Genomic DNA, 576,716 nt, shown 5'->3' on the forward strand with positions numbered 1-576,716 from the left:
AAAGGCCTGCCATCCCCAGGAAACGCCTCAGCTGTCCTCTAAGGGCTGAAGCTGAAAATAGCTTCCTTCCTCTCCTGGGGAGGGCTTCTTGGACCTTCCCGAAGGATGAAGCCTAGGTGGGGTGGCCCTAGTCCGTAGCTCATTGGCAGCCCCCCTTTCCCCATCTCCCAGCCAGTCCGGGGCCAGGCTGTACCGCACAGGAAGGTGAGATGCCCTGCGGGATGCCCTCTAAGGGCCACGCTTCGTTCCTTACCCCTTAGATGTTCTGTTTTGGATTTGTTTCCAACCACTGGGAGCGGGTGCAGTGATGTGTTAGCGTGCAAATCCCACAAGACTTGACCCAAATAAGATTTCAGATTTGGGAAATTTGGAACCAGACCAAACAGACTCCTCAAAGACCCCAACAGAAGGCATCCACATGACATGGCTCTGATAAAACTGGGCTCTCCCTTGACCCATGACCACCAGTAACAGGTCCACGCTTGAGAGAGTCTGCTCCTCAGTCAGAAAGTCCCACAGAGGGTAAGACGGGGCCACCCCGGGACCAGAGCAGCTTGGCCACGTTGGTTTCTGATCAACTGACCCCTTGGGGATTGAGGGTAGTGTGGCACAGCTGTCTAGGGGAGGGGGGGGTCTTCTTTTTTCTCCTTTAGGTCAAAAGGAGGCATTTACAGACCTCCCGTTGGGTGCGAGTCAAACGGGTTCCCTCTGGGTCTGTGAGGTACTCACCTGGTCACAGGGTAGCCGAGATGCTGTGCTGATCCTGGGAACCTCGGGTGGCTGTTTCCTGTTCTCCCCAGCAACTCCTAGGGCTTCCCTCCCCACAGACAGACGGTGGGTTCCTGATGTTGCCAGCAGCTCCCAGGGTGTCTCAGCTCACTTCGGAGGAACCAGAACTGCCCAGAAGAGGCCACATCAGGGGTCCTGCGAGGACCAGCCTTGGGACCCATGGCACTAGGACATTCCCGGTGTCCTTTCCTGAACTGGGATCAAGCGTCCTCGTTCCGGGGTATCCTTTTCATTTTCTTGCCTCTTGGCTCACGGGTTGCCCATTGTCCTTTGCCAAACTGGAAGTGAACGCAGGGGATGCTACTGCTGACCCTTGGAGTGAGCGAGGAGGGCAAAACATCCTGGTGCGGCCGCTACTGCCTGGCGCCTGGGTCAGGAGGACCACACTACTGCTGAGACAGCGGCAAGGCTGTGTACCCCCAGCCGCAGGTCTCTGGCGTCCCCCACACCGTGGGAAGACCCGTCAGAGGCAGTGGCAGACACGTGTGATTTTCATTCACTCTCCAACCGCCAACGATGCCCCAGGTCGTCCCCTAGAGGGGGCATGGTCAAGATGACTCTGGGGCTATGCTGGGTGTGCACCACACCTGGGTATTGGGTTACTGGGCAGTGCTGCTCCGAATTTTGTGCACCGTTCCCGTGTTCTACCCCTTTAGAGGATCCTCAGAGATCAGAGTCAGTCATCCTCCTGCAAACTTGCTGAAGCCTCTGAAGTCCCCCCGCTGGAGCTAGAGAACAGGTGCAGGAGAGAAAGGCCACAGTCTGTCCCATGTAAGGGGGTCAGAATTTTGTTACCAACCCTCTCGAGCTGGTCCCCAACAAGCGTCCTTCTGCCAGATGCTCTCAGAGCCGACAGAACGAGACCAGGTTTGGCTCAGGAGCAGAAGAAAACTTCTCTCTTTCTCGAATTGTCCCCCGCCCTGGAGGACCCCCTTTCCCGGCATGCTGTAGGCGAGGCTGCTTTATAGGGTCTCGTGGAAAGGGGCGGGGTTTTCTCGTGGAGGGGGCGGGGGAGTTTTCTCGTGGAGAGGGGCGGGGTTTTCTCGTGGAGAGGGGCGGGGTTTTCTCGTGGCAAGCGCGAGATCACAGTGCCCCGCGCAGCCGATTGGATGGAGTGTTGTGGGCGGGGCTTCTGCACACCTGGAGCTGAGCTGCTGGTGGCGTGGCCTTTCTGCACCAGGATCCTGGGACCGACGGGCCTGGTCCGGATGCGGGGACTCAGCTTGCAGTCTCCAGGGAGCAAGTGAGACCACCCTAAGCGCGGAAGGAAAAAAAAGGTTAGACTTTATTTTATTACCAAGATTCTGCCTTTGTTTCCCTGGAGTTGTTCACGGGCTTTGCCCATGACAAGGTCAGAGGAGGAGCGCCCCTGTGGGATCCCAGAAGCCCCAGAGATGGGATGTTTTCCAGGAGAAGGGGAGGAGGCTACTGCCAAGAGGTCAGAAATGAGGAGGCAGGAGAGGGTTCTGGCTTTTACAGCAGGGAGGTTTTTAGAGCAGGAATCCTTTTGAAAGGCTGTCATGAGAGAAGCTCCCTTTTTTTTTTTTTCTCTTAATGTGCCCCCCCCGCCCCCAATTCTTGGAGTGGCTCAGTGGTTAACGAATCTGCCTAGCATCCATGAGGATGCAGGTTCAATCCCTGGCCTGGCTCAGTGGGTTAAGGATCAGGCGTTGCCATGAGCTGTGGTATAGGTCACAGACGCGACTCAGATCCTGCGTTGCTGTGGTTTAGGTTGGCAGCTACAGCTCCGATTTGACCCCCTAGCCTGGGAACTTCCATATGCTGCAGGTGCAGCCCTAAAAAGCAAAAACAAACAAACAAACCAAAAAAAAAAAACGAAAAAAAAGCTGTTTTTTTTTTTTTTGTTTGTTTGTTACATTGAAGTCTAGTTGATCTATAAGGTTTGTTAGTTTCTGGTGTACAGCAAAGTGATTCGGTTGAGAAAAATCTCCTTATTCGGTTGAGAAAAATCTCCTTATAAGTAGGTTAAATAGCGAATGGGAGGCGAGTGTAGTTAGTATTTGCAGACAGCTCTTCCAAAGGTTTTCCTGTGCAGAGAAAGAGATACAGGAGGACGTGGGGTTTGGGAGAATTCCCCCCCCCCCCAAGGAAGATAGGAAGTAGATCATGTCCGTTTGCTGATTAAAACAATCCTGGAAGGAGGCAGTTACTGTGCTGGGGAGGGGACCAGGGCTGGGGGAAAATACTTGAGGATGGAGAAGTGAAGAGAACCTTCATAAATGGTTAGAAAATTTATTCTAAGGTAACAAGCTGTATCAGTATACCTTGTCATCTCCAAATGAACTTCGGCAATTAAAAAGTGGTATCAATTGACCTCTTAGAATTTAAAATATTTAACTTGACCAAATGAAATGCCTGAGAACTGGGATGGTTTTGACAAGAAGCTGTCTTGGGGAGGGAGTTGCTCAATTATATAAAGTTTCATTAATTTTTTGAGATGAGGAATATAAACAAACTGACCAGTGGAATAGAATAGGGTACCTAAGAGTAAGCCTAAAAAAATAAATGTGAAGTTAGGATGTGTCAAACCAGCGGAGAAAACATTCTTCATTAAAAAGTCATTGCAGGAGTTCCCATCGTGGCTCAGTGGCTAACGAATCCGACTAGGAACCATGAGGTTGCAGGTTCGATCCCTGGCCTTGCTCAGTGGGTTAAGGATCCGGTGTTGCTGCGAGCTGGGGTGTAGGTCGCAGGCACGGCTCAGATCCCGCGTTGCTGTGGCTGTGGCGTAGGCGGGTGGCTATGGCTCCGATTACACCCCTAGCCTGGGAACCTCCAAATGCCACCGGGGCGGACCTAGAAAAGGCAAAAAGACCAAAAAAAAAAAAAAAAAAAAAGTCGTTGCGCAACTCGTTGACTTGGAACTACTGAGCCATTTGAAAAAACATCGGGATGAGATCATGCTGCCAAATCACATATTAAAAGAAATTCCAGGTGGATTAATGCTTTACAGATACCATAAGATACTGAAAGGAAACATAATGGACACCTAAGCATACTTTCACAGCAAATAGATGGGCAAATGGACTGAGAGATGGATTATATAAAAATTAAAATCCTCATTGTAAGGTCCAAAGATGCAAAACTCTAAGTGGCTATGAAAACATGTTTTAGATGAGTATTCAATGAGAAGGAAAAATAATCACCAAAATGTCACATTATTCAGCCCCAAACTAACAGATTATGAAAGATCTTGTATCTTGCAATCCCTACTTTGCAATAAAAATATTTACATAAGCACAGAGCAAAGAATGGAAGAGAAAAATGAATTAACTATGCTTATTTCATGGCAAAGAAATTACCTGTCCTCTCAGTTGTTTTGGAGGAGATTTTCTGTAGTTTCCCAATCCATGTGTCGTAACAGAAAAAAATTTTTTTTTTTTCAAAATGTTTGAGCCAGTGGTGCCTATTTTAGATAATTTATATGAAGGTCAAAAATCAAAATATATTTAGGTCAGAAATACCAAACAGCCTTATATAATTGTATTTGTTTTCTATTTGCAAAAAATTGGGGGGAAAGCCATAATACTGTAAATTAAGTATTGGGTATTTGTGCATATATTTTCTTTCATGGCTGGAATACTCTGGGACCACATACAAGTATTAGATAATTTTATACTTGCTCTGCAGGATGCACCTGTTGGTGGGGTTTCTCTTGAAAGAGTCCATGTTACTTCTGTGTCAGTTTCCTGTGGCTACTGTAACAACTCACCACCAACTTAGTGTCATGAAACAACAGAAATGTATCTTCTCACTGTCTCCGCCAGAAGTCTGAAGTCAGTATCAGGGGGCTGAAATTAAAGTGTCAGAGGGCCACTCTGAGGCTCTAAGGAAGAATCCATGCCTTGCCTCTTCCAGCTTCTTTCAGACGGTGGTTGGCGCTCCTTGGCTTGTGGGAGCTTGACTTCTCTCTCTGCCTCCTCCGTGGTCACCCGGGGCCTCGCCCCTCCTGTGGGGTGGTCCCTTTCTGCCCTCCTTTTGTAAGGGTGCGTGTATGGCATGCCAGGCCCACGCTGTAATCCAGGTTAATCTCATCCTCACAAAATCTCTCCTCACATTTGCAAAGCCCTTTTTTGCCTGTGAGGTCATATTCACAGGTCCCAGGGCTTAGGATGTGGGTATCTTTGGGGGCACAAGGGACAGAGGGACTCCCAGCCACTCTGAAATGTGCTCAGTCCTGGGACAAGACCTTTGGTCTTGGGCAAGGAGTGGTTTCTTTTTATTTTCTTTCTTTTTTTTAGAATTACTTTTTATGATTATTAGGTCTCAAAGTTGGTACATTCCCCAATTAGTTTTTTTTCCCAGCTTCCTCACATTTGACGTTGGAGTAAAATCCACAAGCATAAAATTCACCATTTAACCATTTCAGTGTACGAGTCAGTGGGTTGTAGTATGTGCGCAAGGTTGTGCAACCATCCCCACGCGCTGGTTCCAGAACATTTTCCTTGTGCCCTAAAAAGGAAACCCCGTATCCATGACGCAGTCACTCTCTACTTCCCTCCCCATACCGCCACCACCCCCCAGGCAGCCGCCAACCTGTACATTTCATATGCATAGCCTCATACAGTATGTGACCTCCGTGTCCTGTTAAGGAGTGGTTTCACGTGCTGGGCACGAGGATGGCGACTCAGAGGGACTCCTGCCTTTCACTCCGCCAGAAGCCCAGGGAGGTTTGTGTGTCAGTCAACAATATCTGCTCCCTGGGCATCTGTCTCTAGCATCCTGAACTCCGAGTTCTGGCTCCACTGGGGGTGGCCCTAGGCAATCAGAACTCACCTTTGGCCTTCGAGTGCAGAGGACAGAGTGGGACAGGGTGGGACGTCCTAGATGGTCTCTGACAGAGGGCGAGTCACCCTCCGGGGAAGGCTGTCAGCTTCCGGGAAGCAGGGACGTTAGCAAAAGAAAAGCCAAAAGCTTTGTTTTGAAATCCCTGATGGCAAAAAGCTCAGAAGTAGCTAGGGTTCCATTTGAATGGGGTTGATTTTACTTAAATGTCTGCCAGGAGCCCAGGCCTTCGGACGTAATCCCATTTTTTTTAGCTCAGGAAAGCTGAGGGTGTAGATTTATTGTGAATCTCTTTTTATGATGGCTTTATGTTTTATTACTTTTCATGTAAAAATGTTTTACTACTTTTCATATAAACTTAGTGTCTTAGGCTTAGATGATCCTAGAAGACCATGCAGGATTTGCGTATCTTGGAAAGGATAGTCTGAACACTTTCTGTGTCTACTCATTAGCTTCACTAAGAATCAAAAGGGATGGGAAACCAGCCTAGAGGAAGGATGTGTCTCAGTGAGCGGGCGGCCTCAGCGGCCTCCTTCTGTGGTTCCTGAGAACCTGTGAGCCCAGGGGAGAGGTGACAACTGGCTGACCACTCGGAGCCAGCGGATCTGGAGAGAGCTGAACAAAGTGCCTACCAGATTTTTATTGTCTGCCCCGTTGGAATAGCCACACCAGGACCCCCAAAGAGCTTGTTGCCATGGTGATCTTGCTGCTCATAACGTGATGTCACCCACGCCTCATGTCTGGGTTCTGAGTCATTAAATATCTGATGATTCATGTTTATGGAACTATAATTTTCTGTGCCAATTCCTCAAGTTATCATATCTTCCTTGGTCTGTGCCTCTTTCAGGACCCAGGAATTTTTCATTTCTGTCACTTAGCCATGGGTTATCAGAGTTTGATCTCTAGTCTCAAATGACCACCTCACTCCATCTCCAGTTTCCTAACTGTCTATTTGGCATTGATGGAGAGCTGTTATCCCGACCCGTGCCACGCTCGACACCACCTTCCCCAACAAGACCACTCACACGCCTCTGTATCTCCCTCTTCATCCAAGCTTCCTTGTGCTCATTTTGCGTCAGGTCTCAGTGGCTTGGCGTCACCTTTGATTCTTTGTGCTATTTGTTGTCTCCTGTGTTCAAGCAGTTGCCATTTGCTGTTGTTTATTTGTTTAAAATATCTCCTCCCTTGGGCTCGCACTGCTTCCTACAGCTGAGTCTAGCATCTCACTAAGTTCCCGTCGATAACATGAAAATACTTTGTATGTCTGTTTCCTTTACTCACCTAAGGAGGGCTGCATGTACATAGGTGGACACATTCTGAGGAAGACTTCAGACTCTGCAGCTCAACTGGCCGGAAGGGTGATCACTGACGGTCCCATTCCATTGTCCCTTGTCTGGAAAATCACTTGTGTGATCACTGTTAACTAAAAAAGACGTAAGGTGACTGTATACTCTGGAGAACTCAGCATGAAAAAAATACTCAAATAGAGAAATTAGGTCAGAGTTCCTGTTGTGGCTCAGCAGGTTAAGGACCCACTATAGCGTCTGTGAGGATGCGGGTTCGATCCCTGGCCTCGCCTAGTGGGTTAAGGATCTGGCATTGCCATAAGCTGTGACGCAGGCCACAGATGTGGCTCAAATCTGGTGTTACTGTGCCTGTGGTGTAGGCCAGCAGTTGCAGCTCCAATTCAGCCTCTAGCCCGGGAACTTCTGTGTACCACAAGTATGAACATAAACAGAAAAACTGGATGAACTGAAGAAGCAAGAACGTCACTGCTGAGACCAGCTCAGCAGCTGAGGGCTGAAGAACGGGTGCTGTGAAACTTAAGAAAAAGTTAACATAAAACAAGACACAGAGACGTTTATCTTAATTAAAAGCGGGAAGTGGGGGCTCAAGCTCTTAGGGAAGAGCGCCCACCTCAAGAAACCACTTTTATTGCTTTTATTGTGCTCTTTTGGATGACATCAACTGAGGAGGGGGCTATAGGTGCAGGATATAGGGTTTTTTTTATATTATTATTTTAAAAGTTCTTTTATTATTTTAAAAGTCACATAGCTGGTATATGGTTAAGCTTTTATTCTGACCTTTAGGCATTTAACAGTCACTAGCATCCAGGAAGCTTAGCGTCAGCTGTCTACGAAAAGCATCTAGAGAATCATCGTTGTGCTTCTGCAAACAGCATGCCTATCTGCAGCAACCCAGGGCGCCTAGGTTTGCATCTCGTTCTCCTTGCTGATGCGTTTTCTGCTAATGACCCCTCATAAACCCCTTGGGGCCATGAGGTTCCTCTTTGTCTTATTTTAACAGGACATATCATGCTGTGCAAACAGTGTGCCAATGTGCACAGGTCCGGCGTGCCTAGACCAATGCATTCTGTCCTCCTTCAGCTGACCGCATGAGTAACTTAGGCCTTTTGGTCTTTGCTCTTAAGCTTAAGTCGTTTGCCAGCACTGCGACTGTTTTTCAATCAGGAATATGGGGTAAAGTAAAGCAGGACAAGATGGCGTTTTCAGCATAGAAAATAGAAGCAAAGAGGCTAGGAAAAGATGGTAGAGACGTGTCCCCCAACCTTTCACCTTGCAGGATTTGGGAATGCCATGGTCTGCAAAGCATCGCTCATGTCATGCGTGGCTCCACCGTCAGACGCCTGAACACATTTATGAGTCATTTCCATTTAGAGCAAATGGGTGCCTCAGAATCTCAGAGGGAGCCGGTCGTGTAAGGTTGAGGATAAAGGTAATTATAATCTACTGTCTCACACACACACACACACACACACACACACACACACACACACATGAGTTTGAAGAAAGAGGAAGCATGAAGAAACAGACTTTGCCTTCTTGACAATTTTGAAAGCCTGGAATAAATCCTGAATGCCGTTACTGTTCATTCAGCAAGTATCTGACGAGGCGCCCATGACGTGTCCAGCTCTGTGTAGAAGGAACTGGACACAGCAAAGTGAGCCAAATGGACAGCGTTTCACTTGCTTGAAACTTAAATTCTAGAAAGAGGGCAAGACAAAAGACAAATAAAAAATAAATACACTAGGTTAAGAGAGTGATGTTTGATAGGAAGGAAATAAAACAGGATGCTCCAGAGGTCATATGATGCTCCAGATGCTCTGGAGGTCATGGCTCTAGAGTTGCAGGTAGAGTTCAGCCCTAACCCTGACCCTGACCCATTGACGGTGGCTGCCACTCAGATTGGATGGTCAAGGAAGACCTCTCGGTGGCACTTATGTCTGACCGGGGACCCAGATGATAGGAAGACACCTGCCCGCGGGAGATCTGAGAGAAGAGCATTCGAAAGAGAGAGGGAATTAGCTTGCAGAGATACAGCTGTGAGAAGGAACCCATTGTGTTCAGGGAACAGTCGGTGTGGCTGGAGAAGAGAGGACCCTAGGGGGTGAAATCTGAGCCGGTGAAGCCTGCAGGGTTTTGAGGGTGGTGGTCACAGAGTCGGGAGCTCCGCTGTAGGGCTCTAAGTTAAGGTGTAACGCAATGTGATTCGTACTCTTTGGAGCCCCCTCAGGCTGCTTGCTGTGCGGAGAATGGGTTGTGGAGGGAAAGAAGACACTTCCTGAGCAGCCCGTTGGGGAATCTAAATGAGAGATGATGATGGCGTGAGCTAGGACTGGGGCAGTGGGGTTGGATGGATGTGGTTGAGTTCAGATGAAATTTGGCCTTGGGGTCTTTTTGCTGCTGGATCAAACAGATGTTGGCAGAGAGAGGAAGAGGAGCTTAGGAGGTCCTGAGCTCTTTGCGTGAGCATGGGGGTCACTCATGGTGCCATATTGAGATGAGAGATGGGCAGGACCAGTTCTCATTGGGCATCTTGAGATGCCCATTTGGCATCTCAGTGGGAGTTTCAGATCAGCTGGAAGTCATTTGAGTCTGGGCTTCCAGGTAGAGTTCAAGTCTAGAGACTTAAATGAGACCACGGCTGACTTATTTAAAAGCAGGACGGAGAGACTGGGTATGACTTCCTAGGAGGAGAACGGGGAGAGAGAGAGGGAAAAGCAGAGTTCCTAATCGCTCCTTCTAAAAATACTCTTAAAGGGGGTTCTCCTGCTTTCTTGCTCAGTGATTCGAAAGCATTTCCATTTTTCATTGGAATGTAATTCACTTTAATATTTGCTACATTAAAAATCCCACATCCTTTCTAGCTACTTCAGTCCTCCCTGATCTGCTCATGTTCTGACAGTTTGTGTCCTTCTGGCTAATTAGCCATATCTGAAAGGTGTCTGGCTTTGGTCCTTAGCTGTTGGAAGGTGATCTCTGGGCATCTGGAACATCCTGCCCCCCAGAAGTGTCTTTGTGTGCCTGGGGGCTTTGGCCATTGGACAGTCTAACAGTGTGATTCATGCTGGGGTCACTGGGCCGCATGGCGTCAGTTCTGACCTCGGGAGGGATCAGACACCAAAGGAAGTCACCCCACCTCAGGGAGAAGCTGGACCATAAAGGCCAGTCCTGCAGGCGGCATGGGATTGAGTCCCCGTACAAACTCTGGACGCCAAAGGCCGAGGGGAGTTTCCCTGGCAGGTAATACTGCATAGTGTCCATGTAGCGACGAGCAGGAGTTAATTTTGTTCGTGAGTCCACAGGGAAAGGATAACGGAAGGCTTTGCGTTTGCAAATTTCCTGGACTCTGCCCTCTGCGTCCCTTCTCTTGGCTGATTTTAATGTGTGCTCTTTCCGTGTAACGAGCCACAACTGTGGGGAGAACAGCTTTCAGTGAGTTCGGAAGTCCTTTCAGGGAATCATCAGACCTAAGAGTGGCTTTTGGAAACCCCTGTTGTGGACTGAATGTTGGTGTCCCCAGATTCATAGGAGGAGACCCCCGTCCCCAGCGTGGTGGCCTTTGGAGGCGGGGCCTTTGGCAATTAAGTCACGGGGTGGGTGGAGTGAGTGCCCTTAGAAGAGAGACCCCAGCAACATGCCCCGTCCCTCCTGCCACTGGGGGCCACTGGGAGAAGACAGCGGGCTGCGAGCCAGGAGGTGGGCCCGCATTAGACACCGAGTCCGCTCGTGCCTCGATCCTGGCCCGCTCAGCCTCCAGAACCGGGAGGAATACTTGGTTGTGGTTAAGTCAGCCCACCCAGCGGGGGCGTTTTTCTTCCAGCGGCCTGAACGAAGACAACCCCTGAATTTGCAGTTGGTGTCCTGCATGGGCAGTTCTAACTCGTACTTGGCCCTCCACATCCCATTTTCATTTTGGTGGTTAATCACATTCTATTTCCTGGTTTTTAAGCAATTTCATGTGTTTCTATGTCTTCTCCCCCGAGACTGGATCTCCGAGAGAGCTTCCATTTCTTTTGTATGCTCCTCAGCGCTCGGCACACGTCTGGGGGCTCTTCATAAGTTCTCAGAACACGCGTTAAATGCCACCACCAGGTTAAGTCATTATCTTTCCTTTCCTTTTCTAGTGGTTATTGCACTGCTTAAAAATCCGTGTGGGGGAATTTGGACTTGGTGTAATTTTTCTTCTCTGTGTGCGTTAAGATGAGGAGGGGCTGTATATATGTGTTTAAGGGGGTGTCCAGAAAGAAGATGGAAGAGGAAGCTGTTTTTCTGAATGAGATTTTCTCCAGAGTTTGACTTGCGGTCAGTAAATGCTGTAGCTCTGTCTTCCTGGTGTATAGGGCATAGATTTTGGGCAGGGGTGTGTGGGGGCTTTCTTCGGTAGTGGGAAGCATCCCAGCAGTTCAGAGACATGCATGAGGGAATTGGGGGGTCTGTTTCAAGGAGAAACCTTGCATCCTTAGTTCTCTGTTTACTGTCCTGGCACTTGCCCTATAGCTACACTTCCCATCGTGTAGGCTTCCCACTTCCCGTGTGGCTACTGAACCCTGGAAATGGGGCCAGTCCAAGCTGAGATGCACTCTAAGTATAAAATACACCCTAGATTGAAAACACTCATACAAATACTGGGTTTTGAAGTTGTTGTACAGAAAAAGGTAAACTATTTCTTTCATGATTTTTACACACTGATTCCATATTGCCATGACAGTCCTTTAAATATACGGGTTAAATAAAAAAAATTAATAAAATGAATTTTACCAAGTTCAAAATATGGATGTTAGAAATGCTAAAAAAAAAAAAAAAAAAGTAGATATGTGGCTCACATTTGTGTATGGTGCCATGCTTCTGCCGGGCAGTGCCGCTCTGCAACCCCGCCCGCCCTGCCCCCCATCCATCTCCATCACTGCTGTTTTCATCCTGACTTGTGGGTTGCAAAGTCCGAAGGAAGCAGGAGGTTTCCTCTCTCCTTCTTTCAGTGCTGGAGAAGAACAGCTGGTTTTCCTCCCTCCTTTTTATTTCTGATAATCAATTTCTGTAATTTTTAAGAGGTGGGGAGGATGAAGAGAAAGAACGAGATGCTTACTTTCAGCTGTCGTCCGTCCAGATGTTCTTGCAAAAGCTTCCTTAGAAGCAAAAGTTTGGGCAGCTCAGCAATAGCCAGGCAAGAACTCCTCTTCAACACAGCTCCTCCGATGCTTATTCAAGACGGAAACTCCAAAAGTGTTGAATTATTTCCTTTTAAAATTTTTCTAAAAAGGTTTGAGATCGAAGCAGAGGTTGCGTGTGCCAAGATTTGGTGAAAAGGGCTTTTTATGGCCGAGTTACCAGCTCTGAGAATTTGGTCGCCATAAAGAGTCTCCATAACCTTGCATGAAACATCGGGAATGTGCCTGTTGAGTAATGAGCTACCTGTGTTCTAGGGCACGACTAGTGAGAATCTGTGCAATGGGGGAAAGAGAACAATTGAGAACGGACAGCTACATCTCCTGGTATCAGTGCATGGATTGTATTAATGACTTCTTCAAAGCAGAATCTGGCTCCTGCTGTTACCAGAAACACTTTGAATGCATGTCAGTTTTATAAAGGGCAGGAGCTCTTTTGTTTCTCTGAAAGCATTCAGTCTGTAGAGATGGTGTCAGCTTGTTTCATAACTGCAATGACAGTCTTTGGGCAATAAGTCTAAAATCCATTCCCAGATAACCAGAAGATGGTATGCTAGACGTGGCGAGGCTCAAGTGCTCTGTGCTGACCGATCAATCTCTCTTGGGGCCCAAATTGTTACTTATTTCTGGGTGTTTATCAAGGGTGAGCCGTCCTGACCCTGTCAAGCACAGCTAGCTTAATCATATCCCCTTTTAAGGGCAGTTTAGTCCTTCAAAATACATTTTTAAGGCCTTCCAATGAAAGGCATTAAAAAGGAAAAAAAATCTTTTAACCGTAATTTAGCAATGCTCCAACCTTGATTTTTGGCTTTCCTTGCTGCCCAAGTGGTCTTATATTTTATAAGCCTCGCTAATTTGCTGTTAAATTTGCTATTTATATGATCCTAGATGATTTGTTGGGCTTCGCTGAACAGAAAAGATTTTTATTAGCAGCCAGTGCTTTAAAAGAGGTGGTTTTTTTCACACCATCAAGGCTACTTTCTCAGCTTATTGACAGCTTTATGAGTGTAGCTGGATAAAGAACAGTTTCCTGTATCCAAAGCCGTTTTGCATTCCATGGGGCCAAAGCTCGGACTTTTAATTAGGATATAAGCGCCTTCCTTTCTCTCCCAGCGTTCCCTGGGGGGCACCGAGCAGTTACCCTTGCATTTAGATTGTTAATCACTTTTCCAGACTTCAGCCCACGAAAATTAGGGAGGTCTTCAGGGCCCATGTTTACCTGGATCGGGGCCAGCCCAAGATGGCATTTATTTCTGCACATCTGCATTTTGTATATGTACACACATGGTTTTGCCTTTCTAATTAATTGAAGGTATTTTGCCTACTGCAAAAGCTTTCACAGGAATTCTGTTTAGAATCTTCTTGGAGCCTCTATTGGATATTTTTCACAAGTGAATGAAATATGCCCTCGACTTCCCCCAGGTGCGTTTGCTTTCTGCATCAAGTACCAGGGAAATTCTCATCATTCCTTTCTCTCTTGTTCTGACCCCACGATCCAGCCCATTTATAGGAGTTTTAAGGTTTGCTGTTTCCATTAAAATTTGCCTTATTGTTATAATCCTACCCAGAAAATTCTTTCTCTTTTCAACAGGGTGTTCAGGCTTTGATTGTGAAAATGAGATGCCAAAGAGTAAATGAATATTTGAGGGCTCCAAGGGGGTGGCCTGGTTGATAGTAGTTTGCTAGCATTTAGCCTTTGGACCCTTTGGGGGAAGCATGTGCTTTCAGAATATTCCAGTGGGCTGGCTCTGGTCCCTTGTTCAATCTTCGCAGACGCACGTTGTCAGCAGTCAGACGCCATGGTCTTCTGCCAAGGGCTTGGAGAAGGGTGGCCTCGGAGGGTCTGGCTTGGTGGTGCGGTGTCAGTAGTTGGGATATTCAGACCCCCTGAAACCTATTTGCTTATTGAAGTAACCGGGAGGCTTTGATAGGAAGACGCTCTGCAGGACCTTTTTCAGAATTGCCCCCTTTGGGGCTTGACTTTGTAACCGTGTCAAGGAGACCTATGTCTTGACTCAAAAATGAACCTGAGACAAGCCAAAAAGAACCATGGATGTTTATCCACGGCTCAGAAATGTGGCGGCTGGGTGATGCTGCTGGTGCCCTTCCTTGTTTGGGGCTGCAACACAGAGGCTGTCATGTTGACCTGAAGCCCGAGACCTGCCCTCATCCAAACACCTGCAAGCGTCCCCATTTGAAAGCAGATCTGCACTCTGTCCTTAAGGAACCACACACACACAAAGAGGCATTGGAAACATCCACACACTCGACACACAGCGACCTAGCCCAGACTGGCTCTGAACGCGCTGCTCTCCGAGCCGCCTTAGGCTGTGCTGACCCCTTCCTTGAGGTAACAAGCAGAGTCGTGGAATATCTCAGTCTTTGGCATGCAGTTTCCAGAATATCAGCATTTGTAGCTAATGGCAACTAGTGCTGAGTTTTAATCTGTTTCTTTCTTTTTCTTTCTTCTTTTTTGCTTTTTTAGGGCCGCACTTGTGGCATATGCAGGTTCCCAAGCTAGGGGTCCAGTCAGAGCTACAGCTGCCGGGCCTACATCACAGCCACAGCCACACCGGATCTGAGCCCCCTCTGCACCCTCACCACAGCCCACGGCAACGCCGGATCCTGAGTGAGGCCGGGGATCAAACCCATAACCTCATGGCTCCTAGTCGGATTCCTTTCCACTGCACCACGATGGGAACTCCAGTCCGTTTGTTTCCTGAGCAAATTGCAGTGAACATCGGTTCTCTTCTAACTTGTGCAGCTTGAATGTTTACTTTTGGGGCAACTCTTTACTCGTAACTGCATCTCTGGAGAAACCGGCCCTGCTTCCACATGCTTACTTGAAATCAACAGGATAGTAAAATTGATTTTCACATCTTCAGGGTGCACTCTCCACCTCTATCCACTCCAGGTGTATTTATGGAGCACCTACCGTATGCTCAGTACGAACGCTAAGAGGGTTCTGAGTGCTGCTCTCAGGGAGTTTGGAGTCTGCTGCGGAAAAGGTGAAACATGAAAAGAAATGTGAAAACAAATAAACATGACATGGACGAACGTGGTGAACGTTTGATACGAGGAAAAGTTGTTTAGGAAAGGGCGGGGGGGGGGTGTGCTGCTTGTGGACTGGGTGACGGGGGCAGTGCAGTGAGGACACGAGGGTGAGGAAGGACGCCGAGCCCAGTGTGTCCCACACACAACCAGGCGCCTGTGTTGGGAGATTATTGCGCTTTGCTCACTCGAAGCAGGTTAGTGTCTGGCACATGGGAGCAAACTGGGGGAGCGGTGAGAGCTGCAGGTGGGGTAGATGACAGAGCATGATCAGGAGCACGTGCGCCGTGATGCTGGGTTTTATCCCGGAGAGAAGAGGGTGACTTAACCAAACCTGTATCTGGAAACGAGCACTCTGATAACGGCAGTGGGGTATCCGGGTTCTTGGGGGCCTGATGCATATACAACTGGGGAGGAGGGCCTCTCTTTAAAGAAAAAAAAAACAGCCTGAATTTAAAAACACAAAAGTAGGTACAAAAGTATTTGTTTAGAATGAGGAAGGAAATTACACAGCAAATTACAAACTTAAAAATGCCAAGAAGAGTTCCCGTTGTGGCTCAGCAAGTAAAGAACCCCACATAGTGGCTGTGAGGATGCAGTTTCAATCTCTCGCTCTGTAGGTTAAGGATCCGGTGTTGCCGTGAGCTGCAGTGTAGGTCAAAGATGCGGCTTGGATCCCGCGTTGCTGTGGCTGTGGTGTAGGCAGGCAGCTGCAGCTCCGATTCGACCCCGAGCCTGGGAACCTCCATATGCCGCAGGTGCAGCCGTAAAAAGAAAAAAAAATTCTGAGGAAAATGATGAACTCTGGAAGAGTGATGCATTTTAGTAATTTGCTGCCAACACACTTCTGTAAACAATTCCCCTCCTGTTTGTAGAACTCAACCCTTTGTTCACCTCTTCATGTGACAGTAGTTTTGTTCTGTCACTTCCTGTGGACAGAGTAGAAAGATGATTTAGTTTACCCTCCAGCATGGTTAATGGAACTTTATTTATTATTAAGAGTTTAAAAGTTTCTTTCATCTTTACAAGTTATTGGTGGTCTTATGTAAATTTTTAGGTTTGTTTATCAAATTTGAGAAAACCTCTTAAGGTTATTTCATGTATTATGAGCCCTAAGCTTTCTGACCCAGCATATCACATTTTCTTGTGCTGTTACTAATATAATTACCCTTTGAATGGATGATGTGACTTCTTTAGATTTTCTTTGATGGCTTTTTTACCGTGATGGTAGGAGAGTGGGTGCAGAGATAAGTAGCAGTATTTCTAGAAGTCCTTCTTCTTCTTCTTCTTCTTTTTTTCTCTTTTTATGGCTGTGCCTGCAGCAGATGGAAGTTCTGAGGTTAGGGGTCAAATTGGAGCTGCAGCTGCTGACCTATGCCACAGTTAATGCAGAAGCACTAGATCCGAGCTGCATCTATGACCTACACCCACCGCAGCTTGTGGCAATGCCGGATCCTTAACCCGCTGAGCAGGGCCAGGGATCAAACCTGCGTCCTCATGGATACTAGTCAGGTTCTTAACCTGCTGAGCCATAACGGGAACTCCTGGAAGTCAGTCTTATATGGGAACGATAGAGGAAAGTTACCTCTGTGGGAAAGTGCTCCATGCTGTGAGCGTGCATCCTATTAAACTCCAGCCAAGTGTAATCCCAGGCCGACTTTTCCTTAGCTCAGTCCCCAGTACTGCCTGATGCAGGAGGACGTGTGATGGGGTGGAAGTGGAGGGGAGTGACGGCAGTCTTAACTGATTTCGGATAAGGCTTCTATCTTACGTTTGAAAATGTTGCAAAATGCACAGCCGTAGGGACATACTTCCCGGACTCTTGCCAAGCCTTGGCAGGGCGATGCGAGTGAGGGACCACGAGACAAATCTTATCCGCCTCAGAGAGTGTCTGCTGTCGAGTAGCCAAGGTGAAGATGGGCCAGAGGGCTCCTGCCTGGAGAGGCGGAAACCTCCGTGGGACTCTGACCTCAGGCGGGTCAGTGAGCCTGGAGAGAAAAAGAAAAGCATGTTTGATGTGTCTCTTCTTTCAAGGGGATTATAATTGGTAGTGTGTGGGTGATTTGTTTTCCTGGGGAAGGGAGAAAGGGAGTTAAGGAGGATTCGACTTTCTGGCTGGAAGAAGTGGAGGCGGTTGTGTCACAGACAGGAAACACGATTAGGAGCTAAGACCCGAGAAGGTGATGGAGCCGGAGGTGCCCGGTGATACTGAGTTGGCGACGCTGGTCTCATGGCCGTCTGGGAGGTGACGGTGGGGGTGGCGGGACTGGGACGTGGGTGGTGCTGTCCGTCAGTGCAGTGTTGGCGCTGGAGCCAGAGAGCGGCCCCTGCCGCAGCCGGAGGAGCCCTAGCATTGGATGGTAAACCAGGTGGACGGCCCTGGCTGCTCCCCAGAGGCTCGGCTTCAACCTAGCCCTTCTCCTCTGCATGCACTGGCTAAGGGCCCTCACCTAGTTTCCACCAAGCCTCCCACTGGACTTAATTTGGCATATTTCTGGCCAAAATTCCTGGGCCCACATTGTATAGGTCTTTAGTAGAATAGCTCTCTCAGTTCTCAACCAAGTAACAAATCAGGGCTTTTTAAAAAAATTCACTTATGTAAGTTCTAGCTGATTTTTTTTTTTGGCCACACCCATGGCATGCAGATGGGATTGAACACATCCCACAGTATTGACAATGCCAGGTGCTTAACCCACTGTGCCACCAGGGAGCTCCAAGCCGATTCCTTTTATTATCCTTCTTCTGGTCACTGTTATTTGTCTTTTGTTCCTTCCTCCTACTTCTTTTTTTAGTCCATTTTATTTCTCCAATCATTTAAAATATGCTTATTCATATCTTAGAAAAAATAGTAGAGTTTTATTTTTTTGCATTTAAATAAAATTTATTTTAACCAAGCCTTGAATTTGAAAATATATTTTAATGCAACCATAGTGTTCATCTTTTCCTTCCAGTTGTATTGAGGTATCACTGACATGCAACCCTGTCCAAGCTGAAGGTGTGCAGCATAAGGACTCGACAGACACACTCACTGCAGAACGGTCACCACAGTACACTTAGATAACACCCATCATCTCATATGGTTCCCATTTTTTTCTTCTTGTGATGAGACCTTGTACGATTTACTCTGCTTACAATTTCAAACAGACCTTGCCGCATCCTTAACCGCAGTCACTGTTGTCCACTGCGTCCCCAGTAGCTTTTTATCTTGTAGCTGGAAGTGTGTACTTTGTGGCCACCTTCATGCAGTTCCCCCATCTGAAGTCTTTTCAGACCTCAGTTCTCTTCTTTGCTACATTGGCTCATTCTCGCTTGCCCACAGATGTCTGTTTCCTCGTATGCTTTGTCTTTGTGTTTCAGTTTGTTTCGTTTTTATGGTGCGCTTGTATTCCCTGAACATGTATCAGTAGGACAGTAGGCATTCTTTGAGGTCTGCACTAAGGGCAGTTTCTTGGAAAAAGACTGCGTGTGATCCTGCCTGGAGGCCTATTATCAATTCCTGGGATCACATTTCGGTTTCTCTATCATTCCCCGCTTGTTGTTAGACTGTTTCTACCGCATGAACTCAGACCCCCAATCCATGTAAAAGCCGAGTCAGAGTTGCAAATTATGAAGGAAGAGTTTTGCTTTCTCTTCCCCTAGAGACAGGTGATGATGGGAAGTTTTCTTTGGTGTCTCCTTTTCTGGGGTGTATTTCAGTCCCCCCCCTCCATGATTCTCTCTTTCACTGAAGATGTCCTGTATTCACAGGATTTTTGTAGCCAGTTCTTTCCTCTGTCGGGGAAGGGACGTGTAATGGGCAGGAGACAGATTTCTAGACTTTGGCTCCTTTCCATGGGCCATTGTTAAAAGCGAATATTTTGGTAACAGAGTAGCACGGATGCCCTTTGGGCAGTCAGCAGCTTCAAAGCTCACTTGGTTGGATTCATGCCTTTGCTCTCTAATTGGCCTCTAAGGATTTTCCTTATTTTCTTGCCAGCTCAGGCACACATATTAAATGATCATTTTTAGGTATTTTGTTGCTGGACGCTTATCCGGGTTATTACTGGAGCTGGAAGTCAACCATGACTTTCTTGTATCATTGCAGCCCTGCACTAGTTTCTAATTGCCTTTCTTTTCCCTTGCTGACAAGAGAATGGTGTGTCCTTACCATATTTTCAAATTATATCTACCTGGAATCTACTTCCTTCACAGCAATTTCCTAGAGATTCCTTGAACCTTCTGCTCCACTGTGGACCATGACCTCAGCTCGCATCCTGAGATCTCCCACCTCGGCTCGCTAGGGTAAACCTACTCTTTCCTAGGTCCAAGGGCTTTGAATATTTTCTTTATTTCTGTGCTTTATCATTTCATTAAAGAACGTCTAACTTATGGACATTTCTGAGTTCACTGACATCGAAAAACGTCTTTATTTTGCTCTCAGGTTTGAATGATGGTTTGCTTAGGTATCGACTGTAAGTTCAGTACACCTTACCTGGACTTCTGGTTTCAGTTCCAAAATGGGACGAGCTAGTGGAAGTCATCAGTCTTGTCCTTACAAGAGGCAAAGAGGTGAACACACTGAACACCATGACTTTTTGGGGCCCTTTAGAGACTTGAGGTCTCAGGGCAAGTTGCTGCTTTCAGATCTGCAGGGGATGGTGACTCCGGAGCTAAAGTCTGTTAAGCGGAAGCCCCTCGAGCCTTAAACTGGGAGGAACAATTACCATGGTGATTTTGAGGTGATCGGAGACTGAGTGTGGAGTGCAGGTCCCCTAACGGCTGCAGTCTTAGCATGTCCCCTCCACGACCGTGGATTTACTGCCAGGAACCCCACCAGGTGCTCATCCTGAAGAGCTGAGAAGGATCCTTTGGTGACTCTGGCAGGGAGGCGGAGAAGAAATCTTCTCAAAAAGCCCAAAGCCATTTCTTTTTTTCATGACAGCACCTGCAGCATATGGAGGTTCCCAGGCTAGGGGTCCAATCGGAGCTGCAGCTGTCAGCCTATGTCACAGGCACAGCAACGTGGGATCCAAGCTGCGTCTGCCACCTATGCCACACCTCATGGCAACGCCGGATCCTTAACCCACTGGGCGAGGCCAGGGATCAAACTTGCATCCTCATGGATCCTAGTCTAGTTCATTACTGCTCAGCCACAAGGGGAAACTCCCAGAAATATTCCTATTTTTTAAATAAAAGATTTAAATTTTAATGTAGCTGACATGTCAGCATTTACTTTAGGAAGTGTACTGGAAACATCCCTCCATATCTCAAGGTTAAGAAAATATTTTCCCGTGTTTTTATCTAAATGTTTTGAAGTTTTTAAAATTTTTTCAATTTTTTTATTGAATTCAATTGTTATTTCCCCAATACAGTTTTTTTTTCTACTGTACAGCATGGTGACCCAGTTACACACACATGTACACATTCTATTTTCTCACATTATCAGGCTCCATCATAAGTGACTAGACATAGTTCCCAGCGCTACACAGCAGGATCTCATTGCGTATCCATTCCAAAGGCAAGAGTCTGCATCTATGAACCCCAAGCTCCCCAACCAGCCCACTCCCTCCCCCTGCCCCTTGGCAACCACACGTCCATTCTGCAAGTCCATGATTTTCTTTTCTGTGGAAAGGTTCATTTAGATTCCAGAGAGAAGTGATACCATAATGGTATTTGTCTTTCTCTTTCTGACTTACTTCACTCAGGATGAGAGTCTCTAGTTCCATCCATGTTGCTGCAGATGGCGTGATTTTGTTCTTTTTTACGGCTGAGTAGTATTCCATTGTGTATATATATACATCACAGCTTCCTAATCCCACCATCTATCAGTGGACATCTGGGTTGTTTCCATGTCTTGGCTCTTGTGAATTGTGCTGCAGTGAACATGCGGGTGCATGTGTGTTTTTCAAGGAAAGTTTTGTCTGGATATATGCCCAAGAGTGGGGTTGCTGGGTCATATGGTAGTTTTGTGTATAGTTTTCTAAGGTACCTCCACACTGTTCTCCAAAGTGGTTGTACCAGAAATATTCTTCAAGGATATTCCATTTTCATAGAGGTGAATCATGAGTCTTCACTCCTCAAGTGTGGGCCACGCCTAGGACCGAGTGGGTGGGGCGGGGGAAGAGTAGCCTTACAGCAGAAAAATACGGCAAGCATCATCTTGGCCGTATGAACGAGGTCAACACGAGTGGTGATTGGTCACGTTGATAGTGTTTGATCCGATGTGGTGAGAATAGCAACTTCCTCCTGTGCTCTTCCTTCCCGCAAACCCACAGCTCCAGCCTAACAGAACAATGGCGAGTTCCACAGAGAGACCTTTCCTAAAATAGCCGCCGGTACTCCTCCAAACTCTTCCCCTCATTGAAAACCGAGGGAAGTCTGAGAAACTGTCACAGTCAGAAGCAGCCTACACGGAGTTCCCGTGGTGGCTCAGCAGTAATGAACCCGACTAGCATTTGCGAGGATGCAGGTTTGACCCCTGGCCTCGCTCAGTGGGTTAAGGATCCGGTGTTGCCATGAGCTGTGCTGTAGGTCACAGACGTGGCTTGGATCCCGTGTTGCTGTGGCTGTGGTATAGGCTGGCAACTGTAGCTCTGATTTGACCCTTAGCCTGGGAACTTCCATATGCCGCAGGAGCGGCCCAAAAAAGAAGGGAAAAAAAAGAAGCCTGCAAGACATAGGACAGCTACCTGTAATGTCATACCCCGGGTGGCATCCTGGAACAGAGAAAGGACATCAGGGCGAAACCAAGCAAATCTGAATAATGATTTAGTATCAGTACTGGTTCATTAACGCTAACAAATGTACCCCACTAATGTAAGGTTATTTATGGAAACTGCCTATGCTGCTCTCTCAATTCTATAAATTGACATGAGTTCTACAATATAAAGCATATTTAAAAAAAAATTGCCCTCAGAAGCTGGAAGGCAGTATCTCAGAGTCAGTGGTCTTCATGAGACGTCAGACGGTTGTTTTTTTTTGTGGGAGATGAGATCCTCTCCGCCCCCCTGCCTTCTGGAAGCCTTCAGACTTTATTTATTTTGCTAAATCCACGCTGTTCTTAAGTTTCATGAGCATCTTTTAGATGTGGGGCTTCTGCCATTTGTCTTGATCATCGCACTCTAGCCTCTGTACTCTGAAAACCGTTGTGTTTTTTCATCACTGAGTTTCTCTCATTCTCTTTGTTAGTTTTCTCTCCATTGTCTGTCTCGTCTCTTTAGTGACTTGCATCAGTAAGATGCCGCACTGTTTGGAGCCCGCTTACGTCTGTCTTCTTCACTGTTATTCTGACTGATGTTTAGCAGCAGAATCCTGCCCTACCTTCTAGTCCTTCCATTGGTTTTTTTTGTTTGTTTGTTTGTTTTTTTTCAATTTTGGCAATCTTCTTTTTAATTTTCTGGTTATTTTACTTTGAAACATCCTCTTTCGTTCTTTTTTGACCATGCCCAAAGCATGTGGAAGCTTCCTGGCCTGGGGCTGAACCCGAGCTACAGCCGTGACCCAAGTGATAGCAGTGGCAACCTGCAGATCCTTAACCAGCAGAGCCCCCAGGGAACTCCAAAAACATCCTATTTCTTTTCTTTTTTTGTTACTCAATGAATTTATTACATTTATAGTTGTACAATGATCATCACAATCCAATTTTATAGGATTTCCAACCCACAACCCCGAAACTGTCTCCTCCAGAGACCATAAGTTTTTCAAAGACTCTGAGTCCATATCTGTTCTGCAAAGAAGTTCAGTCTGTCCTTTTTTTCAGATTCCACATGTCAGTGAAAGCATTTGATGTTGGTGTCTCATTATATGGCTGACCTCAGCGTGATAATTTCAAGGTCTAAAAATGCTCATATTTCGTTCCTTGTAATGGCTGAGTAATATTCCATTGTGTATATGTACCACATCTTCTGGATCCACTCCTCTGTTGATGGACATTTAGGTTGTTTCCGTGTCTTGGCTTCTGCAAATAGTGCTGCAATAAACATTGGACTGCATGTGTCTTTTCGAGTCATGGTTTTCTCTGGATAGGTGCCCAGGAGTGGGATTGCTGGGTCAAATGGTAGTTCTATGTTTAGTTTTCTGAGGAATCTCCATACTGCTTTCCACAGTGGTTGCACCAATTTACAATCCCACCAACAGTGTACGAGGGTTCCTTTTTCTCCACACCCTCTCCAGCACTGATGGTTTGTAGACTTCAGGATGATGGCCGTTCTGGCTGGTGTAAGGTGGTACCTCATAGTGGTTTTGATTGGCATTTCTCCAATGAGTGAGGTTGAACATCTTTTCATGTGTTTCTCTGCCATCTGTATGTCTTTTTTGGAGAACTGTCTGTTTAGATCTTCTACCCATTTTTGGATGGGGTTGTTTGTTTTTTTGGTATGGAGCTGCAGAAGGTGTTTATAAATTTTGGAGATTAATCCCTTGTCAGTCGATTCATTTGCAAAGATTTTCTCCCATTCTGTGGGTTGCCTTTTCGTTTTGTTTATGGTTTCCTTTACTGTGCAGAAACTTTGAAGTTTAATTAGGTCCCATTTGTTTATTTTTGTTTTTGTTGTCAATGCTCTGAGAGGTGGATCTGAGATGTTGCTGTCGTTTATGTGAGAGAGTGTTTGGCCTATGTTTTCCTCTAAGAGTTTTATAGTGTCTGGTCTTATATCTAGGTCTTTAATCCATTTGGAGTTGATTTTTGTGTATGGTATTAGGGAGTGTTCTAATTTCATTCTTTTCCATGTGGCTGTCCCGTTTTCCCAGCACCACGTATTGAACAGGCTGTCTTTTCTCCATTGTATATTCCTGCCTCCTTTGTCATAGATGAGTTGGCTGTAGGTGCATGGGTTGAATTCTGGGCTTTCTACCCTGTTCCACTGATCTATAGTTCTGTCTTTGGGCCAGTACCATGCGGTTTTGATGATGGTTGCTTTGTAGTATCGTCTGAAGTCCGGAAGCCTGATTCCTCCAGCTCCGTTTGTCTTTTTCAGGATGTCTTTGGCTATTCTGGGTCTTGTGTGCTTCCAAACAAATTTTAAAATATTTTGTTCCAGTTCTGTGAAAAATGTCCTTGGTCATTTGATAGGGATTGCATTGAATCTGTAGATTGCCTTAGGTACTATAATCATTGTGATCATATTGACTCTTCCAATCCACGAGCATGGGATGTCTTTCCACCTATTTGTGTCATCTTTGATTTCTTTCATCAGTGGCTTGTAGTTTCCAGAGTACAGGTCTTTTGTCTCTTTAGGTAGGTTTACTCCTAGGGATTTTATTCTTTTGGATGTGATGGCAAACGGGATTGCTTCCCTAATTTTTCTTTCTGATCTTTCATTGTTTGTGTATAGAAATGCCATCAATTTCTGTGTATTAGTTTTGTATCCTGCGACTTTGCCAAATTCACGGATGAGCTCTAACAGTTTTCTGGTAGAGTCTTTAGGATTCTCTAGGTATAGTATCATGTCATCTGCAAATAGTGATAGTTTTACTTCTTCCTTTCCAACTTGGATTCCTTTTATCTCTTTTACTTCTTTGATTGCTGCGGCTAGGACGTCCAAAACTATGTTGAAGAGTAGTGGCAAGAGTGGACATCCTCATCCTGTTCCTGATCTCAGGGGGAATTCTTTCAGCTTTTCACCGTTGAGAATGATGTTCGCTGTGGGTTTGTCATATGTGGCCTTTATTATCATGAGGTAGGTTCCCTCTATGCCCACTTTCTGAAGGGTTTTTATCAGAAATGGGTGTTAGATTTTGTCAAAGGCTTTTTCTGCATCTATTGAGAGGATCATATGGTTTTGATTCTTCAGTTTGTTCATGTGGTGTATCACACTGATGGATTTGCGGATATTGAAGAACCCTTGCATCCCTGGGATAAATCCCACTTGATCATGATGTACAATCCTTTTAATGTATCGTTGGATGCGGTTTGCTAGTATTTTGTTGAGGTTTTTTGTATCTATGTTCATCAGTGAAATTGGCTGGTAGTTTTCTTTTTTTGTTGTATCTTTGTCTGGTTTTGGTATCAGGGTGATGGTGGCCACATACAATGCATTTGGGAGTATCCCTTCCTCTGCAATTTTTTGGAATAGTTTCAGAAGGAGAGGTGTCAGCTCTTCTCTAAACGTTTGATAGAATTCGCCTGTGAAGCCATCTGGTCCTGGACTTTTGTTTGTTGGAAGCTTTTTGTCTTTTTTTTTTTTTTTTTTTTTTTTTTTTTGTCATTTCTAGGGCTGCTCCCACGGCATATGGAGGTTCCCAGGCTAGGGGTCTAATCAGAGCTGTAGTCACCGGCCTTTGCCAGAGCCAAAGCAACATGGGATCCGAGCTGCATCTGCAGCCTACACCACAGCTCATGGCAACGCCAGATCCTTAACCCACTGAGCAAGGCCAGGGATTGAACCTGCAACTTCATGTTTCCTAGTTGGATTCGTTAATCACTGAGCCATGACGGGAACTCCCCATGTTTGTTGAAAGTTTTTCATCACAGTTTCAATTTCAGTTCTTGTGATTGGTCTGTTCATCTTGGTTTAGTCTTGGAAGATTGTACTTTTCTAAGAATTTGTCCATTTCTTCTAGGTTTTCCGTTTTATTGGCATATAGTTGCATATGGTAGTCTCTTATGATCCTTTGCATTTCTGTGATGTCCGTTGTTACTTCTCCTTTTTCATTTCTAATTTTATTGATTTGAGTCCTCTCTCTTTTTTTCTTGAGAAGTCTGGCTACGGGTTTATCAGTGTTGTTGATGTTTTCAAAGAACCAGCTTTTCGTTTCGTTGATCTTTTCTATGGTTTTCTTTGTTTCTAGTTCACTGATTTCTGCTCTGATCTTTATGATTTCTTTCCTTCTACTAACTTTAGGTCTTGTCTGCTCTTCTCTCTCGAGCTGCTTTAGATGTAAAGTTAGCTTGTTTATTTGAGCTTTTCCTTGTTTCCTGAGGGGCTTGTAGTGCTATAAACTTTCATCTTAGAACAGCTTTTGCTGCATCCCATAGGTTTTTAAGTGTTGTATCTTTGTTGTCATTTGTTTCTAGGTATTTTTAAATTTCCTCTTTGATTTCTTCAGTGATCCATTGGTTGTTTAGTAGCATGTTGTTGAGTCTCCAAGTGTTTGTGTTTTTTGCAGTTTTTCCTATTTCTTTATAGATAAATTTCCTCTCAAATTTTAGTGAGGTTAAGAAAATATGCCTACCTTATTTGTTATCATTTTACTCCCCTGACTTTTTGGTTGCTATTTATTTTTTCTGGCTGCTCCCACAGCATGTGGAAGTTTCCGAGCCAGAGATCGGACCTGAGCCACAGCAGCCACAGCCACAGCAGTGACAGTGCTGGACGCTTAACCCACTGTGCCACAAGGGAGCTCCTATTGGTCGCTGTTTCTTTTTTCCCTGACGCTGGTTTTTACCACGTCTTGTAATTCTCAGTCGCCTCTTTGTAGTCAAGAATGAAGATCATGTTGATGATTTTGTGGCGCGGACATGAGCTCCCTGTGCGCCTTGACAGGCTCTGGGCTGGAGCAGGCTGGCCTCCCTTCAAGGTGGCTTAGAAGGGAACTGATTACCTGTGAGACTGAGGTCATGCAAATGCAAAATCAGAAGGGCCTCATTCTGTACCAAGAGCCCCCAGGAATGCAGACCCTTCCTAGGTGACTGGCTTTGTTTATTTGGGAGAGAGACTTCTCTGCTTTTTCCTTTGGGAGGAAACGAGGCTTCCTGGGCTCAGGGTGAGGGAGGGCGAAGGACATGGCAGTCTTGCTTAACCCTCCCAGCGGTCCCCATCTTTCCTTCCAGGCTTCTCTCCAGCATTCTGTACGCGCCCTCTCCGTCTTGGGAGCCTGTCGTGCATCTGTCTTGGTCCCTTCTGTTTCCCTTCCGCTCTGTGGTCATGAGTTTATTTCCTTGTGGTACAATGCTGCTGTGGTTTCCCGAGCTCTGAGGGGGATGCGGGGAAAAGGCACGTGGCAGGTCTGGCTGGCTTGAAATGGAAGCCTCTGATTTGTCACTAAGAAAGACTTTCTAGGTTACAAAATATAACACCCACTTATTTACTTCTTATTTTAAAATTTTTATTTGGCCACACACACAACAGGTGGGAGTTTCCGGGTCAGGGATCGAACCTGAGTCCCTGCAGTGACACCCCCATCCAATCCTTAACCCACTGCGCCACAAGGGAACTCCACACCCAGTTATTTAGGTTGTCTTTGTTTTCCGATTCGTAAATAAAGGGGAAATCACTTGAGGGTTGTATGTCATAGTTCTGCGTCTCTTCATATTTTATGGAAATCCTTTCATCTAATTGGTCTTCCTTACACACAAGGAGGTCAGGGCTCTGAGCTGAGAGCCCGTAACTGACTCACGGAGAAGCCTTTGGGTTTTGGAGGGAGAGCCAGGTTCCAGCTTTCCCACTGGTTGGGAGAGTCTGACTAAAGGACAACTGTTCCCTCAGCCCCAGTTCTCTCATCTGTAAAAGGAGAGTGATGGGATATGCCTCGTGGACTCGTGAGGCCGGAACGCAGTTAGCTGTGACAGGTGCGTGGCACCGCGCTGCAGATGGTCTAACCTAATTAGTATTGCTGTCCTCCGTCATTATCACTATTGTTCGCGTGGACATTGGTTGCGCACCCAATAAACGTTTGTTTTTGTGGTTTAAAACGATCATCTACTTTGACATCGCTTTGCTTCGTGACATTAAAAGTGATGTGTGTTGTAAAAGGGGAGAGAAAGGAGTTTTATTAAGAAGAAAAATCAAGAGGGAAAAGGACTGACACAGTGAGACAAATATAAAAACGAAAATGTGACAGGTGGAGGCCTTGGGAGCAGCTCTCGCGGTCCACGTGGGTTTTGTTCGTCCGGCCTCAGAGGGTGGTCTGTACATGACCTTTGCCAAGGCCGTCTGTGAAGCACAGCTTCAGAGGTTTGATGAGAGCAGAATCTGGAGCTGGACTGAGGACCGACTCGACCGAAGCAGGTCACAGGTTTGTGGCTCAGTTGGATGGAAGAGCGCTGACAGGAGGCCTTTTATTTTTCATCCTGGGTTGCGATCCGTCGAGGGTAATTCCACAGACGGCCTGCTGAGCACAGAAAACAAAGCACAGGAAACTTCTGTGGGGAAACACTAGCAGCTTTAGGGCAAAAGTAAATGAAATAACCCAATGGAATGGGAGCAGGAGCCCTCGGAGCCAGAGTGGAGAGCGGGCTCGAGGAAGGACCCATTTAACCCCCGAAGCCAAACCTCGGGATTCCCCCTGTGGTCGTGATTCCGGGGTTGCGGGAGAGGGTGGGCAAGAGACATGGGCTTCCCTCTTCTCCGGTCCCATGACTCTGACCGGCCCTCTGCAGAGGGCGTGCTTCTCTCATCTCTTTGACCAACGCAGGCCGAGCGTGAGGAGGCCCTTCCTGGCATATATTTGCCCACTTACCCGGGTCCGTGTCTGCATTAATCACGCCCCATCCGACGCGAGCTGCTCTCTCTGTGAACCCCACGCAGCTGCTAATTAGCAGGTCACTTGCAGGTTAGAGGTGTGCTTGCGAAGTGCTCCTTGGCTGACTGTGGTGTTATTATCCCGACTGCAAATGCCATATGCAGCGGCCACTCGGGTTGTGCTCTGAAGGCTGTTTGTCTCATTACAGAGATGGAGCCTGCCAGCTGACATTCAAGAGGCAATAAGAAGCTAATTTCCCTCCCAACAAATTGGCTCTCTGATAGGGAATTTAATTCTACTCGGAACTCGGGGATGGCTCGAGAATCCAGCAGGCACATTTCCATCTCGTTATTATCAGTGGGTGTGGGGTAAACACACCTGTCGGTGGCCTAAGGATAAACCAAAGGTGCTCTTACTCCTTCCTTTTTTTTCCAAAGGAAAGCTGTGGCATCCGAGGAGCCCACCGGCCTCAGCGAGGGACTTATCACCATAAGTTCGGTCTTAAATGCCTGGGGAAAGGGTTTTTGCCCACCTGGTGTCTCTTACTGAGCGCAGTTCAGGAATCTCTTTGCTTGGTCATAATGTTTGGAATTAAATCATCTAAAGATTTCATCTGGGAACCAGCTCTCCAGGGCTCACTGTGTCTTTGTGCATGTTTTTTTTTTCAACCCCAGTATTTTTTCTCTCATTCTCCACCCATCGAGCGTTTGTGTAAAACCATTTTCTCTATGATAACTTTCTTTTTTTTTTTTTTTTTTTTTTTTTTGTCTTTTTGCCATTTCTAGGGCCACTCCGGTGGCATATGGAGTTTCCCAGGCTAGGGGTCGAACTGGAGCTGCAGCCGCCGGCCTACGCCAGAGCCACAGCAACACAGGATCTGAGCCGCATCTGCGACCTACACCACAGCTCGTGGCAACGCTGAATCCTTAACCCACTGAGCAAGGCCAGGGATCGAACCTGAAACCTCATGGTTCCTAGTCAGATTCGTTAACCACTGCGCCACGTCGGGAACTCCTATGATAACTTTCTTGATCCTTCTCGCTCACTTCCAGAGGATACGATTTGGTTTCTTCTTGTTGCTTCTCTAGCATTTCGTATAATAATTATAACATTTTATCTTTTATAAGTACTTATGCCCACACCTGCCCTCACAGCATCTGTTTCTTATCCATCTTGGTAACACGTACAATGCCTTTTTCCCAGCAAGTGCCCAGAGCCGTTGCTAAATGGATTTAAAATATACTTTAAGAGCTCTGATCATTCGGTATTTTAAAATGTGCCTAGGAGTTCCCATCGTGGCGCAGTGGGTAACGAATCCGACTAGGAACCATGAGGTTGCGGGTTCGGTCCCTGCCCTTGCTCAGTGGGTTAACGATCCAGCGTGGCCGTGAGCTGTGGTGTAGGTTGCAGACGCGGCTCGGATCCCGCGTTGCTGTGGCTCTGGCGTAGGCCGGTGGCTACAGCTCCGATTGGACCCCTAGCCTGGGAACCTCCATATGCCGCGGGAGTGGCCCTAGAAAAGGCCAAAAGACAAAATAAATAAATAAATAAAATAAAATAAAATAAAATATGCCTAGAACTTTAAGCACAATGGCAAACACAGACACCATAAAAGATGAATGGTTTGATTATTTTAAAATAAAGCCTGTTTTACCCAGTATGTATAAACAGATGTGTCTCCATATGCATATGTCAGATATTATTTATATTTTGTATATCTTTCATTCCTATATGTTAATACGTATATGTCTTCGAATACACATCTATAATGCTCTCCGTACCCATGTCACTTCTGTTATTTTGGTATTCTGTGCCATTTGAATGAGATTGCAAACTTTTAATGACCTGGAAAGACTCGATATCCTCTGAAATGGTAAAAAGAAAGTTACAGGATATCAAATACATTAGGGTTATAGATTTGTATAAGACAATCTAATGATAAATATTTATGTACTGAAGGTCCAGAAAGATACGTGTGCACAAGAATATTTAGTGTTTGGATTTGGGATTTGGATTACTTTTGATTTATTTTGCTAATATGTATTTCCTCAGATGTTTACAATGTATAGATAAAGCTTTTGTATTCAGGGGGAAACGGTTCTTAATATATAATTTTATGAAAGTATTTTCAAAGTGTTATAAGAGGAAGGATTTTAGCATCTCCAGATTCGCTTTAAAACAGTGTGCAGGGAGATCCTACTCTGGGAAAGATCCTGCTGTTCTTACTTGCTGCAAGTAGTAAATCTTTCCTTCTCCTGAAAAAATAAAATAAGATAAAATGAAAAAGTAAAAATAATGTCTAAGACGTAAGTGATGTCTGGACATCATTTTTTTATGCTTAATGAGTCGGCATAATTTATTTTGCATGACTTGAATGTTTCAGGGTTAGGGTAGATAATATGTTTCTGGGTTCACAGGTGCACCAGAGGTGAGACAGGAAATTAAGACATTTTGAAGTGGGAAACCCTAGCGCCGGCACTGAAACAACTTAAACTCGGCATGCACTCTATTTATTTATTTGTTTTTATTCTGTAAGAAGTTCACACTTAGTTGGATTAGGCAGTAGCAAAGGAACAATTGCTAAAGCCTGCCTTGCCGAGCCTGTACCAAATTTAGGCAATGTGCTGTTTATACTGATACACAGTCTCTCTCTCTCTTTTTTTTTTTTTTTTTTTTGTCTTTTGTCTTTTGTTGTTGTTGTTGGTATTTCTTGGGCCGCTCCCGCGGCATATGGAGGTTCCCAGGCTAGGGGTCCAATCGGAGCTGTAGCCACCAGCCTACGCCAGAGCCACAGCAACGCGGGATCCGAGCTGCGTCTGCAACCTACACCACAGCTCACGGCAACGCCGGATCGTTAACCCACTGAGCAAGGGCAGGGACCGAACCTGCAACCTCATGGTTCCTAGTCGGATTCGTTAACCACTGCGCCACGACGGGAACTCCCACAGTCTCTTTTAATCCTTTCCGCTATCCTTTAAGCTAAGATTTAAAGGAAATAATTATATCCATTTTGCAGAAGAGAAAATTGAGGCTTGGGTTAGATCATTTTCCCATGTCACCATGGCTGAGCTGGAACTCAAAACCAGTCTATTTGACTCGATAGCCCAGACTCCACCTGCTTTCCAAATAGCAAACATTTGTGAATAAAGTGCCTAAGAATGTTTTGGATTTATAGTTCGTGAGCATTTGCCCTAAGGCTACATTCCATATATGATGTGGTGAGCGAAGGCGGTCCCCTACTGAGTGTAGTGGACACACTTGGTGCCCCATTCAGGTCCCCCTCTCCAGGCCAGTGACTTCGTCCCCTGTGGGTGGAGAGTCACATCAGCCCCTTCTCCAGGGACATCTCAGCGAAGGCGAGATCAAGAGTTTGCATCCCTCGTCCTCGCCTGGGAGGCAGAGAGGAGAGGCAGCCGGAAGGAAAAGGCTGAGTGACTCGGGGACACGAAGGGGCGGGGGTGCTGCTTCTCATGCGGAAGTGGGATCAATCCGAGCTGTGTGCTCAGGGTTCTAGGACCAGGCAGAAGCCAGTCTAGGGCTGAGACCACATGCTTGCTCAGCTCGCTCCCTCTGGGGGAGCATCCTTGTCCTTCTCCCTCCTCCTGAGGGCGCTTCCTCCCTCAGTCCCCGTCGTCGGGGGAGACTCGCCCCACCTCCGGCTCTGATTCTAGATGCCTATGTGCAGCATTTAGACACGGGAAGGGTCGAGTGGGGCTACTTTATGATGTTTAGGGTGGCTCAGCAGTCATGGTGTTGGGTCTTCCCGGCTAAAACATGGAACGGCTTCCTTTGTTCAGGACTTCCTTTGCATTCCTGGGCATTGTATTAAGGCTTTTTTTCTTGGAGACCTTGCATTTTCTTAAGTTTATTCCTGTGTATTGTATTTGTTTATTTCGTTTTTGTAAAAGAGTATTTTATTCCGTTACATATTCTAAGCAGTTGTGTTTTCCTATGCATATACTCCTGATTTCTGCCTATTAATTTTTACTCTGTATATTTACTCTATTGCCAGACTGGGTGTTTTGGGTTGATTCTCTAGTATGCTTCAGGAATACAATCATATCACCTACAAGGGACAATTTATCTCCTCTCCCCTGTTTTATACCTTTAATTTCTTGTTCTTGCTTGATTATATTGGCCAGAACTTCCAGAATTAGGATAATTAAATGGCCATTGTCACCATTAGTATGCTTTCATTTATTGTCCCTGATTTAGGTAGGAATTCTTCTAGTATTTTTTCATTAAACAAGATGCTGGCTTTTGGCTTGAGATAGATATATGTCAGCATTTATGTGTCTCTATTGTACTAATTTGTTAGTAAGACACTTGGATTTTCTGTTCAATTTAAAAGGGGGTAGAAAATCAGCTCATCTCTAAAACTGGCAAAGAAGGGAAATAATTAACCATTGATTCTCCCTTTCCTATTTGATCTGTACCACTAGGTCAGTGTGGGAGGGAACTAACCTCTTTTTATGGTAATTCCAGTTGGTGGGCAGCAAAAGGGATTAGAGAATTCGACTATCCCCTTTGCCCCGACTCCAGTGACGGGCGGACCTAGGCACTGGGAGTCAGGGAAGGGAAAACATCCTTGAAAACATTGCGGTTACTTTGCATCTTCTGACCAAAGATCACAGTGGCTCCTGTATCTTGCAAAAGTATCAAATCTAAGTCTGATCTAGTCTCTCCATCCAGCTACTCGTGTGCGAGGAAAGCAGAAGACGGAGAGACAGGTCCAGCTGTACCATGAGATGCATCCTGTAATATCTGACCAAAGGCTCAGATTCCTCAATTGGAAAATTGTAAGAAAAATAAAGCAATGCAAGGAGGGGCTCCTCAGGCACATCACATCTTTGAAAAAATGGACAAGTATAGTATAATGTAGGGATAAACACTTGGGAGCTAAAACCGTAAAGAAGGGCAAAGAGGAATTGCTCTCAAATCAAGGCGACCTTTACCTTTGTGGGGAGGGATAGGCTTATAATTTGGAAGAACTTCTGGGGTAACTGGCCAAGTGTTCATTCTTGATCCAACTGCTTAGTTACCAAGGTATGCTTCCTGTTTTAGATTTTTGTATCATTTTCTGTGTTTGCACGTTTACAGTAAAATGGGGGACAGGTGGGTGACTTTGGAATAGTTGTGGAAGAGAAGACCCGGTCAGAATTAAGGTATTCATTATTATTAATTACAGTTATTAATTATGAATTAATTAAATATTGAGTAACAGCTTTACAAAGCTGAAGGTTATCAGGAAGGTAGTAGGACTCAGGATGCCAAGCAGAGGGCTATTCCCGCCATAGCGTTTTTCAAGCTCCAAGGCGATGTTCTGGACGGTGGAGATGAGAGATGCGCAGCGAGCTCTCGGCAGCCAGCGAGAGCCAGTCTTCAAGCGCCCTGCCCTCTCCGTAGACCTCTGCTGTGTGGAGACTTGGAGAAAGACAGAGAGATCCTTACGAGCTTATTTTGAGCTCCAGACAGTTGGAGGCTGTTAACCAAAGCCCGATGTTTTTCTTCTTTATCTGCACTATTATACGATTTGTTTAAAAAAAAAATGTTCTTATGTTATCTAGGAATTTAATTGACTATTGTATGCATGTAAGTGCGTGCGTGTGTGTGTGTGTGTGTGTGTGTGTGTGTGTGTGCGCATTTCCCATGTCCCTTATCCATAAAGGCAAGCATCGCTGAGCAACTGCAATTTTAGCAGCGGCCTCCTTGGAGATATTCTACAGGATGTTTCAAAATCATCGTGAACCTGATTCCTCTGTGGATTCGTTTGACAACTATTTATTGGGTGCCAGCGGGGTCCCCAAAGTCAAAAGGGTTCAATATTACAGAGAGGGTCCGGGTTCATGGGGACTGTTCTCTGACCCTCATGCATCTTGAGTTTATTGCTCCAGCGCTCAATCCTGGGTCCACAGCCGCGTTCTTGGCGGTGGGCGCGTCTGCTGGGAACAATGACCATTTCAGTGTGGAGAGACAGTGAGGTGGGCTGGGCTGGACCTTAGGGGAGGAACAGACTCTTGAGAAAGGCGCCTGGAGAAGTTGGGTAGGGGGCAGGCTGTAAATAACGGTCCGATTTAGACAGTGCCCACCGTGTGTCTGGCACTTTTGCTTTACAAATGTTATTTTATTTAATCAGCATAACAGATAGGTATTATTCTAACCTGACATTAGCACATCAAGCGTCTACATTTAATTCCAGCTGGGGCAAAGAACCTTGGAAAACAGAGGCGTTCTCAGCAGGCAGCCACGCTGGGCAGCAGAAAACTGTGCAAAGCAAAATGCAGATCCCAAGTCTGAAGTGTCAATTATATTTCTAACAATTGCATATGGACTTCATTAGCCAGCTAAATGGTACCTCTTTTAGCATCCCGCCAGCTGGAGGGGTTTCCAGTAGGAAATGTGAGAAGGGGAAAAGTCTAGGAATCTCAGGTTCCCCTGGGCCTTCTGGAATTCGTACAGATTGAGCAAGATAAGGTCAGCGCTGAACTCCCTTCTCTTCTTCCTGCACCCCTCTGCGCAGCCACCTCACCAATGAATGAGACCAGAGCGCCCGCGTCTGTCCAGCGGGGCTGGGGCTCTTTCATCCGCAGCCCCTTGGGCCTCGGAGGCCGCGTCCCCCTCGGGGATGATGGGCAGAAGCAGAAGGAATTCGTTGGGCACCCGCTCGCGGTGGGAAATCTGTATCTCTTTGACACGAGGGCTCTTTATTGTATGCTTTCTATTACATCTTTAGCACAGCTTTGTGCTGGCTTTTCCCATAGGTTGCACAGAATGACGGGTAACCCAATCCTGAAGGTAACAGAATAATCTTAGAAGACACAAGGCTCTATTTAATTCTTGCCAAACGGCAGAATATACCCGGACTTGGAACAGACCTCTGCAGAGCTCCAGTGAGTTTTGTGTCTTGCCGAGCTCGGAGCCAGAGCTTCCCTTTCTGTTCTTGTCCCCGCTCCCAGGCAGGGTCTCATTTCACACCAATCGATCCGAGAGAGGATAATGGTATCACAGTTCGAGACCGGCAACCATGGAGAATTGTTTTATATGCTTCTGATGCTCAAGACGTTGCCGTGGCCTGGGCGACGTTTCAGTTTTCAAGAAGAGTCAATTCCAGGGCAGAAGACAGTGTGGCAAAGGAAAAAAACAAAAAACACAGCACGGGCTTTGGAATCAGGTTGACACGGGCGGGAAGGCCCTCTCTGCCTTCTATTAGTGACGATTGTAGTCAATGCCTGGGCCTCAGTTTCCTACTTGTTAAAATGATGATGAATGCATATGCCCCCCTTGTAGAAATGCTGCAGGAACAGAAGTAAGGAAATACGTGGAATGGCATGCCGAGTGGTGTGTGTGTGTGGCTGGGGAGTCTTTTCTCATTTGGCCCCATTTGGAAAGGTCATTTGAAAATACCGTTGAGGGCCGTCCACTTAATTCTGCCCCTCCCTGGGAGTGTGTGCTCTGCTGTCCTCTGCGCAGCCCACAGTCACGGTGACTTGGGGACAGGAGCTGACGTTGCTGTAGGTGGACATCTAGATGCCCTACCTGGATTCTGTTTTGATTTGCAAAAAGCACTACTAAGGGCCTTTGCTGTCATGAAACGGGCAGTGTGTTGGATGCTGAGGATTATGTCGAGAAACACGTGCTCCCTGCCTCCGGGGGATTCTTAGGCTGGTAGGAAAGCCAGGAACTACTGCAGGACCTGATGGATGGTTGAGTTGCAGGCAGTTCACAGAGGAAATTGAAGTCAGGTCTTTTTATTTATTTATTTATTTATTTTTGCTTTTTAACGCCACACCCAGGGCATATGGCGGTTCCCAGGCTAGAGGTCGAATCGGAGCGATAGCTGCCAGCCTAGACCACGTCCATAGCAATGCCAAATCCAAGCCTTGTGTGTGACCTGCACCACAGCTCACCGCAACGCTGGATCCTTAACCCACCGAGTGAGGCCAGGGATTGAACCTGCATCGTCATGGACACTAGTCAGATTCGTTTCTGCTGAGCCACATCGGGGAACTCCCTTGAAGTTAGTTCTTTCCGGGGTGGGGGCGTCAGGAGAGGCACCGAAGAGGAAGTGACCTTGGAGCTGAGACTCGAACCTGAGTAGGCGCTTCCTCAAGGAAGAAGGGACTTGGAGAGCGTTACGCCAAGTGAAAGAAGTCAGACAGAGAAAGACAAATACTGGGTGAGATCACTTACGTGTGGGATCTAAAAAGTACTGCAAGCTAGTGAATACAACAAAAAGAAGCAGACTCACACAAAGAAGGAAATCGTGCCATTGGCAGCAACGCGAGGGACCAGGAGATGGTCGTACCACGCGGAGTTCCGTCAGGAAAGACAGGCACCACGTGAGATCACTTACACGTGGAGTCCGATGTTAAAGAAATGGGACAAAGGAACTTCTTTACACAACAGACGTAGACTCGCAGATTTGGAAATCAGACTTAGGTTACCAGAGGGGAAATGTGGGGGAGAGGGATGAATACATGACGCCGACAATTAACAGGAACCTACTGTACAGCTGGGGAGATATTCTGTAATAGCTTATATGGGAAGAGAATGTAAGAAAGAACGAATATATGCATATGTATGACTGATTCACTCTGCTGTGCACCTGCAGCGAACACAGCAGTCTGAGTCAATTATATTCCTATAAAGTTAAGGAAAAAATAAAAAGAACCAGGCTCAGATATAGAAAACAAACTAGTGGTTATCAGTGGGGAAAGGAAGGGGGCGAGGGGTGATATGGGGCAGGGCAGAGGGAGGTACACACTGTTGGGTATATGGGGCAGAGGGAGGTGCACGCTGTTGGGTATACAGGGTAGTGGGAGGTGCACACTGTTGAGTATACGGGGTAGTGGGAGGTGTACGCTGTTGGGTATACGGGGCAGAGGAAGGTGCACGCTCTTGGGTATACAGGGTAGAGGGAGGTGCATGCTGTTGGGTGGGTATACGGGGCAGAGGGAGGTGCACGCTGTTGGGTGGGTATACGGGGCAGAGGGAGGTGCACGCTGTTGGGTGGGTATACGGGGCAGTGGGAGGTGTACACTGTTGGGTATACGGGGCAGAGGGAGGTGCACGCTGTTGGGTGGGTATATGGGGCAGAGGGAGGTGCACACTCTTGGGTGGGTATACGGGGCAGAGGGAGGTGCACGCTGTTGGGTGGGTATACGGGGCAGAGGGAGGTGCACGCTGTTGGGTGGGTATACGGGGCAGAGGGAGGTGCACACTGTTGGGTATGAGTTACAAGGATATGTCGTACAACGTGGGGATTACAGTTAATCGATTCTGATCACTGTGAATGGAGCACAACCTTTAAACATCATAAACCTCCCTGTTGGACACCTGTCACTTAGATTGTCCAGCAAAAAAGAAAAATCAGGAGTTCCCGCTGTGGCACAGTGGAAAGAAATCTGACTGGTATCCATGAGGACGCAGGTTCAATCCCTGGCCTCGCTCAGGGGGTTAAAGGCTCTGGCGTTGCCATGAGCTGTGGAGTCGGTCACAGACACAGCTCAGATCCCATATGGCTGTGGCTGTGGCGTAGGCTGGCAGCTGTTGCTCCGATTGGACCCCTAGCCTGGGAACTTCCATATGCCTGTGGGTGTGGCCTTAAAAGAGCAAAAAAAAAAAAAAAAATCAATGCTGGGAAATTCCAGACAAAGGGAGCTGGTTGGGTAAAGCGATGAAACTACCAAGGGCAGATTAAGAAATGGTTGACAGTGGCTGGAGGGCAGAGCTGGGAAGCGTGGAGAGAGGGGGATGGAGAGATGGCTGGGCCAGGTTCTACGGGGTGACACAAAGGCATGTGAAGGAGTTTGGCCAAGACGCTGATACTGTGATGGACCCAGTGAAGCTTTTTCTCCATAAGGAGGTGCCATGATTAGATTTGCACTTTAGAAAACTACTCTGCTGTAGAGAGGAGCATGTCTTAAAGGGGGGTTGTCCTATTTGTATCTCCTGCTTGGGGTCTGTAGTATTTCTCAAGCCTTTGGCTTGATGGTTTCCATCTCTTTTGGAAAATTCTTAGCCATCATCTCTTCAAATATTGCTTCTGCCTCATTCTTCCTCCGTTCTTTTTCTGTGACTTTTATGGCAGGCTGTAGAACCCTTTCTAAAGGATCCATCCTTGTTTCATTCTGTGATTGTGTAATCTGCTTTATAAATAAAGCTTTATTGAAGCATGGCTACACCACTCATGGGTGTATTGCCTATGGTAGCATTTGTACTCTAATGGCCAAGCAGTCTGTTGCCCTGCAAAACCTAAAATATTTGTTATCTGGTCCTTTACAGAGAAAGATCCTGGGCCAATTTATTTTTAAACACATCTATTGAATGCTTTATCACTTTTTTAGTTACACAGTTCCCAATTGATTCTTCTTCATAGTTTTCAGTTCTCTGCTTACATTCTCCATAAATGGATTTTTAAACATACCAATCACAGTGATTTAAACTCCATGTCAGAGTAACAGCAATATCTGGATCTCTTGGTTTTTACTTCTCCCCCCAACCCCCTTGGTCTTTGGCTTCTGGTACAATACTGTTTACTGAGTGGAGGCTGGTTTCCGATAGGCTGTGGAGGAATTTCGCCGCTTCTGTCTGGGTGGGGTGTCTTTCCTCCACCCCAGCCTTTCTCCCTTCCTCCCTCCTCCCACCCCTCCTTGCGTTTTCTTTTGTCCTTCCTGTCTCTAACTAGGCTGAAGTTAACAGCTTACATGTTGTATCTGTCAGGATTCAATGAGAAAAACAAAACCAATGAGGGATCTGTTGTGAAAAAGTGGCTCGCACGATCGCACGATCGTGTGGCTGGCTAAGGCAGGTCACAGGGAGGGCAGACCAGCACTCAGCTACCGGGGGATGCGGTGGTTCACAGCCAGGTTTTCTTCCTGGGGGGGCCTCAGATCCCCAACTGATGGAATCAGGCCCACCCACCTAACCCGGATAATCTCTCCCTTCCTTGAAATGAACTGATTATGGGCTTTAATCACATCTCTGAAATAGGTTCCTAGCAACACGAGATGGTTCTCAGGAGCCTTCATGGTGTCTCAAGGTATTTAGAGCCGCCTCCTCTAGTTATGCAGGGGTCAAGGAATCCAGTACAGCTTGCACACACATTTTGTGCATGGCATTTCCAGTATCCACTACAAGACACACTCCTGCGGTAGGAGGGGTGCTCGTGAGTGTGTCATGAATAAAGGTCATCACCAGATAAGGTAGGCGGAGGGGACAGATCAACCCCAATAATTCTCCATTGGTTCTTAGCCACTTGTTGAACTAGTTCCCAGGCCAGGGACTGCAACTGCACCACAGCAGTGACCTGAGCCATAGTAGTGACAGTGCTGGATCCTTAACTAGCCATTAGGCTACCAGGGAACTCCTTGAACTTCTAAAGACGATGAAAAGAAGGCATCCTGGAGCACGGCAGGAAACAGCAGACAGGGGTCCCCCCCTCCCAAACTCACTGCCTTTGGCCCCATCACATTAGTGTCTAGGCTTCTCCCAAATTGGGGTGGAGGTCTCCATAGCCAGGTCCCATTTGCTGATAAGGGACCCAGAAGGACTGCATCTGTTAGGAGCAACTTCAGATCCAGCCTGATTAAAAAACAGTGGTCCCCATGTGGTAGAGAGGTGAATATGGTTCCTAAAGTCGTCAGGGAACTGACCCAAGGTTGTCATGGAAACAGCAGAGGGTGATAAGCAGCTGGAGAGGACCCGTGCCCTGTCTGAGCCCAAGGAGAGAGACATCTTAAAGCCTATTACATGGGAGCCAGGGCAGGGAGTTGCAGTGGGGATCGGAGCTCAGGGAACTATCCGATGAGAGTTACCTTGACTAATGCAGTATAAGGAAGACCTTAGAATCTCAGAATGAAATGCTGTCTTCTTGAATTTCCATGTCACAGGACCTAGCGGTCATCTCATTGGGTGTTCTGTGGCGTCCACTATGCTGGAGCCCCAGACTCAGTCAGGCAGAGCCCTTTCTCGACCAGGGTCAGAACCAGCGCCCCTTCCTGCCCTAACGCCTTGTGACTCTGGCTGAAAGACGGAGATGGCCGCCTCGGTTTCTGTTGGAAAGCACCCACACCGCCGTCTTCCTCTCTTTCCCTCGAGATCCCTGAGGAGAGTCAGCAGACATTCAGTCTGGTCCCCTGGGAAGGCAAGGACCGCGCTTGTATCCCATGAGGATGTTCAGGGGACAGAGAGGAGGTGCAGCTGCTTTCGCGTTGGAATAGGAACGTCTGTATGTCTTTATCATCAAGGTTATCTTCTCCCACATATTTGGATTTTGGATTCTCCTACTTAAGAACTCTTAGCTGCATTGTGTGTGTGTATGTGTGTGTGTGTGTGTGTTGTGTACAGGGGAGGTTGGGTGTGGGGCATTGGGAGGAAGAGACAGTGATTTCATCACCACTCAGTGAGCCAGACTGGGCTGTAGTTGTCACGTTCTTTCTAACCAACACATATGGCCAGAGAGCCATCACTTACTACTGTCAAGGGCTACTGGAACATCCAGCTTGAGCACGATAAAATTTCCCAGATGATGATTTAAGAAAATAATTGTGCACTTGGCAACTATAAAATAACATCAAGTTTTCCTGTGTTCAGGAAAAAGATATAGTTCTCAAGAAACACAAAACTCGGAAGCCAAATAAAGCTATAACTGGAGGTCCAGAGCTGATTTCCATGGGGGATGATTAAAATGCAAAATATCATGAGTACTTTACACACACACACACACACACACACACACACACACAGGAAATGTATAACCAAAAGTATGTGCTTGTGTATGTGTGTGTGTATGTAGGTATGTGTATATACACACAGACACATACACACATACATATATAAAGAAATAACAATTTGATTTTTTTTTCTTAAGAAAATGAATCTATAAACTGTGTTGGTTCCAGCAATGCTAGTGAAGAGGTAATGGATGCCTGGTAGCCTTTTGCCAGCTCCCTAATAACTATCAACTCTTAGACTTTAAATTCAACAAATATTACTGCCCATATTTTCTCAGGCATGGGGCACAAAATCTTATTTAAACCTTACCATATTCCATGGGAATAAATATTCTTACCAGTTCTGGATGCTGAGTGCTGGTGGGTTTAAGTAATATACTAAAGATCATACAGCTCCTAAGTCATTGAGTAAGAGCTCAAGCTAGGTATGGTCCCAAGTAAATTAATACATCCTTTGATAAGGAAAAGAAAAATAATGAATACTTTCTGGAGGTTGTTCTAAGGCAATTGACCCAATAGCCCATATGACTCAGGGTGATGTGTTCAGAGAAACAGAAAAATCACTCTGAGCAAAACATGGGCTGGCCATTTCTTTCTGAAGTCCATCTGTTCTGCTATGAGAATAGCGTCGGTGGGGTCCCTCGGTCCCTGTGTAGCCTTAAGTGTATCTTTTATCTTCTGATCCTTAACACTTAAAAAGCTAAGGAGGCCCTCAATGTCTGTGCTTGAGCAAAAACATAGATAAGAGATAAAGAAGGATAAGTGCTTTGATCAATTGTAACATCATGGGAAATACCCGTATTTCTGCCTATGAAACAGGTCCCGTATTTCTGCCTATGAAACAGGACTTGGGATGACGGCAGCAGTGCGATGGGTGGCACACTAAAGATTGGAGGGTGACAGTCCAAAGGACGCAGAGCTGTCCCATCATAACTCCCTCATGGGAACCCTTAAAATGTCAGTCTCCCCCACCGACCACAACCAGTGGCAAAAGTGAATTTACTGTTGACATTCTCTCTTTCTTTTTAGGTGTTCACATGTGTGAAAATCAGGTTTATGGAGGTATGGGGGACATACAATAAATTGCACAGTATTAAAATTTGATAAATTTTGGCACATATGTATATAAATATACTCATGGGTCCATTGCTATCAAGGTAATGAGCATGTCCATCCCCCCAAAGTGTCCTCATGCCCCTTTATTCTTTTCCCTCACACCTCTGCCCATCCACACTATTGCCGGGCAAACACTGGTCTGCTTTCCATCACTGTAGATTAGTTGCATCTCCTAGAATTTCTTATCAAATTGAATGACCCTGTCTGTTTCCTCTGTCTGTCTGTCTCTCTGTCCCTCTGGTTTGGGGCTTATTTCATTCAGCAGAAAATATTTTGAGATTCATCCATGTCGTTTTTGGTGTCAGTAGTTCATTCATCTTTATCGCTTAGTAGTATTCCACTGTATGCCACGATTAACTGATCCTTACACCTCTTGATGGATGCTCGGGCTGTTTCTAGTTTTTACGAGCATGAATAATGCTGCTGTGGACATTAATGTGCAAGTCTTTGTATGATCAAAAGCTTTTCATTCGTCTTAATAATTAACTAGGGTGGAATGGTAAGTCTGTGTTTAACTTTTAAAAAACTGTCAACTGGCTATTCAAATTGACTAGCGTGTCACAACCCCTGAAGTGTAGGAGAGTTCCAGTAATTTTCCCATCCTTCCTAACATTTGACCTGGTCTGCTTAATTTTAGTAATTCTGATAGGTTTGTAGTGGGTTTTCATTGTGTCTTTATATTTCTTTAATTGTTGTTCAGCATTATTTCAGTTGCTTATTTTCTGTGTTTCTTCTTTGGTGGTGAAATCTCTTTTTACATCTTTGGTCCATCTTTACTGGGAAGTGGTTTATTATTATTATTATTATTACTGAGACTCGAAAGGTTGTTATATAAACCAGATACAAATCTTTTACCAGATACGTGATTTTAAAAATGATTTCCTCAGTCATTGTTTTATAGGACCTTTCAAGGAGCAGAAGTTTTCAATTTTGATGAAGTCTGATTTATCAGTTTGTTCTATTATGGATTATACTTTTGATGTCTTATCTAAGAAATCTTTGCCTAACCCCGAATCTCAAATATTTTCTTCTAGAAGTCTTGTAGTCTTAGCTCTATGATCTATTTGGAGTTAATTCTTGATTAGGGTGTGACACATTTTCATGAAGTATATATATATTACATATTTGTGTATAAACAATTTACATTATACGCATTATCAATTTCTGATTGTTAAAAAAAATTTTTTTTTGGTAGCTCGCATTGATTAATCTCAGTTTTAAAGCTAAATATTTTATTAGCATTACTAGGGTGACACCTGGTTTGTTGACCTCAGCCCTACCCAAAAAAGAATTACCCGGTTCCCTCAGAGATCTTATAAAACTGTGTGCTTTCTTCTTCTGCAGCAGAAATTATTTGCTTTGTCTACATGGCTCCTGAAGGCAACTGTGAATTATTTTTTAAGCTGGAAAGCAAGCTAGTGTATATTACAACACAATGTTCTTTCGATTTTGTCTAAGTTTTTTGTTTTTTTTTTTAAATGTTATCTCCAACTTTTGGTCAGAATCAAGTTCTATAACCCTGACATGGCCCTCATAGGTAGTTGTACAAACTCCATTTTCATGACAACAATATCCAAATGCATAATTTAAGGTATTTGGTAGCAGCGCCAAATTCTTGATATATCTTTTATTTTCACAAAGGTTCATTTGCAAATGGCATTTCAGCGATTGCCATAGGGAACCACTCACTGGTCTCCAATGTGAATGTAAAAACCTAGCTCTCCAAACAAAGATTTGCGACATGTGTTTGGAAAATGCAGCATTTAGGCGCTTGCCCAAATGTTAAGTGGAAGTGAGGGCTGCAAGGCACATGTTCACGATCCCCAAACAAATGGACCACAGGGCTCCATAGGTCTCCCAGCTGTTGATTTGCTCTCGTTTCAGCAAGAGGAGAGTCATTTAAAATGAAATCCCTTTGCCTTTGTAAAAACACAGTTGTGGGTGCAAATGATATTTTGTTTCAGAAACATAATCTGCTGATGACTTGTTTTGGGAAACATGGGGTCCATACAGGATGCAGGCAGGCAGTGGGACAGGATAAACGTGGAGACCGGTAGTGCAAAAGTCTCCAAAAGTAAAACCCACTTGATGGAGGGGTGGCCACATGTTCTCCTGGTTGGTATGGCCCTGGATTTCCAGTCTCTTTGCAGGAGGTCTGTGCTTCATGTGGCAACACCAGGATTTGTCTTTCTCGACCCAGCTCTTCAAAGGGAGTCGTGCTTCAAGTGTCAGGCGTCCTGTTGTCTTTCGTTTTTAGTATGGTTGCAGATTTTTCCTTTTTTATTTCTGAACTTTGTTATTTTGGTGGGCTACCTTAAGGATATTATTTCACATTGGAAATCTCAAGAAAGGTTTATTGGGTACTGATTCCAAAAGTGGCGCATTACTAACTTCTTTTATCCAAAATGTAAATCTGGAAAGAGGGGGAGGTAAAGAGAGGTCCCAAGCTGTTTTTTTTATTAGAATATTATTTTGAATAATATGGTAACTTTCCCCCCTTGTCTTGAAGTTGTTACCAAAGGGGAGGGGGAATTAATTTCCTCTAAAGTATCTCTTGCTTTGATTTTTTAAGTACCAGTGAACCGGCCTACAAATTCATTCCTCCAGCATCCAGAGCTTTCTGCTCTCACAACTGTCCTGCTGGAATCAATAAGCTGTTGATTAAAAACCTTGTTACTTAATACATTTAGTAAGCTTAATCTGTTTTTTAGAAACCTAATCACTTTCATGTCACTAGCTGCAGGGATAGAGACAAAAGCTGTGGCTAATTATTAACAACTTTACAAAGCTGATATTGAATTTCTAATGTATCCCAAATGCCCCTTTTCTCTGATTAGTTCCTGTGCCCCACTAGCTAGCACGTTGTTAACTTGGAGAACGGCTTTCAGTTTAAGATCCTAAGGTTTCAGAAAAACTTGAAACAGTAACAGATTCTCCGGTCATTTTGAAACAGTCCTGTACTGCTGCAACATCTGGATCCAAGGGGGAATAAGTGCTGGCTGGGAGAGGACCAATAGCATCCTTCCGTTCCACCTGCTTCAGGATCGCTGACTCCCAGCTGTGGAATAAAGAGGAGGAATGAGGTCAGAATGGCCTTGTAAAACAGGCCGACCTGGTTGAGAGGTGTTTAAATTCTCAGATCTCTCTCTGTCCCTTTCCCTCCAGTCTCTCCTGAGCTTCAGAACGATATTTCCAAGTGCCAAATACGCAAATGTTTCCTAAGTTGCAGAAGACAATAGCTGTCTGTTTGAAAGATGGTACTGAAAGTTGGAGACCAGAGAGAGACTGAGATTTTGAACTGGAACACTAGTCCTCATTCTGTCCCTGCGGGTAAGTCCTGGGAGTGAAGGCGACATAATTAAGGCATCCCATTGAGCTGGCATTTACTGGTGAAAGTAGCTCGTCCCACATACCATATAACATTATACTCCGAAAGAACATGCTGGAATCATTAGGCTTCATACACGAGTCACACTGATAGAATAAGGTCTGAGGCCAGGACAAAAAGATCATTTTCCCCTGAAATCTGCCTGTCTCATTAGCCTTTTCGTGGGTGATATAACTTCTTCCCTCCAAACATGCAGAGGTCCCCTGGCTATCACTGCTAAGCATGCCATTTCCATTATTGTTATAAATTATGTGCCAGGCCCCCAGAGGCTCTTGTCCCAAATTATAGATACTTATTGAAGATGAACTATTATATGGCAGTGCATGAAAAAATGAACTTTAGGAAGTCAAACTAACAGATTTTTTTTTTTTTGTATAAACCATTAATCCTTCCAGCATGTGTGATATGGGGAATTCTCATAAAGTGGAGTACATAGTTCATATTTATTCCTGAACTTTTACACACACACACACACACACACACACACAGTCTTTTCAAATAAACAGGATCATCCATGTAATAGTCTAATTTTTAAATGATTTTAGTTTGATTTTTCTTAACTTTTCTAATTTTTCCAGTTGAATTTCTGAGTTAGATTTACTTTTATTATTATTAGGTTTTGGTTTTCCCTTTTAGGATCTGAAATGCATACAGAGCTAAGAGCTGACCTTGTCGGCTATACAACAAAGATATTATGAAATTCTCCTATTATCCGTAGGTCTCTCTAACTGTAGACTGTCTCTAAGGTACCTGGTTGAAATTCAACTAAGTTGCCACCAGATGAGATGGGTGCCTGAAAGTTTCTGAAAATCACTTGTTTTGGTCAAATAACTAAATCAGCTTTGCAACTTTACACAGACTATCCATTTCAAAATACTTATTTAAATAGCTAATCTCATGTCTTGATTCTCTATCACAGTTTACTCTACTGAAAGTGTTTTGTATAAATATCAGAATAAATTAAACCGATACATAGGTAAAGTTAATTTATTTCCTAATTAAGAATTAGCCATTACAGAGATTAGTTTTTTTTCCTCCTATGCAGTTTTAATAAGACAAGCAATATTCCTTTGCAAACAGTGAATGAAAGAATTTGTTGCTGGAAGACTTCCCTTAGAAGAAATACTAAAGGAAGTCTTTCCAGCTGAAAGAAAACATTAACAGATGGTAATTGAAATGTGTGTGAAGAAAGGAATGAGACTAAAGGAGTAAGTTAACATAGACTCTGTATAAATATACATTTCACTCTTTATTTCTCCTCTTTAAAAATTTTCTTAACTTGTACAAAACAGCAGTTATGACCTTGTATCTTTGAGTTTATAACAAATATAGATGTAATGCATATGATAGCAATAACACACAAGAGGGGGCAAAAGTGAAGCTATGTTGTGGCAAAATTTCTGTGTTTTAACCTGAATGATGATGTATTATGAAATAGATTCTAATTATACATGCAAACTAAGTTGCATGTATAATTTCTAAAGAAATAACAAAAACTGTATGTGGTGAAACAAAGACAAAAGGGGGAGTTCCCGTCGTGGCGCAGTGGTTAACAAATCCGACTAGGAACCATGAGGTTGTGGGTTTGATCCCTGCCCTTGCTCAGTGGGTTAAGGATCCGGCGTTGCTGTGAGCTGTGGTGTAGGTTGCAGACGCAGCTCAGATCCCGCGTTGCTGTGGCTCTGGTGTAGGCCAGTGGCTACAGCTCCGATTGGACCCCTAGCCTGGGAACCTCCATCTGCCGCTGGAGCGGCCCAAGCAATAGCAAAAAAAAAGACAAAAAAACAAAAACAAAAACAAAAACAAAAAAAAACCAAGGCAAAAGGATAAAATGATACACCAAAGTATAGCCACTTAACAAAAAAAGGAAATAAAAAGGAAGAACATTTTATTAAAATGTAAATTAAATAAACAATCCAATAAAAAGGCAGGGATTGTTGCACCTGAATGGGAAGAAACCCAAGATCCAAATACACGCTTTCTATAAGAGACACATTTTAGATTTAAATAAGGTGAAAGGAAAATGATGGGGAAAAGATAGGCCATGCAAATGCTATAACAATAAGGGATCTGAGATGGCTTTGTTAATAGCATATAGAATCAACTTAAAGATTAAAAATGTGAGTAGGCAATCAGGGTCGTGTCAAATGAAGAAAAGGGTCAGTTCATCAGAAAGATGTAACGATTTCGGGTCCACGCACACCTGAAACAGAGCCTCCAAATGCTTTCAGCAAAAGTTAACAGAGCTGAAGGGAATAATAGACAAGTCACTAAAAACAGACCTTAATACCCCACTCTCAATAGGTAGTAAAACTGGTAAACAGAAAATCAACAAGGTACAGGAGATGCGAAGAAGGCCACCAGTTACCTTGACCTAGCAGACGTCCGTAGAAAACTCCACCCAATGCCAGAAGAATACACATTCTTCTCAAGTGCAAAGGGAACATTCTCTAGGATAGATTCATATGCTGGGTCATAAAATTACTAATAAATTTAAAAGAATTTAAATAATGAAAATGTGTTCCCTGAGCACGATGCATTAAATAGCAAAGGAAAACGATAATGAAAAGAAAACTGGGAAATTCTCAAATACTTTAAAATAACCTATGCGGAAAGAAGAAATTACAATGAAAATTGGAAAATATTTTGAGCTGAATGAAAATGGAAGCACATTATTTCAAAACTCACAGTGTTTATGTGCATTTTCCTGATGAGCAATGATGCTAAGCATTTTTTATGTTGTACCTGTTGGCCATCTGTAGGTCCTCTTTGGAAAAATGTCTATTCAGATCTTCTGCCCATTTTCTAATTAGATTGTTTTTGGTTGTCTGTTTTCTGTTAATGTCTTTTTTTTCTTTCTGAGTAGTATGAGTTCTTTACATATTTTGGATATTAGCCCCTTATCAGGTATACAGTTTGCAGATATTTTCTCCCATCCAGAAGGTTGCCTTTTTATTTTGTTGATGGCTTACTTTGCTTTGCTTTTTAATTGGATGTAGTCTCACTTATTTGTTTCTGTTGCTTTTACTTTTGGTGTCAGGTTCAAAAAATAATCACCAAGATCTATGTCAAGGAGTTTACTGCCTATTTTTCTTCTAGGGAGTTTTGTAGTTTTAGGTTATATTCAAGTCTTTAATCTGTTTTGAGTTATTTTTTGTCTATGGAGTAAGAGAGTGGTCCGGTTTCTTTATTTTGCATGTGGCTGTCCAGTTTTCCCAGCACCGTTTACTGAAGAGACAGTTCTTTCCCGATTCTATAGTCTTGACCCCTTTGTTGTAAATCAAAGGACCATTTATGTGTTGGTTTATTTCTGGGGTCTTAATTTTATTCCATTGACCTATCTATGTGTCTGTTTCTATGCCAGTACCATCGTGTTTTAATTCCTATAGTTTTGTAATAATGTTTGAAATCAGGAAGCATGATGCTTCTAGTTTTGTTTTTCTTTCTCAAGATTGCTTTGGCCATTCAGGGTCTTCTGTGGTTCCACACAAATCGTAGGGTTGTTTTATTTCTGTGAAAAATGTTGTTGGAATTTTGATAGCGATTCCATGGAATGTGTACATTGCTTTGGGTAGTATGGACATTTTAACAATATTAATTCTGCCAGTCCAGAAGCATGGAATATCTTTCCTTTTATTTGTATCTTCAGCAGTGTCTTTCCTTAATGTCTGGGAGTTTTCAGTATGCAGGTTTTTCACTTCTTTGGTTACATTTTTTTTTCTAGGTATTTTATTTTATTTTATTTTATTTTATTTTATTTTATTTTATTTTATTTTATTTTATTTTATTTTTGATGCAATTGTTGATGGGTTTGATTTCTTAATTTCTCTTTCTGAGTTGCTGGTGGCAGCCACCTTTTCTCAACTGGAAAACTGAAACCAGTTTGTCTGAGAGCAGAACTGATATATAGAAAGACATGCAGAGAAACAGTACCAGGGGTCCTGATCAACCCATACCTGAAGCCAAAACTACCTTTGCACATTACCTTTCCATGAGTAAACATTTACCCTTTGTCGCAAGCATTTTCCATTACTTGCATTCATAAGTATTCTGCACAGTAAAATGGCTATGCTTTAAAATTTAAGCTCTGGGTCATTAGAATCTTAGATCAGACAGACTGAGGAGGGAAGCTTGTTTTTCCCAGTGGCGTTGCTGGGTTTGGCTCTTTTAAGTGTGAATGCAAAATGTTGGGCTGGGTGAATTTACTCAAAGCTAAAACCAAATATTTTTGGACCTATTTTTAGATGACAGACTCTGGGAGATGGTAGGGATTTTACACATATTTATTACCTTAGAGATGATGAATAGTTTTTAGACCCTGTCTATTTGGCACCTGGCTGACTACCATCTGGTTCACCAGAATGTTAACAAATATTTGTTGAATCAGTGAAGAGATGGCTGAAAGGAGATGGTGCAAGAGAATGTGGGAGCAGAGGAGAGAGTCTTTTGGCATCGTAGCTGTATTAATGTGGCGATTCTGTGATGTAAGAGAGAGCCAGGCTCACCTGGACATCCTCCAGAAATCCATTTCTGCAGCCGGTGTTTGCAAATCCGAGACTTCCAGCGCCCCAAACAAGCTATAAACGTGATGAAGAAGTGCTAGCTCTTGGAACAAGCTGATGACAAAAATTATGAGAGGAGACATTTGGACCAGTTAGTCTTTCATGATGTATAATTCAGGTCGTTCAGTGGTGAGCCCTCCACCCTGGCCCATGTTGCCTGGTGGCATAATCCTTTCGTATGACAGCACCTTAATCCAGTCACCCACCTCCTTTCTACTGCAACCCTGAGCATGATTCATTCAAGAGCTGGAGATCTGTTTATTGACTCTGATCCTCTCCTCTTATAAACAAAAGGCCCATTTGCTTCAGAAATGTCCCATTTGGTTCTTTAGCAATATGCATGCGTGAGCTCACAAACTCTTGAGACAAAGGGACTTTTGAAACATACATTTAAAAGAAGACCACACAGGTGCCATTGGATGTGAAGATAAAATTACAACGTGAAAGGACTCGACAGCACTTCGCCAAAACTGCAGGGACGTGAACGAATTACACGTTCTCAGTGAAGCTTTTGTGTTGAGAGAGTAAAGCTGAAGAACACTCTAGAGCATTTGATCCTACTTCTTTCTTCACAGAAGCTGTGTCCTGAGGTATCTGGAGCCTAATTTTCACTTTGTCATTCAGAACGAGAGCGTAATGTCCCTGTAGCCGTTCTTGTCAAGTGTTCAAATGAAGTGTTTCCTAAAATGTTAAAAAAAAAAATGAGTCTAATCTAAACTTGGTATTAATACAAATAATTTCTTTCCTTAGAATGACCCTTTAACCTCAGCGAGCTCATCTAACTTGACAGCATCGTATGGGATGGCATATCATATAATGGGGCCATAAAGCTCAGAAGAATCGCATTTCAGCTAAAAATGGAAGCTGATAATAAACAAAGCTGGCTCATTTCATGGGAATGGAGCAATATACTAAAATGTAAACACTCTGTAAACTGAGCCTGAGTAGAAGGGTTGGAGATTTTCTAAACACAAAGACAGTGCTTCTCCTGCTCTTCCACTGGAAAGCGAGTGAAGCCCCCAGTTTGCTGATGATACCTAATATCCCCTGAATTAGTACTGCTACCTCCCTGATTTGCCGCTCACCTTGGAATGACAAGACTTGGCCAACTGGCTCCTAGAGAATGAGCCAAACACCATTTTGGAGTTTCATTTTGCAGCTGCTATAAACCCAGGGGAAGATGCCAATCCCAACTAAAATCCACGAAGAAGGAAGAGAAGAAATGAGATCTCGGCTATAAACGATTCATCATCCATTCCGGAGGGGAGGCGCAGGCGGGGCCGCTGGGGTCAGCAGAGCGCGAATCCCTCCTCTCTTCGGAGAGGTCTGCGCGCTGGCGTTGCGTGGGCTCACGGCAGATGCAAAGCCTCAAGCCTCCGTCAGTAGCACCTGGTCTGCTCCTGACGGACGAGCAGAAATAATTAAAGGTGTCAGGAGTTTCTGGAAGAATTCCAGGTGGCAGAATTCTCCGGGGTGAAAACCAAGTGAGCAGAGTGTAGGAACTTGCTTTCACTTGATGTCTCTCCCCGCATCGCCCCAGGAACATGCGGTCCTCCGAAAATCACTCATCACGGCAGGAATGGGATTGGACCAAAAGCCTAGGGAACGGGACTGTGTGGCTGTGGCCTCCTCCTCACAGCCCACACTCTTTCTCCATCTCAGCGACAGGCACCCCCTACAGAAGACACAGTATCTAACGTTACTGTATAAAACAGATGGGAGTTCCCATTGTGGCGCAGTGGACATGAATCTGACTAGTATCCACGAGGACAGGTTCGATCCCTGGCCTCACTCAGTGGGTTAAGGATCTGGCATTGCTGTGAGCTGTGGTGCAGGTCACAGACGTGGCTCGGATCTGCAGCTGCAGCTCCAATTTAAGCCCTAGCCTGGGAACTTCCATATGTCACAGGTGCATTCCTATTTAAAAAAAAAAAAAAGGAATATAAAAAATAGATATTAACAAGAATCTACTGTAAAGCACAGGAAAATCTACTCCATAGTTTGTAATAATCTACATGGGAAAAAGAATGGATGTATTTATATGGGTGAACGATTCACTTTGCTGTGTACCTGAAACTAATATGACATTATAAGTCAACCACACCCCAATAAAATTAAAAAAATAATCCCAATACAAGTCTTTGGAGAAATAGTGTCATATGTTGATTTAAGAAGAAGAAAAAAAAAAGGTGGTATCTACAAGCTGAGAGAGAAGACGGGAGAGGCTGTGTGTGTCATCTTTAAACCAAACCTACTTTGTGCCTGAGATTGAAAGGAACAGGAATTTCCAGGCACAGCTCCGCTTACGGCTGGTCCTTAACCTCTCCAACGATCAGGAGGCGCCGGGAAATTGTACTCTTCTGACACTTTAAGGAGACCCCCCTCTGTGGACAGAGGGAAGGCTTGATAAGCGGGAGGGTTGAAAGGCCCAAGGGCGTCCTCAAACGGCCTCTTAAGAGGGCAGATGGTCCAGGAGCTGCAGGCTTGCGTCTAGATGGAGCCTACGAAGCAACAGGAGGACATGTTTCTGAGCAAGCAGATCCCCCAGCCCTGCTTCCGTGCAGGGCTCGGCTTCTTCTCTAAAGCAAGGTTGAGCGGGTGTTTCCGTGACCTTGTCTTGAGGTGATGCCCTGTTGGTGGTCCTGAGCACCCACTTCTCCCTCCTTCAACCCGGAAGGCAGGGCGTGTGCCTCCGGGCACAGAAAGATGCAGCCTGAAAACCAACCAGCAAGACGGACGTATTTAACAAGCGAAAACTGTGCGGGGCTTTCAGTGAGGAGGACTTGAGAGCACCTTGACCCTGGAGACTCCTCACGTGAAGGAACTAGACCTACTTCTGGAACCCTTGAAATCTAGACTCATCCAACGGTAGAGCAGGAAGAGATCAGAAAGTCTTTCATCTGGAGTTTTGGAAATATTTTCTTAACAGAGCCTCCCCTTTTGTTTTTCAAGCAAAATATTATAGGAAGACTCGTTGTGGAGCAGAAGACAGTGGAGTCCCCCTTGTGGGACTCAGGGAGGAGGCTGGGGTCTTGCCAGCCGAGCCCTCCTGGGCAACCCTCGATTTCTTGTGTAACACATTATTAGCAACTTTACACTGTAAATTATTTTCAGGGATGACTCTTAGATTCCTAAAAGGTACCTAGAAAGTCTTTTTTTTTTTTTTTTTAACAAGAAACTAGATTTAGTAAAATAGTCAAAAGAAAGAAGTGGGATTTCCCTTGTGGGGCAGCAGGTTAAGCATCTGACGTCACTGCAGAGCTTGGGTTGCTGCTGTGGCGCCAGTGGTTTATTCCCTGACCCAGGAACTTTTACGGGCCATGGGTGAACCCCCCCCAAGAAATGAGTTCAAATTTTATGAAAATGTTTTGTATATGGCAGATATCAAAATAGAAAAATGTAATAAAAGAGCAAAAAGTAAAAAAGTGGAATTCCACAAGACTGGGTCTTTGGAGGAGTGCAATTGGAGCCTATTTTTAGATGAGGAAAAGGCCTCTTACAGCCCTTGTTCATAATAAGTTGTTGATGTATTCGATAAAAGTAAACAAGAAGCAAAACCAAGTCCAGTTGAATGTGCTGGGATTTTTCAAGCGCTATCATGGATCCTGGCCTCAAGAAGCTTTCCTGAGCGGGAAGGACGCGTGTGGAAACACAGGAAATACGAGGTATACCACGATTCCCGCCGCAAGAGAAGCTGATAAAATGTTCTGGGGGATTTTATCCTGGAGAGGGTCTTCATCCGCCTTGCACATCCTCAGCATAACCTCGAAACGAGGTCTGATGTCTTGGGACGGGGGCGGGAAGTTTGGGAAGACCCTTGGATCGAGCAGAGGAATCAAGCACCAACAGCTCAAGGTGGGCACAGCCTCCAAGAGGCAGCTGGGACTTGGGTTTTGCAGAATGGAGTTCTCAGAATGTGAGAACCGTGGCTCCAGGGCAGAGTCAATCCTAAGAGTCAGTTCAAAGGTTTTCGGCGTTTATTCTGTAGGTGAATTCATGCTTTGAGATGGGCAGCAACAGAAATCAGACGGTAGATGTTTTCAGAGCCGCCGAAAGGGTCAAGCGTGACAGGTCAGAGGAGGGGGCCCCCGAGATCTGGGACCCCGGTGTACAGTCACAGAGTGTGACCAGGACCCAGTCAGGGGCCACGTGGGCCAGACGCCATCAGCGCTTCTGCCGATCCGAGTGCAGGTTGTCATGAAAGGGAAGCACATGCTGGGCCAGCAGCTGGGAGTTCTGGTTTCAAGTCTGAGGCCCGAAGTGAATTTGAGCAGCACCTCCCTCCTGCGGTTAAGAGGTGAGACAGTATCTGTCCCTCGGGATGCGGGGGAAGAATTCAGATAACGACGCCGTATGGAACTGAGTTTCCCAGAAATTCAGACGGGGCACAGGTGAGGTCTGAGGTGTGTTAATTCCCCAAACCCCTTCAGAGCCTCAAGGCTGAGTTCCCGGGCGCCAGACCGCAGAGCCTACGCCTTCCAAAGGCTCTCCCGGTTACCTCTGGAACTCTCCAGGGAGGATTGCCAGATTTAGGGAAAAAAAAAAAATTTTACCAGCTGCCCAGGTCAGTTTGAATTTTGGAGAGACAATGCATAATCTTCTTAGAATGGGTATATTCCTGGAGTTCCCCTTGTGGCTCAGGGGATTAAGAGACTTGTTGTTTCTGTCAGGATGCGAGTTCGATCCCTGGCCTTGCTCAGGTGGGTTAAGGATCTGGTGTTGCCGTGAGCTGTGGTGGAGATCACAGATGCTGCTTGGATCTGGGGTTGTCACAGCTGTGGTGTAGCTGCAGCTCCGCTGTGACCCCTAGCCCAGGAATTCCCATATGCCACAGGCGAAGCCCTAAAAAAAAATGAGAGAGAGAGAGAAAAGAAAGAACAAGCGTATTCCCAGTGGAAGATGTGTTTGGATTGCTTCCTCTCCATCTTCTTGGGAAGGAGTGATTCCCACTGTGGGGGTATGAGCTTGGCCGGATACTTGGCACCTGACACTCGGCAGCTGAGACTGGCAGTGGTTTATTAGTCACATACCCTCACAGCCCGGGGCAGGAGGACATCACACACCAGGCAGGGTCACGGGGTGGTGGCGGGGGGTGAACTCAGGAACAGAGTGAACAGAACAGGCTTGTGGGCGGCAGGCTTTGCACTACTAGGGGATGCGGTGGCCCCTGGTCCCCAGGTGAGGATGGACTGGTTTGTTTGAATAATTCCGTGTGCGGTCCGGGAGCTGAAGCCCATTGCTGGTGCCCATGATAAGGAGTCTTGTTTGACTGGAGCCTGTTACCTGCAGGAGCCGAAGGGGGTGGGGGATCTGCAGGTGGAGACCATTTGAGACCCTCTCAGTTTTAAATGTCCAGGTGGCTCATGATACTGATTTGGAACCTTCGCACCACCGTGGCGCTGACTGTTTATCTGGAGTTGAAGTTGAAGGGGGTGCCCTGTATTTTATCTGGCAACCTTATCGCTTCACGTGAATATTCATCAGTGTCCGTCGCCTTGGGGACCGTTGGCCACGTGCACGTCTCTGCTCCTTATGCCGGCCACGCACCTCTGCCCCAGCCCTGCCCTCGCCCACCATCAGCCGCAGGCTCTCTGCAAGTGCGAGTTGGCAAGTACTGGCCGTTGTTGTGTCGAAGAGGCGCACGCAGACTTTTGTGCTCTTCCAGGTGGAAGAAGTAGGACCTCGCTCCGTTTTCACTTAATGTAAAGAACTTTTCCAAGGAAATTCCCCAGAATGCCAAGGTGTCACATCACCCAGTCATTCGTTCCTTAATGTAAAGAACTTTTCAAAGGAAATTCCCCAGAATGCCCGTGTCACATCACCCAGTCATTCGTTCCTTAAAATAAAGAACTTTTCAAAGGAAATTCCCCAGAATGCCAACGTGTCACATCACCCAGTCATTCGTTCCTTAATATTCATAGCTCTGCGCAGAGCTGGTCGTCCTGGGGGAAGGGTTTCCTCGGATCCAGTGAAAGCACCTCTTGGGGCCCAGTGCAAAGAGAAAATGTGGGGGCCCTGCTGGGGGCAGGAAAAGGCACCCACTACAGCCCCACCCACTGCATTCAGTGACTCCCAGGGGATTCCAGACAGCGCCACACCTGCTCTGGGGGTGAATGAGAGGCTCCCAGGAGTCACCTCCCCCTTCCCCGGGAACAGCAGGGCATGACTGTGGTTCCAGACCTTTCCTGGGGGCAGAGGGTGATGGCAGATGGTGGGCCTCCCCCTGCTGACATGGGTGGAGGGCAGGCGAGGAGACAGGGCAGGAAGCCATCCTGGGGAGGCTGGGAGGCATGGGGAAGTGAGACCAGGTAGGAATCGAAGCTCCAGTCCCTGGAGCATGTTCCCAGGTCCCCTCAGATGTCACTTACAAAATACCAACTCTGTAAAGACTTATCAAGAACGGCTATACCGCCAGCACAGAGATTTAAACCTCACGCCAGTCTGTCGAAGCACGAGAGGCTGAGACTTTCCAAGGAGCCCAGTGGCTTTAGGCATGAAGTCCTTTCACGTAACGCAAAGCGGATGGCTTCTTCTTGGGTCATTGGCCTGTCTGGTTTGGAACCGAACACCGAGGGGAGAGGATGCAGATGACAAGGAGAGGACATAGGTGACCAGACACGCCAGGAAAAGGGACGGAGGCCCAGCTGTGTGAATGATGACAGCAGCGCAGCCCAGACAGGTGAGCTGAGGCCGCATAACATGAGTGGACCGTCCACCACTGAGTTGCGAACGTGCCGACGAGGTGTCACCTGATCCCGGACCTCCACGTCACCTCCAGTTTCGGTGGCATGGACCCCTGCTCAGATTCGTGAGGTCTGCTTCAGCCCTGACAGCACCTGAGCACACAAACACACGCTCCCTGGCGCCCACATCACGTCCCCTGGGCTCCTGCCCTTTCTCTCCCTCTCCCTTCTCCGAGGTCTCTCAGATATCCGCCCTGCGATTGTTGAATTACTTTATGTTCCTTCTCCTGGCCACACGAAAAACAAAACAGCAAAAAACCCGCGCTTGCGATTCTCTTGTCTGATCCGAAGTGACATTAGTTGCAAAGGAAGATGTCTTAGAAGGCGACCCCACCCCCGTGTGGTCACTGGAATCCAGGGCAGAGAGCTCTCTGCACACCGCCGACCTGGCATCCTTACACACCGTTATTTGTTTCTGTCTGTTAGAGAAGAATTTCCCTGCTCGGTCATATGGAACAGCTTTTGAAGATTTCTCGGAGCCGCAGCTGGGAAGGTCCTTCTTTGAAGTGCCCCACTCATCCATCTGTTGTCAGTGGCAGGCTCTGGAGGCTCCGGCACCTTCTACGTTTCGCAGTCATTTCAAAATCTATTTCTTTGGACAGGCCCTCCATTTATCATCCCGCACACACTCCCATCCCTCGTTTCCCTTCTTTCTCTCCCTTCGGCGTGCTGTTCAGGTCATCAGAGTACCTTCCCCCCGCTTCTTCTTTTCCCTCCAGGCTGTGTTGTGGAGCCCAGAAGGACACGGAGAGCCTCCTGCCTTGGAATGTTCCTACCTTCAGGTTGTCCTGGGAACCCCAGCTCGGCCCAGAGCTGACCAAAGCTGGAGCCTGACACCTAGGAAGGTGCCTACTACCAAGACCGAAAACTGCTCTCAGACATACATCTGAAAGTGGGAGGCTCGCTGGAGAATATCAGCTTGACTCGGCTTAGAATCAAACAGAGCTTCTGCGCTGGGTCCATCTGGTTGCTAAATACTGCTCCCCCAAGGTTTTCTCTGCAGACCTGTTCTGCACATGCGTGAGGTTTGTGTGACGTGGTCTAGGTGGGGAAAGAAGCAAGGCGAGGATCCCAGGGCTCTGAGAGAGTTCCAGGTGCAGCAGAGAGTAGCTACACAAAAGGTCTTCTCCCCCCCCCCCCCGCCTTTTAGTTGAGTGTCACTACTCTCTCTGACCTAATAAGGGGACACAAGGCAATGTGGCATGATGGAAATCCAGATATTGGTATCTTGGGATCCTTCTCCTCCTTGATCTGGCAGCACATCCTGTAACTCTGCAGACGTTACGGGCTCACCTGCTCACTCACGTGTGGCTCCTCGCAACGCAGACGACCCCAGCGGGGCGTGGATCACGGGAGGTAATCTCTTCCTCGTGACTGGCGCCCATCAGCACACCTCTGGGCTGCTGCTTTTCATTCTGGAAATCTTCTCGTAAGAGTCTCATTGGCAAGAAGGGGAGGGAGGGAGGGAGGAGAGAGGGAAGGAGGAGACTCTGAAAATTGACTGGTTTCTGTGGATTGCTGCCTTCACGTATTTGTGGGTGTCTTTTTCTTTTTTCCTTTTTTTGGCTACACCCATGGCATCTGGAAGTCCCGGGCCAGGGTTCAAATCCGAGCTGCAGCTGCAGCCTACCCCACAGTTGTGTCAACACTGGATACTTAAGCCACTCTGCCGGGCCAGGGATCACCCCTGTGCCTCTGCACTGCAGGTGGATCCTTAACTCACTGCCCCACAGTGGGAACTCTTGTGGGTATCTTTTCAAAATAAAAATTTATGCTCCTGGAGTTCCTATCATGGCTCAATGGTTAATGAACCAAACTAGTATCCATGAGGATATGGGTTCGACCCCTGGCCTCACTCAGTGGGTTAAGGATCTGGTATTGCCGTGAACTGTGGTGTAGGTTGCAGATGCAGCTCCAAACCCAGGTTGCTGTGGCTGTGGTGTAGGCAGCTACAGCTCTGATTCGGCCCCTAGCCTGGGAACCTCCATATGCCATGGGTGAGGCCCTAAAAAAACAAAAGACAAAAAAAAAAAACATGCTCCAAAGTATTTTTTCTTTTTTTTTTTTTTTTCTTTTTAGGGCTGCAGGTGCAGCATTTGAAGTTCCCAGGCTAGAGGTCAAATCAGAGCTACAGCTGCTGGCCTGTGCCACAGCCACAGCAATGTGGGATCTGAGCTGCATTTGTGACCCACTCCACAGCTCAGAGGATCCTTAACCCACTGAGCGGGGCTAGGGATCGAACCTGCATCTTCATGGATACTACTGAGTCACAACAGGAACTCCTATTCTTTTCTGATTGTTAAGTATAATCCTATTTATAAGTTAATTCAGAAAAGCATATAAAGGAAAGATTACAGTCAATCTTAATCCCTTTACGGTATTTTTAACAGAAGTGGAATAATATTGGGTGTCCAGGTCTTTGGACTAATACTGACTCTTTTTACCTTGTACAAATCAAATACATGCTTACTCTGCAATGTAAATATTACCGTCAGATATAATGCAGGAAGTGAAACCGCCCCATATTCTGGCGCCGCCAAACTTAATTTGCTGCCTAAACACTCATACCTCGCATCTTCCTTACAGGTTACATTTTGATTGTTTCTGTAAAATCACCCTCTTCCTTCCGTTGATTATTAGCGTTTTCTACGTTGTTGGGCCACCCTGAAGTGTAGCTCCTACTCTTGAGGTAGGAGAGTCGTTACACTGGTTCCTGGTTGCTGTTGACCTTGGGATAAATGAGAGTGGAAGGTGTCACCATGAGCCACTCCCTTTCACGTCTCTTCTGATTGATTAGAGAGACACTTGGTGGCCCCTGAAATGAATCTCAGAATCTTTAGCTCAATCCAGTTCCATCGTTTTTTTTTTTTTTTTTTTTTTGACTTTGACTTTTTCAAAAAATCAATTGAGGTTTAGTTGATTCACAGTGTTGTGATAGTTCCAGGTGAATGGGAAAGTGATTCAGTTACACACACACGCACGCACGCACGTACGTATATACCCTGGAGAGGGATTGGGGGTAACTCGAGTTTTAGTTTTTAAAGGAACTTACATACTGTTCTGCATAGCGGCTGCCCCAATTTACTTTCTTACCAGCAGTGTCGGAGGAGTTCCTTTTTCCTGCAGCCTCTCCGGCGTTTTGATGATAGCCGTTCTAACCAGAGTGAGGTGGAACCTCATTGTAGTTGTGATTTGCATCGCTCCATTGACACTGAATTTAGTAGAAGCTTCTCTAGAAATGCTTTTCAGACACAGTTTCTCTTGGTTTGTTATGAAAGAAAAAAATATGTATGTTTGAATAGCATAAAGTATGCCTGTGGGATCTGGAAATGAGAACAGTTATATCAGGTGGCGGGATGTTATGGAAGCAGCAACAAGACCCAAATGCAGGGATTAAAAGCCTCTCAGAACTCAGTGGGTGGAAAATTACCTTTTTATCTTAAGAATGGGGAAAGTAATCCATTTAGTCTGTACTTGGAGTTGGAATTTCTTTTTTTCTTTTTTTCTTCAAGTGTAGTTTATTTACAATGCTGTGCCAATTTCTGCTGTATAGAAAAGTGACTCCGTCATACATACATATTATCTCCCATCCTGGTCTATCCCGAGAGACTGGACATAGGTCCCTGTGCTGTACAGCAGGACCTCATTGCCTCTCCACGCCACATGTAATAGTGTGCATCTATTATCCCCAAACTCCTGTCCATGCCACTGCTCCCCCTACCCCACCCTCGTGGCAACCGCAAGCCTGTTCTCTGTGTCTGTACAGGTTGGAATTTAAGAGCTGGGTGTGCAGCCTAAGCTTTTCCCGAGCAGTACTCTGTAATTATGAAATTCCGTATTTCTAATTGGTAGGAAGGTGAAACCCTGATTCCCCACCATAGCTGAAAAGAGATTTGCGCCTGAGATGTGGGAAGAGGGTCACGAGAGCAGGCTCTGTCCCCGAGCGTGAGCCTCAGAGTCACCGGTGGCACGCGAGCGAGTGGTGTGAGTGGCAGCATCACCTACAGCCAGCAGCACACACATAATCCTGCCTTCCATCAATTGCTCTTCCCGAGAGAGAAACACCTTAACCATTCCCTTACTCCCACCAGTACATAAGCCTATTGCCATTACTCTCTAGAAACACTCTCACTTCTTTTGTCTAGCCCAGAACTTTCCCCAAGTGGGGCAGATCTATCAGAAGAACATCTAAGAGGAGAAAGCCAATCCTCTATCAAAGGCGCATCAGCTAAAACGGAGAGGAAAGGAAGCGTGAGTCAGTCTCCTTTCAGATGTCTTCAAGTTGGGGCTGGAGCGATCTGGGCAGTTCCCCATCCTCAGCTCCATCCTTTGCGCGGTCAGGTTGCAGGGCTGCTGGAGGCATGCGGCACCTCCCATCCACACCAGAGGAAACCCCAGTTTTCTGCGGTACTTTGAGAAGAAAGCTATCGTCTTGACACATTATTTGTTACCGTGAAAAGCCTTTGTGCAGCCATCTGTTTCTTATAAATGTGTTTATTTGCTCACCCCGGAGGAGCAGGGTCTTGGCTCGACCCCCCCCCCCATCACTTAGGGGACGTCGTGATTTCCATCAGAATCCTCAAGGGCTCATAACCAAAGTTATGCTGTTTAGTTTCTTCACGGTGTAAATCAGGACACGTACTGCTCACTAAATGTCTGCGCAGTGACTCACGTCCGTGGATTCAGTGTCTTCGCTGTAGTTGGTTTTATTTTTTTTCAGTTTCCTAAAGGTCCAAAGATGAAAACATGAATATTTTTTTGCATCGTGTGTACCTGTGCATCACCAAAATAACTGACTTAAAAGTGAAAATGATAAGCATCTATGAAAGGCCGGGACACGAGAAGCGTATTCTCAAACGTTGTCTGGGGGACAGTGAGTTGGTTTGGCCTTTTCAGAAGGTAATCTTTTGTGATACAATCGCAATAAAAGGAACACACCCTTGGACACAGCCATCTGCCTGTACGCATTTAGTCCACAGAAGTAAGAGACTTGGGGGGGAAATATTTAGCTGGGTGGTATGAGGGACTGAGTAATTTTTTCCAAAAATTAAAACCGAGTCTCTATAAAAAGGGCTAAGTACATCCGCTTTCTTAGTTCAATGTGGGCATTTGACTAGAGGCAGAAATACTGCCCCTCTTGGGGCCCGAGGCAGCAGGATAGGGGGAGAAATAGAGCTTTGACTCAAACGTGAAGTTTCAAGTTTTGAAACAAATGAGATTGAATCTTCAGAACTCAAATGAGGCTTTATCAAACAAAAGCTACCAACCTGTGATGGGGTTTGATGGAAGCAGGGTATTTGACAGAGCAGAGTTGGGATCCATTATTGGAAAAATGAAATTATTTTATTTTTAAATCTCAACAAGGTGATCTACGGCATTTACAATTATTACACTGAAATGTGCATATGCGTAAGTTGTGAAAGAATATATTTTTTCTTTATATAGTTTAATCACTTCCGTGGTTTCAGTACATTGGTTTTTTGTTTTTTGTTTTTGTTTTTTTTTACATTTGGAATGAAAATTTGGCAAAAAAAAAAGGTATTCAAAATTTGGCCAAAAAAAGATATACAAAATTAATCAAAAATAGAGAATGTAAATATAAAAATCAAAACGAGAGCTGGAAAGAGGCACAAAGTCCTGTTTCAGTAATGTGCGGTATATATTTGTAAATGGTTTAAGTAAATGTTTATGGAGCATCTGCTGTGAGCCACAAGCAGGAGTTGGAGGCTTTCACATTTATCTCATTTAATACATCTGGTGCAGTCAGAGTTGTGTACTTGATTTCATGGCTCTGTAGACAAAATTTGCAGTGATTGCAAAGAAGAAAATTTGTAACATGTGATATCCTAAAATTTTAGCATTGGTTTGTGTGAATTTCGCAGAACAGAGCTCAACAACAACAACAAAAAAATATGGGCAGGAAGGAGGAAAAAATAAGTCAAAGAAAATCTCGAGCTGAGAAGCCAGAATCGGTTCTAATGACTCATTTAAAAAAAATTAACGTTGTCAAAATAAAGTCTGAACAGGGCTGTTGGTGACATACTGCCAATAATCCGTTATATCACTTGAAGATTATCCAAATTCCTGACTTTCCTTTCTTGTCCCCAGCTCTGCATGTTAACCTCACAGTGAGAGTCCTTCACTTAAAGAAACAAACAAAAACATGGCTAAACGGTTATGTTCCTACAATTTGAATTCACATTAATAAATTGCCTACTTTAGAACATAAGCGGCCTTGCTTGTCCCCCCCATGGAGTCCCCATAAGGCCACGTCCGATGGTGTCCTTGGCTAGCTGTGTTTATCCCAAGAGTCCAGTTTTGACATCCCCGCAAGGGGGGGACATGATTCCAGGACATGGAGTTCCAGAATCTAGTGAGAAGGACCCAGACGTGAGGCTGAGAATGCCGGACTCTCACCTTAGCGTGGCCAGGGACTCCCTGCCAGCGGAATCCTTTTCGTGCGTTTTTGCTCCACGTGACAATCAGGTCCACCCTGCCCTGCAGCCTGGGTGACCCACATATGTGTCGCCTGGATGTCCTCAAGCTTCAGCTCTCCCTTGCCATCCTTCACAGCCTTGCGCCCAGCTCTCTGGAGTGAGGCAGATGGGGCAGAGGGTGTCGTGTTGTCAGATGCACCTCCTGAGTCCGTGTCCCCCCTAAATTCCCAGTTGCCCTGCCTCAGTCACAGGTCCGACATCTGAGGTCCCGCTGTGGCACGGCTCTACCCACCCCCACCCCCCCGCATCCTGCAGAGCCTCAAGCTCCTGGGGCTACTCTGCCAGTGAACGTGGCAGTTTTAAAATGACGTCTGGGGGCGGGGTGTCAACTTTGATTATATTACAGAGAAGAGAACAATTTCCAGCTTAATGCCAGACGTGATGGTTCCATAAAGGTATTGGCTACTTCCTAAAATGAGGGCACTCCCACTGGCAGGTCCCTCTGGAGAGCCTTCTGCTGTGGTCTCTCTTCCAGTGGCTCTGACCTGGACTTGTAGTTAGAATCACCTAAAGATGGTTCAGGCATCCCAGTGCCCAGGCTTCACCCCAGAGCAAGTTAAATGAGAATCTCTTAGGGTAAAATCATTGTATGGAAGCCTCCCCAGTGGAGTCCAGCTCTCAGCAAAGTTTGAGAACCACTGTTCTAGCTAGTAGTTCCCCTCTTACTTTTTCTCAGGGTTCCCAAGGAAACCAGAAACGTCTCTCATTTCATACGAAGCAGTTAAGATATTTTATGTGTGTATGAATCTGTGCATGTATGTATGTGGACCTAAGCATGAACATATGAGGGTATGAACCTATTTGTGCATGTGTGTGTGTGTGGATGTACATATGTGAGTATGTATGTATCTACATAAGTATGTATGTGTATGTATGTAAGGAGGCAGGTGTGTATGAGTACGTGTGTGTATGTGTGTGTGCACATGTGTGTGAATATAAACACATGCCTGTGTACATGTGTCTATATGCATGTGCGAATGTACGTGTATATATGTACATGCTTATGTATGTGTGTAAGGATGCACGGAAACATGCATGTATGTGTGAATATGTGTGACAATGAATGTATGTAGGTGTGTTAGGTACAGCTGTATGTGTGTAAGTATGTGCGTGCATAAAGTGCGTGTGCTTGTGTATGTATGCGTATATGTACGTGTGTGTGTGTGCATGTGGACACCCATACTTTGGGTCTCATACTGACTCATCCATGCTATGCCCGTGAGTCTTCATTTTTTTCTCCATAAGGTCCACCCAAAATAAGTGGCAACAAAAGATGCATTTTTTCCCCAAAGGCAAATTATGTCACTGGCTGAAAAAGTAGACACATCTGCAGTCAGATTTTGTTTAAATGACATTTTTTTTTTCTTAACAGTACACTTGGAAACATTTCTTTGAGCCCCTTGGAAACAGAGGGCTTTGCGCATCTAAAAGCTCTTCCCGTTTGTACAGCACCCACCTCTCCCTCCTCCGGAGATCAGGACTTCTTTCTGCCCGAGCAGTGCAATCTCGGAGAAAGCTATTCTCACCCCAAACTCACAAAACCAGACCCTGGGAAGTGAGACCCGGGGCACCCTGCATGGGTGTCTGGGGCTGGAGCCAATGAGCTGTTAGGTCTGTTTGATCTTTAACTCCTGAGAGTCTGCTTTCCCTGCACGTGGGAGGAGAACCAGAGCGAGCTGACCCTCAGGTGTGAGCTCGAGTGACCTCTGCTCTCCACATCTGTTCTCCTCGCTCTGGTGTCATCTGGCGTTTTAATGGACACTTTTATTAAGAACTGGACAAGAGCAGATGCCAATGAGAAATATGCTTTTCTACAGCTTCATCTATCCAAGTCTGTTCCATCACCCAAGAGTTGGCCTTTCCAGAACAAACAATATCCTCAGCCTCTGTATCCAGGTGCTTCGGAGGGCTCAGAAAGATGCCGGAGAGTGGCTGTGGTTGCGGTTCGGGCAGCCTAATTATTACAGCAGCACGAGCTATCCAGGACACAGCCGTCCTGCAGTCACTAGGATGCCTGTGCCTACCAACTTGGCAATACAGGTGGTCTCGTAAACTCTTAGAAGGAAAGGGTAGTTTTCTTTTTTATAAACCACCAGTTCTCAGCTCTGGAGTTGCAAAATATTGTTGTCTTCATCAGTTGTGAGAAGTGTCACTAGTAATAGTGTTTGTTTGTGTGTTTGTTTTGGCCATGCCTGTGGCACGTGGAAGTTCCAGGCTAGGGTTCGAACCTGCACCTCCTCAGTGACCTGAGCCACTGCAGAGACATTGCCAGATCCTCAACCTGCTGCGCCACCGCAGGAAATTTTCAAAGATGGCTGAGTAGATTCGAAGTTATTGCTATATTTAAAAAATCTGTTTCTTGGCGTTTCCTTGGTGGCACAGAGGGTTGAGGACCTTGCGTTATTCCTGCTGTGGCTTGGGTTGCAGCTGTGGTGCAGGTTTGATCCCTGGTCCCCTGAACTTCCACATGCCCTGGGGTGGCCAAAATAAAGAAAGAAAAACATAAAATTAAAAAATCTGTCTCTCACTTGGGTTTCAGTATGCTTCCCTGAGCCCGACAGAGAGGCATGGAATTAGAGTGAGGTCTCTAGAAACCTGCATGACTCGGAGCGTGCCCACAGTCATGGGCCACACGTGACATCCATCGTGTGTGTGTGTGTGTGTGTGTGTGTGTGTGTGTGTGTGTGTGTGTGTGTGTCGGGGGAAGGTTGGGAGCTGTTGGGATAATTAATGGGTAATAGGCTGTGAAGTTCAAGACAACTTCAATGAAAATTACTTGAGCGATCACCTTCTTACTACCTCAAGCTGTTTCCTTGCTCTGGTTAGAATTTCTCTGCTTAGGAAATTATATGCTTTGTCGTCTCCATGTAATAGTAGTCTGTCCACTGGCCTCTCAGCCGTGTATTTACTGTGGGGCTTGGCGTGGCTCGCCGACAAAATCACTGATAGGTTTTCACGGGGTTTAATCGATGGCCAGGTAAATCTTTTCTGCTGAGAAGCGTAGAGCTGAGAGGAAAGGGTTTTGCACAATGTGGACTTCAGACTTTGTTGGCAGAATAACTAAATGAAATAGCCCATGGCACAGATCGTGCAGAATGGAGCCTGAGAAGGTCACCATTCTCTGGGGTCCAGGGTCGTCTTGTTCCCTTTCCATCCCCTTCCCAACACGCGCATGTCCCTCAGGTCGGTTTTCTCATGTTTCTCCTACGCTCCGAGAAGAATGAGAGGTGCTTTGATAAACCACTAGGCTACCTGGCAAGGGTGGGTCTGGCACTCCGTGTGCAAGGAGCCGCCTTGTCACTGCAGGTGTGGGGGGACCCCAGCCCAGCCCCGAGTGGGGGCATGCGGGTCAGTCAGGCCACCTGTGGGTGCCCGTTCCCGCCTGCACGGGGGCTGCTCTTGCAAAGTCAAGTGCACCTGACCCACTCAGCCTTTCCTGCTTCACCTCACTCCCCCCGATGGGCAGCCCGTCTCTGGCTTGTCCGTGTCCCATCCTGAATTCTCGCTCCTTGGGACTGTGTCCTCAGCTTTCTGCTGTTGCTCTGCCTTTTTTTTTATCCTTGGAAAATCCAGAGTTTCCCCCTCATCCCTACTCCTAACCTTGGTGCTTAAGGCACCTAAGCAAGTATCAAGCGTTCTTACGTCTTGGTGTCTCAGCCTGCTGTGTCCGAACGGACACTCCTCTTGGAAGATCTACTGTGATTTTACTTTTTTTTCTTTTCTTTTGTTTTACAGCGGCATATGGAAATTCCCAGGTTAGGGGTCGAATCAGAGCTGCAGCTGCAAGCCTACACCACCGCCATAGCAACCCTGGATCGGAGCCACATCTGTCATCTATGCTGCAATTTTCTGTGACGCTGGATCCCTAACCCACTGAGTGAGGCCAGGGATGGAACCACAACGTCTTGGATACTAGTCAGGTTCTTAACCTACTGAACCACAGCAGGAACTCCAGACCTATTGTTACTTTATTTTTTTGTTATTTTTGTCTTTTTAGGGTCACACTAGGGGCGTATGGAGGTTCAAGGCTAGGGGTCTAATCGGACCTACAGCTGCTGGCCTATGCCACAGCCACAGCCACACAGGATCCAAGCTGCATCTGTGACCTACACCACAGCTCACGGCAATACCAGATCCTTAACCCACTGATCGAGGCCAGGGATTGAACCCACAACCTCACGGTTCCTAGTTGGGTTCGTTTCCACTGCGCCACGAAGGGAACTCTCTATTGTTGCTTTAAAGTCGAGGTACTGCAGACAGAGGTCTGGTGGCTGCTGCCGCAGCCAGGCCGGGTCAGGCTCAGGAACACTTGGCGGGGCTGCAGAGGCTCACGAGGGGATGCGCGGTGCGGGTGCGGTGAAAGCTGGGAGAGCAGCTTGCGGCTGCGTGTTGCTTCTGTCTCTGGCGGTGGAGCTGGAACCCTGCCCAGCGGGCAGTGGGAAGGAACGATTGAGGTGAAGCCCGAGAGAGCGGGGACAGCGACGGGGGCGACGCGCCTGACCCGGTGCCAGGAGGGAGACGCGCCGCTGGCCCCGCGGTTGGGGACGCGCGGCGCAGCGGTGACAAGGCGCACGCCGCCGACACGCCCCTGAAGCAGCGGCGTCACTGCCCCACCAGATCCCACCCAAGACTCTCTCGTGGCGTCACGCGGGGAAGAGAACCCCGAGAAAGCTGGTTCCGGCTCTTTCGTGTTGACACAGGCAAAGCCGCCCCACCACGTGCCTTTCATGTCCCCTGCACGTCATTCGTCACCTTGCTGCCAGGTTCATCTTTGGACTCTTAGCATTGTGTTTAGCCATCATGCTGTTTAAGGACATCCGATGTCTTGGCACTGCCCAGAGCAGGGTTTTTCCCCCTTTTGAGGGATTTTAGGTGTTCAGGGGTCAAGACACCAGGCGTCTCAAAAAAGTAAGCCCTGGGCCATCGGCCCAGCTTCAACCAGAACAGTTTTGCCTTTGTCTGCTCCGAGCAGTGGGCTTCCCAGTGAGATGGCATCTGTAGAAAACCTACCTATTGGTGTTAAAGAGAAAGCAAAAGACAGAGAGAGACAGAAGGAAGGGAAGAAGGAAGAAAGAAACCGCCAGCCCAGAGGACAAAGTCTTAGGCCTCCAGCTGTAATTCTCTTACCCGGCTTTACCTCCTGTTACCAACCCCACCGGGAACCATCTTCTTTAGGCTCTCAAAAGACTGTTCATTACCAATTTTATAATTTCATGCCTTGACGCATAAGCTTTTTTTTTTTCTTTTTTTGGCTCGATTGATCCTAATCCCGTGTTTTTTTTTCCTCAAGTGACTGTAGACCAATGTTGCTTCTGGGTCAAGATAGAGAAATGCAGGAATTCCCATTGTGGAAATGAATCTGACCAGGAACCATGAGTATGCGGGTTTGATCCCTGGCCTCGCTCAGTGGGTTAAGGATCCGGCGTTGCTGTGAGCTGTGGTGTAGGCCAGCAGCTGCAGCTCTGATTCGACCCCTAGCCTGGGAACCTCCATATGCCTCAGGCGTGGCCCTAAAAAGTGAAAAAAAAAAAAAAATAGAGAAATGCAGACTTTTCTCCTAGCAAAAAATGGGGAGGATGCCCGTGGTGTGCCGTTTTACTTAACCCCCCTCACGCACTATACATCAGTGTATAGTTTTATATTTAAAATTTTATGTAAATGACTAGATCTATAAATTTACATGTACACGACTCGTTGTCAAAGTAGATAAAGATGAAAATATATCAAAAAGCATTTCGGAGCAAAGAGGAATGCTAGTAACATGTATTAATTGCCTCCTACGTATTAGGTCTCTGAATTTTGCCCTCATTTAATAAGGAAGGCGACCATAAGATGGTGAGTCATGAGCCTCCTATAACCAGTTTACGAGCTAACTAGCGGAATCTGAACTCTTGGTGGGAGCAGCGTTGAAGCAGCTTTCTTTTTTCTAATAAGCTCCCCAACCGCATTCTCTATTCTGGGCAGTGGGGATGTTTAATGCCATCTCAGCGAGATTCGCTGCCTTTTCCGTCTCTTCTGGTTTTTTGAAGTGTCTCATTTGAGTTCTGAAGAATCAGTCCTGTTTATTTAAAGCCTTCCGTCTAATGCCTAATAACCTGTCTCTTGCCTCCTGCCTGGGTGGGCGAAACCTGTGGCTGCCGTGGCTTAGGCAGGAGGAGGGATGGGCTGGGTGGTCTGCCCTCATCCCCCCCCCCTTTCCTGGCCCCCGATCCCTCCTCTCCAGTTGTGGTTGGAAGGAAAGGGAGAGAAAAGACAGACGTCTTTTTTACCGAGCGCTCTTAATGAGGTCACCGTCCCTGTCTGGGAGAATTATATTCGCTGTTTCAACTCATTTCTCTGGACGCTGCATTTAGGAGTGATGGCTTCAACATGCCTGTTGGACAAGGAACTCGTCCCAAGCGGCTCTCCTATGTAGTTGTGGTGCCTTCGAGGCCTTTGCTTCTAGTGAGACAGCGGGCAGGGGCGTGAGCGATGGGCGTTGACTGCCCCTCTGTGACAGGGGGCCACCGCTGTCCCTTAACACCTGTTTATTCAACATGTATGTACGATGCATCGACCTGCTATCAGGTGTGAATAATCTTACGCGAATGTAGAGAGGTTGAAAAATTTTAAACGCTACCACTCAGACGTACAAAAAAGGGTAGCTTTTTTTTTTTTCAATTAGCTGATAGGATTTTCTTTGTTGTTGTTGTTTTTTGTTTTTTGACCTTTTAGGGCCACACCCGCGGCATATAGAGGTTCCCAGGCTAGGGGTCTAATCGGAGCTGTGGCTGCAACCTACACCACCGCCCACGGCAACGCCAGATCCTTTAGTCCATGGAACGAGGCCAGGGATCGAATCCTCATGGTTCCTAGTCAGCTTCATTTCCACTGAGCCACGATGGGAACTCCTGACAGAATTTGCTAATAAGCCCCCCTCTCCTGCTGTTTGTTGGCTGGAGGCAGAGAGTGGTGTCTAAACTTACCAATTAATGCTTCCATATTTGGGGACCTAAAGTCTGTGATGCTTATTACATCTTTGGGGGCTAAATGCTCAATCTTTCAGTTGTGAATCCCCCTCCCCCACTTCTGTCCATACTCTGGGGGCACTTACATGGCCTCCTGGAGATCCCTGGAGGAGCCTCAGAGCCGCGTGCTGATGTCACAGCAGGCCAGTGACCATCTGTGGTACCTCATGGGCACCCTACACGCAGCCCATGATCTGGGTTCTTAACCTCTGGTGACTAATCACCAATATTCTCTGTCTCCATCTCGTATCCCATGGATGTCCGTCCCCTGAGGCTTTTAGCATGTTGTCATCATCATCAGTGGGGACGCAGAGACGTTTGGCTTCCCTCCCATCCCATGTAGAACTTGGGCCACTTTCGGTAGCAGTAGCTCAAGTTCATTTTTCTGTTCGTCTTCATCCATCAAGGCTCTACCGTGGACGATGGCGCACGTGGAAGCTTGGGGTCTTCTGCAGGGCACTGCGGGGAAAGGGGGGCGCTAATCGTGACCTTCTAGGGTTCCGCACACTTCTAAGGCCACGTCTACAGCCTGCCTCCTTGGGAATCAGCCCCAAGGGCATGGAGGACAGGCTCCCTCCCCTTCATTGTTCTGTTCCTCCTCATCCTCAAGACTGTGAAGTCGCAGGGTCCTGCTTTCTGTCAAGTGAGACTTCCTCTACCCCACACCCTCCTCCCTCCTGGGGACAGCGGGCTCGAGGCTCCACAGGGTGGGCGGGAGGAGCACCCGGCTTCCTGATGAAGGGGGACAGATCAGCGGGGACTTTTCAAATTGTTGCTCTTCTTTCTCATTGTAAAGAACTTTTCCTGTATTTGAGCTCACTGAATGTCTTTAAGACTTAAAAAAATCGATGCATTTAATAAAAGGAATTCTGGAAAGGAAGACAGCTTTAAGCCTCTGTAATTTCTGTTGTTTTAACACTTCAGCCAAGTCTAAAGGAGACTTAATATCTCAGACTGGTCAAACGTTCAGTCGGGTGTGTTGCTTCTTCCTGTGACCCCAAACACAGATGCTTATACACTCTAGGAGCAGAAGGCTGTCCTGAGATGCGTTTGAAGCTGTCTTTTCAAAATTAAGATTGACAGGTGCTACAATTAGAATTCTGGTGAAGGTGGACCGGGGGTTTGGGATGAAAATGTTCTAAAATTAGGTTGTAATGATGGTTGTACAACTATAAATATAATACAATTCATTGAATTATTAAAAAAAGAATTCCAATGAGGAACAAATTCCTGAGGTTGTATAAGCAGGAATATGCAAAAACTATCCTCAGGTAGTAGGTGGTTCAATAAAGGCAGCATTTTCTTCCTGTGTGTGAGATAGAAACCCATCATTAGTTGTGTGTGCTATTCCTATTCTGTGGCAGCCAAGATTATGGATTAAAACCGAAGGACAGAAGATTCATGGTTAAAGGTTGACACTCTTTGCAGGACTAGGATTGAAAGATAGAGAATGAGCCATTTTTAACAAGCTCTAGAAAGTCGGTGTCTCAGTGCATTTTCATGCTCAGAAGAATAAGGAAGAGTTACTCCTTGTAAGCAACTGTTACTTAACAAAGACGTGGTTTGCTTAAGGCTGGTAAGAATTTAGTTAAATCCTGAGAGTAGCTTCCTTACCACCGCTGGAGTAAATTCTTAGAACTGTAAATGCTGCTGTGTGGCTTTATCATATGTACTGGTATTTGTTCTGTGTTGCCATGGCCCCCGTCCTCCAAGAACTTCCGAACTTAAGGCAGAAGCAAGTCATTCAACCGAGAAATTGTTCCATCACACGCTTCGCTATTACAGGTCTAATGCTGGTCCTGTGGGGCTGAAGTCACCCAGGGCTTCCAAGCAGGTGGCATCTTAGAGCAAGGCTTGTTTCGGAGAACTTATTCCAGATGGCTCTTTTGGTGATGGAGGTAAAACTACCTGATAAAAAGGGAGGGAGGTGGGAGTTTGTGTCCGTGAAAGAGAGGAGACGACCTGAAGACCCTCCCCGTGAGAAGCACACTGCACAGGAACGGGGAGAAGCTTCCACACTTCCACGGACAGTGGTCATGGGCCAGCAGAGAGAGGCTTTGAAGCTGAGGACAGTATCTCTGGCTCTGTCTGCCTGACATATCACGGGCATGTTGCCTTTTTTTTTTTTTTTTTTTTCTTTTTTTGAGGGCCACTCCCGTGTTGCATGGAGGGTCCCAGGCTAGGGGTCGAATCGGACCTGTAGCCACCGGCCTACGCCAGAGCTATAGCACTGCGGGATCTGAGCCACGTCTGCGACCCACACCACAGCTCACGGTAACGCTGGATCCCTAACCCAGTGATCGAGGCCAGGGATTGAACCCAAAACCTCATGGTTCCTAGTCGGATTCTTTGACCACTGCACCATGATGGGAACTCCTATCACAGGCATTTTAGAGGAAGAAAGGTGTTTTCTGGTGGCCTGCAGGTTAAGCATCTGGTGGTGTGACTGCTGGGGGCTCAGGTCACTTTCCTAGAACGTCTGCCTGCCATGGGCGTGGCCAAAAATAAATCAATAAGTGATGACTTTTTAAAAGAAAAGAAAAAGAAAACTGTGGAGTTTGTGATTAAACGGTTGGAAAGATGCCACCATTTTTCGTCTAGGGCTTGTCACAGATACGGCCAATTTTCATGCAGAAATTTTTTTGACAGAAATCTTAATCTCTTCTGGGGACAAACCACTTCAGTGGAAGGCACGCCAGTTGAAAGGTGTGACAATGGGAGTTCGTGCCGTGGCGCAGCGGAAACAAATCCGACCGGGAACCATGAGGTGGCCAGTTCGATCCCTGGCCTTGCTCAGCGGGTTAAGGATCTGGTGTTGCTGTGGCTGTGGTGTAGGTTGGCAGCTGTAGCTCTGATTCGACCCCTAGCCTGGGAATCTGTGTATGCCGCACGTGCAGCCCTAAAAAGCAAAAAAAAAAAAAAAACAAAAAAAAACCAAAACAAAACAACTATAGCATAAACTAGAACTGTCATGCAGCTCTTACTAGGACACTGGAACTGGCGTGGGGAGAGTTTGGTGGCAGCTGAGGGGAGCGAAGGGATGAGGTGGAAAGCATTTGAAAGGCAAAGTGTTGGGTCTTGGAGGGCAGAGAACTTACAGGGAGGGGTAAAGAAAGCTTAATGAGTTTTTTACTAGCACCACCACCCCCCCCACTTGTGTGAAAGGTGGAAGACAAAGAAAATTGGGGGGCTCTGGAACAGATTTTAGGGGGAAGGGAAGATGAGCTGCCGTGGTGTTTCGTAGGTGACATCAAAGTGGAGTTGAGCTGTGGCGTTGATGACATGAAGGCAGAAGTGAGGGGTCAGGACTAACGGAGGAGACTTGGGTCCTCAAGCCCCGTGGCGGCGGAACCGCGGCGCCCAAGATGCTGACCCCCCTGGAAGCTGTGAACGTGACCTTCTGCGGCAAAAGGGATTTCGAAAGTCGGCATTGACTTAAGGGTCTTGGGTGTTTTATTCTTGTGAGCCCAATGGAATCGGGGGGTCCTTTCAAGGCAGAAAAAGGCGATCAGAAGGGAAGCAGGGAGTTCCCGTCGTGGCGCAGTGGTTAACGAATCCGACTAGGAACCATGAGCTTGCGGCTTCCATCCCTGGCCTCACTCAGTGGGTTTAGGATCCGGTGTTGCTGTGACGGTAGGTTGCAGATGCAGCTCGAATCCTGTGTTGCTGTGGCTCTGGCGTAGGCCGGTGGCTACAGCTCTGATTAGACTCTCAGCCTGGGAACCTCCATATGCCCTGGGTGCGGCCCTGGAAAAAGACAAAAAAAAAAAAAAAAAAAAAAAAAAAAGAAGGGAAGCAGGAGATAAGTGATGGAAGCAGAAGATTGAGCCGGGTGGAGAAGGGATGTGGGCAGCTTCCAGAAGCTGAAAAAGCCAAGGGAACAGAGCCCCCCTCAAAGCCTCCAGGAGGGGAAGCTCCCATCGTGGCTCAGCGGCAACGAATCCAACTAGGATCCATGAGGACGCGGTTCCATCCCTGACCTTGCTCAGTGCGTTAAGGATCCGGCTGTTGCTTGAGCTGTGGTGTAGGTCGCAGAAGCCGTTCGCATCCCGAGTTGTCGGGGCTGTGGTGTAGGCCGGCAGCTCCAGCTCCGATTGGACTCTTAGCCTGGGAACCTCGATAGGCCTCATGTGCAGCCCTAAAAAAGAAAAAAGCCTCCAGGAGGAAGCAGTCTTGTTCGCATCTTGACTTGAATTCAGTCAGGGAAACTGATTTCAGCCTTGGGACCTGCAGAACGGTACAATCGTCTGTTTCTGTGGTTTTAAGCCACCCAGTTGGTGGTTACTGGTTATAGCAGCCACAGGAAATTCATATAAGGTCCTCCTTAGCGCTGGAGGGAGAAGACCCTATCACTGAAAACGGTCCTTCCTGAGGCTCAGAGAACCGTGTGGTTCTGTTTCAACCTCCCACAGCAGAGGGCGCCCCTGGGCAATCCCACTCACGAGAGCCAGACGCAGAACCAGACACAGACTTGGTCAGGACACAGAAGGTCTGCTCTCGTCCCTCTTCCTTTTCCTGGAGGCCAGGGACGTCCCTAAAGAGCCTTAGAGGCCCAGGGCCTGTTCTGCTATGTGCTGCCCAGTGAGCGTTTAATACAAGGGCAGTTCTCAGACTACAGAGACTTTTAACACTGTGTGCTGTCGGCGTCACAGAAATATGAGAAAAATTGGTACCCGTTTTGACAGTGAAAGTTACTTCTCTTCTGCACTGGTTACTCTGCATGGTAAGATACTTTTGCAGAGTAAGATTTTATGGGAGTTTCCGTCGTGGCTCAGTGGTTAGCGAATCCGACGAGGAACCATGAGGTTGTGGGTTTGAGCCACAGTGGATTAAGGATCCGGTGTTGCTGTGAGCTGTGGTGTAGGTCGCAAATGCAACTTGGATCTGGTGTGGCTGTGGCTGTGGTGTAGGCTGGCGGCTACAGCTCTGATTGGACCCCCAGCCTGGAAACCTCTGTATGCTGCAGGAGCAGCCCTAGAAAAGGAAAAAAGACCAAAAAAAAAAAAAAAAAAGAATAAGATTTTATGTCCTTAGGCCAGAATTTCCCAAGATTGCCCACGTGTCTCTGGATGTGACTATGGACACATCCTGGGCAGTTTTGAAGAGTCTAGATGCTACGCGGGTTCAAAGGACATTGAAATACATGCACACTGAGTGAGCAAAGAGACAAGGGATGTATGTTTCCGAAGTGATCCCTCAGGCCGTGTATTGGGCAGGAGAACATGGAAAGCAGGTGGTCGGTGCTGTGAAAATCAAAGACCTAACGGGCATATTTGATTTTTCCCATTTCAAACTGTGGCAATTATGTGGCCATGGCCTCGTTGCCCTTGTTTTCCCCTCGTTACAGTCTCTGACTCCACAAGGTGCAGGGCGGCAGCGAGGGCCAACCTCCCAACAGCAGGTGACATCTTGCACCCATTATCCGAGCTGGCTGATGGCACATCACCGCCCGAGCACACCTGAAAGAGCCCGGGCGCCTCTCCCAGCACCTGACAAGGCAGGGGTGGGGGCCGAGGATAATTGCCGTGTCACTCGCATGTGATTTATTGCAATGCTTAATTATGTCTACAGGGCACCATCTGGAGACCCCATTGGGGCTCTTTACGAACAAAAATTAAAGTCAAAATGGACCTTCTTCTGAAGTCAACGGAGTCCCACTTTGGACTTCTCACACCTGGAGAGTATTACCCGATGCTCAGTCCCCAAACCACATCCTGAGTCTTTCGGTCCAGAGGGTCCCGGCCGCACAGAGCAGCTCTCACCGTGGAGACTGTGGGTTTCCCTTTCTTAGCCCTTGTATGCAAGGGAAGAAACACGTGGAACATTCTGTATTATTCCAGAGACTCAGCAGGAGGGCGAACTCACCTTGAGCATGGTTCTGAATTCTTACTGGCCATCAGCCAAAAGCAGTATTGCATTTATTGGCATTGGATTGTGTTTGTCTCATTATCAGCGGGATGGTCACTGTCCCCAAAATGCTTGTTTCAAGAGGACGGTGGCAAATCATTACGAAATGATGAAGATTTCTTTGTGATATTACTCAGTTTTCAAATGAATGTTGAATCTACTCTAGGAATCTTTAAAAAAAAAATCCCCATGAAGAGTTGATTTAAGAAATGCTTATTCCTTTCAATTAAAACCCAGAGCATTAATCAAATGTTTGACACTATAAATGTTTCCAATTAACATCTAGCTTAAAACCACATGTGTTCCAAGGGAAATTCAAAAGATCTATCTGTACAGGTGACCTCAGAGAAACCATTAACACATGGCTGGAGACAGCCAGAAACACTTGCCATTTGTGAGACTGAGATAAAGAATCCGTTTATGACGGATTATTGCTTCAAACATCCCTTTCAGATGTGGGCTTCCTAAACCAGAAGTTGGATGTTTCTCACGGCGTCAAAAAGAAGAAAGAAGTTAAAAAAATGTATATATACACACACACACGCACATAAATGTATAATGTGTATATATGACATGTGTGTTTTATATACATAGAGAGAGAGAGAGAGAGAGAGAGGGAGACAGAGAGAGAAATGAAACTAGAAACAATCCCACATCTGGATTAACAGCGGGTCGTCCCAACCGTGTCAGAGACAGTGGTTGGTCACAGGATGGACCTCGTGGGTAATCTTAGGGACGAGAGAAATCCCCCAAGCCGCTCTTCACTTTCTCCCGTACCTCGGGGCCCAAGCAGACAGTGTACGTGAACGAAACGGAAGGGCGGGCTGTGGTGGCGACCACAGCAAGCTGCAGGGCGTGCCTCCATCTAAATGTGAGCGCTGCCACCCAACTGCAGCCAAGTACTGTCCCATGAGAAAGGAAGCCCGGCTGGACCAAGCACACCAGTCCTTCCAGAGAAGCCAGTGGCGGAGCTTTTGCCTGTGAACTCATGCATTTTACATGATAGCAATTAACACAATTGCAAACAATGACACAGACCTCTTTGCAGCCAAAGTGTGACCTTCGTGTCTGCCGCAAGAAGAATCAGGAGGTGGGCTCCCGTGGTCAGCGACCAGTTACGGGCATGGTTTGGATGAAGGTGAATCCCGTTCAGACATATGTCAGCCCATCACCAGCCTTGAAGGGCTGGCTCTGGCTCTCTCCCTGCTGAGTCCACCAGCTCCTGGCAGAAAAAGACAGAGTGCATACTTTCCAGATAATTTCTCAACTGATGGGTCAAACTTAGTTAAGTTATTCCAGGTGTGCTATGCAGGGGGTTATTATGGCCATAAGGAAAATGGTAACATTAAGACATGCCCATTTGCCCAGGGTCCTGATGAATTGCATTCTCTCTGTCCCGTCTCCCTGCAGCCTCTCAACAGCTGGGGTTGTCAATCCCACCATAAGGGCTGCCGGCGAGCACCTAGGGCTAGTCTGCAGTGCAGGGAAGGGCACATACTTCTCTCTCTTTTGGGTTCTTCAAATATTTTTCCAAAAGAAAAAAAAAAAAAAGAAAAGCAGAAAGCAGAAGGTGGCTATAATAAGATAAATGCCTGGCAGGTTACACAGAGTAAAATTTTTGACATTCAGAAACAATTTCGAGACTCAAAGAGCTGTTAACATTTACATTTGTGCAATTTGTTTTCCCCTATAAAATGCAAAACCAGGGTTTGTATGTCTTTGGGGGAAATTGTTAAATGGCTTTAAAAAATAAGAAAAGGTGACCATTTTAGCTTATCGGGCAGACAATTCAGTTTGTGACTACAGCCAGAAGGCGTGGATTCCAGCTCTTTGTTTGCTTGCTGACTAGCTGTGTGACTCTTGAGTCATTTGCATTGAAGGGATCCAGAATAAGCCACCGTGGCATAAAAATTATTTCGAACTAAAGGCGTTTGAGTTTTGAAATTCCTTATCGGCCTAAAAGCAGAGAGACTCCCCCTCCCCCTGCAAAGAACTCAATTGTCGTAAATCCCCTTTTTTGGGAGCAAGTGTAATTTTCTCTTCTCTGAGAAAAGAATCAGTATCACACCCAAGCAGACATTGTCACAAAACGAACATATTTCCCACCTATTCTCCTAAGGGCTCGTTTATTTTTCCAAAAAGTCACTTCTTTCCTCCCCAAAGGCCCTTCTCACCCTCTTCCTCACATGTTGGGACAGTGCACAGGCCCCCAGTTCTGACTGCCCCTTTGAGTCCCATTTTTCTGGGAACTCCTGCATTTATACCTATGTGAATCAAAATGTCCTTTCTCTTGCTAACCTATCTTTTGTCAGTTTAATTTGCAGGACCCCAAGGACCAGCCCGAAAAGGTAGAGGAAATAAGTTTCCTCCCCAGCAGCACTGTTTGCCTCATTGTAGCTTTGATCTGCGTTTTCCTAGTGACAGTGCACGTTAAGTGTCTTTTTCCGTGGCTTGCTGAACATTTGCTTCTCTTCTTTGGAGAAATATCGATTCAAATACTTTAATTCAAGCTCTTCGTATTTTTATTCGATACATGATTGGAAGATATTTTGTCCTGTTAGTTGGGTCGTCTTTTCACTTTCTTGATAGTGTCTTTTGAAGCATGAACATTTTATTTATTTAAAAAATTTTAAATTATAGTTGATTTACAGTGTTCTGTCAGTTTCTGCTGTACAGCATAGTGACCCAGTTATATCTATCTATCTATCTATCTATCTATCTATCTATCTATCTATACACATTCCTTTTCTCTTCTTATCTTCCATCATGTTCTGTCACAAGCGATTGGATAGAGTTCCCTGTGCTGTACAGCAGGACCTCCTTGCTTATCCATTCTAAATGCAATAGTTTGCATCCACCAACCCCAGACTCCCCGTCCATCCCACTCCCTCCCTTGGCAACTACAAATCTGTTCTCTATGTCTGTGAGCCTCTTCTGTTTCGCAGATAGAAACTATTGTGCCATTTGTGCTATTTTTTTTTAGATTTCACATATAGGTGATAGCATATGTTATTTATTGTCTTTCTAACTTTATTCAGTATGAGAATCTCTAGTTCCATCCATGCTGCTGTGAATGGTATTATTTTGTTCTTTTTTATGGCTGAGTAGTGTTCCATTGTGTATATGTACCACATCTTCTTCATCCATTCATCTGTTGATGGACACTTAGGTTGTCTCCATGTCTTGGCTACTGTGAATAGTGCTGCAGTGAACATAGGAGCACATGTATTTTTTTGAATGAAAGTTTTGTCCAGATATATGCCCAGGAGTAAGATGGTTGGATGAACGCTTTTATTTTGGATGAGGTTGTTGGGAGGAAAACTTGGGCCCTGTCCTGGGGGTATGCAAATTAACTAACAATAGGCAGATTAGCAGGAGAAAAATCAGGGTTTATTTATGCCCACAATGGAAAGTAACTCCCTGACTAGCCAGAAATAAAAGTGTTATAGGCAAAACTTAACAAAAGTTTTTTTGTTTTTCTTTGTGCTTTTAGGACTTTACTGGGAAGGTTTGAAGAGTCTCTTTGGGCTTTTTGATGCTAACGGAATGGAGTAGCCTGTCTCCGTCTCAGCTGGATTCATGGGAAATGCCTTGAGAGTGCGGTGAGTGGCAGCTGCATTTTCTGGAGGTTCCGCCGTCGTCAGGTAAGGGAAGTTCAGATACAATTTCTTTCTTCGTCTTCCTTAGCTCAAATGTTTCCACTTAAAAATAATTGGTATATGACAATCGGGTCTTCATGAGGTTCACGTTGTCTTTTTTCAAATGTTGTTCTTCGGTTGCTTGTGCTTTCGATGCGACGTTTTCGATGTCATGTTGTTTCTGAGTCAAACTTGGGTGTGCTCACCACTGTCACGCAGGGAAGCCAGTCTGCTGACGCTGGGTCATGGGGAAGGGAAGTGTGTTGTTTGCTGTAGGCGCTAAGGAAGGGGCACAGGCCTCTCACGCTCCAAAGACCTGGTGTTGGCCCACGGCCCTGTGGATGTTTGTGGTTAAGGAAACAGGGCACCCACACTGGCTGGCTGAGCCGTCTTTGGCCAGTAACAAAGGTGTCCTTCCCAGGTGCACTGGCTCTGCCCATGGCAGAGACTTGGCTGCGGTTTTCCCCTTTTGGACTCAAGCTTGATCCTTTGGCCTCGTCTCTGATGGAACACTGGTTGGAAATTTTCTTGGCGGGCGCTAGGGGACTGTGACCTTGAGAACTGGTCTTGCATTGCATTGGTTTGTTCGTTTGACGTTTGACAGCGTGAGCCATGGATGATGTGAAAAAAATGCACAATGTGAGAGTCTCTGTGAGTTAAGTTTTACTGGGGGCAGAATAAGGACCATAGCCTGGGAGGGGGCATTTCGGAGAGCTCGGAGAAACCGCTCCAGAGAGAGAGGGGGGATTGTCAGTACACACGTGATGTGGGTGAAGGGAGACATCCATGCAATCAAACACACATTCTGCAGAAGGTCGCTGCTTGTCACGAGAAGCAGATGTCACGGTGAAGGATTTTAGTGTTTTTCTAGGTATGATGAGATGCAAGAATTGGGCTCATGAAATCTTCTCCCGGAAACATCTCACTACCTGAGGACCTGTTCTGCCAGTTTTCTCAGAGCACAGAGGGGGCCTCACTCCTGACCTCCACTCTGAGATCCTTTCAGGGGTCTTGAGGGTCAGCAGCTGCCACAGCTCATGATTCAGTCCTTGTAGAGGCAGATGGCGAGTGCCAGCCTCCGGGTGGCAATAACTGAGTGTGGGTGATTAGAGCTCTGTTCCATCTTGTACGCCCCAGGGCATATTTTACAAAATTGGTAAAATTTTCACCTGTGCTCCTATAAAAAGAAAGGAAGATGGGTTTGAGATGAGTCAAGGTCTCCCACCTTCCGGATTGGCCCTTCCTTGACTAGTAAACCTTTCTCTGCTCCGAGCTCTGAGGTTTTGGTTTGCTTGGCCTCGCCATGTCCTGGACACAGGAAGGTGGGTTTGACAACAACACCTACGAAAATGATGCTTAATCCAAGATTTTCATCTATGTTTTCTTATAAGGGTGTTACAGTTGTCGATCTTTGCTCTCTTTTCAGTTAATCTTTGCATATGGCATGAAGTAGGGGTCCGGCTTCTTACTTTCGCATGTGGCTAAACCAGTACCACTTGTTGTAAAGAATATTCTTTCCTCATTGAATTAGCTTAAGGCCATTGTTAAAACCGGTTGACCATAATGCATGAGTTTCTCTCTGGACGCTCAATTCTACTCCACTGATCTCTGTCTAGGTCACACATTAATGCCAGTACCACACAGTATTGATTACGATAGCTGTGCAGTGAGCTTTGAAGCCTATTTTAATGTTTTTGAGAGAAGTTATTATTATCAAGGTAAATTTAAAAAATATGTTTACTTTCTGTTTTTGATAGATAGTTTGCAGGTGATGGACCCCGATCGGCACCTCCGATTTCTCTTCCATATTTTTGTACCAATTCTACATCCATAGCTCTTAGGAATCTTTCACTAAGAACTCTGAAGATAGAATTCTACCATATCAGAACTTGGCTTCACCAAACTTTAAACTTAGGTTCATAGGTTTCGCTGCATATAACGATTTTACACGCAGCGATCTCCTCCCCTTTTGTTTCAGTGTGTCACTTTTCAAAACGTTAATCTGTTCCTTGCCAAAACGGCGTGGCTAACGCCTATAGGAAGACTCACGTGCAGTCATTCTAAGTCATGGTAAAAATTTTAAGAGGTACTCTAGATAATTAATTGAATGGTCATTCGGGAGTGACTCCACATGAGTTATAATGTACGTGTTATGAGATCCACCCGTTTCAGACAGTCCGGTGGCTTTTGGTGTCTGGCGTAGTTTAGGGGGTTACGCGATTCTCGCCATAACCCAACTTTGGAACATTAGAGCATTTCCATCGCCTCCGTGAAGAAAGCTACGCCTCCTCCATCACTCCTCATTCCTTCCACCATCCCAGCTCAGGAAGCCACTGCAAGCCAGGCAGAGCCCTCGCCAGCGTCGCACTGTGCTGGTACCCAGCTCTTGGCATCCCAGTTCCCAGAACGGGGGAGAAGAGAGATTTCTGTGGTTTGATCCACCCAGTGGGTCTGTTTTATTACAGCAGCCCCCGCTGACTAATCCACTCCCTGCACAAGGAGGGTGTTGGTCTCTTCCTGTCGCATTGGCGTGTGGCTTGGAGACGGCTTCCCCGGGAGCTTATGACCCGACCCGTGGAGCCACAGACGCGTAGCCGAGGAGTCCCCTCTCCTGTTCCTGAGAAGGCCTTGCCTTGGACATGCCTATCACCTTCGCAGGCTGCCAGGAAGGATGATGAATTTACCGGGGAAATCGGACTGTCTCTTTCCCTGGTGGCCTCCATAAACGTCTGGCTCTTTGGTCTCTATTGGAATTACCTTGAGCTGGGAGACGCCGCTGAGAGCAGATGTCTCCACTGTATGTAACGACATCCTGGGCCTTACGTTGCTCTGTGGTCTTCGTACAAATAGAGTCCGCGTTCCTATGTTGCTCTGATCCTGCCTCCCACACCCCTAGAAGAGGGCTTGGGAGTGGGAATAGCTGCTTGTCTGTCACTGGCTGTCCCCTACAGAGACCATATGCTGTTAGTTTCAGGGGTACCTCATAATTATTTAGGGTTTTTAAAAAATGCATTCTTTTATAGATTATTGTAAGATATTAGGTCTAATTCTTTGTGCTGTACAGTAACTCCTTGTTGCTTATCTATTTTATGTATAGTAGTTTGAATCTATTAACCCCGTATTTCTACCTTGTTTCCCCCCCCCCTCCGCTTTTGGTAACCACAAGCTTATTTTCTATATCTGTGAATCCGAGAAAAGATTTTCATAGCAATACTCCTTGCTAACTGAGCAGTCTCATCTCATACAGTGGGGCTAGAAATATAAATTGGTATAAGCGTTTTGGAGAATAATTTGGTTGTGTTATAGGTTCTAAAAGTCTTTAAAAGGTATATACACAGCCTTAGACATTTATTCGGTAATGTTACTGATAGGAACCTATCCCAAGGAAACATATACAGATTTCTGTTATGATATTACAATAAGAAAATGCATCAGAGCAATATTCACACCAGTAAAAAGACTGAGAGTTGTTCCCGTGCTCAATGTTAAGGTATTCCGAAATAAAATGATGATATGCCAGGACCCTTGATCATTAGGTAAGACTGTTTTAGAACACCGCTGCATATCATGGGAAGTAGCCGCAGATGATAGGAGGAAAAAGATAGTATGGAATTACGGTGCAAAGCCTGAGCTGTGGAGTGGCAAATACACTACCTTTTTGGAATTTTACAGCTTTTAAGGTAGACAGCTCTACATCAAAGAGCGGTCCCCCTGGGCAGCAGATACCCGAGTTTATTTGAATCTTCTTTTCTTTTTCTGTGTTACCCGTTCACATCCTGCTACAACGAGCGCGTGCGATTCAAACCCTAAACGTGGTTATGACAACACGGCGAGTCCCTCGAGACCGTCGTCCCCTGGAAGAGTCGAGAGGAAGGGCGTGACCGGGCCTTCCTTTCCAGAAGGCCGCTGGCTGGCGTGGGCGCCGTTTCACACCGCGTGCTTCCGCCGAGAAGGAAGCGGGGCTGGAGCAGGCCCCGGGCCGCGGGCCGCCGCCCGCCGCCCGCCGCCCGCCGCCCGCCCGACGGCACCGCGAATGAGACCCGGACGGGCCTGCCGAGGCCGGGTCCTCACTGCTCTACAGCCGGGGCAGTGAACGGGGGGAGAGCTCAGGAGGGGCCAGAGGCTCCTCACCCCCCAAGATGTGCTGCACCCGCGCCGGGAACTCCGAGGAGGACGCAGCGAGAAGGGGGTCGGAGACGCCCGGGGCCCTGGTCCCCGGCTCGCGTTGTCCGGTGCGCGAGGACAGGCGGCCGGATCTGCCTCGCCCATCACGCCGTTTCTGTGACTGGCAGGGACCCGGGCCGAGAGTTAGGGCGGACCCCTGGTTGTTGAGAAAACGAACCTGGACGGTAATAGTTTCTATAGACCGAAGCAAGTGGAAAGAAATGAGTATAAAAACAGAAGCGAAAGGGGAAGCATTCAGTCATGGGGAGAAAGTGACCCAGAAGAAGATACTGGAAAAGAGTGAATGAAAATTGAATACATATATGTCCGAAGCAGAAGGCTGTCACCAAAGAAGGGGTCCCACCCACTCGTGGAGGTGGCTGGCGTGGGATCCGCCCAGGACACGATTCGTAGCGTCTTTCTCTCGGTCTTCCTCCCCTCCCCTCCCCTCCCCTCCCCTCCTCCCTCCTTTTCATCCTTCATTCCTTCCTCCCCCACCCCCACCAACTAGTTTTTTCTTTCTTTCATTCCTTTTCTTTAAAAAAAAAAAAAAAAAGGCATTTGAGGCCCGTTTCACATCAGACACAAGTTAAAGCACTGTAATTTCTCTGACGCTATCATTTTTACTCAGAGGTTTTTGGGGAAATGGTGCCACGATAGGCATTGGTATACTTTCGATTAAATAAAAAAAGATCACATGAAGTACAAAATATACAGACAGAAAGATGTCACGTTTGGTTCCAGTGCATCTAGCTTCCTGCTCGACCCCTGGGAGGTTTTTTTGGCTCCTCGTGATGAGGGATTCTTTGGTAGATACTGCGGAGAAGCACTGCTTTACACAAAGACCCAGAAAGCATATTTGTCCAATATGTGGAAAACACAAACCTTACGACGGGTGGTTTTATGTTGGATGAAAGAATCAAGATTTTAAAAGAGCATGATCTTATAGGAACAAAGTAAAAAGGTAAAAATTGTTCATTTATAATAAATAATCCACATAAGGAAAGCATTCAGAGAAATTCATAAGACAAGGGTTTTGAATAGCGTGTATTTAATATGATCCAACAACTGGATGCAGGGAGTAAAGGAAGGTTTGTGTATCTTAGGATGAATTAATGTGGACGGAGGGAAACATCATTTTATTCCAGTCACATCTGGTGGATGGTATTTATCTCCAAATAAAATACTTTAAGAAAGCCATGGACAAATTAGCATATGTCAGAGAAGAGTTGACGGTGACAAAGACGTGACACCGTGTCATAGAGGGGCCAGTATAATCCAGTGTCACTGTTGTGATTGCCTTTGTGGTATCTCACATACCACCACGCTGAGTCACTAACAATCCTCCAAACTTAGTTTAAAACAAAACAAGACAAAAGACGAGTGGGTTTTTTTTTTTTGTTTTTTGTTTTTTTTTTGAGAAAAACAAAAGTTTTCACATGCTCGTCCTACACGTTGGTCATGCGTCCATAGGTGTTTTGCTCCACACAGTCACTCAGAGACCCAGGCTGATGGCAGCTCAGCAAATTACACCTGCTTCTGCTGGACCACATAGCCTTGTCAGTCACTGTGGCTGTCAGACAACTGGAGAGGTGCATGCAGGCTCCTCACGGCTTCTGCTCAGCGGGAACACAAGATCCCACTGAACTGCAAGGACTGGGAACTAGAGCAAGCACCCACAGCCTCATCAGTGTTTTAGAGAATCTTTTATAAATTGTCCACTTTAAAACTTTACATGGCTTTACCTTCAACTTAAAGGATAATATCTAGGGAATGATGGGTTTGGTTTGCTACTGTATTTTCTCTTCATACATATTAAATCGAATGACTTTTAGAGATATGGAAGTTCATTCACCTAAAATCACTTCACATGTAGCAAAATGTGTCACTTAGAGACAGACGAGCTTGTTGGATGCAGTCCACTGCAGGAAAGGGAAGAAGGGCCACAGCCTGTGTGGGAGGGATGGTGCACAGAGGCTGTGAAATGCTGTAGGATTCCTGAGTGGGTCAAATTGCGAAGACAAATAACCGCAGTGTCCCCAGACTTAGGAGGAGGATTCTGTCTTGGAAATATGGAGCACGATGGAAATGCCTAAGGCTTAAGCCGTGGAAGGTGAATGATAATAGTCATGAAGAAATGCAGCATTAAAATGAGTTATAAAAACCGAGGTTTGGCTTTCCATGCTTGCTTTTTTCTTTTTGGAGACTTGTGCTAGTCATTTAAGGAGGCTGAGCAGTTGGAGGAGAGGAAAGCCCGTCCACTTAAACATCCCTTTCCTTTGACAGTGACAGTCACTGGCATGGTTACCACCTGCTGTACCAAATCCTTTCCTCACCTTATCTCGCTTAATCTTGTCAACAACTACAGAAATCGTGTTCTGTTACTACACCGTCTTATAGGTGAGACACCCGAGGCTAATTTACATTAAGAAACCCGCCCAAGATCCCAGAGCTGAAACTGGTCTTCGTCTAAAGTCCAGCGCTTCAAAGGGAATGCTTCATTCCCCAGCCTGTTTTTGAGTCTCTCGTTTTCATTTTCATCAGTTCTTTGTCTCTTACGGCTCTTTGTAGAGGTAGGCAAGGTGTAAAAACAATAGTTCCACGTGGACTGTTAGATCCATTTTCTGAGGACTTATTCTGTCTTGTTTCATTTCCTTACTTGCACATTTCTTTTTTCACTCCTTCTTCTTTTTTTTAAACATCTTTCCCAGTCCAAAGGCCAGAATCAACAGGATCAAAAATCAAACAAAACTCTTGAGCTTCCCTGAGGACACGCATGGGGGATCTGGGCATCTCAGCTGTACAAATATGACGCCATCTCTAGACAAACGGTCTGGGAGGATGGGGGGGGGGGACCGGCCCCTGGGTGTTGCCTGCAGATGTCATGTGGCCCTGCCTCTTGCCAGCTTTATTATCTGACAGATACAGAGCACAAATATTGACTTTTGCTATTTTTACTGTATCTGCGGCCATAAACGTTGATGACTGCAGGAGAGAGCAGACTGGGAAGAAAGCGGCAGTGTCTTCACAGCCCAAGAGAGCTTTTGTCTTTGACCTGGGACAGAAAAAAAAAAAAAAAAAAGGTAGGATGTGAATAAGGTGCTCGTGGAACGATTCGATGCAGGAATAATAAATGGTGATGATGTGAAAGATCCCGCAGCTTTGACAGACTTGGGGGAAAAAAATCCCCATTGATCCCGCGTTGTCATCTGTGTTCATTTAGCCCGAGCCGATTCCGAGTGTAGGAAGAACAGAACCTTCTGAGCACACAGCCTCCCTCCCATGCTGCCCACTCCCGTCGAAAGCCAGGGGTCCTGTGTGTCCTGACTTCTTCTCACCCCATCCCAACGGGGCATGGCCGAGGAAGTGATCCATCAACACATAGCACGTGTTCTTGGTCTTTTGTGAAAAATAAAGGGATTCCTCCTTCGATGGCAGTTGGTTCACTTGGCAAAGGTGAACAAAGCAAGGAGAGTTTCCATGTGAGGGCTTGTTGCTGCTGGTGTTCAGATCCCTGTTTGCAGTTTGAGTCGCTGGCACGGAGTAACTCAGGTTTCCTGTTTGGTTAGATGCTGGTGTCCTGCACGCGCTTCACGCGAGACCGTGGTGCTCGTTGATCGTGTGATGGGAGAACAGGCTGCTCTACACCTGGGAGGGGTCTGTAGAACCACCGTCTTCCATGTGCAGGAAAATGGGACGTTGCAGCTCAGCTAGGCACCCAAAGCCTTGGCGTCGTTCACGGCTGCTGAAGCTCCCTCAAGGTACATCTATCTTGGAGTTCCCTGGCGGCTCAGGGGGTTAAGGATCCAGCATTATCACTGCTGGGGTGTGGGTTTGATCCCTGGCCCGGGCACACGTCTGCATGGCGTGGGTATGACGGAAACAAAGGTCCATCTATCTCAAGCCAGCATCTCACTGGGCACAGATCAGCCCGGATCTGTGCCTTCTTGAGAGGTTCAGGGAGGAGGAATAACACCCACCGAGTCGCTGTCAGGGGTCGAAAATCATTCAGACAGATGCAGGGGAACAAAGCGGTGACCGTGCTCTGAAGGTGTTGAAGCCGGGCGTCTGCGTTTGGGAAGCCGAGGACGGATGCGCTCCTGTTTCTCTTTAGGGTCCCTATCAGGAGATGGAGCGCGTTCGTCCGTGGTGGCCGTGCCTTCCAAGGCCAAAGGCTGCTGCTCTCTCCCTAGAAAAGAGTCCATCCTTCCTCGGTTTAATGAGCTCGGTTGAGGGGTTTCTACCCGTGAGAGGTGAGGTGGGATGAATGAATGAACGAGCCACATAAAGAAAAGACCTTGGTTTTCTAGTCAAGCAGAGTCGGGTGCAATCCTGCGTGTCCGGACACGTACACGTTGTGTGATTGTGTAAAAGTTTCTTGGGTTTTTCCGAGTCTAGTTTTCATTTTTCTATGAAAGAGAAAAATGTCATGGTCATTACCAGGCTGAAAAGCAATGCTGTGTGTACCGTGTTAAGCACACACGCTTCTTTCTCTTCATCACCATCCCGAATCCCCCTGGTCTCTGTCAAGCAGTTTATAGCGCAGTGGGAGCCTGAGCGTCAATTCAAAGGAATTCGGGGGGTCCGATCTCTTAGAAAACTGGCTGCTGTGTCCTGTCTGGAGAGAAGGCTGCAGAAGTACATTTGTCTGAAATTCACGTAAAATATTAATCTCCTGTCTACCTTTGTATGTACCTTATAGAAACCTCTTCTTTCAAACTTGTGTAAAGAATGAGAGGTGCCCCTGATTTAGAGTCTCTCCACCCACCTGTTGTTTAATCCATCATAGTGGGGAGATCTTTGCAAATTCCCAGCCTTTAGAGGTTGTCTCTAATTTCACCCTTGGTGACATGAGCTTGCTCTCTGAATCATCGGTTAGGTTGAATTGCAACGCCAGGGTTTTCAGGTGAGTTTGCCAACTCCTGTTCATCATCCTAGATTTACACTTTAGGGCCCCGCTTAGCATCATGCAGTTCTTGACAAGCAAACCACGCAGATCCTCTCATCATCATACACACAAAGCAAGCCGCTCGTTTTTCTTTACCGACATCCCTTGAGCTCTCTCACTTTGAATCATGATTACTAGATGACCCTGAAACAATTTTTGTGTTCACAGTGTATTTTATTTTATATAAATAAAAATGATGGCTGAGTTTAGTGAGGCTCTGGAGGGATGGTGACATCAATCGTTAGGTCAGTTGGTTGTAGTTAAATTTCTTTTCCCCAATATCTAGTCCTGCTCTTGCCAACATCAAAGTAACATAACATGGTATCATTTAATAAGATGGGCAGATAGGAGTTCCCGTTGTGGCACAGTGGTTAACGAATCCGACTAGGAACCATGAGGTTGTGGGTACGGTCCCTGCGCTTGCTCAGTGGGTTAACGATCCAGCGTTGCTGTGAGCTGTGGTGTAGGTTGCAGACACAGCTCGGATCCCGCGTTGCTGTGGCTCTGGCGTAGGCCGGTGGCTACAGCTCCAATTGGACCCCTAGCCTGGGAACCTCCATATGCCGCGGGAGCAGCCCAAGAAATGGCAAAAAGACAAAAAAAAAAAAAAAAGGGCAGATAGAGGGGGCCATGCCAGTGCCAGGATATATAGTAACTTTACATAAGCTCAACCAGTTAGGACCAGGGCCAGGCACGGGGTAATGTAGGATGCTTGTACATGCAGCTCATGGGATTCCTCGGCCTAAGTTTGTGCTCAGTTTTATAGAATAGGAAGCTGTTTATCAACCCACTTCCACGCAGTGGGGAAAGAACAGTTGTCGGTATTATCTCAGGGTCTAGGTGGGCGTGTGTGGCAGGGCTGGGCTGGCTGGCCTAGGAGAGTTGGTCTTAACACTAACACGAGATCATTGAAATAATCTGGGAATAGGAATTCCCGTTGTGGCTCAGCAGAGACGAACCTGACTAGTATCCATGAGGTTGCAGGTTCAATCCCTCACCCCTCTCAGTGCGTTAAGGAGCCCACGTTGCCACGCGCTGTGGTGTGGGTCACAGAGGAGACTCCGATCCTGTGTTGCTGTGGCTGTGGTGCAGCTCTGAGTCACCCCGTAGCCTGGGAAGTTCCATAAGCCACAGGTCCAGCCCTAAGAAGAAAAGAAACATCTGGAAATAAACACTGCATTTGAAATCACAATATCTGCCTTTATTTCACGTTTGACTAGTTGAGTGACCTTGGCCAAGTCATCGCCTTGTCAGCTTTGGTTCCCTCCCACCCGTAAAGTGGGCGAGGGCATGTCTTTCTTCACAGTGGGGATGGGATTGGGCAAGATTAAATACGAGAATAGGCTTCTAGGTAAGCGGTACAACACACACATAAGGTCCATCTCTCCGTTCTCGCCCTTCTCACCTCACCCATCTTTCCGAGCATCCACAGGCCTTTGTGACTTCTGTTAAAGCCAGAGACCTCAGCCTGCCGCTCAGCGTCCCCGCATAGCCCCTCTTCCTCCTCGTTAGCGCCTCATGCGGCTGTTCCTCCAGCGGCAGAGCCGTCCCTCCCTGAGTCACTGTAGGCGCGAAGTTGCGCAGCGACTTCAAGTCGTCCAGTGAAGCAGAATATTGTCGCCTGGAGAACAAGGCACACCATGAGAGCTGAGAAGTTATTTGGGGCACAAGGAAGCCGACAGCCAGGAGGAAGCATTTCCGATAGCTCCGAGAGACCACTCCAAAGAGCGGGGGGAAGGCCGTGTACACGTGATGCGAGTGAAAGGGGAGGGCCGTGCAACGAGGGGCTCATTTTGCAGAAGGTCGCTGCTCGTTTTGTGAGGGTTGGTGCTGCTCACGAGCAGCAGCCTTCGCCGGGAGGGCTTGGAGCCCTTTTCTAGGTAAGATTTTCATGCTCCTCTGGAAGATGCAAGAATTGGGCCCATAAAATCTTCTTCTGAAAATATCCAGCTATCTGAAGACCTGTTCTGCCACTTTGCTCTGAGCACAGAGGCCTCTCTCCTCAGCTCCACCTTAAACCCTTTCGGGGGGTGTCGAGGACCAGCAGCTGCCGTGGCTCATGATTCGGTCCCCGCCGAGGCAGGTGGCAAGTCCAGTCTCCAGTTCACAGTGTCCTATGTCGTCGCATTACTGCAGGTAAAGGGAGGAGTTTTGGTTTTTAGGCTTGGAAACTTCATGATCAGAAATCTGGTCCAGTCCCAAGACTTGGGGTCATATTCAAAAGTTCACCAAACGTTAATTACCCGCCATTTATGTTATGCTCATCTTATGCAGCATCTTTGTAGCAATTTGCATTATAATCATAGATTTTCTGGAGGACTATCAATCAGAGCAGGAGGAGCTCATTTGATGAAATTAATGAGTGTGTCGTTAATGCAGAGACGTCCAGGTCCCAGCAGAGAGGAGGGCCCTGGGTGCCCTGGGGAGGCTTGGGCTCCCTTGGCAGAGCTCACGGGGGGCGTGGGGGCACTGTCATAGGCACTGGGTGTTGGGGTGTGAATTCGTGGGCAGGGTCTGGTGGACCAAGGGAAGCACCTGGAATTTAGTGTGTGTGTTTGCAGAGGCTGTGACTAACCCCTCCCCCGGGCGACCTGCCTTAGAGAGAACGGCGTTCTGTTTAGTTGGTAATTATAGAGACGGAGCCTGGGGAAAACCATGCCCGCCTTTCCTCAGTTAGTTTATGAGTCATTTTCCCCCAGTAAACAAGGACTCCACCTAAAACACATTAGATCACGTTGCTTTTCTTAGTAGCATGTTGTATATTTTCTTCCCCTCTTGCCCATGTTCTGTCAACGATGAGAAATGAACTCACTGCGTTCCTGACAGAGCCAAGCTCACAGAGAGCCGGCCTGACCCAATAAGCTGACCTGGAAACCTCCTGGGAGATTCTTCTGGAAACATCCCAGCCTCATTTCAGGGCCCCTGTGGGTAATCTTCAGATATCAGTCTCAGCCTCTTTCAGCCTGTCCATCACCTCATCTGTAGTATCTGCCATTCTTAGTTTGTGCCAAACTCTAAAGAGTTGGAGGAGGGAAAGGATGCAATTTTTTTGGGCAAGCAATTCAAGAAAAGTTGGAGTGGCTGGTGACTTCAACTCTTTCCCACACGACACACTGGAGAACTTGATTCAGACGAGTCACAGGCACACAAAGAAAATCTCCCCATCCCAGCGCCCTGACCACGTGGTCCATGTGATCATGAGGAAATTTGTAAGATTTTCCGGCTAAAATCTCAAGAACTGCCCACGCTGGCCTTCTGGATGCGTGTCTCAGTGTGCATTTTATTAGCAGGTCTGTTATGTATTCGCTCGCATCCTAAAAAAATGCAGCCGCGTGATTATCACTGTGTGCGGAATATAGATGTCTAGTCACCTCCGAGCTATCGACTAGAATATTCCCCAGGGACATCTCGCCGCTGGGTGAAGAGTGTCACTACCCGGCGGGGCAGCCATCTGGTAAACCACAGGGGCCGGGGAAAAGCCGGGTCTGAACGGTGTATTTCACGCTGTAATTGCTTATGTGTTTTCATGGGTAGCAATTATTTTGAAATCTTAAGTAACAATAAAAAAAAAAAAGAAAGAAAGAAAGAAAGAACTCAATGTCTTATATCTCTGAAGGAAGGCAGAGATGGAAACGGCTGGGAAATACCAGCCTAAACTAGTCTCAGAACAAATACGGAGATAATTCTTAAAGAGGTGCTTTACCAATAAATCGCCCTGAATGCAGACGGTGTAATGAAAGAAGAGTCAGAACGTGGAGTTTTAAACAGGAAAAGCAGACTGATAGGTTTGAAGTTCTTTTTACTTTTTAGCTTTATTGAGGAATAATTGATAGATATAATCGGATATATTTAAAGTGTGCAGTGCGAGTGATAAATTGATATACATTGGGAATGGTTACCAAGATCAGATTAATAAACGCATTCAGGCTCCTTTTTCCTTTAATTATTTTTGTATTTAATGCCTCTCAAAGTAATACTCTAGATTTATTTTTCTTTCTTTCTTTCTCTCTTTTCTTTTTTCTTTTCTTTTCTTTTCTTTTCTTTCTTTCTTTCTTTCTTTCTTTCTTTCTCTCTCTCTCTCTCTCTCTCTCTCTCTCTCTCTCTCTCTCTCTCTCTCTTTTCTTTTCTTTTCTTTTCTTTTCTCTTTTTGCTTTTTTAGGGCCATGCAAACAGCATATGGACGTTCCCAGGCTAGGGGTTGAATCGGAGCTGTAGCCACTGACCTACACCAGAGCTCACGGCAACGCCGGATCCTTAACCCACTGAGTGAGACCAGGGATCGAACCCACATCCTCATGGATACTAGTCAGGTTTGTTAGTGCCGAGCCACAATAGGAGCTCCTTAATACTCTACTAGATTTCTAAATACGCATGTGAAAGAGCCTGACTATGGACCTTCCAGTGTTTTAACAGTAGTTATTCTGTGGAGGCAGAAGACTTGAGGAGGTTTATTTTTAGACTCCTGGACTAGCTGTTATGCACGTGTAACTTGTGGAAATGGAGTATTAATACAATTTTTAAAAAATTATGCAATAATATGAATCAGAGGACCTCTCTGCAGTGCTAATCCTGCTGAGTCGAGCAAGTGAGGGCATTTCCTCAAGGTTTCTGGACCCGGGTTCTCATCAGCAGGAGATGAGATGGTGCTTGGTCAAGATGAAGGAATTCCTCTTCGCGTCTGCGGTTCCTGCTGGCTGTCAGCCGGGACTCCGTGTCTGCGAGTGGAGGGGCAAGAGGGGCCAGGAGGCCTGGAGAGAAAACTCTGTGTGTGTCTGTGTTCCAAGACCTCAGCCCCCTTCGCATCTTCCCAAGGGGAATTCTTGGACGTCCTTCTCCCTTCTGCCGACCTTGCAAGATGCAGGGCGAAATGATTCTCTACGGGTCCTTCTAGTTCTGCAAAAAGTCCAAACCAGTGTGAGGCGCTTCTAGACCCACAGAGCAGGTGCTCTGAGCTGGAAGGTACCGTTTACGCAGGTGCCACGTGGAAGCGCTCAGGCCCATCTCCGCCCACGTGTTCGGTCCCCCTTTTGAGGGAGGCGGGAAAGAAGGAGGAGGGAGGCCCCTGGGTTCACACCCTGGAGCTGGGGCTGCCGGTGTGAGTCTCATCTTGATGTGTTGTGATTCTTTAGTTTTAAAATTCCCCCAAAGCCGTCTTTTTCATCAATTGGAACTCTTTCCATGGCAAATGATAGAAAACCCAGTAAAAAACTTACAACACATGAAAAAGATGGTCTTTTCTCTGCAACCGAGAAGCGGAAAGCTTTCCGCAGAGATGGCGCCAGTGCCTCCTGCTCTTGGCTCTGCTCTCCCCGTTGGCCTCTTCTCAGGCTCCAGGGGGTGACAAGGTGGCTGCCCCCCAGATCCAAGCCTCAGAGCGGACATCCTTTCAGTTCTTTCTCCGTCACTGCCGTGGAGTCCAGCACTGGGCCAACTTTTAATCACTGGCCCTCTGGATCCCAGGACAAGGGAGGGGAGATCCGGGGCTGCGTTTGGGGCCCTGTTTCCTGAAGTGCAGAAAAAATAGTAGGCTCGCTGGTAACATCCCTATTGGCTTCTCCGACTCCTTTTACCCAAAGTTCCGAAAACCGTCGGAAATGCGGTGCCTTGGTGAGCAGTCCCGCAGCCTCCTCTGTCCTCTGCGACTCTGAGGAGAGAACCAGGGACGGATGTCACTTCTCTGCCGTGCAAGGTTTCTACCATAACCTACTGATAACAACGTGTGCTTTTCAAAGCAATACACCCTTTTCTCTCGATGTCACATGTTTTCAAATCCTGCAGAAATGTATCAACACGCTCTTAAGCAGACCCACATAAGCCAGCCCTGAAGAGGACAGAGGCTGCAGAATGAGTCTCACGTACCCTGAGAATCAGAGAACGAGGGAGCTGTTGCTTGAAAAAGAGCACCTGCGTCAGTTTACACAATGGACACCACTCAGCACGTCATTCTCACAAAGCGATTTTACGGAGCCGAGTCCATCTCGGTTTAGCACAAGCAAGGCATCATTTTAGTGCATGGATCATTCCCAAAGCGTCTTCTTTCATATTTCGACAGTCATTTGAAATGGAAACACTTTCACACGCATACGTAGACATGATTGTTTTAAAAGATACGGAAATGTATGGATTCACACACACATGCACTCACACACACCTAATTGTCACGACTGCTTGAATCACGGTCAGAGGTCACGAGGAAAGAAAAGGTCAAACTTCCAAACGCAAAGCACCTGCCTGTGGAGAGCGCCCCCAGCTGGAAGGAAAAAAAGCAAATTTATTCCCATAGTTTTCATCGAGCGTTGCAGAGTCATGCATAGCAGAGACCCTTCTGATGGATTCAAGGTTCCTAGTGCCACATGTGATCAAATCATGAAACACCAATCAGACCGTAGTTTTTAAACCATTATAGATAACGAGGGAAAGATGGAATTAGTAAGAATTCACCGAGTATTAAATTGTCCCATCTTTATCTTGTTAAAACTAGAAATTGTGCACACATGTGTGTGTTTTCAATCCCAAAGAAGTGTTTCCTCTTCTAAACTCACAGAAGCCTGGTTTCCCAGCTCTCTGAGGCAGCAGATACTCTTTTTTCTGCGTGTTATGGACATGTGCCTTCCCCGCCTCAGGGCTCTGTTTCCCGTGGACTCTTGGAAGTTGACTAGGGCTCAGCCCGGAAGAGTTTCCCCGGAGAGCAGATGTTGTACTCGAAGTCCTGCTGGCAGTCTCTCAGAGATGCTAAAGCTTTGTAGGAATGAAAATGAACCTGCTAATAGAGAGGCGTCTAGCTCCAGCTGAGAACTTCTCAGCGTTCCTCCAGCCCCATCAGTTACCCCGGGGCCGGGGCCGAGAGTCTTCTGGTCCAGAGGGGCTTCAGTGTTCTGGGCAGAGCCAGCAGGGGGAGCCCTTGTGTAAAGGTATCTGCTACCATTCCCTCTGCTTCTTGTTTCTTGGGATGGAAGATACAGCGGTAGGTTCTGTGACCTGTAACACACAGCACAGGTGATGACAGTGATGCAAACACCAGATTCCACGAGGAACGTCTGTGTAACAGTGGCCCGTCTCTCCCTTCCCCTGTGTGTGACCAAGAAGGAATAGAGAAAATCATGACCCGTCTTAAAAATTTCTGGTGGTTGCCATCAATACGTCAGAAATCCTAAGGCGTCTTGACAGCATGGGTTGGAGAGGAGACTTGATTGGCCCGTGGGCTTCCGTGCTTGCAGCCTGGCTGAAGTTTATGTTGAAGGATCTCCTGAAGGGAAGCTGTGCATCCGGGAGTTCTGTGTGCTCATGAACTTGGCAGGTCAGCACTGGGCAAAGACGAGCTTTGTTGCTGCCTCCGATGAGAGCTCACAACACCTGAAACCACACAGACTTTGGCAATTGTTCTTGACCTATGGTAGCAGGGGTGGCACCACTCCTGAAGGCAGGTGCCCAGCTGGCCGACTTGTGGCTCTACAACAAACCCAGAAAGGAGGACAGCCTGAGGCCCAAAGGCCATGGTCCCACTTGCTGTTTCCTATCCTTCCAGAAAAGCAGGCCTCAATTTCAGCAAAGCAAAACTAGACTTGGGTATTCTTCCTTTTCAAAGTCTGAAAGATGTAAAGTATTATAAAGTGGTTTACATTAAACATCTTTCAGGTCCACTCACCTCTCTGAAGGGTGAGCAAACAGAGGAAACACACAGACACACACACACACACACAGAGACACACACACACACACAGAGGATTCTGCCGGAGAAGAGAAACCATCTTAGAACTCTAGCCCGGGAGATGCAGTTCCGACATGAGGTAGAGTTGGAGGGTTAGAGAATCTCTAACCGGTCTTCTGACCACGGCTGAGAGGCCGTGGTATCTGTGGAGCTGGAGCGGGCAGTCGTGAAAAGGTACAGATCTGAAGCCAGGCTGATTGTTTACAGACAGAAAGCCAGCTGGTTAAAATTCAAAATCTCATGAAAGAAGCGGACTGAAGATGGGCTGACACAGAGCACTCAGTGCTCCAGTCAAAGGAGGTTCAAGAAAGTCTCTCAGAACTCAGAGGAAAAGCATACTGAGAGGAAGAAAAAAAAAGTAAAGAGACGTGTGTTGTGCATTAAACATCCCCCCAGTAGAAAAGAGAGCAGATGAGGGAGAAGAAATCACCAGGACAGGGATGGAAGGGACAGTTGCTAAAATGAGTGAGGGTTACGGTCTTATGTCAAGAGTTTAGCAAATCCCAGGAAAGATTTATTCATTGAAGCCACTCATGGGCTGGAACGAGGGAGCACCTTCCTATCTTACCTCTGAGCAAGGATAAAAGAAATTACACAGGATGGGCACAGTCCCTGTTCCAAGAGAGCTGCCTCCACTTCGGCAAATCATTATCAGTGGCGTAAAGCATGGGAAGTGCTGAGAACTGACACTTACAAGAGGTGAACTTGCACTGGCCTAAGGGGATCAGGAGTGGCTTTCCAGGAGAAGGGATATTTTAGCAGCCCTGAGGAATGGGTAGGCATCAACTAGCTGAGTTTAAAAAAAGTCTTCATAGGTGGGAAGGGCTGTAATCAAGCAGCAGTGACAGCCTGCGTAAAGTCCCAAAACGGAGAGAGTGGCGTATGCAGATAACTAAAAAAATTCCTGTAAGGCTGGAAAAATCAAGGAGAAGATGAATTAATGAGGCTGAGGGAAAAACAGCAGCCAGAGTACAAATGATCTTGTCATTTGTATGACTCATGTTAAGTTTTACACTAGGACCGAGGGTGGAGCAAAAAGATAAGGACTTTCAGTAATGATCCCATGTGCGCTTTCCAAAGGGTTCTCTAGGGGTCCGAAGAACAGGCAGCAGAATAGTGCGAGACCAATTAGGAGCCTGTCCTGGGAACTCAGGGAAAGAAAGGGAATCTAAACCAGGGGAGTGGCCACGGGAATGGAGAGAAGTGCGTAGAGGTGAGAAAATTTTAAGAGGCGAGTCAACTTTGAGTTAATTGCAGGTGGGTATCAGGAAGGAGGGATGGAGGACCAGGACGATAGCCATGTGTCCTGCGATGGGAACCTTAGGAGAAAGATTGTTTTGTTTGTTCCCCTTTGAACGTGCTGAATTGATCTGTCAGTGAGGTGTCACTGGATCCAGAAATGGAGAGAGGGATCTAGGCTGCAGGTGGGGCCTTGTGAGGGCTCGGTGAGTAAATGGTAAGTGACGCCATGGGAGAGGATGGCATTGCCTAGGACCGTGGAGCAGAAAAAAGGCTGATGTTCAGAAGAGAAGTTCACTCTGTCCTTCTCTCCTTGTCCCTCTCTCTCTCTTAAACCACATCATCTCCCATCACATCGTTTATACACCCAGCCTTCCCACCACCCTCCACTAAAAGGGGGCAGGTGACTCCTGCAACAGGAGTCTTAGGGGAGGCTCTGCACCTGTTTTTCAACAATGAAGGGTCATAACCACGAGGTTAGGCAGAGGGTGGCTGCCAGGATGTGGCTGAAACACTGAGGCTTTACATGGTGTGTAGAAAATCTCGCCTCCCCCTCCTGTCCCAGGTACTTGGAAGAGCAGCAGGGAAGGGCATTCTAAGGGGAAAGCTAGATTTCAAACATGGCACGAAGGTGAGGTGACAGAGGATTGAGAAGAGTCCATGTGTCATTGAAGAGGCAGATTTCTACCACGGGCAGAAGAGAAATTCTTGGAAGAAAGGGGAGAGGTTTAAGATAAAGTAAAAGGAATTATGTGGGAAAGAGGAGGTTCATAAATGGACAAGGGTGGCATTTTATGCACTGAAGAGGGATGGGAGATACCGGACGGGATGGAGTAAAATGAGAACCGCATTGAGATACATTCCGAGATATTTTTTAAAACGTCCCATTTAGCAGAAAAAAAAAACACAATAAGCACCTAAACAGAAGATGAACAACCTAAATGGTATCTAAAAGCAGTTTGTCACCAGATGGTGACTCCAAGTATCACACAACGGTGAGGTAACGTGGTTAGATTTTGAGGTGGAAAGGTTGTGGGACCAGAATTTTATACCCAGCTGTTGTTTATGTGAGAGGTGCTAAAACTCAGAAATGCGAGGCTGCAGAAAATGCTGCAACCAACACACACCTCTTTTAACCAGTCCTCAGAGAATTCTAGTAGAGAAATATGTCAAAGTTAGGACCATGAATTCTCTACCACGATGGGAGACTAAGCATTTTCTCCATGTTCTCGTCGAACCCCAGGAAAAAGACTAAAGGTGGATAAGAGGGAGATTAAATCCTTTGCAGTCCTGGAAAACAGAGAAGGTTTTATCTGCAGAAATTTAAAGGCATTTTGGAAAATTATAAAGTAGGCTGGTTTGACAGGGAAAGTAGAGCCAAGAAAATCATAAACAAACAGACATCTGGAATGGGTCACTGAAGAAGCGAGTACCAGTCTTCCCCACAGAGCCCTGGAAAAACTCCAAGATCATCATCAACAAGGGCTGGAAATATTTGTTGAGTGATGTTGAATGAATGGACAGCCTGTGTGGCAATTAGCAGCATAATTAATTGAAGGGTTGCCAGCCCAGCTGGACTGGTCCCCAGCTCTGGTACACAGCGGGCTGGCGGTGGCCTTTTCTCCTAGGGCACAGCGGCTGAGATGCATTCTGTTTACTGTTTATTTATAAAGGGAAGGCTCTGTCTCCCAGAAAGGGAAAAAAATAATAGGAAAGCTGTTCTGTTGATGCGTGAAATACACTAAAACTCCCCACTCCCAAAGATGGGCTGCTTGGCTTGCCCTGATTTATTGAGCTGAATCCTTAACCTTCACATGTGTTCTCAGCTTGCCCAACTGGAAAAGAAGTCTGTCTGTGGGAACATCCCCAGCCATCCACCCAGAGAGGGCAGAAGCATCCTCCCATTCAGAGCAGATGCCTGGGGTAGAAATGGAACCGTTGACATGGCTGGGGAGAGCCAGTGCAGTGACCACTAGTGACCGCTGTGCTCTTCCATTGTAATTATAGACGGACAAGCAGATACTGAGGAAAATCAAAGCATTGAAGAGAAGCATCTGTAGGAACAGTGGAACAGGTGGTCTCAGAGATTACCCAAGGCACCAGAGGACAACGTGACAGCTCTACTCCCATCATCGAAAGGGTGTGGTAGAGTATTGAGTAGATAGATAGATGAATAGATAGGTAACAGATAGGTAATAGATAGGTAAGAGAGAGGATTCTTTTGAAAATGAATCAAATGAAGACTAAGAAAGAATTGGAGAAATATAAAAAAATAAAAGCTAGAGAACTTTTCTTGAAGGAAAAACTGGCAAGTGCTGAATACTAGAGCAGACGAGGCTGGAAATGAATAATGGAGGGCTCTTCTCGCATGTAATAATGGCAAAGATATGAAAAATATGACTATTACTGTGTAATTATCCTCTTCCCACCTCTAGAAATACATGAGATATTCTGGTTTTGGAATTCAGCAATTTCACTCTTGGCATCAAGTATTACGGTGTGGTGGCATGGTCTATCTTTTTTTTTTTTTAATTTTCTTTCATAGTGTTGTGACTTTTGTCTTCTTCCATCAACTCCCCTTTCTCTGGGGAACTTCTGCTCGATGCTTTCTGATTTCCTCTGTACATCTGCCATATCGCTGGACTTTTTCCAGGAAAACCGCACCATTTCATTCTATTTTAAAATATTAAGCATGTTCCTGTGCTGCGTAGAAAGAGTTAAAGATTTTTATACATTTTATTTTCTTCTTTTTTTTAATCTGAATTTTGGAAAATATAATAATAAAAAGAAAATTTTAAACAGAAAAGAACATGTTACTTATAAAAATAACTGTTTGGGAGTTCCCATCGTGGCGCAGCAGAAATGAATCCGACTAGGGACCACGAGGTTTCGAGTTTGATCCCTGGCCTTGCTCAGTGGGTTAAGGATCCAGCGTTGCCATGAGCTGTGGTGTAGGTTGCAGATGTGGCTCGGATCTGGCGTGGCTGTGGCTGTGGTGTAGGCTGGCACCTACAGCTCCGATGAGACCCCTAGCCTGGGAACCTCCATATCCCCTCAAAGGGCCCTAAAAGGAACAAACAAACAAACATAAAAACCTGTGTAGTTCAGCTTAATTCCTTGCTAGTTTTGTTATTATTCTCTGCTCTTTTCCTCTGCTTAAGGAGTTTTGGCCATTTTATCACACTAGATACACAGGCACAATATTTGAAGAGCCAAATAGATGTGCAAGAGTTGTTAGGCGTAGTATCAGTCCCCTTCTAGTCTCTTCTCTGCCCCCGCCCCGCAATGCTCCCCTCTGTGGTGAGCCTCAGAGACGAGCTGCTCCCTGGGGGGTTTCCTCGCGTATCTCGGAAGAAGGTGTGAGTCTTGCTCCTTCTCGATTTTTCAGCTTTATGTATCATCTGCTGATTGCACGCTCAGCGAGACGAGGATTTAGCTCTGTTCTTTCACCCCTTAGCTGCCTCCGTGGAAACAAAGCCTTCTCTCCTCTTCGGTCTGTCAGCATAATTTTACTGCAGTTGGGGCCTCAGCGACTCTTCGTTACTGAAATCGTTGTAACCCCGTGAGTGTTCCCGAGGGCTCCTTTCCCGCCCAGCCTTTGCCACTGCCGGGAACAAGTCCTCATCCTTTTCTTCGTTTGTCTGCTCCGCCTTCCATGTATTTATCACCAGTTAATCTGCGTCCTCCAGCCACGATCTGAATCGCTTCTTGATGCCGTCGGTTCACACGAGACAATCTAAGGCTTTCATCTTTTTGGAGCAACTTCTCCGGGACTTTCCGCAGTGTGGAGAGGTTATTCCTCTGGAAGGGTTATCCTAGCTTCTCTGATCTGCACCTGCCTAGGGATGTCTCTTCGCTTTTCTCCTGAGCTGGATACCCGGTTTTTCCATCTTTTGTCTTCTCTCTGAGTTTGCTGCATGTCCTCCGGTGACTTTCCTTGGAAGGCTGTATCAGCTAAATTTTTGGAGACTTTCAGTTTCCGAGGCTGTTTGTACTTTTGCCTGACACTCGACTGACAGCTGAGCTAGGTGCATGGTTTTCATACAAAAAGGAGTGGGAAAATATTGTTTATTTTTCTTCTAGTTTTCAATATTTACTATTAAGAAATCTGAAGCCACTGGCATTCCTGATCTTTTGTATAAAACTTGCTTTTCATGTACTTTCCCCTCTCTGGAAGCCTGTACGATTTCTTCTTTGTTCCCCGTCTTTTGAAACAGCACAGCACAAAGACATGACGTGGGTCTCTTTTCCCTCTCTTTCCTGGGCAATCAGGTGATAGAGCTTTTGGATCTGGAAACTCAGCTCTGCCAAATGTTCCTGAATTATTTCGTTGATAATTTCCTCCCTTCTATTTTTTCTTCCTTTGTTGTGTGCTCATTATATGATTACTGGACCTCTAGGGCTGTTTTCTCAATTTCTTATTTTTCAATTCCTGTCACTCTTTTTCACCTGTTTTCTGGGAGACTCTCTCAGCTTTATCTTCCTATTTTTCTACTGATTTTTACAATTTTATTTTTAAAGACCCAGAATTTGTTTTTTTTCCTGAATATTTGTTTTTATAGCATTTTAAAATGATTGCAATGCATTCCTTTCTCTATCTGAGGATGTTATGATAATTTTTAAAGATTTATTTATTTTTTCTGCATGGTCTCTATTCTTCCAGGTTACTTTTGTTCACCTGTCATTTGTCTGGTCTTTAACTTGCATCCCAGGCTTTCTTTATGTCTGCTCATCCTTTGGTCTCTGCTCACATTTGAGTGGGAAACTTACATGTTGATTGGAAGCTCTGAGCTAGATGCCCTGGTGTCGAAAATCTCCCACATCTGTCCTCTTGAACTGGCCAAGCCCTTTAGCAAAGGCCCTTCCAAATTTCAAGCTCCAGGAAGATGAATAAGAAAGAGGTTGGGTATCTCGGAATTTTCTGTGTAGCTGCTCACTTCCTGTCTTTCTGTCGTCCAAAGGTTTTCTTGATATTCCATCGCCCCCAGACTCTCTGGTTTCCTTCCACCAGAGGAGAGAAGGGCCTTGTCCCGGACAATGAACAGAAACCGATTTCTAAAAGGCTTCCAACTAAGCCTTTTGATTTTACCTCCACTTCTGGAGTAGCTGCTACACACACTCAGGCTTTTGGAGATGCTGTGATAGAATCCATCGCAGTTTTCTCTACCACTGGCTTAGATTCAGGTTTCTTTCTTCCTTTTTCTTTTCTTTTTTTTGTTTGGCCGGGCCCACAGCACACGGAAGTTACTGGGCCAGGGCTTGCACTGGCGCCACCGTTGCCATCTGCATCACAGCCGTGGCAATGCCAAATCAACCCACAGCGTCGCAAGGGTTGATCCCCAGGCTTCTTAAATAATACGTTCCTTAATACTTACCCATTTGCTTTGCAGATTCACAAATTCTGCTGCTGTTACTCCCTCTGCTATATCCTTGTGGGCACATGTCATAAAATCACCCTTTATTTGCCTCTTAATGAGGTTTCGGGAGGGAGCAGAAATGCATACATGCGTTTCATATGCCATCTTTATCTGAAAGTTGACTTTTTAGTGCATTTGCTGATAGAAATGATTATGCAGTATGGTCCCTGATATTTCTAACTTTAAATAGTTGAAGTCTTGAGCATTCGGATTAATCGATACAGGTCAATGATGTGCTACCACAACAGCAACCCCGAAACTTGAGTGGCTTGCAGAACAGAAGGTTAATTCTTACTGTGTTGCGTATCTGTCCTGAGTCGGGGTGGTGCTGCCCCGTGGTCCCTGGGGTTGACAAAGGCTCAGCCATCCTGACGCTGAATGCTCTGAATCACACAGCGTCTTCGTTCCCCGAGGAAGGATGGAGGGAGACGGAAGCTCCCACATTGGCAGAGGGATATTTCAGCTTAAAAGCAATAGGCTCACGTTTGGTTGGCCAGAAAGTTTCATGATCTGACTTACTGGAAGAATTATAACCCCCGCAGGTGTTTGAAAGGAAGCTATATTAAGGAAGCACTAGAAATCTCCAGCCGGGCACCCACCACCCACTGTAGACAAAGGTTGACCTAAGAGGGTGTCTCTGTTAGGAAAAACCAGACTTCTAAAAAACTAGAGCCAACCCAATGCAGTGGCTTTATTTTTTGTTGTTGTTTTAATTAAAAAATGTTGTATTATAGTTGATTTACAATGTTCCATGGCTTTAAAGAAAACGTAGCTTATTTCTATCTCCTGGAACCCATCAAGGTGAGCCCCCAATGTGGGTAGGTGGCTGTGCTCCACGCCAGGCACCTTCCTGTGTTCGTGCATTTCACAGCTCTGTTTCCTAGGACCCAGAGAAGTCTCTTAACATGCCCAGAGCCGAGCCCCTTCCATGATGGGGAGGAGGCATCGAGGCAGAATTCTTACACCAAAGCCTCTGTGTGGAAGATCCTAACACCACATCTCAGATCTTTCCTCTGACACTTTCCCACCCTTCTTCCATGGGAGACCTGGAGTTATATTTGAAAATACCAGGGAGTTCCCGTCGTGGCGCAGTGGTTAACGAACCCGACTAGGAACCATGAGGTTGCGGGTTTGGTCCCTGCCCTTGCTCAGTGGGTTAAGGATCCGGCGTTGCCGTGAGCTGTGGTGTAGGTTGCAGACGCGGCTCGGATCCCGCGTTGCTGTGGCTCTGGCGTAGGCCGGTGGCTACAGCTCCGATTCAACCCCTAGCCTGGGAACCTCCATATGCTGCGAGAGCAGCCCAAGAAAATGGCAAAAAGACAAAAAAAAAAAAAAGAAAAAAGAAAATACCAGGAGTTCCTACAGCCGTAGCTCTGATTTGACGCCTAGTCTGGGAACTTCCATATGCCATAGATGCAGTCCTAAAAAGGCCAAGAAAAAAGAAAGAAAGAAAGAAAGAAAAAGAAAATACCGGAAAGGGTATTTATGGGGAAAAAAAAGAAAAAAGAAAGCTGCTAGAACATTGTGGAAACTAGTCATGGGGAAAATAAAGATCTCAAGCAGGGATTTCATCATGAACTGTGAGCTTCCGTGATTACACTGGCGGGAACTTTGACTCATTGTAGTGAAGGCTTGAGGGCGTTGTGCTCCATGCGTGCTGCTTCCAAAGAATATGATCCATGGGTCCATTTTTGCAAGCAGAAATTGCTAAACCATGAAACAAACATTGCATGATTTTGTGTAATGGATACTAAATGGGAATTTTTCTTCTGATGTTCCTAAATTCACTTTCTTTCAACAAGCACCACCTTTGATGGATAAAGATTCTACATGTATAGAGCTAAAAGGTGGAATCGTAGAATCCTGGAAGATGGAAATGTTGGGGTAAGAGCAAGAGGCAGGGTGTCCCACACAGTCCACCACTTTCCCAGCTCCCACAGGGCTCCGTAGTACATCCAGATGATCTTTAATATTCACTCAATTCGAATATGCCCCTCAATTGTAAGAGGAACGAACCATAGGGTGGGGAAACAAACCCCATTAAATATAATCTCACGTTACAAGATGCTTTAAGTTCAAGTTCAGAAATCTTGTAAGGAAATGTGAACTTGAGAAAGGAGCATGTTAAATGGATGATCATGATCAATATTGGGAGGTAATTATCAGCTGATGAGTGGTGGGCCAGCTGGGGATATTGTGGCGCAGTGTGGGATGGGAAAACGCCTCTGGGGCAGCAGGAGCCATAGATCAAAAAGGGATTTATTTCCCTGGGAAGGCGGAGGAAAGAAGAACCATTGTAGGAGTGAAAAGAAGAACCATTTCTGCAGAAGCTGATAGTGACTTTGGAGATGCAAGGGAATAGGTTCTTGCTTCTCCAGGAGACCTGGGGTTAGAACCCCTGGAGGAGGCCAGCCCCAGGCACCTTGTGGCATGCAGTGCCCCCCGGTGTTCAGGGGTGGGCCGGGCTGGTCCTCATTAGACTGAGGTATTCAGTGGGCTTCTGGATCGTCAAGTTCCAGCTGGAACCCAAGAGCAACTAGTACTTTCTACTGCTTAAACCTATTTTTCAAACTCTGGTTGATATTTTTTTTCCTATGGATTACTTTGAACATTTTTTCATCTCTAAATTTTTTATTTTTAGTTTTTTCTTTCATTTTTGGCCTCCCCGCAGCACATGGAGTTCCTGGGCCAGAGACCAGATGCAAGCCACCGTTGTGACCTCTGCCACAGCTGAGGCAATGCCGGATTCTTCACCCACTGTGCCAGGCCAGGGATGGAACCTGTGTCCTGGTGCATCAGAGACACCACCCATCCCATCGTGCCACAGCGGAATCTCCTTATTTTTATTTTTTGGTTTCTTTTTTATTAAGGCATAGTTGATGCATAATGCTGCACTAATTTCTGCTGTACAGCAAGTGGACCTGGTGTATTCCTTTTGCACTTCTCTGTACATACCTTTTCTCATATTATCACCCATCACGGTCTGTCCCAAGAGACTGGACCTGGTTCCCTGTGCTGTACAGCAGGACCTCGTTGCTTATCCATTCTACATGGAATAGTTTGCATCTTCTAGCGGCTATTTTGTAGGCAGGAGGTCGGCCTCATACTACAGCTCCTCCCCACCCATTTCCTGGCCCCACCAGGGACTGCCGTGGACACGGCCAGTCGTGGGCAGAGGCCCTGGAGCTGAGGACGGACTGTGGAAGCTGGCCAAGGAGGCCAGCCTCTGCAGCTCGTCTGAGTTTGTGTTTGTCTGTGGATGGAAGCGCCCCTCACCCCACCCCCACGCCCGCCCCAGCGTCCCCTCTCGTCTGTCTGGGAAATGGTTTCTTTCTGAGCGTAACACTGACTCTGGAGCGGGTTGCCAGTCACGTGTCGAGAAAAGAGGAGGAGACCGAAGGCAAAGGCCGTGCTTCTTGACGATGTCATGCCGTGGAGTGTGCAAGGCTTTTTTTTGGGGGGGGGAGGTCCAGCAATCCTAGGAGACCCCCTTGTCCTGCCCACTCGCTTCCTCCACTAAAATCAGCGTCGGGTCAGGGAGGTCAGCTCTGGCCCCTCTCACCTGTCACCGAGTGCTGTGGGAGAGACGGCCAAGGGCCGGCTGATAGAAATGCGTGCGCAAATATTTTTTGTTTTACCATGAAGCCAATTAACATCCGTGATAGCATTTTGGAAACTTTAAAGTATTGCTTGGGGGTGAGGTGGGAGCTCCCGTCGTGGCTCAGTGGTAATGAACCCCACTGGTATCCAAGAGGATGTGGGTTGAATCCCTGGCCTTCCTCAGTGGGGTAAGGATCCGGCATTGCCTGTGAGCTGTGGTGTAGGTCGCAGACCCGGCTCGGATCCTGCGTTTCTGTGACCGTGGCGCAGCTCCAGTTTGACCCCTAGCCTGGGAACCTCCGTGTGCCACACACATGTGGCCCTGAAGACAAAACAAAACAACAACAACAAGAGTGAGGTGGAAATGCGTTTTTTTTTTTGTTTTCCTTTATCTCTCTTTCAAAGGCCTGCATCCGCATCCACGGCTCACCTCAGTCTTCTGTCCATCCTAAATAAACGTGTCTTTCTTATTCCAGTTGGGTAAGGTATGGACCAAGCCAGCCCTGTGATTTCAGCAAGCCGGGTGATTACATAAGGACCCGCGCTTCGCAAGAGCCTGGCTTTGCTCCCCGACGGGTGATGTCTCCGAGAAGCGCCTCTGCAGTAAGGCTGCACGGGCTTTGGGGGTCACGCCACCTGGGGCGTGGGCTGACATCCGCCACTACCCTAACATTCACGGCTCGACCCAGTGTCATCACGAGCTGGTGTGCCGCTCCCAGCCCAGCCGGGCCGGTTCGCCTTCCGGGAGCACAGCGTTTCCTGGAACACCAGCCTCCGGCAAGATTCCTTTAGACCAGGGTCACAAGAAACAAAATGAAGCCACTTTGTAATTTCGAGCACAGATAAAAACAAGGTCCCTTCCGTCATAGAACTGCCCCATTCTCTGGGGACAGCCAAGCTAGAGGAAACCCCGATTCTTCAGACTCCTCCCCGAATCACGCAGCCCAGGCTCAGTTCCTGTAGCGGGTCCTTCCTAACACCCTTCACAGAGATACCTCCGGTTTTCTGCGGGGCGTGCTCTCCCCCGGGTAATGAGACGTAAACCCAGTTCTTGGAACCCCAGGTGTTTTCTTGTTGCATGAGGCTTAGGGCACCGGCGACCCTATAGTGACCCCCCCCCCCATTGCAAAACCAGAATATTAGCCGCCTTCACCGCCGCGGTGGGCGATGTTCGCAGGTGTAAAGGTTGAGCGGTGGGATGGACGGTCCCCTCGCTCCTGACAACAGCGCTGTGCTGCGCATCCCGCGAGTCAGTGGAAAGCTCTTCCACCAGGCGGAGGGCCAGGTGCGCTGTGCCCCGATGCGGGGCGCCGGCTCTCCCCCATTCCCGCCGGGCGGCGGCGGCTCTCTGGGTACGGCCTTGAGATCATCCGCATTCCATCCGGCATGCGTAGCCCCCTGTAGACGCACAAGGAAGGTGTGCACAGAGCTGGCTAGCGGGACAGTGGGAAGCACGGGCAATCTAGACGCTTCCCACGCCTGAACGTAGCTGGGCTCAGGGTCAGAGATTCAGGGACTGCAGGGGCAGAGCTGCGCAGGCGTGCATGCGGGAGACAGGCCAGGCCTAACGCGGTACAAGGTCAGGGAGTGTTTGGCAGCCTGGCGAGGGGACAGTTCACAGGCTGCCCATTGTTGCCCTAAGGCAAGAGGGTCCCAGGGGGGCTGGACCTTTTGATTTTTCAAGTGAAGTGAAAATGCAGATTTAAAAATGTGACCTCTCCTGATTTTCTGATGCCGGCATTAAATTCAAAGGTTTAAAAGTATTGGGAGTATTTTTAAAACTGTATAACAAAGCAAATTCAGCTTATTTGTTCTGAATTATGACTCTGCGGTATCACTTTCTCCTCTTTTACAGAGTGAGAGTAAAGCATCATGAGAACTCTTGAATGGTTGTTCTTCCCAAGTCTGCTTTTTTTTTTTTTTTCTTGCTACAGAAGTAAGTTATTCTTTGTGGGTTTTCCTAGGAAAATAAAATTTTCAATATTTGGCTTTCCTTATAAATATATATGATTTTAATGATAATCGTTTGCATCAGGCTAATCTCCATAAGCAATTCTGTGATAACAAACCCGGAGCTCAGGGAACCAGCAAAGTCATTACTGCTTAGACTGGAGGTTGCAATTTGAACTTACGGTGAATCGCTGTAACCAAAGGGATATACTTTGTTATAAAAATATTGGAAATATCAAAATCATATACTTTATTTGGTCAGGCCCTTTAATAAGGTTATTTGTTTCATAAGCATAAATCCTGTGACTTTGTTTATAAAATTAAATTATGAATTCAATAAAAGGAAACTGTAAAACTCTAAGACAGTGACTTATGAGCACCTCGTACATAATAAAATACAACAAAGGCGGTTTTTTCTTTTCCGTCGGGATGTTTATCTTTTAAGGTTATAATGTTGCCATCTGATGAGCTGAGATTTCGCTGACTTGATTGACAGACGTATAATCTTCCTCTCATATTTCTTTTAGGAGTTTCCCTTTTTTTTTTTTTCCTTTGAAAATAATTGTTTAGAACTTGGCAAAACTTAAATGCCCCAAAGAATTCAAGGAGAAACAATCTAGCCGTAAATGTCAACGCGCTTCACTATTTGCTTAAACGGGGGAAGGCTGTCAGAAGATACAGATACACAGCACTTGCCCTAAAAGGCTTATAATCAAGACTCGGACAATCATAGAACAGCTCTCATGGCCGTGCAGTCAACTCCAGGGTGTCCAAAGTCAGCATCTTAGGTCTAGCCCTGGTGAGTTCCATCGTATGAGTCTCGAAATAGCCAGAAGTCTTGCTTGGAGGTGGCTTCTTAGGGCTTTGTCCTCAGAAGGAATGTGATGTCGTGCTAGCATTTAATTCCTTGATGAAACCCCTCTTTTGAACCACTTAAAATTTTCATACTCTTGGTATTTTTCTCTTTCCACGCACCTTACAAGTGGGCGGTTTTTGTCTTGCATGCAGAGCTAAGAGAGTCATTTACGAGCTTGCATGAGTTTCTCTTCAAATATCGAAGGTCCAGATAAAGACAGCAAGGAAGTATATGTTTCTGCTTGCTTCACTTTGCCAGATTCAAGTATCATCTGTGCATGGGCGTCAAGATGGGGCTCCAGCTGAAACCGGCTGTGGGTCATCACCCCAGTGACAGATGGTTTATTGCTTTTGTTTGTTGTGGCAACATGACGTGAACTGGGACGGTGCCCGTGGTTGCTAAGTGGCAGGACTTGCAGGCATTCTCAAACACCTCATGGCCTGCGAGAGAGTGTTCGGGACCCACGGTGCTGGGGAAGGGCTCTCTGCCTTCACAGACACCTTCTCTTATGTCGAGAGTACCTCTGGTGACAGCCCTTAGTCCCAGTCTGCGTCTCTCATCTCCGCTTTGGTCTGGGAGAAGTTTTGCTTGAGCCTCTGAAGCCTTTGGATTCCTTGCGTTCTAAAAATTGGTCCCATGGGTATATGAAACTCTCCTTACAAAGCTTTGTTTATGACAGGGCACCAACCATGCTATTTTGAAAAAAGCAGATGTCACTCATACCTGGTATCTAATATACAGCACAAACGAACCTTTCCACGGAAAAGAAAATCATGGACTTGGAGAATAGGCTTGTGGTTGCTTGGGGGGGGGAGGGAGTGGGAGGAATTGGGGTTGACGGATGCAAACGATTGCTCTTGGAATGGACTGATGATGAGATCCTGCTGGGTAGCCCTGAGAACTGTGTCTGGATACTTACTGTGCAGCACGACAATGGGAGAAAAAATTATGTATACATGTATGTGTAACCGGGTCCCCATGCTGTACAGTGAGGGGAAAAAAATAACAATAATAAATTAAAAAAAAGAAAAAAGCAGACTAGGAGGAAATAAGAACAGTCTCCCGTGCTGAGGTAAGGAGAAGTAATCTAACAACGTAGAACCTCTCATTCCTAAAGGGGTGTCGCTGAGACAGAGCTGCAACCTAATCCGTGGGAAAGGAACATTTCTGCTCTCGCCGCACAGGAGCACAGTTTGGTCAGGGGCCAGGACTGTCACAGAAAAACATCCTGCCACTGGGAACTCACCTGAGCTCTGATTCCACTCCTGGTTCCCTGGGGAGGACAATCCACCTGGCGCCCGGGCTCCGCAAGCCGTGGTCCCTGGACGGCCTCACCCCGTCCTGTGCCCCAGGCACGCGGAAGCCGTTGGGAAGTCCCTTCTCCGAGACCCGAAGCGGTTCGACACACCGATCCCTTGGGCTGATGGACAACTGGGCTTCTCTTCAAAGTGCCGTAAAACTTTCAATCTGTGTGTTGGAGATTTTAAGATACACGCTCTTCTGGGAGTTCCCTTCGTGGCACAGTGGTTAACGAATCCGACTAGGAACCTGAGGTTGTGGGTTCGATCCCTGCCCTTGCTCAGTGGGTTAAGGATCCGGCGTTGCCGTGACCTGTGGTGTAGGTCGCAGATGTGGCTTCGGATCCCGCGTTGCTGTGGTTCTGGTGTAGGCTGGCAGCTATAGCTCTGATTCGACCCCTAGCCTGGGAACCTCCATGTGCCATAGGAGCGGCTCTAGAAATGGCAAAAAGACAAAAGATGAATAAATAAAAGTCACAAGCTCTTTTTTGGGGGGAGAGGGGCAGAGTTAGGCCGGCTCTGACCTTCGTATCAGAAGGGAGACATAATCCACGGTAAAGGTTCTCACACCCCACCCCTTACCCTCCCACCTCAGGGACCAAGGGGTGTGACTTTGAATCAAACCAGATGCCCTGGAGCCCAGAGAAGAGCTCTTATCCCAGAGGTCAGGTCAGAAGCCGAAAGAGTATCCTGTAAATGAGAAGAAGAATTTTTTCTGGTCAAACATTACTAGTTTAACTGTAGGCAAAGTCCGATATTTAGTATTAATACGCTAGAGCCATGGCAAACGCATGGTCAATAGCGAAATACAGAAAGCTAGGAGCTCCCGGCATGGCTCAGTGGTTAATGAACCTGACTAGGATCCCTGGGGACTCGGGTTCGATCCCTGGCCTTGTTCAGTGGGTTAAGGATCCAGTGTTGCCGTGAGCTGGGCTGTAGGTCACAGACTTGGCTTGGATCCCGTGTTGCTGTGGCTGTGGTATAGGTTGGCAGCTACAGCTCTGATTCGACCCCTAGCCTGGGAACCTCCACCTGCAGTGGGTGGGGCCCTAAAAAGACAAAATAACAAAACAAAACAAAAACCCAAAAACCAACATTAAAAAAATGGAACGGTGAAATTAGACAGTAAAGGGAGAAAAGGAAAAACAAAATCTTATGAGAAGCAATAAACGTAATGAAATAAACTCTTATGATTGAAAATAGAAGTAGAAAAACAAAAACAATTTGGAAAGAGAAAGGAGCTAAAATCACAAATGATGATGGTAAAAACTATAAACATTGAAGTGGCATTTTTTATGTCCCAGGCTCTGTCTTGGTGTTTTGAATATATGCATTCTTTTCAGTCCTCAAAACAATTGTATGATGTAGGTATTATTCTTATTTTATATGTGAACCAAGTTGCCAAGAGGTTACATTAGTGTCTTGTGGTTTTAATACCAATACATTTCTAGTCTTACCTACAAGTGCTTATTTCGGGACCTATCACTGTACTGTTGCTTTGATTTGTATCTTTCCCCCAACAACCATATCCAAGAGCTCAATGAGTCCTGCGAGTTCTCCCTCCAAAACACATGCGAAGCCCGTCCCTTCTTTCCATCTCTCTTGCTGCTAACCTAGTCTAAGGCACCCTTATTTCACCTGGATGATGAATGGTCTTCCTCTTTCCGTTCAGACCCTCACGATTCATTCAGCAGTTCAAATAAGCTTGTGAAATAAATCGGACCCTGTTTTCCTTCCTGCTTCAAACTTTCCAGCGGTTGCCTGTTGTACGTGGAGTACATTTTAAACTCTTCAGCGTGGTTTATCATTCTTCACATGATTCAGCCTCAACCTACTTCTCCAACTTCATTTCATTCCATTCACTCGCCTAGTGGTACAGGGTTCAAGTTCCACTAATTTGCCCTTGACCTTTGAAGAAGTAGATCCATGTGCCCACAGCACTGGGTCTCTGCAAGGGTCCTGGGTACTGGCTACTTCCTGTTCACTGTATCTGATTAGCAGGATGTCAATATGGTGCCTCAACTCGCTGTTCTGCAGAGTGTCAGGTCACTCAGGGTCCCTGAGATTATATCACAGCAGAGAGCAAGAGAATAAACATAGCCCTGGGCAAGAGAGCAAATAAAAGCAAACGGCTTTTTATTCTTCTTTACTGATGGGTATTGAAAAGCCCAGGTTCACCAGGTGGATAACCCACCTACCCAATGCCAGGAGCCGTGTTGCTCTGTTGCCATAAAGACCTCTCATCTGACGTGGCAGCTGGAACTGGGGCTGATTTTAGGTTTACGGCAGGCAGTCCACTTCCATCCACCAGCTTTCATTTGCTGTTTGCGGGGACCAGACAGTTTAATTAAAAGGGAAGGGGGTGATACTGCCGGTCCTGCCTCTTTCAGTGTCTTTGAAGTTGGTAATAAGTGCTTCAGTTTTTCCTCGACTGCAGTATTCCTCTAATTTACAGTCTTTGCTGGGGTACTGGGAAATGAATAATTTCTGGGTCTTTTACTAGTTCTCTTTTCATGATGACTGTCATTGCATAACTCAGAGAGCCAATGTGAGAGTTTTGCTGGTTGCTAAATATATTTATCCCAGCTAAGCATCCGGGATTAGAAAATGACCGATTGCAGGATTCCGTTTCTACCAGACTTTCACATGTGCTCTTGGAAAATACTTTAACCGGAGGCCCGTGTTGGTACCGGAGGTTCCCTGATGCCAGCGTCAGTTGAGACCCCTCATTCAACTGCTCTTTTAAAATCTGGGCGCTCGCCTTTCCCTCAGCCTGCAGTTACTCTGTTGAGAGGCCACGGTTATACGGGAAGTATTGGGCAGTGTTTCCCGAACATGCTTTGGGCGATGGTGTAAGAGTCTCCCTCAAGGCTGGTATCCACTTTAGGGAGTGATTCTAGGTTTGCGATCTTCGTCTGGAAACCAGGTGAGGGACGGCGATTTTCCGTGGCAGCTCCGTGTCCTTCTTTCCCACACTTCTTAGTGATTTTCCTTTTCCTCTTCCATTTTAAGTGACACCCTGGCTGCCGTCTGTGTACATTGCCCCTCGGGACATCGTGGCCCCCTGGCAGTTGGCAGGGATGGGCACCCTTATCGCCACCCTTCCCTTGCTGCCCACCGCAGGAATGACATTCACCTTGTCTCTGACGGCCAAGTGCCATTACCTGGTGCTGCCATTCCAGAAGCCTATCGTCCCCCCTGACGCACCAGGGCCAAACCTGTGGTCAGCTCTCACCTCTGGAGGACAGACTCCCCTGCCATGGCCTGGAGGTGGACGTGCCCTCTGTGCCCCGTGGAGTTTATCGGCAGCTGGTGGATTTCCTGGCCTCATGAGGTGAACTTGTTCTGAGATGCCCACTTCCCTGGTCCTTCTCATACCTTCCTTGATACCATGTTAAGGCAGTTCAAGGATCTGTGCTTTGTGTGTTGTCAGTAATTTTTGGGACCAAGTTTCAAAGAGTCTTCCCAGGGGTGTTGAAGAATCATTCCCACTTGGCTTTCCTTCCTCCCTTCCTTCCTCCCTCGCTCTTTCTTTTCTTTTTCCTTCCTTCCTTCCTTCCTTCCTTCCTTTTTTTCTTTCTTTTCTTTCTCTTTCTCTTTCTTTCTTTCTCTCTCTCCCCCTCTTTCTGTCATTCCTTCCTTCTTTCTGTTTTTCTGTTTGCCGACAAAGCAAAGCCTTTACTGGGAAGGGGTGCTGGGCAGAGCACAGCAGAAGGAGGGAACCCAGGAGAACTGCTCTGCCATGTGGCTCGCAGTCTCAGGTTTTATGGGACTGAGGTTACTTTCCGGGTTGTCTCTGGCCAGTTGCCTTGCTTGGCCTGTACTTGGTCTGGCTCAGGGTCCTTCTTGGTGGCGCACGCACCTCTCCCGGGTGGCTTTGCTAGGATGCTAAAACTGAAGCACAGCAGAGTGCAGCTGTGTCAATACATTCCCGCTGCCTGGTCTTGGATTCTTCGCCCTGCTGCCCCAGGCCAAGGCTTGGAGGATTTGCAATCACAAATCCCACCCCGTCCTGCATTCTTGCTGGTGGGTATTAACCAGGTGCTCTAATTGCTTTAGTTCCTTCCCGATGGAAGCAGGAACTACAGTATTCTTGAGTCCTGACGCTTGTTTAGCATAAGCCTAGAGGCGGGAAGAGACGTTAAGTGCCGGTCTTGAGCTAGACTAGTATCGTCTTGCAAGGAACCTGCTTCAGGTGACATCTTTGCAGAGTTGCTGTTGGTGGAGTTTATTCTCTAGGAAGGGAGACTGGGCTCTGCTTCCGTCAGCCTGTAGAAGTTAGATCAGCTCTGGCTCAAGTGCCCAGTGTTTCAGGGCCCCCTTCTTGTCTTACCAGGGGACCGTTTCAGAGAGAATTCAGCTTTCAACAAATGGAATAATAGACACCCAGATTCCCCTTTTAGCCTGAAAGAAGGGACGGAATATATGAAACAGTGATATTCAAGGCACTGAGAATCAGGCAATAAAGGAGAATGATTACTGAGAAAAGGGAACAGGATGTAAGCCCTATAATTGCCCAGCTGCTGCTTTGAGTTTTCAAGCTACAGGGAGTAGGAACTAAGAAGTAGCCTGGTAGATTTGTGAGTTGAGACAATGAAAATAATTCATGAAAACCAAGGTGGCTGGAGTTTGCTGCACAAAATACAAGGGCAAGGAATAAGGGGATTTTGCATTTTAAAATTATCATTTTGAATAGCATGAAAAATATAAAATGCTCGGGATAAGTCTGAAAAAAGACGTGAAAGACGTCTGCGTGGAAAACTGAAAAATACTGTTGAATGAAACTAAAGAAGATAGAAATAAATGAGTAGATACGTCATGTTTATTGGCCAGAAAATTCAGTATTGTTGTGATGTCAGTTCTTTTAAAATTAATCATAGATTCAGTGCAATCGCAAACAACATCCCAGCAAGCTTTCTTGTAGAAATTGATCAGCATGCTGGAAGAGGCAAATCAATGTTTAAAAAGAGCAAATGTGAAGGATTTTTAGACTCCTTATAAAGCTACCTTAATTGATACACGCAGTATCGGAGACAAAATGAACAAATAGATCAGCAGAACCAAAACAGAACGTTGAGGATTAAACCCATATAAACAGGGACAGCTTGTTTTTGCCCGAGTCAATTCAGTGAGGAAAGGATCAGCTTTTCAACAAACTGCGCTGGAAAACTGAATATCCATATGCAAAAATTAAACTGAGATCTTAACCTCATACCGTATAAAAATTAATTCAAAATGGATCATAGATTTAAATGTAAAACTTAAAACTGTAATCCTTCCAGAAGAACAGAGAAGCAAAATCTTGGAAACCCTGGTATAGGGTGAGATTACTTAAATACACCAAACACACTGTTCATAAAAAAACCCCATATATGTATATATGTAAAATAAACTTCATCAAAATTAAGACCTTCTGCTCATCCAAAGGCAATGTTAAAAGAATGAAAAGGCAATCTGTAGATCAGAAGAAAATATTTGCATGTCATATATCTAGAAGAGAGTTTTTCCCAAATATATTCAAAACTCTCAAAAACCCAATTATGAGAAAACAAACAATCCTATTAATAAGTGAACAAAAGATTTGCATAGACACATCACCACAGAAAGTGCAAGAGGGCAATTAGGCACATAAACATAGTCAACATAATTCAACATTAGGAAAATGCAAAGTAAAGGCACGTTGGGATATCCTTACACGCTGTTACAATCGTTAAAACTTTAAAAAGATTTCTCATACCAAGTGTTGATGAAGGTGTGGGGTAACTGGAACTCTTACCCTGTACCGGTGGGCATGGAAAATCATATACTCACTGGGGAAACTGGTCTGCCAGCCTCTTAAAATGGTAAAGCTTATATCTCCCAGAAGATGCAGACTTTCTACCTGTACGTGTTAGCCCAAGACAGATTATGGCATATATCCATACAAAAACTTCGAAAAGCTGGTATGCTTTTGCCTTTCACACAGAAGTGTCTAATCAATGTGATTTAATTTTTGTGAATTATGGGTCAAATCTGTTTTTCAGTAGTGATACCCGATTGTCCCAGCACAATTGATTGAAAAGACTGTTATTTTCCCATTATTCTGATGCCATCTGTGCCATTAATCAAGAGTTTAGACACCCATGGGTTTCTTTCTAGGCTCTTTGTTATAATTTTGGTTGGCCACACCCGGGGTATGTGGAAGTTCCTGGACCAGGGATTGAACCCACGCCACAGCAGCAACCCCAGCCATTGCCGTGATGGTGGTGGATCCTTAATCTGCGGCACCACAAGGGAATCCACTGTTGTGATACTTTTGGGTCTATTGTTTCCATCTTTGCACTAATCCCACACCACATACATGGCATTTCCATGGACGTTTTAGAATCATCCCATCAAATTTCACAACACGGAGCTGTAATTTTCATTGGATTGCCCTGAAGCTAAAAATCAATTCAAAAAGATGTACTTTTTTTGGTGATGTTGGATTTTCCAGTTAACAATCCTGAAGTATCTTTCATATATTTAGGTGCCATTTCTTTTTTCTTAAGAGCACTTTGTGATTTTCTGCATTGAAGTCTGGCATACCTTTTGTTAGATTTATTCCCAGGCATTTGATTACCTCTGATGATAAGGTATTTTTTTTTAAAAAAGATTCTGTTTCCAGCAACTTGTTATTTGTGTATAGAAATTCAGTCAGGAGTTCCTGTCGTGGCGCAGTGGTTAACGAATCCGACTAGGAACCATGAGGTTGCGGGTTCGGTCCCTGCCCTTGCTCAGTGGGTTAAGGATCCGGCGTTGCCGTGAGCTGTGGTGTAGGTTGCAGACGCGGCTCGGATCCTGCGTTGCTGTGGCTCTGGCGTAGGCCGGTGGCTACAGCTCCGATTCGACCCCTAGCCTGGGAACCTCCATGTGCCGGGGAGCGGCCCAAAGAAATAGCAAAAAAAAAAAAAAAAAAAAAGAAATTCAGTCAATCTTTTACTATTGACTTTGTATCTAGCAACCTTGCTGATAAATTGTGTCATTAAGTTTAATGGCTTTTTGTAGCTTTTTTTTTTTTTTAATATAATTAACATTGTCTTGAAAGGTAGACTCAACTAGATGTACACACTTGAACCTAATTTCAAGGTGTTTTTATCCAACGGAAAGAACGCCCAGAACAGAAGCATGTCTTTGATACCTCAGTGACGCCTATGCTGTTTAGATGTAGTTTCTAAACTGTGGCCCTCGTGGAGTTCCCCACTCACAAACAAAATGAGACAGAATAACAATAACGAAAAAGTAGGCATTCTTAGAGCAGAGGTAATTTTCATCTTTTGGGTAGCGTGATGCTGTGGCAACGATTATGTCTTAAGTTCAGAGATGATGTTAACAAGGCACAAGACGCGAGATTAAAAGGTGTTTCCCGGAGTTCCCGTCGTGGCGCAGTGGTTAACGAATCCGACTAGGAACCATGAGGTTGCGGGTTCGGTCCCTGCCCTTGCTCAGTGGATTAAGGATCCGGCGTTGCCGTGAGCTGTGGTGTAGGTTGCAGACGCGGCTCGGATCCCGCGTTGCTGTGGCTCTGGCGTAGGCCGGTGGCTACAGCTCCGATTCAGCCCCTAGCCTGGGAACCTCCATGTGCCACGGGAGCAGCCCTGGAAAAAAAAAAAGGCAAAAAGACAAAAAACAAACAAACAAACAAACAAAAAAACCTCAACAAAAAAAAAGGTGTTTCCCCTCATTAGTCTGTGACCGTTTGAGCGTCAGTAGAAAATTAGCGCAAATGTTTCAGTTGATGATCAAGGTGATTTTGTCAAACTCATGAAGGCATCAAGGTTCTCAAAAGAAAATTTAATATATTTTTTTCAATTAGCTAGCGCCATATTCGAGTTAGTTTATTCAGGAAAGCATGTCTATGTACGAAGCTGACTAGCAGAGGAATTCTTCTCCGGGAGGTGATCCTCAAATGTAGAACGACCTCAATCCATGAATCTCGACAGGCCACATCCTTTTATAGGACGAATTGCGATAAAAGTGTATGAAGCTTTACAGAAACAACAATGCTGCACCTGCGCCTGTCACCCAGCATTAGATGAGTCAGTAAAAGCTGCAAGGGGGACTCTTTTCATTTTTTATTTGTTTAATGAGCATTTCTGAGGCCTTGAGACCTTTTGTTAAAACCAGCCGTCTTCTTAACAAGGACACTCAGCTCTTAACCTTTCAGGAACTCCTGATGAATCCATAGTGAGCTATGCTAAGACCATCCACTAAAAAAACACATGGGCGCTTTCTCCCCACTTCATCGAGGGGAGTCGAAATCCGCTGTGTGCTGGGGAGTAACTGCGTCTCCGATTTCAGCCCTGCCCGAGGGACCTGCTCTCAGCCCCCAACCTGGCCGCTTTGGGGACCGCTCGGGTCCGCACCAGCCTCTTCCCTGGACCGTCTCGCCAGGCCCTTCCCAGCCCGGCGCCCACAGGTCCCTTTCTGACTGGCCAGGCTCTTGCCTCCGAGAAGGGACGGACGGGGCTGCTCCTCCGCTTCCTGCCCGGGGATGGGATGCTTTTTCCCACTGGAGGGAGGGGATCTTCCAACAGCCTCCCCAGGGGTCCTGCGACCGGACGAAGAACGTTTCCTTTGCCTTGTGCATGCAGCAACTTTGTGGCCGCCACACGGATAGTCTCTCGAGACTGTAGTCGCTGTCCCAGGTGGAGGTGAAAGTGGATCTGAATTCTAATGGGGTCAGTGTAGGACACACACACACACACAGACACGCACACACGCACACGCCAGTGGCTCCACATGCCAACATGTAGAAGTCGTCATAACGTGAGTAAAAATAGAATTGGAAATAAATTGAGAAGAAAATGATAAAACCTGTACGGACTCAGGTTTTTGAGGAGACGGCCCACATGGGGGAACACCAAAAGCGGCAGGTGAGAGGTCAAAATATATTCTCCTTCTTTTAGAAAGAAAACCACATCAGAAACATAGATTTCGACTTGAAGATTCGCCGGAGCTTTGCTGATAAGGAACAATATTCACGACATGATTTTAAGCAGAAAAGGGTGAATAATTGGACATAGATATGTTTTGACGCTAATTATGTTTGAAAGCCAATAAGATAAAACACTCTTCCTATATATACGTACGTGTTTGTAATCACCTATAAATCATCTGGAAACACACCTATGAAGTAAGCATCCTTAGTTGTCTGCAGTGGGTTGGGGTGGGGGAGAGGGGGTGCCGGGAAGGGAAGGCTAGTACAACGATATGCACGTCGATATTTGAAAATCTGTCATGGGGTCATATGTTCACATACATTAAATCCGATACAGGGACGACCACAATAAAATTTCATGCTGAACATGTATCAGACGGCAGAGCCGAAGTTACTGGTAACTACGTTTTTGGTCTTGGGCGATTAAGTGTAGATTTAAGTTTATGTGAACTTTTCTATCTTTTCCATGTCTTTTCTTGGAATAAGGAAAAAATTTAAGTTGATGAAGGTAAATATAGATGGTCAAGAGTAAATAAGGCATCTCTGATGATTATTTTAAGACTTTAATAACATTAGTAGTTGGACAAAGTGTATACGTTTGATTTAGAATTGAACGGTAGTGCCTGTTAACGGGCTTGCACCAAATGTGTAACACTTAGAGACACCCATTTGTGTGGCTCTAGGCACGAAAACTTATTATCACTAAGTCGTCGTAGACTGCAAGTTTTCCTTCTTCTTTGGTCTTTGAATGGGACGGCTAATGATTGTCATAGAATTTCTTAGAAATTTCCAGAAGGTTCTCCTTGAAAATTATACCTCCAAATAACCTTAGCACATATTAAAAGCCAACCATGGGCCTGGAAAATAATATATACTTTAATTGGATATATGCGGTTAAATCTCATAAGATGAACAGAAGTTTATTCAACTTTCCATCCTAAGTCCCTAAGCCCTTTGAAGTTATAGATGGAAATGCATTTTATATCCACGTGACAGATGTGACCGGAGACATGCCACTGGATTTTTATAAATGCCCAAATTTGTTCCTCTGCTTCCCCTAAGCAATCGCCTAGACGTTGGTATTTTGTTCTTTCTTTCTAAATGCTGATATTCTGCATACAAAAATCTCCATAGTAACAAAACTGGCATCAAAGAGTCTCTAAAGATGTCTTGAAATGAAGCAAACTAATTACAGGGTCTGTTTGCTAATTCTTCCTGATGTGTCCTGGTCATTGCACTCACCACAGCCCTGATGAAAAAAGACAACAGCACCACCTCTCCTTGCCCCAGAAGAGCCCTACATTGACTTAAATGTTTGGGTGTCCCAGCTTTATCTGCCCCGCCCACGCCCCCAACAGACTAGTGCGAATTAATGTCAACTCCCTTCCTGGGCTGTAGAAAAGAAAATGTGACCCAAATGAATAATGTATCGCAAATGTCAAAATACATTTCAGCTCAAACTGATATTTTTCAAGGAGATCTAATGAGAAAACTGTTCAAAAGACAGAGTTAGAGTTTCCTGGTTCCACATTTAATTAACTCAATCTGACTTTTATTATGCTTTGTATTATGTGTTTCCCTGTTCGGTAAACAAACAGCAGAAAATTAAACTAGGGCAACTGCCAGCGCGCAGTAAATTTAATTGAAAAATAATGAATTGCCATAGGGTACCATTGAGTGTTGCGAAGATAAACTTATTTTTCCTGGAAAGTTTCCACTTGCCTTTGTCACAACTCGATACATAAAAGGAACAAAAGAAGTGAAATACGGTACCTAACGGAAGATCTCTAGGGGTGGAACGGCCTTGGAGAATGATCCCAAGGCCGGTTTCTGGGCTTTTCATCCAGTGAGCCGGTGTTTCCTCCGGAACGGGGTGGGTTTCCGGGGAAGCTCTGCCTCTGCCCTCCGGGTCTGCAGACCCCGCCGAAACTCTGCCCTGTCAACTTCCAGGCCGAGGAAGCTGGTCACAGAAGAAGCAGAGTGACCCTGAAACTGAGGCACCTGTGTGATTTAGGGCCAAGGGAGCCTTCCGATGCAAGAGGATACTCCCCGATAATTCTAGGCCCCGTGCCCAACAACTGCTTCAGTCATTCAAGCTCGATATGAATCAAAGGTCTTTCTAGACATGTGGCTATTTAGTATCTCTCCTCGATAGCCTTTCCTGCTGTAAAGCGATTCTGCTGATGCGTCTCTGAGTTGATGTCCAGGCAGGAGAAAGGTGGAGTCAGGTCAGGAGGACAGAAGGTGTCTCTGAGGGATACAAGGCGACCGCCCGTCGCGGCTTCTCCGTCTCACAGTGGGACGGGCAGGTGTCTGTTTCTGTGCTTGTAGATTCTCTCTTCCCGGTTCAAGTGCTGAGGGTGGAACAAAACTCCCCATCATCCTCCAAACCCCCGAGCAGGAGTGGAACCATGGGGGTCCCCGCACGTGGAATCTTTCCCTCGTTCTGCTGAAGAAGACATTACTCTTATCCTCCCAGATTTGCCCCAAGAGCTCCCACAATGATTGTTTGGGGCTTCTCTCAGAGGCTCCTTGGCACAGAAGAATCCACTGTTTGGGGTTAGATATTAGATATACAGATATTTGTTGGAACTCCATACCTACTTCTTACTGGTTAGATAGACTTTCAAGAGTCATTCATTCGTTCCATCAATATTTTCTGAGCACCAACTCTGTGACTGGCACTGTTCTAGTTACCAGGGCTTTTTCTTTTTTCTTTATTTATGGCCACGCCTGTGGCATATGGAAGTTCCCAGAGCTGCAGCTGCCACCCACGCCACAGCCACAGCAATATGGGATCCAAGCCACATCTGTGGCCTGTCCTGCAACTTGCAGCAACACCGGATCCTTAACCCACTGAGCAAGGTCAGGGATCATACCCGCATCCTTATGGACCCAATGTCAGGTTCTTAACCCAATGAGCCACAATGGAAACTCCTTATCACCAAGGCTTTAAAAACAATAAAAAACAGAACAGAAACAAACCAATTTCTGACTTCATGCAATGGACATCTTTCTGGAAGAAAGGCAAATTCAGTGAATGGGTCCTAAAGTGATGCTTCCTGATGACAGAGGCATGGAGTTCCAGAAGTCAGCAGCTGGCTCTGGGGAACCTTTCTGTGAAGATGCCATTTGAGAAAAGACCTGAAGGAAAGGGGAATATGACTTGAGCCCCTCTGAGGGCAGAAAGCTCAGACAGAAGAAGCACCTGGTTACACCAGGTCTGCACAGGAATGTGCCCGGGTGTCCTGGAAAAGCACAGAGGTCAGCGCGGCAGAAATGAAGTGAAGGTGACCGGAGGCAGGTCAGGGAGGTAACAGGGGCCAACTGGTGCAGGGACTTTGCAGCCACTGTAAGGACTCTTAGCTCTGAGCGAGGTAATAAGCTAACAGAAGACCTTGGGGAGACGTGACAAGACCTGCAGGTCAGTGTCTATTGCCGTATAATAGGGGATCCGTAAATGTTTATTCTTCTTCTGCTTTGCATCTTGTCACCTAAAAAGTGGCAAGTGAAATCATGAGACCCACAGGTTTTGCAGACTTTGTACTTGTACATTCAACCTGAAAAGGAGTTGGAGGCAGTAATTTAGAATTCATACACAGTTTTTTAAAAACACCTACAAGGAAGGATACTGACAGCCCTAGCGTGTTCATGGATGTATTTCTGTACATGAAGTTAAGTTTTTTAAATGATGCTGGAGTTTATAAACCAGACTTATGATAGTTGTTGCACGGGGCAAGTAGAGAAAGGAACTAGACTAGAGATAGTGGTTAAGAGGAATTGTAGCTGCTTTTTTTTTTGAAAGCGACAAAGAGGAAAATATCAACAGTTGTTACGTCTGGATGATATCAGCAAAGATGTTTTTATTAGTTTTTGCTTCATTCATAATAGTTAAAACATTGAAAATTTTAATCATAATTTAAAAATTAAAGACAAAAATAGAAAAAGATCAGGAGAAAAGACAAGAGAAGGAAAAGAGGAGAGGAGAGAGAGGGACTGTGGGAAGGGAGCATCGGTCAGATGTGCCATCCTCTATTTCGGGCAGGTTTTATTTCCGTTTGAAATGCGGCCTTTTAAACACTTATCGACAGCTGGATGGTCACTGAAAATTCTCCGCATAGCTAGTAACGGGTCTAACTGACATTGGAACAGCACTTTATAGGTTGTAAAACATTTTCATATAATGTAACTCCTTTCGTTCTCACAAAAGCGGTCAACGACCGTGTGGCAGTTACGGAGTTTCCGTCTTTCCAGGTGAAGAAATGAACCTCCAGAGTCACTGAATGCTTTTCCCGAGGTCTCGGGAACAGACACTGCAGGTCCAGGCTCAGGACCCCAGGTTTGGGGTCAGAGGATTCAAAAACCTCCTCTCTCCTTAAGCCTCCAAAGACATGGCGTTGTGAATTTTTCAATTTAAGAGCAATTTTGTTCTTTTTTATTTCACGAGAACCATATGGATTCTATTTTCACTCTAAAAATCCGAACACTGCGGAAAAGCGAAGCAGCCCCTTGATTTTCTGGCACCTCTTCCCAAGCCCTGTGACCTAGCTCAACCGCTGACCTCGGAGGCAACCGCTTTTGCTAGTTTGGGGGGTGATCCTTGTGAACCCCTTCTTGTACAGGTTCATACATAGGTTTGTACCTCTAGAGAGAGAATTTTACTTTGGTTTTGACCTAAGAAGGCTAAAATGATGCCTTCTGCTGTAATAAATAGTTCTTTTTCATTTTTTTATTTTTAAAAATGATTTTTATTTTTTCCGGTATAGCTGCTTTACAGTGTTCTGTCAATTTTCTACTATACAGCAAAGGGACCCAGTGACACACACACATATGCATTCTTTTTCTCACACTATCCTCCATCCAGCTCCATCGCAAGTGGCTAGGTATGGTCCCCAGTGCTGTACAGCGGGCTCTCCTTGCTTACTCATTCGTCTCGTTGCTTGTCCATTCCAGTAGTTCCGCATTGGCTTCCAAAATGATGAAACCAGTGGCAACTCTACCTATGAACTGATGGCTTCATCTCCACCTATACTGCTTATTTAATGAGCCCTTCTGTTTTACCAATAAAGAGGGAAACCGTCCGTGCTATCTTAAGTTGTATTCCCTGAATTACAAGAGAAATTGAGCCTCTTTAAATGTGTTCATTGGTTGTTTGTATTTCCCCTCCTTTTTTCTTCATTAATTTGTCCTTTGGCTGGTTTATCTTCTTCTGATGGAAGATTGCCCGTCTCTCTTGAGTTATTAATTCTTTGTGTTTAAATGTGCTTCGAGTATTTTTTCCTTGGCCATTTAACGTTCTCTGCGATACCTTTTCTCGTATAAATAAATTTTACATGTTGAGTCAGACTTTCCATGTGTGCATTCTCTTTGGCTCATGTTTTAGGAGACCACCCCCGTCTGGAAATCAATAAGCACTTTTATATTTATATATGACTTTGCTTTACATTTAGGTCCTTAATTGCACTTGGGTTTTATTTCTGTGAGAACTCAAAGATCTATTTTCTAAATAAACACAATAATTTTAGAGCCACTTAATCAAAAGTCTGTACTTCCTTGGTGATCTAAGCTGCCACCTAGATTATTCTATACAAAATCCTTATATAAACTGTATCTACTCTGCGCTCTATCCATTTAGAATTGATACACTGTGGAGACATCTTTTCTAGAAAGTTCTTCCTTTCTTAGTTTGCAGCACCCTCCCTGCTCTTTTTTAGGTTCTCTTCCCCTGCCTCTTTCACTGCTAGTATATCTCCTAGCCTGTGTGCGTGTGTGCGTGTGTGCGCGTGTGTCCGTGTGTGTGTGTGTGTGTGTGTGTGTGTGTGTGTGTGGCTGCATGTACAGGATCAGTGTTGTGCAAATTTTGTTCTCTCTCCCTCTCTTCTGAATCTGTTGATTGTCTTTGATAACCTCACCCACACCTACAGCTCTGCTGCTCTCTGCTTATGACTCTCAGATGCTTGTCTGCAGTTCACTTAGGAAGATAATCGTACTGTTTTGATCTTCCCACTCCTGTCTGATTTATGATTCTCTGACTTGCGCACAATCAAATAGTACTTGCAGTTGGCTCACTGCTGTCAGAAGTCCCCATTCTATCTAAGAAGGTGAGCCGGATTCCCCTCCAGGCTGCTTCCTCAGGTCTCATAGTCTGCTCAGACCTAGAGGAAGGAGAGGCCCTGAATCTCGCAGCTTCCCAGCCTGTCACAGACATGACACCAGCAGTGTGTTCATGTCGGTGCTGCAGTGAGATTGCAAGTAAGAACAGAGTCGGGAGAGCTAATTTCCCAACAGAGGTATGGGAAGGGGGGAAGCCCATCACCACACCGCCACCATCTTCTTCTTCACTGCAGCAGGAAATCCTACTGAAAAGGTGTCATGTTCTTTTGCTACATGGGTAGAGCTGGGTAGAGCGCTTGAGAAAGAGTGGATCTATTTGAGAAAGCAAGGAAACCCCCTTTTCTTTGCCCATTTGAACTGTAGCTTGAGTCATTCTGTGATCCTACTACCTGAAGGGCCTGCCTGAGAGAGAACAGAATCCGAGTATAACCTGTAATTGGCATCACACACTGATTACAAATGGAAAGACTAAAATTAAAGAGATAAGTCTTACTGAGACTGAGGCAGGACCCAGAGAGAGAGTGAGAGAGAAATGCTTTATAGAGGTAAATATAGAAAAGGCATCAAATGAAAGGGCTGGAGGAGACAGGCAGGGTATCATTTAGCCCCCATGGGCTCCGCACTTCTGGAAGGACTGAGAGCAACGAGCCTGATTCTAACGTCAGCGGCTCCGGGCTGTCGCGGCCTTGGCTGGGCTGTAACTGGGGAAACTGTACTTCTGGGCTTTAGAGAGAAAGTTTGGGTTCCCTAACTAGCCCAGAAAGAGAACACTCAACCAGTACGTCCAGGTCAAAGGCCGTCCTGAATGATCCTGGTAAGAGCGAGAGGAGGTCCTTGGTGACCTCCCAAGTAGCTTAGAAGCTCCTGCTTCCCCGACAGGTTACACAGTTGAAGCTACAGTGTAGACAGGGGCAGCGGGGGACATGGGGCTGGCGCACGCCCCTATCTGCTGTAGGGTTTTGACAGAGAGCTGCTCGTTTCTGGTTCATCCCAGTGCAAGGGAACTGTTGCTGCACACATGGCTCAGCTTCCTGTGTGGGTTCAAGGGGTTGGTTCTGAGAAGGAGCCATGTCTCAGAGGAACGAGAAACAACCCTTTTTCTAGGAGCTGTCTGAGACTCCCCAGGAGTACCCCCTTAACCCAGACATGTGGAGAGCCTGGGGGTTAGACCAGCCTCAGATCCCAGTCTGGGACACGAATTCTTCCGTCGTGCAGTGGCGTGCGCTCTTAGTCAGGAGTATATGCCTCTGAGGGGTCGTGAAGCCTCAGCGGGAGGAGAGGGGGGCGAGTAATAGACAGAATTGTTCTGAAAAATCATAATAAATCTCTTTGCACTTCTGGGCACAGATCCCTCTCCTTTAAAAAATTTTATTGGCGTATAGTGTTTTCAAATATCAATTATTTATTTTTAATTAGAAAAATCTTGATGGTGGATACGATTTTTTTTTCATTTTTTAACGTTTTAGTGAAGGATAGTTGATCTGCAATGTGATCATATCGGAGTATAGTTGATTCACAATACTGTGTGGGTTTCAGGTGTACATCGACGTGCATCAGTTTTTTACATGTACACTCTTTTTAGATTCTTTCCCCACGCGTGTTGTGATGGAGTGTGGAGTAGCGCCCCCTGTGCTATGCAGTATGGTTCTTGTTGCCGCCCATACAGTAGTGTCTATGTGTTAATCCCAAACTCTTCATGTATCCCCCCCCCAAAAAAAAAAAACCATTTCCCCTTTGGAAACTGTAAGTTTGGGCAAACCCTTCTCCTTCACCAATTCAAAAAAAATAACCCCCTACCTTGCAGTTAGGCGTGGGGTGGAGGTGATTATTTCTGTACAGACATAAAGAGAATGAAAGAATTCTGGTTGGGTATCCAAACTAGGATTTTTGGAATAAAATAAGGAGCTGGATTTTGGAATGAAATAAGGATCAAGCCCACCCAGGTCCCTTTCCCTAAAGGCAGAGATTGTTCCTCTTCTGCTGGGATGATGGGCTGCAGCTCCTCCTCCTTTGGTAAAACCTCTTCTCATCGGGGGACAACCAGTGAACCCCGCACCCTCCTCTTTGGCTGTCATTCTGCTGCTGCCGCTCGGCGCTGAGGCTGGACACTGTGGCTGAATTGCCCAGCCTCTCTCCCTTGTCCTGGGAGTCGCCACCCTTCTCTCTCGTGGTGTTGACACCCCAGCCCGCTCACCCTGCTGTCACTTAGGGTCAGGATGGGGACCGTGAACTTCCACGTGGGTCTCGCTCTGCAGCCACGGCGACCGGAGGCAGGAGCAGACAGCTCAGCTAAGCCAGTCGCAGCCCTTCCTTGAGATCCTTTGAACAGCACGAAGCCACCTCTTCTCAAGGGGCAGCCAGTCTGGGTAGCCTCCCCCTCTCCCCACCCCGGGCTCTGCTCCCGACCGCCGCTCGGCCATCCCCGAGGACACCAGGCTTGTATCCTCTCTGCGGCTGAGCAAGCTGAGGCCTGAGCCAGTGCACCTTCCGCTTCCTCCGAAGCTTGTTTAACTTTGGTCCCATTTGCTTGCAATTACGGGTTCTGACCGTCTGACAAGGATCGCATGAAAGCGCTCCTCTTCCCTCAACCTCCACAACCAGAGAAAAGTATCCCGGATGCGTTCAGAGACTTCCTAGAAAAGATTTCGCCAATGTTTGTCCATGTGTTAAACATTTTAAGTAGCCTTTGCTTTCACATCCCTTCGCAAACAGTATGAACTCCCTTTAGAGTGAACAGACCAAAGGAAGTACAGTTCTTCCGAGACGTGAGATGCTATGATGTGATTCGTCTGGCTTTTATGTTGGGAGTGATTTTGCTGCCTTTCTATTTATTTTTCTGTGGTCAAATAAGAAAAAAAAAAAAAGCAAAACCCCACACATTATTTTCCTTCTTTGGTGATATAAATGCATATAGTTGCCAAAAATTCAACAAAGACTTCTGATATAAACCTGTATTCGTTTCAGCTAAGCCCCTTCAAACGCCATCACATGCCTAAGGACCAGGGTATCGGGATCTGTTTTCACAGTTCTCTCCAATTCTAATGAGCTTTGAAGAAGTTTATTTCAAAATAATCCTTCTGTATTAAGCTCTGGCTTATTGACAGGTCCCCTTTTATCATAATTGTATGAAGTTTATTTTCTAAATGAAGGTTTATTTTTGCATGGAATTCTGAGGTTTTGCATTGTGTATATGAGGCAATTAGTTTGGGATTTTTGGAATTTATTTTAGACCAGACAGATGTCTTCAATTTACACACTCTAGGAGGTGACAGACCCTATTAACATTCAAAAGCTATCAATTTGCTTTATCTTTGTTCTTCAGCATTCTCAGCTATAATCCAAACTAACTCTCTTTTTGTTTGCTTGTGTGTGTGTGTGTGTGTGTGTGTGTGTGTGATGTGTTTTTTATGCAGAGAGAAGCAGATATTTAAGGAAAAAATGGGAGACAGCTCTAGTTATTTTATCATTGTGAAAATCTGGTGGGTTACTTTAAGAACCATGAATTTTGCCTTTATTAGGAATGTACTTTTGCTGACTAAAATTCTTTCCCCTTAGCCATCATGGTTTATGCATATAGACACACATGCTAGCTGCTTATCTTTACTCGTGTTACTCTTTTTTCTTTCTTTTTTTTTTTGTCTCTTTTTTTAGGGCCTCACTTTCAGCTTATGGAGGTTCCCAGGCTAGGGGTCGAATCAGAGCTATAGCTGTCGACCTACACCACAGCCACAGCAACGCCAGATCCTTAACCCACTGAGCGAGGCCAAGGATCAAACCTGTGCTCATGTTAACGCTTTACAATTTTGGTGGCCTCTGAGTGAAATCTGGTACTGCTTTTGGCTGCGTTTTCTTTTTTTGGTTATTGATTGTTTTACAGAGGTAATGGAAACATATCTCTAAACTGTATATGCTTAAGCATGAATCCAGTTATGCTCTTATTCATTGATCAAATCCCTTGTAGATCAGAAGTAATGGTCCTTCTATTGCATGCAAAATACGTCCTGGACTGTTGCTTTGGGAGGGTCTGAGACAGGGAGGGGGTTGGTCGATGCTGTTGTCCTCTTCAGCTTTATTCTGAAATGGAAGGCGGCTCCAGTGCCACATCCTTTTTCGGGTGTACTCTGCAGCCACTAGATGGCTCAGTGGATACGTTCTGGTTTTTTTCCAGAGTCATCATTTCAAAACGTAGCAACCTAAATTGCTGCTCATTTCTCACACTGAGGTCCAAAAGTGCACCCGGATTGTGACGATTATAGGATTAAAAGAAAACGAGGGCACAGCAGCCTCAGGACTCGATCTGCACAACCCAGCCCACTGGGGGACAGCCTTGTTTACGTGTTGGCCTTTCATTACGGCCGCCGTGTTTTCTTTTAGGTGAATGTGGGGTGTATTTTTACTGGCAGGAAGACTGTGGACTAACAGATGTCATTGGTAGTGTCAGATCTAGATCAAATGTAGAATGATCACACATCCCGACGCAGTCGTGTTCAAATCAAGGATAATCCCCTATGTACAGGATGTCCGACTCGTTTTGGTGACATTGTACTCGACTTTGAACTCGTTCTGTTTCCTTTATCTGGGATTAAGTTATTTACCTATGAGCCCAAAAGAACTAAAACCACTTAGAACAAAGATTAGAAGAATACTTCCTTAATATAACGACTTCCAACCACTTCAAATGTATATATTGAAATCTATTTACTGGTGAAATATTATAGGCATTCCTCTTAAAATGAGAGACAATATTAGCATGCTTGCCATTCTAATTTAAAAGTTCTCTTCCTAGGCATAGATAATGCAGCAAGTCAAGAAAAATAGAAAAGATATTACTATTGGAAAAGGAGAGACCAAATCATCATTCTGTGTAAATCGTATTTCTCACCTAGAAACAGGTGGTTTTGATAAGGAAGTACTAGCGTGGGTCAGTTACAAAAATTTATATAAAAATCATTAAATTAACAAACTGTACAAAAAATGTACTTCCCCATAGGCAGCAGTTGTCAATTAAAATAAAACAGAATATATTCCATTTACAGCAATATGCAAGAATGCTTAGAAGAAATTCATATGACCGTGTGGTAAATACTACAAAACTCTCTTGAATGGCATAAACATACCATTAAAAAAAGAAAAGATTATTCTCTTACTGGGAGGGACAAAATTTTGTACATGTATTCATTCTTTCCCTAATTAATTTAAAAACTTTAATGATATTAAATGTCACTCCAGGGTTACTTTCTTCTCAAATTCGTTGTGAAGCCTCAATGGTAGAAAAGAGCCAAGAAAATAAGAATGAGAGGCTTTTTTCATTGTTAATACTTTGTTTATAATTGATCACGAACCTACAGTAATCACAAAAATATAGTGCTGGTTACCCAAGAACAATGATAAGGATTTATATATATATAATATCATTAACTAAATACTAATGCGTATAGTATCAACTAATGCAAAAAGTATCAACTTGAACGTTTACGTAATAGGCAAATCAAGTTTTTAAGTGATTTAAGGGGAAACTATTCATAGAGATGATTACTTAAATGTCTTTCCCCCCAAAATATAGAAATGTTATCCACAAGGAAAGTTTTTTTGGTAGCGTTAAAGAGAAAATGCTATTATTCTCAATATATTGAGCTCTTACAAATCAATAAGAAGAAAAATCACTACAGTAAAAATTAAGGACAAAGGTATGAACTGGCAACTCCCTGATAATGAAATATAAATGACAAATGCACGCACACGTTGAAAATGCTTCCCGCTACACCAGTAGCCAAAGAAATGAAAATGACAACAACGATGAAATGCTGGTTTGGGTCTCAAATTGGTTAAAAGGAATGGCTTTTGAGTGCTGGGCTGCATACAGAGAAATGGACACTCTCGGGCCCACGGTGGGTGTGTAAATTGAAACGACATTTCTGGAGGGCAATTTGGCAGCGCATTTCAGACACATTAAAATGTGCATATCTTTTCACCAAGGAACGCCACATTTCAGAACTGATTAGATGCACATACAAATATCTGCGCACGGACGATCGCTATTCTGTGTCTCATTACCTGGAAGATTCGAGCCAGGTTTAAATGTTTGGAAATATCAGAGAAATTAAGTAAACTATAGCACGGACATAGAGTCCGTTCATCTAGTCATTCAGCAAACATTCATTTGTAGTAAGAGCACACATGCTCATTGGCGATCTGACCGACGAAGGCCTAGGCAATATGCACAGGTGCTGCTGGCTGATGCAGCGAGCTGCGAAGCAGTGCACACGGGAGAGCTCTTGTCTGTGCAGCCTGGATGCCCACCCCAGGAGAGGAGGAACACCGAGGAGCACAGAGAGTACCGACACCGCGCTCCGCCACCTGCGAACGTGACTGTGGGACTTTCGATCCCTCCTTCAGATTTCCCTCCGTGGCTATTCTTCCACTCGCATAAAACTGACCCCAGCCGACTATGTCGCAGAGGGCGTGTGATAGTGTTCTCCGGAGAAAGAGACAACTGGGAGATAAACACATCTATATATAATATATGTGTATATATAGAAAGATTTATTATAAGGCATTGGCTCATGCAGTATGCAGGCCGAGAAGTCCCAAGATCTGCCCCCTGACGCTCCTGAAGCTGGAGGTGCAGGAAAGCCATTGGTATAAACCCATCTGAGCCCGAAGGCCTGAAAAGCCCCGAACTGATGGCATGAGTCCCACCGCAGGCTGATGGCAGAAGACCGATTTCCACGTCCGTCGCGCACTCAGACGGAGGACGCCAGTTCCTTCCTCTCCGCCTTTGGGTTCTGTTCGGGCACTCGACAGATTGCATGACCCCCACGCCTGCTTCCCCGAATCCACTGATTCAGATGCTGACCTCTTCCAGAAACACCCTCACAGACACCCTCGCAGAAATAACGTCTAGCCGGATATCTGGGCATCCCACGGGCAGGGCAAATAGACCCTAAAACGAACCATCCCAGAGTAAGAGGTTGAGAACCTCCCCCCGTTCCTGAGAGTTTTAGAGATTTAACTTGCGTGCTGTCCTCTCTGCCCATGCCAACATCTTAGAACTGATGAGGGAAATAAGGAAGGAAATAGGTCGCTGCCTTTTACTGGCAAACTTGGATTCAGAACCCTAGCCGTTGGCTGAGCCGACTCTTCAGTGCCGCCCTCTGACTGGGGACTGTGAAATGCCAAGCTCAGTAATGAAACACCTGCTGTTCCCCCCTTGGGGAGAATGTTTAGCACCGTTCCACGGAGGCCAGTGGGCAGAGTTTTCAGAGTGGCTGAGAAAAGGGCACTGGCGAGAAACTGCTGATTCTATCCCACCAGCCCATACTTTTCCCCTGTCCTTCTAGGTTCTTGGCTGAGATCCCGTCTGTTAAAAAACAGAAATTAACAGGAACAAAGCAAATAGAAGATTAAAACATGTATAGCTCCTCGTTGCTGCTGCCTCCAAGCTCCCCAAACCTTTGCAACTTCCTGATTCCTAGGAGCCGCGGGAACATCTTTGGTTATCATACCTGGTCTTTGGTCCTCAGTTCCTGACATGGCATCGGAGCCATAAAGGAGAAACCTATTTTGTCATAAGCTCCTTTCAGCCACACTGAGTTTATATTAAAGAGACAACTTTTGAAAATCCCTTCAAGATGGCAAGGAGGACCTGGCCGCCAGAGGAACCAACCGTGCGATTAGAGGTTTGGAAATCTCAGTCCCACCCCCTGACCTCTGGGGGGTGGGGGAGAGTCTGCAGATGGAGTTCAGTCTCCAGATTTAATCAGTCAGGCCTATGTAATGTAACCCTTAAAGGACAGAGATCAGGGAGCTTCCGGACTGGTGCTTCGGGGAACGTGCTGCCCTCAGGCCAGGGAAGGTCCAGTTTCCCTTCCACAGACCTCACCCTATGTGTCTCTTCTACCTGGTTATTTCTGAATTATATCCTTTTCTAATAAACTGGGAATCTGGTGAGTAAAAAGTTCCTCCGAGTTCTATGAGCTTTGCTAAGTAAATTAATCAAAACTAAGGAGGGCATCATTAGAACTTTGGATTGATGGCCAGTCAGTCAGAGTCACAGGTGACAACCCGGACTTGTGATTGGCACGTGTGTGTTTGTGTGTGTGTTGGGGGAGGGGAGCACATTTATTCTAAAATGTAGGTTTTCTTGTTATTGTTTACATAGGGAGGCCAGTAGATGAGGCAATAACTGTTATGGGAAAGACAGTTCTGGGGCCACCCTTCAAAGGGCAAAACGTGGGTGGTGGCCCAGTTCCGGGAAAGCCCTGCCCCTTCCCCAGAAGAGCTGGAATAATCCTCCCACTGCTTAGCCTAGGAAATGGCCCAGCCCATGAAGACTCACTGGCCCTGTTTTGGGGCGGCCCTCTCACCTTTGGAGACGAACCGCGCTCTGTCTGTGGAAGGCGCGTCTCCCAGGAGACTCTCACGGGCAGAGAGGGCCCGCACTCCGTCTAGCTCGCTCTCCGTAAATCTGCCTCTTAGCCGTCACCTGGCCTTTGGCCGCATCCCTTCTGCGCTGAGACATAAAGAATCTGAACCTCAGGGACGTCCTGAGATGGGGTGTGTGCTTCTACTCCAGAGGCGGTGGCCTCCGGCCCCAGTCTGGGTTGAGTGGTTCCAGAACCCGGGGACACCTCCATCACCCACAGGCATCCTTTGGCATGGATGGAAGATGCTCTTTTTTTAAATCAGGCGTCGCCGTATCCTTGCTCTAACTGATCTGTGTTTCCAGCTGTTCGCTTCTTTTCTTTGGTTCTGCGTTCCCCAAGGCCCCCTTCGAGCTGGGCCGTGTGAGGACTCGGGCTGGCCTGCTTCGGGGCTCTCCTTCACATGACCGCCGTGTCACGCGGAATGACTTCTCGGTGTCACGTGGGGACTTCAGTGAGCGTCCTTTAAACAACGGGAGAAAGACCTCCTTACTGGACATCCTGCCGCAAGCCAGGATCCGGATCTGGGGAGAAAGAATGTGACTCTGGGCTGCCTTCAGTCTCTGCACCCCAGCACCGAGGGGTCCCCAGCATGTTCCAGGGGTGAGTCTCGGCCTCACCATGAGCTGCATCTGTCATCTTTCTCACTTAGCGGCCCCTCCTTCAGGGCCGTCGTTGGTTCAGATTCAGCCACTGCCCAGCACTGTGCCTGGCACGTGATGCTTGTTCAGCCGTTATTTATCACATTGAATTGGGTCGAAGGTTAGGTAGACGTTTCTCTCAAGCACGCAGATTACCCAGTGCGTTTTTAAGAGTTCTCTTCTGCTTTCTGGATATGGTTGATTTTCAGATAATTCAAGGGCCCGGTATCTCCTCTGACCAAAATAGCCTCTGTCATGACCAGCCTCCTGACAGAGAGCCTCTTGATTCACTTTAAAAAAAATTCCAAATGAAATTAAGATAAAATTCATCAACCATAAATCCCCTTGTGATGCAGTCAATGCTCGGTACTCTCTTAGGTCCAAGGCACTTCCATCTCCTCACAAAGAAACCTGTGCCTTTAGCGGTCACTCCCGTGCCCCTTCCTCAGCCTCTCAGAAGCAACACTACACTGTCTATGCCTATGGCATTGCTGTCTTGTGGCCCTTTATCCTCAACTTCTAATTTCAATTCAGTAGTTTCACCATCGATCGAATTAATTCACTGATCCAGCTGATAATCATCTGCAAGGGAAAAATCCCGCAAACTGGTTTATTTCACAAAGGCTCAAGCCAGGTAAACAAGAATGCCTGCCCCCGTTTAAACAGGAAATACAGTTACAGCAGTCATTTGGTCGAACCCTTCCTATACCGCATTGCCAATTATTTTGATTTATTGTTACCAAGAAATCCAAATTGGTAGTCCTGATGCAGATACCGCCCCAAAGGGAGGTTTCACTCTGCAAAGAAAAAGCTTGGGTTCGGGAGTCATAATGCTTTGGCTCAAATCTTGCCAAACCTCCCCCACTTCCTAGCTGTTCGATTTGGAGCCAATGAACTCACCTCTGTTCCTCCATCCACAAAAGGAAAGCTCCAGCTCCGTCTAACTGCGGTGAACATTAAATGAGTTAAGTGAGTTAATGCACATCAAGAACACAGGAGAGGGCTTAGCTCACGGCAAGCACTCAGTTATTATCATTGGAAGAATAGATTGCTGTGGGAATGTCACATTTAGTGTTTGTGTCCATTCTATTAACGATGTTTATGTAACTTAATTTATACCAGAGACCATCTCTCACAATACTTAGGACTCTAGTCTTTAGCAAAGTCTGTTGTCACCATCAAAATACGTCGTGACAGGTAAGGCGCAGGCACTGATCGGTCGGAACGGTCAGGGTCTGCTCTGAAGGAGCCTCTCGGGTTCCCTTTCTCGATGCCAGAGTGTGGGAAGGTGTGGAAAGGACCACCTGGCTGCGGGGGGTGGTGACAGGGCCCTCAGGCACTCTGGGACGCATCTGTTTACCAGCCTGTAAAAAAGGAATCTCAGTATTTGCCCCACTGGCAAACGGGATGTTAGCCTGGCTTCACACCTGCCAGGTGAATTATGTTCTTTCTCGCTGTCCTGAACCATAACGAAGTATAATTGTAAAATAGCGAATATTTTTTACACTCCACCCAGTTCCAGAGGAATTAAAACCTTTTTCCTTCAGTGAAAAGAAATGTAATGCAGACCTGTGTTTAGATTTTGTGTATCGATTACACCCTCCCCAAAGGGTAAATGGGCCAGAACCTGGGTAAATGGCCCTGAACTAAGCAGGCCCCTCGCTTGCTCAGCTGTGTAGCCTGAGCGTGTTAGGCGAGCTGATGCTTTCGTCTCCTGAAACGCTGTTCCTTTTTCTCCTTCAATTATCCGACTGCGGCCTGAGCTTTAGCCCCCACAGGTAGGCGTGCCAGGATAAAGCCAACCTACCGAGTGATTCATGGGCCCCTGAAAAGGATTTCGCTGCTACAAATTTTTATCCAGAGCGTTTGAGCCAGCAGTAGTTCAGTCTAGACACAAAGTGGCCAACATGCTTTGAGCAAATCTGCTTTTAATGTGTGGAGTACTCTTGTTTCCAGTTATTATTCTGAGTGATTAAACAAACTGCCAAACTTTTCCTGCTGCAGTCACCATTTATTACTGAGATACTTATTGGGGATTTAATAGCACTCCATTTGAGACAATATCTTGAGCCTGACGGATTCCGAAGGAGAGAGATGTGTTTTTGGCGCAAATCGATAGGGATTCAAGATTTCTGTAATAGATACACACACAATCATATTGTTGAGTCAAAAGAAATGTGTTTCCAATAAGCCGTATTTACTGGAGTTTCACAACGATCTAATAGGTACCTGTCTATTACGTGGTAGTCAGGCTGACGAAATGTGTTTCTAATAATCAATTGGCATTTCAAATAATGGAAGATAACTGCCATATGATATCCAAACCTGGGTATGACCTGACATTTAGGCCCATTCTTGGGGGTCTCATTCATGAAATCAAGGTACCAGTTATTGGCTGTTCTAAAAGAGCATGTTTTCATCAAAGGGCTAGAATCTTTGTTCTTTTCTCTTGCACGTTCTCAGCGTTTCTTTTCTTCATTCTTCCTTTTCCCTCTCCTTAGCATGTATTTCCTTACACTGCCTTACTATAACAAGTTGAGATCAAATTCTGTCTACATAAAGGAAAGGGATCTTTCCTTCCACCTGGGTGGGGGGGAATGTAACTGAAAAAGTGCCTTTGGCTCATTTAATCCCTGCCTGGAGAAACAGTGGGACACATCGAGGGCTGTGGGGTTGTCCCTGGGGTGACGGAGTCCCTTCGGGGTAACTGCCTGCGACTTTGCAGTAATAATTTCATGACTCATTGTGCTACACGCCGAAACGCACCCAGTGTGGCACATCCGTTACATCTCAATAAAACTGGACAGGGGCGGGGGGGCAGAGGAAGAGCAGCCGCTCTCCCTCCCTGGGCCACCTGGAAAGCTGCCCATCGTCCCACACATAGGCAGACTTTGCCTCTTTCATGCACACCTTGGCAGATATCCATAAGGCCCCTGGCTTATGCTAAATGGCTCTACCAGGGGCTAGTGTGAGCCAAAGGCACCACCCAGAAGAGCAAGGGCACATTTGCAGGGGGCTGGGGGCTGATGAGCCATCATAGACCCAGCCCGCTTTGTCCTGTTGTCAGAAGGGTGCAGGAGAGGGACCATTCGACGCCGATGGGGCTGCTAAGACCTGCCGCTCTGGTGCCTTAGGGCTTATAAAACACTGCCCCGTACAGTCCTTCCCCTACGGAAGCTCCTCCCTTGCTCTGTGCTCCCATCACCTCGCCTGGAATGCTCCTTTTTTAGTTCTCTCCAGGGCTGCACCCCACTCCCCCAGCCCAGAGGGTGTTCTGACCCCCTTCTGGGAAGTGCTGTTCCTAACGCCCCAGCCCCTGCTTTCCCCAAACGTGAGCGCGCTCTGTAAAGACGGCGGGCTCTCTGTGTCCTCCTGGCTGACCGCTGCCCCTGCAAGGCGCTCCCCCCAGCCCTGATGACCTCTGCAGCCCCCACGGGGGCACAGAAGGGCCTCTGACAGTAGTGGGCGCCTCATGCTCCAGACCGGAATGAATGGGCTCACACCCCGCATCATGCCGTGTGAACTGCACCAGCGCCCCAGGCAGCCATTGGCGGTGACCAGGGGGAGGAAGGAGGGCCCTCTTCTCAGGGGTAACAAGAGGCTCAGGGTGGGGCACTGAAGGCCAGCTCCCACGTGTGACATGGTGCCCACCCAGCCCCAGCCCTGCAGGAGGCCAGAGAGCGTGCCATCAGGGGCAGACCCTTGGACTTTGTGCCCACCGTGACCTGCTCTCCCCTCCGCCTGAACCCGGGCAGGGCGTGCCCACCCCCAGGGTCTCCAGCCAGAGGTAGCACCTCTGGCCTCAGTGCCCCCTGAGCTGGGCGGATGACCAGAGAAGCACGTGCCAGGACGCGTGCTGCTGCGATGCCCAAGCCTCCTAGCATGGGGAGCTCATGCAGAGTGTGTACCCCTGCCCCCGCCTCTGCCAAGCCGCCGCCTCCGCTAAAGGGCTCGCCGAAGACCCCTTAGCAAAACAGGGCGAGTCTGCGCCAAGGCGGGAGCTCCCTCGGAAGCCCCGGGGCGCTGGCTGAGCAGCTCGCGGAGACTGGCAGCCGTCTGCGGACTGGGCAGCCCCGGGGCCTTGGTGCAAGGTTGATCCTCCCCAGCACGCGCACGCTTTGAAAGGCAGGGACCTGTCGCGAGTAGATCCCTTCCTCCGTGGGGTCTTCTAACCCCACCTCCCGCCACTCCTAGCCTGCCCTGCCCTCCCCCCACCCCCCCAGGTTAGGAAATGTTCTTTTCTGTGTAAAGATAGTAGTTTGGGAAGAAATTTATTCCAATAAGTAAAAATAACAATAGTAAAATGTACTGAATTTGTACCATCCTTTGACAAGGGAAAACTACTATTTCCAAAGGCACTTTGGGGAGTTGGCATAATGGCTCAATAGTAACCAACCCGACGCGTATCCTTGAGGATGTGGGTTCGATCCCTGGCCTGGCATAGTGGGTTAAGGATCTGGCCGTTGCTCTGATCTTTGGTGTGGGTCCCTGACATGGCTCGGATCCCATGTGGCTGTGGTATAGGCCTGAGGCTAAGGCTCCGATTTGACCCCTAGCCTGGGAATTTCCATATGCCATGGGTGTGGCCCTAAAAAGCAAAATCAATCAACCAATCAATCAATGCACTTTGGAAAATGTTGCTATACAAATACTACCTCCCTTTGAGTTTTCAGCCTAGTCAAAAATTGTGGGAGTAGCATTTCAATTTTACATGAAAGGAAGTTGAGGCTCAGAGAGGTTAAATAGTTTACCCAAGGTCGCCCAGCTGAGGATGGATAGAAGGGGAAGCAAAACTTCTGTTTTCTCTGCGGTTCCATCTCAGTGCCAAGTCCTCGGTCATTTCCCTCCGAGGCACGGCCTAGAGAGACAGACATGGAAAAATTGCTTTCTAGTTTTGGAGATGTTCTTTTTTATTTATTTTATTTATTTTTTTGGTGAGGCCAGGGATCGAACCTGCATCCTCTTGGTTACTAGTCAGGTTCATTGTCACTGAGCCACAGCAGGAACTTGGAGAGATTCTTTTTTAACCCCAAAGAAAATAATAGTGTATTTACAGATAGACTGTGAGATTAAAAAACTGCAGCAAACATCCCTATGTAAGCGTGTGTAATGCAGCTTATGCGATGAATTGTATGTCGTTTTCAGAGACATTTTTGATGCTTCAAAATATGTCCCTAAGGATGAATTCTTTGCACATACACACTCGTTTCTCTTTAAAAAGGGCCACAGTTTTGTCGTTTGAGATGTGAAGGGGAGTGATCTGTAATTTTTACATGGTTTATGCTGTTTTACTTGGCATTAAAATTTTTGCTTGGTATTTTATGAATCGTGGTCCCATTTCATTCGTTTTATGAATGCACATAAGAATAATCTGAACACTACTAATTTGAGATTCATGACCATTCAAACATAAACCTTTACCTTTTTTTTTCTTTTTTCTTTTTGCTTTTTAGGGGTGCACCTGCAGCATATGGAGGTTCTCAGGTTAGGGGTCTAATCGGCGCTACAGCTGCCGGCCTACACCACAGCCACAGCATCGCCAAATCAAAGCCGCGTCTTCAGCCTACACTACAGCTCACAGCAACGCCGTATTCTTAACCCCCCGAGCGAGGCCAGGGATCGAACCCTCAACCTCATGGTTCCTAGTTGGATTTGTTTCCGCTGCGCCACGTCGGGAACTTAACCTTTTGTGGCTAATGGGGAAAACGTGTAGGCAGACGGAAAATGTAAACCCTGTGTGTTCGATAGACTTAAGAAAATACCTGTTTCAATCTTTTTAGAACCAGACGCACGCTCTGTTTGCACGTCTTATTTATTCATTGAGACCCATCCCCAAGGGTTTCCATGTGCCAACAATTATCGGCCTAAGAATGATGTCTCGTATAGTCTTGAAAGTAATAGTTCTAATTCGTTTTTCTTAAACCTCATTTGTGAAATGTTGCTTGTGCAGGCTACTGGTCCAGATCCGTAATGTTTAACAGCACTGGAGAGACACAGAGCTTGGAGCCAGACAGACCTGGTTTGAATTCCAGTGCCGCCACGCTTTAGCCAATTTGCCCTTGAAAAAACGAATTCATCCTCCTGAGTTTTGTTGTCCTCCAAACTGGAACACTCCTGAGAAGAGAAGAGAGAGTTGTTAGTGATTATCCTGGAAGAACAAGCGGAAGCTCGGACTAGCCTGGGCAAACCAGACATATGGTTACTCTATCAAAATATGATTCGGCTTCCAAAGTTCTTGTCTTTGGCTTATCTCGATTGGCATCTGGTTTCCATTTGTCTATCACTGCTTCAACTCTAAGGACTTCAGTCTTCTATCCAAGCACCGTGATGTCATCTTGAATCTGTCACCTTCTCTTGTCTTATTTAGGTTATTAAGTCACATGTTCACGTGTAGAAACATCCTAACGTCAAGTTTAAAACGACTTAAGGAATTCAGACATTTTCCACTCCCTGATATCAGGTCTGACTGGTGCCCTCGGGGCTCCCAGAGGGAAAGGCTGTGTTCTATTCCTTTTCTCTGTGTTCCTTTTCTTTTTTTCATTTTTTAAAGTTTTTTGGGCAAGCAGTTGATGTACACTGTTGTGGTAATTTCGGCCGTACAATACAGTGATGCAGCGAGCCAGGTACACACACCCATTCTCCTTCAGATGCTTTTCCCCCGTAGCTGATCCCAGAACGTCGGGTAGAGTTCCCTGTGCCCCGCGGCAGGTTCCTGCTGGCCAGTCATTCCATGGACCTCAGTGTTTACATGCCAGTCCCAAACTCCCAGTCCAGCCCTCTCCCGGCACCTGTCCCCTTTGGTCACCATAAATCTTTGTTTCAAAGTCTGCCAGTCTGTTTCTGCTCTGCAAAGTTCATTTGTATCCTTTTTTTAGATTCCACATGTAAGTGATAACACATGATTGATGTTTGTCTTTCACTAACTTCACTTAGTATGATAATTTCTAGGTCCGTCCATGTGGCTGTAAATGGCATTATTTCATTCTTTTTAATAGCCGAGTAATATTCCATTGTGGGTAGACATGGATATAACCTAAAAGCCCATTGACAGAGGAACACATCTCTTTGTTCTTTCAGTCCTCCTCCCTCTCCTCAGTCCACTGCTCTATTTTCTCAAGGTCAGGGCAGGGGAAAGCAGGATTACAGGAAGGGGCCTTATTCGTCCACCTCAGGCTGCCTTGGGCAGAGCACCTGCTGTGCACTGTACCCTTTATCAAAAGTCTCTGCCACTTGCAGCTTTAATGTGCAGGCCTTTGACTAACGGTGATGCTGAATATATTTTTACTTGCACTTCTCTTCTATAGGTTACTTCTTTATATCTTCGGCCAGTGTCTCTTTCTTGATTTTTTTTTGTCATAATATTTTCTTTCGCTTTCTTAAAACAAAAGGAGTAATAAAGACCATCTCAGAGTTCCCTTTGTGGTACAGCAGGTAACAAACCCGATAGAGTGCCCTCGAGGATGCAGGTTTGATCCCTGGCCCTGCTCAGTGGATTAAGGATATGGTATTGCCGTGAGCTATCGATTAGGCCAGCAGCTGTAGCTCCAATTCAGCCCCTAGCCTGGGAACTTCTATGTGTTGTGGGTGCGGCCCTAAAAAGGAAAAAGAGAAAAAAAAAAACCCACCAAACCTCCAGGCCTAGAAATAATGATGATTGACATTTTATAACGTTTTCTTTGCCTGCTCTTAAGAGAAGAAATAAAGCCCTGCAGAGGAAATAGGAGGTAACTAGTCATAACTGTAGTGACCATGAGCTCTGATGAGTTCATGTGTGTTTTAAATTTACGTAAACGGTAAAATACCATACTCATATTCTGTAACCGGCTTCTTTACTCAACAATGTGCTCTTTATTTTTTATTTTTAGGGCTGCATCTGTGACCTGTGGAGGTTCCCAGGCTAGGGGTTGAATCGGAGCTGCAGCTGCCGACAGCCACAGCCACAGCCACACCGGATCCGAGCTGCATCCGCAACCTACTCCACAGCTCACGGCAATGCTGGCTCCTTAATCCACTGAGCGAGGCCAGGGTCGAACATGCATCCTCATGGATACTAGTCAGGTTCTTAACCTTGTGCACCACAGTGGGAGCTCCAACAATGTGCTTTTTAGATCTTTCCATTGTCTATGTTAAATGTGTGTCTATTTAAGAGTTTTCTTTTCATTGCCATGTAATATTCCACACGTGTACTTGAATATTGAAAACCTTATAATTGCCAAATAATGTCCTATCATGATTCTAAGATTTGACTGTTCCAAGCAATGCTTGTAAACATCCTCAACCTGTCTCTCCACGCTTGTGTGCCACTGCTTCTGGAAGACATTTGCTAAAAGTGGAATGTCGGAGTGCTAAGACCGATGCATTTCGGTGTTACAGACTACCGACCAAATGCCATGTGGTTACACATATGCCTGCCAGCCAGGTCTGAACAAGCCATTTCTCCACAGTCTTGCCCATGAGTGGTCTTGCCCAGCATTTCCATTTTTATCAATCTGAGGAATGAAATAGGAAGGTGTGTTCTGATCTGTAACCATCAGGTTTTATTTTGGCTTCGCTCTCTAGTGTTCAGTTAGATTGGGTGTGAGCAACGCTGGGGACGCACGACAGCCGCTGTAGCTTCTTCGTCTGTAAGTCTCCCATTTGTCTTCTCTGCCCATTTTTCTTTGGGGATAATAGTTTTTCCTTGTGTCTTTTTTTTTTTCCTTCACTTTCTTTTTCTTAAATTTAAGTTTATTGAAGTATAGTTGATTTACAATGTTGTATCTGGTTGAGGTGTACAGCAACGTAAATCAGTCATACATGCAAATGTCTCTATTCTTTTACCCCATGCAGGTGATGAGAAACGAGTGAGCAGATTTGCGTGTGCTCCACAGGAGGTTCTCATTAATCATCTGTTTTATGCAGCAGAGTGTGTGATGCGTGTGTGTATTTTACACAGTAGCGTGCACGTGTCTTAATAGAAGTACATTTGCTGAAGATATCAGCCTTGATTTTGTTCCAGCTTATATTTTGCTTTTAAGTTTTCTTGTGGAACTCTGGACACTTAGAAATGTTAAGTTTTTATGCTGTTATCAAGTAGGCTTTTCCTTTACGGCTTTCCTGCTGATGTGGTACACCCTCTGTTTGGATGCGTGGATGGAGGTGAATACGGCTCCAAAGCTCTTTTTGGGTGAGGAGGGAATTTGTAGAAAGAACACGTAGTGAATAGCTTTAATATTCTCAAGTGGAATAGGGGCAAAAATACATGTAGGTATTACTTAAGGTGGAAAACACAAAACTCTAACATGAATTTTAAAGAACACACGCAATTTTGTTTTGATGGGGGTGAGGCAGCCGTTCGGGAGCCACTGCTCCTCATTAATTCGCTCTGCTCGGGGACCAGGACAGCCCCGGCTGAATGAACTCCAGAGTCGTGTTTATTGTGATGACTGCATATTTCTGGACTTCATGTCACAACCAATAACACATTTCTTCGAGAGGTGTTTTGTGACCTTGTGGATTTGAGCGGCATAGCCCTTTCTGGGGTCTCGATGACCAGCCCAGTAAGAATCCTCCGGGAGTAACCTGACCTGCACACAACGTGAATCGAAGGGCAGTTGTCACGTAGGCAAATAACACACGTAAACACAATCAGCCTCCGCTAACAAGTGACGCTTGAATTTCCCGGGTCAGCCGAGGGAACCTTTTTGATGCTGCACAGAGACATTCCCTGATGGACGTTTCCTGTGTGTAAATTCGGGTCTGTCCGTGATTGGCGGAGTTGATTATTGAAGAGGGGACCGGAGGCGGTGCCTTTCTGGACCTGGAGTGTGTCGGCGTCCTTGCCTCCCTGGACAGTAGCCTTCGCGCAGCATGGGCTGACCCGCTGTGTCCAGAACTGGATCCCCGGAAAGACATCTGGGATCCGTGGCACAGTTTTGCACGGGCTGGTGCCTGGAACAGAGGAAGCGCTAATCGGCTCCTGGACCCTCTATGGATAAAAGTTAGAAGTAAATGATATACTGTCCAGCAGCTGACCTGGAAAAATAAGGAGGCAAAAATTCTAATCCACGCTTACATTCTTTTCCCCCTCTGGAGTCTTTTTTTATTTTTACCTTTAAAATTTTTGCTGAAGTACAGTGGATTTGCGGTGCTGTGCCCATTTCTGCTGGACAGCAAAGTGACCCAGGCTACATGTATATACATTCTCTGTCTTCTGTCATCCTCCACCGTGGTCCATCCCAAGAGACGGGACAGAGTTCCCTGTGCTGTACAGCAGGACCTCACTGCTTAGCCATTCGTGGTTACAAATATGAAAGGGGCCACAAACTCAAGCCGTTAAAACTCCCCACGTTCGGGGCACTCTGCCTCCGTTGGAAACAAGCTGCACATGCAGCAGGAATCTTCACCACGGCCACACCAGCTTACCTGCCACTTAGCGTCTTGAGGGCTTCACGTTCACAAGGCTTCTGCTATGTTCGGGCAGCCTCATTAACTTATTTCCACCAGTCTTTGGAGTGAAGGTTATTTTCCCCGCTGTCCTATAGCTGTGGGAATACTGTGCTCATTCTTGTTTCATAGAGAATTCCCTTTTGTAGGGTTGGCAGAAGCCGTCCTATCCCGCGATCTAGATGGGACCGCACTGCCAAAGCCCAGAGAGTGGCATGTGCTCAGCCGTGAGTCACCTGTGTGTTTCTGATGCAGTCTGAGATCAGACTGCATCAGAAACACGCAGGAGAGCCCTGCCAGGGTGATGTCGTGGACCACAATTTTGACTGAGCAAGTTACTGAGATACAGAGAGGCCACTGCATCCAGTTTGTACCTGGGAGTCCAGGATTCCAGCCCGTGTTTATTGGACAACAAACCACTGTTTTCTTTCTTCTTCTTCTTTTTTTTTAAAGCTATTCCCCTCTTATTCTATGTGTTTTTTGTTTGTTTTTGTTTGTTTTTTGTATTTTTACTGTTTCACCGTAAAGCAAATTTTACAGGTTGATCTTGGCCAAGCCATGTCGTCTTTCTTATTTCATGGGGCAGAAAATGAGGGGGAATGAGCTAAAGAATTATAAACAGTCTTTTGATCTTGTAAGTCTTCCAGTTTTATAAAAGAGGACTAGAAATGTCAGTGTCATTCTATCAGTAATTGTTTTTTTTTAATTTCTGCATTAACCTCTTTATCAGTAATTGTTACAAAGAGGTGAACTACCACCAAAATGAGACACAGCCTTTAGAAAACACACTTGGGTGTGATTTCTATCCATATTAAATAAAACCATCCTATTTTTTAAAAAAAATTTTGTCATAGGCAGAATTACTGGAACATTTACAGTGAGATTTTCATCTCAGGTTTTTAAAAACTGGTAAGTTTATTATCCAATCAATTTTGTTTTTCTGTCGAAGGTTGGTTTAATTTTATGATGGATTAGGGTCAAAATATCCAGTAATAAGTTGACATTTCAAAAGCAACAACATTTATAAAAATATCCAGGAATTGACTTAATGAGAAATGTGTGGGCTCTATGATGGGTCAGAAAAGAAAACTTGAAAAAGTCCATGGAACTCTTTCCTTGGAAGGAAAAGTTGATTGTAGAAAATGACCCGTTCTCCTTGAATTAACACACATTTATGAAATGCCCATAAAAATTCAACATGGTTTTTATGGAAACAATGTCATGATTTTAATGTTGACTGGATGGCATAAAGTCATAAGAAAAGGCAACTTTAAAAAATTGAAGTAAGTGGGATTGTGAAAGGCTCTCGCCAGATTTTCAGTTGCAGTATTAATTTTGGTTCTTAAAACTATAAGCACATTTTGATGAAAAAGGTAAAGAATAGAGGTTCTAGCTTGGTCAGCCTGTTACGTAGCCTTCTAAAATGTTCAGTGCAGTATCAAAGATTCTGGTCCTGGATATGGAGACTAAAAGATGAGGTCAGATGTCTTAAGACAAAGGGTGAAGGCAGGATTGGTGTATTGGCTGCCTCACCCCAAACAAACCTCAGCTGTCTTTAGTCATGATGGATAGAAAGGCATATTCCTTAAGGGTGAATGCAGCTGTGAGCGTACAGCCCAGGAAGCGGGAAGAGCCCTCTGCTGCCAACTGTTCTTGGGTGTCTCCTTCCAGATCCCATATTGTCATCCCTAGAATATAGCCCCTCATCCTTTTGATCCTGGATGACGGCATCTACGTGCTGGGCAGTAAGATGCCGAAAGAGACTGAGAACAGGCAGAGACCAACAGCCCTAAAGGAAGGTTCCTGAAATTTGCCTTCTCCTTATAGCACACGGACCAAAACTGGGTCCTGTATTAGTCACATGGGTCCATGGGTACCCGAAATTTTGCCTGATTCTGAGGAACCTGGTACCCAGCTATCACGGGCTGGGTACCCTCCTGGAAGGAATGGATCCTCGGAGCCAAGCAGCCGTCTGCACCCCAGAGGGGGAGGGAACTGGAGGGAGGAAATCTGGGCGCGAAATGCAGTTTGGGATTTGGGAATGTCTTCGCGAAACCTCCTCTGAAATAAGCTCAGAAGGGCATGACTCTCAGTTGCTTCGGCGTGAGTGTGCTCACGACGCAAACTGCAATCTCCTAACGTCCCACCAGCCAGAGTCACAGCCTCCCACGGTGTCGTTTATGTCATGCCGCAACCCAAACAACTTTACAGAAAAGAGCTTTTTGTTTTAGGAAGTGGAAAAAGAATAATTTATGGATCCATGAAATCCACGTTGGATATACTATTTTAATCTGAAGTAAAGCTTAAAACTCGGATCATAACGCCTGGAGCAATAACCGAGGGAAAGTGAGAACGTCTCAGTCTTTCCAAATCAGTATGTTTTTAATGCCTGCGTTGCATTTCGCCATCATCCGTTTTACCAGTTCACATTCAAAGCTTCATCATAGGAGGTAAAGCAAACCCTCGCTTAAGCTGATTTAAAGACCCTGTGGATGCCCCACAGTATCAAAATCAAACCACGACTGCACAACAGCTACAGAACCCTGTTTAGCTTAAGCCGGTTTTCCAATATCAATTGTCCTGGTAAACCGTTAATCCCAATTGCTCACTTGGCTTTGAAGGGCTTTTTCTTTTTCTTGTTTTTTTTTTTTTCTTTTCCCTTTAATCAGTGCAACCAAAGGAAACCACGAGTAACTTTGACTCTCAGGTATCAAAAGCTGTCTCCCAGGTTCATGACAGGGTGGTTTGTGTGTGTACAACAGGGGATGCAGATGGATGCGTGGGCAGGTCTGGTGCCCAGATGGCCGACCCCCTCCTGTTTTGTTTTTCAGTGGAGCCCGTATCCAGCACTCGGGCTCTTTCACATAAACATGGAGTATTCTGGCTTTTCTTCCAATTCCGGGAGATGTGACAGTCCCTGGCCATCCGCCCCCCTCCCCCATACATGACAGCGATGAGCAGGAGCTGAGGCGTGGCTGTCGCCTTTACAACACGCACCCCCGCTCCCCCAGACCTCACCACGGCCATCACCCCATCCCAAGCCCGAGGGTCAGTTGCATTTGAAGCTCCCACGGGAGTGTTGGCGCTCCTTTGCGCAAGGGGCCACCCTTCTCCTTGACCATCGAAGTGGAGAAAATGAGAGCGAGACGAAGAGCGTCTCCTCCTTTGAGAAAAATATGACCGAGCCCATCGCTTTGTGGAAATTCAAGATTCCTAAGTAATTGCATGTCACATCCTCTCCGTGCTCCTGTTCCTTTCCTGGCCCCGATAGATCTTTGTTTGGGCCTGAGATCTCTGGAATACGGCTGGCTCCTGAAATGTCTGCCCAGTGAGAAATCTGATGGGAAGTTTCAGCGAATAAGAGAAACCACCTCTGTGAATTTATCCACCCGCGTCTCCGTCCTAGCGTGCCTCTGTGCCCAGGCGACAGCCTGGAACCTCCGGCCGTGCTCGTGCCCCGTTCACGCTCGGCATCTGGGAGCTTTGCCTCCAGTGCCAAGCCCACCAGCTTTTGACATCTCTCCACCTACCTGCTCAGGTCTCATTCGCTCTGAAGAAAACCGTGACTTCCCGTAGCGACGGCCGTTTCTTCCTCTTAGGGCCCAGATGCTAAAGCACAGAGTGTGTGGTCCCCGGGGCAAGCTTTGCATCACCCGAGGCATCTGCTCCCCTTACCTCAGGCCAGCCTTGACCGTGCATCGTGGGTCCTTGCCAACAACTTCCCCGATTAATCCTCTCCTCAAGATGACGGAGCATATCCTTCTAACCCCTTCCAGTTTCTTTCACTGAACGTTCTGGGCCCTTTGGCAACCGAGATTGTCCACGCTTTCTTGAGATGTGGGTGTCCTTGGATTCTGTGACAATATAGGCTGCAGATTTTCCCACCCCTAACTGTGAATGACTTTCTTGCTTCCTCACTTTCTCCTCTGTGCCATACGCTTTGCATCTGCTCCTCTGCAGAGTTCAGATATTTAGGGTTTTATCCTTCCGTGGATTTCTCTCTCTCTCTCAGGACTTCTTGATCTTGCAACCGGGAGTCTGTACCCTTTGACACCTTCCGTCATTTTGTTCACCCCTCATCCCTGCCTCTGGCCGCCACCAGTCCGTTCTTTGTATCTTTATTTGTTTGTCGGCTATTTGCAGGTTCCTCATACAAGTGAGATAACAAGTGTCTTTCTCTGTCTGACTCAGGCCCTCAAGGTCCATCCATGTTGTCACAAATAGCAGGATTTCCTTTTTTTTTTTGTGGCTGAATAATTTTCCATTGTACATCCATTTCTTTCTTTCTTTCTTTCTTTTTTTTTTTTCCTCTTTTTAGGGCCGCACCTGTAGCATATGGAGGTTCCCAAGCTAGGGGTTTAATCAGAGCTATAGCTGCCAGCCTATATCACAGCCACAGCAACTCCAGATCTGAGCTGCGCCTGCGACTTACACCACAGCTCACGGCAACGCCAGATCCTTAACCCACTGAGCAAAGCCAGGGATCAAACCCACAACCTCATGGTTCCTACTTGGATTTGTTTCCACTGCACCACAACGGGAACTCCTCCATTTATTTCTTATAACCCCCAAGATAGACATCTTCACAGAATCTATTACCTCAGTATGTCTGTCCTTTTAGATTTGAGAAAGTACCCATCACTTACAATTAGCCCAACTACTCATGCATCATCTTAATAACTGCTAATGTTGATAATATTATTACTGTCCTGCTCTTAGAACAGATGCCAGAGAAGTTAATAGGCACCTACTCATGACCGATCGGGAATTAGTGCAAGTTCCAGTTTACCGGCTGAAGGACTCAGTGGTGGAGCAGGTGGCAGCTGATAAAGACGACTGGGCACAGTGAACGCCCGGGAGGAAGTGTACCTGCTGAGGGAGACAGACTCTTAGCCCAAGTGCCAGCTCTATCACTTAACTAAGCTACATGACTTTATTAGCTGTGTTAACTAGTTGCTGTGACCTGTTTTCTTATCTTGACAATGAAAAGTATAGTAATAACTAAATTCCTTGAAGCTGGGGTCTGGGACACGGTTCTGGCTTTAGACATGAAGTGGGATGAGAGTCGTCCTTCACCAGTGCCCTTGTGGGTTGTGCCCACACCACTGGGACATTCTTGCTTCCTGTCGGTACCCGCTCCCCACCCATGCAGCCTTGTCCTGAGTATGGTAGAGCCCTAGCAGGTACCTGCCTGACACCTGCTGGGTGCCTGGACTGCCCTCGCCTCCCTGGAGGTTGGGCCTCTGTTCAGCCGGAGCTGTGATGCTGTTACCTTCTACATCAATGTCTGTCGCTGTCTGTGCACCCCTGTGGCCACAGCCCATCCTTACCGGGAGCTCCCTGGGGGACTGATTCTGGGTTAGATCTGGCTTCCCTGACTGCAGCGGTCCCTTCAGAATTTCTGCACAGGAGGGTCCTGAGGTCAGCCTTTTGTGTGGAGGGGGCTTGTATGTAGAGAGGGAGCCTTTCCTCCAAACTGCGTGTGGATCGCGAGCGTATCATTTCTACAGACGTCGCTTGTTGGTTCGTTTCTTCTTCCGAAGAGGATCTGACCCCTGATCGACTGTGAAGTACCGGCCATGCTCCTCTCGCCGCTGGACGGGTCCCCCCAGTCCAGACCCTGGTTTACCCACCTGCTGCCCTTCACATGCATGCCCTCACGGATGGTTCCTTAGTGCCTGCTCACTCTCCCGAGAGGTGACACGTTCTCCTAGAAGCCCCTTCTCTGTTAATAAAGTGGCTGTCCTGCGGCGGCCCAGTTCTTCTCTCTTCCTCCTCTCCGAGCAGGTCAAGCCCTTCCCCAAACAGGAGAGGCGTCGCCGTAATTCCTTCTGTCCGTGGGATCAGTAGCAGTGAACCTTCTCTCCTTGCTGATGCTGGTAACTTGCTTCTTCTTTCACTCTGGCTTGTCATGGCTTGAGGTTTACCAATTTTAGGGATTTTTTCCCCCCACATCAGTTTTGGTCTCGTTGATGTTATTTTTTTCCTGTTTTCCGTGTTACTCAGTTTTGATCTGGTTCTAATGGTTGTATTAAGTCTTCTTGCTGTGGTTTTTGATTGTTAGCATGTCAAGTCATTTTTACCTTGAAAGCCCAAACAGGGTAATATGAATGGGGCACTAGGAACTGAAGTAAGTAGGCTTGTAGGGTAAAGGGACAGGTTAATCTGGTTCGAGACTGAGCTATGTTAAGGATTACTGTGCCCACAGGTGCTAGAGGCTTCAGATGCCTCTAGCCTTGTTTTCTTCCCTCTGACTTTGGGCTTCCCTAAGAATTCTTACTTAGAATATGTGTCTAAGATATATATATATATACACACACACACACACATATAATTATATACTTCTATACATAACTTTATGTATATATAATTGAATCGCTGTGTTGTATGTCTGAAACCAACACATTGTAAATTAACCATTCTTCAATTTTAAAAAAAGAAAAAAAAGAATGCGTGTCGTGCAACTAGAGATTATCATGCTAAGTGAAGTAAGTCAGACAGAGAAGGGCGAATACCGTATGCTGTGACTTAGATGTGAAATCTAAGATGTGAAGAAATGAACCTACCTCTGAAACAGGAGCAGACTCACAGACGTGGAGAAGAGACTTGTGGTGGCCGAGGGGGAGGGGAGGGAGTGGGACGGACGGGGCGTTTGGGGTTCATAGGTGCAAACTCTTGCATTTAGAATGGAGAAGCAGTGAGGTCCTGCTATACAGCACAAGGAACTATAACCAGCCTCTTGGGATAGAACACGGTGGAAGGTAATATAAGAAAGGGAATGTACACATATGTATGACTGGTTCACTTTGCTGCACAGGAGACATTGGCACAGCATTGAAAATCAACCATACTTTAATAAAAAAAATTTTAAAAAGAACATGCATCTTGCAGCTCCTCTGGCAGTGACCCACTGTTTTAATGTCAGAGCCCAACTGGAGTGGTGTCACAGGGTGGGTGAAGGAAAGGGTTGTGTGATTTTGTAATCAAATCCCGTTCTTCCGGTGTTCCTGTGTCCCTAAGCTGTGATCTTTGGTGTTTCTAGCTTCCTCTCCTCCCTACTTTGGTGAGAGAGAAGGCACAGAGGAGGCTAGAGTGGCAGGAATGCCCACCCCCAGGTGGGAATAAGCTCTGAGGTTGGACCTTTGTCATTGGCACTGCTCGGGCTTCTCCCGTAGTAGCTCTTCTTTCCCCTCCCTGCCTGGACCACGAGGGGCTCTTTTATGGCTCTTCATCCAGAGCTGTGACTCTCAGACGTGTCTCTCCAGATGTGAGGGTTTTCTCTGTGACCTCAGCTCTGTTAAAAGTCCATAAAGGTCCATGAAAAGACATCAACTTTCAGTGTAGCCAGTTTTTTCCTTGTAAGGATGAGCTTGACGACACTCAAGTCCTTTCTATGTCAGGGCCCAAAGGGGGAGCTTTGCACTCTTTGAATCACTCGTGATTCTGATGTGTCCCCTGTCGCTCCCACTTCCATCCATTTCATCCTTGATTCAGGGACCCCTAGGAATCTCCCGACTTCCTCTTCTGCCACGAACCTTTTATTTTTCTGACATCCCCAACATCACTCCTATGGTGTCATCACCTGCTCATCAGCTGTGAATGACAACGGGTTACTTATTTAAAGAAATCCAAAGTTTTTATCTTGACATTCAAGGATCTTTGCAATATTTGTCCCTAATTTTCCTATGGCTCCATTCCAACAAGCAGTCAGTGGTTCCGGTTGGGAATACCGTGTCATTATCCCTCTGGCCTAAGCCGTGTTCATGGGTGGCTGGAACACTCAATACACTTCAACGAGGAAGTGCTCCCTGTACAAAAGTCAGATACTTGGAAGTTCCCTCCTGGCAAAGCCAGTTAAGGATCCGGCATTGCTGCAGCTGTGGTGCAGGCTGCAACTGTGGTGCGGGTTTGATCCCTGGCCCAGGAACTTTCACATGCCATGAGTGCAGCCAAAAGAAAAAAAAATGGCTAAAAAAAGTTTAGGTAAAGTTCCATGTTCTCCATGAAGCATTTTCCTACTACTCTTCGTGCCATGCATTTTTACATGAGTAGAATGTGCCTGGAAGAGACTTCATAAGACCTCTGATTCACTGGACAGGTGAAGAAGCTGATGAGCTAAGCTGGAGGGGTGTTTTCAAGGATACACATTTCATTAGGGTCGGAACTGGACCTGAAACCCGCCTCCCGTTCTCCTCCATCAATTTCAGGTCTCCGGGAGTAGTGAGCCTCAGGTGTCAGTAGGCATAACCGTCACCGGCGGATTAGTTTTTCTTTAAAACAGGTTTCTGAGACCCCTCCGCCCCCTTAAATTCCGACTCGGTAGGGGTGACAGCTGGGCTTAGGAATCTACATTTAGAGCAAAGGGTTCTGAAGCTGGTGGCTCAGAGATTCGCTCTGCAAACACCATCATGAAAGACATCTACGGAATAGAGAGGGTGGCCAGCGCCCAGGCAGTGCCTGGGCAGCCAGTCCTGTAAAAGCAGAGGGCCAGGGAAGCAGTTCCCACCTGGCTCTGTGGTGTTTTTCCCACAGTTAAAAGATTCTGCTGTTGAACTTGCAGACCGGCAAGTGAGAATCTTGTCAGCTTTCTGACACCTGCACAGCCGCAGTCATCAGGGAACTTGGCAAACGGCTCCGTGTAATTCAGCCTTGTCCCAAAATGTACATATTCATGGAGTGGCTCTGTGGCTGGGTGGGTTAAGGAGCCGAGGCTGTCATTGCAGTGGCTTCAGTTGCTGCTGGGGCACAGGTTCGATCCCTGGCCCAGGAACTTCTGCGTGCTGTCGGGGTGGCCAAAAAAAGTATGTGTTCATTATTATAGACAAACTAACTTCTACCCTCACCCTCCCCTTAGGGAGAGGTGAAATATACACTTCCTGAAAAATGTCAGGAAATATCGAAAACTATAAGAAGGCCTGTGCTACTGTTGATTGAACTGTGTCTCTGCTCTGCGGCTCCTCAGACGAATTTGCTCCTTTAATTCTTACAATTAGTCCATGACACAGATTTTCGCGTTTTAATTATGTTTTAGAATTTTCATTTTATAGCTGAAAAAGTGAATCGCAGTGAGGTTACGTGACTTGCCCAGAGGACATACAGCAAGTAAAACAGCAGTGTCAGGATTTAGATCCTGCAGCTCAGCTTCTGCAGCCTCTGCAGACTTTTAAGAACCAGACTCTATGGCGTGAAAAGTCCATCATCGCAGCTGTGTTGACCACACGTAACCATCCCGTTAGTTGTCTGTGCCGTTCCTTTCAGAATCCAGAAGGCATATGAGTCTCATGTTGAAAAGTCTTTTTTTTTTTTAAATTTTATTAGAGTTGACTTACAATGTTCTGTCAATTTCTGCTATACAGCGGAGTGACCCAGTCCTACATAAATACACATATCTATGTTCTTTTTTTTTCAAATTATCTTCCACTGTGTTGGTCTGCCTTTTAGATACAAAATGAGCTTGGTTCCATTTCTGGTTTTGATACTACCCCTGTGAGTTTAAGTTTTTTTTTAAATATCCCTGAGTCTCAGTTCCCCCAGCTGTCAAATGGTGAGAACACTGTTTAACTTACGACTGAGGACAATTCAGTAAGATCGTGGCTGGGAAGCACTTGACACGGTGCCCAGCTGATGATAAGGACTCAAGAAATGTTATTAGAAATACACATATAATTTAAATCCTATGTGTTTAAAATGTGCAGTCATCCTGAAAATTATCACGTGCCCCTTATTCCGCTTCCCCTGATGGTCTAGTCCAGACAAGCACACACATATATCTGTGTTGCCCACCCCCCTGTCTGAGAACACCCATCCCATCCGTCGCCCCTGTTATTTAGATCATGTGGGACTCTGCAGTCCCGCACCCCCCACCCCTGCGGATTAGAACTGGGGCAGGCACCACATGCAAAGAGAAGCAGTATGGCCTGGACAAATAGAAAAGACAACTGAAGAATACTGAGAAACAGGACCAGTTGATGGTAGGGTCTGCAGTGAGAGGACAGAACTGCCGTGGGAAGCCCTGGGCAGTGACTGCTGCAGGGAGAAGGGAACTGAGAAGCCTGTAGAGGATGGAGAAACACTGGGGAGAGAGAGAGGGAGAAAGAACAAGAGCCCCAAAGCTGGATCTGCCATGGGCTCTGAGTCCACCCATTTCCAGAAAGCTCTCCAGGGGATTTTACTTGGAATTTCCAACATAATTCTTAAGTTGGAACAATAAACACTCAGACATAACTAAAAAGGAGTAACGAAGAGATCTTTCTCTGGTAGTTAGGAGATACCAGTGAGATCGCGGGCCTGCAGACGGACGGATGGATGCAGCAGCACAGGGAGTCCAGCCACAGATTATGAGAACCTGAAAATTATTACATCATAAAGGTGGCATTTGACGCAATGGGAAAGGGAGGCATTTGCCAATACCGGGGATTGGAGTAATGGGCTCACCAATTTGCAAATACAAAGCCAGATCTTTCTTCACTTGTTTTACCAGCACAAATTCCAGAGGGGTTAATGATTTAGATTTGAGAAAAGAAAACCATACGAGCGTAATAGGAAAAGACAGGTGATTATTTACATAACCTAGGGTGGCCGAAGAGTTTCCTATGGATCATAGTAGTGGCATCAGCCATAAAGGAAAATACTGTAGATTTAATTACATAAATAGTTAAAACATTTGCATGTAAAGGGGTTTAACCAACAGAAAATCAACTGAAAATGGGAAAATGTCACAACTTATATAACTAACAAAGGGTTGGCTCTCTTAATATGTAAAGGGCTCATAAATAGCTAAGAAAATACATGGGAAAAATGGGAAGTGGATACCACGTAGGCAGGGTGTCCACTTTCTGTGATCTTTTTTTTGCAACAACGTACACATACAGGTATAAACGTGTTTTTAAATGTGTGTATATGTGTGCATATATATTTCTGTAAAAACAGAAAATTAACCTGTTAGTTAAATAAAAGTAACTGAAGAGCTGTACCCCAAATTGCAAAAGTATGATAGGATCGTGGGTGGTTTTTACTTGCTTCTTTTTTATCTTTCTGTATTTTCCAAAATGTTTGGCCATAAATAGATTTTCCCTCTGGGATGAGAAAGAGAAGGTTGTAGAAAGTAGAAGAGACACGAAGAATGAGATGAGTTGTTACCTTGTTTCGTTTGCTCGCTTGGGTTTCTCATGATGCTCTAATCTGAGGGGAGCAGAGCTTTGGGGACACTCACTGGAGGCCTCAGCTCAGGCTTCCCGGGCCCCGAGGCTTGGATGTTGCACACAGGGGGAGCCTTTGTGGGACGGGGCTTGCTGGCCCAGCCTGCCTCCCCAGGGCATGTTCCTGGGACCCAGCAGAGCACAATGATGAAAGATGGGAAAAGAGCCTTAGGCTTCTATCCCAGGGAGGAGTGAGCGGGGCTCCAGGAACTTTCCAGGGCGTTTCCAATTCAACATTTCCTTCTTGACCTTTGGGCTTCTCACTTTCCCTCCCAGACGCTGGCCCAGAGCTAGATTTAGCTTCAGCATTTAAAAAAGGCGGTTTCCCCAAGAATTCAAAGAACAGATCTGTGACCTCGAGGAGGCAGACACAGGCGCAGCCTCACGTGGGGCCTGTCCAGCTCAGTGACATCCCCTGGCACCAGATCCTGCCCGACCCGGGAGAGCAGGCTGGTGCTTGCAAACTTGAACGAGGCTTGGGCATTCGGTGGTCTTTCACCTAGACAGACGGTGGATGTGCTGGGGGCATTCGTGAGGCCTTCTCATCACATTGTTCTGCAATTTCTCTCCACCGGTTCCCCTTGAACGGCCTCCAGGTGTAAAGAAAGAGACGTGGCCTTTGCCTCTGACACCGACGACGGTCTTGATACTTGGGGCGATGGGGCTTGTGAAAGGTGTCAGGAAGGCGGCTCAGACCTTTATGGCTTTGACTGCCCACCTGCCCGTTGGTGCAGCGTCGAGCCCCAACCAGCTCCTGCCCCTGTGTTTCCGCCACCCACAGTCACTTGGGTGTGCCTTGCAAGTCTCTGGTCTCTGTCTTGGAACACTGGCCACACCTCGCCTTCTCCGACCAGTTCCTTCCCGAGCAACGGACTGGACAATGGAGGCTGCCCCGAAGCCTCGCTCAGAGGGCCTGACGAGCATCCTTTGATTTCCTGGATCAAGACTTTCTGTTCTGATTGCCCGCTCACTCCTCTGGCCTCCTGACTCCTCACCTGCCACAGAAAAACCAGGTGGGCACACACAGACCACGCGCTGCACGTAGGCATTGCGATGCCGGGGTTCGACTTCTGTTGCTGACGTAGGGGTTTAGTTAGCTGTGTGTTAGGCAGTCAAACCCTGTCTGCTTTCTCTTCCCTCTTTTGGAAACTGGGGGTGACGATGCTGAGGCCTAGCGGGTAAGCTTGGAGGGAGGTAAAGCCTGTGGCCAGCTTAGCCTAGCCTGTGGCTCCCAGTGACAGTCAAGATTGGAGTTCTTTAGGAGTTTCCTGCTGGCTCATCGGAATAAGGATCAGGGGTTGTCATTACTGTGGCTTACGTTGATGCTGTGGTGTTGGTTCTATTCCTGCCAGGGAACTTCTACATGCCAAAGGCATGACCAAGAATAAATAAATAAACAAACAAATACATAACTAGCTAATTAAAAAAAAAAAGAGGTTACCAAGGGGGTGGGGGAGGGAGTGGGATGGATTGGAAGTTTGGGGTTAGTAGATGCACGCTATTCCATGTAGAATGGATAAGCAGTGAGGTCCTGCTGTACAGCACAGGGACCTATATCCAGTCTCTTGGGATAGACCTGATGGAAGATAATATAAGGAAAAGAATGTATGTATATGTATGACTGGGTCACTTCGTTGTACAGTAGAAATTGGCACAAGGTTGCAAACAAACTATACTTCAATAAAATATTTAAAAATTAAAATAAAAGGCACAAAAAAAGAGTTGATCAGTAGGGTTGGCCAGGGAGCACCCATCATGGCTCAGTGGAAACGAATCTGACTGGCATCCATTAAGACACAGGTTCGATCCCTGGCCTCACTCGGTGGGTTAAGGATCCACATTTCTGTGAGCTGTGGTGTGGGTCACAGACAGGCTCGGATCTGGCGTTGCTGTGGCTCTGGCATAGGCCGGCAGCTACAGCTCCAATCTGACCCCTAACCTAGGAACCTCCATATGCTGTGGGTGAGGCCCTTAAAAAAAAATAGAGTTGGCGAATAGTCTTGTCAGGGTACAATAGGGTAAGAACTATTCAGGTCCAAAGAGCGGTTGCTGTCTCTGTCTCACCAGTCTTCCCCTCACTGGCTTTATCTGGCCACGAGAGCCTATGTATTCCCCAAACATGAACTCTTTCTGCCCCAGGACCTTTGCACTAGCTTTTCCCAAGGCCTGGAGCACATTTCCCTGCCTCTTGCCTTCTGCATTTTCTTCCTATTTCAGCTCAATTTCCCCCTCCTTCTAGAGGCTTTTGCGCTTTGCCTGGGTGGACTAGGAACCCTTACCTCCTATTGCATCTCCTGTCTCAGCACTAGGTTTACTTTTCCTGAAGTTATGTATTTATTTCTAGTTTGTCTGTTCTTTTCACCAGCCTGTAAGCCCTCTGAGAGCAGAGGCTCGTCTTTTCTTGGTACCCTCAGCATCTACGCAGCATACGAGCAACCCTCAGTGAGTATCTGTGGAATGAAAGAGTGACTAGGTTAATATATGTGCTAAAGGAATGCACTTCTCTTGCAAAATCTGTCCAGCGAGACCTTTGGAGAACCCAGAAAGGCTGAGCAGGAAATCCAAACGCTGCTTTAGAGTCAGCTGCCCGCCCAGAAGTCTGTCTCCGTTTTCCCTTATCAAGACCCTCAAAACTATGCACAATCCTTTGAGCTTCTTAGAGGGGAACAGCAATGCATAAACACAAAAGATAATCTTGTTTCTTCTTATGAATTCAAAATAATTTTTGAAAAGGAACAGGCCCTCTCCAAGCATTATGCCCACACAGTCTTTCCTTTAAGTAGCCCCAAACCCCAAATAGTTGTATGATCTCTAATGTAATGCAGATGTAGACGGTAAGCATTTGATGGTCAATTAATTTAGAAAACATCCAGGGCCTCGCAGAGGTTCGACTTGCGGACATTGAAATTCGACTCAGGATCACAGCGCTGGTGTCCCTCTCCGCTCTCCCCATCCCCAGATAGAAAAAGAAAGGAACGCTTGTAACATGGCCTGTGGAATGTTCTAGAAGGGTTGTTAGGCTGCTCTCCATAAAAACTCTTGGAGCAAGTTTTCCTGGCCTTTTCCAGTTGGGTCTGTTCCTGAGCATTGGCGTGAAGCAATATTAAGCTGGCAGGCTGCTGAGAGCTGATTATTGTGGGGAGTTGAAAGGAAAGAACTGGCATCTTTCTGCTTCATTAATCTTCGAAGGACAGAAAGCTCTGGCCACCGGACCAAAGGCCCACATGTCAGAGTTTGATTTCCTGTTCCTCTGGGTTTCGGTCTGAATGTAAAGCAATGTTTCGGGGAACCCTGGCAGCCAGAAAGCATGCTCCTCCCCCACGTGACCAGACCTTGATTTCCTGACTTAACATCCACCTCTGAGAAAGCCCAGCGCTCTCGGCGCTAGAGGCCACGCGGGTCTGAGAGCTGGCAGTGGGCGCAGAGGCATCAAGCCATCTGTCCATCAGGCGGCAGAGGGTTCCTGAGCCTCCCCGAGACTCTTAAGCAAAATAACCACCTTTCCTTCTTTGCATCCAGCCTTCCTCAGACACACCCCCCAGCATTACACGCTCCACCTGGTTCTGCGTCGGAATGCAAGGTTTTCCTCCAGAAAGAAGAAACTACATGGGAGCGTTTTTTGGTAACAGCCGTATTGAGATATAATTGGTGAGTCAAAAACAGTTGGTCAGTTAAAGGATGCAGTCGCATGGCTTTCATGACATCCAGTGGCGCAGCCGTCAGCACAGTCCGTGTTCAGTCATGGTTCTCAGTCCCCGAAGGACCCCCGCCCCCTCCTTGAGCCGTGACTCCGTCAAACCCCGTGTCGCTCCTCCCCTCACCCGAGGCGGTCACTGGCCTACTTTCCGTCTCCAGATTGGCCACGTCTGAGCATTTCTCACACGTGGAATCATAACATATGTGGTTTTTGGTGACTGGCTGTAAGCGCATTTTATGTAGGACGTGTATCTTTGTGTGAAGCACACACACAAAAAGTGTTCTCAGGAAATGCAGGTATTTGCGTGCGGGATGGCGCTTCTCCTGTCCGTTCACCCCGGGCCGTCATCCAGCACGGACGGAACAGGACATCTTCAGTTCGGATGACAAGAGAAGATTGACCTAAAATACGAAAATTGCCTACATTGTGGGACCTAAAAAGCTCAAGGTAGTGGTACATAGGCTGGAAGAATTAGGTGATATATCCTAAGGTGCTATTTCAGAGTCAGTTTTAGGGTAAAAATTGTAAAGTAATACAGATGGCCTTGGGAATTGCTCAGAAAGGATTATTTATACCTGTAGTCTAGCTTGACTTCGCATCAAACATGGCTCTTGGCTGCTCCACCCTTACCTGTGTCTAAGTGTCTCTGCACCGACGTCATTTTTTTTCGGCCTCCACATCTCAATTTCTTTCAGTTCATGTGGACCGTGGTTTTGGAGAAGCATCACGACACGGTAGATTCTTTCCGTTGCTGCCAAGTTTTCTTCTCCTGAAACAGGAATTCGAAACCTACGATGTGATTGATGAGCATTGGGTAACCACAGACGAAATCACCCGTCCGTGCTCCCCGGCCCTCTCTCTCCTCCTCCTGTTGCCTGACTGGACAGTGTCCAGACCCCGTCTTCAGTTCGCCTGTTGACAGTGCGTCACCGTAACCTCCTCTGAGGCAGGAGCTCGGGTCTCTGGCTGGTCTCTCCCGCTTGAATGGTCCCTCCTACTTCAAACGCCGCCTATTTAGAACAAAACTGATTTTTCTTCTTTATACCATCTTTCTCTATTTCAGTGAAGCCACACGTGCTTGAAACCCAAGAGCCAGAGTGCCCGCTTCCCAGCTCCTCAAACTCAATGTCCAGTTAATCATTAGAGTCTATTCGTGTTTTCCGTGGATGCTGTTTCACCAGGTTTTTAGTTTTGCTTGCACCCAGCTCCCTAGTTGCAAAATGCAGGTAACTATTTCCCAGCCCATGAAGGCCACAGAGGGATGAAAAGCACAGGCATTTGGCTCTTCCCTTTAGAGAATCACATTCTTAATCAGGACCCCAGGTCTGGAACTTGCCTGAATGTGACTCTGTGTCCTTGGCGAAGTAACTCGACCACACTCTGCGTCTTACGTGTCAAGTAGGAGCACCATGTGTTAGTAGCGGCACGGGGCATGGCAAGGGTTGAATGAGGTCATCTATGCAAAGGGCTTAGAAAGACACCTGCAGCAGAGTCGGGCCTCAGACTACGCGACCTCTCGGCCCCTAGACGCCTTGTGTTTGCTCTGCTTTGCGCAAAATGGAGGGTTCAGGGTTCCCCTCGCGGCTGTCCTCTTCTCGGGTGGACGGGCATGTGGCCTCTCCCTGTGCTCATGTCATCCTGGATTTACCCAGAAGTGTGTCTGCACCTCCGTTTTTGCTCTGGCCTGTAAGAGAGAGGTGGGACCCGAGGGTGACAAACGCAGCCTCTGAGACTGTTGGAGTTGTCTGTTAATGAAAAGACAAATATTTATAAATATTTTGTGCTTTCCTGGCTCGAGATATTTTTTAAAGGATAAAACCCGAAACTTGCTATGACGTAGTGAGTCCTGACCGATGAAGAATGAGTTTCAACTGGTTATTTGCTTATTTTTGGCCATGCCCAGGGCACATGGCCCAGGAATCAAACCTGAGCCACAGTAAAGACAGCACAGAATCCTTAACCTCTGGGCCACCGGGGAACTCTCCAACCGGCTACTTTAACAATAAATAATGAAGCCAGTTTTCTAGCTGAAGGACTGGCCTCAAACTGCCACGGCGACGTTGAGACACATCCGTGCACCACAGCCTCTCGTAGCCCTGTAGTTGCATTTCATCCTGCCTGTCGTTCTTTTTCCATTTTCCTTTTCTTTCTTCAATCAGCAAGAGACGTCTACCTTTTAGTGCTTCTGAGTGATGTTTGACTCTTTTCAAAAGAATGTGTCACAGATGCAGCAGCCGTGCCCACAGAGGGGTCCACAAAGGGTCCGAGCGGAGGAAGCATGGTTCTTACAAGTGCTCAGATTCCCAAGGGACCTGTGCTGAAGACCCGTGAACTTGCATAGGCTCGTCGTGCCTGGTTTGTTCAATAAAAGAAATCAGAGTCATTACCTACCTACCTTGGGAAAAAAAACACCCAATCTCATTATCTTTGAATAAAATCAACCTGTATTTATCCTGGTACACAGCCATCTCCAAAATGTGTTTTCTTTGGCTGTTGATTTTCTGCGTGCTCACAAGGACCGTCTAAAAAGCCCATTCAGCAGGAATGCAAATGTGGCTTGAGACGGAGCGAGCCTTCTGCTAACATTCCCCCGAAAGGGCCAATTCGCTCTTGGACTCTCCGATCCTTTCTCCACTGCGGGTATCAGTTACCCAGGCACCGAGAAGCCTCCTGGTTTTACCAGGCTCTCCGAACACAAAGCGCCAACATCCTCACACAGAGGTTTGCTCAGGCGCGTTGCAGGCGGCCCGGCTTCGGCTCTGCTGCGGCCGAGAGGCGCCCTCGCTGAAGCAAGAGGGCCTTTGCTTCCCAGCCGTGTGGGCCGCCAGGAACGCACGCTGAGGCCACGAGGCTGCAGTTACCGACCTCCCCATTCCGGGTTCCAAGTGGCAAGGAGGTGGCCATCATTAAAAAGAGATCAACCTTAACAGCGTGTTTGGAAAAGTCAGCCGACAGCCTGGCTTCCTTTTTCAGCCCTCACGGAAGAGTCCTGTGAACCAGCCCCGAGGCCTTGGACCTGCTTAAAACTAATGCCACACACTCCCTGCCAGAGCCCGAGAGAGAGGCTAAGTGCTGATGTAAGACAACTCTCCCCTCTGGGGCTTTTCGCTTTGTTTCACTATTTTGGTAAGTTTTCAGCGGTTGTCCGCCGGGTACCAGGAGGCAGTGAGCCATGGTACCTCCCTCAGGGAGCTTGCGGTCTGGCGGGGAAGGAGCATGGGGCTGTTTAAAGGACAGGTAAAGACAGAAACACACGGGGAAGCACTGGATCCAGTGGATGGCCGGCGAGAGCGAGTGCTGTCTACACTGAGACTTGAGGGGTTCCTGTTGTGGTGCAGCGGAAACGAATCCGACTAGGAACCATGAGGTCGCAGGTTCGATCCCTGGCCTCGCTCAGTGGCTTAAGGATCCGGCAATGCCATGAGCTGCGGTGTGGGTTGCAGACACGGCTCGGATCCCACATTGCTGTGGCTGCGGTGTAGGCTGGCAGTTGCAACTCTGAGGAGACCCCGATTAGACCCCTAGCCTGGGAACCTCCACACGCAGGGGGTGTGGCTTTGAAAAGCAAAATAAATAAATAAATTACATCAAATAAACTGCGACTTGAAAGATGGAGAGGAGAGAGCAAAGAAGGACGAACAGCCCAGAGGCAGGAAAGCTTGTGCATGCATCTGACTGTGAGAGAGGGCTGGGTGCCTGGAGACAGCGGGCTGCGGGGAAGGGGACAAAGGGAGCCGCTCACCGGGTCACACGAAGGCCTGTTATGGAGTCTGGACTGTGTGTGTGTGTGTGTGCGTGTGCGCGCGCATGCATATACATGCCAGCACGGTACTTGGGAGTGAATTTATTAGACTAGTATTTCAGACAAAGCCGCATGACCACAGCATGTAGAATGAATGGGAGCACGGAGGACTGCAAATGGGGCGCCAGTGGGAAGAGACACTCGAACCCAGAAGGAAGATGTTGTCTGAACAGAATGAGCAACCGTGCGCCGAACAGACCTGGCCGGGTGCAAGGTGTCCAACTTCACTGCCAGAGGCTAACAGCATCCTGGGTGCAAGATGCCGCTCCAGAGGCTGGACACATGCTGTTGACAGCACTGCTGGGGTCTGGAACCCACACATTACTGGAGATGCACTGGGCGGATGGTAACGCCCGGTTACCAGTCGAACAGCCCTGCCTCGTGATCTTCAAATGGAAAAACAGGGAGAGCAGCTGAGATGGGGGACATACCACAGGCATCGAGGTATGTGTTTTCATGCCAACATCACACATTCGTGAACACCGTAGCTTTAAGATAAGGGTCGGCATTGGGTAGATTTGCTCTCCAGGTTTGGTTTTTCTTTTTCAAAAGCGTTTTGGTCATTCCGGGTCCTTTGGGTTTCCTCTGGGATTTTGAATAATCTCATCCGTTTAAAAGATCCTGCTGGGGGTTTCATCCTGATTGCCTGATGGCAAATAATGAGGTTTCTGGGTAAGCAAAGAGGAGGAGCATCTGCCTTTCCTGTGCCATCCTGCGGAAATTATTTGAGGAGTTACACCAGCAAGAACAGAGATCAAAGAGAGAATGTGGTGGAATGCAGGAAACGCCGATAGAGCCCAGTGATAGCCACGAAGCCTAGAAAGCATCTGGTCTGGATTGCAGCGAGAGGTCAGGGGGCAAACGCCCCCCGGAAGAAAGGGGATGCCGGGCAGCAGCAGACCACATAACGGGAGGCTGCGAGGTTTGGAAGATAGCGCAGGGGCACATCACATCTTTGAAAACGAGAGAGAAGAAAGGCATTGAGAGATTCCGGCAAGGTGAGGAGGGAACCAAACAGGAAATCTGTGCGGAGAAGAGAAAACAAAACTTGAAAATGGCACCTGAATAATGCTCTCAACAGTGCTATTGATGCTGAATGCTCTCGTTAGAGCATAAGACAAATTCATTTAACCATGAGGCAAGAAGAATCCCACGTCGTGTGGTCCAGAGGTCACTGTGTTGTGCAGGAAAGGAAGGAATGGGGTGCTTGCACTCGACTGGGCTCTGCCGTAAAGATCGACTCACGTGCGAGTGCTTAACGTGTGCCAGGGGTTAGTTGCATAACCTCCAGAACAGTCTCAAAAAAGATGGGTATCATTGTCCTCTTTTTAGAGACAAAGAACTAAGGTGAAATGAAGTGAAGTGACTTGCCCAGGATCACAAAGGTAGTTAGGGATGGAGCAAAACCCGTAAACACCATTATGTGCTGTGAGACAAAAATACATGTGACACTCTACGTATATGTTTAAACACATACGCATTTATAGTATTTCCAGTTTATGACATTTAGAATCACCTCGTGTATAAATCGGGGACTGGTGCTGTAGAACAGAATGCTCATGTTACCAGTCTCACAAGCACAAATGCATCTATGGCTAAGGAACTTGGCGGGCGGGGCGGGGGAACTTTGAAGGAGGAGGTAAGAAGGGTAATAGTCTCATCTTACTGGGTGGGTAATAATGAGACAGCGGCTAAATTTGACAGAGCAGGCAGACACAGAGGTGTACGTTTTATTTTATTTATTTATTTATTTATTTATTTTGTCTTTTTGCCTTTTCAAGGGCCACTTCCCGCGGCATATGGAGGTGCCCAGGCTAGGGGTCGAATCGGAGCTGTAGTCACCGGCCTACACCAGAGCCACAGCAACGCGGGATCCGAAGCCACATCTGCGACCTACACCACAGCTCACGGCAACGCCGGATCGTTAACCCACTGAGCAAGGGCAGGGACCGAACCCGCAACCTCATGGTTCCTAGTCGGATTCGTTAACCACTGCGCCACGACGGGAACTCCCGTTTTATTTTAAATTATAGATGCGACCAGTGGAGAAACATTAATTCTCTAAGCACCGGAAGTGGGGAGTATGGGAAAGTGGGAAGATGGGAGTCGCTGAGTAAACTCAATCTTCATTTTGCTCCTAATGAGTGGTCGAAAATGGGTAAGTCAGGTGATTATTTGGTAAATACACAGTTGCGTGATTCTTAACTCTTGAGATGCATCAGAATTACCTATTGAGCATTCAAAATAATGCCACTACCAGAGTCCCACCCCAGGGATACAGATCAGTTCATTTTAGAGAAGCGCTGGTGTGGAGAACTTGAGAAAACTCCTGGGAAATTTTTCCTGGGGAGCCAGAAATGAGAACCTATGATTTAAAATAGGAATATCCAAAATTGAAATGTAATAGATAATACTAAATAGTAAAGATGAAAGCCATGCAAAATGGGATAAAGTATAGAATAAATTTCCTATTTGTCTCAGCATATTTTCCATTCCACTTCTCCAAAGGGAGTCACTTAATGTTTCTTAAGATCCATGATATAATAATCTGTGTGAATGTAACTGTTTAAATATATATATTTTATTTTGTAAAAAAAAAAAAAATTTAAAGAACAGGCATTCTTCCTAAACCATACAAACCAATCACTAGATATTATTGAACATGAAAAGAAAATTGTGTACAGTGATGAATATAATTGCTTTGGAATTAGTTAACTAGCTAGTTACCTACAATTATAAAAGAGCTATGAAGATACAGCTGAAGGGTAAGATTTAAAATGTTCTTTAATTACTGTATGATAGATAGTTTCTTACCACTAGGCACTCAGAATTGTCAGTTCAAACTGTTTCCAATTTGAATTCTACCAAGTTTTCTTAATTAGTTTCTAACAAGATTTGCTTCATTAATGGAGTTTTTATGATTGTTGTAATTAAAAATAATTATGGAATATGTGCACACTCCTCAAATACAAAAATACAAAAATAAAAAGGAATATCCACCAGAAGTATTTAAACCAGGAACTCTTACAAGTGGAGGGTATGAGTTGGGAGAGACAGAAGTAGGCGATTTTGTGCCTTTTTTTTTTTTTTAAAGCATAAAACTATTTGTATAATTAGGTTTTTTGTTCTATGCATAACTCAATTTCATAACTATCAAGGAAATACAACTACATCTGTAAAACAATATTTACAGGTAGATAATAGATTACAAAAGAATGAGGGCAAATAACACCATCCCAGATTGTGGGAAGTAACGTCTGTTTCACATGAATGCACATCAAAGTGTTAACAGTGGTCCATTTTGGAGCTGCAAAATTAATGTGTATATTTTTGTCTGTTTCTCACTCACATTTTCTGAATTTCTCATGAAAATGTGCACCGTCTGTAGTAGAATCCTGTGTTTCTTAGACTGTCAAAGAAGAAACAGAACATTTATAACACATCTCAGTGAATATGTCCATGGAGCTGTAAGGGGTACACGTTATTTTTCAACTGAGGAAAAAATTACTATTTTTTGGCCCCGCCCATGGCGCGTGGGCATTCCTGCGCCACAGCAGTGACCTGAGCCGCTGCAGTGACCACACCGGACCCTTCACCCGCTGCTCCACCAGGGAGCGCTGGGAGGTAATTACTTAACGATGCTAAAGTCGCACTCTGTGAAAGCATCTTCCAACCATGAATTATCAGCGCAAAACATTTGCTCGCCTATCATAGAATCAACATGAGACTCCTAACCTTGGATCCCCAAAGCTAATAAAAATATAATGAATCCCAGGCATCTTCACTCCTAAATCAAGGTCCGGGGGTCAAAAGTTTGCAAACTTGGTTCTGCCGGCATTAGCCCATCACCCAGCCCGAGGGTATGGAAGAGTTGACACGGAGGAAAATGGGCAAGAAAGTTGCTTTGGAAACAATTGTGCAAATAATGGCAATTATCCTTTTTCCTTCTCATTCCCCAAGTTGGAGAGGAGGAGGGTGCCTCCCCTGGAACTTTAGGTGGGTAAAAACGCTTCAAGACTTGGATGTGTGTTCTCTGACTTTGGAGACGCTCCGGAGACCCGCAAATAATGGTGCCACATTGGGGAACCAGTCTCTGGAATCCGCCCCGGCTGGAGGGTGCCAAGGCATGCCCTCACTGTGCCATCCAGGTCACCCCTCTCCCCCTGCCCCCTGTTCTGGGCCCAGGGCCTGAAGCAACCCAAGCTGAGGGAGGAGAACAGTTTTAAACACGAATGGAATTTGGGGTTTTGAAATGACTCTGAATGGGAATTGTGTGTTTATTAAAGCAAATTGGATTCTTTCTTTCCTTTTTTTTTTTTAATATGAGTAACAGAAAAGAGCCCATGTGAGATGAGAGCTAGGAATAGATTGAGAACTTTCCCGCAGAATAAATTTACTGGAAAGTGGTTAAAAAAAAAAGAACATGGTGGATTTCAGTCTACACTCCACTGAGTCCAGCTCATTCCACTGACAAAATAATTTTCTTGCGTTATTGTTCATTTAAGGGTTTTTTTTTTTGTTTTAATTAACTTGAGGGTAGTTTTCATGCATGAAAGAGACTATACAGAAGTTTATTTCATTTCTAAAATCAACATGAGCTGCATTACAATTACGAAGTTGAAACTCTACTTCTTCCTTATGCTTTTAACTTCTGCTTAGAAATTGTATTATTCTATTTATTCTCTTAGCAAATTTTAACATTTGCTTTGAAAGTTCTTTTCATTAATGCTTGGTCTCCATCATGAACTTAACGAATTTAATTCCTTCAAATAGTTTAGATTGCGTATTTAAACTCGGTATATTTGATTTCCTTAAGTGCTTTAATCGTCGAACTTAACAAATCATTCCTTATAAGCCTAATAAACAAACCTAAAAATAATGAATGTTGAATTCTCTTAAATGTTCCAATAGAGGATATAAACTAGGAAAGATTTCAAACTAAATTGCCCGACTACATTAAATATTTAATTCACATTTTAATTTTCAGTTATTGGGCTGCCATTCTGCTAGGCCAATAAACATAGAACAAGTTCTGAAATACCAAATATTAAAACCCTGGTGTTCCTTCTCTTCCACACGTAAAGGCTGGATTCTGACACTGCTCAGGGTTAGGAGATGCTGACCACGACGGAAGATATTTATCTTTCAAGTAATTGATGTGACTTTTGACAAGCGATTTCTGATGAGTGTGAGATGCAGAATGATGTGCATGGGGGAAGCTGTTTCTGCCACTTAAGGACACTAGCGTATTACGCCACGTATAACCTGAGGTTGCTTTCTCAGCACGTCTGTGGTTGAAAAAAACAAACAAAGATCCAGCCAGGACACTGACTGCATTCTCTCAGCAGCGTGATGCAATGCATTGTCTCGTATTGGTAATCGTTTACATCAGTGACTCTACAGCTCAAAGGAGGTTTTCATACGACGCGAGACCTCTAGACTCCTGGCCACACATCACCCGAGGCGTTTCTCCTCACTGACATCTGCAGCTTGAACCGAGGTTGATTACATCATTCGACGTCCTATTTCCTTGGATCTTCTTAAGTTACGTAGATGTATCTTCTGTCTACTGCTAAACGCCTTTGAACTTGGTGGAAGCCTGCATTCTTTCAGCATCCTGGACCTCCCCGGTCTTGCTGTTAAAATGATAACCAATTGCATTCTGAATACCTCACATAGCTACAAAGCCATTCTAGTGACAATCTGTACAATGAGACCGCAAATAAAAAACATAAAAACGAGAATGTAATCCTCCATTGAGACCCTGCGACAACTTGTTCTCTGTTGTTGTTTTTCCATTTAAGTTATAGGAAGTAGGCTACACAGCTGCTTATATTTTATAATGAATACATTAGAATACACAGAGGCTAGACAAGGTATGCCCAAATATGTAGATAATGAGGGGCAGAATTAAGACCCCAACCCAGTTCCGATTACAAGTACCCCATGCATTCCGTTGGTCACCCCGCCTCTCCTTAAAGTTCAGCAAAGGCAGATGAAAAAAAATGAATGTGGAAAGTTTTCCAATATCTTTTGAACTTCATAAAAAAAATGGAAAAACAGCTTTTTCAAAAGGGTATGTTTGGGGAGTTCCCATCGTGGCTCGGCTGGAACAAACCCAACTCGTGTCCATGAGGATGCACATTCTGTCCCTGGCCCTGCTCAGTGGATTAAAGATGCGGTGTTGCTGTGAGCTGTGGTGTAGGTTGCAGACGCAGCTTGGATCTGGCGCGGCTGGGGCTGGGGCCAGCAGCTATAGCTCCGATTCGACCCCTAGCCTGGGAACTTCCTTATACGGCAAGTGTAGCTCCCCCCACCCCCCAAAAAAAGGTGTGCTTTATCCTTAAAAGTCTTTCTGACCACTTCCAGTCCTCAGGTGTGTGTAGTGATGCTAAATCCTGGAGGAGAACACTGCCACTCTTCCAAAGCTGGTTGATTACCCACTTGAAGGGGACTGGTTAAGACCTGGTCGTTCCTATGGCCTGGAACCCTGGCATTTTTCTTTGCTGTATTTCAAAGCTTGTCAAAACTTCTCAAAGCAGAGTCATTGAGGCGGCTGCTGCTGAAACACCCCAAGCTGGTGTGGACGCCACTGCCACTGCCCCCACTGGGATGGAACAAAAACCAGGAAGGCAGACTGTCATGTCGCAGATCTGATTTTCAAATCCCCTTCGCTTTTTTTTTTTTTTTTTTTTTTTTTTTTTAAGCAGTGGAACCCTTTCTCCACACTCGATCTTATGGAGGAAGCTGATATTTAAAGAGGTAAAAGCAGGATGGCGCTAATTTAAATACAAGTTACAGATCTGAATTCTTGGCCCCTCTGCCCCTCCACAGGGACCCTTAAACATGTCAGCACCCATCATAGTTCATGGAGGACATTTAAAATGTCACTCTCTGTGTGTTGTCTTTTCGTTCGGAAAAATACACGCACCCCTCTGTTCCTCGCAGCCCTATTCACAATAACCAAGACATGGAAACAGCGTAAGTATCCACTGACAGATGAATGGATTAAGATGTGTGTGTGTGTATACATACACACACACACATACAATAAGACACTAATCAGCCATAAAAAGCCATTTGCAGCAACGTGGATGCAATCAGAGATCCTCATATGACGTGAAGTAAGTCAGAAAGAGAAAGACAAGTACCGTATGAGATCCCTTACACGTGGAATGTGAAACTTGGCACAGACAACCCTGTCTGCGATACAGAAGCAAATCACCCCCACGGAGAGTGGACCTGCGGTTGCCAGGGAGGGGAAGGGAGTGGGATGGACGGGGAGTGTGGGGCTGGTGGGTGCGTAAGGTTGCATTTGGAATGGGTAGGCAGTGGGGTCCTGCGGACAGCACAGGAACTCTGTATCGCGGGGTCACTTTGCTGCATGGCAGAAATTGAAGAAACAAGTAAAGCCACTATAATGCTAAAAACGTCACACACTCACATAGAACATACCACTCTCGTGGAAAAGGCGTGGCAGTCTAAGCACAGCATTCCTCCGGGAGAGGGCCCTTCCTAGAAGATCTCCGACTTTGCCCCAAGGAGGACGGCACTTGCACGCAGTGCCCGTAGAGGCAGACGTCCTTCTGACTCCATCTCTACTCTGTGGCGAACAATGCTGTTACTGCTGCCACCACGCAGAAGCCTCATCTGAGGCTTCCCAGGGCTCCCCTCTCTACCACTGCGTCTAAGGCAAGTGTGCCCTCGTCAGAGGGTCAGAGTAAGCAGGACTGCTGGAGTCAGGTCTCCGAGGGGGAGATTCCCCCCCCCCCCCCCCCCCCCCCGGTTTTAGCTCATCCCAAATGCAGGCTTTGCAAGGGAGAGGAGTTGATCAAAAGAAAGCTCTTCCACGAAATGGAGTTGGTTTGGGGATGCCCCCCGTTGTGGTTTTCTCACCACCTCTTCGTAACTGGCCCTGGGGTATCAGACAGAGAAATAATGAGAAAGGAGCAACGCGTGTTCGGGCCGAACTTGTCAGCTCCCCTTGGCCTTCTGGAGACCCAGACTCGGTAATGCTCGGACGCCCCATGCGCATGTAATTCCTATCACAGTTATTGATTGCTTCTGCCCCCTCGGAATTCTGGAAACAGCCTTGGAAGTCATCACGAAGAAAGGCAGAGACTATTATTACAGGGTCACACCATCCAACAGTTTGCGGTTTCCCTTTCACATGAGCTTGGGAGGTGAAACTCGAAGCCAAGGGGGAATCGCAGCCATAAAAAACACGGGCATCGTTTTTAGTCCCTCTAACCATCCCGGAGAGTTTTGACTGCAATCTCCCCCCCCCCCGCCGCCCCCAAATTTCAACCCCACATCCCCTTAAAGATTAACAAGCTGACAAACTCTGCTAATGTCAGGCAGAGGAAAACAGCTCCCTGCTAGCTGCCGGAAACGGAGGCCAGATTTCCTCTTTCTCCGGCGGAGGACACTATGTAACCGTTCAGAAATGTGGAGGTTTCTTCAAGCCTGATGACTATTACAGGCTGGACGCAGGCGTCTCCTGGAGCCAGGTAGATGCGTTCAGCCAATGAATCAGACCCCAGTCTGGCCTGACGTTCCGCGAGGAGCTGATTTATAATGGGACGCAGGGGCAGCCGGCGGATGCCGCGCAGAGGTTGCATAATCCAGACCAGCTGGGCACAGGTCGGGACGCTTCCCTCTCCCTCCGCGCCGCTGGCTCCCTGGGCTCCCGGCAGAATGTGGGATCGTGGCTCTTGGAGGGGGCAGCTTGGAGATCCTCGGCACCCAAAGATGCAGGCTCATCAAGAGCTGGTTTCCCTCTGCGTCTTTCTAAAACCAGTGTCAGTGCAGGGGAGCTGTCCCGGCAGGGTCTAGACTCGGCGGAACACCAGAAATTGTAAGAAGGTCATGGGATATAGAACACCTCTTTCTTCCTGTGTGTGTGTGTGTGTTGAGCATAGAGGTGGCAGAGCCCACAGCGAGCACCATTTATATTTAATCTCAGCAGGTTATTATTTCCATAGCGTATAATAGACTTTGGCCCATAGTAATTGCATCATTTTGGGTTCTGCAGGTTTATAATAACGTCATAGTTACCTTCCATAAGCACAGAAGGTCTTCACTAGGATGGCAATATAGCACGTGGTATGCGGTATTTTTGTTTTTATATCAATATTGCAACAAGCAAATACATTTAAATAATATGCCAAGGTCATTGTAAAACATGTGAAGTCTCTAGACATAAATGATAATATAAAGAATAACTTTCACAAAATGGTAAAATACAGATGTTGTATTTTCAGAAACGTTTCTAAAACCAGTTTCTGCAGGAAACTCGTTATGAACTTTTACTGGGCTCTTCCTTTCAGCACTTTAACGGGAACTAAACGCGTAAACTGATTACAAATGGGTCAACCGACTGCTCAAGAACACTTGCCTTACCAACCTGTACTGCCGTTTCTGTCACGATCCTACTCTATCCTTTGGGGAAATCTCTCTAAACAGGTTTTTCTTTTCTTTCTTTTCTTTTCTTTTTTTTTTTTTTAAAGTCGTTTTATTGAAGGGTAGTTGATTTACAATGTTGTGTTCACTTCTGCCGTACAGCAAATTGATTCAGATGCTTCTATACGTGTTTTTCATATTCTTTCCTATTCTGGTTTATCACAGGCTGTTGCATGTGGTCCCGTGTGCTCTGCAGTAGGAGCTTGTTACCTCTTCCCCATGTAATACTTTGCACCTGCTGACCAGAGACTCCCTGTTCATCCTTCCACCATCACCCTCCCTCTTGGCAACCACAAATCTGTTCTCTCTTTCTGTGAGTCTCCTTCTGTTTGTACCATGCTTTATTTTTTATTTTATTTTTTAAAAAATCAAAGAATGGCTGTTTTGCAGTGTGGTGCCCATCGTTTGCGCCCCATTGAAGAGTTCACATGTCAGTGATGCCCTGCGGTTGTCTCTCTCTCAGACTCCTTTGCTTAGTATCATAATCTCTAGGTCCATCCATGCTGCTGCAAATGGCAGTGTTTTATCATTTTTTATGGCTGAGTCGTATGCCACTGCATATATGTACAAACAGTTTTTATTTTTTGTGTTGTTAGTTAAAGCCTAAATTAAACATGTGTGATTAAAATTATATTGTAAAGTTCATAAGGAGGGTGTGCAGTTCATTATATGAAGAAACTTATCTAGGGAGTTTTTTTGCAGAGCAAATGATGACAGGCAGGCTGAGATCTCTCTTTTCCAACATTAAATGCTTGACGACATTGGAGGAATCCATTAAAAGTTTTGAGAGGAAAAGTTAGTAACCTCCAAGTTCCTGGACAAAATGTTATCCATACGTGAAGTTAATGCAAAGAGTTCCCAGATATGCGGATACTCAAAATATGCAACCCCCACATCTGTTCTCTAAAGTAGTACCCAAAGCCAAACTCAAATGTAATCATAAGCTGTAACAATTAAAAAAAAAAACAAACTCCGAATCTATAATGAGGATGTAGATAAAAGGTTGGAAGTAAAATCGCAAGTTTTTAAATATACAGTTAAGTCAGTAAGTTTAAAAGAAAGTTGCAAAGCGCTCTGGAAGTGCCATAAGTAATTTAGAAAGATTAAACAGCTTTAAGATGAGAAATACAAAAGCATCTTCTGAAATCACATACTCTACACAAAATAGCAAGTGGAAAAAAAAAGGAATGGATTCTGAATTGAAGGGAATCAGTAGGTACTATTTCCTATTTGAGGTTGATAATTAAAGAGCTAAAGGATGCATTTTTTGAAATTAGAATTCAATTATAATTGAATTTAAGAAAGGATTTATAGCGTATAATTCCCTAGAGAAAATAAATACACATAGCCCACATAACAAAAGAGCAGGAAAGAAAACGAGTGTGCAAGCATAGAAAAGAAAGAGTAAAGGAAGATGGCGTGTGGGTAATAAGTATACGTTGGAAACCAGTTAAACATAAACAGACACTGATCAGCAGCTTGTGTCATAAAACGGAAGTTAACTATATTCTGCCTGCAAGAGCGCTCTGGAAACAGCCGAAGCTGGAAATGTGCACATTCAAGGTATGTGAAACGCTATCAGACAAATGCAAGCTAAAAGAAGCCAGGCGTCACCACGCTAATGTCAGAAACCTACATAGAACAACATCCATAGATAAAATACATGGAACGCGGAGGTCCCGCCTGGCGCAGTGGTTAACGAATCCGCCTGGGAACCATGGGGTTGGATCCCGCGTTGCTGTGGCTGGGGTGTAGGCTGGTGGCTCCAGCTCTGATTCGACCCCTAGCCTGGGAACCTCCATATGCTGCAGGAGCGGCTCAAGAAAAGGCAAAAAGACTATATATATATGGAACGCATGCCAAGTCAAAAAAAAAAAAATTATTGCTTTGGTTGGGACTCTCCACAGGGCTCAGTTCCCAATGAAAATGACCAGATCAACATATTAGAGAAAATTTTATATCATGGCCAGAATTTATAGAAGGATGTCACTTGAGAGAAACGGGGAGGTAAATGGTGGCAGCAGGGCGGCCGGAGGGAGGTGCTGTGCGGCCTCTTCTGCAGGAGAGACTGAGCAGGCGGGGAGCTGTGGAATTCCGGCCAAAATGGTGTGTGAATGGTCTGGTAAAGTAACATGCAGGGAAAAATGGGTCCCATGGCAAGTAACCGCGCATCAGAAAGAATGACTTTATATTTTACTAAGGTCAGAAGGCAGCAGAGCATCTTAAAGTTCTGGGGGAAAAAAGCCCTCAGAATTCTATATGCATCAAGAATATCGTTTAAAAATGAGGGTGAAATAAAGACAAATGAAAACTAAGGGAATGTGTTGCAAAAAGACCTGAATGACAAGATATACTAAATTATGCTCTTTTGGTTGAAGGGACATGATACCAGATGCTAAATTGCATCCACAGGAAGGTAAAAAGATTGGCAGAAATAGAAAGTATGTGGGAAAATGAAAGATGACTGACCCTAATTATGTAGAGGTAAAATACATGTCAGTAGCAAGGAAAGCGGGGGAAAAAATGGAATTATGCTGTTGAAAGTTTCTTACACAGTTTATGATGTTATAACGTTAATTTTGAATAGGCTGTGTTAAATCGAGGGTGAATTTTGTAATCCTTAGAGCAGCTATAAAATAACACCGACAGCACCAATGCAAACACATAACTAAAAAATAAACAAAATGAAATAATAAAAATATGCGATTGACTCCAAATGACAGAATAAAAGGAATGTAGAAGAACAAAGGAACAACATCTGGAACAAACAGAAAAAAAACACATTTAATAAGATTCAGATTAAACTCAATCATAATACTTACATTAAACGTAAATGGACTAAAAAAATAGGTACTTTTTAAAATACCTATTTTAGGTATTAAAAATAGGTCAAAATTACAAGTTTAGATAAAAAGCGAGACTCAATTCTATATTACCTGTAAGAGATGCATTTCAAGTGTTAAGGCATAGGTAGGTTAAACCAAAAGATGGGAAAAAAGGATATAATCTGCAAGTTTTAAGCATAAGACAGCTGGAGTGACTGTATTATGTCAAAGTGGATTTCAGAGAAAGTATTGCTAGAGTGATATTGGGACGTTTGATCATAATAAATTACATAAATCATCAGGTTGGCTTTCTAATCCCCAATGCATATAAATCTAAGAGTAGTTTGAATGTGTATTGCTGGTAACCCTATTTTTAGTTTTTTAAGGAACCTCCTTGCATACATCAATTTACATTCCTACCAACAGTACAGGAGGGTTCCCTCGGCATTTATTCTTTGCAGACTTTTTTATAATGGCCATTCCGATTTGATTTATACTTCTCTAAAATTAGCGATGTTGAGCATATTTTCATGTGTCTTTTGGCCATCTGAATGTCTTCTTTGGAAAAAAGTCTATTTGGGTCTTCTGCCCATTTCTTGATTGGGTTGTTTGGTTTTTTTATATTGCGTTGTGTGAGCTGTTTGTATATTTTGGAAATTAATCCCTTGTGCATCGCATCATTTGCAAATATTTTCTCCCAGTTTGTAGGCTGTCTCTTTGTTTTGTTTATGGTTTCCTTTGCTAAGCAAAACCTTATAAATTTGACCAATCTCATTTGTTTATCTTTGCTTTCATTTCTTTCACTTTGGGAGACGGTAAGAAAACATCACCACAATTTGTTAGAGAATGTTCTGCCTATGTTCTTTTCTGGGAGTTTTATGGTGTCATGTCTTACGTTTCTCTTTAAGCCATTTCGAGTTTATTTTTGTGTGTGGAGTGAGGGAGTGTTCTAATTTCATTGATTTGCATGTGCTGTTCAGCTTTCTCAACATCACTTGCTGAAGAGACTAATATATGGTTTAAAAAAATAGTGTTTGATTAAGCTTCATTTTTTTCCTTTTTTCTTTCTTTTTTTAGTATGGGTGTTCTTCTAAGTATCATCCATTTTACTTAGATTTTAATACTTAAAATATTCTCTATGTATTTCCCTGTGGTTACTTCCTCTTTCTTACTAATTTTATTTCTCTCTCTCTCTTTTTTTTTTTTTGATCAGAATAAGTAGAGCTTTACCTATTTTATTTAATAAGCCAGGCTTAAATTATTGATTTCATTTCTTTCTTTGACAATTATTTTTCTGTTTATATTTATCAGTTTCTTTCTCCTGCATTTTGTAGTTTCATTGCCTCATTTCCATCTTATTGACTTGACAAAAATTTACTTTTTCTCATTCTTTTTGAAAGTGTTTCATCTATAATTTGCTTCTGACTCTGGTTTTGACAGAATTCTGAGGTTTTGTGTGTAATGTTCACAGTTTTGTTTTCACTTAAATGTTTCGTCATTGAAATTTTTATTATCCTCTTTGCACAGTATTTGTAGGACAGTGTTAGGTTCTTTTATCCCCTATTCCTAAGTGTTTAGGATTTTGTTGCTCTTGTTTCAAGTTTTGTCAATTTCTAGTTTTATTGCATCGTAACCACAGAAGATAACCAGTACATTCTTTTCCTTTTAGAAATCTTTGAAGGTTTTTGGCATTTTAGATTATGATCAATTTTTAGATTCCTCCTGGGGCTTTGCAAAGAATATGTATTCTCTGTTGGTTAAAACATTTGACATATCCAGTAAATCAGCCTGATTTCTTTTATTATCCAATTAGGCATGTTATGTCTACTTGACCAAATGTGGTGTGTTAAAATCATCAGCATTCATATTTCTGTTAATGCTGTCTACACTTACAAGAACTTTTGCTTTACCTATTGTGAAGACAGTTCATCTGATGGATAAAGTTTCATGCAATTGAATCTCTATTGAGGTTGGTAATTATTATCAAACTGAAATGAATTATTTCCTCTTTAATGCATTTCGCCTTGCATTTAATGCTGACAATAATGTTGTCCCTTTGTTTTCTTTTTAGCTCAAACTTACATAATGTGTGTGTGTGTGTGTGTGTGTGTGTGTGTGTGTGTACTTTTTTTCCTGTGAGACCTTGTTTTGAATATGTGTTTCTTCTTTTGATCACATAGCTGAAATTCTTTACGTATGCTTCTGATTTTTAAAATATGTTTTGAAATAAGTTTAGATTAAGAGAAGATTGCAAAGAGGTTACAGAGGGTTCCTGAACATTCTTCACCCAGCTTCCCCTAATCTTACCATCTTGTATAAGCCTGATTGGCACAGCACTGTTAACCAAGTGAATAGTGTTCCTGTTTCTGGATCCAGTCCAAGACACTACCTTACATGTGGTCGTCATGTTTCCTTGCTCTCTCCGTCTGTCCTTGTTTTGCATTCAGCCCTTCTGAAGAGTACTCTTCAGGTACGTTTAGAATATCCCTCAGTTAAGATTTGTCTCCTCTTTTCTGACAGTTGCACTGGAGTTATAGATAGTGGGAGACAATATGACAGAGCATGTGTCTTTTTATCACATGCTGTCCGAAGTCCATGGTAGCGTTGTGATGTAGTTGGTGGCATCACACTTGACAACTGGCTGAAGATGGTGTCTGCCAGGTTTCTGCACTGCAAGTCATCCTTGTCCCTTTCTGTATGCTAATTACTAGGAGTCACCAAATCCAGCTCAAATTCAAGGGGGAGGGGGATGGAGCCCCACCTTCTTGAAGGAGGTAAACTCCCTAATTTGCAGACGTATGTTGAAGCCACCACAGTACTTAACAAATACAATGGGAAGAACTTGGAAGTTCTGCAAATACCTTGTTTAAAATATCTTTAAAGTTTCACCTACTAATTTTAGTATTTATCACTGGATCTTGCCTGCAGCTGTTATTACTGTGGTATTCGAATGGTGACATTTCCCCCCATTCTGTCTACATTTATTAATTGGAATTCTTCTGTAAGAAATATCAGTTCCTTCTCCTCTCATTATTCCTTTATTCAGTGGCCTCTTTCTACCAGTATGGACTTGTGGATACTCTGTTCTTTGGGTATAATCCAACACTAAATGCTGTCATTATTTATGTTGTTGTTCATTTTGTTCCAGCTTGGCTGTCAGGATCTTATTTTGGGGTTAATTGCCATGCCTTTTTGACCTGACTTTATCTCTCTCTCCCTCTCCCTCTACCTCTCTCTCTCTCTCTCTCTCTCTCTCTATCCATCCATCCATCCATCTATCTATCTATCTGCACTTCATAGCTTTCTGGCACTGCAGGACCCTCCAAGGCTCACCTTCTATTTTTCCTGCTTCAGCCTTAGAATCAGCCCTCCCCCAACCTCTGTAATCAACAGAAGAGGCAAATCAAAACTGCAGCGGGCTCTTGCCCCAGCAGGCTTCAAGTGGACCCTTAGGTGCAGTAGTTTCTTCTGAAAACCCTGATTAATGCCAGGAAGCAAAATCTGCCACTGCTGACATCATCAGCTGGAGCAGGTAACTGTGGCTAAAATTAGGGTAGCTGTGGATGACATTACTGGTGTCAGACAGAGGCAGTCAGTGGCCTGTAATCTGAGGGCCTGGTGGAAAGCTGGCTGGTATTTTGGTCTCATTACAACAGCCGAGTCAACGTCCGTACAAAACACGGGTTGGAAATCAGAGAGGCAGGCACTTCCACCCCCACTCAGATGCTGTGTAGACAGGGAGCTTCTGAGAGGGCATAGGATGGCTGTATTTGTACATGTGAGCCTGTGTGTCCACACCCTGCACTGCCAAGCCCCACCAGTGTCTGAGTCACCCTCACGCACTCCTGCGGATCACCCCTGCCCAGCAGCAGCTTTCTTTCTGGTCCCGACTGGGACCTCCGAATCTGCAAGGAGAGTAACGCTGATGATGACAGAGGCTGCTGGTTGCTGCTGAGTTCTGTGCCACAGGATCTTTCTAGGGCAGGAGTGGGTGGGCAGATCTCACTGTGTGCACAACAGAACATTTGACCCACAGCCTCAGGACAGGCCGGTCCTTCTCAGCTCCTCCGGTTTGGGGAACTCAGAGTATCTGCATCTCAGGTTCCTCAAAGCACATCTGGAAGCTTTTAGTGCATGTGTCTGTGACCCTGGTATGTTCCCCTGCAGGAGGCTGCTTTGTTGTCAGAAAGTCTGCACATGCGTCTGAAACTGCACAACTCAGATTGGGGCTTGAACCTGCATGCTGGGACTCGAACCCAGCCAAACCTCAGATTGGCACATCAACCCTCTGTGTTTTCATTAAAATCACACACCCAGTCTCAGGGATGACTGAAGTTCAGGTTCTTTATGTCTTGGCGTGGAAGGAATTCAGCAAGAGGCAAAGTGATAGCTAAGAAGTGAATGTATTGAGAGAGAAACACAGAACGTGGGTCATCTCAGAAGGCGAGCGCTCCCAAGATATAGGGAGGTGAGTCTTCATGGGCTGGGCCATTTCCTAGGCTAAGCAGTGGGAGGATTATTCCAGCTCTTCTGGGGAAGGGGCAGGGCTTTCCTGGAACTGGGCCACCGCCCACGTTTTGCCCTTTGAAGGTTGGCCCCAGAACTGTCACGGCGCCTGGAGGTGTGTCACTTAATTCTAATATATTACAATGAGGGAATAATTAGGCTCGAGGTCTGTTGGGCATCAAACCTTCCGCCACCTTGGACCTACTTGGTTCTAACCAGTTTTTGTTGTGTCCTCAAGGCTAGATCATTTTTGTAAAGGTTGTGCCCTGCCCCCTTCCCTCCTGTTTCAAGTCCTGGGGTCTCCTCTGTGAGGTCTGGGCAGACCCTTAGGTTTCGGCAACTCTAGGATAGTGACCGTAATCCCGGTCCGACCCCATAAGGGATGTTCTGAGGCTCATGTAGTAGACAGAGGGGGTGTGTGTGTGAGTGTGTGTGCAGGCGCACACTAGTGTGGAAAGCGGCATTGCCAATTCCCCTGTCACTGGGTGATGCAGGCGGCATTGCCAATTCCCCTGTCACTGGGTGATGCAGGAATTCTGGGCACAGCCTCTGGGCTCTGATCACCAGGATGATAATCCTAGGGCGGACCCTTGGCAGGTGAACTTGAACTTGGAAGGCTGTTGAATCACCGAGCCTCAGTTCCCTGGGAGAGGGATGCAGCCAGTCCCTGCCCTAAAGCTGTGTTGCAAAGTTAATGTGCATACGTCATACTTCTCTGTGCCCGGCAAGGGTAATTAAACAGGCCCTATTGGTTGGGGCTGATAGCCAGCCTGTAGGGTTTCTGCATCTATTGATCAACCCCAACTTTCAGAAAGGTCTTATTCCTGGGCCTTTCCAGACGGATTGGAAGAAAGCCACAAAATCACCCTCTGACCCCCTGTGAAATGAGTATCTTCATGGATTCCACCTTATTTTCTGCTTCATGCGGGCATCCCGTGGTTTGTTTGTAATCATAGATAGAGATGTTTTAAAGCCGGAGGGATATTTAAGCTCCTCCAGTCCAACTCCTTCCTTTTGTAGAGAAGGAGGTTGAGTTACAAGTTCAGACAACCTGCTGTAGGACAAAGTTAATGCTGGCACCAGGCCTTCTCACCCCAAGGCCACTCAACCTTGACATGTTCCTGGAAGTTCACAGGATTATAAGGCCGCCCCTAATCTGGGAAAGACCCGCCTGACCCTGCTTCTCATGGCTTGTGGGAAGTCCCCATGAGGGACTTTTCCGAGGATTTCCCGAGAGCCTCGGTTCTATCTTCCTCATGAGTTGGCTTCATCCATGAATGCTCTTCCCACTTTGCATCACACCGACTTGCTCTCATTCGGCATTTGCCTTTTCAGGTTCATTTCATTTTCAAATTCAGCTTTCTTTCCCGACTCCAATTCAGCTCCTAAATTCGGAAGTAAGGTCCCATCTCCTGCAGTTCCTCTTGCTCCGATTCCTCTCTTCTTCCCCTTAAAATAGATTTGGTAACAGGAATCAAGAAAAACAAAAATGAGTTCTTCCCATTCTCTCCTGCAGAGCAGTTCAACGCTCAAACTCAGTTCTGGGCCACCTCCCTTTGCCCCTAAAGCTTAGAAGTCGCCACTCGTAAGGACTTGGATTAAGCTCGTCCACCAGGAAATCCCCCTCACCACATTGCACAACGTGGCTGCTGTAGTCCCTCGATCACAAATATCTCCTTAGCAGTTCCCGCTGGAAGAGTTTCTTCAGTTCTGGCAGAAAAGCACCAAGGAGGACTCTAATTGTCCTGACTTGGGACAGATATTTACTTCTACGTGAGAGTGTGTGGCCCGAGGCTGGGTTGCTCTACCCAGACTTGCGATGGTGGTACGGTGGTGAGAGCTGGCCACCCGAGCCATTTGAAAAGTGTTCCTGGCGGGAAAGAGGACTTTTGAGATCAGAAGAGGCGGGGCTGGTGTGCCGGACGATCCTAACAGTGTCCGTCTCCGGCCACGTTACGGCAAGAAGTCCCTTAATATTGGAACCTTTCTCCAGGTGCCACTTGGTTACCCTTCCTGGCGCTCTGCTGTGCTGAATCCCTCCCACAGTCAACAGCTTCCATAGGTTTCCCTTTGCTCAGTGGATGAGCCTGGGTTGGAGGGAGTTCAAGGAAAGCTCTCAGGGTCATCTCGGAGCTGTCCCCAGCTTACCTTTGATGGTAGATTCCAGATTATCTGCTGCCCTGTAATAAGGACGGCCTTTGGGACAGAGGGGCTCGTCCCTGTCTCATGACCACACTCTGTAGAGTCTGGCTCCCGGGGCCTCACACAGGCGGTTGCACATCAGAGTGCCTGCCCGCCTCCACCTGTAAAGCCCCGACCGTCTCCAAGGTGTGTTCTAGCCCTCTGCTGTGAGACCTCTTGTGTCCACCTCCCTCCCACCACCCAGGGTGGTCTCAGTGGCCAGTGGGACACGATGGTCGGGGACAGAGCTTCCTCCTCAGAGAGTCAGCAGGAAAGATGCTGCTTAGGGTGCATCATTGTCACGTTGAGAAGTCGTTAAGTCGCTTACACTGATGTCATCGTGGTTGATAAGAGTCTAAGACTAGATGTAACTTCCCACTGAGCTCCAGATTTTGGTAGCAGAGCCTCTGCAGTTACATCTGTACCTGGCAGTTGGGTGGCACCTGTGGTCCTGTGATGTATCATGACTCGAAATTGGTCTTTGTCCTCATTCGTGGCATAGACTTGGGGACTTTCCTAAGTGACAGGGTGATAAAGGCGGGAGGAAGGGCTTTGATTATTTATACCACCATACCTGAGTTTCTACTAATGAGGTGACATTTGGAAAGCCACTAAGGATGGGGGCTGGTTGCCAGGGAAACTAACCGGGTGGTTAGAGGGTTGGACCGTTCAGCCTCCACGCACCCCCCCATACCCAGACTTCCAGGGAGGGAGAGGGGCTGAGGTCTGAGCCAATCACTGATGCCAATGTGTCATGTCTACCTAATGGATCCTCCATAAAAACTAACCTAAGGCATCTGGAGAGTTTCTGGGTTGGTCAACAGGTGGGAGTTCTGTCGGGGGGGACACCACAGAGGGTGTGGAAGCTCCCACCCCTCCCCACACCTTGCCCTGGGCACCTCTTCCGTCTGGCTGTTCCTGAGTCGTATTCTTTTAGAATAGACCGATCGTGTAGTAAATGAAAGTTTTCCTGAATTCGACGAGCCATCTTCGCAAATTACCAAACCTGAGGCGGGTGTCTCAGGAACCCCTGATTTACAGCGGTTCACTCCAAAGCAGAGGAGGCCTGGGGCTTGTGAATGGCATCTGAAGTGGCGCCAGCGTTGAGGGACTGAGCTGCAGGAGAGGAATAATCATTTCCCCTCGGAGCTCCCGTTGTGGCTCAGCAGGTGAAGGACCCGATGTAGTGTCTGTGAGGACATGGGTTCAACCCGTGGCCTTGCTCGGTTGGTTAAGAATCCGGCGTTGCCGTGGCTGTGGCATAGGTCACAGATGCACCTTGGATCTGGCGTTGTTGTGGCTGTGGGCCGGCAGCTGCAGCTCCGATTCGACCCCTAGCCTGGGAACTTCCATATGCCATGGGTGCGGCTCTCAAAAGAAAAGCAAAGAAAATTCCCCTATGCCCTTCTGGGTTCTTGGATGAGAACCTCCAGTCATAAACACAGCTTAACTGGAGCAAAGCAGACAGAAGTTTAATAACATGTGTTTATATGTCAGAGACCAAGGAAAACTGAGTAATTCCCCCCCAAGGGCCCAGGAGCAGCTAAAAGTTCAGCTAAAGACCAAAGAAGATGTTGGGAAGTGGGGAGTCGGTTAGGAGAAGCACAGAGAACAAGGGAAAGGCTGCAAATGGAGATCCCCTTCCAAATAGAAAAGACCAACTTCTATTCTGTTTTCAGAACTTCTGTATTTGCAGCCCTTCAAAAAAAGGCATCTTGAAATAATCCTTCTGCCAAAGAGGCATATCTTGCGGCTGGCCTAGCCCGGTCCCCTTAACCTATGAGGTCTGACGGTGTCTCCAGAGGTAGTGGCAGGTTGAATGCAGGAGTAGGACACCCAGCAGAATGAGTCAGATGGTGGAAACCCCACACGTTTTGTGACCAGAAGTCGCGTGGATGGTTAGAGGGGTTACAAAAATGTTCCTGTAGTTGGTGTGTAGAAGTTTTTCTCTTCAGTACCAATACCTCACATCACTTTGGGCATCACACGCTCTCCGAGAACGACCTGATGTGCCCCAAATGAAGGCCATGCCTCTTTCAGGAGCTTTTTGGCTCCTTGTTTTCCGAGATATGTAAACCTACCTCTCTCGGGGTCCCTGGCCCCCTCAAGAAGTGAACGGCCGCAGCAGGTTGAAGGCCAGCCTCTCCGTGTCTTTGTGGAGCACAGAAACAAAGTCCCTTCGCACGCGTGGCTGTTCTCTCCAGCGGCATCCGTCAACCTTCACAGCTACCCGGGTTCAGATGCTTTACACTCCTGGGGGTGGGGTGGAGGCCCGCTCTTCGCTTTCCGCGCCAACAAAGTTCACTGGATCAGAGTCCCACCTTAGAAATTTGCATACAAGTTGATTTTTTAAAAATATGGTGTATTGGAGCTCCCATTGTGGCTCAGCAGTTAATGAACCCGACTAGCATCCATGAGGATGTGGGTTCGGTCCCTGGCCTTGTTCAGTGGGTTAAGGATCCGGCGTTGCCGTGAGCTGCGGTGTAGGTTGCAGACGCGGCTCAGGTCCCACGTGGCTGTGGCTGTGGTGTAGGCTGGGCAGCAATAGCTCCAGCTGGACCCCTAGCCTGGGAACCTCCATATGCCGCGGGTGCAGCCCTAAAGAGACAAAAAGACCAAAATATATATATAAATGGTTTATTAAGCATCACCTCCGAATACATTTCCAAGAAGCAGCTGCACACAAAGGCGTGACAAAGGGCCTCACGTTCATGGCCAACCTCGCGGTTCGCGGCCCGTTTACGTGAAGTGATCTGGTTCCCAAAGACACCGTGTTCCGTGTGTCCTTGTCGTGGATGCGCTCAGACACCAGGAGAGGAGCTGGGGTCCTGTCAGTCTCGGGGTGGGGGGACGCGAGGAAACAGACAAGGCCGACTGGGAGCTGATGCCTGCGATGCCTGTTTGGTTCTGCAGTCAAATGAATTCCACGTCAGCCGAGCCCACCTTACTCCTCCCGCTGAAGTGTCAGCAGATGACATGACAGTGTCCTCGTCTGACGGTCGTGTCAGTAAACACGGGCAGCCACACGGGTGCCGCGTCTCCCTGGCAAAGGCTGGTGAACACACACCACATCACCTCGCCGAGGCGGCTTGTTCATCTGCATTTACACACGTGCCTGGTGGTGGATGGAGCTGAAGTGCTGCCCCGGGCGGGGCGCACAATGGCTCCACATCAAAATACGTAGTAGCAACAGCAAGCTGGGTGCGATGATGAGTGTACAACCATAATTGTAATAAAATTCATTAAAAAAAGAGAAAGAAACAGCAAGCTGCTTTCGAGGGGTGGCAGGCACCTCTTTTATCTTATGAATTCATGCATCTGCAGCCTGCTGATAAGGTCTACACACTCGTGTTTTTCTAATGAATGACTCTCCTGAAAAAAGCTTCCGAGCACCAAACAGGTACAATTTATCTTTCGCCACAGCATAGAACGTGCCATGGTCTACAGAGCAAACCACCCAGCACGTACTACCCGTGGGGCCTTTGGCTAGCAAGGCTGCTTCAATTCTCAATCGCAGCGTCTTTCCTGTGGAGTGGGGATTCATCTAGCCACCCATCTATTCAGTCCTAGACATCTCGCCTCCCCAGACTGGAAGGTTCTAGAAAAGGACGGACTCCATCACCTAAGTGTTCTTCCTCTTTCACCCGGTCTTCTCCCTGGCAACCTGACCACCTTCCCATTGTGACAGATGCGCTGGGTCCCTCGTTCTCCTGTGCTGCAGGCTTCCGTGAAGCTCACCTCCTCTGATCTTCTCGGACGTGACCATTATACCAGCCTGTTTGCACCCCTGCCACAAAAGGCCACAGTCAGCAGCATTAAGCATCCTGTTATCTTAACACCCTGTCTTTCTCAGCCTTGTGACATGTCCAGGGTCACTAACTGGGGTCCCTAGGCTCATGCAGAGTAATTCCCACCTTCCTCATGCCAGCTGTCATTTGAAGCCACGGGACACAACACACACGCCCTGCGACAGGGGCCACAGGCACTGGCTCCAGCAGAGAAAGGTGTGGCCGTGGAATCAGAAGCATCCACGCTGGGGCTGGAAACACTCCCTGAGAAGCAAGACAGAGCCTGAGTCACAGACACTGGCTTTTGGAAGAAATGCCAGGCCAGAGAGATGGCGGGGCGTGGATGCCCAGGGTGGGCGTGAAAGCGGTGCTGCCGACTGGAACTGAATCAGAGCACCTCGGGCTGATGAAAACAGCTAAGACACTGAAGTACGGAAATCTCACCATGGATCGGGCGCTGGGCCAAGCGCTCGTCCTGTGTCATCTCGTGTAGTCCTCTCAACAACTCCAAGGGGCAGTGTTACCCCCGTGTTAGAGGGGAGAGGAACACAGTTCTTCTCAGAGCAGCTTGACCACAGACACACACACACAGGCCGTCAGCAGCCCAAGCACAAGCCGGACTCCAGCTGGTCGATGCCACACCTACCTGGAGATGGTGTCAGATGCTGCAGGCTCAGGGCGCAGTCCTGCAACTGCAAGCACAACTGCAAGCGGGGGTTGTCACCTTTGCTTCTGACCGCCTGGCTACGGATCAGAGGGTTTCCTCGACCCCGTCCCCGGCTTTGGTCAATGTGCCAGAGCAGCTCCCAGAACTCCGAGGGAGATGGTGCTTGTTAGATGGCTGGCTGATGAGAGAAGGATGTACCTCAGGAACAGCCAGAGGGGAGAGATGCCCCGAGCGAGGTGTGGGGGTAAACGGGTATGAAGCTTCTGTGTTCAGGGGTCCACCCATCGGCCAGCTCCTCCACGAGTTCTCCAGGCCAGACCCTGTCCTTTTGGGGGTTTATGGAGGCTTCATTCCGTAGCGTGACTGATTAAGTCCTTGGCCATTGGTCACTGAACCGCACCCCCAGCCCCTCTCCGTTTTCAGAGGTCGGGGGTGGCAAGGAAAGGTCCTCAAATCCCTGGGTTGGTTTCCCTAGCAACCAACCCCCACCCCAAGGTTATGCAAGGACTTCCCAAAAGTCACCTTATTAACAAACAAGTGACACCTTTATCATGCTCCCCACTTAGGAAATTCCAAGGGTTTTAGGAGCAAATATGTACGTCTTAATATAAACTTGAGCACCACAGCACTGCAGTGAGCAATCGTAAAGGCAGACTTGGTGACTGTACCTCATATTTTTGTAAGGAAAACTTCTCGGAGACAGAATTTCTTAAGATAATTTTTTTGAAATGTTCGCTTCGCTTTGCTAAATTACACTCCATGAGTCTTTCTTTACTCTTACTTTTCCTAACTCTTGCCAACACAAAAAATTATCAAATGTTTACAAATAAAATCTTGTCCACCCCTTATAGCTATAATATCCTAATTTTTCTGAAACCATAAATTAAAAAATAGCCTACTCATTAATTTAAAAAAAACCCTTGTGCTGCTTCATTGATTTTTTTTTTCCCCCAATGGAGGTGTTTTCTTTTGCCTTATTTTCTCAGGCACATTTTGCATTTAAAAAAAAAAAAAAAAAAGAGGTACAAGGCTAAATTCAGATCCAACCAGAACTTCTTTGAGAACCAGAACTTGCTGAAACTGGCACCAATTCCTAATGTTAACCTTAAATTGGATTCGGTCTACAAGGCAGCATTCTTGTGAGTGGATCTGTTTATGCTGAAAGCCTCCACAGGAATGTGTTTATTTCAGGGGGAAAATGTAGGGAAAAAGAAAGAAAGGAAAGAAAAGGAAGGAGCAAACTCCCACCCCCAACCCAGCTGTCCCAGATTTTAATTTCAATTTTCTTCTATCAAATTTGGGTTTCTATTTTCCTTCTAGACAAAGAAATCCAGGCCAGTTCAACACTGGCTGACCACTCACAATACCCCAGGCCCAGTGCTATGCCCAGGGAATTCTAAGATGACGCAGAAGTATCTGTGCCCTTAAGAAGTGTCAGATTCTTACCTTAGAAAACTACACACAGAACTACCATATGACCCAGCAACCCTACTCTTGGGCATATATCCAGACAAAACTTTCCTTGAAAAAGACACATGCACCCACATGTTCACTGCAGCTCTATTCACAACAGCCAAGACATGGAAACAACCCAAATGTCCATCGACTGATGATTGGATTAGAAAGATGTGGTATATACACACAATGGAATACTACTCAGCCATAAAAATGAACGAAGTGATGCCATCTGCAGCAACATGGCTGGAACTAGAGGCTCTCATCCTGAGTGAAGTAAGACAGAAAGAGAAAGACAAATACCTATGATATCACTTATATCTGGAACCTAATATACGGCACAAATGAACCTTTCCACAGAAAAGAAACTCATGGACCCGGACAATAGACTTGCGGTTGCCAAGGGGGAGGGGGAGGAGTGGAATGGATTAGGAATTTGGGGTTAATAGGTGCAAACTATTGCCTTTGGAATGGATAAGCAATGAGAGCCTGCTGTATAGTGCTGGGAACTATGTCTAGTCACTTAGGATGCACATGACAATGTGAGAAAGAAGAATGTATAAATGTATGTGTAACTGGGTCACCTTGCTATGCAGTAGAAAACTGACAGAACACTGCAAACCAACTATGATGGAAAAAATAAAAATCATTATAAAAATTTAAAAAATAAAATAAATAAGCAAAAAAAAAGAAGAATTGTGGGATTCCACACAGGAGACAGACAAGGGGGCAGAGCAGCAATGGTTCTGAGAGAGCCCTGTTAGCAAGTTGTACCAAGTATCCAAGAGCCACAAAAAGAGCCTGGGAACCAGCCCTCCCCAGGAGAGAAGATGATGTGAAGGCAGGTGTTACAGAAGGAACACACCTTGGGAAGAAGAGCGCGAGGCAGCCAGGAGAGGGCGGCCGGGCCGGGGGCGACAGTGGTGGGAGGGGCGGGGCCCCGGAGAGCCGGGGTCAGGGGCGCACCATGGCCCGTTCTGGTTCAGCCTGCCGGCCGGGAATGGCTTCCACATTTTGAAGTGCAAAAATGACTGCTAGCCTTTCTGGCGGTTACTGGGTTTTGCTTCCTGGTTATTCAAATTTTGCTCCCTGGTCCACAGAGCCTCACGTATTTATTGTCTGATCCTCTTGCAGACAAGCTTTGCCAGCTCCTGGTGAATTTTGTGTCCCCAGCTCAGACTGTCCGAATATTAAATCCTCCCTGCGGGTGATAAATGCCATCCTGCAGAGAACGAACACGTTTTGTTTTGCAAAAATATTTAAAACACACACACACACACATACATACATACGCACATACAAACATATCTTAGGAAAAAGCAGAGGTAAACTTAGGGAAAGAGCGAGGCTAGGAAAAGCAGTTTCGAAGCCTACTTCTCTAGTCTAGACAAGGCACAGAAATCAAAGGGAGATAATTGTTTGCATCCGATGTTTGAAAACACACGCACCATTTTTCCCGTAAACCAATGACGTTTAGATTTGGACAATAACCCCCCATCATCAAAATGGCCCTTGGGGAGACGGTTCTGAACCATGGCTCTTGACTATACCCGCATATCTGAAGTGCCATCGCCCCCACACTCTGCAGAGACCAGGAATGATCCCGCCAGGCAATGTGGATGGCCAGAGCTGAGAGCTCCAGGTAGTTGTGTAACTGTGTCCACAGATCCGACGGGGAAACCCTAAACGGAGAGGGACGAAAACAGATCTCGGAATTGCTGCTTCTGCAGAGACGGGAACAGGGCCGCCGCCTCTGTGGCTTCCCAGCGAGGAGATGGAGCAGCACAGGCAGAACCACTCTCGCCTCTCGTGTGGACTTCGCTCTGTGCCGGCTTCCTGGTCAGCTCAGTCTGAGAGCGTGAGAAAACGGCGGTTGTCACAAAGCCAGTGACAGGGCTGCGGCGACGGAGGTTCAACCACCATGGCAACGGCTGCCTCCCTGCAAAGCAGGAGAAGACTGTGGCCTGGGTCCCTTCATGCTGGGCCAGCCTCTCCCGGCCCCTTCCCGGCCCCTCGCGTGACCTGCCACGCTGCGAGATGGAAAGGCCTCGGCCCGGAGGAAGGCAGGCTTCCCGCTGCTCCTCTTGTCTCCCTTTGAGTCCTTCTGACCTGCTTGGCACACTGATCCTCAACCTCCAGAGCAGGAAAAGACCGGTACTGGTGAAGCTGCCACCTTTGCCCACAGCTCACGAGGAGTCCAAGTTGTGTCAGAGTCCAGGGTCATTGGCACCAACTGGTCCAAGCCGTGCTCCGTGGAGCTTCTGGAATCTGAACAGAACTAGCCAGTGGCAAGAGGCGGTCCCCATGGTTGGTCCATATAAGTACAGCATTGGGGCCTGGGTGCCACCTTCTTCTGGGAAGACGCATAGGAAGAGGAAGGCTGCGGCCCCTCTAACACAACCTCACATGCTCGGGGGTTAGTCTGCTCTGGTCTCGTCCAGACCATGAGTGGCTGCTGGCAGGTGACGGGCAGCCTTCTGAAGACTGTTCCTTTGAATGCCTCTCTTCCCGTGTCCCACTGCTGTCCAGTCACTGTCGTTTCTAGCCACCATCCCAACTTCTCCCTGAACCTCCTAGGAGGTTTCTTGAGTCCTCTCTCGGGGCAGCCTCCGTTTGCCTTCCTCTTCCCAGGTCTTGCAGTGGCTTGATAAAGGCAATAGGGAGAAGAACACAGGGGCAACCATCAGCTCTGACTTTTTGTAATGTACACCGAGGCCTTGTTCCTTCTGTGGCTTGGGTTGTGTTCCCACAATCCCCAAACCTGCTTTCCTACAAAAGAATAAGTGGGCCTGCAGATCACACATGCTGGAGAGAGTGTGGAGAAAAGGGAACCCTCCTACACCGTTGGTGGGAATGTAAATTGGTACAGCCACTATGGAAAACAGTATGGAGGTTCCTCAGAAAACTAAATATAGAGCTACCATGTGATCCAGCAATCCTGCTCCTGGGCATCTATCCAGACAAAACTTTCCTTGAAAAAGACACATGCACCCGTATGTTCATTGCAGCACAATTCACAATAGCCAAGACGTGGAAACAACCTGAATGTCCATCGACAGATGAATGAATGAAGAACATGTGTATATATACATAATGGAATACTACTCAGCCACAAAAAAGAATGAAATAATGCCATTCGCAACAATCTGGGTGCAACTAGAGATTCTCATACTAAGTGAAGTTAAGTCAGAAGAGAAAGACAAAATACCACATGATATCACTTATACGTGGAATCTAAACTATGACACAAATGAACCCATCTGCAAAACAAACAAAGTCACAGACATAGAGAACAGACTTGTGGTTGCCAAGGGGGAGGGGAAGGGAGGGAGTGGGATGGCCTGGTTTTGGGGTTAGTAAATGCAAACTATTATATTTAGGATGGATAAGCAATGCGGTCCTGCTGTACAGCACAGGGAACTATGTCCAATCTCTTGGGATAGACCCTGATGGAGATAATGTGAGAAAAAGAATGTATGTATATGTATGACTGGGTCACTATGCTGAATGGCAGACATTGACACAACACTGTAAGTCCACTGTACTCTAATAATAACAAAAAAAAAGAGTAAGTGGGCATCCCCAAGCTGGCGTATAATGTCCAACCCTTCCTCTGTGTCTCCTAATACATGGGACAGAGTTATAAATTGTGTGTATAAATAACTTTGGCTAGCTCATGGTTCACTGGGGAAGTTGGAAAAGTTATTTCAACTAACTTTATAGATTTAATTACGACTGTGTGGTTGTGTCCGTTGGCCTTGGGGAAGATGACTCGGAACCCCTAAGACTTGTGTCATTTCATCCATCTCTCTGGTCATGTCGACATCACTGGAAGAGCCTATAATGAAGATAAAAGTGCTCTTTGTAAACCAAAAAAAAAAAGAAAAGAAAAGAAAAGAAAGAAAATATAGAGAGCATTGTGATCTGAGAATGAGAAAAACCATCAAAATTTGAACTCATGATAGCTGGAAGTACACAAGTGGATTGAATCATTTTTCTTCAGAAATGTCAGCCAATAAGGCATCATACTGGGAAAAAATGAAAAATTATCCACTGAGTACCCCGCGTCCTCAAGTAAGATGAGGAAAGCACAGGAGACAGATGGGATGAGTGTGTGTGTTCAGAGGTGAAATAAACCGTCCCAGAGTGTAGGACCTAAAACCACCACCACTTATCTGCTCATGATACTGCAAAGAGGCAGAGATGGCCCATGTCTGCCTCATGAGGCATTAGCCGGGTCTTTGCAAGCCTCCGCTCCATTGGGACCTTGACTGAGGTTGGATGTGCCAAGTGGCTGCACCACGTCTGGCACCTGAGCTGGGGTGGCTGGGATCCCGAGGGCTGGCTGCACCTCTCTCTCCACTCAGACTATTTAAATATGAAGAATGAATCAACTTAAGGTTATAGTCCAGGTGGCGTATGACCATGATAATTTCGTGAAGGTAGTTCTGATAAAACTTCATAAAGAATGGCAGCATTGTGGCACCGAGATAAAGATGTGGGAGTCTTCATGGTGGAGACGGTAGAGAGAAAGGGAGCAGTGACTACACCCGAAGAAAGTGTGAGAACCTGGTAAAAAGTGTGCAAAAGTGTGAGACTACCACGAAAGTCCTCAAATAAATAAGGTGAAATACACGTGTCTCAAGGTGGGGTAAGCATCCTTAGCGCCCAGTCTAAACAAAAGATATCTTAGATAAATGCATCTTTTATTTCCTGAATTGACATTATGAGCTCATAAAATAAGTTTTTTCCAAATGAAGTGTGTCTGGCAGAGGAACACAGACTTTTGTGAATGGTGGGCTTTGCAAGAGGTTTTGGAAGGAGGGGGCCAGACTCATGAGTCACCAAGAGAGGAAAAGAGCTATCTATCGGATGAATGGCAACTTCTGGTACTCAGCTGATTTCCAAGGTCAATGGGTCATAGCCCCGAATATTTACTGAGCAGCTGCCTGGTACAAAGGCTGCCCTTGAGAGTCTCTCACCTCCCTTCAAACCCAAGCCGTCCGAACCCGGGGTCCCTGAGCAAGGATCTCTTTTCATCTGATAACAGCAGGGATGAGGTCACTTTTGGCTTCTCACTGAAGTTCTTCAACATATGCAGGAGCCAATGAAGAAGGACAGTTGGCTGTAAACCTCACCACTTGCCAAACACACGGGTGGCAGGCCAGGCTTCCGTACTCAGATCACACTCAGAAATCCAAGCCGTTGCCTGACATTTGACTAAAGACCGTTTCATTCCACACCGGGCTTGCCTTCTTGCCTTGAGGTCTCTTCCCTTTCTGAGCAGCCCTGTATTCAGGAAGCCAACAGGACCGCGTGTCCTTCAGGAACCACGTGAAAGCATGCCCAGACCCCCGAGTTCGTTTCGGAAGAGGCCAGTAGTGCTTTTCCATTTTACAGAGAAGATGCCTAAAGCGCTCAGAAGTGAGCTGGAACCCGAGTTCTTCTAAGTTACTTTCTGAAGGAAGAAGGTGCCACTGATGTTTCATAAAGTTGTGAGTTTAAGAAACAAACAAAACAAAAAACAGGAACTCTGTTTTAAAGAAACATGAGGTTCCTGAAACTGATACAACATTGTAACTCAACTGTACGCCAATGAAATTAAAAAAAAATAAAGAAACATGAGGTAAAGAGCGGTTAGGCTTGGATTAGGTTTGCCCTACACACAAACAGACAGTTAATGCTATTAAAAATTAATCATTGTATGATTTACAAAAAACGCAATAGATTGGATGGATGGATGGATGGACGGATGGATGATGGGTGGATGGATGACAGATAATAGGCACATCGTTGGATGGACGTGTGGACAGAGAGTTATGTGCATGAATGGCTGGATGGATAATGCATGGATAGATGACAGATACATGGATTGGTGGATAGGAGGATAGAGAGACTGATAGATAATGGATTCATGATATAGATGGATGATGGGTACTCAGAACGGTGGATAGGACATGGATGGATGGATGGATGGATGGATGGATGGATGTATAGAAAGAAAGAGAGATGATGGCCAGCATTAGCTGGCAGTGAGTACTGAAATCTGGGTCAGTTATAACACAGCAAAAAGAGCTCTTGAATTTCGTGTCTTGAGATCAGTATTTCATTGCGTGACCTGGAACCAGCCCTTCGACTTCCCAAATCTACTTTGCCTTGTCTGTAAAAGAGATCAGCATCGAGCCCCCGCGGAGTTTTTAGTAATAGTATTAATAACTAACATTCCACCAACTCTCAGTCATTGGCTTAAGAATTTTATGTAGAATATCTCACTTGGTCCTGAAGACAGTCCTGTGAGGGGGATTATTTTGCTCAGACCCTGTCCAGACAAGGGAAAATGAGGCACAAAGATTTCCTCAGTGACCCGAGGTCATAGAGCTGAGTTGAGAAGGCAGACCCGAACTCAGGTCTTTGCTAAAGCCTGTCCATTTTTACCACAGTGCCCGAGACACTGGGCATGAAAATAGTTGGGAAATTGCCAGTCGAGATCCACAGCAAACATACATCAGTACAATAAATATAAAACGCAGTTCCTTAAAGCAGACGTGATGCTGGGGTGATCGGAAAATGTGTGGGCTGAGTGGGAGCGGGCTCTCTTTTAGAAGAAGAGGGAGACTTTCCATGACAGGTAAGTGCAGCTGTGTCTTCCTACATGGATCCTTGTCGCCACCATTGAACGGTGGTCGTGTTGCCTCGTGTTGAACGCATGGAGCCCAGGGATGTTGAAAAAACATACACAGCTTAATTTTATCTCCCATGGTCTCTCTGTGCTTTACTTGTCATGGAAAGTTCTTTTTCTGATCATCCCAGGGCCCCGTTAAATTACCAGGCCTGACCTCAACTCAGAAGCTGGAGTCTCCAGTCTAGTTGTACGACAGTGTGGGAGTTTAAGTTGTACCACAGACGAACACACGGAGCTTCCGTCTTTGTCACAGGGTCCCTCCTTTTCTTGGCCCCACCCAGCTTGCTCTAGAAGAGGTGGGTCTGTCCCCAGAGCGACCTGGCGGGCTCCTGGGGATGAGGGCCCCTCCTTCGGTCCAGGCACCATGGCCCAGATGATCAGCCCAATTGGCTGAGACCTAAAACGACCACACAGCACATCTTCCTTTGGTGGGACCACACGTGGTCCACGAGAACCACCAAGCCAGCCTTTGCCCTGACCAAGTCCAGGACTGTAGGCTGAGCCCACTGTAGACATCCCGCCCCTGACCAGCCCATCAGCGCACTGAGCCCTTTGGATTTCTCAGAAGGCAGGGGGGCCCCAGCACTTGTGATCCCCTGTACCGCTGGCTCTCGTAGGGAATTCTCCAAGGAGTTCCACGGAAGCCACCCTCCTCTCATTCATGGGGAGGGACCGGGGAGGACTCCAAGCATCACCTTCTCCAAGGAAAGCTCCGTAACAGCCATCTCTGCTTCTTGCCAACAATTCCTCCTTACCTTTTATCCCCTCCATGTAGGCAGAGGGTTTGAAACCCCTAAGTGGAGTCTCACCCCTGAGCTTTCGTTTCCCTTTTAGACATTGTCTCTGATAAATTACACTCCCTCGGGCTCTTCACTTTGGAAACTGGTACCTGTGGCCCAAGGATGCTCCTAAGCATCTAGCGGTGACCTTGTGCTCAGACTGTCGTCCTTCAGCCCTAGGATGTTGGCATCATGCTCACCCCCACTCTCGGCAGAAATGGAAACGGCCCAGGGTCACACAGTCAGGGACGAAGCTGGACTTTGAGCCAGGTTTCTCGGATGGGGGAGCCCAGGCTGCTAGGCTGCTCGCTGCTGCTTCTCGCGCGCGCCTTCAGCCCCAGCGCTCTCGTGTGGACAGGGCTGCCCGGCTCCCCCACCCCCAGCGCTGCCAGAGGAGCTTTGGCTCCGAGTGGTGTGGACGGACCACCCGATGGCCGTGTGACTCCTCAGTTCCGACTCAGCTCTTCCTAGCCTCTCCCGCCCCTGGCAGCCACCCCCTCTGCTGACAGCTCCACCCTCAGCGGGCACAGGTATTCTCGGGGATAACGTCCAGGCCGCCAGTCCCCTGATGCATCTAGTGATTTTGTGTCTATCGTTTGTTTCCTCCTGTGCTCTTTCTCCCACCTTCACTCTTTCCATCCCGCTTGGCCAAGCTTCGGGCGCGAGGTGGCTGATGTGCTGTCTCTAGTTCACCATCCTCAGTCTATAGAGACATGACTCCGAGTCCATTGTCCCTTTGTCCCCGACCGGCACTTCTGTGGATGGTATTTGCAGTAATTGCTTCTTTTTCTCTTTTTTCTCAACTATCACTTAGTGAATTTGACAAACAATGGGGCTCCTCAAATACTTGGTAGTTTTGGGGGTTTTTGGTTATATTTGACATACAATACTGTGAGTTTAAGTTGTATAACAGATGGACACTGTATATGTGTGTGTGATACTATGTGTGTGTGTATGTGGGCTGTGTAGATACGCACACATGCGCATATGCATTCTCTGTTCACATCTGTTGATGGACACTGAAGTTGCTTCCGTATTGTATCTCGTGTAATACCGCAATGGAAAACAGCATGGAGATTCCTCAACAAATTAAAACTAGAACTACCAAAGACTCCAGCAGGCCTACTTCTGGGTACTTATATCTATATAGACATCAATATAGGTATACAGACCCTCAAAGGAAATGAAAATAGGTCACCAAAGAGACACATGCACTTGCATGTTTATTGCAGGAAGTTTTCACAAGAGTCAGATACAAATGCTTGCTGAGTAGATGGCAAAATTGGCACTGGAGGATCCAGTTAGGCTTGTAGAAAAGCTGGTCGAGAGACGGGTAGCAGTAAAGTTTTGGAGAAGCTCCGTAGAGTAATTCACATGGAAAAAAATAATGTGGAACTTGGCCTCCAAACATGACTAGGAGTCCTGCAGGAAGGAATTGAGGGGGAGACGTCAGTGAGCAGTTGTCAGGGCAATTTCTACTTTCCAGAGGGAGAAGGAGGACCAAAGAAATGCCTCATGTTATTATTCATGAAAAGAGCTTAATGGCCAAGTGGGAACATTTGTTAGGGGAAAAACTGAAAGGAAGAGTTTAAAAGCTAAGACAGCCTGGTGACTATTTTAGAATAGCTTGCTGAAAGTCCAGGATAAAGGCATGCCAAGGAAGCAAAAGACCTGGCACTTTAAAGAGCACAACAAAAGCACACATACAAGTCTTCATGGTCAACTGGCAAAACAGAATAGGTTTTTCTCCTGCCATTTTTCAAAAATGGAAAGGCAGGCTCAGTGAGGAAAACAGGAAGGCATACACTAGAAATTAGACATGCTTAAAAAAAGAATTTTAGAGAGTATTGGTAAGGGACTCCAAGGCTAAAAATAATAGACTCTTTATATCCACAAGAAGGGTGAGGTCAGCTGTGGGGCTGGTTAAATGCGTGTTGTGCAAACGCAGAACTCATCAGCAATAACCCCACAAAACAGTTGTAGGGATGACTAACCATATGCCAAGCACCATCGCAAGTATTTTATATACACTGCCTCATTTAATCCCCACTACTAATCTCATTTTACAGATGAGGAAACTGAGGCACAGAGAGGTTGAGTATTTGCCCAAAGTCACACAGCTAGTAAGGGACAGACTGGACCTGTAAATGCAGGTTTGAGTCTCGAGTTTGCATGTTCTGTGCTTAGACTTCGCTAGCAAATGACCACAGAGATCAGAGTTATGGGATCAATTCCTGGAAAATACCGAGGGCAGACTGTCAAGCCAGATATAAATATAGCAGGGAAAGGCCAGATGACAACGACATACGGGGTCATTGAAAAATTGTGGTGGTTTTGACACACAGCCTCCGAGCTGGAGTGATGTCTGATCTGGGCCTCAGGCCCAGCCCAGCCCCCACCTCCCAAACGCACAAACCCAGAGGAAACTACAGAGCGGGGAGCTGAGGTTTCGTGCTGGATGAGTTAGAGCCACCTATCACCGAGATCAGCTACCGAGGCTTTAACAAAATGTCATCCAGCCTAGAAAAAGCCACACCACCGTTTGTAACAAAGCAATCCCTGCCTGTCTCATCAAGCAGGCAAAGCTCCATGTTTTGTTTTGTTTGGGTCACTTTTTTTTTTCCCCCTTTTTAAACTTTCCTTGAACTAGAGTTACTTACAGAATTGTGATCATTTCTGCTGTGTGGCAAAGCGATTCAAATATCCACACACACACCCGTTCTTTTTCAGATTCTTTTCTCACAGAGGTTATCACAGAATACTGGGTAGAGTTCCTTGTGCTGAACAGGCAGTCCCTGCTGACCCTCTGTCACAAGCTCCATGATTTAATTCACTCCTTCAGAGGGTTAAAGAAAACCGATGGCCCTGATAGATTTCGACTTGATTTATTTTGATGTTATTTGAGACCCTGACTTATTCCAAAGGGGCTTAAGAGAGATAAATAAAACCCAAGTTAAATTAAAAGGGAAAGCAAGAAAAGAAAGGTAAAGAGAGGAGCAAAAACTAGAAATTGGTCTAAACCCTTGTTACATATGTCCAGCACACACACACACACACACCCAAGAAGAGAAACGTTGTTACACAGTTTACAGTTTCAAGGACGAAAGCAAACCAGTTGCTGAAGAGAACCTATTTGTTGTTGACACCAGCCTCAGGCAGGAATTTCTTCTGGGAGTTCTTGTACCCAGGACCTTGTGTGAAGTAACAGCGTCGTATCTGCTATGGTGGTAAACACAGGGCTGGGTTTCAAAAAGCTATTTCCTACGCTTACTCTCAATATAGCTGGAAAACATCCGAACAAAGCATTGTGTTAAAAAAAAAAAAAATCCCATAGGGGGCAGACTCTGATACTTTTGAAACAGTTTTGTGCCGAAGACTTATGGGGGGGAGGATTATTAAAGGATTGTTGAATGGTGTAATTGTTACTCGGCAGGCAAGACTAGGGATAGACTGTCAATTCTTTGAACGAAGAACCACTGGGCTCTTTCCCAGGAATGCAAACGCTTCCAAGAGATCCGGAGGGAAAGGTTTAGCGTGAAGTCTTTGGGACGGTGATGCTGCTGAATGATCTGAATTTGCATGCGGATTCATTTATTCATTCACCAGATTTTTACTCGACACTCTTATTTTCCAGGCAAATGTGGTATTAGGTTCTGGGGACTACATTAATCTTCATTCTCGTGGCAATTCCATTCTTGCTGATAAACCACAGGACTTTCATAAAACTGGACAAGAGGGTAAAATCCTGTCAGGTGCTTTTAATGAAAAATGTGGGGTGGTTGCCCTTGGGGCAAGAGATGAAGAGATGCATTCCTGAAAACCGAGCAGGATTCAAGACTCATGTTCCCCGAGGAACACACACACACGTGGACTCGAGGAGCACGTTAAATGCGGGGGCCAGAGACTCTTTCAACTGTTATTACAGATTTCTGCTTTCAGGCTGCCTTTTACGTCCTTGGCAATCTCGCGAAGGCTTTGCTGCACGCTCTAGCAGAGGTAACAGCAGGGCACATGTTAGCAGTTTGACCTACTTCCTGGTGCTTTATTACATCGACCGTGTGTGTCTAGCAGTTAGTGACTTCCAGGTGCGATTTTCAACAGCTGTTGTAGCACCGTACCATGTTCGGACAACGTCTCGTTACAGGAGATGTTTTTCTCCTTTTTTTCAGGGTTCCATTCATATCAATGATGCATATTAACTGATAAATTGTACTACCACTACTAATACAATTAAGAGCACTATAATAATGTAGTAACAGAAATATAATAATAATACCGTTAAGAGCAATGTGATGGTTGCTAAAATGGCTCACAAATTCGAATACACCTTCATAGCAACATGCTGCATAAAATACTGACAAAAATGATTTAAAAAAAAAAAAATCAGGCAGTGTTTTGTTGTCTTGCGGCCATGACAGAAAAAGTCGCAATTGTCAGTCAAGTTTTAAAATGTTGCAGTGCTTAACAGTTTTTTAAAAATTCAGATCTGTACTTTTTTTTGGGGGGGGGGCCATAAACATGATGCTAAATAATATTTTGTACTGTACTCTTGTGAATTTGCCTAATTCAAACCCATATAAAATGGGACTGGCTTTTTGGAGCCAGGCAGCCTTGATTTCTAAATTAAACCTCTGGCCAAGATGCATCCATCTTTAAGCTTTAGAATTAGGAATCATGAGTCAGGAAACTAGAAAATAAAGCAAAGGAGACAAATTCCAGGAGTGAACTGCTGAGCAGTTGCCCTTCATTCCCCCAGAAATCTGTCTTCTGTGTATTTGGTCTTAGTTTTGCAGCGACTGTAGTGCATCCATGTGCAATCAACCCACGTGATATCCCAGATTAACAGAACAAAGGATAAAAACCACGTGATCCTTTCAATCATCACAGAAAAAAAAAAAAAAAAAACCACTTGACAGAAGTCAACACCATTTCATCATATAAACCCACTCAACAAACTACGACGAAAAGGAAATTATTTCATTATAATAAAAGCCGTATTTGAAAAGTCCACAGATAACATCGCATTCCATGGTGAAAAACAGAAATTTTTTCCTCTAAGTTCAGGAACAAGACAGAAATGCCCACTCACCACTTCTATTTAATGTAGTACTAAGAGTTCTAGCTAGAGCAATTAGGCAAGAAAAAGAAATAAATGGTCTCCACATTGGAAAGGAAAATGTAAAATGATCTCCATTTGCAAATGCCGTAATCTTGTAAGGAGAAAACCCTAAAAGATTTCACACAAATACGGTTAGAACCAAGAAACAAATTCAGGATATAAAATCCATATGCAAAAAATCAGTTGAATTTCTATGTATTAGCAGCACACCATCCAAAAAGGAAGTCAAGAAAACAATCCCATCTGCAATAGCATAGAAAAGAAGAAAAGAATAAACATTACCAAGGAGTCAAAAGTCTTGCACACTAAACTATAAAACATTGCTAAAAGAAATTTTAAAAGACACAAGTGAAAGGAAAGGTAACCCATGTTTGTGGACTGGAAGAGTTATTATTGTTTAAATGCCCATAGTACACAAAGCAATTTACTTATTCAATGCAATCCCTATCAACATTCCAATGGCATCTTTTTAACAGAAATCGAAAAAAAAAATCCTAAAATGTATACGGAATCACAAAAGACAGTATCACCAACAGAGCAACAAAGCTAGAGGCCTCACACATCCTGATTTCAAAGCACATTACAGGAATTCCCTAATGGCTTAGCGATTAAGGATCCAGCATTGCCATTGCTGTGGTACCGCTTCTGTCCCTTAGCATGGGACCTCTGTGTGTTGCAGGTGTGACTACCCTGCCCCCAAAAAAACACACTACAAAGCTACAGGAATGAAAACGGTATAGTACTGCTATACAGATAGGCTTGTAGATCAATGAAGCAAAACAGAGAGCCCAGGTATAAACCCATGCTTAGATGGTCAACTGGTCTTTGACACATATGCCAAGAATACACAATGGAGGAAAGGAGTTTCTTAATAAATGGTGTTGTGAAAACTGGATATCCACATGCAAAAGAATGAAGTTGGACTGTTATCTTATACCAGACACAAAAATCAGCTCAAAATGGATTAAATGACTTAAATTTAAGAGCTGAAAAGTAAAACTGCTAGAAGAAACTGATAGAAGCAAGTTTTTATGACATTGGTTGTGGCAGTGATTTTCTGGCTGTGACACCAATAGCACAAGCAATTAAAGGAAAAAAGCTGGGGGGGAGTACATCAAATTAAAAAGATTCTGCACAGCAAAGAAACCATCAACACATTGAAAAGGAAGCCTATGGAATGTAAGGAAATATATGAAACCATATATCTGATAAGGAGCTAATACAGGAATTCCTACAAATTAGTTACAGCAACACACACCCCCATTGCCTTGATGAAAAAAACAGGGGAGTTTCCACCGTGGCGCAGTGAGTTAAAAATCTGACTGCAGCAGCTTGGGTCACTTAGGAGGTGAGGGTTTGTTCCCCAACCTGGCCCAGTGGGTTAAAGGATCCGACATTGTCACAGGTGCAGCATAGAGCACAGCTGCAGCTTGGATTCAATCCCTGGCCCAGGAACTTCCATATGCCGTGGGCGTGACCTTAAAAAAGAAAACAGGCAAAGGACTTGTATATACATCTCTCCAAAGAAGACATTAGATGGCTAACAGGTATATGCAAAAATATTCAACATCACTAACCACGAGGAAAATGTAAATCAGAACCAAGTGAGGTATTACCTCACAACCATGACGATAGTCATTATCAAAAAAAAAAAAAAAAGCAAGTGTAGGTGAGGATATGGAGAAATTGAAGCCTTTATGCACTTTTGGTGGAAAATGTAAAATGGTACATCTGATGTAAAAAACAATTCCTCAGAAGTTTAAAAACAAAACTACCACATGATCCAGCAATTCCCCTTTTGTATATTTATCCAAAAGAGTTAAAATCAGATTCTTTAACAGGTAGCTACACTCCCATGTTAATTGCAATATCACTCACAATGGTCAGGAGCTGGAAACAGCCTAAATTATGTCATCAAATGAATGGATAAAGGAAGCATGCTATATACAGGCAATGGAATACAATGCAGCCATGAAAAAGGACATTCCATCATGCTATAGCCTGGATGAACCTAGAGAACATCGTGCTGTGTGAAATAAGCCAGTCAATCATGGAAGGTCAAATATTGCATGGTTTCACTTAGTAAGAGATATCTCTAACTGTCGAACTCATGGAAGCAGAAAGTAGGATGGTGGTGGCCAGGGGCTAGAGGAAGGGCGAAATGGGAATCACTCTTCAGTAGGTATAAAGTGTCAAATATGCAAGATGAAAAAGTGCTGGTGACCTTCTGTACATGTCGTGCTGTAGTTAACAATACTGCACTGTACACTTAATACAGTTATTAAAAGGGTAGATCTCCTGTATTTTTTTTTCAGCCAGACACAGACATGCATATGCAAAGAAAGCATGGGCAAAGGAAAAAAATAAAAAGAACTGGAAACTGTAAGTTCTCAAGTAAATTTTCCTCCAGAAAGAGGGGTTTGATATCTCTGGGCTCAGACTCCACAGATCTCCCCCAAGTTGAGGACAGCTTGGATCTTGCTCAGCATTCCTCTCCTAGCTGCTGCCTCCCAGGTGGCTTCTGGACAGCACACTCACCCTGGGAGGGGACCCAAGCTTGAACGGAGTGTGGCTCTGGCTGCTGGTTCCACGGGCACTCAGCCTGCCCTGTTCCTGTGGTTCTAGCTGGCAGGGGGCTGTGTGTGGGCTGCCCAGGCACACATGGCAGATGGAAGCTTCGGACCCTTTTCCTGGTCAGCTCTTTGTAAAAACAGCCACTTGGGTTTCAGTTTTAATCGAGGTGCCCTATACCCCTTTATCCTTTCTTTGAGAGGGACCTGAAATTCACAAGGAGTGCGCTTTAGCCCTGATGGCCTTGGGATTGAATTGAAGCTTGTGTGGGTGAAGTCTGCCGCGGGGAAGTTCCTGATAGAGTGTACTTGTGTGTGTTATGCAGCTGCCCACCTTACCCTCCCCAGCGGCTGCAGGGAGACCTTTACGAATCATCGTGATCCCAGTTTAGTTTCTGCACAGGCGAACAGCAACCACAACACCACACACCCGTTCAGATCTTGACAACCTTGTCAACGCAGGAGGCCAGCACGTAGTTTTCACGTCTTTGGGGGGGATTGGATGACCTCCAGAGAATTGCTGTGATGGTTTTTTCCTCGGGACAGTCACCGGTTGATTTTCCCACTAGGGCTGCTTTGACCTTCCTCAACGCAGAGATTAGTATGAGACCAAGTTTCAGTATGCTTTCAGTGTGCTATATTGAGGTACGACTAGAACTAGTTTTAAGATAACAGATGCTAACTTTTAATGTAGCCTCGATCGCTTTAATCTTATTTTCTAATAAAACAGAGACTTCAGTAGGGTCCCATGAGTAGATGTAAGTGGTGCCAGTATAGATGTGATACACAGAATCCATGTGAGGGCTAAATGCTCATAAAATTCATGTTTGCCATTTTGTCATAGACTTTTTTTTTTTTGGGAAAATATGTAGGGTCTTTCACCAGGTGTGGAGAAGGTTCAGCAGGTAAACACAGTTTCCTTACTGGTATTTAAAAGCGACTTCGCGTACTCTGCTATACAGAAGACATTGACACAACATTGATTTACAGGCAACTATGATATAAATAAATAAATAATACATTTTAAAGCCACAGTGTGGAGCCCTCTAGATAGAGATACCAGATTTAGCAAACACCAAAAAAAAAAAAAAAAAAAAAATACAGGACACCCTATTAAATGTAAATTTCAGATAAACAACCAACCACTAGCTTTGGTATAAGCATGTCCCATGCAGTATTTGCAACATCTGAAAAAAAATTATTTGTTGTTTTTCTGAAATCCAAATTTAATCAGGCATCCTACAGTCTTTCTGGCAAACCTATCCGGCTGACAAAGATTTAAAGTAGAAAAAAAATTCCCTAGTAGTCCTGAACCTAGTGAATTCAGATGAAGAGTCGGATCTGGCTCAGTGCAACCACCTTCCAGGGGGAGGCCCACGAAGTAAGCCCTGACCGTGAACCTTGTCTGCACTTCCTCCGATAGTATCGCTCAGCTCACCTTGCTTGAGGAGTGGACCGGAAGGCAGAAGGCCCAGCCAGCAATGCGTGAAAGAGTCCAGGACAGAAATTATTTTAACAGACTTCCGCTGCATGATAAAGCAGATGGGGAAAAGCTATTTCCTGAATGTTCTCTCGAAGTCAGAATATTCTGATCCTCTCGAAGCGCATTATTTTGTTCATGCTCAGTGCCATCCTCACGCTCCAAACTCACACACAGACACCCCAATCTCAGGTAGGACACCAGAAAGCACTTTTTCCTGTGTTCGATTAGGGTAAGGAAACGCCTGGTGTCTTGCTGGAGACTGTGCACTTTGGCCTTTTCCATATTTCTGTCTCAGGAGTCACCCGACACTTTCAAAAGATAATTGCACCAGATTTTTGCCTCCATAGTCACAGCACCGAAAGATGGAGTACAAAGGCAGACTTCCCAATGAACGCCGTGGGATGTTGCTAAAAGAGCCACACCCATAACTTCTTCTTTAGAGACCCACAAAGACAAAGAAAGCGATTAAAACCTTTCCCACCACCAGCAGCCTAGGACCCAGAGACAAACCAACTGGTAGCTGGGGAATAGGGCCAAAAAGCTGGTTTTAGAAAACTTGCTCAACTTTCCTATCATCATTTCTGTGTTTTCCTCTCTGTTTGCCAGTGACTGGGGTCTCTGTTAACCAGGGACCAGGGGACAGCCATCCGATTTGTGCTATGCTGTGGAAAAACAGGACACTGCTTTTTATAAAAAAAATATTTAAATATTTATGTATTTCTTTATTTGGCCTCTCCCAAGGCATGAGGAAGTTCCCAGGCCGGGGATAGAACCTGCACCGCAGCGGTGACCTCAGCCCCGGTCGTGACAGCACTAGAGCCTTAACCCTTGAGCCACCAGGGAACTCCAACATTGCTCTTTCAGAACCAGGTGCCGTGGACATCTTTTTATATCCAGAGACTCTAATCCCAGAAAGCAAGTGGGAAGCGGGTACCACCCATGCCCCTGGGTCTGGCTCTTAACGGGGCTGTGCCTGGCATGGCGCGTTAGGAGTGGTTTTAAATAGAACTTAGAAAATTGTCCAAACACATACACACATAGCACATAGAAAATCTGTGGCACTGTCAAAATCTGAAGTGCTGAGCATGATTCTTAAGACACTGTCCTTACCTTGGCCACTTCCCACTGATGGTTTCATCTGTAACCCTTCCTAGAGCTGTTGGTGGGGTCAAAGGTGATTCTCACAAACTTCACATCTCACTTGCATTCACTTGGCCCCTAAAACCGTGCGCTCCGATGGTTCGTGAGATTGTTCCCCTTTTCAACTCTGCACGTCAAAGCGGAATCAAACTTTTGACCCCAGAATCAGCGCAGGAGGGCAGATGGTAACCAGCTCGGTCCCCAGGAGCTTATGAAAACCAGCTTCTTCTGAGGGTTATTTTTGGGAGGTACAGCATCAAAGAGGAAGTTAGCTGGGCTCCCGGACAAGTGGCTGTGATAGGAAGGGGACCTCAAGAGGCATTTGGTGCTCATTAAGTGGGCATTCAGTAGCCGCTTTGTCATTCTTCTTGTTTGTCATAAAAAATAAATAGAGTTTAATAGATGATCTAACCTAGCAGGTTTTGGCAACAAAGTGGACTGTGTCCCATTATGATCCTGATGTGTATAATTTAAAGTAAGATGGAACATAAAACCGTTTCCAGCACACGTAGGGGAGTGAGTGACACAGATTTAGGCCCCGATTGCACAGAAATGAAAACCTTGCCTTCTCGGATGGGGTATTAAATCATGTATCCTGTTTTATGGCGTTTGCGCTGTAAACAGCATATTGCAGAGTCATTAACCCTGTCATTTTTTACTTAAAAGTTGGTTTTTAAAAATAGCAGCACTTTGTGTAGAAGGCAGAGGCTGAAGGGTTTAATAGATGGCACGAGGGCCCAAAGAAATTCTCAGGGCAGCTCCTGTTGACTCACGGGTCAAAGTTACCATCCGTTAGCGGGAATTAAGACAGCCCAGCCGCCCCGGGGGCTTCCGTGCGTGCTCGGAAAGACCTGGGCCTCTGAAGGGGCCTCTGGCCCTGCCAGGGGGTGAGGTGAGCGGTTGGGCCCGGGGAGCCCTGCCTTTGTTGGGACATGTTGGGTAATGGATTCCTCTCCGCGGGCGGCGGCAGGGCTGGGTTGCGCTCTGTGGCGACGTGGGGGACTCTCACCCGGGTACCCTCAGGCGTTAGGGTTAGGGTTAGGGTTAGGGTTAGGGTTAGCCACCCGATCGCAGTCATCCCCTGGGGTTTTTTTTCCTCGGGGAGTATTTCTTGGTTTGTGCTCAGATTTGTAGCCTACACTTGGCTTTCTTGGGTCTCAGAACAGGTACCTTCCCTCCCAGCACATGAAAGAAGCCCGTGCGTCCTACTGGACAGCACAGGGAGCTCGGTCCAGTCTCTGGGGTTAGACCATGATGGAAGATCGTGTGAAAAAAATGGGGTGGGGGATGTGTATATGTGTGGCTGGGTCACTTGGCTGTGCAGTGAAATTGAAGGAACATTGTCAATCAATTTTACTGCAAAATTTCTTAAAAAAGAAGCCGGTGCAGAGCCGCATAGTCCCAAAGCCCCTCCGAGGTGGGAGAAATCCCCCCCGGATGAGGACTCAGAAAAGCCTGCTCCCGTCCCCTCCACGCTGCCTCCTCCGGTCACACAAGGAGAGCCAGAGCGCGGGTCTCAAGAAAACATCCAGGCGATAAATGCCTAGTGAGTGATACGTTGTAACCACGTGTATAAATGGCTGCGCTACTGTTTGTGCCAACACCCCCAGGGGCTTGCAGGAAGAGGTGGATCTAGCTAGTCTCATTCCTGCATCCGTCCCCGAGATGAGGCGACCTGCTGACGGGTCCCCAGCTGAGGGGCAAACGTGAAGCCTGGGTCCCCAGCATCCCTCTCTCGGGGGCTCTGCTGGGAAACTTCTACGGGCTTTCTCCTTTCAGTTTCCGCGATCCTATCCTGACCCCCTTTGCGCGGCAGAACACCAGTTACTCCATCACTCAAGCCCAAGCATGCAGAGCATCTGTTTCATCTGCTATTTATGAACATGACCAGCATTTACTCTCTTACAAATGGTTGCTTATGAGATGGAGAGTTTTTCTTGGGAGTCCAGTAATCCAGCAAGAAAAATCAATATTTGCCCAGAAAAAAGAAAACACGCACAAACACTGACCAAACAGCTACCTTCACTCTTCCAAAAGACAACCCAGAGAACAGCTCAGGAAGGGTCTCCCAGGGCCATCATCCCAACCCACCCGGGCAGCCAGGAGCCTGTCTTCTCTGAGCTGTTGAGGGACAGAGCGACAGAGTCCCAGGGCCCCTTGGAGCCCGCAGCTGGAGCTCTGCCGGGGAGAGAAAGCTTCGGTTTAGGCATCTGGGGTCGACAGAATTTTGAATAAAATGTCCTCGCCTTGCAGCAAGAATGATCAGGACCTTCGCTAAAACTTAAAACAGTGTTCTCGCTCCACCCCCAAAGAGGGAAGTAGCTCTAGCACGTCAGAAAAACAGATGCTTCTTCTTCCGACACAATCTAAACTCTCCTGTGACAGAGATTGCTGTTCCTCTATTAGAGCCGAGGCGACGGTGGCTCGAGACGTCGTGATTTGTCCGAGGTCGCGTGGCCTGTGCAGGGCAGGGCTGGGACTTGTGCTCAGACCGAAGGCCGCCACTGTCTCCCCCCTACAGCAGGGAGAGAACCGAGTGGGCCCACACCCCGGAAGAGGCCTCTTGAGGCCGGAGCCTCGAAATGATGACGCTGTCATCAATGGAATGTGAGAAGCATTCTGCATATTATCCAGATACTTTATTTTTATAGTCTTAAATATCAAGAAGGATGACTTTTATTTCTTAACTTTTTTATTTTCTCAAATAAGGTGATTTACAATGTTGTACACATTTCTGCTGTCCAGAAAAGTGACCCGGTCGTACCCACACATACATATGTGTGTGTGTGTGTGTGTGTGTGTGTGTGTGTGTGTGTGTGTACATTCCCTTTCTTATGTTGTCCTCCATCCTGCTCTACCCCGAGAGCCTGGGCAGAGTTCCCTGCGCTGGACAGCACGACCTCTGTGTTTACTCATGTTCTGAATGTCACAGTTTGCATCTACTCACCGCACACTCCCTGCCCCGTCCCTCTCGGCAGCCACAGGGCTGTTGTCTATGTTTGTGAGAAGAATGACAGTTTTTAGGTCAGCCACCTGAAGTCTGGTGTGAATGGACCTTATGTTTTAAATACTTAGTTTTACTAATTTTATTATAAAATGAGTACTTTGATAGGAATATTAGAACTTGGTTTTAAAAGCTGAAAAAAATTGAAACCAGACATAGAATTACAGAGCTAACCTTTTCCCAAAGGCAAGCATGTTATACTGTTCCTGCTGTTGCTGTTGCTGTTGCTTCATCCTTTGTGAAGATTCTTACACACTTGCTTTCTGTCTTATGTGTGTACACGTAGTCTAGATTTTTGCAGGTATGAAATCACCTGTAACATTTATTATTGGAGCTTATCGTCTAGCTGATTCATCCTACTTATTTGCTACTTGTCTATCTATTAATTTACTAATGAACATTTATGTTGTTTTTTTTTTTTTTTTTTTTTTTTTGCTTTTAAGGGCCCCACTCACGGCATATGGAGGTTCCCAGGCTAGGGGTTGAATCAAAGTTGCAGCTTCTGGCCTACACCACAGCCACAGCAACGCCAGATCCAAATGGTGTATGCAACCTACACCACAGCTCACGGCAAGGCCGGATCCTTCACCCCGGGAGCAAGGCCAGGGATCGAACCCACATCCTCATGGATGCTAGTTGGATTTGTTTCCGCCGTGTCACAACAGGAACTCCCCCGTTGTCTCCGTTTTTCTGAACGTTTGTTCCAAGCTGTTGCATGGCCACCTGCTTCCCTTTCTCTGAGGTGACATGGCCGCGGCAGAACGGCCGAATCACAGGGCTGGTGCAGGCTTCACTTCCTAGAAATTTCAGTTGATTTCCGAGGTGCTCATCCGACGGGCCTCACCGTGGCCGTGAGCCACAGTTCCAGCTCCTGCACATCCTGCTCAGGACTCCGCATTGTCAGGCTTTTTTTTTTTTTTCCATTATTGTTATTATGATGGTTGATTTACAGTGTGGTACCGATTTCTGCCGTACAGCGGTGACCCAGTCATGCACATATATGTACATTCTCTTTTCCTATTTTCCATCCTATTCTATCCAAAGAGAGTGGACGCAGTTCCCGCAGTTCCCTGTGCTGCACGGCAGGACCTCACTGCTTATCCACTCTAAATGGAAGCGTTTGCGCCTACGAACCCCAAACTCCTGGTCCACCCCCCTCCCTCCCCCTCGGCAACCACAGGTCTGTTCTCTGTCTGTGAGTCTGTTTCAGTCTTGTTGATTGGATCATTTGTGCCCTATTTTAGATTCCACATATGTGATACCATATGGGATTTGTCTTTCTTTTTCTGACAGACGTCCCTTCGTATGAGAATCTGTAGTTGCGTCCGTGTTGCTGAAAATTGCATTAGTTCATCCTTTGTAGGGTTGAGTGGTATTCCATTGTGTATATGTGTCACATCTCCTGTATCCATTCCTCTGTCGATGGACATTTAAGTTGTTTCCATGCCTGGCTATTGTGAATTGTGCTTTAACATAGAGATGCGTGTATCTTTTTGAATTATAGTTTTGTCCAGATAAATGCTCAGGAGTGGGATTGCTGGATCATATGGTTTTACAGTTGGTTGTCTGAGGAACCTCCATACTGTTTTCCACAGTGGTTGTACCAATTTACATTCCTACCAATGGTGTAGGAGGGTTGCCTTTTCTCCACACCGTCTCCAAGCCTTTTTAATTTGTCATTTTAAGAGGTATTTATCTCACTGTGGTTTTTAGCTGCGTTTCTCTAAAGGCTAGTGCTCTTGAGTCCTTTTTCTTGTATTGCTTTGCTATCCATACATCTTTGCTGGTGTTTACTAAGATTGTTTGCTCATTTTCTTATGGGATTGTTTGATTTCTTTTTATGGAGTTTTGAAAGTCATTAATACATGCCAAATACAAGACTATATTATGCTAATGCATGTCTTATATTTAAATGTATTAGACGTGTGCTTTGTAAATTTTTTTTCCATGGTGGCTTATCTTTTTATTCTTTGAACAATGTCTTACAAGAAGGGATTTTTTTAATTTTGATGAAGTCCAATTTATTTTTTTTCTTTAGTGGATTATAATTTGTGTTTTTGTATCTAAGAAGTCTTTGCCATGAACGAAGGATGCAAAGATTTTCTCATATGCTTTCTTCTAGACATTTTGTAACTTTAGGTTTTACATTTAGGTAGATGGTACGTTTTTTAGTTAGCCTTTCTACGTGGGGCGTCGTGTGTAGAGTTCACGTTCATTTGGTTTTCGCATGGATGTCCGCCATGTATTTGGTCCGCCATTTTTCTCAGGATTATCCCTTCGCCAGCGAATTGCCTTCCTGCCTTTGTCAACAATCCGCTGTCCACATGGGTGGCATTAGCTCTAGGTCCTCTGTTCCCTTTCCGTCGTCTCTCCTGATGACAGCTCTCCACTGTATTGATTACTCAGCTTTTCGTAAGTCTTAACATCAGGTAGTGTCCTTCTCATTACGTTGTTTTTAAAAAGAATTTTGGTTACTCTGTATCCTTTGCCTCTCTATGTATTTTACAACAGATTTTTCGGTTTCTAGGGAAAATGTCCATGGAGATTTTTGCTTGGAACTGCTTTGAATCTGTGTATTACCATATCATAAAATCGGTATCTTCGATGTCTCTTCTGACCATAAACAAAGTTCATGTTTCCTTTTATTTAGGTCTTCTTTCATTTCTTTCAGATTTATTTCATCGTTTTCAGGATACAGGTGTTTCATATCTTTCCTCAGATTTATCACTAAGCATGTCATATTTTTATGCTATTGTAAATGGTATTGATTATTTTAATGTTCCATTGCTTATTGCTGGTATATGAAAATGCAGTTGATTTTATGTGTTCACCTTATATTCTGCAACCTTGCCAACCACACCCATTAGATCTAGTGGACTTTTTGTAGGTTTCACCAGATTTTCTACATCAGTAATTACGTTTTCTGTAAATATAGTTTTGCTTTTTCTTTTGCAATCTTGATGTCTCTTACTTCTTTTTCTTTTCTTATTGCATTGGTTAGAACCTGCTGTACAAGTTTAAATAGAAATGACGAAGGCAGGCATCTCTCTGACCTTAGAGGAGAGTATTCAGTTTTCACTACTGAGTAGGATCTTAGGGTAGGTTTTTCACAGAAAGCATATTACTCCAGTTTCTAGAAACCTATTTGCTGGGAAGCGATGCTGCATTTGTATCTATCGACATGATCATTTTTTTTTTCTTTTTTAGAGTGTCAGTATGGGGCATTTACATGAATTGATTTTTGAGCATTGAACCATCTTTGCATTTTTGGGATGAACCCACTGGTCACAAAGTGTTATGCATTTTCCATTTATAGCTAAAGTAATGTTTGGGAGTTTTGAATGGACTTTTAGGGGTGATAGGGATCTATGGTTTTCTAGTGCCATCTCCAAGGTTTGGATCTCAGCCCAGTACAATCACATGTGCGTCATGTGGAGACAGGGTGTTATGTCTTTCTTGGGCAAAATCTGTTTGAGCCCTGGGATCGTGGGTGTCCTTATAGCTGCCATGCTTGTATGCGTTCCATGTCTCTTTACTTATTACCAACCAGTCCTTCCTTTCTCCAATGCTCAGTGATAGTTATTATTGATAACAGACTTTTCCCATTCAAGTAACTGGTTTCTCTTTCTTGATTGGACACCACCGGATACAATTAGAGTTTTACAATATGTCTTGTACTTGATGAAGGTCGTTATCCTTCATTATGTTCTGTTTTCAAACATTTCCCGGAGCATCTCAGGTTTATTTACAGTCGAAATTTTGTATAATCACATCAAAATTAAAGAAATTCATTGAATTTCCAAATATATGCATGTGAAATAAACTTCGCTACCATCATATTGAATCTTCGCATTGAAGAACAAAGAAACACTTCCATTTTTTTTTCAAGCATTCTTTTGATCCTTCGTAAGAGTTTTGTCTGCATATTTGCTACATTTATTACAAAATATTTTCTCTTTAGCTTATCTTGGTCTATGGTTCCTTAGTGGCTTAGCATTATCTTCATTTATTTTTAAATGAGATTTTCTTTCATCTTAGTGTATGTCTGGTTACCATGTGTCTCAGGAAACTTTTGCTCCACGTGGTTTTATTTCTTCTTTGACTCAAGAGTGTTTAAAAGAGAAAGTAGTGTTAGATTTATAGGTAGTTGGATGTGTGTTTGATGGATTTGGGGTGGTTTTTTTCCAAATGTGGGAAGGGGTGATTTCTAACAATTAGTTCTCATTCTTGGAGATGTCGGGTCCTAGTGGCACCTGTTTATTTTTCTCCGGTGGTTACCGCTCTGCTTCTTGCCTGAGCCTGGCTGGTCGTAAGGCTGCAGCCTCCTTCTTTAGAAAGATGCTGACTCCGTAGATCTGCCTCTGGGTCCCGCGGCCTTACCTTTGCCAGGCAGACTTCGTAGCATTTTTTTTTTTTTTTTTTTTTGTCTTTTTGCCATTTCTTGGGCCGCTCCTGTGGCATATGGAGGTTCGCAGGCTAGGGGTCTAATCGGAGCTGTAGCCACCGGCCTACGCCAGAGCCACAGCAACTCGGGATCCGAGCTGCATCTGCGACCTACACCACAGCTCACGGCAACGCTGGATCGTTAACCCACTGAGCAAGGGCAGGGACCGAACCTGCAATCTCATGGTTCCTAGTCGGATGCGCCACGACGGGAACTCCTGTAGTATTTTTAAATTAAGATGTACCTTTTTCCAAGTACTCAGCCTTTCTGTGGGCTTGTGTTTTATTAATGAGCCATCAGATTGTTTTGGTTAAATGATAATAATCAAGGCGTGCCTTTTAAAGGCCGGTAGACGCAAGAGGGCATCGTTCAGGCAGGGGACCAGCCCTGTAGCCTAAGTGAAGCCTTGACTTGTGCCTTTTCTCAAACCATGAGAACACCCCCTTCTTGGAAAAACATTGACAAGAGTCTCTCTGCGTTTCTGTTTCATCTGTGATTTGTGGCGTGCAAACAGGCGTCGTCACTTAACGTTGGCAGGGCTCACAAGGCAGCTGAGCTGACCCGGGGCTCTGATTTCCTCCGGGACGCCCAGAGGTCAACGGCAGAAGCAATAACGACGGGATCTCTCGGCCCCCGGCCCGTGGCTACTCTCCATCCTAGCTGTGGGTCATTTGCCAAAGTAAACTCCTCTGGATGAACGGGTCCTCCGCGGCCACTTGCCCTGCTGCCTGAGCTGCAATATAATCGCCGTGCAGGTAGTGGAGCTCCCGCCCCCAAGGTAAGGAGTGCTTCACAGTCCAAGGAGCTCACCTGTAGTCCCATCTCACTGGATATAAACCCAACACACGTGGGTTTTATCTCCTCCCCTTCCTGGCGTGACGTGGGCCCTACGTGTCACACCGTTTCCAGTTCCCGGGGAGCATGGACTATTTAATTTTTAATCTTACTAAGGTGTGCAAAGAGGTGTTATAGAAAGGGGTTTCCACCGTTGCTGGCTTCTGTCTGCTCTTCTCCATCTCGGCATCTCTCACCATCTCCCCGCCGCCCCGCCCCAAAGAGAAAACCACAGAGCACTCACTTCCAGAACAGCTCAGCTCGGAGTTGCTGTTGTGGCTCAGTGGTAACAACCTCGACCCACTCATATCCATGAGGATGCGGGGTCCATCCCTGGCCTCGCTCAGTAGGGTAAGGATCCAGCCTGGCTGTGGCTGTGGTGTAGGCTGGCAACTACAGCTCTGATTGGACCCCTAGCCTGGGAACCTCCATATGCCGTGGGTATGGCCCTAAAAAGAAAAGAAAACAAAACCCTAAAAAGCAAAAAAAAACAAAACCCCAAACCCTGTTCCATTTCTCTAGCCCAGAACCTCGTTCCTCTGTGCTGAGACACCGACTGGGATGGGATTTGCCGAATGATGGTGAATCTTGTCCCCTCGTTATCTTTGGTCCCTTGGCTTTTGTTTTTGACTTTGTAAGAGCAGTCGTATCCCGTGTTGGTCAAGAGCCGCTATTGCTGCTCCTCTGCTACTACTTACACCACTGTTACTACTGTTCCTGCTGCTGCTGCTGCTGAAAATGGCCCTCTACCAGACGTCCAGAAAGGACAGAGAGAGGATGGGAATTTGACCACAATCTCCAATACTGGCGAAGACAGAGAGAGAGGCCCTGGGGCGAACTAAGTCATGAACACGGGGGTACGTCTGTGCTGGGCCTCTGAGTGTGAGGGGCTGGGAGCGAGTCTCGTGTGAGTTTCCTGGTCCACTAAAGGCTTCTGCCCAGGGCATTGCTGGGATGCTCTGTAGCAGCCTATCTTTTGGTTCCATCTGGGGTAGATTGTTTCTCCAGAGTCTGATGACACCCAGAACGATGCCTAACTGGACCCAAATGGACGCAGCCCCCTGAGGGTTTGCCATTGGGGTCTGCTTCTGAAAATTGATCAGTTCGCATCTTGCCTCTCCTGCCTGTGTTGTTATTATGGCTTCCAGAAAGTTCTTCGGTGTTCGATCGCAAGGCCTTGCTGTTGGTATGATGACCTGCTGCCTGGATGTTTGGTCAAAAAAAACAACAAAAACAACCCTGGGTTTTGAGTGTAGAGAATGGGGGTTTTGTCAGACTGAAGTCTCCCCAGACAACTGAGTGGAAAACCTTTCCCTCCAAATCAGATTTGCCAGCTGATTGATTCTTATTATTTAGATGTTGTGTGACTTTTGAGACATTATGAAGGGGGCCCCAAGAAACATAGACTGACGATTATTGCCTCAAATTTGAAAATCCTGGTGCTGTGCTGAGCACACGCCGGCTGTTTTCCATCTATTCCCATCACTGCATTAAAAAGGCATTCAAGTGCTGGGATGGTGGCTGATTTGGGTTTGCCTCTCGTCGTCCAGTCTATAATGTGATACGTTTTGAAGATGTGTTTTTACGGTATTGCGTTGGGGAACGAGAGTGCTCCTGTGTGATGGGAGACTCGCAGAAAGGAAGCCGGGATCGCGATAATGCCCTTGGAAAGGTTCCGCGTTCAAGGACCTTCCCTCCCGACGCCGTGCCCTTCGCATCCCTCTCGCAGCCTGCACCGCAGGATGGCAGCGCGTCAACCCCCCCGGCGGCTGGGCTCACGGGTCTCATTTTCTCTGCGACTCTTTCACACTATTCAGAGGCCAGCACAGCCCAGAAGGTGGCCTGACGTGGAATGTTGGCCCCATTTCCTTAGCCAGCTTCTAGGGGCTGCCATTTCCCACTCAGGGAAAACTGGTCCACTCTAGCTCTCCGTGGAAGTTCCTAGGTCAGGTTATGAGACTCCGAGATGTCATCACACAGAAGCCTTTCCATCGTGGTGTGTGTGAGTTGTGTGGCCGTGAAAAGGGGGACCTAGCCTTGCAGAATAGACCTGTGGTTGCCAAGGGGGAGGAGGAGGGAGTGGGGTGGTTGGGAGCTTGGGGTTCACAGATGCAGACTCTTGCCTTTGGAATGGATGAGCAGTGAGATCCTGCTGTGTAGCGCTGGGAACTGTGTCTAGTCCCTTATGATGGAGCCTGATCGTGTGCGAAAATAGAATGTGTACACGTGTGTGTAACTGGGTCACCATGCTGCACAGTAGAAAAAAAATTGTATTGGGGAAAATAACTATAAAAAACAACAACAGAGGACCTAGAACAGTAGTGTTCATTAAGGAGACAGCAGACACAAGGGCAGGAAGCACCCGTCTCCCACCCAAACTTCAAGAGACCCATGGCGAGGCTGGCAGCTGCAGCTTCCATTCGACCCCCAGCCTGGGAACCTCCATATGCCGCAGGTTAAAAAAAAAAAAAAAAAGACCCACGGAAGTGGCAAGTGAACAGGATCCAAGAGGCGCTTGTGTTAGGAGAGCCTGTGTGACACTTATGTTGGAAAGAAAGGCAGGAAAAGGGGAAACTGCAGTTAGACTTTCCACAGTGAAATTACGCAGGGACCCGCCCAAGGATGCGAAGGAGCGAGGTGGGACCGAGCCGGGGGCACAGCGAGGGGTGGGAAGGCGCGAGGCTTCTGCCTACAGCGGTCCTTGTGGTCAGAAGCCACCTTGGCCAGGTATTGTGAGTTTTAAAGGGAAACTCAAATCCCAGTTTTCATAGGAAGTCTCACTTTTAAATGTCGTAGAATCGTGAGTGTGCATGTGCACTTATGTATACAGGTAACACCTGCAACTCGGGGGCCATCACTGTGTGACCCCCCACTTTAAAGAAGTCTTGGGTACGGGCTTTGGGAAGGTCACTATCCAGTACAAGTTTTATGAGAAATAAAGTGAGACACTAGTAAATAAGAGAAAAACAAGGGGGAGTGGGAGAAAGGCAGAGTCCATAGTGTCTTTTTTTTTTTTTTTTCTTTTTCTTTTTCCAGCTGCGCCTGCAGCATATGGAAGGTCCCAGGCTAGGGGCTGAATCAGAGCTACAGCTGCCGGTCTATACCACAGCCACAGCCAATGCAGGATCCAAGTTGCGTCTGCAACCTACACCACAGCTCACGGCAACACTGGATCCTTAACCCACTGAGCGAGGCCAAGGCTCGAACCTGCATGCTCATGGATCCTAGTCGGGTTCTTAACCCACTGAGCCATGACGGGAACTCCAGTAGTGCCTTTGTTGATTGGGACCTGAGGACACCAGACTTCAGGGACCCGGGGCGGGGCACTGCTCACTCAGCCCCTCCTCGGTGCTGGCGCGGCTCCAGCCCTCTCTCCCCTCTTCTGGGTCTTCCTGGGCGTCACCAGAGAAGGTTCCGGAGTGTGGGTCACATGGATTCCTGTCTCCCTCACGTCAGCCTCACCCGAGTCTGCAGGAAACCGGCTCAGGGGGCAGCCGCGGGCTTCGAGGAAAACACCTCTGCCCTCCCGACCTGTGCTCCACCCGTCAGCCTCTGGGAGGAGCAGAAACGGGGACAAGACCTCTTTCCTACCCTGGGTGTGACACTGTCACAGGCCATCCTTGTCGAATGGCCCCTTTAGACTTCGCCAGCCCCTCCTCCACTGAGGGCACATCGGGCTGTTGCCGTCATGAGGATGTGACAGTGTCACAGCTGAGCCCGAGCAGAACCGCGTCTGCTGGCACATGATATAAAAAGGAGCTCTTGTTTTGCACAAAAGGCGAGGGGAGCTGGTCCCTGGGCCCCCAGGGAGGGAGGGAGAGGGACAGGCTGTACTTGACCTCACAGAGTAGGAGGTGAGGCAGATGACATCTGCCAGCACCTGCTAAGCACAAAACACACCTGGCACCTTGCGTATGTTTCCTCGTCTCGTCCTGCTGTTCACCTGCAGGTCGACATCGTGACCTTCGTTACTCGTATGAAGCTCAGAGCGGTTGAGTTGCGAGTCTTCTGAGGCTTGTCCAGGGTACAGGAAGAATTTGAACCTGAGGGTCAGAAGGTTCGAGAGCAGGGAGAAGCCCGGGGTAGCTTCCTTCACGTACTGACCGTGGGTTCAAGGTCCATGTGATCGTCACGCGTGCAAGCCTGGGGGTCGCGGGCAAAGCTTTCAGGGTTTTGTTTCTGTTTGTTGTTTAATGAAGGAAGTCTGAGCTTCCTTCAGGCATGAGCGGTGAGTTCCACACCTAAAATATATTCACGTGAGTCAGGAGAACTGCTTTTCGGGGTGTTTTGGAACAATTTCTAAAAAAACGTGGTCCCTGGACCAGCCTCTTGATCATCGTCACCCAAGACCTTGTTAGAAAGGCAGCTGGTCAGGTCCCCCTGCAGACGGGCTGAATCAGAAGGTCTGGGGTCGCCCCCACCCCATGGCTGCATTTTCACAACCGTCTTGTCAGCAGTGAGTCGTGCTGGAATTTGAGACCCACTGTTGCAGTGAAATATTGGCAGGTCTGTCCTGCCCTCTAGACACTCAACCTCTCACCTTATCCTCGTGACATCTGGGTGTGTCATAGTGCTTGATACCTATGATATACCTATCACAGTGCCTGACAGGTACACCTCTGGGGATGTGCCTCTCAAGTGTGGTCCTGCAGACGTATGCAGCATGGGAAGACAGGATGCTTGTTCAAAATGCAAACATTTAAGCCCCCACCTGTCCCACGACTACACGCACACCCGTGGCATCCAGGTCCCGGGGGTAGGACCCAGGGGTGTGCATTTTGATTACTTCATTAATTCCATGTATCCTTTTTTTTAATTGCTTATTTATAGAATAGGTAATAAATAATAAATACATCCAATTGGTACAACATTCAAATTGGACAAATGAGGATCCAAAAAAATTAAGTCTTCCTTCCACCCTCTACCCCTATACCCACCTACCCAGTCCCCTCCTACAAGGCAATTACAGAGAGCAGGTTTGTTTTGTTTGTTTGTTTTTCATATATTGTTTCAGAGCTTTAACACTTTTATAAGCAATTAAACACACACACACAGTACAAAAGGATCCTACTGCAGAGTTTCTTGCTTTTCCTCCCAGTTATTTATCTAGACTCCACATTAAACAAATTCACCAAGTGTGATTCTTTTAACTGTTGGTAGGAATGTGAAAAGGTGCAGCCATTCTGGAAAAATAGTATGGAGTTTTCTGAAAAAAGAAAACGAAAAATTGGAGTTCCCATTGTGGCTCAGCAGGTTAAGAACCTGACTAGTATCCATGAGGATGCAGATTTGATCCCTGGCCTCGCTCAGTGGATTAAGGATTCCGCATTGCGGAAAGCTGCAGGTATAGTTCACAGATGTGGCTTGGATCCGGTGTTGCTGTGGCTGTGGTGTAGGCGGGCAGCTGCAGCTCTGATTCAGCTCCTAGCCTGGGAACTTATATATGCTGCAGATGTGGCCCTAAAAAGAAAAATTAAATCAATCAATCAATCAAAACTAGAACTAATAGAAGTACCAGAGGATCCAGCAATCCCACCTCTGGGCATTTACCCAAAGGACGCAAAAATACTAACTCAAAAAGACACACCCTCCCACGTGTTACAGCATCATTTGCCCTAGCCAAGACCCAGAAGCAACCTAAGTGCAAACAAGCTTTTAAGCATGCCTTCTTTTCAGATTCGGGGGACAGAATTTGAAAGTCGTGTTCCCATAAGTGAGAGATATTCCTCAGATGTTTCTCAGCTCAGCTGTGGTTCATCCCAAAGCTAGAAGTGCCGAGCTTTGCGTCGCTAGCATCTGAATTCGTAAGGGAATATTTAATCGATGCTTCGTCTTTGGTTCCTGTTTTGCTACCCGTCATGTGTCTCCCGCGAGTGTAAAACCTTGTGTCATAAAACCACCAGTGAGAAGATTTCAGGTCTCTTCTTTCTGTTCATATGTACCCAATACTGGGGGGAGTGGTACCCGGCCCGGGATTGACACTTGGTAAGTAACTGTGGAGTGAATATGAGGGTGGTGCAGATGGCTGATGATCAGTGGCTTAGCAGAGTCACAGGTATTGCAGTTCAGGGTCCTGGGAGGGAGACAGACATTTCAAGCCCCCAGGTGTGATTCACACCTGCTCTTTGTAGGTGTGTGGAACCCAGCACTTGGCAGCGGAGAGTCAGCCGTTGAGGCGGGGGACGCAGCAAACACACACTTGAAGGGCTGCTTCAGTACAAAGGCAGCTGCTTGCAATAAAGGCGCTGCAGCAGCGAAGCCGAAGCCGAACAAACAAACAAAATCCATAAAACCAACAAACAAAACCATGCCCCATCCAGCCATTCCCTCAGGACAGACTCCAGCTTCAACTCTTGCAAGACCTCTTGTCCTCGTGGTTTGCATTTACAGCTCCCAGCTGATGATGCGCATTAGACAGGTGTCCAACAGGTCTTCGTGTGCACAGGTTCTCTTCATTGTTAGTTGAATAAAGTGGAGCAAACGGAAGTTAGCCGCCGCCACCGCTAATGTATCCGCCCTAAAATGCAGAGACTGATGGAGCTTAAAAGACTCTATGAAATTTCAGTCTATCGAGTAGGTCCTCCCAGGGCCTTTGAAAGACACATAACAAACTGGGGTTATTAGAGGGTACAGCCTCGAGCTGAAGTCTAAAGACGGGGCATGTTAGAAATAGAACTCAATGGCCCTGGAACTGTTGGGGTCTGGACGATGAGGCGGTATAAATAGCTGAATCAAAGGACGCCTGTTCTAAGCTGTCCTTTTCACTGGGCATTCCTGGGGGGGAGCTGAGCCTGGGGCGGGTCCTGCTGGATCTGGGGGAGGGCACGAATGTGGACCAAGCAGGCACCACCTTCCCCCCGCTATCTGGTGGGCCTTCTGGTCTGCAGGCATCTCACATCTGTGCTGGTGCCCCAGCCTGAGGCGCTGAACTGGGGATCCAGAGTGTACAGAGCGGTCCCGGGAGCCTTGGGGACAGCCAAGGAAGGACTCCCGCGCGTAAAACCAGGGGAAGCCTGGGGAAAGTCACATTGGCGAGAGTAGGACTTGAAATCCCAGTCTCCAAAAATGCTTTCTTAAAAAAGTCTCTTGAAACAGTCCATGGGTGATTTTTACGCGGCCGCGATGTGTCTGTTTTGGAGTCGAAAACGTCCTCCTTTCATCTGATCGTTTCCCAGAATCCTGCGTCTGCGTCTCCCGTTCACTCACTGACTTTCGATTCAGTTCAGCACTCGGTCATCACTTAACGCAGCCCAGACACTCTGTTTAAGCTCTTTGAGGGCGCGTGTGTGAACACAGTGAGAGGCATCAGTATTCGTGCTGGAAACAGCCTTAGAGATGATTCCTTAATTCATTCAAATAAATGCGGAGTCTACACGATGCCCCCCCCCCCCGAAAACTAAGAAGATAGCAATAAGCCAGGACAGGCAAGGTGTCTGGGTCCCGTGATCCAGGGGCACATTCTAGAGCCACCTGGAGAGCTTGTGAGATGCCCATGCCAGGACGGAAACCCACCCTGAAGCTTCTGATTCCGTTTCATAGAGTCCTGGCGACACAGGGAAATCGGGTGCCCGTTCTGTCTCGGAACCAGGAAGGCGGCACCGTTTGACTGCATGGAGCAAACTCGGGTTCAGAGAGAAGCCGTAACGTTCCCGAGGATATAGACGGCTTCAGGCGTGCCGGGACCTCAGATGTCACAGTACCTACCTCACGGCAGGATGGATAAAGAGACACGAACACGAGTGGCCATAAAAGCAGGTCCAATGTGGCAGGGTCTCTAGGAAAAGCCCAGAATACCCCAGGGATAGGTCACTTCCAGGAAGGTCATACCAGATGCCAGACGAAAAGGCCCGGAGTGGCCTTGGGAAATGCCGGCGGTGGTGTGAGTGTTTAGGAAGGAAGAGTGAGCCCTCCAAAGCCGTGCTCTTTGGAGACGATTTTGGCTGTTTAGGATCCTTTGCAACGAACGCCTCATGCGTTTTAGAAGCGACGCTTTCATTTCGGCAGAAAAAGGCCACTGGGATTTTCGTAGGGATTGCATTGAATACACCGACTGTTTTGGGGCCTATAACCATCTTAATAATATTAAGTCTTGCAGTCCACAAAGAGGGGCGTTTTCCCAGTTTTTTAGGTCTCTCTAACGTCTTCCGCAGCGTTTCGCCAACTTCGCTGTGTACGTGTTGGATGAATTCATTTCGAAGTATTCTCTTCCTTTTGATGCTGTTGTAGATGCAGTTGTTTTCTAAATTTCCTGTCTGGATTGTTCATTGCCAGGGTACAGAAATCCAGCTGACTTTTGCATGTTCGTCTTATACCCTGTGACTTTGTTCAATTAGCTTATTAGCCGTGATGGATTTTTAAAAATAGATTTTCCAGGATTTTCTGTATCTAAGATCATGTCTTCTATGAATAGCTGTACTTCCTCCTTCCTTTTATTTCTTTCATTGCCAGAATGCTCTGACTGGAATGTCTAGTAATTTTATTTTTTTTTTGGTCTCTATTTTAGGGCCGCACCCGTGGCATATGGAGGGTCCCAGGCTAGGGTAGAAATGGAGCTGCAGCTGCCGGCCTCCACCACAGCCACAGCCACACGCAATCTGAGCCCCATCTGCGACCCACAGCACAGCTCACGGCAACGCCAGATCCTTAACCCACTGGGCGAGGCCAGGGTTGGAGCCTGCATCCTCATGGACACTAGTCGGATTAGTTACTGCTGAGCCACAGCGGGAACTCCATCTAGTACTGTTTTGAATAGAAGTGGGGTGAAAGGACATGTGCGTCTTATTCTTCACGTTGGAGGAAAAGTTTTCAATATTTCACCACTGAGTGGGATGCTGAATGTTGTTTGTTTTTTTTCCATAAGTGCCCTTAATCAAGCGGAGGAAGTTTTCTTCTATTCCTAATAGAATTGTTTTTTATCATGAAAAGGTGTTGGATTTTGTCAAATGGTTTTTCTCCATCCCTTGAGAAGGTCATTTGCTTCCCCCGCTCTAGTCTATTAATATGCATATGATGTTGGTTGATTTTCCTATGTTGAACCTGGAATAAGTCCCACGTGGTCCTTTTACTGATGGATATGAAGAGAGTCTTTCTTAATTACACTGATCTAGTCCATGATGTAGTTACCAGCTAGATTCCCGGTGACACACAAGCGACTGAGGGAGAAAGATTGCAATTTCTGTCTCCTACATCGATATAGGAATAGCAACCAGGAAAATCAGAAAGGAAAATGCAGGCGTTCCCTGATGGCCTCGTAGTGAAGGATCTGGGAGTTGTTACTGCTGTGGCCCAGGGTTCGATCCCTGGCCTAGGAACTTCTGCATGCCACAGGTGCGGACAAAAAAAAAAAAAAAAAAAAGGAAATTTCAGACTCGTGTTGTCTTTAAGAAATCTCCGAAGAAACTCTGTGAAGGCCTTAAGTTGCCAAAAAAAAAGACTGATGCATGGCCGAGCTTCACACTCCCAGGTGAGGGATGTCTTCATACCCTCGCACCTGGTAACCAAGGCCCGTGAGGTAGACGGTCATTCGTTGAAGGCAGCTGCAGTGTGATCTGTGTCTCTGGAATTCTCTACGCTTTTACGAGGCACTTGTATTTCTGAACTTAGTGGCTTAAAATAAGAGTCATCATTTTGTCATCTCTGGCGGTTTCTATGGGTGGGCAATTTGGAGGAGGTTGAAATAGGCCATCTTGGCTTGAGGTCTCTCATATCAGCCACACAGGGGCCGGCCAGGCATCTCTCTCTCTTCATTTAGGCTGAAGGCTTCTTGGGCTTTTCCTGTGTGGCTGCTTGAGCTTCCTGCCAGCATAGTGTCCTCAGAACGCAGGGCTTTGTGCTCCGCCGCTCGGAACTCTAGCTCAGGTGCTCTGGGCTATCAGGTGAGGCTGCACCTCCCTTGTGACAGCCTCCAAGGGCACCCGGCACCGCTCCCACCATAGCCTGTCGGCTGACCCGTCACTCCAGCTGGCCGGGGATGGAGAGCCCACCTCTCCAGCACAGGAGAATCAGAAATTTACAGGCATGTTTTCCAAGGGCCGCGATTCCCTTGACTGATTCTGTGAATGCTGTTTTATTTAAGTGGTTGGGAAATTTAATTCCCAGATACTGAAGCAGGAGCTTTGTCACGTGGCCTGTGAAACTCAGAGCGAAGCAAAACCGTACGCTCGGTGGCTCGTGGAATGCCCGAGAGGCAATGATTAACGTCCCGAGTCCTGCATTTGTAACCCATGTGCAAAGTGGGAATTTCACAAAACACTCCTACTCCCAGCACAGATATATAGCACCTCTCTTCCAGCAAACAGCGTTCCATTTTTCTTGGTGTGCAGTATAAGAAAATCCCGTAAAGTAGCATCAGATCAAGGCCCTCGCGGTACCTGTGGCTGACACGTCTTTGCCATTTTCATTTGTACGAACCCTTTCCCCCTCCCACCGAGCACAGAGCAAGCAGCTGGCTCGCCCTTAAACGCCATGAGAAAGATGTTCCGTGTGTGCTCAAGGAGGTCTCGCTGGATAAATAAAAGGTTGCTCATTTATTTATGATGCAAAAAAATAATCCATTGTGCATTCGGCAGAAAGAACCATCCATTATTTATTCAGAACTCCCTGTCTCCACGTCCAGCTTTTTGTGTGCGTGAAGCATGACTGCCTTTATTGCTCTAAAACATGTCATTTTCTTTTTGACTGTGGTGGATGTACTCGCACAGCGCGTGGCATTGTGGCGACCTGTGCATTTGATGAAGGATTTCTCCCGCCTTATACCCCTTTCATCCGAACCCCCTGTTGCCCTCACTCCAACACCCAGGAGTGATGCAGATGGAGCTCGTTTATTCTCCAGCGCCCTCATCCCTTCCTGCCCCCGCAGACAGAGCGGCTGCATCACCAACCCATTACTTAGACTCTGGGAGCAAACATCTTCCCAGGCATCAGAGACTTAGCCTCGCCCCAGTGAAGGCAGGGATAGGGTGACATGATTTCTCAAAGGCATGTTCGAACCCTTAAACGGACCCTCGTTCACCTTCACTCTAGACCCGCCTGTCACATCGTCAGACCAGAGGGTCTGGTTCCTAAGGTCTCAGAAAACAGCACAAATGGCAGAATTAGAGCTGCCCGCTGGGCAGGTGGGAGGTGTAGGCTCTCCAGGGAGGTGTAGGCTCTCCAGGGAGTTCACCCCCCAGTGCCTACAGAGCACCCCCTCTGCAGTCTCAGTCAGCTGGAGCCCAGGGGAAGGTAGGCGCTGGGGCCCAGGATTACCCTCCTCCAGCCAGCTGCCGCGGGCTTTCTGGATGCGGAGGGCGAGGGAGGTGTCGGTGGCTGCCTGGCAAAGCCTCTGCTTCAACATGGGGCACTTGCGAAGAGCCCAGAGGGAAGGGCAGCCCCTCCAGGGGACAGTCCATGGCCCGAGGCACAGCGAGGGGCGTGCACTGCTCCAGTTTCCCTTTGGGTGAGCCTTCTGCGTGGACCATGGGGACTCGCAGCCTCAGCTGCCACACTGCGGATCCGCTGGGCCACGCTCTTCCCAGGCCCCTTCCAGCCGGGGATTGAGGGGGTGGAGGGAAAGGCGCGGCTCGGGCAAGGCCCTTTCTCCCCAGCGCGGCGCCCCTGTCCTGGGCCGCCTCTGCTCCAGGGCTATGATGCAGCTCCGGGCGCTTCCTCCCGCCTCCCTTCCTTTCCCGTTGCCCTTCGTGGACGTCAGACTTGCAGCATGGTCTGTTTTGCCCCGTCTCCCCTTTATGGGAAGAGAAATGGCATTTGCTCGCCACCTCTCTCCTACGTGAAACCCCCTTGTCGGGTTGCTTACGGGGACCTAACTGGCATGCTTGGCTTCCAGACGTCTTCTTCCTCCTCCTGCCACTCCCCCGCTCCCCTCTGGGTGCCTGCCCCCACGTCTGCCCGCATGGTAGCCTGCTTTTCCTTTCTTTTTTTGGTGGCAGATCAGAAAGAGACCGCTACCCCGTGTATCGAAGCCAAAACCATAGACGCACAAGAGAGCCGGTGTGCTGCCCAAGTCTCTTCTCTCCGCAGGGCGGGTCTGGGTTCTCCTTTCTGCCCCAACAGGGCGTATGAAATCTTCTAACAAAAGCAAACTGTAAAAATCAAGTTAATCTTTGCAAAAAAAAAAAAAACTAGGTAGAACGTTCACATGCTGCTCTGACTGTCATTCGATGAGGCTTTCTTCGTCTTTATAGCACCACCACCTGTGCCTGGAAGCGTGCTAACAAAGTCGTCATAACTGCTGGATGAAAAACCCCCGCAGGATTTATCTCTGCCCTTTCCCCACTCAAGTGTCTCTACACATAACCCCTCAGGCATCTCCTGGTAGCCAGTGACTTCAAGCTTCCTTCTGGCATTTTCTACAGCCTTAACCATTGTGCCCAAATTAGAGCTCTCACCGTGCCAGTTCATTCTGGGTTCTCATGTAAGTGCCATATTAAAATTCTTATTCCCTTAAGGCCCATTATTCCAGCTACCAGAAATCTGATTATACTAACGTGGAAAGAGAATGTCCATGCAGGTAGGATGCGACCTCTAACTAGCCGAAGATTTTGGACAAGTAATTCCATTTTTCTTGGCGTCAGTTTCCTCATCCATGCTACCTCATTTATAATGTCCACCGTACATTAAAAGAATGTCCTGAGAAATAAGTTCAGACAACAACATGAATGGTAGAAATTTTACACTTTCTGACGTGTGTGTGTGTGTGTGTGTGTGCGCGTGCCCAAATAATCGTCAGATCAAATAAATCAGTAGCATTGAGCCTTTTTGTTGACGGAAGTGAAAACTGTCAAGTAAGTTGAGGACATAACTTGGAGAACCAGAAAAAGTGACTTTCCTGCCATCGAGGTATAGCCACCTTTGCCTCACCACACGCACCCGCTGGCCTGCCTCCCACCCCATCCCCCGCCTTTGTCTTGACAGCCACATCTTCTGCTCTGAAATAACAGGGCCCTGGTCTTGCTGACACACTTGGGCAACTCCTGCGTGAGACTCTAAGTCCTTTGACTGGCTATCGAGGCACGTGACGGATGTCCCGACGTGAAAGACAGCTACACGAATCAAGGACACGTAGGGGGTTGGAATATAGGGGGAAGCCTTGGTTATTTACGAACCACTCCAAAGCTCGGGGAGAAAGGAAATCTGGCATACATCTTCACATCCCCTTTCCCTGGAATTGGGATGGAGGAGACCCTGGAATCCACGTACCTTGGAAAAGCGCCGCCTGTCCCTAAGCTGCCTCCCCACTGGCTCTAAGTACCGTAATGTACCAAGGGCATGGGCAGCCCGGAACACGGCCAGCACGCCTCAGGGGTAAGGTGCTGTGGTAAGACCCTCTGGTCTGAGAGACTGGAGGAGAAATAAAGAACCTGTTTCTTCTTCGTCCCAACTTTTTGGCAGGATCCTAGTTTTTCAGTCTTCTTTAGTCATACACTCTAGGTAATATACGCCACTTCCCCTGAATATCAGAGGGTCCCTTGGAGTCCCAGGAGTGGGGGCTTCAGGACAGACTATGGGCTGTGGGAAGCTTGTGGCACCCATCTCATCAAAAGCAGCAGGTAAAGCCGGAAGCTGTGTTGAGGTTTTAGCCAAAAGCCTCCCCTGCTTTTCTTTACCCCGTGACTTCTTGTAACCCGGGCAGTAGAACATTCGACTTTCCTGTTTTCAAGACAGGAACTGTTTTTAGGACAAGGCTGTGTCAGCAGCTTGGCTCAAAGGAAGAACTGAGTCAGCTTTGGGTCAAAATTGCTTCTGGAGAGTCCTGGCAAGGAACAGCGGTCCTCAGGCAGGAAGAGGCGACGTCGAAGGGCCGCACGGTGGGGTTGCCAGGGCGCACGTGGCGCCGCAGACGTTTTCACCGCTACCCCTGCAACGAGAGAGTGGCCAAGGGGCGGCGCGCACCTGCCCTTCGATTGTAGGGGCTGCGAGGAGAGCGTATGACTCGGGGAGAAAAGGGGTTGCAGACCGGTTGGGAGTGGAGCTGCCCCCTCTCTACCCACCTGGTCCCAAGGTGCACCAGCAGGAGCACAACTCCAGGTAGGCGGGGGAAGCCAGGCGGTGACATCTGCGGAGCTGAGCGGATAAAAACCCGGGTCTCGGAAGCCGGCAGAGCGATGGAGCTGTAGATGAGAGATGGCTGGGATCTGGGTCTAAGGACCAGGGTCCTTAGACCTGAGAAGGGCACCCGAGAACGGCTGGACGTCTGCCTTGCACTCTGCCTCCCCTTCCCAGAGAAACAGAAAAAGTGGACCAGGGGCTAAACAGGGGTGTATGAAGAGGCCTTTTGTCTGGGGCAAGAAGGACGAGGCAACAGGCTGCCTGGTCAAGTAACAGGAGAAATGGTGGGAGCACGAAAGGATAATGCAGCAAAGGTCGGCCCTGAACTACAGCAGCCTGGGACCAGACTCCCCTCCTCCGACACAGACACACACAGACACACACACACACACACACCCTTGGGGCTTGGCAAGACACTGAAACAGCACTACAGGAATTGGGAGACCCCCCCACCAAACTCACACATTCAAACATTTGTTTCTTGCGTTCTACATACCATTTTAAGTTTCTGGAACTATAAAGTATGGAAGAAATGATACCACTTGGTGGCACAGGGTCTGGCAAGAGCAAATAAGATTAGCTACAGAAAATAAGGTGACATTTCTTGAAAAGGTGATTTTGTAGCCTGAGATGAGTATTCATTCCCCAGGGGTGCGGCAGAAGTTAAGAAACACGAAGGGTGAAACACAGATACTTTGGGTCTGGCTTTCCTAGCTCGAGGGCTTGATTTGCCAGCCTGATGTACACAATGCGTCTCCTCTCTTGGCTGGGCATCCACAGCCAACTTTTAGGTAATTTAACCTCGGAGTAAAAAGAGGGAGAACTATATGCAATGGAATACTATGCAGCCATTAAAAAGGACAAACCAATGCCATTTGCAGCAATATGGATGGAACTAGAGATTCTCATATTAAGTGAAGTAAGTCAGACAGAGAAAGACAGATACCATGTGAGATTCCTTATATGTGGAATCTAAAATACAACACAAAGGATCCTATCTACAGAACAGAAACAGATCATGGACATGGAGAGGGGTAAGAACATGATGGAAAATGAAAAAAAAAAAAGAGAATGTGTGTGTGTGGGGGGGGGGCTGGGTCACTTTGCTCTACAGCAGAAATTGAAGGAACATTGTAAATCAACTACACTTTAATAAAAAAAATTTTACGTTAAAAAGAAGAAACCAGGGAGACCTGTCTTGATGAGTGACTCGGAATAGACGCAGGCGCTCCAGGACAAAATTAGGCTCCTCTTGGTCCTAGACTTGATCTCATCTCTGTGCCCGGTGTTCACCCCAGTGGAGTCTGCCTACTGGTCCCCCAGAAGGACTCTCCTCTTGGCCCAGACGCTGTTCGTCGTCCAAGTGCCCAGCTTCCAGCTACCAAGCTCCCCCCTCGCCGTCTCTAAGTCCCTGGATCCCTGCGGCGGATGGAATAGGGCCCAGTCGGTCCTGAAGGAAGCCCCGTGTTGGGAACTCCCGTCAGTGTCAGATGGCGCGACCCGGAGCGGCGGCGAGGGCGTCTGGTTCCAGGGAGGGTGCACTCGCCTCCCTGGAACCAGACGGGGTGAAGGCTCTCTGCTGGGGGGACCCCGCACTCCCTCCGGCTCCGCGCGCCTCTGCGCTCGGTACTCACCGTCGAGAAGGCAGACCCGCCGTCTCAGCCCTGCGGCAGCTGCCCACCCCAACGCGGCGCGCCCCGGGAAGGGGTCCACCCGGGAGGCGGTGAGCATAAACTCGGCTTTGTTCACCCCGGATCCGCAGGGACCCCGAGCGCCTGCCGCTGATGGGGAACACAGAGGAGGCCCGAGGTGGGCAGAGGCTGGGCCAGGACCGCCCTCTCGGGCCTGAGCGAAGGGGACATCGAGACGCCTGTTGTTGACACTGGGCCTCGCTGATGCCCGGCCCGGAAGCCCCTTCACAAACAGAGTCGCCTCTGCCGGCCCTCGGGGGCCTGGGGAATACCTTCGCCCGGGCTTCGGTGCCCGCGCTTAGACGCAGGCCACACCGCGTTTCATCTGGGAGGAAAAGCTGTTTCAGATGACCATGAATAGCAGCTTTCAGCGGCTGTCACTTCCCATTAGGGCCAGCATGACATGGAAAAGTACGAGCAGCCTGGACTGGAAGCGGCTCTTTCTGCTCTAAACATGTATTGACTTCATTTATCCTCTTAAAAAAAAGTTAACGAGTCCATTTGACTTTTTCTCCCCCACTGTGTGTCGGCGTTCCTCTGGCTCTCTGGGGCAGAAAAAGGCGTTACCTTGAGGCTGGACTCGGGTGGAACTAAGCCGCCAGTGCGGAGGGTGCGGATGGAGCTGTGTTTAGTCTTTCTTCCTCCTGGCGCCGCGCACCGCGTGCCTCAGCTTCCTCGTGCCGACGCGGCCTGGAAGAGGTGGGCTACGTTGTCTGCATTAGGAGGGTCCCTGTGGGCAGGCGGGCTGTCTTTTATGTGTCCTTAGGAGCAGCGATGGGCTTGTTTCAGTGGCATTTGGTAAACCAGCTCTCCAAACAGAAAGAGAAGAAGAGGAGAGGAAAGCAGAGGAAGAGGGAAGGGAGGGAGGGAAAGCAAGAAAAGAGAAGAAAGCAAGCAAGAAAAGTGTTCGCCAGTTTCCACGCTGTACATACTCTCACCCCCGCTGCTTTTAAGGCACCAGCATGACATCGCTGAATGTGTATGAACTTGGGAAGAGAGGCAAGCACTTGGCTCCATGAGCCTACAGTAGGAGTCAGTTCCAAGACACCCCTGGAGCACGGCTGCTGGTTGGTCCTGCAGCCTTGTCCCAGGAACCTCTGACGGACCTGTGTTCTTCACGCCAGCACGGAGGATGACAGCGCTCTTGATCCAGGTGGTGGAGAGGCAGGAGGCACCAGCTGTAGCCCCTGCTGGCAGACGGAACCTGCTTGAAGCGCCAGCCCAAGACCAACAGGTAAGAAGAGCCCTTCGTTGGCCATTCAAGAGGTTGAAACAGACAAGGGGGATAGGCCAAGCCTTCGTGTCTTGACTCTCGAAACCCTGCTCAGGCTTGGTCATACATGGGGAAAGGCAAAATTGGGAGCCAAGGCTTGTTCACGCAGCCCTGGTGGGCATCTCCAGATCCCTGTGCTGGGCAGGCAGGAGAAGGCACCCAAAACCTTGGAAGCAAAATGCCCTTCCTAATACTGCTCTCCACGCGTGGCCTCAGCTGAAGTCAACCTTCAAGAAGCCGACTGAACTTCGCTCATCAGGGTTGAGTTGAGGATTAGCCCCTGATTCAGAGCAACTGTGTGTGTGGTGGGAGGGGCGTGGGACACTGGAGGCCGGTGGCCGCTGGGGCAGCCAGCTCCCCATAGGGACACTTGGGCAGCGAGCTGGAAAAATGGCCTGGTCGGTCGTTTTTGGGGAAGACACATAACTGCAAACACAGGAGAGCGGAGTCACTTGTCGTGAGTCTGTCCCTGCGAAGGGTGAGAAGCCCTCTCCGGGTGACACAGGGGACGGACCCGGCTCTCCTCCCCTGGCGCACCTACCACAGTACCTGCGTCTGCTTGTTTCCACCCCAGAGGGAACCCAGTCCTGTGCTCAAGAAAACTGCCGTCTAGGAATATCGGTTTGTGTATAAATAACTAAAAGACAGATGACGGCCTAGAAATTGTCGCGTGTCACGACGGGCCTGTGCTCAAGGGCGGGGGCGGGGCTCAAGCCGCGGAGTGATTGGAGGAGGGGTGTGGAAGACACAGCTCGGCCACTGGGCCTTGGGGCGGGGGTCACAGGATTAAGACCCCCGGAGCTATTACGAGGTAGGAACAGAGAACATTCCAGAAAGCATGAGCCAGTGTCTCAGAGGCAGGCAGGCATGGACTGAAAGGTTGGGAGCAGGTAAGCCAGGAAAGAGTCACAGAAAATAGCATCAGAAGGAAAAATCTGGACCCAATTAGGGGATGACCAAGCGCGACCCCAGGACAGTTTTTTGACCAGGAGGGAAGAATTTCTGGAAGATGCGTGTGTTGATGGGGTGAAGGCAGGTCACAAAAGGAACGGGATCCATCCAGAAACCATTGACACAGAAGCTTCTCCTGATCGGGATGCCCCAGCCTTAAAAGATGCCAGCGGAAGGGACATCTGGCCTCAATGAAGAGGATGTGAGACGCGCAAGACCAGCTACAGAGGTGAGTTCCCTCTGCCTGGACAGCCCGCCAGCGCCGGGTCCCTGCCCCTGGACCGTCCATCCTACAACCGCGTGAACCAAGGATTGATTCATCACCAGAGCAGACACGCGTCCCATTTTTTTTTCTTTTTTCTTTATTATCATTTTTTCTTTATCCAAGTGTGGTCTCTAGGGAAAACAGTCGCTTCTATGACAGACCTACTCTCCCAAGATCAAAGAAATGAACTCGATTCATCCCAGGGCGGCTAGAAAAAGATAGAAGAGTGTCCAGTGCCACGCCTGTAGGAACTGTTTAGCACCGCTTTCCAGACGGGACCCACTGGACTTTCAACGTCTCCAGCACAGAGTCCTCTGGGACGAGGGCCCCGTCAGAAGCCGGAGGAGGTGGAGCCGTGGGCGCAGAGGGTAGGCCCTGGAGCCAGGCCGTCTGGCGTGTCCTCGGGCCCCGGCGCGTGGCTCCTCTGAAAACTCGGGTGGGCACTCGGAGTGCCCGGGGCTCTGTTTCCTCCCCCAGAGACGGGTGTGGGGTTGCTGGGCATGCGAGGTGGACTTAGAAGCGTCGCCCTTCGAGCCCCTCACAAGCCAGCAGGGAGTCACAGCCGGGGGTACCTCTCGCTTCTCTTGGCTGAATGTTTATCCTCGTCGCTGCCAACCCTCTAATCTCCGGATTGGGGCGAGGCACGTTTACGCCTATGGAATCTACCCGAGCCGCGTCTCCTTGCTGCTCGTAAGAGAAATGTCTTAGGGGAGCCCATTCCGGTCTGAGGACAAGCGGGGCGTTTAATTGTCCTCTGCCAGAGTCATGGCTGCGGGGCTGTCTCAGCCTGTGGCTCCCATCAGGTCTTCTGACCTGCTCGTTCCCCTCCGGGTGAGGCCCAGGCCCCTTGATGGCAGGCGGAGTGGGGGGTGTTTGTCAGGTTTTCTCCGACAGGAGCATAAAGATTGCCAAGGCCTCACGTCCTTCCTCACATTTCCTTTTAAAACAGGCAGATTCTTCCTATTATATAAATATTTTGTCTTTTGAGGGCCGCACCCTTGGCATATGGAGGTTCCCAGGCTAGGGGTCAAATTGGAGCTGTAGCCACCAGCCTACACCACAGCCACAGCCACGCAGGATCTGAGTCGTATCTGTGCCCTACACCCCAGCTCGCCACTACACCAGATCCTAACTCACTGAGGGAAGCCAGGACTCACCCCTGCATCCTCATGGACACTAGTCAGGTTTGTTACCACTGAGCCACAAGGGGAGCTCACAAAAGCCAGACTTTTAATTAAAAAAAAATTTATTGGAGTGTGGTTGACTCACAATGTTGTGTTAGTTTCAGGTGTACAGCATGTGATTCAGTTAGACGTGTATCTACTCTTTTTCAGCTTCTTTTCCTGTATCGGTTATTACACCATATCAAGTAGCTTTCCCTGTGCTATACCGTAGGTCCTTGTTAGTTATCTGCTTTATATATAGCCTTGTGTCTATGTGAATCCCAACCTCCTAGTTCATCCATTCCCGCCACCATGTCCCCTTCGGTAACCTTAAGTTTGGTTTCGAAATCTTTGCATCTGTTTCTGTTTTGTCCGTAAATTCTTTTGTATCATTTTAAAATTAGATTCCCCATGTAAGTAATATCATATGATATTTATCTCTCTCTGTCTGACGTACTTCACTTAGTATGAGAATTTCTAGGCCCATCCATGTTGCTGCAAATGGCATCCTTTCATTCTTTTTGATGGCTGAGTAATATTCCATTGTATATATGTACCACATCTTCTTTATCTATTTCTCTGTGGATGGACATGTAGGTTGTTTCCATGTCTTGGCTACTGTGAATGGTGCCGCAGTGAATGTTGGAGTGCATGTATCTTTTCAAATTGTGATTTTTCTCCAGGTATATGCCCAGGAGTGGGATTGCTGCATTGTCTGGTAGTTCTGTATTTAGTTTTTTAAGGCACTTCCGTACTGTTTTTCATAGTGGTTGTACCAATTTACATTTGCACCAATAGTGTAGGAAGGTTCCCTTCAGATTTTTAATTACATTTTTTTTTTATGTGTTTAGGTCACCACTAACATCTATGATAGGTTTTGAAACAAAACTTTAAAGAAAGCTGCGTTTTGTGCTGGTGTCACAGTAGGAGCGTGAGGAACATGGAAACTGCTGGGGTTTGGACCCCAGACTCCGCTGCTACTCAGCAGCCCCACACAGTGGCTGGAAATTTGGGCCTCGTTTCCTGCTCATATTTATTCCAAGATAATATATTTACCCTCCCCTCTTTTATCTTTTAAACCAGTGTACACACGCAACTCATGAGAGGACTTCAGCTCATCTCCTTTTTCCTTCTTCCTCCCTCAAAATTTCTTCTCTCTCTTCTGGACCTACCATCTCAGTCCAGCTCTCTCCCAAAATATCTGCCCTTCTCCCAGTTTGAAGATGAGTAACTTCTGGGGATGCAGCACACAGCGTGGTGGCTCTGGCTCACCATACTGTACGGTCTGTTTGAAAGCTGCCTAAAAGTTCTCATCACAAGAAAACACCCTGTGGCTGCCAGGCGGGAGGGGGAGGGAGTGGGATGGATGCGAACTCTTGCATTGGGAGTGGATAAGCAGTGAGGTCCTGCTGCACAGCACAGGGAGCTGTATCCAGTCACTTGTGATGGAACAGACGGACGGTCGTGTGAGAGAGAGAACGTGCATAGATGTGTAACTGGGTCACTTTGCTCTGCAGCAGAAATTGACAGAACGTTGTAAATCAACTATATTTAAAAAATTTTAAAAAACAAGAAAACAATTTGCAGCTGTTCAAGGTGACGGATGTTGACTAGACTTACTGTGGCAATCGTTTTGCGTTACATGGGTTTATCAAATCATTCTGTTATAATCCTTAAACTAATGCAGTTAGATGTCACTTAGATAGCAATAAAACTGGGGGAAGTTGTTTAAAAATCCTTCTTCAGTCACAGGAAGAACGAGCCTGGGAATGTTTTCTTCCTGAAGTTCCCCTTCGTCCAAAGTTCGTATTTTGAAGAAAGCAGTAACTAATCCCTCTTCTTCATATGATCGCCTAAATAGTGTTTCAAAGACCAAGTCCCTAGAGGCGCGTGGCTAACTTACAAGAGGGGAGTGGCAGGCGTGCTTGCGTGCGTGGATTGCAGAAGGGGAGGGAGCAAAACCAAGGAGCTGTGGGGTCCTTTTCGCCCTCCCAGCCCTGCCCCTCAGAGAGGATTTCCGAAGAATTTACCATTCTCTAGAGAGATTGGGGGAAAAACACAATTTCCTCATTCACTCAGTTGGGCAGGACGGACTCCGTCCCGGCCCCCGGTGACTCTGAAGAGAGACCCTCGTGAGACCTCAGTTCCTCCGTCCATCGCGGGACCGCGTGCGTCACGTCCTCCACTGGAGGGGACATCCTTCTGGCGTCCACAGGACTTAAGGCCAGAGCCTCACTGAGCAGCCGGGCTCGCCTCTCCCCGCCTTGACCCGGCCATCTCTTCCCGGGCCCCCGTGGGGGACGCCCTTCTCCCGCTCCTGTCTCCAATGGTCCTTTGCGTTCTTGTCACCTGACCCAGGCCCTCCCCCTCGTCGGAGCCGGTCCGGTGGACAGGCCATCCCGTCACACTTGAAGCCTTCTGTCTGCTAGAGCTCAGGCCTCCGCTGTTCTCACCTGGCTCTGTGGGTTGCATCGAGCCCCTCTCCGTCCTCACACCCACGTGGTTTGTAGCAGCATCGGGAGGAAGGCCTCTTGCCAACCCTGGAGCTGAGCCCCGTATTCGACACAGCCCGACGGGGTTCATCTCTTCCCCCAGCTCTGAAGCCCCAGGTCTTGAACGCAACTCCCCCTGGGCTCTCCCCGCTGGGGTCCAAGGAAAGTCAGAAGGAACGTGAGCCGAACCAGCAGCCTAAGGCGTCCGTGGGTCGAACAGACGGCGGCTGGGAGCGGAGCGTGCCGGGAGGTGGGAAGGTGGGGAAGGTGAGATTAGTCAGAGGCCAGGCTGATCACACAGTCCCCAGAGCCGGCTCTGGACTGACACCCGGCAGGCAGAGGCAGCCCGTTCCAGGTATGGCATTGTCAGGGGCGCATGGCAGCTTCTAGTGGGAGGGCCAGGCTCTCCCCTCTCTGCTCTTCGCAGTCGCGAGAGCAGTCTGTCCACGAGCTCATGGAAGAGCGTGAGTTTCAGGAATGAAGTCGGGAATTCTTCTGTTCTCACGGAGGAACCATCTGGGATTTCACTTTGCTTCCAAGTGGTTCATCGAGGAAGAGGGGTCGAAGGGGTCTTGGTGCCTGTGGCATGAGAAGGCCAAGGAAATCAGGATGTGCCCACTGGGGCGAAAGACAAGGGTGACCCCCCGGGGGCTTTGTCAAGGTCTTCGGGAAGCGGGCGTGGTTAACTCCCAAGATCTTGTTGGGTCCATGAAGAAATGAAATTGAAAGTTCACGGTGCCCTTGGGCGCTGCACTGGACGTCACTTGACCGTCCTGTGGGTGCCTTTGTGCCCCTGGCCCATCAGATCGCACCCTTGGATTTTGGTCCGGGAGGTTGGGAGAGGATCAGATTGCATTGCTGCCTTTGAAACCCTGCGTTGTCAGAAAACCCGAAACTTTAATGCATCTTCTGTTTTTCATGAAAAAGGCAGCATGGATTGTGTTTATAATCAGGGCTGAGGCCGAACATCTTTTACTGGACATAGCTGGGATCGCTGATTTCGCCGAGGAATTTATCTTGCCCTCCTTTCGAATAGTGTTTTCTGCTTGGCGCACAGGCAGAAAAAAACCCCACGATTTGCTCACTTCCTCCGTATCCTCCCACCCCCAACGACAGCCTGCAGGATGCTGCAGCGCGTCGCCCAGAGGCCCGTGGAGAAGCAAGGTATGTGCCTGCCAGGTCTGGAATGGAGGTTGAAATCCCAGCACACCTTGTAACGCTGGGAGGGCGCTCTTGTGCCTGGGGGCCCCCTCCTGGCCCCGGATCCACACGTCAGGTCGAACAGCACATTTCCTTCGAGAGCCTCAGCCGCGAAGCGTGACCTGCTGTGCAGAAAGTTCCCCGAGGATCAGCTGGGTCCAGCGTCCACGGCTCTGTTGAGAAGAGCTCAGTGGGTTCATCCCTCTCTGATTATTATTTTTATTATTATTATTATTTCCTTTTCAGGTCCACGCCTGCAGCATATGGAAGTTCCCAGGCTAGGGGTTGAATTGGGGCGGCAGGGGCGGCCTACGCCACGCCACGCCCGATCCGAGCCGCGTCTGTCACCTACGCTGAAGCGTGTGGCAACGCTGGGTCCTTCACCCCCTGAGCAAGGCCCCCAATCAAACCCGTGTGCTCATAGATACTAGTCAGGTTCTTAATCCCCTGAGCCCCAAGGGGAACTCCGTCTTTTTGGTTTTATTTTTAGGTAGTAAGATGGAGAGACACAGATAGACGAAAGGCTGTGACAGTGACCTCCTGAAAATGCAGTAGAAACCTCTGACCCTCTTTTGCTTCAAGGCCTCAGCTTAGCCCCCCCGAAATGGCACTCATTGCCAAGAGCGGGATGGTGAGTCACTTGTCTTAACTGCTCTGGATGGCAAGGAAGCGGAAAGGAGAAGGCAGGTCTTTCCCTCCTAGCCTCGTGGGCAGCTCACGGATCAGAGACACCAGGCCGGGCCGCTGCCCGTTTTAACTGGCACTGGGCACAGGGTTCCTGGGGCCATTGGCTGGGGTGTAGGGCACCGCTGGGCAGTGTCGCTCGGAGCTGGAGAGCTGTGCGCCCCCGGGGGAAGCCGGGCCTGCGGAGCAGATGTGTTTCCCGCCCTGGTCACTTCACCTGTAACTCAAGACGTCCCCGCTGACACACCCCTCCACACTTTGAAAAGCACCTTTCCCACGAAGGGCTTTCCTGAGGGGAGCCCAAGCCAACAGGACGCACAGCGAGGGGCCGGGATCAGGTTGCACTGGGGGAAGTTGATCACGATTCCTGCGCCACCGCCGGGGACCCCACCCCGCAGGCATAGCCCCTGGCAGGGCGTGGGACGCGCACAGGGCAGCGGGTTACAGCCCCTTCCCGCGTGCGGCGTGGCCCCGAGCAGGGGCCAAGGCCCAGCCCACGCAAGAACGGCTGGGCTGGTGGTGGAAGAGGTCTCTCCAGCTTCGCCAGGAGGGGAACCCGTTGAAGTCCTGACTTCGAAGCAGGGACAGGCGACGTGTATCAAGCGCCTCTCACTTGCCCAGCTCGGCTCCAAGAACCTGCTGCCCGAGCTTTCTGGAATCTTGGCAGTCGTTCTGCGGCTGTGCCGTCGCCCAGACCCCTGTGGACCAATGAAAATGCAGCACAGACACACCCTCTCGTGGCGCCGTGATCTCGGGGAACCCAGAGGTCTTCTGGGCACCTGGGTTTCTGCTGTAAGACTGGGAAGCTGCAGGGTGATTCAGTTGAACCTACTATAAAAGGGGAGGCTATCATTTGAGACCCCAGGGGTCCCGTCTCTCTTCCTTTCTTAGCCTCATTTTCCCATTTTTATCCCTAGAGTTCATGCCTTGGACTCCAGAGCAGGGGTGGCACGTAGGCTCATCATGTGCAGTGGCTTCAGTCGTTGGTGGCGGCTTCCATGTGGCTGGGAGAACTCTTGGGGGAAATCGGGGTTCGTTATGTCCGAGCACCCTGATCCAGGAGCGGTGTCCCCTGTGAGTACAGGAGGCAGGTGATGGTACACGGTGCTGCTGTACCTCCAGGGACCCTTCGACACAACACGTCAATTAATGAACTTCTGTGTCTGGAGACGCCTCTCTGGGGTGGCACCGTGCTGCCTCCTGCCCTCACACCACCAGCCACCACCCCATCCATCCTTAGGAGGCCACCCCTCTGCCTCAAGCCCCAGACCCAGCCCTGCCCTCACCCCAGCAAGGAACCAGCTTACCACCCTCAGGGAGCAAGGGGACAAGGGAACTGTTTTCACTGCCCCTGCCCCAGCAAAGTCCCCAAATAAAGCCTTGCCTGACTTTCTATGGATTAAGGAGGCCAAGGACGCAGGTCGGTAACAGGGTGGGACTGGCATGGGGAGCAGGCTGAGGGTACCAGGGCTGTGGAACTGCCCTGGCAATGGAGCCAAGGAGTTAAAGAACTCAGTGTCTGGGGAGGAGGTGGCAGAGCAGGGCGGCTGTGCGTCTAGGACAGTGACCAGGGTGTCGGCTGGACAGGAGACTCAGGAGGGTTGAGCTCTTCTCTCCTGAAGAGCCTCTGTTTCTCACCAGAAACGATAGCATGAGGTGGGGGCTGCAGCTGGACACATCTGTGCTGCGATAGGTGAAAATCCAGGCACCAAAACGGGTGTGACAAAAGGCAAAGAAAGGCAACTGTCACTGCCAGGTCTTGGGTGTGTTATTGTGCCGCTGGTTTTTTTTTTTTTTTTTTTTTTCCGCTTTTTTCTTTTTTCAGCCATACCCGCGGCATATGGAGGTTCCCAGGCTAGGGGTTGTATCGGAATTGCAGCCGCCAGCCTACACCACAGCCATGGCAATGAGGGGTCCAAGCTGTGCCTGTGACCTACACCACAGTTTGGGGCAATACCAGATCCTTACCCCACCGAGGGAGGCCAGGGATCGAACCCACATCCTCATGGATACTAGTCAGGTGCTTAACCCGCTGGGCCACAATGGGAGCTCCTGGGCTGCTGTTTTTATGTGAATGCTCTAGTCGGTTTAGCCCGAGCAGCCTGGAGAAGAGGGGAGGAAGGAAGAAAGAAAGGGCGGGGAGTGGTGTGAGGAGGGGTCTGTGGGCTGCGAGGAACGAGAGTCCTGAAGGGAGGCCTTCCGAGCAAGGGTGCGGGAAAGCAGCCCCGGGAACTAACACAGTGGGAGCTTCCTTAGCCATTAGGAAGTCACATCTGGTGGCCACTGTTCTGTGATCCACCTTTTTGGAAGCAAGAGCCTTGATGATACCTTCAGGTCAGCAAAGAGAGTATTCTTACTCTTCAAGAGATCGGATCAAGGGAAAAGTCAAAGATGGTGTAAATTCAAGCTTTCCTGCTCGGAGGAAAGGGAGACGGTGCTTTACGCAGGAGATTTGCCTTCCAAGTGTAAACGATTAGCCTTCCTGTGAAGGGTTTCCAGTCTCAGGGAAGGTACCTGATAAGCTGGAGACTTTACTGACAAAAACATGCATACAGGGAGTTCCCGTGGTGGCTCAGCAGGTTAAAAACCCAACTAGTATCCATGAGGATGCGGGTTCGATCCCTGGCCTCGCTCCGTGGGTTAAGGATGTGGTGTTGCCATGAGCTGTGGAGTAGGTGGCAGATGTGGCTTGGATCCCACATGGCTGTGGCTGTGGCGGAGGCCGGTGGCTGCAGCTCTGATCTGACCCCTAGCCTGGGCACTTCCAGATGCTGTGGGTATGGCCCTAAAAAGCATAAACAAAAAGAGAACAACCATACAGTCCATCCCTCCCAGTTCTGGGCATTTTTCTGAAGAAACCAAAAACCACTGACCTGACGAGATATGTGCGCCACTTGTTCACGGTAGCAGCATTTGTAACAGCCCATATCTGTGAGTGGCTGTGCAGATAAAGGGAAGTGTATGTATGAGCCATGGCATATTATTTAACCGTAGGAAAGAATGAAAACTTGCCGTTCCCTGTGACCACGTGGCTGGACCTTGAGGCCACCATGCTAAGTGAAGTGAGTCAGACAGAGAGAGACAGATGCCACACGATCTCACTCTTACGTGGCATCTAAAAAACAGAAACCAAACCCCCAAACCAAGCGAGTGGATGCAAGGAATAAATCAGTGGTTGTGAGAGGTGGGAGGTGGGAGTGAGTGCAATACGTAGAGGGGTCGAAAGGGACAGACTTCTGGGTACAAGATAAAGACGTCACATGTGTGGGATGCCATGTATCGCCTGGCGACTCTCCTAACAGTATCGTGTTGCATATGCAGAAGCTGCTAAGAGTAGATCCTCAAAGTTCTCTCGCACAAGAAAAAAAAAATGTATAGTCCTGAATGATGACAGCTGTGAGTTACATCATCTCACAGTGACTCTGGTATACCTGCGCCAACTGAATGTTGTATGTCAGCTATATTTAACTTTTAAAAAAGATGCAAGCATGCTAGATTAGGTTGGACTCTAGATATAATGACCGCTGGGTTTTTTTTTTTTTAAGTGCCTCTGAGATATTTATTTTAAATTTTATTGGAGTAGGGTTGACGTATAATGTATGCGTTTCAGGGGTACAGCGTGGTGTCTTTGTAAGGAGGACCCAGAGGGCACACAGACACTCATGGAAGGAAGAGGGAGGCAGAGGTTTCAGTTCCCTGAAAACCCCAAAGATTCTGGAAACCAGTAGGAGCCAGGAGAGGGGCATGGAACAGCGTCTCCTAAAGGAACCAATCCTGCCAATACCCTGATTTCAGAGCCCTGGCATCCTGCACTATGAGAGAATAAATTTATAAGCCTCTCAGTTTGTGGCAGTTTGTTCGGGCAGCCCGAAGAAACGAATATGCCTATCTCAGAAATAAGCTGCGTGGCCCCAGTTCTCTAAAGCGATGCGATCCTAGGACGGAGTGAGAGATGAGAAAGACCAGTGGAGTGAATTGTGTGTGTGCACGTGTCCACATGTGCCTGCAGACCGCCTAGGATAAGTTAGAATAACAAAGAGGCAGGTAGGACTTAGTGTTAAACGGGAGGTGGAAGAAACGCGGCACTTTATTTGGGTTTTTTTTCAGACTTTTTAATTATAATTTCTTTTCAGTTGAAGTGTAGTTGATTTACAATGTCCAGTCAATTTCTGCTAGCACTTTGTTTTTGTAATAGAACTGTAAGGTCTAGACGTTGTGGCAATCCTGCTTTCCTTGGGACATTTCACATAAGAACAAACTCATTATACTTCAAAAATTCACTCCCACAAGCCAACAAAGATAAAATTTCATCATAAAGGGAGCCAGAAGTAGATAAAGAAAGGAATAAAGATGGCAGATTTGCACCTAACTCTATTAATAACCACATTAAATGTAAATTGTCTAGATCCTTCAATTAAATTGCAGAGATTGTCCTAATGAAAAGTCAAGACCCAACTGTATGCTGCCTGTAAGAAAGGTATTTTAAACACAAAGACTAAAACAGATTAAAAGTGAAAGAACAGAAAAAAATTTACCATGCCAACACTGATGAAAATAAAACTTGAATAACTGTATTTATAGTAGACAAAGCATATTTCCAAAACAAAAATTATCAAAAATGAAGAAGACTGTTTGTAATAGTGAAGAAGGTTAATTCTTCAAGGGGACGGAATAGTCCTACAGGTGTCTGTACCTAAAAACAGAACTTCAGAAAATACGAAGTGAGACCTGATAGACCTAAAAGAAGAAAGAGGAAATTTTTGCGTGTTGAATATATTTGTTATTTCACATATGGTGAAGGTCTCATGGGTTTTACACCTTTCAAACTCTATCAAACCGTATGTTTAAATCCATAGTTTATTATGTTCAGTCACAGGTCAGTAGAGCTGTTGAAAAAGAGTTTTGGAAATCCAAAGGAATAAAGTAAACTATCTAAATAACAACAAAACTAGCATTAATACTGGCTTTATCAGAAAAACAAAACCCTCCCCATGTCTTGTTTTGGACCAAAAGAAAGCTAGACACAGTTGATTTTAAGGAAAAGGATATATATATAAATCCAAAGTTTTGTTAATTTTCATTTTAAAGACCCAATTAGGCCAGTTATAATGTTGAAACAGTGTTCACCCCATCAATGACACTGAGACTCTCATGCATCGTGTCTGTAAATAAGTGCCAGTGAATGACAACAGTCACTGGATTGTATGAAACAGGTGCCTTTTTTTATGTGACACACGAAACACAAAATTTATTTTTTAAACAAATTATGTGGACCCAAATGTCCAACAAAATGCGCGAAGATAGATGTTTTAAACTCTGTAAACTTGTATCGGAGAAAACACACTTGGTTTGTTACATAGAGACAGAAAATCTGATGTAGTGATGCAATTTAATAAATATACTTAAAGTGGGATTTCCCAATTTTAAGCTTAAATTTTAAATTTGTTATTATTGCCTATGATTTTCCTCGTGATTTTGTTACAGCGAATTTGCATTTATTACATTACACAGTATCTGTTTTAAAATACTAGGGTAGGAGTTCCCATCGTGGCTCAGTGGTTAATGAATCCGACCAGGAACCATGAGGTTGCAGGTTTGGTCCCTGGCCTTACGCAGTGGGTTAAGGATTCGGTGTTGCTGTGAGCTGTGGTGTAGGTCGCAGACATGGCTCAGATCCTGTGTGGCTGTGGCTGTGGTGCAGGCCGCCGGCTGTGGCTCCGATTAGACCCCTAGTCTGGGAACCTCCAGATGCCTCGGGAAGTGGCCCTAGAAAAGGCAAAAAGAGAAAAAAATAAAATAAAATAAAATACTAGGGTGGAAACGTTAAAGAATTAAGAAAAGGGCTGCAAAGGAGCATTTTGCTTGGGTGGAAGTTTTGAAACTGGAAGTGAGAACTCATCCTGCGACCTCAAAACATTCTGATAAACGGAGCAGCTCTGCTTCCTGGCTCATCTCGTCCTCATCGCCGCAGCTGTTGAGCGACAGCCTGGCCAGTACATGCGTCATCGGTCATTAAGCTTTTGTCCCGAACGGTATTGCTTGAAAAGTCCATGTATTTTTAACTTCCAAACCACCGTCTTTCTTTCTCTCCTAATGAACATGGAAAATGGGACTCCAAGGTGTCTCTCTACCAGGTGGTGGCAGAGGTGGGATGTGGCAGGGCCTCTGCGTAAGCTGCCAGATGAATGCGCCCAGGAGCGTCGTTTTTAAATAAAGAGGCTCCCCTGCCGGGTAGTTGCCAAGGGATTGCTGAGCAAGGGCCGTCGAACTGTTAGGACAGCTGGGGGATGACCGTGGAGTTGTCCACTTTGAGGAACCCGGACTGGTGGAGGAGCAAAGTCAGTCTCAGGGTTCAGAAGGCTCCGGCCAACCTTCAAGGGTCCACAGTTCCAATGTGCCATCATCAGGGTCCGCTGAGCTGTCGAGCTTTCGGGTTTGACCAGACTCGCGCGCATGCCTGTTGCAAGCCGGTGGGAACCTACTCCCCGATGAGCAAAGTGAGACCCCACGAGCCCCGAAGGACTTATGCCGAGTCTCAAGACAGTGTGGGCCTGAGGCCATGGGGGCTGCTCCCTGGGGATTCCGACAGCCCCACCAGGAGGGGACCCGCCGGTCACGCTACCAGGAACCCCGAGGGTTTGCTCCCTGCTGGATGACACGGTGGGCAGCCTGGGGGGTCTCTCTCCTGCCCACGACTGGTTTCTGCAGAATCGGGGCGTGCGACTGTGGAATGACAGACGGGACTCCACCCATGGGTCTAGCTAACCCCTCTCTCCTTCTGTTTCTCCTTAGCTCTTAGAGCGCCTTAGGATTCAGAAGCTGCCAGGGTGTGCTGGAGAGTCTTTTTTTTTTACTTATTTTTATTACTCAATGAGTTTACTTATTACGTTTATAGTTGTACAGTGATCATCACAACCCAATTTTGTAGCATTTTCATCCCAAACCCCCCTAATATCAAAATGGGGTACAGTGATTCTCACTGCATAACCTTTGAGCAAAGAGGCCTGGAAGCGCAGAGGATGATGGGGGTGTGCGTATGCAAATGTAGTCATGGAAACCGACACCTCCTAGACCCAAGGCAGGGAGTCTGTAAAGCTTCTAAACAGTAGCTTAGGGAAAAGCTGAGGCTCACCTCCTATTTAGGGTGTGCCAGGCACTGGTCTGAGCACTTGGCTAATAACTCAGTCTTCATAACAATCCAGTGCTCTGAGCGCTATTCGTATCGTACCTTCTGTACAGGTTGGAAAACTGAGTGTGAGAGATGGAGTATCTTTCCCAGGGTCTTAATGAATTCGTATATTTAGAAACTAATAAATCTAGAATTCAGTAGTCACGTTAGAACTAGTTCTTCCCGCTGACCCCAGTATTAGGATTTAGGTTAGGACATAGGCTCAGAAAGGCTTAAGAGGGTGTGGGATGACGTGCGCGTTGTATTCTCGTAACCAGCGTCCCGGTCACCGGGGTGGCTTTGATCTGGCTCGGCCCGTTGAGGTTACGGTGCAACATCATCGCTCCTTTCAAGTGGAGCTGGGAGTGCGGCGCCCTGGCGCTGGTTTCTTCTTGCCTCTTACACACTCGGTGGTCTCTCTGCGTGCATTTCAGCTACCAGCCGGGAGCAAACGGTAAGAAGGAGAAGAGGAGCAGGGCAATACAGCTGAGGCATCGGGGAGGATGGAACTTGGGGTGTCTGAGTCCAGAAGGCAGGAAAGGGGGAAGGAGTCACATCCTGCTGGTGCAGCCGTTGTATCTACCCCGAGAATCGCACAGGAGGGGCCTCAAGCCAGTCGAGGGTCTGAGGCTCGAGCGCTATTCCCGTTGCTGTAAGTCCTCCTGCTCGAAGGTGACGGCGGGAGGATGGAAAGGGCCGCCGTGCTGTGCCCAGGCCGACTGGGCTTTTCTTCAGGAAAACCCTTCAGGGAGTTCCTGCTGTGGCGCAGCGGGTTAAGAATCCGACTGCAGTGGCTCGGGTTGTTGCAGAGGCATGGGTTCAATCCCCATGCGCAGTGGCTTAAAGGATCTGGTATTTGCTGCAGTTGCAGTGTAGCCAGATACGTGGCTCATGATCAGTCCCTGGCCCGGGAACGCCACGTGCCTCAGGTACAGCAAAGGAGGGAGGGAGGGAGGGGGGAGGGAAGGAAGAAGGGAGGGAGGGGGGAGGGAAGGAAGGAGCGGGGGCGGGGGGAGACAGAAAACAAGGAAACCCTGAAGGAGAAGCTCAGTTACACTGGGAAGAACTAAAGCCACAAAAGCGCCTTTCGAGTGCCCACAGGAAGCAGGTTCAAACTGAGAGAGAAAAGTCCTCTGCCTTAGAAAAAGTATGAAGGGGAAAAAAGGAGCGACCGTCATGGGAACACGTTCTTGAGAAACAGGTTTCGCTTGGCTTCTGCATGAATCGACGAGGACATCGTGGAGATGATAAAATAACGAGGGGAGACTTCAGGCACAGGTCGGGTGCTGGGAGAGCTCAAAGAGAAGGCTGTCGTCCCATCTCCAGACCCCCTGGGCAGACGTCAAGGATGTGGTCCAAGGGCTGGGACCTCCGGATCCTCGGGTACCTGGGGGTCGGAAGGCTGAAACCCAGCTAGGGACGTAGCAGAGACGCTCAGCTACTGCGTGAAAGTGTGAGATTGGAGGCTGGGTTACAGAAAAGCAAAATGAGCCCACCTCTCAGCATTGAAGCAGGAGGTCAAGGCAAGGGGGGCCTCTGGGAGGGTGGCTGCTCTTTAAGGATTAGGTACCTGCGTCGCCATCTGAAGACAGGTTTAGTCTCTGAGGCTGGGATGGTTCTGAATTTGCTCCTGGTCGTGTTTTCCTGATGTCCGTTTTTCAACACGACAGCAGCAAGATCTCATGCAGACCCTTCACTCACGGTGACACTTTAAAAAACAAATGAAAACAGTGAATAACACTCAGTCTGTTTTAATGCACGGTGATCCTACCAAGGAGGCTTATGTTTTGCTTACATCTTGCTCAGTAGCTTGAATTTTCAGGATAAGGAGAGAAATTGTGACTGAGTCACGAAACATCAGGCTGGGTTTATGATTCTGGCGAGGGTGACAAGCCAGCCTGGAAATTGTCTTCATGGCTATGTTTGTGACCAAGGAATGTGGCACGAAGGGAGGGGTGTCACACTGGAACTTGTGTGGTTTTGCCTGGTGGTCGAGGTCTGTGGTAGGTCAGAGGGGTCACTCGAGGGTCACATACCAACCAGCAGCGTCTCCAATGGGCAGATCAGGAGTCTGGCACTACCTCGACTCAAGGTGAGTGGGAGGGTGGTTTTGGAGGAAGGCTGCGTGCGGTGGATCGTGAGCGTGCGCCCTGCCCTGGCTGGGGGCTTCTGGGATGAGAAGGAGGGCGGTACAGGCTGGTCGCTTTCGGGACCCCAGAGCGGAAAAGCCAGACAGGCTGGGCAAATGAGGATCCGATCCAGATGAAGCCACTCCGTGCATCAGAGTGGGATTCTGAGCTGTGGGAAGTTGCAGAGAAGACAGAGGAAGCAGTGGAAGGAAAGAGAGGATTAGTTGGTTCCTGTTGTGGAGAGGAACGAGGGCAGCCCATTCCACAGAGAAAGGGGCAGGTCAGGAAAGGGTCAGGAGAATGGCAAAGACTCTGCATATGCAAAGACGATAATGGAGCTCCCCTGTGGCTCATGGGGTTAAGACCCCGGCCTAGTGTCCCTGAGGATGCAGGTTTGATCCCTGGCCTCCTTCAGTGGGTTAAAGATCTGGTGTTGCCACACGCAGTGGCACAGGTCACAGACGTGGCTCCGATCTGCTGTGGCGGTGGCGGTGGTGTAGGTCTCAGCCTGGGAACTCCCACATGCCACAGGTGTGGCTGTACAACTAAAAGAATAAAATAAAAAGCCCTTTCGAAGAATTGCAAGGAAGGAAGGGCCGGAAAGGAATGAGACCAGAAGAGAAACATGCTTTTTCTTTGCATCTAGTGGGAGGGCTATTATCCCCCCCCCCGAAATCAAATCGAATCAAAACAAAACAAAATAACAGGTGTTGGAGGGGGTGTGGACAAATTAGAAACCTCATGCTTTGCTGGTGGGACTGTAGCCGCCGTAGCCGCTGTGGAAACGCCCTGCAGTTCCTTGGAGACGTCGGCTCAGAACCACCACCTGGTCCGGGAAGGCACCCTGAGGTGTGCGTGCTGGGAAGAATGAAAGCAGGGGCTCCAGCAGAAATATGCACACAGGTTCACAACAGCCAAAAAGTGGGAACAACCCAAGGGTCCACCTGACCAGCATCCATGAGGACTCAGGTTCGATTCCTGGCCTCGCTCAGGGGGTTGAGGATCCGGCGTTGCCGTGAGCTGTGGTGTAGGTTGCAGACGCGGCTCGGATCCCGCGTTGCTGTGGCTGTGGGGTAGGCCAGCAGCTACAGCTCTGATTCAACCCCTAGCCTGGGAACCTCCATCTGCCACAGGAGCGGCCCTAAAAAGACAAAGAAGAAGCACTGTCCAAATTTCCAGTAGTAAAGGATTCAAAGAGTGATTTTCCAGCTCCTTCTTCTGCAAGCGAGGAATGAGTGCTGCTAGAGGTGGCAGAAGCCAGACTGTAACAACCACAGAGCAGAGCATGTGTCAGAGGGAAACGTGGCCTGTCCGGACCGGATCCAGGGACGAGGGCAGCAGCACGGCCGGGTCTCTCTCTGGCTCCATGTCACTGATCAAGTGGGGGAGCAGTCTTGCATTAAAGGGCCAAACACGGAGGGGTGAAGGTATAGCCCCAACTTAGACACTGTTACTGAGGCCTTTTTTAAAACAGATTTTTTATTTTTTTGTCACAATCCAGAAAAGATACGGCCTCAAAGAGGAGTGTTAGTGCCAGATGGGGGAGAAACTAGGCAGAAACCTCCCCATTCAAGGGCGGTCACCACTTCTCCGAGATCGGCACGTGTGACCAAGCGACCAAGTTATAGCGGAGCGATGGGTCGGTGTCCAGCTAGCACTGATTCCTATTAATAAAAGCAAATGGGGAGAGTGGCTGATTTAATGGTAATCATTTGAGGAGACAGAAGAAAAATAATTGTTCGTGACAGCCCCAACCGCAAAATGTTTCCAGACATTTCTGTCGGGAAGAGCTCGGACGGCACAGTTTATCCTGGGCGTTTTGTTAAAAAGCAAATGAGAAAGTCAGCTTCCGTGGTCCTGAATGATTCACGCAAAACTTCACCATTTCTGGTCAGATCGGGGCTCCTCATCAAATTATCCACAGGAATAGGGTTTCATCATTACGGCACAGAAAGAGCTGCTTCGTTGAAATACCCTTTTTTTTTTTTTTCCCTTAAAGAAGAAGGTAGGGTTAAGAGAATGGATGGAGTGGACAAGCCATGGTTTCCTTTCGAGGTCTATTTACGTCTGAAATGTCAGGGAAATCTAATGAACATATACTCGTATCCGTATCCTTCTGCGTATGGCTGTCGCCCCGGCCCCGAACCGTGAGTGGGGGGAAACTGTCAATCATTTAGGAAGGGAGGAGGGTTGGTCATGAAGGTGACACGGGGTCAGACATCAGACAGCACCGATTTCGACGCTGAGCAGACATCAGAGTGGCAGTAGCGGGAAGAAGGGAGGTGAGAGTTAAAATGATGCCGATCGGTCTGGAGAACTGGCGTCCGTTAAACAATGGAAATTTCGTAGGAGTGGGTGTGGACCAGCCGGGGAGAGACGGGGAGACGGCCAGGGCCGCGCCGGGCAGGATGGACGAGGGAAGCAGGGTCCGGGCACGGGTGTCACGTGGGAGATTTGCAGCTGAGGAGACAGGATGAGGCTGGTCAGAGCAGATCTGCTTCCAATTTGTCAGTGTATTCATTATATACGGCGCAGGCCAGTAGAGTTTATCACTCTGTGGATACGGAAGTCTTATTAATGGCCTCATCAAATAGCCGGGGCCAAAGAGTCTGAAAAAGAGCTTGTTATTTACGGGTAGATGGAAGAAGAGCTAGACGTGTTCAATACGGAATCATCTTACACTCGGACGCTGAGGCCGGTTGGCGCTTTTGCATTTCAGTGAGCAGAAAGGGGGGAGAAAAGTATGTCCCCAAGAAGGTTTTTAAGGCTGTTTAAGGCCAGAAGCTTGGGGGCTGGTAGGAAGGGGGTTTTTCTCTCAAGAGGACTTTTCCCAAAATGAAAAGGCACAGCCTAAGCAAAGCTGAAGAGGGTCAAAGCAGGTTGAATCAAGGCCACGTTTCGAAATAGAAAATAAGGTCTCGTTAATTCTGGGGTCGGATGGTTGTAAAGGGAGACAGGACACTTACGAGTCTCATTGAAAAGACAGGAAGGAATACCCAGAAAACAAAGATGCAAGAAGACTTTCGGCGTAAGGATTTTTTAAAAAATTAGGAGTTCCCGTCGTGGCACAGTGGTTAACGAATCCGATTAGGAACCATGAGGTTGCGGGTTCGGTCCCTGCCCTTGCTCAGTGGGTTAACGATCCGGCGTTGCTGTGAGCTGTGGTGTAGGTTGCAGACGCGGCTCGGATCCCACGTTGCTGCGGCTCTGGTGTAGGCCAGCGGCTACAGTTCCGATTGGACCCCTAGCCTGGGAACCTCCATATGCCGCGGGAGCTGCCCAAGAAATAGCAAAAAGACAAAAAAAAAAAAAAAAAAAAATTAAAGTATAGTCAATTTACAGCGTTAGGCTAGTTTCTGCTGTACAGCAGAGTGACCCAGCCACGCATATATGGACATTTTTTTTTCATTCTGTCTTCCACCGTGTTCTACCCCAAGAGGCTGGATGTACTTCCCTGTGCTGTACAGCTGGACCTCTTTGCTTATCCACTGGAGTTGGCATCTACCAACCCCAAAGCGGATACAAGAAAACACTGACGGGTAACAGTTCCCCTCGAAGAGAGAGGACAGTGACGTGAGAGCGGTGAAAAGAAAGAGACCAAAACGATATTTGACAGCAATTCAGTGGAGGAGAAATGTGCTTTGTTAGAAATGCTGTTACAGTCTATAGAAACATTTTTTTTTTAATTTAGGAAAAAAAACGATTCGAGCCCAAATATGGTAAAAGCGCGCTTTGAATCATTATATAAAGATTATAACAACTCTATAAAGAGAAGTTCTTATCATTCTAGAGTATTTACTTGAACTTTTCCTGACAAAGAAACTGATCTGGGCTTTAGAGAGTAAGATCAAGTGATCTGAAATAAGAACCAGTTTGGCTGTAAAGGTATCCGTTGATGGTTGCTCATCAAAAGCTCTTGTTCCCTCTGAGAAACTGCAGGGAACTGACTGTAGCATTTTCTTGCTTCTCACTGTTCCCCGGTTGACCAGCTGTTGCAGGCTTGAAATAAAGAAATCTGAGCTCAGATAAGGCTTTCTGGGAAAACAGGTGGGAGAAAAGTGCCACTGCCCAGACCAGAGGCAGACAACCTTTCAGGAGCTGAATGCCAAGTTGCTGACCCGGTTCTTCAGGTCAGGGGTGAAGGGTGGGGCACTGGTACCCTGGGATGTGTCCTTGCAGTCACACCTCCATCTCCAGCGCCCACATGTGCCCTGGACCTTCCTCTCCGCTTCCTCCATCTTTCTTCGGGCCCTGTTTGCCTAGCGTAAATACTCTCGGGGCAGGTTACACCACCTGACCTTCATCTGTCTGGCGTCTACATCAGATAAATAGATTACCTTCCCTGAGCCGCAGCTGAGCGCCGTGGCCCAGGGGATGGCAGGGTTCTCCCCAGGAATCCGAAGTGGGACATGGACACCCTTGAGTTGGGTGCTTTGGAAGGAGGGGAGGACTTAGAGCAGTGGGGTTAAGCCCGTAGGGGGGTTAAGTCCACCAGGGGTCAGTGGACACAGGCAGGACGAAGGGGGAGAAGCCACTTGGGAAGTGAGGGCAGCCTGGAGAGAGGGGGTGGAGCGAAAAGGAGCTTCGCTCCCCTTTGCAGTGAGAACAAGCTCTCAAGGATGGCAGACACTCCGTGTTTACTATAGCGTCACTTTGGAAGCACGTGGACCACGCTTTGATGATGGGTGCACCAGACACCAACCTTAGAGCCTCAGAGGAGTTAGGACTGACCAGCCAGCCCCAAGCAGAAATCTAGCCTAAGCGCATACCCGCCAGGAGAAGCTAACAAAGGATGCTCTTTCTCATCTGAGCCTTTAGATGCACGTAAAGTATCAGGCCCAGGAATTTGGGGATGAAAAGGACTTGCCACAGAATAGGCTCCCTCTTTATTGTTACTTTTTATCTTGACAGTGAAACTGGAGGAGCATTAGGCTGTTGGAGTATGTAGCTATTCAAAGACACCTGGGCAGTAGGAAATGTAACCGGAAAGTTAGTTGGAGCCTGAAACATACTAACTAAATATCCTAAATGCTCCGCAGTGGATTCATCTATTAGAAGCAATTTCTACTTTCAGCGCCCTCACCTCTTTCAATTTTTATAAAAAATCCATTACTTTATTACTCGGTGGTTGAGGTTGCTGTGCCTTGTCATTTTCCACATTCGCTTTTGAAGCTTTAAGGGAAGGGTCTGCCCCTGCAGAACCTCCTGATGGGACCAACAGCTTTCTGCTTCCCGCACCCATGCTTTTCCTCCGTATACTCGAGACTCTGAACGCAAACCTGTTTTCATGCTAAGGAAGATATTTCAGGGACCACAGGTTCTGTAGTAACACCCGATGTTTTCCCAGTGGGGCTTGGCGTTCGGGTCTTTAAGGTCCCATTCTTCCCCCGACTCCAGGACACAGCAGGGGAAGAGGAGGGCGTTTTATTTCCATACTAAGGCTTTCGTTGGACTGAATCTGAGCCGTATTTTCCTAACGTGGGGAAGTCATATGCTCTTCTCTTCCCCGATTCTATGGTGATCCCATCCAAAGAGCTGGGGTTTCTAGAAACAGTGGCAGTAAGAATTTGTCTCCCTTGGCCATTACTCAGCCACTTGGGGCCAACTGGAAACCGTGGCACCGCCATCTGAATCCACCTGTTTAACAGAAGTGGAGCCACGTACTTCTGTTTCTTGACACTTCGTTGTGTCAGGTGGCAAGAAATGGTCATGGCACTGTCGTGGAGACGAATTGAAGGTGCGAGGCTTGAATTGAAAAAGACTTTTAGAACGGTTTTATCGGAATGAAATTTTCCCACCTGAAATGGACCGATTTCACTTCACAGAAATGCAACTATCCATTTGTTACCTGCGGCTCTTGTATCTCGGGTGTGAAAACCCAGCTCCGTGATGCTTCTCTTCAATATTCCTCTTGACATAGCACGGCCCTAAACACTGCTTTGCTTGCTCTGATGGAGTCACTTAGAGAGTTAGAGAAAGAAACAAGTGGTGAATGAAAGAACGACCCGTCACACATTAATTAGAATCTGGCTTTTAGGCCTGGTTTGGACACACACGAGCTGTAACTGGTTTACTTCCTCAGGCGGGAACCTCAGCACTAGTGAACACTTTGGGTGAATAGTTCCTTGTCGTGAAGGCTTTTGTGTGCGTTATTTGATGCCGGGCATCCACCCACTAGAGGAATGCTATTCTCCACTGTGCTCGGGACCCAAAACTATCTCCAGCCATTGCCTCGGGAGGCAGAATTGTTTTTTTGGTTGGGAACCAATGCCTTAAGTGTGAGTTTTATCATCTGTACGGGGAAGTGCGAGTGGGGAGTTGCTGTTGGTTTAAGGTGGAAAGATGCATGTGAAAGTGCTGCATGAATATAAAGTGTCAGCATTTTATAGACACATTTATTTATTCACACACTGAATGGTGGTTATCTTCCTGGGAAACCGATTTGGCAGGTATTAGCTGACAGAACGGGGATGAGGGTGTTTAGGCGAAATTTATCCTCTTTACACCTGCAGAGTCGAGAGTTAACGTGCAGACACTTCAGTGTTTTAACCCCCTGCACAACCTGCCAAAGGAAGGATTCAAGTGCCAAATGGGGATTTCATCCGGATTACCATTAAGGGCTGCTCCAACTTTGAGGGTCTTTGAAAAGAACAAAGTTAGAACAGGATTAATACTCCTGAATAATAAATCTCCATTCTCAAGAGGCTTCTTAGTCTCTAGATAACAGAATAAAATTCATTTCCCTTAAAATGTCTTAGTTATCCCAAGAATTTATACACTGTAGCCATGGCTTCAAAAGCAAATGATTCAGAATGAAGCTGTAGATATCTGGTTGTTCCCCACCTCTCAGAAGAGCCAAGGGGGTCGGTAGGTATTTCTTGGAGCAGACAGCTTGGAGCAAGGATGACCAAGATGTGCGGATCATGAGCAAAGCCGAGTCTTTGGTGTAATGAAATGGACCAAAGAAAGCGGAGGCCGAGTTCATGCATAGTGAGAGGCAGTACCCTATAGAGACAGAAATGGAAAATTCCCGTTCTGGACTACACGGACCCTGTGTAACCCCTCCCAACACTCTGGTGAAATCTTCTATAGTCGCTCATTTTCAAACTCAGATGAACAAACAAAAAAATCTACACGCAATTCTGTTCTTTTATTGTTTCTGAGCACAAAAAGATGAAGGTTGCTGAACACAGGTGTTAGGTGCGTTTGTGTCCTTGTGCCACCTTCACACACCGGCCAAGCACAAACAAGAGTTAAGAGAAAAGATGGAAAGAGTTTCCAATGAGTTTCTTGTTGCTGGTAGGGACAATGCAAGTGAACAAAAAACAGGCTGGAGCATTGGGAAACTGAAGACACAGACGTGAAGAATGGCGGCTGGAGAGGGGACCTGGATGTGGGGTTCTTTGACCCCCATAAATGAGGACTAATAAATACATCCAGAGATTTGGAGCAATGCTAGGCTATCTAGAAACTTAAGTAATTTTTTCCCTTCACTTCAATCCTGTGTTTGGCGTCTCAAGAAATACACACCTCACTTGATGCTCTTTGCACAGTAGGGCTGCATGTTTTAAAACAGCTGTAGTTTCTTTTGATGGACGACACTGGAGAAGGAAAAGGCCACTAGCTGAGAATAAATACCAGAGGCAGATACGGGAAACTTCCATGCGATCGCAGACATTGTCCTCTTGGGTTTAACCCTGTAATAAGATGTTGCTGACAGACTAATTATAAATGTTTTATATAGTTTGCGCATATGTGCTCCTCTGTAAACCAATTTAATTCCGATTAATGCTGAGCTCGTTAATGCCCACTGAGAGAGCAAAGAAATACCCCTCATAAACTCTTGATTTATTCGCGCTATTTAAATGGAGGACGGGCAGGAACAGATGGGAGAAGAGGAAGCGCCGCCGTCTAACCCACGTCGACATGTCTTAGAGTGTTTTCCAAATACTAACGAAGAGTGGGTTATACTCGGCACAAATAGGAAGTGGGTAAAAAAGTAAAGTGACAAAGTGACCGTCTCCTCTCCGCCCAGGAAAAAGCGGGGCCTTGTAAAATGCGACGTTTATGGATTTTTTTTTTTTTTTTTTTTTAGTACTCACTCCAAGGTTAGATAGAAGATTACAAAGAGAGGCAGACTTTCTTTGTGAAAAATGAGGTAAAAAAATGAAATTGAGACCTGTCAAGTTCTGACTGCAGTGAGTTTTTAAGGAAAAAAAAAAAAAAAAAAAGTCAAGACAAGGATAGGTGAAGTGTTCTATACACCGTATCCGGCTCCTGGTGGACTGGCCGTCTTGACACTAGAACCCAGGAGCTTCTCTCGGCTTCAGGGGAGTCAAGATTTCCCCGTCTGGGGTGTTTTCTGAGCCAGGACTGGCTCTGAAAGGAGGTTGTGTCCGGGTGTGTGTACGACCCTTTCACTTTGCTGTACACCGGGAACCCACGCAATAGTTTTTTAAAAAGACGAACAAGATTTTGTGTCCAGGACGGAGTGGTTTCCTTGAGCGCAACTGTGTCAGGTGTCTGAGCGCCCTAAGGCTAGTCCGGGACTTAGAAAGCAACAGGAAACCTCTCTGTGCTGTCTCACGGGGCCCCCAAACTAGCTAGTCATTTCTACAGCTTCAGATGCCTGTGCCTTTCCCATTCTCCCTGGAAAGAGGGGTACAAGATAGATAGGGAATGCGTGGAAACTGGGGTCCACCATCTGGAGACATCATTTCACCTCCCTGAGACTCAGTTTCCTTATCTGCACAGTGGGCATCATAATTGCTCTGTCCTGTGTTCTTGTATCACCACATCTTAGGACAAGGATGAAAAACGGGTGTTGTCTTTGAAAGCACTGCGGTAACTGGCAAGCGGTGTGCAAACATACTGTATTATTCATTGGGAAGTGGTTTTAAAAGGGGGGGGACACAGGAAAAAAAAATAAAGGCAAGAAAGCATACGGACAGATAGCAATTTTATCTGGGCTTCGTTTAAAAAGAGAGAGAGAAGGCGAGAGAGCTGTACCCGCAGGATTTTCTCAAAAGTTTTAATGCAACTTAGGCTCATACTTCACCATTATGTATATAAAACATAAAATAGAAACGGAAAATGGAGAGAATCGAGACGCCTGAAGGTTTCCGTTCTCGTTGATCCAAATGCTGGCCGTCCGCGGCTCGGGAAGACGGCGGTGGCGGGGAGAAGAAAAATCTCTTTCACATTCATTGAAAAAACTACGGAAACACATTACCTGCAGCACAAATAGTAGACTGCCTTTTCTCTACCCGACCGGTAAAAAAATATATTATATTCTGATACTCTCTTTCTTTTTAAATTAAACTGTCAGCCGTCCCAGCCGAAGTCCTGGCCGGTCATCTGGTAGAACTTGCGGTTGAAGGGCCGGTAGAAGTCGCGCAGCCGCCGCAGCACCTCGCGCTCGATCTCGGGGTGCGGCCTGCCCTTGGTCTTGCCCAGGCAGTGCGGGCGGCCGCTGCCCTCGGCCTTCTTGAGGCAGGGGAAGCCCTTGGTCTGGTTGAAGTAGAAGTGCTTGTCGCTGATGATGCGCTTGAGGCCCAGGAAGTCCTGCACGCGGCCCAGCTCGCCGGCCGGGTCGCGGATGAGGCGCTCGCCGCTGACGAAGAGCATCTGGCGGAGCGGGAAGTGGCGCAGCCAGTGCTCCAGGTGCTTGGCGTAGAGGCCGATCTGGATGGCGCTCCACGACGTGTCGATGAGGCCGGCGCTCCGGTTCCGGAAGGTCAGGCTCTCGAAGGTGGGGATGTCGGGCCGCTTGGAGAGCGTCTGCGTGTAGTCCGAGACGGCCCTGGTCACCGGGTCCCGCACCACCACGATGAGCTTGGTGGCCTTGGACATGGCCGAGATGCGCGCGGGCGCCTCGCGCGTCACGAAGTAGCTGGGCGTCTTCTCCATGGTGATCTGCCCGTCCAGGGTCCGCGGCATCAGGTCCCTGCGCGGAGCAGAAGCGCATGTTAGGGCCAGAAGAACGAGGGGGTCCCCCGAGGTCCACAGCAGCCCCTCCCGAGGAGCAAGAGGGTCACCTACAACCCGGGGCCCGCCTGCCAGGGCTGCGGTGCCAACTGCCCCGCTTCCGGGAGGTGTGACCGCGGAGAAGTCGCACAGACGCTCGGCGCCCTTGCTTCCCTGTGTGTGCACTGAATGGGACAGAATAATAATACCGATCTCCCGAGTTGGGTTAATGATTAAACGTGTTGATACACCTGAACAGCTGAGGAAAGCGCCTGGCAGGGAACAGGTGCTGCGTCCTTTTTAGTTTCGATAACGATCAGCCCGCAATGCTGTAAGAAAATAACTCGGATCAAATTCTTTAGGTGAATTAGAATATTGTAATAAACACAATTATGCGGCCACGAGATGGTTTTAAAGTACCCCGAGCCCTGTCTGTAGTTTTCTTATAAACAAAGCAATTATAGTCAACATAATACCACTGCATAATTCACAAAATACTTCTTTTTAATTCCCGAATTTTCCTGGAACAAGCAAGACTTATTAAACAATCTATCTTTCAGCTAATCACTTGCAAGGCCATCCTCATAGCAGTCTGAACATCTTGTTTCCTCTCTCCTTTGGCCCCGATATCGGTATTACTCTGATGTTGTGGTTTTACTTTCATGTACATCAAATTAGGTTCTCACTTTCTGTTGTTCAAAACACTCTTGATGATCCTTGTCTGTTTATTCTTCCTGAGGAATGTTAGAATCACTTTTTCATGTTGAAAAAAAAAATTCCACTGGGGTCTCTTTTTTTTCTTCCCTTTTTTTTTTTTTGTCTTTATAGGGCTGCACCTGTAGAACGTGGAAGTTCCCAGGCTAGGGGTCCAATCACAGCTGTAGCTGCCGGCCTACGCCACAGCAATGCTGGATCCTTAACCCACGAGCGAGGCCAGGGATCAAACCCTTGTCCTCATGGATACCACTCAGGTTCTTTACCGCTGAGCCACAGTGGGAACTCACCCTCTGGAGTCTCGATGGAGCAGGTACTGCTGCCTAGGTCAAGCATAAGTTCCTACTGAGAACTGATGGATCTCAGAGCCAGTCAAAAAGTATGAGCAGGAGAGAGAAAACCTATTTATTCTTCTAATTTAAGTGTACTGCCATTAAATCCACTATTTATTATGTTTTTGAAATATATATATGAATATTCTAATTTTGAGGCACTAAGTTTTTATAAGAAATAGGTTTTGCTCAAATCAATGTTAAAATACATGTATTTTGGGAATTTATTGCAAGGACTAAATATATTTTGCCCTTTGATCCCCTGATCCAAACTTATAAATATCCTAATATTAGATTCACTTTTATTCCTGGAATAAACTCCATTTGATCATATGGTACATCATTCTTGTAATATCACCCTGAACTTGATTTATCATTATTTTGCTTTGGAGTTTTCATCCATATTCATTAATGAGATGTTCCTGTAGTTTTTCTTTTGCTTAATCAATGGTGACAACATGAATTATTCCACAAATAAAATGAGTTGAGAAATGTTCCATATTTCTCTATATCCCAGAGAAGTTTAAGTAGCAGAATAATTTTCTATTCCTTCAAAATTTGATGGGAGTCACCTACAAAGCCATCTGATACTGGTACTTTGGGGGCTGAGGGTAAGAGAGGAACTAGAATCTTCAAATATCTTTCCAGTTTTTTCTGTGGCTATTGGTTTTTTACAATAATCCTCTGCCTTGTCTTGTGTTGGCAATGAATAGTTTTCTAAAAATGACCATTTGAGTAGCTGAAGTTATATGCCCAGTCTCAACTGTAATTTTGTGCTTTTTTCTGCCTTTCTTTCTGCTTTCGAGATGACTTTTTAATTTTTTCCATCTTTTAAAAAAAACTTATCATAGTTGCTTTGCCCTGTGGTGCCAATTTCTGCTGTACAGCAAAGTGACTCAGTCATACATGTACAGACATTCTTTTTATTAAAAAAATACTGCTTTCTATCATACCCTATCCCAGAGACCGGATCCAGTTCCCTGTGCTGGACAGTAGGACCGTATGGTCTGTCCATTCTAAACGTCAGAGTTTGCTCTAGAGGACTTTTTAAATTGCACTTATTTGCATTTTAGTTTCTTAATGACTCCTTTATTCTTTTCCTATTTATGTTTTGTTCTTCTCATTTAGTTCATTTATTATTAATCTCTCTTCTCAAGTAATAAAAGCATTTTGAGGCTTCTGTTTTTCCCTCTAAGTGCAGACCTGGTCAAATTCCACAGCTTTTGACAAGTTCTGTTGTCATTTACGTAACTTCACAAATAGGAAGTAATTGCATTTGGTATTTTTTATTTCTGTTTTTGCTTTGGGCCTTAGCTGGTGTTTGGTTTTGAGTAAATTATGGTGGTTGGTTTGTTCCTAAGTGTGTTGTTGATATCTATTTCGTCTTTGTAATGAAAGGATGCGTCTGTGCTACCCGAGTGTACCTTTGTTGGATCCTCCCTCTATACTTTTTTCCTTCCCATGCTGTTCTCTGTGTGTATTTTATGAAAAATTTCAAACGTAACCCAAAGTGGAGAGAACTGTAACCTAAATCTCATGGGCCGTACATCCAGCTTCAGAGAGTAACAGCTGACTGCCAAGCTCTCTTCATCCCTAGCCCCCCATTTCTACCCCTCATCACCTACACGGGTCAGACATCATATCAACCGCTTCATAAACAATCCGGTTCCCATCTGCACTGCACAAACTCCTCAACATGTGTGCCCATAAGCCACTGATGCTGGGTTGGCTTAAAGATCCAGGTTTTCTCACACTTTTTCTTCTTTGATTTTTCAGTCAGGTTATCTTTGCCTTTTGGGGGGGGGGGGGGGAGTGATACTTAGATATCTGATTTCTGCTGCTTTTTTGTTACTGTTTAAAGAAATCCGCAGAGTTCCCACTGTGGCACAGCGGGTTAAGAATCCGAGGACAGCAGCTCAGGCCGCTGCAGAGGTGCAGGTTCAGTCTCCAGCCCAGCGCAGTGGGTTGAAGGATCTGGCGTTGCCGCAGCTGCGGTGTAGGTCGACGCTGTGGCTCGGATTCAGTCCCTGGCTGGGACTGCCAGATGCCGCGGATGCGGCGATTAAAAAAAAAAAAAAAAATCTGCAGTTCCTTCTTCAAAAGAACTTTTAATGTCTCGCCATTCCCCATTTCTTAAATATACCTTAAGGCCCAGGTACAATAAAGCCAAGACCAGAGGGGGCAGTGCTGACCCAAGGGACACACAGATTGTCATTACAGCCTGTGCAACGCTGATGCCAGTCTGTGACGTTGACTCCCTTCGTGGCTCTGAGACACTGGCTCGACCAACCCACTTTGGACGCTTAGCTGCTGTGTGAGATGAGCCCCATCTATCCAGAAATGGCTGGACTATCTCCGTGAAGGAACTGGACCGAGGCTGTGAAAAAAGTTTGCTCTGTAAAAGCAAACCTCCAATATCACTGAGAGATAAGAAGGCCTTTTTGGCGATTAAAAAAAAAAAAAAAGTCAGCGTTCTTGCCTCCTTTCAGTCTCTGACTTTGAACTACTCGACCTAGTATTTTTAGCCGAGAAACAGAGATAACAGGCTTTGCTCGGGGCTACTGGTTGGCCACCAGCCTCCTCCCTCGGGCTCGGGGAGAAGCACAGAACCCCAGCGGCCTTTCAGCAGAGGTTCAAGCCACAGAGTGTGCTCGGCCAGAGGACATACTCCTAATATCTCCGAAAAAAGAAACCATATTTTAAATTATCTCGGTAGGGCAGGGCAAAGAGCTACCCAAAATAGGAGGATTTGGAAGAGGAAATGGCTAAAATTGGATTTCAGGAGACAAACACATTAATTACTGTCACCTCTGCAGGATGAGGAAAGCTGCTGGGTTAGCACGAGGCCGGGGTGGGGCGTCGGGGGGAGCTCTGAGCTGCCTGCGAGCCGGTCTCTTCGGAAAGAAGTGCAAGCACCAAACACCTCTTGTAACGTCTTGATCTGCATCTCTGTTCTTTTGCCCATATCTTGGGGTGGACGGGGCGTTCGGAGCTGGTGGATGCCAACTCTTGCATTTATAATGGATAAGCAGTGAGGTCCTGCTGTACAGCACAGGGAACTCTATCCAGTCTCTTGGGATTGACCCTGATGGACAATAATATGAGAAAAGGAGTATGTGTATATATACGTGGCTGGGTCACTTTGCTGTACAGCAGAAATTGACACAACACCGTAAATGAACTACACTCCAATCAAAATAAAAGTGAAAAGAGAAATGCAAGTGTAAACACGTCCTGAAGCTCACACTGCGGAGGACGACGCTGTGTAAGGGGCAATGTGAGTTTTCAACTGGCAACCCCCCCTTTAATTCTGTATTCATTTTAAAACTGTCACTGCAATTTGGATGTTCAAAAAGATCCTCTGTCACAGAAAACGAAATGCACCTGGACTTTGGAATGTCAGACTTCAGAGTGTTTAGGAGAACGCAGAACTCGCCCTTCCCTGCCTGAGTGACTCTTCTGTGACTCCGGGATGGACCTGGCCTGGGCTGGGCAACGGAGGAGCCATCCCAGGGCGATGAGAGCTTTGCAGAAACACCCGGCGGGCCAGGGGAGCAGAGAGGCATGAGAAGACATCTGAGGTCTGCCTAAAGACAGATCAAGCCAGGGACGGGGGAGCCCTTGCACGGAGGGGTGGGAAGGGAAAGTCTTAGGGTGCCTCAATTTCCAGGCAAACAGTATAGGCCATTCCACTCGCCTCTGCGTAATGAAGAGAATTCTGGAGACCTTTGCAGTGGTACTGGGGAAAGAGCAATGGGTAGAAACTAGAATTATAAGGGAACATTAGAGAGGCTTATTTGTTTTCTCCCCAGGAAGTCAAGAAGAAGGGATTTCGCAGGCAAATGCAGGAGTTTACAAGGTGGGTCAAAGAGTTGGAAGGGTGCTGCTGACGGGAGAGATGTCCAACTCTCCAGGCTAGTCTCCCTCAGCCGGCGTGCTCTGCAGTGGCCCACAGGCCCTCAATCTTGAGAAACTCAGCATGACCCATGAGAAGGCACAGTGCAGAGAGAAAGACCTGAATGATTTTGCCAGTTTTTATGGTCTGAAATCAAGGGGCTTGTACAGGAATATATAAATAACTCTTAAATATCACAAATTACAAGATAAATTTCTCAATCTTTTTTTTAAACGAGCAAAAGATCTGAACAGACATGTATCCAAACAAGGTGTACAAGAAGCCGACAAACCCATGAAAAGACACTTAGCATCATTGTCCTGAAGGACCTGCACATCAGACCCCAGTGAGACAGCACCTCACACGCCACACGTCGGCCAAATAGAAGCGTTAACACGGAACCGAAGAAGCGAGAACCTTCATTCAGAAAGCAGTGTGGTGGTTGCCTGGGGCTCATGGGAGCGGGTGGAATGGGAATGACGGCCAGTGGCTGCAGGGTTCTTTTGGGTGTGATGCAAATGTCCTAAGTTAGACCGTGGTGGCAGTTGAATTTCTGTGTGAATATATAGAAAATGCTGGATTGTATTATTTAAAGGAGTCACTTTTATGGTATATGAATTCTATTTCAAAAAGTTATTCAGTAATGAGCTTTTTTAAAAAAAGGCAGGTCATACACATTTGTTCTTTGTCCCCAAAGAAAAAAGGAGAATTATTATATTCTCTTATAATAGTCAAAAAGTGGAAGCAAGACCAGTCTCCACAGAGGGTAAATGGAGAGACACAATGTGATCTGTCCACATAAGGGAATATTATTCTGCCTTAAAAAAGAGGGGCATTCTTTAAAAAAAAATTTATTGAAACATAGTTGATTTACAATGTGTTAATTTCAGGAGTACAGCAAAAGTGATTAAGTTATTAAGGTTTTTAAATATATATATATATATATATATATATATATATATATATATATATATTCTTTTTAAAATTCTTTTCCACTTTAGGTTACTACAAGATACTCAGTATGGTTCCCTGTGCTCTGCAGTTGCTCTCTGTTGGTTGTCTATTTTATATTATAGTAGGATGTGTACATTTTTAAACTTTCGTTTATTTAAATTTTATATTGGAGTATAGTTGATTTACAATGCTGTGTTAGTTTCTGTTTTGTTTTTTTAATTTAGGGCCATACATGCAGCACATGGAGGCTCCCAGGTTAGGGGTCAAATTAGAGCTGTAGCCACTGGCGTACGCCACAGTCACAGCAGCTGGGGATCCGAGCTGCATCTGCAACCTACACCCCAGCTCACAGCAACGCCAGATCCTTAACCCACTGAACAAGGCCATGGAATGCTGTGTTAGTTTCAGGCATACAGCAAAGTGATTCGGTTTATATAGATATATTCTTTTCCAGATTCTTTTCCCATACAGTATTGAGTAACAGAAGGGCATTCTGACACCTGTTGCAACAGGGATGACCTTGAGGCTTTGCTGGGTGTATCAGCCAGTCTCAGGAGGACATGCAGGGTGTGATGCCACTTGTACGAGGTCCCTGGAGGGGAGAGAGGCAGAAAGTAGGGCAGTGACTGCAGGGCCTGGGGGAGGTGGACTGAGGCCTGAGTGTTTCATGGGGACAGAGCTTTAAATTTTCTGAGATGAAAAGGGTTCTGAAGAGCAATCGCTCAACAGAGTAAACGCACCTCCCACCACTGACCGTACACTGAAAAATGGGGAAGATGGTAAATATTATGCTATGCCTGTTTTACCCTCATTTATTTTTATTTTTTTACAATTTAAAAAAATTTAAAAAAATTTTTTAGGGCTGAACCTGTGGCATATGGAAATTCCCAGGCTAGGGGTCCAATTGGAGCTGCAGCTTCCAGCCTCCACCACAGCCACAGCAACGCTGGATATGAGCCATGTCTGTGACCCATACCACAGCTCACAGCAGTGCCAGATCCTTTTTTAAAAAATTACTCAATGAATTTTTATTAATTTATAGTTGTACAAGGATCATCACAACCTAATTTTATAGCATTTCCATCCCAAATCCCCAGCCGATACCCCACCCACCAACCTGTCTCCTTTGGAGACAATGAGTTTTTCAATGTCTGTGAATCGTATCTGTTCTGCAAAGAAGTTCATTGTGTCCTTTTTTTAGATTCCACATGGAAGTGAGAGCACATGATGTTGGTGTCTCCCTGTCTGACTGACTTCACTTCGCATGATCATTTCTAGGTCCATCCATGTGGCTGCAAATGCTGTTATTTCATTCTTTTTAATGGCTGAGTAATATTCCATTGTGTATATGTACCACATCTTCTTGACCCACTCCTCTGTCCATGGGCATTTAGGTTGTTTCCATGTCTTGGCTATTGTATATAGTGCTGCAATGAACATCGGAGTATATGTGTCTCTGCGAGTCGTGGTTTTCTCTGGATAGATGCCCAGGCATGGGATTGCTGGATCAAATGGTAATTCTATGTTTAGTTTTCTGAGGCATCGCCATACTGTTTTGCACAGTGGTTGCACCCATTTACAATCCCACCAACAGTGTACTAGGGTTCCTTTTTCTCCACACCCTCTCCAGCACTGATGGTTTGTAGACTTCGGGATGATGGCCATTCCGGCTGGTGTAAGGTGGTACCTCATAGTGGTTTTGATTTGCATTTCTCTAATAATGAGTGATGTTGAACATCTTTTCACGTGTTTTTTGGCCATCCATATGTCTTCTTTGGAGAACTGTCTGTTTAGATCTTCTGCCCATTCATTGTTGGGGTTGTTTGGGGTTTTTTTTTGGTATTGAGCTTCAGGAGGTGTTTATAAATTTTGGAGATAAATCCCTTGTCAGTCGCTTCATTTGCAAACATTTTCTCCCATTCTGGGGGTTGTCTTTTCGTTTTGTTTAGGGTTTCCTTTGCTGTGCAGAACATTTTAAGTTTAACTAGGTCCCATTTATTTGTGTTTTTATTGTCATTACTCTATGTGGTGGATCTGAGAAGATATTGCTGTGGTTTATGTTGGAGAGTGTTTTGCCTATGTTTTTCTCTAAGAGTTTTACCGTATCCGGTCTTATATTTAAGTCTTTAATACATTTGGAGTTGATTTTTGTGTATGGTGTTAGGAATTGTTCTAATTTCATTCTTTTACATGTACCTGTCCAGTTTTCTCAGCACCACTTATTGAAGGGACTGTATTTTCTCCATTGTATATTCTTGCCTCCTTTGTCATAGATTAGTTGACTGTAAGTGCATGAGTTTAATTCTGAGCTTTCTATCCTGTTTCACTGATCTATAGTTCTGTCTTTGTCCCAGTATCATATGGTTTTGATGACTGTAGCTCTGTAGTATAGTCTGAAGTCAGGGAGCCTGATTCCTCCAGTTCCATTTTTCTTTCTCAGGATGGCTTAGGCTATTTCTGGGTCTTAGATGCTTCCAGACAAACTTTAAAGTACTTCATTCTAGTTCTGTGAAAAATGTCCTTGGCAAATTTTCAGGAGTGTGTTTGAGTGTGTTATAATCAATTGATAATTTATATAATGTATCTTTGTATTCTTGATCACAGAAATATTTCTCCATTCATTCATTTAGGTCTTTCATAACTTTTGATGATTTTTTATAATTTTCTCCATAAAAGCCTTGTACATCTTCTTTGGAAAAAAAAAATGTCCTTGGTACTTTGGTACAGATTGAATTACTTTGGGTATGATAGTCATTTGGATAATACTGATTCTTCCAATCCAAGAGCATGATATGTCTTTCCATCCACGTTTGTGTTATCTTTGATTTCTTTTATCAGTGTCTTATTGTTTTCAGAGTACAGGTCTTTTGTCTCTTTAGATAGGTTTATTCCTAAGTATTTTATTCTTTTTGAGGTGATGGTAAATGGGATTGTTTCCCTAATTTCCCTTTCTGATCTTTCATTATTAGCATGTGGAAATGCAGTCAATTTCTGTGTATTAATTGTGTATCCTGTGACTTTGCCAAATTCATTGATGAGCTCTAACAGTTTTCTGGTAGCGTCTTTAGGATTTTCTAGGTATAGTATCACACCATCTGCAAATAGTGATAGTTTTACTTCTTCCTTTTCAATTTGTATTTCTTTTGTTTCTTTTTCTTCTCTGACTGCCGTGGATAGGACTTCCAAAACTATGTTGAATAGCAGTGGCAAGAGCAGACATCCTTGTCTTGTTCCTGTCTCAGTGGGAATTCTTTCAGCTTTTCACCATTGGGGATGATGTTAGCTCTGAGTTTGTCATACATGGTCTGTATTATGTTGAGATAGGTTCCCTCTATGCCTACTTTCTAAAGGGTTTTTTATCAGAAATGGGTGTTGGATCTTGTCACAGACTTTTTATACATCTACTGAGAGGATCATATGGTTTTTATGCCTCAGTTTAATGTGGTGTATCACACTGATCAATTTGCGGATATTGAAGAATCCTTGCATCCGTGGGTTAAATCCCACTTGATCATGATGTACAACCCTTTGAATGTATAGTTGGATGTGGTTTGCTAGTATTTTGTTGAGGATTTCTGCATCTATGTTCATCAGTGATATTGGACTGTAATTTTCTTTTGGGGGGGCATCTTTGTCTGGTTTTGGTGTGAGGGTGATAGTGGCCTCCTTAGAATCAGTTTGGGAGTGTCCCTTCCTTTGTGGTCTTTCGGAATAGTTTCAGAAGGAGAGGTGTCAGCTCTTCTCTAAATGTTGGGTAGAATTTGCCGTGAAGCCATCTGGTCCTGGACTTTTGTTTGTTGGAAGTTTTTTATTCACGGTTTCAATTTCAGGACTTGTGATGGGTCCATTCATCTTTTTTATTTCTTCTTGGCTTAGTCTTGGAAGATTGTACTTTTCTAAGAATTTGTCCATTTCTTCTAGGCTGTCCATTTTATTAGCATATAGTTGCATGTAGTAGTCTCTTACAATTCTTTGTACTTCTGTGATGTCTGTTGTAACTTCTCCTTTTTCATTTCTAATTGTATTGATTTTGAGTCCTCTTTCTTGTTTTCTTGATAAGTCTGGCTAAGTGCTTATCAATTTGGTTGATCTTTTCAAAGAACCAGCTTTTAATTTCATTGATCTTTTCTTCATTTCTATTTAATTGATTTCTGCTCTGATCTTTATGATTTCTTTCCTTCTGCTAACTTTAGGAATTTTTTGTTCTTCTCTCTAGTTTTAGATGTAAAGTTAGGTTGTTTATTTGAGCTTTTTCTTGTTTCCTGAGGTAGGCTTGTATTGATGTAAACTTCACTCTTAGAGCTGCTTTTGCTGCATCCCATAGGTTTTAGAGTGTTGTGTCTTTGTTGTCATTTGCTTCTAGGTGTTTTTAAATTTCCTCTTTGATTTCCTCAGTAGTCCATTTGTTGTTTAGAAGCATGTTGTTTGGTCTCCACGTGTTTGTGTTTTTTGCAGTTTTTTTCTTGTTGTTGATTTCCAATCATACAGTGTTGTTGTCAGAAAAGATGCTTGATATTATTCCAGTTTTCTTAAAGTTACCCAGATTTGCGGCCCAGAATGTGATCAATCCTAGAGAATGTTCCATGTGTACTTGAGAAGAACATGTATTCTGCTGCTTGTGGATGGAATGTCCTATAAATATCTATTAAGTTCATCTGGTCTAATGCTTCATTTAGGGACTGTGTTTCCTTAGTGATTTTGTGTCTGGATGATCTGTCCATTGCTATAAGTGGGGTGTTAAAGTCCCCTGCTATTATTGTGTTATTGTCAATTTCTCCTTTTAAGGTTGTTAACAGTTGCCATATATATTGAGGTGATCCTATGTTGGGTGCATATATATTTACAATTGTTATATCTTCTTGGATTGATCCTTTGATCATTATGTGATTTCCTCCTTTGTCTCTTATAATCTTTAAGATCTATTTTGTCTGATATGAGTAATTGCTACTCCAGCAGTCTTTTGATTGAAAGTGAGCATTCTCTCACTTTCAATTTTTATGTGTCCCTAGAAGTGAAGTGGGTCTCTTGAAGACAGTATATATATGGGTCTTGTTTTTTTATCCATTCAGCCAGTCTGTGTCTTTTGGTTGGGGCATTTAGTCTATTTATATTTAAGGTAATTATTGATATGTATGTTCTTACTGCCATTTTATTAACTATTTTTGATTAGCTTTTGTTGTTCTTTTTTCTTCCCTTCTTCTCACCTCTTGTGGTTTGATGACTGTCTTTGGTGTTGTATCTGAGTTGCTTTTTCTTATTTGTGTGTGTATCTATTGTAGATTTTTGGTTGAAAGTTACCCTGAAGTTTTTGTTTTTTGGTCTTTTTGTCCTTTTAGGGCTGCACTCGCAGCATATGGAGGTTCCCAGGCTAGGGGTCTAATTGGAGCTGTAGCCACTAATCAGCCAGAGCCACAGCAATGCCAGATCCGAGCCACATCTGTGACCTACACCACAGCTCACAGCAACGCTGGATCCTGAATCCACTGAGTGAGGCCAGGGATCGAACCTCCAACCTCATGTTTCCTAGTTGGATTTGTTTCCACTGTGCCATGATGGGAACTCCCAAAAGTAACCCTGAAGTTTTGATATAGGAGTCTATATATATATGAGATTGTTTTAAGTTGCTGGTCTCTTAATTGCAAGTGCCTCTCCAATGTCCTGCGTTTGTACCCTCCTCTTCTCACAATTTCTGATTTTGGTGGCATATTTGTGTGTGGATGATTTACTACCTTTACTGTATATATGCATTTATGGTGAGCCTTGTCATTTTTTAGTATTTTTGTTTCTAGTTGTGGGCTTTTCTTTTCCGCCTAGAGAAGTTCCTTTAGTATTTGTTGTAAAGCTGGTTTAGTGGTGCTGAATTCTCTTAGCTTTTGCTTGTCTGGAAAACTCTTGATTTCTCCTTCAAATCTGAATGAGAGCCTTGCTGGGAATCTCATTTGGAGGTTTTTTCCTTTCATCACTTTAAGTATGTCATGTCACTCCCTTTTGGCCTGCAGAGTTTCTGCTGAAAAATCTGCTGATAACCTTATTGGAGTTTCCTTGTATATTATTTGTTTTCTTTCCCTAGCTGTCAATGTTTTCGCTTTGTCTTTAATTTTGGTCAGTTTGATTAATATGTGTCTTGGGATGTTCCTCCTTGGGTTTATTCTATGTGGTACTCATTGTGCTTCTTGGATTTGAGTGAGTGATTCCTTTCCCATGTTAGGGAAGTTTTTGGCTATTATCTCTTCAAATATTTTTTTTTGGCCCTTTCTCTCTCTCTTTCCTCCTTCTGGCACCCCTGCAATATGAATGTTGGTGCATTTAACGTTGTCCTAGAGTTCCTTTAGACTGTCATTTCTTTTCAATCTTTTTTCTCTTTTCTGTTCCTCATCAGTGATTTCCACTAGTCTGTCCTCCACCTCGCTTATTCGTTCTTCTGCATCCTGTATTCTGCTGGTGGTGGTTTCTAATTAATCTTTTATTTGTTACTGTTTTTGCATCTCTGCTTGCTTAATACTTAAATCTTGTGTTTCTTTGCTCATTGTTTCCTGTAATTTATTAATCTTTGCTTCCAGTTTATTTCCAGTGTCTTGAATCATCTTCACTGTCATCAGTCTATAGTCTTTTTCATGGGGTCTGATAATCTCCAGATCACTTAGCTGTTTTTCTGGGGTTTTTTCTTGCTCCATTTTGTATAGATTTTTGGTGTGGTCTCCTTTTTGCAGGCAGTAGGGTTGTAGACTCTCTTGCCTGTGATGTCTGCTCCCCCGCCCCCTGTGGCTGAGGTTGGTAGGGGGCTTGCTGTAGGCTTCCTCATGAAGGGACTGGTGCCCGCCTGCTGGTAGGTGGAGCGGATTCTTATTCCTCTGGTGGGAGGGGCTTTGTATCTGGGTGAGATTAGAGGGCTGTGTGCCTGGGGAGTCTTTAGGCAGCCTGTTTACTGATGGGTGGGGCTGTGATCCCACCAGATTATTGTTTGGCCTGCGGCGTCTCAGCCCTGATCATGGGGCCACACTTCTCCAAAACGGCCCCTCTAGAGGAGCACATGCTGAAGAACATTCCTGAGATCTTTGTCTCCTATATCTTTCCCCAACAATGAGGCACAGTCACCCCCTTGTTTCCCCAGGAGATCCTCCAAGAACTGCAGTCAGGTCTGATCCAGATTCCTAGGGAGTCTCTGCTTTGCCCTGGGAACCAGTGCACATGAAAGCCTGTGTGCGCCTTTCAAGAATGGGGTCTCTGTTTTCCCCAGTCCTGTGGAGTTTCTGTGCACAAGCCCCACTGGCCTTCAATGGAAATGTTCTGGGGGCTCCTTCTCCCAGGGCCAGATCCCTAGGCGTGGGGACCTGATGTGGGGCTCAGCACTCTCACTCCATTAGGTGAGTCTGTGATACAGTTACTTTCCAGTCTGTGGGCTGCCCACCTGCTGCGTATGGGGTTGCTTATATCGTGTAATCGCCCCTCCTACCGTCTCTATGTGGGCTCCTCTTTGTCTTCTGGAGTAGGATATCTTTTTTGATAGCTGCAGTCTTTTTGGTTGAAGATTGTTCAGAAGTTGGTTGTGATTTTGTTGTTTGACGAGAGAAGGTGGGATCCAGTCCTTCTGCTCCGCCATTTTAATCCCATCTCAACGCCTGATCCTTAACCCACTGAGCAAGGCCAGTGATCAAACCTGCAACCTCATGGATACCAGTTGGGTTCATTACCACTGAGCCACAATGGGAACCCCACCTTGATTTATTTTTAAAGCAAAGAACACACCCAGAGGACAGAGTTAAATTGCATGGATAGAACCGAATTAGGTAAATGAGTCTTTTTGGCTTTACCAGCACTTAGACACGAGACAAAGAGCTGGAGGAGACGGGTCCCACTTTCTGCTTGCCAGACCACAGGGAATATAATAACAGAGAGTCCGTGAAGCTGTCCGAGATGAGAGGAGCTCTGTGGTCCGTGTCTGCCCACGGCCACTTGGGTGACCACAGCTACTCTCAAATTTGAGATTTGACCTCTCAAATCTCAGCTGCTTCACCTTGCCAGAAGAATCAAGCCAAGGCGCTGGGGAATCTGGATTGTACACGGAGTGTGGGCAGGACCACATCTAGGATACCCCAAGCACTGCTCTCGAGAAAGTGACACCTGTGTACAGAATTCCCAGCAGCCAGGAGAACCCCATTCTATGCAGATAATGAGGGTCCAGAGGAGGTCAGGGACCCCCTTGAATGTTGCTGGGATGTGCACACACACGCTGCTTTGAGGCCTCCTGTGTAGGACATTCAGACAGCGAGGAGGCCTGATGGGAGAGCCATGCGTTCGTTGGCAAAGCTAAGTTCTCTGTAAGGATGGGCTGGCTTGTTCTGGGAGCTGGGGAGGAGATGAGCTCAGTTTCTCAGGGGCATCAGTTTCCTCCCGTGTGTGTGTGTGTGTGTGAGAGAGAGAGAGAGATGCAGTTGTGCCAAGAGAGGGACCCTGTCCGGCAACACTTCCACACTTCCATCTGATTGATGACATTGTGCCACCCTGGTGTCCCGGGGACTTCTTTTTGGATCTGATGAGTCATGCTGGGCTTGGTGTCAGTAGCCTAGAGGTGTCTGAGCAGCTGTCTGTCTGGGCCTGGGGAAACATTAGGGCCGACGGGGAGCAGGACAGACCTACTAAATAGCTTCTTCTTTTCTCCTCCCGCCCCAAATCAAATGAGTAGTTAGTGGCTGAAGTTGCACACCAGCCCAGAGGGTTCCCACCATGGACAAGGGAAGACCCACCCCAGGGTTGTGCCCCTCCGACAATTCCAGAGAAAGACCTGCCTTGGGACAAGATGCCACTGCCCCGGCACTGTCAGGGCCACCACGCAGAGGGCGCCCTCGATGGCATAATAGCCCATATTCATGGTGCTTATGACACACTCGAGAAAGTATGAAAATGGAACCCATCTCTTTTGCTTTCTCTTACCCATCCGTTTGGGCCATCTCCCCTGAATTCCCACTGCCTTCACACTGTCGTCCTGCTCCCACCCGCCCGCCTCACATGCCCGCAGCCCTCCCTGGAGGCACTTCTTCCCACACCCAAATCCGTCACCCCCCCCCCCGCCGCCGTGTGTGTCATAAATGGTGTTGGGTCAATTAGTCCTTCCTACAGCCAAACAAATCTTGGCCTCTCATCACACACCCGAGTCCATGCCAAGCGCCTTGTGGACACACGAAGGGTGACATGGCCACTCCTGGAGGGACCCCAGAAGACCATCCCTCAGAGACCTGTGTCCAGCCGACCACAAACACACGTGTGATTCCTCTTATAAACAGTTCAAGCACTGGCCAAACCCACCCAAGGTTAGATGTCAGGACAGCAGTTGCACCGTGGCGGGGGGGGGGGGGGGGGGGTTAATGACAGAAAGGGGCACGGGGACGCCGAGAAAGTTGGGACTGTCCCAGCCCATGATGCGGGTGCTGGCGACACAGGGTGTCCGCCGGGTGAACAGTCACTGGCTCCCACCCCAGGAGGTGCGTCCTTTTCGGAACGCGGTTACACGTCAGTGAGACGTTGACAGCGTGTGTGAAAAATACATACTTCTCCACGGGATGCATGCGTTCAACAAAGGGCCACGCACCTCCATCTCCACCTTGCGGAAGTTTGGATACCGAGAGAAAAGGAGGTGAGCCCCCCCCACAGGACCCCTGTCCCCGGGCCCAGGTAAGCCTCGGAGCAGGAGCTGCCTGGCCTCCTGCTCATTCTGCCCATGCCCCGAGCACTGCGGGGCGCACGGCGCCACGGGGGATGTGTCTTTAGGGTGCAGGAAGCTCTCTGAATAATGTGCTGTGTCTGCACATGTTAGCAACGGCTTTCTTGTCCAAGCTTTACACCATCGTAGGAAAGATAAGCGCGGTTTTCTGATGAAGGCGCCGAGATTCAGGGAGGGAAACAGGATGTCCAGGTTCCCACGGTCAGCACACGGGAGGTGACGGATGGTCCTCCCGGTGCCGAGGTCAAGGTTCTTCCCATTGCATCGGATGAGAGGAAGTCAGCAGACAAGAGAGGCAGGACGAGGACGGGCAGAAGGTGACCTGGATGCAGCCGGTTCGATGGTGGGAGAACCCGACATGAGAACGTGACCCAGAGGGTGGCTGTGAAGAGGCTGCAAGACCCAAGCTCTGAACTGAACGCAGACGGAGGAGCGGGTCCGTTTGAAACAGGGGAACTGAGTGGAATCAGACTGAAACAGTGACGGTGGGATTAATATCAGGGCTCGGGAAGGTCCGAGTCAGGGCGCAGGGCAGGACCCGGCCGGGTAACCACGCGGGGAGGCGTGTCCAGGATACTCCAGGCTTGAGGGGCTGGAACCTGGTTATGGGGCTGAGCGTGGGAAGGAGGCAGGTGCTCAGAACCAGAAGTTCGATGGGGAACAGTTTACGGAGGGAACCAAGGAGACGTTTTCAAATGAGAGTCTAAAGTTTTACAGGTGGAAAATAATAGAAATTTTACCTAAAGACAAAACAAAAAAAAAAACCCCAAAAACTTATTTTGAAGAAAAAAGTAGCCCCCTTCTCTTAAAAAAAAGAGAGAAAAAAAAATGGAGGTTTCTCTTCCAGCAGGGTTGAGGCTAACATTTACAAGTGAAGATTTCTGCCTAAGAATTCTAATGAAGACGAAAGACAACTCCTTACTGGTTTTATCCTAAAATATGGCTCATGGATGGCGTATCTCCATGAAGAAAACACAGTTTTGTAGGAAACTGGGAACAAAAATGTGGATTCGGTCTTGATTCTGTTGTTAAGAAGCTGTGTGATCCTGAGCAGGTTGCTTAAGTTCTCTGGGCCCTGGATTCTTCACGAGCAAAATCAGACCACTCTTGTCTACGTCGCCGAGGTTCCAGGTGGGGCCAGGGCCTTGACTCATCAGCAGCTTGTCAGAGTTGAGGTTCTGCACAGCCTCACTCTTGCCGCTCTGTTCTCAAGTGTGATTCCACACATTACACCAAAAGAGGCGTATGACTCACGACGCAGGGCACGTCTGCATCCACAGCACGGATTTCAAATCTGCAAGGTCAGGAAGAAAGCCGCGCCAGCAACAGACGCCCAGGGAAAGTGCTGAGGTTAGTTCAGATGCTGGCTGTCTCAGCATCCCCCTTGAGCCTGGAGGCAGCAGGAAGACAGACGCATCCCCCAGCTGAGCGGTCCCCTGCATTCGAGAAGACAGGGACCAAGGAGGTTATCTCTGTCCCACGTTTCGTGCCCGAAACATCAAAACTAGATGTCACTGCCGGACGGTGAAGTTCAAGGATGGGACTCTGTTCCCATAACAGACACAGGCAGCCAGAATTCAAGTCCACGTGCCTTAGGAAGAAGACAATGAAGACGGAGGCAAAAGGACACTTACTAAGCACTTAACCACAGACCGAGATTAGAGGTATCATTTCCTGCGTCTCACAACAACGAAAAGCAGAAAGGATTGGCAAAATTTCTCAGATGAGGAAATAAGCTCAGAGAGGTCTCGTGAGTTGTCCAAAGACACACAGGAACAAGGGAAAGGGACAGAATGAAAATCCACATCCATTCTGCTCCAGGGCACGTGTTCTGTCCGCCTCCCCAGACACCCAGGCAACGTCGGCGGGAATCTTTTGTTGATGGCGTGGCCGGCTTTGACATTCTGTCAAAACACCACCCCCTTCATCTCAGGGTGTGAATCATTCTGCCTGGAATCTTGCAAACAGGTAAAAGGACACAGTCTGTTTTTTAAAGGCTTTCTTCTGTAAGGGGAAGTCCAGCATTGTGAGGCAAAGCTAATTTCCCTTGAGAAATAAATAAATCTGGCCCGTGCATGCATACATTTTTTTTTTCAGTCTCTGCAACCAAACAGAACCGTGTGTCTGTTTTTGGAAGCCTCTGGCAGCAGAAAATTCTAGGGAAAACATGCTCTTTTCATGGCCATGGCACGAAGGTGGTTCCTGGGCCCTGATGGTAAGAGCCCAGAGCAGAGGAAGCCGCCCCCAACTCCAGGGCCGCTGGCCCGCGTCCCTTGGGCCAAGGCCCAGCCGTGCCAAAGGTTCTTCTCCTGCTGTTTTGATGGGGGACCCCTCTCCAAACGTGCCTTGTGAGGCTGGAAGGAAACCTCTCCTTAGTTGTTGTTTGAGTTGGCGTCTGGGGGAGAGGAAGACTTAGGGTTTTGAACCGGCTCCCACACTGACCCGCTCTTCATGTGCAAATGTCATGAGCCCACCTGTCAAGAAACCCAAGCACCACAAGCTCTTCCATTCAGAATGGATGAGCAACAAGGTTCTACCATGCAGCACAGGGAACTGTACCCAGTCTCCTGGGATAGAACAGGATGGAAGATAGCATGAGAAAAAGATTGTCTACATATGTGTGACTAGGTCACTTTACAGCAGAAACCGGCACAACACTGTAAATCAAGTGTACTTTAATTTAAAAAAAGAAAAGAGAATAAATACAAACTCTACATAAAAAAAAAAGATACCCAAGCATCAGACTTAGCTGGTCCATTTCCTAGTGCCCTCGATGGTAAATGCCTTCTAAACTTCTGAGTGATCAATAAAGAGAAAGAAAGGGGTGGTTCTCACTCTCCCGGATTTTGAGTTTTAAGATTTTTATTGGACTATAGTTGACTTACAGTGTTGTGTTATTTTCAGGTATACAGCAAAATGAATCATATGCGTATATATATATATATATATATAATGAATAAAATAATAAAGAATGAAAGAATATATATATATATATAGATACGATTCTTTTCCCATATAAGGTATCACAGAATATTGAGTAGATTTCCCTGTGCTACACAGCAGGTCCTTGTTACTTACTGTTTTGTACATCGTAGTGTGACGATGTGGCACATACATGCAATAAAAAAAAATGAACTCACACCATTTGCAGCAACATGGACGGACCAAGAGAGTCTCATACTAAGTGAAGTCAGTCAAAGACACACATCCGACGAGATCGCTAATACGTGGAATCTAATAAAATGATACAAAGGAACTTCTTCACCCAACAGAAAGAGACTCAAAAATTTCAAAACCGAAACCTCTGCGGTCACCCAGGAGGAGACGCTGGGAGAGGAGGAACTGCGAGGTTGGGATTAGCATACCACACACTCTTGCCAGATTTTGTGACAAAAGAAGCAGGATGATTCCAAGAGAGCAACACCGCGTCGCTCAGCTCTGAGAGGGGGAGAGGGAGGTCAAGGACCCTCGGCTGATAATCGGGGGGCGGGGGTGGGGGGCTCAGGGAGGGGCTGCAAAGACATCGGTGTTCCGGTCAGAGAGAAGAACCGGCCTGAAAGGCCAGCGTTATCTGGGATCATAAATTCAGGCAATAACCTTTACGTTTGGGCAGGACTGCAGGGCTTCCCAGCAGTCCCACCGCCCATCTCATTCCTCGCCTCTAAGGAAATACAGAAGCAGGCCCGTGTCTCGCCAGGCTCCTTGCTGCCCCCTCAGATTTTCTCCTTCTAAATTGACTGCCTTGGGAAACGCATGTATTTCCGTACCGTTTAAAAGGTCATTTCTGACCCTGTGGACCCCTGTGGACGGTGTCCCCGATGCTGTTCTAAAGTGACGTCTGGCTCTTGGGAACTGAGGTGTTTCTCCCAAAGCCTGTGAAAATACCAACGAAGATCCGGAAAGAAAAGCCCTGACAACACGAGCAACTAACTGAACCTTTGCGACAACGAGTGATAGTGTCGGGAGCTCTAAGACAAGCAGGGCCTTCACAACCCCTGCAGGAAGACGGGAACTTGCCCCCGTCCGCGGCGGGCCTGTCTCCGGACCTCAGACGCTCTCTGTGCAGCAGCTTAGTGACCGCTATTCGTCTGTCCCCAGGTACGGGCTCAACCCTTGCACGACCCCCAGAGAAAGCCTCGCCTCCACTCCTGCAGCCCCTGCAACCCATCTCTGGCTCTGGGAGAGAGCCACGCTTTGAAAAACATTGGCAATTTTTAATTTTAGAATGTGAGCATCAAGTATTTCATAAGCATGTATCTGGAAAGGCAAACAAAATAGCACAATCATTAGGCTCCTGATAAACGAAGGGGGGGAGGGGTCTGGCATGAAACTTCAGTAAAAAGGGCCCGAGGCTTGTAAAAAACGAACGACGGAAGGGCCTGTGCACCGAACTCGGTTTTCTTTCATTGAGCGTAGTGTCCAAATAACATTTTTGGATATGCGGTGACTAAAAAACTTGGCATCGAGGCCACCTTGGGAAAAAGGCAACCTTGAGACGTCATTTCGGTTGAAGAACAGACAGAGCAAAATTATGAGCTCCAAACTGAAGTTGGTGTCCCGGAAACGGCGGGGTCCTCTCAGCTCAGTTAGAGGAGAAATGCCTGAAAGACTGGTTCTAAATCTAGTTATAAAAAGTGACCACTTGGCTGCACGGCAGAAATTGGCATAACATTGGAAATCAACTCTACCTTAAAAAATAAATAAATGTAACAAAAAATTGCAAAATAAACACATCATTTTCCAACCAGGGGGGGAAAAAAACCATAGAAAACAGAGATAAACTATAATTAAATTAGTCAGGATCTAGTGCCTGAAAAATAGTTACAAATTCTTAGAAGCGTCCTGTGTGAGTGAGAAGGAGGGAGAGGCTGTTCACAGAGAGGCGCAGAGACGAGATCAAAGAAGATCTGGAGAGGGGTTCCCCGGTGGCACAGGGGGTTAAGGATAGTGTCGTCACTGCTGGGGTGAGGGTTTGATCCCCGGCCCAGGAACCTCCGCATGCCTCAGACATGGCCAAAAAAAAAGAGAGAGAGAGAGCGAATGATCTGGAGAAAGGAAGACAGGAGGCCTGGGCTCTAGTGAGGGCAGCGCCCCTGACTGAGACCTGGGAGGGTCTCAGAAGCCCCCCTCCCCAGACCCTGGTTTCAGAGTCGGGACGTCCCAAGAAGACACAGCCAGGTGGGCACGAAGCCCGGCTTAGACTCTGGCTTCCCGGGCCCTGGTTCGCGGTTCTCTTCACAATACAGCATCCGTCTTGAATCCCAGAGATGCGGCGGGCTCGGGTTTGACCACCTTGGGGCCCGGAGGGGCAAGTCCCCGCACGTCTGAAGCCGGGGGGCGGGGGTGGGGGGCGCATTAATCCCGCGCCCCGGCCAAGCGGGGCACCGACTGCTCTTCATCCTCGCGGAGACGTCTCACCAGGTTGCAGGATCGAGGACCCGGAGCAGGCCGGGCCGGACCGGGCCGGGCCGGGCCGAGCAGCTCAGCTCCCGCACCCCTGAGGCCGAGGCCGCCCCCAGCCCCCTCCCCTTGGCTCCCGACGGGCGCGTTACAAACGACCCGTCTGAGCCGCGCTGTCAGCTTTCCTGGGACGGGGGACCGAGCCTCGCATCAGCCCCGAATTATCAGGCCTGTGCACGTGGGCCGCTGCAGATCAGGGGCGCATCGTGCTTTCCTGGCCTGGAAATCACAGCCCGGGGGCGGGGACGGGGGGCTGAGACAGGCCCAGCACGCGGAGGAAAACAGGTTTCAGAAAGGCTCTCGGTGACAAGGGCGCGTTTTGGGTTGTTTTGTTTTCCTGTTTGCTTCTGGACACAGAAGAGAGGCTCATTGATCCGTCTTTAAAACAGGAAAAGCGACGTGAAGCTGCGATTGCGCCGGGTCAGGGCCCCTGGACTGCCTGGATGTTCTTTCTGAGTTTGCCATCACCCTGCCCCAGCACCGTCCCTGGGTCTGAACGTCCAGCGGTAGGAAAGTGCCTGCATCCTGTCTCACTAGCGGGACTTGCGCCACAACCCCACTCTGGTGACGTAAAACCAGCCTTTGAAATACGGGCCTCAAGGTGAAGTGCGGCGGGCAGACACCACCAAGGTCAAGAGGGCCCTCAAGGTGTCACTTCAACACAGGCCATCCCATCGCGTAGGAGGGGAGAACAGTGGCTCCAACGGGGTCCGGTAGGGGGTACCTGCAGGGCTCCCAGACCAGAAGCGCCCCACACAGGGACCCGCGGAGCAGCGACACACCCAGCGCAACCCCTAACCCAACAGCCTCCCTCGGGACTCACACCAGTGGGGGCCCAGGAAACGGCTTCTTCAGCCCTCCTGCCCTGTGTCTTTGAAATGCAAGGTCTGAAGGCTGAGGTGCTCAGCGTTTGTGTTGCTGTGGACACGGGGGATGGATGTGGCCCCAGTGGGGGGGCGGTCGGCTGAGAAGAAAGACAAGTCACTCATCCGGTGCCTCCCACCAGCCAGCATGGAATGGCTTCCGGATAGAAAAGTATCACTTGCAGGGCTCCCGTGGTGGCTCAGTGGGTTAAAAACACAACATCATGCCCATGAGGATGCGGGTTCGATCCCTGGCCTATCGCTCAGTGGGTTAAGGATCTGGCATGGGTGGCAGATGAGCCTCGGATCCAGCGTTGCTGTGGCTGTGGTGTAGACCGCAGCCCTAGCCTGGGAACCTCCAAATGCTGCAGGTGCGGCCATAAAAAGACAAAGAAAGAAGAGTGTTATCAGCAGTTCGCACTGAGCACTCGCTCTTTTGCTCCCTATTCCGATTCCCGGCCCTGGAGATGACCACGTTAGCCGGGTGACCACGCCGATGACACGTGGAGGTGAAGGGACACTGTACCCGCCAGGCCAATGATGCCCTTGAGAACCTGTAAATGTGTGGCTCTGGGTGAAACAGGTGGGGCCTGTCGCTCAGTTCTTTCCATTGTCCACTAGGTGGACAGGGAAAGCTAGAACTGAGAATAGCTCTGATTTTGTGAAAACGTGCAATAGGATGTAGTTCCAATTTTTAGATTTCTTTTTAAAGTTGACTTTACTGAGGTGTAGTTGACTTACGGTGTTGTGTTAGTGTCTGCGGGGCAGCAGTTTGATTCAGTTATTCATGAACATGTTATGTTTCATATCCTTGTCCCTTCTGGTTTCTCATAGGATGTCGCATTCAGTTCCCTGAGCAGGCAGTAGGGCCTTGTCCATCCTGCAGCGAATAGTCTGCATCTGCTAACTCCTAACTCCCAGTCCCTCCCCCTTGGCAACCACAAGTCTGTTCTCCATGTCTGTGAGTCGGTTTTGTAGATTAGGTCATTTGTGTCATATTTCAGATTCGACATAGAAGTGACATCAGGTGGCATTTGTCTTTCTCTTCCTGACTTACAATTTTTAAAAATTAAGGCTAGGGAAACTTTAATTTCAAATTTTGGTATTAATCATTGTACTTTATAGTTTGTCTTTAGCTTTTGATAGATAACCAGAATACTGTAGAAGAAAAATAACATGAAGCTATTGGAGAATAATTTTAATTTTTACACTTACTTTACCTCACAGTCTGGCTCAAGATATACCCGAATTGGTACATGTGTCCTTTAAAATTCCCTTGGATCAAGGGTTGCTAAACTATGGCCCACGGGTCAAATCCAACTATTTTTATAAGTAATGTTTTATGGACACACAGCCACACGTGTTTGCTTATGTACCGTCTCTGGCTGTTTCTGAACATTCACAGAGGGTCAAGCAGTTGTGGCGGAGACCAGATGGCCTCCAAAGTCTGAAATATTTATTATCTTGACCTTTTCAGAAAATGTTTGCCGACCTCTGCTTTAGATCATTATTGGCAATAGGACAAAATTGTTATAACAATCTTGATGGCAACATAATTAGTATTTTGCTGAAATTAAGCGTGAGAAATGAATTGTCCCGCAGAGGTAGAGAGTAACTCACGGTGTGTGTGTGTGTGTGTGTGTGTGTGTGTGTGTGTGTGTGTGTTTCCATTTCATTCCTCACCCACATCACTGCTGGGCCATCCACAGAATAGCCAGCTGAGCAATAACAATTAAGTCTAGCTCCCTTTGGTATTTTGCCAAAACTTTCAGACATATAAAAACAAGAGGTGGGAGCAGGTTTTTCTCTGTTTTGTTGTTATGAAGGAATGGTTGTCAAAGTAGGAGAGGAGGCTGTTTACAGGCTTGGTTTATCACTTTTGAAATGTTCAGATGCCTGGGATGTGGCGCTTCCCTGGGTAGCTCTGTCCGAGGACCTGTCCGCATTAACAATATATCAGGGCTTGGAGAAGTCGTCACACAGACAAAGAAGGCAGACAGGCCAGGCTTTGGCTCCAAACAAGCCTGAGCTCTTAGAACCTGGGCTTCCGAAACCGGGCGATTCACGTGGACCAGGTGGTTCCTCCTCCAGAGATGTGGCGGACGGGCCATCACTGCATGTGAGTGACGGAGCAGAGAGGACACGCTCTCCTTGCCACACAGGGCAATAGAGCTCCACAGGCTGCAGGGGGAGGTCACAGAGAAAAGAGCTGCTTTCCAAAAGGGCTTTTGTTTAAATTAAATTTTGAAAAAATTTAAGAATTGAACGTGTGAAAAAGGTTCATTGTAGAAAAATTAGAATATTCAGAGAAGCCCCAAATTCTTCCATACTCAGATGTAGTGTCTTAAAGAATATCCATCCAGATAACGCTATGGAATTCTTTATGGCATTTATGGAATGAGATCGTTTTGTGTGGAAACCCTTCTGAACCGCTTTTTTGCACTTGGGAAATTCCTGACCTTAAAGCCACATTGATTTCCTTTGAAATGACTGTGTGGTATCCCCTTCTATGAACTGCTGTAAGTGTTTAGTAAATCCCTTATTGTTGGCTATTTAGGTTGTTTCCAAACTTAAACATTTTCATTCATGTGTAATTACTTCCTTGAAGTGGAAAGGAAGGCGTATCTATTTTAAAAGTTTTTGAGTCATATTGCAAACTTGCCTTCCACAAAGGTATTTAAATCTTATCTTGGAATTTTAATATATATTGTAAATATCTCAGTTCCATATTAGTATATTAAAGTATAAATTTTCTAATGCATTCATTTATACTATGCATTATGATGTTGCATCATAATAATGCATAATAATATTGCATAACAATGCCAATAAACTTATGGAAGTGATTTTAAATATTCTAATACTTTTAGTAAAATATTTACTGAAATATTCTAATACTTTTAGTTTTAAGCAAGGGAACATTTTTCCAGACATTGCATAATTAGAAATGCAATTTTTTTCAAGATATTTCCTGGTTATGTATTTTTGTCTATTACTTTCCACTGAGATGCCTTTTTTTATATTTTTAGTTATTTCCTTTATATTAGTTTATTTATACCTTTTATTTTGTGTAGCAAATGTTCTGGTTTATTATTTATCATGTCCTTTTTGTGCAGAGTGTTGCTGGTTTTTTAAATGTTTTAAAATCTATCCATCTTTGTCTTTATGACCTTATGACGTTGTCTAAGGTTGTTCTTACTTTAATAAGTATTAAGTAAATATCCATCTTTGATTTTAAAATTTACTTTATTTTTGAGGTTGAGTTTTAAATATTTTTCTTTTTAAAAAATGATAGATAACTGTCTTTTTATCTAGTACTGATATGCCACCTACTTCATATTCTAAATTCCTATGTAACTGTCATTTTCTGCACTTTTATATTCTTTTCTGTGTTTATTTTGGCATGAGTAGAGCACTCTTTTTTTTTGTCTTTTTGCCATTTCTTGGGCCGCTCCTGTGGCATATGGAGGTTCCCAGGCTAGGGGTCCAATCGGAGCTGTAGCCACCGGCCTACGCCAGAGCCACAGCAATGTGGGATCCAAGCCGCATCTGCAACCTACACCACAGCTCACGGCAACGCCGGATCCTTAACCCACTGAGCAAGGCCAAGGATCGAACCCTCAACCTCATGGTTCCTAGTCGGATTCATTAACCACTGAGCCACGACGGGAACCCCACGAGTAGAGCACTCTTAATTATTGTAATGTTATGCTATGTCTTAAATCTAACAAGAAGCTGCCTATTCTATGCTTGAGTATTTTTATCACGTGTGTTTTCTTCCAAATGGACTCTAAAGTATTAAAAACTATTTTCATCAAGTTCTTTTTCTCACTCCCGTGGGGATTGGGATTTCATAAACTGTAAGAACTAATGTAGGAGGCAACGCCTTGCTCTGTATTGCGTCTGATGATCTAGGAAGATGAGATGGCTTTCGTTTATACAAATTTTCTTTTGTATTCCTCATTGATGCTTTTATTTTACATTTAAATTAACGGTAAGATTGACTTCTTTGGAGAACAATTCGATGAAATTCGGTTATAACTAGATTCGCATAACCCTGGTGACAGTCAGAGGGTCGTCACGTCACTACTGGGCTGTCACTGAGTAGGTTTATGCTCTCCTCACCCCCAACTCCTGGCAAACATTGGTCTGCTTCCTGTCATGATGGTTTTGTCTTGCTGAGATTCTCCTGTCAAGGGACTCGCGTGCTGTGGGACTTTGGAGACTGGCTTCTTTCACTCGGCGCGATGCCTCTGAGATCCACGCACGAAGAGGTCTGTCTCGTCTCATTGCTGAGGCGGATTCCAAGGCGTGGATGTACCGCAGCTTCTTCATCCCACCATGCGCTGCAGGAGCGTTGGGTTGGTTGCAATTTTCATCCATTATGAACAGAACTGCCAGGGACTCTGGCACAGGTTTTTACGAGAATATGTTTTTCTCTTGGGTAAATTGCTGCATCATTTGATAAGTAGATGTTTCACTTCAGAAGAAGCTGCCAAGCCATTTGGAAGTCGAGACATACCATTTCCATTCCCAACGCAATGTATGAGGGTTCTGTTTGTTCCAGTCCTTGCCAGCACTTGGTATCGTCAGTTTTTTACTTTTTTATGTTAGTCTTCCTGATAGTTATGTGGTGGTATCTCATAGTGGTTTTAATTTACATTTCCCTAAAAGTTGCTGATACTGAAAAACTTTTTGAACATCTGTTCATTTGCTTAATGTCCTCCTGTTAAAGCCTTTTACTCATTTTTAAATTGAGTGGTTGTTTATGTTCTTACCTTTAAATTTTACAAGTTCTTTATACGTTCTAACTAGAACTGCTTTGTTGGATATCGTATTTGGACTTATTTTCCAAGTCTGTAGAATTGTCTTTTTTTAATTTTCGTGATTACTAGACTAAATCATGATTAAATTTAAAGAATTTATTCCCTTTTTTTTCTTTTTTCTATTTGATGAGAACATTTAAATTCTGTTCTCTTAGCAAATTTCCAATGTACAATATGGTGTCATCAGCTAAGTCACTGTGTATGACTCTAATCACATATTAGATCCTCAGACTTTATTCATCTTATAAGCAAAAACTGGTACCCTTTTAGCAATCTTTCCCAATTTTTCCAATCCCCCCAGCCCCTGGTAACCATTCTTCTACTCTCTGTTTCATGAGTTTGACTTTTTTTTTTTTTTAAAGGTTGTACAGACAAGTGATACCATGAAGTAACTGTCTTTCCAGCAGGGTTTTTGGCTGAGCCAAAATTTCCAGTATTGACAAAGTTCAGTTTATGTATTTACGTCATGGGTTGTGACTTTAACATCATGTCTAAGATGATGCCATGTGTCCTTAGCCATGTGTCCTTAGCAAGGGTATCACAGGCAAGTTGCACACACTTCTTCTTGATATCAATCTTGACTAATTTCTATTTTGCCTACATTTTGAATAGGATATGGATGTTTCCTTTAATCTAAACAGCTTTAAAATGCTTTTTAAGAGGCAGAAATCATAGTTCCTATCCAGGGAAATTTTATAAACTCACTTTCTTCCAATAGATAGAACATACCTATGCATTTGCACAGAATTATGGCTAAGAAATGTCAAGTGAGTCCTGAGACTTATTTGTAGTAGACATTTCCATTGTGATATATCTCATGATTGATAGCCTAAAACAATATGTGAGTCTCAAAAATATTTGAGGGGTAGGTAAGATATCGAAAGTACAGACAAAGATGTACATGTGCCGAATCCATATTCTGGCCATTGGCACACCTGTTGTGAAGTCAGAGTGAAGGACTCTGATGAGCGGGTCCTGACAGGTGGCCTCATCTCAAGTCTTAGTGACTTTGTGGAGCCAAGTCGGACAGAGGGTCATGTTCTTATCACCTAGAGGCAGACGTTCTTCACTGAGGTCCCAAGAATGCGGAACAATAAGCAGAGAACTCGCGGCAAGTGTACGTAAAAATGGGAACACTACTGTATACCCATTTTGCTTTGGGAGAAGTCTGACGTTTCATCACCTCTCTCAGGACACCATCTGATGTCAATCAAGAAGCTGCATCTACATTCTCCGCATCTCCCCACCTCAGACCTACGCGAATCACTGCGCTTACACAACAGGTATTCACCCAGTGGGTGAACAAGTATCTATGGACATACTATGGGATGGGATGGTTTTGACGCCAGGTGTAAGGTTTTTATTTAGCAAATCCTTGTTGAGTGCCTGCTTTGGCCAAGCACTAAAAGGACAACATTCCTGCTCTCAAAGTGCTCACCTTCGTGACAGAAAGACGGGACGGCAAATGCGTCTCAGTGGGACAATGCCTGTGAGCATAAGAGAGAGTGTTTAGATGTTCACAAAAGAAGTACCTGTCTGCCTAAGGCATTCAGAGGAGGCTTCACAAAAGCAGCAGTGCCTGAGCGCAGACGAGAGTGACAGTGACAGTCTGTAGAAGGGGCCTCTCAAAAAGGTCAATTGCACACACTTGAACTTGAGATATGGCAGGGTGAGTCTGATGTGGAGGCTGGGAGCCAAGCATTGGTATGTTCTGTGCAGATTCACTTTCTCATGAGTTTCACTACAGTTAATCAGACAAGTGGTAGACGGAGGAGGATTTTAGGAGAGAGAGTGTTTGAAAACACGGAGGCGTGGAAGACGGTGGCTTATTCCGGGAATTACAAGTGGCTCCGCCTCACTGGAGGATCAAGTCGGACGGATCCCAGATCCCGCAGGTTTAATTTATTGACAGAGTAGTGTCAGCACACAAACCTTTATGCAAACGAGTGTCCACGGCAGCACTGGTCAAAAGTTGCCTAAATAGTAAGTTCGCTTGTGGCACAGCGGGTTAAGGATCTGGCGTTGCCATAGCTGCGGCACAGGTTCAGTCCCTGGCTTGGGAACTTCCTCATGCCAGGGGTGCAGCCCTTCCCGCAAAAAAAAAAAAAAAAAAAAATTAAATAAATTAATTCATAAATAAAATAAAATAAAAAATTGGACAAAACAACTTTAAAAAGAGTTCCTAAAAAAGGAAAGAATTTATATGTCCATCCTTAGGGGACTGGATAAAAACTTCTCGTAAATACATACAAAGGAACATTTTGCAATGTCAAAAAGATTGAATAATATGGTTCAAACTAACAAAGGTCTCATACAGAATGAGCCATAAAATGATATGATATGATCTCCAATTTGGAAAAACAGGCAAAACATGCCTGTGCGTCAACATGTTTCAGTGACTATTAGACCGATGTGTTAATAGCCCCAATTCTTTTTTTGGCCATGCCCATCGCCAGATCCTTAACCTGCTGCACCACAGGGAACTCCCTAGCCTCAATTCTTCATCCTCCTCTCTCTCCTTGCCCTCTGGCGTGAACTTTGCAGCTTTTCATCCTGAAAGTGGAATCTGTTTTCTCATGCCTCGACACTGAGTTCAGCCGTGCGGCTTGCTTTGGCCAGTGAGCATCAGCAAGTGGAGAGTTATTTCAAGAGGAGGCTTTATCCCCTGTTCCTTCACTCTCGTGCCTGGCCATCGCTGTGCAGATATGTCTGGGCTAGGCTTTGGGGGATGGAAGACAAATGGAATAAAGCTGAGTCACCCCTTTATCCCAGCAAAGACTACCCGGGGTCAGCCCTCAGCCAGCTGATTCCCCAGGCACGCAGGCTGACCCAGACACCATCAGGACAGCCATCTGGTTGACTCACAGCCGACCACACATGTATGCAGAGCCAGCTGAGATCTCAGGCCCGCCTGGATCAGAGGAACCCTGCAGCCTTGTCAAGAAACCAATGTATGTCTCTGAGGCTTTATGGTAATTGTATGAAGCATGGTTTTAGCCACAAATAACTAAAATGATGTATTTGTATATAATATTGGCTTTTACCAAAAATCTGGACAGATGCACCCCAAACTGTTAACCAAGGTGACCTCTAGGATATGCAGTTGTTGACTGGGGTGTACTTCCCAACACTCAAAGTCCTGCTGTACCCTCTAAAAACAGAATTGCTCCTCCTGATTTGATTCATTTGCATTCTCTAACTTATTCTTAAAATGCCCAAAGCAGAGGAGATAAGAAAACAGGCCCTAGTCCTGGAAGGCCTAGAATGAAGTCCAAATGGTTGCAGCACTGGCTTCGTTTGCAAGAGTTTTCTGGTGGTTGTGGCTTTGGTTCTTGTCTGCGACACTGATGGTCTGAACATCAGAGCCTGAACGTGACCTCTATTTTAGCCCATTTTTCTTCAGTAAAGAGGCAGGTGGCTCCTGACGGGGGCGGGGGGGGGGGGTATCATTGAGATAATGACCATGTCTGCCAGGAATGAGAAAAGCCAGGGTGAGACACCCTTGGCGCTGCCGCGGATGCTGCCCACAAGCACGCATGAGCCAAACGTGCTCCGCGTGGCCATGCGACCATGAGGATGGCCTCAGCCTCAGCCTCAGCAGTGACCAAGTGCTGCACGGCCTCTTAAACGCGAGGCGGACCTAGTTGGGATTTTCAGGTGATTAAAATAAACGACGCATTTTATAAGTGCCAGGATACTGATGTGTACAGTTATTCATTCATTCACGGCAACTGGTGGGAGAAGGTCATGGTTCCTGTCTAACCTTTACCAAGTCTAGAAAAAAGTCCTTTTATTTTCTAATGTCTGCCTTGATTTGGTTGACTTGTTCTTCCCCACATTAAGCTTCAACAAAACTGCCTGCAAGGTACTTAAGGTAAGTGTAAAAGCCAGAATATCAGCAGATGATTCCATGATGTGAATTCAGCATAGAACATCTACTGCAGAGAGGTAGCAGGATGGGGAAAGAGCCTGAAAATGGGTCACTTCCGGGGACTAGAAGCATCTGGCTCCAGGTCCTCATAGTTATGTGACCCATAGGTGTGTTAATTTCTGTCTCATTTTTTTCCTCCATAGGATGAAAATAATCAAAGTCATTTCCCACCTCTGCTTTGAAAATCGTAAGAAGCCTAGCAAAGCATCCAGGAAGAACTGATCGACATAAAGGCGCTACTGACAGTCTCCACAGTTCTCAGAATAGAAGAGTTCTTACTCGTTGCCAACTCCCTTCTCCCTGGTAAGTTGTTATTTTCTTATGTCTGCCTGGGCGGAGATGTGAAGAATGTGCTGTACTAGGACAGTTCCATTTTCACTCGATCCTCCTGAATCCATAGCAAGCACAAGGGGAACCAACCTTTATACATGACCCCAGTCTATGCATTTAAATATTTCCGGAGCCTGGCTAGGAGACTCAAGACAGTTTACCCAAAATGTTCCACTAATCAGATAGGAGAAAACGTCTAGGACCCTCCCCTCTGGGCCAGAACAACCTCTCATATAGTTCCCATGAAAAACCAAAAATAGAGCTACCCTATGATCCTGCAATCCCATTTCGGGACATATGTCCGGAGAAGATTTAAAAAGATTGGAGTTCCCGTCATGGCGCAGTGGTTAACGAATCCGACTAAGAACCATGAGGTTGCGGGTTCGGTCCCTGCCCTTGCTCAGTGGGTTGGCGATCCGGCGTTGCCGTGAGCTGTGGTGTAGGTTGCAGACGCGGCTCGGATCCCGCGTTGCTGTGGCTCTGGCGTAGGCCGGTGGCTACAGCTCCGATTGGACCCCTAGCCTGGGAACCTCCATATGCCGCGGGAGCGGCCCAAGAAATAGCAACAATAATAACAACAACAACAACAAAAAAAGATAACATGCCTCCCAGTGTTCACGGCAGCACTACTTACAAAAGCCAAGACATGGAAGCAACTTAAATGTCCATGGACATAGGACTGGATACAGAAGATGTGGTCTGTACATACAGTGGAATATTACTCAGCCATAAAAAGAATGAAATAATGCAGCAACATAGATGGACCTAGAGAAATCAGTCACTGAAAGGCAAGTATTATATGATATCATATATATGGAATCTAAAAAAAATGACACAAATGAACTTGTTTACAAAACAGAAATAGACCCACAGACATAGAAAAAAAAATTATGGTCTCCAAATGGAAAAGGGGGGAAGGATGAATTAGGAGTTTGAGATTAACATGTGCACATGACCGTACACAAAAGAGACCAACTGTAGAGCACGGGGAACCATTATTCAGTATTCTGTAACAAGCTATAAGGGAAAAGAATCTGAAAAGAACAGACACATATGCATGTATAACTGAATCACTTTGCTCTGCAGCTGAAACACAACGCTGCAGATCAACGACACTGCCATACCATTTTAAAAATAATTTAAAAAGTCCATAAAATATTTCCCAAGCCGTATGTGTCTATAGAACCAATCCACAGTGAGTATAGCAAGGAGGCTGGCGAATAGGCAACGCCTTCCCCTTTAGAGAAGTAAGATGCACGGCTTCCTCATGGAAAAGCTAGAGGAGCTTCCCTGTATGTGGAGTTTCATGCGAGCTTGGTGAGACGGTCTTACACCTGCCACCCCAAAGCGACTTCACCAAATTCTCCATCATTTACACACTTTCTGCTGAACTCTGCCGGTCCCTCTGGCATCTTTCCTTCCTACGCAGGAGCAGCTGTCCACAGTGGCCCACCTCCCAAGCCCAGGCTTCTGTTGCAGTCCCGCCCCGCTTCCTGGCCGGGCTGGTCTACAGACCACGTTCCAAGTCTCCCCATGCTGAGTTCTGCTTTCAGAGTTGCTGCTAATCGCTGATTTCTTTTGAGGGGCACAAAAACTGACCCAGCTGCCTTGCCCCAGTAGGCAGGATGTTCTCTGCTTTCAGATGGCTCAGCCCTTCCAAAACATAGACTCGGTCTTGGGAAAAGCAGTAATTAGCCTGATGGGGAATAAACTGCCACCTCAGCGGTTTTCTTGCTCCTGGGTTTTGAAGTTACAGAGACCCAAGCAGGTCAGAAAGAACCGGAGTGCTGTTGGGTCTTAATGCCCGACTGAGCTCAAATACCGCTGCTGGCACCCAAAGCTCATTAGTCCTACCCAACCCCACTCATTGCCCCAAGGGCTGAACCAGCTCCCATGGACACTGAGACAGACATTCATTAGTGTTTTCACCTCAAAGTGGCCTGGAAGACCTGGGTCTCACTAGTTGACATAAACTGGAAGAAAGAGTTCACCAGGCACAACAATAAGGAAAAATGAATCTACTTTGTGGGCTCCCCACAAAGACTGAAATTGTCCATATTATTCCTCTTGGAAGAATCTTGCCATGTTATTAGGGGCAGGGTCCCTCCCCTTCTCGGTAACCCTAGCCTACAAGCGTTTTCAGGTCTGTGGGCACAACCCTTTAGATCAGAGTCTCTCAGCTACAGCCCAATTGACCTTTCAGGATGGAAGTTCTTTGTGGGGGGGCTGTCCTGTGTATTGTAGGATTTGAGAAACATCTCTGACCCTGAGATGCCAGGAGCATTCTCCACCCAACCCCTGGAGCATGGCAACAACCAACTCTGCCAAATTGTCCTCTGGGGGAGCAAAATCGCCTCCTTGTTGAGAACCGCTGCTTTAGAAGATCGTCGCCTGCATTAAAAAGCCTAGAATTCAGTAAAAGAGGACCAAGGAGAAATGATCAGACAGCGTCACATAAGACGAGAAAGTATTCTTTCTCGAACACGTACTTCATACTTTGTATGTATATGCTCATAAATAATGTGGATCCTGGGAAAATAAAAAATGAAAACTACTGGTAGAGTATCTTGACCTTCACAGAGACCATTATTTATCTGTGTTTCTGCTGAGAGATATGAATTAGTCTCTCACTTTAAAAATCTCTGATGTTTTCTCAAAAATTCATTGCATGCTTTTATTGCGTTGTTTTTTAACTTACTATGGTTTTCTTTCAGCCACTATCAGGCACTTTGTCTTCTACCCTATTAAGACAGTCGTGGGGACTTATCTGGACCGGGGGTTTGAGACTGACACGTACACTGAGGGATATGAAATGACTGGCCAACGGGGACCTGCTCTACAGCACAGAGAACTCTGCCCACCATTCTGTGATCCTCCATATGGGAAAAGAATCGGGAAGAGAATGGACGTGAGTACCTGTACACTTTGTTGTACTGCAGAAATTATCACAACTTTGGTAATCAACTATGCTCCAATAACATTTTAAAAATGAAAAAAATAAAATGCTGACCTAAAAAAACTCTGCTTTAGATTTACAAAATTATCAAAACAAAACATCGTGGGTCATCCAGCAGATCAGTGCGTCTTTACTATGGGCTGAAAGGAAATGTGTGAAGCCAAACACCGCCACCCCTCAGGGTTGATCATCTATTTTGGGAGGTGATCTACTAAACAATGACTATTTACGTCTAACTTGTAGGCAGATCACACAGAGTTAGTTGAATATCAAGTCCTACAAGAAATGATACCTGCTCATTAAGAACATATGAGAGGGGAGAAGGACCAAGATGGCAGAGAAGTAAGACGCCGTGCTCACCTTCTCCCACAAACCCACCAAAAAACCACAACTGCATGTAGACCGATTCGCACAGAACACCTACTGAATGCTGGCAGAAGAACTTAAACCTCCAAAAAAGGCAAGAAACCCTCCCCAAGACTGGGTGGAAAGAGAGAGAGAGAGAGGGGAAAGGGTTAACATACTTGAAAAACAGGGCAACCACAAATCAAAACCAAACATTACATTCACAAAAACTAAAAAGGACACAAGCATAAAATAAAAGGGAATCATCCAACCAAAAAAAGAAAGGAACAAAGGAGAAACATCAAATGAACTGGAAAACAAGGTTTAAAATGGCAGTAAATACATATTTATCAGTCATTACCTTAAATGTCAATGGACTAAATGCTCCAATCAAAAGACACAGAGTAGAAAACTGGATAAAAAAGAAAGAGCCTATGATATGCTGTCTACAAGAGAGTCACCTTAAGGCGAAGGACACAAATAGATTGAAAGTGAGGGGATGGGAGAAGATATTTCCTGCCAATGGAAAAGACTGGAAAGCAGGAGTTGCAATACTCATATCAGAAAAAAAATAGACTTAAAAATGAAGGCCATAAAGAAAGACAAAGAGGGCCACTATTTAATGATAAAAGGATCCATTCAAGAAGAGGATATTATAATCATCAATATATGCCCCTAATATAGGAGCACCCAGATACATACAACAAATACTAACAGACATAAAAGGAGAAGTGGATGGGAATACAATAATAGTAGGAGACTTTAACACCCCACTCACATCAATGGACAGATCCTCTAGACAGAAAATCAATAAGGCAAAAGAGATCCTAAATGACACAGTAGAAAAGTTAAACTTCATTGACATTTTCAGGACATTACATCCAAAAAAATCAGAATACACATACTTTTTCTCTCTTTTACTTTTTAGGGCTGCACTTGCGGCATATGGAGGTTCCCAGGCTAAGGGTCGAATCAGAGCTGTAGCCACTGGCCTACACCACAGCCACATAATGTCAGATTGAGCTGCATTTGTGACCTACACCACAGCTCATGGCAACACTGGATCCTTAACCCACTGATTGAGGCCAGGGATCAAACCTGCATCCTCATGGATGCTAGTTAGATTCACTTCTGCTGAGCCATTGATGGGAACTCCAGGATACATATCCTTTTCAAGTGCACATGAAACATTCTCAAGGACTGACCACATTCTGAGGCACAAAACTAACCTCAACAAATTTAAGAGTATAGAAATTATTTCAAGTATCTTCCCTGACTACAATGGCAGGAAACTAGAAATCAACCACAGAAAAAGAAAAAAAAAAAAAAACTGACTACATAGAGACTAGACAACATGCTACTAAAAAAACCAATGGGTCAACAAGAAAATCAAAATGGAAATTTAAAAATACCTGGAGGCAAGTGATAATGAAGACACAAACATTCAAAATCTGTGGGATGCCACAAAAGCAGTGCTTAGAGGGAAATTCATAGCAATACAGGCTTTCCTTAAAAAAGAAGAAAAATCTTAAATTGACAACTTAACAAAAAATGAATTAGAAAAAGAACTAAGAAAACCTATAGTCAACAGAAGGAAAGCATAAAGATCAGAGAGGAAATCAATAAAATAGAGATTAAAAAACAATAGGAAAAAATCAATAAAACCAAGAGCTGGTTCTTTGAAAAGGTAAACAAAATTGACAAACCTCTGGCCAGACTCACCAAGCAGAAGAGAGGAAAAAACAAAATAAGAAAGGAAAAAGGAGAAATCTCAACAGATACTGCAGAAATAAAAAAAAACCACGGGAGAATGCTATGAACAACTATATGCCAACAAATTTGACAACCTAGAAGAAATGGACAACTTTCTAGAGACTGAATTCTGCCAAAACTGAATCAAGAAGAAATAGATCAATTGAACAGACCAATCACCAGAAATGAAATTGAATATGTAATAAAAACACTCCCTATAAACAAAAGTCCAGGGCCAGATGGCTTCATAGGCAAATTATACCAAAAACTACAAGAAGAACTTATACCCATCTTCCTTAAACTTTTTCAAAAGGTTGAAGAAGAAGGAACACTCCCAAAGATATTCTATGATGCCACCACCACCCTAATACCAAAACCAGAAAAAAATACCACCAAAAAAGAAAATTATAGGCCAATATCTTTGATGAATATAGACACAAAAGTTCTGAACAAAATTTTAGCCAACCAAATCCCACAACATACAAAAAAGATCATACACCACGACCCAGTGGGATTCATCCTAGGTTCACAAGGATGGTTCAACATATGCAAATCATACACTACATTAACAAAAGAAAAGTCAAAAACTACATGATCATCTCAATAGATGCAGAGAAAGCATTTGACTTAGTCCAATATCCATTCATGATAAAAACTCTTACCAAAGTGGGTATAGAGGGAACATGCCCTAACATAATAAAAGCCATTTATGACAAACCCACAGCAAATGTAATACTCACTGGAGAAAAGCTAAGACCCTTCCTGCTAAAATCTGGAACAAGACAAGGATGCCCATTCTCACCACTTTCATTCAACATAGTTTTGGAAGTCCTAGCCACAGCAATTTGACAAACAAAAGGAATAAAAGGTATCCAAATTGGAAGAGAAGAGGTAAAATTGTCATTGTATGCAGATGACATGATGCTATACATAGAAAACCCTAAGGACTCCACACAAAAACTACTTGAACATATCAAGGAATTCAGCAAAGAAGCTGGATACAAGATTAACATTCAGAAGTTGGTTGCATTTCTGTATACTAACAATGAAATATTAGAATAGGAATATAAAAAATATAATACCTTTTAAAATTGTACCCCCCAAAATTAAACACCTAGGAATAAACCTGACCAAGGAGGTGAAAGACATATGCTGAGAACTATAAAACATTAATCAAGGCCATTAAAGAGGATTCAAAGAAATGGAAAGATAGTCCATGCTCCTGGATTGGAAGAATTAATATCATAAAAATGGCTCTACTACCCAAAGCAATCTGCAGATTCAATGCAATCCCTATCAAATTACCCATGACATTTTTCACAGAACTAGAACAATCCAAAAATTTATATGGAACCATAAAAGACCCAGAATTGCCAAAGCAATCCTGAGGAACAAAAACCAAGCAGGAGGCATAACTCTCCCAGACTTCAGGCAATATTATAAAGCCATGGTCATCAAGACAGTGTGGTACTGGTACCAAAACAGACATACAGACCAATGGAACAGAACAGAGAACCCAGAAATAAACCCAGACACCTACAATCAATTAATTTTCGACAAAGGAGGCAAGAATATAAAATGGGAAGAAGACAGTCTTTTCAACAAATGGTGCTGGGAAAACTGGACAGCTGCATGTAAATCAGTGAAAGTGGAACACACCCTCACACCATGCACAAAAATAAACTCAAAATGGCTTAAGGACTTAAGACACTATCAAGCTCCTAGAAGAGAACATAGGCAAAACATTCTCTGACATCAACTTTACAAATGTTTTCTTAGGTCAGACTCCCAAGGCAACAGAAATAAAAACAAAAATAAACCAATGGGACCTAATCAAACTGAGAAGCTTTTGCACAGCTAAGGTAATTAAAAAGAAAAAAAACCCTACAGAATGGGAGAAAATTTTTGCAAATGAAGTGACTGACAAAGGATTTATAATCTCCAAAATTTATAAACACCTCCTGTAGCTCAATACCAAAAAAACAACCCCATCAAAAAATGGGCAGAAGACCTAAACAGATAATTCAGCAAAGAAAACATACAGATGGCCAAAAAAACACATGAAAGGATGTTCAACATAAGTAATTACTAGATAAATGCAAATCAAAACCACTATGAGGTACCACATTTCACTGGCCAGAATGGCCATCATCAAAAAGTCTACAAACAATAAGGGCTGGAGAGGGTGTGGAGAAAAGGGAACCCTATTACACTGTTGGTGGGAATGTAAATTGGTGCAATCACTGTGCAAAACAGTATGGCGATGCCTCAGAAAACTAAAAATAGAATTACCATATGATCCAGCAATCCCATGCCTGCATCTATCCAGAGAAAACCATGACTTAAAAAGACACATGTACTCCAATGTTCATTGCAGTACTATATACAACAGCTAAGACATGGAAACAACCTAAATGCCCATGGACAGAGGAGTGGATCAAGAAGATGTGGTACATATACACAATGGAATATTACTCAGCCATTAAAAGGAAAGAAATGACAGCATTTGCAGCCACTTGGATGGACCTAGAAATTATCATGCGAAGTGAAGTTAGCCAAACAGTGAAACACCAACATCATGTGCTCTCACTTCCATGTGGAATCTAAAAAAAGGACACAATGAACTTCTTTGCAGAACAGATCCTGACTCACAGACTTTGAAAAACTTAGAGTTTCCAATGAGACAAGTTGGAGGGTGGAGGGACGGGCTGGGAGTTTGGGATGGAAATACTATAAAACTGGGTTGTGATGATCATCATACAACTATAAGTGTAGTAAAATTCATTAAAAAATAAATAAATGAAAAGAAAACTATGGGGAAAAAACCCAAAAAACAAAAAGACAACCTACAGAATGGAAGAAAATAATTTCAAATGATGCAACGGACAAGGGTTTAATCTCTAAAATATACCAACAATTTATACAACTCAAGAGCAAATAAACCAACAATCCAATTGAAAAATAGGCAGAAGACCTGAATAGACATTTCTCCAAAGAAGATAAACAGATGGCCAACAGGCACATGAAACAATGCTCAACATCACTAATTATTAGCAAAATGCAAATCAAAACTGCTATGAGGTACCACCTCACACCTGTCAGAATGGCCATCATTAACAAGTCAACAAATAACAAATGCTGGAGAGGGTGTGGAGAAAAGGGAACCCTCCTACACTGTTGGTGGGAATGTAAATTGGTACAACCACTGTGGAAAACAGTGTGGAGGTACCTCCAAACACTAAATATAGAACTACCATATGACCCAGCAATCCCACTCTTGGGCATATATCTGGATAAAACTTTCCTTGAAAAAGAAGCATGCTCCCCTATGTTCACTGCAGCACTATTCACAGTAGCCAAGACATGGAAACAACCTAAATGTCCACTGACAGATGAATGGTTTAAGTAGGTGTTGTACGTATACACAATGGAATATACTCAGCCATAGAAAAGAACAAAATAATGCCATTTGCAGCAACATGGATGGAACTAGAGACTCTCGTACTAACTTGAAGTCAGAAAGAAAGACGAACACCATATGATATCACTTATATCTGGAATCTAATATGCAGCACAAATGAACTTTCCACACACACACACAAAAATTCATGGATCTGGAGAATAGACTTGTGGTTGTCAAAGGGGAGGGAGAGGGAGTGGGATGGACTGAGAGTCTGGGGTTAATAGATGAAACCTGTTGCATGTGGAGTGGATAAGCAATGAGATCCTGCTGTACAGCACAGGGAATTATACCTCATCACTTATGATGGAACACGGAGGAGGATAATGTGAGAAAAAGAATGTACATGTATGTGTGTCACTGGGTCACTTTGCTGTATATACAGTAGAAGTTGAGAGAACACCGTAAACCAACTATAATGGAAAAAATAAAAATCATTTTTAAAAAGACTATATGAGAGGAACACATAAAAACTGAAACGAATGTACAATGGTCAAACAATATTTAATAATGCCAAAGCTGTTGCAAGTCAGGCTTCGGAAACCACCAAAACAAAAACAAACAACCAACCAAAAAAAGTCAGCCTGGAAGAAACAATGCTCTTAGCTTTGGCCCTATCACCAGAGGACACAGAAATGAAGCATTGCAGGCAGCGGGACAGCAAGTTCTCAAGATGAAAGAGGCATCCGGAGTGAGCTAGAAATGCTGAGTGTTTGGAAATGAATCTGAAATGGGTTACGATGGGATCCAGTGGCCAAAGGTATGGTCAAAAGTGAGAAGTTATACAAGCCAGGAAGTTCCTCAAGAGAGGAGGGGCTGGCTCTCAAGGGTCCAGCATCTAAGATTCCAGAATCATCTGAGATGCTGGAATCAAGCACAGGATCCAGAGAAGTTCTGCCCATTTTCCTCTGACACCAGTTCCTTTCTAGAGAAAAAGTGATGTCAAGATCCGTGCAGGGAGTTGTGCAGGAAATGGGTGAAATAAGGAAAAGACAAAGAATCTCGTTAGTTTCTTGAGAAGGAAACAGGATCAGGTGATTGAGACAAAGGATGTAACAACGGACCGGACAAAGCAGCGAAAGAGAGGGTAGTGCTGGTGAAAAGCAACCCAGAGGATGGAGGAAAACCTTTTAAAAAGTGGCTCTGACCAACCGTGTCAAAAATCAAATGCTACCAAGACCTGAGTAAGGGTGACGCGGGCTGGTGCCTTAGGCCACGTGGTGGCCAGTTGTTGCCCAAGGAAAGACCCCCCACCCCCGCGGTGAGGCCGGTTTTTCAGCGCTTCGCATAGTGGTGACAGATGAGAGTTTCACATAGAGAAATCCCTAATGGTTTTTATCTGCGTTTAGATTTTATCTGCTTTTGTTTGGTTCTTTTACACTTAATTTGGATTCGCTTTCAAGAATTGATGTCCTCCGTGTTTCCTGCAGACAGTTTTGGTGACTGAGTCTTTGAGCAGGTCATTTATGTCAGGTATACAGACAATCTGTGATTTAGGATGGTTCAACTTAAGATTTTTCCACTTCAGAACCTGCAAACGTGATACATGTTTAGTGGAAACCATACCTGGGATTTTTTTTTTTTTTTTGCTTTTTAGGGCCGCACTTGTGGCATAAGGAGGTTCTCAGGCTAAGAGTTGCATCTGAGCTGCAGCTGCTGCCTACACCAGAGCCACAGCAATGCCAGGTCCAAGCCACATCTGCGACCTACACCACAGCTTCCGGCCATGCCAGATCCTTAACCCACTGAGCGAGGCCAGGGCTCAAACCTGCAACCTCATGGTTCCCAGTCAGATTTCTTTCTGCTGAGCCACAATGGGAATGCCCATACCTGGGATTTTGAATTTGGATCTTTCTCCTGGTGAGTGGCAAGTGGTGCTGGGCAGGGCGGCCCAGCCACTAAAGGGGTGAAGCTCCCACACGGGCAGCCACCCTGGACTCAGACAACTGCTCTGCTTTTCATTTTCGTACCCCAGTCAATGCATTACATGAGACATCCACGTTCCTATCCAATACTTTGTGTTAGGTAGTGCTGCCCAACTGCAGGCTCATGTAAATGTTCAGAGCCCGTGTAAAGTAGGCAGGGCTCAGCCATGAGGTTCAGTGGGTTAGAAGTATCCCATCCATTTTCAACGGATGGTCTTTTCAACCTAGGATGGGTTCTTCGGGATGAAACCCCATCGTAACTCAAGGAATTCAGTATCATAGAGCTATACAGTGTATGTTTTCTGTTGCCTTTGAGACATATATATATATATATATATAGATATATTATGGCTGCACCATGGCATATGGAAATTCCCGGGCCAGGAATTAATTGAATCTGAGCTGGATCCTTTCGCCGGGGATCGAACCCCCACCTACACAGCAACCCAAGCCACGGCAGTCAGATTCTTAATGCACTGCCCCACAGCAGAAACTCCAGAGGATATTTTTGGCCCTATCTAGTCTTATTGTTTTATTTATGTTTTGCTGCTTTTTTAGATTTTGCATTTGAATACTGACTTTAACTGATTTCATTCTTTTCTAATTTGACCTTAAAATATGTAAGGACTTGAATTCACTCTTCTCTCCCTGCCGCACTGAATATACCCGTGTGGCAGGTACTTATCATTTGGCTCTTAGCTGAGTGATCCTTTCCTACAGATTTGATTTCTTCCCTTATTCAGGGAGTCTAAAGAAAACCGTTTTTAATCTCATAGTGGTTTTATTCACTGCATTTTTTCTCTTATGACTTTCACTTGGGGGTCAAAGTATGAGCTTAACATTAAACTCTCAGGAAACTTAGGCTTTTTGTGGCCAAGTACATAAACATATCTATAATGTTCCACAGGTTCTTGAAAAAAAAGCTGCCTATTTTTTTTGTAGGATGGGTAGCCTTCTGATAGCTATTTATTAAATCAAAATTAACTACAATTTTGAGAGTTCCATACATTGATTCATATATTTCCAGCTGCCCTGGGAAAGATGCAGGTGGATGCATTAGACAGTTCCACGGGTACTGCGGTATTTTAAACAAAGTGTGCTCGTTCTATGAGCTCCTTCATTGCCAGTTTCCTGCTTTGGGTATCATATTCTCGTTATAAAATTGTTAATACTGGGGCGAACGGTACACAGGAACTTTCTGTCTACTTATCTGCAATCCTATAAACCCGTAATTATTTCAAAACAGAGAGTCAAAGGAAAACAAAAAAGAAAACATCAACGAATCTCTGTGCGTCTTTCCACCCACTTTGCTGTCATCTATTGCGATGCTATGTGGTCACATCGCCCAGCACATAAAGGGTCATGGAAATTAATCTATGGGTTGTATGCTTGGTTATTAAAAAAGGGATCTTTTTGCTTCACTGAAAGTCTTTTACCTTCAATTTTACACTGTCTGTCTGAGGTGGACGTGGTCACCCCAACGTGCTCACTTTTCCCCCCTTTTTCCTTCTCGAGTGCGAGCATCTGTGCATGCTCACACACCTGATAAGTTGTCTTTGACCAGTCTTACATTTGTAAACATTATTTAATATTGCTTTTCGTGCCTCTTGTACACAGTGACTAACTGTCACAGGTTATTAATTCCCCGTTTCAGTCCGTTCATTTTTACTGTGATGTCTTACCTTTCTTTAGCTCGCCTATTTCATTTGGTTGGTTAAGAATTACAAAGTCACAGACGCTTTCTCCCTCGAAGCGCTGTAATATTAGTAGGCCAACGCTTTCTGAGGTATATTTTGGGGGAGACATGTAAGCTACCTTCCTTTTTCTTCTTTTGAGGGAAGCGGTTTTTGTCCTTGATGATGCAGGATGTTGTTTGGGTTTGTTTTTCCCCTTCGTCCTCTGATGAAACGTTTCTCTTTGCAGCCAGGCTGCACTGGGGCCATTTTCACTACTTTTGCAGGGTATTCAGTTAACCTTTCCCACTGAAGACTAAAATCTTGTTGAGAAAACAAATGGGGCATTTTTCACAGGTTCTCTCCTGGTTCATGCTGGAACTCTCCCCATGGAGACACAGGAAGAAGAGGAGGGCTATTTGCCCTGACTCCTCCAACTAGTTATGTTCTTTTAAAGGGCCCAGGCTCGTGTTTGGTCCTGCTTCTGTCCACTGACCTTCAGGGCAACAGAGGTGAAGCCACATTTATCCATATTTAGGGCTGAAATGGCCTCTGAGTCCCTGGTGAACGCTGTCAGGGCCAAAGGAAGGGAGAAAAGAAATGTCATCTGTTCTCTGGGATTTGGTTTGTCAAATGAAAAGCCGGATGGCTCGTCCACTGGGAGGAGGTGAGGACTGGACGCAGAAGTGGCTGAGACCTGAAGTAACCGTGCGGGCCTGCACCTGCCGCTGGAGGGGGTCAGCGGCGCTCCAGGCCCGGACCGACCCTGACCTTGCCCTCGGCACCTGTGAAGGCCGCTGCTCCAGCGCTGGGGCAGGATGGGGACTCAGGATGTGCCCTCGGTCACCGCGGGGCACCCACCCTCGCTCGGATCCTGGCGGCTGAGCCGCCGGTGTCCAGATGGTCCCTCTGCGTCCTTCCCAGGCCAAACTTGGCTTCACTGGCTCCTGACCTGACGGCCCTTTCGTCCGTGAAGATTCTCCCGCATTGTGTCTTAGAGAAGGGGCGGATTTTTTGGTATGTGAACGGCGACGTGTTCTTGTTCCGTTCCTGATGCTGCTTCTCCTCTGGGCTCCTGTTTCTGCTGTTGTCTCAGCGGGGATCCGGGAGGGTCCGGGAGGAAGGAAGCCTTGCATTCACCGACCGCACACACCAGGACCCATCTTTAACGTTCCCACTTTTCATGGTATCTAGTTGGCCTGGGATCGTTTTTCATTTCCTCAAGGTAAGAAAAATCATGGGCTCTCTTCACCAGATGGGCCGGAGGGAGATGGCCTGAAAGATGACGGGCAGACGGCGTTTCCTCGCGGGCCCTTTGTGACGCCCCCTCACACACGCACATGTGCTTCCTGCTGGACGCTTCGGTGTCCCGGGCCCTGGCCGCAGCCCCAGGGCTTTCCTGCCCACTGCAAGTGCCCACCCCAAACCACCTGCCCTGCTTCACCCCTCAAACCCCAGCAGCTGTAAGGCGATCCCAGCACATCCAAGAGGGGAGACCCGGCAGCCTGGGTCCGCGCTCATCTGCCGCCGCCCCCATCCATCCTTTCCCACCGGTTTGTTCCCCTTCTCCCTGGGCTTTAAAAACATGAAACAGAGGCCTTCTGTGCTCCCCAAAACGACACTGTTAGGTAAGAGGAGGGAGGGAATAGGGCACAAAAAAGAGAAAGCTCGAGGGAGACGGAGTTGATTCGCCTAATTATACTTTTTAAATTCCCCTAATTGCTCTGTTTAATTATTGATGTGGAAAGTGTTTCCTTTTAGGGAGCTGAGTAATCAAGAGCCCCCAGGACCAAGGAGACAGACGGCACCTGCTTTGGGCTTGGTAATTGGGGCCTGATGGGTGCCCTCGGGGGGCAGGGCTGCGGGAGGGGAGCGCAGAGCCCTGCCCACCGTGTGCCCACGCAGAGCCCCACCCCCGCCCCCTGCCCGGCTTCTAGGAAGAGTGACAGATAAACAGGAAAGCAAACAGACGCTCTGATGCCACTGACTCCCGCTCTGCCATTGATTTCCCCTCCTACAAACAGACATTGGCTCGCAGATGCCCAACTATGGCCACAGCTGATCTGTCTTGGTGGGTTCAGCTCCCCTTCATTATCCGTAATTGTTTGGGGACTTCCCATCACAAAGCCTAATACTTAAAGTGTCAATACAGCTTTTCTGTGTGTAATTGAGCCACCGGACCGAGTGCAGCTATCACTCATAATGCCCCCATTTTCTTTCCACCCACAGCGGCGCCCTTGGCCCCCAGAAAAAGGCAGTGGCTCCCAGGGTGGCCGGAGACATGGACACTCGCCTGCCATGGGAATGACGGGGTCGAAGTGGGGATGGTTGGAGTGATCGGGTAGGGTCTGACTTGGGGTTCAACTCGGTAGGGGCCCCACAATGAAGGAGGTCTGAAGTCGGCACCTCCGTCTCTTTGCTGATAGAATGTATTGTCTCCAGTGTGTGATGTGTGAAGTGCCTTCCAGCTCTGAGTGTATGGGCAAGAGGAGAAACTCTAACTGGCAAGAAGAGATGGAAGACATAGAGGTGAGCTCTGTGGTCCCCTTCCCGGAAGGGCTTGCAGCCTGGCTGCGTGATGTGTGGCTGGCTGACAGGTGCCAGCTGCTAGAGCCCTTGGGGGCCATCTCACAGAGTCAAGCACAGACTCTGCCCCTGGTGGCAGAGGACCAGGGGGTGACACAGAGGCTTAGCCCCACCTGCCCAGGTTGGGACTCCTCTGAGGAGGGACCTTTGCGCTGCGTCTCCTGTGGGGCTGGCAGAGACTCAGGTCTGCACTGGGTCTGCCCAACACAGCTTCCTTCCTTTTCCCTCCACCCTTGAGACATCTTTTATACTCAGGATCTTCTTCCTGGAGGCCCCAGGGGGTGACAGGGACATAGCTGTAACCAAAATGGCATATAACTCAGGGAGAAAGCAAAGGCATGAGGGAAGTGACATGGGATGTCCCCTTTCAAGAAGGAGATGGGGGTTACAAGGCAGAAAAGAAGAAAGCAAGCACTTGGAGCAGAGGGGCAGAGCCATGCACAGAGGCACAACCACGCAAAGATGCAGGATGGGGGAGCCCGGCAGCGGCGGCGGCGGCGGCGTGTGGGATGGAGAACTCGCATATGCAGCTGGGAGGGCAGGAGGGTGGGCTGGAAAGACAAAGCCGGAAAATACAGATCCAAGATACACAGCGGTCACAGCTGCCCTGTATATAGTCTTCTCAGCATGTAGGCTTGGCTTTAGGGAAAGGGTAGCCCTGAGAGAATATTAGCTCCCCAAAGCAGGAAAATATGGAACATTCCATAGCACAGTGCTTTTGACAGCTCTCAAAAAAGATATTTTACTTCTAGGTAGGTGGTTTCCTTGAATGAAAAGCACCTGCTCTTTGTTAGGGAGAAAATGAATGGCTTGTTCCATGTTACAGCAAAATCAGTCACAGCATAATGCCGATTGATCATGTGCAATTCAGTCTCAAGGCCTACATTTTCAGGAAAAAAATTGGCAGTTAATATGCCTACCCCATCTACTTCTTCAGGAGAGAACATAAAAAAGGGGGCCTGCCCACCAGGTCCCAAAATTACCTCTTTGAGGCCGTCATTGACTTCTAACAAGGAAGCTGTTGGATATGCTAACAAACTTGTCATTTTACAATTCACAATTCGCTTTAATCCAAAAAAACCCAAGCAACGCCCCCCCCCCCCAAAAAAAAACAGCATCTCCCGGACTGGGTGACAAGGCATACACTGTCACGTGAGAGATGCCGTACATGACAAATCTTCAGTACGTGTCGCAGTGACCCTTAGAGACACAAGTCTTAAAAGTCTGCACTAAGAAAAACCATGTTCCATTCAAATTTGACCACAAAAATCCTCCGGCCTTCACGACACCCGCAGATACTAAAGACAGCACGTGACAGGGACTACGTTTTGCGGGCTGACTCGAGGATTTCAAAAGCATTTCACAGCCACATGTGACAGCAGCCATCAACAAAATCGCTTTCACCAAATTCCGTCTTTCAGTCTTGACCTCGGTCCTCTGGACTCAAGGGCAAAGTTAAAGGGTTCGGTTCCCGGGGTGGTACGTGGATGGTCCTTCCAAAGGGTCGTGCTGCAGAGAGGCCCGTGCACGGCGGGCCAAGGAACAGTACACTCACTGCTTCTGCGGCAGAACGAAAAGCTCCCAGCTGGAAGCACGCATTGAAAATATAAAGGAGAAGTGCGGGGCCTGCAGTCTGCCGAGTTGCCAAGATAGCCGTTTATGGAACGAACTTCCTAGTCTACAAAATTAAGGAATTTTGTATAGAGCTGTCTTCATGCTTGCCACTAAGTGCAATATTCCTATGTTTTTGTCTGAAGTTGCAAGTGATGTGACAGAAACTGCACATTATTAAAACGATGATGCAAATCTGTCCCACTCAGCAAGGGAAAACTCAGGCCGAGGAGCTATGCATTCAAACAAGGCTGAATGCAACCTGAGAGACTCCTTGGAAATATGGTAGGGAAACCCTACTGAGTGGGGGGGGGGGGGTCTAACAGGTGGGCTCTGGACACCTACCCTCCCCCATTCCTCATCAGTACAGAAGTTATTATATAGTAAGAGTTGGCAAGAGGTTTGGGGGTTTTATGAAACATGAATCCTAGGAGTACAAACGTCTGAAACCTAAACTGGAATCTATCCATCCAGCTACACGCCCATCGGAAGGTAAATCTGTCATCAGGAAAAGGGGCGTAACCAGGGGCTTGGTGGCCGGGAAAGAAATGCCCTCCTTCTCATGGCTCTGAATAGATGCGACATAAAATTCCCAAGAGACACGCAAATGCACCTAAAATGCAGTTCTTTTCAGCTTTGAAAATAAGCGGAAGCGGCCAGCCCTGATGTCTCCCGTCACTCTAAGTGTAACGGATGGTCCCGAACGATGGGTCCAAAAAGGATGGTTTCAAGAGTCAGGAGTGATAACAAGACAGTTCACATACACTGTCTCTGCCATCTGCACATTTCCAGACGGCACAACTCAGCGCAGAGAGATGAAACAACCAGCCGTGGTCACGCGGGGATAAGGAGTGTCAGGACTTGAACCCAAGACGGGCAGTGCTGTTACGACGACAGTGGGTCCAATTACCTCACTTTTAAAAACCACAATGTAACCTAATCTGTTCAGAGAAAATAGATCATTCTCGATGGAACTTGAGGGAAACTGCTACCAACCAAACCTTAAATGCTGCTTCAAAAAGCTCACACCCCTAAAACACGGCTTTCTCAGCTTCACCCTCCCGAGGGCCACAGGCGGTCCCAGGTGAGCGGAAACGGCTTTAACATCTCGGTTTTGTAAATGCGACGCTTCCTTTTGTTTGTGTCCCCCGCTGGGACGAGGCAGGCATTTCCTCTCTCCTGCCCGATGCTCTTACAGAATTAACTGGAGCTCTTCTCCCCCCACACCCATCCTCAGAGGAGGGCCAGGAGCCTGTGCTCACTCCACCCAGGAATGGACCCCCCGACGCCCCGTCCTGAGGAACCACATCAGGGCCTGTTTCCATTTGGTCGGGTCCAGCAGCTGCTCTCAGGTCACCTGCATGTCACCCATGAGAGGCCATTTGTGCCCAAGCCTGGATGTCTTGACAAATTCAGGCAGCCACTTAAGAGAGGGAAGCGTAAAAAGACGGCTGTGGGACGTGATCCCGGCTTCCCTACCTAACGAATTCAAGGCGAAGGCGCGAAGCGTGGATGGACTTTGTTCAGAGTGGCCGACGCCGTAGACGTGCTCGTGGGCGAGATCCAGAATCCAGGGTTGCATTTTCACTTTCCAACCAATTTTGGTCACAGGGGCACTACTCAGCCATCAGCTGGCCTGGAGCGTGACTTTCCCTCTCATCAGGACAGGAGCTGGCACATGGCGGCTCCATGCCTGGGGGCGGGGCGAGGGTGCTGATCCCACCCGCACCCCGACATCTGAGAGAGAAAAATGAAGCAGGTTTTGTCCCCTTTAAAGTGCTTCAGGCGAGAGACCGCCTTGGATGTTATAAACTTGGACAGGAAAAGTGTCCATCCTCCGCCCCCACCCCCACTCCCTTCCAAGCACCTTTGTTTGAACGAGTCTCAAAAACATGTAAATCTTGGCCCAGACTAAGCAAATCACCTTAAAAAGGAAGGTTAGAGAACTGTTTATTATTGGAAATGTCTCCCCCTAGACCTTATTTTTGATAAATTGGCTTCAGCTTCATTACTTCATGATATATCTCCCTTGACATTTAATTATACTTACTCCAAACACATTAAGCGAATCCGTCTGAACAGCTTCTTATTAATATGCAAATTTCTCCTTTGAAAACCCATGAATCTGTGAAAAATCTCTTTAGGCTCCCATTAAACCCACTCAGGAAGTTGTATGCCTCCCACAGACACTCGCTTCATTCACCGACTCAATGATTCAGCATTTCCTAATTGTCCCACTTCACCATTCTGGCCGCATCAAGGCGGGGGGAGGGCAGGGAACCAAATGGGATTCAGAAGCTGAACACTTAAAAGATGAATGATCTGAAGGCCAGGCTTGAATTAGCGGCTGTAATTAGAGTTGAAAATCAAGCCTCTTTGCAAACACAAGCCGCCTGATGAGTTGAAACAGCCCAGTCTGTGGCCGGCCGAGGAGCCCCAGGTGACCAGGCGTGACTTCTCTGGCAGTGGCTCTCAAGGCTGGCATGGGGGCCGCTGAAGGTGGTCTCCCCACCCCCGTGTTCTCTCATACTCGCTGTCGCAAGCGACCTGGTTGTCCTGGAAGGGGCTGTGGGGGAGGTACCCGTATCTGGGACTCTCCTGGTTTCCAAAGGAAGGAGACAAGACCCGGGGGGACCCCTGGGAAGGTCAGGCTTCCAGTTGGCCGATGCATGCTCCTGAGGTATCAGGGCTCTGAAGGAAGTTCCAGAAGAAGAAGCAGCACAATTCCCAAGGTCAAGACGTGACGGCTGGACTCCAGGAGCGAACTGAGGACTTGACATTGAGGAGACAGAGGCAAGAGGGTGGGGACGGGAGCCTTCCAGGAGAACCCGGAGCCTGAGGGGTCAGAAGGGAAGTGGGACAAAGCAGAGACGGAGGGGTTTTTTTCCCAGAAGGGCATCTGAAGATCCAGAGAATTAAGGAAAGCTTGGCTCTCTGCTGACAGGATGCTCAAGACGGGGATGGCCGTCCTCTCGCATCACCCCCCGGTGCACGTGTGGAATCTGGGATGTGCGGGCAGCAGGGAACTGTCACCAAGCAGCCCGCCGGAGGCAGGTTCTGGCGGCTTTGAGTATTTCCAAGAAATACGTGCATCTAGTAAGCCATGGGGTGACATGCTGCTTTGACCCATGATGAAAATGGAGGCGATGTAACAGGGTATTTTCAGGGATGTCTTCGTAGCTGTGCCAACTTGAGTCTTTGTGTCTATAAATGGCTTGATGGCCGCTTTGCCGTGCTGCTGAGAGAGAATTTAATGACGATGTGTTTAAGGTACTTGGAACGAGCAAGAGCCACGCTCACTGCTGTCAGTAAACCCTCCTTGAGCGTGGGCGACATTCTGTTGCGCTTTGCATCGCTCACCTGAACAGGTGGGCTCTCAACACACAGTCTATTCTTGGCATTCCAGGTGTTCGGGTGCTACAAAGTCCTGCAAACACTGAATTAGCAAATATGGAAACGTGCTCTTAGGGAAAACGCAGGGTTAGGTTTCTGTGAGTCTCTGGTCACAACGTTTTCACCAATCACCTTGTTTTATGCGTGTTTCTGTTTATTTTTATTTATTTATTTTGCTTTTTAGGGCCGCACCCATAGTATATGGAGGTTCCCAGGCTAGGGTCCAGTCAGAGCTGTAGCCGCTGGCCTGCAATGCAGGATCCGAGCCTGTCTGCGACCTACACCATAGCTCACGGCAACACCGGATCCTTAACCCACAGAGCGAGGCCAGGGATGGAACCCATATCCTCGTGGATACTAGTCAGATTCGTTCCCACTGCGCCACAACTCCACGTGTGTTTCTGTTTAAGGTCACCTCATTCAAAATATCCTAATGGTTCATTAGCATTGAGCCAACCACCCTGCCACTCCAGTCTGAACAAAGCTCACCCAAACAGCACTTCGCTGCCTTCCTGTACTGGGGACCGCGAGGCAGCCCTTGAGCACCACGCCCAGGAGCCACTTTAAACAGCCTGATCACCGACGAAGAGCACAAAAACTTGAAAAGCCGTGGACCCCCAAGAACGCCTGTCCCAGCATGAGCTCAAACAGGAGGGCAGAGGTGACTTTTCGTGGTCGCCGGTGGGATCACGGGGTGACTCAAGGTTTTTGTGCTCTGTGCGTGTCCGAGAGTGAGCCCGAAAGCACTGCGAGTAAGAACTGGGGAGTGACAGACTTCCCTTGGGGCACAGTGGGTTCAGGGACCGGCAATGTCACTGCAGCAGCTGGGGTCTCTGCTGTGGCACAGGCTCGATCCCTGGCCCGGGAACTTCCATATGCTGCAGGCGTGGCCAAAAAGAGGGGCAAAGACTAAGCTGTGATGCCACTGAATGGACTTGGGTTTTGTTTATAGATACAAGAAAATATGTGCTTCCTTTTTTAACTGAGCTCCCAAAAGGGCCCAGAGGCCTCTCTGCACAGATGCATGGTTTGAAGAACGGGATGAGGAAAGAGCCTTTGGACTTAAGGTTTGAACTTCATAATAGAGAGAAGATCCTACCTGATTAAGAAGTTATCACTGACCCCACCAATGTCCCTTCCCCCCGCCCCCCGCTAAGGTGAAAGCCGCCACCCACAGATCACACCCAATAGGTTTAAGGCTGGAAGGCGAACCCTCCAGATGAGAAGCTTCTTGTCTCAAAGTCACAGAGTCAGGGTGGGCTTTGTGGGCATCAGACCTGCCAGCTCACAGGGTCTGTGCTCAGAAGGGCTCCGCCTCCATCCAGTGCTCTCCTGTGGCACCCAAACGTTCTCAACAGTTTTTAAGAAGGACCCCACCATTGTCGCGTTTCATTGCACCCCACGAATGAGGAGGCTGGTCCTGCGTGGAGCTCATTACTAAATGACAAAGGACCCAAGGGCTGCAGGACTTTGCATCCCAAGAACCCACCCATCCACCCATCCACCCAGGACAGGCAGGCCGTGAGCCCTTCCTTGCAGACTGGAATCTCAGCTCAACTCTGCTGCGCATTTATTTATTTATTTTCTCTCTTAGGGCCGCACCAGCTACACATGGAGGTTCCCAGGCTAGGGATCAAATCGGAGCCACAGCTGCCAGTCTGCGCCACAGCAACATGGGAACTGAGCTTTGTCTACGACCTACACCACAGCTCATGGCTATGCTAGATCCTTCACCCACTGAGCGAGGCTAGGGATCGAACCTGCAACCTCATGGTTCCTAGTCGGATTCATTTCTGCTGTGCCATGATAGGAACTCCCATGCCTGGTTTATCTTTACTAAAGGAATGAGCTCGCAGACAGGCAGGCTGGGAACAGCGTCACTTCCTGGAGAAACAGCGTGGCCTGGGCTCCCGTGGCCGCATCAGGTGGCATGTTTTATGCATACGTATTTTTACAAAGCAGCTAGAGAAATAAGGCGGCCTTCTATCACCTCGGAACACAGACGGACTCTCGGCGGGGCGGGCTGCCCTGCCGTCCCCTCCAGCCCTCCTCAGGCTCCCGGAGCCGGCCCCTCCCCTCCCCTCCCTTGGCCTGAGTCAATCGACGTGCAACTCATTATTTTCTTTTCTCTCTGCCCCTCTCCTGTTCTGTCCTCCCAATCCTGAGTGGTTTGAGAAAAATTAATGCCTGTGTCTCTGGCAAACAGATTGCACCTATAATTCAGCTTTAAAACAAGCATCACAACGGTGACCAAACCTTGGGTAGAAGGTTCATCTTTCACATGAGGAATTGAATCCTTCCCTGCAACTTTTTTTCAGGTATTAAAGACAGCAGATGCCTCGCTGGAAAATCTTATAAAACTTTCACCAGGCACCTGTCAACTGAGGGCAGAGCTGCCTCCTGGGCAGGACCGGGTTGAGGGAGGGAGAGGAGACAGCGGGAGGCGCTGCCCTGAGGTTCACAGGAAAAAGGCTCTTCCAGGGCCCCAAAAGCCACAAGGGTCCCTCACTTTGCCGGCCGCTGCTCCTTGCCTCCCATGTTTCAGCAATGTGAAACCTGGGCTTCGGTGGCTTCTCAGGTGACATCGATGAATTTAACTGCATTTTCAACAAACATGATAAACATTCTCGAGCGGATTGCTTTGCCCTGACGGGGTTTTAAAAAGTGTTTTCTTTCCGGAAATATCTCTTTGGGCTGTGAGTGCTCCCTTTGTGTATGTTAAGTGACACATCCATTTTATAGTGTTTTTCTCTCTGACAGACATGCTGTGTCTTATTACCACATAATCGTCAGACATCCCACAACTGTATTGCATGAAAGCAAGGCCACTGCACAGCGAAGCCACTCTCTGCTTTACAGGTGGTGAGTCCATCTTTCTTTTTAACTGTTCCCTGAAATGGCTCCATGATTCACTCCCAGCCATCTCGACTGGCCACTGAGGAGACCTGGAGAGAAGGATTCACCATCTGTCAAGTCACCGAGCTTGTCTCTTGGTATTTTTCTTTTCTTTTTTTGGCCGGCGCCCACAGCATATACAAGTTCCCAGACCAGGGATTGAACTCATGACACAGAAGCGAGCGCGCCAAAGCAGTGACAAGGCCAGGTCCTTAACCCACTGAACCACCAAGGAATTCCACGTCACTTGGTGTTTTGGTGGTAGCACTGTCTTTTCCTAGAAATTCCTTCCCCCACCTCACCGTGTAAGTATCAATTCCTATTTCCGGTCCTTATCACTGCCCCCTTTCTCCCGGAGGTTCTGAATCCTTAGGAGAGTGTGTGTCATCTGTCACTGTCTTTCTTCACCATGAGAATTGGAAGCCAAGCACCAGGAGAGTAATATGGAATGCGAAATTCACGAAACCATGACCCGCACTGGTGACCACTCCTCCAAAGCTGAGAGTCACATCAAGACACGGGAGCTGGGTCCTGCAGCCCCATCCGCCAGCTCCGTGTGTGCAGAAGGGAAGTTCTGTGGGACCAACTGCTGAGAAATCCCTGATTTGTTTTGCTTTTCTTCACCAAGAACCTGGGCATCAGCAGAAGGCACAAAAGCAGAAGCATCTATCAGGAAGAAGGAAAAGCAACAGAGAAAATCCGTCAGATGTGTCCTGCCCAGCTGCCTCTGTCACTCGCTGCTGTTTAACAAAGCTCTCAACACGTCATGCTTAAAGCAACGCAAGGCTTCTCCTTGCTCGTGAGTCTGTTTTTGGAAGGGCTCAGCTAAGCGGTTCTTCTGCTCCATGTGATGGCAACTGGCTCATTTGGATGTATTCACCCTGGAGCTCAGCTGGGGCCAGAACGGCCAACTTCACTCGCATGCCTGGGTCCTCAGCTCGGGAGGCTGAGGAGCGGGAGGCTGGCTGGCCTCTCCCTCCAGAGGGGTTGGCCTCCTTGCCTGGGGGCTCAGGGCTCCAAGGCAGCAGAAGCTGAAGCTGTCAGGTCCCTGGAGCTGGCCTGGCATCACTTCCCCTTCTCCCTCTTGGTCCCTGTAAGTCACACAGACAGCTTAGCTCCAGGGGGAGAAGAAATAAAGTCCCTCTCTTGATGGAAGAAGCGGATACACAGAAATGGATGGGAGGAGCTCTCAGTGGCCATCGCTGGAGATGACCCATATCAACCCCCAGTGTTCTGGGTCCTAGCTCAGAGGAGGCGACTGGAAGTCAGCTGGGAGGATGTGTGGCCTTTCTCCATAAGTTCACGTCCAGAGTTAGAGACGTTGCCAAAGCCCACCTTTTCACCTAAACAGCCCTGCCTATTCGTAACTGCATCCTCACTCAAAATGTGTTTGAGTTACACATCAGCTCTCTCACCATGAGTCAACCTGCAGGTAAAATAGGAAACTCATGCAGTGGGACCCGGGCTGTGTATTTCCTCCATGTGTTCAGTTAATCCAGCCCAAAGTGAATGAAACGCAGAAGGTACCGGTGCCGCTCTGCTTGGTTCAAAAGAGACCCTGGCTTCCAACACATCATCATCAACACTCTGCAAAACGTTTTACTGGTGATGAAGCATTTTTAGGTCATTATCTCACTGGATTTCAGTTTCTAGGGGCTCTGCCATCTTCAGCACAGTAGGACAGTATGATTGGATGAATTAACAAATGCACGGACCATTGATAAAATAGACCTTTTTTTTTTTTTAAGTAGTTGGCTTTAAACAGTCCTTGAGTTTTCAAAGTTCCTGCTGTGGGGAAAATCTGATTCCTTTCATCTCTTACATTTATGTTGGAAGGCCACATCTCATTTTCAAACTATTTTTGAAAACTTAAGGAGAGCTGTGATTTACTACTTAATGATCAGCTTTCACTCACACGTGTTCTGTGGTTCGTCGGGAGAAATTCACTGTAGAATGAGAACCTCCTAGAGAAAATGCATTCGATCTATCTTCTTGGAAGATCTCGGCATCTGTTTCCGTTGGGGGCTGCCCTAAAGAGGGAAGTGGAGAGGCGGCCGTCTCGGAGGCCTCACATCCTTCTTTGAGCAGAGCAGCTTTCCTTTTTACCGGTTTTGTTCCATTTGACTTCAGTATAAAATTTCACATGAACCAAGCATTCTAAGGTCACCAAATATTTGAAAACTACTGCTTAAAGAAACACATGTGGATTTGTAAATCTTGCTAAGTCTACGTATATGTTGTGATAGAATTCTCCCTCCTGACGCTGTAAAAGACTTTATTATTATTATTTTTTTTACTGAAACCTATGATATGAACTCTTTAGATGGAGACCCCGCATATCCCCAAAGGCCTCCTTTATAATTCTCCCCTGTGGTTTCAGCAGGTTTTGAGTGGATGCCAAACATTTCCTATCTCCGGCTAAAGACTACATAAGGAATCAAGCCAAGGCTAAAAAAGGTGCCGCCAGAAAGTTTTAAAGAATTTTCAGATGCTAATTCTGACCCACGTGCCAGAGTGATTCACTGGTGGGTGATGCTGAGTAATCCTACTCGGACATCTTAATCCACGTTCTGTTAATGGATGTTAGCCACAGCTCAAAAGGTAAGGCATTAAAGGCCACATTTCCACCTCTTCTTATGAAATTATTCTAACCTCCTTCTGGGTCATGCATCACCGTCTCCCTTACCCTCGGTATACAGCTTGGGAATGGAAAGGCCCGTTTGTATCACTACCCTCTCTACCTTCCCAAGCATCTGGCAAGAAATCAAATCCCGGGGACAGTTTCTTGGAGAACTGAGAGGTCCATTCTTCCCATTTTTACATCCTGTGCCACAGAAGAGCCCGTGGCAAGACACCCACGCTCCTTGAGAGCTCTCCTCCCTTAGTGGACTCATAAGCCTGACGCTTCTCAGTGTGGACTGAGGTTGAGTCTTGAAGCATCATGGCCCGATGGCTATCTGTTGGACTCAGTGGACACGAAGTCTGAAGGCTGTTCAGATAAAGGGGGACGCAGGTCAAGTTTTCTCCCATCTGGAACTGGTGCTGGGTTCTCTATTTTTGGTGCATACAATAAAGTCTGCTGCAGAAATGAAGGCCTTGACTTAACTGTACATGTTACAGACCCAGTACGTCCCCTTAATATGTGTGTGATGAAGCTTTAACCCCCAATGTGACTCTGTTCAGAGGCAGGCCCTTTAAGGAGGCAATTGAATAAAGCCATAAGGGTAAGCCTTAACGTAATAGGGCTGGGGTCCAAGACAAGGCAGATGCACCAGGGACACACATGCACAGAGGAAAGGCCAGGCAAGGACACAGCAAGAGGGCAGCCGCCTGCGAGCCAAGGAGAGAGGCCTCACGTGGAACCAGCCCTGTCGATGCCCCGATCTTGGATTTACAGCCTCCAGGACGGTAAGGAAATAAATTTCTGTTTTTTCAGGCCACCTGGCAGCCCTAGAAGACTAGTAATACCTGGACTCTGTAAAGGAGATGCGTTTCCAGATGTTAAGACTGTTTTTAACCATCCGAGGGGCACCTACATGCAGGATCTAATTTCTTTCCCTCTGTGTATGTACCTGGGAGGACATGTAGCATCTGCTAGAAATTATAAAGATGTGGGCTTACCTATAAAAAAAAGACAGTTTAACGATGAAAGCTCTTCAAAAGAAGAACAAGCTATGTACAAGGGGAAATGAGACCCCATCACCAAAATAACCAATTGTCAGGATTTGGAAGCATTACAGGTACAGCGCCGAACTGCCTTGACTGTAGGGTGAGCTTAAGTCATAAAAGTCTCCATCACCGTGAGTGGCAGATGTCACCATGAGCCAGCTCCTGATCTCGGCAAGCTGCATTACATCTCTTCATTTCCAAAATGCTTTTTGGTGAAAATCAAAGAAGACTTTTCGTGGGGCATTCCATGAGTGGAAAGCAGCATCCTCGTGTCTTCTGCGCCGTCCAAAGAATCCATCCTAAGGAGATCTGGACACACATAGGCATGTCCCATTTGATCCCATCTGTGGGGCACAATAAAGCTTTTGCATTTGTAAAGATGCTGCCTTTTTTACAAACTGAAGATTTGTGACCACCCCACATCGGGCAGGTTTAGTGGTGCCATTTTACCATCAGCATCTGCTCACTTGGTGTCTCTGTGTCACACACTGGTAATTCCCACAATATTTCAGACTTTTTCATTATTATCATATTTTGATGGTGATCAGTGATCTTTGACATTTACTGTTGCAAAAAAATGATAATTTGCTGAAGGATCAGGTGCTGGTTGTGGCATTTTTAGCAATAAAGTATTTTTTCATGAAGGTATGTACATTGTTTCTTAGGCATAATGCTACTGAACACTTCATAGGCCACAGTGTGGTGTAAACATAACTTCTATGTGCCAAAAAAATTCTCGTGAATTGCTTTATCTCAATACTCGATTTATCGCAGTGGTCTAGAACCAGATCCATGGTATCTCGGAAGTGTGCTCTTTTGGCGTCACGCAGAGCATCTAACACAAAGACTTAGGAAGTATCAGGTGCATTTTTATTGCCAGCATCTCTATACCAATAGCCCTTGAACAATACGAGTTGAACTGCCTGGGTCCACAGATTTTTTTCAATAAACGCTACAGCACTACACAATCCTTGGTTGGTTGAATCCACAGATGTGGAAGTGCAGATACGGAGGGCTGGTTATGGGACTTGAGCAGCCGTGGATTTTGGTACCCACGGCAGATCCTGGGCTAATCCCCTTTGGGTACCAATGGACAGGTTTCTTTTTTTTTCCCTTGCTGAGCTTGCTTTAAAAGATAGAAATATGTGTTTATTGGAAAGGCAAACACTCAGACTCCTTTACAAGCCGAACTCTGGAACTCGGTATGACGTCAGAAGAAGAAAGGCAGGGGTGAACTTGGGCAGAGGGTTCTCGTTTCCAAAACAGCTGCAGCGAGATCTGCATAAGCCGTAGATACAGAGAAACAAATGTTGGTCTTGGTGATGGGGGTCTGGGACGACCCTGGGAACTCAGGCAAGAGTGCCTTTCTTGTGAGTCACCCTTTGCACAAAGGGCTTTCATCCATCACTCCTGGGGCCTGGACACAGCCTGGCACAGCTCCAGCCTCTTTACGGGCTCCGTGTGGCTCGTGATGCTGTGGAGAAGAGCTGTCAGTAGACTGGCTCAGGTGAGCATAAGGAGCAGATGGCACCTCCACCAGCTCCTTGGAACACGGGTAATTATTATAAACGGGCGGGTGATTGGAGGAGCAAAGATGCAGGTTTTCCGAGGGCACCTGCAAAGCCCCATCCTCCTGAAAAGAAATGCAGACACAGAGGCTGGAAGCACAAAGGCGCCCTGATTAGGCACTGCTGTGGAACACGGAGCTCCCTCTGTGGCTTGTTGTCCTAATCTCATGAACGAGATAATGGTGCCGACAGGGGGTCAGCTCGCTGCATCTCCTGGTGGACCGACCAGGTTGGGCAATTCCCCCCAGGACATCAATGCCGGGTGCCCTTGTCAGATCATTGCTTATGGCGAGATGGATGCCTGTGGCCATCTCGGGTGAAGGGGCTGACGGATGCGCCGCTAATGATGGAAGCAAGCAGTCTGGCGATAGCCGCCTGGCGCGGCTGTCAAGTGCCAGCCGGGAGGATTAGCATTCCTCAGGCCTCTGTCTTTATCTCTAGGCTGGAGTCTGACGACGGGCCAAGATCACCCCTGAATAAACACCGGGCCTTCCCCAGACATCATTAAACTGCCGGCGCAGATATGCTAAGTACGGCTGATATCTTAATGAGACCAGAGAGCCTCCAGGTAATGAGAGCGGCGTGGCGGGGGACTCGGTGCTCTGCTCGCTCCGAGGGCACTTCCCCCAACAGCCACTCCCAGGGCTTGCTCATCATCAGGGCGGGGCTTTCATTCTGGATCTTTCTCTCCCCGTGGTTTGCCATCACCCTCTGAGAAAGCTCAGCTTCCTCGTCTAGACTTGGGAGCTAAGCACTCTCTGCACTAAGAAGATTTCCTCATGTTTTCCGTCTTACTCTGCTGGGCCCCATTTCTGGGCCCCATTTCCATGGTCACGTGGGCTCTGAAACAAGCCGACTGTACCCAGGATGCGGGTGAATGTGGATCCGGAATATGGAGCCGCATCACTGTTTTGTTTTCTTTCTTTCTTACTTTCCTTTTTTTCTTTCTCTTTCTCCCTTCTTTCCTTCTTCCTTCCTTTCTTTTTGGCTGCACCCTGTGGCGTGGTCATGCAGTAAGTTCCTGCTCAGGAACTGAGCACATGCAAAAGCAGCAACCCGAGCTGCTGCAGTAACAGCGAGGGACCCTTAACCCACTGAGCCACCAGGGAACTCCCACGCACCACCTTTTCCGTGAGGTCAGGGAAGGGACCACCTCCTGCTCCCTCCCCAGCGCCCACAGCATTCAGATAACAGGAACGATCAGCTAAATCTAAATCGCCAGCTTCCTGCCAGGGTCAGCCATTGCTTTCACATGGGATCCTGTGTGTTTCTCTGCTTCATCTCCCTCCGTCCGTCCATCCGTCCGTCCGCTTCAGTGTCAGACACGGCCTGTGTCCTTGGTAGGCCCTCCCTGAAACTGGGATGTATGTGCTTCCATCCTGCCTCATTCTTTTGTCACCATCAAACAAAGACCCACCGCCCCAGCTTCCTTCTCTGGTTCCATGTCACTCTTCTCCGCTTCCATCCTCGGAAGCCGACGTCCCCACCGACTTCCCTGCGGAAACGGGGCCTCTTCAGTTTCTCTCTTTTAACGCCTTCTCCTGACTATTCACAGACCTGATTTCTTCATCCAAAAAACAAAGACTTTGGACCAGACCGTCCTTCCCAACCTGCCTGCTCTGGAATGCTCGCTTTCCTAGCACAGGGCCAGGCACGGATGTGAAGCACATACGTGTCGAATGAATGGAAATACATGGGCTGTGAAAAAATGGATTTTTGTAGGCAGATAAGTTTGGGGAGAGTTGAGATACATGTGTTTCATCTTGAGGACTTTTCAGACCCTGTAATGGCCTAAAAAGCACTGTGACACTCCAGAATCACAGGGTATCCACCAGTAGCGAATGCTGAACTGTGCAGTGTTCTGCAGGCTGCCTCGGAACCCCTGCGGGACACACTAAAGGCTGACCAGACTGTCTCTTCCGCTCCTCTGTGACCTGCCACGTGACATGGCCATGTCTTCTTCCCAGAGACCCGCCCTCCACTCCCATCCATCTCAGGGAAGGAAGGTGCTTTCACCCCAGTCCTTTTCCTCAGCATCTAACACGGCCCCTCACCTCTTAAAGTCCCATCATCTAAGGACACTGAGTCCAAGTCCCACGGTCTTTAGGTCTTCACCGACTCTGTCACGGTACTGCATTTATGTATTGTCTTCTTCCATTCGGCTGCTACAACAAAACCACATAGAGTGTGTGGCTTTAACAACAACTACGTTTTTTCTCACAGTTCTGAAGCTGGGAGGTCTAAAATCCAGCTGCCAGCAGTTGTGGGGTCTGGTGAGGATTTTTCCCTGGCTTGCAGATGTCCTCACCACGTGCGTCCTGCGTCCTTACACGGCAGAAGGAGAGAGGGCTCTGGGCTCCCTCGACTTATTAGGGCACTAATCACATCATCAGGGCTCCACCCTTATGACCTCATCGAAACCTAATCACCTCCCAAAGACCCCTCTTCCAAATGTCAACTCATCACGTATGAATCGAATTTAGAGCTGGGGGGGTGGAGAGTGGGGGGAGCCGGCATTCAACCCCCAGCATAGATTCCCCAGCCTGAATGATGTCAAGTTACTGACTCATCTATTGACCTTGACCTTCAGTCCACCATCTTCAAAGACATCAGCGTTAGCCTCCACCCCACACTGGTCCTCCGCCCTCAAAGACACCAGCTCGGTTTCGGCCCAGCAGCACGCGGCTCTGAGCGCAAACACGCCGCCTTTTCTGGTGACGTGGTCCCCTGCCGCCTCCCTTTGGCTCCCTGCTCTTCAACCATCTTCGGACGTGGGAGCACCCCTGACCCCTGTCCCTCGCAGTGAACACAGCCTTCAGGACTTTTCTGACAGCAGCTGTTCCGCTCTCTCCGGGGCTCCGGAGTTGGTGCCTCGAGACACGACCTTATTACACAAGCCCCCCAACGCCGTCATGCGGAGTTAACAGCGTGCTGCTCACACTTGGAAGGCCTTAGTCACGTGCTTGGTTTCCACTCTAGCCTCTAGGGAAGTTCTAAAGAAAAGTCACAAAACCAGCCTAGCGTCGTTCACCGTAAACTCCCACCCACTAATATAACTCCACTGCCAAGGGTTCATAGTCCTCAGAGGACCTTTTATTCATTTCTTATTGATTGTCTCAAAACCACCTTTTCCTGTTCACAAACCATTTCCCACAATGCCCAGAGGATACTGACAGACACTTTGTGAAAAGAAAGTTCCACGGTCATATATATTCTGGGAATGTGCAGTTAAATTAAAATAAGCTTGTTTCATTTAGCTGCACAGCCTTCAAATGCTAACATGCATCATAAATTTGCTAGAGGGTGCAGTGGCATGAAACATTTACAAATTTATTTGATAACAGAATCTATTTATGATTAGCAGTAGTACTTAAAAAAAAAACATTTAGAGCACTTAGACCAAATTTCAAATAGCATTAGCTAAATTTTCTTTTCTTTTTTTTCTATTGAAATACACTATTTTTTTTCCAGTGAAGGTTTTTGTTTTTTCAGGACTTGTGAAGAGGGGTCTGTTAGCTGTTTTTTTTTTTTTTCTTCCCAAGAACACAGCCTCACGTTGCTTGACAGCCCCCCTTCAGCCTGACTGAGTTCCAGCCAGTGGAGTGAGAGCAGGTGACACGCATGCTCCACATTCCTCCATGCCTGCACCTGTGCCCTTTCCCACTTCTGGCTGCAAGACCAGAGAGGAGCCCCAGGGCGTGAGGCAGGCATTAGAAACCCGGGTCCCTGTATCACTACCTGGAGCAGAGTCTCCAACCAAAAAACCACCCCCGTGGTCAGCTAGCTGAGCGTGAATGTGGCTTTCATTTACACAGAAACTCAAATTTGGGGGTTTGTTCAGAGCCAGGGCGTGGGTGAGATGAGTGAGATGTTTCCTCAGGTGTAAAGTTTAACGAGGCACCAAGACATGGCAGCCACCTAAATGTCCATCAGCGGAGGACTGGCTGAGGAAGATATGGTACATATACACAGAGGAATATTACTCAGCCATCAAAAGAATGAACGAATGCCATTTGCAGCAACATGGACGGACCTGGAGATGATCATACTAAGTGAACAAGTCAGAGGAAGACAAATACTGCATATCACATATATGTGGAATCTAAATAAAAATGATACAAAAGAACTTATTTATGAAATAGGAACAAACTCACAGACTGCAAAATCAAACGTAGGGTTACCATAGGGGAAACTGGGGCGGGGTTATGGATAAATTAGGATGATGGGAATGACGTACATACTATTGTATAAAATAGATAATTAACAAGGACCTACTGTACAGCACAGGGAAATCTGCTCAATAGTTTGTCATAACATATATGGGGAAAAAGAACGGCTAGATGTAGATGAAGAACTGATTCTCTTTGCTGTATTCTGTAAATCAACTATACACCAAGAAAAATTCTTTTAAAAAATTTAAGGGGGCACCAAAAAATTCAGTTATCAAGACATTAATGAAATATTTTAAGAAATCAGAATCACTGCAAAAGTTGTCAATCATGAAGCAACGAACAACGTTTTAAATAAAGACAGGCTCGCCATGTCTTTGCTCCAGCAGCACGTTCCCCTAACAGATAGGAGTGAGCAGGGGTGTGGTGGGCTCCCAGGTAGGTGGGGCCAGCGAGGGAGGGGACCACCCAGGAGAGTGACCCCCACCCCCACCCTCATCCCTGCCCCCTGCTGGAGCAGCTGCCGCTCTGCTCTCCACTCTACCCTGCTAGTGCAGGAGCATCAGAAGGCATCACTGCAGGTTCTCAGGGTGTCTAGAAGGCTCTCTGTACTGAGGATACTGTGCTCTCTCGCTTAGTTGAAAAAACATAAAAACAAAAAGATTTTCCGGCCTTCCCAGGTAGCCTAGCAGCTAAGGATTCGGCATTGTCACTGCTGTGGCTCAAGTTCAGTTCCCAGCCTGGGAACTTCATACAGTGACACGGTTGGGGGGGGAGAAGATTTTTTTCATCGGCGGTACCCTGGGCCAGCTGATTAAACTCCTCTCTAGAATGGTCTAGATTTCCTCTAGGCGCAGGAAATAGTGTTGAGTTTTCAAAATGTATTTTTTAACTTCACCACCCTAGCCTCCTTCCCTCACCCTTTCACGTGCTTCCTTTTACAACGGTGACTATCTCAGCCTAACCACCCACCTTTTTATCAAATGTCCCTTAAAAGGATGCCCAGGAGGAATCTTATTCCTTGGGAAACCCTTACAGACTTGAGAGCAACTGATGATCTAATAATTTTCCTACAAGGGAATCTGCAAGGGAAATGAGACACCGAGATAAGAGAAGGGAGCCACTGATACGATCGCCAGCGAGCGTGGAGGCTGGAGACCCCAAGGAAAGTCAGAGAATCAAAAGAAAAAGAACCTTCTTGGTAAATTAACCGGAGTAGGGAACTTCCTGCCTCATAACAAGACATCTTATCCGCTGGACATATGGCAGGTTGAACCTTTTGGGTTCTCTTGTTTGTTTCCTTTGTTTTGCTTTGTTCCCGGGAGCCCTGTGTCCAGGCCGGTTGTGGCTCAGAGCTTCTGAGTCCAGCTGCAAAGCCCAGAGCCCAAGCCCGACGGTCTGAGCAGCCCTGCAGACCAGCAGCAGGGAACCCCACGGCGCTGAGAGGTGACTGCAGTGACTGCTCCGCTGGCTCCAATTTCAGTAGCAAACGAGCAAATGAATCATGTACCCAGTCTATTAAAACCCAAATTGAGAACTAAAGGGCTCCAAGGGCAACGGCAAGTGCAGGAAGGTGTCCCACAGCCACAGCCGTGACCGGAGCGGCCATCTGAGGGCTCAGCCCCCGCGCCCCCCCACCCCCTCCCCCCCGTGGCCCGGGTGTCCCCGGCCCAGCCGACGAACGCCTTCCACGCTGAGGGCCGCTGACGTGGGACCTGCTACGTCCCACACCTTTGAGGGCGTCTAGTCTGGTGCCTGCCTGGCCTGCCTTCCAAAGAGAGAGAAGGCAAAGGTTTTGCGTCCCAAGCGGGAGGAGGAAGAGCTCGTGCCGGGCCCCCGGACGTGCCAGATGCGGGCAGACGCGTCCCTGAGGCTGGAACAGACGCCACCTCCTCCACATGTGCCCACCCTCGGCTCCCTCTGCTTCCCGGAAACCAAACTCATGGTGTCCTCGCAACCTCCGCGCAGGCAGACTGCCCACCAGCCGATCCCTGCCTGCCCCGTCCTGCTGCCAAACCCCTAGTCCCCCGAGGATGCTGTGACTTAAAATCATTCAGTGGCACCTCGCTTATCAGCAAATAAGGAACAAACATCTCAGCCTGGAACTGACAGTTGTCCCCAGGGGAGTCCCAGACTGCCACCTCTCCTTGTCACCCCCTCCTTCCAGGGGCCCACCCGCCTTCCTGCTCATCTGAAACTCTCGGTTCCCGGGCACAGACTGGAGCTCATCCCTGGCCACTCCCGTCCAGGAAGCCTCCCCCCAGCCCCTGCCCTTAGGAACCAGGCACGCGCAGCACGGGAACGAGAACAAGCAGCTGGAAAAGCGAGCCTCACCCTTGTTTAAAGGGCTGTCGCATTAAAAACCCATTTCACACACACACAGTCAGCTCGGCAACAGAGAGAAAGACACCTGGACCAGCGCGGGGGATTCAGCCGGACTTCCTGGGGGGAAAGCCCCACAACGTCAGGAAGGGGGTACCCACCCGACTCTGCAGCCTGGGGGGCCCTTCTCCAGCCCTCGGGGTGGAAGCACATCCCCCACAGGGAACCAGGCCTGATCGAAGGCTTCCTAGGCGAATACTTGACACACGAAGACCTTATCTTACATGTGGAGTTTAAGAACTAAATCCAAACAGGACAGCTTCCTCCTTGAAATAAATGTGGCCCATTTTTATGAAATCATGAAAATTAGAAAGACGCTTATATTCAGCAAAAAAAGGTGCTGAGATAATCATTCAACACTTGAGATAAGAAATAAAAGGAGTTCCCGTTGCGATTCAGCAGGTTAAGAACCCAACTAGTATCCGTGAGGATGTCAGTTCCATCCCTGGCCTCACTCAGTGGGTGAAGGATCTGGCGTTGCCATGAGCTGTGGTGTACGTCACAGACAAGGCTCCGATCGGATCCTGCGCTGCTGTGGCTCTGGTGCAGGCCGGCGTCTACAGTTCAGATTCCACCCCTGGCCTGGGAACCTCCATATGCTGCAGGTGCGGCCCTAAGAGGAAAAAAGGAAAGAACGGAAGTGCCACCTGTACCTCAAGCCACACACCAAAGTGAGTTTCAGGTGCATCAAGAGGTACGTGTGTAAGTGACAAAACTCTATTTTTGGTAAGAACCTGAAAACAGAAAAGCACTCACGGTCATTCCTGGAGACGGGTTTTCTTTTTTTTTTTTTTTTTGTCTTTTTGCTATTTCTTTGGGCCGCTCCTGTGGCCTATGGAGGTTCCCAGGCTAGGGGTCGAATCGGTGCCGCAGCCACTGGCCTACGCCAGAGCCACAGCAACGCAGGATCCGAGCCGCGTCTGCAACCTACACCACAGCTCACAGCAACGCCGGATCGTTAACCCACTGAGCAAGGGCAGGGACCGAACCCGCAACCCCATGATTCCTAGTCGGATTCGTTAACCACTGCGCCACGACGGGAACTCCTGGAGACGGGTTTTCTAAGCGTAGAAGACAGGAAGAAGTCCCGAAGGCAGACGATACCTGCTTGAACCCCTCTCTCCCAGCCTCCACCCAGACCTGGACGAAATGCCCGGAGGACGATACAAATGTGGGCAACTTCCTCCAGCAGGAAAAACAGTGAGGGGTGACCTCCTCCTTTAGCTTCCAGAGGCTTCCGCAGCCAAGACACAGACGGCACCGCGTTGGCACATGCCGGGGGAGGGTGGGGGCGGGGGACACCAGGGGCCATGGTCCTGGGCACCTTTCCTAAAACTAGTATGGGGACAAACAGTGAGTCAGGCCGCCCTGGAGGGAGGGTCAGACAGCAGGGGGAAGTCAGAGACTAGGCAGAGGCCCCTCGGACACCCGGCGGTAACGGTGTTGAACCCGCAGAAAGCCCTCGGCTCGGCGGATGTGTCCCTGAGAAAGCAGGGAACACACACAGCCATGTCACCTACTCAGACAGAGCTCGGCCAAACCAAATTAAACCGACAAACCAACTAACACCCCAGAAGCCAAGGCCCGTGTAGAAAGCGGCCATGTAGCCCAGCAGATTCAGAGACATGAACGGACTTCTGGAAACGCTTCTGGGATGCAACCTCGTCCACCACCGCCCCCTGCCCCCCGCGCCCCATCCTTGGCCCTCCCCCCTCCCCCCTCCCCCCCCTGCAACCCTGCCTCGCAGTTGCTGAATCACTTAATTAGACTGGATTTTTCATTAACTGGGCTTCCTGTTTATCTGAGGTGAATCACTAACCTTATATTTTGAGCAAATTAAAGGCCTGGATAAAACCTTGAGCATTCAAGTATGAGTCAACAGATAACAACTGACATCAGCTACAGAAAGAGTAGCCACAAAATGAAAGGAACAAAGCCCTAAATAGAAAGTGGCAGCAAAGGTACATTTAAGAGAAAAGAAAAAGAGATTTACAACAAATAAAACCCAAAAGTAAGTTTTAAGTGATTTCTGCCCTGTGCTCACAAAACTTAAATACAGACTTTACAGAAACTGAGATAAATTGTGAAATACTAAGATAAAGAAGAAGTTGACAAACAATTGCCATATGAGGCAACAATCCCGTTCGTGGGCACATATCTGGACAAAACCCTTATTCGAAAAGCTACATGCACCCCTGTGTTCACAACAGAACTACTTACAACAGCCAAGACATGGAAGCAACCTAAATGTCCATCAACAGAGGAATGGTAAAGGAGATATGGTATACATGTACAGTGGAATACTACTCAGCCATAAAAAAGAATAAAATAATGCCATTTGTGGAACCATGGATGAACCTAGAAATAATTATACTAAGCAATAAGTCAGAAAGAGAAAGACAAATGTCATATGATATCATTTATAGGTGGAATCTAAAACATGACACAAATAGCCTTCTCCATGAAACAGCCACAGCCTCACAGACATAGACAACAGTCTTGTAGTTATGGGGTGGGGGGGAAATCGGGGGAGGGATGGATCAAGTGTTTGGGATTAGCAGATGCAAACTATTTATATATCAAATGGATAAACAGCCAGATCCTTCTGTACAGCACAGGGAACTATGTTCAATACGTGTGATCCACGGTAATGAGAAAGAATGTACGTATTCTATGTAACAGAATCGCTTTGCTGAACAGCAGAAATTGACACGACACTGTAAATCAACTCTACTTCAACTTAAAAAACCACTGAAAAAAGGAGTGAGTTGAGAGAGAATGGAAAGGGGACAGATGCAATGATTAAAAGACACTAAAAACACAAGCATAGCGAAGTTCATTATTACCGTGGAGGCCAAGCGTGATGCTGTCTCCTCTTAGGCTGCAGGGAAAAGCTGTGGCGAGAAGCGGCCGGGGCGGGAGACGGGAGACAGAGGGCGAACAGGGCTTCCCCATGTGCAGACCGGCCGCTCCAGAAGCGCTCTCCTGAGCTGGAATCTTCAGACGGAAAAGGTTTACCGTGAACGAGGACAGTTACTGACAAGGGACAAACATGTGATGAATCCTGGTGAATAATTTGAATTTTGAGAATAAAGGCAGAATCCCTTAAGGCACCTAAAAGCAAGACAGAGTTGTCTAAGGCATCTCGCTCCCAGCATTAAATCGCACAAGACCAGGAATCAGCTTGTGCAGAATTTGGAGGGAAAAAACTCTGACTCAGGAAAGCTATCATCTACCAATATTTCATTTAAGAGATTCTTTGTAAAAATTGGGACATCCAAAGAATCATAATGAGATGCCGAAAATATTAAAGTACTACAATGAATATATGGATAAATGGAAACATTTCAAAAGCACAAATTTTTACAACAAAAAACAATAGTTACTGATGGTATAGGTAAGTAATAAAAATAAAGACGGGCAAGTGACGGATTAAAAAGAAAACAAATTCAGGATGATGGTTACCTCAAGGGATGGAATCCGACAGGGACTCAGGAGACACACGAACCTACACCAGCCTATGTCTTTGAAAAACATCTCTATCCATGTGTACCTGGGTCTGAGGCAAATGTGGCAAGAAGTCAGGTCTGGTACAGGCAGGTGGTCTGTGTTGTTTGCATGCTTGACATACTGTATATGTTCTTTAAAAATAACGGAATCAGGGACAGATACAAGAATGAAAGGCTTCCCCATCAAACAAGCCAAATGCAGAAGCCTGAACAATTATCATAAAAATGTTTCCAAAATGCTCGTGTCAAAAACAGCTCTTAAAAGTGACAAGGTTATTGAAAAGCAATACTGAAAATGCCAGGGGATATAATGATAGTAGTTTAAGGTCAAAGTTTCAGGATAACACTGATCAGAGCTCGGAGCCTGACTCTTGCTCCTAAAGGCTGTGTGACTTGGGGGAAATGGCAGCACCTCTCTGAGTCACAGCAGTTTTCCCCTTTGTCTTACAAGGTTCATAAGCACACCTGCCTCCTGGGAGAACTGTAACAATTACGTGAAACAACAGCTACAAATCTCTCACCTTGGAGCCTGGAACATATGGATTCTGAAATGATACTAGCTATTACTTTATCATTAAAACAAAAAATGGGGGAGTTCCTTTCGTGGCTCAGTGGTTAACGAACCGGACTAGGATCCATGAGGTTGTGGGCTCGATCCTTGGCCTTGCTCTGTGGGTTAAGGATCCCGCATTTCTGTGGCTGTGGTGTATGCTGGTAGCTATAGCTCCGGTTCAACCCCTAGCCTGGGAACCTCCATATGCCGCAGGTGTGGCCCTAAAAAGCAAAAAAAAAAAAAAAAAAAAAAAAAAAAGGACAGGATGGATAAACCATTGCAGGAAGTAAAAGCAGGAATATGAGTTCATCTTACAGACAGTAAATCATCATGTTTTCTCTTTGCATTCTGATAAGGGAAATATTTTCAATTTTTAAAAAATTACAGATAAAATTAGCAGAATTAAGAATGTGATGAATATGAGCCAAAATATTTTTAAAGAGTTAATTTAACAAATGTAGTCTGTCTGCGTAGAAAAAGAAAAGGAAAAAAGTTTTAAAACAAATAACGAAGACAACAAAAACCCATGAAATGGGCGGACTGTTTTTCCAAACATCCCACTTAGAGTGTCATCAATGAACAAAAGGGGAATGAACCTATCAGACCGGCCTGCATGTGTTCAAAAAGCCCAGCAGCAGACTGTTCTGAAGAGGTGAACCTAAGACAAAGCAGCATCCAATGGGTTTTTAGAAGTAAAGGCAAAGAACTCGAATGAGCAAGAATTAATTCACAGTTAAACTAGGAGAGTAACATCAAAAAAAAAAAAATTGGAGATTAAGGGCAAATGCACAAAATAATGTTAAGAGTCCAAACCTCTTTGTTGCCCCTCTGGGGGCAAACTTAATGCGGGGTTGAAAAGTGCCCTGTCCCTGGGTGCTGTGGCCTGGGGGTGGAGCGTGGCCTGGGGGTGGAGGGTGCCAGGCGTGGAGGGTGCTGAGGGGTAGGAGGCCGGGGGTGGAGGGTGCAGGGAGGGCAGTGAACATCTTTGTTTCAGCCCCTGGGCACTAGCACCGAGGGGAGCTGGGAAGTTCTTTTCACATGAGTGTACGGTTCCTCCCCAAAACTAGGAACCACACTTCTGTGTGTCCAGACTTGAGTGGGCACTCACGACTCAAGTGAAATTAACCTGTATATTACACATACATGCGTATACATCATACAATACAGATATGTGTATATATGGAGTATATACATAAAGGTTTTAAGTATTTTAATGTCTATGGTATCCTCCCCCTTACAAAATTCTAGAAGTGAACACCTTGTTCGCAGACGGCGTCGGGGAGTAAGGGACAGAGATTAGCATCTTCTCGGTCTCCCTGGGCACAGAGTGTTAGCACACACTATCCTTAAAGTAACCAGGGAGACGGATAAACAACACACAAACAGATTTTTTTTGTTGTTGTTGTTTAGGTTGTGCAGTTAGCCAAGTTCGTTTTTCAAAGAGTTAGGTTACAGTAGGGCCGCCGACTTTTTCTTATCAATTCTTTGATTCCATCAAGTTTTATTTTGAAAAATATCAAAGTCCTAGCAGAGTTACAACAGTAAGAGTAAAAAGTCCATTATATTCTTCACCTAAAAACACCAACTGTTTTAGGGTTTTCTGGGCCACATTTGCTTCTGTGTGAGTAAAAGTATATATTCTTTGCTGAAATGTAACACGGTTAAGTTGCATCTCACCTCTAAAGGCTTTTGAATATACCTCCTAAGGGAAAAAAAAAAGCAGTCGCCCAACATAAACCACAACAATATCAGATCCACCACCGAGAGTAATGACAATAAAAATAAAAATATACAAGTGGAACCTATTTAAACTTAGAAGTTTCTGCACAGCAAAGGAAACCCTAAACAAAACAATACCCCACGGAATGGGAGAAAATCTTTGCAAAGGAAATGACTGACAAGGGATTAATCTCCAAAATTTATAAACACCTCCTGAAGCTCAATATCAAAAACACAAACGACCCCATCAAAAAATGGGCAGAAGACCTAAACAGACAATTCAGCAAAGAAGACATACATACAGATGGCCAAAAAACACGTGAAAAGATGTTCAACCTCACTCATTATTAGAGAAAAGCAAATCAAAACCACTATGAGGCACCACCTTACACCAGCCAGAATGGCCATCATCAAAAAGTCCACAAACAATAAGGGCTGGAGAGGGTGTGCAGAAAAGGGAACCCTATTACACTGTTGGTGGGATTGTAAAGTGGTGCAATCATTGTGGGAAACAGTATGGAGATTCCTCAGAAGACAACATAAAAACTACCATTTGATCCAGCAATCCCATGCCTGGGCATCTATCCAGAGAAAACCATGACTCGCAAAGACACATGTACTCCGATGTTCATTGCAGCACTATATACAATAGCCAAGACATGGACACAACCTAAATGCCCATGGACAGAGGAGTGGGTCAAGAAGATGTGGTACATATACACAATGGAATATTACTCCGCCATTAAAAGGAAAGAAATGACAGCATTTGCAGCCACATGGATGGACCTAGAAATTATCATGCTAAGTGAAGTCAGACAGGGAGACACCAACATCATGTGCACTCACTTCCGTGTGGAATCTAAAAAAAGGACACAATGAACTTCTTTGCAGAACAGATACGATTCACAGACATTGAAAAACTTATGGCTTCCAAAAGAATCAGGTTGGCGGTGGGGGGATGGGCTGGGGGTTTGGGATGAAAATGCTCTAAAATTGGGTTGTGATGATCGTTGCACAACTAAAAATGTAATAAAATTCACTGAGTCAAAAAATTTTAAATTATAAAAAAAGCCTAAATAATCATAATATTAATTATCACAGTCAGGATATTTAACACTGAGACTTCCCTTTTTTTTTTTTTTTTTTTTTTTTTGGTCATAACACATGTCTGCATTGAGGGTTTAGAATAGAGGACATCTGGAGTTACCATTGTGGGTCATTGGTTCACGAATCCGACTAGGAACCATGAGGTTGTGGGTTCGATCCCTCCTGGCCTTGCTCAGTGGGTTGAGGATCTGGCATCACCGTGAGCCTTGGTGTGGGTCGTAGACACGGCTCAGATCCCTTGTTGCTGTGGCTGTGGTGTAGGCAGGCAGCTACAGCTCCGGTTAGACCCCTAGCCTGGGAACCTCCATATGCCACCGGTGTGGCCCTAGAAAAGACAAAAAAAAAAAAAAAAGAATATAGGATATCCATTAGTCTGGATACCTTTGTTGATTTTGCTTATGCTAAAGTGATCTGACCTCTTCCTGGGCAAAACCTTACAGCTCCATTACTCACTACCTTGGAAAATCTCTCTAAATAATTCACGATTATAACTCTATTTCACTCAAAGTATAACCGCAGTAGTGGAATCGAAAAGAGAAACCGATTTTGAACCGAAATACCCAGTACTTCAGGAAAACCCTTTCCAGTGTTTTCTTCTTTTCAGTGATAAAGACACCAGAGTTTGGGAAATTCAAGTGGCATTGCTCAAGTTTCTGGGCTGGGAAAGGTTGGCAAAATCAGAATCCATCGGTATCATAAGCACAACGCCTTACCATGCTTAGCCTGGGGGGACGAGGACGTAACCCCCCCACCCCCCCCAAAAAAATTCGGAAACGGATGCTTCCGTCTCCCTCCTTTTTGTCTGCGACACATCGAGGCAGAGCCCCCCTGGCTCCTGCACGCCGGGACCACCTCGGCCATTTACAGGGCCCCCTGGGACCAGCGAGGAGGGAGGCGCAGAGGGAGAAGCGGGACCCGGGTTTGCAGCAGCTCCCAGGCGGCTCGGAGAACGGTCCCGGGAGGCCTGGCAGCCGGGCAGCGGGCGCCTGGCGGCTTTTGCCCGGTCCCCAGTCCCGGGGGCAGGCGGGCGTGCACTCTCCCCGCGCTGCTGACTCTCCCCCTCGTGCTCTCTCCGAGCTGGTGCCAGGCTGGAGGCCCGTCCACCTGCGAGCTGTGTCCCAGCATCTAAAAGCGGGAAGCCGCCCCTTCCCCCTCCAGCCCGGCCTCGCCGCCCGGCGCCCAGGACGCCCGCGGTGACCTCGGCTCCGTCTCCGGGAGCGGGACCCCCGCAGCCCGCAGGCCCACCGCGTGCCGCCTGGAGGAGACTCTGGAGCTCCTTCCGCAGAAGCGGGGCACAGACCCTCTGCCTGCCAAGACGGACGCCCACTCCAGACCCTCCTGCGAGCCCTTCCCATCCCGCCGCCAGCACTCAGGACAGGCAGCGGGCGGGCACAGTGCGCCCACCGGTTCCTGACCAGCAGCCCCGCCCGCCCCCGCCGCTGCCCCTCACATCCGGGGATTGAATGGCCCTATAAACATGCCCAGCGTCAAAGACTCAAAAACTGGAGAAACTTTATCCCGACGGAGGTCCTTTAACACCCGCCCCCGCCCCCGCCGGGCCTACCCCACCCCCACCCCGGCCGGCGGGGCAGAGAATTTATGGGCTGTAAGTCCTGTTTTTCTACACTGATGGAAATCGCTGGCAAACATTTCCACTGGGCTAAACTCCATCCAGAGAGTCAAATATCAAGGCACCCAGCAGAGCTGCCGGGCTCAGGGTTTATGAAGCCAGTCCTCGGTGCCCTGCGACCATAAACCATCTGATATTTACTATACGGGACGGTATTTGAGTTCATAAAAAAGGGTGATTTTTGTCGAACTTGGGTTGCCTGCCCAGGCCTCGCTTCTTTTACAAGGGGATTGTGTGTCAGGAGTGGATACAGAGCCTGAAAAGCTTAGTCGGGCAGCTGTTGCTCGCTCACTTTGCTGGGGTCAAGGAAGAGTCCAAGCAGCCCTGCAGGGGCGCTGGGCAAGGTCCCGGCCATTCTCAGGGCTGCACCCAACGTGGGGAAAAGACGCACCCTGACGAAGGGAGCCTGTTTCCTGCACCTCCCAGGCCCTGCGGGAGGCAGGGATCCCATTTGGCAAGGTGGGGGCGAAGTGAGGAAGCTTTCAGACGGCCGTCAGCACCCTGGGGAGGGTCAGGTCACATGTCATCTGCTCAGGGGGGCAGCCCTACTGAAAGAAACTAGAGTGGGAGCCTCGGGGAGAGGAGGGGCGAGGGGGGCACCCCTTATACTCCAGAAAGAGGATGGCGACTTCGCTGCTCTTGGAGTGTTCTGGTGGGCACCAAGGCTATGCTCCCATCCTGAGGCCTTTCCAGCAGCTGGACCCAGGGTAGCAGGAGGAGGGTCTGTGGAGGTAACAGCGGAGTCAGAATCTAGGCAGACTATGTACGCGTCACAGAGGTCCAGCTCTTCTGCTGATCCCGGGGTGGGGTGGCCTGCGGGGACAGTGCAGGGGGCATTGTTTTCTTGTCTGTGGCAGCTGGATGGGTTGGAAATTCCGAAGCCTCTTTCGAGCTCTGCCGGTAGGAATCACTAACACAGAGCTTGCAGCCCCGCGTCATAGAACATGATTTCCGTAAGACACAGGTGCCCAGCTGGACGGAAGCTCTGTCCTCTCTCTTTCTGACCGTGGAAATGTGTCCCTGCCAAGCAGGGCTGAGCGCCTTCCTTTCCTGAATGTGTGTCTCTGAATTCTGAAGGTGCTTCTCACCACCTGTGAGAGGGCAATGTAAAGCCACCGAATGGCAGCTGTGGCACCAGCGCCAGGCACAGAGCTCGTCGTGATTAGTGATCGTTGAAGGCAGGGCCCCATCTGCTGTGCCACACGGAGTCTGGATGGTGCCTCTGACCAGAAAGCTGCATTCCCCTTGCTCTGCAGGAAACGAAAGAGTCTCGGGTTGGTTTTAGGAAGCTTTTCATGTTAATCCAAGAAAAGCAATTCTTCCATCAGCAGCACCTCAGAACATGTGTTAATGATATTTTTTCTACACACTAATCTTTATCCTATCCTTGCACAAACATATTTTTTTAATGCCCTGGTGTGGAAGACACCACAAGGGCAGTGTATCGAGGGCTGAAAGGAGCAGGAATTTTCTGCAAAGGTCCAGGTTCTTTCTGACGGGAGACCTAAGTGTCTCTGACAAAGCAGCCACTCGGAGGCTCCTTCCGTGTCCGAGTTTGCAGTTGCTGCCGTTTGGTCACTCGCACCCCTGGCCTTGGTTTCCACCATCTCATCTGATGCCTTCGAGAGTCTCCGTCTTTTCCTAGGTTCCTTTCTTCCTATTCCATGCTGGGGTTTCTTGCTCCTTTTTTGACTTCGATTGTGTTGACCGAGTTTATGTATATTTTGTTTTACCATCTCTCTGGGGGAAGGTTTTTTTTGCGGGGGGGGGGGGGTTCCATGTAAATGATTTGCGTGACGATTGACTCAAGAAAATCTCAAGTTAACATCCTTATCCTCACTCCGTCCACACTGCCCCCCACGTCACCTCTTATTCTCATTAATAACCCAACAAATGTGTCCCTTTTATTGATCTTAGGGCCATTGCTGGTTGAGCCGTCACACTGGCACGTTTACCCCACTCTTGGCTCCACACGGCCTCGATGGCCTCGTGCTTTCCCGACAGAGTCGGTCTTTCTTGCTAACGTCTGTCACTTAGGAGTTGTTTCCGTGAGAGTTTGTGTGTGGTGGCCTCTGCTTATCTGAACGTTCTCCGCGTTCTGCCCTCTAGAAGTCCTATTAAATGGACTTTGGACCCAGTTTGTCCACTCGCGGGACCTATAAACCGCCGCTTCTCGTCTCCCATCGCTTCAGCTCCCTGGTGATTTTTCATCCAGTCTTTTAGTGACGCCTCTTTCCCAGCTGGTGGGCTCTGCTGCTGGGCACCCTTGGCAGACCGCTCTCAGCGACGACCAACGTTCTTGCTGCTCTTTTCACCTGCAGCTCAGCCTATTCACAGAGTTTTTCATTTCACCGCCACTGCTCCCTTCAGTCTCTCTAGTGCCTTTTCAAATCTTTTTTTTTTTTTATGCTGTCATACTTTTTATGATTTTTACCTATTTTTAAATTTCTTTAATGATTTCCCGCCAGCGTGTGAGCCTCTCTCAGGGTGTTTTCGCTTTGAGGTCTGGCAGGGCTGCGTGGGCCTCCTGTTCCTCACTGGTGGCTGATTCCTTTTCTCAAGTCATTGAAATCGCTAATGCGGCCCTGGCCCTCAGCGCTGCCTGCTCATTCTGGGGACGTCTGCTGGGAACCAAGTTATACAAAATCATCCAGAGCAGTTTTAGTTTGTTGTTTTTTTCTTCCTGCCATCGATACCAGGGGTTTCAACAGTCCTGAGACAGTTCTTCTGTTGATTTCTCAGCATGTGGCTCTCACACTCCACAGGAAATATAAGCTCAGACCACGTGCAACAGCTCAGAAGAGTCCTCTTGTGGTGCAGTGGGTCAAGGATCCAGCGTTGTCACTGCAGCGGCTCAGGTAGCTGCTGTGGCTCAGGGTCTGTCCCTGGCCTGGGAACTTCCGAATGCCTCAGGAGTGGCCCAAAGCAAAAAACATACAGCTCAGAGCTGCAGTTTTAATTTTTTGCGGGGGGTAGTTTTTTTTCTTTTGTCCAAAATCCTATCTTCCTCACCACCTTTTCCTGAGCCCGGAAGGTGAGCCAGGGGGTCAAAGAGCATGGGTTTGTCAAGGCAGCTGGAAGACGTCAGGGCCGTAGTTCTGCCTCTCCCGGCCAACACCGGCTGCATCCCGGAAGCCCAGCCTTGCGCCTGCAATCCTCCCTCCTGTGGGTACCACTTCCTGCTCCAGCAGACAGAACTCCTTTCTTTGGACTCTGGCTGGGCACACTTGTTTTTGTTGTGGGGCTTGTTATATTTTATGCAACGTTCCTGTGGGTTTGTCGTCAGTGGGTGGACGGAGGTGGGAAGGGAATCACATCTTTCCCCAGCTCAATCCATCTCATTATCTCAGAGACATGAGATAATGAATGGTTTTCATTATGAGGTTATGCTGGTCCCATTTTCTGAGTGGAGAGACCAAGCATCCAGCCTCCCCACGCACAGCTGAGGCTCACAGCCCCAGAGCCCTCCAGAGCAGACAGCCCAGAGATGCCACCAAGGCCCAGAGCCTGATGTCCACAGGTGACACGAGGCTGGATCAGGCGAGTCACTGCCCTCTTCCGGGGCTGTGCCCTGCCAGCTCTTCCTGCGACTCTCTCCCTCTCTCCATCACACCAGCCATGACCTTTAAGAGGCTCATTTTTCACAACTAGCAACTTCTGAAACGTTAATGCAGGAAACTAGACTGGAAGCAAAATTCTGATGTAAATCCAATCCCTTGGGAAAGATACTGGGGGGAGGGAGGCAACACAGAACTTCTGAAGAGCACACTCCAGAATGTCAATGACGCCTGCCCCCCCGGTCTCTGGCTTTCACACTCTCGGCTCTGAACACCTCGGATGGGTCTCTGGCTTTCACACTCCTCCCACCCTCCCACTCACAGGAGCAGGGCCATGGGGATTCCGTTCTGGGAGATGCCAGCAATCCAGCCTGGAAAGTGCGGGCGACAGGAGTCAGCAGGTTAACTAACCCGCAGTGACTCTAACGTCCCAAGTCTTCTAGCAGCTGAACGTGACAAAGCCTCCTAGCCTGAGTGACGGTCCCGGGCCCTCAGCACGGCTGTGGGGCTCGGGCTCTGACCCGGGCACGCACAGTCAACACACGTTCCTAGCTCTGGAAGGCACCATCTGCAGTCCCTGCTACGAGGAGGCAAAGAAGGTTCCTTTCTGTACTTTACTTTCTCCCCCAAATGACTGATGACGTCCCCCTTCAATATCTGTTATAAAAAGTGTTTCTTGCTTTTTTGTCCTGAAATGATGAGAGCAACAGCTGCTTAATGTTCTTTTTCACGATGAAGGCCGTGTCGCCGTGTCAACAGTTTTGGAAACGGAAAGAGGAAGGGATCACTGTCCATAGTTCTAGCATGCTAGCACTTTAACACCTCTCCTTTCAGCCGTTTCTTTTCTTTTCTTTCTTTTTGCCTTACGACTTGACTGTCTGTGTGATAAAATAACATTTCAGATCAGTTTACCCCATGTATTACTCATGCATTTACGAGAGTTTGGGATTCCTAAGTATCTCATTTTGTTTTCCTCCATCACAACAACCTTCTCACTCAAGAAGGGGAGGATTCCTGGCCACGTTCTACAGAGAAGGAAACGTGCCCGCGGCACGTGCGGGTGAGAAGTTGGGGATCACGGCGGGACAAGAGCCACGCACAATCAGCCAGGCTCTCTCCCAAGACACCTGCAAATCCTGGGAAGACAGGGTTCATGACGTCGCACCCGCATGAGCTCGTGGGTCGTGAGAACGGGAGCCGGAGCAGGAATAAAAGGGAGAAAGGGGGAGGGAGGAGGGCTTGGAGGGGCAGGAACAGCACCACTCATCCAGCTGGTACGTGTCTGTGCTGAGCCACGAAGCCCGGGGTCTTGGGCGGAACGGGCCCGAGGGAAGTTCCAACAAGCGCCTACTGTGATGGCAGCACCGAGGCCACCTAGAGCCGCCGCTGCGGGACACGGCTTGGATGGACTCTGCTCATTTGGATCAACAGCGCTGTGTCTTCTAATCCGGTTTCCTTCTTTTTTTATATTTCACACTGTGCAGCGCAGCTGGTGCACGATGTTCGCCAAAGCTTTTCTCTCTGAAGCTGCAGGAAGAGCAGCTCAGCAGGGCAGCCAGGACGGCCTGGTTACCAACTGCCCGGGCCCAACTGTCTCCATGACTCACTCAGCCTGAGCTCCCCAGGGCCCTGGGGTGTCTGAGAGAGTCACCGCACCCTGAGGGGCCATGGAAACGGAAGCAAATCCACTCTGCCTAGAGGAGAAATTGCTGGAAAAATCTATGATAACACAAGCACAGGAAACTGTTAAGAATAAATCCTGGGCAAGGAGGAGCTGGGTGTTTACTGTAAAATTCTCACTTTACTATCTAATGAGACATTTCATAATAAAATACTGCTTTAAAAAATAACGTTCTCCTAAATGGAGCCTCCTATACCGTTGCTGGCAATGTAAGTTGGTGCAGCCGCCGTGTGAAACAGTCCAGAGGAAGCTCAGAAAGCTAAATACCCCGGGGTCCAGCAATACCGCTCCTGGGCATCAATCCAGAGAAAGCCATAATTTGAAAAGATACACTCCTATGTTCATAGCAGCTCACTTTATAACAGCCAAGACACGGATGCAACCTAAGTGTCTGTCGACCGAGGAGCGGATGAAGAAGGTGTGGCACAGACACACAGTGGAAGACGATAAAAAAGAAGGAAATAATGCCGTTTGCAGAAACAGGGGTGGACCCAGAGATGATTATATCAAGTGAAATAAGACAAAGACAAATACCATATGATATCACTTATATGCGGAACCTAAAATATGATACAAACGAACCTATCTACAAAACAGAAACAGACTCACGGACATAGAGAACAGACTTGTGGTTGCCGGGGGGCGGGGAGGGGGGTGGAGCGGGAGGCTGAGATGAGCAGATGTAAACAATTACATATAGAATGGATAAACAACAAGATCCTACTGCAGAGCACAGGGAACTCTTTCCAGTGTCCTGGGATAAACCATAATGGAAAAGAGCATTTTTTAAAAAGAGTGAGTGTGTGTGTGTGTGTGTGACCGTGAATCACTTGGCTGCACAGCAGAAACTAACACGATATTGCAAATCAACAATACTTCAGTTAAAAACCACAAACAAACCAACCCAACAACAACAACAAAACAATGTTCTCTTAAATAACAAAATGCTGCTCCCCGGCGTTTTTTTCACCTGCCTCCACCTCTCTTCCCCTCACCCTCTCACCACGTCTTCTACTCTGGGAGCTCCTTGAGACCGTGTCTTTAGAGATGCTCGAATAGTTTCAGAAAACGCTGAGTCAAGCCCATTTTTGAGAAAATGCAGCTGAGGTCCTAACAGGGGAACGGACTTGCCCCTGTCAAGTCATCCCCTGGCAGGCTCAGGAGCAGAGGGCAGGTCCCCTCTTTCCATCACACAGTGATGCTTTCTTCCCTACGGGACGAGCAGATGGACCTCTGTCTCGTGGACATTACTGGGAAGGACCAGAATACCAATACCTTTGGACATTCCGTTTTATTTTACTTATTATTTTTGGTTGCATGTGCGACATATGGAAGTTCCCCAGCCAGGGATCGAATCCAAGCAGAAGCTGTGACCTATGGCACAGCTGTGGCATTGCTGGATCCTTAACCTACGAGCGGCAGCAGGGAACTCCCATCTGGACATTTTAGAAGGGGGTTTAAATAAAGCCAGGGGGAGGCCAAGGACAATGCACGTCAACAGAAGCACGACAGAACAACAGCAGGAGATCTGCTTCTGCAGATAAAGCAGGACTCACAATTTCCCTGGCGAAGGGAATTTTCTCCGTCGTCTTAGCACCGTGGAAACCCAGAAACGTTATCACACTTCCGCCTGCAAGGTGCTGCGGGGAGGGACATTAACACAGCCATCTCGGAAGTCGGCTCAGCAAGATGGATCAAACGTCACAGCCTCTGGCTTAGGATTCTGTGTCTGAGAGTCCACTGGAAACAACGTGTATTCGAAATCACAAAAAGCATCACACAGAGATCTGTCCAAGGGCTCTGTATACAAGCCGCCAATTTAAAAGTGCCTGAAGGCTAAATGGTAACTTATGAGACATTCTTAAAAGGGGATTTAGAAGTCACAACAATGTTTATAAAAGGTCTAACACTAGAGTCAGAACATGTTTCTGTGACACCCTAAATGGTAAAATTCCTCACAAACTGTCTCTACGCCCTGAGCCTAAGTGGATTAATAGTGTTTAAAAATACATGTGACACTGTCACGCGCCTGAGAGGGAGACCATGACACTGGTTGCAAGGTGCTTAGTCTGTGCTGCATTTGTAGTATTTTCTGTATGGTGAGTATGTAGAGTCAGCTGTGCTGTGATCCCAAATAGGCACTCCTAACGTCTCCCCACTATTTAAAATCCCACAATAAAAGCCACAGGGCTTAGGGACAATGAGGTTAGGGCCTAACACTCTCCAACTTGATCAGTGACACATTTTTTTGAAAGGTAGGAACCAAATACTAATGGTAGCACAGTTTTCACCCATTCAGTGGTTAAGAAATTCATAAATATGACAACAAATAGGACCCCTGACCTTGAAAAAGCCCTTGAGCTCTCTCCCCTGGAAGTGGGCATTGGGAAAGGGGCAGTCTGGGGGTCCCTGGGAATCGGTGGAAGGCCATCAAAAATGAGACGTAAAGGGAGCTCCCGTTGTGGCGCAGTGGTTAACGAATCCGACCAGGAACCATGAGGTTGCAGGTTCGATCCCTGGCCTCAATCACTGGGTTAGGGATCCGGCGTTGCTGTGAGCTATGGTGTAGGTCACAGATACGGCTTGGATCTGGCGTGGCTGTGGCTGTGGCCAGCAGCTGTAGCTCTGATTAGACCCCTAAGCTGGGAACCTCCATATTCTGCGAGTGTGGCCCTAAAAAGACACAAAGACCAAAAAAAAAAAAAAAAAAAAAAAAGAGAGAGAGAGAGAGAGAGACATTGAGCTGTTTGTCAGATGCAGATGAGTGTGCTCAGAACTGGTACCGAGCTGGCTGGCTGGTGGATAAGTGGGTGGGAGTGGGGTTGGGGTGGGGGGTGTCCCGCTTCAGCTGAGCGCAGTTTTCTGCATTCATCTAGTATTTCCTACGGATACAAATGTACATGAGCCAATAAACGTGAAACTGGCATGATACTCAAACGGTTTCCCCATCTATGAATTCCACTGGAACAGACTCACATTTTCAAGACAGGCCTGCCAGCAGGACGGCTATATTATCTTTCTAAGAAATAAACGAACTTGAACATAAGCTACTAAAACCCTGTTTCTAAAGTTGCCTATGTACTCTGCACTGTCTCAAACACCTAGTCACATGGATAAAGAATAAATAGATAAATAAATAAAAGAATCTGCTTGGCAACCACTAGGCAAAAGGAGCCAAGAACAGACTACGTCGTTTCCCCTTCAAATAAGTTAGGTCGTATCCGTGTTTTGAAGACGTATCAGAAGCATTCTTTGTTGATTCGAGTAGCTATGGAACTGTTTTAATGAACTCTGGTCTGTCGGATAAATACTGGGCTAGACGGCCCGGAGGTCATTTCCAACGCCAGTAATGAGATTTTAGAAGCACGCACTTAACTTCTTAATAAGATCACTTATTTTTGGCTAAGAACAAACAAGTTCGGATCCTAGAGAGTTGAGATATAGTACGAAGTCTGAGAAATTCAAACAGGGATTGAATATAATACAAGTAAATTCAGTCATACCATTCTGAGCCTAAATTGTTCACATTTTGCCAAAAAAAAAAAAAAAAAGTTTAAGACACATTTTGTATTTTGTTGTGGTTGTGTCTAAAAACACCATGCAGCTATGTCTCGGTTCTGTCACTTGTATGTGGATACACGCCGTCGAACAGTCCAAGTGGCTTTCCTGTGCCTGTGGGAGGCCCGCCTCAAACCAGCGTCTCAGCATTTCTGTGCAGAGGACACAAGCCCACGGAGCCCAACCTCTGTGTTTCAGACACATCACCTGAGGCCAACGTGAAGCTTTCCTCGGACTGTAAACTTACCTTGACGTAAGCAAACACACAGGAGCCTCTCCTGGGAAAGGGCGTGTCCAGCCGAGCCGTCCTCTTTCTGACGGATGTTATAAAAGGGGGAAACGACTCATTTGGCAAAGCCTCGCATCATTACTCAAATCCGAGTTCAACAGTGCAGTTGTTCAAGGCCTCAGGGAGGAAGCGAGAGAACTTTCTTTACTGAAGGAAAGTGATTTGGCCCCAGCTTTCAGAACGGAGCTGGCATATTCTACCACGTTCTTCCAAGGAGCACTCGTAAGGCACGCGTCCAAATCAGTGTATGGAAACCGCCTGCGTAGCTAAGGATTCCTCCATTTTTAAGAATTCCCTGTTTTAAGGGCACCGATTTCACCCAAACCTGTAAAACTGTGCTAGGGCATATGATAATAGGTATGTCTAAGTCACAGGTTCAAGCCAGTATCTTCGCAGAGCGGTATAAATGAACTAGTCCTTATTTGCTCTTTTCTAAGTGAAGGGGAAATACACTCGCAAGAAGAGTCAAAGTATCATCTACCCATTGACGTGGTCACTAAAGATTCGGGGTTGGGCAGGGAACTGGGCATTTCATGTCCAACGGATTTCAAAGTATTTCAAATTATCACCAGTCATATATGACCTCACTCGACTCATGATTTTCCTGCTTCCTCTCCCTGGGAAATCAGTCATCTATTACAAGAAACCACATCTGAACTACTGTCGCATCTTCCCGAACCCGCTTTGGGACTGCGTTGTCATCGAGAATGGCCCCAGCAGGACTCGGGGGGCCGTGTCGGCTGACCACACAGCTCGTGCAGTTCAGACCTGTCCATTTTGCAGCCGAAGAGGATCTGGGTTCCCGTAAAGACAGGGCAGCCCTTCTGTCTCCACAAAAGTGGGGAAACGGTTCTTTCTGGAAGAGATCCCGTGGGTAGATTCTGAGGACCGTTGGTGGAAACTGTGGCCCCAGCAAGTCGCCTGCCCAGGGAGGCAGAGGCAGAGGGGCAGAGACACAGCAATACCCGGTCGAGCCTCCTGCACACGGGGCAGTTCTACTTACATGGGTAACTCGCCACAATGGCCATAAAACAAGGACGAGGACCCCAGCAAAAACCAGCGCCTCCCCGCTGCTGCCAACCTTCTCTTACGAAAAACGTCAATGCAACAAAAATTGGAAAGAACGGTAACAAAAGCCCAACTACCCGCCACCTAAATTCTCAATATATATTTTGCTGTACTTTGACCATCAAACATCTATCCATCCCTCTCTCCATCAGCTCATCGCATCCTGGTGAACGTGTTTCAAAGGCAGCTCTGGACAGCAGTACGGTCGCCACTAAACACGTCTACACGCAGCATAACCTGCAGAAGCTGCCCTTCTTGGGGCGAGAATACCAACGTGTTTTCCTGTCCCTGCCCTTCTCGGCCCCTGGGGGCCCTGCTCCCCACTGTCCCCCCTCGGCCTGGCGACATCTTACATCCGGCCTTTCTGTGCACACACACGGACCGACTCCGGTGTGCACGGACCCAAACTGAGGGTCTCGAGACAAGAGCTGCCTGGCGGACTGCACGGGATTCTCTCTCCTTTTTAAATCCTGGTACAGCCCCTCCTATTAAAAAAAAATCGGCATTATTACACACTAATGTCTTAGGGGTCACAATCTGAAAAACCCTTCATACACACCAGCTTTTATTGCTAACCCTGGGCTTCGCCATCAGCCAAAGGTTATAAACTAGCAGCCATTCTCATCCAGATGAAATCATCTTAACGCCAGCTTGGCAGAATTTGGGTTTGTTTTAGTTTTTCATATGTTAGTTGTTTCTCCATAGATTTTTGAAAAAATCAGTATCCCAAGATTTAAAAAAAAAAAAAAAAATCCGAGGGCATGGCAAACACGACTCCACGTTCTTTCTTGGGAAACATCAGCAAAAACTGAGAAGTGGGTTGTCCAGTGTTTGCTTCCAACTTGCCACCATCTGCCACAGGGCGAATGCACCTGAAAATCCCAAGAATTTCATCACAAGCATTAGCTCCCATGACCTCCCCCATGTAAATATAAACCAGATCCAATGTGTTTTCTTTGCATCCTTAAACCCTAGCAGGGGCCTCTGGTAGACCCTTTGATTGGGGGGGGAAGCCTTTTGAACAGATACTCTTGCAACCTCAAGTTCTCCGACACCAGGAAGAAACAGAAAGGCCTCATTAGAAAGAAAAACAAACGGCATTTCTTTCTTTAAAAAAAAAAAAGAAGCACAACATGTGATGAAAGAAACTACATGAATAATTAAGGTCCACCAGAAAATTAAAAAAAAAAAAAAAAAAAAACACAACCAGATGCCAGTTTTTGTTTACTCACGAGCTTTGTTTGTAAAATGAAATCGCTTCACCACTGCAGACTTTTCTAATCGCCAGGACTTTTCAGAAAACATTGATTGCGGGTAACCTTGGCTTCAGTGAAGGAAGGTGACGAGGGAAGCGGTTAGCTCTGGAAATGTAACTTTAGTTGCAGCCTAATCTAGTTCCCTTTTTAAATACCTGAGCTTAATGAGATTCTGCAAAGATTTATGACCGTAACAAACACACCGTTTTTGACTCTGTCATTCAAACCAGCCTGGCAGCTTTGATACTTCCTATTGAAAGGACAGCTCTAATCCAAGTAAGAACTCTGCAAAGGGGGACAGGAATTTTATTCCCATAATGTGATTGATTACTTCCTACTCTAAACACTCCGGGGAGAAAAGGGAAACTTTTTTCTATCTGTACTTGGATTTCTCCCACTAATCTGTTACGAGCAGGTCATCAGCACCGAACACAAATGACTTCGGAGGACGCAGAGGCTCATCACGTTCGTGGGGTTCCAAAATCCATAAGCATCAGCGTACTGGGGAAAGAGCTGAGATGAAAACCAGAACTGCAGAGATGAACTGACCACTGACTGCATTCGCTCTAGGGCTTTACGTCACCGGTTCTGGGGAAGGAAGCGTCCTGCTCTCAGTCCTCCCACCCTCTGGACCCGCTCTGCCATCGCTGCCAATCCTCCACAACCAAATTTGTGTGATTCGGACCACACAATGGCTCCCCAGTTCCGGGCTCCAGATCTCTTCCCTGTGTGGCTGAACGCTGGGCAAAGCACCCCCGTTTCTTTGTGGGCAGAAGATCATCTCTAGACACCTTCTAAGGCCAACGACCTTTGCGGTTCAGGATCCTGTCTGGCGAGAGCCGAAGAAACGCACACCAGCAGCCCTGGCTTAGCTGGCAATGACCTGACCACGGCATTAACAATGACTGGGATACTTGGATAAAAATCATGAATAACAACAATCACAGCGATGGAGGGGCACTTGGGGACAAAACCTGGGCCATGGCCTGAGTGGGAGTCTTAACGTTTCTGAAGAGTACAACATAAATGCCAATCAAAAAGCGCAAGCGCAGAGCAGAGGGAGAAAGAGGGAGGCCGGCAGTGACGCCGCAGCAGTGCCGGGCGTGGGGAGCAGGGGGTCGCGACACCAGGGAGTCGGGTCCAACCACCGCTCACCTGCCCTGGGTCCGGGAGCAGCCAGCCTCCTCGGGGTACATTCCTGACAGTATCTCAGCTTCCCCGAGCAGAAGGGGAGACGTGCTCATTGGGACCACTGAACAAAGAGGTGAGGGGGGGTGGTTGGTTGGTTGATTGCTATTTTTTAATGGATGGGTGAAATAATTGACGGCTCAGGATTCCTCATATGCTCGAAAAGATGAGCTTTGTGATCAGATTCTTTCTTTCTTTCTTTTTTTTTTCTTTTGAGGGCTGCACATGAGGCCTATGGAAGTTTCCAGGCCAGGGTCGAATCAGAGCTGTAACTGCCGGTCTCCTCCACAGCTGCAGCAACGAGGGATCTGAGACGAGTCTACAACCCACACCACAGCGCCCGGCAACTTGGGATGCCCGACCCACTAAGTGAGGCCAGGGATGGAACCTGCATCCTCATGGATACTAGTCGGGTTCCTTACTAGGGTAGGAACTCCTAGATTATTTCTTAAAAAAAAAGAATTACACAAAAAGTAGAGGTGACTTTCGTTATTCCACGTAGGCCAACAGACTCACAAAGATATTTAAAGACTTAAAAATTCATTTTGTCAACTATGTGGATCTGCTGCCTCGTTTTTCACGAAAGGTCCAAGACCCAGAGTCAAACACGTCCGAGTCCGAGTCCGCCTACCACTTGGGACAGCCTTTCAATCCTACCGTCGCTGAACTCCCAGCGGCCTGTGGTCCGGGCAGGATGTGCGCACGGGCGGTTCTGTCTGAGGATGTGACAGAATGAGGTGGGCGGACCCTACTGCAGCCCCAGTTCTACTCTTTCCTTGGCTGTGTGACCTTGACCAAGTTACTTCATTTTTTTTGAGCCTTAGGTTTTTTTTTTTTTTAATGGCCCCACCCTCAGCACATGGAAGTTCCCAGGCCAGGGTTTGAATCTGAGCCACAATTATGGCAAAACCAGATCCTGTAACCCACTGTACCAGGTGGGGAATCGAACCCAAGCCTCTGCAGCAACCCCAGCTGCTGACGTTGGATTCTTAACCCACTGTGCCATGGAGAGAATGCCAAGTTTCTCCATCTATAAAAGGTGCTAAGGATAGGACCTACTTAACCATATACTCCTATTAATAAAATATCCAGACTGCATGCAACAGATCATGCAGCAGCATCAAGCATCATCCAGAGAGAGCTCAACAAACGCAGCTGTCACTACCTTACCTCTAAAACGCCAGAGGGTACAGCCACTATGGAGAACAGTTTGGAGATACCTTAGAAATCTATACATAGAACTTCCATATGACTCTGCAATCCCACTCTTGGGCATCTATCCGGACAAAACTCTACTTAAAAGAGACACATGCACCCGCATGTTCATTGCAGCACTATTCACAATAGCCAGGACATGGAAACAACCCAAATGTCCATCGACAGATGATTGGATTCGGAAGATATGGTATATATACACAATGGAATACTACTCAGCCATAAAAAAGAATGACATAATGCCATTTGCAGCAACATGGATGGAACTAGAGAATCTCATCCTGAGTGAAATGAGCCAGAAAGACAAAGACAAATCTCATATGATATCACTTATAACTGGAATCTAATATCCAGCACAAATGAACATCTCCTCAGAAAAGAAAATCATGGACTTGGAGAAAAGACTTGTGGCTGCCTGATGGGAGGGGGAGGGAGTGGGAGGGATCGGGAGCTTGGGCTTATCAGACACAACTTGGAATAGATTTACAAGGAGATCCTGCTGAATAGCATTGAGAACTTAGTCTAGATACTCATGTTGCAACAGAACAAAGGGTGGGGGGAAAATGTAATTGTAATGTATACATGTAAGGATAACTTGATCCCCTTGCTATACAGTGGGAAAATAAAAAATAATAATAAAAAAAATTAAAAAATAAAATAAAATGCCAGAGGGATCCATGAGATAGAAAATCAATAGGAAATAAGGTCTATAGGTTGGACCAGATGGACCTAAAAGACACACACAGAACATTCCATCCAACATCAGTGGGATCCACATGGAACATTCTCCAGGGCCGATCACACGCTGGGCCACAAATCAAGTCTTAACACATGGAAGAAGCTGTATTGAGACTCTTGTCTGACCACATGGTATGAAGCTAGAAAGCAGTAACAAGAGGACCACTGGAAAATTCACGGATATGTGGAGATGGAACAACGTGCTATGAACAAGCAGCGCATCAGAGAAGAAATCAAAAGGGAGATCCAAAAATAGCTTGAGACAAGTGAAAACGGAAACAGAACCCACCCAACGGATGCGATGCAGCCAAAGCAGCTCTGGGAGGCAGGCTCACAGTGACAAATGCCTACGTCACGGAAAAAAGAAAACCGCAAACCAACAAGGTACCCCGACTCCTGATCAGGGGAATCAGAGAAAGAACAGTCGAAGCCCAGAGTTTGTAGAAGGAAGGAAATTAAAAAATTGGGGTGGAAATCAATGAAATAGAGATCAAAAGGGCAGATTTCACCAATGTACACGGCAGGGTTCAGACATCTCGCTATTTTTAAAAAGGTTCAACATGCATGAAGAAAGGAAAGTGTATCCCAACTAAGATAGAAAAATGACACACAAGCCCAGAATGGCATTAAATCACAAAACTTATTTGTATCTACATAAGCATTTAGGAGTCTGTCCTGTGGACCACACAGGTTTATAAAACAGGCCCAATAAAAGTAAGTGAAGCGAAGATTAAGAGGAAATACTGTTAACTTCTTGGGTTTGTTTTGCTCGGGGAAAAATGTAATTTTTATTTTTACAATGGTTCAAAATATCCAAGGAAATGCTTCGAGGCAGATTTTCATTCCTCTATTAAACCAGAGCCGCAGGTGCACAACAGCGTGTGTTTAAAAGCAGAAGCAGAAAATGCCAGCGTGCCGCCCGCTCAGGAACTTGGAGTCTGACAAGGCGGCATCCCGGGCTTATGGTTCCAGCAGAAAGAGGCACGGGGCACCAAGGTCCTGCCCTCCAGGCTCTGGAGGCTGTGCTTCCTCCCCCCCTCCCTCATCCTTCAACCCTGGCATGGCTCCAAGTGTGCCTGGCTCCCAAGGCTGGTCTCAGAAGTCTAAACCAAAGGTGAAGCTCAAGGTCAAGCAAGCAGCTAGAATGTTGGAGCAGAGTGGGAAGTCTGCACTGTGCCGGCATCGTGGCAGCCAGGCGCGTGCGCAGGCACAGCCCCACCTCGGTCCCATCACCCCGACAACTGCTCCTCCTGGGTTTGAGGCAACAAAGCCACACGCCCACAGGGGATCTTCCTCTGACCCCTACTTAAGTTCTCTGGGTTCTCCCAAGCCTGTCCCTGACAGCAGAGTTTCTGCGCTCCGGTTCAAGAAGGCTGGGGTCAGGGCTGGGTGTGTTTTGCTATCTTCTTGACACTTGCCAGCCATAAAGAGCAGAAAGGGAGACAAACCGGTCTCTGTCCGTGCTTCAGGGACAAGAGAGGAGGAGGGAAGCCCTGAGTCAATTTTACTACGACAGAAGCCAAGGGAGAGATGAGCACGTCTGCAGCAGCAGGTGCTGGCGTGGAGGGGAGCTGGCAGGCCGGGGCAGGGCCCTGGGAGGGAAGCGGGGGCAGGGCTGGCCTGGGGGAGTGTTTCAGATTTTCCCTGGAGGCCTCAGCCTTCTTTGTTAATGTTGCTCTTTTCCCCCTGGTTTTGAAGCATTGGCGGAGACAGAACTGTAAGCAAAATAGTGCAAAAAATTCTCAGAGGCTCCTTCACCCGGACAGCTGCCCCCAGGTCTTCATCTTCCATAACCCAGGAGCAGGGATCAAAACCAAGAAATGAAGCCTGGTACGACGCCTCGACTAAGCCACTCACAGTAGGAACATTTCCTCGGTTCTCCACGGACGCCCCTTTTCTACTCCAGGACCCAGCCGAGGGGACCAGGCTGTGTTTACTCATCAGTAATTAGTCGTTTCTGTCGCCTGCCAGCGGTGACAGTTTATCAGCCTTCCTTCGTGATTCATAACCTTGACATTTGTGGAGAAGGCCGGTCAGGTGTTTGGTGGGTGCCCATCCATCTCGCTGGTCTAATGTGATTAGACTGGGGGCAAGGATGTGGGGGGGGGGTCCCCCACCATGAAGCCCGGGCGGGGGTGGGGGGGGACATGATTTCAACACCACAAAGAGGGACCTTCCTTCGGGTGGGGTCTGCCAGCTTCCTCCACTGTAATGTTCCCATTTTCCCCCGACTTCCTTTTTTATTTAAAAAAAAAAAAAACTGGACTTGATTGACAGCGCTGTGTTCGTTTCAGGTGTACAGCAAAGTGATTCAGTTAGACATACATATTTTTTCAGGTCCTTTTCCCTTAGAGGTTACTCCAAGCTCTTGAGATTTGCCGTGCCCGACAGTAGGTCCTTGTTGGTGATGCACTGCCCACACTCGAGTGTGGCAGTAGTCACAGAAGGCCGTCGCCCCCTGAAATCTGAAAGCGGCTTCCTGTGAACCTGTAAGACATGGACGGGTCTTCCAAAGTGCATCGCAGGGCGCTGAGGGTGAAACAGGCTTCTGCGTGTGCTGCCTGTGAAGACCCTGGGCCTCCTCCAGACGGTCTGTAACACGGGCAAGAAACAGGGCTGCGTGAACCGGCGCTGCAACGGAATCATCTGGAAGTATTTTCATGTGAAGCTGGCTTTCAGAAACAGAGGCAAGACACACTAACAAAACTCATCTGGGGCATGTGGCATTCCTTCCAGCCATGCACATCTCTAACATAAATCCCCTAATCGCTTCTATCTTGTTTTTCAGGTTTATTGTCAAGGCAAGTCTTTTTTATTTCTCTCCAAAGGACAGCCTTCCTGCCTGAAAGAGTGGGCTCAGCCACGCGAAGCAGATCACACTCGCTGTAAGTGCTACTCAACACGATTTTCCCTCCCTTTTTTAAAAAAGTGACACCAAACACGCTCCGATCTCGAGGAGGTTTTCCAGGTTCAGCCCTCGGGGTTTCTGGCCGACGCTCCCTCCCACTAGGTGGCGCCACACGTCCCAGTCAGAGCGGCTGCCATCAAGAGCGGGGAAGACGATTTTTTTAACCTCTGCAAGAATATCTCAAGCCTAAGGGCAAGTACCAGACTTCCTTCTTCACACACATTTCCCCTCTTCTTGCTTATGTTTACAGATATCTGACAGCTTCTGAAACAGGGCAACTGAGCTTCTGGAATACAGCTTTCAAGGGATCATAGATTCAAGGTCAGTGCTAGAGGCATAACGGTCATGACCACATAAACACGATATAAAAAATTGAGTCGCATCCTTGGAGGCAAGTAGCTCGGAAGATGCTTCGATTCTCTGAATTCCTGTTTCCTCAGTTCCTACGCTCTGGTTTCACATAAGTGTATTTCACAGAAGTTATTTTATTAACTCCATCAATATCCCCCCCCCCCCACCTCTCTCCACGGAGGATTTTTTTTAACTGTTTCAAATTAACAAAGATCTTAAAGTGCTGGCAGACATATTAAAGATATTCTTAAAAAAGCAAGGACCAGGGAGCTAAAATAGTACTTAGGTGCAGCTTCTGATTACATATGAAAGGCATATGTTAAATATGAAACCTCATTTCCAAAAGTATAACTCATCACTTAAGTAGAAATGAACTTTAGTCGGTCTGTCTTTCTCCCTTCCTTCCTTCCGTCTTTTTTAGGGCCGCACCCACAGCACATGGAGGTTCCCAGGCTAGGGGTCGAATCAGAGCTACAGCTGCCGGCTTACACCACAGCCACGGCAACACCAGATCAGAGCTGCATCTGCGACCTACATCATAGCTCACGGCAACGTCGGATCCTTAACCCACTGAGCGAGGCCAGGGATCGAACCTGCATCCTCGTGGATGCTGGTCAGACTCACTTCTGCTGTGCCACGACGGGACTCCGAAGCAAACTTTCTGAGAGGGTTGAGTCTGACGTCACGGGGCAGGAGACAAAGAAACGATGCTTCTCCCAGCCCAGCTCCCGTGATCTGGTGCAGGGGGATGTGCCTCTGCGGAAAAGCACTGTGTCTACAAAGCTCCAGACCCAGGCAAGCATTCTGGCCAATGGGAACCGAGACGTGAGATGGTTCGTACGCAGCCTTGTAGAGATCGGGCCTCGGCTGTTTACATCAAGCTGGTCTGCTTGCTCCGCGACCCTCGTCTCCTGTGACGGGAGCCTCTGGAATCTGTAAGGTCAACCCTGTTGTAATAACTGCGCGGGCTTCTCTTGTTCCCGGGACCCTCCAGAATACAGATTTGGCACCAACTCTCTCCTGGCCCATCGACAGACTTCTTTCTATGAGACAAAATATTTTGGCCAGAGAGGTTTTTTTTTTTTTTTTTTTAAAGGGGAGGCCCGGCGATTACAATATCACGGAGGACTTTCGCTCTTAGATGGCTGTGCATGTCGCATACAATCCATCAGCCCGTGAGAAGGCTCCTCACGGTAAGGGAATAATCAGTCACACGAGGTGTTCCAATTCCAGGCCATACCAAGGGTAGCTGTGTTATTTTTAATGCCTGGACTCAGCAGTCCCAATGCTTCTTCCAGCTGGGTGTCTGATACTGCTCAGAAGTCCCCCAACCCCTAAATAACTGTACTGTGGTCAGTTCTATCATTTTCACCGCCTGCTCTTGAGGGTGGGTTCATGCATGAACCTCGTGCGCACACGCACGTGCACACGCAGGAAAGAGACTGTTCGACCTGCCCGTGGGGGCGGGGTCTACTGGGCAGATGAACTCCGGCAAACGGAATGGCAGCAGGTGGCTTCTCCAAGGGGGTCTCTGCACCTCTTGCTAGATGGGGTGTCCGGTCACAGAGCGCTTCTGGGAGCACATGCATGAAAGCAGTTTCGCCCTCTTTCCCACAGAGACACAGCTCTGAGACCCCAGCTCAAAGCGGTCTCTCTCTGCTCTCCCCCGACCTTGCAGCCCTGCCAAGGTCTTCGCTCCCCTCGGAGGACACAGCACCTCCTGGGACGTCCATCCATAGGAGCTTGCACGGGTGGTCAGACTAGCTCGGCTCACGTTTCATTTCCAGCCCTTCAGGCAGAAGAGCTGGTGGCTCAGGAGGGTGGGAAAGCGGGCCCGGAGGTGCCGTGCAGCTGCGCCCAGCTGCTGGGGATGCCGGCCTCCCCCACAGGAACCGGGCGCGCCTCTGCCCAGCCTGCCCCTCCCTGGACGCGGTGGAGAAGGCGGTGGTCAGCAAAGGCCAGGGGACGTGCTGTTTGGACGAAGCCACGGACAGAACCAGCTCCTAGAATCCACCTTTGTTTGATCTACGTGAGTGCTACGGCGCGAGATAAGGTTGGCGATAGGCCTTTCTGCGGAAATTGCCCAGTCTCACTAAAGAAAAGGAGGTCAAACAGGAAAGAGCCCTGCTGGCACAGATTAGACACGGAACGCTTATCCTCTCGCCCCTGAACTGCAACTGGTGTCACAGGCTCCAAGCATGTATGAACGTACACATGTGTACACACACGTACGCGAATACACAGTGTATACGAGCGCACGGCGTATCTTTAGATACTTTATCAGTGGGCATCTTTTGTCTTAGGAGGAAAGGAACCACACCTTCCAGCGGTGCAGACACAGCAGCGGCGGCGAGGGGCCCGAGCGAATCCCAAGCTCACCTGCTCTGGGGCCACGGCAGAGGCCTGTGGTCTTGACGTCCAGAAATGACCTCAAACGTCAGAGGCGAATGGAACCGCTCCCCACGTTTCGGGAGGGACCCCCATGAGACCGTTCCTGCTGAAGGACTGCTGTCCCCTGACACCAATGACACTCAAGCTGCAGACAGGTGTCGTCCTGCTAGCGCGGCGGCTGCAGTAAGGAGTGTGGAAGGTTTCGTTGTAAACCCCTCGGGGCAGTTTCGCAGCCAGACCCCCCCCCCGAGGCGTCCCACATCTTCATCGATACATTTCCTGAAAATTAAAATTTTCCTTTGTTTCACGTACTTCAAAGAAACGGTAGGACATTTTAAATCAAGAAGAATAATTTCCGTTTTAGAGATTTTGAATACATTTGTCTTCTTGGCCTTTACGGCACATGTGTTCAAACGGAGAAAGAGCTGAGTACCCCCTTCCTGAGATGTGGTGTATAAAGTGTTTTTATTGCCATTTTTCCCCCAGAGAAATTTATGGAAACAACCCAGCGACGGGTGCTTCTAACTCTCAATGTCCAAGGAATTTTCTTCCAACTTCCTAACAGCGACAGATCTGTCCTGCTGTCAGGACGGTAGGGGGCACTGCCACAACAAACTATCACGGCAAAGCGAGAGGCTGACACTGGGCAGAAAAACAAGGCTAGACATTAAGGATTCTCCCAAGTCAAGAAGAATCTGATAAATACTGCACAGATTTTTTTTTTTTCCTCCTCCATAATTCACTTCAGGTTCAAATGAGAGGATTTCCTTTCTGTTCGTGTGTGTGTGTGTGTGTGTGTGTGTGTGTGTGTGGCGTGGTCATAAGTGTGTGTGTGAGAAATTCTGTTACAATTTTGGGCTGACTCAAGAAGGTCTAACCGAATCTCTTTATCTAAAATGCTAACTAAACACAAGCAGCTGAAATGCCTTTAATAGTGATGTTTTTCCGTAGTTAGGTCCTCGGTCTTTTTCCCAAACATCAAGCTCTAAGTTCAGAGCCAAGATGAAAGAGAACTGTGGCAAAATTTCATTAAAGGATCACATAATCTGGGCCCATAGGTTGGACTCTGCTTAATAAGAGTTTCCTATGTAATTGAGTTAAATTTATGCATCCAATAAAAGACCATTGCAAATGGTAAAACAAAGACGTTGCTCCAACACTTAGAAAATTAAATTCACCAAACCGTGAAGTCTACTGTGTAGTTATTTTAGTAACCGCCATAAATTGCTTTACAAAACCCTCCAGTGAAGTAAACAAGCCAAGGAGATATTTACTTTACAGCATGCATCCCGTTTCCAACCCAGAGAGTAGCCTAAAAGTTTACGACTTATTCTTCTGTTTTTCAATACTTGTGTTTCTCGTTACCTTGAAACTGTCCCTCTCTTACACAAGCTCCGAGAGGGCCACGGAAAATAAGACCCAGCCTTGCAGATAAACGGCGCCCTCAAATACTCAGCTCTGGAACGGGAAGAAACCCCCCCTACCCCGTGGAAATAAAGTCTCGAGGGCAAAAAGAAAATAAAGGGTTTTCGTACCAAATATTTCACCAGATTTAACAGCACCTCAGAGTCCCACATTGTCTTAGATCTTTCTGGCAGCTGATTTGAAATGTGTTCATGTAGAGCACTGCACCAGGCCGAATTCACTGCAAACTGCTATAGATAAGAGTTTTAGGGGTCTTTAATCACTTCTTTCTTGTGTCCTTGATGGAAAAAACAGAGCTCCTTTGTGCTAAGAAGAAGGACCTGTTGTTTCCAGATTCAACAGGTCATTTTTATAAGAACTTCCCAGAGGATACAACATAAATGACAGAAACACAAGGGGATTTTTTTAAGTGGCTGATGATTTTAAATGATATATATTCTATAGTAAGGGGAGGCTGTTTGTTTTTCTTTCCAACAAATGGAAAGTTACTGTTTGAAACATGGCTCATGTTTGAGTTGGTCGCTTAGGACCCAATGTTTTCTCATGCGTTGGGTTACTGCAAAGCTGGCTCCTGACATCCATCTCGGTGCTTGATCCTCATGTAAATAAACTTGTCAAATCGTGTCCATTTCTGTTTGGGGGATGAATGGTTAATTGAGTGGGGCTTTTGAAATATATTTAAGTGGTGTTGTAACTTTTGTAATATGGTTTCAGCTAAAGGAACAAGGGGAACACATATTTAATGAACAAGATAAAACTTTACAAAATAGAAAATTCTGGCCAGGCAACTTTTCCTTGGACTCGGAGGGAAGAAAAAAGGCCAATGTTTTATGGCAAACAAAATCCAGGTGACACTAAGATTTATTAGAGTCTGGCTTATTCTATTATTAAAAGTGGCCTGAATTTGAGAAGACTGGCAAGTTTAAGATGAAGGTCGGAATCAGCCTTGTTTCCTACACTGCATTAGGAGGGTTTGTCACAAGGTAACCAGGGCCCCTAGTTTTTCACTTTTCTTTTTAAAAAAATTTGGCTACCTCATTGGTAAAAGAGAATTTGTGTGAAGATCTTTAGAAAAGTTTCTACCAGGCCAGAGACAAAGTACTCTTCCCTATAAACAGGGAAAGCATTTTACACAAGTCATTCCTTGCCTGCCCCCCCCCCCAAGTTAATACCAACACAGCCTTCTTTAAACCGTGCTCTGGCAACGACCCCCCCAAAGCCTGGAGTCTAGCTCCTGACAGTTCAAGGACCTACACTACTTACCCCCTCGGACAATTATATGGCAAAGAGTTAAGGAAAATAATAAGAAAATGTGCGGTGGCAAAGCCCGCGTTAACCACAGGAACTGCCCGCCCGATGAAGAAACTAAAACAGGCTCCCCCGGCAAAGGAATCACTAGGTTACATGTCTAAGTAACTGGTGAACAGGGTTCTATCTTGAGAGGGACCTCCTTCCCGCCCCCCCAAGCTAACCGGCGCTGATAACTTTCCCAGAGCGGAGAAAACGACGAGATTGGCTCTTTGGGGAGAAGGGAATCCCAAGGACTAAAGAAAAAAATCTCGAAGGCCAGCCTTTCCCTCCCTCCGCCAACACCCACTTGCCGGGAAGGAGGAGACCCCTCATTCTAAGGCCGATGACGGACGACCCTTTGACCTCCGCACGAAACAGGGAGGGAGGTGGGCTGGGGGTCCCCACGCGCTCCTCCGACCCGCACCCCGCGCCCTGGCTGTCCCCGCCGGGTCCTACGCAGCTCACCGGTACCAGGCGAGGCCCTTGTCGTAGCTGCGGTCGAAGAAGTGGGGCTCGGCGCCCACGGCGCGCACGTCGGGGTGCACGCGCAGGAACTCGAGCAGCGCCCGCGTGCCGCCCTTCTTCACGCCGATGATGATGGCCTGCGGCAGCTGCTTACTGCCTTCGTCCAGGAGCAGGGCTAGGGTCCCCGGCGGGGGCTCGGCCACGCTGCTCCCGGCCCCGGAGCCGCCGGGACTCCCCGCCAGGCCCGGGGGCTCCTCTTCCCAGGCCGCCTCCTCGCCGTCGCCGTGCGGTGCGGGCGGCCGGTGCTTCCGCCACGGCTGCACTTGCAGGAGGCGTTTTTTCCGCGCGGCCGCAGGCCACGCCGCCAGCTCTCCCAGGCCTCCAGCCGGGACGCTGCGACCCGGAGCCCCAGCCTCCTCGCCGCCTCCCGACAGCCCCACGACGGGCCGAGAAAGGGTCTGGCAGCGCTCGGCCAGGCAGTAGAAGACGTACAGGGACGTGAGCAGGGAGCAGAGCATCAGCAAGAACTTCCGGAAGATGCGGCGGGACAGCGGCTCGGGCAAGGTGGGGTGGGCGCCGGCCGGGTCCGGAGGGGCCATCCTAGCCGGAGGCGACGTCGGGCAGCGAGCGGGCCATCCTAGGCTGGGGCTCCGCCAGGTGCCATGACATCCTCCGAGAGGGCCTGCGCGCTGCACGGAGGCCACATCGCCCTGCGCCCCTGCGGCCGTGCGCGCTGCCCAGGCGGCGGCGGCGGCCGGGGCTCCCCGAGCCCCTCGCGGGATCCCAGCCACCGGTCGAGGGGGCGGGAAGGGGGACGCGGTGCTGTGCTTAAGAAACCATCGTCTTAGACTCGCCCAAGTCCTGAGGCTGGGGCCGCGCTCGGCGCCCCAGTTCCCCGAGAGTCGACGGAATAAGGGTCTTGGTGGTGGGGGCCAAGGCGTGCGTCTCAGCCCCGGGCCAGAGCAGCCTCTCGGCAGGGGTCCCGGCTCAGCGACCGTGCATCCCTCGCTCGGTCCGGTTGAGAGGATGCTCGGCTCCCGGGCCGATGAGCTCCGTGCGCTCCAGACCGCGGCGGGCACAGTGCCTCCCAGTCGCGGCTTCCTCGGTCTCCGGCCCGCCTCGGTCCCTCTCGGTTCTGGGGCTTGGTCCTCCGAGTTCCTCTGCCCGGGCGGGAGCCAGCGCCCTCTCCGTGCGCGCCTGGCCGCTCGGGCGGCTCTCGGGCCCCACCTGGGAGCGACGAGCCGGAGCCGGGCTGCGCGGGACCTGTCAGCGGCCGCGGCCACTGCGCTCGCTGCTGCCCCGCTGCCTCCCAGGCCGTCGTCGCCGCCACACGTGGGGTTCCGAGGGCAGCAAACTTGGCGGTGACGTCAACGGCCTGGGCCGGACCAGCCCCCGGAGGAGCGCGTTGGGGAGGGCGGGGTGCAACGGAGAAAAGGTGGCGCGGACCCCGCGGCGGCCGCCCAATGACATCGGAGAGGGCGGGGGCGACCGCGGCGACGCCCCTTCCACACCCCGCCCACCGCCTCCCTCCCCAGCCCGCAGCCTGGCCCCCTTGGAGCCGAGCAGGGCTGCAGCGCTCCCGGGACCTCTGACTGACAGCCTGGGCGGCCGGATCCCGGGGGCCTGACTTCCACCCAGCCAGCCGCGCTCCATCAGGGGCTCCCATCCTCTCCGCCTCTGCTCTTCGCAGCCCTGACCCCTCCGGGTCCCCTGCGCTCTGCTTCCCTGTGGCCTGGGCCACTACAGCCTTCGCCCGCCCCGCCCCCCCCCCCCCCCCCCGCCACCTCCCCAAACCTTCGGAAGTTTGGTTGGCGGCTGTTCCCGCGACCGCGCCGCGCGCCACGCCCCCATTTGTCTGGGGCGGACGGAATTCCTCTGCAGCCGCTCTGCCTCCCACCTACTCTGCTGTCCACTGCGGGCTCCGGAGCAAAGCCTCTCTGCCCTCAGCAGTGTTTGGTGTTTTTGCTCTTAATTGTTCCCCCCTTGTATTATTAGTTTAGGGTGATCAGAGTTCCCCAAGACCTGGAAAGCTAGCAGCCTCTTAGGAAAGGAGCCAATCAATGAAAAAAGGGGAGAAATTAAGATTAAAAAAAAAAAAAAAAAAACCCAGTTCCGAATCCAAATCCATATGCCCAGTTTTTGATGAAGATTTTTGAATGCCTCTACGTGTACACGTGTGTGTATGTGTGTGTGTGTGTGTGTGTGTGTGCGCGCGTGTGCGCGCGCGCGCCTCGGCGATGGAGTTAAATGTCCTTTCCTAAGCAGCGGTTTCCTCTTTCTCCGGCCTTCTCTGACCCAACATCCTCTTCTTGCGCTCTGGGGAGAGCAGGGCAGGAAGGGATACAAATCGCCTTGCTGTTTAATGGAGGGAGGTGGCGCGTGGAACCTGCATGAGGCGGTTTCTAATTCCAATCCGATTTGTTGCTGATTTCTTGGCTTCCTAGTCTCAGCAGGGCGCCCCGCAATGTGGGTGGCAGCCTGACTTCTTCACCCCCACCCTTGCGAGCTGAGCAGGCGGCTTTCTGGGCGCACTGTGGGTGCTGACCAGGGCCGGCAGCAGCGGCCGCAGTGTCAGGGCTGCAGGAAACACAAGGAATTCCTGCTGTCCAGTGTCCAGACCTCGCCGCCTGCCTTCCTCGCCCCATTTGACACGGGATGGGTCAGGGACGTCCTTCTGAACCTGCCAAGGGGGACCTGTTGGTTCTGACCCTGTGCCTAGGTGGAACTGGCCTATGTGTGAGGCTGGATGAATACTCTTCTGGCCGTGGTTTTTTGCTTATGAAGAACCCACCCCAACGTACCCTGCACACTGGGGAAGACCTCGTTAGGATGGGATGCGGCGCCATAAAGCAATGCATGGGCTTCTGCAAGGATGAACAGCAAGTCCTGCCAAAGCTCTCATGCCTCCTTGTGTCCTAGGATTGGATATGGTTGATCCAGTTGAGGTTTAATACGAACTTGAATATACTTTAAAGTTTGTCTCTAGGTATTTCACTCTGATTTGTAGAAGTAAAACAAGCAAACAAAAAAAGACCGTCTTAAAGTTATCCTGAAAGCACATGCGATCCCATTAACGTTCGCAAACATACTTGCGTTTTCTCATCTGGACAAGGTGCTCCCCCGAGCTCCCTCCGGGCTCCAGCGTGGCAGGATACTGAGCTTTCTGACTTTCACAGCCCCGGCGCAGGCATTTCCTCTCTGTGGGCATTAAACACCCACCACCTGTGAGAGACAAGGGTTCTTGGATCATTCAGGCCGTATCTGGCTCTAGGGCAGCTCTGCACGTTAGAAATGAAATACAAGCCCTGAATACAAGCCTCATAGGTGACTTAAAATGTCTAGTAGCCACCTTAAAAATCGGTAGAAAGAAACAGGTGAAATTAATTTTAGTAATATATCCAATATACCTAAAAATGTGATTTTTAACATGTAGTCAGTATAAAAATTACTGAGGTCATTTATGTTCTTCCTTTTTATGCTGAGTCTTCAAACCCCAGGGTGTGCTTTACACGTTCAGCTCTGCTTTACAGGGACGAGCCGCATTTCAAATGCTCCACACCCACGCGAGCTAATGGTTCCCATACCGGACGGCAGGGAAGGGGCTGCCGTTTCTTGGTGAGACAGGTGAATCTGTCAGAATCTCCACAGGGAACAGCACCTTCAAATGAGGACGGTTCTTGGAGGGTTTATTTACAGAACGTTTATTTACGCAGGGATGGGAGCCCCGAGGCCAAAGTCAGGCAATGACCCTGGGCTGAGGGCACGGCCGCCGTGACCACCCCTACGTCTAAAGGAAGGACCAAAGAACAGCTTGTCAGGACCTAGAAGTTAAAGTCACCCAGAGGAGGCCCGGAGAGCAGCAGCCAGCCCGCCGTTCTGGTGGGATGAAGCCCACCCAAGGCCCCCTCTCGAGGAGACGGTCGGGAGAGAGCCCCGACAAAGAGCAGGGTTAGAGAGAAGGCGTTATGTCTGGAAAGAGTCAAGAGGACTTAGGACTGTCTCATGACAGCATCTGCTACGGCCATGGTCCACAGCCCTTTAAAAACTGCTTCCTTCCAGCAATTCGGAAACCAGTGGTTGCTAATCATGATCATGGCCCTTCGAAGGGGGAAAATGGCCCCCAAGTGCCAACAAGCACAATGGACCACCAACTCAAGTTTCCTCTGGTCTCCCCCCGCTTTGTCCTTCCAGGCGAAGGCACGCGGCCGCCCTTAAAAGTGAGCTGGTTCTTCCAGGAGAGCTCTTTGCTGCCATAGCAGCTGGTCTCATTCTTGTGTGAAACAGGCCAGGTTGGTGTTCAGTGACTTCCAGCTTCTGGGCCCTTCTCTCTCCTCGGTGGGTACCCGCTGCCCATCCTCCACCAGCATCCTCCAGGGAGCCCTGCCTCCCGCCCTCCTGCCCCATTGGTTCTGCTGCACAAGACACTGCTTCTCGTCCCTCCTACCCACCGGCGGAGGGCTGCACTGTCCAGAAAGGACTGGTTTACAAAGTGACTTCCTCCTACCTGCCACAGAATCGGTAACTCAGGCTTACTTCAAACAGCTGGCATACAGTGAAGTATAAAGAAGAAAATAAAACAAATTTGCACTCCCAACTTTCAAATCCCATTGCCCGGAGGTGACCAGAAAGGAATTTTTCTCTTCATTGACTGTTCACTGAAGGCCGGGCCTTGTGCTGGGTGCTGCGGTTGCTCCTAGTAGGTCTTAGCCCGAGTGAAGGCTCGAATCTTTTCTTGCCATTTCTGCTGCCGGAAGAGGCCAGAGTTCCCCTCGCAATAGCCCGAGTCCTGGGAAGTGTCCCATAGCAACGTATTCCAGGGGAGAAGAAATCTGAAAGATGGTACCTCTCCTGAGCATTCCTGAGAAACATGAGCATGGTATAGTCTCTGAAATGACTTTTCAGCGAAGAAACCAGTTAAATTTTGCTTCATCCAATGCTTTCCAAGCTTTTTGGACCACGGACTCCCGCGGCCCTGGCGCGATCCGCTAACATTCATTGTTCTCAGGAACATGCCTCAAGAAATGCAATCCCATGCTTTATAAAGGCTTTGCTGTTGTCCGGAACCTCGGGGGACGAATGTTTTCTGAACATAGAGGGCCTCAGCTGCACATGGTGAGGGCTTGGTTTACTTTGAGACCAGGTGGGGTCATTTCACCAAAGCGTGTGGGCTTTTCTGTGTCCTATTATTTCTCCAGGGACCCACCTCCCCCAAGGGATAGGGTTTTGACTACGGCCTTGACCAATGGTAATTTTCACAAATTATTGATTTGGTCAAAAACAATTGGAAAGGTTGATAATTACTCAGAGATTTTCTCATGCTCCTTGCTTCTGTCCTGAGTCAGTTCTTTCGGATTCAGTGACACATGAAAGAAAGCGGTAGGTTTTGAAATATTCCTGATGAAGAAGTGAACCAGCACACAAAAGGCTCAAGGGGCATTTTCAGGAGACTGACCATTCAGGCTCTCAGAAGAAATAAGAGATCTGAGGTGAAAAACAGGGCATATTGAAAGAAGTAACATGGAGCTAAAAGTTGGTTCAGGGAGGGTTAAGCGGTTCTTTTGTATTTGTGCTCGTCTCAGTTTCTTTCTTTCTTTCTTTTTTTTTTTATCTTGTCTTTTTAGGGCCACACCCACGCATATGGAGGTTCCCAGGCCAGGGGTCTAACTGGAGTGACAGCTGGTCCAGCCATACCACTGTGGTCCAGCCACACCACAGCCACAGCAACACCAGATCTGAGCTGCATCTGCAACCCACACCACAGCTCACGGCAATGCCGGATCCTTAACCGATTGAGTGAGGCCAGGGATCGAACCCGCAACCTCGTGGTTCCTAGTCGGATTCGTTAACCACTGAGCCACGCCGGGAACTCCCTCTTCTCAGTTTCTTTTCTGAGAGTAGGACACTGAGTCCACCGCTTTTTCTTTGTTTATAGTATTGGTAGTCCTTTTATGTAGAAGATGTTTACTTCTTACAGTCGGAAATAAAAAGGAAGATAAGCTTTCGGGTGAACTTTAGAAGGCTGTGGGCCTAAATCATAGAGCTGAATAATAAGGGTGAGTATGGGGTGAGTTTCCCTGGTGCCCCACCTCTGGAGGAGGAGGTATGAGAACACGCCTTGTGCTCGAGGAGAAGGAGTGAGTCAGAGGGGGAGGAGGAGATTGACTGCTGGTGCTTCCTGAGCAGGAGCCAGTGTCCCATCAGCCCCGCTCCCAAGGCGACCTGGAGGAAGAACATAGACCCCCCCCCCCCAAGCACACCAGAGCAAAGGAGACTTGTGTCTCGGTCCCTAGAACGGGGCAAGCCCACAGCTCCCCCATCTCGGAGAAGGGCTGGGGATTCCTCAGCAGGAAGCACCAGCAACCACTCCCTAGCGTGGGAACTCCAGAGTCCTGCAAGAAGAAACGACTGAGAGGGAGCGGGGTCTGGAGAGGGATGGAGAATCTGGAGGAGCCGGGGGTCGGGATCGAGGCATGACACAGCCGTGCAAGGCATGGGCTGGCGACCAAGGTGGGACCAAGGGCAGCTCAGCAGATGCCCAGTGGATGAGTAACAGTGGCCGAAGCCCAGACTCCCTGTGATATTTTGGCATCTCTGAGATGCTGAGTGGCAGCAGAGGGAGCAAGGAGGGTGTGGGGGGCAGGGGGAGGCCAGGGGAGACCCTGAGGGTACTCAGAGTGCTGTGACATGACCTTCCTGCCACTTAGAAAAAACAGGTGCTCACAATGGAAATCCCGTCCAGGTTTCAAAAGCATGAGAAAGCTGTGTGGTGCACACCTGACTTCCAGCTTGAGATTTTCGTGCCCATTATTATTTTGTGCCTGAGGCTCAGTTCCTCGTCAGAACGGTAAGACATGCCTTGACACACCTATGGAAGCTACTTCTTTCAGCAAAACAGCTTTCGTTTTTCTTTATAATTCTGATTGTTGTTTCCACACGATCACACAGAGTTTTCAGACAGTATTGAGCGGCTGAGTGCAAGATGAAGGACTGCTGATGTTTCTTATGCACGTCGACTTGGTCAGAGTTACATACCTGCACTTCTACAGCAGGGATGGTCTGATTCCTTTTGGTCTAAAGAGCTCCTATTTGATCAAGTTGTTAAATATTCGCAAGGCTTTTAAGATTTTGTACTTTGAATTCCAGACAGGAGATCTCTTCCACTCTCTTTGTTCAAAGAGTCTCCTTTTTGTGGTTCTCTGGAACACCTAGATGAGGCATGTGCCATTGTATGTAAACATACAGACACTTAAACACAAATAACTTCATATTTATAGCAAGAGATTTGAGTTGATGGTCTTCCTGGGACTTGTCTTGTTGGCCCTGTGAGTGATTGATTTAAAAAACTAGGGGAAAAAAAAACTATGACTACTCCATCTGAGCAGGAATACTAACTAGAATTAGGATACTCGTTGGAGATGCTTCTCAGATCACGCAACATTCCTCTTAAGCAAACTTTGCTTCAGCAAAGCTGGTTCATAAAGCACATAAAACACATGGAGATGGTGGAAAAATCAATAAAATTGTTATAGACTATGGAAAATATTGTGTTAACTGCAAAATCACACCCCAAAACATGGTACACATGCTGAAAAGGAAGTAGCAGGCTGTGGCTACCAAGAGGAAATGTTTTATTCTCTGTCCCTCATGGGTTGTCAGCTCCAGCTCAGGTTCTAACAGGGTTCTTTGCAAACATACCTTCTGCTTTGGCCTTTGTTCTCCCACATGAGGATCCAAAAGATGCCAACCCAAGGAATTCATGTCCACCTTCCCTCTCTCCTCATCAACTAGCTCTTTTCAAGCAGTACCGGGACTTCTGGAACAGAGAGATCTCATCAGTTTGATTTCTTAATGAAAACACATGTAGTAGCACAACAGTAAAATAAATGCACATTTTTAGTTCTCATTATTATTTTCTACACAGAATATGGATTTTCCAGTCATATTATTAAGTAACTAATGATGCAGGATTAATGACCATGCATTGTATTGTTTGTCTTGGGCTGCCATACAAATTACCACAAACTGGGTGGCTTTAAACAACAGAAAGTCATTTTCTAATAGTTCTGGAGGCTGAAAGTCTGAGATCAAGGGCTCAGCCAAGCCATACTCCCTCCGAAGGCTCTGGGGAAGGATTCTTCGCCTCTTTCTAGCTTCTGGTGGCTGCTGGCAACCTTGATGTTTTTGTTTTCTTCAGATACATACCCAGGAGTGGAAATGCTGGATCAAACGGTGGTTCTATTTTTAGTTTTTCGAGGAACCTCCGTACTGTTCTCCATGGTGGCTGCACCAATTTACATTCCCACTGACAGTGTAGGAAGGTTCCTTTTTCTCCACATCTTTGCCAACAGTTTTTATTTGTGGTCTCCATGATGGTAATGATTTTGACAGGTGTGAGGTGATATCTCACTGTAGTTTTGATTGCATGTCTCTACTCCTTAGTGATGGTGAGCATCTTTTTATGTATGTCTTGGGAAAAATATCAGTATGACTTCATTTTAACTTAAATATTGATTATATCTGCAAATATCCTATTTCCCAATAAGGTCACGTTCGCAGGTGCTAAGAAAGGACTTGAACATACTCTGGGGGAGGGTGCGATTCCAATCACAACAAATACGTGTCAATACAATGAATAATAATGGCTAACAAGTATGAGCTCTTACTGTTTAAATGCCTTGTTAATGTAATTTCACTTAGTTCTCATATGGTTCCCTGAGAATGGGTTTTCTGACCCCCATTTGACAGATGGGGAAACTGAGGCTCAAAGAAGACAAGGAAACATGCCCTAAGTTTCACAGCTCCTAAGCTGCAAGACCACCTCTAAGGTACCTCTGTCTGCCTCCAAAGCCAATTTTCTTCACCATGAAGGCTGGGCATCTCCCTAATGATACAACATAACTCAAAGGTTTTCCACCATAGTTCAGTGGAACTCAATCTCAGACTATGGTAAAAAGACTTGTTTCCAATTCAATCTGCAGTTCCTTGTTGCATCTTGTTCACATCTATAGGACCAATAAAAATAGCCTCACATGTTAGAACTCCTGTAAATGTCTTTCTCTTGGACCTTAGGGTCATTCTTATCTTTGCTATTTCCTAGGAAGGACCTGAGGCTGATTTTCCTGAAACCTAGATCACCTCCAAAATTCTTGCAGTCTTTCAAGAAACAAGGATGAGGGAGAGAGAGAGAGGGAGGGAGAGACTGGTTCTGCTAATGTTACTTTTCTGGAGTCAATGCACTTTATCCATCTGATCACCCCTTCTCTTCAGCATTTTGCCCTTTACCTGCTGGCATAGTAGTAGCTGGGGCTGCAAAGACAATGCTTATCCTTATTAATTAAACACTGAAAGCCAAAGCTCACCTCTGAGACTTTTACAGCCTAGCCTCTGACAGAAGTCTCACCCTTTACAAGGACTTGGAATAATTCAAATCCTAGACTTTGTAGGTGTCATTTTTATAGACCTGTTGACTAGGAAAAAAATTAACATTTTTAGACACGGCTAGACAGTGACTTAAAAAATAGTTCCTTCTTCGTATATGATTAGCTCTCTTTTTTTCCTCTATAAACAGGGAAATTCAATCTAGTGTACTCAGTTTCCTAGGAGACCATGAGCAAGACCAGGGAAAGTTATCAAGAAAGCCTAGTCTAAGTTTCCCACCTAATCAGTACCTCTATTTATCGTAAGGTAGCCACCCAACATCACAGCCCCCGCCACGCCCGCAAGCGAATGAATGAATCTCCTAATAACTCTCCTTTCCTTGCTGATCGGAATGACGCTGTTCTCTCATATTTAGTTTGAGAGATACTTGAATCTGTTCCGAGACATTTTATTTTGCTCTACTGAGCTGTCACTTTCGTCAGAACCACACAGTATCCACATATATTTATTATGTACTATCATTTCAAGACTCCAAACCCTAAACTACCATTTCAAAATGTCTTGACTAGTCACACATCTTTATTTTCTTAGAAAATTTAAGTTTATTAGGGCAATCTCCTCACCCCATTCGCTGTTTATGTTTTTACTGGATTTTACTTCCATTTACCAATTGCTTCAGAGGAAATTCACATATGTCTTCTCCTCCATATGTAATATAACTCCCTTTCATGAACATGGTATGTCTTATTCTACAGCATCACAATTATTCTGTTTGAGTTATACTGTATGACACAGGAAAAAAACTTTTGTCTTCATAAAATTATCATTTCTATTCCTTAGTGAGTTAGATGATTATTTCATAAATGGATTGTTCTCGATGACTTTGCTCTGATCGAAAAGCAAGTGATTATCTTTTCCAGATATATTCAATAATGGGCACCCTTAACGGACCCTCCTACTGGTTGCAGTATTTTTCAGTAGACAATCATTTAATTTCTAGTTGACAAAAATTTTAAATGCTCTTTCCAAAAAGTCTAACGCATTCATCTTTCTTGCCACATTGGCTAGAACTATAAAAATAAATGCAAAATCATAATAAAATATCAGATGTTCTTTTTCTGTTTATGTTATTTACAGAATAGTTCTGTATTTTGAACTTTAAGTATGACATTTGTTGTTCCTTTTTCCACTATGGATCCTTATTATTATTAAAGAATTAGCTTCATTCATATATAATATAAAAATGCACTTTAAGGGAGTTCCCTTGTGGCAGAGCAGGTTAAGGATCACTGTTATGGTCACTGCTGGGGTGCAGGTTTGATCCCTGGCCTGGGAATGTCTACATACTGTGGGTGAGGCAAAAAAAAAAAAAGTATACTTTAATTATATATGAGAGTTTTGTTTAATGCCTTTTGCAGACCCCGAGGTACCTGTTCTTTTTGGTTTGTTTTCTGTGACCTAATATTATGCTACATCAATTTGTGTTAATGTTAAAGTGTACTCACCTCCTTGGTAATGTGGTACTGTTATTATTGTTTTATTTTGCTCTTGTACGTGTTTTGCTAAGATTTTATTTGGGATGCTTGTATCTATGTTTATTCAAAAGGCCAACTTTTGTTGTGTTCAATTTTTGTCAAATTTGTATTATGATTAAGCTGGCTTTCTAAGATGATGACAAATTCTCTATCTTCTCCACGTTCTGCAAGACTATAAATAACTTATGGGTTACGCATTATGAGAACGTAACATAGAAATGATCTATAAAGTTATTCAGATCTGGAGCCCTAATGGGGAAGGGTAGTCACTGACAGCTTTCAAAAATCATGGTTGCTATATTCAGATTTTTCTACCATTTTCATGAATCAGTCATTATTCCTTAAAATCATTCACAAGAATTCAGATCAATATGGTAAAGGGAACACGGTCATACCTTTATGGGGGAAAAAAGGAAGAAGTGTCATACATGTATCAAGGAGACTGGAAATGCTGCAGAATGCACGAATGCAAGACAGAAGAAGAGAGTACATGTAAGGAGCCAAGCGCTACTCAAAATGCTGAAGGAGACACCCTTGCAGAGAGAAGCAGGGCCTCATGTCATCCCAATGCCATAGTCAACAGGTGGGTGCAAATCAGACGGCTAATTCTTCAGGGTGATGAAATGGGAAGCAACGCTCAACCAGCCTCCTTCTGCCTCTCCCACCCACACTGCTTGCTGTGTGGCCCAGCAGTGGGAAACCCTCAGAGGCTCTGGCTCACACGGGGCCAGCCCACCCCGCCTGGTAACCCCTATCAGTGAGCAAACTACCTAGAAAAGCATAAGCAGAAAAACAGAGATTCTTATAAGACCTGCCAAATGCGAAACTGCTGTTTCTGCAGGTTGCACAAGAGTCAAACATCAGTCATGACACTTAACCTGATGTGAACCACCAGGAAAGATCAATACTTAACTGCATTAAAAGAAGAAACAGTATCCATAGGTCAAATAGCAACAGAGCACTAACAGCAAAAACACCTCCCAACAAGTAAGACGAACATCATTGGTGAGGACCAAGCGAGCACTGCATTTGTGGAAAAGGGTCAGCTCGACTTCTGCCTTACAACTGAAATTTCCTCACAGGAAATCTCTTTCCCAATTCCTTGACAAATGGGTGAAAATGAAGAAACAAGTAACCTTTCTCCCATTCCAAAAGTCATCAGACGGAAAAAGAGGAAAGAAAGAGAGATGAGGGCGGGGGGGCGAAAGAGAGACAGAGGGAGGGAGGAGGGGAGAGGGAGAAAGACAGACAGACAGACAGAGAGAAAGGAGTTCCTGTCATGGCACAGCAGAAACAAATCTGACCAGGAACCATGAGGTTGGGGGTTTGATCCCTGGCCTCGCTCAGTGGGTTAAGGATCTGGCCTTGCTGTGGCGAAAGAAAGAAAGAGACAGACAGACAGACAGACAGACAAAGGAAGAGGGAAAGAAAAGGGAAACAAATTCAATTTGAGCAGAGCTGGGGGATAAGCCTTGATTCTGCTCCTGTGCCTGTTTCAATCCCTGGAAACCATTCTTGTGAAGGGATATAGGCCTGAGAAATTTTACCAGTATTCCCAAGTATGGGGAGATGAAAATTGAGGCGGCAGCTTTATCTGTGGACTCTTCTGATCAATAAGTGATAGAATTACCACTGGAGAGCAGTGAAAGCTTAAGATGAATTAGCAGGTGGCCCCACTCAATTGTCAGAGTAAAACCACTCATGGTAGGGAGCATTGTCAAGAATGAGCAAAACATTAAAAAAAAAAATCTAAAAGGGTTATGTGAAAAGTATATTGGTGTTGACTTTTAGGAAGACAAGTTGCCACCATGTATCGAAATAGAAATGACAGATCCTTCCAGGAATTTATGTCAAAAAATACTTGCGCTTGTGGCCAAAGAGGCAGAGATGTTGAATTTCCATACTGTTTATAATGGCAAAGTTGCTAATATCCTAAACGTCCATCAAGAGAGCAGTGGTTAAGTCATTTAAAAGGCTACCTTACCCTGAAGCTGTAAAACTGGATGACAGAGACGGACATGTCAACACCAGATTTATCACCAACTCATCTGCTTAAGTGGTAAGTTCCAGAGCGGTGTGGACAGTATTATGTCCCATGTAGATTTTCCCATAAAACACCAAAGACGTAAATACAGACGTCTGGAAACGCACCAGTGGGGGAAAGGAAAGAACACGCAACGCCTGACGGTGCTCATTTTGAGGAAGAGTCCAAAAGATACGGGAAAGGGGAACTTCTCGGCTTTGCTACCCGTAACTGTTGCAATTCTTTCTGTGACAATGCACCCCGTTTCATTTGTGTCCTGTCTGCCTAACAAACACTAAAACGGGCTAAAATCATTCTATTCATAAAAGCATTCAAATTGTGTGTAGTATTCCATGCTATTTTTAAAATTATTGTATCTGTTTCTGTCATAATGCTCCTTCCTATTTAGTACACTGCGTTTTGTCCTCCCCCTCCCCCCTTTTCTATTAAACTTGCCAGAGTTATATGCATTTATTTATTTTGTTCAAAAAAAAAAAAAAAACCACCTGAAAGAGATAACACTACCACTTTCTATTTTCCAATTCGTTGGTTTTTACTTGTAACTTCTTTCCTTTTTTCTTCTTTCCTTAGATGCATTTCGTTGTTCTAAATCCTGGAGCAAGAACAGAGATTGTGTTTTATCTATGCATTTTTCTGTTGTTCAGTGAGGGACCTTTTCAAGGCTATAGCTTTTTTAATGAATTGTGTTGGCATGTAGATGAGTCACAGTGTCATGTTAGTTTCAGGTATACAGCAATGGGAATCAGCCATCCACGTACATAACGTGTAGCTTTGCATCTAAGGAGAACTTGTCTGCATCCCAAAGCTTTCCTGCCTGCAGTTTATGTCAAGCTGACACCTATTTGCTGTTGGGGGGAGGGCACTGGGTTATGAACCGTACCTCCGAGGCTGGAGCTCCCTGTCTCATTTTACACAGGAGGAAGGGACCCGACATCTCCTTGGGGAGTGAGGACTCCCTCATTCTTAGTTCACATGACGTGGGACGCATGGATCCAGCCTGATTTAGGGGAGGGGGCATAAGAGCCAGAGTTTGGCCATGGCGATTGGTTCACAACCAAATGCCCCAAACCCAGTTAATTAGTGTCTTTTGTGAGAGTTTTCCTAAAAGTCCCAGAAAAATACAACATACACTTTATCATGGAATCTTTAGCTACATAACAAAATGAAATCAGGTAACTTTGCCTCATTGTGAGGCAATGTGAGTTTGCCTGAGATTGAAAACAAACATAGGAGTTCCTGTTGTGGTGCAGCGACAAAAAAATCTAACTAGAACTGTGAGGTTGCAGGTTCGATTCCTGGCCTCGCTCAATGAGCTGCGGTGTAGGCCGGCAGCTGTAGCTCCGATTGGACCCCTAGCCTGGGAACCCCCAAGTGTTGCAGGTGCGGCCCTAAAAAGCAAAAAGAAAGAAAGAGGAGACAGAGAGAGAGAGAGAGAGAGAGAGAGAGACAGAAAGAAAGAAAGAAAGAAAGAAAGAAAGAAAGAAAGAAAGAGAGAGAGAGAAAAAAGCAAGAAAAGAAAAGGACACAAACACACAGGAGTGACGGTGTGCCCTCCAAGAGCAGGAGGGCGCATTTATGGGGAGACACAGCACAGCAGCCCAGGCAGCACTCGTGGTCATCAACTTAAAAGGGCAACACACCAGCGCAGCTGTATTTTCTGCAGCCACATTCAGCAGAGTTTTCTGGGTGCGGGATGAAATGCATCAAGATTAGGGACCCACCAAGGGGGGATGTGCCAAATACTATGAAGTCCAAGAAGAAATGGGCGTGCAGGGAAGGGCGGTAGGAAAACCACAGAATAAGCTGAATGGGAGGAGAGGGTAGGAGTGAGTGGGCGTCAGACAGTGAGAAAGAGTAAAACCAATGCCTTGAAGATGAGTGACTAGAAAAATGAGATAGGTGATGGGGGCTTGGGGAGATGGCACAATTACTGGTCATGAGAAGACCTAAGGCAATGCTTTTAAAACTATTTTTGACCTTGACCTAGGGTAAAAAGTGCATCTTCTACCCCCACCCAATACACAGACACATACATGTATCTCTACCTCTCTCTCTCTGCATAGATATGTTTATGTATGTGTATACACACACACACACACACACACATACACATATATAGGATATGGATTTATTTATTTAATTAAACTAATTGGCTCATATAATTACAGAGGATGGCAAGTCCAAAATATCAGCTACATGCTAGATGCTTTATCTGCATTAATGCCAAACATTACAGCTCTCCTACAGGATCTTAGACGCTGGGCTGGGCGCAGAAAGCTTAGCAGGCATCAGTAGGATGATCTGTCTGGCTGTGGCTTTTCTATACCCGGCACTTGCAGTGGTCTGGGGATCCAGCTGCATGCCCCAAAACCCTTGTTACAAATACGCCTTATCAATTTGATCAACACACACATGACTTCCTAGGGCCGCAAGCATCTGCCCCCAGCCAGCCTGTCCTTCTGCAGAACTAAGCCTGCCAGGTGTGTCTCCAGCACACCTGGACCAAGTGGCAATGATAACAGAAGTGCAAGGTCATTAGTCATACAGTTTTGAGCTGCTGGGGTTGAACTTCATTCAATTTACATCACCCCACCGACATAATGAGGGGTTGCCGACAGAAGGAAAATGGGTATACATTATACCTTCACACTCTTCAATCATGGCAAAGTCATATCTAAAACTCAATCACTAAGTGCAGACACTCCTAATTCGGTAAAAGTTATTATTTAAAAAATCCCTAGATGGATTTCTGACCATACGTCCATTATAGAAATGAACTTGGATAAACCACATCAAATGTAATACCCCACGTTACAGACGAGGAACTGAGCGAGTCTATAAAAGAGTAACTAACATCTACATAGCGCTGAGTTCTGGCACTGAACTACCTGGGCTTAACCCTGACTCCATCACTTAGGGCCAGGGTTGGAGGAGGGAAAGGAGAGACCATCCCCGTAAAGGAATGAACAGCACGGGCAAGAGCTTCGAGGTGGGAATAAACACGGGCAGAGGTGATAAAATGAGACCAGCAGGAAGTGACAACGCTTCTTAAATCTTGGCTGAGTCACCTACACCAGCCGGTAAAGGTGGTGACCCCACTTTCTGAGATCATCCTTGAGGTCAGGAAGGAGGGGGCCTCCTTTTCTATGTATGGCTGCTTGGGGTCACCTGAACAGGTGAGTCATGACAGCCTCTGAATCGGATGCGTCTGATTGCCCTACGAGAAATAGCTGGACCTCACCCAGGGGCAGGGCTAGAGATTTGCGTATACGTTTAAGAAGTTTGGAAGGGGGGTGTGTGTGTATCTGTGTGTGTGCGTCTAGTTCACAGCTCTGGAAAAGAGGAGGTTAGGGAGAAAAGAAGGGAGAACCCAGGGACAAGACTGTCACAAAGTGGTGGCTCCAACAGTAGTGTCAACGTATCTCCTTCTGGGGGTTTCTCTGGTGGGGAAACTAAAAGCAGCTGTGTTACCAGAATCCCAACTTGCTCTCCTGGAGATGTGTCCTCCCAGAAGGCTGGGAGGCAAAATCCGAAGGCACTTCATGACCAAGTGTCCCTGAGCCTGTTCTGCACATGGAGCCACCTACAGGAAAGAGAACTGAGGACCAGGCACCAGGAGACAGGCTGCCAAGAACTCCGGGTAACGGTGGTAACGTGAAAGCAGGCATGCCTCGGTGTCAGCAGTCAAAGGTGGTCCCCAGAACACCTGAGCCGCAAAGGCAGACAGCATCGCCAGAGGAGGGCAGAGGGCCTGCAGCTTGAGTTATACGGGAGACCCCTGCACCCCAAGACTGGCACAGACACACTTGTTTGGGCCACATGCCCCAGAGTTTTCTGCTGGTCACTGACCTGAGATTCTTTTTTTCTTTTTTCTTTTTTTTCTTTTTGGCTTTTTAGGGCCACACCCGTGGCACATGGAGGTTCCCAGGCTAGGGGTCCAATTGGAGCTATAACCACCGGCCTACACTGCAGCCACAGCAACACAGGATCCGGTCTGTGTCCTCGACCTACATCACAGCTGACAGCAACGCTGGATCCTTAACTCACTGAGCGAGGCCAGGGATCGAACCTGAGTCCTCATGGATGCGAGTCATTAACTGCAGAGCCACGACGGGACCTCCTTACCTGACACTCTTGCTCCCATGTGCTAGGGCCCCTGCCCGCCTGCACCTACAGATGGACGATGCCTAGTGGAGGGCCCAGCACATCCTGCGCACCCGGCATTCCAGGCTTTCGTCACCCTTAGGGACATCTGAAGGACTCTGAGTTCAGAGACCGCTCGGGAGGTGCAGGAGTGCGTGGTGGCACTCCGGCCACTTAGCATGCAGAGGCTCTTGTGGGCGCGAGTGATGCTAGCTGGTGGCACAGAGAGGAGATGCGGGTGGGAGCTGTAAACAATTCCGAGGTGGCACACGGTGCGGGTGTCAGCCCGTGCTGGTGGCGTGCATTAAACAGGCCACAAATCCTGGGCGAGAGGGACAGTCCGCCACCAGCAAATGTGTCATAAGTCTTTCTCCTCAAGAGTTTTCCTGATGACAGTGTAAGAAACAAATCTAGATACTCCACTGGATCAATGCTGTCATTAACGGATTTACAATGTAATCAATAATACGGGCACTTTAGTCAAATGAACCGCCTAGGAATAACAGTACCAAAGGCCTGACAGCTCTGGAAGTTATTTCTCTGTTCCTCTCTCTGTAAATCTGTATGTATTTTTCTAGCAATAGGGGAAAGAGGAAATACATACAGTACGATAGATGGATCTCTTTCAGCAACCACCAGTTCCACTTGAACTTATCTCAAGTTTCAAACAGCATTCCAACTACGAAGGGCGCCCTCGGTTCGTCAGGCAAAGTTTTAGGGGCTGGGATAAAGTCTCCACGCCCCAGAAAACTTTCACACAAGACAGAGAGAGACAGACCCTCGGGCGCTCACTGGAGAGCAGCTTCTTCGCCTTTCTGTCGCTGCTCCCTGTGAACCCTGTCCCCTGTGCAAGATGACCCGGTCGCTCTCTTTCCTGTGAGTTCACGTTTCCCGTCCCACCTCGATTTGGCCGGAGTTCACCTACACGGCGGTGCTCTGCCCACCAAGAGAGGAGCGGCGTTCGAAGAAGCTTTTCTTTCTGGAATTCACCCCGTCCACTCCTCTTCTCTCCCCCCCTTCACCTTCACCCTCTCGCAGCCCAACTCTGCCCTTCCCTTGAAAACAAGTTGCATTAGTTCTTTACAACTGAGCAAGAACAGAACCAAATGTTTCACATCTGCTCTCCGGGTTCACGGATTAGCATGAGAATGAGGAGCCAGTGTTTCAATGATGCACAGTCCAGTGGAGGAGAATGGGGCTCAGGCCCGGCTATCAGAGGGCGCTCTGGCTCCTGCCAGATGTCCTAGGCCCGGGACACAAAAGCGGCGAACCCGGGGCTTTAACAAATCACCTTTCTCCGGGGCTAATCACTCAAGAAAAGGTTTTGTTGTGGGTTTGGAGAGGGTCAGGTTGGTCTTTCTCCAGTGATCTGTAGCCTCGCCCGGCCCCTCCGGCCTTCACCCTCGGGCTTTCTAAAGAGACCCCTTATTTCCTTCTCCCATGCGGGGCTCTGAGGGCCAGAGCTGCAGGCCAGGGTCTCCCGAAGGTGCAAAGGCTGCAGGGGGCTCGTTAATCAACGCGGCCACGCTGCTGGGCTAGCGCTCACTCCCTCTCTCCCAACAATGAGGACTTTGGCAAGAATCAAATGCTTCAGTGGGCATTCAGCAGGCATGGACAAGGTCAGGCTTAGTGCCAAGATGGTTCCGGTGGCATCACAGTGGCAGGAATCCTGCGCTTTCTGGAGGGAAGGTCCACACCCTGGAGGTTCTCAAGGGCTGGTCCCTGGCCAGCAGCGCCAGCATCACCTGGGGACCTGCCAGGAACCCAGACTCTGCTCCACCCGACATTCTGAGCCAGAAGGTTGGGGGTGGGGGTGGGGTGGAGGCAGGGATCTGTGTCTTTAACCCACCTGCCAGGGGATTCAGACCTCTAGAAAGTCTCCCTAGTTCCAAAGAAAGAAACTCGAGGCAATCTTAGTTTTTCACATTCATTTTATATCCGCACCCTTTTTTATTCTCATCCCAGTAAGATAGGGTGACCAACCGTCCTGATTTGGCTGACACTGGGGGGTGTCCCAGGATGTAGGACCTTTGGTTCTAAAACTGAGAAAGTCCCTGGGACAAGCCGCTCACCCTGGCTGAGGAGCAGGGCCAGTCTGACTATTCCTAAACTGACTCACATCCCCTGACCTGGCTGTTGCCGCCCCGGCCACTCCACCACATACTAGGTCAGGCAAGACAAAGAAAAAGAGATTAGAAAGAAGAGAGTTTTGATAATGCAGATTCTCAAAACATAATAATAAAAGGAAAATGACCACTGTGCAGAGGCTGTGGATTGTGTATGAAAAAAGCCTCCTTCAACAAATGTCTTTTCTGGCTTTAGAGAAAAGGCTCAGAAGCTTCCTCCTGGACTCAGGATGAGTGCGTGTATCCTTGTCACCTTTCCGTAATCTCGGCAGAGGATCATTAGACCAGCTAATTCTTTATACTCTCACCATACAGTCCTCCTGTTTCAATGAGGAGGCTACTCCGTAGGAAGTTCTGTATCTGGGCGCCAAGGTCAGAAAGAGGCTGGAACCAGAGGTGTAGTTTGAAGGAGTTTTTTGAACTTGAGAGAGGATATGGAGCGGGAAGAGCTGCCTTTGAAAGTCAGGGATCTGTCCCTGGGGGGATGTGGGACACAGGAGGCAGGGTGCTCGCGGGGCTGATGTGCAGAGGTCACAGCATCCCTGCTCCCTGACCCAGAATGCTTACGTCACAGGAGGCGAGGGACCGAGGGGCTGGGCAGGGCCAGAGAGGAGCTGTTTGAAGGAAAAGTCTGAGTGCATCAGGGAGAAAAACACTAAGTGCAGAGGTGGCAACGCATCATCAGACCAATCAAGCTTGAGAACGTTCTGTTTGAAAATTAAAGGAAAAAAAAAAAAAAAAGAGAGAGAGATGGAAGAATTAGCAATAGAGGGCAAAGGTTTTGGAGCACCACAAAGTCAGGTTCAAGTCTTGCCCTCTGACCTCCTTACGAGGTGACTTCAGGCGAGTTTAAGTAATGTGAGTAGCCTCCTCTTACTAGAAATCTGGACTAATAGCATCTGTCTCCAAAGGGTGCTTTGAGGCTCAAGTAAGGTGACAGGTGCACTATCCTCTGAGGAGCACCCAGTATGCAGCAGGTGCTCCATAAATGCTGAGAAGAAATGTGATATAGCAGCAAGAGTTTGGGTTATGGCTTCAATAGAACCTCGGATTCCCACTTTTTTTTTTTTGTCTTTTTTTTTTTTAGTCCTTTTGTTTTTAGGCCCGAACCGAAGCATATGGAGATTCCCAGGCTAGAGGTCCAATCAGAGCTACAGCCGCTGGCCTACGCCACAGCCACAGCAAGATGGGATCCAAGCCACGTCTCCGACCTACACCACAGCTCACGGCAACACCGGATCCTTCACCCACTGAGGGGGCCAGGGATCAAACCCGCAACCTCCTGGTTCCTAGTTGGATTCGTTTCCGCTTCGCCATGACAGGAACTCCCAGGACTCCCACTTCTCTTTCCCTTTTGAGTATGTGACTCCAGCCATTCAGGCTTCATCTGTGACAGTAACTGGGTTTATCTCTGACAGTGCTTCAATGGTTCAAGACGCTCGCCTACCCAGAGTGCTAACACTTCACAGACGTGACCCCTCTTCCCCGAACCGCTTAACCACACCCTTCTCTGGATTCCCACCTTGCTGCACTTGACCTCCGCCCACCCCAACCCGCCACGCGTGGTCACTGTCACTGGGTACGTTTCAGGCTTCCCATCTCTAAGGGGCCCGTGTGTGTCCCTGATGCCTCCAGCACAGCATCTGGCAATGAACTCAGAGAGGAGCTGAGCCTTAGAGAACAGACATCCGGTAACAGGACCGATTTAACCAGAGCCCTGGATCTGGGGCTGGCAGGTGGGTTCGGTTTCTCTGGTGCAGAGCCTTGGCGACACCAACAGTGATGTCTGCGCGATGCCTCCGGCTCTGCCTCCGGGTTGGGATGATTCTGGAGAGCTCGTGTGAAGCCTCTTTAGCTCGCAGGGTCCACGTCCAGTGCAGAGGGGACCAGGCAGCATCTCTGAGGGGACAAAACCAGGCTTCTTGTTGTGTTTTTGTTGCAGCCTCGCAAGCAGATGGCAGCATGAGTCCTGCTGTGGCCGAAACGAGAGGAGCAAGGACCAGCCCCAGGGGGGCCCCATCACCCACGTAACTGCCGCCAAGCACGGGACCAAGAGGAGGAGGAACGGAAGGCAGGATCCTTGCAGAAAGAGCCCCAAAGAGGAGTGGCCCAAGCTGACGCCCACAGGCCACTGGACTCTCAGACTTGAGCGGGATTCAAGGGCTCTTCAGCCTCGGTGAATTGGGACTCGAAGCAGAATTAATTGCCTCCAAATTGTATCTCTGCTCCCAGCCATCCATTAGCTGCCCTGGCAGAAGGATAATGACACTTCATGAAATACAGCTGCAGAATCGAGTCTGGTTCTTCCCAACCCTGGAATGAGCTCAAAAAGTAAAAACGTTCAAATAATGCAATTCCCTCCAGGGTGAGAACGAAGATAAAACTCTAGGTCACTGTGGCTTTCCCTTAAAAGAAAAACGCATTTGGTTGTTTTCAAATAGTGAAATTTCGGAACCTCTCAGATCTTATGGTAAAGGAATGTTTTTGTTTTAGAGGTTACGGTAAAGGAATGTTTTTGTTTTAAATTGTAGTAGAAGATTCTGATCTTGATTTCAGTGGCAGCTGTTTGACCCAAGGTGTACCTCCTTCGTGGTGGAGCTCGCTGCCCAGAGAGGGGCCTGGAGGCCACCGAGGTCCCTCTGGAGTCCCTCGGGAAACGGGTGGTGACGTCAGAGCCAAAACCCAGATTCAGCGAGAAGTGGTGGAGAGCTGCCCTCATGAAGCCACCAGCGCCAGCCGAGACATGGTGATGCCCACATGGTTTAAGACCCCTTGGGAGGCATCCACTGATCAGAAGGAGTAGCAAGAAGATGTCAGCGAGGCACGTGGCGCCTAGCTTGCCAATGGCAATGGACTGGAAGCTGAACCGCTCCCGGATCAGGGTTGCCGGTCGGCAGATCAAGAGGGGCCGAAAGGATCGAAGCAGTAGGGGGGGGGGGTGTGTGTCTTATAAATATATTTCTGCATACGGATGTGCAGAAAGATAATTTTAAAGCTTTTTAAATTTCAGGGCATGTTCTATTCGTAAGCAGAAAATAGCATCACCCCATTAGTGTCGCCGTTTAAGCAAAGGATCCCCACGTCCACCGCCCACCGAGGAGACGGGAGTGAAGTGAGTGCATGAAGGAGAGGAGGCGGCTGGCCCCGCTCACGCCTGTCGCTGCCAAGTCATAAAGCAAACCAGCACCCACCACTGCCGTCTGTGTTCAGTTTTCAAGAGAACCTGGGAGTGCTGGTGTCTTTCTTCCTGTTTTGTTCAGTATAAACCTTTTCTTTTTAATGGGCATAACTGTTAAACCCACATACCATCCACGGGCACCCTACGCTCCTCCCATCTGTGGCTTCATCCTGCCCACAGGCTTCCCACTTGGAACCTCTGGTCTGAATCAAGCCTCTGCCTGAAGAAAAGATAGCGCAGGTGCTTCACTGATACGCATGGTGTGAGCCTGGAGGAAGTGGCAGCAGGCGGAGCAAGCGTGACCTAACGTGGGCTGCCTGGGAGGAATCAAAGGCCCTTTTCCAAGCCGGCCCTCGACCCGCAAGCCCCGAGGTGAAGGTAGTGTCGCTTCTCGTCAGTTTTCCTCGTCCTCTCAGCCCCATCCCTCCTGCTGCCAGGTTCTTTTAATTTCGAGCTGCTGGGTTCTTGGGAATTCAACAGAGGAAACGAGTAAGAACCACGTGACTCTTGTGCTTACGCATCCACTCAAGAGTAAAGCAGTGTCACCGGGGCGGAAACTTGGGGGTTCTCTAAAAGTAGCCTTTAGGTTTTCCCAGAGGCTGTGAGTCGTGGGCAGGGTCTGTGAACTATGCAGGAGGGCTGGGATCAGGTCCTGGCCCTGCCGCTGACAGGGGTAAGACCCAGGTGAGTCTGGTCTGCTCCCCCTGGGGTGCTGGGAAGACCGCAGGCACAGGCCGTGAGGTCCAAGTCTTCTCCCATTTCCCACGCATCTTCGGTGAGACTCGCTCTGTCTTTTATTTCTCTGCATGGAGGGCAGAGGCTGAACTTGAGTAGAAATTGACCTCAATGGAGTTCTCAACGTGGCTCAGTGGTTAACAAATCCGACTAGGAACCAGGAGGTTGCAGGTTCAATCCCTGGCCTTGCTCAGTGGGTTAAGGATCCAGCGTTGCCACGAGCTGTGATGTATTTTGCAGACGTGGCTCGGATCCTGCGTTGCTGTGGCTGTGATGTAGGCCAGCAGCTGTAGCTCTGATTAGACCCCTATCCTGGGAACCTCCATATGCTGCGGGAGCGGCCCTAGAAATGGCAAAAAAAGACCAAAAAAAAAAAATACGAAATTGAACTCAACTTTTTTTCTTTCTGTGTCTGGTATGCAGGAGGTATGCAGCTTGGCGTTGGACGGGGTGCAGCGATGAGTAAGACGCAGACAGTAAGAGTCTCAACTCTGATCCATAAGATCAGAGTAAGCTGCTCTTTGGGAGTGTTAGTCCTTATTCTTACACTTTCTTCTTTATTTTTATTTTCCCCCTTCCTCCAAGTTAAGGGAGTAGCTGGTTCTGCCTTCACTGCTACTAGCAAAGGATGCAATAGAACATTCTAGAAAAAAATATGGAACTACTTTCATGTTCTTGGAGAAGGCAGAGATGTCTTAAACAGGATATTTTTTTAAACCATAAAAATGTTCTAAAAGCAAATGAAAATTATTTACGAATTGATAAATCGGACTTGATTAAATTTAAGTACTTTCATTCATTAAAATACACTATTAAGAGAGTAAAAGGCAAGCCACAGACTGGGAGAAAATATTTGCAATGCACCTAACCCCCTAAGGACCTGTATCCAAAATAAATGAGAAACTCTTACAACTAGTTTAAAAAGAAAATCCAGTTAGTTAAACGTGAGCAGGATTTAACTGTGCACTTCACAGAAAAGAGTACCCAGGTAACAATCAATATACGAAAATGTGCTCTTCACCCCATTCCTCAGGGAAGCACACACAGGTACCACGTTGGGATCTTGCCACACGCTCACCTGAATGGATAAACCTGAGAGGACTGAGCGCCTCAAGCACCGATGAGGACTCGCAGAAGGAGGACTCTCACGCACAGTGGGCGAGGTGCGAATGGGGGTGGCCACCGTGGAAAGAGGCTCAGCAAGACCTAACTCATGTTCGAGAACTTCCATGCCTGCACTTCCATCCAGGAACCGTTCTACTCCGTGACAAATGAGTGCCTCTGTCCCCAAAGACGTGACAAAACCGCACATACTAACCTTGTTAGCTCCCAACTGGAAAGAGCCTGATGGGTAAAGTATAGGCTGATGCAAACAGCGGGCTCGCACACAGCACTAAGAAGAACCACTGACACGAGGCACAAGCCGCAGCGTGGAGTCTCTCACAGCCCTCGGAGTATAAAAAAAGGAAAAGAAAGGAGCACAAAAGAGGCAACACTCCATCGTTACATTTAAGTGATGTTCCAGAACAAGCAGAGGAAACCACCGACAGATCCAGAAGACAACCTGCAGAATGTGGGAGAAGACACTGGCAAATGGTATGACTGATAAGGGGTGGATATCCACACACATAAACAGCTCGCATAACTGAACATTAAAAAAAAAAAAAAAAAACCCAAACAACCCAGCTCAAAAATGGGCAGGAGACCTGAGCAGACATTCTTCCAAAGAGGAAATGCAGATGGCCAACAGGCCGGCGGAAGGATGCTCGGCACGGCAAATCCCAACCACAAGGCGAGATCGCCTCCCACCTCCGGGCTGTCATCAAAAGGACCACAAATAACAAGTATTGGTGGGGCTGCAGAGAAAAGGGAACCCTCCGCGCTGTGGCTGGGATGTAAACTGGTGCAGCCACTGTGGAAAACAGTATGGAGCGTCCTCAAGAAACTCAAAACCAAACAACCATAGGATCCTGCACTTCTACTCCTGGGTACATATCTGGAAAAAAAAAAATGAAAACATGAATTCGAAAAGACATGCACCCCACTGTTCGTAACAGTATTATTTACAATAGCGAAGATACAGAAGCAACCTGAGTGTCCCTTGTCAGAAGAATGGATAAAAAAAGATATGGTATATACACACAACAGAATACTACTCAGCTGAAAAAAGAAGGAAACTTTGCCATTTGCAGCAACAAGGATGGATTTGGAGGGCCTGATGCTAAGTGCAATAAGTCAAACCGAGGAAGACAAATATTGTATGACATCCCTGATATGTGGAATCTAAAGAGTCCAACGAAGAAGTGAAGACAGAGAAAAAGCAGCAGACCAACTGACATAGAGAACAAATGAATGGTTACCAGGGAGAGGGAAGGGGAGAGGGAAACTCAGGGGAAGGGGGAAAAACATTAGCAGCTACTAAAACTGGGGGAGCTGCTGCAGATCTAGTGGATAGGATTTGGCGCTTTCACTGCTGCCGTCTAGGTTCAATCCCTGGTCTGGGAACCGAGCTCCCACATCAAGCCACTGCATGCCACAGCCAAAACAAAACACGATGAAACTGGAAAAAAAGTTTTTAAAAGAACAAGCAGAACTATCCTTTGGTCAGAAGAGGCGTGACTTTGAGAGGGGTTACTGACGCACGGGGCACACGGGAGCCTTCTGTGCTGTAAATGCATTGTATTGTGATCTGGATGGTGAATACACAGGTGTAGACATAGGTCTAAAGTGACTGAGTTAAGATGTGTGGGCTTTACCTGGCCAGTCTCTCTGACTTTTGTGTTTGCATAACATAAGAAGTGGCTTTTTAGGCCACACATTAGAATCATTCAAGGACCTTTTTTTTTTTTTTTTTTTTTTTTTACTGATGGCTGGATCTTCTCCAGATCACATCAGAATCTGTGGGAAGGGGATGCAGGTGGAGCATGAATTTCAGGTGGAGCCAAATTGGCTGCTGGAATAATACACACACACACAGGCACTCGCTCCTCGGGTAATTATGCCTAACAGCCAGCACTGCAAACTTACACCTTGGGGAATTCAGAGCTACTGTGAGGAAGCAAGAGAAAAAATTCAGGCACAAGAGACAACTGTGTTGGTGAGAAGCCTCAGGAAACCGAGCCTTCCCTCCACCTGCTGTAGCCTGAAAAGAGACCCTCCTCCAGGGCAGCAGCGAGGCCGAGTAGGAAAGCTCCTGCAGGGGGGCCCCAGACAGGACGTGGCTCCACGGCCCCCCTAATGACACTTGCTTCCTGACTCTCCTGTGATTCAGACACACCCCATGTGACCCGCAGCACAGGTGACCGTGGCAGGGTGTGATTTCCAAGACGGGTCACAACAGACACCACAACTCAGCCTTCCTGAAACGCCCTCCCTGTGGAAAACTATTGCCACGCCTTGAAGATGCTCCCGCCACCCTGTGGGGGGGCCCTGGGGATAGAAGCTGAGGCTCCTTTATCCACGGCACCCCAGCCATGCTCCCCTCTCTTAGGTTCTCTGCTCTGTGCGAGTCCTGATGTGCCCTCTAGCGCATCACAAGGTCCACGCAGACCAGGGCTCTGTGAGTTACAACCGTCACCAGGCAGGTATCAGCTCTGAACTGTCGGAAAGAAGAATGGTTCAAATCAGCCTATTACCTTCCGCCATGTCTCACCACCCATCTGGTGTGATTTATGTCACGAGGAGCTCTTAAGATGACGCTCAAGAGATGTGGTCCAGATAAGTGATGCGGAAACCACAAAATGAAAGCATTCCCCCCAGAAGAACCCTGACTCCAAAATCAACCGATGGAAGCTGATCATTTAGTTACACAAATGAGTCCTTTTTAAAAAAGGTTCTGTATTTGCTGCATGTGAAAAGGCAGTTTTCTTATGCTCTGTTCATAACAAGAAAGTAAATAGAAATACACATTAATATTATTATATGTTAGAAATAAGTGTGTTAGCAACACTACATGGCGTATTTGGACTTAAAGCCCTTATGAAGCAGGCATAGGTTTTTGAATCACCATGATCAGCTACTGACTATCCTTAAACTGGAAACTCTTGGGGTTTTTTCCTTTTTACAGCCATACCTGCGGCATATGGAAGTTCCCAGGCAAACGGTCGAATCGGAGCTGCAGCTGCCGGCCTACACCTCAGCCACAGCAACACCAGATCCGAGCGAGGCCAGGGATCGAACCTACATCCTCATGGATACTAGTAGGGTTCTTAACCCGCGGAAGCACAATGGGAACTCCTGGACGTTCCTATTTATTTAAGCGCCTTCTGTCTTAGCGCGGGCTGCCATAACAAAGTCCCTTAGGCCGGGGGGCCTAGGTATCTGAGGTGCATCTCCTCATAGTTCTAGAGGCTGGAAGTCGGGGATCGAGGGGCCACGCAGAGTCAGTTTCAAATGAACATTCTCTCCTCGGCTTGGCGCCGGCCACCTTGGTGCTATGTCCTCAAATGGCCTTCCCTTCGTGTGTGTGTGTGTGTGTGTGTGTGTGTGTGTGTGTGTGTGTGTGTGTGAAGTCAGGCTGGGCTTCCTCTTCTAATAAAGACACTGACCCTGTCAGATCAGGGCCCTACACTTCTGACCTTATTTAACCTTAATTACTTTGGAAAAGGCCCTCTCTCCAAACCCCGGCACTTTAGGGGTTAAGACTGTAACGTATGCACTTGGGTGGCATGACCAAGGTCAGTCCCGAGCACCTTCTGGTGACAAATGATCTGAGTGGGAGAAGCTTTTAAAGTACCAGCGTGCAGCCACGGTGCTGTTGTCCAAAGTATGAACAGTGAGATTTTTTCCCTTAAACCTCTGCTGCATGAATGAATTCCCACACCACTTCCATCAAATTCATAATGTCCTTTTAAAGCCAAATTGAACAGGCTCAAAAAAAAATACACTGAGATATATGGAAAGGCATGCATTTAGGGTTATTGAAAATGTGTTTTCACGTGAAACGGCTCACCCACTAAGGAACTGGCTCTTCAGGGGATCGCTCCAACCCGATGGTGAATAAACACTGCAGAGCGTGCAGGTGTATACTTAGTTCAGAACACAGCACGAGGCACAAGTCGCCAATTATGCGGCCCTTTGCAAGGGACTTACATCTCCTGAACCTCTGGTCTCTCACACCCAACACAGGGTCCCTATCTTGTGGCCCCAAATGAGATCCTTTCAGAAAAGACCAGAACAGCCTTTGGGGCCTAGTTAGGCGGCCGTCAACGTCTGTCCAAGGCCAGTGGACTCAGGGTTTCTTCAGCCTGCGACCAAAATTGCTCTGCCCTGCTTCTCACTGATCTTTCTGCTCAGAAGGTTCTCATCAGCAGCTCCTTCTCATCCCGAATTTCCCCTGATGTCCAGCCAGCGCGAGCCACTCACTCGGGACGACGGCTTCTCGACCCCCGCGGCTCCCAGGAGCCCCTCTCTCAGCCCCGGCCCGGCCTCCTTCCCTGCGCCCTGTCCTCTCATCTCATAGGTCACCGTCCCTTGACCCGGGACCTCGGGAAACCTTCGAGTGACAGGTTTCAGAAGACTCCAAGGTCACGGAAGCCCTTCTCTGGACACCTGCAAGTTTCGACTCCTCGGCCGACACTCGAGTGTGCGTCTTGGGTGAAGGAGCTGCAGCTGGAATTCCACAGGGGTTTCGATGAGGAATCACTTCACTTTTTCGAAGGCGCTGTGGCCTACCTCAAACCCTCTCGCAGACTCTCATGAGTGTGCTGGGGGCGGGGATTCCAGACTCTCTGACCGCGTGTTTCATTTTCAAGGCCTGGCACCCGGGATACAGCCTCGACGTGTATTTGCTGAATGAAACAAATGAGACAGGGAGGGAAGAAGGGTATCGCCCAGACCCCCCTCCACACACCAGACCCTCAAAATCCTGGCAACCTGGCGCCACAGTAAAATCTGCCAGGTCGGGAATTTCTTGGTAGCACCAGATCTCAATCCAAACTTAAGACGTCTGTCACGGGATGGCTCTCACAGCCGTAAAAATGCCTGAGAGTGGCTCACGGCTCTCTCCCCAGCTCACATAACTCCCTCAGTGCCGGGACTCTTCTACAAGTGACATCCCTGAAGTTCCTGGTGTGGCTCGGGGGTTAAGAACCAGCCATAGGGCCCGTGAGGATGCGGGTTCAATCCCCAGCCTCGCTCAGTGGGTTAAGGATTCAGCGTTGCTGCACACTGCAGCGTAGGTCGCAGGTGCGGCTCAAATTTGCGGCTCAGATTTTGTGTGGCCGTATCTGTGGTGTAGGCCGGCAGCTGCGGCTCCGATTCCACCCCTCGCCTCGGAACTTCCAGATGCTGGGGGTGTGGGCTTAAAAAGAAAAAAAAAGAAACAAACAAATAAACCAAAGATTACAATAAACAGTGACATCCCTCCATGTGTACATGCGGTTAGAGCCGTTCTGGCCCCTTCTTGTTTATTCGTTTGTAGCCTCACGTCCTTTTTACACTGATTTCACATTTGCTTACAGTAGAAGATACACTAGATTCACGCCAAAGGATGACACATTATATTCTGATTTTTTGTTTGGCCACATCCGTGGCATGCAGGAGTTCTGGGGCCAGGGATTGAACCTACGCCACAGTAGTGACAGAGCCAGATCCTTAACCCCTTGAGCCACCAGGGAACTCCTCTATTTTGATTACTGAGAGCGGGGATGTGGGTGAAGCATTGCTATGCCAGTAACTGGGTAATGTGCCCTCTAGTTCCGTGTCTGCTGGTAACTCACTCTATGTCCTTGGGGAGGGGCTCTCCTCTGGGCCTCGGCTCCCCCTCTGCCCACGGAAGGTGTGTGAGCGAGAACCAGAAGCCCCACTGCAGCTCCAGGACTCTGTCCACAGCTCTGCTGGCCGGCTCACCGATATCCACAGGCTTTGGGGTGGGACTGGGTTCTGTTACATGTCACTTTGCTTTGCACTGAGCATTGTCAATGCTGCTGGCGCTGGTGGCATCTCAGGCACCATGAGAACAGCAGTCACTTCCTTCGGAAGGACAGAGACCTGTGTGTCACCACCTGGCCGCTGCTAACACAATGCGAATCGCCACACGCAATTTCCACCTTGGGGAAACAAGGATCCAAAAGAGACCTCGTCAACAGAACGGATACCATCCCAACTCTGACCCTACGGAGAGCAGCTGGCTGGCGGGAGTCGCGGGAGGAGAAGGTGGGACTGGCCCTTGGGCAGTGGAGGGAGACACTCCTGGACTGTGACTTAAGAAGGCAAAGGGACACAGAAAGTCTGAGGGGATTTCTCTGGATTCTGGAAAATCTTGGGTGTGAAGGAGTCAGGGACCATCTAAGAGGGGAGCCAGCGAGCCTGTCCGTGCTTCCGCAGCCACGACAACACGCGAGCAGACGCCCGTGGACATGCCTCTGTCTGGCTAACACAGAAGAAGAGAGGCGCAGGCACGATGCTGTCACGGATGTGGGGACCGTGGCACCTTCTCACAGGGCCTTCGGGCTTCTGCCTCCGTCAGAACAAGTCGTGATGGGCCCTCCTCCAGGAGCTGTGGGACCTGTGAACTTCTGAATGAGGGCTTTGCCGTTGAAAGCCATGCGAGTGGCATTTTGACATTGCTACGTGTCTCAAGTTTTTAGCGTTACAGTCTTCTCTAGTCCATCCAGTTGTTTCTCTAGTCTTCCTTTGCTCCCTCAGCTGCACACCCGAGCCGCTTCAGACCCAGTCACTGCTGGGATTCGGGCCCTTCATACAGGGAGGAGAAAACCCTTGGCACCAGTTGGTAGTTTCTGGGCAGCACCCAAAACAGGGATCCCTGTTAAAGGGCCTGACGCGGCAAGACGGTTGACAGAAAGCGAGGACATGGGGGAGGCAGGCCTTGCGTCTGGCGGCTCTCGGGGAGGCTCAGGGGAGAAAGGGCTGCGTGAGCTCAGGCCTGCATGACCTCTAAGGGAACCACGGAGGGCAGGGTAAGCGGCTCGAGGAGACAGGCTGGTCTGGTCGCGCCTTCAGGAAGAGGCTCACCAGCACTCGCATCAACGAGAGAGCCTGTTCAACCAGCTGTGCCGCTTATACGGAGAGCTGACTCAATGAACCAGACCCAGAGGGCCAAGCCAGTGAGCCACCGGACCACAGACGTAACGGCGACCTTGGGCGACCTTCAAACGCGGACATGACAATCACGGCATAACATCTGGATCTTCCGCGGAAGGTCTAGGAACACGGTCTAGTTTTGTTTCGGAAACGTGAGGTCAATCGCTTCCCCAGAGTGACAGCATTGCTCTCATCGACAGCTGTTTCCCAGGACGACAAAAAGTCCTCGTTGAAAGCATCCAGGCGGAGGATGGAGGGTCCTGGTGAAGCTGCAGGCCCAGCTGCTCTGCGTGGAGGTGAGCTCCCTCCCCACCCCGCCGCCACCCGCCCGAGGCACACGGCGCCGGTCGCTCCTCTTTCCCAGCCCTGTTCCCGGAGGCCCCACCTGTGTTCAGGGGGGGGACGGGTTAGGGAGCTTCGGTACCATCTCAGTAAGATCTCCGGCGTGTACAAGCCTGGAAAACAGCAAACTGGATTTCCAGGACACCCACAAAGTTGGACTTTCTTTTATGACAGTATTTCCTGGGGAAGAATGTTCATTCCCTCAAGACAGGATGTCTGTCTATCACAGACACCCTAACACCCTTTCTTTCCCACCGAGGGGTTCCACTTTTTCTGGGACGATGTCTGCCAGTAACTGCCCCACTAAAATAAATCTAGGATAGCCATTATTTGGAATTTTCTTGAATTTATGTACGGACATTAGACAAGGAAGATTTCTTGGAATGCGTTTTTTTTTGTTTGTTTTGCTTTGTTTTGGTTTGGTTTGGTTTGGTTTTGAGCCCAGTCAGTTGGAAGCCAGTGTCCAGCTCTGTTGCCACAATTGTTGAGTGATTCTGAGTAGTCACTTGACTTCTTAGGGACTCAGTTTATACATTTGTAAGATGAGAGTTCTGACCTAAAATAACTCCTGCGACTTCCCAGCTCTCGCATTCAATGCTTCTATGTTTTCAGTATTTGTTGATGTTTTAAATAATATTACTTCATTCCCAGAGGCCTCCTGATCTGCCATACCTCTCTCCAGATTCCTCCACAGATAAATAGTTCCAGGTGGACTTCGTTTAGATTTATTATTATTATTTTAATAGCTACCATGTATCCAGCGCTTACTATGTGCAGCGTATATATTATCTGACATAATCCATGTGTAACCCAAGTACGAGGCTTACCTTCCTCCATGTGGGGGGAAGGGGAATTTGTCTTCAGACGGTCTCTCGCTCCTTCCTCCCGGCAGCTGCTTCTCTAGGTTCTGGCTCTTTCTGCCTCTTGGACCACACTCCCCGGGCTGCCAGCTGTCACCTGAAACGCCGAGCGGGTGCTCCTCCTTCAGGCGACCTGCGCTGCTGCCGCCGCCGCCGTGCCGGCTGCAGGGCCCTGGGGAACGTGGAGTGACACCGCCCCTTCCTCCTGTGTCTCTCAGTTCCTCCAGCCCAGCCCTACATGTCTTTGTGTTTACAACAGATGTTATTCTCCACTGGGGGATGACCATTCCTAGCCCACAGAGGAAAAATAACTCAAAGTGGGCCGTGAAATATGGTTGTGCCCAGAGCCCCAAATAAGACGACGTACGAGGAGAGGACAGATGGATGGATGCGTGGTGAAGGGAAAGTCTCTGCCGGGCCTTTGGGAAGGGGCTCTGCTCCTGCTCTTGCTCTTGTCCCCGCAGCCTCCCTCCCTTCGATAAAGGCGCCTTCTTTTCGTCTCACTTCAAATCTCTGCTCCTCTCCCAGAAAGCTGCACCTGCCGTCCCTGGGGGCTGACCTGCGCTTCGATCACCTCGGCTTCCGCCTCCAGGGCAAAGCATTGGTCCCGCTCACCCTCAGTGGTGGGCTCCCCTACAGGCTGGGGTGCTCGGCAGGGCCTCCCATCACAGGTTGCTTCCTCCAGCCGCTCAGTTAGGAGTCCCCAAAACATACAAACGTGAACCCTCCAAGTCCCATCCTATTCAAAGCCTCTCCTCTCCCGTGAGGTCCAGGTAAGCCTTCCCCTTTCTTCCCACGGTTTTCCTAACGATGAGACCAAAGCTCTACACACACCTTCCAACACAAACTATGTTTTTATAGAACATACGGCCTACAGAAAATAGGAAACACTTTTTCTCCCTAAATGCAGCGTCATCTACACAGATTCCTGGGCCACCGTCAAAGTGGGCATTATCCTGAGAGCAGTTTTCCACCGTCTGTCTTGTCATCATGCCCAGAAGAGACGGATGGGAACAAACAGTGCTTATTTGCTGCCTCTTCGAACCAGAAAACCATCTCCAGCAAGTAGTTGCTTGCGAGTAAACAGACACTCTATTTAGGGGAAATGTGGGGGAGTCGGCCTGCAAATCTCACTAAGGTCCAACCCTTCTGCCCCCCAACTGCCACACGTCTGTCTGGCACAGAGAGAAGCATGTTGCAACCCCCATGATGACTAGAAACCTGTCTTTCCTACTGCATCGTTTTCTGGACCCACGCATTTTGTAAGTATGTCAGAGCATAGTAACTTCATGTGTCTTAGGTCCTGCCGATGAGATGCCCCCCTTTTCATTATGAACCAGTCCCTGCTATTTCTGGCCTTGCCTCTGCTATTCGATATTAGTGCAGCAGCTGCAATAGCGTTCTTTCGATGAATGTGCTCAGGGTATACATTTGTCCATCCTTTCATTTTCACTGTGTCTGTGTCTTTACATATAAATGACGTCCTGCGGAAAGACCATATAGTTTCTTCTTTTTTTAAAAAAAAAATAGTCTGACAACTCATGGCTTTTAGTTAGCGTATTCGGTTCATTTATATTTAATGTATTTGCAGATTTATAGTTGGGTTTAGTCTCATCATCTTGTGCTATGTTTTCTCTTTGTCCCAGTCAGTCTTTGTTCTGCTTTTCTTTCTTTCGGGCCTCTTGTGGCTACTTCTTTATTTTGATTTCTCTCATTATTTTAGAGACTATAGCATCCATCTTCAGCTTAATCTAGTCTGTCTTTTTTGTTTCTTGTTTCTTTTTATGGCCTCACCTGCAGCATATGGAAGTTCCCAGACTAGGGGTCAAATCACAGCGGTAGCTGCAGGTCTACACCACAGCCGTGACAACACCAGATCTGAGACGGATCTGTGACCTACGCCACAGCTTGCGGCAATGCCAGATCCTTAACCCACTGAGCGAGGGCAGGGATCGAACCCCCGTCCTCAGAGAGGGTTCTTAACCTGTTGAACCACAGCAGGAACTCCAATCCAGTCTGTCTTAAGTTGGTATTATATCACTTCACAAACATAATAACTTCTAACAGTACTATAATACTTTAAATTTCCTTTTCTCTTTCACTTCGAATACTTTCTTTTGACATGTCCTTGATTAATTCATTAGTTTTTTTGCTACGTCTAATCTGTTGATAAGTCGATTCTATAAATGTTTTATTTAATATATTATAATTTTGTTGTTGTTGCTATTTTAGGGCCATACCTGCAGCATATGGAGGTTCCCAGGCTAGGGGTTGAATCAGAGCTATAGCGGCTGGCCACAGCCATAGCCACAGCCACGCTGGATCCGAGCTGCGTCTGCGACCTGCACCACAGCTCACGGCAATGCCGGATCCTTCACCCACTGAGTGAGGCCAGGGATCAAACCCGCATCCTCTTGGATCCTAGTCGGGCTTGTTAACCACTGAGCCACGAAGGGACCTCCAACATTTTTACTTTAGAAGACAGAAAAACTGTGACGATAGTACGGTAGATTCGGAAACCACATTATGTGAAGGGATCTCTTTCTACTACTTCGTCACGAGACTAATACAGAAACTCAGAAAGCTGCATTATTATGTCACCGAGATAAATAAGATTTGGACCCGAGTCCTCACAGTTGCATGATCAGCACCTTTCTTTTCCTGTAGGCAAGCCTACTCAGAAGTCAAATTACAACCAGGGGTTTGTGTGTTGAGCATGAAATCGGAAAGGTTGGATGTCTGACAGAATCCGGCTAACGGGGCCGCGGGTACATCCCCACAGAGCGGGAAGCCCGGCAGAGGGTCAAGTCACCTCCGACTTGTTGGCCAAGCTCCCTCTTCTCCTCTGACGGCTCTAGTTTATCTCCGAATCCCTCTTTTCTCTGCTCGGCCCTGGCCGCTCTGCCCCTTCATCCGAGGTCACTGTTCTTTCGGAAGAAGGTCAGTACCATTAATATGAGTGCCTGCTGTCCCGGCTCACACCCCATTCTCTTTGTCTGGTGACTTTTCACATGCCTACCTGAGTCCTGCATTTAGTCCTTCAAAGTTTAATTCTAAGAGAAAGCTCTTATTTTGTTCAAGGTAAAATCTGGGAGCAGACATCCCCAGCAGGGACGAGCGTATCTGCTTCTTTGAGAACAAAGATAAAATGGGACAGCATATGCAATGCTTCTGGCACTTACTGGATAAGCATTAAAAACTCTTTCATTTCCTTCCCCTTACTTAATGAAAACAGGTGTGGAAGAAAACACAGCTTTTTTTTTTTTTTTTCTCGTATGTTCCCCCACATGATAATCATTTTCTTAGGTTTTTGCTGGCCAGAAAAACAAGGGTCCTGCAAGCATTTTTCAATCACGAGGCTGGATGAAGATTAAAAGACGCAGCAAAACAAAAGCATCAAGGCTTTCAATAACCAAGTCTCATTCATGAGATGCTGGTAAATCAGAACCTGATTCCTTCAAATAAAGAGCAGCATCAGGCCTTCATACGTTCTGACGTACAGCAGCCATGAGGAGACGCGAGCCAAGGGTCCCAGGGCTTATCTTGGTGGTGAATTCAGAAACGGAGCTGTCATCGCCATCGGCGGCAGATTTAAATTCTATGTGTGGTAATTACAGACTCGATAACACTTCTCTTTCTACATCCCTTGATATTTACCTAAGAGTTAAATGTCTGCCGTGTGGAGACGCCTACGTGGATATCTCTAAATATTAGTTCATGGAACCCTGGCAAGTTCCAAGATCGAGGGTTCCGTCTCACTTACAGGTAAGGAAATGGGTGCACAGTGGACCCTGCACGAACCTTTGGGTGAATGTGGACGGTGGGTGGGGTTAGCGACGTGCTCAAAATCCTATGTCCAGCAAGCATCCAGGTAAACCTCTCATGTCTAGTTCGAAGAGCTGAGTTCTTTCTACCCCTCGCCCTCGCCCTTGATAGCCTATTCGTCTTTGTCAAGGCTTGTAGAGATCACAACTAAAGAAACAACTCTGTTGGTGAGGATTTGGGGCCCCGCAACAGATTCAGAAAGACTTATTTGGAAAGACCAAAGTTGGGCGGGCGCGGGGGGGAGGCTGCCCATCAAAAACCAAAGCCAAGCCTCCTCGGTCCTATTCCTGTGCAAGCAGAGATATGCTTCCAACCGAACTGGTGGCATGTCCACGCGAAGGCCACGCTGACCCATACCGAGAAGAGACGGCTGTTTTTGGAAATGTGGTTTTTTTTAAAGGAAAGAGCATGGACAGGGAGTCAGGAATCCCTGCGTGAGTCCCAGTGCCCAGGGGGCCTCAGTCTCCTCGCCAAGCAAAGAGAGGCATCTGCCAGAAGGCCTTTAGAGCCCAGGAGTTCAAGGTGCCTCAGCCGCACCCACTCCCTTCTCGTGACCCACTCTCCCAGCTGCGTGCTAGGTCACAGATTGACAACAGCCATCACAGAGTCAAATTCCCATTTAAAACACAAGTCTTGTTATTTTGGTACCAATTACAAGGTTATGGATCATGCTTAAAGGTGTTTAATATGTTGTAATGTTTAGACACACTTGGCTCCAACATTTATGGGAGCTGTTTGTAGCAACAAGCAGCATGCTCTCACTCTGTAAGTATGCAAGACTGCTGTAAAAACAGTACAGACGGGCCCCAAAGAAAGAGCCTCAAACTAGTGCAGGTTTTGGCTGCACCGTGGTTTTACCTACTGACTAATCGCTCATCACCCCGAGGCTGCTTTTATAGGTGCCTATTTTTTTGTTGTTGCTTCTTGCTTCCAACCCCTGAGGTAGAGGATTTGTTAAAAAAAAAAAAAAAAAAAAAACATGATACGAGAGATGTTTATGTTCTTCGAGGGCCTTACTGTGTTCGGGAGTCATGTATGTACATATTTTTAATGAGACCACAGTTCCATGACTGTTCCTGCTTATCTCGTCTTACTACACCGAGGTGGCAGGTGGCTACATCTCAGGTGATGAGAAAGTGTCCAAAGACCGTGGGTGATGCCATGATGGTAGGGTTGCCTTTAAGCCCCCAAATCGTGGTTGTGTTTGAGTCCTGGAGGGACTATATTTCTGAGGCAAAGCCAGTATATCACCATTTTAAAAACTCTATGCAAACATGCCTTTAAAACTGAGAAGGGGGAGTTCCCGTCGTGGCGCAGTGGTTAACGAATCCGACTAGGAACCATGAGGTTGCGGGTTCGGTCCCTGCCCTTGCTCAGTGGGTTGATGATCCGGCGTTGCCGTGAGCTGTGGTGTAGGTTGCAGACACGGCTCGGATCCCACGTTGCTGTGGCTCTGGCGTAGGCCAGTAGCTATAGCTCCGATTAGACCCCTAGCCTGGGAACCTCCATATGCCGCGGGAGCGGCCCAAGAAATAGCAAAAAGACAAAAAAAAAAAAAAAAAAAAAAAAAAAAAAAAAATAAAACTGAGAAGGAAGGGAAAGGTATAACCCATTTAAGAACCAGATTCTTGGCTGAAACCAGGTTTTATAACTTAGGGTTGGGAGAGCTCTCACAAAGAAATCCCTCTCAACTCTCATTAGTTCACAAGCACTGGCCAAGCCAAAATAACCTTTTCCATGCTGAAAACAGGCAGCCATGTGCATGCTTCTAGAACAGCTCTTAAAAAAAAAAAAAAAAAAAAAAAGAAAAAGAAAGAAAGAAAGAAAGAAAATAAAAAACCTCACTCCCTTGGTTGCAGATTCTTGCACTGAATCATCGTGTTGGTGGAGGAGCAGCTGGACGCGAAGGAATTCGTTTCTCAAACTGAAACGGAGAAAGTGGCAGAAAGTTATCGGGTTGTTGGAGCTGAGAAGGTTCAAGGAAGCAGAATGACTTAGGAGAACTCAGCCTGCACAGACTGCATTCGGTGGAACCCAGTTCACACCCTGAGCATCCTTGCAGGGGTGGGGCCTGCGTGCGGGGAGGGGGAGGCCAAGCCAAACCAGATAAGACCCCTGCCCTTCGGAAGTTTACCTCTAGAGCAAGCATCAGCCAGCTGCAGCCAGCGGGGCCAAATGGCCCGTTTTTGTCCTGCCAGTAAACTAAAAATGGGTCTTACTTTTGTAAAAGTTTGAAAACGTAAACTAAGAAACATAAAACCCCGGAGTTAGAATGAAACAGAGCAGGCCAAACCATCTGCGGCCCACAAACTCTAAACTATTGACTATCTGGCTTTCAACAGAGAAAGGTTCTACCGGAAATGTCGCATCATTGAATGACCATGGAAATGACAAGGGCTGGGCGTGGTTTCCCAGGTCCAACAGAGAGCTCTCTAACCCAGACCGAGAAACCAGTGGCGACTTCTGGGAGGAAGGGTCCCTCACGGGATCGGCAGAATGGGATCAGATAAAGAAAATGACGACCGAACTCAAAGCCTTAGGACCCGCTCGGCGTAGGAACAGAGCAGAAGTTGTGTTGCGGCAACAGAGGCGGGGAGAGGAGGCTGGTCAGCCAGGTGTGAAGGGGCCGAGCTCCTCCAGGTCCAGGCTGCACCCAGTCTAGGTCCAGACCGTTCTTTGAGGGCTGAACTCCTGTCTCGGAGACTAGAGGGCACTGGGGGAGAGCAGGGGAGGCAGCGTCACAGCTGACCCCGAGGAGGGGCTGTGGGTTTGGGCCAAGCGGCCCGGCGGCATCTGGGGCAGGCACCGCCCTGCCCACCTGCAGCAGGTGTGCGCACTGCACTTGTTCTAACCCACCACCCGGCTGCCAAAGCCCTGAGTCATCACAAGCTTGCTTCCTACCACCTCCCAAACTCAAAACCTCAGCTCTCCTCCTGGAACTTCTCCCTTTTAACCGCACCCACACCCTCCCCGCTGTCCCACAGGGGTCTGATAAAACCCTCTTTTGTGAACAAAGGAGCTCCCACTGCATTGTCTGAGGTCAGCCAGGTGAGGCTTGAAACACCTAATAGGGGAACACATTTGGAAGATTTAGAGGACATTCATGGCCCACTGCAGCTGACGGGGTGTTGAAGAAAATGCACCTTTTTTTCTGTAATTCAGGTGGACATGTGACTCCCGGCCCAGTCCGTCAGTTTAGGGGGGCCATTTCCAAGGCAACTGAGTCACTGAGCGTCTATGAATGAACCGTGGCCCATTCGGTATTTGACAAGCTCGACTGAGATCCCTCTGCCTCTCTTCTCCCTTGGAGGGGGGATCTAAGCGCTGAGGGCTTCCCCGCGTGAGGACGGAGAGACGTGGGTGGGCAGCAGCCTCCATCCCTGGCACAGGCCGAGAAGCGCAAACCCCGATGCTCCTTGCCTATCGCTCCCGACTCCTGCCCAACCCTGGGGGCAACCACGCGCCCCCACGTGTCTCTGAAATCCAGCCTGTGAAGGTCTCTCCTTGCGACCCAACTGGGGAAGCCTGCTCTCAGCCAGTTCTGAGCCGCGGTTGGGACCCGACAGCGACTCACGTCTCCTGGGCGTCAGGGGCATGTCCCCGGCCCGCTCTGCCTGCACACCTGTCACCCTTGTGTTCTTCGTTCTAGCTGAGGGACCGTGTACCTGACACCCATTTAACCAGCCCCCATCTTCAAGGGCACGCGTCGCTGCCACCGAACACGTGTACGAGGCCGGGCAACCCGACCCGTCTGTCCAGGTCCAAGACATTGTGCGCCCCCAAAGGACACCCTGCGCCTCGGCGGCGGTCCCTCCCCGCGCCCCCGTCCCCGGCCCCTGGCGACTCCCAACCTTCCTCCTTCTCCGGGACTTCACCTTCTGCGGGAGTTTCCTAGAAATGAATCACACACGTGGAGCTTTATGTCTGACCTTGTTCCCTCAACAGAAGATTTGAGAGGGTCACCCCCTCGTCGCGGGCGTCAGCACTTTCTCCCTTCTTACGGGTCAATGCCATGAAACTGAGTGGCTGTCACGTGACTGACATTGGGCCTGGTTCTGCCTTTTGGCTGTTGTGAATGGTGCTGCCATGAACACGCGTGTACATGTGTGTGCTTGAACGTCGGTTTTCAGTTCTTTGGGGTGTAGACCACGGAGGGAATTGCGGGTCCCGTGGAACTCTGCTTAACTTGATGAACTGCCACACTGCTTTCCACAACAGTCGCACCATTTCTCACTTCCCTGTCGCTTTTTCAGCCCCAAAGATACCCTGATGTCAAAGATTTCTCTTCGAACTTGCTGCCTTCATGAGCTGCACCAGAGGGTGAGACCCAAGAGCCCTGTGCTCTGCGGTCCCGCAGATGCCCTGCCCACTGCCCTCAGCACCCAGAAGCTCCAAGCGGACAAGGAGCAGACAGCACCTCCCAAGAACCCGCCAGGATGTGAACCCTAGTTCTGCTCTCTGCACTTCTGCTCACATCAGCTGATTAAACGTGGTCTCCCTGGGGTGGAAACACGAGGCTTAGATCTTCAAGTCTGCTCTCCTACTCTGCTCTCTCTGGCGAGGTCCCTGGTCAGGGTCGTATTCTTACGGCACTCAAAGCTTCTCCGCGCAAGAGCCCAACTCACAAAGTCCACAAATAGCCAACGCTGGAGAGAGAGAGTGGCGAAAAGAGACCCCTCCTGCAGTGCTGGCGGGAATGTAAAGTGGTGCAGCCACTGTGGAGAACAGGATGGAGGTTCCCTAAAAACCACAAACACAGCTATCGTAGGATTCCTCTATCCCACTCCTGGCCTTTTGTCCAGAAACGATAGAACTCCAATTCAAAAAGACACACGTGCAGTTCCTGTAGTGGCTCAGCGGTCACGAACCTGACAAGGAACCATGAGGATGCAGGTTGGATCCCTGGCCCCCTCAGTGGGTGAAGGATCCGGTGTTGCCATGAGCTGTGGGGTAGGTCGCAGACGCGGCTCGGATGCCATGTCGCCGTGGCGGTGGTGGAGACCCACAGCTGCAGCTCCGATTGGACCCCGAGCCTGGCACCCTCCATACGCTGCAGGTGCGGCCATTAAATAAACAATGTGGTGCACGTTAACTCCGTATTTCCCATCGGACGACCGTGGATTTTGTTTTCTCCATATGAAGTTTTTTTTTTTCCCTATAACTGTGCCTTCATTTTATAATTTAAAAAGTTTTCAATGAACATTTTGGGGGAAGCCATGGGAAGTGCGACGGCACTGACCATTAGCAATGAAGGCCATGAGCTCGCAGGCACTCCTCCAGGCACGTGCTTTTGAACAGCTTCTTCAGGCGTAAAGGGAGACAAGCAAGCGCAAGTCTTGTCTTCATAAGTCATATCTCTCTAGCTCACAATAAAAATTATGTGATACTTTTGGGCAGACGAGTCTGTGATATCAGTCATTTCTGGGATATCACTGGGCACTGTGCCTGACTCTGCTCTCCAGACAATTAGGGCATGTGGCTTTGTACCCGAGTTCTTTTCTCAAAATTACAATTTTATAAAATACTTTAAATGCATTCCATAATTTTAGAACGCCCTTGACAGACCATATTAAACTTTATTTGACCTATTACTGATGATTCATGACACTCTTAGGAATTACAATAATTGTGCTGTGCTATAAATCAGATTTGGTCTCAGGGGAAATCGGAATATATAAACCTGTTTATTCTTTGGTTAAAGTAATGCAGACGGCTGTTATTTTGTTTTTCATTCTAGTTTCCAGATTGTTTTTTGAAATCATAATTGCTTCCTTGTTTTAAACTGTTCGAACCACATCTTCTTACGTCCATGCCATGCCCACCCCGGGACTTTCAACAACATTCGATGGATGGGAAACCACAAAGGTGGAACGTCAGCGGTGGGGTAATGTGGAGGTCTGGGAACAGTGCTTTTCGAATTTCTAGTTTCCATTTCAGGCCTGGAAAATGAGGTGGCTAAAGTCAAGAGGGGACTCAGTGATATGCAAATGAGCCGAAGAGGGGTCTCAGGTCAGGCTCAGGAGTGCTGTTGAGACCAGGAGCTCTCCCTCCAGAGGGCTGTCACCGCTATTTTGGACCTGCCAAAGCTGTGCTAACCCATCGAACGCCAGTCAGTTCAGGCTGCTGGACATTTGTCAACCAAATCGTGAGTTGTCACTCTGCTTCCAAGATGAATAGACACATTACGGGGGGGGGGGAGACTATAGCTAAAATACCACGTATTAATTAGCCCCCGTGGGATTAAACTAGCTGAACTGAATCTCCTTGGCACATGACCTGCAAGCAGAATCTGCACCTGCAATTCCAGTTCCACAACGACTTTGGACATGTCCTTTACTTCTGCCACACAGACTGTACGGGCTTTGGCAGGGTGACACTGAAAGGTTTGCAGATACCTGCCCCGGCATTTCCAGTCTTTCCCCTCTCCCCTCTCAAGGACACCTGCCATCAGGTGCTTATTCCCAGAGAAGGAACCGAAGAGAAGCAAGCAAGCAGATGGGCATTTCCTACAGGCACAGAGATCCACAGCCTGCACGTTCCTAAAGGAACGGAAAAGATACGTGCTAAAGGCAACAGGTTCAGGAGAAAACCTCAGTCTTTCCTGTCTGTTTGTTTCCTTTCAAGTTAGAACATGACGCCCGGGATTGTCAGGTAGGCATGAGGGACAGCCATTGGGAGCTTCTAAGCGCAGGGACAAGGGAAACCCCTGTTAAAAGTGGAGAAAACCATGACTTGAAAAGATACATGCGCCCCAGTGTTCACTGCAGCCCTCTAAACAGTGGCCCAGCCATGGAAGCCACCTACCTGTCCAACGACAGAGGGGTGGATCAAGAAGAGGTGGCACATATATGCAACGGAATATTACTCAGCCATAAAAAAGAATGAAATAATGGCATTTGCAGCAACACGGATGGACCCAGAATTTATCACTCAGTGAAGTTAGTCAGACAGTGAGAGATAAACACCACAGACTATCACTTACATGTAGAATCTCAAAAAAGGATACAAAGAACTTATTTGTGGAACAGAAACAGACCCACAGACTCTGAAAAACTTATGGTTACGAAAGGGGATGGGGGCATGTGGGAGGGGTGGGGCTTGGGGTTTGGGATGGAAATGTTCTAAAATTAGGTTGCACTGATGTTTGTACAACTATAAATATAATAAAATCCATAGAATTAAAAGAATTGGCCAAACCCAAGGGAGGAAACACGGTATCAAGTAGGTGTGTGGGGTACAGGAGAGCAGGGGGGCTGCAGGGAGGCCTCGGGGTCTCAGGGGGAGCTCAGAGGCAGGCTGTGCTTAGACACACAGGCTACGGCCCCCCCAACCCCCGCTGTGATCTCCCACAGCAGGGGGGCTGGTATCAGAGTGAATCCTGCTCACCCACAATGCGCACGGCGATGCCAGAGAGGCCCACTGGAGAAGAAGGACCAGGCACAAGTGAGTCCTGGGCATCTGGTGACAGAGACCAGTCAGCGAGCTGCCCTTCTGAGAGGATGCCGTGGTGCCCAGACTGCAAGGCTTAACTCACAGGACCCTCATACAGCCCCAGAAAACAGATGCTGTTATTATTCTATTTTATGGAGAAGGAAACTGCAGCTTAGAGAAATAAAATACTTCATCAAACGCCATGCAGTGATGGAGACAGGATTTGAGTCCAGATCTGCCTGCATTCAGAGGCATTCTGAATATACTTGGAGCAACTGGCAACACCTTAGACATTTGACTTTTGATGCTAAACTCCCTGTGTAAGGTTATTGCCCGTTTTAGCCTCTTCATACTGAATACTCATCATCTGCAAAATCTGAGAAAGCTGTATGAAGCATCTTCCTTGAAAGAGAATAAAATTCTTACAATGCCTTTAGAGTACTATTACATAAAACTATTACACAAAACGAATGCCTTGGTTTTTATACTTTCCTACTTATTGCTGTCTCTACTAATAAATGCCTACGTTATAAAATCATCAGTGGAATCTTCCAGCCCATACAGGTGTAAACATTCACTAAAGCCTTGTTTTCAACACCCTCAACCACTCCCCCCAGCAGCAGAACCGCACATGAGTGAATTAGAACTAGAGACGACGACAGCATATAAACCCAACGCAACAGTGGCTTAAACAACTGAAGTGGTGTTCTTTCAAACCCCAGAGATACGCAATCCCGAGACGGGAGGGCAGCTCTGGTTCCCAAGGTCCTCGGGGACCCAGGCTGCTTTCCGTCCACTATTCAGCCGTTCCTGGAGCACAGCGTCCTCTTCACGGCCCAAAACAGCATCTGTTTCCAGGCAACACACAGATGGAGAGAAAAGGACAAAGGTACCAACTGACTGTTTCCTAGAGAGGCTCTCGGAAGCTGCCGCCCGACACTGCAAGTTTCATCTCATTGGCCAAGTTTGGTCACCTGAGCACACCTAGCTGCAAGCTAAGCTGGGAAACAGCCTCTATTCTGGGTGGTCATTGGCTTAGTTAGCAATTCCACTGTTATGGAGAAAGAGAGGGAGACAAATGTTGGAGGAGAGCTAACAACACTGCCGGTGCCCCCAACCCACCTCCAAACCTGGCGCCCCCCCTCCACCAGTCTGCTTCCCGAAGGAATTAGGGATCTGAACCTTCAAAACTGCTTCCATAAGGGCTGCTCAGTCCACAGGGTCTGTCTTAGATGTCACTTAACTAATCATATATTTGGAAATGAGGAATAAGGACTAGACAGGGCAGCTAAAAATGACCGTTACATGTGTGCATATATATGCATATGTGTGTTTCTAGCAGATGTGTCTATATCATATGTTCATTTGGTATCTATTATATAGACATGTCTGTATCTGTATAGATATCTATATATTTAAATTTTTGAGTGTTAAAATTTGTAACGTAATACAAAAGTACATGAAACTTAAACATGAAGCTTAATGAATTATCCTAAAGTGAACAAACACCCGTGCACCCATCACCCGGATCAAGAAATAGAATAGACCAGCCCCTGGTCCAGCTCCCACATGCCCCCTTCCCCGTAAGTCCCCGTCCCCCTCAAAGGCAACAGTAAAGGGAACTGCTGATCAGACTCACAGTAACTGTTACAATGTTATATTTCGCAATCGAAGACTTGGATTTTAATCCCATTTGACCTCTAACTTGTGACGTGATCTTGAGCAAACTGTGTCCGTGGAATCGTCCAGATGTGTATGCATGCAGTGGGAAATTTTCATTTTACGTAACACATATTGAGTATGTTGCTGTGTGCGATGCGAATCTCCAGCGTGACGGCATTTGGGGTCATTTCTAGCTTTTAAAATCTGCCTTCTGTACACGAATAACTAATTGCATGGTTTTTATTTCTTTGTTGTTTAATCCTTAAGTGCTCTTTCTGGTAATGTCTTTAAAAAACCCCTCTAAATAGTTAAAACGATAACTAAAATGGCTGCACTTTCATCAGAAATAAGGTTTAGTCCATTTATAAATAAAGGAATAAGCCTCACTTAATAATGTTACTCTTAAGTGATGATTTTTTTTTTTCATGTTCAATGCTCCAGAAAGAGATTGTCTGACTTCCAAGGGCTTTTTTCTGCATCTGCTAACTTAATTAAATTCCTGGTGTCAAAGCCCCATTAAAGTGGCCAGGCAGAAAAGGTGCCTGGTTTGTTGCACCAGATAATTAAATTGTGTCAAGAGAATAATTGGCTCAATGAAGTAGTGTCAATGCTTTTTATCTCTTACCCTGAAGAAACTAACTTTAATTGCTGCCTTTTCAGAATAACTTGGATTTTTCAACAACTTTCTTCAAAGAAGGCTTTAGGATTTGACCAACCAGAGTCAGAATGCTACAGATAATAACGAAAAAGGGCTGGCAGTTCACGGAAGAGCAATAAAGGGAGAGACGGGGAGAACGAAGTTTCAGGAAGAGCGGAGCAGGGGCCTCAGCAGAAGAGGAGACAGAGGACAGGAGATGGAGGCTTAGAGAAGCAACTCGAGGGGAGAGAAGGGAGAGCTGGAAGGAGCACCCCAAACACGCGGCCGGGCGTTCATCCACGCTGGCCCTTCCAACACGCCCCAGGGCTCACCTCTGGACAATGGCTAGCTGAGCAAATGACCCTTTCGCGACTGTCCCCTGAATGGCGGGTGGGTAGGTCTTCCCTGAGAAGTCCTTTGAAGCCTCCTCAGGGACGGCGGAATCATCACACGGGTGACTTTACCTGGTGCACATCCCGTGCCCGTAAGAGAGAGGAGGAGAAACTACGGTTTAGAAAGGGGTGGTGGTGGGGGGGGAATGGCACCCACATTCCATCCAGAAAGCAATGCCTGTCTGGAGGTGAGCTGGCGGCGGACGCTGTGTCTCCGCCTCTTTCTCCGGGTGGGTGAGCATCTTCACCGCCGGGGGTGCGAACCCAGTGCTCAAAGGGGAGCGCTTCCACGCACCCCAAGCATCCTCCGCAAATGGCGCTCTGCTGAACAAAGAGCAGGTCCGCCCCGGCTCTGCGGGAGGAAGGCGGCTGTGCTGGGCTTGCCCTGTGCCCGTGCTGCCCTCCACCAGCTACCTTCCTGTGGACGTGCCAAGGATAATTTGTTCCCACTTGAGATGGAAACTCTTGTTCAGGGGGCGGCACCACCGTTTTGCTGAAGTGAGCCCCTACCATCTGTGGAATTCTGAGACTCTGAAAAATGAAACAGTCTCCAATTACGGGACTTAACCTTTGGAATGGAGGCTCGGCGTCAGGTGACCTCTTGGCAGGCCCGACGTAACCAGCTCCCGAGCTACGCAGCCCGCGAGCCGGGTGCCTCTGGGCCCTCGGCGGGGTGCTGCGCCCTCTTCTTCACGGCAAGCCCTTCTGTTCCTGCCTTAATTTTCTCCTCTCTGATTTAAACAAAATTCCTTCCTTTCACCGCCACCAGGAAGGCATGGTTTTCAGAGGGCTGTTCCGCCTTTTCAGACGCCTTGAATTGACCGGAGACCTTACACTGCAGTCGCTTCGAGGGAAAGAACCGTGCTCAGGCGATGTGAGCCAGGAGAAGGAAGGACAAGGTGCGGCCATTCGCCGTCGGGCACGTCTCCTCCCGCCTGCAGCGGCAAACGACATTCGTTTCTCCCTCGTTCTCAGCCCCTGGCAACTATTGGTCTGATTAACGGTTCATATAGGTTCGCTTTTTCGGAAACATTTGAATGGAATCATATAGTATGTAGTGCGTTGGGTCTGGATTCTTCCACTGAACAAATCTGAGATTTTTCTAGTCTGTCCATGTCTTGGTAAAAAATCACGGCGTGGATGGACCACAGTGCATGTACTTGTCCATCAGCTGATGGAATTTGTTTTTTTCCTGTTTGGGGCCTGAATCAAGCCACTGTAGACTTTTGTACACAGAATTTTGAGCGAACAAAAGTTTTTAAATGTTTAAAATAAATACCCAGAAGTGAAATGATAACAGCGGGTGCGTGTTGAAAGGGCTAAGAAACAGCCAAACTGTTTGCCAGAGTTTTCCAAAGTGGTTTCACCATGTGGCATCCTTACCAGTCCAAGGTCTGAATCCTCCTTCCTTTAACCTGGACAGAAATTTAACTTAATAACCATTTACTGAAAGCCTTTCTGGGGTCAGCCATTACCCAAGGGTAGCCAAAACTTGGCTCTAAGCTCAAATGTGAAAAACATGAGGAATTGTTAACATTTTTTTGTCTCTGAGCCTTTGGTTTTTAAAACAAAAATTTCAGTGAAGATTCGTGTGTTACATTACAGTCTGAGGCACATGTCACCTTTTCACTTCATTGCACCCTTGAGTAGAAGCGGAACTGAGAGTGGTCAAGGTTAAGGGTCCCACGGGAGCTCGGTGCTGGAGGACGCGGCTTTTCATTTGATGAACGGAATTCCTCACGGAACTGCCATCCTACTGGGGGGATCTTTTTTACTTGTTTCTGAAGTTTTCTCTTTGTTATTCTTTCCCCGTGCTCTCGGTCACTGCTGGCTGCTTGTCTGCAATGCTTCTACACTGGGATCCTGCTCTTTGGAAACTCTGTGACATCACTGTTATAAGGCAGACCTGGAGCATCGCCCCTTCGGTAGGGGTTCTCTCCCGTAGAATAATAAAAAGAGCAATATACAACAAGCCATCAATGAATACACTTTTTAAAGTGCTTGTCGTGCGAAAGGCCTCCTGCTAAATGCCTTAATACATTTATTTAATGCTCACAATAACGGCTGAGAGCAAGCCTCGTCTCCGCATTTCATAGAAAGAGGAACTGACAATCAGAGAAAGGAAGTCACTCATGTTCCAAAGCCAGGGACCCCCAGAGTGGCAGATTTAGAGTCTGTGCCTCCCTCTTCCCATCGGTCAGAAGCACAGGGGAGAAACTGGGCTGGAGAGACTGGCAGCTGAACGGAGGCAGCGGTGGGAGGGGTTGTCTTGTAGGACAGCCTTGACCCATGGGACACGGCGTTATCTCCAGTTAGATAGTGTCAGAATTGAATTGCGCAGCACCCAGCTGGGGTCCAGGGAATTGCTTTTTTGTGTGGGAGACCCACCACCCACAGACACACACATACACTGGAAGTGGGTCCAAGATCCTCAAACAGAAGCCTTCCCTGACTCAGAGGAAGAGGGAGTCGCTGCCTCCCGAGAGCTCTCGTGGCTCTGTCATGCCCTGGCAGGTCGCTGGAATTATAGATGATGCGCTCCACAGTGCAGAGGCCACGGGTTTTCATCATGGTGACCTTGGGACTCGTTTCTGTCCCTGGCATGCAGAAGGTACTCGGTACACACATGTTCAGTGCTGGCAGGAGTGATTCAAGGAACACTTGTGTGCGCACTGACCACAGAGGAAAGGGGCTTTCTGGCCTCCGTCCTTTTTCCTCCCACTTGCACACCTCTGCAAGGACAGCTGATCCCAGCCCAGGCCCCTCCTTTCTAGATGCAACTACTTGGCATCATCACGGATACTCTGCGGGTATTTTGCAGGGGCAGATACGGAGCTGAAGGTGTTCTAGGTAAGGACCTCACGAGGGCGAGAGAATCCCACCTGATTCCCCCCCCCCTCTCTCTGCACCCTGCGTCAGGGACAGGAGCCACCCTGCCTCCACCCCGGGGTCTTCGAGACCAGACGCTGTAAGACAGCTGGAATCCGTAGCTTCTTCACAGAAACCCTGGACCGGTGATGACCCAAAACAACCCAAATCCCAGGGGCTTAGGCTGAAACGATCTGCCACAGGAATGTAATACTCCAAATAGTTTTCCGTTAGTTCTGGTTTCCATTTATCTTTCTTTCTTGGCAGGTAGGGCAAGGGTGAGAGGAAAATGGGGCAGGTGGAGAGTGGGATTTGATTGAATTACCTGCCAGGACTTCAGAGCCCCACACAAAGGAAAGTCACACCTCACCTTGGCATCTCTTTAGGAGCCATGGCTGGAAGGCTGCTGATGGAGCGGCTAGTTCTCCAGAAAGCACGAGGCTGTTCTCAGATCATTCGTGGAGCAGCATCAGGGGAAGAAGGGCTTCTTTTCTTGGCATGAAGGTGAAGAGCCCGCTGAGATCACGAGGCAGACAGGAGATGTCCACCAGCCTCCCCTCTACCTGCTGGCATCATTTACAGCCCCGCTTCCCGTGTCACTGAACAACTGTGCCACGGTTTTCTGTCCTCGGCAAGCCTGGATTCACACTTCCCATGCAGGGTTTATTCCCCTTCTTGCCTTAACATTGACCTTCTTATCTGGGCCCCCGAGGAGTTGTTACCACTCCTCTTACCCCATTTGCTGTTCGTCAGCACGCTTTCTACATCATTCAGTGGCCACGCCATTCTTGACGGCGTGAACTCTGCAGATGTCACTTATGAAACACTGTTTCACAGTTATTTCAGTAAGGTTAGAGCTTCGAAATAGGTCTGTCTCTTTCCTCCACCTTCTGGAATCTTGGAGCATTTACTATTTCTAACACTCAGCTGACATTTATTCATTCAATACTTCACCCCTTAATCTGCAGACTTTGTTGAGCAGCTGCACCAGGCTTGGCACAGAAAGCACAGGACTGGCCTCCATCCTAATATCGTCCTTTGAGGGATGAGGCAGCACCTACGCATCTCAGACACGCTGCTGGCATCGAGTGCCTGGAGCCAAGGGCTGGGCATCTTTGCATCACTATGTTATCTCAGTACTGGGAATATTACAGACACGCAAAAAAAATTTTTTTTCTAAAAAAAAAAATCAATCCTGATGTCCTCCCAGTCTTTTCACATCCTGGATAGAGATGGGATCACAGTGCCAAGGAGGAATCCATTCAACGGCATGGTTTCCCGGGCCAGCCTTCAGCAGCAAGACCTCCAGCCTTCTTCAAGCGGTGTTGCCACGGTTTTCTGAGGGTCTCCGGGAGATGGTTCCCAGGACCAACAAGAGAGGTTGTGGCCCCCACTCTGAGGGGCCTGTAGTTCCCACCAGAATACTCCTGCTGTCCTACCACCTGCCACCTTAGATCTCCTTGCCCTCTTCCGATGTCCTATCAGGTCCAGAGACCCCCCCTTGCTCCCCCGTGCCCACTAAGTGGCAAGGCCATCCCACAGCCCTCAAGAGGCCAGTGCCAGCTGTGGACTCTGTGGGCTGTTTGAGAGACCACACAGCCCTGCACCTGCTGCGTCTAGGAAAGCAGCTCTTTTCCAGTAAAGCACAGACTACGGGACTCGAGTCCAGACCAAGTTCAAGATGACACCCACCACGTGATTCTCATAAATATCACTTTCCTCTGATGATCACAGTCTGTTGTTTCTTTCCATCGGTGTTCTTACACATGTCTGAAACCCTGGCTGAGGACAAGTTGTGGCTCAAACTTTAATCCACGTTATATTTTAAAATCCCTTAATATAAAAGTAATAGATTTTCACTGTCAAAGAAAATAAAAGAACATAAAAATCACTTGTGATCCCACCATCCAGACCGAACATTTTGGCACACTCTCTTTTAGTCTTTCTTGCTGTTCATCTCACACAGAGTAGAGGAAAATGATGTTGATCAAAATTCCTCTTGTGTTTGTTCAGAGACACACTTGGAAATCCCATCAGGATGCTTAGGAGCAAAAGGTCTCCTTTATGGCTCAGAAAAGATAACAGGGTATCGCGCTGGTGCCTCCCTGGGGGAAAAAACCTGGGAAGGAGAGTGAAAGCGGGAGTGGCTGGGAACCATTCCGGTCCAGCGGAGAAGACACAGGGGCAAACTGGAAGTCTGGATGGAGGCTGCTGACCCGCGAGCTGTGCACGAGAGATGGGGGCCCCTTAGCACGAGAGAAACACAGAGTCCAATCGCACGTCCCTGAAACACAGAGAAGAATCTGACCCAAGCCAGACAGAAAGATGATGGAACAGAACTCAAAGTAAAAAGCAAACCAGGGATAAGCTGCATCATGCTGTGAAGCCATCAAGCAACCGAGATTTGAGAGGGGCGGGGTTGGGAAACAGGAGGCGCACTCGGAAGTTAACGGAAGAGTCAGAATAACAGGACATCTTGAGCCCAAGGACCTGCACGGGCTGTAAGAGCCCCCGATACTTGGAGGGAATGACCTTTCAAAAAAGGCTACACAGTGATGAGATTTCACCCTCTGACCTGTTGGCAGTCTCAGCCCATTGACAGGGCAGTCCCGACTACTGTCATATTGTTTCCTTTGGGGGTACGTCTCTTTTTTTCCCCCAGATTCTTTTTTATTAAAGTATAATTGGTTTACAATGTTGTGCCAAGTTCTGCTGTCCAGCAAAGCAACCCAGTCATCCATATATGTACACATTCCCTTTCTTGGATTCTCTTCCATCAGGGTCTATCCCAGGAGACTGGATCTGGTTCCCTGGGCTGTGCAGTAGGACCTCACTGCTTACCCACTCTAAATGGAATAGTCTGCATTTACTAACCCCACACTCAGTATGTCTTAATAGCCTGAGAAGTTGGGGGGGGGATAAATCAGTTCCATGACATGCTTTTGATTAATTTAGAACTAAACTATACATGTGTGATATTTAAAGTACTTGTCAGTGAGATTGGCATATGTATTAATCCGACAAGTAGTTCTGTGATCCCGATTTAAATCACACAACTGAGTTATTTTAGACATGTAATACCTGGTTGAAAGATATAAAAGTATTTTACTACATTCTTGTACAATATTGGAAGATTTAAGAAAAGATTTTCTGTAGTTATGTTTAATGTATTGGATTTACTGCATTGGGGAAGTTTTGCTTGTTAGAGGCATCTATTAAATTAGAAAGTTGAGTATATTTAATTTATAAGTGCAGTTTAAAAATACTTAATGGAATTTAACAAATACATTCATTGCATGTTAATCAAAGGAATATTTCAAGATGCTCGTTAAACTTTACTAGATTTTATGAAAGGGATTATAAGATTTGTAAGTTGCATTTAAATGCTTGAGGAAAAATGATGTTTAGTGTCATTATAACTTATTTGCTTATTGAAAAATCCTATTGGGAGAATTCCCATCATGCATAGCGGAAACGAATCCAACTAGGAACCATGAGGTTGCGGGTTAGATCCCTGGCCTTGCTCAGTAGGTTAAGGATCCGGTGTTGCCGTGAGCTGTGGTATAGGTTGCAGACGTGGCTCGGATCCCACGTTGCTGTGGCTCTAGTGTAGGCCGGCGGCAATAGCTCCTATTCAACTTCTAGCCTGGGAACCACCATATGCCATGGGTATGGCCCTAAAAAGACAAAAGACAAAAAAAAGAAAAAGAAAAAGAAAAATCCTATTGGGTGTCCTCAATAAACATTCTAACTGCTGGGGACAGAGCAGTGACTCGAACTCAAGGAATTTACATTGTGGTAGAATGACAAGTACAAAACAAATCCATGATGAAATGCACAGTGTGGCCAAAGATGAAAAGTTCAATGGAGAAAAATAAACCAGGGCAGGGGAACAGGACTTGCTGGGTGGCTGTTTTTCTATAAAGGGGTCTGAGATGACCTCATCGATTGGGTGACATTTGAGACGCTAGAAAGTGAGTAAAGGAATCAAGCCTATATCCCAGAGAACGTTTCCAGGCAAAACACGCCGCAGGACAGCAGGTGCTCCAGGATCTAAGTCCTCAGAGGGCCCTGTGGTAGAGATAGCCACACGAATTACAGCTGGTCCATGTCCATGGATTCCACATCTGTGGATTCACAACCCACGGATACGGCTAGGGGACCTGAGCATCATGAACGCTGGTATCTGTAGGAGTCCTGCAACCAACACCCAACAGTCACTAAAGGGTGACTATACATCCTTCAGGCATGGGCTCACTCAGCACCAGCAGAAGGGGACAGAACCAGACTAGGACCCCCATCTACGACCTGCCAGGTACCGGTCTTGTTCTGGCTCCTTGCACACACAGTTCACTGGACACCTAAGACCACGGCTCCTGCCAGTCTCTTCCAGTAGCTTTTCCCAGAAACCTGCCTCCTGTTTGTACCTCTGCTCTTCTGAAACAGGGGCTGTATTATAGTTACCTTGTTATTGTTCCACGTGTGACCTCATCCTCCCAAATGACTCGTAACGACTTGCAAAAGGTTTAGATCCTGAGCCACAAAGTCGAAGTTTCATGTTTTGGAATAAATAGATACAGACGAGATGGAGGAAGTGAGAACCCAGAGGTATAAACAGTTGGTAGCTTGTGTTCATAGCAGTAAGAGCGTTAGACACGGGAGGGAAATCACCTACAGTGAACAACTTGCCCAGGTTGCCTGGGACCTTCTTGGTTTTCACACTGAAAGTCCCGTGTCTGAGGAACTCCCTCGATTCTGGGAAAACTGGGACAACTGGTTGCCTTACCATATCCAACCCCTGCCACTGCTTCGAGGTCCACAAGGTGAGTTAGGGCTCAACGCAGCCCAAGTGCAGAAGCACAAGGCTTCCTCCAGAAGACAGTCACATTCGAAGTCAGTCTCGAAACCCTGCGCAGGTCTGTCGGGTGAAGGCTGGGGAAGCACTGCGAGTGGATTCCAAGGATAATAGGACGATGAAGATGGAATCTGGAAGGGGATCGGATGCAATTCCCCAACACAGGTTTTTTCAGATTTGGGGACTTAGAATGCTAGCCAAGCACCTGTAAATGCATTAAGAGCCTGCTGGATTGCCTAATCCATCCTTCAACTTAATGCAGATTTTAAAACATCACTGTACTCCTGGCATACAGTAGGAAGGCGTCTGGAGGCTTAGCAAAATGTGTTTGTTAACTAGAAGACTCTATTACATATAATTTGCTCAGCCATCTACCCATAACCATACCCCAGGGGCTGGGGGGAGTGGCTACAGAAATGTTAGTGATTTCAAGTTGTTTTGAAACCTAACTTGTACCATTAGACCATTTATAGAAAGCATGCATTTTATAATCAGAAAAAAAGTGCCACTAACTTAATCTTTTAAACAGAATAGATATGTGAATGCAGCAGATCAGAAGAGCCAGGTAAACTATCCCCCACACTGCTGGGTGATTTTAAGATGACATGGTGTTTGTAGGTGGGGATTCAAGGCGTCCCTGAGAAGAGATGTGGGAGGCATTTGGTGGGCAAGTCTCTAAGGAAAGGCCGAGGGAGGATGAGAAGGTAATGGACGGGGTCCAGGTCTGGGAAGATGTTGGGCTGATAGAGGATATCGCCATGGGAACTACCCGGTTCTAGAAGCAGGGTTGTTGGTACAGTGGATGCTTTTGGCAGCCCAAGAACCCACTGACACTATCCCTTTCAACATTCAGTGGAAAGGTGGGAAGAAAAACATGTGAAAGAAGAATCCAGAGTCCTATGTTAGAAACATAAGTATCTGGACCAAAGAGAAAAGAGAACACAAGAAAAGAAGCCCTCAGAGTCTGTCAGCCATTTAGCCTTGTGCACAGTCGAGAAGCACAAGGACAAACTTTAGAAGCCAGTAAAACTGTTAAAACGTGGTGGAAGCACTGCAAAGGAAACACCAGTCATATTTCTTGGTTGCAGAATTTTCCTGAGATTTCTGAGCCCGGAGGATTTAAAGGCTGAAGGAGCTCAGGTTTGGTGGAACGTGTAGCAGAAGCCATGCAAGTCCTTCCGGGGCACCCCCAACACAGATGTTTAAAACATCAACTGTGGAGACGGGATTAAGATGGCGGAATAGAAGGACTGGAGCTCAACTTCTCTCCTAAAAACAACGAAATTCACAACTAAAGACTGAGCACACTTCACCAAAATGGACCAGAAACCTTAAAAAAGATCCCCTACTCCAGAAGAAAAAGAAGAGGACACATCAAGAGGTAGGAGGGGCGATTTCACGGTATAAACAACCCCATACCTCCTGGGTGGGAAGCTCCACAGACTGGAATCTAACTGGTTCACAGAGACTCACCTACAGGAGTGAGAGTTCTGAGCCCCACATCAAACTCTCACGTGTGGGGATCCGGCACTGGGAGAAAGAGCCCCTGGGGCATCTGGCATTGAAGGCCAGTGGGGCTCGTGTGCAGGAGCTCCATGGGACTGGGGGAAACAGAGACCCCATTCTTAAAAGGCGCACACGGAATTTCACATGCACTGAGTCCCAGGGCAAAGCAAAGTCTCCAAGGGAATCTGGGTCAAACCTGACTGCAGTTCTTGGAGGACATCCTGGGAAAACAGGGGTGAGTGTGGCTTGTTGTGAGGGCAGGACATTGAAAGCAAAGCTCTCAGGAATATTCAGCAGCAGTGCCTTTCTCTGGAGGGGGCCATTTTGGGAAAATCTGGCCCCACCCGTCAGCCAGGGCTGAGAAGCCCCAGGGCAAACAACAACCCAGGTGGGATCACAGCCCCACCCCTCAGTAAACAGGCTGCCTAAAGACCCCTCAGGCACACAGCTGCCTCTAATCCCATCCAGAGACTAAGCCCCACCCACCAGAGGGATTAGAATCTGGCTCCTCCTACCAGGGGGCAGGCATCAGCCCCTCCCATCAGGAAGCCTACACCAAGCCCCCATACTGACTTTAGCCACAGGGGGGCAGACATCAGAAGTAAGAGAGGCTACAACTCTATTATCTGTAAGAAGGTCACCACACCAAAAACCTTTAAAAATGAAAAGACAGAGAACTATAACTCAGATGAGGGAGAAAGAAAAAACCCCAGAAAAACAGCTAAGCCATGAGGAAATTCTCAGCATCCAGGAAAAAGACTTTAGACTGTTGATGCTGAAGAAGATACAAGACATTGGAAATAAACTGGAGGCAAAGATGGATAACTTACAGGAAACACTGACCAAAGAGATACAAGATATAAAACTTAAACAAGAAGAGATGCAAAATACAATAACTGAAATAAAAAATTCACTAGAAGCAGCTAACAGCAGAATACAGGAGGCAGAAGAACGAATAAGTGAGGTGGAGGACAGATGAGTGGAAATTACAGATGCAGTACAGAAAAGAGAAAAAAGATTGAAAACAAATGAAGAGAGTCTCAGAGAACTCTGGGACAACATGAAACGCACCAACATCTGTATTATAGGGGTGCCAGAAGGAGAAGAGAGAGAGAAGGAGACAGAAAAAATATTCCAAGAGATAATAGCTGAAAACTTCCCTAACATGGGGAAGGAATCACTCACTCAAATCCAGGAAGCACAACGAGTACCATACAAAATAAACCCAAGGAGGAACACCCCGAGACACATACTAATCAAACTGACCAAAATTAAAGACAAAGAGAAAATCTTGAAAGCAGCTAGGGAAAAGAAACAAATAACATGCAAGGGAACCCCGATAAGGCTATCGGCAGATTTTTCAACAGAAACTCTGAAGGCCAGAAGGGAGTGGCATGATATACTCAATGTGATGAAAGGAAAAAACCTCCGACCAAGATTACTCTTCCCAGCAAGGCTCTCGTTCAGATTTGAAGGAGAAATCAAAACCTTGACAGATAAGCAAAAGCTGAGAGAATTCAGCAACACTAAACCAGCCTTACAACAAATACTAAAGGAACGTCTATAGGCAGAAAAGAACAAGAGAAGAAGGAAAGGAAAAAGAGCAGCAAAAACAAATCCAAAGCAATTAATAAAATGGCAATAAGAACATACATATCAATAATTACCTTAAATGTGAATGGACTAAACGCCTCAACCAAAAGACACAGACTGGCTGAATGGATACAAAAACAAGATCCATATATATGCTGTCTTCAAAAGACCCACTTCACTTCTAGGGACACATACAAATTGAAAGTGAGAGGATGGAAGAAAATATTTCATGCAAACGGGGATCAAAAGAAAGCTGGAGTAGCAATACTCATATAAGACAAAATAGACTTTAAAATGAAGAATATTTTCAGGGACAAAGAAGGACATTACATAATGATCAAAGGATCAATCCAAGAAGATGTTATAACAATTTTAAATATTTACGCTCCCAACACAGGTTCACCACAATATATAAGGCAACTGCTAACAACCTTAAAAGGAGAAATCAACAATAACACAATCATAGTGGGGGACTTTAACACCCCACTTACAGCAATGGACAGATCAACCAGACAGAAAATCAATAAGGAAACACAGGCCCTGAATGAAGCATTAAACCATATGGACTTAATAGATATTTATAGGACATTTCATCCAAAAGCAACAGAATACACATTCTTCTCAATTGCACATGGAACATTCTCTAAGACTGACCATATCCTGGGCTACAAATCCAACCTCAGTAACTTTAAGAAAATTGAAATCATATCAAGCATCTTTTCCGACCACAATGCTATACAACTGGAAATCAACAACAAGAAAAAAACTGCAAAAAACACAAACACGTGGAGACTCAACAACATGCTACTAAACAACAAATGGATCACTGAAGAAATCAAAGAGGAAATTAAAAAATACCTAGCAGCAAATGACAACGAAGATAAGACACTCCAAAACCTATGGGATGCAGCAAAAGCCATTCTAAGAGGAAAGTTTATAGCAATACAAGCCCACCTCAGGAAACAGGAAAAAACCCAAATAAACAAGCTAACTTTACATCTAAAGCAGCTTGAGAGAGAAGAACAGACAAGACCTAAAGTTAGTAGAAGGAAAGAAACTATAAAGATCAGAGCAGAAATCAATGAAATAGAAACAAGGAAAACCATAGAAAAGATCAATGAAACGAAAAGCTGGTTCTTTGAAAAGAACAACAAAATTGATAAACCCCTAGCCAGACTTATCAAGCAAAAAAGAGAGAGGACTCAAATCAATAAAATTAGAAATGAAAAAGGAGAAGTAACAACAGACATCACAGAAATACAAAGGATCATAAGAGACTACTATCTGCAACTATATGCCAATAAAATGGAAAACCTAGAAGAAATGGACAAATTCTTAGAAAAGTACAATCTTCCAAGACTAAACCAAGATGAAATAGAAAAGATGAATGGACCCATCACAAGAACTGAAATTGAAACTGTGATGAAAAAACTTCCAACAAACAAAAGTCCAGGACCAGATGGCTTCACAGGAGAATTCTATCAAACATTTAGAGAAGAGCTAACACCTCTCCTTCTGAAACTATTTCAAAAAATTGCAGAAGAAGGGATACTCTCAAACTCATTCTATGAGGCCACCATCACCCTGGTACCAAAACCAGACAAAGACTCCACAAAAAAAGAAAACTACAGGCCAATATCACTGATGAACATCGATGCAAAAATCCTCAACAAAATACTAGCAAACTGCATCCAATGATACATTAAAAGGATTGTACATGGTGATCAAGTGGGATGCAAGGGTCCTTCAATATCCGCAAATCCATCAGTGTGATATACCACATGAACAAACTGAAGAATCAAAACCATATGATCCTCTCAATAGACGCAGAAAAAGCCTTTGACAAAATCCAACACCCATTTCTGATAAAAAACCCTTCAGAAAGTGGGCATAACGGGAACCTACCTCAACATGATAAAGGCCATATACGACAAACCCACAGCGAACATCATTCTCAATGGTGAAAAGCTGAAAGAATTCCTGCTGAGATCAGGAACAAGACAAGGATGTCCGCTCTCGCCACTACTCTTCAATATAGTTCTGGAAGTCCTAGCCACAGCAATCAGAGAAGTAAAAGAAATAAAAGGAATCCAAATTGGAAAGGAAGAAGTAAAACTATCGCTATTTGCAGATGACATGATACTATACCTAGAGAATCCTAAAGGCTCTACCAGAAAACTATTAGAGCATATCCACGAATTTGGCAAAGTTGCAGGATACAAAATCAATACACAGAAATCGATAGCATTTCTATATACTAACAATGAAAAAGCAGAAAAGGAAATTAGGGAAGCAATCCCGTTTACCATCGCATCCAAAAGAATAAAATACCTAGGAGTAAACCTACCTAAAGAAACAAAAGACCTGTACTCTGAAAACTACAAGCCACTGATGAAAGAAATCAAAGATGACACAAATAGATGGAAAGATATACCATGCTCATGGATTGGAAGAGTTAATATTATCAAAATGACTATACTACCCAAGGCAATCTACAGATTCAATGCAATCCCTATCAAATTACCAAGGACATTTTTCACAGAAGTGGAACAAAATATTTTAAAGTTTGTTTGGAAGTACAAAAGACCCAGAATAGCCAAGGACATCCTGAAGAAGAAAAATGGAGCTGGAGAAAGCAGGGTCCTGGACTTCAGACTATACTACAAAGCAACAGTCGTCAAAACTGCATGGTACTGGTACAAAGACAAACATATAGATCAGTGGAACAGGATAGAAAGCCCAGAATTCAATCCACGCACCTACAGCCAACTCATCTATGACAAAGGAAGCAAGACTATACAATGGAGAAAAGACAACCTGTTCAATAAGTGGTGCTGGGAAAACTGGACAGCCACATGGAAAAGAAGGAAATTAGAACACTCCCTAACACCACACACAAAAATAAACTCCAAATGGATTAAAGACCTAGATATAAGACCAGACACTAACAAACTCCTAGAGGAAAACATAGGCCAAACACTCTCTCACATAAACGACAGCAACATCTTCTCAGATCCACCTATCAGAGTATTGACAATAAAAAGAAAAATAAGCAAATGGGACCTACTCAAACTTCAAAGTTTCTGCACAGCAAAGGAAACCCTAAACAACACAAAAAGACAACCCACAGAATGGGAGAAAATCTTTGCAAATGAATCGACTGACAAGGGATTAATCTCCAAAATTTATAAACAACTTATGCAGCTCCATATCAAAAAAACAAACAACCCCATCCAAAAATGGGCAGAAGATCTAAACAGACAGTTCTCCAAAGAAGACATACAGATGGCTGAGAAACATATGAAAAGATGTTCAGCATCACTCATTATTAGAGAAATGCAAATCAAAACCACTATGAGGTACCACCTTACACCAGCCAGAATGGTCATCATCAAAAAGTCTACAATCAATAAGTGCTGGAGAGGGTGTGGAGAAAAAGGAACCCTCATACAATGTTAGTGGGATTGTAAATTGGTGCAACCACTGTGGAAAGCAGGATGGAGATTCCTCAGAAAACTGAACATAGAACTACCATTTGACCCAGCAATCCCACTCCTGGGCATCTATCCAGAGAAAACCACGACTTGCAAAGACACATGTACTCCAATGGTCATTGCAGCACTATTTACAAAAGCCAAGACATGGAAACAACCTAAATGTCCATCGACAGAGGAGTGGATCCAGAAGATATGGTACATATACACAATGGAATATTACTCAGCCATCAAAAAGAACGAAATACCAGCATTTTTAGCAACATGGATGGACCTAGAAACTATCATGCTAAGTGAAGTCAGCCATACAATGAGACACCAACATCAAATGCTTTCAGTGACGTGGAATCTGAAAAAAGGACAGACTGAACTTCTTTGCAGAACAGATGCTGACTCACAGGCATTGAAAAACATATGGTCTCCGGAGGAGACAGTTTGGGGGGTGGGGGGATGTGCCTGGGCTGTGGGATGGAAATCCTGTGGAATCAGATTGTTATGATCATTATACAACTACAGATGTGATAAATTCATTTGAGTAATAAAAAAATGAAAAAAAAATCAACTGTTTCAGTTCAAAATTTCTGGGTAGGGATGGTCTTAAGGTTCAGAGCAAAGCACTCCTAGGAAATTACGTTCACAAGGCTTGAAAGATTCCAAAGCAAAGGCTAACAGTGGAAGATGTGGCGTGTAGAGCCCATGGCTGGGTGACCTGGCCGGGAGTGGAGAGAGAAAGGAGAAGAGAAAGGAGCTGTAAAGAGGCAGCTCCAGGGAGTTCCTGTCGTGACGCAGTTGTTAACGAATCCAACTAGGAACCATGAGGTTGCGGGTTCCATCCCTAGCCTCGATCAGTGGGTTCACGATCCGGCATTGCCGTGAGCTGTGGTGTAGGTCGCAGACATGGCTCGGATTCCGCGTTGCTGTGGCTCTGGTGTAGGCCAGTGGCTACAGCTCCGATTGGACCCTTAGCCTGGGAACCTCAATATGCCGCAAGAGCAGCCCAAGAAATGGCAAAAAGACAAAAAGAAGAAAAAAAAAAAGAGGCAGCTCCAAGGACACGTCCATTTCCCCACCGCCAACTGTGAGCCACGCGTCACCACCCAGAGCCAACGTCGGTGCAAGGTGGAGGTGCTGAGAACGATATGCCAGTGGCAAAGGGGATCACAGATTCGCAGTGTGCATGATGGAGCCGGCGGGGGCGGTGGGGGTGGGGGGGAGGAAGACTCTGGGACTCAAACACCGGCTCCCTGCACATTTTGGAAGAAGGAACTATCTCTAATACTACGCCCTCCAAAATATAGCACACATGGCACCACGATTACGTGGTGGGAGGTGGCGGGAGATTTGCTCAGAAGAGACGACGTGCCCGGGTTTTGGACCATCGACAGTCGGCCCAGGAATCTGCCCGGCATCCTGCCGCCTGAGGTCGTCACCGTCCCTTTTCTCATCTTTTCTCTGTCTATACTCTTTTTCCAGTAGATCATTACGTCTCTGCTGGAACCACGCACTGAGCTTCAGAAACATTTGTATGACGAGGAGCTGCTGGAGGGCAAAGGCAATTCTTGTTTGTTTCCCGGCATAGCACGGATGGGCGACCTTACGCATCCTATCGGCCCTCAAACACCATCAAAGGGCAGGGCCCATCGAAGTCTCTGGGTTACTTTGCTTTCGGTTACGTCCTTTGTGACTCAAGGAGGCGGAAGACAGGCGGTGCTACGCCCGGGAAAGTAGTCCTGACCTTCCGAGCCCAGACCCAGGGTAAACGGCAGCAGCTCGCAAAGGAGCAGGACAGGCAATTTCAGAGAATGAAAAGCCTCCGCGTATTTGCGTCTTCCGTTTACTTTGACATTTCAGTCTCTCTTCAGAGGACGAATAACTGGAAGCGGTCAGAGCCGCTATTAAACTGTTCGGCTGGAACTGGATCCGCCAGGCCTCTCGGCTGATGCAGCGGCACCAGCTTGGATGATGCGCCTCAAGAGAAAGGGCTCACTGAGTGCGACGCGATCTCGCTCTCTCTTAGGGCCTTCCGTCCCCCTCCAGGGCCTTCCGTCCCCCTCCAGGGCCAGCCCGCTCTGCCGCCTACGCTGAGTTTCCCTGCCGCCCTCCTGAGGCAGGTGCACTGAGTGTCACCCGAACCATGACCCCGGTGCCCTCCACCAAGCACAGGCGCTGGTGACACGCGCTCAGCACAAGGCTTGGCGTGCGGAGGCCCTGCCCCGCGGTGGGTCGGGTGTGCGTCATTGCCGACCAGGCAGACAAGCGGCAGCGGCGGCGGTGATGGTGACAGACACCGCTGGGAAAACAGGACTCCATGGCGCAAACAGCCAAGGGACCCGTCGGCTAGAGACACAGACACTGTTCCCTGCGGTGGGACGCCACTCGCGGCCACGCCCGGGCACCGGGGCCTCCCTTCTCCATGAGTTATTACACACGGGGGGAGTCTGGACCTCGGACCTGCCTGCCCGGCCCGCCTGGCCCTGCCGGGTTCCCTCCAACACCGGGCTGAGGCCTTGAGCTGTGCTCTCTCCCTAGACAAACAGAACCCTGGCGGAGAGGGCCGGGATCTGGGCAGCATTTTAAATCTTAACCATGTGCAGAGTCCTGCGTGGTATTTTTCTTGGCCCTGCCACTCAGGACTTGCCTTTCAGTTGACTTTACGTGAAACCAGAGAACCCTCACCCTAGTAACCATCCTGGGTGGAGTTCAGGCTCACAAACTGTGGATCACCTGGCCAGCCTGCCCACGGCCCCTCCCGGAACTATGGGTCCCAAGGCCACCTGTGCTTCTGAGCCTCCAACTCTCTTTTTCTCCCCATGAAGCACAGGCCTAACAAATATAAGCGACATGCCCACTCACACAGTGCATATACGTATACATATACGGTGACTGTCCATTTGACCAATGAAATCATGGAAGGGAACAAAATATCGGTCAGTTAAAATGCTGGTGATACAGATGAAGAAATAAAGCCGCCAGAGTTCCCGCCATGGCTCAGCGGGTTAAGAGCCTGACGAGTATCCATGAGGATGCAGGTTTGATCTCTGGCCTCGCTCAGTGGGTTAAGGATCCATCACTGCCATGAGCTGTGGTGTGGGTTGCAGACACGGCTTGGATCCTACGTTGCTGTTGCTGTGGCTGTGGTGTAGGCCAGCAGCTGCAGCTCCGATTCGACCCCTAGCCTAGGAACTTCCATATGCTGCAGGTGCATACATAAAAAAAAAAAGAAGAAGAAAAGAAAAAAAATAAAGGCTCTACGCCCGACAATCAGTTAATTCGGGATATGTGACATAAACAGGTGTACTATATAAATCATCTTTTACCTTAGAATCTTCACGTTCACACATAATGAAGAAGGCAGCTCGTGCTGTTCCCACGCGGCTTTGAGATCAGCATCTTCTTCATCAAACCACTTTCCTTGTATCATCAAACATAGTTTCCCCCCAAACCAGCCTCCCCACATCCTTTCTGAGACAAACTTTTCTTTGAAAATCTCAGTATAACAAGGAGCCTAAAATTTCTGTCCCAGACCACAATTCCATTTGCATAATCCAAGCGTAATTTTGTATTTGTTTTTTCCCATCCATCCCCATGGGGTTTATGCGTGATTTCTGCCACATATACACTTACTCTTTGACTTCTTAAAATAATAATTAAATACTTTGATTTAAAAAAAACTGATACCCCCACATATAATTACTGAATCTCTTTAAATTTCTTTGCCTTTTTTTTTTTTTAAATAGATGATGTCAGGTGCCTACTATAAAGATCCCAAATCGGCCTGGGTCGAAGCTGTCTGTTTCGAGCTTTCCCGAATACTATGCTGTTGTTCAAAGTGAAGCAACTGAGAAAGCAGACACAGATTAGAGGATTTATAAGGATTCAAAAGCATCACGACGCTGTCTTTTCCAACGGATCCCTCTGCGGGGGGGGGGGGGGGGGAGACAAACCGTCTGTGTGTATCTGACACAAAACCTGAGCTTTAGCTAACACCAGGGAATTCACTCATACTTGGTCAGGACTCTTGGCTTCAAAGACAGAAACTGGAGTTCCCACTGGGGCTCAGTGGGTTAAGAATCCGACAGAGTCTCCATGAGGACTTGGGTTCGATTCCTGGCCTCGCTCAGTGGGTCAAGGATCTGGCTAAGGATCCATCACTGCCGTGAGTTGCAGTGCGGGTCACAGATGCGGCTGGGATCCCGCGTGGCAGTGGCTCTGGCGTCAGCCGGCAGCTGCAGCTCCGATTCGACCTAGCCTGGGAACGTCCATATGCCATGGGTGCTGCCCTAAAAAGAAAAAGAGATTAAAAAAAAAAAAAAAGACAGAAACTTAGCCTTGACCAACAAAACATGTAAAGCGACTTAGTGGCTGTCACACAACGAGGGGACAGGGCTCAGGGCTTTGGGGGCTGACTGACTCTAAGAAGCGGATAAATGCAGCATTTGCTCCCGAGTCCTTCTCACTCTGGAATAACCTCTCCATCCACCCATCTCTCATCTCCATGCGCCTGTGTGTTGGGGTCACTCCCTTCCTCCTCCAGAAAGTTCTCCTCACCTGGGAAACACACAGAGCAGGCAGCTGCAGCCTGATCCCACCCTGAGTTAGCAACTGCACAGAAAAGAGAAACGAGACTGTTTCTCCCGGTTCTGCATGGAAGGGTCAAAGGTTCCGTGCACATTTTTTTGATCCTTGATAATGTCTGAGCCGGGGAATTGTTTTAAATCCTTGTCCCAGACCAGGTACCTGCCCTGAGACCCCAGGAAAATGCCCACCACGTCCCCCAGGAGGAGGGGATGGCACCTGAAGGAAGATGTGGGTGCTCGCGGGAAAAGAGTGGGGAAGGAGCTGGAGGCAGACCCGGACCGCAGAGGTTCACTGCAGACCTTCTACGGTCATTGAAAATGAACTAATCCAAGAAAATTTCCTTTAAGGAGAAAACTCAGAAATTGTTTTATTTTTTAAATAATTGATAAACTCCTTGATGCACATTTCTTTCTGTGAGTCTGCATTATAACTGTGCTGACTAAATGTCCAAACTATTGCCAGAGGCCAATTTCTGCATTAGAGTCTGATTAAGCTGATGGCACTGCATGTCTGTCTGTGCCCCTGTGTACTGGGAAAGAGCAGATAATACATCCATTCCCTTCCCCTGTGTAACCATTGTAGCTATCAGCATGTAGGATTTTTGTTTAACTTTTCTACTGTATTATTATTATTATTATTATTATTATTTTGCTGCACCTACAACATGTGGAAGTTCCAGGGCCAGGGATCAAACCCGAGCTACCACAGTGACAATGCTGAGTCCTTAACTTCTAGGCCACCAAGGAACTCCTCTACTGTCGTTACCTATAGAGTCTGCAAGAAAACTAAAACCTACATGATGTTAGGATTCAGGGCAGGATCTAAGTCCTCATCAATATTTCACCAAACCTGTAATGAAAGCTTTGGATCTGCCTTAAGCTATGAACCGTTATGCTTCAGAGTGGATTGCAACTCTGCCCCCTGCCCTTTGGGAAAGGCTTCCAACAGCCTCCTCTGTCCACCTCAAACTGCTTTTCCCAGCTGCAGGGGATTAAATAAGTTATGAGATTTTCCTAGCAGTAAACTTTCTGAACAAATAGAACAGCTTTTCATTGTGGTGTTTGGGAATTTTTCAAAGCTTTTTTTTTTTTTTAAGTTCTTTTCCATTAGGTTTTAATTTGCCAAGTTTTATAAGCAAAACTAACCCGGAGAATCAGATTTTGATTTCCAAAAAGTTTCCAATTAGGAAGACTTAATTAAACGACACGGCTCTGGCCCCTCCCAGCTTCCCTTTCCGAGGTGTGCCGACGCGTGCTCCCCTGCGGACTGGGGGGCTCCACACAGCGGGACGAGATTTCGAAACTTCAGCAGACGTGACGGTGCCAGTGCTGTGACCTGGGGGGAGTGCATGAGTTCTGGATTCCGGTGGGGACCTGGTCCGATGGGACTTAGGTGAGGGACACGGGAGCCCCTGAGTGTTACCCGAGCTGCAAGCAGAAGAGCTGGGAGAAAGGCCCTGCGCAGAAGAGCGCACAGGGGGATCTCAGCTCCGTCCAGACCTGCCGACTCTCAGGAAGGGCGAAAGCCTGCATCGCACCGTGACGCCAAGACCCCACAGCGTCAGTTCCACGTGTGGCAAACAGCTGCACAGGAGCCCCAGCAAAGGGCAATTTCCGATAAACAGAAGGGAAAACGTTAGGGTCATAAGCTGCATAAATACGCCCTGCATTTTCTCTGGCCGCCCGGCTCGCCGTCCATCTCTTGCCGTCTCTCCGTCCTGCACTCCTGTTCAAGGGTAGAACTGTGTTCCCCCAACACGCCAGGAACTACCATGCCTCCTCTGCCCGGAATCCCCCTCTCCAGGGGCCCACAGAGCCAGGCCTGCCAGATTGAGCGAAGGAGGATACGGGATGCCCAGCGGTCCGTGAACGGCATGTGAGCCGCGGAGACGCGCCAAGTGAAAACTCAGTCCAACAACACTGGACGGCCGGGCTGGTTTGCCAGGGCGGGAAACACACAGAGCAGGCAGCGGGGGCTTCCTCAACAGAGATGCGCTTGCTCGCCCTTCTGATCTGGGCTGCAGGTCCCCGATCAAGGCATTGGCTGGCGTGGCTTCTCCTGAGGCCTCTCTCGCTGGCCATCTGAAAGTGGCCTTCTCACTGTGTCCTCATGTGGCCCTTTCTCTGAGCACATATACCCCGGGGCTCCTCCTCGTTTTTAAGGACCCCAGTCCTACTGGATGGAGCCCTGCTCTTGGGGCCTCATTTAACCTTCCTTGCCTCTCCGAAGGCCTGAAATCCAAACGCAGTCACATGGGAGGTTAAGGCTTTGATGTGGGGGGGCAGGGGGCGGGGGTGCTACACTCCCTTGACCCCAACGTTCAGGTCCTTCTCACAAGCACAGTGCAGGCATCCTGTCCTGAGAGCCCCCAGCGTCTTCACCCATCCAGCACTGACTGTGAATCCAGAGTATCGTTTAAATAGCAGCCACGCAGGCACAGAAAAAATGCTCAGCATCACTGATGATGAGAGAAAAGCAAATCCAACTCCAGTGAGGCACCAGCCCACAGGGGTCAGAGTGGCCGCCGCCAGCAAGTCTACAAATGACACATGCTGGAGGGGGTGTGGAGAAAAGGGAGCCCTCCTGCACTGCTGGTGGGGATGGAAACTGGCACAACCACTGTGGAGATCAGTATGCAGTTTCCTCAGAACACCAAGTCTAGAACTGCCATAGGACCCAGCCAGCCCGCTCCTGGGCATACGCCTGGACAAACCTTTCATCAAAGAGACACACGCGCCCCTATGTTCACGGCAGCACTAGTCACAACAGCCAGGACATGGACGCAGTCTCCATGCCCCTTGACTCTTGTCTGAAGAGTTGTTTTGCTTCCAATCAGGTGACTGGGCTCAGCAGGGGCAAAAAGAGCTTCCGTGCTGATTTAGACAAAGCTGGTGGGAATGGATTTGATAAAACTGCAGGCAGACGCGGTGTCTTCCCCGGCAAACGCAAACGTTGTTCTCTGCCTCCTGGACCATTGGTTTCTTTTACGTTTCAACCATGCTTTTACTTTACTTTCTTATTTTTAAAATTTTTATGGCTGCACCCATGGCATGTGGAAGTTCTTGGGCTAGGGGTCAAATCGGAGCTACAGCTGTGACCTATACCACAGTCATGGCAACACCGGATCCCAGCAGGTACCTGTGAACGACACCGCAGCTTGCAGCAACACTGAATCCTTAACCCACTGAGCGAGGCCCGGGATTGAACCTGCGTCCTCATGGAGACAACACTGGGTCTTGCACCTACTGAGCCACAACAGGAACTCACACGCTTTAATTTTAATAACTGCTTTGCCACTTATCAAAAAGGGATTTATACCAGATCCTCCACAATCACTTTTGCAGTACTGTCTTTTTTCACAGACGTATAATATGTTTTGTCTGTGGAAATACTGCATTTTTCCTCCTATGATGTGTATACATGATATACATAGCTAAAATCAACATGAATATTTTAAACTCAATGTTTTAAATTATTTCCTGTGATATTTTTTGTCACTATATTAGGCTGATGTTAGATGAAGTATATAACTTACTAAAAACAAGTTTTAAATTAACATTTTGGATTTCATAAATGTTATAAAGTGAACAATTAAAGAAAATTCCAGAAAACAGTTTCCAAGTTATGTGAAGAGACAGTCCTACTCTATAAATGGCACTTGGTATATGATCAAGAAATATTTTTATAATGATTTTTATTTTTTCCATTATAGCTTGTTTACAGTGTTCTGTCAATTTTCTACTGTACAGCATGGTGACCCAGTCACACGTATATGTATACATTCTTTTTCTCACATGATCATGCTCCATCACAAGTGACCAGACATAGTCCCCAGTGCTATACAGCAGGATCCCATTGCTTATCCATTCCAGCGGCAATAGTTTGCATTATTACTATATTTTTTAGGGTCACACTTGCTACATGTGGACGTTCCTGGGCTAGCGGTCGAATCGGAGCTGCAGCTGAGGTCTACAGCACAGCCACGGCAACAGCAGATCCGAGCTGCATCTACAACCTTCACCACAGCTTATGGCAACACCAGATCCTTAACCCACTGAGCAATGCCAGGGATTGAACCCGCGTCCTTACAGAGACAACGTTGGGTCCCTAACCCACTAAGCAACAACAGGAACTCCCAGAAGGATTATTTTGAGCTGAAGACCCTGGAGACTCAACAGCTGAAAGAAGAGACTTTCTGAACTCCCTTATCTGCCTAACAGCGAACAATCCCCACCACATCCAACGGCCATCGATGGGGCTCAGGTCACACTACTCCAAATACGGCGTCCTGGTATGTTGACTATTTAAAGCTTAAGAAGTTTGAGATGTCAAAAGCAAGACAATGGGCTCCAGACACTGACAGTAGAGGCCCTACATCATCAAACTGAGACGTAATCACGCTCTCAGCCTCTCCCAGAAATGCAACCACCTACCACTGAGTCAGGAATCACCTAGTCAGCACTGGTGAGGTCATCTGGTCCCCACCTGTACCCCCAAAGGGAAGTGGTCTTGCAACAACTAACCCTCTTTCTGAGTATAACTTCCTAGCTCCTGCTCCTTCTGCCTGTAAAAGTCTTGCATTCTGTGTAGCTCCTCAGAGCTCCTTCTGTGGGCAAGATAGGATGGATTGCTGAATAAAGCCAATAAGAGCTGTAAAATTTCCTTGGTTGAATTTTGGTTTTTAACAGAGAAATGAGGAGAAGTAGGACAGCGGCTCTGACCTCCTCTCTCCCCTGAAACGGGTCGTCCAACACTCACACGAGAGACGCCTTCCCTGCACCTGGGCCACAGGAGCTGCCCCATCTCTGAAGACAAGGGGTGCTGGGAAGCGTTCCCCCCCGCCCTGCCCCCGCCCCCGTGTACTACACATGTCTCCTATTTGCTGACCTGTCATATTTCTACACAGCTACCCACTTTTCGCCAAATGGGGCATAAAAATTCTCAGGCTTCACTTCATTTCTTCAGGTCTTCATTTTCATATGAAGGCTCGCAAATCACATAAAACTTATAGTAAATAAATGTGTGTGTCCTTCTCTTGTTAAGTTGTCTCTGTTTAATTTTCAGACCCAACCAGTGACCCTAAGTGGGTTGAGGAAAATGATGGCTACAAGATCTTGAGGCAGGGTTAAAAACAGCCCTGCCTGTTCCTAACGGCCAAGACGTGGAAGCGGCGTTCATCAGCAGAGGGATTGCTGAAGGCGATGAGGTGCATGTACACAATGGAATACTACTCGGCCATAAAAAAGACTAAACTGTTGCCACTGGCAGCAACTTGCATGGACCTAGAGATGATCATACTAAGTGAATTAAGTCAGAGAGAGACAAATAACATATGATTTCCCTTATACGTGGACTCTCATAAAAATGATACAAAAGAATCTATGTATAAAACAGAAACAGGGGGAGTTCCCGTCGTGGCGCAGTGGTTAACGAATCCGACTAGGAACCATGAGGTTGCGGGTTCGGTCCCTGCCCTTGCTCAGTGGGTTAAGGATCCAGCGTTGCCGTGAGCTGAGGTGTAGGCTGCAGACGGGCTCGGATCCCACGTTGCTGTGGCTCTGGCGTAGGCTGGTGGCTACAGCTTCAATTAGACCCCTAGCCTGGGAACATCCCCTATGCTGCGGGAGTGGCCCAAGAAACGGCAAAAAGTCAAAAAAAAAAAAAAAAACAGAAACAGGGGGAGTTCCCGTCGTGGCGCAGTGGTTAACGAATCTGACTAGGAACCATGAGGTTGCGGGTTCGATCCCTGCCCTTGCTCAGTGGGTTAAGGATCCGGCATTGCCGTGAGCTATGGTGTAGGTCGGCAGTTACAGCTCCGATTAGACCCCTAGCCTGGGAATTTCCATACGCCGCGGGAGCAGCCCAAAAAGTGTCAAAAAGACACACACAAAAAAACCAGAAACAAATGCACAAACTGCAAAGTCAAATTTATGGTTACCAAAGGGGGAATGGGGCGGGGAAAGGAGGGCTACATTAGGAGCCTGGGACTAGCAGACAAAAACCACTACATATAAAAGGGATGAACAATAAGATCACACTGTGTAGCCCAGGGAACGAGATGCAGTATCTTGTAATGACCTGTAATGGAAAACAACACGAAAAAGCATATATACGTGTATATGTATGTGTGTGTGTGCATAAAACGGAGTCACTGTTCTACACTAGAAACTAGCACGACATTGCAAATTAGCTATACTTCAATTAAGAACACTTAAAAACAAACAAATAAATAAAAAACTCTAGCCTATGGGGCTGGGCTGGGAAGGTGAATGAACGGGGTTGGGAGCCCCGGAAAGGTCAGCTGTTCCCTTTAGCTGTCTTGACGAGCCCCACTTTTTACAGGAGACAGGGTACAGGAAAACACTCCTCCACTCAAGGAAGTCAGTTCAAGGGCAGTGACGATGGTGAGGGACAGCCTTGGGTGTGGAAGCTCCCGGGACGCTGCCCTTTCCACGTAGGGGGACAGCTCCTAGGAGCCCCCTTCACTACCACGTGGAAAAGGGGGGCCGGTTTTGTCTCATCTTCCCATTTTCCAAGAGAAGCTGGAACTGCAGATCTTTCTGTGAGCTACCTTTTTAAAAAATGTCAGTTGGAGCCTTTTAAGAATCCCAACATCAGAGTTCCCACTGTGGTGCAATAGGATTGGCTGAATCTTGGGAGTGCTGGGATGCAGGTTCGATCCCTGGCCAGGCACAGTGGCTTAAGGATCCAGCATTGTAATAGCTGCAGCTTAGGTTGCAACTGCGGCTCAGAGCGGATCCCTGGCCTGGGAACTCCATATGCTGCAGGGCGGCCAAAAAAGAAAAAAGAAAAGAAAAAGAAGAAGCGTGATGTGACACAGAGAGGCCACCACCGTGGTCACATCAGAACACAAGCACCAGCGTAAGAGCTTCATTGTTAAGGTTTCGTTAGAAAGGAGATGCTTGTGTGCAAAGCAGTGTATTTAGAACATTATTTGTGATGATTTCAGTAAGACAACATTTTCTAGCATAAATGTTAGCCTCTTGGGCTTGGCAGTCCCTGGCATTTATGCCCATGGGGGAAAAGGATCGGCTTTGAAGTAGCTTGACTGACGGGCTCCATGTGATGCTGTAGAGACGGGACGTGATGTCCTTGACGCCTTCACGCTGCAGCATCTTCTCTGGGCTGGGCCTTCATTTCAACAGGAGCTGGCTCGGAATCTTCTTTCTGGTCCCAGCTGGGTGTCTGCTAATCACGTCCAAAGACATTAGCTGATAATGGCTTAACGCCTTACATTTCCAAGAGATATTTAAATTTTAAATGAGGACGCAAAGAAATTTCACCCTCTTTCTTCACCGTCCTCGGCGGCCGAGATTAAATGACAAACATGAGAGAGAAGGAAGGCCCTCAATCGATCACGAGTGACGCCACAGTCAGATTTCAAGCAGATCAATTAATTAATTTAATAATAATGTCGCTTTGTTCCACTTCTGGAAGTTATCAGGAATCCTGTTGGTACTTTTTATGACATCCTGGCATTCTTAAGGAAATCGAGCCAGTTAATGGGGTAAAGTGTAAAATCCCAAAAGAAAGACTAGTATTTCTTTTTTCTTTCTCTTTCTTTCTTTCTTTTTCTTTTTTAAACCAGGACCACTGAATCCATTTACTGGAAAGATTCTATTTTAATGTTGGCCACTCACACAGATGAAGTTGATTATGAAGAGAGAAATTGTTTGCTTCATTAGGCTTTAATTATAGAGATGAATTATTATGGATGAAAAGAGGGAGCCACAAAATTATGGAGATTGAATTCCAGTTCAATAAACAACTTCAAATGTCTTTACTGGAGACATAAGCTAGTCATGTTCTTTTTTTTTTCCCAATTTAATTTGATATCTGTTGACAAATGATGTTCGAATGTCCCTGGAAAAATCTTAATATCCCGTGTGTTGCTGGCTATCGTTTAAATTATACTTTTTCCCCTAATTATATTTTCTGGCGGAGGCATGGAGATAGATAGGGCTTACTTCTGCTTCAATTTATTTCCTGTAATAATGACAAAATGTTACAGTCCTGTTTTTCCACTATCCATGAAGTCAAATTGCTTTTCTAATAGCTCGAAGGCCTTCAAGGGCTCCCCAATGTGTGCAAAGAAAAGCTGTAAGCCCTGAGCGGGATGTTTCTGAAGGACTTGGCGAATCAGAGCCAAGCTAAATGTCGCACATGCAGTATTTTGCTGTAAAGGTACAGAAGGTCTTCGGTGGCAAACGTTCTGTTCACCGTCGTATCAACAGGCTGTTATATTTTGCTTCTCAGATTTTCGGTGCATCCCAGCCCTGCATTTGCCCTTTTACATGTGACTTGTCTGAATCCTGACTTTCGAGCCACCGTTCAACGTATGCCTCCTTGGTCTTCGTTCCCGGGCATCGTTTTCTGTGTTGCTCCTGCTGTCTGATTTTGTAAAACATATTATCTATAACATGCTTCTTCACACCTCTTACATTGCTGGTGGCTTTTATTTAGGTCCTTCAAGCAGATTTTTAAACCCCAGACATAACTGTATCTCACCCGTCTTCATACTCTAAAATAATGGTTCCGTCAACATATCGTGAAACATAGCAGCACTTATGTGACAGCTGAAAATCTGAAAATGGTCTACTCGGGAATACTGAAGTGTGTTTTTAAAGTGTGATACTATTATGGTGGTTATGGGGTTATGCTTTTTTTAAAAGAGTATTTTATTTTTTACAGGAACTTAATAAGTAACTATGCACAAAATAGCGCCACGCCTAGGATTTGCTTCAGATTAACCCGGGAGAGAGAACCGTTCCTTAGGGTGCAGCGTCCAAACTGACCAACCGTCACCATGACTGACCGGCAGCCCGATCGGCCGGGGTTTACCAACATCGAGAGCTGCTGCGTGTGTGCGCTTGGAACTCACAGACTAGTCCATCCACTTTTACACATGTTTAAAGTTTTCCATCATGAAAAGGTCTTACATTTTAGAAAATAAGAAAAGGAAAGATCTTAGGGCAGCATAAGAGCCCTGGAAGGAGCACTGCTCTCAGCATGCTCAGCCCCTGCATCTCAGAAAGGTCGCCTGGCCTGGCTGGCGCTTCCGGCCTGTTCCCCCAGGACAGTCCAGGGGACGCCCCAGCCTCCGCCTCTCCCAGTCCTGAAGCCTGGTGAACATGAGCACTCAGAAATCAAAGGCCGATTCTTTTGGGAAGTAGAAGAATACAGACCCTCTGGAGTGATCACTTCAACACCAGTGAGGTGTGACCGCTCTTGGGACTGACATCAAACACACACAGATGCACGGGGCAGGCGCGGGAGGAGCTTCAGCCCGAGGAAGAGCATCTCAGCTGCGGGGGGACAGACAGTCCTTGGGGAAAGGGCCTCCGTCCCGGGTCTGTTTTGAGAGCAGCCATCTGGAGAGAAAAGCGGTCTCTCTCCCATGACCAGTAAGCTTCAAGGACCTGGAGGGACTTGGAGTTTCTGCCTCCGTCCAGCCCAGATTAGGTAGCACAGAGCCACTGTGGACACAGTGTCCCTTTGAATCAAATATTCAGTCAGAACGGGAAGAGACCTAGAGAAATGAGCCAGGCAGGTGGAGGCCCCGCCAACAGGAACAGCGTGCGTTTGACGGTTGGAGAGGGTCCCGGGATCAGAAAACGAAAAGTTTCCCTTCCCACATCAGGCCACGCCTCTCTGCTGAGCCCTCTGTGGATGCAGAGACTTAAACAAACATGTCAGCTTCACAGCTGGCAACAGCCTTTCAGATCCTGGGAGGCAGAGAACACGGTACCTTGAGCCTTGCCATGGTTAACCAGCCCTTTCCAGAGAGGCCGGCTCACACAAAGTGCAGAAAATAAACAAAAAACAACCAACCAACCAACAAAGCATGTCACCTCCTCTGCACGGCGGGGACGGAGGTCTTGGGGTTTCATTAAGCACGGATGTGAGACACCCGGAGAGCAACGGCATCACCAGACGCGACATCACGGCATCGCCCGCCTTGACTGCTCTGGTCTGTTCCCTTCATACATCTCATACAGCTTATGTGTTAGTTTTCCTAAAAGTGCTACTGAAGCTGGCCGTGCTGGCTCTCCTATATTAAGGCTCTTGGAAAACAAAGCAAAATAAGATCCACGATTCTACCTTTGGCTACGTCACCAGCCAACAGCAGGGACAACAGGTCATTGGTAGAATTCCTGCCTCATGGCAGAAGCCCTCGGACGACAACGACGGGCACCGAAATGCAAAGCTGTGTCCCCACAGAACCGGGGAGGAGGGGCCTGGGCGGGGCTGGGACTTCGGAGCAGATGGCAGGGTCACCCCAGGCACCTCGGCTCCCCGGAGTTTCTCAGTCTTGTCTGCATCAGAGCTTCGGAGGGAGCCGAGGCCCTGTTCCTTTGAGATCGGCGCCGGATTTGTCTTGGGTGGGGCGTCAGGATTTCTCCTGTTTTACCGGCTGCCCACCACGAGGTGAGAGGGTGAGCTGCCCGCAGGAAGCGGGTCCCTGCCCCTGCTCCTGGGTCTGTGAAAGGAGTGGACTGGCCGGGAACCTGTGCGAGGTGAGGAGGCAGGTCTGGGGGTGAGCACCATAGGGTGCCATCAGCACCCGTGGACGGGTGGTTGGGGGGAGAAGTCGGGGGTGGGTGGGGGCATTCAGAAGAGCGGCCAGTGCTCACGACGCGCCCATGCTTCTCCCCAAGCTTGACCCCCACCTGAACACGAGTGAGGCCACGGCCAAAGGCAGAGCACAGCCTCTCAGCTTCCTCCATGTCCTCTGCAAGGAGGGCCTCTGGGACCTGAGCCTGTCCTTCCAGAGCCTGCTTTACTCTCTAGGCTCCCGACTCTCCAGGCCTCACCATTTGCTTGTTTCCTGACAGCCACCCTTGTCCGCGACGGCTCAGTATTCTAGTGCTGAGACCTGGCGTCTCCATTTCCATGAAAAGAGCTGAAGACCTTTGTAAGAATGAAGTCATAAAACGAGCCTGAAGCTGCCCCTCCCACCTAACGCAGGCACCGTCTGGGTTGACGCCTTTCTGAGGTGCGGGTCTCTTGCCCGACTGGTGAACAAATCTCTTTGGAACCCGCATCGTAATACTCGCTCGCCCAGACTCCTGCGTGGTCCTTCAATAGCGACTTTGGAGGGCCCCGCGGGGGGCGTCTGGCCTTCCGGGGGAGTCCACCCGAGCGGGAGCCTCAAGGATGCGGACTGAGAGGTCTGGATATGCTGTGACCTATCACTTTCCGTCTCAGATCGTGACGCTGCTGGCGTTTGGGGACCAAGCAGCGTGCTATGGACCAGGCTGCAGTGTTCTTCTGTGCTGCCCTCTGGAGGACTATTATCAGGCCCCCTTGTCCTCCCGAGTGCCCCCCGCATGCCTCGTGAGAGCACTGGGGCATATACAGGCGTTCGAGTGAGGGCACGGACAGCTCACAGAGTTGTAGAATATTAGCTCTAAAGGGACTCTGGAGAAAGATCTTCTAGGTCGACCCCTCATTCTGCAGATAGGAAGTGGCTGTATTCGCCCAAAGGCCCCCCCCAGCTACCAAACGGTGCACACCGTCTCTTTGCTGGTTGCAGGGGCCTCTCGTCATTTTCCACTGTCATCAAGGAGGGTGTGACAAGGCTGGGGAGTGGCGGAGCAGGGGTCATGGCAGGTGAGAGAATTGCTTTCTCCAAGTGTGTTTTTCTTTTTTTTTTTCTTTTTAGGGCCGCACCTGGAGCAAGTGGAAGTTGCCAGTCTAGCGGTCAAATTGGAGCGGCAGCTGCCGGCCTACATCACATACACAGCAACGCCAGATCCTTAACCCACCGAGCAAGGCCGGGGACAGAACCTGCATCCTCACGGACACGGTGTTGGGTTCTGAACCTGTGGAGCCACCCCAGGAACTCCAAATGTGAGCACCGGCTGGCCTGGCTTGAGGTTTCCCAGACCAGGGCTTCTCGAGCTTTAGCCTGCCTCAAATGAGCCGGAGGGCTTGCGAAACGTGGCACCCTCTCCCCGGAGGCTCTGATTCAGAGGCTGAAGGAGACTAAGGATCTGCATTTCCGACAACGGTGCTGGCCCTTGAGAACCAGGGCCTTAGGCTGGCACGCGGCCCTCCTTCCCTGACTCCCAGCCACTCCTGATGGTGATCACCAAGAACTGGATTAATGGGACTGTCTACACAGCAGGGTGCAGCCAGGCACGGTGGCTTGAGGGCACCTCTGACCAGGTTCCCTCCCTCCCGCCTCGTTCTGTTTTTTCACTGCTACCCACCCCCACCCCACCCCTGCCCCCGCATCAGCACCGAGGCATCTCTTATGCGTCCGGTTATAAACCTGCCACCACGTCTGTGCAGTCACCGCACCTCATGCACACTGGGTGGCGGCATCTCAATGGGGCCATTTCGGCTCTGCAGGTGGTGGGGAGGTTAGCGACCTAGTGTTTACAATCCAAGCTCTTTTTCTTAGGGGACCCGTGACTGAAACCTCCCACCCTGGCCAAGCACGACAGCCTGTGCTCCAGCTGACTCACAACAGGAGCCCTGATGGGGGGATGTGGCGCTGCCCTGAAGACTTAACCAGGAGCAGGAGGGAGGAGACGGCCAATCTCCCAGGACCCTCAGCGCTGGGATCCATTTTGGCTGAGGGGTGTGGGGGCCACCAGGAAGGACCCTGAGCCAGGCCAGGTACAGCCGAGAAGACAGCCGGCCAGAGACAACCCGGAAACTAAGCCCAGTCCCATGAAACCTGAGGCTGCAAGCCACGGGGCAGCGCAGACTTCCTGGGTTCCCTCACCTGCTGCTCTCGGCCCAGGCGCCCCTTTCCCAGTAAAGCCTTTGCTTTGTCAGCATGTGTGTCTCCTCGGACAATTCAATTCCGAGTGTTAGACAAGAGCCCATGCTCAGGCCTTGGAAGGGTCGCCCTTCCTGAAACAGTTTGATAAGTTATTTCTTCTGTTAAGCTCATAACTCCTCCAGTTGCAGCTCAATATTTAAAGCTATCCAAGGCGAAATGTCACCTAGAAGTACGGCTTACCTACAGGTGTTAGGACACTGGCTGAGAAGCGGATGCTAAGGCACTTTTCCCTTGATGGCAGCTCCTGGACCTCTTTCTCTTGTAGGGCAAGGACCCAGGTGGAAATACCACCCCAACAGATGCGCCTGCTGATTTTACACAGCATCAGAAAATCCAGGACGAAAATCAGAGGCACCTTGCCTTCCACATTATATATGGTAACGCGTGTGGGACTGTGTTTCCATTAACACTGATTCATGTGTTTCAATCTGAGCAAGTGTTTTATGATGTGTGTCCTCAGGAAATATGACGGACACATTCCAGAAGTCGTAAAAGGAACTCTTCCCCTGCGCCCCTCCCACCCCCCGCTCCCACTGATACAGAAATCATTGCAAAAACACATTCAGAGTAGACGAAAAAGGACCAAATCCAACGTCCTGGGGAGAAAACATGCTGCGTTCAAATCCACCGATAAGACAAATGTCCGTCACTAAGCTGTAAATACCTAAGGTCATAACAGACGCATAGTGCGGTGTCTCTACTGCGCCTTGACTTCTACACTTCCCTTATTGATGAATCTGCTTTTTTACTGTTTCTTTTCCTCAACAAAGCTGCACGTCGCCGAGGCTTTGCACGCGAATGAATACCCAAGAGCAGAAGGAGGATGTACTCAGCTATGGGGTCTGAAATACGGGGCTTCCCACAAGAGCAAGAGGAGTAACCCTGAGAACGGAGCGGCCTCCCAAGCCAGCACTTACAGCATGTGTCACAGCGTACTGTTCTGTCACCTTCCAGGCTAAGTTTTTCCAGCTGTGAGCCAACCAGGCCGCTGACACCCCTTCCACGCACAGCGCTGCGTTATCTAGGGATCCATCGCTTAAGCAGCCGTTTCCCCCTGCGTGCGTGTGTGTGTGTGTGTGTGTGCGCACACACTCACTCAGAGAATAAGGGTCCTCTTGTGCTGTGGGCATGATGTCAGGGGCAGTTTCTCATTCTCGTCTACAAAGCCTTCCTTCTTCTGATGCGGCAATTAGTCGACTATTAATAAAAAGACGTTAGGTTATGCTTATTTATTTTTAAGGGATGACATCACCCCTGCCTTAATGTCTAGCAATGGAGCAATTCACAGGTCTTTCCATTTATGACGTCATGGAAGCCCACTGAACTTGGCAATTACAGTGCTGTTTTCACAACAGTGCTGAAAAAGGTGCTGAAAGGGGGGTTGGTTGCAAGGGGCTGAATAAACATCTATGGGGCTGTGTGTCCTCTTGTTTGGCTAAGCGAATTTGTACCCAGTGAAAAGTACCCGCAGAGCCCAGTTCAGAGTGCAAATATCCCCACTTTATTCCAGAGCAAAGCGACAACTCTCAGTTTCAGAGGTCAGAATAGCCTTGGTAATATCCACTATTAGCTGGCCGGCCATCCGAGACGGTCGACCATGAGGGCTTGCCAGCCCAGAGCCACACACCCCCAGCCTCTAAGCTGAGCCGTTACACAGGAGCACATCCACCAGCACACTCTCACAGCTTCGTAGACTTTGAGCTCAAATTTAGACGTGGGGGAACTGAATCCTACATTACTGAGGAAGTCTGATTAATGCTGGACAGTTAGCACGTGGAAAGGGAGGATTTATTTCCACTCTGTGATAATACCTGCATCTTACACACACCGCCTCTCTAGACTAATACAGACTCTCTTCCCAAGGTGGAACTTACGGCATCTAATTTGAATTTATCTGGCTCTCTGTAAACCAGAATTCAAAAGCATCCATGCACCCCAATGTTCATCAGCACTATTCACAACAGCCGCTGACAGACGAAGGGGTGAAGAAGAGGAGATACACATGTGCAATAGAATACTACCCAGCCATAAAAAAGAAGGCAACTATGCCATCTGCAGCAACACGGGTGGACGTGGATCCTATTAAGTGAAATAAGTCAGATAGAGAAAGACAAGCGTCATATGCTATCACTTAAATGTGGAATCTAAAAAAATAATACCTGGGAACTTATTTATGACATAGAGAGAGACTCACAAACTTGGAGAACAAACTTATGCTTCCCAAAGGGGAACGATGGGGAGGGCTAAATTGGGAGTTTGAGATTCACGTGCCGACCCTACGACATACGAAACAGGCAAGTGCTAAGGTCACACTGCGCAGCACAGGGAGCCCTACTCGGTATTCTGCCACAACCCCTGTGGGGAAAGAAGCTGGAAACACATGGATATGTGTGTGTGTTTAGAACTGAAGCACTTGGCTCTGCCCCTGGAACCAACCCAACGTTGCACGGAAATGTACTCCAATAGAAAATAAAAATTAAAAAGCCGTTCCTCCTTGTGGAAGCTCTCAAGTCACGAGGCTGCTTCTCACACTGAATCATCCTGTACCTGCTACTCAAGCTCCAGGGGTGGGACTTTTCAAGGTTTTGGTGTCAGCCAACTATCGAAATGGAATCATGTCACCTCCCCAAAGGCTCCACATTTTAAGGGCACAGATTAGTCTTTGCCAAAGGGATCAATCTTTTTTTTCCCCTCTACTCTCATTACGGTGGAGTGCAAAGCAGTGGCTTTATCAATAAAGGGTCTGATTATGTCGGTCATTAAGAAGATAGTCAGATCTTTGCTCGGTGATGGAACAGCCAAAGGTCTAACTAATTGAATATAAAGCCATGGCCTTTGACCAGAGCCAGTCAAGGGAAACCTTCTGCTTATAACAAGGCCTTGCCCGGGACAGATAACGCAAGACCCAGTCACGGACCGTCGACTTTACAGATGGGGTGTGTGTCTCTAGAATCAAGACTCAGCTTTAAAACCTAGATGGAACTCTTTTTCTTTTTTTAGGGCCACACTCGAAACATTTGGAAGTTCCCAGGCTAGGGGTCCCAGTGGAGCGGCAGCTGCCGGCCTACACCACAGCCACAGCCACAGCCACAGCCAGCTCTGCGCCGCCTCTGCAACCTACACTGCAGCTCACAGCAACGCCGGATTCTTAATCCACTGAGCGAGGCCAGGGATGGAACCTGCCTCCTCACAGACCCATGTCACGTGCCCAACACGCGGGGCCACAACAGGGACTCCTAGATGGAACTCTTTACGAAAGCCTGCAAGTGCTGGAGGGGAAAAAGTCTTCCTTGACCCTCTCAGGGTCTCTGGCTGGGTCTGAAAATTATATGGGCGAAGACCGATGAACGGGAGCAAAGCATAAACACACTGAATCTTAGCGTGGACATGGGGGTGTTCACAAGAGAAGGACGACCCAAGGACGCTTCCAGAGCCGGACGTGTTTACACCTTTTAGATAAAGAAACCATACATCAGAGAAGAATGGCCAGGGCAGAGGGGTCGGGGAACCGGTGGTAAACGGGGAGGATGTGAGTGGGAAGATGAGGCTGAGGGGAACAGCCCCAGCCCCAGATGCCTCGCTTCTGATGAGAAGAACGTCCCTTTTTCTCCCAGGACAGGCAGCACACCTTCCACAGGTTTCCTCACCTGTTTCCGGGAAGAAGGGCGTGGGCGGCCAGAGGGACCTTCCTGCTTTTCTCGGACTCCTCCAGCGTAAGATGTCAGCGTGTGAACGGGCAGTGTGTCCTCACGCCCATCAAGTAATGATGGACCAAGAGCCACGCCAGAATCACCATCCATCGCAGAAACCTGACCGTTTAAAAGGGTTCACCCCTTTGGCCACTTCTGCTTGTTTTAGGAGACAGAGATAACGACACACAGCAGAGAAATACCCCCCCCCCACACACCCCACAGTGTTTTTATTCTCGCTTTACAGGGATTTTCCATCCACGGAAGAGCAAGGAGCACCCCACACAAAGCAGACGCTTCTGTATCTGGGAATGAGAACGTCCTCAAAAGTCAAGTGCGTCGTATGCCTCAGTCCCAAACCTCGGCGGAAAGTGTGTCTGCAACACCATGTAATTACTGGAGCAAAGCAGTGGCGACAGGGACTCCAACTCTTCACATTCCCGGCACCACCATTTGCCTCGGCCCCTAAGGGTTTCTATGCCTCGTACATGGCCAGGGACCCACTGCGCTGTGGACTGAATGTCCACGCCCCCCACCCCAATGCATATGTTGAAAGCTACCCCCCAGGGACGGTATTAGGAGAGGGGCCTGGGGAGGTGAGTGGGTTACGAGGATGGAGCCCCCATGAATGGGGTGAGTGCTCTTACAAAAGAGCCCCCACGGAGGCCTCTGGTCCTTCCTCCATGTGAGAGGACGGTGTCTGTGACCTGGAAAGGGGCTCTCCTCTGACCACGCCAGCGCCCCCATCTTGGACCCCCCAGCCCCAGAACCGTGACAGATAAATTTCTGATGGCTATAGGCTGCCCAGATGCCTGGGGTTCCTGCAGCCCTGCTGGACTAAGACGGCATGCACAGTACCGTTTGCGGATGCAGACGCCCAGCCTCAGCATTGCTGAGAGCTTATTTAAAAACCAAAACAGAAGCTCCGACCAAGACTGATGGAATCAGTGTCTGCATTTTCACAAGTTTGGCAGGTGATTCCTAGGCAAGTGCAGGTTTGAGAAGGACTGCTTTGGAGGAGCGGCTTTCACACCTGGACAGTCACTGGATGAATGCCGCTTTGGAAAAGACTGATGCCGGATTCTCATCCCCAATCAGTCAGTGTACTTGTTACGAGGGTGCAGCCTGAGCTTTGGCATCCTAACGTGGAGCAGAGTCTTCAGCCTCTGCTCTATGACAATGTTTCCCAAGTTTCTTTGATTTGAAAAAAAAAAAAAAAAAGCATCTGCAGGTATTGGTTAAAAATTAAATTTTCAAGCTTCATCCTGGATTCGCTATTTCAATATTTCTGATGACTGAGTCTTGGAGGCTGTGTGTTTACCGGTGGCCCAGGCGGTTCTGAGCCTCAGAAGCCTTTGGCCAACACTTTAGAGGAGCTGAGAACTGAGAGAACAGGAAGGAAGTCCTAGCTCTCAAAACCACGTGCTTCTGGGCTCTTCTCAGCCAAACCATCACTTTGTTGGTCCTCATTTTTTTCTTCTGTCTTTTGTCCTTTTAGGGCCACACCCACAGCATATGGAAGTTCCCAGGCTAGGGGTCCAATTGGAGCTGTAGCTGCCGGCCTACGCCACAGCTCACGGCAACACCAGATCCTTAACCCACTGATCGAGGTTAGGGATAGAACCTGCAACCTCATGGTTCCTAGTCGGATTCGTCTCCCCTGCGCCACGGCGGGAGCTCCCTGTTGGTCCTCATTAGACAGCCACAGTCACGAAAGCATTGTTTACTATTACTATGAATGTTCTGTATTTGACTATTATTCTGTATGAATGCATATGTATTATTGTGCATTATGTATTACTGTATATGTATTATTGCGTATTATGAAATGTATTGTATTTGACTATTCGCTTCTATATTTTGGAACAGGATCTTTTTTCCATATTTAGTATTTATTGAAATAGTGTTGATTTACAATGTTGTGTTAGTTTCAGGTGTCATGATACAGTTATACATATATATAAGCATACATATTATCATTATTATTATTTTTGCTATTTTAGAGCTGCACACGGAGGTTCCCAGGCTAGGGGTTGAATGGGAACTGTAGCCACCAGCCTATGCCAGAGCCACAGCAACGCAGGATCTGAGCCTCGTTTGCAACCTACACCACAGCTCATGGCAACGCCAGATCCTTAACCAACTGAACAAGGCCAGGGATCGAACCTGCATCCTCATGGATCCTAGTTGGGTTTGTTAACCGCTGAGCCATGAAGGGAACTGCCATATTCTCTCTCTCTCTCTCTCTTTTTTTTTTTTTTTTTTTTTGGGCTGTTCCCATAGCGTATGGAAGTTCCCAGGCCAGGGATCGAACCCACACCACAGCACGGACCTGAGCTGCTATAGTGACAATGCCAGATCCTTAAGCCACTGCACCGCAAGAGAAACCCAACACATTCTATTTTAGATTCTTTTTCGGATTCTTTTTCATCATAGGTTATTACCAGATACTGACTGTAGTTCCCTGTCTTACACAGAGCTGGGTCCTTAAATCCATGATTTACCTATTCATTCAAAGAATATTGTTCCAAGGCTCTATTCACTAGAAATGTTCTAAACACTGAGGATACAACTGCAGAACAAAACAAAGTCCCTCCTCCCATGACATTTTTATTCAAATGAAGGAACAGGCAATGAATAAACAGTGAAGAGCAAATCTTTAGTGATAAGGGTTGTGAAGAAGTAAGACGAATGAGTGGAACAGACAGTGGCTGGGGTGAAAAGCATATGCTCTAAAGAGATGGGTTCATGGGGAGGCCTTCTGTGAGGGGAGATTCAAGCTGAGACTTGACAGATGAGAACCTCCAAAAAATAGCCAAGAAAAGTATGCTCTGGGCAGAGGAAGATACAAAAGGCCTGAGCTGGACCAAGCCAAGTGTGTTCCAAAAACTGGTCAAGGTGTCTGTACCACGGCGCGTACAGGAATGGGTCAAGTGCATAAGCATGAGGTCCTGCTGTTCAGCACCGGGAACTGAATGCAGTCTCTTGGGACAGACCATGATGGGTGATAAGAAAAGGAATGCATATACGTGCATAACTGGGTCACTTGGCTGTACAGCAGAAATTGGCACAACACTGTAAATGAACTATAATTTTTTTAAAAAATGGGAAGAAAAAAAAAAGGATGGTTCGAGGAGAAATTGCAGAAAAAGGCATGGCACCAGATCACGCTGGTAAAGGGGTTGGTTTTATTCTAAGAACACTGGAAAGTCATCAGCAGGTGTTCACAGGGAGGGGACATTTGGAGACTCTTTGGAGAAAAAGGAGGGAGAGGATGGTGGCTTGGACCAGAGGAGCAGATACGGGAAAAGGTGCATCCGTCCCCCGGTGCACGTTCCGTTGACACATTTCCATGATTTCATTCCCATGGAAAAAGCCCCTGATTTTCTCCTGGGCTGTTTATATTTTGTTTTGTAGAAGCCTCTTTTTGTCTTTGCACATCCAGCAGCCCCATGAAATGACCACCCGCCCTTTTGGCAAGTGTGAGACCAGGGGAGGACAGCCCGCTCACTCCTGACAAGGCGTGCACTCCGGGGTGTCAATCTCTGGAGTATTCACCTTTCCCGCTATTTTCCCCCCTAGTTTTGGTTTCGAAGCCCTTCTGATGCTCTTTGTCAATTATGCAATGCTTTCCATGTGAGTGGAAGGAGAATTCATACCCTTTGGAGTGGTTAAGTGCCTTTAAATGATTTAAAATGCTGGGAAGATCTTTCACTCTTTGGCGAGGGGATTTGGAGAGCATGCTATTTCCAGCTGTGGGTGAGAGCCGTATTTGGAAGGAGAAATTCTTAGCATCCAGAATATCGTAGAATACATCCAGGTGTTCTTTAAAAAACTGCAAAAAAATATTGCACGAAGAAGAATCTTTCATTGTTCCTTCAAGATGCCACGCTTCTTCCTTAGTGTAAATGGATCCCAGCAAGTGCTTCTGAAAGGACTCTTGGAAAAGTTCCAGTCCGCTAGGATGGAAAGCGGGCTTTTGAGAACATTAAAAGCAGGAAACTGGAGCGAGAGAATGTAGGCATTTGCAAAGGTGCTAAAGATGAACAGGACTTAACTTTGTAAAGAAAGACGTCTGGAGTGGGTGGTAGAAAATTCCCTTCTGAAGACGGAGAGTTAGAAAGAAAGGGGGTTGAGAGGAGGAGTCAAGAAGTCATAAGCCATTCCACGGATGGGGCTGGGTGAAGAAAGGGAAGGAAAAAAGCAAGGCCATGCCCTTGCGACTCAAGCAAAACCACTGCACCAGCACCTGCGCCCGCTGTCAGCGCGCAAGCGCTTACACTCGGCGTCACTCTCACCGGCGTGTGAGAGCACAGGCCTGGATGCCGAGGCCGGCCTCTGGGTGAACAATCGAACAATCGGACAACACATGCCTTTGTGCTGCTTTCAGAGAAGGGATATGGGGGTGATGGAATCATGGACCATTTCAGACTAAAGACTGAATTAAGGCTGCTGGGCTCTGATCCAATTAATAGCAGAGCAATTCAACGTAACTGACCCCAGAATAGGTGGCTGGGTGACACATGGCTGGAGCTTTGACAGCTTAGCAGTGAGATCAGGGAAGGAAATTAATATGTGATTTGAGTAAATTCAGGCACCTGGTAGTTTAATAGATGGAGACACTTTGATCTTTTGCTATGGGATTGACTCCGGCCCAGGGGGAAGTTACTGGAAAATTGATGGCAGTAAACTGGCCTCCGTGACAGGCCACTCCAGGGCTCAAGGCTCCTTCCTGGATCGCCCAGGGGAAGTGACACCACAACAGCCCTGGCACACGCTCACGTATTCAGCTCTCCCAGACCCACCTGGTGCTGCCTCCTGGGCGGGTGGCTGTAAAGCATGAGAAACGGTGAAAAGTTTTGGAAACCCGAAGGAAGATGTAAAAATGCCGGAAAGACCTGGGCTGGACAGGGTTCAAGCAGTACCCTTTTCATCAAACCAAGAAATTGACCACAAGCTGGTTTCGCCTGGATTCTGGGCTTACATTTGATCCAGCATTTTCATGCTGCTCTAAAGACGAGGGCCGCGGGCTTGGCTGAACCCTAGAATACTCTTTATCTTTCCATTCTCGTGGGCATGGCATGTGCCAGGCCCTCTCCTCAGCTGGACTGTAGGCTTGTAGGTGAGGTGCGTGCCCTGATCTGATCTACGTGAAATGGGAGGGTTTAGATTTTTCATTAGCGTTTTCACATGGAGAAGAATTCCGTGAGCATAAAATTTCAAGCTCTGTGGGAATAAATGAAGTAAAAAGGAAAAGAATATTTTAACTTTAAACGGGCATTACCCAATTGCCTTCCAAAAATTCTGCACCAATTTGCACTCATGCAAAGGGTAAATGGGTCTCTTTCATATCTTTGCCAAGAAGTGGAATAACCGTTTAGCGTATCTGGATCTAAACTTGGGGGGACGGGATGTGGGTTTGGAGGGGGTTTTTTTAACCTCTCTCTCTCTTTTTTTTTTTTTTTCTTTTTTTTCTTTTATAGCTGCACCTGCGGCATATGGAAGTCCCCGGGCCAGGGGTTGAATCGGAGCTGTGGCTGCAGGCCTACCCCACAGCCATGGCCAGGCCACACTTGCAGCAACACTGGATCCCTAACCCACTGAGTGAGGCCAGGGATCAAACCTGCCTCCTCACAGAGACAACATCGGGTCCTTAACCCACTGAGCCACAACGGACCTCCCCGAGGTTGTTTTGTTTCGTTCTGCAAAGTGGGATCACACGCTCCTCCAGGCCCGTCCATCTCTCTCTCTCTCTCCTCTGCCCCTTTCTGAAAATGCCAGTTCTCAGCCAACGCTCACCGCCCTCTCCTGGGCCTGGAACCCTCCTCACTTCTCTGAAACAGCCTCCTGCGCAAGCCTTGGCTCAAAGGAAGCTCCTCCTGGCAGCGTCTCCCTCTCCGCCGTTCTAACGAGCGAGCAGGCTCACTCTGACGTGACCGTCTAGGCTGCGTCTCTACCTAGTGGCCTCCAGGGACGTGTCCTGAGCTACAACGCTCCCCTTCGGGAATCTGGCCCCCCTCGCCCTGGCCACCGTCGTTCCCAGGCCGGCTGGCGCCGGGCAAAGGACAATGATGCCCCGGCTGAACCCGCGGACGAAGAGCGTGGCCGTCTTGTTCTTGGAGGCCGGGGGTGGAGGCGAGGCAGGGGACGGCGTGGCAGCTGCGACGCCCACTGCGTCAGTCCCACCTTCCTCGGGCCCGGAACCCGGGCCCGACAGCCTCGGGCACTCTGAGGACACGCGCCTCGCTTCGGGGTCTCTTTCCGTGAGGAAACTGGGGACCCACCATCACATCTTGAGCAGCTTGCTTCAGCGCCTCTTCCAAGGTGTGATGCACACCGCAGACGCCACGGTCCTAGTTTTTCGGTCGGAAAGGAAAAGCACGGGAAGTTCACGGCCATTCGACGTGACCGGGATTCCTCGCGTGGGGGGCGGCTTGCTCCCTTTTGCTGAGCTCGGGGTCGCTGCCCCTTCGGGCAGTTCTGAAGAGCATCAGACGACCGTGATCCGCATGTCACCTTTCATCCCTCGGGTCCCGGCTGTGTCCTGAGCCGAGTCCCTCAGAGGCCGCTGCGGAGGTGGGATCAGAAGGCAGGGAAGGAAGCGCCCACGGGAGAGCGGAGGAGGAGGAGGTGGGGAAGCACGTCAGCACAGGCTGGGTCAAGGGCAGACCAGCCCGCGAGCAGCTGGGGCTCAGACCTGCTGGAGACGCCTGCCAGACCAGGCAAGACGCCCTCCCAGGGGTCCCCCCGAGAGACTAGGACTCCGGAGCACTTGGATTCCACTTCCGGTCCGTGACTGGATGGACACGTGTGAGCCCCCTGGCCCCTGGCTCCCATCCTCTGAGGCCTGCTCGGAGCTCCCTGGGCCCGAGAAAGCCCTAGGCAGACAGTTCGACATGCAGGCAGCATGTGCCAGACAGGGTGTGCCAGAGAGACAAGTGCAGCACATCGATGGCATCTGCTCTGCCATCGTCAGAGAAAGGCTCAGGTAGGCCCGTACTGGCACCAAGTCCTGCCTCCTCCACAAAAAGGCAGGGCTTAAGGAGGACACTCACAGAAACACTAGTTAGAATGGTCGAATCCAGGGCCGAGCATAAAAAACAAAAATCACTGCTAGCCGATGTGGCAGTGAGTCAAGGCTTCAGACGTGCTTGTCTCGACAGGGCTCGTGGATCCCGGTGAGACCCACCAGGAGGAGAACAGGCCCTCAGGTTGTGGTTGGTCTAAGAAGAATGGGAAGTGGGGTAGCCCCAAATCCAAGCGAATTCAGGAGCCCGGCTCGGCCAAGAGCCATCTAAAGCAGAACCACCCGCGTCTGCAGACATCCCAACAGGAAAAATAAATGCTTACGATTGTAACCGCTGCTTGCTTTTCAGATTCATGGGTGATGCGGCAGCATCACAGCAGTAGCTGACGGATGGCGTACAAGGGGACAGATCGAGTATGGCAATGAGGACGATAGTTTAAACAAGATTATTACAGTCCTCATGGAGGTGGCGTGGACACTGCAGACCACATCACTGGGGGGACAGAATCAACGAGAGAGCTGGTGAATTGTAAATTATACTGTGGAAAGTCAAAGCTCAGTTCCACAGGCTAAACAGCAGCATGGAAACCCATAAAGAGAAAGTTCATTAGTTTACAGATAGATTGGGCCAAACATTTGATCTGACAGTCAACATAAAGAAAAAGAAAATTATGAAGTGAACATGAGAACGTAATGCACAGATCCAAGGAAGAAAGGGAGGATGTGGAAAGTGGTGATAGAAAAAAAATCCCAGAACTAAGACCTCATCAAATGTCGGAGCAGGAGTGAAAAAGGGCCATTGCCTAGACACACCTTGGTGAAAAGATTCTGGAGTGGGGGTGGCGGGGGAGAAAGAGCCCTACAAAAACCACAGAATGGATGAACACAAATGCCTTCACCAGGAATGCTGGATTTCAACATTAAGTTTTTAAAAAAAGGCTTTAGTACCTTAGGAACAGAGGACAAGGTTGTTAATTCTTTGAAAGTTACTCCCGGAACCTACCGCAACTCCCTACTTAACGGTGAGCCGCGCGTTATTCCTCCTGCAGTGTGTCGACTTTAATTTTCAATTGCAAACACATGTGGTCAAGGTACATCGGTGGACATCTATACAGACCCTCTGAAGGCTGTGTGAGCACGTTCTAACGTGTTTCATCAGCGCCTCTTTCATGGGGAGTGACTGTCTCTAATGCAGAATCTAGAAAGTGTGCTGCGGTGAACAACAGAGTTGAACTTTCCCACCTCCTCCTCCCGAACCTTGATGGGATAGCATCGATGCGTTTAAAGTTGCCCGCACTAAGGACGGAAATGGACATCTTGCAGGTTGGAATAAAAAAATTCTTTTAAAAGCACTGGGGAGTTCCCGTGGTGGCGCAGTGGTTAACGAATCCGACTAGGAACCATGAGGTTGCGGGTTCGGTCCCTGCCCTCGCTCGGTGGGTTGACGATCCGGCGTTGCCGTGAGCTGTGGTGTAGGTTGCAGACGCGGCTCGGATCATGCGTTGCTGTGGCTCTGGCGTAGGCTGGTGGCTACAGCTCCGATTAGACCCCTAGCCTGGGAACCTCCATATGCCGCAGAAGCGGCCCAAAGAAATAGCAAAAAGACAAAAAAATAAAAATTTAAAAAAAAATTAAAAAAAAAAAAATTAAAAGCACTGGTGCCACGGAAGATGGTCCTGTGTTTCTTCGTTTCACCAAGAGTGCCCACAAAATACTGACAAATAAAAACTGAGACCCAAGAAATGTGAGGCGTCACGTGGCAAAGACGGAAGGAAATAAAACGACCTTGTACATCGTTTTAGAAAATGAGAGAGGCTGCACGCCACCGGAGCTGCTCTGTGCGCCCAGCGGCCAACATCCCTGAAGCAGACCCAGACGCCCGTCCTCACCCACCCCATGGCTTTCTTCTCTCGGGAGCTGCTCATCTCGTGCCGGCTGCCTTGTAGAAACTACTTGTGCGTTTGGATTTTTTATTAATTACATTATCACTTAATTGCTGTCTTAATTACAAAACCTTTTCATTTCTGCTTATATGTTAGCTTTCCGCGTTCTCTCTCGTTCGAGGCTCAGGAAAGCTTCGATTTTACGTGGGCGCGGCGTTCAGTGTCACCGTCTGTTTTTCTACCTGCTTATCCTCCGCTCAGAGAAACAGCCATCCCCCTTTCCCTCTCACAGTTTTATAATCGTTAGGCTTTAAACTTAAAGGCGTACCAAATAATATCACAAAACAAGACGTGTTCACCGGCTGGGCCTGACCTGAGAATCCCCCGCACCGTGAGCCCTGGCAGGCAGATCACGTCTGGTAATGAAAGCGTGCTTTACCTCTTAAGGGGTGTGTTGGGCTCCTGCGGCTCACGCCCCCTGTGTTAAAACACGGTGACGTCCACAGAACTGCATCCCGTCACCCAAGTCCAGTGTTCCTGGAAGCAGAGTTACCGCCTTTAAAATGAGGTCTGAAATCCCTACCAGACTCACTGGCCCTGCCCCCCTTCAGCCGCAGGTCCCTGAAGGAGACACTCCCTCCCCCCGATCACCTGGGGCCTGGGCCTGCCTCCTTTCTTCCCAGGAACTGGGTCTCTTGCCACGGTCGGTTGCTGGGCTGACTTCTATTCCTCCGCCGGCTCCCAGCTTCCGTGTCTCCTCCTCCCGGAGAAGCAGGCCGTCTTGGGGTCACCAGCATCGACATTTACTGGGCCGCCTGCTGAGAGCCAGGCCTTCTTTGACACCCTCTTCTCCACTTCCCGCCGCGGGGCCAGACCCACTTCTGCGTGAGGCCCTAGTGCCCATCACACCGCACGCCGGCCGCCTCCTTCCTAAACCCCAACGACTGCGGTAGAGAGCGTGTCGGCATGTTTCCTAGGGTGTCCCCAGCCTCTGACATAGCAATCAAAGGGAATATGGACAAAACAGTAAACCAGTAAGAACCAGGAGGAAAGTGTGAGACAGTTTCATTTCCTGGAAAGTGACAGTGCAAGAGAAATTGTGCCCCTCCTCCAGAGGCAGAGAAAGAACCCCGGCTTTGCAGCCAGAGGAACTTGTTTCAGCTTGTGGCACTGTCAGGTCCAACCTCTGTGACCTTGGACACACAAACCTCCCCAGCCCTGCTCCTCTCTGCTGTTAATGTGCAGAAGGTCTGCACGCGCCGAAGCTCAGGGTCGAGTTTCTGGAGCTCCTGTCACACGTGCCATCCATGGAGATCACGTCGTACTGATGTCACCCAGCTCCGTCTTCGCAGCCTGCGGCGGATCACGGCTGTCTTGGTCAATGAACTGGAGAATCGAAGGACGGGAGGCCCAGAGGAGGAGACTGGGGAGGCTCCCCGGGGGGAAGAGGCCTGGGTGTCCCGGGTGGGTCTCTTTGTGGAGAAGGTGTCCACGCTGAGCAGGTTCACAGCTTGCAGAGCCCTCGTTCTGACCGGAGGTCACGGAGTCCCCGAGAGCCGCACCTCGTCTTCCTTCTAAGGCTGCCTCGAGCCTCGGCAAGCGCATCCGAAGTGGATGGGCTTTGTCAGCTGTCAGGCCGGGCCCAGACCCGGAGGGAAGGGCAGCTCCGAGGCGGCACCAAGAAAGCAGCTGAGGACCAGATGCACGTGTGCCTTCTGGGAGCAGCGCGCCCGAGCTCGCCGAGCTGATCCGATGCAGTGTGTGTGCCTGGCCCGTGGGTGTGTCTGACTCAAGGCCACTGTGTCCTGGTTTCCATCAACACTGAAATAAACACCACTTGGCAATCTGCACCTTTTATGAATGGTGTGACTCACTTAGGGAGGCTTTGCTGACTCACATCAATCTCCCTTCGAGAAGGGGCCTCAGGGAATTGTAGACAGCTGCCCGCCTGGGCCTACTCCGCATCAGCCTGTGGCAAGCCTGGCCGCCCTGCAGGCCTCTTCTCCTTCCAGAAGAGGAGAGAAAGCAAAACCTCAAGAATCAAGAGCAGCCCCCAAATGCACACGTTTTAAAGGCGATTTTATTGGCCTTCTCTGGATATTGTTCTGTGTTTCTTCATTTTTTTTTTTTATTTGCAGGCAAATAGCCATGGGTGGGTTCCTCTTAAAGTGTAATCATAAAATATTCCCCAAATGGGCCAAGACACTCATCAAACTGTAAGAGGAGAGAATTAAATGAGACATGGGGGGGGCATGGCAGCATTTCTTTGACTTTGCATCCCATAGAGGAAGAAAATATTCTGCCTTGATGACAACACATCATCTGTGTTCCAGAAGGGTGGCAGCATGAAGGTGACGGCTTGGTGCCCCCAGAGTCTGGAACAGAATCTGCAATCTGTCTACACACAATTGCACACGGATCTTTGTTTTTCTTCCCCCCCTGAGGAAATGTTTTCATTTTGCCAAACAGAAGTCCTTCCGCAATTCACCAGTGCTCAGGTCTAGTGATTGCCACGTCCACCGAGTTCCTGGAAAGCAGCTCAGGCCAAACCCAAGCATAACTAGGCTCCTTGTGTTCCATGGACGGCGGCTCACCGTGTCCCTCCCTCTCTCCCTCCCTAGAGCAACAGGTTAGACCGGGGCGGGGGGGGAGGCGTCAGGTAAGGCTGCTTCCTGTCCCGTCTCACCCCTGCAGCCCCCACTCCACAGAGGAAGGAAACCTGAAAGCAGCGAGGACAGCTTTCTAAGCCTCACGATCAGGACGGCGCTGTTTCAGGTGAGAAGATGAACTAGATATGATGGGAAGATGGAAGGTCAGGACAGCCTGGGCAAGCCCGCAGCTTAGCTTCCTCAGCGGGCAGGTGAAGCATGCTTGATTTGCCAAGTGATTCTGTCCTGTGTTTCCATTATGGCTCATCTCGAGCTACTGAATGCAGTTCCCTTGGCTCTACGGCAGGACCTCATGGTTTATCCATCCCGTATACACCATCGGGCATCTGCCTATCCCAACCTCCCACGCCATCCGCATCCCAAGCCCCTTCCCCTTGGCAACCACGAGTCTGTTCTAAATGTCATAAGTCTGCTTCTGTTTCAGAGATAATTTCATTTGTGTCTTTTTTTTTTTTTATGGTCTTTTTGTCTGTTTAGAGCCGCACCTGTGGCACAAGGAGGTTCCCAGGCTAGGGGTCTAATCGGAGCTGTAGCCGCCGGCCTATGCCAGAGCCGTAGCAACACCAGATCCAAGCTGCATCTGCAACCTACACCACGGCTCACAGCAATGACAGATCCTTAACCCACTGAGCGAGGCCAGGGATCAAACCTACAACCTCACGGTTCCTAGTCGGATTCCTTTCCGTTGCGCCACAGCGGGAACTCCTCATTTGTGCCATTTTTAGATCCACCTACGAGTGACCTCACATGGTATTTGTCTTTCTCTTTCTGCCTGACTTCACTTAGGTCCATCCGTGCTGCTGTGAGTGGTATTCTGTTCTTTTTTGTGGCCGAGTAGTATTCCACTGTGTATATGTCCACATGGTCTTCATCCATTCATCTGTCGATGGACATTTAGGTTGTTTCCCTGTCTTGGCTGTTGGGAATAGTGCTGCTTTGAACCCTGGGCTGCAGGTATCTTTTCAAATTATAGTCTTCTCCAGATAGTTGCCCAGGAGTGGGATCAGCAAGCAGTTTTGGGCCTCAGAGAAACATGAAGAGGAAAGCCTTGTTGCCCCCTTATAATTTCTCTTGTCTCTGGGTTGAGAGAGGCTGGAAGTGAAGGACTGCTGAGAGGCTCAAGGGAATGCTTCCTTGAGAGGAGTCTCCTTGGCTGTTATAAGTGGGTGAACGTGCAGGGATGCCATAAGTTCAAAGCGTGGGGGGGTGGGTGTTCCCCAAAGTGGCCATGCCATCCCCTCAGCCCCTTGCACGGTGGGTGGCAAAATCTGGGCAGAAGTCCAGTGGAATTCACAATTGGCCTGGAGGACCCAGGCTTGCAACCTGGAGCTGGCAAAGGCAATGGAGGTAGCACGGAACGATTCTTACCGCTCTGGGCAGTGGCCATCACTCACACACAGCAGTCAGCTGGATACAGAGAAGACGCTACCCTGCTTGCACTGCCGTGTCTGAAGCATCAGCAACCCCACTGGCTGCTTGGCCTCTGAGCTGGTAACCAACTACCCAGGTTAAGATGGGAGAGGAAGATGCTATGGAAAGGCCAGGGTCGACTCTTGAGGCGTGAACAATATTCAAACAGAAGGAAAACATGAGAAAGGGCCCACTTCACTCCAGGGGTGAGGAAGGATTAGGGGCAAGGGCAGGGCAGGGAGGAGCGCTGGAGCATGCTGGCCGTCTCCCACTCTTCTCAGCAGCGTCCCCCAAGAGAGAAATGAACCTCAGCCCACAGGCAGCCAGGCTGCAGACCAGGTGGGAGGGAAAGCCGCTTTTCTAGGAGTGGCATTTCCTGCCTGTCGTCGTCAATCTAAGTGGACTGAGAATTTAGGAACATGGAGCCTCACAGGGCTGGAAAAAAAAAAAAAAAAAAAGGCGCAGGTCTCCTAAACTTCGAAATGAAGCCGTTTGAAGCAGTGACTCAAAGCCCTGGACTTAGCAAGAGTTCAAACTCTGGCCCCAAAGCCCTTTTGAAATATCTTGCACTAAGAGTTCTCTACCAATAACTTGGAGCAGCCTGGTGGGAACGGTCAGGTTGCTCGGGATTATCACCGAAGCGCGTAGATTTACAATTCCGGGTCCCCGTTACTGACCCGAGAGAAGACCTGAGTCCGGCACGGAGGTGAAGCTAAAGGAGCAGCTGAAAGATCTGTATCTGCACGAGATCTCTGGGCAAAGTCACCTGTACCTGAACCTGATGGGAAGCGACAGACAGGAAACCTACAGAAACGTTGAGGAAATTATATCCACAGAAATCACTAGCTCAGCAACAAAACCCAGTAACTGGTCAACTTTGAAGCAACTCCCTCAAACCTGCAGCAGCAGGAGGAGATCTAATTAGCCCCCAAGAAGAAGAGTGACTTCTCCAAAGCCCACCTCGGGTGTGTCCACGGAGGACACTGGGTCAAGGGCAGAGGCCAAAGCTATGAGATGGGCCACCAAGCATCCCAGCCCACAGCCAAGAGCGGGGGCTGGCTATTCCTAGTCAGTGGCCTCTGGGTGTCCTTGCAGATCCAACCGGAGGCAGGGAGAGAACTGGAAACACAGTCATCCCTGGTCTGAGGATATATCTATTTTTTTCCTCCACTAAATTGTAGGGATTATCTCTGTGTGTATCATGAAATTGTGGGCACTTGGTTTTCCTTTGTGATTTCCTGTATATTTTAATTTCTCTGTGCTAAGTGTTTTCATAATAGGAATATGTTACTTTAAGTACTGAATTAAGAAGGATTTAAAATATTCTTTAAAAATTAATATCAAGATGGATGTTTTCTATTTGTTCCAAAAGGAATGAATTACCTTTTTGTTTGTTTGTTTGTTTGTTTGTCTTTTGTCCTTCTAGGACCGCACCCATGACATATGGAGGTCTAATGGGAGCTGCAGCTGCCGGCCTATGCCAGAGCCACTGCAGCGCAGGATCCGGCCGCATCTGCGACCTACACCACAGCTCACGGCAACGCCGGACGGGAACTCCTGAATGAATTTACTTCATCACCCAAACCTGTCTCTTCTTTAATTTTTTTTTTAATATGGGCACCAACAAGCCAAAAAGCTGGGAACTGCCCCAACGTCACGCTTGCCCCTGCATCTCCAAATCTAAGACCGTTGAGTCTGTTACCTTCTCTCAACTTGGACATCCTTCTCTCTGTCCCTCTTCACAGAAGAAACTGACTGGGGGTTGGCGATAACCCTTATGTGATGCTGTCCCCGCAGGAGATGCCTTCCGACTTGCCTGCTCAAGTTGCCACTTGACATCTGGCCTCTCCCTCCCAGCTGTGTCCCAGTGGTCCGTCAAGTCACAGAGCCGTGGAACTTAGGAACTAAAAGGGATATTCACATACTCGTTCCCTGTCCCTACATTTTACCAAAAGAAGAAACTCACCGTCGGGGCAAAGTGACAGCCCAACATCATAGAGCCATGCTCTGGCCAAGCAGCGACTGGACCCCGGGTCTCCCGGTCCCGAGCCTGTGTGTCCCTGCAGTTCCCAGCACCTCCAACCTCCCAACGCCCATTCCAAAGGGTCACTCTCAGTCCACGCCTGGCCTCCCCCTCTGCCCTTCTGCAGCCCTGGCAATAAAGGGGCTCGCAGAAGGAAAAGGCGGGCAGGGATTTGGGGTATAAACACCAGCTTTTAGCTGAACTTGTTACACGGCAGTGGCTGAGCCATAAAGCAATTTGGTCTTGGCTGCCCCCTTCCTTTAATTCAAATTTGCAAAGTTAAAGTAATAAAGTATAACAGAAGCTTTCTTTGATTTAAGGCTGCCCCGGGGGGAGAGCCTCCAGTTAGATCTGTGTTGTTTATTTAAATCAATGAATGGAACTTTAGCAGAACAGCTAATAAACAACCCTCCGCAAGGTCAGGCCAGGCTCCCTGGGACCCGAGGCGCTGGGTCTGAAATCCAGCCAAAGAGACCGAGGCTCACACTGGCCTCACAGAGTCTCCAGCGGTCTCAGGCCCCCCCAGGGGTTTGGAACGCCGTCTGTGAAGCCAGGCCAGGGGGTGGTGGCAGCGACGGGGAACGGCAAGGCACGCCTCCCCCCGGGGGAGCCTGCACCCACCCCTCCAGCACCGAGGCTCCAGGCCGCTTTGCCTCGACCACAGATCCAGCCTGAAGCACAGCAAGACTTCAGACGCAGTCCGGCTGACAACCACACTGGGGCTTTTGAGCCCTCGACACTCAAAGTATGATCACGTCCCTCCCGACATCCTAGGGGCAAGCCGTCCTTAGGATGGCGCCAGCCCATCGCAGTTTCCTGCGGCTCCTCCTACGCAGGCTCACCTTCCCTCTCCTCCCCCCCGCCCAGGTTCAAGATCAAGTTTAGAAGCTGCGTCCTACATGGCCGCTTCCCTTGACCCCTCGGAAAAGAGCGAACTTCCTCTCTCCTGCTTCCCCAGAGGATGTGGGTGAACCCGTGACTTATGCTGCAGTGTGTTTTCTGGTCACGTGCAGCTCTGGGCACCACTGCCCTTTCCCCGCAGGCTTTGCCCACCACACACGTTCAGCAGGAAGACATGAGAGGCGAGCGCGAACATGGTGGTGGCGGCGGAGCGCAGGTCTCCGCGCCGGGAAATGGGGCAGCCGGAGGCGGCTGATTCGGCGCCCTCAGCATCCGTCTCCACTCAAGAAACGAGCCATGTGCGCTGTCTGGGGGCAGGAGGGGTGCACCCCCCGGGCTCGGTTCCACTGCTCTTTCACACGGAGGCGGAGGCGGGAAGCCCTGGCTGCCATAACAATTGCTCACAACTTCCTCCCTCTTGGTCTTTGCACGAAAGCGGTTTTACTAATAGGCTGTTTACAGTCATTTCCCTCTCACAGCTGGCTCCAGAGTGAAGGGAAAACAAAAAATGATACCCAGGGGTTTATCAATTTTTTCTCCCTTATAAACTGCCAGTGCCTCCCAGCAGGAGGGGTTCACAATCCCCGGGTTATAACTCTCCCGCAGGAGTGGCCTGCCCAGACGGACGTGCTTCATGCAGGGAACTCAGATCCCTCGGCCCCGTGCTGGGCTTGGCAACAGCACTGCTGGGGCTGGGACGTGGCTGGGGGTGGCTACGGCTCTGCAAGCCTCAGAGCTGTGCAGGGGGGACCCGGGACGCCGCCCCCGAACGGCTTTATGGGGATTCCAACAAGCGGGGGCGGGGGGGGGGTGCTCATCCTGCACCTATTTCCTTAAGTTTCTCCTTTGTTTTTCCAAGGAAAGCCCCTTAGCATGGTCTTCAGCATCAGGCTCCTTAGTGTTTAGCACCTAAAATCCCAGGCAGAGCAAAGGAAGTAGAGGCACAAGCTGGAAAGGAAAACACAGGCGGAACACAAAGAGGGCAGGTCCCATCTGACCCTGATCAAAGGGGACAGGGAGCAGGGCCAGGCCTCCTCCGGGCTGCACGTGGGATGAACCGCCCAGATGAGCCAGTACCTCAGTTACTCAGTCAGGATGAGTGACACGAAAGGAAGAGTCTATGTGGGGCCGGGGCCGGGGGGGGGGAGGGCACTTCTCACCCCAAGGGCGCTCTGCTCACATAGGACCACACTTGTGATGTGCTTTTCATAATACATTTTTTTCATTGATTTAATATTTCATGCACCTACTCATCCATTCATTCACGATAAGCATCCACTACAATACAACAATCACAGAACTTTCAACCTAGTGATAGACGTGGGTTTACACACATCATTCCCCTAGTTGGCTGTGTACTAGGGAACTGAACTTTGGCTCAGTTGACAGAGCACAGGTAAGACGGACAGCCCTGCGAGGTCTCGAGTTTCAACCCTTCAGGATGAAAAGACCGCACCAGAAAAAGAGACAAACACATGCTACAAGGAGAAAAGAGTAAAAGAAGCTTACTGAGCCTGAGAAACAGAGGCACGGCCGATACGCGGAGAGCACACACCCAAGAGGAGAGGGAGGGAGGCTGGGCCTTTGGGACTGGACAGGGGAGGGGTCATTCAATGTCATGCAGCCCACGCCGAAGACAGGGAATGTCATCTTAAGGGTGGAGAAGCTGCTGGAACGTTTCCAGGGATGGCAAGACACAACCAGATGAGCAAGCTGTGAATACGGCTCCATCCGACTTACGGGCGAGAAGACCAGGAGGAGGGCCTGCTGGTTTCCCCCAGGATGCTGGCCAGGGCTGAGCTGGTGGAAGAGCTGGAGAGAGTGGACATTCAAGGTAAACCTGGGGAGCAGAGCTGACAAGACTTGCCGATGGGGGGTATGCAGCAGGCTTCTGGCATAAGCACCTGGCCAGATGCAGCTTTTGTTTCTGCTATTCTCCCCGGAACAGGGGGAGCGGAAGGAAGCCATTAAGCTTCTCTCACTTCGCTTTCCCCTTCAGCCGCCATCCGTCTCTCCATCCCCTGCTTCTAATCCCTGCCTTTCCATCTGCCAGCTGCGGGTCTCTGGCAAGACACTCAGTTCCCATAAGCTTCAGAGCCCTTAGCTGTAAACCGGGAGAGTTGAGCGAATTAAACGAGATCACCCCTGAAGAGTTCCTGGGCCAGAGAAGGAGCTCCACTAAGGGATGCTTGCTTCCTCCCCCTCTTCTCTCTTAGCGCCATCCTTGGAGATCCTGAAGTCAGCGCTGCCCTTTTCCAAAGAGAACCTTCTGTCCCGCTCCTGCTCTCGTTCCCCACCCCACACAAAAGTGCCCTTCTCCTGCACCCAGATAAACAGTCTCTCACTGCCTCCATCCATCTAGCGTGTGCTTCCAAGTCCGTTCGCCCCAACTTTCAATGCCCCTTTTGGACGTCGTGGTTATTTACAACCTGCATTTACAACGACCTCTTGTTCCCTGGTGGGAGAAGCAGTAAAGTGGCTGAACTTGAGGACAGAGGTGCAGTGCTTGGGAAATCCAGCGATGTTTCAGGTCAAAGGCAGGGCAGACAAGGACACCGTCTAGGGCTGGAGCCAATTCAGAAGCAACAAACCAGAGCCAGGCAAGCTGTTGGGTGAGAGGAGGCAGACCCAACCTGACAGAGATAAGGGGTTTTGAAACCACAGCAAACCCTGCCTCAGACAGGAAACGTCTCATTCCGCCCTCTGTCACTGCTGTGGCTGCTGGACCCAGCGACCGCACCCTGCTCTGGAAGTGCTAACCTGCTGCCTGCAGCCACTGCCACGTTAACAGACCAGACAGCAAGACAGCAGTCCTGCAGGCTGGCTTCTAACAGAGATATCAGACCTGCACCTGCACCTGGGTGCCCCTGGGGTGCCTCCTCAGTATTTAAAATACCTTTAAACTAAGGAGGACGTTTAAACCAGGTCCTCTCTGAGAGCCCTTCCCCTCTAGGAGTTTTTTCTGTTCCATGGCATGACCTTATCTTACTTTGTTTGAGATATTGTGTGGCAATAAACGCATGCAGTAAGATGAAATCCAGCAGCAGAAGGGGGTACAAGCCGAAAGCCCTCTCTTGCCTCCCTCAGAGCCAGTCAGCATGACAAGTTTGTGGGTGGGTATGTGTGTAAGTTCTTCCATAAACATTCCATTGTGAATAACGATTTACAAGGATGAAGAGCTGGGCACCTTTTCCCACTATTCATTTACCTTTCAATCACGAGGCCCCAGCTTTTATAGAAGCCGTCCCCTTATTTTGCATCCTCATCGTGCTAATAAGTACAGACACCTACCACTGTGTTTACAATGTTCTCTAACAACGTGTGTCTCACTCCCCACATGAAAAAATAATGAAGTAAAGCCAAAGAAAGTAAAGGGAAGAAACCATAAGGGCAGCAGCAGGAATTGCTAATACGGAAAATGGTCACCAGAAAAATCTATAGCTGGCCTGTCAAACCAAAGTCCATTCTTCATAAAGACTAATGAACGAGACAAATCTCCGGCAATTCTAAGAGGGGAAGAAAAGAAGATCAAAGTACACAATATTGAGAGCAAGAAAAGCGACAGGATGATAGCTGGAAAGAAGGCTTTTAAATTATGAGAATCCAGATGATTTGAGAATCTAGATGAAATGAATGATTTCTTAGGAAAATGGAAATTACTCAAGAATAAGTATAAAATCTAAATGTACTAATAACCATACAAGAAACTGATAAGGTAATCAGAGATTAGCACTAAAACTCTTGGGTCAAAGATTTTACAAGCAAATCATAACAAACCTTCAAGGAGCAGATACTCTTTTTGTCATTAAACTTATTCTATAGTGTAATACAAGACAAGAAATTTATCAACTCAATCTGCAGAAAGTGCATGAAAAAAAAAAAAAAATGTTGGCCAGTTACCCAGGAGAACACTGCTAAAATTCAGTATCTTTCCTCATTAAAAAAAAACTTGAATAAGATTATTTTATGAGAATGAAATGTCCTCATTCTCTAAAACTCTTCATGAAATCCCACATAACTGTGACATATTACAGGCAGTCTTAGTAATCAGGAACAAAGATTGCTATTATCATTGCCACTGAAGACATTAGTCAATGCAATAAGACAAGAAAAAAGAGGAGGTTTAACTATAGCAAAGGACGGCATCAAATGGCTATGTTCCCACTATTATTAATGAAGACTGTCTAAGAGAAGCCAGTTGAAATTATTATATATAATAAGGTAATTAAATAAAGTGTCCAAATAGAGAACAGCCTAGCAAAACCACTTGTCTTAATATATGCAAGAAAATATAACAGTAGTATAACAAGGCAAATGTTTATATATCCTTACAATATGCAAGTGCTTTTATGTCTTACATAGGTTAACTCAGTTCATTCTCACAAAAACCCTGTGAGTTAGGTATCATTGTCATTACATTCCACAAAGGGTGAATGAAAGCCACAGAAAGGTGAAGAAACTTCCCCCAAATCATGCAGCCAATAAGTGGAAGATCCATGGCATATACTGGCTGCATATTTCATACTTATGAGTTAAACTCAAAGTGAAAATTCTCATTAAAAGTTTCCTGAAAAATACAAAAAGAATTTCTGTCAGATTTTTTATTTGAGAAAATCAAACCAGGGTGATCACTGAAGGATTCAGTTCTCCCCTATGCTGTTACTTGAACCATGAATTATGAAGCCCCTTTGCGGGCAATTCGTTAGCATCCATCAAAACCAAAATAAGCTAGGAATTTATGCTAAATAAATTTATGGCAGAATCATTGGAAATAGCATAAAATAGACAACAACTAAGCATCCATGTTGTAGTGGAATCCTGAAATAGAGTATGCTTAATATATCTTTACTATAAAATATTATGCAGCTGTCAAAAAGAAGGTATTACTAAGGAAAAGTCACAAAGACACACTGTCAGATAAACAAAGCAAATTAGAAAACAATATGCTTAATATGACCTCAACCGGGTTTTTTAAAGGCACATACACATATAGCTATGTGAGCACAGAAAAGGGACTGAAAGAATATGGTCTAACCTGTTGGCAGAAATGACTCCTAAGAAGATGACTATAGAAAATATAGGATTTTCAAGGCTTTTTATATAATCATTTTTTGTTTGACTCTCATCTCTAGGGAGCATATTTACAACTTTCAGTGTGTTCTCTAAAAGACAAAAGTTTTTAAACTGGAAAATGGAACATTATTTTTATAATCAGAGTAGAGGAAAGGGAAAAATGTCTTTAGACTAAATGCATTTAAGCACAGTGAAGCTGTTACTTTTTTTTTTTTTTTTTTTTTTTGTAAAAAGGAATGAGAGTCTTGGGGAGAAAGGCATTTGGAAATGTTGATTCTTTGACCACTTCCATTCACACTTCATACGATGAGGGGGAAACAAATTCTACCCTATTTTACCCTCCCAGAGAGGAATGTGAGGAGCCCTGGAAAGGCAAAGAAGGTGTCATGTCATAAAAGAAGGCTGGATAGAATACGTTTCATCCTGGGAAGAAACATCTGTCAGAACTGGTTAACAAGTGCGGTTTGTGAGACCGGTATTAGGTTCATCAATAGCCCTTCTCTAGAGAAGTGGTTCCGTGCTCTTCCTCAGAAGGCAACGGAGAGTATGAGACTCTACCGCTTGTGTTGGGGGAGAGCCTGGTGTGATAGAAGACAGGTGAGTTTAGACACCATACCATCCATGGCTGGTAAAGAGTCAGAAGATGTCCCCTCTCCAACCCCTCACCCCCCATACTTCAGTTATAACAGCTTCAGGTCAGGGCAGGAGGCACACAGCTCAGGAGGGGGCAATGACAGCAGTTAAAAGGGGGGGGGGCAGTCCAAGAGACAAGCAAGATTGCTTATGGTTAATTAAGCAGGCTCCAAAATCATCTGCCTGAAAATGAAGGCTGGCTCCACCACTCAAAATCACTGTGACCTTGGGCAAACTGTGTGATGCCTGTCATTCTCAGTTTACTGGTGATAAGGGGAGTTCCCGTCGTGGCTCAGTGGTTAACGAACTTGACTATCACCCATGAGGACACAGGTTTGATCCTGGCCTTGCTCAGAAGGTTAAGAATCTGCCATTGCCATAGATTGCAGACCCAGCTCGGATCCCGAGTTGCTGTGGCTGTGATGTAGGCCAGCAGCTACAGCTCCAATTCTACCCCTAACCTGGGAACCTCCATATGCCGCAAGTGTGGCCCTAAAAAAAAAAAAAAAAAAAAAAAAAAAAACGACAAAAAAAATGGTGATAAGACAACTTTGTCACAGATTTGTTGTGAGAAATCAATGAAATAATCTTGCAAGGCTCTTAATACAGTGTCTGGGACACAGGAAGTATTCAATACAGATTAGGCACAGGGGAGACTCTGTAAGTTGTTTTTTTTGTTTTTTGTTTTTTTTCTTTTTAGAGTCACACTTGCAGCATATGGCAGTTCCCAGGCTAGGAGTCAAATCAGAGCTGCAGCTGCCAGCCTACACCACAGCCACAGCTTGCAGCAACATTGGATCCTTAACCCACTGAGTGAGGCCAGGGATCAAACCCACATCCTCACAGACTCAATGTCGGGTCCTTCACTCACTAAGCCACAATGGGAACTTCTACTAGAATATTTTAAATCACATCTCTATTAGACAGTGCTGGACTACAAGGTATTTGTCCTATTAAGTATATCTTTAGCATTTCCACACACACTTCATTACGTGTCTGGGAATGCAGGAGAGAAGGAATTCTTTTCTCCATAACTTGGAGAAACTGAGAACTGAAGTGATTGGCCCAGTGCCCTTCTCAAGGAAACACCTATCCGTGTGAAAGGAGAAAAATTCAAACAGGACAGAAAGCTTCCCAATAAAAGGCAGCCGTCTTTCTCCCCACCCCACACACTGCAGGCAAATGCCTCCTTTTCCTGGGCAGCACCCCCACCAGAACAACGCACATCCATAAAAGAGGTAGCAGGTCTAAGAGTCACTCAATTATCCAAGCAAAGTCTATAGCTCAGAAAAAGAGCTTGGGGTTCTTTCCAGAGGGAGGGAAGAGCCAGCCTTGAGGATGTGAGGGTGTCTGACCTCAGTCAGCTTTCTCCACAATGGGATCTTTTGGGGCCACAGCAGCCGCCTGCTTGGCCACGCAGGATAATGGACTATGAGTAAGCCTCCTTGTATCAAGATCCTCTCAACTTTTTGAACCAGGGATCCCTCTCAGAAGAGAATTCGGTCTTCCCAAAGTGTGAGGTCAATTTATCAAAAATAAAGAAAACTGAAGATCACAGCAAGTCTCCAATATTACAAGAAAGATTAACTCCTAGCTTGGCGAGCTTTTTTCTGTAAAGGACCAGATACTAAATATTGGAGGTTCTGGGGACTCTGGTCTCTGTTGCAACTCATTACCTCTGCCCGTAGTTGCACTAAAGCAAAATACAATATTATAAACAATACACAAACGAATGCAGAGAGTTGTGTCCCAATAAAACATTATTGACAAAAACAGACAGAGGGCCAGTTGTGCCAAATGACTGTAGTTTGCCAAGCCTTGGATGAAGGTTTCTAGCTGAAAGCTCAATCAAGTCACAAAGAGCCAACAAAATTTCCACAAGAAGAGGAAACACAGATTAACACTGAGTGACATTATCCATCAACAAGGGCAGTTCAAGGACCATCTGGGGGCCAGAAATGCAGGGGAAAACAAGACTGCAAGCAGACGCCTGCACTGCCACAAAACAACGTCGCTAGTGGGATGGCAGTCCTGTGAGGGTATCACAAGGGCTCACCTTGAGATGTTGGGCGGAGAAAGGAAAGGAAAGGAGCCAGACAAGGCTGTGAACACCAGTGCAGGTGGTGTTCTCCACAGTGGACACCTGCACATATTTAGCTGAAAAGATGAGGAATGATTTGGTCACTTGGGAAATGGGAGGATTTGGTACCATGAGAGCTGAAAAGGGTTGCCTGGACAAGAAGGAGGCACACTTTTTATTTTAACAAAGGAAGGAGGAGTTGGCCGCAGGCTCACGGTTACAGTCTGTTTCTCTGTGCTCCCTGCTTTTGTGATCCGCTGGCCTAGGCCCTGCTCTCCCCCATCACCACCAGCCTTGGTCATCAGAGCTTAGTGGAAACTGGCCTTTCTTGAGAAAGAGGAATCGCCGTCTACCATCTTCCATCTCCGTAGTGGTGCCCCCGTGTGCTCCTAAGAGAAGTTGTACAGTGTGAATCTCCCCAGAACACCAGACCAGAGCCAAGGAAGCATGTAGGTCCCAGAATATATGTCAGGGCTACAGGGCTGCTTGATGACCCAGCCTTGGTTTTAGCATGGATTAAAAACCATCTCTATTTCAGAGGCCACCTGGCAAAATGCTGGTCTCCCACGTGAGGGATGAGCATGAAATATGGCTGCTGGTGGTTACTCTGAGTGTCTGCTGTCACAGGAGAATGGAGACGACTGATGTGCCTGACTAAAGCTGGGTCTGCATTCAAGATAAATGGCCCAGCAAGGTGAGGTTTGATGATGAATGAATTGGGATTAGCACTGCAAGCGTGATGGAGAAAGGCTTTCTATTCCTGACACTTAAAATCATTACTCTTGGTTAACATCTGCCACGATTAATCACTCCACCCCCGTGTTTGCTCTACTTTGTTTGGATCTCAATTTGAGGGCTGATTTTAGACTCCCGCCCATTACCCATAGTGTATAAAAGCCTGTCTTTCCACTGGACGGTGACTCTTTTGAAAGCAGGGAATGTGTGAACTAATTCTGTGTCATTAGGAAACTGCAGAATTTCTGTACAACAGCGGTTCAGGGACGGCAATCGCAGGCGAGGCATAAGGCCAGCGTGTGTGGGCTGAACCTGCAGACGCATCTTCTTTTCGCTCTTACGTTTCCTTCGGTACCTTCATGTGGTGGTGGAAGGGGAAGAGCAAAGCTCTGATGAGCCCAAGAGCCTGGGCCTCCGACTGGTCCCCAAACGCCTTGTACATTTGTGGTTGGATGGACCATGTTAATGTTTGACCCGGATTTCTTTAAACAGGAAGGGGAGGAAGGAAGCGTTTTTTCACGCCACACCCCATTCTCACGTGAGGAGTCGCTTCGCAGGCTTGGAAGAGCTCCTCGGATGAGGTCAGGTGACCACACCCTCTAACACCGAGAGCTTCCATCTGGAGCTGCCGAGTGTGGCTGCGGTCTTTAGGGCTGGGAGCTCGACGTGGCTGCGTCACTCAGCTCAGTGGGGAAGAGAGGGATAAAGGGGCAGGAGGAAAGCCCAGGCCGACCAGCTAGAACGGGCAGCCCGGCAAAGGCTTTGAAAGAATGAATCCCACACCTCCCTACACACACACACACACACACACACACACACACGCGCACACGCACACGCACACGCACAGGCACCTCCTCTGGGGGTGCAGTTGAACGTGGATTTCCAAGAGTGAAATCCCTCAGGACCAGGTGCATCTCTTTCCCAAGATGTGCACGCGGGAACCCTGCTCCAGACCCAGCCACTGAACTACAAAGGCGTGTGTTCCTGGCGTGGGTGTGCAGGGACTGGGCTGGGGCAGGGAAGCGGCTCCCCAGCCGGGGACTCCACTTCCCAGCATCTCTGCCCCTGAGAGGGTCCACACGGCTAGTTCTTTCCCACAGAATGCGAGTGAGCTGAGATCTGACCTTCTGTAATGAAGTGGTTAAAAACTGGGGGCTCAATCCTCTAGGTCAGAAGTTGGCAATTTTTTTTTTCCAGTATAAGTTTTTCAGGCTATTGGTCTCTATGACAACTACCCAACTCTGCCCTTTCAGCAAAAAAGCAGTCATAGAAAACATATAAAGAAATGAACATGGCCATGTGCCAACGAAACCTTACTTACAGACAGTGAAACGCGGATGTCCTACCACGTTCACATTACGAACTATCGTCATATGATAGTTATGAACTATCATCCTTATTTTAATTTTTTTCAAACCCTGGAAAAAACGTGGGAACCATCCTTAGCTTGCGGGCCATACAAAAGCTGGTGGGGGGCGGGGTGCAGGACCCTGAGGTCCTGGGGGACAATGGAATGACAGGATGGCAGGAGAGGCACCCAGGCAGCCGCTCAGGGCCACTTTGTTACAAGACCTAGCGCTGCTCTTCTTAACCTCTCTTGCCCGTCTTGTGCCTCAGTGAAAGATCCAACAATTTCTATGTTGTTTGCAGCATCGTTTCCAAAGGCTCTCTCTTCTGTTTTAAAATCACTCCCAAGGACCACACACTAAGACCTCACGTACATACCCAGTGCCCATCTCTGACGCGCCGCTGCATTCCCTGGGGCATCTGAAACTCATGCTACCTTCTCTCAACCCAACTGTCTCTCTCTCCACAAGCTGGCAGACTCTACCACCCCCGACAAACCCAGGTCCATCTCCCCTAAGAGATTCCTCTCTTCCTCTCACCCCAGTCTCCTCGCTTCCTTAAAGGGCCCTTGAATCTGTGTTCTTCTTCCTCTTTCAGAGGAGGCCCCTCCCCTTGGACAAGGGCGTCTCTCTCTCTCTCTCTCTCTCTCTCTCTCTCTCTCTCTCTCTCTCTCTCTCTCTCTCTCTCTCTCTGCCTCTCCTTTGGTCTCTCATCAGCCTCCTTGCTTCTAGTTGGTGCTTTCCTCTACCTTCAAAGATGCTACAGTTTTTCTTATCCTTCAAAGTGAATACAGAAAAACTGTTTGTTTGAACCCTGCTCATGTTTCCAGCTTATGACTTCTCTCTCTCTGTAAAATAGGCTACATTTTTAGAGCTGTTTTAGGTTCATAGCAAAACTGAGCAGAAGGCGCAGAGATTTCCTGTATGTCTCCTCCCCGATGATCCACCCCCCCCCCCATCAGAACAAGGCACTTGTTACAACCGGTGAACCTAAGGCTGCTACGTCATTAACTCCCAGAGTCTGTAGTTTACATTAGGGCTCACTCTTGGTGTTGGATATTCTGTGGGTTTGGACACATGGATAATTCCAAGTACCACCCCTGGAGCATCACACGAAGAGCTTCCCTCCCTCGAAATCCTGTGTGCGCCACCTCTTCAGCCCTCCTCTCCCTCTGACTCTTGGAAACAACTCTTCTTCTTTCTGTCTCCACAATGCAAACTTTTCCACACTGTCCTCTATTCCAAATCATACCATGTATATAGCCTTTTCAGACTGCCTTCTTTCATTCAGTGATATGTGTTTCAGTTTCCACCAGGTCTTTTCCTGGCTTGATAGCTCACTTCTTTTTAGTGCTGAGTAATATTCCATTGTCTGGATAGACCACTCACCTACCAAGGGATGTCTTGTTGCTATGACGACTGCTCTGGACAAACAGTAAGATTTTTGAGCCTGATACTTGATACACAATTTCTCTTTCTCATTCATTCTCATTCTCCTTTGCAGCCAAGAATCCATCTTGTTCCACCATAACAGCTTTTGAGGTCACCGTCGATGTCTATGCTTGCAAGTCCATGGTCTTTCGTGTCTCTGTCCGTCACGATTTCCGCAGCCCTTCGAGCCAGAGTACAGTTCACTGTGTCCTAGGCCAGCGGGTGGGTCCAGTGTGTTCAACCTCATTTTGGAGCCTGTATGAAACCATTCACCAGCCATGAGTTCTATGTGTTTACAGGCTCAGTAGAGAAAAACAGGATTAGACAGGAACTTGAGGGTTGATTCAGACAAGAGAGAAGCGCGTGTCAACTGCTGGAGGTGTTGGGCAGTGTGCACAGGGGGCATCTGTGAATTAAAGGGATGGTGACATTTAGTCACCTCTGACAAAGACGAGTGCTTCGGGAAATAGAGAAAAAATGGATGAAAGTAGGAGAAATGCCAAAATATAAGGAAATAGTGCTTATCGATGTTCTTCTGTCATAGTACTTCCATATCATTAGACTGACTCAAATGAAATCACCAGTATTCAACATTTCGTCCTACAAAGACAACGTGAGAGGCTTTGAGCTATGTGAAGGGAGGGTTTGTTCTTTTCCAACAGCCTGAATTTCAAGGTCTCCAAAGCTTGGCCTGTGGTGGGGTCCACGAGCGGTGAGCGTAAGCACACTTCGGGGGAGGGCAGTGCCTGAACGTCAAGACATCTGTGTCCAGTGGTGGCTCTGCCGCCACGGTCCACGTCCACCTAGCTAAGTCGCCCCAGACCTGAGTCCACCCTCGGCAGCTTGTAAGTAAGATTTTCAACACAGAACAGCACATCGTCAGCTCCCGGAGGCTAAAGATTCTTCCAGATACCACCTGGAGCCCTGCTTGCGCCTCCCAGCCAAGCCCCTCCAAGCACAGATCAGGCCTGGCCTCCAGTTTGCACAAGATCTCCTGGGTCCTCTCTGCTGCTCAGTTGAAAGCTTCCTGACTTGACTCCAAGGAATCCTTTTCACCCCCGTTTTATTAAAACCATTTGATCACATTACAGCCTTTCAAGAAGATGTGGACAGTCACAGGGAAATAAATAGAGCCGGTCTATTTTGTATCATCAAAGTCCTTGCACGATGAAGAGGTAAAACACCAATTTCTCTCTTTTCTTCCCTGTTCATCATTGTGCAGGAGGCTAATTGAACCCTGTTACGTTCCTCTGCCAGTGATGTGGGTTTTAGCTGAAGTGGAATGAAACATATCATCTACGAAGGGCGATTACTTTTACAAATTAAACCAATGTATCTTACTGAGTTCTATTTCCAGAAACGTGACCTTATTATACTTCATAATTAAAAACGAGAGCAATAAAGGCACGCTAGCCAACGTGACTTCTAATAACGCCTGCTGGATTTGAATTAAGTTTGGTTTTGACCATTAAAACATCGTGGGGAACTCCGTGGGGACCGTGATGAAAAGCTCCCCATTGTATCTGCCGTTCCCGGCTGTTCCGGACAAGCAATCAGCCTGCATGGGTCCTTAGGAAAGAAAACGCTCTCAAGTCTTTTTACTGGTCTATGAAGGAGGAAAGTAGGGTTCTCAGTATGGCTGACTCTCAGAGGGAGAGGAGAGGAGAGGGAGAAGGAAGGGAAGGCAGCTTGGGGTCCTGTCCATTCTGAACAGGGGGCCCAGTGGGAAAGCAGGAAAAGGGAGCTCGAAGGCCAGAGCGCAGGAGGGCTGGTGCTAGGAGAGGCCGGCTGACCACGGGCGGAAGACAGTGTTCCAGGGATGCTTTGGGGCTGCAGCAAAGGGGAGCTGTGCCGGGAAGCTTTAAGGAGATAAAGCAGAAATGTTCTGAGCATCAGGAAACAGGCTGAGGCTAGGAAGGCGACGCCTTGGCAGGATCAACAAAATGATTCAATGAGAAAAAAAAGGAGGAGGAGAAAGAGGAGAAGCAGCAGCAGGGGCAGAGGAGGAGGAGAAGGAGGAAGAAGAGGAAGAAGGTGGTTCAAATTGGGCAGCTAAGGAGGATCACGCACAAGGCTCCAGCCCATGGGTGCTTCCTGCAACGGCTTCTCCTTCCCTGCTGCGGCTGTTAGGAGCTGGTGCATTCAGGACAGCAGACCTGAGATGGGGGTTCACACGCTTAGAGCTCCGAAGGACACAGGCAGGGATCTGAAGGGGACGCGCCGAGGTTTCAAATCAAGTCCCCGTTCCGAGCACCCATGGTGACATCCCCGGAATGCCTGGTCCCCAGCCCGCACGTGCTCCCCATGTGTGCTTCCCACGTTTGGGGTGGTTAAGGTGTTTTTACTGGGCTATGTCCAGCTGGACTCAATCTTAGACCACGTAAATTTCAAAGACCCTAGAGTCTCAAAAACAAACGTGTGCTTGGAGATGCCACACCCCCAGCTCCTTTCTTGTTCTGCTCTGTGGGGAAGGACGCATAGGCCCTATTTTTAAACAAAGGATACCAAACTTATTTGCAGGACAGAAACAGACTCGCAGACTTTGAAAACACACTTATGGTTACTCCAAAGGGGACAGGTGGGGTGGGCGATGGACTGGGGGTTGGGATTGGCATGTAAACACTGAGGTAAACAGATGGAATGGCCAACGGGGACCTGCTGTGCAGCACAGGGACCTCTAGCCAATATTCTGTGATCATCTATGTGGGAAAAGAATCTGAAAGAGAATGAGTGTGTGTACCTGGGTAACTGAATCACCTCACTCTACCGCAGAAATCAGCACAGCCTTGTACACCAGCTAGGATTCAATAAAACTTTTTTAAAAAATGCCCACAGGCAATCTGTGACCTGAAAGATGGATGGGATTTCAAGTACCACCTTGTTCAGTCTCCAAGAACCTTACCCACCAAGGTGTGCTGCCCTGAGTGGTGACAAGTGGAAGAGCTGCAGAACAGCAGTGCCTACACCTGCATCGTGCTCACGGGCTTTGTCAGCTCGAGAAGGGTCTTCGGTTCCTTGTCTGTGGACTGTGGACACTGACAGGACCCACTCTGTAGAGATGCTGTGAGAACGAGATGACATAACCCATGGCAAGCTTGCTGAGCTCGGTGACTGGTAGCCATGACTGCGGATGCTTGTTATTACCGCTGCTATGCCTTCTTTTTGAAATTTTTATTCTCATTATTTGATTGCTTCCCCAGCATCTTTTCCCTGGGTATAGCCCCTTTCTTGACCATTTATCTGGTCATTATACAACGACTCTTGCCTTCTCTATCCTGGTCCACCCTCCACTACAGTTTTGTCCCAGGAGTTGTGTGTTGATCCAGGCTCCGCCAATGAGTCCCCTCTAAGTAAATTTTAATTTGAGGACAACTGACAGTCAGTTCTGACTTTTCTTTATAGCTGAATTGAAAGCACGTAAGAGATGGGCCATGCCACCGGCTATTTTCTGTCTTATAGGAAATAGAAAACTGTGGTTCGTGGCAGGGTTCTCAGTCTTTATCGAGCACCAGAATCACCAGAAGGACTTGGTTAAAAAACAAAAAACAAAAAAACAAAAAAAAACACATGTTACTGGCCCCTACCACTGTTTCTGATTCGGGACAGAGTCTGAGAATATGCATTTATAACAAGTTTCCAGATAATGTTGACATGTTGGGAACCACTGATCTATATCAAGAGAGAACAAAATCAACCTGTTGAACAAATCAAAGATGGATAGATAGGTGGATAGACAGACAGACAGACAGATGCAAAGAGAGAAGGGAAGGAAGGGGAGAGGGAGGGAGGGAAGGAGAAATGGAGAAAGAAAATATTCTGGCTTCTCCAGAGAGATTCAGATTTCTTCCTGAGGCTCAAATGCTTCCACCTTTTGATTTCATGAAATGCCCCAGGATCAATGCACTAATGTCCCTTTTGGCCTAAGTCAGCTTGGTGTTTTTGCAATCCAAAACATCATGAAAGAGTTTTCGGTGGGCAATGCAGTCTCCTGTGTTTTGTTTGTCTTTTTGTCCTTTTAGGGCCACACCCGCGGCATAAGGAGGTTCCCAGGCTAGGGGTCCAATCGGAGCTGTTGCTGCCGGCCTACACCACAGCAATGCCAGATCTGAGGGCATCTGCAACCTACATCACAGCTCATGGCAAAGCCAGATCCTTGACCCACTGAGCGAAGCTGGGGATCGAACCCACAACCTCATGGTTCCTAGTCGGATTCGTTTCCACTGCACCACGACGGGAACTCCTGGTCTCCTGTTCTCGAAAAGCAATTCCTTGTGTTTTACTTCCAACTTCCAGACTGTAACTATGTCCACACCCTGTACGGACAAGAAGGAACTTAACCTTCAACATGAAGCTAAGGAAGCCACCCCTCCAGGAGGACATCGCTGAGCTGCCAGACATCCCTGTGACTGCCCGCCGGGGTGAGCACCACTGCCCCAGCCCTTCAGGACAAGAGGCTCCTGGGGTGCCTCCCAGCCAAGGCCTAGGTGTGCGGGGCCGCGCAGCAGCCTGGCACGTGGGCTGGACCCTGGGCACTGGCCCTGGGATAGACTTAGATTTGACCTCCAGCTCTGCCGTTCCCAGCTGTGTGACCTTGGGGAAGCTACTCAACATTTCTGAGCTTTAGTCACCTGCCCTGTTCAGGGAATGACATAACGGGGGCACTTCCTGGGTTCGTAATCCTGCTGGTTGGAGCTGTGGAAAGCGCCCCCGTGTTTTTCTGAGCACTGTGGAAGGGGCAGAAGCATCACAAGCATCACAACGAGAGGGCAGGGCAAGGGGCCCACACGCTAAGTGTCACATGTAAGAGGCACAGCACGCTAAGTGTTGCACGTAAGAGGCACGTGGAGAACCACTGCAGTCGTGCATTGGGTGCTGAGGCTGGAGGGTTGATCTGGGCTTTTTCCATGCCCCACACCCCGGCCGATCCCCCAACCACACAAACTCTACAGCTGGGAGAGGCCAGTGCAGGCCCCCAGCACTCACGTGTCATTATTGCTGTACTTCCAAACCCCGGCCTTGGGCAATTTCCTTCCACTCAGAGCACAGGATCACCAAGCCTTCCCTCCAATCAACCCCTGCAGAGAAAGCCCTGGGTAGCCTGTAGGGTCCCTGACACAGACGCCTCTGGGATGTGGGCATTCATCCACGCTGCCCCCAAGCACAGTGGGCAGGCAGCAGGGGTCCCCCGTCAGGAGCAGCCCCTGCTTCCTCTCCCCTTTCTTATCATTGTAGGAAGTTTCCTGAGCCTAATCAGCTGTGTCGCACCAGCTGGGACCTCCCAGGTATGACGTGACGGTAACGCAGCTAGCTGGTCATTCAAGGAGAAACAGGCCGGAAGCCCTGGCTCCTGAGCTGCGCTGCCCCTTTCAGGCAGGAGCCGTGCAAGGCTGTCCATAATCAGCAGTGGCGTCACACAGAGACTCCCTCCACGCCCCCAAAGCCATGCGCGTCCCCACGATGTCATCATGGACGGCGAATCCTCATTTGCTCAAAGTGGATTTTATTTTGGAGAAGAGCCAAGAGCTCCCCATTGCCAAGCCTGGTGAAGGCAGGGCGATCGAGCAAGCTGACTGTACTTGGGTAATAAACCAGTGTGACCTTGAGACGGATTTTTCTGGGCACAGGTCCCAAACCGACTCTGAGAGACATTGAAATGCAGGCATCCGAGCGCTCCCAGACACACTTCCTTCCCCGAGCAAATGAGCGACTCATACTCAGATGCAGGTAATCTTGCAGTATATGTGATCTCACTACTACACTGCACGGCCCACATTTGGGAAGGAGGAAACAGACCCCAGAGCAGAAATCTCAGCAGCTGCACAGAGGTGACGGACCGCACAACTGGGGTCAGACGTTCCTGGTGCAGGGATGAGCCCGGCGGGCTCTGTGCTCTGCCAGGACCCGCGACGCCCCTTCTCAGCTGCCCTTCCTGTCTCCTCGTCCCCTTCACATCTCTCCTCTTTGGGCCTCAGCTTCCTACCCGTCACCTTCTACCTCTGAAAAACACAGTCAACGTGAGTGTGCCTAACAAAATGAAAGCTTCAATGAAGCCCCAATAAAAAGAGTTTTCACAGTGATAAGTGGCAAGATGCAGCAGTCACCTCAGTTCTTCTCAGAAATCACCCCAAAGCAACAAGCAAGCAAGCAAACAAGCAGGGCAGTCAGGAGCCCGCCTCTGACGCCAGGGGAAGACAGCAGTAACGTGAGCTACAGTCCAGTTGGTTCTTGACATTTGCAGATCTTAAGCTGTATGAGGCCGCCGAGAATGCTGAACCAGCAAAGACTGAACCACTGCCCCTGAGAAACACGGGGTTCCGGTCCTGAAGCCTCTGGGCGCAACATTTTCATCCACTGATCAATACGTAACCTTGCTTGATGCATGTTTCTGTTGAAAATCTCATTTCACGTTTGATGTTGACGTGCTGAGCGCATGGCCAGCACCGCTGTAACTCATGCCTGGCTGAAGCCTGCCTCACACGCTGTTTCTCCAGGAGGCCCACCTCCCCTTCCTGAGCCTAGAACACTCGACAGCACTCCAGCCCCAAGCTTGGGAGCCACTTTAGAAGGCAAAGTCAGCAACAACAAGCTCAAAAATGCAAAAAAACCATGACACTAAACCGACCCTTAGAAAGGACACTTGCATCCAGTGTGAGCTGGAACAGGAAGGCTGCGGGTCCCCTTCTTGGACCTCGGCTGGGAACGTGTGTGTTGGGTAATCTAAATTTTCACCACTCCGAGCACGTCCACAGATGATCACACAAGCGCCACCAGCACTGATTTAGAGGATACGAATCGATTTTCAAGAGAAGGCAGACTCACAAAATCCATGAGTCATGAGGGTCAACTGGATACAAGTGAGACAGACTCAGGACACAGGTCGGAGGGGGCGCCCAGAGCTCCAGGTCTCAGAAGAAGCTGAGAGACCTCGCGTCGCCGATTGAAGCAAGGTGGGGGGGACAAACCCCAGATCCCTTGGTTTGGGACAAAGGGACACTTGAGCAGGTTGATGGAGGGTGGTTCTTTCGACTTGGTCGTGCACTAAACAGAAACAAGCTAGATGGGGCCGAATGAGGAAGGGCGCGGTCAAGCCGTTTTGCAGGGAGTGGTCAGTCGCTGGTACCGGGAGGAGGAGAAAGATGAGCATGATCAGCAGCCCTTTCGCTGCCCACCCTGCTTGGACGGAGAGAAGATCGTGCTGGAAGAGCTGGCTCACACTTAAAAGCCATCATCCTGAGGAAAACGCCTCAAGCTGGGGGGCTACACTTCCTCCCTTCCCAACCAGGGAACTCTTGCAGCTGGTTCTTGCAGAGGGTCCTGCCGGGGGGCTGAGGGACTAACGTGCGTTGTACTTTGGTCTCTTGATGATACTATGCAAAACCAGGGGACCGAGTGCTCAGAAGCGTCAGCGGGAGAGCCGGACCTTCCTGATGGTGCCGGCGGGCAGGCAGAGTTGAGAACAAACCACCCAGGGAAGAAAAGAGGCGTCTCCACCGGACGTGGAGACAGTCAAAGCCTGACATCGGTTTGAGAAGCAGAGGCTACGAAAGATAAGCAAAGGCAGAGACGAACAGGGGATGTCTTTCCCACCGCGCGGGGAATCGGGTGAGGTCAGAGAGGCTGCAGCGGGAGGCGTGTGCAACCTGGACAAGAGGGACAGGGACCGAGCCAGACTGGACTGAGCTGCCGTGGAAACAGCCCCATGGCGACCGTCTGAGCTCTGCTCTGCGGAGCTGAGTGGAAATGACGCAGCCGCCGCTGCAGCAGGTGCTTCCTAGCACACGGAGGGGAAGCTCCTGCTAGAAGAGCAGAACCTCACGACGAGGGGAGACACTGGGCGGCTGCAGAAGGGACGTCCCCGAGAAAACGCGGGGAGATGCCGTCCAGAGCGGAGTGACTGTCACTGCCTTGGCACCCGCATGGAAGACGCAGGGTAGGCTGACGACTCGGGCGGGATGGGAGAGCGGCGGAGGCCCCAGCCGACGGCCTCTTTAAATACTTACTTATAGCGAAAGGATGGTACGACGAGGAGGGAGTATTTTGAAATCCGGTCTCCCCACAGACATATTTTCACGACAATAAACGGGCATCTCGACCTAAGCGAAGTGAGTCAGAATGAGAAAGACAAATAACGTGATATCGTGTACATGTGGAATCTAAATACGGCACCAATGAGCCTGTGTACAAAACAGAAACAGACTCATAGACACCGAGAACAGACTTGTGGCTGCCAAGGGGGAGACGGGAGGGAGTGGGGTGGATGGGGAGGAGGGGTCAGCAGATGCAACCTATTTCATTTAGAATGCACGGGCAAGGAGTGCCCACTGTGGCGCAGCAGAAACGAATCCAGCTAGTAACCATGAGGTTGCAGGTTTGATCCCTGGCCTCACTCAGTAGGTTAAGGATCTGGCGTTGTTGTGAGCTGTGGTGTAGCTCGCAGATGTGGCTCAGATCCTGTGTGCCTGTGGCTGTGGATGTGGCTGTGGCTGTGGCCGTGGCAGGCAGCAGTAGCTCCCATTTGACCCCTAGTCTGGGAACCTCCATATGTCTCGAGTGCCACCCTAAAAAGACAAAAGAAAGAAAGAAAGAAAGAAAGAAAGAAAGAAAGAAAGAAAGAAAGAAAGAAAGAAAGGAAGAAAGAAAGAAAGAAAGAAAGAAAGGAAGGAAGGAAGGAAGGACAGACGGGCAATGAGGTCCCACGGTACAGCACAGGAGCACAGCAGGGAGCTGTGTCAATCTCTTGGGATAGAACGTGATGAAAGACAGCATAAGAAAAAGAATGTCTATACATGTCTGCCTGGGTCATTATGTCGTACAGCAGAAACTGACACAACACTGCAAATCAACTATACTCTAATAAAAATAAAATAAAATTTAAAAAACAAGAAAATAAAATTATTGCATAGTATTCCTCTGTGTAGTGAACTGTAATTTACTTAATTAATACTCTTAGAGGGGCAAGTTGATTCTTTTCCCATCTTTTGATGATAAATATTCTTAAAAAAATTTTTTTTTTTATTTTCCCCAGGACAGATTTCTAAGGATGGGATTCCTATAAAAATAAGCCTTTGGTATTAATGAGTTTTCCTGTCTTCAGTATTTTCACTGCTCCTTTGGGCAACCAGGCTTCTGCTTTCCACAGCACAAAGGATAAAACTGCTGCTTTCTTTACACTTTGTCTGCCAGGTAAAAATGTTTGCTGCGGACATGATTTTATCCCCGTGGGCCTCTTTTAATACACTGTGATCCCACTCACGGATTAGTTAGACTCCATGTGAAATTTCTTATTAATTGTTTACTTTGAAGAGAGCGTCTCATTTTTCTGCGGATAAAGCTGTCAACAAAGCAGCCGATGCGCCACCGTGAAAAATGCTGCCTGTGGAAGCTGAGCGGCCCTGCGGTTCCAACGTGCAGGAGCCTCCTTCTCCTCCGCAGGTGCCCCCGGCACGCGCTGCCTGGGGTCCTCATTCCTCAGCTCACCTTGGTTCCTCTCACACGTGAAATTCTCGACCCCCCAAAACGGACTGTAAGAGCTCTGAAGAGAAGACCTGTGCCCAACTTGGCTCAAGAGCTCCTGGCCGCCCTGCCCACCCTGCCCCCAAAGCACTGCTCCGCCCGTGTGTATCCCTGAAGGCAGGGGTTCTTCCCTCACCCCGCGTGCCTCCTGAAGCTCCTCAACAGGACACTTGCCGCTGTTTCTTCTGAACCCCTCACTTGGTTCAGCGTAGAAGCACAGGCTGACGGCCTCTGGGTCTGGGTGCTCAGCAGCCAAGGACACCACAGGAGCCAGTGCTGAAGGAGCTTTTCAAAACGCACATCCCGTCAGCTCCCTGCGAGGTTTCAAGTGCTGCAGGGACGGCCCACTGCTTCTGGAATCAGGACAGTTCTCTTTAGAGGATCCCCAGTGACCCGCTGCTCCCTGGTCATGAATCTCTGCTCGCTCTCTGAAGCACAGGCCTCATCCAGGTTCCCGAGCAAGCCATGTGCTCTCCTCCCGAAAGGTGGTTCCCTTTGCAGGGACTTCTGCTGACAGCTGACGCGCCTGGTGAGCTGTGCCTCCCCCTTCAGATCTTCTTCGAGGAAGCCTCCTTCACCCCAGATAAGGCCGAAGCGCCTATTATATTTTCCCATGGTGCCCTGTGAGCCCCTGCGGCCTTGCTTGTGACAGAAATTTTACCTGTATTTCTGTGCTTGCTTGATTAACACATGCGCCCCCTCCCAGAGGATAAGTTTCGTGAAAACCAGGACAGCGTCACCGTCACATATCTATCAGCAAGTACACACAAGAGACGTCTGCTGAACGGATGAAGGAGGAAATGGCTAAAACGAAGCGTCAGAGCCTGTGCCAGCTGGGCTGGGGGTCGAGGGGCTGACCTGGCAGTGGTGGTGAAGGGAAGGCAGGGGGCAGAGGTCCTCTGTCAAAACCTTGACAAAGGTGCACAAGCAGACGTCAGAGCATCAGTGCATTGCAGCTGCGTGTGAAATTCTGTTCATGCACAGTTTTTGTGGTAACAGAGCCCACGGCACGCGTTAAATATTCAACTGGGTCCTGACTCTCCCAAAAGATGAAAAAAATCACTAGACCCATCCAACCTTTACACATGAACTGGATAACACGTCGGGAGATGAAATGTGGTCCCTTGACTTTCTAGCTAGTGCCTGGTCCACCGCCTTTCAACCAAACCACGGCAACCTCACCATCACCACCACCTAAAACGGCCACGTCTGTGGGCGCCGGATCCTTTGAAGACCCACTAAGCAAAATTCCCTGTGTGAAACGCTGGGCTGCCCGAGCATCTCGCGAGGCGAGAGCGGGCTGGCTGTCCTCAGCCGTCCGGCCTCGCTCCCTCCGTGACCCCCGCCCGAGAGAGGGTGGAAGGCGGTGTGCAGCCCTGGGCTTTGCACCCTCCGCTGGCCTCTGGTTCCTAACTAATGAAGCCCTGGGCCTTTGCTGGGCCTTGTTTCTACAAGGCTGGACACCTTCTTTTAACAGGACGTACTTGAAAAACACGCTATTTTCCTTTGTACTGGAAACAAATGGTGATTAATGTGCTCATTGTAATTAATCTGTGGTGACAGATTAGTGGAGCAGCAGCAGTTCCCTTGCTGCTGTGGGAGCCTTCCTTGATAGGACAGCTGGTGAGAGGGGACACCAAATTCAATTTGTTTCTCATTTGCATACATATGACAACCATCTGTGCTAATAGCACTGCAACATCTCCATCAGGCCCTGAGCTCGGTGTCGGCCCCTCCAGGGCTCCCGTCAGGCCTGGGAGAGGGGGAGCTCAGAGCATAAATATTTGTAGAGGAAAAGGGGTGGGCTTGATGGAACACAACCAACCATGTCCCCTTTCATCAGAGGTTAAGCATGAAACACCAGCTAAGTTGCTCTCACCCACCCAGGGGAGGGGACCTTCCTCTGAGAACTCCTCCTCCTTTCATCGAAAAGCTGCTAGTCGCTCCATCTCAAAGATCCCATTGAACTGCTCGGGGTCTAGTCCCTGCCATCCAGTCACTTGAACCAGCTTCATTTTGGTAAAGACCTTTTTTTTTTTTTTTTTTAGTTTTTGGTCCATACCTGCAGGGCATATATAAGTTCCCAGGCTAGGGATCAAATCAGAGCTGCAGCTGCCAGCCTACGCCACAGCCAACAACAGCACAGGATCTGAGCCGCATCTGCGACCTACAGCACCTCTCTAGGGCAACGCCAGATCCTTAACCCACTGAGTGAGGCCAGGGATCAAACCTGCATCCTCATGGTTCCTAGTTGGGTTTGTTACCGCTGAGCCACAACCAGAACTCCAGATCTTTTTCTTTTCCTTCAACGTGCCCATTTATTGAAAAAATATTCATGGGGAATCTACACCGTTCGGACACTGTTCCAGGCGGAAGAGAAAGAGCTGTTAGCAAGAGAGAAAAGGGTTCAGTTTTGTGGGATTTACATGCAGGGATGAAACTGGGCAGCAAAGGAAAAACTAGGGAGAGTTACAGGCAGTGCTCCATCCTGGGCAGAGCATCAAGCAGGGTGCTGGGTGGTGCGGGAGAGAGGAGGCGGTGACCACGTTGGATGTGGCGGCCCAAGGAGCTGTCCCAGAGGAGGAGCGCGTTAAGCTGCTGTCTGCACGACAAGGAGTCGGCCTGTGACCATCAAAGGGAAACCCATTTCTCAGACAAAAGGGAACAGGGAGCTTGGCCGGCTGCGGAAGAGAGAGGTGGCCAGCGTGGCTGGAGGGAAGTAAGACAGGAGGCAAGCCTGGTGCGTCCGCCTTGGTTTCCTGGTGCTGGAGGGAGGCGGGGTCCCGCACTGGGGGCTTCCCACTCACCGCCCACAGCCCTGGGGGCTGAAGGCAAGGAAGCCAGGTGTCAGCATGGCCCTGCAAACTAGAGGGGAGACCATGTCCTCCCTCTGCCAGCTCCTGGTGTCGCCACCGGTCCTCAGGATTCCTTGCTGGGCAGACGCTTCACCGCCGCCTCGGCGTCTGCTTCCCACGGCCACTTCCCCCGCTTGTCTCCGCTCCTCTGTACCGAGGCCAGTTGTGTCACCTTAACCAGCTGGAGCACAAGGGGCTCTGAAAGCCAGGGAAGGCGCACCGGTCCTCAGGGAGAGCAAACCTTTAAAGGCTTCTGCAGCCAACCGACATGAGCCGGTTCCCACATGGGTGTCACAGGTCGACGGGAAGCAGGACCCGAGGGCAGGATGAAGGAGACCCCCTAAGGAGATCATCCCACCGACCTGCGGGAGCTCCACGGCACGGCGGCCGGAGCCAGGGACGCGGGAGTGACGGAGGGCGGAAGAGGCTTGGAGGGCTAGTCAGCAGGTGGGATCCACACACCGCCCAACAGACCAGATGGAGGTATTTGGAAAAATGAGGAAAGACGTTTTAGTCCTGAATGGTTGGAAGGATGGGGTCATTTTGGATGGAAAGGGGAACGTGTGGGAGGTGGGGGACACGTCTGGGAGGGGAAACCAGGTCTTCCACTGGGCATGTAAGTTGGAGACTGTAGGAGACACCTGCGTGGACGTAATGCATCCACTCAGAGGAGAAGCCGGGGTTTGAGACACAAGCATGGGAGTCATTTGTTTCAAGTGATTATTTAAAGTCCACGGTGGAAGTTCTCAGGTGGTGTGGCAGTTAAGGATGCAGCATTGTCACTGCTGTGGCTCAGATTTGATCTCTGGCCCAAGATCTTCTGTATGTGGTGACACAGCCAAAAGCAAACAAACAAACAAAAATCCTTCTACGTAAACTAAGCAGACTGAAATGCATATGGTGACATGATAAGATGCCCAGGGTGACACCATGATTTATAAGAAGAAATCATTTTTGTTTTTTGTCCTGTTTCTGCAGTAGAGCTTCTGAAACCCTTGGCATTTCCCAAGTAATGAGACCAATAAAGGTAACATAAAAAAAAAACAACCTTAATGTACATTGATGCAACCACTATGGAAAACAGTATGGAGGTTCCTCAAAAAACTAAAAATAGAACTACCATACGATCTAGCAATCTCACTCTTGGGCATCTATCCAGAGAAAAACCATAATTTGAAAATATACACGTACCACTATGATCACTGCAGCACTATTCACAGTAGCCAAGACATGCAAGCAACCTAAATGTCCATCAACAGATGAATGGACAAAGAAGATGTGGTACATACACACAATGGACTATCACTCACCCATAAAAAAGAATGAAATGATGCCATTGGCAGCAACATGATGGGCCCAGAAACTATCACATTAAGTGAAGTTAGTCAGACAGTGAAAGACAAACATCATAAGATATCACCTATATGTGGAATCTTAAAAAAAAAGGATTCAAATGACTCATTTGCAGAACAGATCCTGAGTCACAGACTTTGAAAACCTATGGTTATGAAAGGGGCCAGGCGGCGGGGTGGAGGGATGGACTGGGGGTTGGGGATTGGCATATACACACTGAGGTCTATGGAACAACTGGCCAGTGGGGACCTGCTGTAGAGCACAGAGACCTCTACCCGATATTCTGTGATCATCTAGATGGAAGAAGAATCTGAGAGAGAATGGAGGTGTGTATATGTACGACTAGGTCGCTTTGCGGTACAGCAGAAGTTATCACAACCTTGCAAAATAGTCAATAAACTTTAAAAAAATATATATATATATATATGAATGGCCAATAGACAGATGAAAAGATTAAAAAAAAGTCCATTGTGTTGGCTAAGATCTCAGCTCTCTCTACAAAGAGAGGAATAGAGGGAGGAAACGAAGAAAGAAAAGGAAGGAAGGAAAGGAGGGAGGAAGGAAGAAGGGATTCCTTCTTTCCAGCTGCAAACCCAGGGGTGCCCTGTGGGTGGGCGCCCTTCCCAAGGATGGATGATTTTGCCCCAGGAAAGCGTGTGGAGAAGAGGCCAAGGCTTGGTCGATGCTCCTCTGCCTCATGCCTCCTTCTGTCCGCATGTCATTCTTTCTCCCTTTGTCCCGGTCCCCCTCCATGAAGACACAGTCCATGCTCAGCATCTTTATACCCACACACCAGGCTTCTCAGCCTCAGAACCACGGACGACTGGGGCTGGGTCGCTGCTGGGGAAGACTGTCCCACGTGTCGTGGTGCTTAGCTGGGGAAGACTGTCCCACGTGTCGTGGTGCTTAGCCGCATCCCGGGCCCCCACCCACCATTTGTGACAAGGAAAAGCGTCTCCAGATATTGATAAATGTTCTCCAGGAAGAGGTGGGGGGAAAATGACCCCGGTTAAGAACCACTGCCCTAGATCCATCGCAAGGCTCTCTATACAGGAGACACTCATTAAATATTCTCCGCTGATGGCGATAGCAATTCCGTCTTGGTACACAGCTTCTCTCCGCCTTCCTCTATCCACTAAAGAGCACAGATTTCTTATTAAGAAAACAAATTTGAAAAAAGCATCAGAATTTCCCATTCACCTCTGGCCAGGGCTCCAGCCTCCTTCTTCGGAGCTGAGTGAGGTATGAGGGGGGATGCTTCATTCAGCCAGTCAACACACAACAACGTTAAACCACAACGGAATCCACAGAGCTTTCCTGCGACCAAGCCTGGTTCGATAAGACAGGGGAGGTTATTAACGAAGAAAAAGAGCTAGCGCACATTCTAGTGACTTTGCATCCCAAGTAAAAACGTCATCTTCAGCACAACAGATGTTCTTTTAAAATTTCATCGGCCAGAAAAACAGAGGGGGCAGGATGCAAACCAGACCATGAGAATGTAATCTAGTCTACAGAGTAATAAGACGATAGCATGATCAGTCCGAAATGGCATGAAATCAAACGACAGGGCGCTGTCCTTCTGGGGCACAAAGCTCCTGCCGCCCTCGTGATGGGGGCATGCCTGCGGCACGGGGAACACGGCCCTCTGTCCTGGCAGCTCCCAGTTCAGCCGCAGAAGCTGGAAGCTACCAGCAGTCGGTCTGAGGCGCTTGATAGGTAATGAGGCCAAAGCCAACTCTGTGGAGGCCTTCCAGTGGGTTCACATCTATCCCCACCTCCAAACGGAACCACACACCAAAAGAAATGAAACCAAGGTCAAAGCGAGCCCTTCTCTCTGGCAAAGACGACCCGAGCCACTGTCCGCCTGCCTCCTTTCCCCCAACTCCATCCAGGTCCCCGGAGGTCCTCCGAGGTGGAGGGAAAGGGTGTCGGCCTGCCGTCCCTGCAGGAAGGAGTCCTGGATTAGCCCTGACGCTTCTCTGACATGACTTCAAAGGAGAGAAGTATCGGGGGAAAAAAGAAAAAGAAAGACGTGCCCGACAGAGAGTGCTTGCCGCAGACACCCTGCCTGCGGAAGCGAGTGTTCTGGTTATCAGCGACAGCGCGGCAAACCACCCACCACGTGATGCCTCGAGAAAACCGTCTGTGGTTTCTCGCTCTGTGGGTTAGGAGGGTGGCTGTACAGCTTTGGTTTGGGCAGGTGTGTTTCAATGCCTGGAAAGCCCAAAATGGCCACGTCACAGAGCTGGCGATCCATGTCCTCCGTCCCCTCGTCCCCTCGGAGCTCGGCAGCGGCTGCTGCTGGACGTTCCTGTTTCCCTCCACATGGCCCTTCCACTCAGCTGCCTGGTCTTCCACACAACGCGGCAGCCTCTCTGCAAGACGGAAGCTTCAGACGCTGTCCGTCTTTAAGGCCTTGGTTTGAAAGCACCTGAATGTTACTTTAACGGCACTCAATGCGTCAAAACTGGTTTCAGGGCCGGCCTTGATTCAAAGGGAGGGACAATCAGCTCTGCTTTTTGATATGAGGATGCCCCCCGCGTCCAGTCTGCCTATGACACACACAAGGAAATTGGTCCTTTTATTGGAATAGGGCTTTAAAGGTCATCCATTGCTCTTTCACTGTGAGTTGCATTTACCAGGCTTTCAAATCCCATGTGACCAGGTGGTTAATCCAATAGGACTGGCGTCATTTTCAGCAGAGACGCGGAGGCACACGGGGGAAGAGTGCAAGTAACGTCAGAGGACCCGAGGAGGGGCTGTCGTGGGGACCCTAGAAGCCATCGTGAACTCACTTGACTCCACGCTGGCCATCGTGCTGGTGGATTCCTACGCTCCTGACCTAAACGTATGCCCTTCCTCTTCCACACTGGAGCTCGGTCATACTGTGAAAGCAATGGACGGGGCGAGGGGGCTTAGCCCCAGCACTTACACACAGTGCATGTGCCCACACCACATCCCTACCTGAATTTACAGAGTGGTCAGAGGGCCGGAGAGAACGACACCTTCTAGCACCAGCTTTTGGCTTCAAACACCAACAATTCCCCGTGCCGCTGTGACAAGGACATATACAGAAAATGGTCACAAGAGCCATTTTCATCTAATCACGTTTTCAACAAACCCAACTTCCGTTCCATCTTCTGACATTTACTTAAAGCATCAGTAAAGGGTTGACTTTGTTTTTTTAAATACATGCTGCTCACAGCTAGCACAAAAATGAAATGAGGCTAAAGCCACCTTTCAAACAGCACAGGCTCAGAACTGTTCATTGACGAAGATGACGCTGATGATGCAAATGGCCCAACACAAGCACTGATGCAGTAGGTGCTGAATAAAGGAGAGCTCAAGTCCTTGCTAAAGAGATGCTCCTTTAGAGGACAGGCCCGTGAAGGGAGAGGTGAAACCCACATGACTGGGGAGAGAGCACGGGCTGGGAGGCCTGGGCTCAGGGGAAAGCCTCAAGAGGCAGCTGACAGAGCTGTCCTTAATACCAAATGACCAGAGACGGTTTCGGGGCTCACTGGCGCAGACGTGCTTTCCTCCCGAGCCCCAGAATAAATATGGAGGGGGATAAAGGTTAGTTCATTCCTCTCCTCCCTTGTCTGTTTGGATACAGGGATGCTCCCGTGGCGAAGGCAATTTGAGGAAGGGAGAAAGACGGGGAGACCAGGGGAAAATTCAGACTCCAAAGCAGGTGGATGCAGAGATCTGGTGGGAGGGAGTAGCCAAGAGGAAAAAAATATGTTTTACACGTAATACTCTACTTTGAAAAATTGTGATCGAAAGTGGAAGCTGGTGACTGGGTTCTATTCCAGGGTTTGTTTTTGCAACTTGCCTTCTAGCTGGCATTTGATCAGCTTTTCCAAGTAAATTTTAATTTTGCTCAGTTAGGCAAAACCTGCCAAGCAAGAGCAGTGTAAAGCTCCTGTCCACTTTCTTTGCACCCGCGCTACCCTCCTGCTTTCATGAATTCAGCACATCTTCAAGTTTCTGTGAGGGGCCCGGGAGGAGACTCCTTCTGCGCTGTTGAGAGCAAAGAAAATACTTACACATTCTAATGAAGTGGAAGGAGGGAAAATTTGACTAAAGTTATACTCACTAAACTCATCGTTTTTAGCAATAGCCAAGAGAACTCTCCATTTGGTTTCAAATAACCAGAAAACCGTCAGCTGTCCTAGAGTCTTTCTGGAGAGAAAGCTTTGAGAAAGAGAAGGAACTTGCTAAAGGTCCCTCCTATACACTGTAACAAGGGCACAAAGAAGGCGGGTCTTGGGGGCTTACCCTCTGCACCTTTGGAGGCTGTGGCAGACAGACCTCAGGGAACCCCCCGGGACCCCTGCCTGCTAGTGTTCACGTGTTTGTATAATCCCTTCTCCTTGACCTACAAGTAGATCCTGTGATCTGCTTCTCAGCAACAGAATGTGGGACAAGTGATGGGACGTCCTTCCCATGGTGATGACATTTGTCTAATACCCACCTCGGGAGCAGATTTACTCAAAGGCTATCCCTGCTGGCTTGATGAGAGGCATGGTCATGCTGGAGACAGTGGAGAAGTGGGGGAGATGCCTGAGAACCACGGGCAGCCTGGAGGACATAACAGGTAGCACTAGGGGCTGAGGGCAGTTCCCAGCCAAGCAAGACGCTGGAGCCCTCAGTTCCCCAACCACAAGGAAACGAATTCCACCAACAACCTGAGAGAGCACAGAGAGGGCCTCTTCCCCAGTCGAGCCTTCAGATGAGACCGCAGCCTGGTGGAAGCCTTCCCTACGCCTTGGGGAGGCCCTAAGCAGAGGCTCCAGCTAAGCAGTGCCTCACCTCCTCCCCAAGAAAACCGTGAAAAAATAAGTGCGCACTGTTTGAAGTCACTAAGTGTGTAGCCACATGTTACACAGCAATAGCAAACAAACCCTGGGGCCTTCCGTGAGGTAACAATGCAATCTTAAGCATTCTTTTCGGTTTTCCACGAAGGACTCTCTGATCCCTTAGAGGAAAGTGAAGAGTTTTTCCTGGTGCTTTCTTGTCCAGTCTTACTGTTTCCAAAATGACCGCCCGTAGTTCCCACCTCAACAGAAACACGACTCTACACAAACGTGTAATGAGTGCTATCCATTTCCGCCACATATTCATTTACGACTGGTTTTGGTGGTTTCACTGTCACTTCCTCTCAAGTTGTCAGCCCCCCCAAACACAGTCATTTTCATCTAATCAGGTGGTATTTTAGTGTCATATTAACATGTCCACACCTTCACTCCTATCAAGACTAAATCGTCTCGAAACAAAAATTGAACCACGTTTTAGAGATTTAGAGAATACAAATGTTTCACGAGTTCTTTCTGCCAACTTCACTTTACAAGTGAGCAAAGCAATACAGCGAAAAGTCATTGTGTGTTAAGATTAAGCAAAAAGCGAGTGGGAAACTGGGGTAAAACAAGCTGCACTACTCCTCCCCCGACTAATAAGTGAAATTTACATTATAGAGAACCTGTAAAGCCCAAGGAACTGTAAGTACGTCACCTTAATTCTTATCATTTGGGGGCACTGTTTTCCCTACAGCAGGGTACCTACTGGAGATTAACTTCCACTCTCTTCTTTTCTTTTTAAAATTTTTATTATATATTGGAGTACAGCTGATTTACAATATTGTGTTAGTTTCAGGTGTACAGCAAAGTGATTCAAATATATATATATCTGAATATATATATGTGTGTGTGTGCTTTTAATATTCTTCTCCGTTATAAGCTTATAAAATATTGAATATAGTTCCCTGTGCTGTACAGTAGGTCCTTGTAGTTATCTATTTTATATATAGCCATGTGTATCTGCTCATCCCAAGCTCCTAATGTATCTTCCCCCTTCTTCCCCTTTGGTAACCATAAGTTTGTTTTCTACATATGTGGGTCTGTTTCTGTCTTGTAAACAAGTTCATTGGTATCATTTTTGTAGATGCCACATATAAGTGATGCCATAAGGTATTTGCCTTTCTCTGTCTGAGAAAGGCAGGTGAGCTTTCCAGACTGATAAGAGTCTAGAAATTACTGATGAATCTTAAAATTACATTTAACAAGCACTTGTAGTTGAACCTGCTCAGGAGCCAAGCCAAGAGTTATTGGAAGGAGGTACCCCTAATCTCCATCAGTCACCCCAAGACATTCCCCACAAACATGCCATCTATGTTACGCTTGCTGTCTGCACACAAGCCCTGCTGTACGACAGGTCCTGTAATTCCTCCGGCCCCGACGCGAAAGTCGAGGACCAGCACATCAGCAGCACCTGGGAGCTACCGAGAGCCCTGTCATGGACCTGGTCGGTCTGAACCCGCACCCACCAGAGCCTCAGACCCACAGTCAAGTTTGAGAAGCATGCCTCTGGCTGCTTACTTCTTTCCTGCCACCAAAGGGGCACCCCTGCACTCCTCTTACATACAAAGTCTCGAATTCCCTACGAAGTGCGGGCTAGAAGCCAACCAAAAGAACATCGACGTGGCGAACTGGGGAAACCACCGGGCAAACACTGGCGTTTTGTTCTCCGCGCTGAGCCTCTGCATCTGTAAATCACCTAAACTGCAGCCCTCACTGATTCCGAGACGGCTGCTTTTGGGGTTTATTCGCTTTTCTTATGAATGTGGGGCTGAGGACAAACTAGAAAATCAGACGCATCTTCCTCCTTCAATAGCCTATGATTCCATGACTTGTGAGTCAGATTACCCATTACTACACAGGCAAAGCCTGTGTACAGAGAAGTTAATTATAAGATCCGAAACCACGCCTGGTATATAATTATGGCAAGAATATTTTTTAATCTGCTGTAATTCTCTTTAGGAATTTTGATGACTTGAGCTCTGCTCCCGGAGCTTATAATACCACCAGAAACCCTTCGCAGAACGCTAAGCTTGTAAGTCAGTTACCTGTTGATGCTCAAATATATACGTATATAATTTTAACAGTGCCCATTACACACAGACTTCCATTATAACACTATTTCCACTCGGTCATGATTTTATGAAAAATTCCCTTATTGGCTAAAACTTTCCAGGCTTAATCACACTCTTGAGGTGAACTTTTTCAATTAAACTCCACTTAAGCCAATTTTGAGCTCTTTGAATGAAGGGAAAATATATATATGCCAGACTCTTAAAAATAACTGTCAAGCAGGTTCCTTTTTTAAATGTTTACTTAATATACTAACATTCACACTTCACAAGCAGACTGACCTGCCCGCCTCATAATTTCCAGATGATGGGGGCAGAGGTGCTTTTTTGCTTAGAAACCCCCAATAACTGTCTCAATTATCTCCTCTGCATGGAGAAGGAGCGTCTGGGAAGGAGGGATTTTGTTTCAAGTTTTCGAGGCCACTTAGCGCCTATGGAGTCGAATTCAGCTCATACACATCAACTCTCCTCCTTACGACTCTGGCAAAGTTTTCCGTGCTGGGACTAATGAGACAAAAGTCGTTTGGATTATTGATCCAGCGTGAGTCATACGGAACCGGGGAAGAATGGGCAATTACCCCTGTTTCGAATCACCTCCATTTATTGTTTCCAAACTTGATTTTGGAACCTGCAGCCTTGGACTGTATTACTCCTAGGAGGAAAACAACCTCTGATTTCTCTCTCAGAACAACTGGAGGGCTAGGCCTACTGGGTCTGGGTTCAAGTCTATGATCCGCTCTTGTTCTTTCCCAAACAAATGCTTTGTATCCATTCTGTACATCTCGATCCGGTGGACTGGACGGGGGGCGGGCAGCCTGCCAGAACACACACACAGCCTGCCCCGGGCCGGACGAGAACGAATGCTTTGCTGGATTCCTCACGTCCAGGCCTTGATGCCAACTGACAACCGACGGAGACATTCTTCTCCATTCCAAGGAGGTCTCTCGGTGCAGTGAGAGAGGCAGAATTCAAGGGAAAGAAATCCTGACGGATTTTAATTGCCCCTTTTCTATGCAGAAGCTTTCACAGGCTGCCTAAGGAGGGACCTTGTGTGAGGAGCTCCGACGCAACAGCCTGAGACACGCTGGCCCCCGACTTCCTTTATGCGGCTGAGGTGAGCCGTACCTGCTGGCTTTTCAGGGACGTCACCCCTGCCTTCTCGGAGTCCACACCTCTGCTCCCTGCACAATGCTGCTCTTTGAGGCCCGGACATGCCATCCCATCTCCTGCCACAGGACCTTTGCACATGCTATTCTCTTTGCCTAGAACACTCCAGAGGCTCCGCTTCTTCTAGTGACCTTCTATTCACCATTTGGATCTTGGCCTGTCACTTCTTCCAGGAAGCCCCCACCAACTTTACTAATTAGGTCAACCCCACTCCACTGTCTGTGCTCACACCACCATACGCCACCTCTGGGTGGTGCCTGCCACTGCTATCGTCTTACGTCCACTTCTGGGATTTTGTTTTTTTTTAATTTATTTCTTTTAATTTATATTTTCCTCTGTACAGCATGGGGACCAAGTTACACATACATGTATACATTCTTCTTCCTCCCATTGTTCTGTTGCGATGTAAGTATCCAGACATAGTTTTCCACTTCTGGGATTTTTTATTAGTAACTGGAGCCCTACCAGCTCCATGAGGATGCTCCTGGCACAGGCCTTCTCTCCAAGGAGCTGCGCTCTAATGACTGGTTAGATGGGTGGATGAATGCGGGAACTCAGGTTAGAAACGGCTGGGGAGGAGTCACCCGCCTCAGCCAGCACTGGTAAGTGCCTTGGCGTCAGAGGACCTTGTCTGGTTTGTTTTACGGTGGTGGTGTAACCTCAGTACGTAAGACCTCGGAATAAGAGAAAGTGGACAGAGAGCAAAGAGTCCGGGAGAGGCCCCGGAGGAAACCTCCGCCGAGGGCTACACAAAACACTCCAGAGCCACAACACTGTAAACCGAGAAAGGACCTCGCAGGTCGCTTCTGAGTTTTACAGACGAGGAACATGAGGCCCGAGTTTCCCCTAGAGCCACCGGCAGAGCCCACCCCGCTGACCTCCGCGTCTGGCCACGGCTCCCGCAGGGAGACTGCCCTTAACCAGGGAGCAAAGAAAGGTGAGTGGAGGACGGAACTCGGCAGGAGCGAAGCCCTGAGTTGGGAAAGCCGGGCGAGGAACAAAGTGGTGAAATCGCGTGTGAATGGAGAGTCCCGAGGGCTGTGGTCACGGTAAGAACAGAGTTTCTGTCCTTTCCTCTGAAATCCAACACAGGGAGCTTCTTTTGTAATAATAAATCCCAATTATTTCTTATTCTCTAATCTGTAGAGACAGAGGAGGCCAAGCAGAAGAAGCTACCCAAATACCTCTCATTCTTTTGGCACAGCCAAGTGGCTTCAGAACCAGATTCCTGAGTGTAAACCCCACCAACTGTGTGACTTTGGTCAAGTTACTTAACCTCTCTGTTTCTCCATCGTCTCATCTATGAAATGGGAATAACTGAACCCAACTTTTACGGTTGCCGTGAAGATAAAGTGTCATGATTTGTAAAGCACCTTGAACGGCACCCAGGAAATTCTCGGTAGGACCTAGTATGAGGCAGTGGGTCCACCCTTTAGGAATTGGGGTCTCTGCCCTCTGACAGTAGTTTCTCAAATGGTACCACAGCATTTCTTTCCCATTTTTCTTACGGTGGAGAAAGAAATGATGATGCCGAGTAACAGGATGCCTTGTTTCCCAGGAATATGCCATCTAACTACATTTTCTTTTTCTTTCTTTCTCTTTTATTGAGATTCGAAGGCAAACAAAAATTTTCAAAAACTGCACAGAGCACTCCAGTACCTGCCTTTGTTCGGAGAATTGAGCAAAGTCAGAGTCACCCTCCGTTTAGTAAAATCTGAGAGATTCGTTTCCACGGTTTTTGGAAATACTGTTCTCTTGCAACAGGTGATAGAGTCTGAACAACTCAATGCCCCTTTAAGTGAGCTTCTTCTCTGATCACCAACACAAGGTAAAGAAGGCTGGACCAGCCGTCTTAGAAAAGGTGACACCCGCACTCAGCCACTGGGAGGCATTTGCCCTCTCTGGGCTTTCTCTGAGCTTTACCTGGAAAGCAAGAGGAGCTGGGCATCACCTCATTTCCAGATTCCATGGCCCATCAAGTATTGGCCAAAGTGGGATAAACTTTTTCACACTAATCAGTGCATTTCGTGCTCTTCCGTTTCCCAGATGCTCTGCCAAGCAGCTCATCACTCTAACAGTCTATCAGCTCGACCGCTCTTTCCATAAACCCAACTAAATCGGCAATGAGTTTTGGAGAAAAGAAACATGCTTCGTGTTTCAGAACCAATCCTTAGCATAAACTTCATCTGGGGGCCATATGCTTGGAGTAAATTTGGTTTTGACCAGAAGTGCGCCAAGTGACAAGTCTTTCCAGCTTTGACGGACTTTCCCAGTGCCTGACTCCATGGACCCGTGGCACGAGGGACGGTACTATGTGCAGCACGATGCCATTGGCCTTGTCAACGTACTTAACAACCAACGTGTGGCTTTGATTTGAAACAAATGCAAAAACCACAGCTACAAAGTGTTAGTCAATAAGACATGCCTATGGCGGGACAGCCAAGTGCAAGAACAGCCAGCCAGGAGCCGGGTCTTTGCTCTGCTCCCACCACTGCCCTCTCTACCGCGTGTCCTTGGGCGACTCTCTCTGGGGGACTCAGGCTCCTCATCTCTCCCACACTGGCTGGACCATTATGGCTGGACCACCGCCTCAGCTTGGAGCATCCATGACTTGTTGTGGGACGTCGTTGATGGCGTGGGATTTGGCCCAATTCCTGGACTTGTCACGTCCCACCCCCTCCTAATAATGACATCGCAGGAAAGCCGTGAAGACGCGGGGCTGGGGCTCATGGAGGAACTAATGAAGGATCTCACCTCCCCTAAAGTTTTCCACGAGGGTTTCTGAGTGGGAGCCGGAGCAAGTGGCAGCTAGAGCGGAGTGGTGATGACTGAAGTGTGATCAGGTGGCACCTGCCAGGGAGCGCGTTCACTCTCCCCTGTCTGTAGCAGAAGGAACAGATGGAGCCCGAGACCGCCACAGACACTTTATTAACTTAACCTTGAAAGTGCAGAAAGGCAGAAGCCCAACCCCGGTAACCACACTCATTTATTATTAATTCTCTGCCTTTTTCCAAAAGGGAAATTGCACATATTCCCCCATATTGTTACCCGCCATAGTCTCTTCAAACACACAACTAGAGCTGGAGGATAGGATTCCGACAGGGAGCTTTTCTTTGGGGGCTTTTTAAAGAAATTAATGATCAGGATTTGCTCGGTGAACCATTTCTCACCATGAGGTTCATAATGATTTGGTCCTTATGATGTCAATTATGCTGCACAGCATCAGCAACTACCGGTGTCCTGAAAGCGTTTCAGGTAGAAGACCGTGCCTCTGTCGTGAGGGTTGTGTCCCAAACCAGGGCTTAGGCTTGCTGTTCCTTCTCCAATGCTACAGTTTCTTCCATTCATTTCTTCCACAAATATCTACTGAGTATAAATTCTGTGCCACACACGTAGCCATGCACTGAGAATAAACTGACGAGCAGGACAGACAAGTCTCAGCTCTTGCCTGCCTTTTACGCTGATTTGATTTTTTCCTGTTTTCAAGCTTCACCATAATGTGGCTCTAGTTTATCAGCCCAGATGCTTTCGCAGCAAAGTTTCATCCTGTGCGGCGGTCTGGCCACACACCTGTACACCCCCCACCGCTGTGTAGACAAATAGAATGCTCCTCTCCCATCTCTTCATTTTTCCCACGTCCGCCTCACTCACAGGAACGCTGCCCTCCTCCCACGCACGTCTCCGAATTCCGCCCAGCTGTCAGGGTTCAAAACAAGCCCTCCTTCTCTGGGAGGCGCTGTGGCTAACAGAGGAGTCCAACCCAATAGCCTTCTCTCTTCGGGTTCTTGACCACATATTGAAGCAACCTTTGCCGGCCACTCAGTATTGGCCTTCTCGTTTTTTGTGTACACCGATTTTTTTTTTCTTTTTACAGCCACGCCTGCAGTATATGGAAGTTCCTGGGTTAGGAGCCAAATCAGAGCTGCCCTGCCAGCCTACACCACAGCCACGGCCACACTGGATTCTAGCCGCATCTGCAACCTCCACCGCAGTTTGCAGTGATGCCAGATCCTTAAGACCCTGAGCGAGGCCAGGACTCAAACCTGAAACCTCATGGACACGAGTCGGGTTCTTAACTGGCTGAGCGTAAATTCTAAAATCCCTGAAAGGGTGGACCCTGTTTTATTTCTTCAGTAGCCCCCCAATATTTCAACAGTGAGTCTCAAAGTTCATTTTCTAGTGCCTGGGAAGCTGGGCTTGTACATTTGTCTGCAGTCAAGATAAGAGAGGGAAGACTCCCAACCTGATGGCAGATATTTAGAATACCATGCCTTAACTGACTGCATATGTGAACCTTGAAACCTCAGACTCTCCCTTCACTGGAGCACTCTTAAAACTACACAATATCAAAGGAAATTGTATTTTATTTATTTATCCTTTTAGGGCCACACCCGAAGCACATGGAGGTTCTCAGGCTAGGGGTCTAATCAGAGCTGTTGCTGCCGGCCACAGCCACAGCAATGCGAGATCCGAGCCGCGTCTGCGACCTACACCACAGCTCATGGCAACACCGTATCCTCGATCCACTGAGCGAGGCCAGGGATGGAACCCACAACCTCATGGGTCCTAGTCGGATTTGTTTCCACTGCGCCACGATGGGAAGTCTGGAAATCATACTTTAGAATGACACCTATCTAAAATATCTAAGTACCACTCACCATCTTTCCAATTTCAATTACTACGATGAAACAGAGTTAAGGTATTTTGAAAGGCAGTCCCTTCTCCACTGCTCTGCAGGGACCGTGTAGGCATGTCTATTTTGGAACTTTCTTTTTTGTTCCACTGGCCTGTTTGTCTGCCATTGTGTCTACACTGCCTGATCTTCACTACCGTGTCTTTACAATAAATCTTGATATTCAGTAGGATATATCTTCCGAGCTTGTTTTTCTTCAGTGATGACCTGATTATTTTTGGTCTTACACATTTCCAAGGGAATTTAAGGATCAGATTGCTGATTTCCACAAAGAAGTCTGCTGGTTTTTTTTTTTTTTTTTTTTTAAATTGGGATTGCACTAACTGTATAGATCAATATTGAGTCTTGTCTGGCACAAACACAACATATCCTGCTATTTAGAAATGTGATAGCTACATGGGAAAAAATGAGATATGATCTTCTACCTCACCCCATACACACGAATCAGTTCCAGACATACTGAGGTTCTAAGTGTGAAAGATAAAATAATAGAGCTTCTAGAAAATAATATAAAGCCATATTTTCATGCTCATGGAGTAGGGAAGGACAGAAAATGATGATCATGAAAGAAATCAACAAGGAATTGGACTGCACGGAAATGAAAAAGTATAAAAAGACATCATGCAGGAGTGCAAATGCAAACGACGGAGCTGAAGGATATCTGTGAAAATCCAAAAAGGGATTGTACCTAGAATATATAATATACTCAATAAGAAAAGGCAGAAAGCCCAAAAGAAAACAGAGCAGAAACGTAAAGAGGAATTTGACAAGGGACATTCGAATGGCCGATACGCAGAGGGGAAGGTGTTCAATGTAATTCTCCATCAGGAAAATTAGCGTTAAAACTACGGTGGGACACTCCGGCACGTCCAACATAAAAACTGTTATCACCAAGTCTGGGTAGTCATGAGAAATGAGAGAAACCTTCAGAGCCGGCACAAATGTTACGTTAGGACAAACACCTTAGGGTATGAGCTGCTATTAACTACTAATGCGGAATATGTAAAAACGATCACGTCTTAAAAATTCTACTGGTCCTTCTTCCCCAGTGCACACCAAAGAGGTGCACCAACATCCATGCACAGGAAGACGAGCATCACTTTGAAGAGTGGAAAAGTGGAAGCAACCCTAATCCACCAAATTCCATCAACAATAATATGGATAAATAAATTATAGTTTGTTTATTCCTTAGGAAACCATGCAACTATGAAAATAACTAATCTATTTCTTCATATGACAATACGGGTGAATCTCACAAAGAATGATGAGAACCAAACTAACGCCTGGGTACATTAAAAACTGCCTGGATGGTTTCTTCTTATGGGGATTGTGGTTGCGAGCGAACTAAATCTGAAGATTCGTTTTGGAAGAACTGACATCTTCACAATATTGAAATTTTGTGCCCAAGAATGTGATAAGACTCTTCACTTACTTATGTCTTTATTATTCTGAATAAATTTGTATAGATTTCATGAAAAAAAACACACACACACAAAGATCTAGGTAGGTGCTACTATTTCCTAATTATTTATATTTGTTTTTCTAACATAAGGCTTTTTTAAAATAATTTTTTTATTTTCCCACTGTACAGCAAGGGGGTCAGTAACATAAGGCTTTTTAATTATCTTGTAACTGGCCACCCTGGTGAATTTTCTTAATCGTTCAAATAGCCTTTAGATTGAGCCTTTTAAGTTCCTCATGTAGAAAATTAGTCATGCCAATGATGTGTGTATACATATAACTGAATCACTTTGTTGTACAGCAGAAATTATCGCAACATTGCAATTCTACTACACTTCAATAAAACTTTTTAAAAAGAAAATTAATAGAACCAAATAATCATAATTTCCTGTATTTTGTTCTAATTAATATCTCTCATATATTTCATATCTTATTTAGAAGGAAATTCCAGAATAAGGTTGATAATATCTACGCATGCGGATTTTTTTTTTCTTGTTAATATGTCAGAGGTCAGCAAGCTTTTTATGTAAAGAGCCAGGTACTAACTATTTTTAGCTTTCGGGGCCATCTCTGTCACAACGACTCAACTTGATCGCTACCGTGTGAAAGCAGCATGGAAAAAATAAAAAATGAGCATGGCTGGATCCGGCGCATATACCACGGTTTACTGAACCCTGTTCTATTTTAATGACAAGGCTTTTAATGTTTTGCCATTACTATGACTTTGGTTTTTGGCTTCTTTGTCATTTTAAGGAATAAATCCTTCAATTATAGATTGCTAAAGGTCTGTTTGCTTTTTAGTTTTGTGGGTTTTTTATCTTTTGTAATCTCTTTCCTTTTTGACATCAATCAAGAACACATTTTAAAAAATTTATAAATTTCTGTATGAATTGCATCTAGAATGTTCTGCATATTCTCTAAAGTTGAACCTTTCTCAATCCCTATAAGAAGCTTAAGCAGAGTAAATTATTTTTATTTATACCTGGCTTTTATTGATTACACATTAATTGAGTACCTGCGGTGTGCCAGGCACCCCGAGGACTAGTGGATGTATCGGTCAAGAAAACAGACAAATCCTGGCTCTCATGGAGCCTATATCCTGGTGGAAAAACACAAATTACAATGAAGACACACAGATCTGTCAGGTGAAGGATAAGAAAGCAGAGTTGGGGAGTGAGAGGCTGGGATGCTGTTTCAGAAACGGTGTCCAGGGAAAGGCCCTCTGATCAGGTGACACTGACACAGAGACTTGAAGGAAGTCCCACGAGCTCAATGAGCAAACGGAGGTCGTGTGCCCAAGTGTCGGGACAGGGAATGAACAGGATGCTGCAGGGGTGCAGGGCAGGAGCCCCGACCTGGTCTCAGGACCGGGTCAGCTCGGCATCCGGGGGAAGCGACACTTCCCTGCGACACTGAGGCAAAGCTATGTGAGTGTGCCAGTGAAGTGCCTGTGCCCCAAGGGAAACATGGGTTCAGCCTGGGTCTCGAGCCTGCTGGCCCTGCGACAAGGTCTGACACCATGGGCTCTCCTGGTCCTCAGCCCTCCGCACTCAGGCTCTGCCCTCCCGAGGACCCTACGGCAACAGCGAGGAGGAGAGAGACGCGTCTTCCCTAAAGACTGACCTGCAGCCCCCACAGGAGAAGCAAAGGACCAATTCGAGCAAAGGGAAGACGTTCGGGCGGCTGAAGCGTGTAAGGGACGTGAACCAGAGCCAGTGATGCTGGGCCATGTGGACACATTGACCTGCCTTTCGTCACATACTAGACCACAAAAAAAAAGAAAAAAAGAGAAAATCTTACATGGATGTTAAGAAGAAGAAATTGTTCAGGCTACATTCTCTGGCTTAAAGCAAAAAGAAATTAAAACATAATAAAAGGGAGCCCCGCCCCAACCTAACCACTTAGGGAAATTTGAAAATGCTGTTTCTAAAAATGAGTGTTGGGCTAAAAGGTGCCTGAAAACTGCACTCATTAACTATTTAGAAGTTCAAATTATATAAAGGACGTGATGAAGACACACAGACAAAACACCACGGCCTTGAGGTCACTAAAAAATAATATAAATACTGACAGTAAGCTATTCATTCAAGAAACTTAAGAAACGCTGAGGAAAAATGGACACAAAGATTCTCCATTCTTCCTATATTCTCCGCCTAAAGCTCTTTTTCTCTCGTATCTTCATGCCCAGGACCTCACTTCCTTCACGTGAATTCTGCTCAAACTCACCCCGTGAGAGAAATTTTCGCTGAAGCTCATTTTTTTTAAAACTTATTTTTATTGAAGTAGAGTTGATTTACAATGTTGTGTTAGCTTCAGGTGTAAAGCAAAGTGATTCAGCAAAGAGGTATTTTTTTTTTCAGATTTTTTTTCCCTTTTAGGTTATTAAAAAATATTGACTAGAGTTCCCTGTGCTCGACAGTAGGTCCTTGTTGTTTATCTGTTTTATATATAAGAATGGTATCTGCCAATCCCAAACTCCTAATTGATCCCCTGCCCTCGTCCCCCTTTGGTAACTGAGAGTTTGTTTTCTATGCCTGCACGTCTGCTTCTGTTTTGTAAATAAGTTAATTTGTACCCTTTTTTAGATGCCGCATGTAAGTGATGTCATATGATCTTTGCCTTTCTCTGAGTTGCTGAAGCTCATTTCCAGGGTAGCGTCCTATCCTGTCACTCTCTAACTCTGCTTATCATCCTTCACCTGACAGATTCTGTGTCTTTGCTATTGTCTGAGTTCTCCTCCTGGAATATAAGCTCCCTGAGCTCAGGGAGCTTCGTCTATTTTTCCCCTGTTGTATCCTCTGATTCCGGAAGGGTACCTGGCACCTGGCTCCATGTGGCTGGCCCTGAGACTGGCCTGTTCACGTGCCGTCCCCTACTCAGCAGAAGGCGTGGCATTTGGAAGACATGTAATGAATATCTATTGAACTAGTGTAATGATATTTCACCGGACATTTGAAAAAAAAATTTCTCATGAGAAGACGTTCAGCATCACTCGTTATTAGAGAAAAGCAAATCAAAACCACTATGAGGTACCACCTTACACCAGCCAGAATGGCCATCATCAAAAAGTCTACAAACAATAAGGGCTGGAGAGGGTGTGCAGAAAAGGGAACCCTATTACACTGTTGGTGGGATTGTAAATTGGTGCAATCATTGTGGGAAACAGTATGGAGATGCCTCAGAAAACAAAAATAGAATCACCATTTGATCCAGCAATTTCACTCCTGGGCATCTACCCAGAGAAAACCATGACTTGAAGAGACACATATACTCCAATGTTCACTGCAGCACTATACACAGTAGTGAAGACATGGAAACAACCTAAATGTCCATCGACAGAGGAGTGGGTCAAGAAGACGTGGTACATATACACAATGGAATAGTACTCAGCCCTTAAAAGGAACGAAGGAATGGCATTTGCAGCAACGTGGATGGACCTAGAAATTATCATGCTAAGTGAAGTCAGTGAGACAGTGAGACACCAATATCATACGCTATCACTTACATGTGGAATCTAAAAAAAGGACACAATGAACTTCTCTGCAGAACAGATACTGATTCAGAGACTATGAAAAACTTACAGTTTCCAAATGAGACAGGTTGGGGGTGGAGGGATGCATTGGGGGTTTGGGATGGAAATGCTGTAAAATTTAGTTGTGATGATCATTGTACAACTATAAGTGTAGTAAAATTCACTGAGTAATAAAAATAAATAAACATTCTCTTTGGAGTACCAACATCGACATGCACAATTACTAAATTGAATGTCATAATTAAACTACTCTGCTCATCTATACCATGTCTTGTGTCTGACCATCAAATTCTAAAAGTCGCATTTTGTTACACGGCAAAGCCCAGATTTTACCAACTGCCCTCATCGTCCAGTCATGCTCTCCATATCTCCGTGTTACATGTTTTCTGGTACATCAAGTTTCACAACTCATAACTTTTCTTGTTTTAAAAATTTGATTAATACCAAATAACCCTTTTACCCTCCTTCGTGCTTTTGGTATGAAATTCCATCTTGGAGTTCCCGTCGTGGCGCAGTGGTTAAGGAATCCGACGAGGAACCATGAGGTTGCGGGTTCGATCCCTGCCCTTGCTCAGTGGGTCAAGGTTCCGGCGTTGCCGTGAGCTGTGGTGTAGGTCGCAGACGCGGCTCGGATCCTGCGTTGCTGTGGCTCTGGCGTAGGCTGGCAGCTACAGCTCCAATTCGACCCCTAGCCCGGGAACCTCCATATGCCGCAGGAGCGGCCCAAGAAATGGCAAAAAGACAAAAAAAAAAAAAAAGAAAGAAATTCCATCTTGTAGATATGAATAAGCTGTGAGTTTATTTTTTGTTTCACTTTCCCAAGATACTATCTTCCATCCTATAATTTTCACTTTTCTGTGACATTTTGTCTCTCCTCTCAACAGCACGTATCTGAAATTTACCGTGTCACCCAATCTGTGAATTCTATCTTCTGCTCCTAAGTTTAACCTGTTTGCATGCTTAATGTGACAACCAGACGTCCTGGGTCCATCTTGGGTGTTGTGTGACCTGGTCCCTCTGAGCTCCTTTCTGGGAGCCAAAGTGTCTGCCCTGCAAAGAGAGAGCAGCTGAGAGTCTGACAGAGAGAACACCAGGTCTGCCCTGGATTTTCCTCTGGCTGACCTGCTCCCGCATCCCCGGCACAGATGCTCAGAAGCTGGGAATCCTGGCGGGGGAAAGAAAGGGGTCTGAGGAGCTGACGTCTGTCCCCCTGGGGCCTCCTGTTCACGCCAAATGCCAGCATGCCCGCACACACTCACACCTCCGAATCCAGCTGAGAGGCTATCTCGAGCCACACCTGCACCGACCTCCCGAAATGCTCGGCGGCACGATGGAGCTGACTTGGGCAGGCTGAGAAGAGCCAGACCTGTGCACTGCTCCCCGTTTCTGCTCGGGAAGCCCCAAGTGCCCACGACAGCCAAGCAGGGCTTGTATCTCCACCCACCACCGCCAACACTCACATTTCCTAAACCAGGGCAACAGTGACAATATATCCTTTGTCACTTCCTCTGTACTCTCTCAGAAAGACTTTAAACTCTGACCATGCCGAGGGACCCCTTTCCTCATTGCTGGTGCCCATGTTTTCTGGATTTAAAGGGTCTTCAGTCACTCACCTTGGTTCCCGAGGGTGGGGCGGGGCGTGTGTGGCTGCGCTCAAGTTACCGTCTGCTTCAAAAGTCCTTGTGACATGTCTTCATTCCTTTATCCATGCACAACAGGGCCAGAACTACGGAGGTCCCTGTTTGCTGCTTTAATTATCACTGCTCAGCCAAATGGCATTTGCTCTGCCACTAATGATTCTAATCTAAACTGGGAATTGATGTTGACAAAACACAAGCTGTTTGGTTTTTGCAAAGGCTGATCAAATCTGCTGTGGCTAAAAAGAGGCTTTGCTAGACGGCCATAATCAAAGCCCCACTGATTGAGGAAAACTCCAGCTAATAGGCAAGAGCACATGGGAGGGGCTGGCAAGATCCTGAGACGACAGCTGCGGTGATGCCACAGAAGTAAAATCCGACCAAGTTATCGGGTCGCCCCTTGCGAAAATACAACAAAATGACAGAGAAATATCCCTGCCTGAGGATGCGCTCTGTGGCTCACTGATAAAATAACACCGCACTTAGCGTGGGCTTGTCAAATGAACTGGGTGAGTTTTAGAGCTTAGGAAGGAATACAGCTGGCACGTGAGGCCAAACCAGAGAGATTATGGCAATTCTGTAAATCAAGAAGACTTTCTAGTAGGAAATAGGGAGCCGTTGAAGGCTTTTGAGCAGGAAAACAATGCCGTGAAAGTTGTAATTAAGGAAGATTAGTCTGGCGGTATTCAGCGCAAGATCTGTCTTAAGACTCTTCTATGGAAACCCAGATAGAATCAGTCCTGAGCCATAATTTTAAAAGAGAGGAAGGAAACCGTTCAATCTCCTCTCCGTTTAGGAGGCAGTTAAGGTAACCCAGAGGCTGGGAGGAACTCAGGGAGTCGTGCAATGTTTCCTCAGTTCATTAAGTTAAATTACCTCTCGGTTTGCATTCCGTGTTCACAAAGGCCCAAAGGCGCCCTGCGGCCGCGAGGGGGGGGGGGGGAGGGGGCGCACGCAGCCGGGACCCTCTTCAAGGCTTCCTCGCGAGCTGTTTCATCGTCTTGGGGACATGAACACTCTCAGCCAACAGCCCACATGCAGCGCCCACCTCCCCTTGTCCTCTTTTCTGCAACTGCTGAGATCTCATCCGTCCTTACGGGACTAAAGGAAGAGGAGCCTGTCGGCCCTCACCCGAGAGTGATGAGACAGACGTGACCTTGGCCCAAGGATCCCAAGATGACGTGCAGCTCCGGCCGGCTCAGCACAGGGCAGAGACGACCGGGCATGGGGGGCGGCCGGCTCAGCGGGCAGCGCTCCGTCTTGGGCCAGGTGGGACCTACAACGCTCCAGCCAGACGGTCCACTGTCGAAAGCCGAGGCTGCTGCCTAGAACCTAGGTCCCACTTTCCCACACGGTGTGATTCCTATTCAAGAGCTGAGTGAAGGCGGCCTCCCTGGTGAACCCTTAGCCCCCAGCGCTCACAGCAGGGCTTGACCTGAACTGTCCTCGTTTGCCTGGACCACAAAGCAGCACTGAGCTTGTGTTTGCTGGATGGCTAGGCATCCTCTCATGAATGAGCTTTCTCCCCAACTAGATTATCGACTCCTTGAAGGCAGGAAGCCTGATTCAATGTCGCCCACGTTCGGTGCACAGCAAGAGGGCAGAGATGCTGAGGTTAGGCTCAGGCCCAACAAGCCTTCTTTCCAAACTGGGCTGACTTTGCTGTGTTTTCATCTCCCACGCCCCCAACCCAGCCATGCACCTGCCCCTCTCCACGCTGTCTACAACCCCTCTTCTAAAAGGACAGCTCACAGGATGTGGTTCCCACAATGTCCTCCCTCCCCACGCCCTGGGGTTCCTCTGGTCCCTCTGCATTTTCAGAAGGATCGTCCTTGTTGGCAAAGCTGATAATCTCCTTTTGGAACCTGCCTGAAGGGTGACTCTGTCTTTTACCCCAAATTTTCAACCCACCTTCCCATTGCTATAAACGCCACAAATCTCCCGAGTTTACCATTTCTTAGTGTTCGTGCTCTCGATAATTCTCCTAAAAATAACTGTCCCCAAAACCAGTTGTAAAAACAGCAGGGACTTGCTGCTCCCTCGGTCCGCGTGTTGATGAATTCCTTGACGGTTTCCCAATCTTGGTTTCTCTCAGCGACAATTAACTGGAGCTGTTTTCTGAGGATTCCGGCTCAGGCTCAGGCCTGGGGCTCTGTGTCTAACTCCCTCGGATGTGGAACTGCACGCCCAGACCCCATCCAGGAGGCTTTCCTCCAGAATCGGGGCGTGTGGTGAGCAGCCTGCTCCTCCGCTGAGATCGCACCTGTCTCAGGCACCCCCAGTCTACGGCTGCGGTTTAAACTACAAGACACCCCGCTTAATCTGACTTCTGGATCAACAACAAATTGTTTTTAAACATGTAAGTATCTCCCCTGCAATACTGGGGACAGACTCATCTTTTTAAAGTATTCATTTTTTAGCTGCAGTTTAATTGGGCATCTTGGGCTTTTATTTACTGAATCTGGAGACGGAATCCATCTATGCGGGGAGAGTACAGGGGCCAGGACGTTCCGGCTCGAGAGGCAGCAGGTCCATCGGGCGACAGCCCCTCCAGGGCTCCGTGAGGGGTTGCCAGGCGTGTGCTGGCCCCGCATCTCAGCGTGCGTTTTCCTCTGAGCAACCCTGCTTCCTCCTCTCGCCTCACGGGATCTGAGCCACGGAAGCCCTCTTCACGCCCTTCTCTCTGCAGCACCTTTTGGACCGCCCTCCCTGAGGCGGCTCTCCACCCCGGGCTCCCTCCCCTACGGTGCAAAGAACTAGACCGTGGGGGCGAAGGGAGGGTCCACCCCGCCTCGAGGAAGCAACCCGGCACCTCACTGCTCTGCACGCAGGAACCAGCAGAGGTGTTCCTGGAGCCAACCCCGCGGAGCACGGAGACGGGAGCTGTGCGGCGGGGGAAACGCACATGCCCACAAGCAGACGCGAAAACGCCGCGTAATCCTCAGCCAAAGAAACGCAAATACCAGCACCTTCGGAGGAGCGTGTTTTCCTGAAGTGTCGATAAAGATACTGAAGGGACATGTCCACTACTGCTGAGCATATGAAGACGTCACCAACGGTATACTTGCTAAATGAAAGGCTACCCCTAGAAATTTAACCTCAGGAAATACCCGCAAGCACATACAATTAAAAATATTTAAAATGTCAACAAGTTAGAAGCTGCTAAGAAGGAAGGGGTTACATAAGTTACCGTAGCTCTATTACAACCAGAATACCTTGCAGCCATTTAAAATTGGTATTTGTGGGGTGTTTCCTTGTGGCGTAGGAGGTTATGGATCCAGCATTGTCACTGCAGCAGATTGGGTCACTGCTGTGGCAGGGGTTTGATCCCTGGCCTGGGAACTCTTCCACATGCTGCGAGCACAGCCAATAAATAAATAAAATTAATGTTTGTGTACATTTGTTGACATGGTAATAAGATATTCATGTCATATTATTTTATGAAAAAAAACCCCAGATTTTATATTATTAGATCATGTCCTATTTTGTATTTACCAAAAATAAATATATTTGGGAAAAATAATAAATATTAAGTCTTTATCTTTGAGTTGTGGAATTGTGGGTGCTTGGGTTTTATTTGCTCTATTAAAATTTTTTGTACAATTCTTTGTATGATTTTTAAAATAATACTTCTCTCTATCCCATATGCACCAAAGCTGTCAGGTTTTTTCTCTCCTTAGACCTCAGCTTTTTTTTTTTTTTAACCTGTCTGCAGTATTTCTTATAACTGACTCCCTGAACTTTGCCATCTTCTGGGCTTTGCGTGATCTGCCTCTTCCCCGTGTCTAGCTCTCTCCCCTAGTTCCCTTCGGCTTCTCTTTTTCTCTTCTCACTGACATGCATCAGCAGCCTTCTCCCCTCTTCTACCTCAACCAATTACATTATGGCCCACAGACGGGGCACATCTCAACCTTCACACTGACCTACCTCACAAGCATGTAAAACCCTAGTTCCGAATGCCTGGTGGGCTTCCAGATTCCACTGTTCATCCCGCACCTGTTCCTTTCAGGGAACAGTACCTAGAGGTGACACCACAAGGACAAAGAGAACCCCCCTTCGGGGAACATGCAACCTCCTCTTGCATTTGCTCATTTCCACGTTTTTGGCAACAAATGTGTCCCCTCCCCTTTTCCTACACGGGCTCCTCCTCCCGACCTTCTGCTTCCTGTTACCAACACAACGATCGGGGCAGCTGCTGCAGGAACTAAATGATACGTCTGCCTACAGCTGAGGGGCCTGCACCTCACAGTACACGCAGCGTCCACTGCATGTTGGAGTCACCTAGGAAGCGTGAAAGAAATATCGACGCTTGCTTCCCACTCCCAGAGATGCTGATTTGATTAGTCTAGGGTGATTTAACATCACCCCCAGGTAATTCTAATACACCGCTGAGACTGAAACTCACTCAACTAGAGAAAGAAGGGGACTTTGCTCCTGATTTCACGACGAACGGAGGAAAGTCGAGCCTTTTACTGTTATCATTACTACTAGGTACTAATGAAATCCTCTGAATCGGATATCTTTCTGCTGGATGGCAGAAGCCAAACTGGCCTTCCCAGTCCGGGCACCTCTTTACCCAAGTCAACTGCAGTCCTTGAACCATTTCCAGAACGTATGGGGAGAACACAGGCACCCTGCCGCTTAGACACCCCCACGCTCCAGCCCAGACAGGTCTTCTCAGTGGTACTACACGCATGCATCAGGTACACAGGATGGCCCGTTGCGCCCAGACGTGGCCTCTGTCCTGACCTTGCTTTTGCCCTTACTGGTCCCTGCACGGTGAGCACCCTTCACGCCCACCTGTCAATCAAATCCCACCAACCCTTAGCGCTGAGGAGCAATGATGCCTCGGTCTCGAGGGCATGCCCTCCACACCCCAGAGGCAACTCCTCGTTTTCCTAAACGCCCAAGCACCCCTTATTGTACTTGATAAACCCTGTCTTAGGGAAAAGTTATGTGTACACAGATCATACACTTCCAATCATATCTGAAGCTCCCTGAGGGCAGAAGCTAAAATCCCTTCATCTCTTTGGAGAGGAGAGACCAGGGCAAGGACTGCCGTCAGCCCCGCCTGAGTTCATATCCAAAGGCCACCCCTTGCTCGTGGCGTGTGCGACATTTAGAGAAGCGGTTTACCTTTCCGCACGTCCGCTTCCTCCTCCCCTGCACAAAAACAGCGACGGGACCTCTCTAGACTGGTCTGAAGGTGGGTTGAGAAAAGGCACATGCACACTTGGCTAAGGAATTGCACCAATGGTGTCGACGGTGACAGCAGCGACTGGGGGACAAAAGCACATCGAGAAAGACACTCGCTTGTGAGGTCAACAGCATTTTTGTGTAGCAAATGGATGGAAAATAAAAGCTCTCAGATTTGGAAAATGTTTATTGCATTTCCTAACATTACTCCCTGGGACAACTCATGCTATTACCACGGTTTTCAATTATTCCAGACAGCTAGCCCCGCTTCCTGATAGTATGTAAATTTCCCAGCTTGGTGCCGTCTCAAAGATGCTAAATTTCATTTTGCGATGACAGGTTTTCTGAAAACTCTGCCTCTCAGAGACCCCTGTGTCCTAAATGCTGTTCCTTTATGGAATACAGCATTTTGAATCGAGGAAAGCAGTGATGGAGAGCATGTCAGACACCCATGCAGGATCTAATCATTTGCGAAACATGAAATCCTGCTGTTAAGATGCCAGTGAACCAAGAGAGCAACAAGCCATTTCTCTCTAGCAGGCTGATGGCATTACAGCCTCTGGATCTGAAATGAGAGCTATTTTAAAGGTAAATCATTTTCTGAAGGATAATAACAAAAGCGTCTTATGTATGCAACCGAGTCAGAAGACCAAAGGCCGTGTGGACGGGGTGGGCCGGGACTGAGGCTTTTTCTTATGGTCTCCAGGCGGCTGTGTGTACCAGCAAAGTGGCCATGTTATTTCTTTTCTTTCGTTTTCCTCTTTAGGGCTGCCCCTTGTGGCAACGCCAGATCCTTAACCCACGGAGTGAGGCCAGCGATCGAACCTGCATCCTCCTAGACTCTCTGTCAGGTTCTTAACCCACTGAGCCACAACGGGAACTCTCCACACTGTTTCTTAAGCCCACTTGAAGAACCAGAGAATTCCAAGACCGACTTCCTGTGAGCTCGTGATGTAACTCTCATTTCGTTTCTCTCCTTTCTCAATAACTTGCCATCAGCATTTACCCAGGTTCAAATCCCTCTTAAAAACCAGAGACCCCTCTTCGCACCTACTTCCTCCTCCAGCATCCACTCTATTTCCTCCTCCCGCTCAGCACCCTGACCTTCCCGTCTAGCTCCCCGTTTCCATGTCTCAGATCTCCTGCTTCCTGTGCCCTCCGCAGACGTCTTCCCAATCCCCAGGCTCCAAGCTCACGGAAGTGCCCGCAGGTCGTCGGTGACTCCCAGGGCCCTGATCCTGTCCTCGGTTTGTGCGACGCAAGGCACACACCTCCCTGCAAGGACACGCCTTCTCGGTTTTTCAGAGTCTCAGTCTCTAAGCCAGCTCCCGAAACCGCTCTGTCTCTTGATCCGCCCTGACCCAGCCCCTAAACAGCGCTGTGCCCCGAGGCTGGGTCTCAGGCCCTTTTTCTCCCTAATCCCGCTCCCAGGAGACCACCACACCCACAAGCTCAGTCGCCAAGGACCACCCACCCTGTCCTCGGCCCGCCGGGTCCCACTCTCCGAGTAGCATGGATCCCAGCGTTCGTCCCACACTCTTTAGTTGGATTTTCAAAAGCTCTTCCCAAACTACATATTCCAAACTAGAGGCCCCTCCGCCACCTAAGTGATCACATCAGAAACCCAGGAGATGAGCCGGCCCAGCCCCTCGCCGGGGTGCACCCCAACGTCGGCAGGGTCCACGTGAAGACTTAGCTAAGCTCCTCCATGGGGTCACTGCCGCAGCGTCCGCCATGTGGCCCAGCACCTGCGGGGACTTAAACAGACGCTGGCCGCAGCCCACGCCCTAGAGGGCAGCTCGCAGCATCACAGGTAACTGTGTGTTCCTGGTACCCCCAACAGCCCTTGTGATCCACAGTCCCCCCACCCCCACGCCCCTTAGATGAGACCCTCACTCTTTTTGGTTTGCATCGGCCAATCCGGCTTCACACCAGGAACCCCAAAGCGCCCCACCCACAGCCCCTACTGAAGGCGTCCCCAGGCCCTGGCCTTCTCCGCACCTGCCTTGAGGTGCCTGTGCAGGGGCCTCCTCCACGACCTGAGCCTCACCAGCTTCTCTCCTTCAGGGTCTCTCTAGTGTCACTGGACCTCAGCTCTCTATCTGGCGCCCTGCATGCTACCTAACAAATGCTAATGTACCAAAGTCACCACGGCCCAGAATAAGAGTATCCCCTAATGTTTATGTTTATGTGAAGAGTCCGAACAGTACTTGGTTCACATTTGGTCTAGACCAGAAAAACAGGAGTCGTGTATTAGAGCAAACGACTCTCCAGACACCATGTGCAACTACCACAAGCCCACGCTAATTCATGACTCTTCCAGAACGAAGCCAAACAAGATGGATGGTGCCTGCTACTGAGAAAGTGAAGAATGCGTTTCATCCATGCTACAGACTAGACTAAGATGTTGACAGGTTAATTTTCCCGTCTTTGACTTCAGCGTTCCCTTTGCTCAAACCCTCTTGCACGGGAAGCAGCGCTGGCAACAGCAAAGGCCAAGGGCGTCCAGGGCACGTAGACGCTTCTAGTTACAGGACTTGAGATGAGAACCTGGAGAGGAGCATCTTCCTGGGGCCTGAACGGCCCTTGGGCCCAAAGTGAGATGCTTAGCGGTACGGTCATGGGATTTGCTTGGGCTGACAGGGACTCGCCCTTAGGCCTGGGCTAAGGTCCCCTCCCCTGGACCTTATACCTTAGATGAGGGGTTAGAAAACTCCAGCCCACAGGCCAGGACCAAATTCTGTCCTTTTTTTTTTTTTCTCTTAATAAAGTTTTATTGAAACACAACCACACTCATTCGCTTGTGCATCATCTGTGGCTACGTCAATGCTACAACGGCAGAGTTGAGACAGGTGTGACAGGGGCTGTCTGGACCACAAACCCTACAATAGGTGCTATTCCTACCCATGCTTTAGAAGATCCCCTGTGTCACAGACACCTGCTCCAGGGCTCCCAGCTCCCTGTTCCTGAGCTGGAACCCGCCTGACCCAGAGCCCGTGCCGTCTCCTAAAGGAATGCCTGGTTCGGTCCTGACCCAGGGCTCTAAACACACAGAGAGAAAGACGATTGTCTCATTTCGAGAACTTCTTCTAGCGAGTGGAGAGGGCTGCTCTCTCCGTCGCCAGGTGGCGGCCAGCAGCTGGCCCAGGAGCCCTGCCTGCCTTTCTCCTCAGGACCTACCCTCGGGGCAAGAGCCACACCTCTTTACAAGGGCTGGGACCTCCTGGTGTAAAGGCTTCCTTTGACAGCTGGCTGGAGAGGTGGATAAGGGCTAAGAAGAGGAAGGAGAGGTCAAGATTTTCAAAATAATTAAGCTCCCTCAATATTTCAGCAGAAGAAAAAAAAAAATATTCCACAACAGAAAAGGACTCCTGCCCTGGGTGGAAAATTCCAAGGTGTTTGCTACTGCACATTTCAGCAGCACCCCCATATTTAGAACTCTGTCTACATTGCTAAGTGCCCCCAAGCCCATCCCCTCTGCTGTTTTTTACATTTTTTATTTTTGTAATTAAAGTATAATTGCTTTACAATGCTGTGCCAAATTCTGCTATACAGCAAAATGACCCAACCATACATATATATACATATTCCTTTTCTTCTTCTTTTTTTTTTTTTTTTTTTTTTGCTTTTTAGGGCTGCACTCGCGGCATATAGAGGTTCCCAGGCTAGGAGTCGAATTGGAACTGTAGCTGCCAGCCTATGCCACAGCCCCAGCAATGCCACATCTGAGCCGTGTCTGTGACCTACACCATAGCTCACAGCAATGCCGGGTCCTTAACCCACAGAGCGAGGCCAGTGATAGAACCTGCAACCTCATGGTGCCTAGTGAGATTCGTTTCCACTGAGCCATGAAGGGAATTCCTTTTTTTGGGGGGCTCTCATTCCTTTCCTTATATCACCTTCCATCATGTTCTATCCCAGGAGACTAGCTAGACTTCCCTGTGCTGCACAGCAGGACCTCATTGCTTATCCATCCTAAATGGAATAGTTTGTATCCAACTCCCTGTCCATCCCACTCCCTCCCCCCGCCCCGCCCCTTGGCAGCCACGAGTCTGTTCTGTCTGTCAGACTGCTTCTGCTTTGTAGACAGGGTTGCTTGTGTCAGATTTAGAACTCTGTCTACACCGCTAAGCGCCCCCAAACCCATGGCTCCTGCTTGTAGGCTCCAGTCTGGCTGCACGCTGCTCCCCGTCCTTCCCTGTGTGCCTGAGGAGCTATTCCTGAGTGGACTGTGCACACAAACACGGCAAGCCCACTCCTTTCACCAGCCGGGTCAGCTTAGAAAGGGGCATGGGATTCTGTTCCGGCCACTGAGAGGGGAACGCGAGTCTTCGGGGGTCTCCTGGGAATGGTTTTCTCCAACTGAAACACAGACATCAGGGAAGGGGTGTCTTCCTCCTCTCGGCATGGTGGGTATGATGCCTGGATGCGCCAAAGAGACCACGAGATGGTGAAGGAGCCGGAACCCCAACACGACGGAACGGAAAATAGCAGACAGGAAACCTGCCCATTCACCTAAATAACCAGCCTTGAGAGACCTTATCCCAAGCCTGCTTGGTAAGGGACGCAATATGTTTTCCCTGTTGCTCACAACACACTGAATCGGGCAGGGAGGGTGGTTATTGCTTGCAGCTTGGAGCAGAGTAACCAGTGCCAATGCCAACAATCTCAAGTGGATGGTCTGACTTCTCTCTCCTTCTGTATCTGCCAGTTTCAGTACATAGTGTGGTCAGTGAGAGAGTGTGCATTCCCACACCCACGGAACACCCAAGTGGGAGCCACAAGAGAAGGGCGGAGTGACAATCCGTCCAGAAGACTCGCTTGGAAAGCACAGCTCTACCCCTGCCCTCTCTTACCGAGTAGAAGGAAAATGACACTCGCTAACACTCACTGCCACCTGTGTTCCAGGCGCGACCATGGGCATGTCCGTCAATTATCTCTTTTTTCGTTCTAACTTTCTAGCTACTGACTTACACTGTTGTTCTGAAGATAAGAAACCACCTGGGAAAACCAGCAATGATTCGTGTTACTCATAAAGGATCTTTTCGTTTGGATCCTGCTTGCCCAGCATACGCAACCCATTCGGACGTTTGATTTTATTTTGAAAATTAAATCTGAGAGCACGTGACTGGTGAAACGTAGAAAAAGGGACAGAACCTCAACCTGGCCCAGGATCTTCTCTCTCTCATGTCCCCCCCCACACACACAAGCCCCCCCAACAGTCAACTATTATTTTTTAAGTTGGAGTAAAACTTCTCTCTTACTGTGTCTAAGCCTTGCTACTCACAGTGCCTCTCTCGGCCAACATCACCGGGGCGCTGGTGAGAACCGTACGATCTCAGACCCCACCCTGACCTGTGGAACCCAAACCTGCATCTGACCAAGCTTTCCAGGGGATCCGAATGGACACACACGTGTGAGGAGCACTGGACTGGAGGATGCAGCCCTCGGAGGAAAGGGAGGCAGTGGTGTCGCTTAAATCGTTCCAAGAGAACATGGAAAGGACCACAGAGGGACAGCACGGGGCTGCTGAGGTCTACACAAGATGGCCAGGCTGTGTTGATAGGAGTTTAATGCTGACTCTCGAGCACAAGTCCATCAGAGGCTTTGCGTTCCCAATAACAAAAGACTCCTGTTGGCTTAAATGTCCGTCATTACACGGAAAGGCTGAGAGGCACCCACTTCTGAATATAAACACAAAGTAAACCAAGAGTAAATAAAATTCAGTGCCTGGATTCAGCTTGCAGCCTGGAGCCACACCAGCCGAGCCCATATGAGAGCAGCCCACCCCGGCTCATCTGCAGAGCGTCTCGGGGCTGGAGCCAGCAAGGCTGGGTGATGGTGTGCTCAGGGTGACAAGGTGACCCATGGGCCAACTTCACCTTGTTCTGGAAGAGCTAGCCAAGGCAACCAGATGAAAAAGAAGAGAGTAAGAATTGCATTTGCTGGAAAAGAAGAGACAGAACTGCTATCTACCTGGAAAACTCAAGAGAAGCATACGAGTCATGATTATAAAAATGAGAGAGAATATTATATATGAATGTTTCTATATAGCAACAATACAACAACTAGAATATAATAGAAGAAAGGCTAACATAAAAATATAAAATACCTAGGAGATCTTGTTGCGGCGCAGTGGTTAATGAATCCGACTAGGAACCATGAGGTTGCGGGTTCGATCCCTGGCCTCGCTCAGTGGGTTAAGGATCTGGCATTGCTGTGAGCTGTGGTGCAAGTTGCAGACGCAGCTCAGATCCCGCACTGCTGTGGCTCTGGCGTAGGCTGGCAGCTGCAGCTCCGATTAGAACCCTGGACTGGGAACCTCCATATGCCGTGGGAGTGGCCCTAGAAAAGGCAAAAAGACCCAAAAAAAATTAATTAATTAATTAATTAAATTAAATACCTAGGAGTTTTAAGATTAGTGCATAATGTACACAAGATTAACTGAATAAATGAAGAGGTATACTGTGGCCTTAACTGGAATACTCAGTATGGAAAAATACATTGATTCTCAAAATTATCCTGTAAGCTAATGCAGCTCTGATGAAAATGGCGGAGGAATTTTTATAAGTCAATGATTCTAGAATGTATTCTAAAAATATAATAATTTGAGGAGTTCCCGTTGTGATGCAGCGGAAACGGAAACGAATCTGACTAGGAACCATGAGGTTGCAGGTTCCATCCCTGGCCTTGCTCAGTGGGTTAAGGATCCAGTGATGCCATGAGCTGTGGTGCAGGTTGCAGACACGGCCTGGATCTGGCATTGCTGTGGCTATGGCGTAGGCTGGCAGCTGTAGTTCTGATTCGACCCCCAGCCTGGGAACTTCCATGTGCTGCAAGTGTAGCCCTAAAAAGCAAAAATTAAATTAAATTAAATTAAAATATAATAATTTGAAACAGACCAAAAAAAATCTAGCATTGGAAGGAAATTACCATAGTATGCATTAATTTGTAAATCGATCACACATTAGCGTATAGCATATATAACATAATGTTAAATATACTCTTACACTGCATTGAATGTTACAGTATATTTTACAGAAAATGTACTAGCATATTTACTCACATAAGATACAACAATTTAAATAGTGTTGTGTAATACCAGAAATGGATCAATGGACAAAAACTGAGTAAATCTCATTTAACTTCAGCTTCCTCACCTAAAAAATGGGATAGTCAATAGTACCTCCTTGAATATGTTGTCAAAAGGACTTAACAGGGGGAAAAAAAGGAACGTGCTGGTCGCAGCGCCCGGCATACTGTAAATTCATTTGTAACAAGCCTGGCTTGAGGCAATAAGGCCACTGGGGTCTCCTGCCTTCCCGGACAACGGCCGAGATGGGATGGAAAGGCCAAAGCCCACGAGGCGGAAGGGCTCTGCACAGATGAGTGACGAGGGTTTCAGGAAGCAGAGATGAGGCCAAATCCTCCAGGGGGGTGGCATTCTCCCCATCTGACCTCTTCTTTCCTCTCATAGCCACACAAGCAGGACACAGAAAAATGGATGAAAACAAATACAGCTCTCGAGATGCAGTTCAAAGGCAGAGAAAAAGGGTAAAATTTAAAAATCTGAGACTAAACATAAGCAAGATAAATGGAAATGGCATGCTCATTCAGTGTACAACTTCAAACAAGAGATAAAAGAGATAGAATGAACAAACATCAAGAACAGATAGGGAGTTCCCGTCGTGGCACAGTGGAAACGCATCCGAGTTTGAGGGTTCGATCCCTGGCCTCGCTCGGTGGGTTAAGGCCCTGGCATTGCCATGAGCTGTGGTGTAGGTCGCAGATGTGGCTCGGATCTGGCGTTGCTGTGGCTGTGGTGTAGGCCAGTGGCTACAGCTCCAATTGGACCCCTAGCCTGGAAACCTCCATGTGCCATGGGAGCAGCCCTAGAAAAGGCAAAAAGACAAAAAACAAACAAACAAACAAAACAGACAGCAGTCAAAGGAACTCATCCAGAGAAAAACACAGCCCAAGGAACCCAAGTGCTCTGACTCACAGAACACAAATTCAGTAAAATTGTGCCTGAGTGTTAACAGGATAAAAGAGACCGTGGGATGAAAAGAAAGAACAAAGACCACAAGCTGTGGACCCACAATACTCTTTTGGACCCAACAGCATTTAGAAAGAGCAAGAAACATGGTAGACAAGCCTAAATCTTATCCTAATGACACAAAGGAAGAACCTGGGGTCTGTTCGAGGAATAAAAACGGCAAAGGCATTAAAGCAGTTACAGAGGGATGATTATATGAGAGATAAAGAAGATCCAACATAACTCAAGTGGTGTCCCAACAATTAAGAACCCAGAAAGTGGGGAAAAAGAAAAAGTATTCAGAAATACCACATAGGAAAACTTACATCATATAGGAAAACTTCTCCCCAAAACAAACACTTCTCTCCCACTGTGGCACAGGAGGTCAAGGATCTGGCATTGTTGCAGCTGCAGCTCGGATTTGATCCCTGGCCCAGGAACTTCCAAATGCCACAGGAGTAGCCATAAACAAACAAACAAACAAAGTGATGTACAGACTGAACGCAGACTACCTACGTGGAGAATAACTGAGAAACTACTGGCATCAAGACATAGCTCATTTTTTTAATTTCAAGGATAAAGACAGAATCTTCTGCCCTTTCTTATGACAAGAAATAATCATTTAATACTACAGAAAAAGTCAGACTATCCTCAGATCTCACCACGGTAAAATCCGGTGCCGGAAGACCATGTATCTAAAAGGTTCTGCAGGGAGCAAAGCATGAGCCTATCTAGTCAAGTTAATTTTCAAGCATAAAGACAACTAAAGAACTCACTTAAGTGTCAATCCTGAGTCCTTATGGGTGGTGGAGGGAAGCTATTTTTCTGACTCTAGAGTCTTTTCTTCTAACCTTGAAAGAATGTATTAAGATTGAAAGTTTTGTGTGGTGAAAACTTCCCCAGCCTGGTTGCGTCTTCCCTCAGTTAAATCAAAGTCAATACCTGGATTACAAAGTAAAAACAGTGGAACTTTATGCCACCCAAAAGCTGGCACAATTATCACCAGGCAGACGCTTTAGTCAGCAAATACGAGAAACACATCACGTCTCACACACACACAATGACATGCGCATTGTCATAGAAAACGCTGTGGACCTGCGTCCATGAACCCACCAGACTACACAGGCTTGAGCTGTGATGAGAGGCTCTGTCGGGTAAGACAAGCAGATAAGGCTGTCGGCAGGTCTGTGCCTTTGCCACACTTTTCTTCTGGACGATGGACAATGGACGGCAACAGGACCGCAGATTGACGTTAATATTTTATAATACAGACGCCGCGGCTGGGGTTCTTTCCAGCAGGCTTCTTGTTCCCAGACTTAGAGAAACCTGTCTTTCGTACACAGGAGTTGCACTCTCCTCTCCATGAACCTGCTGGTTCTGGCAGAGTCGAGTGTGTTCTCGTTTCCTCAGCAGTTCAGGGCAGCAGCAGGGGGAAGGCGGCGGACCACGGTGAGCCCACAGCCCCTTTGCCCTTTAAAAACAGGAAAGAAATATAAGCAGCTGGGGCGGCTCTGCCTGCAGAGCCCAGATCTCGGGAAGTGCACTTAGCCCTCGCCGGGCATCCTCCTGGGGCACTGATATCTTTGGGAAGCTGAAAGAGGAAGGCTACCCTTTGTGTGCCAACGCCACGTGGAGTTTCTGTCAAAGGAAATGGGGTCTTTTAAAGGAGATCAATCCTGGCTTATACGGGAACCTCCTGATCCATCTGGGGGCCTTTCAGGAGTTGAGCCTAAGCCGGAAGGTCTGGAATCGCCTGGAGCTTGCTGGGGAGGAGGAAAGAGTAGAGGGTAGAGACGAAGGGACTCGGGAGTCTGGGAGCCTGGATTCGGATCCCACTCTGTGTTTGCTGTGTGCTCGTGGGCCGGTGACCAATCCCTCTGGGCCTTAGTTTCCTCATCTGTAAAGTGAGGATCACAGCACACGGAGATGAGCTGCCGTGGAGATGAACGGGTCATACATGCACCACGCTTAGGATAGTGCCTCCTGGCACCTAAGAAGCACCAGGCACCTCTTTGCTTTTGCAGCTTGGAGCCAACTGGGAGCCGGCAGCAAGAGAGCTTTATAAAGCCCCCTCAGAACTCGCCTGGAGGGACCTCAAGTCATTCTAGGTCCTGTCTTTGCATACTTAGGAGGAAAGACCTTTCTCCACTGTGGGACCACCCAGCCCGAGGCCAGGGGGCGGCAGTGAGGCTGACAGCAGCAGGTGGCTGTGACCGGAGGGTGCCCAGCGGCAGACCCGTCAAGGTGCAGCAGGAAGCGGTACCAGCATCTGGTGAGAAACAGCTGGGGCACACTGTCAGGAGGCCCTATCCCCGTAATCAAGTCCGTGGAGGCTCTTTTCATCAATAGTCAGATATTAAAAGGAACCAGACCTTAGCCACGCAGTGAGGAAGCTTCACCTCCTGGGCCGTTCTCGTGCAGGTACCCCGAGAGCACAGGTACCCCAGACAGGGCGGCAGCGACTCACAGCGGGGCGTCACAGCCAGGCACTCTGTGGTCCATGGGGTCAGCTCTGCTGCCCTCGCACCCCCAGACCAGATGCCGGCAGCCCTCCGATGCCTCTGAGGACAACCACGTTTGCAGGACAATGACGATGCGAGCGGAAAGGAAGCGTATTCACCGCCGAGACTTTGCAACACTCTCCAGCCAGAGCTCAGATGATGGAACAAGAGCAGAAGGAACCTCCTCTCCACCGGACAAGCCCCCGCTAACCTTTGCCACTGAACTAAAAGCTTTCAAAGGGCGAACAGAAGTGCCATAAATCTCAGCAGCGACGTTAAATATTTGTCACTGAAACACTTAACGCTTGTTTCAAGCCCATTCCTTTCTGAGAGTTTATAACAAATAACCGAGGGGCTTAACCTCTACAAGAGCAGCTCCTTTTTCACTGCAAATGGAACCAAATGGACAATAAAGAGCGGGACCCTGCTGACGGGCCGTTCCCGGCCACTGTGTGGTCTCCCGGCCCCGCCCGAATGCGTGAGCAGACCCCTTTGTTTAGATTAAGCTGGCTCTTGCTTCCATGACACTGGAACGGCGAAGGTTTTAACTGGACTTTCTTTTACACTGCCCATTAATCTTCCTTCCCTCTCCCTGCTGAATGAAGGGTAAAGTAAATTATTTACATTCTGACGTTGCAACAGCTCTCCCTACATTAAGCTTCGATGTGAGTCTCAGATACATCCCGAGAGGCTGTTTATCTTACCCATCTTTATCAGGACCGCCGCGCCTCCCCGGCGAGATCACCTGTGGACCCAAATGGGACGCAGATAACCGATCTCTTCCCAGTACCTGTGGGAGCCCGACGCCACATTCCGGAAACTCAGCTGCTTTCAGCCAAGTGCCAGTTTCCCCCAAGTGCAAATACGTGGAGCTTGTCGGCCCCCAGCCCTCCAGAGCCGCTTTGCTCTTCTGTGTTCTAAGACCAACAGTGGGTTCTCCTGGAGGAAAACGAGCCATCCTGGGCTTCTTGTCAGAGTGAGGGGCGAAGGCCCCAGCTGGGAAGAACAATGCTAGCCTCCCATTAGCTCTCCCTCAGCCCAGAGGGCCAAGCAGCCACCTACAGGCCGGGCTTTCTGGCTCGGAGCTGGGGCTGGCCGAGCAGAAGAGCAGACAGCTGCGCCCATCCAACCCTGAAATCCCCCACCTTTTGTGTAAGGGAGAAAAGTTCCTGGACCAGGGATCAAATCTGAGCCAGGGCAGTGACAACACTGGATCCTTAACTACGAGGCCATTGGGGACTCCCATGAAGTACATTTTTGCAGGTATCAGAGAAGGGGCCAGGAGAGGAATCGGTGTAGGAAGATGAAAGCCGGAGAGAAGGTTCAGCTGGCCAGCACTCTGCAGGCGTCAGGAACACCTTGACGCCTGTCGCCTATTAAGTTAAAATTAATACAGTCACTGCTAATTAGGGAAGATAAATCAAGCAATGTCTATTAGGACAAACGGGAGTTTACGAAGCATCCGTTCTTTCCCACTTGAATACACTGCCTCATTAACCCCTCCGGGCTTTTGTTTCTCTTGGCCTTCTTGACAAGTTCGTAGCTCTACCCGACAGGCAAACTGTACTTAAACTCAACACCTATGTAAGTCAGCTGTTGCTGACTCTTGCCCAAACTTTGCCACTAACTGAAGGCATTCGCCCCCTGAAAACCAGCCCCAGCCGTCAACCCTTCCAGGATGCACCCGGAGGATAACGCCACGTCTGGCCGTGCAACAGGCTGGCGGCCGCCATCCTCCTCCGCTGACCCGCTGGCTCCAACGCTGCTCTAAGCCGTCACGGTCGCCTCTGAGCATCGCCGCTGGCCTCTCTCGGGCACTGTGCTCTCCCACCCTGTAGGGCAACGAATGCACCGTGCCTGTCCTCCCTGGAACATCTGTGTATCTCACACTGTCTTGCGAACAGCACAGAAAGCTGCTCATGCTTCGGTGTCAGACAGCTATCAGCCAGATCTTTCCACGTCTGCTCCAAGACCCCTTCCTTCCTGGTTCCCAGACAGGCAGTCAGGGTCGGGATACATGGCTGAGAGCCAAACGCTGTCTGGAGCTCAGACCCCTCCCGCCCCCGGTGGCCCACTGGACCACACCTGTCTACGCGGCCCTCTGTGCCCATCAGCCCCGGGGGCCTGTCCACCAGTTAAATTCCAACAGTAGACACAGCTGATGTGCCCACACACCAGCATTACTGAGCGCGCACCAAAGGCTGTCCTGTCTCTGCTGGATCTGTCGCGCCCCCCATTGCAATGCCAGGGAAAGTCCTACACGCTGGCTATAGACCAGCAGCACCCCGAGTCCCTGTGTCCCTGGTTAAAAATACAGATTCTGGCCCTCATCCAGGGCTTCTAAATCAAAACCTTGGTGCTAGGACCCAAGTTCGTGGGTTTTTTTGTTGTTTGTTTTTTGTCTTTTTAGGGCTGCACCCACAGCATATGGAGGTTCCCAGGCTAGGGGTTGAATCAGAGCTGGAGCTGCCAGCCTACACCACAGCCACAGCAATGCGGGATCTGAGCCGCATCTGTGACCTACATCACAGCCCACAGCAACGCCAGATCCTTAACCCATTGAGGGAGACCAAGGATCGAACCCGCAACCTCACGGTTCCTAGTCAGATTCGTTAACCACTGAGCCACGACGGGAACTCCATGTTCGTGTTTTTTGTGGGTTTTTTTCCCTCAGTTCTCTCAAATGATTCTTTTAAGCAACTAGGTTTGGAAAGAGTTGTCTCAGAGTCCTGAGTTTACCCTCTCACCGAGTCTCACTTCTGGAATAGCATCCTGACTCTCTCTTCCTCAGACCCTCGGAATCCAGACGGGTCACAGCCCTTCCCCACACCTGCTGCTGCTGACCGACTCTCTGAACCTGCGTCAGAGCAAAGGCCTCAGCTGTCATCCAAACACTTGTGGAGCCGGGGGAGGAGAGCGCCGGGCAATTCAGCGACTGGACTCACCCCAGGTCCATATTCAGCAGGCCCACTGGTGCAGCCCAGAAGTCCTATGCTTGTTTCTTTGGAAACCTCGGGGTTTAGGAAATGCAGCAGGATTTACCTGGATGGTTTGGTTTGGTTTGGTTTGACAGATCAATATGTATTAGAAACAATAATCGCATCACACAACCAAAAGATTTCTCCACAATGAACACTCAAATTTTTTAAATTAAATTTCTCCATGATAAATACTCAAAATTTTTCAATCCTCTAGCTTTTAAAGGCATGAGAAACTAAGGCAGACTGGTAGGGGATGGATAGCAGGACGGATATACGAATAAAAGGATAAGAAAGGAAATCCAGCCAAACGGTGAACTGCAGAATCTACACGGTCGGTATAAGCACGTTCACTCTAAAATCTTTGCAGCTTTTTCTGAACATTGAAAGTTTCTCATAACAAAATGAAGGGGGGAAAGATACCAGATATTGAATTTTCCCTTAAAACATACTTTATATCCCCACTTAATAAAATGATTAATTTCGTTGAGTGATCATTATAACACCAATGCCCCCTAAATATTTTGAGTGCTATTTCTGAAGTAAGTTATTACCTGTGTCTATCAATATCATAACTTCAATGGAATTTTTAAAAATAAATGAGACTCGGATTTTTCTCTTAAAATGTAAAATTTCTTCCCTCTGCACTTTCTTCCCCCTTTTTGTTTGCATGGGCATTTTCTAGACCTCAAGTTATTAAAATCATAGAAATAGAAAGAAATGACATAAATATCGCTCTTAACAAAAGGTACTCTTGTTATTATGAAAGTGAAAAAAAAAAACAGAACAAAACTCTTATCTTCTGAGGAAAGTTATTAACAGAGAGTATGGTTGCATCTGCACTAGTGATTCTGAAACGCTTACACTCAAAGTTGAACATCTCCTGCTGAGGAAACTGAGCCTGGAGAAACTAATGACATTCAGAATCCCGTAACTAGGAGCCAAATGAGAAAACAAATAGAAAGGCCCTGTTGTTGTCACTGTGATAAATTCTGTCAGAATGTTTCAGTAACACAGACATAAGGTGACACTAAATTTCTGGGGGTAAAAATGACCTTTCTTAAAATGCTTTCATGAGTCAATAAACGGTTTGTAGGCATTAATAAAGTTACACTTCTAACCCAGTCTTTGAAACAACTCAGATCCCTCTAAAAGGGGAGATTTAAAAATGAAGCATAAGACAAGTCATAGAAAATATTTGCAAGTGATACCCCATAAAGGATGTGTATCCATAATATGTAAAAAACATGCAAACTCAAGAATATGAAAACAAAAATCCAAATTTTTAAAAAAAATAAATGCTGAAAGCTCTGAACAGACATGCCACCAAAAAAGACATACAGATGACAACTCAGCACACAAAAAGATGTTCAGCATCATCAGTCATTAGGGAAGCGTTCATTAAAAGCACAATGAGATGCCACTATCCACGCATTAGAAACACTAAAAATAAATTAATCATCAAACAACATACAACACCAAGTGCTGCTAAGAATGCAGAACAACTGGAACCCTTAAAGGTTATTGGTGGGAATGAAATGGTACAGCCACTCTGGGAAACAATTCGGCGTTTCTTATAAAATTAAATACACCTTTACCAAATGACTAAGTAACACCACTCCTGGGTATTTACCCAAGTGAACTGAGAATTTGTGTTCCCCCCAAAAGCCACACATAACTGTTTATAAATGCTTTATTTGTAAGTGCCAAAAACTAAAAACGACCTAGACCTTCCACAAGTAAATGGATAAACAAACTGTAGTACAGCCATACCATGGAATCTCTCAGCAATAAAAGGAAAAAACTGATTTCTGCGCTGACCGAGGTGTAATAACAGAAACTGAATTTGCCTTCCCACCTGAAGCAACCCCAAAAACCAATAAATTACATGAAGCAACAGATGGCAAGACACTGAATGCTAAGCAGTGAAGAACCTTGATCCCCGAAAGGAAGGACACACGTGAGATCAGCCCTACGGGTGGCTCAGCTTTGCAGCTTGAGAGTTTCTAGGACAAGGAGAGGGAGCCGTGGTGCAGCCCAGCGGGCTCCCTGAGTTGAAGAGACAGAGCTGGGAATTCAGGGCAACCAGAGCTTTCCAGAGCAGAGCGGGAAAGAGAGCTACGAAGAGACAGAACTGCTGTCCTGGTTTGCAGTGAGCAGTGATGGGAGAACACCTGTGAAGCCCCCACCTGTGGTGGGGAGAGGACCACCAGAGAGGACTACCAGGAGCACGGCCGGTGCTCAGGCAGGACCACTTCCATAATGCGTCCCTGGTACTGCCAGGGTTGAATCCATCAACCGGCGATCAGTTTCCTCTTTGTCCGTATTTTCCTTTTCTGTTTTTCCTTGTTTACTACCTTGCTTCAGGTGAGCTGAATATCTTTATCAATATCCACATCGATCTCCATATCAACAGATGCTGATATTTATCAATGGCAACATAAAAGTGGATATTTATCGATGGCAAAACTGATCTCCATCTCAATACCTTCACAACCTTGGTGGCTTATTAGCTGTTCACTCTTGGTGGCTTTTAGTTCAGTGGTTGCTCTAAGGTTTATGTTGCCTTGTGTAACCTATTGCGATCGAGCTTCCAGTGACAGCGCACCACGCTGCGTTTAGATAAGCAGCTTCCACTTCTTCCAGCCCCTGTGCCCCTGTTCGCATTCATTTTACGCTCGTATGTGTTACAACCTCAGACACAGTTTTTTGTGGCTTAAACAATTACCTTCGAAACAGACTGAAGAGGGAAGAGATTACCCTACACGTGCAGTGCGGTGATCATCTCCTGTGCTCTCCACTCGTCTGGGCAGGTCCCGTATTTCCACCTCGCAGCATCTGTCTTCTGCCTGAAGGACCTCCTTTAATTTCCTCTTACAGTACAGGCAATGGATTATTCCAGCCTTTGAATGCCTGAAAACATTTTTATTTGTCATTATTTTTTCAAAGACATTTTTGCTGGGGGGAGAACTCTAGATGGAGAGTGTTCTGTCCCATTGTCTTTTTTGCTTGCATATTAATAAACTAAAAACGACTAACCTCAACAGACACAAAGAAAGCACTTGAAAGAAATTCACTCCTGATGTTTTCTTAAAAAAGGAACTCCCAGCAAATGAAAAATAGAAATTTCTCTTCCTAACGAAAGACAGAACAAAAGGGCCCCAGAGCTAACGTATTTAAAACAGTAAATGGTGACTCCCTTAGAAATGAGGAGCAATACAGGTCATCCATTCTTACTGTTGCTATTCGACGTCCTACCAGAGGTGCGAACCAGTGCGGTAAGGCAAGTAGAAGAAACTGAAGGCGTAATCAAAACTACCATGAGGTACCACCTCACACTGGTCAGAACGGCCGTCATTAATAAGTCCACAAATAACAAGTGCTGGAGGGGGTGTGGAGAAAAGGGAACCCTCCTGCACTGCTGGTGGGAATGGAAGCTGGTACAGCCACTATGGAGAACAGTTTGGAGATACCTTAGAATCTATACATAGAATTTCCATATGACCCCGCAATCCCACTCTTGGGCATCTATCCAGACAAAACTCTACTTAAAAGAGACACATGTACCCGCATGTTCATTGCAGCACAATTCACAATAGCCAGGACATGGAAACAACCCAAATGTCCATCAACAGATGATTAGATTAGAAAGATGTGGTATATATACACAATGGAATACTATTCAGCCATAAAAAAGAATGACATAATAGCATTTGCAGCAACATGGATGGAACTAGAGACTCTCATACTGAGTGAAATGAGTCAGAGAGACAAAGACAAATCTCATATGATATCACTTATAACTGGAATCTAACATCTAACACAAATGAACATCTCCACAGAAAAGAAAATCATGGACTTGGAGAAGAGACTTGTGGCTGCCTGATGGGAGAGGGAGGGAGTGGGAGGGATCAGGAGCTTGGGATTATCAGACACAACTTTGAATAGATTTACAAGGAGATCCTGCTGGGTAGCATTGAGAACTATGTCTAGATACTCATACTGCAACAGAACAAAGGGTGGGGGAAAAAAATGTATACATGTAAGGATAACTTGATCCCCTTGCTGTACAGTGGGGAAAAAAAATAAACTGAAGGCGTCCAGTTTTGAAAAGAACACATAAAGCTGTCTGCATTTACATACAACCCCATCTTCCACGTTGGTCACTGAATTGAGTCACAAAATCTACGAGAAAGGGCAAGTGAGTTTAGCAATTATAGGACATAAGGTCCCACTCTGGTAACCATAAGTTTGTTTCCAAAGTTTGTGAGTCTGTTTCTGTTTTGGAAATAAGAAGTTTGTTTGTATCATTTTTTAGCTCCTACATTTAAATGATAGCATGTGATGTTGCATTTTTAAAAGAATTACAGATGACTCTTAAAATCATGTAAAGATGCCCAGCTCACCAATAATAAATGAAAAGCAAAATGCCAAATAACATTTTTCGCTATGAAATTGACAAAGGTCAAATTTTATAATGCATCACATCAGTAGGGAACACATGGGAAAACAGAATTTCACTAGGAGTAAAAATTGGAACAACTATGGGGGGGTTACTTATGTATTTATTTGGCTTTTTAGGGCCACACCCTCGGCATATGGAGGTTCCCAGGCTAGCGGTCGAATCAGAGCTACAGCTGCCGGCCTATACCACAGCCACAGCAACACGGGATCCAAGCCACGTCTGGAACCTACACCACAGCTCATGGCAATGCTGGATCCTTAACCCACTGATCGAGGCCAGAGACTGAACCCACATCCTCATGGATGCTAATCGGGTCTGTTGACTGCTGAGCCACGACGGGAACTCCCTGGAGGGTAATTTAAAACCTCTCAAAATTATAAATACTCATACCTAGTGGCTCAAATAGTTCTATTTCTAGGTATTTATCTTATTAATATGTCCAAGTGAGAAATAAAGGTATTCATTAGAGCACTGTTTATAATAGCCAAAAATTAGGAACTATTTAAAATGTCTATTAGTGGTGTCCTGACTAAATAAATGAAGATATATTCACAATGGAATACTATGCAGCCTTAAAAAAGAAAGGGAGTGATGGGAACTCTAGCCATGATATATACAAGGTGGAGAACAATGTGAGTCATGTGCTACCCTTTAGGATTTTTAAAAAAGAAAAGAAAAATTGTCATATGTCTATAATTGCATAGAACATCGTTGAAATGATTCATGAGGAATTGGGTTTGCCACTGGGAAGAGACACTGGGTGGCTGGGCACAGGAAAGGGAGAGAAATCTATTTCTCACCACCACCTTTTATGTACCATCTAAAATGTTGTGCCAACAGCATCTACCAAATATCCAAAAAATTGACTGCTTAAATATTCCCCTCCTGTGATAAAAGCACAGATGCAGAATATTTTGTAGGAACAAACTCAAACAATAGGAAGAGTATGTGACGTGTGTACCTGAGTTACCCAGGCAGGAGCCAGAGCAGAAATGATGGAGAAGTAACATTAGAAGCCAAGGCTTTGAGGGTGTCTCTGAGGCTGCAGCAGAGCCCCAGCCTGGAGCAGCGAGTTGCATCTGTTAAGAGAATTCCCATCTCAAAGGGGCCGCGCTGCCATCCACTCAGCACTCGGAGTCTGGCTTTATTGATAGATGAATAAGATTGAACATGACACCTGTGTCCAGAGACTCCCCCGGCACCATTTAACTAACACTTAGAGCAGCTGCTTTTGAAAAATTACCTTCAGGCTGGGCCCACCCTAGCAGAACAAAATCATCACCTAAAGTACTTTTCCAGTTCCCAATAAATGAGGATTCTTGCCCTGCAAGAGGAGAGCCGAGCCATATTTTATTTGAAGTCACATCTGTCGCTTTCTTTGGAGTTCCTCCGCTGCCTACCTTGGGTCCCAACGCCGGTGTCAGCGCCACCCAGGCGTCCGGCAGCCGCCTTGGCAGACCTTCAGTGGCTGCGCCTTGCCGACAGCACACAGCCCATGCCCAGGGGTACCCACAAGGCTCTTCGCCCTCCTGTCTGCTCCCACCTGCTCCCCTGCACCCACACGACCCCCCGGACGTTCTCAGCCACACTGCACCGTCTTCTACGTCTCCACACCATCACTCACGCTTCTCTCTTCATTACCTTCTTAATGGCCCACCACTGATTTATCAAGACAGGGATCCAGTGTCACTGCCTGGTGAGGTATTCCCCTGCCCCACCAGACCGAATTGATGGATACCTTCTTGCTGCCAGAGCAAAGACAGGGCGTGGATAGGCCTCGACGGCAGCATTTATCGCAATGTCTTATTATGCATCTTACTTGTCTCTCCTAACAGTTGTGGTCTCTGGAAGCAGGGGAACTACGCCTGCTCACCTTTATAGCCACAGTGCCCAGGTAACAGGGTGTCTGGTACTAAATTGTGAATAGACAGATTCTGGTTGCAGTCTCTGGATGTCTCATTCAACCCTCACATTCTCCCTAACTGTCCGATGCTGAGGCTCTCGCATCGCACGTTGCCGGTACCCTGGCCACACCCGGGTGATGACATTCACAGCTTGTCAGACGCCACCTCCGGCTGAGACGTCCAGTTCCACTTCTCATCGACAGAAACATTTCATCGCAGGCAAGCTGCCCTAAATACGGCTTATGCTCCCCCAGCTCCAGACTCAAGTTGACTCTGTCTTCCTTGACAATATTTTCCACCTGTGCACATGCAAACCACGATGCCATACGGCTCCACGCCCATCGGAACGGCCCAAATGAAAAAGACAGCTTGATTTTACCCGTTGATGAGGACAAGGAGCTGGGCACACGCAAAACGGCGTAACCGCTCTGGATGGCTGTTTGGCGAAACACAAATGCTCATGCCCCATAGAGTCTGTCCTGGGTGTAAACTTGACAGGATACAGAGAACGTATCCAAGAAGGCTCGCAGTGGATCCCCAAATGGGAAACGACCCAAGGAGGATGGGTCAAGTCTGGTTTATTCACACAGTGAAAGACTACCCAGCACTGAGAAGGAAGCACTGCTCTAAAACAATGCAGCCGGATCTCACGATGCGGAATGAAAGAAATCCGGCAGAAAGGACCCAGGACTGTGTGCTCTTCAGGTCATTTGACGTAAAGTTCAAAAGCAGGCAGCACGAAGCTACGATGAAAGAAGTCGGGACTGTTGGGGGCTTGGTAACAGGGAGGGGGATTAAGGGGCCTCTGGGTCACTGGTAAACGTTTTCTTTCCTGGTCTGAGTGCCGGTTACAGGCCTCACTTTGCAGAGATTCGGCAAACGGTATAGTTACGGTTTGTGTTTTACAGGCCTCAACTGAAATGTGAAATCGCCACAGTACTTGGTCCGTTGTGTCACAGAGGGGAGTTCTCTCAGATGGAAGACGATCAATTAACTGATGGAATCCCGCCGTCCTTGCCGTGCCTTTGGGGGGCGGGCTGGATGGTTTGGGGACACAGGAGGCCATCGACGTGTTTAGTTTTTCTTAAGTTCAGGAACTGAGACCACGCTCTGCGGAGACCAGACAGTCCAGTCCGGGCTCTGCGGGCCGCTGGCGGGGGAGGGCCTGCATCCCTCGGCCGTCCCCACTTAGGACGGGGGCCGTCTGAGAACAGACATGTGCTCAGTGTGTTTTCTGGGAGCCGGCCGTGCTCTCCTCCTCCTGTCCTCCTTCAGAGAAGAACTGCTGGGCGGATGACCACCCGCCTGCAGCAGTTCATGTCCCCCGAGCCCCCCCCTTTTTTAAATTTTATAGCCATGCCACAGCATATGGCAGTTCCTAGGCCAGGGCATGAATCGGAGCCGCAGCTGCGACCTACGCCACAGCTGTGGTAATGCCGGATCCTTTAACCCACTGGGCCGGGCAGGAATCAAACCCACACCTCTGCAGCGACACGAGCCACTGAGTTGGATTCTTAACCCACTGCACCACAGCTGGAACTTCAACGCACTATATTTTAAAGACCAGGAGATAAGCATGCACCTGGATTTGGGGGCAGTGCTTCCAAGGGGCTTTCACAAAGGAGCTCCCCAGAACACAGCAGAGTCCTGAATTCACGTTCCTTCCAGAAGAAATGAATCCTCTGTGAGAAGGGATTATCTTTGACTCCAGATGGAGCTCTGCCTTTCACTGTGATGGCAGTGACACCACACCTCTGCCACACCCACGCCGAACCCACCTCTGGCCCTGCCAACAACAGGGCAGGTCTGAGCAGCTCTCTGTGGTCCCAGAGAGAAGAGCACAAATGAGACTCTTCCCCGAGGGACTCCAGAGTGATGTGGCCCAAAGGGCGGCTCTACCCAGGGCTGCCTCGCTCCAGGTCCCCCACCTGATCGGTTAGTGAGGACGAATGCACCTCTGTGGGCCCCGGAATTGTCTGCCCAGCCCTCGGGCCTCTTGATCAAACTGGGGGCTCCATTTGCCCCAAGTTTTCCTGAAGCCTCTTCACCCATTTTTCCTCTTTCCGGAAGTTCAACCTAGTGGCTCTAAACCAGTTTGCTAGCGCAGTTTTTCCTCTGGCTTCTCTCCTGACTCCAATTTCTGTCTCACCGATTTACCTGATGTCCCCTGTCCGGGGGGACCTGTGAGACGATATGGAACTGCCATAGATGATTTACACACACCGCGCGACCAAGGAGAAGTCTCACGCCGTTACCTTCCCCGGAACCATCTACACTCATCAACAAGGCTCCCCCGCTGAGCATGAAGTGCCCTCATCGGTCACCTTAAAGTGTTACAGGTAGAAAAGTGACAAGGAGGGGCTTCTCCCAAACTCCCGTCCCAGAGCCCGAGGGACCTTACCCGTGATCCCAACCCCAGCACCACGAAAACAACCCCGAGCTGCCCTCTGTGGAGTGATTCTAAGCGCGAGGTGGCGGCCAAGGGCGTTCCCGACACGAATCACCCTGTTAACCCAGCACCGCCCTGTGGGGCGGAGTCTCCATTTCCGCAGGAGGCACCTGACACTCACAATATCCAGCCACAGCCACGGTTGCTTCTATACCCGGTAAGCAGTACAGTCCTTCTTCACACTAGGTCGTTCGGATCCAAAAGACACAGCTCTGAACGACGACGGGTGGGGAGCAAACTGGCGGTGCTTTCAGCAGAGCAGCTTGGCGGTGAGAAATGGGGGGCTTCTAATGCAACACTGCAGATCCTGAAATATGAGGGTCAGGAATTTTCCCACGAGAGATACCCAAAGTGAAAAGAGTCATATTTCTTAATCTTCCTGAATCACATTAAAAGCTGGCTGATAGTCCTCACCCACCAAAGTCAAGCTGGAGCTCAGCGTCGGGAGTAACTGAGGCTTCCTCCTCTCCTCCCCGCACTCCCTGGGTCTGTAAAGACGCGGAGGAGCCTGGTCCCCCGAGCGTTCTAGGTCCACCGCCCCCGAGGGTCGGGTCAGCGGTCCTTCACTTTCTTTGGTCTTTGCGTCGCCTTTTGGCTTCACTGGCCGTTGCCTTCACCCCAGCGCCCAGGGGACCAGCGAGCCGCCCTCCGGCGAGGTCTCCGTGCTGGCTCTGCTCTGCCGCCCTGCTCGTTTCTGGGTTAGAGCACCGCCTCCTCTTCAGCTGCACCAGCCTCTCCCCCCATCAGGAGGAACCAGGTCCATCCTCTGCAGCATTTGTAAACACAGGCTTTTTACTATTTTTTATTTTTTTATTTCTCAATGAATTTATTATGTTTGTAGTTGTACAATGATCATCACAAGCCAGTTCTTAGAGTTGAGTCGTGGGCTTTACGCTCCTCCCTGACCTTTCACAGACAAACAACATACCTGTCGTTGCCCTCGGCCAAGGAAGCTCAAAACGAAATAAAAACAGGAGAACTACCTTCTCAATTTTTTTTTTTTTCCCCGAATGAGAACATGGGGGATGGAATCCAGAGAGGGAGGAAATGTCTATCCATTTCTCAGTCGAGCTCACTCTTACCTAAGGGCTCCTTAACGTGGAGACAAAACATTAGAGCTGAAAGCAAGACTACTCCCTTTTCAAAGTCTCTGCAATTCCCCCCATTACGTTCCCCAGAGAGAACCCCCCAGGAGGTCAGCAAGCTAATCAACAATGCAGACTCTTCTCTTTTTTTATTTCAAGATAAAATTATTTATGTATTTATTTATTTGTCTTTTTGCTATTTCTTTGGGCTGCTCCCACGGCATATGGAGGTTCCCAGGCTAGGGGTGGAATCGGAGCTGTAGCCACCGGCCTGCGCCAGAGCCACAGCAACGCGGGATCCGAGCCGCATCTGCAACCTACATCACAGCTCACGGCAACGCCGGATCATTAACCCACTGAGCAAGGGCAGGGACCAAACCCGCAACCTCATGGTTCCTAGTCGGATTCGTTAACCACTGCGCCACGATGGGAACTCCATCAGGATAAAATTTTTAATCTTTGTTTGCATTTTGTATTGCAGTAGAGTTGATTTACAGGGTTGTGCCAGGTTCTGCTGTGCAGCACAGTGACCCAGTCATACATAAACACACATTCCCCTTCTTGTATTCTCTTCCATCGGGGTCTATCCCGGGAGATTGGATCGGTTTCCCTGGGCTGCACAGCAGGACCTCACTGCTTACCATCCTAAATGGGATAGTTCGCATCTATGAACCCCACACTCCCCGTCCATCCCACTCCCTCCCCCGCCTTGACAACCATGAGTCTGTTCTGTTCTTTGTCTGTCGAGGCCACGCTTAAACGTCCCCTCTTCCATGAGGACCTCCTGGATTACCACTCTGCTCAGACTCTTTCCTTTCTATGTTCTGGGTTGGCTGGTGCCTGCCTTATACCAGTTGTATTCTGTTCTGTGTCCTGGATGTGTGTTAAATGTATGGAATACAAAATTTTAAAAAGAGTATCTGCCACACCTCTGAAGTGGCTATTTCAAAGGGCCACTTCAAAGGGTGTGAAGCGGCTTTATCTAGTCCCAGCAGAAACTGTTGGGCAGGGTGGGTGGAAACTGGCTTAAGAGACCTAACTATGAATTGAGGAAACTGCAAATATTCCCAGAGTTTGGCAAACACCTTCCCCCAGATGGTATCGAGCAGCGTAGCCTTCTCTGGCTTCAGACTACTGACAGACAGTGGGGGTAGTTTTATGGCAAGTTCTCTTCCTTACAAACTTAACTTGGCCACCAACCAAGTCTACACAGCCTCGTTTTCAAATGGCCTTGGTTCCTCAGCTGCTCCCCAGGAAATGGTGCAGAGCAACCCAAACAGGAGGACCAGGACCCTCCTGGGTGTCAGTTTGCAAATCCACCTCCGGGGTGGGGCTGCAAAGTGCGTCCCCGATGTCCCCCAGCTGAGAGGTGCGACCTGTGGAGCAGACAGCACTCGGCTGAGACCCGAAGCCTAGGACGAAGCAAGGAGGAATAGCTAGGGAGCTTCGGCCGCCTGCTACCCGGCTCTGTCTCATGGATGCGAGAACCTTCCATCCCGGGGTGACAGCCTGGCTCCCAGTCCCTGCACCTCCTTCCCCACAGCTGTGTCCCCGTGGCTCTCCCGGTGGGCTCAGCACAGGAAGAGGGTGAAATTCCAGGCATGTGAAGTCATAAAGGACTTTAAGAAGACCCGGTCACTCTGGCCTTCTTCCCTGCACGGCAGAACGAGGCCTGTTCTGCTCCCTGACCCCGAGCTTCTGGACCTCCAGCCGCCCATCTTGCAACCTGCTTTGATGGATTCTGCCTCCTGCTGTGTTCCTGAACAGCCTCCCAGGCCCCTGGAGAGGAAAGCACGGCCGCTTTCACGGCTCCACGCTCACACAAGGTCCACCTACCAGCTGGCTCCCTCCCTCCCTGAACCTTGGCACAGGGCCTCCTACCAGATTCCCCGGTGCTGAGTTCTCCTGAGTTTTCCGTTAGGAAACCCAGGAACCACCTCTCGCCACCCCTGGACGCTGTCTGCGGCATGCTGCTGCCTGCCTGGGGCTCAAGGGGCCCCCCCAGGCTGCTCTAGACACTCAGGACTGGGCCTCCCGCTGGTGGGTTGGTTTCCAATCGGCCGCCCCGACCGTGTGGACCTCCAGCCTCCGCCCATATTATCTCCATCGTGGTCCATCCCCAGCGACCACAGCCTGACCAACGCCAGCAGCGGCCAGAGCCTGGCTGGGTGGATCGCCTTATACCGGGGTTTGTCCAAGCACGTTCTGCAGAACCTTTGTCCTGCAGGGTGTTAACAGACCTCACGTACACAAGCAGGTCTGGAGTCAAATATGCTTCGAGGAGATTACGCAGGAGAGTAAAACGGGACCCTTGACGGAGGATTTCACAGAGCCTCTGCCACGACAACATGCACGGACAGTATCTGAGCAGCGATACAGTGCTTAACGCTCCCCAAATGGGAGCATGTCTTCCTTGGAGCAGGTGAGAGGACTAGGGCTCCAGGGAACAGACTTCGGGAAAGGTTAAATGACCTTCTTCAGTGTCCAGACCCACATGAACCTTGACCTCCTGCACTCATGACATCAGCAAAGCCCCAGACGCAGCCCCGTTCTAGATGAAGTGGGGCCACGGGAGCCACTTCTCGCTGTGCTCTGCCCCCGGTCACTCGCTGTCTGACACCTGACGACTGCCTCCCTGGCCTGCGTCCCCATCTCTGCCTCTGCTCTCAGGGGGCAGGTGTGTGATGGTGTTCTCATTGCTCGGTAAGGGCGACCCCGAAGGCTCACTCGCTGAGCACCAGCTCCCAGGGACGACTGCGCGAAACGCTCTATGGCCTCTCTCAAGCTTCATTTCTACACGGAATCTAAAAAACATGGATACAAGTGGACTTCTACACAAAACAGAAGTAGATGCACAGACACAGACACAAATTTATGGTCACCAAAGGGAAAAGAGAGGAGGATAAATGAGGAGTTTGGGATGAGCAGATACACACTACTCTGTACAAAGCAGGTCATCAACAAGGACCTGCTGTACAGCTCGGGGAGCTCTACTCGTGTGTGTGTGTGTGTGAGTGTGTGTGTGTGTGTGTGTGTACATTTATGTATATATATGTATAACAATCATTTTGCTGTACACCTGAAACTAATGCAACACCTTAAATTAACTATAGTTTAATTTTTAAAAATTAAAAATGCATAAAAATGTAAAATTTAAATAGGAAATAAAAAACACAACCATCACCTAATGTCGGCACAGCTGCTGGCCCCACTTTACAGAGGGGTCTTCTGAGACGCCACACAGCCAAGCGCACCAGTAATACTACTAAACTGAGACTCAAGCTGAGGCCATGGGCTGCAGACTGGGTTCTCATCACAGCACGGTAACTACTCAGTCACGTGACAAACACTGAGCACCTGCCACAAGCCGGGCCATGCTCAGATGTTCCCGCCCTGGTGGAGCTTCCGTTCCAGTGGGAGAAGACAGGCGCCAAGAAAGAAAACGAGGCCTCGGGCCCATCGGTGAGTGACACAGAAAAGAGCATAGGTTGTGTGTGGGGAGGGGAGCTCTGGTCACCTGGTGGCGGGGGGGGGGCGGGGGGGCTCTGGTTTAAGGGGACAGGTGGCCAGAAGGGAGTGATAGTGGAGGGAAGAGTCTTCCAGGCAAGACAGAAAAGGCAAAGGCCAGGAGCAGGAGCGCTTCTGAACTGTTCAGCAAACGGCGAGGGGGTCAGAGTGGATGCGGCAGAGCAAGAGGGAGGCGAGGGGGTGGCCAGATTCCACCGGGCAGGGCTCGGGCCGGGGGTTCAGAAGGAGAGAGAAGGGGTGGCCAGATTCCGCAGAGCAGGGCTCGGGCTGGGGGTTCAGGCTGTTTCCTCTCCTAAGGGGTACTTTCGCTCTGGGACTGGAAGCCGCTGGAAGGCTGGGCGGAGGAGGAATGTTCCGACTTCCATGGGAAAGGCCCCTCTTGGGGAGGCGGGAAGGAGCCGGAAGAGCACGAGGCGAGGCGAGGGACGATGCGGGCGGCGAGGAGGTCAGACTCCCGAGAGCGCAGGAAGAGCAAGCCGGCAGGGTTCCCACAGCCACGGGACAGAGGGCACGAGGGAGACGAGGGAGGAAGGATGATGCCAAGACTCGAGCCCGGAAGGCGGGCGTTGCCTTTCGCGGAAGCGGGGCAGCGGCCAAACAGCAGGATCGTGGAGGCAACCCTCCTGGGCAAGACCGCTGTGGGCATCTCCAGGCTGTGACTTCCAACTGGCGCCGGTCCCTGCACACGAAGCCCTAAGGCATCTCTCGTCAGAAAACAAGGAGCTAATCCAGTTTTATCTCCCTTTTTCTGCGCTGCCACGGAACTTCGAACCCAGGGCAGGACGCTGTCGGACAGCTTAGTATTTCAGGATGAGACGTATCACAGACACATGTTTTCAGACTTGTAGGAAGAGGAGGCTGGCGGAGAAATACACTTGGGGATGGGCTTTAGTTCTGGAAGAAGATGGGCCCAAACGTGGTGCTGCTGTGAGAGGGGGACAGAGGAGAACGGAGGGCTGGCGCAGGAGCTACAACACTCCACCTGCTCCAACGCAGCGGATGCAGAAACCTCCCGTGTCACAAGGGCCTCTCTCAGGAAGGGAGCAACGAGCCGCCGCCAGGGCTTCCGACGTTGAGCTGGGCCTGGGCGGCGGCGGGGAGGCAGTGTTTCAGGGGCGACATTTCCCTGCCCGGGTGGGCTGGTCCCGCTCTTGCCTGTGACCTGGGCGGGGGGCACAGGTGACAACAGCCCTCCCTGAACTGGGCTCTTTTCGAGACGGCCCCAGGCAATGTGCCCACGGTTCTGTGAGGGAGCACATTACACACACGCAACCACAGGACTGCGACAGTGAGGGCTGGCTGCACGTCTGCACAGACGTGTGCTAGTGATCTTCACCACTCTAAAAATTCACCTGGACTCCAGGGGTCACCTGTCCCAAAGTCTTCTCTGTAACTAAATTTCTCTGCTCTTAGCAAAGGCTGTGCACGTCTGGGCACAGGAGGCCTGTGGGAAGCCTCCGTGGTTTCTGCTCAGTTCTGCTGTGAACGTAAAACTGCTCTTAAAAAAAAAAAAAAAAAAAATAGGGTCTATTAGGAGTTCCTGCTATGGCACAGATGGATCTGGGTCATTTCTGCAGTGCCAGGACGCAGGTTTGATCCCTGGCCTGGTACAGCACAGTGAGTTTCTGCAGCTGTGACCCAGGTCTGATTCCTGGCCGGGAACTCCATATGCCTCAGGGCAGCCAAAAGCAAACAGAACAGATCAGAATACAATACAGTACAATACAATACAATACAAAACAATCTATTTTTTAAAAAAAAGAAAGGAGAGAATAAAGAAGGAAGGGATGAGGCCGGGAGGGAGGGAAGGAAGAAGAAAAAACAGAGGGTCTCAGGAATTCAGGCGACCAGGACAGGCAGCGGGGTTAGAGCCAACTTGCCTCCGCCGGTGAAGGTGGAGGGCACACATCCCTTCCCAAAGCCACACGTAGTGAAGTCCAGTTATTGGCTCAGAACCTGCCCTTGGTTTTGGTTTTTTGACTGTTAGTTGTTAGACATTTTATACCACTGAGAATAGTACTTTAAATGACACTTTCAGGAGTTCCCAAAGTAGCTCAGCCGTTAATGAACCCGACTAAGCGTCCATGAGGATATGGGTTCAATACCTGGCCTTGCTCACTGGGTTAAGGATCCGGCATTACCATGAGTTGTGGTGTAGGTCACAGATGCAGCTCAGATCCTGAGTTGCTGTGACTGTGGTGTAGGCCGGCAGCTGTAGCTCCGATTCGACCCCTGGCCTGGGAACCTTCATATGCCACAGGTGCGGCCCTAAAAAGCAAAAAATAATAAATAATTTTTAAAAATAAAATGAGACTTTTGGACACAGAGTTAAATGCCTCCTTTGAGGCTGACCCAGGGCCTCTGACAGACTGAAACTCTTCCTGTCATCCAGTTCTGTCATCCAGCTGGTATATTAGCATCTTTCCAAAATGACTTCTCTGGAGTGCCCACTGCGGTGCAACAGGATCGGTGGCATCTAGGGAGCACTGGGACACTGGTTCAATCCCCAGCCCAGCACAGTGGCTTAAGGATCCGGCATTGCCACGGCTGCGGCTTAAGTCACAACTATGGCTCAGATATAATCCCTGGCCCAGGAATTCCATGTGCTGGGGGTGGCCAAGAAAGACAAAATAAAAATAAAACAAAACAAAAGGACTTTTCTGAATACTTATTTTATGTTAGGACTCTGCTCCTAACTTTTTTTTCTGGTTAATTTTTTAAAAATTTTTTACTAAAGTATAGTTGATTTGCAATGTGCCAATTTTGCTATAAAGTGACCCAGTCACACATACGTGTATCTATTCTTTTCTCATATTACCTTCCATCATGTTCTATTACAAAAGACTGAATATAATCCCAAATGCTGTACCACAGGATGCCATCACTTAGCCCCTGACAGGTTCTAGTTTCTGCTCCCACATGTGTCCGGCTCTGCATCCCTTTACAACTGAGGCCAGCCTACCTCTCACCTGCACAACTAGGTATGTAATAGTTTTCTTCCTTCCCTCCCTCCCTTCCTCTCTTTTTCTCTCTCTCTCTTTCTTTTTTGTCTTTTTAGGGCCACACCCACGGCATCTGGAAGTTCCCAGGCTAGATCAAATTGGAGCTGCAGCTGCCAGCCTACACCACAGCTCACGGCAATGCCGGATCCTTAACCCACTGAGGGAGGCCGGAGATTGAACCCGCGTCCTCACGGATATGAGTCATGTTCGTTACCACTGAGCCACAACGGGTACTCCTAATAGTTTTCTTTAAATAGCCTCATTTTTTATCATTTTTCAAAAGGAAACTAATGCATAAGGCAGGGAAAGTGCAAACAGCAAGAAGCATCATGACCCCAGAGAGAACACACTCACTCGTAGTGAAGGGGCAGAGCCTGGAGTGGCCAGAACGTGGGGAGGTCCTGGAGGTGTTGCTCCGGGACCAGCAGCATCAGCAACACCAGCGAACTTGCTAGAAATGCAGATTCCTGGGCCTCATCCCAGCCCTAGTGAACCAGAAACGCTGGGGAGGGTAGCCCAGTCATCGAGGGTGACACCCGCTTCCCTAAATGTGCCTGAAGGTGCATTTGCTTGAGTAGCTCTCAGGGTCCATGATGAGCAATGGATTCGGGTGGAGTTCAGAATCTGCTGTCTCTACCGCAGACTTTGAAGGCAGGGGGCCCAGACCCTCATGTGTTCAGGGTCTTGTGTCCCCCAGCAGCATGTCTGCAACCTGAACCCTGTGTGTGTGGACCTGAAGTCAAGCTTAGGTTGACCAGGACTCCCCTTACTGCCATGAAGAAACCAAACTTCCAAAAGCCCTGGTCCACCCTGCAAACGGGACCAGTTTTATTTGGTACCAGCGGCACCTAGAAAAGTGTGGTATTTTCTAACTCTTCACCTTGCCACTTTCAGAGCATTTCGAGTGTAGTTCTGGGCCAGCTAAGAACAGATTTTTAATTAATGTATTCTTTTCTTGCTAAGTAATTTTACAGTTTGAAAAAAATTCCTTAACATGCCGTTGGGGGGTTTAATGCTCTCCGCTCCATGGATCTTATCTGTAGAGCAACCTGCTCAGAGACAGCAGCTTTTGGGCGCTGGTGCGGGGGAGTGATGAGTGTATCATTAACACGGTGTGGCTGTGTGAAAAGGAAAGTGTCTCTCCCCCAGGGAATCGAACGTGTGCTTAGTGTCTCCATAATTAACCTGCTGCCCTTGAAAAAGAGGGTAATTAGAAGCAAAGGCAATTAAGTCCTTCCAAGTGATTTCCCCCGAATCCCATTCCCATCCTAGAAAACGGATTCCAGAAGAATTGGAAGGAAACAGGACAGAAGCAGATAAATTGGAGCAGGAGCGCTAATGGGGCCGCAGAGGCAGGGAGCGGTAGGCGTGCGGCAGGACGGGGGGCTGCCCCTCCCTGACGGCGCCCTGTCCTTTGACACCCTGGAAACACCCAGAGCCACGGCTGCCAAGTCGGGTCTAAGACTAGGCAGGAAACTCGCTCTGGCCTGTCTCCCAGGGGCTCTCCACGTCGTCTGTAAACGGTGAAAACCACGCTGTCCTGAGAGGCTGCGAGGGTTGATGCAATAACCGTAAGAGGGAAAGATTCATGAACTTAGAGCGTGAGACTCCTTATCACCCCCCTGACGGCTTCTCCGGGCTGTTTCTTCCATCCAGAGCGTGAACACATGTCTAAGATGTCTGTCTACACAGACATGAGAGGGGAGGGTGGGAGGGAGGGATGGACAGGGAGTTTGGGGTTGGTAGATGCCAACCAGTCCACATAGGATGGTTGAGCACTGCGGTCCTGCCGCACAGCCCAGGGACAGTGTCCGGTCTCCGGGGACAGACCGTGATGGACGACACTGTCAGAAAGGGAATGTCTGTGTGGGTATGACTGAGCCACTTTGCTGCACAGCTGAGCTGGCACAACACTGTAAATCAACTATACTTTAATTAAAAATTCAACGAAAAAAACAAAAGAAAAGAAATGACAGAGCGAATGAAAGAGACGGAAAGCTTAGGATATCCTTTCAGAGCTAAATGGAGTCGCGCTAAGTTCTTAAAATCGCAATTCCACTTGATGGGATGCCAAGCGAAGAGAAGAGAGAGAGAAGTATGTTCCGAGTGTATCTGACAGTCTCGTCAAGGGCAGAGGTGTGAGGGAACGATTTCCAGGGGGTACCAACGGAGCGAGGAACGGGGCAGCATCGACGGCAGGTGGAGGAGAGGAAGGGCCGCGTGCTCGCAGGGCCAGCAGCGCGCGAGGGGAACGGGCAAGCAGAGCCGCTCGGGGAGCGCCGAGCGTCGGGCTGGTGGGAGTGTGGAATGTCCCGGTGCAGGAGCCGCCGTGGGGAGAAGCGAGAGAAAACGTGGAGACAGAGCCCGCTTCCAAGAGCCTGGTTTGCACCTAGTCTGAAGGGTCTATGAGACACTCACACAAACACACACACACGTACTGACATGTATACCCAAAACCATCTGGATCGAACAGAATAAACCAACTGCCAGAAATAAGCCGAGTCAATCTTTGCTTCATTATCTACTTTGACTTGGCTCTTCACCACCTTAAATCTCTCCTGGAGGGACGTGCTTGGCTTTTGGGTTCACGGAGTCGGTTCGGTACCAGCCTCTGCCAAGTACGATACCCACACTTCACCAACTCCCTATCCTACCCATCCCCACTTTGAATCGGAGCATGGTCAGGAGGAAATAAGGAGACGCTAAAGACTTCTGCCTCAGACTGGCGTGTTTTATTCCCCTGGAAGCGTAATGTAAAAACTTTGAAGACGTTGGAGACACGAGGTGGGTGTACAGCTTAGGAGGCCAACCCACACATTCCCACTTAGGCACCGGGATCGGTGGGGGCTCTAGTCACTGAAACAGGCAGTGCCCGGGGTGAAGAGGACGCGGGGAGGAAGCTACACAGTCGATGCAAACTGTTGTAGAAGTATTCTCTCTGAAAAGCCTACAGGACACACAAGTGGAGAGAGATGTCAATTAAAGGGCTGAAATGGGGATTTGGAAGGCAGCCTACGACGGCGACAGTCAGTGCTGCCAGGGCCAGTGAGGTTTCCCTCGAGTCACCGTACCAAAGGAAGAAAAGACGACAGAAGAGGATTTGGTTGATGTTCGAACCCGGGGAAACACCAATATTCAAGAGCCGAGTGGAGGGAGAGGGTTACAGAAACACTACAGAGGCATCGTCAAGGAGAAACGCAGGAAAGAGCAGCTCGCCAGCATCAGGAATGAAAGAGGGCATCTTGCAGTGGCCACCGAGGTGGCAACTTTGCTAACTTGGGACAAAGCTTTTCAAGTCTCAGCTGCAGCACCAGGTCAAAGCAGTCGGAAAACAGACACCCTTTCAGAAGAGACTATAGGAGGTAAAGTCAGGTCAGCTACGAGAAACATTAAAGACTCAGTGGAGCGCAGGTCTGGGGAAGGGGGAAATCCGAGGCTGGGCCACGCAGAGCTGGAGGCGGGTGCTCTGCCATGTTCACCGCTGCCGCCTTAATTCCCGAGGCTCCGCTGGCGGCCACCAGTCTCAAGACCACCTCCAGCTGCTGGAGCAAATCCCTAAGCCTCCATCACAGCCGCAGGAAGAAGGAAGCTAGACAGAGGCAGGAATCACACCTTGAAGGGTACTCCCAGAAGCTGGACGCACTCCATCCCACTGGCCAACGTGGAGTCACACAACCACACCGGCCTGCAAATGAGGCTGGAAACATGACCTGTGGGCCAGATGCCCAGGTTTCCAGGTAAAACAATCAAGGAAGAAGCAGATTGTGCATAATTGTACAATTAGCAGTATTTTCCACATATACTATAACGTTCCTCCAGACGCTGTTAGAACAGTTTTGTACCTCTTTCAGAAACTGCAGTTCCTTCTGAAAGGAAAAAGGAAAAAAGTTGCCCTGTGGGGCCAAATGAGAACTTCGGCTTTCAAAGCAAAATCGCATCCTGGACTAAACTGCCAGGGAGAGCTGATGTCTGCTAAACTGCTGGTCTAAAGTCGTGCATTTTTCCCCATGAGATGAGGCCCCCACACTCACCCAGAACAAGGACCGCCCACGGATCTTCACTCTCCTCCCTCAGGGACATCTCGGCTCAGACGTGATTCTAGTTGAAAAGCAGGAGTATCCACCCGGATGAAGTTCAAAACGGGCAGTTCGGGGGCTTAGGGGTCCAGGCAGCTGGGAGGTCCTTCCCTGCTCTGTCCCCGTCTCTTCTCCCTCATAACCTTCATTTCCTCCACCAGCAATTCCTTCCGAGTGAACCTTCAAAATAAACCCTGAATCCCACCACTTCTCTCTGTCTTGACTACAGGTTAGTCCACACCATCCTGACTCTGGGTACATCTTTCTTTTACGTCTACGCCAGGACTTAACCCTCTCAGAGGTCTAGGCTGGGCAACATTGTCTCTAAAGGGCCAGACAGTTAAAATCATTAGATTTTGCAAACCATACTGTCTGTTGCAATTCCTCAGTTGTGTGGCAGCACCAAAGCAGCCACAGACAATAAGTAAACAAATGGTCACGGCTGCGTGTCAATAAAACTTTATTTGTGGAGTTCTCATTGTGGCTCAAGGGGTTAAGAACCTGCCATAGTGTCCATCAGAATGAAGGTTCAATCCCTGGCCTCGCTCAGTGAGTTAAGGATCTGGCATTGCTGGGGCTGTGGCGTAGGCCTGCAGCTGCAGCTCTGATTTGACCTCCAGCCTGGGAACCTCCTTACACGGCAGGTGTGGCTGTTAAAAAACCCCCCAAAAAAACAAACAAACAAACAAACAATTTCATTTGCAAAAGCCACTTGTGGGCTGGATTTGTCCCATAGGTTGTAGTTTGCCAACCCTGGTCTGGACTCCTGCTGTGGACAGAGTCCCTGCAGCACGTTTCCCAGCCTAAAACATAACGTTTGGTTTTCCTCTGTACTCTTGTGGGTCAAACCACTTTTTTTTAGTTCATTATTCTATACCGTATTGTATACCATTTTAAAAATATGGCCATATATGTTCATCCCCTTGGCCAGAGATCTGTAAACACACATCACAGAGCTTTTTCCACACGGGGCTGCAGTGGGATCATCTTAAACGCCTGAAATTAACATTTCTTCATGTGTGACCTTTCTAGATAATCACCCATGAGACAGAATTGCTCCACAGACACTCGTTTCATCCCTATTGGAAACTAAACCCTCTAATTGATGGATCCTCTCATTAAACCTTTTCCTTCACCCTGAACTTTAGCTGAAAACAGAAGGACAGACAAACTGAAGATGAATTCAGCTTGCATTTTCCTTTCTGCTGGAGAACATATAAGGACGCAAAATGCAGGTTGTTCCCAGAAGTTTTCCAGGATGGCAAGGAGCCACCCACACTCTCCCATCGCTGTGGAATACACATTCACGGGGAAAAGGAGGAATGAACCTGAGATAAGGCAGCGGGTAAAACGCAACCATCCACAGGCTAAATCCAGCCCAGAGACGTGCTCCTTGGAATTCACAGTAGTTTTAAACAATCTGAGCCACCACTAAAAAGATCAGAACATTTTACTTTAAAAAAATTTAGATTTCCACCTTATCTTTTAAAGAAAGAGTTATTTCTGGCAACACGGGGACCAGATTATTCCAGGGCAATGAAAATGAGAGCTGAGTGGAGGCCCATTACTTTTACACAGAGAGTCAGCCCTAGTTTTCCACAGTCTCCACTAGTCCCTATTGCATGCCCAATATTGAAGCAAAATGCTCGTTGCCTGTTATTATTGTCCTCCCACTATTATTTTTATCGTGAGGAAGTATTTTTCTGTGGCCCAGTTCCAATCAAAAGCAGGAAAACAAAGGACCGGGAGGGCCGTGCGATATAAGACAAATGAGATCAAGAAGTCAGTTACGTTGTGGGTCCACTGCGGGCATTTGCGGTTCCCCTGGTGCAGCAGAAAGAGCTTAGCCAGGAAACTGGATTCGGATGCTGGTCTTAATTCTTTTTTTTTTTTTTTTTTTTTTTTGTCTTTTGTCTTTTTTTGCTGCTGTTGTTGTTGTTGCTATTTCTTGGGCCGCTCCCTCAGCATATGGAGGTTCCCAGGCTAGGGGTTGAATCGGAGCTGTAGCCACCGGCCTACGCCAGAGCCACTGCAACGCAGGATCCGAGCCGCGTCTGCAACCTACGCCACAGCTCACGGCAACGCCGGATCGTTAACCCACTGAGCAAGGGCATGGACCGAACCCGCAACCTCATGGTTCCTAGTCGGATTCGTTAACCACTGCGCCACGACGGGAACTCCTGGTCTTAATTCTAATTTCGTGCAGGGGGACTTCTGAATGAGGTACAGCCCTGGTCGTGGCCTCAATTTTTTTCTCTGAATAAAATAAAATGCTCGTGTAAGTGAGGGTGTTTTGATTCTAAGAAAAAAGTAAGTAGGATATCAGATGTCATGGAACTGCTGTAAAAGCTGAAGATCTAGGGTGCTGCCAGGGGCACGAAGCAGCACCTGCATAGGCAGAGGTAGCGCAGGCAGTGCTGCCGGCCTGGGCGCCCCGACCACTTCTTGCCTTTGGCCTCCTGCTCCCTAGTCAAGTTCTGGTGGGTGACTGGCCATGTGTAGGGCGGTGGCCTTTTCACTGACTGCACAGGACAGAAAGCAAGTGTGTCTGGGGGAGGGAGCCCCAGAGACCCCATTTATGTACCCAGAGGAGCCTGGATGGACAGTCCCACCAGGACTAGACACAGGGCAGGGGAGGTAATTCCTCAAAAGGAAATCAGGCTGCTAAAGGAGAATATATGCTCTGTAGGCCAAAAAAAAAAAAAAAGGCAAAATAAATATCCCCTATAGGGTTGCACAAGACGTTACATGAAACCTGCACAAGAAAGACGGGAAAGGGCGGCGGTTGTGTTTGAAGCCCAGTGAGACGCCAGGAGTCCCATCTCCTCTCTGAGCCCTCCCTTTGCACAGAGGGACCACTGCCCGTCTGCCAGATCCCCGGAGCCCCGAGTCAAAACCACAGGGCGAGATGATCGCCAGGACCCCTGAAGGCTGCAGTTTTGCGCCTGGAATGGCAGAAACGGCAGGAAAATGAGCTGGGTTTCCACTGGTTGACTCAGCTCAGAGACCACCTAGACGGTGTCTGCCAGATACATCTCGACGGCCACCCGAGCCCTGAGGGCGGCTCCCCTGGGAAGGGCAGCAGCACCAGCAAATCATTCACGCCGACTGCCGACTGCCAATGAGAGGGACCGGCTTCTGGGTCACCTCCCTCCGAGGCGGCACTGGGAACAGTGACCTTAAAGGAACAGCTGAAGGGCTGACCATCGAGCCCTGCAGCACGGGGTCCTCCACCCGCAGGGAATGCCTCCCAGGAGCACCGCCCAGGCCGGTCTCTCCCGTGCAGGCCCACATCTCCACCCTTTGTTTAGCATGGGATCTCGAGAAGGGAAGAGAGCAGGACTTCCTGGCCTCTTAGCCTGAGCGGAGCAGCAGGAATGCAAGAGGAATGCAAGAAAAAATATCATATTTACCAAAGATTTGTTTTTGCATAACCAGCCACTTGGGGTAGCAAGCAGCTGGAAGCACATTATAAAACAATTACTGTGTCAAAAAGGGGCTTTGCTAATAGCATACCCGACAGTGCAGAAAGCCCCCGTTGCAAACATCATTAGCTCTTTGGAGGTTTCAGAATGATTTCTTTTTTCCACTCTGGAGATACCCCGACCTCACACCACTGTTTACTAAGCCTCCTGAGGCGTAACTGGAGTTTACAGGGAAAGACCTGGACAGCTCCGGTGGCGGATCAAAGCCTTCTCCCTGCAAAAGCGTCTTAACGTGTTCTTCCCATGTGACTGTGCCTCCCTCTGCCAATGACCTGGCAGTAAGAGCGTCGTCATCTCGGAGGCTGAGCAGTAGAGGAGCCCAGGCGTGACTTCCCATAAGCGCTGTCTCTGACCCCGGAGGCCAGTCTTCAGGGAGCCACGCCACCTTCTCAGTCTCCTCATCGTGAGGAAAGGTGGTGCAGGGCCACCTCCAGAGGGCAGGTCCCTGCGGCTGGTTCTGGGAGGCAGAGCAGGGCATCCAGCCTCTCTCCTCCGTGGCTTCCAGGCTGATGCGCCAGCGAGAAGTGCCGTCAAATCAGGAGCGCCTACGCGCAAACAGCTGAACAGCCCCTCCTGGAGCAAACCTTCAGACACCTGACTACACGCCAGCCCTGTAGCCTTGGGACCACAAGATGTCACACATGGTGGCACAGGCTGGGCGAGCCTGACAACGGCTCCGCTTCGCCATGTAAAGTGGGAATGAAAAGGCCCTGGGCACACAGGGGATTAGCTGAGTCGGTTCTCAGTGCCTCAGGCATCACACACGCGACAAACGGCGACTTTCCTCATCATCAACCTCGCCCCGCCGGCTGCTGAACGGGAAAGCCAGCCTCCCGGGTCTCAAAGCTGAACGCACGACAAGCACCTGAGGCGGTATTTTCAATCACGGGCAGAAAATGGTCTGTTCGCTCCTCTAGACCCGCTGTGTCAGGTTGCTGGGGACGGGACCAGAGTGTGTGCACACGCTCCCGTGTGAGTGTGTGTGTGTGCGTGTGTGTGCATTCATTAAACTTTGCAGATGACTTTGATACAACCTATCTCTAAAATTTAGGCTGCACCATGTATAATTGGAAAAAATATATATATATATATACAATTAAGACCAAAGCCACAGTCTCATGACCCAACATGATCCAACAGATGTAGGGAACAGGGGGGCAGAAAAGGGGACACAGAGTGAACTCAGGGTAGCCACCTTGGAACGGTCTGTCCTCCCGAACACTGAGGACGCTGCATACGAAGGTCCTTCTAAAGACCGTCGGCAGAGAATGTGCAAAGCACCCACGATGAAAAGGCTTAGCAGGAAGTGTTGAAACTGCAGTGCTAGGACGCGCAGAAAACACACAATACCTTTATTACACGTCGGCGAAGCAGCCACACCACCATCTCTCCCACACCCCAGGTCTGTGAGGAAGAAGCCTGCGTCCGCACTTTGTGAAAATCACACTCAGGCTGCCTTGGCCCCCAGCTGCCATGAGTCACTCCGAGGATGACGTTTCATCAAATTCGTCAACGCTGTCGGTGCGCTTTGTCACCCAGGGATCCCTGGTAGCAGGCAGAGCGGGTGACCCGCTGCTGTGAGCTTGGAAACACTGGGATCTGTGGCCAGACCCCCTTGCTTCTCTGTTTGCTCACCCAGAAATCATCTTCAAAGAATGAACACGTTGGCTCCATGCTCTTCCATCCTGGCCAAACACGGAACTTTCCTAGGGAACCTTGAAACACACTCATGCCGCACCTCAGATACTCTGATTCAGTGCGTTCAGGGTGAGACCCGGTATTTTTTTTCTTCAGGTATTTTTAAAAAGCCTTAGGAGATTCCAGTGGGCAGGCAAAGGTGATACGCACACTTCAGGTGAACCAAGGCCAGTTCAAAGCGTGTCTAACAACAACAAAAGCTCACATGAAAGCAGCACGGGAGGCTATTCAGAGCTTCCCATACATCGGCGTCTCCATGGTGCCTGAGAGGCGCCCTGAGGCTGGGTTCTGGAGAAGCACATGATGCTCTCCCAGCTAAGTGCACGTCTCGGAGGGACGCCAGCGTGGGACATCCACCAAAATTTACGTGTGGTTTATTAGACGTACAAATGTATTTTATCCGCTAAGTCTGTCCATCCTACCCTGAGAGCTTCGGGAAAGTGGAGAGAAACTTCGGGAGGATGGGACGGAAGAGGAACCATGGATGTGTGTTGGGTGGGCCTGGGGTCTGTCCGTCCGTCCTTCTCATGAGCACACTTTTGTTTCCTTAAGGAGTGCCCGCCCCCGCCCCGGTGGCCCGGAGGGGACACATGAGCAAGAGCATCAGAGGCATCCGCCTCCGAGCAGCACCGGTCAGCACAGGCCTGGTTGGCATCTAAACCAAGCCGACCAAAGAACCACCGCTCCAGAGCGCCGGTGTGACTGTGGAGGCAGGACCCTTTCACCGAGGTTGCTAGGAAGGCGGCCGTAAACCCGGAGTCACCGGGGGCCTCCTTCTCACCTGATGTGAAGGATCTCCCCAGATAAAGCCACAGGAGAGAGCAGAGCTGAGGGACAGAGCGAGACCAGCCCTGATGAGCCCTCGGACCCCGTCGCAATGGAAATCTTCATCTTTTGGAGTTCCCGTCGTGGCGCAGTGGTTAACGAATCCGACTAGGAACCATGAGGTTGCGGGTTCGGTCCCTGCCCTTGCTCAGTGGGTTAAGGATCCGGCGTTGCCGTTTGAGCTGTGGTGTAGGTTGCAGACGCGGCTCCGATCCCGCGTTGCTGTGGCTCTGGCGTAGGCCGGCAGCTACAGATCCGATTCGACCCCTAGCCTGGGAACCTCCATATGCTGAGGGAGCGGCCCAAGAAATAGCAAAAAGACAAAAAAAAAAAAAAAAGAAAAGAAAAAAAAGAAATCTTCATCTTTCACCTTCTGTGATGGCAACTGATGGATCCCTCTTTTTTTTTTTTTTTTTTTTTTAATGGTCCCACCCTCAGCACATGGAAATTCCCAGGCCAGAGACTGAATCTGAGCCACAGCTGCGACCTACACCACCAAGAAAGTAAGGCTATATTCTTTAACCCATTGCACCGGGCCAGGGATTGAGCCTGAACCTTTGCAGCAACCCAGGCCACTGCAATCTGATTCTTAACCTGCGGCACCATGGCAGGAACTCCCAGATTATTTTTTCAGCTATCCCAGTTGAGGCAGTTTTCTGCCACTAGTCCCCCAAAGAGTCCTGAATATAAGGGCACAGACTGAAAAGCTGGAGTCCAAAGATAAGCTGTTACCTGCCTCCCTGTGTTTTTTCAGTCCTAAGACACAGTCTGCCAAACGCACCCACACTGAATCCCTCTCAATAGCCATTATTGACCCTCACTGTTCCTGACTCAACACCCCCCTCTCTGCATCTCTGAGAGCTTGTCCTTTGTATCACAGTACTTCCTCAGATGTGACAGCCACCTAGACACAAAGGAATGGATAAAGAAGATGTAGTGCATACACAGTGGAGCAGGACTCAGCCATAAAAAATGAAAGAATGTCCTTTGCAGCAACATGGACGGACATAAGGATCTCACACTAAGCAAAGTCAGTCAGAGAAAGGCCAGTGCCATGTGATGTCGCCTATATGTGGACTCTAACAGAAAGACACAAGTGGACCTATTTACAGAACAAAACTGACTCACAGGTGTAAAAACAAAACCTGTGGTTATCAAGGGGACAGGCAGGGGGAAGCACGGCGTAGGGCTTGGGATTAGCATACGCACACTGCTGTGTGTGGATGGAATGGATAATCCACGGGGACCCGCTGTCGAGCAAGGGAACTCTAGCCAATATTCCGTGATCGTCTATGTGGGCAAAGAATCTGAAAGAGAATGCATGTGTGTCCGTGGATCACTGCATCACTCTGTTGACCAACAGAAGTGATCACAACCCTGTAAACCCACTCGGCTTCAATAAAACTTTTAAAAAGGAAACTAAGGCTAATTGGGAAAAAAATGGAAGAAAGACTAGAGTTGGTGCTTTTCTTCCCCTGTAGAAGCGGTTCTCGATTCCTGGGCTTCGCCATGGGAAGAAACAAAGAGATGTAGAGACAGACGATCCGGGATGAGGCGGAATCCGGCACCGAGTAGGTGGGGAAACCATGACGACCCCAAAGGGACAAGGTGCTGTCCGGAGTGTGAAGCTCTCCGCTGGTGTGAAGCATCAAGCAGCCGTGGATGCGGCCCCCCAGCTAAAGGACCCTGAGTCTGGCTCCCGGCTGGGTCCGCACGGGCGAGGATGAAAGGCGGACATGCGTCACGCAGAAGAGCAGCGAAGGACGTGATTATGCTGACACTCAGATCTGGGGCCACGAGGGCACGGGCTCCTGGAAGCACGACAGCTGACTGTCTCACGGGCACCTTTGTAGCCTGGCCCAGAAATTTCTTTTGAACTCCCGGTGCTTCATTTCCCTATGAGGAGCAGCGCCCCCTCCCCGCCCCCGACAGACTAAGCTGACGGCAAGCACCGCAGGCTCCGCAGGGGGCCTCCCCCCACCGCTAAGGATGCTGCACTCTGCGTTCCCATGGAAGCGGCTTCCAGTAGCCGAGCTGGCTGCTAATCCCGCAGAACAGACGGGAGCTCTTAGCGTCATCAATTAACAGAAAGGGAAGCCTTCATGTGGCAGGAGTCTCCCTCCGTCAGACAAACCAGTACTTTGAAGTGGCACGGGGGTGCCAAGGAGCTGGTGTTCAGAGGCGTCCCTTTGAGGGGGACCCTCTCATCTTGGGGAGACGTGCCAGGGCCGTCAAGGGGCTGTCTGCGGACCGTGACGGGAGCTGCCGTCTCTGCAGCTCCAAGAGGCAGCGGCTCCACCGGCCTCCTTAGAACTGCCCGTCATGCGTTCTCTGCAAGATCCGCCTGCCAGTTGGCAGGACCGTCCCGAGCAGCGTTGACGGGACTAATTACAGGGGAAGGGCGCGCCTGACACGATTTTTTTTTTTTTTTAATAAAGAAGGAGGAAAAGAGGGAGAAGGAAGAATGCTTCAAAGGTCTGGCTTCAAATAGCATTCCGAGGACGACAACCATAATCCCTGGCGTGAGCTGAGGTCCATCTCCTGGTCCGAGGGCGTCATCAAGATAAGAGGAGCCCCCGGGGGGCGGCCCGCGGTCCGCCGCGACTCCGCACACCCGGGACAGGCACCAGGGAGACCGAGGTCCTGGGGGGCGGGGCTGTGTCCGTGGGCCTCCCTTCTTCACAGAATCAAAGGATCTTAGAGGCCGGGGGCGGGTTCAAGTGCATTCTTCTCCCCGACCCGCCACCCCCACGCACTTGCGGTAACCTGAATATTTTCAGTGACAGGTGGGGGTGTTCTGTGTGCTCTAAGGGAGCCGGATCTTTTTTTCAGCTTGATTTGCTGAAATTCTCTCTGGGATGCTGACTAAAACCTGCTTCCTCATAACATTCACAGGTCGGGCCTGGAACAAGGTGAAGCTGCTTCGTCAACACGAGACCGCTGGCTGTGCTCAGGTCCCTGGGACCAGCAGGCTCCATACCTCCAACTGATCCTGAAATCGGTGGCTCTCCAAACGGTTGTTCGTCCATGACTCTCCCCGGAACACACCGTGACAGCCACTTTCTTAACCCCGGGAGCAGGGCTGTTTAGAGTCTGGTGTCCCTCAGAGCTTGACGACACTGTGCAGGCATTACCCGCTGTGCCCAAGGACTGCATTTACAAAGTATGGGGACCACCTGGTTCCTGGCCCAATAAACGTCAAGAAGGCCAGGATGGAGGCGTGGGAAGAGAGCACGCTCCATCTCAAAGCACATGTGTCATTCCTCCTTGGGGCCGCCAGGAAGCACCCTTCAGTTGGCACATTCACGCTGACCGGAGAACAGCTGCAGGAAACAGAAGCTGTCTGGCACTTGCCAGGCCTCGGCTGTTCTTGGGGACTCTCCCACTCCCCTCAAGTATTGCCAACGCACCCCCGGACCTTCCACGGCACGGGGCCTTCCCAGCAGGACGGCACATCTGCAGCTCTCTCCCGGCACACTGTGGACCAGCACAAATGGGGCGCTCACACAGGGCTCTGGGTGGGCCTCCGAGCCCCACCAGGGTTTCCCCGCCCGTGACCTTCCTCAGGAGGCACCCACGCCCAGTGGGTTCAAGCCTGAAACAATTCACTCATCCAAGAGGTTAAAAGTCAGTCAGACCGGTGTGGACGTGGTCTGCATTGTCTCCCCTCCAGAGATAATTCCCCAGCCAGACGGCCATCGATCCCCTCGCCAGAGGCAACACTGCAGGACAGACAGCGTCCCAGGAGTAGATCTGCCCGGTGGCCTGGAGCCTGGCGCCTCCGGTCGCTAAGTTCAAGCCAGAGACACCGGCCGAGGTTAAACAGAAGCCCCGGTGCACAGAGCTGTTTGCTGTTTTGACAGTGCAGACGGACCGCGAGAGTAGAGTCCCCTGCCAGTGTCACCGTGGGAGACAGATGTTTTCCGGAATAAGAGCCTAAGAAACAAGAACCCTAGCACAAGGCCAAACCGACGTGTCCCCGTCAACACACAAGAGAACTGGCCCTGGTGCTCCCGCTGCTGAAGGGACCGCTGGGAGGCTGCCATCGGGAACACAGGGCGACAACACCGCTGGTCCCGCTTGGTCCCCGGGAGCACCAAAGGCAGCTGCCCCAAGGTTCATCTGGACCGAAGCCTGGGCCGTCCGTGAGTCTGTGACCCGAACAGCGCAGGGCCGGAGGTGACAGTGGGAGCGTTAAGGGGCCCCTCTCACTGATTTCTTTCTTTTTCTTTTTTGTCTTTTTGCTATTTCTTGGGCCGCTCCGCGGCATATGGAGGTTCCCAGGCTAGGGGTCCAATCGGAGCCGTAGCTGCCAGCCTACGCCAGGGCCACAGCAACACAGGATCTGAGCCGCGTCTGCCACCTACACCACAGCTCACAGCAATGCCGGATCCTTAACCCACTGAGCAAGGGCAGGGATCGAACCCCTAACCTCATGGTTCCTAGTCAGATTCGTTAACCACTGCACCACGACGGGAACTCCATGATTTCTTGATCTCATTTGATCATGCCATCCTTATGGGAAGCGGCCCGGATGTGGAACTGCCCTGTGGACTCGCCCAGGTGAGGCGCACCAACCGTGTCTCGAGCGCTGCCCCAATTTCCTCACATTGTTTCACTCTTCCCTGCATCACACCCGCTTGGAGTAATGTCACAGTTTCCAGACAAGGAGGAACGCGAGTGCAGAAGCCCCAAACGGGTACTTAACACTAGTTTAAGGTCATGCCCATACACACAGGCGTGCTACTTTCCGAGGAATCCGTAACATGCTTTATATACATTTAAATGAGTAGGTACCAGAGTTTGCTTTGTATTAAAATGATTCATGAATGGCACCTCTTCCCTATTTATCATCAGCCTCTCAGGAGCAGGGGAGCTCAGGATGCTTCCTCTCGCTTTATAGATGTTCCATCACTGTTGCTTGAGCTGTCTTTTCAGTTCAGCGGGTCAATTCCCACTGCTCTATATGGTGGGTCCACCCCCTACCACTGCCCTATATGGTGGGTCCATCCCCCCACCACTGCCCTATATGGTGGGTCCACCCCCCCCACCCTATATGATGGGTCCACCCCCCCACTACCCTATATGGTGGGTCCACCCCCTACCACTGCCCTATATGGTGGGTCCACCCCCCCACTACCCTATATGGTGGGTCCATCCCCCCCACCACTGCCCTATATGGTGGGTCCACCCCCTACCACTGCCCTATATGGTGGGTCCATCCCCCCACCACTGCCTTATATGGTGGGTCCACCCCCCCACTACCCTATATGATGGGTGCATCCCCCCTACCACTGCCCTATACGGTGGGTCCAACCCCCTCACTGCTGTACGACGTCTGCACAGCACCTTACCACCCTAATTTCCTGCCTTCGTCTGGGCTAGCCTATTCGGCTTCCTCACCCCGTCTTTTGCATCCTCTCATCCCAGGAGAGGAGGGCAATTCTCTTCTTCCCTGTCGCATCCCCTTTCTCCAAAGAGGAGTCTTGTAGGTACCTCTGACTTCAGCATTTACCCACAGTGCTCCAGGAAGATACTTAAAACATCATTGCCAAACACTCCCCTTTAGGAGTTGAAGGAGGTCATTCCGTCTTGTGAACAAGGGATTTGAGCTGCTTCCTTCCCTCCCCAAAACTTTCAACAGCAGAGATCAACTGATAGCAAATCGCAGTTTTCATATGAGCTCGGCAGACTCAAGAATTTTATATCCAAACGCGTGGCTTCTTCACTGAACTCTTTGGCACGCACTGTGTCTCTGTGTTTTGCCAGTTTGGTTTCTCTCTCTCATTTGTGGTGCCTAATAAAGAAGAAATGCCCCCTCCCCGCCTCTGCCTGCCCCTCTCCGGTCACTGCTGATGCCCAGCCGCAGGGATGCAGTGATGTGCCTCCGGCACAGACGTTCTGTTAGACTGATTCACCGGAGAATTCCTCCAGGGAATGGGTGCTCTTAAAAATGCTGACAAGTTTAGGCTTTGAGTTTCCAGATCATTCTGCCTATGATGTGCTTGGGTTATGGGATGGAAATCCTGTGAAACTGGATTGTTATGATCATTATACAACTACAGATGTGATCAATTCATTTGAGTAATAAAAAAATGTTTAATTGTCTTGCACAGTGTCTTGCCTTAGTAGGTACTAAATATTTGTCGGTTTCATAAATTAAAAAAAAGCTATTTCAGGAGTTCCCGTCGTGGCGCAGTGGTTAACGAATCCGACTAGGAACCATGAGGTTGCGGGTTCGGTCCCTGCCCTTGCTCAGTGGGTTAATGATCTGGCGTTGCCGTGAGCTGTGGTGTAGGTTGCAGACGCGGCTCGGATCCTGCGTTGCTGTGGCTCTGGCGTAGGCCGGTGGCTACAGCTCCGATTCAACCCCTAGCCTGGGAACCTCCATATGCCGTGGGAGCGGCCCAAGAAATAGCAACAACAACAACAACAAAAAGACAAAAAAAAAAAAAAAAAAAAAAAAAAGCTATTTCAAAGGTCCTTCATCATGCAATCCAGCCCTGGACACCCACCAGTTTGCCAATATTCCTTCTTTCTATCAAAGTAGAAAGTCTCTGGGGCAGTGTCTTAAAACAACTGTAGTGAGGTACTTGCTTGCTGAGTCCTTTAACAAATATTTCATCCCTGTTCTGTGTGGCACTTGATAAATACTCGATAAACAAATGGTTTGTTGAACGAATAAATGGCCAAGTGTTGACAGATCTAAACACCACGTCCTGTGACACACATGAAGGGACAGCAAGATTCTAATCCAGAAACAGGGGCTCTCAGGAGGCAGGAACTCCTGTCTGAAAGAAACTGAAGGACTGTCATGGATCCTATCTGAATTCAACATTTTGATATTGTCATTGATTTTTTGCACGATTTTGATTTTTAAATAGTGCATCTAAATATCTTGTTTCGTGTTTGGCAGGCCTTGGATTCTGCAGGAGGCAAGTGCCCCCCACACACACTCCCCCCTGGTCCCAGCCCTGCGGGTAACACTGACATCCCGGTCTCAGCAGCTTCCCGCCATCTCCACGTGCTCACGCCACAGCGCCCTCAAGGTCCACACAGGGGTTTGGGGGTGGGAGGCGCAAAGATGGTGGGACCCGGGTAGGGGAACCAGCGGTGCTCAAGTCACTTCCTCATCACAGAGGGCTCCGCAGACAGGTGGACAAAGGGACGATGACAGGCGGGGCGCAAAGGACCGCTTTATTTTGCACTTCCTGAGAAACCAGATTGGGACACTGGCTTCAATTCAAGCCCTAACCAGGATTTGGCTGTGGGATAAATTGTGCCCTTGGAACTGCCTATAGCGAAGGCCTGTGCCCCAGCCCAGGAGACAGCGACCATATTTGGAGGCAGGGTCCACAAAGACGTCTCTAAGTTAAGATGAGGTCATCAGCGTGGGTGCCAGCCCTGGCCCTAACATAACTGCTGCCCTTTAAGAAGAGGACATTTGGCCACAGACACAAATAGAGGCCACGTGAAGACATGGGGAGAAGACAACCTGCCAGAAGACAAAGACAGAACCAGCCCTACTGGCACCTAGCTCAGACTCTGGCCTCCAGTGGAAGGCAAGGCCTTCCTGTGATTAGAGCTTGATAAGAACACCCTCAAGCTAATGCAAGGGCCATTTGTGGAGGATGCTGCAGAGGCCTGACGGAGAGCCATGAACGTGGATGGATTTTTTTTTTTTTTTTTTTAGGACCATCCCTAGGGCATGTGGAAGTTCCCAGGCTAAGAGTCAAATCAAAGCTACAGCTGCCAGCCTACACCACAGCCACAGCAGTGCCAGATCTGAGCCACATCTGCAACCGACGCCACAGCTCATGGCAACGCCAGATCCTTAACCCACTGAGCGAGGCCGGGGATCAAACCCGCATCCTCATGGATGCTACATGGGTTTGTTAACCGCTGAGCCTGGACGGGAACCTCATCCTATTTTCCCTTTTAAAACTGCTCAATTTTTTCATTTATTGAAAGTTTTGCTTGGCAGTCCAAGATAGAAATCTATACTTCCACGTAAAAGGCCTCTTCTGGATGGTCAAATACGATTTCCAGGGCTCAGTTTCCTACAGATAGCACATCACAGCACTGTTCATGTAACTCAAAACCGCTCCGAAAAGAGTACAGGAAGTAACCCTGAAAACGCTCTCTCTGTTCTGGCCACTTAGAGAAGAGACCGAGAACAAAGTTGTTTCAAAGCCCCAGCTGGCTGGACTGAGGATTGATTAACATAATTCAGGTGCTACATTGACTAGAAATGTTTCCATTGAAATATAAAATGCCTGATGATGAACGATGGCCAGAATTTTCAGAGAGTTGATTTTTTTTTTTTTTAATTCCTCGGCTTTAAAATTTAAAAAGTTTAAAACCTTCTGCAAGAAACTCATTTTTAAGATGTGTATCAGTCCTAGAAGTGAAACTAAAGAGGTCTCCCATCTCCTCTCTGGGCCCGTTGCCAGCACTGGCCATTTTAGTAAAGAGCTGTGTGCACAGTGCTTCCGGCTGACTCTTTCGGGGCAGAGGAATGCCATACTGCTATGAGAGGGGCCAAGACCAAGGCTCTGGCCGCAGACCGCCCAAGTTCAAATCCTGGCTCTGCCTCTGACCAGCTGTGTGACTTGAACCAAGCGGCTGACCTTCTCCTTGCCTCCGCGTTCCTTCTGTTTAAAAAGAAGGAATTACAGCAGCAAGCTCACAGAGGTCTAGGAGAACGACCCGAGATGATGCTGTGTACACGAAACCCCTCTCTCCCTCCCCCTCCCCCTCCTCCTCCTCCTCCTCCGCTCACCCCCTCTGATTTCCCAGGTGTGCATGAGTGCCTGTCACCTTCTGCCGAAGTTATTTGTAGGGAGCTGACCCTAGAGCCCAGAGAGAAACAGCAAAGTCAGAAACAGCAACTATAGCTTCTGGCAGCATCTCTGTCGCTGGGTGCCCAGGACCTTGAACGTCCGTCTGTGCCTCATTTTCCCATTTGGACACTAGAGTCTGGTTGCTAAGTGACGTGTTTCCTACCTTTTCTTGCCCTACAGAATATCAAGTTTTGCTGAAGTTTATATCTATAAGGGGGGTTAAAATACAATTTTAAGTAGTGGGGCTAAGCTTGAATATTCAATACAGCTATCAGAATAATCGTAGAGCCAGGGGAAAAAACTGATCCCAGGTTTGAAAAACTTCTCTAACAGAGACATTGAGAACAGACTTGTGGTTGCCAAGGGGGAGGAGGAGGGCGTGGGATGGATGAGGCGTTTGAGGTTAACAGATGGAAACTCTTCCAATTACAATGGATAGACACTGAGGTCCTATTGTATAGCACTAGGAACTGTAGCCAATCCTCTAGGATAGAGTATGATAGAAAACAATATTTTTTAAAAAGAATGTTAAAAAAAAAAAGTTACCTTTTTTTTTTTTTTTTTTTAGGGCCACACCTTCAGCATATAGAAGTTCCCAGGCTAGGGCTTGAATCAGAGCTGCAGCCGGCCTGCACCACAGCCACAGTAACACAGGATCTGAGCAACATCTGCATCTGCGACCTACACCACAGTTCACAGCAATGCTGGATCCTTGACCCACCGAGCAGGGCCAGGGATCGAACCTGCATCCTACAGATACTAGTGGGGTTTGTAACCCGCTGAGCTGCAATGGGACTCCCCCCATTTTTATTAATTTAGTAAAAAAGTTAACCTTCCCAATGCATATATTTCTGAAAAGCCATTCTAATGACCAATTCATCAAAATGTATTAACTGAAAAGTGTATCTTCTAGTAAAAGCAAAAAGGGAGCACGAGAGAAGAAAGGCAAGGCAATTAAAAGAAGGCTTTGTCAGCCGTGCAGCCTGGGAAGGGTATAAGCTTAATCTCCTGACACGTTTATGACTGTAGAGCGGTCAGAGAGCGCACTGCCGTGGTGCACCTCCTGAGGCTAGGGAACCCCAAGATGAGAGCCGTTTGCCGCTAAAAACCCTGAGTCAGAGCTGATGAAGCACTGCCAGCCTGGCCCGCAGACGACGAGTAAGTAGTCATGACACACCTAATCATTTACAACAGCCCACCAGGGACTCTGGGAACAAGCTTGGAGCCATTAACTAACGACCTACCTTTGCTAACATCTCCAGCTTGCAAAGCGCAGGGTTAGAGTTCACACAGCACACGGCCGCTGAGGGAGTGACCCCGGTGGGCGGCCAGCGCCCCTCACCTCCCCCGGGGGCACTGCCAGGAGCCGGCCGGCGTCACAGCCTCCTGGCGCATTTACCACGTCTTCCTTCCTTGGTCCCCAACCACTGCTCCACGTGGGAAACATCAGAACCACACGGACAGGCCCGAAGCCAGGGGGCCCTCCCGCGCCCCGTCCTCCTTCCCCAGACGGTGTGTCACCTTTCTGTGTTTGCCTCTTCAATTTTCCCACCCAGCCGTGGCTACCATTCAACTTGAAAATCAGCAGCACTTCAACGCCACCGAGTCACCTGCCTTCTTCAACCACAACGTGCGGTTAGCACGTTTCTACACCAACAGTTATTTCCACACGGCCGTGCATCTCATCTCACTGATCCCTCTCTGCTGGATGCTGCGGCAGTTCTCAGGGTTTCGGGCTATGAATAAAGCCGGGACTCACTTCATAACACCCCCTGACAGGCCACCGTCCACCGAGTCTCTCCCTCTCCTGCACACACACAGCACGACGTTCCAGCAGCAACGTTCACGCCACACACATGTCGTGAAGCACATTACAGACCTTCGCCTCGGAACTTCGTCTTCATCTTTATTCTCGCTGGAAATACTCTTGAGGCTGTCACCCTCGAGCCAAGGCTCCCCAGTCTTCACGACACTTCAAACGCGACGTGTGACACAAACAGCTCCTACAACTTCCGCTCACATTTCTTCGATGCTTGATGAAGCTGCCCATTGTTCACATGGTAATGGGGGGTTTGTACTTATCTCTTATTGGCCTTTGAGCAATTTTCTACCAGGATATTAGCCTTTTCCTGATTGATTTCCTGATTTACTTATTTTACTGTCACTGCATCACGATCATCTCTTACCTACGGAAGTAACTCATCCTTTGTAAAGACGGTGTTAGAAATGCTTCGTGTGTCTAACGATCCAAGTGGGCGCTTGTGCAGACACTGAGCGCCCCCCCGCCCCACGACAGGAGTTACAATGCGGTCCTCTGCTTCGTCTTGCCCCCCCTCGGGCTCTTCCTGCATCCCTACCCCTGCACCAGCACCTCTCCCTTAACCCAGGAGAGTTACTGCCTAGTAGATCTATATTTTTTTTAAAAAGTCCCCATTCTTCCATAAGTGTATTTCAACCCATAGAGAGATATAAAAACATATATAGCATTCTTCCCATTGATCATCTCATAAAAATGAGATCCTATTAAACATTTTCTGCATCTTATTTGATACCTCATAAACATCCTGCCAAGGTAATTGGTTTGATTCTAATTCATCCTTTCTAATAGCTACATAAGATTCCCTAGGGTGGGTGGGCTTTATTTCCCTCTTACCCCAGGGGACTTCTGAGGCCAACCGTTTCTCGTTACTGGCCATGAGTGGAGGAAAATGAGGTGGTTTTTGTGTCTGAATCCATTTGGCAGCAGTGCCAGCACCTAGATGCCACTGGACAGACCTGGTCCTGGCCTTGTTTTCTGCCTGCGCTCACTGCAAAAACCCAGCATCGAGTTGGCTGTTGGGCCAGCTGTGTCCACATGAGGCCTGTGCAAGCTCCCGCACCAAGTTCTGACCCAAGAAGACCCCCCAGGACAATTCACCTGGAAAATCCACCAAGAGAGTAAATTGTGCCTGTGGCTCTTAGGACAGGCTAGCTCCTAACAATCAGCAGGGGAAGTTTTTTTTAGTGTAAAGCCAATGAAATCAGAACCTTTGAAGCTCAGCCCGAACATCTAGTACATCTCCGAGGCCCCAGGGGCCTTCTCAGGTGTGGACCGCGTCGGGAACCACTGCATCGGCCCCTCCCCTCCTCCTGGCCCGGCCCCCTTCTCCGCCCGTCATCGCCCTAACACGTCCGTCCGCCTCTCTCATCCACGGCAGAGACCCGCGGAAGTGGAACGGGGATTGAACCAAGGTGGGACTGTAGGTGGGACTCTAGGTTAGACACACATTTTCCCGTCTCCAGCAGGGGGGCTACGTGGTGTCTCACCATCCGGTTGGTCTGCACCTTTGCAGGCACTGGGCTTCCCGCAGCAAGAACCCTGCTTAGACCGACGACACCAGGCAGGGCGCCAGGAAGCTAGGCTGACAGAGGAGCTCTGGAGCGCGGCCGAGAAAAGTGTAAGAGAGGACTCTGGACAGACAGGATGACTGCTCCGTCCCAGGGCTGGGAGAGAAAATGGGGCGAGAACGACGGAGCGAGAGGAGGAGACGGGGGGAGAGCCGCAGCTGGACACCGAGCGAAGGGCCACACTCAGAAAGGGGCTCCCGGGAGTTTTTTCGGGTGATGGAACTAATTCCCTGTCTGGACTGCAGTGACAGCCACACAGAGGCACTCCTTTGTGACGCCACTTGCAGCGACGTGGATGGACTAGAAACCGCCACACTAAGTGAAGATCCGGGGAAAGACGGACACCGCGTGACAGCCCTTACGCGTGGAATCTTCAAAAGGGGTACAGGCCAACTTCCTGCAGAACAGAGACCGACTCGCACACCTTGACACACTTACGGTCACCAAAGGGGAGGTGGGAGGTGGGCATGGGCTGGGGGTGGGGAGGCACATGCACACTGGCGTCCACGGAGTGACTGGCCGACGGGGACCCGCTGCACAGCACAGAGGCCTCTGCCCAATATTCCGAGATCGTCTGTGTGGACCAAGAATCTGAAACAGAGCGGCTGGGAGGACAAGTAAACCGCATCACTCGGTTGCAGAGCAGAAATGATCGCAGCCTTGAAAAGCGACTACATGTCCATAGAAATTTAAAAATGAAAAAAAAAAAAGAACTCATCACATTGGCCTCTGCCAATTATTTATATCTACATATGTGGGGAGAAAGTATTTTTAAAACTAAAGAAGAAAGAGGCGCGGAGGAGTTGAAAAGGTGAGAAGGCCGGAACTCTGGCCGAGAACCGTGCGGAGGCGCCTGAGAGCCGCCCCTCCGGGACTGGCCCCGAGGGCCCCGGCCCACGTCAAAGGCAAAGCGAAACCAGAACCCTGATCCTCCGCCCTCCCGATACACAAAAGCAGGTGGCAGAGCTGGGACCCTGTCCTCAAGTACCTTCCAGGGAACTCGGATTTCATGAGCTGCTTCCTGAATGAAAGCTTCGGCGGCCAAAATGCTTTGGAAATGCTCATCCTGTCTTCACTTCTTGCATGATCACCACATACGCTAGACCAGCACGAACGGGTACATTACATTTGTAATTTAATTTATTGAAAAAAAATAAAGTTAGCAGCTCTCTTGTGGCACAGTGGGATAAGGATCCAGTGTTGTCACTGCCGCAGCTTGAGCTGCTGCTGTGACGTGGGTTCGATCCCTGGCACGGTAACTTCCACAAGTCCTGGACATTCCCCCCGTCCCCCCAAAAAAATAAACAAATTTAAATTTAACGATTTCCTTATGTAGCCCAATATATCCAAAATATTAGTGTCCCAACATGCCATAAAAGTATAAATTCTTAATGAGCTATTTTTTGTAGTACTGACCTTTTGAAACCCAGCGGGCATTTTAACTTGCAGCACACGTCTCCAGACAGACAAGCCGCGTTCCAGGTGCCCAACAGCCGCCTGTGCCTAGAGGCGGCCGTATCAGCGCCCTTAGACTACTGAGGGCTCCGGGAAGCTCTACAGTAAAGATATGCCTTTACCTTTGTTTAATCCAAACAAATTATTTGACCACCAGACCCCCGCCCTCTTTGGGGGAGGGGAGGGGCAGTTCCATCCATTAGGATCCGCTCTACAGGAAGACACTTCAAAACTACCAACTCGGTTCAGAGATTGTACAGTGTCCATCCAAAAGTTAGAGCAACCTAAAGACAGGTTTTGACTGGTCAATACTTCTGGATAATTTAGGGGGGCTTTTAAAAGTCGGTAGATTCCACGTTAAAAATCTGGATTTCTGCTTTCTCTGTGAAAAGGGAAACACTGGCTTTTGCCGAGTCTGAATTCCTTCGAGGCAACAGTAGGGTCAAGCTGAGTGTTGGCGGGGTTCTCTTTGGGGGGGGGCAGGCTCTGAGCATACGCAGGGGGCCCACGCTGCAGTTCAGAATCATCCCCGACACCCCCACCACGTACTCACAGAAACACACCTGGGCACCCTACCCATGCCAGTCTCCTACTGAGCCCGCGGGCATCTGATGTGAGCCTCTAACCCCTGCGCAAGCTCTGTCATCACACCGTTCAGGTAAGGAAACTGAGGCCCCCAAAGCTGACGGTCCTTTCACTGGTCGGGGACGGAGCAGGAACTTCGTCCGCTCTCTTCTGACCCGTCTGACAGGCTCTCTGACGCTTCTGCCACTACTGTCGCACCCGCTGGTCCTCCGCCTGTGAGAATCGGACTGTGTGAGCCACCGACTTGCGAACCCCTCACTCTTCAATTGTGCTCTTGAAGCTAAGGCGATGCTCCCTGCCTGACACCACTGGGATCCGCGCTCATCGCTAACGGATGCTGACTTGAAACAAATGAGACCGTGGTGAGGGCCAAACACCCGGCTCGGGTACAGGGAGAGTTCCAAAGTCCCTAAGTAATCCTTCGGCCTTCTCGTTGGGATGGGATGGAAACCGCAAGTCCACGCAGAACGTGAACACTGAGAATCTCCAAGCAGGATCCCAACACAGGGCTGTGGGGACAGTGTCTCTGGGCAAGAGGCCAGGGCCGCCCAGGTTTCTGCTCCGCCGCGGGTGTGCTGGAGCAGATCTGAGCTGGATTCAGAGCCCCTGTGGCCATGCTTATCTCCAGGCTAAGGCCAACAATGCTTTTTTATTTTCTCCTTTATAACAGCAGTTAATTTCCCCAGGGAGTTTCGGCTCCTTTTAATAAGACAAAATTTACCCAAGACTGCGGATAGCTGTGTTTCTGTGTGTCTGAAAGAGTGTGATGCTCCCGTGCCTGATTTAGCATGAAATCAAGTAACCTTGAACGAAGCCAACTTCTTTCTTGTGTCCTTTATGACTCCTGCGTGGAGGAGAGCCAGGAAGTGTCTGCAGAAAAGAAGGGAGCAAGGACCTGGGAGGGTTTGTTTCTGTTTCTGGGCTGCACCTGTGGCACGCCGAAGTTCCTGGGCTCAGGAGAGAAGCCGCATCATGGCGGTGACAATGCCAGATCCTCAACCCACTGAGCCACCAGGGACCTCCAAGAGCCGGCGGAGGTGTTTTAAAACGGTACCTGCACAGCTCTCCTCATGCGCCTGGAAACTCAGAGGCCAGGAAGCAGAGATTCACCTGCAGTGGCCTTTCTCTAGACATCCCGGACTCGGCGACTCACGGCAGGTGGGCAGCTAGCAGATTGAAGACGGCAGATTCCCTCCCGGTGAGCACGCTCTTTACCGAGGCAGACTTCTTTTTTTTTTTTTTTTTTTTGTCTTTTTGCCTTTTCTAGGGCTGCTCCCATGGCATATAGAGGTTCCCAGGATAGGGGTCTAATCAGAGCTGTAGCTGCAACCTACACCGCAGCTCACAGCAACGCCAGATCCTTAACCCACTGAGCAAGGCCAGGGATCGAACCACAACCTCATGGTTCCTAGTCGGATTCATTAACCACTGCGCCACGACGGGAACTCCCCAAGGCAGACTTCTGACTCTTCCCAAGAAGGGTCCTTGTTTCCTCAACCCCTGGTTATAACCCTAATCATGAGCAAATAAAAAAGGATGAGTGCCCGGCAGAGCAAACAACGGAGGGAGCAGAACGGGTGTCCTAAGACTGGCCGACTGGCCAGGGAGGTATTTGCCAACCACCGTTTCCCGCCACTGGGCGCCCTGGGCTGGCGGTCACCTCACTAGTGTTTCCAGAGGCTCCGCGCGTTTGAGAAAAGCCGCGTTCCCTTTTCCACTCTGCGCTCTCCCAGCATCTTTGGGAGCTTCCCGAGCACCAGTCCTAGCAACCTCCCCCCAGGGCAGAGCCCACAGCAAAGGCTGAGGTCCTAACCGAGGTGGCTGTGCGACCACAGGGGCAGAGGGATGAGCGGCCAGCGTGAGCGTCCCCCCGGAGCTGGGGAGCTGGCCGGGCGCGGGGTCGGCTAAGAGCGGAGGCAAGCGGCCCTCGGGCAGGGCCGATCGCAGGAGGCCGTGAACCCTAGCGCTTCTAGGACGGTGCGCCGGGGAAGCCGAGCTGGATCTCCACTCCCGCAGTCTCCGCTTCGGCAGAAAGGTCCCAGGGCAAGAAGACCGGGCGCGAAGCTCCCCGCCCTCGCCTTTCACAGGGAAGCCCCAGACCATCTGCCTTCCAGAGGCTTGTAAAAACGACCGAGCCAGCTCGGCTCATTCCTCGCACCTCAAAGGGTTACTAACGGGAGGCGCCGGGGTGGGCCAGGGGGGTTAGAGGACAAAGCTCCTGCAGGGGGGCAGTGTTTCTTTCCTCTAACTCAAGGGGGAGAGAATGGCAGGTTCTTCCCTCCCTTGAAGCCGTGATGGGAACGCCAGGAGAAGAACTCGGACCTGACTTTTTCCTGTTGGAATCTGGGGACACGGGGACGGCTACCTCACTCACGGCTGAAGAAGCCAGGGGACGGGCCCACACTGGGAATGCAGGGTTTGGAATAAGGACGCTCAACTATCACTTTAGGTCCCAGGAGCTTTTTCTGCTAGGGGACCAGCCGTGAGTCCTTTTCAAATAGACCCTACCGAGAAGATACCTCGAGGACACCAACGGAAAGGTCGACTGACAACCAGAAGATGAGGGAGCCAGCGTGGCCAGGAAAATGAGGCATCGCCTGGCCACGGGGACTGCAGGTGGCCGACCTCAGCAGCAGAGGGAGAGTCTGCAAACGACACCAGAGGAAGATGCTGCAATGTTCACAGCCGGAGCAACCAACACCAGGAAAAGCAGCACCACACACCCGAGACCCCACTCTCCCCCTCAAAGCTCGCGGCCACCACGGCAGGCAGCGAAGGCAAGAGGGGGCAGCGAGAGGACGTGGGAGGAAGCTGGACGCCCCTCTCCCAAGGCGCAGCTCCAGGCCCAGCAGGGCACAAGCACCGGCGAAGAGCCCTGCATTCGAAGAGCCTGGAGTTGACGTTGTACTGGCATCATTACCCGGAGAAAAGTGGCCAGAAGAGCTCTGGGGACTTGCTGCGACCGCTCTTCATCCAGAGGCAGAGAAAACCACATGAACGAGCCAGGCTGGTAGCAGCAGTGGCACAGGAAAGACAGACACTGGCCAGGGGTGTGGGGCGGGGGGCAGGAGCCTGAGGAGCAGCCCAGGAGCTCCAGGGCCTCACCGGAGGGTGCCTGGCCGGGGGCGGGGCTTCAGAACCGATGCATCTTATCAAGATGATGTCAAGTCAGGAACTGGATACCAAGGAAGCCCATCAATTTATCCCTTTCTACAAAAATTTGTTTATTCTGGAGTTCCCATTGTGGCTCAGTGGTTAACGAATCCGACTAAGAACCATGAGATTTCAGGTTTGATCCCTGGCCTCCCTCAGAGGGTTAAGGATCCTGCGTTGCCGTGAGCTGTGGTGTAGGTTGAAGATGCGGCTCAGATCCCGCGTTGCTGTGGCTGTGGTGTAAGCTGATGACTACAGCTCTGATTAGACCCCTAGCTTGGGAACCTCCATATGCCATAGGTGCGGGCCTAGAAAAGGCAAAGAAAAAGTTTGTTTATTCAACTATCATGGGGAAGTCCCTGGGCACATGAAGTGTTCCATGAAGCACCCCTTCCTGCTCCTCCAACCTCGCTGCTGACCTATGAGAAGCAAGATACTGCGGTAAACAAGCACGACGCAGTCCTCGCAGCTGCCTTCCAGCAGAGGAGCCCTGAGGGAACTCAGGAAGGAAACAAGAACACCTGCCATCCAGCAGCCACTGCTCCAGGTGAGCCCTCAGGCTGTGAAGGCACAGGAACCTGCACCAGGCAGCTGAGCGGCACCGCACAGTGACGACGTCAGGGCGCCCAGAGCCTGCACCTCCCATGCACAGAAAAGCCTACATCCCTTAACTCGAGAGCCTCGCTTTCTTTTAAGAGTAATGTTTTGTTCTGACTACCAGCCCTTTGTTGCAAAATTCTTATACATCCTAGCTCCCGCCACTCCTCGGAGCGGTTTCTCAGAGCTTTCTGAAATGCTGCCTCTCAGGCTGAAGTCCTCATTCTGCCCCAAACAAAAACTTAATTCACAGCTCTCTGGTTGTGCCTTTTTTTCAGCGGACACCTTGCCCCACCCTACCTGGCAAATAAATGTTTTCAAAAGTGAGTTTGTAAGTAAAAAAAAAAAACCTATTATTGACTGTGTGACAAAAATCATTAGAGAATGCATGAGAACCGATAAGACCAAACTAAAAAAGGAAAAGAAAAAAAAAAAAAAAAGAACTTCACTTTGGGAGGATGGAAAAGCAAGAAAAATCACTAAAGCAAGAAGGAGCTTGTGCAAAGTCAGGAGAGCAGGGGAGAGCTATCCACAAAGTTGAGGGCATATGAAGGAGGGGGAGGCTGGCATGCTGGCTCCCCGCTGTTATTTGAAAGCGGCAAATAACAAAAAAATACAGGGACAAAAATATATATAAAAGGACAGGGATGGGATATTTAAATAACAGTAATTCTAAGTCGACCCAAGAGTTTCCCCATGGGCCTGGACATGGTATGAGAGGGAACTCAAATTCTTCCTTGGGCCCAGAGCGAGGGGCAGAAGACGGCTGAAAGGGCACCCAGACCGGCCCCAAGAAGTAAAGCTATAAAATGAAAGGAAACGCATCAAAGGAAGTCCTGGGCTATGCGCCAGATGTGGGGCTGCATCTGCCCCCCATGCCAAATCCTTACAGGGCCCCTCACCCCCCAGGGCCACCAGCGGGTCCCTCCTGTGCCAAGAGGAGGAAAAAACCCACGAGGACAACAGCTGTTGATGACGGAGGAGACTTAAAAGAGGCCTTCAAACAAGACCGCTTCCCTCCCGGCCCCAACGCCTGGCTGAGGCTGTGGCTTAGAATCTGCAGCAGCAGGGAGGCGGCAGGAAACCCGCTGAAGAGCCCTCGCAGGAGTGGCTACGAAAGGCTGGGCTGGAGGCCAGAATGGCCTGAATGAAGTTACGTGTAGACGGGAAGGCTTGGACCAGAGCAGAGACCAGGACGCCGTTGAGCAAACAGGTCCTGTTTCTAGGACGCAGGCTGTGCAGTCCGGGGGACTGTGGACCGGGGAGGCATCGGGATCCCACCAAGTCACGCTTTATCCCCCGCCATGAGGGCAGAGGGAGGGGACCGAAAGGGCAGGGAATGCACTGTCCCGGCTTCCTCTTCCCTCCCCTGATCACGACAGTAGAGACAAAGACAGACTAAGGTACTGACAGCAGATTTCTTTGTGGTCTCTCAATGTCCGTCTTTTTTTCCCGTTAGAATAAAAACGTCTGCACCCCACTCCTTGCTTTTACATGACACCCTAAATATTCAGGGCGTGTGCCCCGATTTGCTTCCTGGTGTACAGCAGAGACAGCTCTGGCAGCACCCAGAGTCCGCCGGGAACCGTGTTCTCCTTTTTCTGCACCTTGAGGGAGGAATAAAACCACTGACAAATAAAAATACATGATGGCCCTGAAATCCCTGCCTTATGCAAGTGAGGCTGTCCATTGCAACTCCCCCTTATTTAAAGGACTACTGGGGCTGCAGCAACCAGGAACCGAAGCGTCCTGACAGCTCCTCGAGGGTCCTGGTGCCGAACCGCCTGCACGTGACATTCCTGCCTCTGCTCCATGAACACATCGAACTCAGTCTTCTCCATCCGCCGGGAGAAGTGGAATGAAAATCAGTATCCCACCCCACAGCATCCCTGAGACTTTCAGTGTTCCCTCGGGAATGGCGCAGGAACGGCAGACCCCTTTACAGCGTGGTTTCCCCAGCAAACGGCAGGTTGTCGCCACCTAAGGTGATGTTGTGTGACCTCAGGAGTTGAGACAGGCATCACCTCATTACATTTTCTCCTTCCTGCAACATGTATTTCATGTTTGCATTAGTGCGTTCAGATGCCAGAACGATAAGTACTTTAACAAGCCCGAGACAGAGTCTGCAGAGGCACTTGTTAAAAATACCTTCAATGCATTTCCTCATGTTGTAAATTCCAGCTTTCATATCTCTCCAAGAAGTTCCTCCCTCTCTCCGGGCAATGAGCAAACTTGCCAGGAGGTACCCACCACCACCCACCCCTGCCTCGGACCCAGCTTTACCGACGTGCAGCGTCTCTGGAGGAGTCAGGGGTGGGTCCGTGGTTAGGCTGACCCTCTGCTTTTCCCAGCGGAACATGTGTCTGCCTACACCCTTCCAGGCCTCCGTTCCTGCTCAGCTACCTTCTTGGCCTTGATCTTGTCCTTGCCTGGGCTGCATCCCCACCTCACCCTCCTGCTCTTGTCCCCTCACCTGACTCCCGGCATCTGCAGACGCCCAGCCTCGCCTGGAGTCCCTCCTGGCCCTGCCAGTCCTTCCCTGCCTTCGTGCCCTCACCATTCAGAGTCAGGAGAGCAGGGGCGTGTGCCCTGTGTTTGCAGTGTGTGCTTTTTGTGTCAGAGCAGGAGTCAGCGAAGGGCCAGAGAACTTTCTAAGACAGACAGACAGATAGGCAGGCAGATAGGTAAGTAGGTAGATATACAGATGGATAGACAAATAGGATAGAAGGAAAGAAAGATGGATGGATAGATAGAAGGATGATGGATGGATGGGTGGATAGTCGATGAGTAGGTAGAAATACAGACAGATGGATAAACAGGTTAGACCGACAGACGGATGGAGGGACACGGGGACAGGTAAGCAGGTAGACGGATGGGTGGTAAACAAAAGGAAGGTAGACGGAGAGAGGGCTGAGCAGACAGGCAGACAGATTGATAACGAGAAAGAGGCACATTGTGGGAACCGGGTCGCATGGTTATGAGGCGGAGAAGATGGAGAACCAGGGCCAGGACCAGTGGTGTCGCTCTGCCTGAGGAGAAGGTCTGAGAACCAGGAGCTCAGGCTGCAAAGGAGGAAGAGGTGGAGGTCCAAGCTCAAGAAGAGACAAACAAAAAAAAACAAAAAAAAAAAAAAAGAAAAGGAGTTCCCGTCGTGGCGCAGTGGTTAACGAATCCGACTAGGAACCATGAGGTCGCGGGTTCGGTCCCTGGCCTTGCTCAGTGGGTTAACGATCCGGCGTTGCCGTGAGCTGTGGTGTAGGTTGCAGACGTGGCTCGGACCCCACGTTGCTGTGGCTCTGGCGTAGGCCGGTGGCTACAGCTCCGATTGGACCCCTAGCCTGGGAACCTCCATATGCCGCGGGAGCGGCCCAAGAAATAGCAAGAAGACAAAAAAAAAAAAAGAAGAGACAGAGAGTGCGCCCTGCCCTTCACCGTCCGGCCCCCCTGGCCCGGTGGGTTGGTAACATTCACCCCCGGGGCAGCTAATCGGCACTGCATCTGCGGGACCCAGGGCTCCCTCACAGGAAGCGGGTGGCACCAGCTCTCTGGGCATCCATTCACCACGACACAGCACTCTTCTTTTGATTTTTTAAAAAACCACTTTAAAATGTAAAAGCTCATCTTAGCTTGGGGCCCTATGAAAACAGGCAGTGGGCCGACGTGGCCTGTAAGACTGTTTCCTGACCCCTGTGTCAGAGATTTCCAAAAAGCGGCCCCTCAAGTAGCTGGTGTAGTTGTTACTCAAAAAAAAAAAAAAAAAAGTTTTATTCTGTGAGTGAATTTAAAAAGAGTGAGGAAGTAAATGCTGGCGCGGAGGACTGAATGATAAAATGAAGGAATGAATGAAGCCACGCACGGATGAAATGACTGTGAAAAAGATCTGACTGACCCCACGGGACTCTGAAAAGGTCTCTGATGACTTTTTTTTTTGATGCCCGTCTACAGTTCCGCCTCCAGACACCCCTGCCTCCAGCCTGCACCCTCAGGAATCCCCTCACCATCCACTCATTCCACAAATGCTATTCGAACACCTGCGAGGGCACAGCCAGGCCTGGATAGACCAATGCCTAAGACCAATGCCTAAGACCAATGCATAGGACAGGCGCCGCAGGGCTCAACCCTGGAAGTGGTTTTACCACAAGGACAAGGGGGAGAGTACCCGTGACTGCTGGTTGAGACGCAGTGTTCTGGGGTCACATGGGAGCCCACCAGTCCTGAGGGAATCCGGCTTCATTTAACAGAGTAAGGAGGATGAAGATGAAGGGGATGGCGCAGGTGGGGCCCTGGGCCTCCCCCAAGGCAGGATCACGTGGCTTCTGAACAGACCAGCCCGTGTAAGTCCAGAGCAAATTCTGGCACCCTCCAAAGAATGGAGCCCAAAGGGCTTCTGATGGGCTGAATGTCTGTGTCGCCAAAACACGGACTCTTGAAACACGAACCTCTCGCAGGACGGTTACTTGGAGGTGGGGGCTCTGGGAGGTGACTGAGTCATAAGGGTGGAGCCCGCACGAAGGCCCTTTATTAGAAGAGACAGGAGAAGGTGATTTTTCTCTCGACCAGATGAGGATACAAGGAGAAGACAGCCATCTATGACCAGGAAGGGGGCTTTCACCGGACACCAAACCCGCCAGCATCTCGCGCCTGGACTTGCCCACCTCCAGAGCCATCAGAATTAAACATCTGCTGCTGAAGTCATCCAACCTGGGGTACTCTGTTCGAGCAGCCGAAACGGACTAAGACAGAACTCATTTAGTGCTCAAAACACCTCTCTGAAGTTCTCCGAGAAGCCCTCTAATCATTGATTTGCATGTTCCTTGGCTATGAATTCCAAGAAGAATTTGAGATAAATGATAATCTTAAAACACATGTAAAATATTTTCTTCGAACAAAGAAGACCCGGCTGCCACGTGTTTTTCTGAGACACAGAGAGGTTCTCAGCATGGATGTTTCTTGCACGGCGCTTAGATAAAAGCTGGGGAAATGGCATTAAATCTTAGCGGAGTGGAAGCATTTCTGAAGGGGGCTAAGATAATCTGGACCAGACACACGGCTTTCTGCAGAGCTAACTCCATGCAGGGCTGGAGCTCAAAGAATGTGGATGAATGGATGTGTAACAGGAGCCCTCAGTGGGCTCTTACTCATCAAATGTCTCTAGCCAGCTTCTGGCAAGCGCTGAGTGGGAGCAAATTCATGATGGGTTTCGCTGAGGCATTCTTGAAGTGTCTGTCTGTGGATCCAGCTTGAGTCACTGAAAGGCAAAGCCAGCCTCCGGGAGCGGGGGGAAGCCATCCACAGTGTGTGGAGAGAGGCAGGGAGGCCCCCACCCCCAACATCTGTGGGCATCCAGGTGCCACAGGACCGCCAGCCCTTCCGGGGAACGGGCCTGATCGCATGGCAGCCGCTGCTCAGCATCCTCCCGGAACCCCCCCTCCACCTGCACACAGAACCCACATCCCCTGGAGTGATATAAAGGGGTCTTCTTAGAAAAAAGATCCCTACCTCATGCTTAAAACCGAAATAATTTCCAGATGGGTCAAAGAGTAAAAGAGTGAGAAATAAAACCTAAGAAGAACCAGAGGGAGAAAAGGGGGAGGGGGAGCTAAGCATTCTCTGATGTAGGGATTGTAAAGATTTACTAAACATGCAAGCAAAAGAGAGAAGATGGGTAGTTTGGATCATACAAAAAGGAGAAAGGTCTGGTGTTCCCATCATGGCTCAATGGTTAACAAACCCAACTAGCATCTATGAGGATTCGGGTTCAATCTCTGGCCTCGATCACTGGGTTAAGGATCCAGTGTTGCTGGGAGCTGTGGTGTAGGCTGCAGATGCGGCTCGATCCCACGTTGCTGTGGTTGTGGCGTAGGGCAGCAGCTACAGCTCTGACTGAACCCCTAGCCTGGGAACCTCCGTATGCCATAGGTGCAGCCCGAAAAAGACAAAAAAATAAAAAATAAAAAGAGAAATGTCTATCGATCACAAGAATGAAATCAGTGCAATCAAAAGGCAAGCGGCAAATAGGAGAAAAGATTTTGCTACATGACGAAGAAAGGGGTAATGTTTTAAAATGTAAGCAGGACTTTGCAAAGTAATGAGAAAAAAGCTAAGTGTGGCAATATTAAAGACAGGTACAGGGCATGAATGAAAGAAGAACGAGAAATTCAGAGATTTATTCAAGAGAGATTCATGGCTACTCCATGCAAGACCCTGCATCCGCCAATATGCGAAAAACTTGGAGGCAGAGGATGAAGATGCTGTGGTCTGAACCACCTGCAGAGCCCAGCCCCTGGCAGTGCTGGCTGCCTGAGTCCCTCCCTGGACATTTCAAATCACTTTACAGACTGTGAATGACATAGGAAAAGACTCACAAGACCTTAACCTTTATCGACAGTTCACAAGGCAACATTATCATCTCTGGTTTTTACCATTTACTTGGAGAGGCCGCTCTAAACTTTAGGGTTTTGTTTTTTGTTTTGTTTTGTTTTTGTTTTTTGTTTTTTGTTTTTTTTGAGGGACAAGTATCTCCCCCCAGGACATGCTATTTATTTATTTATTTTTATTGTCATTTTTTAATAGTTATTTCCCCAATACAATCTTTTTTCTACTGTACAGCATGGTGACCCAGTTACACCTACATGTATACATTCTATTTTCTCACATTATCAGGCTCCCTCATAAGTAACTAGACATAGTTCCCAGTGCTACACAGCAGGATCTCCTTGCTAATCCATTCCAAAGGCAATAGTTTGCATCTATTAATCCCAAGCTCCCCAACCACCCCACTCCCTCCCCCTCACAACCACAAGTCTATTCTCCAAGTCCATGATTTTCTTTCCTGTGGAAAGGTTCATTTGTGCTGTATATTAGATTCTAGATATAAGTGATATCATATGGTATTTGTCTTTCTCTTTCTGACTTCACTCAGTATGAGAGTCTTTAGTTCTATCCATGTTGCTGCAAATGGCATTATTTCATTCCTTTTTATGGCTGAGTAGTATTCCATTGTGTATATATACCACATCTTTCTAATCCAATTGTCTGTCGATGGACATTTGGGTTGTTTCCATGTCTTGGCTGTTGTGAATTGTGCTGCAATGAATATGTGGGTGCATGTGTCTTTTTTAAGGAAAATTTTGTCCGGATATATGCCCAAGAGTGGGATTGCGGGGTCATATGGAAGTTCTACGTATAGATTTCTAAGGTACCTCCATACTGTTCTCCATAGTGGCTGTACCAGCTTCCATTCCCACCAACAGTGTGAGGGTTCCCTTTTCTCCACACCCCCTCCAGCATTTGCTATTTGTGGACTTATGAATGATGGCCATTCTGACTGGTGTGAGGTGGTATCTCATGGTAGTTTTGATTTGCATTTCTCTAATAATCAGGGATGGTGAGTATTGTTTCATGTGCTTGTTGGCCACCTGCACATCTTCCTTGGAAAAATGTCTATTCAGGTCTTTTGCCCGTTTTTCAATTGGGTGGTTGGCTTTTTTGCTTTTGAATTGTATAAGTTGCTAATATATTCTAGAGATTAAGCCCTTGTCCGTTGCATCATTTGAAACTATTTTCTCCCATTCTGGAAGTTGTCCTTTTTGGTTTTCTTTGCTGTGCAAAAGCTTGTCAGTTCGATTAGGTCCCATTGGTATATTTTTGCTCTCATTTCTGTTGCTTTGGGAGACTGACCTGAGAAAATATTCATGAGGTTGATGTCAGAGAATGTTTTGCCTATGTTCTCTTCCAGGAGTTTGATGGTGTCTTGTCTTACTTTTAAGTCTTTAAGCCACTTTGAGTTTATTTTTTGCATGGTGTGAGGGTGTGTTCTAGTTTCACTGATTTGCATGCAGCTGTCCAGGTTTCCCAGCAATGCTTGCTGAAAAGACTGTATTTTTCCCATTTTATGTTCTTGCCTCCTTTGTCAAAGATTAGGAGTTCCCATTGTGGCGCAGTGGTTAACGAATCCGACTAGGAACCATGAGGTTGCGGGTTCGGTCCCTGCCCTTGCTCAGTGGGTTAACGATCCGGCGTTGCCGTGAGCTGTGGTGTAGGTTGCAGACGCGGCTCGGATCCCGCGTTGCTGTGGCTCTGGCGTAGGCAGGTGGCTACAGCTCCGATTCGACCCCTAGCCTGGGAACCTCCATATGCCGCGGGAGCGGCCCAAGAAATAGCAACAACAACAACAAAAGACAAAAGACAAAAAAAAAAAAAAAAGATTAACTGACCATAAGTGTCTGGGTTTATTTCTGGGTTCTCTATTCTGTTCCATTGGTCTATGTGTCTGTTTTGGTACTAGTACCACACTGTCTTGATGACTGTGGCTTTGTAATATTGCCTGAAGTCTGTGAGAGTTATATGTCCCCTGCTTGGTTTTTGTTCCTCAGGATTGCTTTGGCAATTCTGGGCCTTTTATGGTTCCATATAAATTTTTGGATTGTTTGTTCTAGTTCTGTGAAAAATGTCATGGCTAATTTGACAGGGATTGCATTGAATCTGTAGACTGCTTTGGGTAGTATGGCCATTTTTACAATATTAATTTTTCCAGCCCAGGAGCATGGAATATCTTTCCATGTCTTTACATCTTTAATTTCCTTGATGAAAGTTTTATAGTTCTTAGCATATAAATTCTTTACCTCCTTGGTCAGGTGTATTCCCAGGCATTTGATTTTTGGGGGTTGTAATTTTAAAAGGTATTGTATTTTTGTATTCCTTTTCCAGTATTTCATTGTTAGTATACTGAAATGCGACTGATTTCTGAATGTTAATCTTATATCTTGCTACTTTGCTGAATTTGTTGATCAGTTCAGTTAGGTTTTGGGTTATGTCCTTGGGGTTTTATATATATAGTATCACGTCATCTGTATACAGTGACAGTTTTACCTCTTCTCTTCCTATTTGGATGCCTTTATTTTTGTTTGTCTGACTGCAGTGGTAAGTGGGGGTCACAAGGTGGGGCCTGAGAGAGAAATTCGGTTTGCAGGTGCACGGCATTTGGCAACGATATTTAATATTTAAACAACTGACACGCCTGGGGGTTTGGGGAGGGGGAGGGGAGGGTCGCTCTCCCTTGCACCACCGTCCCCAGTGTTCCCTCTTTTACGTTTCTTTCTTCCCTTTCCTCGTTCTTGGAGGAATTGTGTTCGTGATTCCGATTTAAAATCTGAGAACAGGAGAAGGAACGTGACTCGTAGGAAAGTGGCTTTTGTTCAGCAAAACGCTCTAATGGGCCATCTGGCTGTGGACAGAGCCTGGAAAGGCAGGCTCATGTTTTAACTTAAGCAGGTTCATCCACTGGGTAGATGCTGGTACCGCTCATGCAGTGGGTCCAGAGAAGGGGAACGTGGCTTCCTGAGGGGTGTGGTGTTGCGTCTGAGATGCTTATGGGATCCAGACCGTGGGTGGGACGTCCCGGATAGAGAGGGGATGGCGGCGGCTTCGGCCTGAGTAAAGCACCGACACAAGTGCGGGATTAGCTGCGGGGGGAGAGGGTCTCCCGTTCTCACGTCACTTCCCCAAGAGACCACTGACCACGCCGTCCTTCTCAAAGGACCTCACCCCGCGTCCTCACAGACACAGCTGTCTTCCGATGCCCTTCTTGGGGAGTGAGAGGAGAGGACAACCCGGGAGGCGTCGGGGACACGAGTGAAAGAGAAGCTTTCCAGCTGCAACAAATAATGCAGGACGGGAGAGGGAGTTCAGGATTGTCCGAAGTGCCCCTTGAACTTACCAGTAATGATGTTTTTCATGACCTGGGAAAAAGAGTAGCTTGGGGGGAAATGCAAAAATGTCAGAGCTCGGAGGGGGAGTGGCAAGTGAGAAAGAGGTGATGACAGGTCAAGGCGACTCCCGCCAAGCCATCACAAGGAACAGCGCTTGATAAACTCGCAGGGAGCGTTCGCACTCATGTACACTTACTCGTGGGCCTGTCTGTCTGTCTGACAGGCAACAGCAGGGCTTGGCACACTTCTTCTGCAAAGGGCCAGACAGTAAATACTTCTGGCTGTGGAGACTACGGTCCTTGTCACCCCCAATCAACTCCGCCCCTGCAGGATCTTCACGAGCCATCACTGGACGGCTTCCACGCATCTCTTCAGAGCAGCGGTTCAGAGAACTTTAGTTAGCTCGCATCAGAATCTCTTGGAGGGCTCATTAAAACCGACTGCTGAACCCGGCCCAGAGTTTCTGACTGAGCAGGTCTAAGGCAGGACCTGAGAAATGGCATCTCTAACACATTCTCGGGTGACGCTGATGCTGCTGGTCCCGGGACCACCCTGGAAACCGCAGCCCTGGGTTTCGCTGTGAATACTGGACCTCGCCACCAAACTGAACTGGCTCGTGGCAAAGACCGGGCTCTCTGTTTCTTTTGGGGTCAACCTCACTCTCTTAGGCAACTTCCTGTAGCTCGAGACACATAAAGCATAAGGCTGCTGCCTTCTCCATGCATGACAACCTGCCAGCAAGAGGTAAAACGGACGCATGAACATTTACTCTGGGCTTTCCTCTCCCCAGGAGTATCTGAGAAGGCCCAGCTTCCAGGAAGGTGGGGGTGGTCGGCCATCTGAATGCCTCCCCGCAGTGCTGGGCCCCCCAATGTTGAACAACAGGCTTGCAGGGAAACGGGTGACTTGCAGCTTCTACCAATCTCTGGTGTGGAAATACACCCAGAGGTGGCCAAGTTCAAGCTACCAGTGTGATGTCGCCACGCACAGCATTGGGTGAAGACGGGCACCTCGGATTCCAGTGTCCCGTGTGGAGGCGCCCTACCATCCTCATCACTTTAGGGACCGAGAACCCCCGCCACTGCGCTCTCACTGCCCAGCCCAGCTCAGCGCCACCCGTCTCGTGCTCTCTGTGGGTCTCAAGCCTCTGAAATACAGGAAGCTGAGGCGACTCTTCCAAAGGTTCCAGTGAAAACCAGTTCAAATTGTACAGCCACCCAGCCACCCAGCCACCCGCTCCACCTGCTCATCTTCTGCAGAGGAGTGGGCAGCAGTGGGACCCGGGCCTTGTTCTTGTTAGGATGGCAGACACTGATTCAGTTCTTGGGACCCCTAAGGAGGACAGGACCAGGGCTCTGACCGTGTGGCACAGCCTCCCCTGGTTCTAGCCGTCAGGCTTTCAGACGTCTCAAAGTGACAAAGCAGAGCTCTCAACCACTGCTGCCCTGGACAGAGTCATTTATTTTTTTAATCTGTAAAGACCCATCCAAGACCTTCTGATGTAATTAACCAGGACTCGGGTGGGGCTTCAGGATTTGTAACGGCTGTTTCCGGTGGACGGCGAGGGTTGAGAAGCCTTGAGCTGGGATGGAATCGGCAATCTCAAGGAACCTGGACCCCAAAACAGTCCCACTCGCGTTGGAGACGGGGAAGTAAGAACCCGAAAAGACTTAGTGATCTGCCAAAGCTCAGAGCTGGTTAACTGCGCGGCTGGGCTTAGAATCGGAGCCCAGACTTCCAGTCCAGGGCTGCTGCTGCTGCCTCATACGAGTCCCGTCGTCTGAGAGGCAGGGACACTGCAGACATGCGGCCTCTTGAACTTTCCTATGACAAGGGCTTGGGGATTCCATTGCTCGGCTGGTGCCCTTTATTTCCATCAGGAAGCCCTCACGTTTACATCAGGGGACGACAGACACGCTATCGCAACCCCCCCCTACCCAACAGCACCACCAACCGCATGCTGTCTCTGAGGCGTCTTTCTCCTTAGTCAAAAAGAAAATGTTTTCTTGACTTGGCATGCTCACAAATACAAAAAAAAAAAAAAAGAAGAAGAAGAAATGATTAAATTTGCTTTTAAGTTACCAAATGCACCATGCAGGTCTGTAATTGACCATGAGAGTGTCGGGAAAATAGGATCCATCCTCTATAAATCAGGAAACCTTAAGCAGGCTCTCTAATCGTAAATGCCCGGCCTGGCAGTGTCCAAAAGGCTCATGTTTATAAATTGTTCCCTGATGTTTTAAGTAAGTGCACAAACACAAATCATACTAAGGACTTCAGAAAAGACTTAGCTGTGTGGCAATTTATTATAAGCAGTGTAATTTTCATCAGTCAGGCAGCCCGAGACTGTAATTACCTCTCCACCAAAAGAGTTACAATTGCTTTCATTACATTTTCCTAGTCAGAGGTTCGTCTGGATTGCCGCAGCAGAGACGCTGAATGGAAAATGCATTTATTTACTGTTAGTCCTCCTAATGGCTCCTTACTTGGTTTCTAAAGATGTTATCGAGTCACTTGCTTTCCCTACCCCTCCCACCCCCACCAGTGGCATCTATAAAAGACAAAAGAGCCACAACCTGAAGACTCTCAGCTCACGTACAGCACCCACAGCCTGCCCACATCTGCCAATACCCAGCTCTGGCTGAAGGGTCCCCATCAGCCTGGCTGAAGTTCAAGTGCCGAAGATAAATTAAAACCGCACGCCATTGAGCGCAACGACCAGCCTCCCGGTCACAACTGAAAAGAAACCACAGTTTGTTCCCTATAGTTAGAGCTTTACAGGAACATTTAAAGGCCTCAGAAGGTGATCCACAGCCTGTCTCCCCACGTGGGTGGGGTGTGAACAAGAGGGCACGGCTGCACCCTGGGCCTTGATGCAAGCAAGAGGGAGGGGACGCTTTCATCTCCCCACAGCCCTCATAACCCCTGATGCAGGAAGGATAAATCTGGAAACAGGGACCCCGCCAGGTGGGAGGGTGGGTGATGGGGAGACCTTATCTGACAGTGACAGACAGCTTTTACCCAAGCATTCTGTTTGCTTTTTTTTTCCGCTCTTTAGGGCCACACCTGCAGCATATGAAGGTTCCCAGAATAGGGGTCGAATCGGAACTGTACCTGCCAGCCTACACCACAGCCAGAGTAACGTGGGATCCGAGCCGCATCTGCAACCTACATCACAGGTCACTACAATACTGGATCCTTAACCCACTGAGCGAGGCCAGGGATCGAACCTGCGTCCTCATGGATGCTACTCAGATTCGTTAACCATTGAGCCCCAAGAACTCCCTGTTTGCTTACTGATTAGAGCAGGACTCAACTCTGGGCTGCGTCCACAGAAATCTTCCCACAGGTCTGCGGCCGGCCAGCAGTTCTGCCGCTCGGAAGCTGTGACCTTGAGCAAGACCCTTGACCTTCAAGAACCTCTGCTCCCTGAAGGTCCACTAAAGAGACAATGGCAGGAGTTCAGAGTGATGACTTCTCAAACGTAGGGCACATGGGAATGGAAAGGACCATGCGTCGGTCCCCAGAGAACTCCGTTCCCACCGTGCGGGCTCTTCTGGTCTCTTCTTGTTTAAACCCACGTCACCAGCCACAGAGGGGCAGCCCTGCCGAGGGACTCCGCACTAGCCATGCTGAGAAAGGCCATGCCCAAGAGCCCGGAATCACAGCCTGCTGACATGTTCGTTCTCAGAAAGAGGTGAGCAGGGTGATCCACACGGCGCTCTTGTTTTATCGATGAGAAAACTGGGTCCCGGAGATGCTTGGTCACGTATCAGCGACAGAAATGCTTCTGAGCCGGCCTCCCAGTCACCAGCCCAGGTTTGCCGGGGGAATTCCGTCTGGCCTGGATACACCTGACGAGTCGCTTGCTGGCCAGCAGCAAGGAGTGTCACTGGCCCGACTCTGCCCTGCCCTTCCCGGAGCATAGGCACCTTCCTGAAAGTGGATGTGATGTGGCTTAAACCAGGGGACCCAGTAAATGCTGCCAAATCTGAGCGCAATAACTTCCTTCTATAACCTTCCCTTAGAGCTGCTCTTAGGTCTGGGCACAGGAATAAAATCACGCCCTTTCCCTATGGATGAGCCCTGGGGATGTCAGCCAGGGCGCATGAGCCCATGCATGCCACGACCAGCCATGTGTGTCCACCTGGTGGCCAGCTGCTGGGAGCTTGGAGGGGACAGGCACAGCTTCATCCCACCCGCAAGGGAGCCTAGGTTGGTTGTGCCACAGCCAGTGAAAACAAATCCGAAGTGCTTCCAATGACCGCTGGGCATAAACTCCTACCTGCTGAGGCTGGTTCATGCGGGGTAAAAATCTCTGCCCTGTACCACTTGTCGAATGGAAGAGCCCTTGCTCTGGATGAGCCTGTCACTTCTACAGAAATCCTAAACCCTCCGTCTCCTCTCATTTGCTTGCCTTTCACAAATGGCCACAGCATTCTGTCCAACTGTGGAGCCACTTGGCAACTGGGCGGGGAGTTCTGCATAATCATTCGTGTCTTGCCTGTGACACGCCGTGATGACACGTGAGAGCCCACGAGGGGTCCTGATGCCCGGGAATGCTACCCGGCTGGCCTCGGAGCCAAGCGCCGTGACAACCGTTTCACAGAGAAGGACACTTGGGGAAGATTGCTACATCTGCCCTGGGCCCCGGTATAGACAAGGAGGAAAAGCAGAGAGCTCAGCTTTAGGCAGTGAGCCAGTGCCAGGAAAAAGAAACTGTGGACTTGTCTAAAAAGAACCTTCTCGAAAACCATCTCAGTTCAACTGATTTTTGAGCCTAGATTAGATGCAAAGGCCCAGTTTCACTAAAATTTCACTAGGAGAAAAAGAGTCCGCTTTGTCTTCAAGACAATTTATCGCTGCCTGTGAAGATAAAGATGGAACCGTTTCCCAAGAATGGAAAGGCGTGACTAACAGTAGACACGGGGTGACAGAGTGCACAGAGGTGTATTACCATCTCTCTGCTTCTCTATATACTTGAAATGCTTCATTTTTTTTTCTTTTTTCTTTCTTTTTTTTTATGGATACACTTGGGACATAGGGAAGTTCCTGAGCTAGGAGTCAAATCAGAGCTGCAGCTGCCAGCCTACACCACAGCCACAGCAATGCCAGATCTGAGCCACATCTGCAACCTGCACCACAGCTCGTGGCAAAGCTGGATCCTTAACCTGCTGAGCAAGGCCAGGGATCGAACCCGAGTTCTCACAGAGACAATGCAAAGCCACAATGCAAACTCCTGAGATGTTTCATATTAAAACGCCTTTCTTTTTTCAATAAAACATGTAAAGTTTCAATTTGGATGTATTATGAAAATATTTGAGCATACTGCTGAATTCCAGATTGTATAGGGGGAAAAAATGCACCCCCCCCCTCCGGAAATCCCAGATAGATGCAAACATCCCTAGAAAGGTGGCAAGATGAAAGGGCAGAGCGGGGCTGTTTGGGAAGAGCCCTGGCAAGGCAGCAAGTCCCCACGGAAGAGAGGTCCATGGGGTAGGTCAAGGTAGACAGGTTTCACACATCCTTCTAGAGCTTCCTAGAACCTGCCTGAGTAACAGAGATGCAAAATGGGTCACATGCCCCGGGGTGGCATACAGAAGATAGAGAAATGCCTGCTGGATGGGCTGGGGCAGCGCAGGGGGAAGAAAGGACATCTCAGCAAACGCTGTGTAAACGGGTAACATCAAGAGCATTAGTCCCCTGGAGTTCCCGTCGTGGCTCCGTGGTTAACGAATCCGACTAGGAACCATGAGGTTGCGGGTTTGATCCCTGGCCTCACTCAGTGGGTGTGAGCTGTGGTGTAGGTCACAGATGTGGCTCGGATCCCGTGTTGCTGTGGCTCTGGCGTAGGCTGGCGGCTACAGCTCCGATTCAACCCCTA

General features: G+C 47.9%; 1 protein-coding gene and 2 long non-coding RNA genes across 6 annotated transcripts; 2 read left to right on the top strand and 1 right to left on the bottom strand.

The window, feature by feature from the left end:
- The first annotated feature begins 1,956 nt into the window (after positions 1-1,956).
- On the top strand, positions 1,957-316,418 carry LOC146398415 (uncharacterized). Of its 2 annotated transcripts, XR_014821921.1 has the most exons (8): positions 1,957-2,066; positions 79,940-80,090; positions 289,327-289,486; positions 292,228-292,421; positions 303,386-303,446; positions 303,562-303,695; positions 304,051-304,153; positions 312,468-316,418. It is a non-coding gene; the product is annotated as an uncharacterized LOC146398415 (long non-coding RNA). The 2 variants fall into 2 exon arrangements; XR_014821920.1 differs by lacking the exons at positions 289,327-289,486; positions 292,228-292,421; positions 303,386-303,446; ... (1 more) ...; positions 304,051-304,153; positions 312,468-316,418 and having other exon boundaries at positions 79,940-84,482.
- HS3ST3A1 (heparan sulfate-glucosamine 3-sulfotransferase 3A1) lies at positions 255,656-448,238 on the bottom strand. 3 transcript variants are annotated; one of them, XM_084986233.1, is made up of 4 exons: positions 446,876-448,238; positions 363,491-363,608; positions 358,885-359,017; positions 257,542-258,470 (listed from the first exon to the last, which is right to left on the bottom strand). In XM_084986233.1, the coding sequence occupies exons 3-4, from the start codon at positions 359,001-359,003 to the stop codon at positions 257,849-257,851; spliced, it is 741 nt and encodes a 246-aa protein (XP_084842359.1). In that variant the 5' UTR covers positions 359,004-359,017; positions 363,491-363,608; positions 446,876-448,238; the 3' UTR covers positions 257,542-257,848. The 3 variants fall into 3 exon arrangements, with proteins under 3 accessions (XP_003483164.4, XP_084842359.1, XP_084842360.1); XM_084986234.1 differs by lacking the exons at positions 358,885-359,017; positions 363,491-363,608; positions 446,876-448,238 and adding exons at positions 258,742-258,819; positions 262,345-263,487; XM_003483116.5 differs by lacking the exons at positions 358,885-359,017; positions 363,491-363,608; positions 446,876-448,238 and adding an exon at positions 355,796-357,129 and having other exon boundaries at positions 255,656-258,470.
- Positions 387,195-401,488, top strand: LOC146398416 (uncharacterized). Its single transcript, XR_014820367.1, has 3 exons — positions 387,195-387,273; positions 391,486-391,944; positions 393,864-401,488. It is a non-coding gene; the product is annotated as an uncharacterized LOC146398416 (long non-coding RNA).
- Positions 448,239-576,716: the final 128,478 nt, after the last annotated feature.

Source organism: Sus scrofa, chromosome 12, assembly GCF_054392235.1.
Source record: "Sus scrofa isolate SSC_HxYL_T2T_F1_AM1 chromosome 12, Sscrofa_HxYL_maternal_Yorkshire_Landrace_v2.0, whole genome shotgun sequence".
NCBI lineage: Eukaryota > Metazoa > Chordata > Mammalia > Artiodactyla > Suidae > Sus > Sus scrofa.

What these genes read in the sequence shown, in the direction of transcription:
- HS3ST3A1 (XM_003483116.5), bottom strand. Translation starts at nt 356,394, where the DNA reads ATGGCCCCTCCGGACCCGGCCGGCGCCCACCCCACCTTGCCCGAGCCG. An exon ending in AAGGGCCTCGCCTGGTACCG is followed by an intron (nt 258,471 to 355,795) that starts GTGAGCTGCGTA and finishes TGCTCCGCGCAG; the next exon opens with GGACCTGATGCCGCGGACCC.